General features: G+C 33.7%; 3 protein-coding genes and 1 long non-coding RNA gene across 12 annotated transcripts; 2 read left to right on the plus strand and 2 right to left on the minus strand.

Annotated features, from left to right (window-relative positions):
- The first annotated feature begins 21956 nt into the window (after positions 1-21956).
- On the plus strand, positions 21957-168771 carry LOC126878797 (protein artichoke-like). The gene is made up of 11 exons (XM_050641692.1): positions 21957-22135; positions 48306-48561; positions 50099-51696; positions 77472-77729; positions 90693-91442; positions 94976-95221; positions 100832-101035; positions 125570-126077; positions 131617-131871; positions 158789-159168; positions 168262-168771. Exons 2-11 carry the CDS (start codon positions 48413-48415, stop codon positions 168630-168632), a joined length of 4719 nt encoding a protein of 1572 aa, XP_050497649.1. The 5' UTR covers positions 21957-22135; positions 48306-48412; the 3' UTR covers positions 168633-168771.
- Positions 168772-181112: 12341 nt separating this feature from the next.
- LOC126878799 (transmembrane protein 268) lies at positions 181113-266732 on the minus strand. 2 transcript variants are annotated; one of them, XM_050641697.1, is made up of 6 exons: positions 266249-266732; positions 239062-239177; positions 237495-237788; positions 232530-232745; positions 202466-202625; positions 181113-181340 (listed from the first exon to the last, which is right to left on the minus strand). In XM_050641697.1, the coding sequence occupies exons 1-6, from the start codon at positions 266553-266555 to the stop codon at positions 181252-181254; spliced, it is 1182 nt and encodes a 393-aa protein (XP_050497654.1). In that variant the 5' UTR covers positions 266556-266732; the 3' UTR covers positions 181113-181251. The 2 variants fall into 2 exon arrangements, with proteins under 2 accessions (XP_050497654.1, XP_050497655.1); XM_050641698.1 differs by lacking the exon at positions 181113-181340 and adding an exon at positions 226798-227043 and having other exon boundaries at positions 202385-202625.
- Positions 266733-279789: 13057 nt separating this feature from the next.
- Positions 279790-393489, plus strand: LOC126878798 (ankyrin-2). Of its 7 annotated transcripts, XR_007695787.1 has the most exons (14): positions 279794-280099; positions 280161-280352; positions 308457-308623; positions 309284-309396; positions 320134-320285; positions 324304-324481; positions 333319-333511; positions 334607-334815; positions 334876-334979; positions 337736-338031; positions 346593-346845; positions 381390-381640; positions 388760-388791; positions 390666-393489. XR_007695787.1 is itself a non-coding variant. In XM_050641694.1 (13 exons), the coding sequence occupies exons 2-12, from the start codon at positions 280176-280178 to the stop codon at positions 381600-381602; spliced, it is 2055 nt and encodes a 684-aa protein (XP_050497651.1). In that variant the 5' UTR covers positions 279794-280099; positions 280161-280175; the 3' UTR covers positions 381603-381640; positions 387827-393489. The 7 variants fall into 7 exon arrangements, 4 of the variants coding, with proteins under 4 accessions (XP_050497652.1, XP_050497651.1, XP_050497653.1 ...); XR_007695786.1 differs by having other exon boundaries at positions 381390-388791; XR_007695785.1 differs by having other exon boundaries at positions 381390-388053; positions 388118-393489.
- LOC114324336 (uncharacterized) lies at positions 359363-368806 on the minus strand. 2 transcript variants are annotated; one of them, XR_007695789.1, is made up of 3 exons: positions 368722-368806; positions 361317-361474; positions 359363-359536 (listed from the first exon to the last, which is right to left on the minus strand). It is a non-coding gene; the product is annotated as an uncharacterized LOC114324336 (long non-coding RNA). The 2 variants fall into 2 exon arrangements; XR_007695788.1 differs by lacking the exon at positions 368722-368806 and having other exon boundaries at positions 361317-361677.
- Positions 393490-469910: the final 76421 nt, after the last annotated feature.

Below are 469910 nucleotides of genomic sequence, written 5' to 3' on the forward strand. Positions count from 1 at the left end.
TCCGCCCTTGTTTCAAACTTGCACCGGTTGAAAGTGTAACGAAATGAGCATTCGATACGGGGTGAATTACAAAAGCCAAACGCTCTCCTAATTCTAATAATATATACGGGGTGCGTCATGTTCTGGGTTGTGGCCAGACCGATGATCCCTTCTAGGGCGGCTATTAAATAATAACACCATTGTTCGAATTCGAGGTTTATGGTTTTTGTATTAGAATTTAATACGGGAAGTTATTGTGTTTGCCGATACGGTGGTGCAAGTGTGAATCAATGTTGGGGATGATTGGTACAAAGAAAAATTAATACCATATTGTCTTAATATAAAACAATAATCTATTATGGAATCAGTCAAAGCACAAATACACTTGCTGTAATAATTTTATTAGAAACATAACGAATATCATTTTTATCAAGAATTAAATCGTATCATTTTTTTTCACTCCCTTATAAGTTCATTTATCTTTATACCGACAAAATTATGTATACATTTATTATTTCTTTTTTTATGTTTTTTTTTTCAGCCATTCACCGTTGTTGATATTTCTCCAAAACATAATCTAGTTTCATATAAATTCTTCTATTGTCACATTGTTTTAGTTTCCTAACCTAACCTAACTTAGGCTTGCAAATCTGTACTGAAACAAAGTTATCGTGTTACTCAAAAATAATTAACCATTTTCAATTTCGTTGCAACACGAAACTACAGCCGCATCATTATTCTAGTACAATCAGACAGTGCAGCAAACACCTCTACCGGTTTCGAAACTTATTAGTCTCTCATCAGGAGGCACATATGCTGCTATCTCTGACCCAACTAGGACAAACCCCGGCGTGCAGTCATGGATTGCAACGAACGAAATGGCAAGGATGCCCTAGCGGCAACTGCTAGCAAAAAATAAATTTTCAATTTAATTGCACATAAAACAACACCAAACGATGTTACTATACATCCTACCAGATTGAAAACAATGGGAACCTTCTCCGAGGCTCCTACAATTTGCAAGCCATAACGGATGCTGAGACTAAGGAAGATGAGGGAATTTTACAATTTATAATTCACGTCCCATGGTAAAGTTCCAACGAGAATGGTTCCCTTCGTACTCCAATCAGAGTAAACATGTAAATCAAAAATGAATAACCATTTTCAATTTCGTTGCAACACGAAACTACAGTCGCATCATTATTCTAGTCCAATCAGAGAGTGCAGCAAGCATCTCTACCGGTTTCGGAACTTATTAGTCTCTCATCAGGAGGCACATATGCCGCTAGGGCATTCCTGCCATTTCGTTCGTTGCAATCCGTGACTGCACGCCGGGGTTTGTCCTAGTTGGATCAGAGAGAGCAGCATATGTGCCTCCTGATGAGAGACTAATAAGTTTCGAAACCGGTAGAGGTGCTTGCTGCACTCTCTGATTGGACTAGAATAATGATGCGGCTGTAGTTTCGTGTTGCAACGAAATTGAAAATGGTTATTCATTTTTGATTTACATGTTTACTCTGATTGGAGTACGAAGGGAACCATTCTCGTTGGAACTTTACCGCACTGAGCAGATGGGACGTGAATTATAAATTGTAAAATTCCCTCATCTTCCGTAGTCTCAGCATCCGTTATGGCTTGCACATTGTAGAAGCCTCGGAGATGTTACCTGAGAAGGTTCCCATTGTTTTCAATCTGGTAGGATGTAGAGTAACATCGTTTGGTGTTTTTTATGTGCTATGCTATAAGATTGAAAACTTAGTTTTTATCGTGTGAGCTTTACCTTTTGTAATGAAAACGAACACTCCTTATTTTATGGTAAGAATATCTTAAAAAAAAACAATGTGTGTGTACTTTGTACGCACGTAAGAAGTTATACTTCTATTATATGATTCCAACGAAATTAGTATATGTACTTTAAACAGTATATTTATGTTTTATTTAAATATTAAACTAATTTTAATACTTACTACTTTCCAAAAATTTTTATTAAAACAATACCAAAAATTAAAAAAATAAAAGAATAAAACACACACAAACACATTGAAAAATGCCACAAAGAAATGATTTCTGAACAACAATTGTTGGCAGAAATTTTAACTAAATACGCATTTTCTGAAAAAAATTATATAACAAATATGCTTACAATCAAAAAATGTATAAAAAAAATAAAAAAATTAAAAACTTGCATTGGGAATCGAACTCGCGTTTCTTAGGCTTAGATTTAAAATCGAAGCATCTACTCATTTATCCACTTACCTACACGTACACCTGTCATGTGGGAAGATAGGCCAACTGAACGTTTTACTATTTGACAATTCTGAATTTAATCAAATTAGTTTGATTTTTGTGGAATTAAAATATTAAAATACAACAAAACATAGAGTAAGAAAACAATATATTAGATGAAGATTGGTAGAAATTTTGTTGCTAATCAAATTATGTAAATCAAAGCATTACCTACTAGATAGGTACACTTCGCGTCAAAAAAAACTGGTACAACTCTTATAACCGAAAATCGTGTTTTTCAAGTTGTGTAAATTGATCTTGTCACAAGTGTCATTCTAATTTCTAGGGCAACGTTGCCAGTTCAACGAAAATATTATATCAAACTAGGTAAAAACGGGGCTGAGCGACAGACCGCATTTTTTAATATACTAAAAACTAAAACAATGGTAATTTTCCGTTATCTCAATTAAGTATCCATACATTGATTCATGTTTTATTATAATTTACGAAAATATTTCAATTCAAAATAATGATAGATATAAATCTTGACATGACTTTAAATTATTATGTTTAATGTCAAATCAAGAGGTGTGATTGGTTTCTCGTAAATTGTAGGACAAAACTGCATTCTTGTGTAGAATAAATAAAACACACTGGAAAAATTAAAAATTAAATTTGAAATTAATACAAAATAAATGCCTTTTACAGTGAACAAGTATGGAATTTAAATATATGTATTACAATTCGAAATATACATTTTAAACGTTATTTTTTTGTATTTAGATTTAGTGCAATTCCGTTATCTGTGATGGCAACAACGAAGTGATTCACAAACAATAATTGTCAGTCTGAACACAGGTTTACATTGGGAAAAAAAAGTGTACCAGTTTTATATGACGCAAAGTGTACATACATGTTCCAAATAGGTAAGTACCTATGTAATTTTTTATTACAATACTGAAACATTTACAATTACATACCTGTTGCTTTTAAAAACTATTTAAAAAGTCACTACAATTATAAACTTGCTTTTGTCTGTGTCCTCACAACAATAAAAGCTAGTAACATTTGTTTATTATACCTAAATATACAACATTTGTTTACCAATAACCATTGACGTATTAATAAAATAACCGACTTATTGAACAATTGTTGACAGGTCATTGTAATTACCCAATCAGAGCACGTATAACGTTTGAGCTGCGCCCAGGACCAAGACTTTTGATGAATTCGCGCACATATACATTTACTCCCAACGCGCCTAAAGAAGTATAATTTCAAAAATCTTTCGAATAATCTAAAACCCCCAAATTATTTTGTAAATTTAATTAATTTATTATTTTGCCGCCATTAGTTTTATATGAATAGGTAATTGTGCAAAAATCTTTGGTACCTAATTGATCTTTCTCTATTTAATTGATCCATTTTAATTTAGACAAATATGTGATGATAATCAGAAGAAAAAGTTCACCAAAGAATTGTTTAGAGAAGAGGGCGATTAAAAATACACTTTTCACGGCGATAACAGCACTGTAGGGATGTGAAATTATACAAAATTGTGTAATAATTATACGCTCTGAGCTTCGCTGGTGTCGCTCTTAGCGGACTACTAATTCAACTTTCACCGGTAATTTTTAAATTTATTATTTAATTGTTATCGCTTAATATTTACAACGCAAAAAAAGTAATTAAATTGTAATCGATTTTTTAAGATTTTGATAATCATTTTGACGTTCTATTGATAAAATATGAATTTCTTACTTCGGATACTTTCACAATTATCGTGTAGATGGCGGTAAGATTAATAGATTAATTTATAATTACATATTACGGAACATTAAAAAAACTTAAGTTCAGTATTTAAAACGTAAGTATATTTAAGGTAAAAATATATACCACAGCTCTGACCAACTAATATTTTTTATAATTAATGTTTTTAATTTTAATTTTAAATTAATCACTTTAACATTTGTGTCAAATTTCCGGTAAAGGTTTACAGACTTGTCACTACTGGCGCTCGCGAATTTGTAAATATCCCCTCTACGTACGAGCTCACAGCGTATAATAGGAAATTAGAAAGAGATCTATCAGTACGCGATGTGAGTAAAATATGACATAATTAAATAAAAGTAAATGAAAATTAACAAAGCAAGTGTAAAAATACTTGTCAATATAAAAGGGAAAATAGCGTGTCAATATGAATAAAACTAAAAACAATAATATACAAGTATATGCAGTGGCAGCTGGTCAGAGGAGGCAAGGGAGGCTTAACCTCCCCATAAATTTTTTACACGTGCTACACTGTTTTGTTTACTTTGCTCTTTTGCTTCGCGTTAGAGATATCGGAAAAAGTTATTCGAACAAGTTGTTCCAAATAATGTTCTAACCCCACATACCAAATTTCATCACAAAATTCGCACTTTTAGTTTTTCATTATTTGTTGTCAGGATCCTAAAACTGGAGCGGAGGCTGTTGGCCGGAAAATCTCACTTGCTAATGCTCCACGCAGCCCAGCAGCATTTACGGAGACCCGGTCTCCTTCATCATCATCATCAGTAGCTCGACAACCCTCTTTGGGTCCTGGCTTGTTCTAGGATTTTCCGCCATTCTGTTCTGTTCCTTGCTTTGTTCTTCCAGTGGGTAATCTCAAGTGTTTTCAGATCTTGTTACACTTGTTCCATGTATCTAAGTTTGGGTCTTCCCTTTGACCTTCTCCCTACTGGTGTTTGATTTATTATCCGGTCTCCTTAGAGCTGCATTATAGTTTAATGCACACGCTGCCAGGAGATTGGGCAAAGGCGGCTGATCAATTTTAGGATCCTGACTACAAATAATGAAAAAACTAAAAGTGCGAATTTTGTGATGAAATTTGGTATGTGAGGTTAGAATAATATTTGGAACAACTTGTTCAAATAACTTTTTCCTATATCTGTAATGCAAAGCAAAATATCAGTAATTTACCGTGTTTTTGGATTCGCAGTAGGCCGCTTTTAGAAATAAAAAAATTCAGTTGAGTATCTTAAAAAATGTGAACTTTCAACCTGTATGGACTGCAAAAGTTCAAATCTGTATTTATTTTGATATGCATATCTACTTATAGTAAAACAAACTTTGGTAATACACTTTTACAATTTGACTAACTATTTTTAAAATGATATGATATTATGAAATTATGAATTATGATGATATTATAAAATGTAAATAAAAATGGTCAAAAAAATGGGGCCTTAAATTAGATTTTTTTGGCGGATTTTTTTTGCTTGTGCAAATTTGTCTAGATATTTTACAGTTAGGTACAGCCTCCCCTATGGTAAAAATCACGAGCCGCCACTGAGTATATGCGAAGTGTTGATAATATAATAGGTCATATTCATAAGTTACTTGTAGAGCCGCAGACGTTCAGATTAAATAAGCGTCTCTTTGTAAAGACACTTAAGTCGATTTTACTAAGTAACAAGATATTCAAACAACATACACACACTACACATTACTCCCCTGAGCTAGTGATAAACTTTGTCAACAGTCAATAACATTGCATAATCAGGCTCTCCGTCGGGAAGAACAACCCTCTGATCTACCCCCGACACGCCGTCTAAGATTTGGTACAGTTGTACAGAATTTTCCAGACATAAATAGGACTTTGACTGGGAGGTAGCCTATCGCTCCTTCTATTCCACATTGCCCTAGCTAGATCAAGCTATTAGAGAATCTGGAATAAAAACACAAGGAACCATTATTAATAGAAGTGTATAAATACTAGCGTTTGTGGATGACATCGATATCGTAGTAAGAAGAAAGACGGATCTGGTCCAATCGTTCACCGGATTGGAAGCAGCAGCAAAAACAATGGGAATATACGCTAATACTAGTAAAACTAAGTATATGAAGGTAACAAACAATAATCAAGTAGCAAAACCCGAAGATCTAACAATTGGAACATATACTTTCTAATGAGTAAGAGAGTTCATCTCTCATTCAGAGAGAGTTAGGCTCACAAACCAACCAAAGTAACGCCTTTATAGTGAACCTACATAGTACTGGTAGGTCCATCAAAATAAACAGGTTGAGGTGGATAGGCCACTTAGAGAGAATGAACGAGATGTGCCCGTCATAACACATTTATAGCCAAAGACCGGAGGGGGTGAGAAGAAGTAGACCCAGAGCACGATTTAAGGACCAGGTAGAAGATGACTTACGAGTGTTGTAGTACGAATTTACGTTTGCTAAGAGTACGAAATTGGAAATCCAAGGCGAAGGATAAGAAGTAGTGGAAGCTGATTCTAGAGCAGGTCAAGACCCATCATGAGTTATAGAGCCAATGGTGATGATGAAAATATCAAATTATTTGCCTTTTTGTTAGTTTATTTGGTACAATGTTTTAGTTACATTTCTGACACCAAATAAGGTTTAGGTAAAGTTTGGTTGATTTGTAGTACATATTTAGTTTATCCGAAATCAATCTAATTAACTCATAAAATTATTGTCTTTATCGATATATTATAGTTAAATAGTGTTTTATCATTTTTGACTTCATTTAGTTAACCTACACTAAAAGCGCATTTTCGGTGTTCACTTTTTTGTTTTTTCTACTCATTTAATTGCAATTTCCTTTTCTCAGTACACGAACAACTAAACATTCAGCACAAGCCATAATTCATTTGAATCGGATAGTAATTGTTTTTTTTTTTCAATTGGCCCAGTATTTTGCAAGAAGATATTTTTGAGTGTTAAAGCGGAATCTAAAAAGAAGTGAACAATGAATGTATCTTGGCAATCAAATTCCAAAAACCTTTTGTAAAATCGCCCATTACATAAGCTTGCAAAATACCAATCTATTCATTCACCCAGATTCATTATACCGTAGGCTCATTGTTTTACAAGAGTTTGTACATGGGTAACATTGCACTTAGCAATCAAAATAATCTTTTAAATATTTTAAATACAGTCGAACCCCCTTATTAGAATACCTGTTATAAGAATATCCCGGTTTAAGGAATAAAAATTTGAGCTCCCGAAAACTTTCTAGTAGCTATCAATGATCGGTTAATAGAATATCCTGGTTATACGAATATTTTTGCTTGGCACGAAGGCTATTCCAATAAGCGGATTCGACTGTATTTTGCCCATTTAATGTAATTGTTGTTACAATATCAGAACATGTTTTGAACGTTATAAGCTTAATTGTAAAATCGTGAAAAAGTCCACTGTTTAAATTATGGGAAAATAAACACCAAAAAAGTAGTATGTATTTTTCAATTTTTATAAAATAAAATTTAGTGAATGTACCTGAAACACATATTGGACTATAAAAAACTAAACTAATAGTGTATAAACATTTTTAATTTCCTTGCAACACGAAAATGCAGCAGCTGCATATTACTCTGGTAAAATCGGAGAGTGCAGGAAGAGTCTATAGCGGTTTCAGAGGTCTTTTCCCCCTCATCAGTAGTCCCATATCCTCTTCTCTCCGATTTTCACAGGTATCATACTTTGGGCGTTTCCGAATTGCAAAGAAAGAAATGTCACGGATGAACTAGGGCCATCTGCCGAAAAACAAAGTAAGTTATCGATCGAAGTAGCACAGAAAACGACAATAAATATCGTTTCCATACCACCAGATTGACAACAGGTGGAATACTTTCTTTGGTTACACCTCCTGAGATTTTCAAAATTTATAAATCATACAGGATGCCGAGGAAATTAAGATGAGAGAATTTTAAAATAATTCACAACTCATCTGGTCAGCGTGGTAAAAGCTCCAACAAGAAAGATTCCTTAATACTCAAACAAAAGAGTAAATGAATTAAAAATGTATAAACATTTTCAATTTCTTTGCAACACGAAAATGCAGCAGCTGCATAATACTCTGGTTAAATCGGAGAGTGCAGGAGGAGTCTATACCGGTTTCGGAGGTCTTTTCCCCCTCATCAGTAGTCCCATATCCTCTTCTCTCCGATTTACCCAGGTATCATACATTGGGCCTTTCCGAATTGCAAAGAAAGAAATGTCACGGATGAACTAGGGCCATCTACCGAAAAAGAAAGTAAGTTATGAATCGAAGTAGCACAGAAAACGACAATAAATATCGTTTCCATACCACCAGATTGACAACAGGTGGAATACTTTTTTGGTTACACTCCTGAGATTTTCTAAATTTATAAATCATAGAGGATGCCATATCCTCTTCTCTCCGATTTCCCCAGGTGGGGGTGAAAAAATATTCGTCCAAAGTAAGTCCGGAAATGAATAAACTGACTAATTTTAAGTAAATTTTGTTCTATAGAGATTTTTCACTAAGGCAATACTTTTCAAGTTATTTGCCAGTAAATATGTTCATTTTTTCAACAAAATAACCACGCTTTTAGATTGTTTTTCGCAAATAACTCAAATAGTAAGTATTTTATTTAAAAAATGGTGTACATATCACGTCTCTATACCTAGTAAAAGCAGAGTTATAGCTAATGAAAAATAGGTTCATATTCGTCAAATTCCAAATGAAATACTTTAACGTGAAATAACCAAAAATGAAGCAAATTTCGGGGAAAACTCATTACAACTTATTCAGATTGTTTAAAAAAAGCTTCATTTTTGTTTTATAAAAAAAAATTCTAGCATCAAAAGTAAACAAGTTACGCTAAAAATAAAGTTATTCCCTTTTTTTACCCCCTAATTAGTATCTCAAATGAACTTTATCGCTACGACTTCACAAGTTTCTTGACTTGCGTATGTATTGTTTATATGATCTGTAGGTTTCCTCGGTTCAAAGTCCTTATTTTTGAAAGGGCTGTAGTTAAAAGGGGTTAAATGAGTCACTGGTCACGAATGTATGCAAATTTAGAAACACCAAATCTTAATCAATTTTTGTCTAACAGAAAAACAAAAAAATACATGATACTCAGAAAAGCAATGCTGACTTTTTTTTGTTTTCCGAGATTTTTGGTATCCCTAACAATTTTTATGTTATTTTGAAAAAAAAAGCATATTTTTCAAAATTAAAATATTTAAAAATTTTACTTCAAACCCAATTTTTTTCAAAAATAAGCACTTTGAATCGATGAAACTTACTGATCATATAAACACAACATAAGTAAAATAATTTGTGGAGCGGTAACGATTAATTTCATTTAAGTTGCTAATTAGGGGGTGGTCTTCCCGATTTTTTTTTGCCAAAACAAAAGGGACCAACTTTATTTTGAGCGTAACTTGCTTAAATTTAATGCTAGAAACTTTTTATAAAAACAGAAACAAAGCTTTTTTTAAACACTTTAAAAAAGTTATAATGAGCTTCCCCAAAAAGTGCTGAATTTTTTTAATATTTCACGTCGAAATATTCTATTTGAATGATTAATTATTTATATGGGAAATAAGCCACAATTAAAATGAAAAAAATAATTTTATTAACGTTTCGACGCCCAAATCGGGTGCCGTTGTCAAAATACAAAATATTACTAAAATAAACTAAAGTGTTGTTGCTAAGCAAAAAAATTCTTCTAATAATTTATTTAATCTCACTCATTTATATTGGCAATTCAGACATATATTATACATTTTAAAGTAGAAGACTTTAAAATGATATTGCCAATATTTATGAGTTGCGTTCCTGGGACGACTTACTGAAAGATAGTTCATTCGATTACATGAAATTAACCCCAACTCAAGAATATCCGTCATAAAAAATTATAGCATGTGATATGTCTTTAAAAAGACAACCAAATGCAACGACAGTAAAATTCTCGCGTTAGAGACTTCATAGTAAATCACAAGGGAAAACCAGGAAAAACCTGTGATACTATCCCGACATCGTAAGTATTTGGTCTTACATTAATTTACTCTCAAAAAATAATACCAAATTCTGACTTGTAACATGTTTAAATTATAAATAATATTAATAATACTAGATATATAAGTAATACTAAAATATAAAATATGTACTAGCTCGATATTATTGACTTACTAATCTTGGTATTTTCTTTCTATTGACTTCCTCTTTCAGTATGGGTAACCACATCCTACTGCATTCTACCGAGGAATTTGCGACACAATTGGTTTCATTTAGCATAATTAGAGCCGCTTCTTTGATTTTTCTCTTTTTACTATCTGATTCTTTCAGGACTATACTTGAATCTCTCCACTGAACTCTATGTTCATTATCCCATGCGTGTTGACATATTTGAGATCTCTCAAATTCTCTATTTTTAATATAAGATTGATGTTCATTTATTCTAACGTCTAATGGTCTTGATGTCTCACCTAAATAAAATTGTTCGCATTCACAAGGTATTTTATAAATGCAATTCTTTGTTCTTTCTTGATCATTGTTAGGTTTAGTTTTAGATAGAATAGATCTCAATGTGTTTGTTGTTTTGAATGTTGTTGAAATGTTGAATTTATTTCCTATTGTTTTAAGTTTCTCGGATAGTCCTTTTATATATGGTATTGATATTTTCCTCGTATTATTTCTGGTGAATGTTGTAGGATCCCGTTCTAAGTTGTTCTGTTCCATTCGATCCAATCTTGACAATTCCTTATTTATAAACGATAAAGGATAATCATTTTTTAATAAAACAGATGTTAACAATTGTTTTTCTGCTAAAAAGGAATTTTCGTTAGAACAAGTAATTTTGGCTCTATCATATAAGGATTTAATGATTCCCTTTTTAACGTTGATGTTGTGATTTGACTTGTAATTGAGATATCTGTTGGTGTGTGTTGGTTTTCTATACACTTGAGTCTCATATCCAATATCCTTCTTTGAGATCAAAACATCGAGGAAAGGTAGGTTGTTATTGTATTCCTTTTCCATTGTAAATTTTATTGTCTCTTCTTGATCGTTTATAATATTCAGGAACGTATCCAACAATTCTGATCTATGAGGCCATATTGAAAACACATCATCTACATATCTCCACCATACTGTGGGTTTTAAATTTTGTTTAAAAATAATATTAGTTTCGAAATCCTCCATAAATATATTAGCCAATAATGGAGATAAAGAAGAGCCCATTGCTAGACCAAAATTTTGTTTATAGAATTCATTGTTTAGTTGAAAATAGGTATTATGGGTACATAATGTCAATAACTCCATTATAGCTGATACATTTAGTCTTGTCCTAGTTGCCAATGTATTATCATTCTCTAATTTCGTTTTGATTATGTTTAAAGTTTTATCTAATGGTACATTTGTAAATAAACTGTTTATTTCAAAACTTACTAAAATATTATTTGGATTAAATTCAATAGTTGATAATTTGTTTAAAAAATGTTTTGTATTTTTTATAAAAGTGTCATCATTATTAGCAAATGGTTTTAGAATGTTTAATAAGAATTTTGATAGTTCACTACAAGGAGAATTGATGGTACTACAAATGGGTCTAAGTGGTATGTTCGCTTTATGAATTTTCGGCACTCCATAAAAATGTGGTGTCTTACTGTAGTGAGGTGTCATTAATTTTCTTTGATAGTATGTTAGATCATTTTTAAATTTGAATAAAGTTCTATATATTTTGTTTTCTAGTGTCTTCGTTGGATCCTTCGTTAATTTGCTATAAGGTCCATTTGTAATTAGATCTGTAATTTTGTCCTCATATTGTATTTTATTCATTATTACAGTTGCATTGCCTTTATCCGCTGGTAGGATTGTTATGGAGTCATCATTTCTTAAAGTTTTTAAAGCTTTCATTTCCTCTTTGCTGATATTCTGTTCAATTTGATTAGACTTTTCCAATTCAAGTTTACATAGTACCCTATATTGTTCTTTTTCATGAGTTGGTAGACACTGGGATATTTTCTCCACTGAGCTGATTATGTCTAATTTTGGAATAGATGGATGAGTAACAGCATAGTTTAAACCTTTTGACAATACCAAATTTTCCGTTGCATTTAAATGTCTATTTGATAGATTGACAACTGTCGCTAATATGTCATTATTTCTATTTAGGTTATCAAAAGTATGTAAACTATTTTGTTCTAAAAGATTATTAAATTTATTTAAATGTATATTTCTTTGTTTCTGATATGAATTTTCATAAATTATGTGTAAACTAAAAATAATTCGATCAAAATCAGAATTTGATATCATTCCGAAAAGTAAATCTTCAATACTTACGATGCCTTGTTCGATAAAAAATAAATTTGACCTGTGAAATTGCAACCTTTCCCGGATCATCGACAAACTGGCTCTATGTAGAATATTTTGGAGTCTTCTGCTTGAGTATTTATTATGAGATATATTATATATTTTATATTTCTCATTTATTATGAGATCTCTAACACTAGAATTTTAATGTCACCGTTGCATGTGGTTGTCTTTTTAAAGACAGATCACATGCTATGATTTTTTTTTGTGACGGATATTCTTGAGTTGGGGTTGATTTCATGTAATCGAATGAACTATCTTTCAGTAAAGTCGTCCCAGGAACGCAACTCATAAATATTGGCAATATCATTTTAAAGTCTTCTACTTTAAAATATATCATATGTATCTGAATTGCCGATATAAATGAGTCAAATTAAATAAATTATTAGAAGAATTTTTTTACTAAGCAACAACATTTTAAAAAAATTCCTTTTTAGCAGAAAAACAATTGTTAACATCTGTTTTATTAAAAAATGATTATCCTTTATCGTTTATAAATAAGGAATTGTCAAGATTGGATCGAATGGAACAGAACAACTTAGAACGGGATCCTACAACATTCACCAGAAATAATACGAGGAAAATATCAATACCATATATAAAAGGACTATCCGAGAAACTTAAAACAATAGGAAATAAATTCAACATTTCAACAACATTCAAAACAACAAACACATTGAGATCTATTCTATCTAAAACTAAACCTAACAATGATCAAGAAAGAACAAAGAATTGCATTTATAAAATACCTTGTGAATGCGAACAATTTTATTTAGGTGAGACATCAAGACCATTAGACGTTAGAATAAATGAACATCAATCTTATATTAAAAATAGAGAATTTGAGAGATCTCAAATATGTCAACACGCATGGGATAATGAACATAGAGTTCAGTGGAGAGATTCAAGTATAGTCCTGAAAGAATCAGATAGTAAAAAGAGAAAAATCAAAGAAGCGGCTCTAATTATGCTAAATGAAACCAATTGTGTCGCAAATTCCTCGGTAGAATGCAGTAGGATGTGGTTACCCATACTGAAAGAGGAAGTCAATAGAAAGAAAATACCAAGATTAGTAAGTCAATAATATCGAGCTAGTACATATTTTATATTTTAGTATTACTTATATATCTAGTATTATTAATATTATTTATAATTTAAACATGTTACAAGTCAGAATTTGGTATTATTTTTTGAGAGTAAATTAATGTAAGACCAAATACTTACGATGTCGGGATAGTATCACAGGTTTTTCCTGGTTTTCCCTTGTGATTTACTATGAAGTCTCTAACGCGAGAATTTTACTGTCGTTGCATTTGGTTGTCTTTTTAAAGACATATCACATGCTATAATTTTTTATGACGGATATTCTTGAGTTGGGGTTAATTTCATGTAATCGAATGAACTATCTTTCAGTAAGTCGTCCCAGGAACGCAACTCATAAATATTGGCAATATCATTTTAAAGTCTTCTACTTTAAAATGTATAATATATGTCTGAATTGCCAATATAAATGAGTGAGATTAAATAAATTATTAGAAGAATTTTTTTGCTTAGCAACAACACTTTAGTTTATTTTAGTAATATTTTGTATTTTGACAACGGCACCCGATTTGGGCGTCGAAACGTTAATAAAATTATTTTTTTCATTTTAATTGTGGCTTATATCCCATATAAATAATTAATCATAAAAATGCCACAAGGAAATAGCTTCAGAACAACATTCTATTTGAAATTTGGTAAATACGAATCTATTTTTCATTGGATATAACTCTGGTTCTACGAGGTCCAGAGACCTAACTCGTACACCATTTTTTTACTTTTTTACAGGCTATATTTTTGCTAAGAACGTTTTTTTCGACAAAATACTTACTTTTTGAGTTATTTGCGAAAAACCGTCTAAAAATGTGGTTGTTTTGTTGAAAAATGGAAATATTAATTCGCAAATAACTCGATAAGTGTTGACTTGGCGAAAATGCCCTATAGAATAAAAGTTACTTAAAATTAGTCAGTTTACCCATTTCCGGACATATTTTGGACATGTATTTTTTCACTCCCAAGATGGGGTGAAAGTCACCCCCGGGGCAAAAGCACACATCGGCACAATATTACTTTTTTTCTTTGACATGTAAGCTATGCGTATGCGAAATTTTATATCAATCCAAGCGGTTCTTTAAAATTTAGAGCAAAAACCGTGAAAGAATGTACTATTAGAAGTGAACATCAGTCTTAATTTAAAACAAGCTGAAAATACTAGCATTATCATAACGAAAACTTTGTTTATTTACGTATTTAAACTCATAATACGAAAAATTGCTGTTACTAATAGTTGTTTATATTTTTTTTCCTTGGGTTTGTATGACTGCGGACCTTAGGGTCCATTCGCCCATCTGCTCATTTTTACATAATTTTAACTAATCTATGTTTGTTTTCCTTCCCTATTAATAATTATAATATCATATCATTATTATTATTATAATATTATTATTATAATATTATTATTATATATATTAACATTGTTTACTTCTATTTTTCATTATATTATTCATTTTTTATATTCAATTATTTTTTTTTCCTTTTTTGTATCTTTTTTGTTTTTTTTGTCATTTTTTTTGGTTTCTTTTTGTTTTTTTTTTGTTTTTTTTTGTTTTTTTTTTTGTTTTTTTTTTGTTTTTTTCCATTGCCGTCCATCCGATTCAACATCTCGGAGGTTATTCGTCTTCTTAATGGTTCATGTTTTATTTTTTTTTATACTTATTACAATGTTCTTAACTTTTTTTTGTACAATATTTATATGCTTCTAAATACAGGTAGTTAACTATAGCTACTCATATTTTAAGTTTATTATTTTTAATATGCCCACATAATAAAATGACCACTTGTGGATTATTACATTGATTTATTAAGAACTTTAAATTAAGTTGATGTATGACATCCTTTAACTTATAAATTTTGTCCAAAAAAATTTTCACTTAAGCTTGTATTAGAGAGCAATTTAATATTTGATGCTCTGCGTCTCCTATTTCTCCACAATTGCAATATGGATCAGTTTTTAAACGAATTTTAAATAGAAATTTGGGAACAGGTGCCTATCGTTTGAGGATTAAACCTCAAACGACAAATTTTTCTTATTGCATTTTTGGAAAGATTCCCCTTTATAAACCATGGTTTTTTGGGAATCGTTTCTTAAATTTCTTTGTAATGTTTGCCTTTTTGATTGTTTTTATTATTTTCTTCCCATTTTGTTTTCCAAACGTTGTGAATAACTGTTTTTATTTCATTTGTTGTACATTTGTATTTTGTTTCTTCTCCTTCGTGTATGGCCCTTTTAGCTAAGACATCAACTGTTTCATTGCCCAGTATTCCACAATGGCTTTTGACCCATATTAGATGTATTGTTTTGAAATCTTTATTTAATTCTTCAACTTTTTGTAAGATTTATAAGATGATATAATTTATTTTAGATGTAGATTGAAGGTGCTTAATTTTTTGAAAAGCACTTTTACTGTCAGAGAAAATATAACTTTTCTTGTTTGGAAGATGTTGGCAGTATTTTAGGGCTTCTAATATGCCTATTAGTTCAGCTGAGTATATACTACTGTTTGCGTTTAATTTAAACATCTTACTCTCATTTGTTTGAGGATTGTATATTGCACATGCTGTTCCTTAACTTTTGGAAGCATCGGTGTAGATTTGATAAGCATTCAATGATAGTTCTTTATTAATATCAGCTTTGAACATCACATTTCTAATACATGTTGGGTAATTGGAATAATCTCTTAGGAAGTTTATTTTTAAATTTTTTAATTGTACTATATTAAAAATATAATTTAAATTAATTGGGGTTGTATGTAAAGCTTCTTTATATTCTGCCAGTTCTCTATATCATTCAGCAATACAAGGAGATTTCTTTTTTCCAATAACTTTTTATTAAATCATTTATCGAAAGCCAATGAATTTTATTAATTATTTCTGATTGTCTATGTAATAAATTTACTAAGAATTGACTAAACAGTTTATTTTTTCTTAACCTTAATGGCATCTCTGCGCACTTCACATGTAGATTGTTTATTGGAGTAGATTTTAAGGCACCTATGCAAAGTCTTAAACATTTATTGACAATATTTTCAATTTTTTGTAGATGAACATTTGCTGCATCTGCATAGAAAATAGATCCGTAGTCTATTATTGATCTAATATAGGATCTATACATAAGTAAAGAAATATTAGGATCTGCTTCCCATTTAGAATGTGAAATGGTTCTCAACACGTTCACTCCCCTTTCTGCTTTCTTAACTATGTTTTCTATATATGTTCCTTCCATAAGAGTTTCTGATCTAAAATCACCCCAAGATATTTTATTGATTTTTTAACCGGAAATTTTACCATCTATTACTTTTATTTCCTTTGAAATGCCTTTCCTACGTTTGGTAAATATACATGCTTTTGTTTTTCGATTTGATAGGGGCATTCCATTTTTAAACGCCCAATTTTTAATTGCAGTGTAGCTCTCTTTTACCTTTTCTACACATTTATTTATTTCTGTTTGGTCACTAGGAATTACCAAATCGTCTGCAAATTGTAATATTTTACTATCTGTTACCGATTTTTCCAAATCATATGTATATTTTAGGTATAAAATTGGACTTAATATTCCTCATTCTGGTAATCCGTCTTGAGCTATTTGTGGTTCTAAGCGTTCGTTGTTAATTTGAAGATATAATTTTCTATTACTATACAACTTGATTATTTTTGTGTCCTGTGAGAAAAATCTATACCTCTTTTCAGCAGTACAGCCACTCCTCCACATCCATCACATCTATCTTCTCGAAAAATATTATAAACTGTGAATTTAATATTTATGTTTGGTTTAAACCAAGTTTCTGATAAAACGCATACAGATATATTCTTGTCAAAAAGATATTTATCTAAAGAACCTTTATTTGATAAAACTGATCTACCATTCCATTGTAGGAAATTTATATTAGCCATTTGTAGTAATAATTTTCTCTATACTATTTTTTAAAACTAACAATGTATTTGCTTCTTAAGATTGATTTAAATTATTTAGAATAGTTGTAAAGCATTCCAAAATATTATCACACACATTTTTTTTATTTATTTGCAAATTAGATGAAATATTATGATACTGTGGAATATTATGAAAATTACTACATGCTGTTTGTGATTGTGGTTTCGGTTTACTTAGTATTTCTTTACGTTGCTCAAGCGTTACCGTGTCACTTGTTATCGAATTAACACTTTCTGTTCTTCTACGTTTTGTTATTGTGTAATGATTCGATGTTTGATTATTTTTTACTGCCGATGAGAAATTTTTTGATAGTTTGTTTTAGCCTCATAATAAGATATTTTTTCTACGTTCATTATATTTTTAATACTCTTTGGTTTTTCTTTTTCTGGACACACAGCCCTTATATCTCTTGCTTGCCGAATTATTCCTGTTACATAATATGCATTTTACTGACTCTTTATCTAAACATTTTAAACTCTCATGTTCTCCAGCACAAAACCTACACCTGTCTGTTCCTCTACACTGTGAACTAACGTGCCCGTACCGTAAACATTTTAAACATTGAATTAATCTTGGTTGATACGTTTGTACCTCGTACACTATTTTTTCTATTGGCCTGATTCGGCATTATTTGCCCTTTAAATGTAACAATTATGGTAGATGTAGGAACAAAATCTGCATTTCCTTCTGAATTTAAAACCTTTCTATTTATTCTTTTGACATCTATAACATCAAAATTGTATCCGTATCTTAGTTTAATTAATGACTTCAATTCTTTTGTATCTAAATCTTTATCTAGCAACTTATTTACGCCCTTTTATTGAATAAGAAAATTTGGTAAATACACATTATAATTTTTAATGGCTAAATTTTCTGACATTATTAATTTATTTGCACTTGCTCCCGAATTTAGTTCTACCCTAACTTTATTTCTACCTATAACGATTATTTGATTAATATTATTTTGAATCTCCGGAACCGAATTGTTTATAATTTTTTCTGTACCAATGCGATGTAATATTTCGAAGTTGGCTCGACTATTTTCAATATAAAGATAATAAGGTCCATTATCGGTTGCAGTATACAAGTTTTTGTTTGTGTTCTTAATTATCTGACTGTTATTTACGGTCGGAGTGGTATTTACATCACCTAACTGACTGTTATTTGTAAAATTAAATCTTTTTTATATTACTGTATTTTGATTATAAATATTATTTTGACTTTCCGAAGCCTCTGAATATTTATTATTATCATGGTTTTCCGTTACCTGCGTATTTTTCTGAATACTACCTAATCAGGGTGTTTCCAATTCTGTTTCCATAATCTCGCCTTCGTTGTTGAATTTTAAATTTTTTCCTCGATCGGATGGTTCAGGAGGTATATCATTATCCATATTATTATTGTCCATGTATATACACCGTTCTTAGGCGTCAACGCCCTTCGGTAGGGATCTATGGAGGAGTATCACCAAGCCGCAAGCCTTATCCCTTGCCGTTCTTAGGCGTCAACGCCCTTCGGTAGGGATCTATGGAGGAGTATCACCAAGCCGCAAGCCCTTATCCCTTGCCGTACCGCTCCTCCATAGGCCGATCAGACGCCAGTTTATTCCAGACCAAGCCCTAGACTCTATTGAGTTTTATACTACGGCGTTGGCCTTTTAATAATTTCTTGACCTGGCTGAGGCTCGAACCATCGATCGCAAACCACTAAACTTGTCGATCGACTGCGCCTTTGCCAACTGGACCGTCTAGACCGATTATTGTCCATTAATTACTATAAAAACCTGTGTAATTTCACTATCACTCGATACACGACCGATTCGTTTGAAATTTTAACACGAACTGACCTGTTTATAATTAAAAACTATGTTTTAATGTGCAATTATATTCTTCTAAATGCAATATTGTATACTATAAAGTTACTTGACTCTTGAGCGAAATTCACAATTTTTGACATACCTCGTATAAAATTGATACAATTTGATAATATGATAGTTGTATCGCAGGTTTTAGACCATGAAGAGCTTTTCATGACGAATAACTTTTCTTCGTCAAATTAATAATAAAAGAGTTATAAATGAAAACGATTTAAGGTATCCGTAATTTCCATCCTTCCTTCCACTTCATCCATCCAGCCCTAATTCTACTGCATGCATCTCCATCTATTTCTCCATTACTCTGTAATACCGATCCTAGGTACTTAAAACTATTGCTTTTTACAATCAGTTCACCATCCAAAGATACCATTTTATTTGTAGTAGCTCCATCTTTAAATGAACATTCCAAATACTCTGTTTTTGTCCTACTAATTTTTAAACCTTTTTTCTCCAGAGCTTGTCTCCACTGTTCCAGTTTTTGTTCTAAGTCTCTTTCACTATTACCTACTAACACTACATCATCAGCATACATTAAGCACCATGGAATGTTACCCTGGAGTTTCGCTGTTATCTGGTCCAAAACTAATGAGAATAAATACGGACTAAGCACAGAGCCTTGGTGCAATCCTACTTTCACATGAAATTTATCAGTCTCTCCCACACCTGTCCTAACACTAGTCGTTACTCCCTCATACATATCCCTCACAATCTTTACATATTCACCAGGGACTCCTTTCTTATTGAGTGCCCACCACAGAATCTCTCGACGAACTCTATCATATGCTTTCTCAAGAGCAATGAATACCATATGAGCATTTGTTTCTTTACTCCTGTATTTTTCCATCAACTGCCTTATAATGAAAATTGCATCTGTTGTTGATCTGCCCTGCATAAAGCCAAATTGATTCTCGGATATTTCGGTCTCTTCACGTATCCGTCTATCAATTACTCTTTCCCATATTTTCGTGGTGTGGCTAAGCAGTTTTATAGCCCTGTAGTTTGTACATTGTTATGTATCTCCCTTGTTTTTGTAGACAGGTAGTACGTAGTAGTATACTGCTTCTCCATTCGTCTGTCATTTGTCCAACTTCCATAATTCTATTAAATAAACCTGCTAGCCACCTTGTTCCTGTCTCTCCCAATGCTCTCCATACTTCCTCAGGAATATCATCTGGTCCTACCGCTTTTCCTTTTTTTATTTTTTGAAGCGCTTGAGCCACTTCCGCGTTTGTTATTTTGGTGACCATTGCTGCTACTGTCTCCGTTGACTCCACAGGCTGTCTGTCAAATTCTTCATTTAATAAGCTGTCAAAGTACTTTCTCCATCTCTTTTTGACATCCTTTTCGTGAACTAGTATTTTATTATTTTCATCTCGGATACATCTAATCTGATTAAAATCTTTTGCTTTCTTTTCTCTCTGTTTGGCTATTTTATATATATTCGTTTCGCCTTCCCTGGTATCAAGTTGATCGTATAGGTTTGAATACGTTTCTGCTTTGGCTTTTGCTACTGCTACTTTCGCTTCCTTCTTCGCGGCCATATTGTTTTGAAGATTTGTGTCGGATCTGGTTTCTTGCTACATTTTATATAATTTTCCCTTCTTTTTTATTTTTCCTTGTACTTCGTTTGACCACCACCAAGTCTCTTTATCCTCAAACTTTTTTCCTGACGTTTTCCCGTAAACTGTACCCAGAGAGTAAACTGAATGTAAGACTAAAATACTTACCATGTCGGGATAGTATCATGAGGTTTTTTTCCTGTTTTTCTCTCGTGATTTACTATGGAATCACTAACACGACATCATTGCATATGGTTGTCTTTTTAAAGACAAACCACATGCTATGATTGTTCTGTGGATATTCTTGAGATAAAGTTGATTCGTCGTCCCAGGAACGTTCTTAAGATAAAGTCGTCCCAGGAACGCAACTCATAAATATTGGCAAAATAAATTTCAAAGTCGTTTACTTTAAAATGTATAATGTCTGAATTGTCAATATGAGTGAATCAAATAAAATTAAATTATTATAATTTTTTTACCAAACAACAAAAATAAAATTTATTTAATTTATTAATGTTTTGTATTTTGATAAAGAATTCCGAGTGGAAGACGAAACGTCAAATAAATTTAATTTCAAACTTAAAATGTGGCTTATTCCCAAATAAAAGAGTAAATTACATAAGATACCACAAGGAAATAGCTTTAGAAAAATACTTTTTCTGACGTTCCAGACTTCACTAGATATTTCAGAATTTTTTGATGACATCACTAATATTCTAGAATTTTAATAGTTCTTCGTTTTCGACAAGAGACTTTTTCTATGTCGGATAAATCTTGCGAAACTCTCGTCACATTATATTCATTTCCCATCATTTTAAATTTTATCATGCTTCAACGTTTTCTTTTTATATTGATGTTATATTTTGAATGTAACTTAAATATCTCTAATTTCAATTAATTACAATTGTGGTTCAATCTAAAAAAAATAGTATTTAATAAATGTTACACAAAATAAAAAATTGCAAACATATTCTCCCCGTTCAGTGCAGTTATCCGCTCCCGCTTTAGAGGGGCAAGAATTGCACCATGTTGAGCCTTTTCCGCTGAAGATACACACCATAGGTGTTTACCAGAGTGTGACTCCAGCTCTCAACATAATTCTTTTTCTAGAAACTTTCAGTATAGTACTCTCTCTTATTTGTTATTGTTGTCTAAAACCATTGTCTCCAGTGTGCGTATCTTAATCGCTTTTCTTATGAGACACGAGTTTCCGTTTCTGTTTTCTTGCTGTTAAGTGACATTAGTGAAACTACGAACCTTCAGAGTATTATTTGTGTGACGAATTTGTTTATTGTTGTTGGTTTTATTCTTAATTTAAGCAATGTAAAAGGGTAAGCTATTTTTATAATTATCCTTTTTTTCACTAAAAGTTGGGTTTTTTTTAATATTTTTAACGAAATTCTGTATATGCAAAAACTAATTGTTTTTGCCATTTATTATGATAACATGTCTAGACAAGTATCTAAGGAATGTAATATGTAATGTTCCTATAAACTATTTCACTAGCAATTATTTTATTTGATGTTATTCAACGCTTTCAACTCTCAACCTTTAACTGTTTTAAATACTGGTCAGTACCTTTATTTATGGTACTTTTCAGAAAACCAAACCAGGAACATAAAACAGAAAAATACAACCAGGAAATTAATTTCAATATATAAAAAATGTAAAAACTATGACATAATTAAAATCAGTATGCCTTCCTTCTATTTTTAAAATTTAAAAATATTTGTTTTTAACCGTTGTTTCTTAAAAAATACACAATTTTGAACGATTTTCAAGATCAAATATTTACGCCAACTGCATTATTTTAGTCCTGTCGCCAGGGGGGGTACAACGGCCTCGTTAATTCAGATGGACTTACTCAAGTTTTTTTTATGTATTTTGACCCGTAGAACACGAATTTTTTGGGTAACAGTTGATCCGAATGTCGATAAGATTGTTATAGACCAAGAACTTGAGGAATCAAATAACAGCGATTTTTGGCAAAACAAAACAATATTTTGTATTTTTTGGGCCATTTTAAGTAAAAAATATTTCTACAAGTTTTTTCGTAGGATGCACAGTTTTCGAGATAAACGCGGTTGAACTTTAAAAAAATCGAAAAATTGCAATTTTTGAACCCGAATAACTTTTGATTAAAAAATAAAATAGCAAGTCTGCTTACCGCATTTGAAAGTTTAAGTCAAATTATATCGGTTTTGATTATTTGCATTGGTAAAAATTTATTTTTTTATTGTTTAACAAAGCTATAAACACGTAGGGTTTCCCGTGCTTTTACATGCGTTTTAACGCATGTAACGTAGAAATAGTCTTGATTGCACTAGTACCTATTCTACCTACTCGTTCGATTTTAAATGAGAAATCATAGAAACATCACTCACGCACTAGTTGTTTGTAGCTTTGTTTAACAATAACACAATAAATTTTTAGCAATGCAAATAATCAAAACCGACATAATTTGACTTGAACTTTCAAAGGCGCTAAGCAGAATTGCTATTTTATTTTTTAATCAAAAGTTATTCGGGTTTAAAAATTGCAGTTTTTCGATTTTTTCAAAGTTCAACCGCGTTTATCTCGAAAACTGTGCATCCTACTAAAAAACTTGTAGAAATATTTTTTGCTTAAAATGACCCAAAAAATACAAAATATTGTTTTGTTTTGCCAAAAATCGCTGTTATTTGATTCCTCAAGTTCTTGGTCTATAACAATCTTATCGACATCCGGATCAACTGTTACCCAAAAAATTCGTGTTCTACGGGTCAAAATACATAAAAAAAACTTGGGTAAGTCCATCTGAATTAACGAGGCCGTTGTACCCCCCCTGGCGACAGGACTATTTATAACTACAGCACTTGTTCTGTTTATGTATTTTGTGATTAGTTAGGGTTTTATAAAATTCGGAGAAGAAATTTTCGCTCCCACTTTTTCAAAAGCTTGCGATATTATTAACTCTATTACACATCAAACAATAAAATTGAAGATATATATTTTAAGAATATATAGAATATATACAGGAGAGCGAGAAAGTATGGAAACACGGTAAATTCTCGGAAACCACTGTAACGACTTTTATAAATTTTGGTGGGTAAGGGTTTTCTAATACGGCCGATATTATAGTGGTAACTAAATTGTTGTCAAATCTTTCGTTTTTTCTGGAAATCTAATGAACTTTCTTATTTCAAATAGAACATCCTGTATATTTTTTGCATTTTGACGTCCTTAACAAATACTGATTATTTTTTATGTTATATTTCCTATACCAAAATGCCATAATTTTGGAGTTATTGCTACAATTGTTAAAAAAAAAAACATTTTTAAACAAATTATAAAAATCAATTTTTTCGGCCGAGATAGACATTATTTTAGGTTCTTTGAATCATTGGAAACAAAAAAGGCCTTTTGTAATTTTTGTCTAAACTTAATCGTTTCCGAATTTAAAACTGAAAAAATTCGAAAAATGACGATTTTCTAGGTTCAAAAACAAAAGTAAGGATAGTTATTTATGAAGCAGTTCGTGAAGTATGCTTTTTGCGAACGCACGCGATTTTTAGAGCACGAGCGACAACGGAGCGAGTGCTATACATCGTGTAAGTTCGCAAAAAGTACTTCACGCACAGTTTCATACAATATTTTATTTACGATAAAGAAATAAAAAATCGTCACTGGAATTCATTTCTATTCTACAATGTTTAGAACTTTGACCTTTTAGAATTTAAAAATCCTAACTACTTTCAAACCACAAAACTGTCAAAAATTTTGTTGTAATAGTCATTGCTCATATTGTCATCACCATGACAACGCGGAATTTAAAGATATTTGATTATATGAAAGTGTGTCAAAAAACCCATTGAAAGTGTGCGAAAAAGTAAATCCCATTTAAAATACATTGTTACTTCACGCACACTGTAAACCCTTCACGCACTGCTATCTATAATGACAGTTTTCAAAAACTAAAAACTTATATTCATAATATGACATAGAGTAGATAAATATTATTTTTGAAACTACGAAGGGACTAAATTCAAGCTCAAACCTTATTTTATCAGTTACCGATAACTAATTTGGGCTTATTTAATTTTAAAATATTTTTTTCTAGTTGTTAATGCAGCCCGATCTCCCGTCCTCTCATATGCGCTTCATTAACAATTAAAAAAAAACAATGTTTTAGAATAAAACGTGCCAAAAACTCTTATAGAGAGCTGATAAAAGAAGGTTTGAGCTTGATATACTAGGTACTTGGTAATTTCAAAAATTATTTTTTACGTGTTTTTGAATCTTGAAAATTTACTAGTCTGATTTTGTATTTTTGATTTTTTTCAGTTTTACATTGTTTATAACTCGAAAACTATTAACTTTAAAGAAAAATTACAAAAGACCTTTTTTGTTCACAATGATCCAAAGAACCTAAAATAATGTCTATCGCGGACGAAAAATTTGATTTTTATAATTTGTTTAAATTTTTTTTTAATAAATGTAGCAATAACTTCGAAATTATGGCATTTAAGTAAAAAATAATCAGTATTTCTTAAGAATGTCAAAACGCAAATAATATACAGGGTATTCCTTTTGAAATAAGAAAGTTCATTAAATTTCCAGAAAAACGGAAGATTTGACAACACTATAATTACCACTATAATATCGGCCGTATTAGAAAACCCTTACCCACCAAAATCTATAAAAATCGTTCCAGCGGTTTCCGAGATATTGCCGTGTTTCCATACATTCTCGCTACCCTGTAGATTGATTTTCTATCTATAGTAACATAAATGAAAAATTTGAATCAGCCATTGAAATTAAAATCAGAATAGAAAGAGTAAGAATCTTTGGAAAGAAGAAAACTTCTGTGTAAATACTATGTAAATATTCGGTTGGGAAAAGATGGTAAAATGCCAAGTGCCTGGTCAATGCCAACCAGTGATAGTGGATATGGAGATAAAGGTGAGGCGGAAAGGTAAACAAGTAGGACACCAGAAAGTGAAGTGGTGGAAGTTAAAAGATAAGGATTTAACAAGAGTTTTTAAGTGTAGAGTGCTGGAAGATCTTGAGAAAAAAGATGCTGTCAATGACTGTGGGAAGCCAACAGCAAAGTTGTAGTACGAGTGGAAAAGTAAGTGCCAGTAAAAACATCTGGAAAAGGGCCTCCTAAGGACAAAAAAACTTGGTGGTGGAATGATGAAGTGCAAAAGAAGGTTAGAGAGAAGAAAGAGTCTGGAAAAAGCTCTGAAACTGAGGAAGATAAGGAGATATACAAAGTAACAAAGAGGGAAGCAAAGCGCTCTGTAGTTACTGCTAAGGAAAGATCGTTTGCACAGCTGTATGAACAGTTAAAAACACTTAAGGGGATGAAAAGGGTACAAAGCATTATTAAAGCAAGGGACAAATCTTTAAAGGATTTGACTCATGTACAGCAGATTAAGAGTACGGATGGAAGAGTGTGAAGTGTTCTTCTTCAAGTGCCGTCTTCGTTAGGTTGGAAATCATTACGACTATCTTCACCTTTGATACTGCTGCTCTAAACAACTTACAGCAGTTACAATCGTTCCATTATCTCAAATTGTTTAGCCAGGATATATGTCGTCGGTCTAAGCTTATTCTGCCCAGTATCTTTATGTTTATATTTTTATTCATGAGTACTTTAGAAAGTTGCTAATTAGTATGGTATAGTTAGACCCAAACCCTGACATCCAAAGCAAAAGTTATCCTCCAACACCAAATTGTTCTATATGGTACACATATAGTTCAGTAAAAAGTTACACTATTTCGAGCGTCGGGTTTAGGAGGGAGTGGGGGGAGAAGTCGGTAAATTAGTAGTTTTTACGTTTTTCGCAAATATTTCCAAAACTATGCGGTTTAGCGTGAAGAAGGTTTAGAGCAAAAATATTTTATATCAAATTTAAAACAAGAAAGGCCTAATTGTTTTAAAATCAAAATTTCCGGAGTTACGGAGAGTGTAAAAGTAGAGGTTTTTCATATTTTATATTTTTTGGGAACATTATATTATTATTACTGAGGAAACTAATTTTCTTTAACAGAATTGTGTTTTGTAAACGTAATTTGCTATTTCAGTAGCCGGTGGTATGTTGGTGATAAGCCCTGGAAGGAACGTCACCTCACCACCTTCTGAAGGGGCGCTACTTTTTAACCTTTCAGAGATAACGTGGCATGATGGTACATAAAGTGTAACGTGCGGACTCACAGTCCGCACATCCAGACAAGGTCCAAAAATCAAATATTTTCGGAAAAACGGCCTGAGAACTTGTCAATTGTTTAAATAAAAAGACAAAAAAAAACATTTGCAAACAAATTTATTATAACTTGCACTTAAACTCATGCATCAAAAATAAAAGTGAACGGATATATCCTTTTCACATTTTGAGTCCTATAAATCACAAAAACCTAAATTAAAAAAATACAAAACATTCATTTTTAAGAAACTAAACAATGACTAAATAAAAAACAAATGTTTGAGCAGCGCAAAGTAGATACATGAATGAATGGAAATAAGTCATTTATCGCTGCTGTCTTCGGAGATTCTAAGATTCTCTCCTTAATGTCTTCTTCCATGTCGGTATCGTGGTCCTGTACTTCTTCATAATCTCCTTCCAAACTAGCATCATCATCGTCAGGTTCAGCTTCTGGCTCAGAATCAGAGAGAAATTCCGCATGCAGCTTTTCAAGATATGCTAGTTGCTTTTCGAAACGCATCTTAAAAAATCTGTAAGAAAAATAAGTTTATATTAATCAAATATACAGAAAACGTAATCAGTAGATCACTCCCAATTATAAATTACATAAATATTTTTATATTTACCCTAAAAACAAAATATTTTAAAACTGAATCTTACCTGAAGATTTGTGACAACTTGTATAACGTGCGGACTCACGTTCCGCAAGTCAATATAGCAGAAGAACTAAACGCACTAAGGCTACGGCTCCACGGGCGAGAAATTGACGCTAGCAGTAGCAGTAAAATGGGCTTAAGGTTCCGCGGAACGGAATAGGAATAGCCGAACTGTACCGACTACAGACAATTCTCACAAGAGTACTGAATAGTGAATAGAGTATCCCCTTACTTGAAGCTAGCGAGCACGCCACGACCGAGATCGTAATTAATCGTCAGAAATCGACAAATATTTAGAAAAGCTGAATCATAGTCCGCACGTTAACTCTGAAAGGTTAAGGGAAAACCCAGACCTAGGTAATAAAAACCTGTAGTAAGGAGAATCCCAATCTAAAGTTTCTATGGACAATGTCTTTCTATGGACATGCATATATCTTTCTAATAGTAAATTGCAACAAAATAATTTTAAATAGGCCCGAAATATTTCTTGCATAATAATGATGATTTTAATGCAATGATTTCCAAGTAAGCTTATTCATCAGTTTCAGTTCTCTTCAAATACAACATCGTCCTCTTCTACATCTTCGTATATAATGGTTCTGACCTTATTGTTACATCTTAGGCCTGAGCAATTGCTGCATATGGTTGAGCAGTTTAGACTACTCTTGCTACACTCACAGGATGCATTCGTCTTTGCAACTACACATTATGAGGAAAAGTAATTCCTCGGGAGTTGCAGCACGTATTGTAAATAGTGTTAAGTGTTCGTTAATCTTCTTTCAACCCTACTAAAGCGGATTCTACTTCTCATTCAGCCACTGCTGTACCTGGCGGTTGGTTCTGAACGAATTCTGGCTGGAAGCTCCTGAAGTAGGGAGTAGTGCGGCTAACTTGAGCAAATAATGTATAGGCTGCTTTGCAATAACCTTCAAGTAAGACTGGTTGCGAAAGCAATCTAAATGTTTCATGTGCCTGGCACCAAACACCGCAGTAAGGAAATGATTTCCGGCGTCGGTACTGCACTGAAGAAGAGCTCTTCAACGAAGAGCCTCGTTGGCTTACACTGTCCTATTGTAATTTTCCCGGTATAATTTTTCCATGTAAAGGCGTATATTGCAAGGAGTTTATCTTTCATATTCCCAATACCTCGCTGAATATCAGCAATAATGTAGACTTTTTCCTGCTGATTGCCTTTCTTTGGTATCAGCAGTTTCAATTTCTTCTCTGATGGTGCGTGGACGGTCAACAAGATTAGTAGGTCCGTACCATCACCAATAACACAATATTCAACGTCTTTCTTAGCTTCATAAGTAGTTGTTAAAGCTATTAATAAATAAGTGTCATCCGATATTTGCAAGTGCACTGTAATAAGTGAAATAAGACCCATTTTGTTGTCAGCGTTTGCTGTCCAGCCTTATTTTACTGAAAATTTTAAAGATCGCAATAATATCTACATGTACACTTTCTGCAACGACCCATTTTGTTGTTAGCGTTTGCTGTTCAGCTTTATTTTACTGAAAAATTTAAAAATCGCAATAATATCTACATGTACATGTACACTTTCCGCAACTTTGGAACTGTTCTTTTTATGGGCCATTCCACGAACATACGCCTGTTTTGGATTACTTCGACAACGAATATTTTACTGTGCAACATAAGAAGTACGAAAGTAAACGGCGCTAATAATTATTCCAATAAACAACAATGTTACTTTCGTTCTTCTTATTTTGCACAGTAAAATATTCGTTGTCAAAGTAATCCAAAACAGGCGTATGTTCGTGGAATAGGGTATAGAAGGATTGTGCATAGTTGACGAAAAACGTTAAAAGCTACAAATTACGCCCCCCCCCCCAAACGCGACGTAAGGCTCGTGAAGGTTATATATGAGCAGCGTACACCAGAAGGACTTGTGTCACGGATAAGTAAGAAAGAAGATAAAGGCATAGAGCGCATCACGCTGGCCTAGTTTTTTGCATTCGATTAGGGTACCACAATGGAATCTTATTACCCAGGATTCCATTGTGAAGAGCATTTGGCTACGATAGTTGTGCCCCCATCGCGCATCAGCGTGCTATGGGGGGGAAAGGGATGGCCTGGGGCATTGGAGCGAGGTGGGGTGATCCCTGTATATACTCGGGTCAAAACACCTCGCCCCAATGAATTGTTACACCCGAATGTACTCTTTCGAGAGGGTGGACATTCCCACAGGTCGGGTTAAATCAAATTGCTTGCTTGCTTAGGACTTGTGTCAGATAAGTTTTCCAGTGAGGGTTGGTTTGTACCAAGGCTCTTCACAAAGTTTCTACCTGTCAAATCTTGTTAAGGATATATTGACAGATAAGGTTTGCTGATGATATCGTGTTAGTAGAGGAGAGCAAATAAATGTTGGAAGAGAAGTTGGATAAAAGCTATTGAAGAGGAAGGACTTAAGTTAGCAGGTCGAAAACAGAGTATATGCGGTTTGGACAACAGGAATGTTTGCGGCATAGAATTACTTGGAGAAAGATTAGGACGAGAAATAAGGAAAAAAACTAGGGGAGTAAACTAGATCGGCAAATTGCCACTGGATACAGGTTGGTTGGTTTCACTGGAAAAGAATATGCGGGGTACCCTTTGATCAAAAGATCGGGGAAATAAAAATGTTACGGTGGATGCTGGGTAAGGCTAGCAGAAATAGGATCAGGAAAGACTTAATTAGGAAAAGAGGCTAAGTGACTACAGTCTCAAAAAAGATTCAAGAACAAAGACTGCAATGGTTTGGTCACGTTAGACGTAGAAATGAGAACTATGTGGGACGAAGAATAGAGCTGTTAGAAGTTGATAAAAGGAGAGGTAGAGGAATACTTAGGAGAAGATGCAAGGACTGTGTGGTAGGGGATTTGAGAGAGAAAGGTTTAGGTGAAGAAGGCACAATGGACAGAAACGAGTGGCAAAGAAGAGAGTAAAGAACAGCGACTCGTTAAAAGGGAAAAGCTAAGGCATATGTTTGGACTGATAAAAAGCAACAAGGTTAGGTATAGAAAGTTGTCATCATCGGCGACCGCTGACAATAATTCATGGAGGGCCATGGTCGTCCGTTGGCATTTTTAGGCTCTGTATTGGCTAATTGGAAGAAACTCCACACTGTCGATGCATAATAAGTTACTAATTTACAAACAAATATTGAGACCTGTATGGACTTATGGATGCCCACTATGGGGGTGTACTAGACCAAGTAATATAACAGTAATACAAAGATTCCAGAACAAAATACTAAGAAATATTGTAGATGCTCCTTGGTATGTTACAAACAGTGATCTCCATAAGGACCTAGGAATGGAAACTGTGGAAATAATCATCAAGAAGATGGCAGGAAGTCACGAGCAACGACTTCACATGCACGAGAATATTGAGGCAATCCAGCTCCTCGATACTACTGGGCAAGTTAGAAGACTGAAGAGGACAAAACCTTATGAACTAGTTTAAGTGATAGGTGATAGTGAAAAGCAGAGCATAGTGCTTGTGCGCGTTAGTGTGTATGCTAGAATAGTGCACTATCTTGTTAGGTTAGATTAAGAGACGCTATAGGGCAAGCTCTTAATTTTAAGGAACAGTAATAATTTAGGTTAGATTAAAATTGCTCATTGGTCAAGTATGACCAGATTGTAATTGTAATAATCATCATCGTAGTGATGATTATGGGAAAAAAAAAATATGTTTGGACTGATAAAAAGCAACAAGGTTAGGTATAGAAAGTTGTCATCATCGGCGACCGCTGACAATAATTCATGGAGGGCCATGGTCGTCCGTTGGCATTTTTAGGCTCTGAAGTTTTACATGGTGTGGAGGCCAGTCACACGCATAACTCCTTAAAAGTTCTAAACGATATTTATCTAAAATATTACTTTCTTGTTTCTTTTTTGAGGAGATCTTTTCGGCGTTATGTGTGTTTTGCTTATTTGACTATAGTTGCCCATGTTTTTCTTTCCTTTGCTTGTTTTTCCCATTCTCGTATTCCTAGGTCTTTCAAATCCTGGTTAATACCATCAATCCATCTCTTTCTAGGCCTACCTCTCGGTCTCTTCCAATTTAATTATTTTCTAAAAACTTTTTTTGTATTTCTCTTATCATCCATCTTTTCTACGTGTCCTAACCAACTCAGTTGTTTACTTCGTATTTCTTTTATGATATTCGGCCTGTTAAACACTCTATTTATTTCGTGGTTCATTCTTATACGCCATTCTCCATTCTCCTGTATAGGTCCATATATTTTCCTTAAGATTTTTCTTACCCATATAATAAGTTGTTCCTCTTGTTCACTAGTCGATTGTAGTATTCGATTGACTGTCGGAAGAGAAGCACGTGAATGTGACTCTGTTCTGTAGTGAAACGAAATCAGTATAAAAGCGGTAAGCCGTTCTTTTATTTGAATATAATTTATTAGTATCTGCAATTAGTATACAATAGAAAAACAATAACAACAAAAGTTGAGAGCAGGTCTTGTCTCCGCAGAGTGGGACTGGACAGGCCTGCTATCGCTATGTATGTTTTTATCGTTTTTATCGCATGTGTTATAAATAAAATAGGCCAGTCCTTCAAACAATAATTATTAAATTAGTCAAATTGTTTATTTATATGAATTATTGTAAATATGGCTTACAACCAGCAGCCTGTGCTTGACACACAGGAACCAATGGCAGAAGCCAACCAAAATATGATTATGCAAGTGAACCAGGCGCTTTTTGAAGAAAATTATAAAAGGTCGCAAAACGAACAGACTCTATTTAATGCTTGGAAAGCTGCCGAGAGCCACAAAACCAAATTGTGTGATACAGTAAGCATACTTGAAAGAGAACTAGCACAGTTAAAATCTCAATATACAGAGTTGGCAACAAAAGTTAATTTAACTGAAAAAGAAAATGAAATAGAATATTTAACAGATGAAGAAGAGCTCGCTAAGGAGACAGAGTGGATTAGGGTTCAATCAAGAGCCAGTAAGAAACGTAAGATGGATACTTCACCATACATCTCACCACAAAAACATAGCTCCAAAGAAACTGCAGTTAGGAAAGCCAAAATGCCTCCACCTGTGGTAGTGGAAGGCTTCAAAGAATATGAAGTCCTATATAACTTCCTTAAATCGAAGATAACAAACTTTACTACTAAACTGGTGAATAGTGAAGTGATAAAAGTTAATGTACAAGACGGTGAAGAGTACAGAAAATTAATAAAAGCTTTAAGAGAGGAAAATATCCAATATCACTCATACGAAAACAAACAAGAAAGACCGATAAAAGTTATAGTAAAGAGATTACATCACACTTGCTCGTCCCAAAAAATTGTTGAAGATCTGCAAAAAAGAGGCTATAAAGCCATAGACGCAGTTAAAAAGCTAAAGTGGCAAACCAAACAGCCATTAGACATGTTTATGTTAACCTTCAAACCAGACGAAGATATCAACAAAATATATGGGATAACGGACATCCTAGGAACAAAAGTTGAAATTCAGCCTTTTAAAAATTCCAAACTAATACCGCAATGCAAACGATGTCAAGCATATGGTCACACATGGAAGTTCTGTGCTAGAGGGCCAAGGTGTGTTAAATGCACAAAGAAACATCTTACTAAAGATTGCGACAAACCTGAAAATGTTAAACCAAAATGTGTCCATTGTGGCGAAAACCATCCTGCCAACTACCGAGGATGTATCGTCGCAAAGGAAATGCAGAAAATAAAAAACAGAGGTCTGAAAAAGACGAATTTGCCACACACTCCAGACAGAAGGTCAACTGAAACCAAGTCAAATGCTGGTGAAAGAAAACAAGCACAGAAAGTTACTAGTAATAAGACATATAGTGCGGTAACAAAAGGTCACAATGAAAATTATCAGAATGATAAATACCAAAAAACAACAGAGATTGAAAAAGAAACAGAACAAACCCTACAAATGATATTACAGGAGTTGAAAAAATTAAATGAAAGGGTCACTTCCCTGGAATATAGAGCTCAAGGTGCTATTCCAAAGGTAAGAAATGGCTAATGATCTTAGAATTGTCGCATGGAATGCCAACGGGTTGCTTAATCATCAACAAGAACTACAAGCAATCCTTGACATCGAAAAAATTGATTTGTTTCTTGTCTCTGAAACGCATTTCACAAATCAATCCTATATCAAATTTAAAGGATATAAGGTATATCATACAATACACCCTGACAATGCGGCCAAAGGAGGCAGTGCAATCATCATAAAGGATAATATATGTCATCATGAAGAGTTGGAATATAAAACTGAACATATTCAAGCCACTACAGTACACATAAAAACTAAAACTTTTAAAATAAATATAAGTTCAATATACTGCCCACCTAAACATTCCATTAAAAAAGAGCAGTATAATGAATTCTTGAAAAGCTTAGGGGAAAGGTTCATTATTGGAGGTGACTTCAATGCAAAGAACACACACTGGGGCTCTAGAATCAATACTACTAAGGGAAAGGAGCTTTTGTTAGCCATTAAAGAACAGAGGTGTGAAGCACTATCAACTGGTAGACCAACCTACTGGCCTACGGATAGAAACAAGACCCCTGATTTAATAGACTTCTTTATTATTAAGAATATTTCAACTAATTTCATAGACATTGATGACTGTTGGGACTTAAATTCTGATCATTCCCCTATAGTACTAACCATGAGTGACAGGATTATTAAAAAACAAAGTAACCCCACATTAACAAATAAATGGACGGATTGGGATAGTTTTAAGCTAAGCCTTGAAGAGAGAATAAATCTAAGTGTACCAATACAAAACGCAGAGCAATTAGATAAAGAAGCAGAATTGTTGGTGAACAATATCCAGCAAGCAGCATGGGAAAACACTCCTACGCTGAAACCTAGGGTAAAAGGAAATAATTATCCAAAGGAAATAAGGAACATGATAATTGAAAAAAGAAAACTGAGAAGAATCTGGCAACAAACAAGGTCTCCTCAAGATAAGACTAAACTAAATCGTGCAAGTCAACAACTCAAAAGAACTATCCTACAATTAAAGAATGACTCGATTAATTCTTACTTACAGGAGCTAACAGATGACGGTAGTACAGATTATTCCTTATGGAAAGCTACTAAAAGACTGAAAAGACCTATTATGCACTCTCCTCCTATTAAACTAGAAAATGGTAACTGGGCCAGAAGTAGTGCACAAAAAGCAGAGCTATTTGCCATACATCTTGAAAATACATTCAAACCAAATGAACCTCAAGGGGATGAAGAAAGATGGGAGGAACCTGTTCAATTAGAGGAAGAAATTCGGCTAACTACACCAAAAGAAGTACTTGAAGAAATAAGGGAAAATATTAATCCGAAGAAAGCTCCGGGATATGATCTAATTACGGGTGAGCTGTTGAAAAATCTTCCCCGAAGAGCTATCGTAAAATTAACAAACCTCTTTAACGGTGCATTCAGATTAAAATATGTACCAATGATATGGAAGATGGCGGAAGTCATTATGATTCTTAAACCAGGAAAACCAGCACATGAGGTTTCGTCATACAGACCGATATCTCTGCTTCCTGTAATATCGAAGCTGTTTGAGAAACTGCTCCTTAAGCGAATAAAACCAATTATTGAAGCAAGGAATTTGATACCGACACATCAATTCGGATTTAGAAATAAGCATTCAACAATTGACCAGGTGCACAGAATCACAAATATTATCGAAAGATCCCTAGAAGAAAAGAAAGTCTGTTCAACTGTATTTCTTGATGCTGCACAGGCTTTTGATAAAGTCTGGCATGAAGGTTTAACATACAAACTAAAATGTTTTTTACCTATACAGTACTCAAAACTTTTACAGTCATACATAAAAGGACGACATTTTAGAATTAAGCAAGAAGACTGTTTTTCAGACTTAAAAGAAATTAGAGCAGGTGTTCCACAAGGCAGTGTGTTGGGTCCGGTCCTATACCTACTATACACGTGTGATATACCTGTACTGGAAAACAACACAGTTGCCACCTTTGCTGATGATACAGCTATTCAAGCAGTAGGGACGACAAGTGAAGAGGCGACCAACAAGGTCCAAATAGCAGTTAACCAAATCTATAAGTGGACACAAAAATGGAGAATCAGGCTAAATGAAGCTAAATCTGTCCATGTTAATTTCACCAACAAAAAAATACAATATATACCAGTTATAATCAGCAATATCCAAGTACCATATGCAGATACTGCTAAGTATTTGGGTATAACATTAGATGCAAAACTACGCTGGAAGGTGCACGTTAAGAAAAAAAGGGAAGAACTAAATATAAGATATAAAAAAATGTATTGGCTAATTGGAAGAAACTCCACACTGTCGATGCATAATAAGTTACTAATTTACAAACAAATATTGAGACCTGTATGGACTTATGGATGCCCACTATGGGGGTGTACTAGACCAAGTAATATAACAGTAATACAAAGATTCCAGAACAAAATACTAAGAAATATTGTAGATGCTCCTTGGTATGTTACAAACAGTGATCTCCATAAGGACCTAGGAATGGAAACTGTGGAAATAATCATCAAGAAGATGGCAGGAAGTCACGAGCAACGACTTCACATGCACGAGAATATTGAGGCAATCCAGCTCCTCGATACTACTGGGCAAGTTAGAAGACTGAAGAGGACAAAACCTTATGAACTAGTTTAAGTGATAGGTGATAGTGAAAAGCAGAGCATAGTGCTTGTGCGCGTTAGTGTGTATGCTAGAATAGTGCACTATCTTGTTAGGTTAGATTAAGAGACGCTATAGGGCAAGCTCTTAATTTTAAGGAACAGTAATAATTTAGGTTAGATTAAAATTGCTCATTGGTCAAGTATGACCAGATTGTAATTGTAATAATCATCATCGTAGTGATGATTATGGGAAAAAAAAAATATGTTTGGACTGATAAAAAGCAACAAGGTTAGGTATAGAAAGTTGTCATCATCGGCGACCGCTGACAATAATTCATGGAGGGCCATGGTCGTCCGTTGGCATTTTTAGGCTCTGAAGTTTTACATGGTGTGGAGGCCAGTCACACGCATAACTCCTTAAAAGTTCTAAACGATATTTATCTAAAATATTACTTTCTTGTTTCTTTTTTGAGGAGATCTTTTCGGCGTTATGTGTGTTTTGCTTGTTTGACTATAGTTGCCCATGTTTTTCTTTCCTTTGCTTGTTTTTCCCATTCTCGTATTCCTAGGTCTTTCAAATCCTGGTTAATACCATCAATCCATCTCTTTCTAGGCCTACCTCTCGGTCTCTTCCAATTTAATTATTTTCTAAAAACTTTTTTTGTATTTCTCTTATCATCCATCTTTTCTACGTGTCCTAACCAACTCAGTTGTTTACTTCGTATTTCTTTTATGATATTCGGCCTGTTAAACACTCTATTTATTTCGTGGTTCATTCTTATACGCCATTCTCCATTCTCCTGTATAGGTCCATATATTTTCCTTAAGATTTTTCTTACCCATATAATAAGTTGTTCCTCTTGTTCACTAGTCAAGGTCCATGTTTCTGATGCATACATCACTACAGGTCTCATTATTGTTGTGTATAGTTTTACTTTTGAATTAATGGATACTGATTTTGACTTTATGATATTTTGTAGGCTGTAGCAGCATTTGTTTCCAAGTGCAATTCTTGCTGTTACCTCATCACTGTTTTTATTTCGTTCTGTTATTGTTGATCCTAAATATTTGAAACGGTCCACTCTTTCAAATATTTGCGCACTCAGAGATATGTTGCCTTTCGTTTGTACTTTTTCCCGAGTTGTTATCATGTACTTTGTCTTTGAGACATTAGCTTCTAGACCCATAGTCTGTGCCGCTTCTTTAAAATATGTATAAATTTTTTCTGGGTCTTTTAATGTCCAGCTGATTATGTCTATATCATCTGCGTAGTCAACGACCTGATTGAGCTTTGTAAATATTGTACCATCCCTATCTATAGGAGTTTTCCTGATTACTTGTTAAAACGCAAGGTTAAAAAGTGTTGTTGACAGTGCATCCCCTTGTGTTAGACCTTCATTAATGTTAAATTCATCGGACAGTAGTTGATTTTGGATCCCTACTTTTGCTTTGGTGTTGGTTAGGCATAGTTTTACTAATCTGATTTGTTTTTTGGCACATTTAACTCTTGCATTGCGCTATATATTTCCTTTCTAATTATTGAGTCATACGCTTGTTTGAAATCTACAAATAGATGATGTAGTTCGGTATTCCGCTCGTAGAATTTTTCCAGCGTTTGACCCAAAATACCTAGATGTAATCCGGAGTAGAAAAACATGAGTTCTGCAATTTGTTTAAAAAAATTTTAAGCAATGTCTGCCCAAAAATTTCCCAAGGCACCCTCTAGATTTGTTAAAGGGGACATTTTTGAATAAGAATCCGCAAAGAAACAGAATCATATTTGTTTCCTACAGGAGCGGCCTCGAGGCATGGATTAAAACTAATTAATTGTTAGACAATTTGATTCTTAATTTAAGATCTTAAGAGCGGTTTGCTGCTTTTTGCGCTTGTTTGTTTTTGTTATTATTTAAAAACCGTTGTGTGTAGTGTGCGTATCCTAAATCTCTTTATTAAGCTCGATTTATTTCCGTTCTTTTCGTGATGTTTGTAACAAATGTATGTCAGTAAGGTTAAGAATACAAGCCATTTTTAGCTGTCTTACGAAACAAAAAATAATAGCAAACGAGTAATCAACCTAAGGTGTAGGGTATGTTTGCAGTAGTCTAGTAGTATAAAAATATTTATAGCTTAGTAGAACGGTTAACGAAATATGAAATTTTGAACTTTTGCAGAAACGAAAGCATTACCCACAGAACTATTTACAAGGCTATAAAAAAACTACAGAAGAAGGATTCAGTTTATTTTAACATTTTAGCAGATACGTAAGAATTATTTAAGATTTTTCAGGAAAGTATAATGGGAAGAATACTAAATTGTCATTAACGGACAATGTTTAAACCATCTAGGATAGGCAAACGGTACCGTTCTTCTAACGATGCCAAAGAATAACTATAGAGAATGTTTTAACACCTAGAAATATCAAGAAGACAAAAAAGTTGGATTAAACATGCATTATAACAAAACGATGAAAAAGAAAAAGGAGAGTCAAGCAAAAACAAATGGAAGAAGTTAATCAATACTACAACGTATACAATTTTCAGATGGAAGAAGAAAAGCCGTAACAATTAAAATGCTACCAGACAAGTGGAAAAACTTAAGTGAAAAAACAGAGAAACTATTAGACAAAATAATACGATTATTATAGTAGATTGAAAACCATGGACATACATAATAATATACATTATCTTGGAGGTAAATCTCCCTACGGTAGTAGCTTACCAGCAAAATACATATTTCAGTAAACGTTTCGGCAATTTATATTTCTATTAATCGCTCACTAGAATAACTAATAATAATAATAATAATAATGGTGGATTAGCGATCCTAAACATAAATTATTATTCTCCATTCTCATGGGTGTGCATTTTATACCTACTGCCAGGTGTCAGTTTTTGTTCCACGGCAAGTATCCCTGCTACTCTCTGGGTACTGGCGCCACGAATACCCAGAAAGCATCCCCCATTCGCAGGGGGCCGCGCCTAATAGAATAACTGACAAAAAACTCCCACAGGGAGATGGTGGATTATGAATACTACAGAGCAGGGTGAAACTTTGAAATTATAATGTATGGAAACCACTTATGGAATATCATTTTTTGTGTAGGTACTTATTTTAGAAAATTATAAAGAACGCTAGGATACGTCAACTTTTAAATTCAAATACATACACACTGTTTAAACATAAATTTTAACAAACAGGGTGATTCACGCAAGTCTATCATAGTCCATGATCTTTAATTTTAATGAAATACCCTTTATATTTTTATGTTTTTAGAAGCTACTTAACAACCTCTTCTTAAAAAAGTGTATTAGGGTATATTATGTAGGGTCTATTATGAATAATAGGTACAAGGTGAAATTTTGAAATTTATATATTATAATTTTCGTCAAGATATTAAATAGGTACATAAAATTTTGAAATTAATAATTTATCACACTTTGTATAAGGGCATTTTTTATGAAATTGGCTCAATAATGACATCAGTTTTCTAAACTAACCATACGTCAGTCAATAACAGCAAAAATAGGATATTTCCTCCGAATTCTATCCTACATAGATTTTCATGAAATTTTTGGAATAGCCTCTACTTACCTCCTAACCTCAAAATCTATCCTTTGCCGATGTGCGCTTATTATTTTATAGGGGTAAAAACTACCCCTTATTGCCAAAATTTAATAAAACTAGTTGTAACATAAATCACAGTACCTACTTTTTAGGCTTTTGAAGTTTTTTACTTTTTTTTTTACTTTTTAGGTGTTTGATGAAGTTAAGTAAAGATTTTTTTATATTTCAAAACATTACTGTTGTTTGGTTAAATAATTTAACCCTTATAAACCACCCCACCAATACCAAAATTGATAATGAAATGTGTAAAAAAGTTATTTACGAACATTTTTAATTCATTTGTTGAATTAAAATACAGCTTATGGACTCTGCTAGGCTTGCTCGAATCACCTTGTACATTTAAATTTATGTTTAAAAAGTGCCCATTTATATATAAAATTCGACGGATCTCAGCGTTTTTTATAATTATTTAAAATAAGGACAGAAATAATTTTATGTCGTAAGTGCTTTCCACAATGTATACACGGTGTAACAAAAAGGCAGGTCATAAATTAAATCACATATTGGGATCAAAAATATTTCGATTGAACCTAATTTACCTTAGTACAAATGTGCACATAAAACAAGTTACAGTCTTTTAAAGTTACAAAATAAAAATGGATTTTTTCCAACATGAAAAATATTAGAGATGTTTTATTTAAAATGGCCATATGGCATGCTTATGGCAGGAACATCTTAAAAAAATAAAGTGAAATTTGTGCGCCCCATAAAAATGTTATGGGGGTTTTGTTCCCTTAAACCCCTCCAAATATTTGTGTACGTTCCAATTAAATTAGTACTGTACTAAGGTAGAAGCTACAGTGCATAGATTCTATAGGTGCCGGTGGGGGATGGCGTCCATGCACATTATTATAGTCGGTGTATGAGAGAGAAAGTATTCGAAATAATGAAATAACAAATTTTATATTATTTGTTATTTTATTATTTCGAATACTTTCTCTCTCAAAAACCGACTATAATACTGTGCAAAGACACCATCCCCCACCGGCTCCTTTAGAATGTGTTAGGTTCAATCGAACTATTTTTTCCCTGAATATGTGATTTAATTTATGACCTGCCTTTTTGTTAAACCCTGTATTTTTGTGATAAGTCACTGCATATTATTATTGGGAAACACAAATTGCTGTTATAACTGAAACTACCGCAATTATAAAACTTATACTGAAAAGTATAATTAATTCATTTTAATTAAACTAATAATGTCGCCTTCTATTTCAGTACGTCATTCTAATTCTAATTGTAATCTATTACTTAATCACGAAATTAATTATACCTAATAGTGGCTTCACCAACCAGAACAACTTCATAATTAAAGATTCACTTACTATCTTTTCTGGTGGAAATAATTATTGATAGAGCTGTGAAAGTTTCAATTGCATATACTTATAATAAATGGTTCTTATTTCTATCATAGTTGTTTAGAAAATATTTCTTTTGTAATTATAGACAGATGGAAACTGATCTGCATTCCTTAAAACTTTGTGTAAATAGAAATATGTTTAGCACTTACTATAACTTTTTCCTTTGGAATGTTTTAATCGTTCTATATGAATGTATACTTTATCTGTATAAGTATAAACCATAGTCTAGTCGTAGTAACATAGGACCCGTGGGAAATTCTTGCTCGCCGTGATTTTATGGTGGTATTATAGGTTTTTTGGGTCGCTGAATCCAATGGAAGTGGTGTGGAAGCCCAAATATGGTGCGTTTAATTGTTACTAACAAATTATGGAAAAATTAGGTATTTCTCAGGAATTATTAGAAGCCCTGTAAATAAATTGATAGTGTTAAGGTCTTCTCTGGTGTATTTTTGGTCGCTGAATCGAATGCGACTAGTCGCGACTACTCAAAATATATTCTTATTTTGTTAATAACAAAATAATTGTTTATTCGTCGAAAAGTTCGAAATAATGCGCTATCTTCAGCAAGTTTGTAGTCTTTTTCAAAGTATTTTTATACCCTAAATCGTTTGCCATTAGTCGTTCCTATATATAGCTTAAACCACGTTCCGACTTTGTTATTAATAAATTATTGCAAAAATAACTGTTTATAGTACGTTTACTCACTTTTGCACTAAATTAAAAAAAAACACGTGGATTGACATAAAATTTGGCATACACGTAGCTAACATGTCAAACAAAACAAGTGACATTGTGCCGATGTGTGCTTTTAACCTGAGGGTGAGGTTCACCCCTTTTCGGGCGTGAAAAAGAAACCTTTAAAATAAGTCCGGAAGTGGATAAAATGATTAATTCTAAGAAATTTTTGTTTCATACAGTTTTTTCACTAGGTCAATACTTTCAAATTATTTGCGAGTGAATATTATGTTCATTTTTTAACAAAAAACCCACGTTTTTAGACGATTTTTCGCAAATAACTCAAAAAGTAAGTATTTAAAAAAATTCTTAGCAAAAATATAGACTATAAAAAAGTGAAAAAAATGGTGTATGTGCGAGGTCCGTAGACCTAGTAGAAGCGGAGTTGTAGCTAAGAATAACAGGTTAATATTCGTGAAATTCCAAATCGAATATTTTAACATAAAAGAACCAAAAAATGAAGCACTTTTTGAGGAAAACTCATTACAACTTTTTTAGAGCTTTTAAAAAAAACTTTTTTCTTGTTTTTTGAAAAAGTATCTAGTATCAAAAACAAGCCATCAAAAATACGCTCAAAATAAAGTTGGTCCCTTTTTTTTGGTAAAAAAAAAACGAGAAAATCACCCCCTAATTAGCATCTCAAATGAAATTAATCGTTACCGCTTCACAAGTCGCTATAAGGCACAAGGCGATAAAACCAACAAAAACGTGGTTTTTTTGTTGAAAAATGAACATATTCACTCGCAAATAACTCGAAAAGTATTGACTTAGTGAAAAAACTGTATAGAACAAAAGTTGCTTAGAATATCAGTTTATCCACTTCCGGACTTATTTTAAAGGTTTATTTTTTCATCCCCGAAAAGGGGTGCCATTCACCCCCAGGGTAAAAGAACACATCGTCACAATATTCCTTTTTTTGTTTGACATGTTAGCTACGTGTATGCCAAATTTCATGTCAATATAAGTGGTTTTTTTAAATTTAGAGCAAAAACCATGAGTAAACTACTATAAACCGTTATTTTTGCAATAATTTATTAATAACAAAGTCGGAACGTGGTTTAAGCTATCACGACTAGTGGCAATAGATTTAGCGTATAAAAATACTATGAAAGAGACTACAAACTTGCTGTAGATAGCGCATTATTTCGAGCTTTTCAGTGAATAAACAATAATTTTGTTATTAACAAAATAAGAACACCAAAAATACACCAGAGAAGACCTTAACACTATCAATTTCTATACAGTGCTTTAATAATACCTGAAAAATACCTAATTTTATCATAATTTGTTAATAACAATTAAACCCCACCATATTTGGGCTTCCAGACCACTTCCATCGGATTCAGCGGCCAAAAAACCTATAATACCACCATCAAATTACGGCGAGCTAAAATTTACCACGGGACCCCCTATGTTGCGACTAGACTACCAGGGCATTTAGCACAAAATAAATCGATTTTTAAATACAACACCTAGAGACTTGCAACCTTTTGCATTGTATTCAGGATGATGTCAAGAAAAAACTTCTACTATAGAAAAATGGGTGGAAATACATAGTTGCATTAAAGAGCATAAAATGTGTCTAAAAGAGCATAAACGAGATTTTTTTGTTACTCGGGCGTTTTTGGGGTCGCTGAAGACGAATACGCCATCAGAATTGACCACCGGAGCACCTGGTGCCCATGTTTACTGCTAAGGACACATTATCTAGAGGTTCGAGGTTATCGGCACTAAATTGATGGCAACAGATTACTTATAGGTTTTTGAAGTAGCTGAATACGAATGCGCCTTAAGAACCGATCTCCGGAGCACTTGGTGCCCAGTGCCACTGCTAATGCACGTCATCTTCTGGAGTTTCGGGGGTTGTCTTCACGTCTAGATACTGTATTTAAACATCGATTTATTCCGGAGTGCTAAAGGCCCTGGTCTAGTATAACCATAAAATATAAAACATTTTAAAAGATGTAACGCAGTTGCATATGAATTAAAATATAAAAAAAATGTTACCATTCGGTGAAACCTCTTGAACCATCCACAAAAAAATTGAATAAAATTTCGAATAAAAAGACCAAAAAGAGTCTAAATTAGGCAATATTCTTAAAATTTAATTTCTGTGATCTGTGTTGTTTCTAATCTCTCAAAGTGAAGATGATTTATAACGTATGCTGCACCAATTTATTATAACCGCTAGAAAATTTAACATGTTAATTTCCCCAAAAAAGATTAAATGCATGGTTATAACAGCAAATATATATAATAAGGTGTAAATTAGAGCTGGAGGGTCAGATAATAGAACAAGTCATGGAGTTTAAATATCTAGGCATCACACTATCTAGCTAAGGAAAGCTCGAAACAGAAGTGGAGATCATTGGAGAAGTGAATAAAGAAAACAGAGCCACAGGTTGCCTGAATGAAACAATACGGAGAAATAAAAATATCGGAAAAGAAGTAAAAGGCAGAATTTACAAAACAGTCATCAGACCAATAATGACATACGCAGCAGAAACACGACCTGATACATAAAGCACAAAAAGAATACTAGAAACAGCAGAGATAAATACTTCGAAAAATCGATGGTAAGACACTATGGGATGAAGCTAGAAGTGCAGACGGAGATGCAAGGTGGACAACATTAATAACTTGGTGAAAACAGGAGAGTAGAATGGAACGACCACACAAGCCGAATGACAACAAATAGAGTAGTAAGGACGGCGAGAGACGGTTCCCCAATAGGAAGACGATCAGTGGGAAGACCACGAAAACGATGGTATGACAACTTACTGGAGGCATATTGAAAAATAGACAGAGTCATGTCTACACAAAAAGAAGAAGAAGAAGATCGTTCAACTACTCCCACTTTCCGTTTAGTTGTTACATGTTTAGTCCTACAAACAATCTTTTCTTCTAGAAACTCCGCTTTAACTCTGTTTATATACAGGAAATAGCGCCCCCATTTGAATTCAATTTCAATTTGCTTCCATCCTGAGCTAGTTGTTCGGCTACGTGTAACCCTTGGGGTATCAGTATTGCTGCTTGATCCACACAACCGCTTAAATAGTTTCCCCTAGGTATTTTTCCTTTAAGTATGCCCTCGATTATTAGTTTTTTTCATCGTACCGGTTCTTCTGGTAATGTGTCTAAAATGCTACAAATATCTCTGTGGTATTTGTTTAAGCTACCTTTTTTTTTCTTTGAGTTGTTCTAATATTGATACATTTGTTCGATGTTCATCCTACGTTTCCAAATTGTTAGCAGTTTCATCGTAGCTGTTCCTGCAATAGTAAGCTTCCTACGTCTCTTCTCCTCCCTTATCCGTGCCATCTCCGTTCATTTGTTATGAGAGACCCCAGGTATATGAAGCTAGGTAAACTTCGAAGGCGTTAAATCTCTGTAAGGTGTTAAAGATCTGTCTACTATCATGATTTTTATATTACTCTTTTTCACCTATATCCTATATCCCATACTCTTTGCCTTTCTCCCCCATACGTCTCATTATGTTTTCCATTTGTTAGCATAATGTATTGGCTGTAGATCAAATAGAATTGAAAAGATTTATTAGTTCAGTTTTTTCTAAAAATGTAAGGTTTCAGAAAAAAATTTAATATCTATGAAACTAAGAACTGGGAACAATTTGTTTTTGGGCCTTAACTATTTATTGTTCTATTTAAACATACATTTATTTTAGCAAAAATTGTTACAGGGTGATCAAAATGTTATATTGTTCTCTAGCACATTTGACTCGAGTTATTTAACTCACATCAGGAACACGTGTGGTAGTTCAAACTAAACTGAAGTGCAACCTATTTTGCAACTGCCTTTTCTTTTTGGTGGTATAGGAAGATTTTTTGAAGATACGTCTGGTTTATGACTTTAAGATTTGTAAATCAAAACGGGAACTGGTGTATGTTTTCAAAGACTGATAGTGTGTATAAATAAATTTATTAAAATCAGCTAAGTACTTTCAGCATTTTTAATGCCATCATCACAGCTATCGTCTTATAATTGTAACTACCTCAAATAAAGAGAAAACTTTGAACAAACACATTCTAATATTAAAAATTAACCCAGGGATCTAATCACTGGTCAGGGTAAAAACCCTTAAATGTATAAAATAATCACATTTAATGTGTTTTAAAAAATGGCTACCATTTTTACAATCAACAGCTTTTAGAGACAATATGCAAAGATAACAGTTTGTTTCTATTTAAGATTTGTGTTTGTTTGATCCCATATTTCTCGTCAAATTTTGTTTACATGCGTCTTGAATAAAGATTTAGTATCTGAGATTAGTATACCTGATGTGATCGGAATGTTCACATTGTTTATCGGTTCAAACGCTGTTTTGTCTTTAACTCATTACCAGTTATTCCTACATGGTATTATTATGTACATTGTTGCATCTATTATTCTAAACTAATTTCACTAAATTTCGTAGTGATAACTAGTACCGAATGCTTTATATATTAAGGATCTTCTAGAGATTTTCCTTTATAGTATGGTATAGTTAGACCCAAACCCAGACATCCAAAGTGAAAGTTATCCTCCAACACCAAATTGTTCTATTTGGTCCACATAATGTTCAGAAAAAGTCACACCATTTTCAGCGTCGGGTTTGGGGGGGAGAGAGGGGAGAAATCTGCAAATTCGTAGTTTTTTACGTTTTTCGTCAATATTTCTAAAACCAAGCGGTTTAGCATGAACAACTTTCTATACAAAATTGTTCTACATTAAATTTGAAATAAAAAAGGCCCTATGCATAATCTTTCTAAAGTGAATGGTTCCAAAGTTACGGAGGTAGTATAGTATAATTGGTCCAAAAAAAGGCCTAACCCAGACATCCAAAGTAAAAGTTTTCCTTCAACACCAAGTTGTTCTATATGGTCCACATATTGTTCAGTAAAAATTACACCATTTTGAGCGACTGGTTTGGGGGGGAGATGGGGGAGAAGTAGGTAAATTAGTAGTTTTTTTAAGTTTTTCGTCAATATTTCTAAAACTATGCTTTAGCGTAAGGAATGTTCTATAGAAAAATGTTCTACATAAAATTTAAAACAAAAAAGGTTCTATACATATTTGTTATAAAATCAACGGTTCCAGAGTTATGGAGGGTGAAAAGTGTAGGTTTTCGATACTTTTTATATTTACCGATTTCTCCCCCCTCTCTCCCCCAAACCCGACGCTCAAGATGATGTGACTTTTTTCTGAACATTATGTGGACCATATAGAACAATTTGGTGTTGGCGGATAACTTTCACTTTGGATGTCTGGGTTTTTGGTATAGTTATATCATAAATATTGCCCAAAAAATATAAAAAGTATCGAAAACCTCGACATTTCACCCTCCGTAACTCTGGAACCGTTGATTTTATAACAATTATGTATAAAACATTTTTTGTTTTAAATTTCATGTAGAACATTTTTGTATACAACATTGTTTACGCTAAAGCATAGTTTTAGAAATATTGACGAAAAACTTAAAAAAACTACTAATTTACCGGCTTCTCTCCCACCTCCCTCCCAAACCGGACGCTCAAAATGGTGTAACTTTTTACTGAACAATATGCGGACCAAATAGAACATTTTGGTGTTGGAGGAAAACTTTTACTTTGGATTTTTGGGTTAGGCCTTTTTTGGACCAGTTAGTTATACTATACTACCTCCGTAACTTTGGAACCATTCACTTTAGAAAGATTATGCATAGGGCCTTTTTTATTTCAAATTTAATGTAGAACAATTTTGTATAGAAGATTGTTCATGCTAAACGGCATAGTTTTAGAAATATTGGCGAAAAACTTAAAAAACTACGAATTTACCGATTTCTCCCCCCTCTCCCCCCAAACCCGACGCTCAAAATGGTGTGACTTTTTTTTGGACATTGTGTGGACCATATAGAACAATTTGGTGTTGAAGGATAACTTTCACTTTGGATGTCTGGGTTATGCCATCTTTTGGATCAACAATACTATACTATTAAATGAAATGGTATTTATCATAATTATTGTCATTAGATAAACTTGTGTTAAAATCTACAAGATTCTACTAGACTGGGTGATTGGGTAGAAAAATGTAAAGCGTGTTAAATTACTAATAAGGGTGATAGGCATATATGTATAACAAAAGATGAGGTTTATCTTTTAAAATACTCTTTTTGTCAAAACTACACGTAATTTTTTTAATTAATTAAATATTGTTTTTTAAAATCAAAACATGGTTTAATTCCATATAAATAATATTTAACTTAGGAGCTTACTGTTACTTTTTTCTATTTAATCATAATAATATTTCAATTGTTGTTGCAGGACAATAAGTGTTTCGAATGAAAAATGTCAAACCAACCGTCTTCAATAAGAATCGCCATTAAAGAACACTTGATAAATAAGTCGTTGAAAATAATGAACATAACAAAATGCCGTTTGGACTAAAAACGCAACTATTCGTTTTGATTTTGTCGTCACTTTTAATTAAAGAAATACAGACAATTGACAAAACATGTCCTCCGCAGGAAGCAATTTTACCATGCAGGTGTCTAATAAAAGGAAAAGAGTACCAAATATGGTAAGTTCTGTTTAATATACGTACTTCAAAATGTAGTGATATTAAAAAATAGTCAGTATATTTTTGGTATTTTTCACTCGTAATACCGATAGTTTGTTATTATTTTAATATACGTTATGAGTCTTTTAAAGATATGAAAATTTGTGTGGAGAAAGAGGACCGAAATAAAGGTACGAAAATTACCCTCATATTGTGTATATCTTCACCGTACATGCCGGTCAACTTTGACCAGTTGTATCTCAGGAACCACTCATCGCAATTAAACGTTTTTATTATAAGAGAAGCGTCCTGGTCCTGCCACGTACTTTCTAATACCGTTTTCATAATTTAATTTAATATTTCCCGAGATATTTTATTTGTTTATAAGCCAAAAAAGTGTTTATTATTAAAATATTTCTGAGACCGCTTAAATAGTTTAACTCCAATTATGTAAAGTACATTGGATAGGTACAGTGCATTTTTATGCAAAAATCATAGTTATTCTAATATTCTAATAATCATAATTATTATGGTTATTGTAGAGACCGTAAATTTTTAATTAACACATTATTTGTTGGTAAACTGTCCATTCGATTTCCATCGGCTTCTGTAAATATAATCTATACCTAAGAAGCTTTTATATTACCAAGTTATTTAATTATTGATAAATAATTACTTTCCTAAAATTTTAGTTAAAAATTAAAGATTTTGTTGGAACAACCGCATTTTCCAGGGAAAGTTTTCGTCCAAGTAAATCGGGAAAAACATGTGTCTATGCAGAATTTAATTACGGTGAATATTTATTTGGGTGTTTTTCGTGTGAAGTTAAAATCTTTAGAGTTATAGAGCCAACATTGAAAAAAACACGCTTTTCGGGCGCCATTTTGTTTAGAAAAAAAGTAGCACACTATCTACGGACTTTGCATACCTATGTTATTAATATATGTATAGAATCATAATATTCGATTCCAGCAATAAAATTGCTGGTAAATAACTTCTCCCAAATATGGCTTATTTTCCGATAATCTGCCCAGACTATTAGTAGTTGGAGTTATTCAGCAGAGTTTGCCGTAATCACAGTGTCATCTGCATAGCTTATGGTGTTTATAATTCTTCCGTTAATTATTATTTCTTCACTTTCAGATAGTAATGCTTCTACAAAATGGATTCATTGAATGGTAATCGAGACATAATACAACCCTGCCTAACTCCTCTCTATTTTAGTTGCTGGACTGGTTTCGTTATCAATTATAATTTGTTCTTATCATTAATTAGAGTCCAGTACCTTCCGGTATATTAGAGCCCTGTATTATACTTTCCGCTTCCCATTCATCATTCACGTCTATCGGGCCAGTCTTCTGGCCATTGATTTCTTTCTCTCTAACTCTCATGTAAAAGATTCACTTGTGATATGATTTCTTGATCATCTATGAAATGAAGCGAATATAAGGTTGTTTAGTCGTAAATACCAGTGAGTTATTAGTTATACTATATTTATGTACTTAAGCTTCCGCTTCAAGTCGATAAAAATGGTTTAATGATATATTTTATTTTTTAGGTGTTCTCACAGCAATTTGTCCACTGTACTGGAGAGCCTCAAATCCATTGCCAATTATATAACAATACCTATAGACGAACTAATAATAGAAAACAACTACTTACCTTCTCTTCCAGGACGAACATTTTCACCCTTAAAAATATTGCGACTAATGTTACGATACAACACTTTAGAGCGAGTTTCGACAGACTGGCTAGCAGATTTAGAATCAAGTTTAATGGAGCTGTTTATAGTAGAACCAAAACTTAGCAGTCTCCCTCAATCATCTTTGATGAATCTAAAAAACCTTAAAGCTGTAACGATTCAATCAAAGTTATTAAAGCGGTTACCAATATTTTCTGGATTACCTGTTCTAAGATATGTTCAAGTAGAGTCGACTTCTTTGGTAGAAGTTTCTGCGTCAACTTTCAAAGACAATCCTTCCCTCGAGAAATTGCATTTACAGTTTTGTCCAAAACTATCCAGACTTGAGGCTAATGTCTTTGACGATCTTCCTAAGTTAGATCTTATTAATATAACTTACTGTGGATTAGAGTGGGTACATCCACGAACATTTAGTAGGCTACCTAGTCTTAAGGAATTATCACTAGTAGGTAACAAAATCAGTGATCCTGGCATGATAGGAAGAAGTAGTAGAGAGCTACCAAATTTGGAAATTATAAAATTAGATTATAATTATATAGGTATCGTAGAGGAAGCTACTTTTGTAGATATGCGGTCTTTAAAGAGAATTTATCTGTCTAATAATGTGATAGCAGAAATAAGAAAAGGAGCGTTTCATATACTCCCTGCGCTTAAAACTTTAGATCTTAGTAAAAATATGATAAGAAGAATTCAACACCAAAGCTTTTATCAACCTAGTGTGCTTGAAGAACTATACCTTCAAGATAATGCTTTAAGTAACGTTATGCAACTTAGGTCAATATTAGAAGATCTCCCTAGATTAATATATCTAGATGTAAGTTATAATAAACTAGATTCTATACCCTTTAGATCTCTAATGGGTCATTCCACGTTAGAGCAACTTAATTTAGGATACAATCAATTGCAAATGATAGACAAAGAGGCATTTATAGGTATGCCTGCTTTAAGAGACCTTATTCTGACCAACAATTCTATTGCAGATACACGAAGGGCTCCGTTTTGGAATCTGCCTGCTTTGAAAAGCGTGCATCTGTCTAAGAATTATTTGAGAAGGCTAGAACCTAGGTTTCTAATAAACATAGGTGCACTGAGAAGAGCTGACCTAAGCCAAAATGGCTTAAATTTTATAGATCCAGAAGCTTTTCTACCTACTCCCTTATTAGAGCATATTAATATGTCTAGCAACAATATCAAAAATTTTCATCCGGTTACTTTTAGACACTTAACACAGCTTTATGAACTTGATGTCAGCCATAATAATTTAAAAAGTCTTATTTCTGGATTACCTAGAAATATAGAGCATCTCATATTGAAGCATAATGAGATTTCTGGGATATCCTTTAGTGACTTGAATTTGCCTTCGTTAAGGTTATTGGATTTAAGCGGAAATAGAATCCAAAGTCTCGGAGGGGATCAGCTCAAAAACTTACACCATTTAAGAAAATTATATTTAAGTAAGTAAAATTACAATGTTATATGCTTATTTGTTTTATAAGTACTTAAATTTTAATCCATTTACTCACGGTTTTTGCTCCGAATTTTAAAGAACTGCTTGGATTGACATGAAATTTGGTATCCGTATAGTAGTAGAGTCACTGAAGGTGGATATGAGCTATTACCTCCTATTTCGTTGAACCTCCATCGATTTGCATGAAAATTGGTGAGTGGTTAGAGGATATCTCAAGGAACAAAGGTGACATGGTGTTAACTTGCGCTTTTACCTTGGGGGTGGATGCCACCCCTTCTCGGGGGTGAAAATTATTTTATTAAAAATAACCCCATAATTCGATAGAGGGACAAATTTCAAGCAAAATTTGTTATATACAGTTATTAAAATAAATCAAAACTTTTTGAGTTATTAAAGATCAAATATTTTAATTTTTCTTGAGAGAAAATTTTTTAACCAATTTTTCATCAATAACTCAAAAAGTGTAAGTTTTAACAAAAAAGTTATATTTATCAAAATTAAAGCTAATAAAAAATTAAATAAACCCCTTACTACAAAAACCATTTAATGTTAATTAAAAGTGAGTTATAAGTAATTAAATGTATATTTTTTCGGGTGCTAAAAAAAGTCTAAGTATTCAAGCTGAAATAACAGGAAATTTATGCATTTTATAACATAAACTTATTAAACATTTGTCAAATTACTTAAAAATATCTCTTAAATGAGCCCCCAAACATGTTGATAGTGTTAAAATTTATGCTCCAAAATTTTTTCAAAATTTATCTTTTAAAAATTTTTACAAAAAACGTTATTGTTTTTTTTTTAATAACTCCGTTCATGTTTACGATATCTGGTTCACCTAAAAACTGTTTGAAAGTTAATTCCAAGTGCTATTTAAGCACGTTGAACTTAATCTTTTAAACCCCTTACTTTTTTAAAAATAAAAGGTTAAATGACCCAGGTTGCATGGTTCACACTGCAAAATTTAAGATTTAAACGTTTCTATCTCGGTTATTTTTTACCCTATAGAAATAGTAAAGCAGCTAAAATATTTGGCACAGAAAAAACTAAAATTTGGTTATATATAATTTTTTACGTATATTGAGTATTTTTGGAGTTATTATCAAAAGAATATGAGAATTACAATAATTTTAAAAATTACGATTTTTTTAAATTATATCTTTATTTCAAAAATATGCATTCTAAACCGGTTAAAATTATCAAAAACATTACTAATGCTAATATAAAGAAGCTCTTGCAAGGATTACTATAAATTTTAATTTTTGTGGAAATGGCGTATGTTTTATTTTTCACTTTTTCCTAAAAAATTCGAAACGGTTCTTTTATTTCCATTATAACTTGCTTAATTTTGACGCTATTACCTTGACTGAAGCTCATTTAATAGGTATTCCGAAGTACTTTGGCAAATGTTTTCCAGGAATATTTTATACATTGCATCGATTTCCCGTTATTTAAGCTTGAATACTTAGATTTGAGTACTCGTCTAAAAAAATACACATTCAATTGCCAATAACTCACTTTGAACTAATATTAGTTTAGTTTTTTATGTGAGGAATGTATTCAATTTTTTATTATCTCAAATTTCAGTAATAATAACTTTTTTGTAGAAGCTTATCGTTTTTGATTTATATGTGAAAAACCGATTTAAAACATGCATTTTTTTACGAAAAAAATAAAATATTTGGTCTTTAACTCAAAAAGTGTTGATTTATTTTAATAACTTTATATAACAAATTGTGCTTATAATTTGTCCCTCTATCGGCTTATGGTATTATATTTAATAAAATAATTTTCACCCCCAAGAAGGGGTTGCATCCATCCCAAGATAGAAGCGCAAGTTGGCATCATATCACCTTTGTTCCTTGAGGTATCCTCTAATTACTTACCAATTTTTATGAATGGAGGTTCAACGAAATCGAAGGTGAAAACCTTCAGTGACTGCACTATAGCTATCATATCAAAAAGTGATATTGTGCCGATGTGCGCTTTTGCTCTGGGGGTGAGTACCACACCTTCCCGGGGTGAAAAAATATACGTTCAAAATAAGTCCGGACGTGGATAAACTTAATAAACTAAAGTTTCTGTAATTCTAAGCATCTTTTGTTCTATAGAGTTTTATCACTAAGTCAACAATTTTCGAGTTATTTGCGAGTGAATATGTTCATCTTTTTACAAAAAAAAAACAAGTTTTTTAGGCTTTTTTCACAAATAACTCAAAAAGTAAGTATTCTACCTAAAAAAATATTCTTAGCCAAAATATAGCCTATAAAAAAGTAAAAAATTTGGTGTATGTATGAAGTCTGTAGACCCAGTAGAAGTACAGTTGTTGATAATGAAAAGTAGGTTCTTATTTTTCAAATTACAAGTAGAATATTTCAACGTAAAATAACAAAAAAAAATGAAGTACTTCTTGGAGAAAACTCATTACAACTTTTATCTACCACATCTACTATCTATGCCATATTATGTATAAGTTTTTAGTTTGTGAAAACTGTCATTATAGATAGCAGTGCTTGAAGGATTTAAAGTATGCCTGAAGTAACAATGTATTTTAAATGGGATTTACTTTTTCGCACTGTTTTTAACTTTCGCGTTGTCATGGTGATGACAATATGAGCAATGAATTACAACAAAAGTTTTGACAGTTTTGTGGTTTGAAAGTAGTTAGAATTTTTAAATGTCAAAGTTCTAAAAATTGTAGAATTGAAATGAATTCCAGTGACGAAGAGTTACAGCTTTTTTTATTTGTTTATCGTTGATAAAATATTGTATGAAACTGTGCGTGAAGTACTTTTTGCGAACTTACGCGATTTATAGCACTCGCTCCGTTGTCGCTTGTGCTCTAAAAATCGCGTGCGTTCGCAAAAAGCATACTTCACGAACTGTTTCATAAATAACTATTTTAAAGTGTTTAAAAAAAGTTTTAAAATTTTTGTTTTTTAAAAAAGTTTCTAACAACAAATGTAAGTGTTATGCTCAAAATAATATTGTTTTTTTTTTTATTTTTTTGCTAAAACAAAACGTTAAATCACCTCTAATTAGTATAACAAATGAAATTATTCGTTACCGCTTCAAAAGTTATGTATTATTTATGTATTATTTATAAATATGATTTGTAAGTTTCATCGGTTCAATTTGCTTATTTTTGAAAAAAATTGGTTTTAAATTAATTTTTTTTTTAATACTGACAAAATGTCTTTTTTCAAGGTAGGTAACTTAAAAATTATTAGTGATACCAAAAAAGACTAAAAAATATAGGTTTTGCTTTTCTGAATATTTTGTTTTTCTGTAAGACAAGAACTGGTTAAGATATTTTATGGCTGTTAAAATTTGCATATACTCGTGATTCGTTACTAGTTCAGGCCATTTCAACTACAGCCCTTTTAAATATAAGCACTTTAAACCGATGAAACTTACAAAAAATCATATACAAACAATACATAAGTAAAGTAACTTGTGAAGCAGTAACGTTTAATTTTATTTGGGATGCTAATTAAGGGGTTATCTTCACGATTTATTTTACCAAAAAAAGAGAGATCGTGGCACTTGCGGAGTGCCGACAGAAGTGAATACTTCTTATATATTCTATTAAATTCGATTCGCTTCAATTCGATTCCATTCGATTCGATCCGATTCGATTTATTTTATTTAATTTTAGTTAATATATTTATAATATATTTATACAGACTACATAGTAAGTTTTATGTATGGAACGCCTCGATTATCTCGGAAACGGCTTGCACGATTTTTTTAGGTTGTGGTGGGTAAGAGTCTTCTAATGCTGCCTATATTACAGTGGTATTTACATTGTTGTCAAATCTTCCGTTTTTCGTGAAATCTAATGAACTTTCTTATTTCAAATGGAACACCGTGTATATTTGTTGCGTTTTAAGTCCATAAGAGACAAGTAGTGATTTACGTTTATTACAAGGTAATTTATTTATTTAGCGTATGGCTATATCACAGTTTTTGTATATACATAAAGATAATAATACATTATAAATAATAATTAATTTTTACAAACGAAAATTTAGTTGGTAAATATCAATTGACTCATTGGTCGCCACTAAAAAATCAGACCGATTGCCACTGTACGATTTGATGGAACATTCCTCCACCAAATGCTTAGTCGTTTGTCTTTCAGCACCGCTATCGCAATTTGGAGAAGGTATTTTTCCCCATCTAAAAAGTGAGTCAGAGCACCTGCCACAGTTGGTTCTACTTCTGTTTAGTGTCGCCCAGATCCGTCTTGGTTGATTGAAACCCTCTGGCTTGCTTGTAATACATGGCATATTCCGGATGTCAGGTGGAACATTCTTCTCTCAATCTTCTTGCCGACGGTCGGTTATTTCGAAATTCCTTTCAATTAGTATCCTTGCAGAATCCAGAGGATTTTTTCTTAAACGAAGCCTGCGTATGTCTCTGTCGTTAATACCAACGTGAGAGTGGAGCACATGATCGGCGTTAATTTTCTATACTCCCTGACAAGGGCATGTTCTCGACGGATGTGTAAGGGTGCTATGTGGCTTAGTGCTGGTAGCCAATACGTTGGCGCGGCCTTGCTTGCACCTGATATAATACGCAAAGCCTGGATTAGTTGAGTTGGGCATCAACACGTTTGGTGTGTGGGCTGTTGAGCCATACCGGTGCACAGTACTCTGCAACGGGATACACGAGTCCCAGCGCTGTCGACCTAAGTGTAGTCACTGAGGAACCCCATGTGGTACTTCATAACTTTTGTAGAATACTGGTTCGTGTTCTAAGTTTTGCAGTAGTCTTTGTAAGATGTTCTTTAAAGCTCAGCGTCCTATCGAGTGTCACACCTAGTAGACCGGTCTGGTTAGACTCAAAAATTGGAGTGAGGTTACAATAATTTCCATCCAGCTGAAAATTGGCAGGATTGTTCACAATACCATCATAAATGAAATCTAAAAAGTCCTCATAAATCTGACCCGAGCTAAAAAATTTACGCGGGGTCAAAGGTCACCAAATATGGTTTTTAGCGATTTTCAGCGAAACGGTAAGTTTTATCATAAAATTAGTTCTAACAAAAAATGTAGATTGAGTGGAGTGGATCTTCAAAGTGGATTTTAATAAAGGCAGTAAAAACTTTTTTGTAAAAACTTTAAAACAGTTTTTGAGTCATTTATGAAAAACCACTTTAAAACATGCCCTTTTTCACGAAAATTAAAATATTTGATCTTTGATAACTCAAAAAGTATTGAATTATTTTAATTACTCTATATAACACAATTTGTTTATAATTTGTCTCTCTATTGATTTGTGGGGTCATTTTTAACAAAGTAATTTTCACTCCCGAAAAGGGGTGGTATCCATCCCCAGGGGAAAAGCAAGTTGGCACCATGTCACGTTTATTTCTTGAGGTATTATCTAACCACTCACTAATTTTCGTGAAAATCGATAGGGGTTCACTGAAGTCAAAGGTAATAGTAGTTGATTTTTACCTTCAGTGTACCACTATACAAAAAAAAATGCCATCCAATAATCGAGATGCGTATATTTTCCGAGCTTATTACCTAATTAGTAAACGATATGTAGTCGCTATATAATTATTTAAATACAATTCTCTCTTAAGCCTGGAAGTAGGGGTCGACAAGACAAGAATTCTTGTCTTGACAACAACTTCTTGTCTTGTCTTGGAAAAAAATCAAGAAATTTAAAAAAATCTTGTCTCTACGTTTTCTTGACATTTTATATCTTGTCTTGACTCAATAAATTTCAAGATGTTGAAATTTCTTGATTTCTTGGTCCGGTGATTCCCCGGCGACCTTTTTATTGCGTTGCGTGCTAACCGGGCTAACACGTGCTAAAGAATGGGTTCTGATCAGTGAATTTTGTCAGTACCTGAGAAGCTTTAAAACACTGTCTTCAATACTCGAAGGCTCGAAGGGGGAAAATATTGCACACTTCCATTGGTGGTAATTGGAGTAAACTTACTTTAAGACAAACTGGAAATATTGGGCTCATTAACTTGATAATTAAATTGATAGAAACACTACTGACGAGTAATTAATTTACTTCATTCAAGCTGCGAGAGATAAAATATTGAAACACTATAACAAAACTAATTGGATATACTATAGTTCTTATTTTGGATCCTCGGCATAAAGTAGAGACATTTTCCTCTTCATCTTGGACAAAGGTTTTACAATCAGAGGCAGTACAAAAATTTATAGAAATATTTAAAGCTTACTATTTCAGTAAATCCCAGAATGATCTACAGAATCCAATACCAGAGCCCAGTGGCGTAGCTAGCCCCACGGTGGCCCCATATCAAAGTTTGTCGCAGGGCCCTTTTCCACGACTGATATGGGATAGTGCTAAGAAAATGTTCAACAAATAAATCAAAAACGCTTGTATAGAATAGAATAGAAATATGCTTTATTCTCACTGAAAATTTTATAATTTTAGGGACAAAGCTTACAAGGAGTCAGAAATAACAATAATAAATACAGTTTACTGAAATTACATAAATCGTCAATATTATTACAAAAGTTAAGGCAGCGCGATCGTTTGTCATCATTACTCTTCAACTTATGACTAATAGAAAAAATAATGCAAAAAGTGAAAATCAATAGAGAAGGACTCCTATATAAAAAAAGCCACCGAGTTTTGGCATTTTCAGACGATGTGGTGCAGGCAAGAAGAAAAAGAGGTCCATGTCACCAGCCCCCCCTTTTTCGATTTAAGGGTCGAAAAAAAGCTCATTCGTTTGTATTGCGTTAGTACTGGATTGTATCACCCTTTATTCGTTTGTACTGCCCCACCCTTTTAAATCTGCCTGGAGAGGCTGGTGACATGCCATCCCCCCTTTATCGATCTGGGGGTCCGGGATTGGTATGTTCGTTTGTACTGCGTTAGTATCGGATTGTATCGCCCTTATTTTGTTTGTACTGCTCCCACCCGTCTAGATTGGCCTGGGGGGCAGGTGACATGCTACCCCACTAATCTGCAGTTTTTGCCATTTGACGTCGAAAATAGGCTATTTCGTTTGTACTGCGTTAGTACTGGATTGTATCACCCTTCATTCGTTTGTACTGCCCCCACCCTTTTAAATCTGACTGGAGGGGCTGGTGACATGCCATCCCCCCCTTTTTCGATCACGGTGTCCGGGATGGGTATGTTCGTTTGTACTCCGTTAGTATCGGATTGTATCGCCCTTATTTTGTTTGTACCGCCCCCACCCGTCTAGATTGGCCTGGGGGGGCCAGCGACATGCTACCCTCTACTCTGCACTCTTTGCCTTCTGAACGTCGAAAATAGGCTATTTCGTTTGTACTGCGTTAGTACTGGATTGTATCACCCTTCAGTCGTTTGTACTGCCTCCCACCCTTTTAAATCTGCCTGGAGGGGCTGGTGACATGCCATCCCCCTTTTTCGATATGGGGTCCGGGATGGGTATGTTCGTTTGTACTGCGTTAGTATCGGATTGTATCGCCCTTATTTTGTTTGTACCGACCCCACCCGTCTATATTGGCCTGGGGGGCCAGTGACATGCTACCCCTCTACTATGCATTCTTTGCCATCTGAATGTCAAAAATAGGCTATTTCGTTTGTACTGCGTTAGTACGGGATTGTACCGCCCTCATTTTGTTTGTACTACCCCTACCCTTCTACATTTAAAATAGGGGAGGATTAGTGCTAGGAGTAAGGACACAAAATCAGCCAAACCTTGCACATAGTAACACTGCGGATGTAAAATTTGGTAAATTCGTCGAAAATGTAACGAATTACATTTTGAAACTGAAAAACAGGCTTGCAAGCCACTCTTCACTCTCCATGGGGAATGGAAAGTTACCCCCTCAGATGGATCTCGGAGTAGTTCTACGCTACCGATTTTAAAAATGGTACATGTATTTGTTGGAGATATTTTGAATACTATTTTCGATCAGAAATCAGAGGAGCGATCTTGCCTTTTTCTACTAGGAAGAAATTTAACCATCCCCTCAATAAATTTTACAGTTTCACACCGATATGAAAATCAAAGATCTCATGGGGCGCATTCCGAAATGCACTCTTCGTTGTACAATTTCAACCTCTCTGTCTTCCCATTGGGGGTAAAAAATACTTTGTAACAGGCGCGGATCCAAGGAGGGGAGCAATGGAGTCAATCCCCCCCCCTTGAGATCTCACCTGGTCTCTACTGACACTTTTTTTAAGAAATAGATAATTACGATTGAAAATAACTGAATAACTACAACATACATACGGCAGAATTCCTTGAAATCGAAAATTATTAAAAGTATTTGGAACAATGGGTCTATTGAATGAAAAGAAGTATTTGCTTTTACTTCCTCGTATTTAAGTATTGACTTAATAGTAATTGAACAAAGCATTAAAGAAATGACTTTATTCAATTACTATTAAGTAAATACTTAAATATTTGTAAGTAAAAGCAAATACTTATTTTTATTCAATAGACCCATTAAATGATAAATTCCCACAATAAATATCTTTCTTACCGTCTAATGCCCGAGACCAGATAACAATAATTGCCGCTGCTATGTTATGGTAATTTGTTTTTTAGAAAGGTTTGTATTGTTCATTTATGACTGCAATAAGATTCAGAATTTCCGTATTCCATTTGCAAAATAAATATAGTGTCAAAAACTTGCTTTACAGATTCAGTGCCAAAACGAGACATTTTTATAGAAAAATATTTGCAAATATATGAAATGCCAAACTGACCTATTAAATAAAAAATTACAGTGCAATTTTCGATTTCTACTGTGGAATTATCGCTGTATAGGCCAGGGCAGATCCTTTTTGAGGTGGATGTGAGAGGTAGCATTCGGATTTTTGCAGATAAAATTAAGTGACAACTTCAGTAGTCGTAGGGAAATAAAATAAAGATAATTGAATTTTGTATGATATATATACGAGCGGGACACCCTCAAAAAAGCGCTTAGTTTTCGAGATACTGACCACGGAGGGGTGAATGGCTAATTTTATTTATACTTTATATTTTCGAGGGTGTTGAAAATGAAAATAAGGTTTATTTTGAATTTTATGTGGGAGAACATTGTCAAAATCGCAATTTTAACCTAAAAATAAAAAAAAATGAAATCACGTTTTTTTGCGTTTACTGCGCTACAACTCTGTTCCATTTTAATATTTTTTTCTGAAATTTTTACAGTATATAGCTCTAACATTTCTGAAGACAACTGTACCTGTTTCAAGCTTTTATTCTTATCCTGATAAAGGTTATGAATTTTTCAAAGAAAAAAGTGCGGATTTGTGCAATTGCGAAATTTAATCGCAAAAGTTGTGTGATGAAGTTTAAAATTTAGCTTCTTAATCACGTTTATGTTAAAGTAGAGAGTACAAAGAAGTTTTCTGGAAAGGTTTGTATCAAAATGTTTTATAGAAAACAAATGGTGCAACGTTTAACATCTACGTTATAAATCCCCAAAATAACGCTAATTTTTCGAGATACTGATCATTGGTAGTGAATGGCTAATTTTGATTTTACTTTATGTTTTTGATGGTGCTGAAAACGAAAATCAAGTTTATTTTGAATTTTAGGTGGGAGAACATTGTCAAAATCGCAATTTTGCCCTAAAAATAAAAAAGTTAAACCACGTTTTTCTTAAAATTTAAAGTTGCACCATATTTTTTCTATAACACATCTAGACCTAAAACTACCCATAAAACTTCTTTGAACTCTATGGTTTAACATAAATGTAATCAAACAGATAAATTTTAAATTTTGTCACTTAATTTTTGCGATTTAACTCTGCAATTCACGAATCTGTACCTTTTATTTTTTAAATTCATAACTTTTATAAAGAAAAGACTGAAAGAGTACAGTTAATTTCATAGTCTTTACAAAGGTGAGAAATACATGCTACAAAAATGTTAGAAAAAAATATTAAAATGTAACAGATTTGTAGTGAGTTAAAGGTAAAAATGCGTGACTTCACTTTTTTTTTTCATTTTTAGGTTAAAACTGCGATTTTGACAATGTTCCCTTACATAAAATTCAAAATAAACCTCTTTTTCGTTGTCAGCACCGAAAACATAAAATAAGACCAAAATTAGTCATTCACATCCCTTGGCCAGTATCTCGAAAAATAAGCGTTATTTTGGGGATGTATAACGTCTATATTAAAAGTTGCGCCATTTTTTTTTCTATTAAACATTTGTAACTAAAACTTTCCAGAAAACTTCTTTGTACTCTATGTTTTAACATAAACGTGATTAATAATATAAATTTTAAATTTTGCCTCTCAACTTTTGCGATTAAACTTTGCAATTCACGAATCTGCACCTTGTACTTTAAAAATTCATAACTTTTACTAGAATAAGATTAAAATCTTAAAACAGATACCTTTGTCTTCAAAAAAGTGAACAACATATAGTGTATAAACATAAGAAAAAAATATTAAAATCGCCCAGAGTTGTAGCGAGTTAAACGCAAAAAAACGTGATATCACTTTTTTTATTTTTATGGTAAAATTGCGATTTTGACAATATTCCTCCATCTAAAATTTAAAATAAATTTCATTTTCGTTTTCAGCACCGTCAAAAACATAATCTAAGACCAAAATTACCCATTCACCACCCATGGTTAGTATCTCGAAAAATAACCGTTATATTGGGGATATCTAATGTCGATAACAAAAGTTGCATCATTTTTTTTTCTATAAAACATTTTGATCTAAAATTTTCCAGAAAACTTCTTTGTACTCTCTATTTTAACATAAACGTGAATAAAAGGCTAAATTTGAAATTTCGTCACTCAACTTTTGCGATTAAACTTTGCAATGCACAAATCCGCACCTTTTCCATTGAAAAATTCATAACCTCTACCAGCTTAATTAGCTTAATTAGAATTAAAGCTTAAAATAGGTACCATTGTCTTCCGAAATATTAGAGCTATATATTGTAAAAAATTCAGAAGAAAAATATTAAAATGGAACAGAGTTGCAGCGAGGTAAACACAAAAAAACATGATTTTATTTTTAGGGTAAAATTGCGATTTTGGCAATGTTCCCCCACATGAAATTCAAAGTAAATCTCATTTTCGTTTTCAGCACCGTCAAAAACATACAGTATGTCTAAAATTAGCCATTCTCCTCTCCGTGGTCAGTACCTGATCTTTAGGGGTATCTCCCGCTCGCCTATGACGACTGGTTTAAAATGTCTTAAATGATTACGCTTTCTGCAAAATAGCAATAAATACAAAATAAGGGGGCAAAAAAGCCTGTTTTTATTCAATGTTTTTCAACTGCTTTGGTTGCACTTAGAACCTTCGTAATTCGCTTAGAAAATTCTTACGATATACCTACTTAATCCGTCCACCAAATTTCATTAAAGTCGACATAATAGATTTTGCATAATAATTTTGCAATCTAAATTTTTTTTAAAAAGTTCAAATTTTTTAAAAACTTTCTGAACAAAAAGTAGACCAGTTAGAAGTTTGCTAATTTTTTACATATCCAGAGGTGCTTTACCTATCTAATACACTTTACAAAAATAAAATCAGATTATTTAAGCGGCATTAGCACTGTTTTAAAGTTATAAACAATTTTTAGGCTTATAAACAAATATAGTGAGGACGTTTGAGTTGGAATAAAATCATGGGCGACTCGAGAATTAGCGACTCTGGAGATAAATCCCGAAACAGGTCGATTTTTATATTTAAATTATAATTTTTGGGATATATATCATACTAGTAACGTCATCCATCTGGGTCTGATGACGTAATCGATGATTTTTTAAATGAGAATAGGGGTCTTGCTAGCTTATTCGAAAGGTTATTAAATTCTCTATTCATTACATAATTTTTTATACAGGGTGCCCAAAAATTTTTTTTAAATTAACTGAGACAAAAAGAAGAAAGTATTTAATTTATTTAATTCGAAATATATTTTACTATTGTCCTAAAACAGAAAAAAATGTTTATTTGATATATAATTGAAAAATGAATTTATTCCAACCCAAACGTCCTCACTGTATTTGTTTATAAGCCAAAAAATTGTTTATAACTTTAAAACAGTGCTGAGACCGATTAAATAATCCAACTTCAGTTCTGTAAAGTATATTAGATAGGTAGAGCGTATCTTTATATGTAAAAAAATTAGCAAATTTCTAAAGAGTCCACTTTTTGTTCAGAAAGTTTTTAAAAAATTTTAACTTTTTTAAAAAAATTTAGATTGCAAAATTGTTATGCAAAACCTATTAAGTGGATTTTAATAAAATTTTGTGGACGATTTAAGTATGTTGTAAGAATTTTCTAAGCGAATTACGAAGGTTCTAAGTGCAACCAAAGTGGTTGAAATACATTGAATAAAAACAGGCTTATTTTGCCCCCTTATTTTGTATTTATTGCTATTTTGCAGAAAGTCTAATCATTTAAGATTTAATCAATTATCTTTATTTTATTTTCCTACGACTTTGTTCCAAAATGAATAGTTTTAAAGTTATAAGCTATGAAAATTGAATAAAATCGATGTTTTTCGAAATTTTTAAATATTTGAATTTTTTTATTAATGTTACGGACATATTTGAGAAGGAGCATAACTCAATTATAATTACTGAAGTTGTCACCTAGTTTTATCTGCAAAAATCCGAATGCCACCTCTCACATCCACCTCAAAACAGATCCGCCCTGCTCTGTACAGCGATAATTCCATAGTAGTCTGGGCTGATTATCGGAGAATGGGCCATTTTTGGGAGAAGTTTTTTACCAGCAATTTTATTGCTGGAATCGAATTATAAGATCCTATATATTAATAATATAGGTATGCAAAGTCCTCAGATAGTGTGTTACATTTTTTATAAACAAAATGGCGCACGCAAATCGTGTTTTTTTCAAGTATTGCTCTATAACTCCGAATATTTTAACTTTACAACAAAAACATTCAAATAAAAATTCACCGTGATTAAATTCTGCATAGAGACGTGCTTTTCCCGATCTGCTCCGACGAAAATTTTCTTTGGAAAATGCGGGTTTTCACAACAAAATTTTTAATTTTCAAATAAAGTTTTAGATAAGTAATTATCTACCAATAATTAAATAATTTGGTGACTTAAAAGCCTTATTGGTTTAGATGATAGTTCCAGAAGCTGGTGAAAATTGAACGAATATTTTAGAAACAATTCAATTGTTAATTAATAATTTACGGTCGCAATAATAACCAAAATAATTAAGATACACTGATGAAACTTTGAAATCTTATAAAGATGAGATGCCTGTTTAACATTTTCTCGACAAAATATAAATTTTTAACTTTTCTGCATAATCTTTAAATGTTTCAAAAAAAATAGTTATAAACAAATTAACGTTTCTCAGAAAGTTTTTATTATATTATAATTTTAAAAAATAGCTAAAATGAGCATTTCAAATATCTTGAAAATGAATGCTTTCAAACTTTTTTGCAACCATTTGCAAAAAAGTTATGAAACAGCAAAGTAAACATACGATTACTACGGTGTTTATAAAATATAACCATTGCACGAATTTTTGACATTCTTTGTGAGTAATTAGACTGTACCATAGACTCACTTTTAAGCTTTGAAACAATTAAAACAAATTATGACCTATGAAATACGCATTTTAAGTATTTTTAAAATTAGAATATAATAAACAATTTCTGAGAAATGTTAATTTGTTTATAACAATTTTTTGAAACATTTAAAGATTATGCAAAAAAATGAAAAATTTATATTTTGTCGACAAAATATTAAATAGGCATCACACCTTTATAATCTTTCTAAGTTTGATCAATGTCTCATGATTATTTTGGTTGTTATTGCGACTGTAAACTGTTAATTAACAATTGAATTGTTGCTAAAATATTCGTTTCATTTTCACCGGCTTCTGAATTTATAATCTATACCAAGAAAGCTTTTATTTCACTAAGCTATATTAATAAATAATTACTGGCTCAAAAAAATTATTTGAAAATTCGAGATTTTGTTGGGAAAACCCACATTTTTCGAGGAAAATTTTTGTTGGAGCAAATCGGGAAAAACATGCCTCTATGTAGAATTAAACTGGGGTGAATTTTTATTTGAGTGTTTTTGGTGTAAAGTTAAAATCTTCGGATTTATAGAGCAATAATTGAAAAAAATACGATTTGTCGGCGCCATTTTGTTTATAAAAAAAGTAGCACACTATCTGCGGACTTTGCATACCTATATTAATAATATATAGGATATTATAATTCGATTCCAGCAATAAAATTGCTGGTAAATAACCTTTCTTTGTACTTTACTAATTAGACCAGAGTATTATAACTATTTTTTTTTCAAAATTTAAAGATTATGCAAAAAAAAGAAAAATTTATATTTTGTCGATAAAATATTAAATAAGCATCTCATCTTTATAATTTTATAAGTTTGATCAATGTATCATGATTATTTTGGTTTTTATTGCGATCATAAATTGTTAATTAACAATTGAATTGTTGCTAAAATATTCGATTAATTTTCACCGGCTTCTGGAATTACAATCTATACCAAGAAAGCTTTGATGTCACTAAGTTATTTAATTATTGATTAATAATTACTTACCTAAAACTTTATTTGAAAATTAGAGTTTTTGTTAGGAAAACCTGCATTTTCCGAGGAAAATTTTCGTCGGAGCAAATCGTGAAAAACATATCTCTATGCAGAATTTATTGCAGTGAATTTTTATTTGGGTATTTTTGTTGTAAAGTTAAAATCTTCGGAGTTATAGAGCAATAATTGAAAAAAATACGATTTGTCGGCGCCATTTTGTTTATAAAAAAAGTAGCACACTATCTGCGGACTTTGCATACCTATATTATTAATATGGAGGATCTTATAATTCGATTCCAGCAATAAAATTGCTGGTAAATAACTTTTCCATGAATTTTGCTAATTAGCCCAGAGTATAGTAGAAATCGAAAACTGCACTGTCATTGTTTATTTAATAGGTCAGTTTGGCATTTCATATATTTGCAAATATTTTTCTATAAAAATGTCCCGTTTTGGCACTGAATCTGTAGAGTCAATTAACACGTTGACGGACAGTGCGTCAAATGTATAACCAAGTTTTTGACACTATATTTTGCAAATGGAATACGGAAATTCTGAATCTTATTGCAGTCATAAATTAAGAATACAAACCTATCTAGAAAACAAATAACCATAAAATAGCAGCAGCCATTATTGTTATCTGGTCTCTGGCATTAAATGGTAAGAAAGATATTTATTGTGGGAATTTTTCATTTAATGTTCCAAATACTTTTAATAGTTTTCGATTCCAAGGAATTATTCTGCCGTATGTATGTTTCAGTTATTCAGTTATGTTCAATCGTAATTATCTATTTCTTAAAAAAAGTGTTAGTAGAGACCAGGCGAGGTCTCAAATGGGGGGGAGGGAGGGGAATTGACTCTATTACCCCCCTCCTTGGATCCCCGCCTGTTACAAAGTATTATTTACCCACAATGGGAGGACAGAGAGGTTGAAATTGTACAACGAAGAGTGCATTTTGGAATGCGCCGCATGAGATCTTTAATTTTCATATCGGTGTGAAACTGTAAAATTTATTGAGGGGATGGTTAAATTTCTTCCTAGTAGAAAAAGGCAAGATCGCTCCTCTGATTTCTGATCGAAAATGGTATTCAAAATATCTCCAACAAATACATGTACCATTTTTCAAATCGGTAGCGTAGAACTACTGCGACATCCATCTGAGGGGGTAACTTTCCATTCCCCATGGAGAGTGAAGAGTGGCTTGCAAGCCTGTTTTTCAGTTTCAAAATGTAATCCGTTACATTTTTGACGAATTTACCAAATTTTACATCCGCAGTGTTACTATGTGCAAGGTTTAGCTGATTTTGTGTCCTTACTCCTAGCACTAATCCTCTCCTATTTTAAATGTAGAAGGGTAGGGGTAGTACAAACAAAATGAGAGCGTTACAATCCAGTACTAACGCAGTACAAACGAAATAGCCTATTTTTGACATTCAGATGGCAAAGAATGCAGTAGAATGTAGAATGAAGGGGAATGTAGTAGAGAGTAGCATGTCACTGGCCCCCCAGGCCAATCTAGACGGGTGGGGTCGGTACAAACAAAATAAGGGCGAGACAATCCGATACTAACGCAGTACAAACGAACATATCCATCCCGAACCCCCATATCGAAAAAGGGGGGATGGCATGTCACCAGCCCCTCCAGACAGATTTAAAAGGGTTGAGGCAGTACAAACGAATGAAGGGTGGTACAGTCCAGTACTAACGCAGTACTAACGAAATAGCCTATTTTCGACGTTCAGAAGGCAAAGACTGCGTGCAGAGTAGAGGGTAGCATGTCGTTGGCCCCCCATGCCAATCTGGACGGGTGGGGGCGGTACAAACAAAATAAGGGCGACACAATCCGATACTAACGCAGTACAAACGAACATATCCATCCCGGACCCCCATAAGGAAAAAGGGGGGATGGCATGTCACCAGCCCCTCCAGACAGATTTAAAAGGGTGGAGGCAGTACAAACGAATGAAGGGTGGTACAATCCAGTACTAACGCAGTACTAACGAAATAGCTTATTTTCGACGTTCAGAAGGCAAAGAGTTCAGAGTAGAGGGTAGCATGTCGCTGGCCCCCAGGTCAATCTAGACGGGTGGGGCGGTACAAACAAGATAAGGGCGATACAATCCGATATTAACGCAGGACAAACGAACATACCCATCCCGGACCCCCATATCAAAAAAGGGGGATGGCATGTCACCAGCCCCTTCAGGCAGATTTATAAGGGTGGAGGCAGTACAAACGAATGAAGGGTGATACAATCCAGTACTAACGCAGTACAAACGAAATAGCTTCTTTTCGACGTTAGATGGCTAAAAGTGCAGATTAGAGGGGTAGCATGTCACTGACCCCCCCAGGCCAATCTAGACGGGTGGGGGCAGTACAAACAAAATAAGGGCGATACAATCCTATACTAACGCAGTACAAACGAACATACCCATCCCAGACCCCCAGATCGAAAAAGGGGGGATGGTATGTCACCAGCCCCTCCAGGCAGATTTAAAAGGGTGGGGGCAGTACAAACGAATGAAGTGTGATACAATCCAGTACTAACACAATACAAACGAATGAGCTTTTTTTCGACCCTTAAATCGAAAAAGGGGGGGCTAGTGACATGGACCTGAGAAAAAGAGCTACAAAAGATAGTACAGAAAAAAGCAGCGAAGAAAATGGGACTGTACATAAAGAAACTAAAACAAAATGTATGGCGTGGACAGATGGTCATTTCAGGAATAGACAAAAGTTTAAAATAGAACTAAGGAACATCATACGAATTTGAAATGGTAGAAAGATTTATGTACCTAGGAGCAATAATATCACGTAAACCGAACATTAAAGAAGAAATACAAGGTAGATAATTAATATAGACATTTCAAATAACAAAAATTGCCGGAGAGCCAAATTTTGGTGGAGAGCTAGGGTATACCATAACAAATAAAGTTTAAAAAGTCCCCATCGATCCCACGTGTGCTTCAAAAGTTATTCGGGGTCAAAGGTCAAAATTTGAGATTTTTTGGATTTTTTTCGAAAACGGTAAGTTTTATCAAAAAAAAAACTTTAAACCAAAGTTGTAGATCTTAAAATTCTCTACAAAAATAGTCCTTACTATTTTTTTCCTAAGAGTTGCCATTCCTAAGATATCGCGATTCAAAGACTCACATTATACATGATATGCACACGTTTCCACACCACCTGTGAGGTAGTGTACTCGGCGCGTTTTTTTACCGTGGTTTCCCCTGTAGGCCTACTCCACTAACTGTTTTGACAATTTTAGGATAATTTAAGGAAACAATACTGGTCAAGTTCTATTACCTTATTATTGATATTGATTATTGATATTGCTATTGATTATTAGGTTAACTATTGTTTTGATTTCTTTAGATATTTTAATCAGATTCATATTCTTGAAAGTCTACTTTAACAGTCAAGTCTTCTTCGATTTCATCTTCTTCCTGTTCCTCTTGCTGGATGTTCAAAAATTGTTCAAATGTGACCGAGTCATTGGTCTCTTCATTAAAATCACAGGAGTCTTCCTCTGTTGTACTAAACTGGACATTTGAGCAAGACTGACCTTGGCAGTTGGTACACACTAGAGAACACAGCAACCCGACTTTTCTACATCCACATTTGGCACTACAACCTTTTTTGCAATTTCAAAAAATAGTGTTAAGGAGTTTTTCTGGAGCAGGTGGGAGTAAGGTTTTAATCGGTTCCAGAGTATTATCTATTAATTTCCAACCCCAGTCTTCTGGATTCAGTTGATTGCCTAGCCATGTTTGAACTTGATAATATACTCGATACAAATGTTGAAAAGCAGATGCTGATGTTGGAGGAAGACATGATAGTTGTACTTGTTTCTTGTTTCACGTATTTTTTACAAAAGTTAAGTATCGGTATTTATCAAGACAAATAATTTTTTTTGGAGCTCCATAAACCGCAAGAAGAAAGCTGAAAGGAGGCTGAAATGTTAACTGACAAATTAACAGCTGCGAATATTGAAGTAAAACAAGCTAAAAATGACGCAGATGTCCTTATAATTCAGACAGCAATTCAAAATTTTAAGGCAACAAACAAACACAACAATTGTAGTTGGTGAAGGTGTTGATTTGTTGGTACTGATTACTGCAAGGACTCCAGTAGATAAAGTTATTTATTTTCTGAAACCTGGAAGGGCTCAACAGCGAACAGAGATATATTCTTCGAATAGTTTATCGGCTTATCCCAAATGCCAAAAGTACATTTTATTTTTACAAGCGATAACCGGCTGCGACACTACGTCCGCAATGTACAGAAGGGGCAAAACGTCAGTACTTAAATTATTCGAAAAAAAAAAAGATTTGACTGACTGCTGCAAAGTTTTTACAGAACTTGATTCTACACCGCAAACAATAATTACGGAAGGAATTCGTTTTCTTCTTGCGGTTTATGGAGCTCCAACAAAAATTATTTGTCTTGATAAATACCGATACTTAACTTTTGTAAAAAATACGCAAAACATGAAACAAGTACAACTATCATGTCTTCCTCCAACATCAGCATCTGCTTTTCAACATTTGTATCGAGTATATTATCAAGTTCAAACATGGCTAGGCAATGAACTGAATCCAGAAGACTGGGGTTGGAAATTAATAGATAATACTCTGGAACCAATTAAAACCTTACTCCCACCTGCTCCAGAAAAACTCCTTAACACTATTTTTTGCAATTGCAAAAAAGGGTGTAGTGCCAAATGTGGATGTAAAAAATCGGGTTGCTGTGTTTTCTAGTGTGTACCAACTGCCAAGGTCAGTCTTGCTCAAATGTCCAGTTTAGTACAACAGAGGAAGACTCCTGTGATTTTAATGAAGAGACCAATGACTCAGTCACATTTGAACAATTTCTGAACATCCAGCAAGAGGAAGAGGAAGAAGATGAAATCGAAGAAGACTTGACCGGTGTTGAAGTAGACTTTCAAGAATATGAATCTGATTAAAATATCTAAAGAAATCAAAACAATAGTTAACCTAATAATCAATAGCAATATCAATAATCAATATCAATAATAAGGTAATATCTAGAACTTGACCGGTATTGTTTCCTTAAATTATCCTAAAATTGTCAAAACAGTTAGTGGAGTAGGCCTACAGGAGAAACCACGGTAAAAAAAAAAGCGCCGAGTACACTACCTCACAGGTGGTGTGAAAACGTGTGCAAATCATGTATAATGTGACTCTTTGAATCGCGATATCTCAGGAATGGCAACTCTTAGGAAAAAAATAGTAAGGACTATTTTTGTAGAGAATTTTAAGATCTACAACTTTGGTTTAAGGTTTTTTTTGATAAAACTTACCGTTTTCGAAAAAAATCCAAAAAATCTTAAAATTTGACCTTTGACCCCGAATAACTTTTGACGCACACATGGGATCGATGGGGACTTTTTAAACTTTATTTGTTAAGGTATACCCTAGTTCTCCACCAAAATTTGGCTCTCCGGCAATTTTTGTTATTTGCCAAGCATTTTGATGTCTAAGTTGACCGGATTAAATGGCAGGCAATGGAAGTGTACATGCGCATAATGGAATATTGAATATAGTATTTTTACTACAAAAGCGATATTACGTAGGAATAAACATGGCAATAATGAAAAGTCACATTCTAATGTTTTGACAGTTCTCTTACGTCAAAAATTTTGACCTACGTAATATCGCTTTTGTAGTAAAAATACATACCTAGCAAGTTTTTATCAAGAAATTTTTATTTCAAATTTAATGTAAAACATTTTTGTATAGAGGGTTGTTCATGCTAAACGCATAGTTTTAGAAATATTGACGAAAAACGTAAAAAACTACGAATTTGCCGATTTCTCCCCCCTCTCCCCCCAAACCCGACGCTCAAAATGGTGTGGATTTTTTCTGAACGTTATGTGGACCATATAGAACAATTTGGTGTTGGAGGAAAACTTTCACTTTGGATGTCTGGGTTTGGGTCTAGTTATACCAAACTAATATATAAAAAAACAACTATATAACCAAGAGTAACATACAGCAGTGAGACATGGACAATGACAAAAAATGAACAAAATTTATTGGAGATCTAGGAAAGGGAAATCCTGAGGAATATATATGGAGGCATAATAAGGGAGGGTTTATGGATAAAAAGATCAAGAGTTCAAGGAATTATACAATCAACATAATATAATAGGAGTGATAAAGGCACAGATACTTAGATGGCGATGTCACTTAGGAAGGATGCCAAACACGAGGACTCCAAAAAGGGTACTAAAATTCAAAAAAGAGAAAAGGAAGGCAGGAGAAAAATAGATGGAAGCAAGATATCGAAAAATATATGGAAAGAATGGGACTATAAAAGACCAGAAAAAAAATGAATAACAGGAAGGAAAAGAGGATAATCACATATCAAGCCACAGAAGATCTCAGTACATAAAGAAAAGTGAAAATAAAGAAAGACCAAACTTTTCAAGCCATGTGTCTAAGGCCTTTAGTGCTATTGTATATTATATATTATTACAAAATAAAAGATAATGAAATAAAACAAAACAATCTATGGCAAAATTTAAATAAATTGCAAATTACGTAATATGTACAAGCTTAGGAACTAATAAGTTCTGCGTATTACACCCAAATATAGATAATAATAATAAAACTATTAAACTCTAAATCAAAGTCGAAAAATAGATTTGAATTGTTGAGACTCATTGTTTGACAACAGATTCAGTTTTTTCAAGCCAAGGGTAATTGGACATTGAAAATGAGCTTAAACATAGGAGTTCTGTTTTAACGGCGAGCGGCCGGCAAATAGATGTAGGTACATAAATACAATTGATAGATAAAGAACAGATCACGAAAATATACCCAAACAATACACCAAAATTGGAATTTGGCACTATACATTATAAAATGTCTCACACACAGCCAACGCAACGGTGAATGGACAATGAAAGGTAGCTTGAAAGCAAAAAAGCTCTGTTGATGGAATAGCGGCGAGCGGTAGAGAATAGAAAATAGATAAATATAATTTATAATATATAGATAAATAATCCAGTACACGAAAATGTCAATATTCAAACAATATACACTGTTTTAATAGTGAAATAATTTTAGAATATTTTGTTCATTTTTTTAAATGGAATTTTGTTTCTACATACTGCACTGGGGCCCCTGAATGTCAGGGGCCCTGTATACTTGATACGGCAGATACGGCGGTAGCTACGCCTCTGCCAGAGCCTTCACTTAATCTGAAAAAAGAAGATAACGAATTTGATTCGAAAATAACGAATTTGATTTAGATTTAGATATTACTTACCAACTTAAGAACGCTGACAATGATAACTTACAATCTTGGAAGTATGAAATTGAAAAATACATAAATGAGTCTAGGTCAGAATAAATTCGAAAGCTTATAAATAGCTCATAATTCTGTCGCAAAGATCGTTTCAATATCTCTATTTTTATTTAACTAAAATATTAAAATGTTTATTTTGCGGAATATGAAAGCTTATAAAAAGCTCGTAAATAAGTATTCACTTAAAAAAACGATCAACTTTATTTTGAGCGTAACTTGCTTACTTTAAATGCTAGAAACTTAAAAAAAAAACAAAAATAAAGCCTTTTTAAAAACTTTAAAAAAATTGACATGAATTTTCTCCAAAAAGTGATTCATTTTTTGGTTATTTTGGTATAAAGCGCGGTTTTTTTGTTGAAAAATGAACATTTTCATTCGCAAATAAGTCGAAAAGTATTGACTTAAGAAAAAACTCTATAGAACAAAGTTACTTAGAATTAGTCAGTTAGAAGTAAGCCACAGTTTAACTAAAAGTGATTGACATTGGTAATAGTTTTGAGAGTAAACTAAATGTAAGACCAAATAATTACGATGTCGGGATTGTATCACGAGGTTTTTTCCTGTTTTTTCCTCGTGATTTACTATGGAATCTCTAACGCGACAATTTTACTGTTACCGTTGCATGTGGTTGTCTTTTTAAAGACAGATCACATGCTATGATTTTTTGTAACCGATATTCTTGAGTTGGGGTTGATTTCATGCAATCGAATGAACTATCTTTCAGTAAAGTCGTCCCAGGAACGCAAGTCATAAATATAATTGATAGATAAAGAACAGATCACGAAAATATACCCAAACAATACACCAAAATTGGAATTTGGCACCACTATACATTATAAAATGTCTCACACACAGCCAACGCAACGGTGAATGGACAATGAAAGGTAGCTTGAAAGCAAAAAAGCTCTGTTGATGGAATAGCGGCGAGCGGTAGAGAATAGAAAATAGATAAATATAATTTATAATATATAGATAAATAATCCAGTACACGAAAATGTCAATATCCAAACAATATACACTGTTTTAATAGTGAAATAATTTTAGAATATTTTGTTCATTTTTTTAAATGGAATTTTGTTTCTACATACTGCACTGGGGCCCCTGAATGTCAGGGGCCCTGTATACTTGATACGGCAGATACGGCGGTAGCTACGCCTCTGCCAGAGCCTTCACTTAATCTGAAAAAAGAAGATAACGAATTTGATTCGAAAATAACGAATTTGATTTAGATTTAGATATTACTTACCAACTTAAGAACGCTGACAATGATAACTTACAATCTTGGAAGTATGAAATTGAAAAATACATAAATGAGTCTAGGTCAGAAAATACTGGTCTGAGAATATACTTGATTGGTGGAGAAGACAAAAATATCTACCCGTCATTATCGAAAATGGATTATTGACAAGGATTTTCTCGGAACGCCAGCAACATCAGTACCTGCGGAAATGCTATTTTCAAGAGCAGCTTTAACAATAGGGCTTTTCATTCACAGTCATTTGTTTCGAGCTTCTGTCATATGTTGTATAATCCGTGTATATTAATATTATACACAGATTATACAACATATGACAGAAGCTCGAAACAAATGACAATCGATGAGAAGCCCTATAAGAAAGCCAAGAAATCTACTAGGCGTTGACTCCATGAGAAGTGTTATCAGTAGTAATTGCACAAGAGCTCTAAAATTATCGAATTTTTCCCGAGTGACACTTTGACAGTTTTAATTTCACGACCCGAAGGCGATTGAAATTATGTTAAAGTGGCACGAGGGAAAAAATTCGATAATAATTTTAGAAATCGAGTGTATCGAATTTTATTGTAATTTATTTATGCAAGTACAAATTAATACAATTAAATACACAGTTGTTATAAATATTTGACGGTTGAAAGTCATCACTTTTATAACTTTTAAAACAGTAATTGTCATTAATGTCGCTGAATGTTTTTTTGTCGTAGCAACGAAGGGCATCTGACGTAATATACTTTACGACGGGATATTATCAAAAATTATCACTTTAATTTTTATTTCTGTAGCTTTCTTTGGTCAGAATCTCCTATGAATGAAATAATCTGCCTTAATTCATGGCTTATTAATTCCGATTTAAAAATGTGCTCAATTTGTTATTTAAAATAAAATCCAGTTTGCAATTTTATTTTCACCAGGATTAGGTAAGTATCATTATTATTTTTAATTTACATTTTTGTAAATCGTTTTAGCAAAAAAAGTGTTCAATAAATTGAAATATGTTATGTTAAAATAATGTTATCTTTTTCACAAATGAATACGTTTTAGAGTTTTCATTATTGGTCAAGATATTTCAAGATTTCTTGTTTTCTTGACAAGAAATCTTGGTATTGATATAAAATTTCTTGTCTTGTCTTGAAATCAAGACAAGTTCAAGACAAGATCTTGAAATTTTCAAGAAGTTGGCGACCCCCCAAATGGAAGATGAGGAGGTTTTCTTGCGAGGGGGTTGTAGCTCAATAATCGAAATCCCCGTATTTTTAGAGTTTATTCTTAGAAGTTATACGCTGTATGAATTATATCCGCAATAAGATATATTTTAATTTTTGGCAACATTTTTTCTTGTTAAATCAATTAAAGCGTTGTTTGGGGGTTAAGGAGATGAGCTCAAAAATCGAATAAATTCGAAAGCTTATAAATAGCTCCTAATTCTGTCGCAAAGATCGTTTCAATATCTCTATTTTTATTTAACTAAAATATTAAAATTTTTATTTTGCGGAATATGAAAGCTTATAAAAAGCTCGTAAATAAGTATTCACTTAAAAAAACGATCAACTTTATTTTGAGCGTAACTTGCTTACTTTAAATGCTAGAAACTTAAAAAAAAAACAAAAATAAAGCCTTTTTAAAAACTTTAAAAAAATTGACATGAATTTTCTCCAAAAAGTGATTCATTTTTTGGTTATTTTGGTATAAAGCGCGGTTTTTTTTGTTGAAAAATGAACATTTTCATTCGCAAATAAGTCGAAAAGTATTGACTTAAGAAAAAACTCTATAGAACAAAGTTACTTAGAATTAGTCAGTTAGAAGTAAGCCACAGTTTAACTAAAAGTGATTGACATTGGTAATAGTTTTGAGAGTAAACTAAATGTAAGACCAAATAATTACGATGTCGGGATTGTATCACGAGGTTTTTTCCTGTTTTTTCCTCGTGATTTACTATGGAATCTCTAACGCGACAATTTTACTGTTACCGTTGCATGTGGTTGTCTTTTTAAAGACAGATCACATGCTATGATTTTTTGTAACCGATATTCTTGAATTGGGGTTGATTTCATGCAATCGAATGAACTATCTTTCAGTAAAGTCGTCCCAGGAACGCAAGTCATAAATATTGGCAATATCATTTTAAAGTCTTCTACTTTAAAATGTATAATATATGTCTGAATTGCCGATATAAATAAGTCAGATTAATTAAATTATTAGAAGAATTTTTTACTAAGCAACTTTTTGGTTTAATTTATTAATATTCTGTATTTTGACAACGACGTCCGATTTGGACGTCGAAACGTTAATAAAATAGTTTTTTAGTTCAATTTTGGCTTATTTCCCATTTAGAATAGTTAATTACAAAAATGCCACAAGGAAATAGCTTCAGAACAACAAATATTTTTTCACCCCCGAGAAGTGGTGGTACTCACCCCCAGAGCAAAAACACACATCGGCACAATATCACTATTTTCTTTGACATGTTAATGTGCAGGTATGTTAATCGAAACGTTTCTTTAAAATTCGGAAATTTTGCAATATTTTACTTTAGCATGAGTGTATTTATCTGAATGTTTATTGCAAAATAATTTTTTGTTGAATAGAATAAATATTAACTAGTTAAAGTTTTACTAATAAAATTATTATTGGCCTTCTTTAGATTCAAACTTTTTGCGGATATTGCAAGAACGCTCTTTGGAGGGATTAATAAAATTAGAGACACTGGATTTAAGTGACAATAGAATTTCTGAAGTTCACCCCTTGGCTATGAGATCAACCTCAGAGTTAAAATTTGTGAACATTGCGTATAATCAACTTACCCTTATTGGACCCAGTCTTTTAAGCAATGCAAAGAATTTAAGAAAACTCTATGCTGGCCATAATCAGTTAGCAGAAATTTTGAGTCAAAGCTTTGATGGTACGTATCATACCAAATATAATATATGGTTTTCATTAATTTATAAAAATTGAAAGGATAAGGTAAGATACATGAAAAAATGGCCCATAAGAAAGTATTGAGTAATAACGTCAGATATAACTAATAGCACTTTGTATTTTCAAAATGTCACAGAAAAGGGTTTTTGTTTTTGGGGCAAAAGTTTTTATATATTTTAAATTTGTTAATGTACCTATGGTAACAAAATAAGTTTTGTGTACAATTGGGAATAGCGATATCATCATCATCATCATCATCATCAAGGCTATTCATTCCGGATCGAATGTCTGTTGCTCTTATGGGCTATTGATTATGTTCAAAATTAGAGAGCGCTGTGAAGAGAGCTAAAAGGAACTACAACGTTAATGGAATTTTATTATCTCATATGGTCAATGGACCTCTATATTTGAAAAAACCGCGGAGTGCTACCATTTAAATGGGTGCGTTTTTTAGAAAGGAGCGAATTAGTCCCTAGGCTCAGGGTGAATTAGGGTGAGTTCTATGCACTTTTGGCACAGACACGACTACAGGAAAATTGTTCCAGGTTAAATTTGCCATCGAAATATCACAATTTGAAGTCAAAGATATTTTTTTTAGAAAAATATATTCAAAAGAAAAGCAAGAAAAAACACCAAAGAAAGCAATTTTGTTTTTTGCCCCATAACTTTTTTCCTCAGGGATATAGGTATAGGTATTGCTGCAGCAAAAAATAACTTCAGTCCGTTCTCTTTAAAATGACGTTTAGTAAAAGTCACTAGTAGTTACATTTTCCGAAATAGGATTTTTCAAATTTCGCCGCTCACAGCATTTTTGGGCCATTTTCTCCATTATTTTGCAAACATTGTCCTGTAACTTTTTTCTACGCATTAAGGTATTATGTAATGGTACATTTAGTAGAAATAGAAGTCAATTACCTTTAAAATGGTATATTGTCTATGGTTGTGTGACTATTTTTAAGCAAGTTATGCCTTTTCAAGGTTTATACTTTTAATGATTTTTGATATTTTTTATGATTATTATTTCAATTTCTTAGTATGACTTTTTTTGTACATTTAGGTATATACATTGTGCAATAAAAAAGCTTATATTCTTTACTTTAAAATAGTGTATTGCAAAAAATTCTAGGACTAGAGAAAGGGTATTCGTAATTAGAGAAAAATTTAAATTTTTTTTATTTTTTTCAATTAGAAGAATATAATTGCATATTATAACATAATTTTTAATTCCAAATAACTTTTCTTGCTAAAACTTTTTAATATTGTGAAATATAAAGGTACTTTACTCTTGAGTGAAATTCATATTTTTTAACATACCTCGTACACTATTGATAAAATTTTATTTCTCATGACTGCATCTCAGGTTTTAGCTTATGCAGAGCATTTTATAAAGAATATTTTTTTCATAAAGTTAATAATAAAAAAGTTTTCCATATGGTTTCAACTTAGTGGGACCTGTGGCATGTGTATATGTCACATTTTGAGAAACCATATCATGTTTAAAAATAGTCCTAGAATTTTTTACAATACACCATTTTAAAGTAAAGAAAATGTGCTTTATTTTTTATTGCACAATGTATATACCTAAATCTACAATAAAAAAAGTTATAATGAGAAATTTAAAAATAATCGACAAATATATCAAAAATCATTAAAAGTATGAAAATTTTAAAAAACCATATCTTGTTTAATAATAGTCATACATCCTTCTATAATAGACCATTTAAAGGTAATTGACTTTGCTTCCTACTAAATGTGCATATACCTAAAGCTGCTTAGAAAAAAGTTACAGAACAATGTTTGCGAAGTAACAAGGAAAATGGGCCAAAATCGCTGTGAGTTACGAACTTTGAAAAATCATGTTTTGGAAACTATAAATTATAGAGAATTCTACAAAACGCCATTTTAAAAAGAAGGGTTTGAAGTTTTTTTTCTGTGAAGCAATGCCTATACTTATATCCCAATGGGAAAAAGTTATGGGACAAAAAACAAAATTTCGTTACAATTTTCTTTCACTCATTTCGATATGTGCATAGTTCCCTCCAGTTTTTCACTCTCAAAATTTTGATTTCTCTCATGACCTGGTCCTCCCATTTCTCTCTGGGTTTTCCCCTTGATGATCTGGTGATCTTCTTAATCAGTGGGTGGTTTTTCCTTCTCTCTATGTGTCCTTACCATCTCAGTCTCTGCGCTTTAATAAATCTAACTATATCTTCTCCCTTCATTATGTCTCTTAGTTCATAGTTCATACTTCTTCTTATTTCTCCGTTGCCCATTCTTATCGGGCTCATAATCCGTCTGAGAATTTTCCTTTTGAATATTCTGAATTTTTCTTCATCTTTTTCTGTGAGGCACATTGTCTCAGCTGCGCACGTAACTACTGGTAGGATTGCAGCTCTGTATATTTTCAGTTTTGTATTTCTGGATAAGTTCTTGTCCTTCCTATGATATAGCCTAACTATGATATTTCCAGTATGATTTGTTGCCTGCTAATTAGTCCTGTCGCCAGGGGGGGTACAACGGCCTTTTTAATTCAGATGGACTTACCCAAGTTTTTTTTATGTATTTTGGCCCGTAGAACACGAATTTTTTGGGTAACAGTTGATCCGGATGTCGATAAGATTGTTATAAACAAAGAAGTTGAGGAATTACATAACAGCGATTTCTAGCAAAACAAAACATTTTTTTGTATTTTTTGGGTCATTCTAACCAAAAAATGTTCATACAAGTTTTTTCGTAGGATGCATAGTTTTCGAGATAAACGCGGTTGAACTTTCAAAAAATCAAAAAATTGCAATTTTTGAACCCGAATAACCTTTGAATAAGAAATAAAATAGCAATTCTGCTTACCGCCTTTAAAAGTTTTAGTCAAATTATATCTGTTTTGAATATTTGCATTGCTAAAAATTTGTTTTTTGATTGTTAAAAAAAGCTATAAACACATAGTGTTTCCCGTGCCTAATACATGCGTTTTAATGCATGCTACGTAGAAATAGCCTCGCTTGCACTTTTACCTCTTCTACCTACTCGTTCGATTTTAAATGAGAAATCATTAAAAACATCATTCAAGCACTCGGTGTTTATAGCTTTTTTTAACAATAAAATAATAAATTTTTAGCAATACAAATAATTAAAACCGATATAATTTGACTTGAACTTTCAAATGCGGTAAGCAGAATTGCTATTTTATTTTTTAATCAAAAGTTATTCGGGTTCAAAAGTTGCAATTTTTCGATTTTTTGAAAGTTCAACCGCGTTTATCTCGAAAACTATGCATCCTACGAAAAAATTTGTAGGAACATTTTTTTGTTAGAATGGCCCAAAAAATACAAAAAAATGTTTTGTTTTGCGAGAAATCGCTGTTATGTGATTCCTCAACTTCTTGGTTTATAACAATCTTATCGATATCCGGATCAACTGTTACCCAAAAAATTCGTGTTCTACAGGTCAAAATACATAAAAAAAACTTGGGTAAGTCCATCTGAATACAGGAGGCCGTTGTACCCCCCCTGGCGACAGGACTAAATATTCACTCTGTTACTTCTTCACTTCTCTTATTTAGGTCATTCACTATTACTCCCAAATATTTAAATTGTTGAACTTCATCACTGTTCCCAAAAATATCGCATAATTTTTTAAACAGAAAAAAGTTTAAAAATTATTTGTAATTTTTAGCAGAATAAAACTCGTCGATCGTCTTCTTTAGGTGTCTACAAATCCATAACATTTCAAGTTGAAGCGTTTTTTGCAGAAAAAAACAGTAAACAAAACGTTGTTAAAACAGAATATTTAATGTGGACATTTGTGTTCGAGAATTTGATCCGTGCACTATGTCTGCTTGAGTTTTCAATGAGGAGGTGTCAAAGACAGTCAGAACAAGCTGCCCAAATTGTAGCTTTAATTGGAGATGGACGATCGCAGCAATATATTGATGATGTTATGGGAATCCACCAATCCAGAGTTTCAAGGGCTTTAAGAAGGTATAGAGAAAGTAGAGGGTACACAAGAAGACCAGTTCCAGGACTTCCCAGGTGCTGAACCCCGCAGATGAACGTTATTTACATCTATAGATTTTGTGTACACATCATGTTATAGCAGGGCCGGACTGGCTCCTAAAAAAGGCGCCAACCCAAATTCTAAAAAAGGCGCCAACCCAATCTCTAAACAAAGGCGCCAGACCCCCTTCTAAGCTTTTGCATCAAACTTTTTTGAAATCCTAGTGCATTAGGCCTGGATCCCGCGTACCAAAAAAAGTTGTATAATAGCAAGCTGAAAATTTGTTAATAGGTTAACGATGTCTAGTCGGATAAACTTGGATGTATCGGAACACTGGAATATGTGAAGTTTTAATTGTGGTAACACGTTAAAAATTTGAAACGTCAGACTACGAAAACTGTCACATGTATTTTGTCGGACAGAACTTCCAATTTATTTTTTACTCACTCATTAAACTCTCATGGAAAAATCAGACTGGTACCAACTGAGCATTTTAATAAGTCAGACACGTAGAACATGTTAAATGACAGAAATTATGTTGGTGATAAATAGCAGTCTGATTTTTGCATAAGAGTTGAATGAAAGGGAAACAAATTAATTGGAAGTTCTGTCCGACAAAATACATAGGACGTTTTCGTAGTCTGACGTTCCAAATTTTTAACCTGTTTTACAATTAAAACTTCCCCTGTTCCAGTGTTTCCAAACACAAGTACATCAAAGTTTGTCCGATTAGACACTGTTAACTTATTAACAAATTTTCAGCTTGCTATTATACAACTTTTTTTGGTACGCAAGATCCAGGCCTACATGTAAAGTAAATTAATATTACTTGTGAATGTTTTTAAGTTTAATATTAATTTAAAACAATAAAGTAATTTACCATTTTTCAACTGCTTCTACAGAAGAATCTACTGGTTCAAAAACATTGATCAACAATCATGATCATTGGTGTTCAACAGACGGTACTTTTAAAATTATTTCGAATTCTTAGAGCGCTCTAAAATAGCAGAGTAAACCTCGATAAAAAAAGCCGCAATCACACTGTTTCAGGTGATCCGTAAATGAGCAGTGAATGGCCTAATGTCAGTCGCTCGCAAACGGAGCCCTCGGAGAACTGGAGAAAGTCCTTTGTAATTCAAGCCTTAGCGTGGGCAAGGGCTCACTGCCTAGCCGGACAGTATAATTCTCTCCTAATCGCGGGAACTATATGGATAAGTATTTAATCACTTAGGAAAAAATAAAACAAAACAAAGTCAGAATGGAGCGTGTCACCGGTGGTGGTGCAGCTTTAACAAGGTATGAATGAGATGATAAGGTGTTCATTCTAGTAAAGGGAACAAAGGAAAAATTCTAAGCGAAGAGGGAAAGAGGAAGAAAGAGACTATGATCTTCGGAAGAATGGGATCTGTTCGAAGATCTCCGGTCAGTGGTAGGGACCTGACCAAGACGGATCTCCCAGGGGAGACAACCTTGCAAAGGAGCTCCTCACTTGGGGAGAAAAGACCTAGAGAGAAGGAGGAGAGCTCCGACATAACAGTCATGGTAAGAACAATGGATAAACTTACCAGAGTTTCAAATAATTTAGTGAAACTAATGTCCGACCATACAAACACGAAGGTCGAGATCAAGAATGAGGTAAAAAACTTAAAGATAGTCACCAAAGACATGAAGAGCAATCTCAGACAAGTCACCCTCGGCAGCATTGAGAAACGAAATAGAATAGTAGAGCAAACCGGTAAGGAAGGAACGACTAAGGAAACGGCAGGAGTGTCCACACAGGTCGGCTTCGAAGAGTTCTTTCACGAAAAACTTAGTGAAGAAGAGATAGAAATGATCGCAACGGTTCTGAACTCAGGAGAAAGAGGCTTTAAAAAATAAAGGACATCATAAAGATGAGAAGAAGCTCACTATAGGGTCGCCAAACCGGGAAGATAGGATAAACCTACATGCGACTTAGTAGTGGTTATGGATTCAGTGAGGGGGAAAGGTTCCACGACCTGACAAGGAAAAACAGGAACTGGGAGTATGTGCAGGAGGTACATACAGACCAGGAAAGGTGGAGTACTTCCAACTTAGTACTATGAGCACGATGACAAGGACGGGTCAGAAGGAAGAGAACCGGGAAAACCGTCAGAATATTTTCATGGTCCCTGTAGAGAAAGGGGTGACGGAAATCGACGGGGACAAGAGACTACTGGCAATTATTTCTAAATTGAGGAAAGACATGGAGATACTGGGGACCAGAGAGGCGTCCCTAAGAGTAGTGGGGGCTACAAAGGTAGGAACTTCAGGAAGCTCCTGGAAGTTACATTTATGGGTATGGACTTTCACCTCGCGCAGGTGGAGTATGAATGCGGGGAAAGTAGGATGTAGACGCAGAAGGTGATCATGAAGGAAGGTAGAAAATCCCATGCCGAATTGCTCAAGCAAATCAAGGGTAGCCTAGACACAAAGAAGGAGGCGATTAGCATCACAAGCGCTAAGAATACTACGGACGAGGACTTCACCCTCAAAGTGGCAGGGAAAGAACAGGCCAAGCGCCTGAAGAAGAATATCGTGGCCCGCACGGAGGAAGGGAAAATAGAGAAGGGAACACAAACGTCATGGTCGGACTGACACGCATCACAGCCAAGAAGCCCCTGGAAAGAAAACATACCAATTGACTGGAATTCGTGCAAGATTCGAGAGAGACTGCATGCCCAGCGCTGCTTTAGATGCCTGCAGTTCGGGCATAGTAAAACCGACTGCAAGGGAGAAAACATGACGGACTCCTACTACAGATGTGGCAAAGGGGGAACCAGGCACGATAGTGTAGTAGTAAGGCGACTTTTTGCCCCACTTGTAAAGAATCCGGTCACAGAGCCGACAGCTTACAGTGCCCGCAGTATAAAAAACTCATCCTCGAAAAGCGGGAGCTTAAGAGACACCTGGCCACAAGGGATGAGGAAAGGGTGGATGAAAGCACCTAGGACCAGAACTCAGACAGCCTATAGGTATGTTAGAGAGATAAGAACCATCTAATTCGAAGTTCCTTTAAATAAATATGGGAAGGGCGAGGGCCGCTCACGACGTTGCAGAGGTACTCACACGAAGGGAATGTTATCACATTTAGTCTCTCAACAAAGAATCATTAAAGATAAGAGATCTAACGTGACCATATACGTGATGAACCGAGGAGTTGGCATCACCAGACACTTTGTTAAGAATCGGTATGTTGAAGTACAAGTTTGATACCTGATGGTGTGCAATTGCTATGTTTCACCAAATGTCCCGCTTTGAGTATATGAAGAGTATATTGACTCGATTATCCAAGAGGCTGGGACGGAGAGTGTACCGGTCTCCGGTTACCGATGGTAAAACCCATCGTCTATTTGTTGACTTCAAAGCCGCGTACGACAATGCTAAGAGAACAGTACTATACCAATCAATACATGAGTTTGTTACACCAGAATAACTAGAATGACCAACTCCGACCAACTAGAATGACAATGTCTGACTTAAAAGAGTGCGTAAGTATAGAGAAATATAATTCTAGAACTTTTGAAATAAAGGATGGACAAGGGGATGCGCCGGTAACCTGAATGTGAACGATCGTCCATGGAACCAAAGAGTTCAAGATGGGAGAGGGAAATACTTATGATAATGAATCCATGCACCTACGTTCGTAGGTAATAGTAAATACTTTACTTCTAAACGTTACTTCTAAACAGGGTCGTAAGCTGGACTGTTTTAAAAGAAGAATCACTCAGCTTACATAAATATGTGAGTTTTGAACTACCGAGCAAAAGGAAGAAACGGAAAGATGAAGATATCGATCTAAAGAGATTTTTAAATGAGTAAGTCTTTGTGGGTGCTTTTAGCTTGATTGGTCTGAGATGCGAGTGAGTTGATCGAGGATCTGAGTGGGGCACCGGAGTTGGCTTCTTCTTCTTCTTTAAGTACCGTGCCCAAATTTGTAGGCGTGGGTAGCTTCCATAACAATTTGCCGATATCGTTCTCGATCTTGTGCGGCATGTAACAATTGATCTGCTGATAAGCCAGTCCATTGACGAAGGTTTCGGAGCCATGAATATTTCTTTCGACCAATTCCTCTTTTTCCGTCGATCTTTCCATTGAGTATTAACTGCAGCATCCTGTATCTGCTACCTCTCATTATATGCCCCAGATATTCAAGTTTTCTCTTTTTTATCATCTTCATTAAGTCACCTTCGCCTTGACCTACTCTGTTTAAGACTTCTCTGTTTGAAATGCGTTGAACCCAAGATATTCTGAGCATTCTACGATACGACCACATCTCAAAGGCTTCTAATTTGTTCATCATGTTAACCTTCATGATCCAGGTTTGACATCCATATAGTAATACAGGATACACATAACATTTTAGGAACTTGATTCTTAGTTGTAAATTCAGCTGCGAGTTGCTCAGAATAGATCTAAGTTTCATAAATGCTCCTCTTGCAATTTCTATTAGGAGTTGGCTTGTGTTAGGTCAAATGGGTGGTATGAAAGAAAATAACCGTACTGGTAGAATGAGGGGCTTGAATATCAGAGAACGAATTGTATGAGAGTAAGAATGGAGTGGAAGAGGTTATTAAAATTTCAAGCAGGAAAAAGAGAATCAATGAATTAAAGCGAATGCAGAACCAGTACAGAAATGAGATTACATGATTGAAGAGAGAAAAGTGGAGTAACCTGCTTCAGGATCTCAAAAGAGGTATCTGGCGACAGTGTTTCAAGATGGTGTGTATCTAACAGAAGGGGAAAAGACACACTATCCCCTGCCCGAGGAGAAGAGACTGTTTAAGACGGGAGCGCTTTCCTCAAGTGGAGAACAGACGTTTAAGTGTTACTTGTTTCATAGAGGCGGTACCCTTTACTGAGTTGGAACTCGGCGAGGCCGTTGGATGGAAAAAGATCCGAAGGGTACCTGGCATAGACGGAGTCATACCTGAGAAGCTAAGGCTCGCCGCACAACTGAACCAAAAGAAGTCAGAAAACCTGGGTGCCATTTTCGAGCTATGTGTGTTAGCCTTTGATTACCTGATACGAGTTGAATTTTGTTGTACCCACTGGCTTCATTATGATGTATGATTCTAGGGTGCAAAAATCCTGTATGTATGCTTTAGTTATGGCGTGCAGAAAACTGCACTCATTAGGCCAATTGTGGGATGTAACACTATTGTAATATAATATAAACAGATGACATTGATACCTACGAAAGGCTCCTGAATCGTAAAATAGCCGCGCGACTCATCTAAGCTATTTATTATAACAGAAACCGTGGATACGAAAGGCGCCCGAATCTTAAAAATGGTCTTCAAGGGCGCCGCGTGTCCTCGGAGCAGATATTGGTACCAACAAAAGGTCTTCGAGGGCGCCGCGCGTTGCATCTAAGCTTTTTATTATAATAGAAACAGCGGAAATTGATACCCACGAAAGGCGCTCAAATCGTAGAAATAGTCTTCGAGGGCGCCGTGCGTTGCATACAAGCAATTTATTATAATAGAAACAGTGAATGTTGATACCTACGAAAGGCGCCCGAATCGTAAAAATTGTCTTCAAGGGCGTGCGCGTCCTCGGAGCAGATATTGATACACACAAAGGCGTTCGAATCGTAAAAATGGTCTTCAAGGGCGCCGTTCGTCGCATCTAAGCAATTTATTATAACAGAAACAGCGGACATTAATACCTACAAAAGGCGCCCGAATCGTAAAAATGGTCTTCGAGGGCGCTGCGCGTTCTCGGAGCGGATATTGATATCCACGAAAGGCGCCCGAATAGCCTACGTTATTTGATTATCTGGCATCTGGTATTTTGTTGTACCCACTGGCTTCATTATGTAGGTTTCTGGTGCCAAACGGCGAAATCACAAGCAAGTAGAAACATTTTTTAGGGGAATGGTAGCTGCATCATATTTGTGTAACAGTTCAAAAAAAAAATTTTTTTTTCAGCGTTTAATTTTTTTAGTGGATAGATAGTAACCAAGGCAAAAGGCGCACCGGCCCGATGGCCGGTGGGCCGGCGGGCCAGTCCGGGCCTGTGTTATAGCTAGACAACTGCGAAATGATCTTTCCACAGGCCATGGCCCGTAATGTTCGGTTCGTAAAGTCCCAATTCGGTTAGAAACAGATTAAGAGAATTTGGAATCAGAGCCAGAATGCCTGTTAGTGCTCCTGTGTTAACGAGTGCACACCGTATAGCACGTTTAAGTTTTGCACCAAAATATGTTGATTGGGATATTAACGACTAAAGTAATATCCTTTTTATTGATGAGTCAAGATTTGCACTTTGTGGATCCGACAGACACTTTGCACTGTGGGTGCACAAGAGGCAATAATTCTTAACTTATCAATAAAAACGATATTAGCTCAATCGTTAAAATCCCAATCGACATGTCCTGGTGCAAAACTTAAACGTGCCATACGATGTGCCCTCGTTAACAGTGGAGCAGTAGCAGGCATTCTGGCTCTGATTCCAAATTCACTTAAACTGTTTTTAACCGAATTGGCACTTGTTTGAACATTACGGTATGTGGAAAGATAATTTCACAGTTGTCTAGCTGTAACATGATGTGTACGCAAAGTCTGCAGATGTAAATACCGTTCATCTGCGGGGTTCGTGCACCTGGGACGTCCTGGAACTGGTCTTTTTGTATATCCTCTACTTTGTCTATAACTTCTTAAAGCTCTTGAAAAGCTGGATTGGTGGATTCCCATAACATCAGCAAGATATAGCTGCTATCGTCCATCTCCAATTAAACCTACAATTTGGGATGCTTGTTCTGACGTTGTATGACTCTTGTATGATTCACTTTCTGACGTTGTATGATTTTTTGTAAGAATGCACCTCATTTAAAACTCAAGCAGACATAGGCCACAGATCAAATTCTCGAACACAAACGTCCAAAATAAATATTCTCCTTTAACGACGTTTTGTTTACTGTTTGTTTTTGCGACAAAAACAGGCTTCAACTTGAAATGTTATGGATTTGTAGACACCTAGAGGAGACGATAGACGAGTATTATAACATTCGGCTAAAAACTAAAACTTATTTTAAACTTTTTTTCTGTTTCAAAAATTATCCGATACTTTTTGTGATTAGTGTATTTTGTTTTTCCTTCGTTAATTTCTAGACCTCTGTCCCGTGCTTCATTTGCCAGGATTGTTACTGCTCCTTTTAATCTTTCCTTGTCTCTCCCCATAAGAACTATCTCATCTGCATATGCAAGCAACTATTTATGTTGATGAGTGGGTTATAGTGGCTTTAATTCCGTTGGCCTTAATTGTTCCTTCTACTGCTATGTTGAACAGTGTGATTGACAGGGAATCGCCTTGTCGCAGTCCTCTTTCTATTGCAATTGATTTTGTGCTACCTTCTTATGTCGTTACTTTAGCTCGAGATCCATCCATAGTCATTTTTGTTAGTCTGATTAACTTTGCTGGTATATCTTGATTTTTAATTTCAATAAATAATTATTTATTTCTTCCAATACAGTCAAAGACTTGTCTGAAGTCTACGAAGAGGATGTGGAGTTCTATGTTGTGTTCGTGGCATTTTTCGATTGTTTGTGTAATTATGTGGATCGCATCTGTAGTGGATTTGCCTTCTCTGAATCCTTGCTGGTAGTCCCCATTTTTTTCTCTGTAAATTGAGTGAGTTTTTGTCTGATGAGGGCTGTTAGAATTTTATATGTTGTACTCAGTAGAGATATTCCTCTATAGCTGTTACAGTCTGTTACTACTCCTTTCTTAAATATTGGTATAATTCTGCCTTCTTTCCAATCCTCGGGCATTTCTTCTGCTTTCCATATTCTAACCATGTTAAGTATAGATGCTTGTTAATAATAACTTTTCCCCTCCGTTTTTAATTAGCTCGTTGGGAATTTCATCGGGACCAGGTGTTTTTTTCTGTTTCATTTTTGAATGATGTCTAAATCTAGAGTGCTAGAAAGTGATATCAGTAGAGAAAATTATTAATGTAGACTTAGATAGGTAGAGTTAGTTAATTATAAATGAAGCGGGATTTTTTCAATTTCACTAATTATTTTTACACGTAGTAGAAGCAAGACACGCCTAATGGAAACATTCAAGGAAATTGATCCTGAAGCACAAAAAAGAGGGCTTAAAATAAACGAAACAAAAACTAAGTACATGACCATCAAAAGAACACCTGAGAATGAAAATAATATAGCAATAAACAACTACACTATTGAACGTGTGGATGCCTTCACATATCTAGGTACAGAAATCAATCACAAGAATTCCGTAAATAGCGAAATTAATGCACGTATTTCCAGTGGAAATCGGGCATACTATGCTAATAAAAGATTGATGACATCGAAATTATTAGACAAAATAACCAAAATGACTATCTACAGAACCTTGATTAGACCCGTAGTAACCTATGGTTGTGAAACCTAGGTAATGACGAAAAAAGATGAAGCCCAACTCAGGACATTCGAGAGAAAGATACTGAGAAAAGTATTTGGCCCGGTGCAAGAGGATGACGGCACATGGAGAATCAGGAGAAATGGCGAGGTTAATGAACTGAATGAAGGGTACGATATTGCAAGATTTGTAAAAAGTCAAAGACTGGCATGGCTGGGACATGTTCAGCGACAAGAAGATACGAAAACGACAAAGAGGATATTACAGTGGAAGCCGGTAGGAAGGCGAAAAAAAGAAAGGCCCAGAACGAGATGGTTGAATGACGTGGAAGACCTGAAAACTATGAATATAAGAGAATGGAGGAGAAGGGCACAAGAGAGATCTGAATGAAAGGACATAGCCAGACAATCAAAGATCCATCCAGGGTTATGATGCTAAAAGAAGAAGAAGAAGAAGAATTATTTTTACAACAAAACAAACAAAATTTTTAGTACTTAGTAATATTATCTTTTAATTTAATGAAAGTAATATTGATATTTTAAAGAATTAATATTTTATGTTTCAGAAAATTTAAATCTAGAAGAACTTGATCTTGCCAGTAACCTTTTAGTTCAATTCCCTCATACAATTTATGGACTAGAAAAGCTTAAAAAACTTGATTTAAGTAGTAACAGGTTGAAAAATATTAACTCCACTATTGTATCCAGTCTGACCAACTTACGAGAAATTAAATTAAGTAAAAACTTCATTCAAATACTGGAAGGCAATTCCTTTGGTAATCTAAAAAATCTAAAAAGTATATATTTAGATGAAAATGACATCATGTTAGTTGAACAAAATTTTGTTAAAATGCTACCGTCATTAAAAATGCTTAAACTGCAAAAGAATAAATTAGAAGAACTACCTATTCACACGTTTAACACATTACTAAGTCTACAGAATTTGGACCTACAGGAAAATATCGTCAAGATAATAGACCCTAATGCATTCCATTTGGTACCACAATTACTAACTCTGAACCTAAGCCACAATGAGATTTCTAAAATTGAAGATGCTGGCTTACAAAATTTAAGATCTCTAGAACTTCTTGACATGAGTTTCAATAAAATTACCACGATGAGTCCTAGTTTAAGTCAATTGGAGTGGTTAGTCGAGCTAAGACTAAAAAATAATTTTATTTGCGAGGTTGAAGAAGGGGTTTTTACAAATATGCCCAGACTAAAAGTTTTGGATTTAAGAAGTAATAAACTTGTTGCGTTTCCCGAAGTTGCAGTTGAAAGATTAAGGGAAAATACTGCCAAACTGGATGTTAGAGGTAAGAACTTTTTGTATTTTTTACTTTTCATGTTTCTGTGGTTTTAGCAAATTACAAATATTTATTCTGGAACTTCAGACGAGTTTCAGATAAAACCTGGTGACTGAAACCACAGGTAATCTGTTGGTTATACACATCAATGATACGACCGACAACTAAATATGGTTCAGTACTCTGGTGGAAAAAGACGGCTTTGTAATTATTGTGTGACCTCTTTGCCCACAGTATAAAGACAAGCGCTCCTACATATGACAGTAGCATTGAACAAGTACAAGAATGGCATCTTTAGAGGCTAAAACAGCTCTCCCCTCGCTAGAAATATCACAAATACCACTGGGACTATACTTGAGGAATCCGTCTTTCAGAACAACTCAGATATGACACCAGAACTAACCTTCACTGAGAAAATTAACACAAATATACCATCCAGAGAACCAAAATTCCCACATATTAATAGGGATTTAATATGGTTCATTGATATATTGAAAACATCCAATGGTACCGAATCAGGAGTTTTTGGGAAAAATGTAATTATACCAAAATCTTAAAATTTAGGTAAATACACAACTATGTTCCAGGCTGAAGTTCTTGATTTGGTGGGCTGCCCTTATGAAACACTGAGAGGAGAGCCTATAACAAAGAGATCAATAGACTAAGTTTTCAATCTAATAGTACATAAAATAACATTAAAAATATTACTCTACATCCCACCAGATTGAAAACAATGGGAACCTTCTCTGGTTACACCTCCGAGGCTTCTAAAATTTGCAAGCCATAACGGATGCTGACACTAAAGAAGATGAGGGAATTCCACAATTTATAATTCACTTCCCATCTGCTCAACGCGGTAAAGTTCCAACGAGAATGGTTCCCTTCGTACTTTAATAAGAGTAAACATGTAAATCAAGCAGCATATGTGCCTCCTGATGAGAGACTAATAAGTTTCGAAACCGGTAGAGGTGCTTGCTGCACTCTCTAATTGAACTCGAATATAATGCGGCTGTAGTTTCGTGTTGCAACGAAATTGAAAATGGTTATTCATTTTTGATTTACATATTTACTCTGATTGGAGTACGAAGGGAACCATTCTCGTTGGAACTTTACCGTGCTGAGCAGATGAGAGGTGAATTATAAATTGTGGAATTCCCCCATCTTCTTTGGTGTCAGCATCCGTTATGGCTTTCAAATTTTAGAAGCTTTGGAGGTGTAACCAGAGAAGGTTCCCATTGTTTTCAATCTGATGGGATGTAGAGTAATATTTTTAGTGTTATTTTATGTATTATTAGATAGAAAACTTAGCATTTTGCTAGCAGTTGTCGCTAGGGCATCCCTGCCATTTCGTTCGTTGCAACCTGTAACTACACGCCGGGGTTTGTCCTGGTTGGGTCAGAGAGACCAGCATATGTGCCTCCTGATGAGAAACTAATAAGTTTCGAAACCGGTAGAGGTGCTTGCTGCACTCTCTGATTGAACTAGAATATAATACGGCTGTAGTTTCTTGTTGCAACGAAATTGAAAATGGTTATTCATTTTTGATAAAGAGATCAATATTTATATAGACAGCCAAGCTGTTATTCTGGTCATTAAGAACCCACTTACCAAATTAACACTGGTGAGGAACTGCAAATATGTCCTTAACAACCTAATAAAACACAATAACGTGTTTTTAATATGGGTGCCGCGTCATGAATTGGTGCATAGGGAAGAACCAGCAGATTTGTTGGCAAAGTAAGACACGAAGAGGAACCTTTGTAGGCCCAGAACTATTATTTAGCATCATCAAAGGTGCTGCAAGAAACGAGGACCAAAACTGGATAATAAGGAATCATCAAAAGGAATGATGAGCGTCTCAAAGGCACATCCAGACTAAAATAAAATAATCAAGAATATTGATAAAAAAAACTCTGGGAAAATTTGAAGAAGCTTAATAAACGAAAGTTTAGAGCGGTCACCGAAATGACGAAGACATTGTAACACCCATGTTAGATACAATTTATTATCTTCTACTATTAAGGAGATCCTTTCAGTTTTTTTTCAGTATTTATTAACCGTTAATATCGCTATCTGGCTTGCTTAGGTCTGGGACACTGCAGCGTGTTGTCTCAAATTCGCTCTGAACTTTTCTATCGCAAGATCTCGTTTCGCATAGAGTTTTTGTTTAATCAGTAAACCCCATTTGATCATCATTTATATTGAATATTACTTCAAAATAAATGAAAATAAATGACACTAAAAATAAATGCTGCTATATGTCTCAGTTCATCTCGACGATGGATTTCACAAGTATGAGTTTAATTTCGATGGAAAGACACCATAGATAGCCTCTAATAAGGCCGTTGCGTATTGTCGAGAACTTCCGCCATATATTTATAATCTCGTGTCTCTGCGCATACTAGTGGAAATTGGTGCTAGTATCACTTCTGTGTACAAGCAGCAGATTGCTTTTGGTCTCAGCTATCGTATCTTAATTACATATTTTTAACTCTTCTGTATTTCCAAATGAGTTGTGTAGCCCGTTGGTAATTTGTCTAATGCAAGTGAGTTTACAATAATTCAAAGTCACTCCAAGATATTTAGCTCCACTACTTCTAACTGTATTAACTCTGAGAGTTCCTCTTTCAAATGACCTCAAATTACTAAATCCGATAATCTCATGCAACTAGATTTGTCTACAGGAAAAGGCAACAGAAAGGTGTTCTTTTAGATTAGACATCTTTCTGTATGTAGGTTAGCGTAAGTCACATCTGTCTCAAGGAGCAACCAAGAAATTTTCTTTTGTCAAGATGTCACAAAAATTACGATATCATCTGCGAAACATTGTGTCCATATTCCCTGGTGACTAAAATACTATCTCAGATTATCAACAACGTTCCACAACATTGTTAACATTGGTAACTCTGAAGTAGTTAACTTTTTCACGCGTTCTACAGATATAACTGCATCAAAACAATAAAGTTATCGGCCTGCATGATGCATTTTGTATTAGTTTTCTTTTTAATCCTTGCTCAATGTATAGAGACGAATAAAGTGTTATCAATGCACCTTCATTGTTAAAGAATGCATTTTTCTGGTATAAGCCTGTCTCGATGGTCGACACCAAATTGTGCAGTAGGTACATCTTCCCCTGATTTACCCGTTTGCCTGTAGAAGGTGTAAAGTATTTTGTGTAAGATTTTTGAACTACATATTTCCAAAGTGGAAATCAAATTGTGGTCAATTCCCATTAAAGATAGTAAATAATTTAAAAATGCCACAGAAAAATAGCTTTAGAATATTACATTTTTAACATCAAATTTAAATTTTTAACCATTTTTTCATCTCAGTAATGAGAACACTTATCATACATATTTATAAGAAACTTTTAGTCTTAAAATTGGGTGATGAGTTGCCCATAAAAATATTTCAGATTACTTTAAAGTTTGCAGAATTCATAATGATGTATTTAACTTAAGTATATGGATTTTTAATTATCAATTTTAATAGTAGATAGGTATTATTAAGAAAATAATTTCTTAGCTAAATATTCATTACAGGTAACCCACTGGAGTGTTCATGTGACATGCTTTGGTTGAAATCTTGGTTAAGGGAGTCATCCCAAAACAGTCCGAGATGTTCTGATGGTACTCTGCTCAAAGAAATGCCATTATCCTTACGTGACTGTCCTGCAGAAGCGAGAAATGAAAAACCATTCTCCGGGTGCGACACAGAACTTCTAAATGCTCCCAACTTTGGCAACATGCAAATGTATTCTAAATACGCAAGTCTTAGAAATTTTTCAGGTATATTTTATAAATAATTTAGTGCAGTCACTGAAGTTTTCACCTCAGATTTCGTTGAACCTTCATCGATTTTCATAAAAATTGGTGAGCAGTTAGAGGATACCACAGGGAACAAAGGTGACATGATGCCAACTTGCGCTTTTACCCTGGGGTGGATGCCACCCCCTCTCGGAAGTGAAAATTATTTTAATAAAAATAATATCATAAGTCGATAGAGGGACAAATTTTAAGCAAAATTTGTTATATAAAGTTATCAATATACATCAATACTTTTTGAGTTATTAAAGATCAAAAATTTTATTTTTTCCTAAAAAAATGCTGCTTTTCACGTATAACTCAAAAATTATAAGCTTTTACAAAAAAGTTATTTTTACTAAAATGGAGGATAATGAAAAATTTAATACACTCCTCACTTAAAGAATTAAATTAAAGTTAATTCAAAGTGAGTTATGGGTAATTGAATGTATATTTTTTTCGACTCAAATCTAAGTATTCAAGCTTACACAACGGGAAAACGATGCAATTTATAAAATATACTTCTAACCACTTGTCAAAGCACTTCGGAATACCTATCAAATAAATGAGCTCCAGAAGAAGTTAATAGCATCAAAATTAAGGAAGTTATGATGAAAATAAGAGAACCCTTTCGAATTTTTTAGGAAAAAGTGAAAAATAAAAGATAATATGCCATTTCCACAAAAATTAAAATTTATAGTAATCCTTACAAGAATTTCTTTATATTAGCATAAGTAATTATTTAAATAATTTTGACCAGTCTAGAATGTACATATATTTTTGGAAAAAAGATGTAATTTAAAAAATCAGAATTTTTAAAATTTTCGTAATTCTTATATTATTTTGATAATAACTCCAAAAATACCTAATATACGTAAAAATGATATAATATAACCATGAACCATTTTCGTTGTTTTTTCTGTACTAAATATTTCACCGTTTTTACTCTTTCTGTGGGGTAAAAAATAACCGAGATAGAAACGTTTAAAGCTTAAATTTTGCTGCGAGAACCATGTAACTGGGGCCATTTAACTATTTATTTTTAAAAAAGTAAGTGATTTAAAAGATTAAGCTCAACTTGGTTTAATAGCCCTTGGAACTAGCTTTCAAATGGATTTTAGGTGAATCTGATATCATAAAAATTAACGGAGTTAATTAAAAAGAAACAATAACATTTTTTTGAAAAAAATTTTAAAAGATAAATTTTGAAAAAAATTTGGAGCATAAATTTTAATGCTATTGACTCATTCGGGTGCTCATTTGATAGATATTTCTAAGTACTTTGACAAATGTTTAATAAGTTTATGTTATAAAATGCACCATTTTCCCGTTATTTAAGCTTGAATACTTAGATTTGGGTACTCACCGAAAAAAAATACATTCAATTACCTCTAACTCACTTTAAGTTAACACTAAAAGAATTTTCTAGTAAGGAGTTTATTTAGTTTTTTATTAGCTTTAATTTTGGTAATAACAATCCTTCTGCAAAAACTTATAGTTTTTAGTTATTTGTGAAAAATCGGTTAAATCATACATTTTTCTCATGAAAAATGAAAATATTTGATCTATAATAACTCAAACAGTTTTAATTTTTTTAAATAACTTTATAAAATAAATTTTGCTTAGAATTTGCCCCTCTATCGAATTATGGTGTTATTCTTAATAACATAATTTTCACTCCCGAGAAGGCAGGGGTTGCATCCACCCACAACACTCACCAATTTTCATGCCTGTCGATGGAGGTTCAACGAAGTCGGAGGTAATAGTTCATTCATATCCACCTTCCGTAACTGCACTAATTGAATATTGTAAGTTTTTATGTATAACTTTTCAACAACATAATGATCGACTATTTGTTAGTGTTCCTTAAGAACTTTCCTAAAACACTGGCGGAGCACTTGCATGAATAGTAAATACAAATCGACCAAGTGTAAATCTTTTCATTAAGAGAATAAACAATCACGTTACTTAATGAAGAAAATCTATAGGCAATGAAATAAAGCACTAAAATCGCCTAAACCTCAAATTTGTTTAAAGTATGACGGATCGTTATGACACCTTTTGCATTCGATTCGGGAGAGCTTCAGGAAAATTCTTGACCACTTGGCATGGGGTCAGAGAAAAATGAAAATTACAGTACTGTAGGTGGAAAATACATTTTCCAAAGTGCATCTCAAAGTGATCAACAAATAAAAATTTTAACTCGGAAAATAATCATGGAAATCATGGAGTTTTAATCATATACTCGAGTTTCTGACATCTTTATAATTAAAAAATTATTATTAATACTAAAAAAAGATTTTTTTTTCATAATTTGTGTTCCAAATTCAAATAACTTACTGTTATTGTTACTCACTGTTAAATTTTATAACAAACTTCCGTAAGACTCCAGGAGATGACGTAGATACCAGGCACCAGGTACCTCGTACAGCATCTTCGATGCAATATTTGTGTTCAGCGACCTCAAAAACACCGATATAATAAATTTCAACTATTTTCATGACGAATTTTCATGAGAGTCCAGGAGATGACAGAGATATCGTCCACAAGGTATCTCGTACAGCATCCCTAAAGCAGTATCCCTAAAGCAGTATCCCTAAAGCAGAATTTCAACAATTTTCATAATAAATTTCAATAAAACTCCAGGAGACGACGTGCATACCGGGATACCGGGCACCAGGTACCTCTTATGCCTCCTCTACACATCGTCAGACGCGTCTGCGGATGTATCATAACACGCTGACCACACATCTGAAGGGTCGTTCAGTCTTGACATTGAAATCCTTTGATCTGTGCTGAAGAAACCGACAAGTATCGGATGTGCTGCAGATTCGTCTGCCGACGTGTTATACATACATCCGCGGACGCATCTGCCGATGTGTAGTGGAGGCATTACAGATTCGTTGATCAAAAATATTTCTGTTCACCGACCTCAAAAATCCTCGAGTATGAAAATTGAACTTATTTCCATGATTATTTTCTGAGTTGTGAATTTTTATTTTTTGAACACTGAGATGTACTTCGGAAAATGCATTTTCTGCCTACATCAATACAATTTTCATTTGTCCTTCATGCCATGTGTTCAAGAATTTTCTTAAAGCTCTCCCGAATCGGATGCAAAAGGTTTTATAACGATCCGACTTACTTTAAAAAATTTAAAGGTGTAATGCTTTATTTCCTCGCCTATTATGCAAGGTAAAATTTAAGGAAAGCGAAATGTGAGAAGACGAAGAATACCCTGGATTAAGAATTTGCGGGAATGGTTTAAGTGCCGTAGTACACAACTAATTAGAGCGGCGGTCAACAAGCTCCGAGTAGCCATAATAGTTTCCAACATTCGACAGAAAATATAACTTAAAGAAGAAGTAAAATTCGCTCATGAGGCAGGTCTCGGAAATTCAGATTTTATGGTCATGTAAAATGGAAATTATCGAGTACTTAAAGCAAAGCAATTTGATTTTAACGCTATATACGCCATCGCTACATTTTGGTTTTGACCTGTCAAAATATTTTCTTATTTTTACGTTTTATTAAAACCATACAATTGGTTAAAACAACTAGAGTTAAGTGACCGATAATAGAATCGGAAGTCGATATTTGAACTCTTCGTGTAAAACGCATATAAAGTATATCCCTGTAAGTTGTACCTATCCATATGGAAAACTTTTTTATTATTAGTTTTACGAAAAAAAATTATTCTTCATAAAAAGCTCTGCATATTCCAAAACCTAAGATTTAACCATCAAATATCAAATTTTTTGAATATTATACGAGGTATGTCAAAAAGTTTGAATTTTACTCAAGAGTAAAGTAGCTTTATTTTTCACAATATGGAAAATTGCTATTATGAAAAGTTGTTTGGAATTAAAAACTATATTCTAGTATGCAATTACATCCTTATAATTGAAAAAAAAAATTTGAAAAATTATGGAAAACTAACGTTATTTTCAGTTATTTCAATTCAGATAACTCTATTATTATTAATTTACGAAAAAAAGTGATTCTTAATAAAAAGTTCTGCATGGTCTAAAACCTAAAATACAACCATCTTTTGTCAAATTTTATCAATTTTATACGAGTTATGTCAAAAAATATGAATGTCACTCAAGAGTAAAAACCTTTATTTTTCACAATATCGAAAATTGTTATTACGTAAAGTTATTTAGAATTAAAAAACTATGTTTCAGTGTGTACATACATCCTTCTATTTGAAATTTTCTGAACTATAAAGGTACTTTACTTTTGAACTAAATTTATCTTTTTTGACATACCTCATATAAAATTTGATATAAGATGGTTGTATTTGAGGTTTTAGACCATCCAGAACTTTTTATTAAGAATCACTTTTTTGTAAAATTAATAATAAAAGAGTTATCAGAATTGAAATAACTGAAAATAATGTAAGTTATCCATAATTTTTCAAAAAAAATTTTCAATTAGAAGGATGTAATTGCAAATTAGAATATATTTTTTAATTCCAAACTTCTTTTCATAATAGCAATATTCAATATTGTGAAAAATAAAGCTACTTTACTCTTGAGTGAAATTCAAACTTTTTGACATACCTCGTATAACATTCATAAAATCTGATATCTGATGGTTGAATCTTGGGTTTTGAACCATGCAGAACTTTTTATAAAGAATAACTTTTTTTCGTAAAATTGATAATAAAAAAGTTTTCCATATGGATACAACTTACAGGGACATACTGTATATAAACGATTTCACTAATTTTGAGTCTTCTTCTTCTTAAGTTCCTTCTTCTATCGAAGGTTGGAAATTTTGAGTCATTTTTACTAAACTTTCGGTCCTAACTGGTTAAATGTAAAAGACTTCAAAACCGGAACTAAAAATACAAGATTGACTTTTCAGTACGCTTTGATTGATATGTCACATATTTGTGTCACTATTTCTGTGACTATAATATGGCACTTCCGGTTGGAACTTTTTAACCGGATATGACATAAAAATTAAAAGTATACATTTGTTCTCATCTTGCTAAGGCACGTCGAATAATATTATATTATTATCGCTTATCGCTTATTCTCTTTCGGTAACTTTAAAACGGTACTTCCGGTTGCAACTCTAAAACCGGAAGTCCGAGGTCAAATTTCTCATCTTTAATACCATTCTTGGGTTATAAGCTTTCATTGAATACCTCATTTGACAGACAATCATGAAACCGGAAGTATATTTGTTCTCGTCTTGCTAAGGCGCGTCGAATAATATATCACTTGTACTATTTCGGCAACTTTAAAATAGTACGTTGAATTTCTAAAACAGGAAGTCCTAGTTCAAATTTCTCACCTTTAGTACCATCCTTGGGATATAAGCTTTCATTCGACACCTCATTTGTCATTCTACCTGGTATAACGGCGGATGAAGTGTGTTTACGGACGATGGACGGAAAGACGAAAGGACGTGGATAATTCAACGTTTCCACATTTTTTCAAAATTTGGTGAAAAAAAAAATCAAGACATTTTGAAATTAGCGCTTGTAAAATATTTAAAGTTAGTTAGTATTAAAGTAGCACTTTTTTTCACTTTGTTCTGCTGTTTAGTTTATTAATTGCTGTAATAACCTTATATTGTTAGCGGATTCATCACGAGGCAAAAATCATTTAGCACCAAACCCCGAAGAGTCTGAATACTTTTATGATGAATACATAGATTATCCATTTAATGAAAGTGCAGTGGATCCTAGCGGATATTCAATAATTGACAAAATGAAAGATAAGGGCCACACTATTGTGGAAAGGGTTCCCATAACTACGAGAAAACCTAAAAACCATACAACAGGTATGTATAATAAAATAATGAAGTTAAAGATGAGTGAATTATTAGAAAAAAGTTTAATTGTTATAGTAGGGGGGGGCCTTGGATGCTAAATTTGCAATTACTAAAGCGTCATGACAGCCTATTGGCTTGTGCAGATTAGATCGTAAAACAAAAAAAAGTTAAGTTAAGGTTTCCATCTTAGTGTGGATTTTCCATATTTTAATTTAATTTTCCATTTCTAAAAATCGTTTTTTCCGATTATAGCGCCATCTATCCATCATTCGAGAAAATATCTCGAATAAAAGTTACTTATTTTTGCGCAAGGAATCCAAATCTGCAATAAAAAATGGGGGTTCAGATTTAAAATTTACGTAACCTAAATAATTTAAAATTTAACCGTAATTTAAAAGTAACCCACACCTTACCTCTGTGAGGAGTCGTGTTTGGTGTCATTTGATATATTTTTAAAAAATATTGAACATTTATTTTTGAGTTTTTCACTCTGATGTTCATTTCGCAAAATATTTGCTTTTTTGTGAAACCTTGTGACTCAACCAGATTTTTTTACGGACTGCCCCCACCGCACGCCCCTGTATTAAGAGTCCATATATGGTACGGGTGCATTTACAGGGTACAAGGTTTCTCCCCATGTGATCTTCTGATGCGCTCGAGTAACGCACAAAATCCCCGCATGAGCTCCCCTACAATTATTTCCTTTTATAAACTTAGGTAGGTACACTGTTCTTTTTCGATATTAAATGCGGAATAGGCGAGTTATTGTTCGTCCGCTATAACTTTTCCCATGCGTCACGATTCATTTTCAAACAAATTAAGTCAAAACATAAAGTGAAACGAACGTCGATGTGTATACGCTCTGAGCTTCGCTGGTGGCGCTCCTAGCGGATTACTAATTCAACTTTCACCGGTAATTTTTAAATTTATTATTTAATTGTTATCGCTTAATATTTACAACGCAAAAAAGTAATTAAATTGTAATCGATTTTTTTTTTCAATTTTGCTAATCATTTTGACGTTCTATTGATAAAATATGAATTTCTTACTTCGGATACTTTCACAATTATCGTGTAGATGGCGCTAAGATTAATATATTAATTTATAATTACATATTACGGAACATTAAAAAACTTCTTCTTCTTCTTCTTCCTCTTTATAAGCAATTCTGCTTGTTCATTGGCGGATTGATACCTCTATGGAAGGTTGTCGCTCCATCTTTTGCGCGGTCGGCCGATACTTCTTCTGCCGATTGGTGATTTATCTCGTGCTATTTTGACCACACGTGTCTCCCCCATTCTGGTTATATGGTTGTTCCATTCTTTTTTTCTATTTAGTGTCCATTCGTTTATACACTGTACGTTACATTGTCTTCTAATATCTTCGTTCCTCTTTCGATCTCTCAGTGTATTTCCTGTAATTCTTCTCAGTACTCTCATCTCTGCCGTTTCCAGTAGTCTTTGTGTTGTGGCTGTATCGGGTCTTGTTTCTGATGCATATGTCATTATTGGTCTTACACTGGCTTTATAAATTCTTGACTTCATCTCAGTGTTAATATGTCGGTTTCGCCATATAGTGTTATTAAGGCATCCTGCCAATCTATTTGCTTTTTGTACTTGATTTCTCACTTCTTTGTCTAGGTCTCCGTAACTTGACAATGTAATTCCAAGGTATTTTACTTCCATTACTTGTTCAATACTGATACCATCAATTTCTATTTTGCATTTGATTGGTTCTTTACTGATTACTAAAGTTTTAGTTTTTTGAGATGAAATTGTCATATTGAATTCTTTTGCTCTTATGTTAAATCTGTGGACTAATCTTTGCAGACTATCTTCATCTTGGGCTATCAATATTGCGTCGTCTGCGTAGCAGAGTATTTTTACTTCTTTGTTTCCCATTCTATATCCTCTTCCTTTGTTGACGTTTTTGATGATTTCATCCATGATTAAATTGAAAAGTAGAGGACTCAATGAGTCTCCCTGTCTTATTCCGCTGCCTATATCTACATGTTCTGTAAGTTGTCCATCTATTCTGACTTCCATCTTGTTATTTTGGTCGATGTTCTCAATAGTTTTTATGATATCTAGAGGGATTTCTCTATTATACAGAAGGTGGATTACATCCCTGAGTCTTACTCTGTCAAATGCTTTCTTTAAGTCAATCAGACATAGAAATGCTGGTCTATTATACTCTAGTGATTTCTCAGTAATTTGCTTTATGACGAATATTGCATCTGTACACGATCTTCCAGTACGAAAACCCTGTTGTTCATCTGCTAAACTTATCCTCTGATTCATTACGTCTTGTAAGATTTTAGTTGTAAGTTTTAGGGTAGTATTTAACAAGTTGATACCTCTGTAGTTCTCTGGCTGCTTTTTATCTCCTTTTTTTGAATAGTAGGATTAGTTCGCTCGGTCTCCATGCTTCCGGTATTTTACCGTGTTTTATGATTTTGTTAATTAATGTTGTTAATTGTTCTGTCATTGCTGCTCCACAATATTTCAGTAGTTCGTTTGGTATTCCATCCTTACCTGCAGCTTTTCTGTTCTTCAGCTTTTCGAGTGTTTTTCGTACTTCCTGTGCACTTATATTAACATCTTCATCTGTGGTAATTTCTGGTGTTTCCGGTTCTAGCATTATTTGTTCTTCCTCTGCATAAAGCTTTTTTAGATAGTCAATCCATGTATCCTTTTCTATGTGTTTTGGTTTTATTAGTTCCTTTACCTCCATTCTTTGACCTCTTATAAAGCGCCATATTTCCTTTTGGAGACCATAAAAATCATGTTCCATTTCTTTCGAAAAACGTTCCCAGTGATCGTTTTTTATTCTTCTTACTACTGAATGTGTTTCGTTTCTTATGGTCTTATAATTATCGTATGCCTCTTGTGTTTTAGTTGACATGTATTTTAGGTAGGCTTTTTTCTTCTCTTTACATTTTTCCTTCACTTCTGTACAAAACCATGGAGTTCTTCGTCTTGGAAGCGATTTATTTTTATTAATGTTTCTTTCACCAAGAACTTCCTTGGCTGAGGCTAAGATATTAGACTTAATTTTTGCCCAGCTTTCTTCGACTCCGTCACTTTCTGTGATATACATGTTGCTGCTTTTTTCCGTTGGTCTTTTTTGGAATAGGTATCTGGTGGAGTCGTCCTGTAAGCTTTCGACTTTAATCTTGGTGGTGTATTCTGCTGTTTTATTATCACATAGATGTGTTTTCATTCTGATTTTGCACAATACCAATTTATGATCGCTTCCTATTTCTGCTGATGTTAGTGCTCTTACATCCAAGATTAGAGACGGGTGTAACTCTCTATTCGACAGAATATAGTCTATCATAGATCTTTGTCCTCTAGTGTTTTCAAAAGTGTATTTGTATTGTTCTTTGTGAGGGAAAAATGTATTGTTAATTCGTATTTCATTTATGCTGCAGAGGTCCGTCAGAAGGTCTCCGTTTTCATTTCTGATATTTTCATTATATCGTTGTTTTATTCCCGGAACTGTGTCAAAAAAACTTAAATTCGGTATTTAAAACGTAAGTATATTTAAGGTAAAAATATATACCGCAGCTTTGACGAACTAATAATTTTTATAATTAATGTTTTTAATTTTAATTTTAAATTAATCACTTTGACATTTATATCAAATTTCCGATAAACGTTTACAGACTTGCCACTACTGGCGCTCGCGAATTTGTAAATATCCCCTCTACGTACGAGCTCACAGCGTATATACATTTTGTATACTGTATCCTACATACTACACACATCGGCGTACGTTTCACTTTATGTTTTGACTTAATTTGTTTGAAAATGAATCGTCATGCATGGGAAAAGTTATAACGGACGGACTATACAAGCAGAGCATAAACCGACTAATTTTTTTTATTTCTACCACATCAAACTTTTTTTATTCGATTATATATATCAGAGTCGACCACAAACCTTAGACCAAAGCGGTCGCATTTCGTCCAGCAAATTTTAAAATATTTTATACTGTAACCGTTAATGTGATTTTAATTATTTTAATGTGTTTTTAATATCATATATTCGAATGACCCGGTACTTGTTTTAAAAATAATAAACTCAGTTTTTATTATTGATAAATTGAAAGTGATTCCAATGACAAAACGGAAAAAACTCTCAGCGAAATGGATTACAATATTACTTCGCCGTTTCAACCGATGCAGCCACAGCCACAGCAGAATTTATACGGAGTTCCAACACCAGCGATGATTCAGCCAGGCCAATTTACAACTCAGCCAGTGGCGTACGCTCCGCAAGTTCAGATCAACAACGACCAACTAGTACAAGGTAACGTTTCATTTCCTCAGGTTTTACCCACACCATATTACCAAACAACACAACAACCCCTATACTTTAGCAATATCCCAGCCTTGCCAAACAAAAATAGCCAAGAAATTAGCCAAGACGAAGAATGGAAAACTGTAGAAAACACTAGGAAAAGAGTCAGACTTAGCCCTGAACACAGAGTAACTAAACAGACCAAAATTAATGACTACTGGCTAAATTCACCTGTTCATACATCAAATCGATTTGAGGAGTTGTCTAACGACGCAGATAACGAAGCAAAAAATGAAGAAGTTCAAACTGAAAGAACTGAGATTCAAACTGAAAAAACCTCAAAACCACCTCCCATATTTGTAAATGGAGTGAAAAATGTGACCCCACTCACCACACTATTAAATAATATAGCCAAAAATGGATACGAAATCAAAGTTTTAAATCACGATCAAGTTAAAATACAACCTAAAGAAAAAGAAAATTATAGTACAATAACTAAAGCTTTAACTGAGAAAAAAACAGAATTCCATACATTTAGGCCTCGTGACGAACGCAGCTTCAGAGTAGTATTAAAAAACATGCATTACTCAGCCAATCTGACAGAATTAAAAGAAGAAATCGAAAAGCTGGGGCACTCGGTAGTAAATATGTGGAACATTAAAAATTACAAAACTAAGCAACCTTTATCAATGTTCTTCATTGACTTAAAATCAGCAGAAAATAATAAAACAATTTACGACGTTGAACACTTGCTAAACTACAAAATTAAATTTGAACCACCATACACAAGGAGGGAAATTCCACAGTGCAGTAGATGTCAAAGATATGCGCATACAAAAAAATACTGTCAACATAGGCCCAGATGTGTAAAATGCACCGGAGATCATGCTACTGAACACTGTACAAGAAAAGAAAGATCTGACGATGTTCAGTGCATTCTTTGCGAAGGAAACCACCCGGCAAATTATAAAGGATGTACTATATATAAGGAACTGCAGAAAAAAACATATCCAACCCTACGGCAAAAACAACCTACAACCCCACTAACGAGTAATATTGGAAGAACCATCAATCCAGGCATTAGCTACTCACAAGCAGTAACAAACCAACTACCTCAAGCAAGCACATCTCAGAATACTTTGCAAGCACCAAATTTAACGCATCCTACTCCTGCTAACGACCTGTCTGAACTAAAATCGATGTTTAAAGGATTTGCGGAACAACTGTCCACACTGCTAAACCTCCTAACGATAGTCGTCAATAATTTAACAAAATGAATAAGTTACTAAAAATTGCACTTTGGAACGCCAACGGGCTTGCCAAACATTGTCTTGAGGTAAAAACTTTCATCATTAGTCACGAAATTGATATAATGTTAATATCAGAAACTCACTTCACAAGTAGAAGCTACTTTAAAATACCTAACTACACAACTTACAATACTAGACACCCAGATGGTACAGCCCATGGTGGAACTGCTATTATAATCAAAAACAATATCGAACACTATGAGACTAATGACTTTAAAAAAGACTACTTGCAGGCTACTAACATAGTTATTGAAGATTGGCATGGCTCACTAACAATCTCTGCAGTCTATTGCCCACCAATACACAAGATAAAAAAAGAACAATTTGAAGAATTTTTTAAAACATTGGGTAACAGATTCCTGGCTGGAGGAGATTACAACTCTAAACATACACATTGGGGATCAAGATTAATCACCCCAAAAGGACGACAGCTTCTAGCGGCTATGAATAGTAACAACTACTCGTATATTTCCAGTGGTGAACCTACTTATTGGCCAACCGACGTGAACAAAATACCCGATCTACTTGACTTCTGCATAACAAAGGGAATTCCAAAAAGATCGCAAAGAATTGAATCTTGCTTTGACCTTTCCTCGGATCACTCGCCTGTATTAATCACGATAAGTACTGAACTTGTTGAGGTACAGCTACCACCGAAACTGGACAACAAATATACGGATTGGGAAAGGTTTCGGCGGGTGATTGAGGACAACCTAAACCTAAACATACCTTTAAAAACAAACTATGAAATAGATGAAGCCATACAAAATTTTAACGTAATTATACAGGAAGCAATCTGGCAAACAACACCCCTAAAAAACACGACGCTCATGAAACAAGAGCTACCAAACATAATCAGACAAAAAATCAAAGAAAAACGATATTTAAGAAAAACATGGCAAAGAACGCACGCGCCTCAGGACAAAACCAGACTCAACCAGGCTACACTTCAACTTAAAACTCTCCTAAATAACTACAAAAACGATGGGATTAAAGAATATCTTAGCAACCTATCAGCAACAGAAATTACAGACTATTCTCTATGGAAGGCTACGAAAAAATTTAAACGACCTCAATCAAGCAACCCTCCTATTCGCGCAGAAAACGGCGAATGGGCCAAAAGCAATAAAGAAAAATCAGAAGTGTTTGCAAAATATCTCACAGACGTCTTTCAACCTTTCCCTGCTGAGAATAATCAAAACTTTGAAGCATCCATCCAACAATTTTTAGAATTTCCATACCAGTTAGAACTTCCACCGGAAAAGTTTAAGGTAAATGAAGTGATCAAAATAATACAAAATCTTAAATCGAAAAAGTCCCCAGGCTTCGATCTTATATCCAGTAAAATTATTAAACAACTACCCAGGAAAGGAATTGTGTACCTCACTCAATTATTCAATGCAGTATTAAGAACCGCATATTTCCCTCTCCTCTGGAAAGTCGCAAAAATTATACTAATTCCCAAACCAGGAAAGCCGCTGGAAAATGTCAAATCATATCGACCCATAAGCTTACTGCCGATAGTGTCAAAGATCCTAGAAAAACTGATACTCTCAAGAATTCAACCACTCCTATCAGATCGAGAACTAATCCCTGCACACCAGTTTGGATTCAGATCCCAACACGCAACCATAGAACAGGTTCATCGGATATGCAGAACTGTTAATCAAGCATTGGAAGACAAAATGTACTGCACTGCCGCTTTTCTAGACATCTCGCAAGCATTCGATAAAGTCTGGCACACAGGCCTTCTATACAAATTAAAAAATATGCTTCCTCTCACTCACTTCCTAATTTTAAAATCCTACCTCCATAACCGTTACTTTTTTGTACAACATAGAGATGAGTGCACGTCTCTATTTCCAGTTGGATCTGGAGTTCCACAGGGCAGTGTTCTGGGGCCAGTGTTATACCTATTGTACACAGCAGACTTACCAACAAACTTTCAAACCACTACAGCTACATATGCAGACGACACAGCAGTGATGTCAGTACATCAGGACCCACGGATAGCTTCTCAACTTCTGCAAACCAGCCTCAACAAAATGCAAACTTGGTTAAAACGGTGGCGTTTTCAAACAAATGAAACAAAGTCGGTTCATATTACCTTCACAAACCGTAAAGGTCACTGCCCGCCTGTATATATCAACAACCACCAACTAAAACAGCAAGCAACAGTCAAATACCTTGGAATGCATCTAGACCAAAGATTAAACTGGAGAACACACATTTTTATGAAGCGTAAACAACTTGGTCTCAAATTACACAATCTTTACTGGCTGATTGGTCACAAATCATCACTTTCGATGAAAAATAAAGTACTTGTCTACAAAGCAATTTTGAAGCCAATATGGACTTACGGGATCCAACTTTGGGGTACTGCATCAAACTCCAATATCGAAATCTTGGAGAGGTTCCAGTCGAAGGTTCTTCGAATAATCACAAATGCCCCATGGTATGTTGCAAATATTATTATTAGACGCGATCTAGAAATTTCAACAGTAAAAGAAGAAATTACCAACTTTGCACAGAAATACGAAGACAGACTGGCACAACATCCAAATGTACTAGCCAGAAACCTGATGAGCCAACCAGTCAGACGGAGACTTAGACGAAATACACCTAGTGATTTACCATCGCGATTTTAGTTATATGTGCCGTAATTCCCAGAGACAAACAATTTTATATCTATGTAAAATATTTGTAAAGAAAATGATTATTGAATCATCTTCTCCAAGTCACCTACACTAGTGGTCACAACATTTACTTATTGTAACTTGTTTTACAGATTGTAAATAAATTAGGACGTTAAATAAAAAAAAAAAAAAAAAAGATTATATATATTTTTCAATGTTCGAATGTATTTTAAAAAAATCCAAGTTGGCCTGAAATTGTTATTAACAAATAACTTATAAACAAAAAAGAATTTGCCGAATCGCTTCTAATGAAATTTTTTTAAGAGCAAACAGTAGCAATCAACAGGTAGCAACAAACGCGGTCCAAGATTGCGGCTGTAATTTTGAATATTTTGCCGAGATATTTGGCACACATATTCGTAATATAATAAAGAATGGCCGCACAGAGCCCAATTTTTTTTTCCCATAATCATCACTACGATGATGATTATTACAATTACAATCTGGTCATAATTGACCAATGAGCAATTTTAATTTAACCTAAATTACTACTAAAGAGCCCAATTTGAGAAATATATTAGTATGTGGAAATTACTCTGTAATTAAATACAATATTTAAAAAACGAGCATGTACCGCCATTAAGAAGAACAAAGCACTTTCTTCAAATAAACATTTTTATCCCATGCCTAGATTTTGTGTCATTTTGGACCTACTAAATTTTTTTATTTCTAAATAGAAATCGAACATATTATAACTAATAACTAATTAGGCAACATCGAGAAATTGTCACTGTCATTTTGACAAACTTGCGTCAGATTTTCTCTTATCTATTCCGTTATCTTTATCGATATCTGTTCAGGGCAGTAGTGTATTATTTTAAGAATTCGTTATTGTTATTTCGTAGCAAAGTAATGTTTATTTATAGTTAATTTATTATATTTTTGTGTAATAGAACGAAGTTTTTGGCCTATTTGAAAAAATAGAATATTGTTAATTTATGTAGATAAGGACACACCATTAAACTTGATAAAAATAATAAACTTAAAGATAAAACCCATAACTAAATTAAAATTCATGGTGACGTTTCAATTATTACTTTAATCATCGTCAGAATAATAAGTTTCTTGAACGGATGCTTTAAAATAATTTTAAAGGAACAAACAATAATTAATGAAAACGTAAAAAATGACATTGACAATCATTGGGTTAAGTCAATAATTTCAAACACGCCATGTCTTGTTGCGTGTTTAAGGGTGACTTCAAAAGAAATATGGATAATGCCTCCTTGATGCTGAGTTCCGTTGGAAATCTTGCACGACCAATGATTGAGAAGTCCTTACGACTAATAGGGTGGTCAGAATCAGTCATATGTTGGAATACCGCTGAATTTGGAACTGTTCTTGATCATCTTCCTAAGTGAGGAGTGACACCTAAGTGTTCGCAACATCTGACATTAAAGTGACGTCGAGTCTTCCCGACGTACGTAGCTGCACAGCTACTACATTTGAATTGGTATATAATGTTAGATGCGAGATCACTAGTAATATATAATATATAATATCACTTACAAATCCGACGCAACATACGTAGAACAATTAAAAAACATTTCCCTCTATAGAATTAAGATTTGCTTTCACGACTTTAGAAAGGATAGGATCTCGTTTCCATGTGAAAGACATAATTCCTAGTGATCTCGCATCTAACATTATATACCAATTCAAATGTAGTAGCTGTGCAGCTACGTACGTCGGGAAGACTCGACGTCACTTTAATGTCAGATGTTGCGAACACTTAGGTGTCACTCCTCACTTAGGAAGACGATCAAGAACAGTTCCAAATTCAGCGGTATTCCAACATATCACTTATTCTGACCACCCTATTAGTCGTAAGGACTTCTCAATCATTGGTCATGCAAGTTCTCCAACGGAACTCAGCATCAAGGAGGCATTATCCATATTTCTTTTGAAGCCACCCTTAAACACGCAACAAGACATGGCGTGTTTGAAATTATTGACTTAACCCAATGATTGCCAATGTCATTTTTTACGTTTTCATTAATTATTGTTTGTTCCTTTAAAATTATTTTAAAGCATCCGCTCAAGAAACTTATTATTCTGACGATGATTAAAGTAATAATTGAAACGTCACCATGAATTTTAATTTAGTTATGGGTTTTATCTTTAAGTTTATTATTTTTATCAAGTTTATTGTTAATTGTGAGTTTTAGTTATATGTAAGTAGGTAAGTATATTTTACATAAAAATATTTCGAATTCTAATGCGAGTATATAAAGTTACAGTGCCTTTGGCGCCCTATGAACTAAATAAAATAAGACGGCTCTTGTTTCGCTTCACGACGAAATGATTATTTATTATTATTATTTCGTGCAAATACCTATGTGAACATAAAATTTTCAGCCATTTTGGTTTATTTTTATAAATATTTATTTACTAATAACAAAATTGTTTTCTATTACTTTCATTTAGCGCGGCTATGAGTATAATTGTCAAAATATTGATCTTAGATAATGTCAAAGATTATCACTGTTGCCAAAGTTTCGCAGACTTTACGAAAAAAGGTATGAGACTATCTCCCGAAGTTATATTGATGACGCGCTACTGTATGCTCTGCTCTTAAGGCGTATATCCTTGAAATAAATACTTTTTTCTCTTGGTAATTTTTCGAAAATTGCAATTCTACAAAAATATTTACAATCTTTAAACCTTTAAGTACAAGTAAGACTATTTTGACAAAGATAAGTGGTTTCATATCGCTGAAAACATGGACCTAAACATTTCGAATATGCGGTTGTACATAGCGGTTGCGGCGTGCGGCGATACAAGCAAGCGGAGCGTGGAAATCCTATGTTTAAGTTTAAAACTATTTTCGAGCAAGATAGAAACAAACAAAACAAAAATTGCAAATAACTCGAAAGGGAAGCAAAAGGAAGCATACAGCTACAAAAATTTCATTCGAAGCGATTCAGGAAATTGTTTTTTATTTATAAGTTATTTGTTAATAATTATTTTCGGCCCACTTGAATTTTTTTTAAATAGGTACATTTGAATTTTGAAAAATATATAAAATCGAATAAAAAAAATCCACGAGCAAAAGTTTTCCTGTAGTTGGCTGCATACCATATATTACAAAAAACAAGTAAAATCCTTTATAAAAGGTATATTTATTAAAATCCCTTAAAAAGGGCTACATCACAGAACTAGTTTTCGATCTGATAATAGATCATCATCAGTGCTGATATCCTAACCACCAAAATACAAAAATATTAGGGTAAAAACCCTTCAAACTTGATCCGTCATGGAAACGTTGACTATAAATGTGAAATTGAACATGGATGTACAAAATATCTTACGCTACCAATATTCTGCTCAGGGTACCATTTGAGCCAAATCGAGTTGTTCACATGTTGAAGATGGTGGCAACTAAAGTTGTATATGATATTGTTGATATTTTGTATATCCATGTTCAATTTCACATTTATAGTCAATGTTTCCATGGCGGATCAAGTTTAAAGTGTTTTTACCCGAATATTTTTGTATTTTGGTGGTTAGCATGTCAGTATCTTGTCAGCACTGATGATGATCTGTTATCACATCGAAAACTAGTTCTGTGATGTAGCCCTTTTTAGAGAATTTTGATAAATATACCTTTTATAAAGGATTTTACTTGTTTTTCGAATAAAAAAGTTTAGTGTGGTGGAAATGCAAAAAAGATTTAGTCGGTATATTCCGTTTCTGAGCTACTTAAGCCTGGACTCCAAGAGAATTCTTTTCGTGTTATCCAGACCTCTCTGACATTGCATACGGGAATATCTACCACTTTATTAATGGTTTGTACAGTATAAATACCGTTGCACGTCATCTGCGTCATAGCAAGTGACGTCAAATGATACCAACACAAAATATTTAAGTCGTAGGTATGTTCCTTTTTAGAATAGTTTAGCCAACAACACGGGAATCAGGTATAGTCACTAAACATATTTCATTATGTATGCGTAGAAATAATATACCATGATTAATATTAATGTACCTAAACTTAAAGAAATATACCATAATTTGTTTAACCCATTTAGGCCCATAGTTGCGTTAACGCAACATATTGAATTAATTTTTTTTTAACATTCATACTGAAGTGTTTTTTATAAATTGCGAATAGTGTTGTGTTAAGAACGATTTAACAATTCAGAATAAAAATTTTTATGCTAAAAAATTTTAATTCTAATAGTAGTACATTCTTTCACGGTTTTTGCTCTAAATTTTAAAGAACCGCTTGGATTGACATGCAATTTGGCATACGTATAGCTTACATGTCTAAGAAAAAAAGTGATATTGTGCCGATGTGTGCTTTTGCCCTGGGGGTGACTTTCACCCCCTGTTGGGGTTGAAAAAATATATGTCCAAAATAAGTCCGGAAATGGGTAAACTGACTAATTTTAAGTAACTTTTGTTCTATAGAGCTTTTTCGCCAAGTCAACACTTTTCGAGTTATTTGCGAGTGAATATGTTCATTTTTCAACAAAATAACCACATTTTTAGACGGTTTTTCGCAAATAACTCAAAAAGTAAGTATTTTGTCGAAAAAAACGTTTTTAGCAAAAATATAGCCTATAAAAAAGTAAAAAATATGGTGTACGCGTTAGGTCTCTGGATCTCGTAGAACCAGAGTTATAGCCAATGAAAAATAGATTTATATTCACCAAATTTCAAATAGAATATTTCGACGTGAAATATCCAAAAAATTAAGCATTTTCTGGGGAAAACCATTTTTAACTTTTTTAAAGTGTTTAAAAGAAGCTTTATTTCTGTTTTTACAAAAAGTTTCTAGCATTAAATTTAAGCAAGTTACGCTCAAAATAAAGTTGGTTCCTTTTGTTGTGGCAAAAAAAAATAGGGAAGACCACCCCCTAATTAGCAACTTAAATAAAATTAATCGTTACCGCTCCACATATTATTTTACTTATGTTGTGTTTATGTGATCTGTAAGTTTCATTGATTCAAAGTGCTTATTTTTGAAAAAATTTGGTTTCAAAGTAAAATTTTTAAAAATTTTATTTTTTGAAAAATATGCTTTTTTTCAAAATAACTTAAAAATTGTTATGAGGTACCAAAATCTCAAAAAACAAAAAAAGTCAGCATTGCTTTTTTGAATATCACGTATTTTTTTGTTTTTCTGTTAGACAAAAATTGATTAAGATTTGGTGTTTCTAAATTTGCATACATTCGTGATCAGTGACTCGTTCAACCCCTTTTAACTACAGCCTTTTCAATAATAAGGACTTTGAACCGATGAAACTTACATATCATATAAACAATTCATACACGAGTCAATAAACTTGTGAAGTCGTAATGATTAAGTTCATTTAAGATACTAATTAGGGGGTGATTTTCTCAATTTTTTTACCAAAACAAAAAGGGAATAACTTTATTTTGAGCGTAACTTGTTTACTTTTGATGCTAGAAATTTTTTTTATAAAACAAAAATGAAGCTTTTTTAAACACTTTAAATAAATTGTAATGAGTTTTCCCCGAAAGATGCTTCATTTTTGGTTATTTTACGTTAAAGTATTCCATTTGGAATTTGACGAATATGAACCTATTTTTCATTAGCTATAACTCTGCTTCTACTAGGTATAGAGACGTGATATATACACCATTTTTTAAATTTTTTACAGGCTATATTTTTGCTAAGAATATTTTTTCGACAAAATACTTACTATTTGAGTTATTTGCGAAAAACCGTCTAAAAGCGTGGTTATTTTGTTGAAAAAATGAACATATTCACTGCCAAATACCTCGAAAAGTATTGACTTAGTGAAAAAATTCTATAGACAAAAGTTACTTAAAATTAGCCAGTTTATCCATTTCCTGAGTTACTTTGGACGAATATTTTTTCACCCCCAAGAGGGGGTGAAAACCACCCCCAAGGCAAAAGCACATGTCGGCACAATATCACTTTTTTTCTTTGACATGTTAGCTATATGTGTGCCAAATTTCATGTCAATCTAAGCGGTTCTTTAAAATTTAGAGGTTTTGCGATATTTTGCCGTTAAAGAACGGACTATTCGCGGTGTGCAAGTACTTGGAAGGGAAACGCGAAACGACCGTGCGCGAGTCGCGGAAAAATATTGCAACTATCTTAAATAATTCATATTGTCAATTGAAATTGTCAAATTGACGTATATTTCATACCTTCTGTCATTGAAGCAGAACAATTATATATTGCTCCACAATATTGAGATGATATGCAATTATTATATAAAGGTAAATTTAATTAATTGTATTTTGAGTGCAGTACTGCATTTTAATAACTAATTTTATTTACTGCATACAATTGTTCACGTTTTCATAACATAACCTGAATCTTATTTTTTCTTCTTACTATTTTTTTGGAATATGGCCTTGACAATTATCCAGTAACCAGGACTAATATAATTGGCCAATATAATTAAAAGTGCGAATAAAAGTACAGAGCGAAGAAATAGGGGTCGCTTTGCCGAATTTATGATATAAGTGTTAAACGTACACGTTTAAGGCACGCATGTGAAAGTTTGCAGAATGAGCGATAGCTAATTCTGCAATTCACATGAGTGACTTAAAAATGTACTTTTTAACACGCATATCATACAATATTTTTTGTACAAGCGTAATTACAGGACAATATCTACAAAAACTTTTACTTGAACTGACATTCCATTTTTATATTTTTTTGACATAACATCAAAATTGTCTATACGGTCAATACGAATTGCAGTGCCTTAATAGCTATTTGTATAACAAGGGAGGAAAGTGATACTTTTCCTCCCGAGAATGAAGTTTACTGCACGACGCGTAGCGGAGGGCAGTAATCATTCGAGGGAGGAAAAGGCACTTTACTCCCATGTTATACATATGGTTTTTCCACCTTCCTCAAATAACAAGTCATTTTTTCATTTTTACTCAATTTGTTTATGTAACTAACCAACAAAATTTATAGGAATTAAAACTAACAAGTAGGTACAATATAACTGTCAACTGTCAAACATAAGTCAAATTATTAATGTAAACATTGTTAAATCAAAATAACAATTTACTGTTTTTTACCATTCTGCAAAATACAGGGTGTTTTATAAATAAACGTTAAAATGTATAGATACTTACGTAATAGAAAATAGATATTGTACAGGGCGTCATTAGGTTATATTTCATGAATGAAATACCATGACGTCACTTTTACTTTTCCTCCCTAGGGAGGAAAGGGTATGCGAAAGGGTGTATTATAAATAAACGTTAAAATGTATAGATACTTACGTAATCGAAAATAGATATTGTACAGGGCGCCAATAAGTTATATTTCATGAATGAAATACCATGACGTCACTTTTACTTTTCCTCCCTAGGGAGGAAAAATATTTTCCTCCCTAGGGAGGAAAAGTACAACTTTGCTCCCTACAATCAGGTCTGGAAAAGTATACTTTCGGTAGAGGTAGGTGGAAATAAATTATTACAAGCGAAGTAGGTACATTCTTAAAAAATATTTTAAGATATTTAGGTATTACATATTGCTTTATTATTCACAAGATATTTTCATAGCTTAGGATATACAAGTAATAATATTCTAAACGTAAAATTTATTTATTTTTGTTTCAAATCTTACCACAAGTGAAAATACAATATTTTTATGTTATATGTACGTATAGTCCCAATGTTGCGTTAACGCAAAAAAGTGGATGTGTAATTTTTTTTCTTCATTTAGCTTTTGAATTATCTTTATTTGTGTTTAAAATAATATATATTTAATAAAAACTCATTGGTTTTAATATTTTTTCTATAAGTGGGCCTAAATGGGTTAATTTAATTTGTATAACTGGATTATAAAGCGTTGTTATGAAGCACATTTGTCAGGATGACACTTTAACTGTGATCGAACGAAGGTGACGTTTTGGCATAAATTGATAACACCAAAACACTTACTTGACGATTACGGTGTTGACCTATCGGATTTGTTTTTATTGTTTATTTGGGTTTATATGACTGTCGACACTAAATCCATTCGCCAATTTTACTATTTTTAATTTTATTAGTCATTTTTTCGTATCTCATCCTAAAAGTAATAGTAATATTAATCTCTAATAAACAATTCTACTAATAAATAATTATTTTTGTATTCTTTTTTATAATTCTTTATAATTATATTTTTTTGTAATTTTTTTTTAAATGACATTCTCAGAGTTCCATAGCAAAAATTGCAACATTATTATATTTTTTTTTTCTTTTAATATATAACAATTTACAAGAAATACTTACTCTATATTTTACAATTACAATTTAAGTTTAATATCTAAAATATGTCTATGCAATAGTCGGTATACCAATTCATTGTTTTCTAATGTTAATAAATAGTTATATTTCTTTATAATAATTATATTTTTTTGTATTTTTTTTAAATGATGTTCTCAGAGTTCCATAGCAAAAATTGCAACATTATTATATTTTTTTTTTCTTTTAATATATAACAATTTACAAGAAATACTTACTCTATATTTTACAATTACAATTTAAGTTTAATATCTAAACTATGTCTATACAATAGTCGGTATACCAAATCACTGTTTTCTAATGTTAATAAATAGTTTAAATTAATGGGGTGGTGTGAATTTAAAAACATACAGTGAATACTTGTTGAATACTCTTTGCGAACAAAGAATACAGTGAATTTAAAAACGTATTAACGTTATTAGAAATAAGAGAACAGGTCAAAATTTTGTGTTGTAGGTTGTAGGTTACCCAAGTGACCACAAATACATTGTGGACTATCAGCTAGATTAAGTTTAAATATATATGATGGTGTAATACAGTGGTTAAATCTCATTCTGCATATAGTTCTTGTCATATCCTTTGTCCACTCCATTTTAGAAAACCAAGGTTTATCTGTTATGTAGTTTCGGATTGATCTGTAATGGTTTCCTGTATTTATGTTCTCATCAACATACCTTTCTTTCCATCCTTTCATAAGCTCTTTGAATAAATCTAATTCAATATCTCTAGACGTACAAAGATAATGTGTTAATACTCCTTGTGTCACCGCGTTTTTAGCCAATTCATCTACTATTTCATTTCCAGTTATCCAGACTTTCCTTGTTGCTGAAGTTCTTTAATTTTACTTAGAGAACTTTTACTGTCACTATAAATTATAAACTGTTGGATAAACGAGACACTAAATCCGGATGAAGAAATTAAAACTCGTATAGAAATTGCAAGAGGAGCATTTATGAAACTTAGATCTATTCTGAGCAACTCTCAGCTGAACTTACAACTAAGAATCAAGTTCCTAAAATGTTATGTGTATCCTGTATTACTATATGGATGTGAAACATGGATCATGAAGGTTAACATGATGAACAAATTAGAAGCCTTTGAGATGTGATCGTATCGTAGAATGCTCAGAATATTTTGGGTTCAACGATTTCAAACAGAGAAGTCTTAAACAGAGTAGGTCAAGGCGAAGGTGATTTAATGAAGATGATAAAAAAGAGAAAACTTGAATATCTGGGGCATATAATGAGAGGTAGCAGATACAGGATGCTGCAGTTAATACTCAATGGAAAGATCGACGGAAAAAGAGGAATTGGTCGAAAGAAATATTCATGGCTCCGAAATCTTCGTCATTGGACTGGCTTATCAGCAGATCAATTATTACATGCCGCACAAGATCGAGAACGATATCGGCAAATTGTTATGGAAGCTACCCACGCCTAAAAATTTGGGCACGGTACTTAAAGAAGAAGAAGATAAATTATAAACTTTGAATGATTTACATTAGATAAATATTTTAGTGCTTCCATTATCGCTATTAATTCAGCTGTGCTGTTTTACACTCATGATAGAATTTAGTTTAAACATTTTACTGATTTTATTACTGCTATCCCAATAGGCAAACCCCACACCTTCAATATTTTTGGATGCATCTGTATACATATAGCATACGACAATCTTTGAACATTTGTGAACTGTTGGAGCTAAACACTAATTTTCTTAAAGAGTAGAGGCAAATTGCTATAGTCCCTTAAAAAGTATACCTGAACTTGTTCCATAGTATTAAAGTCAATATTATAATTTGGGTTTATGTCATATTTATAAAGTTCATATATAAAGTATCATATATTGTCATTTTTTAATATAAATCTACTATATTTAGAGTTTTCTATTTTATCCAATATTTTTCTTTCAAGTCTGCTAAAAACAATTGATGTATTTTGGAAATCAAACTTGCCTTTTTTTCATACAATCTAACTAAAAGGCTGATGCCAAGTTTTTTTCGTCTTATATCCATTGTCATTTCACAGCATTCAACTTATAGATTATTTATCGGTGAGCTTCTTATAAGGCATTTATTAATGATTTTGTCTATTTTATTTAAATGACACTGTGATGCGTCACTGTATAATATTGATCCGTAGTCGAATATAGCCCTTATATTATTTTTAAATAACAACAAAGAAATATTTGGATCTGCTCCCCAACGTAAGTGTGATACGAATCGAAGAAGGTTGATTCCTCTTTCTGTTTTTTTGAACTATATGGTCTATCTGTATGTTCTTTAAAGAGAAGCTGTCTATCCAGAGTAATACCCAAATATTTAACATAACTTTGTACTGGATAGGAGATACCTATTTTAAATTAAGATGTTATTGGGTTTTTCTTTTCGTTTTCTTGTAAAAATACATAATTTGGTTTTGGAATGAGATATATTTAGTCCATGTAACTCACTCCATATTTTAATATGTTTGTCTCCTTCTTCAATGGATTTGACTGCATTTTCTATTTTAATGTTTTCTTTATAAATAACTATATCATCTGCAAATTGTAAAATTTTTGTTTAGTTTAATTTTTTGTCTATATCAGAAGTGTAAATTAAATATAACAAAGGGCTTAATATTCCTCCTTGAGGAAAACCACCCATCGCTAGTCTTGGACCAAATATGTTACTATTTATCGATATATAAGTTTTTCTACAGTCATACAATTTCATTATTTTTTGACAGAAACATTCTGGCAGACCTATTTGTATCATTTTGTTATATAGCATATTTAAATTAACGTTGTCGTATGCTGCTTCAACATCTAATAAAAGAGCTATTACTGAAGAATTTTTCGTAAACGCTAAATTTATATCTGTTACCAAATGGCTCACTGCTTCCACAGTAAAATGATTTTTTTGAAATCCAAATTGTGTTTGTGATAATTTATTGTTCTTTTCTAGCATCATTCTTTCCAGTGTTTTTGTTATGCAAAAGCTCAATGAAATACCTCTATATGATTCTGCTGAATCATGATTCCGATTTGTTTTGAGAATAGGAATTACCCGGTAATCTCTCCAGTTATATGGAATATCTTCAGATAGCCATATTTCATTAAAAATTTTTAATAGTGTTTCTTTTCCTTTTTGATTTAAATTGGCCAACATAATATAATGTACATTATCTATACCTGGAGAAGTATTTTTCTTATTCTTAAGGCTTCTTTCTAATTCATAGAAACTAAATGAAAGTGAAAGTGGATGGTTAGAGTTTTTCTTTTCCATTACATTAATTTTTGAAAATATATTATCTGGACATAATTTTCTTAAAAACTCCTCAACCCATTCTACTTCAGTCACTGGATTTACTTGTGGTTTAAAAATGTTTTGTAACCGTTTGGCTTGATTACACATATCTTTAATTGGTGTATTTTTGTTTAAAGTTTTACAAAAATTTCTCCAAGCATTACGCTTACTCTCTAATATAACTTTTTTGGTTTTTGCTACACATTTATTATATTTTATATAATTTTGTATATTAGACTGTAGTTTAAACTTGCGTAAAGGTATTTTTGTTCTTGTATTACCTTTTTACAATTGTCATTCCACCAAGTTTTTCTAAATCGTGGATTAGTCCTTGTTCTCTTCTCCGGTATACATATCAGAAGGTATAAATTTATTGGTTTAATTTATTTAAAAATTGTTGGCAACTTAAATTATTATCAATTTCCATGAAATTGTCAGTGATAGAAGAGAAAAGAGACCAACCAAGAGAGAGAATTTTGTATTTACACATTCCGCTTTATTAACATTAATATTTTACCTAATAACAATAGTCAAATGATTTGATCCTAATTTCTCGTCCACAACATCGCAATCGAAAAAATGACTAATATATTTGCTGAGCATATTGTAAGATCTATTGCAGATTTATTATTACTATTCGGTCTACGCATCAAAGTTTCTTTACCATTATTTAAAATTACAAGATTACAGTCCTCAATAGTTTCTAACAGATTTTTTTATATAGTGTCTACAGTACTACAACCCCAAACATAATTGTGGCTATTAAAATCACCACCAATTATAAAAGGCTTCTCTAGACTATTAAAAAACTTTTTCCATTCATTGACTGTGATTTTAAGGTTTGGTTTTACGTATATTGAATAAATGTGTATCTTTTTGTTGGATTGAATTTTAATTGATATGCTATTGCACTTTATGTCATTGATTTGGTGAAAAGTAGGACTGTTGTAAAATTTAATTATTGTTTTCAAAAAAATGGCTACTCCACCATATCCATCATTCCTATCATTCCTAAAGACATTATAACCAATAAAGTTAATAAAATTGCTTTTTTTAACCAAGTTTCTGATATTAATCCTATATCTATTTTATTGTCATACAAGATTTTTTCTAAATAACTCTTATTTGTTTTAATTGATCTCGCATTCCATTGAAGAAATGAAATGTTAGCCATCACGAGGTAATAACAATTGTGAAATATTGTTTTTTAATAATTCCAACGTTTTTTGATCTAAATTGTGATTAATTTGATTTAATGTTGTTGAAATAAAGTTTACTTATATTTCTCCTATATTATTTTGATTGTCGTTTTGTGTTTGTGTTTTGTTAGAGTAAATGGGATTATTAAAATTATTACAAGGCTGAATTGTTTCTTTATCTATACTACTAGAATCAATACTATTTGATCATTTTCGTTTATACAGGGTGTCCCCGAAAATAGTGAGTTCCTTTAAGGTATGGATATAATACACAATTTAGAACAAAAAAGTCCTATAACATTTTTTCTAAAGTTAACCGTTTCCAAGAAAAAAATTGGTCTTGATTGATTGATCTCCATATAAGTGAATTTTTATTTTCATAAATTTGAATGGCATGGCAACGTAGCCTAGAAGAACTTGCTGTGACTGTGGAAATTTAACCTAATAACCCTTGTTTATTTACTTTGAGGTGTGATTGTTTGGGGTTGTTGACATCGTAGGTACCTATCTGAAAATAATGGATATGGGCTTGGTTGATATTTACACTATTTTACCTACCAGATGCAACTGACCTACAAACCTACTTTTTTAATCTTTAGATTTTTTGCTCTACATTGTGCCTTCTACCTATATCTTTAAAGAACGCACTATTTTCGGGGACACCCTGTATATTGTATATTTATTTGTAGTATTTTTTTGATCTTTACTTAGTGTTGAATAATATTTTTTATATTTAATATTAGCTTCATAATATGTTGTTTTCATTGTTCATAATTTTTTTAATATATCCTTGTTTTTTTCTTTCAGTACAATCTGCTCCCTTGTCAGTAGCGCTGTGTTTTCCTTTGTACAAGACACAGAGTAAATTATTCGGATTGGAACAATTAGATTTGTTGTGTTCTTCGCCACATCTTTCACACCTATCTTTTTCTCTACATTGAGCACTTATATGCCCAAATCTCAAAGACTTTAAACATTGGATTATTCTGGGTATATAATTTTCCACCTCGTATATAATTTTTTCTATTATTACATTTTTTGGTATAGACTGACTTTTAAAACGGACAATTACTGTTCCTGTTTTTACATAAATAGTATTACCATTATCTTGAATCACTTTCCGCATAATTATTTTTACATGTAATACTTCGAGATAAATTCTAAATCTAGGTTTCTCTTTATCTCTATTATCTATTATCTCTTTATCTACCAATTTTATAACACCTTTCTTTTGAGTAAAAAACGTTGGAATATATGACTCGTACTGTTTGTTTTTTAGAATTTCAGAATCAATTAATTTATTAGCACTAGCAAAATTATTTAGTTATACGTTGATTTTATTTCTACCAACTACTGTAATTTGTGTGATATTATTTTCAATTTCAGGTACTGAACTTAAAATCAAACGGACCGTGGCGATCCTGTGTAATCGACCGATGTTATCGTTTTTATTTTATATATTATGTACTATATAAGGTGCATTATCTCCAAATTGATATCTATGTTTAATGTTAAATTTATTAAGTACTTTATTTAAATTTTGCTTACCTGACTAATCTGTTTGATTTAAATTTGTCAAAGTTTCATCGTTATTGGTACTAAATTTGTTACTTACCTCAATAGTGCTACTTGTTTGGTTTTGTTTGTTTGTTGCCTTATTATTTACCCTCTTGTTATTTTTATTTAATTCCTCATATTACATCATCCCATCTCCTTCCAATTCTACATAAAATTTCGCTTGATCTGGAAGTTCGGGTGGGTATACCTTTCATATTATTTGTTTTCTGAAATTTAACTTCTAGGCGCAAAATTTCACACTTTCTTACAGAGCACTAGTTTAGTAGGTACTTCTTTATACTACTAGTAATACCCAAAAGTTAAGAAAAAACCTTAAAAATTAATAATTTTTAAGAGAACGTCTAAATAAACTGTCTTTCAATTTGACGTTTATTTGACGTGTCATGTCCTTGTTTTTATTATTTACTATAAGTATTTTTTGTTTTAATATATTTATTGTTTCTATTATTTACTTTAACGTAAGGGTATTGCTTAATTTTTGTTTTCTATTCGCTGTGAGCCGATGAGTAGGGAGGATTTGACAGTTTTCGCCAGCGCTATTAGTGGCAGTTGTGTGCATTGAATTTGAACAATTTTATCAGAAAAGTACAAGTTTCACACCACAAGAGAGCGCTACCGACGAAACTCACAGCCAATAAAAACAGAGGTAACCTCTAATTTCACAGAAACTTCTTCTTTTTCTCAATGGCCTCTTGCGTAAGCAGTCATCCAGTCGCACAAATTTATGTATTGAATATTAAAATTATAATGAATAAAATAAAAAAAAACATAATTACTTTTACTATTAATTCTGTGTATTCGTTCAGTAATCAGGTTACAATAATATTTCAGTTCATAATTTGTGATTTTCTAGATAAGTATCTATTTTTCTCGTTTTGTATAGATATTTCACATACACCAATTTTATCAAAAAAGTACAAGTTTCAGACCGCGAGAGGGCGCTATATAATCAAATTCTGCAATAATTATGTGATACATTTGATTCGAAATGAATTCAGGAATTTCTTGTAATTGGCAAAAATGTCAACTTAGATCTCTGACGTAAATAATGACGTGCAACGGTATTTATACTGTACCTACCAACCATATGCATTTGGCATTTCCAAGCACCAACGCACGCCTTTAGCTTGGTTTCTTTTTTGTTTTACTATTTATTGGTATTTTCTGTTACTTCCACTGTTTTTCTGACAGTATATGTGATTGTATTATTTTTTATTAAGTGTTTTTATCCATTTTTAACAACGCTGCCTAAAACTCTACTTCTACATTTTTCAATTCTCTTAATATATTTTGCATTTATTTTTTATTCTTCGTTACGATTATACGTATATCAGTCGGTACATTTATTTATTAGGGATGGTCACTGGTCACAAGCTCGAGTTTAGCTCGGCTTGGCTCAAGGCTCGGCTTGTCAAACGATGTCGGTTTGTTTCTTGCAAGCCGAGCTTTGAGCTGAATCAAATTTTTTTCGAGCCAAGCCTAGCTTACCTTAACGAGCTTGTCAACATTTTAGCCTGCTCTAATACTTTTTCTAAATCATTTACTTCTGCCACGACTGATACTTTTGTTTGACAATAAGTAATTCAGACTACAAATATGTATTTTCAATGTACAGTGTATTTGTATAGTATGGAATAAATTGGATATTTCCTAAACTTAAAGCCTTTTGAGAAAAACCTAAAACACGTCGATTTTTAATTTCAATGGCCGACGTTTTACAACCAAAGTTAATATTATACAGAGTGATACGCATTAAGGTGATGGGGTCATCGGGGTTTTTGTAAATGTAACAACCTCTATCTTGTGACATTTTTAGCTCAATAAAATTGAGCTGATTTAGCTCGAGTCCATCCCTATCATTTATGCTTTTAATGGTTTATTATAAAACAATAGTTTTTAAATGAATCTCTATTTTAGGAAACACACCTGTATTATATGCTGCACCATCTAAAAAGCTAAAACCGACAATTCCTCCAAAAGTTCCAGATTCGCCAAGTACCAGTGGTTTTACATTTTTTGGTATTCCACTTCCAGCTCTAAACCTTAACAACATTTTCCCAAAAAAAGAAAATAATGGAGTAGCGCCACAACAAGCTGAAAGAAAAAATGCGATCGTAAATAATCCACGAATGGATAAAAGACAACCTACAATGAAAGGGGGAATGATGGTGCCTCAAATACACTTGGTACCTCACATTTCGCAAAATATGCAGAATGTTCACCAGATACAAAGACCTCCGCCAGAACTACAGGGGGGATTTATGCCTATGTTGCCAGAATCTGGAGGTTTTCAACCAATTCCTGACCCTAGATTTACTTATACAACTACAGGACTTCCAAACATTCAAAGACCTATAGAAAATAGTTCACCTTCTGAATTATTAAGTGAAATATCACAAGACACAACTACAGTGGAAAATGAAAGGTAATAATGATTGGTGATAAAAAAATTAATATTGGTTATGATATATCACTAAAAAGCCTGAGGTGAATATTTTATTTCATCATTTTAGAAAACTAATGAATATCATAAGCTAAAACTTCTAATATACCTCTAAGTTTTGCCAGAGGTTATTGATTTGACCTCAAATTTCATATCGTAAATTCATATCGTCAAAATCACATACAGGGTGTTTCGAAAAAAGGTAACACCATCTCTAGGATAGTCAACTGAAAAATTATTGGGGTTTGTTGAGTAAAAAATTTTTGAAATGCCAACCGTTTACAAGATACAGGGCGGTGAACAACAAAACATTTTACATATTTTTTTAAGGTTTCGCCGAAACTACTGGCATCATTGTAATGAAATGTGGTGAGTTTTAAGGGGTAGTTATTGTGCATTTTTTGACATACAGTTTAGAATTTTATATTCATCATTGGCGCGCATGCGGGCAATGGTCACATTTATTTAAAGAAAAAAAAATGATACGCCACTGAGATATTTCAAATTAAAAATGATTTTTGACTTTCTCGTCCAATTTATGACAAAAATCTATCTTCCTAATTTTTCCTAAGACGCGCAGTAGGGAACTTGCACATTTTTTTATTACATAATATTGTTCAGTTTTGTTTAAAAATGAGATTTCCAAAATTTCACGCTTCAAAAACTCGTAATAACTTAGAAATACATATTTAAAGTCTTCTGCGGTATAAAATAGTTCAAACGACCCGTGACGTCACATAGTTTTACATTAGTTATTATTATGGTTATATTTCGCTGTGTCTAGGTACACGCTAACGTGTACGCAAATAAAAAATTAGGTACACGCGAATTAAACTTCATCAAGCCGGTGGCGTCATTATTTAGAGTGCGCAGTGACTGTATATTTTGGTACATGCTATTTTGATATGTTTAGTGTTTGTTTGATAGAAAAATATTTGTTAAGGGAAGGGAAGCAGAACTATTCAGATGCTTCAAACTTAATTGTAATAAATCAATGTATATATAAAAGTATATAATATTTAGGTTAGCAAAATAAATATATGTATTTAGTTGACATGACACGTACAAAATATTGTTAAAATAATTTGTATACGTAAGTTAATTATTATAATCAACTATTCTAAATGGGAAATAAGCCACAATTTAACTAACAAAATGATTTTATTAACGTTTCGACGTCCAAATCGGATGTCATTGTCAAAATAAAAAATTAGTCAGATTAAATAAATTATTAGAAAAATTTTTTTACTAAGCAACAACATTTTTGTTTAATTTAATAATATTTTGTATTTTGACAAAGACGTCCGATTTAGACGTCGAAACGTTAATAAAATAATTTTTTTAGTTAAATTGTGGCTTAGTTCCCATTTAGAATAGTTGATTACAAAAATACCACAAGGAAATAGCTTCATAACAAGTTAATTATTATTGTGAAAGCTTTAGGTCTTCCTTTTATTTTAATTTTGGACGGTAATACTATTTCACTTATAACTAAAAAAATATATATTAATTTATAGTCTCTTAACTTTTTCATACTGTTTTAAAATGTTGTTAACCTCATTAAAACAACTAAATAATTGTCCACACTGCATAGTTAATTTAAAAACAAACACTAAACAAATAAAAAATAAGAAATCTCTTTACTAATCAATATTAAAATTAAAGTGTAAACACAACGCGATTAAACAAATTCCAACACTCTGACACTCTAACTGTGTCTATACCTAGACACAGCGTTATATTTAGGTATATTCTTCTTCTCCTTCTTTAGTTTATTGGCCTCCACATACTTGGGTATTTGACCAGCTCGTCGTCGGGAAATAAAGTAAAAATATTTATATTCTAATGACATTGATCGTATGTCGTTGTAATAATATATACCAGTTTGTTGAGATTGGAGTTTGATACAGTTTTTGAAGGAAAGGAAAGAAGGTTTACTATTGAAAATAAAACCATTTTGTAAAACTACAAATTTTCTATGAATAGTTCAAACAATCAAAAACACTTTTAACGTCACATAACTGTATTTTTTACTGACGTTTATAATGTCTAATTTAAAATTATATATACATGTGGTGTAGAATGTAAACATACAACGGTGTGACGTCACGACGCGTTTTGGGGTGGCTGGTATAAGTTTAATTTTTAGTCGTCTTTAGGGCCCAAACGAAAGACAAATAAAACTTTTTTTTATCTTTGATACAGGTTCTAAATTATGTTCTGTTGTGATTTATAACATTTTTGTCTTTATGCAAGTTCCCTGTTGTCATGCAAAAAATAAAACATCTTATCCTTTACAAAGTATTCGACATAAATTTCTATAGGTACATTGTTACTTAACACAAAACTTGTGTAAAATTTTTTGGTGCTTCAACGCCCTGTATCTTGAAAACGGATGGCGTTACAAAATTTTTGGTTAAGATGTTTTATTGTTTGCATGAAAACGGCGCGTCGTTTATACGTATACGGCGCAAGAGAAGATAGATTTTTTGTCACAAATTAAACGAGAAATTCAAAAATGATTTTTAATTTGAAATATCTCAGTAGCGTACTTTTTTTCTCCCCGCCAATGTTAATTATAAAATTCTTAATTGTATGTCAAAAAATGCTCAATAACTAGGTATTTCTTAAAACCCGCCAAATTTCATTACAATGTTGTCAGTGGTTTCGGCAAAATCGTAAAAAATGCGTAAAATTATTTGTTCTTCAACGCCATGTATCTTGAAAATGGACGGCGTTACAAAAATTTTTTACTAAGCAAACCCCAATTATTTTCAGTTTTTTATTTATGCTAGAGACGCTTTTACCTTTTTTCAAATCACCCTTTATATTTAGAGTCCAGTTTAATTATTTTATTATTTCTTCTTCTTCTTCTTCTTCTTCTTCTTCTTCTTCTTCTTCTTCTTGTTCACTGCATGGATTAGTTTGTGTCTGTTCGGTCTTATGGGAATTATGATTATCTTTTTCGAGGTTTTTTTACTGATATTCTAATGATATTTTACTGGTGATAATCTACTGATTTCCAGTTTTTCAGGACGTTGTCAATGAATATGTATAAGAGAGGCTGTAGCCGTGCATTATTCCTTGATTGATTTCGATTTGTACGGTCATTTTCTCCCCAGCCGTTGTCATTCTTTATTTCTCAAATTTGTTCTCAGACGACTTGGTCAGAAGCTTTTTCGAAGTCAATGTAAGCTATATGATGTTCAGGAAAAACTGACTGCATTTCTCGATAAGTTGTTTAATTATAAAGATATCACTGCATTCTGGTCTTCTTGAATATCTAACCGAAGTATTTCGGTTATAACCTTTAGTCTGTTGTTACGGATCTTTGCATATAATTTAATTATACATTTAGTAAAATGATGCTTCTATAGTTTCTACAGTCGCTTATGTTGCGCTTTTTGAATAAAGAGATGATCTCCGTTTATTCCATGGATCAGGAATTTTGTAATATCTCTGCCAGCACATATATTAACCCGCCAGTGGTCGCTATTAGAGATTTTCTCTCACGGTTTCAGAAAATTGCGCACAACTTTTTTTTTGGGAAAATATACGCGCTGTAGTTCCTTCTAGTCTCCTAACTATCCTCCCTCGACAATCTAATAGACTCGTCCGCTCAGATAGTGACTCAGTTTACTTATACTCCATCTAATTTACTTATTGTTGCACGTCATCCAGCGTCATAGCCCGAGACGTCACATGATACCAACACGAAATATTTAGGCGGTAGGTGTGTTCTTTTTTAGAATCACCTTGCCGAGTACACTGGCGTTACAGCCACTAGGCATATTTTATTATATGAGCGTAGAAATAATATTCAAAGATTTCTATTAATGTTAACTTAAAGAAATACACAATAATATGTTTCATTTAATTTGTATAAATGGATTATAAAGCGTTTTTATGAAGCACATTTGTTCGGAATACACTGTAACTATAATCGAACGAAGGTGATATTTTGGCATAAATTGGTAACATTTATTTTACAGTTGCGGTGATGACACTTCATATTTGTTTATATTCTTTACTATAGGTATTTGTCTCATTATATTTACTGTTTTTATTATGTACTTTAACGTAAGATTATAACTTAATTCTTGTTTTCTATTTCTAAAGTTTTTATTGATTTACATTGAATATTAATTTGTTTTGCTGTATAATCCACTTCGGCAAAAATTGTGTGATGTATTTGATTTAAAATAAATTCAAGAATTTTTTATAATTGGGCAACAATGTCAACTTAGATGTCTAACCTAAATAATGACGTGCAACGGTAAGTAAATTAGACGGACTGTAGTATCACCATATTGTTGAGTCAGCGCGCTTCATGTGAGAGATTCTCTCATCAAGCGACCACCGGCGTCACCAACTGTGTATAAAAATTAATTTTATTTTTCCCTTTAAAACCTGAAATAATATCCTTTTATGATGTAATAAAAGGCGCCGTGAATGTGATCGATGATATGAAAATCCTATATTCTATTTCACGGGTTAGTTGTAGATGGTCACTTACCATATATTTTTCAATGTTAAATATTGGCGGCATCAATAGTCACATTTTATATAAAGATAATAATAATAAAACAGAAAAACGTCGTGTCTTTTTATTTTAAAGCAAATGGCTTTATCGTTTATGAAACCTCATCTTTTTTATAAAATTATGTAAAGAAACGCAAAAGTTGGATATGTGAGAGAAAATCTCACGCGCGACCACTCGCGTAACAATTTACCTAGCGACCAATGCCGGTTTAAAAGGTGGAGGCATCGTAAGTGGCAGCAAGTGCAGCATATTTAATTGGTTCTGTATTTATGCATCTATCCCATATAAGCTTTTCCATTTTTTTTATTTTTAAGTGGAGTTTGTAGTTCATCTATTATTATTTCATCGACTTCTTCGACTTTGCTATTATCGTCTAAATCTGTGTTATTGATAATTCAGATTGTTTCTTGTTTTTGCCAAAGTGCCTTGTAGTGGTTTATCCACTCGTCTTCTTTGATTGTATTCAGTTTAGCCACTTTTTTATTCGCTGTTTGATTTATTGGTAAACTTCTCGTGTAAGCAGTCTAGCATTTTTTTTTTAATTATACATATTCTGTATGCCTTTATCTTGGGCAAAGAAATTCTAGATTCTGTTTCTTGTTTATCGCTGTTTGCAGTTCTTCGGTAAACAATCGTAGTTTATGTTGTTCGTATCTTTCACTTTTTTACTATTGCTTGCCTTGGCTGAATTGTCTATGCAGTACAAGTAGGTATCTTGGACTGAACTTTTTAATTGGCGAATAGTTTTTTCAATTTAAATTTAACTACTTATGATATTATAGATATCTAGAAAAAATAGTCTTGAGTAGATGTCTCTACCTCTATGCTCTATAAATCCTCGTGTCTTGCATAAAGTTTTTATCTTTCATCTAAGGTTGCGAGTTTTGTTAGTTCTTTCCCATCATTTGCTTGGCTCTCGCCAAAGGTTCCAGTTTATTACTCCATTTATAAAAATATTAACATTTATTTCCTTTTTAGTGATGAATCCGAAGAATATCCAGAAATTGATGACGATATCAAACCGTTAGAAAATCAGTTGCAGGAAAAAAATTATAATTTAGAACAAATAACTAATAGAAGTTCGTTACTTATTTCGGCTGATAGTACATCACAGGCCAATAATAGAAACAAGAAAAGTCAACTGGTAGATGGAAAGATTAACATTACCCGGTTAGAAAGTATCGCAAACGTTCAAGTATTTAATAAGAGCGAATCTCACAGTTTTATTAAAGAGTAAGTAGAATACAGTCATTACATCTAATTATAATACTCATAAATACAATCACATATGCAGATAAAACAGTTATATTGAGTGTTAGCATGAATGGATTGCAATGTCTCTTAAATGCAGGGCTGCTTTATCCATTAGGCAATATAGGCAGCTGCCTAGGGCGGCAAGTTGTAAGAGGGCGGCACAGGGGCGTCATTTGAAATTTTGATTGGGGGGGCAAGCATTATATAATATACAATACATTATATATGATGTAATGATGAAAACTGAAAGCATTTTTTGTAAATTTCAGTCATTTTCAGTTTCAGGGGGGGCAACTGCCTCCCCTAACCCTACCAAATGACGCCCCTGGGGCGGCAAAAATACTGTACAAAAAATATTTGTATTTAAAAATTAAAATCGAATAACAAATATGTATGTATATTCATCATTCATCCATCAATGAAATAGAAGTGGGCATTCGTTTCTAAATAAAAGAAATTGCATTCACATCAAAAATAAAACAAACATAGCATTCTGTTATCTTAACCCTAACACTAGTCATCCAAAAAGAACGGAAGTCATAAATTTAGTGATTATTGGGCCGCCAGAAGCTCGGCAAAGACGGTGAATTGACTGAACACATCAATATTGCACATATTGCAGAAACTAAAGATTACAGGACGAAATCGAGTTAGAGTTGGGATTTTCAAACTGTATTATTACAAGTAGATAACATTCGTGTCGTCGCACTGATATAATACTCCAGCCAGGGAAATAGGCAAGAAATAGACCATGTTCGGGACAATGAAATATCAAGGTAGCTGACTTCTTTAGTTACTGTTGACTTGACCTATAGGATGAAAACCTACATGTGTCCTGCCTAGAGTTCGTGTTTTTTAGTTATTAACAATTTAGTGCAATCAACGCGATTTTTGATATTTTTTGCACTCAATTAAAAAGCTAAATAGTTGACATAAAATTACAAAATTTATTTTTTTAGAACATTGAAAAACCTTCAAAATGACGATTTTTGAAAGTCAAAAAGTTAATTTGTTGCTTCGTAAACTGCAAAATAACTGAAAATCGTTATTTATTAATAACTTTTACTAAAACTAACTTAGAACTGTAGTGTTTCACTTTACTCAAAGTTGGGTATTATTGGGGTACATAACAAACTCCCAAAATTTGAGACCGATCCATTAATTAGTTTAAACTTAGGTATTCTATTTGTTTATCCCAGATACCTTTATTTTGCAATAACAAATGACAGAAAATAAAGAAGATAGGACAATTCTGCGTATGCCAAATGAAAGTAGAAAAGTGATACTATCAAAATGTATTAAGAAAAGATAAAAAATTATCTAATATAGTAAAAAATATTAGTTTATAAGCATTTACAATAACTTTAAAAATTTTGTCCGTAGAAAACATCTTCTTACATAGGTATTCGAAAAGATGATATTTTACTCGAATTTTTAAAAATGTAGTTCAAATGATGACTGGTCATAGTAAGTGAAGGGGGAGCTTCTGCGTTGATTGCACTAAATTGTTAATAATTAAAAAACGACCGCGAACTCTAGGCAGGAAACATGTAGGTTTTCATCCTATAGGTCAACAATTAAAACAGTTGTCAGCTACCTGGCGGGAGCCGAAAAATGCACGAGTTCAAAAACTAAAAAAGCAACTTAAAACTACTACCTACCATTTTCTATATCTTGGGATCTACTCAATGGATTTTGATATTTCTTCTTTTGATTTGTATGTACTTTTGTGTACATTACAAATATGCAATTTGTCTAGACATTTATTAATTAATAAACAGCCTAAATTTTTTTAAACAATTTTTGAAAAAATAATCTTCTCTCAAAAATCCATTTTTTGTAATGATACTATCATTATTAATCATAGAAAAAGTTAAGGTATATTTTAATGAATAAATTATGTTCAATAAATTATTATTTAATTAAAATAATTTATTTATTAAAATATACTTTAACTTTTTCTATGATCATTAATGATGATATGATTAAGAAAATACGAGTAGATATTTGGAAAAAAATAATTTTTTCAAGGAATGTTTAAACAAAGTAGACCCTTTATTAATTAATACATTTATAATAAAATTGCATGTAATGTATGTAGAAATTACATACAAATTAAATTGTTAATAATTAAAAAAACGGAGGTGAACTCTAGACAGGACACGGGTAGGTTTTCTTCCTATAGGTCTACAATAACTAAAAAAGTAGTCAGCTACCTGAATATTTCAGTTATTATGAAAATGATGTAACAGTGTGAAACAGTTTCAGTGAAATAACAGTTAAAAAATAACGGCTACTGCTATCGCAACACATTCCTATGTTATACTAGTGCAAATTGCAAATTATACATAATCATAATTTTTCATTATTATGTAAAACATTATGTGTTTGTTTTCACTGGTCAAAAGTGAATTCATACCATACTGTGATTTTTGTTCTTCTCACTTGTATAAAATATTATTTTTTATAAATTCTACGTTCCACTCTCGGCTCGGTAAGTAAGAAATATTCAGATTTTCAGTCGGAAAAATGAAAGAATACCCATGAACGAACATATAAAACACGTTGTATTTTCCTGTCACAGTGTCACAAAGAAAATTGTCCAGTGCAAGTACATGAAACAATAATTATTACATGTACTTGCGCTGGCCAATTTTTTGTGTGACACGGTGACCGGAAAATACAGCGTGTTTTATATGTTCGTTCATGGGTATTCTTTCATTTTTCCTACTGTGTGTATTATATTTACCTATATTTATTATAACTATTGGACCAAGAGCTAGCAATGTCGGAAAAGAAAACTGGTTCTTTAATATAATATTATTCCCTATGCTTCCTCGAACACCGTACCGGCCATCTGGCTACTGATACAGGTTGCGTTCATTACTGCGCAGCACACCTGTACAGGTAAATATATCGACTTTAAAATTATTTTTTCTACAACCGTATTAAAAATGCAATTTTTAGCATTCCATTGGAGCGTTAAAAATGCTACTTTAAAGCACTAGCAAATACATTAGATGGTATTTGGTATTATTCTACAACCGTGTTAAAAATGCAATTTTTAGCATTCCATTGGAGCGTTAAAAATGCTACTTTAAAGCACTAGCAAATACATTAGATGGTATTATACCGTCTAATGTATTTGGCACTAGTGCTTTAAAATTTTTAAGGCACATCAGTTGCAGTTAAAAGTGAATTGTCAAATTGTGAAACGTCAAAATATTTATATTTCATTTAATAATATTAATATTAATAGTACAACTTGCGCAATTTGAAAATGGTGGTTTAAAAGGTATTTTAAAATTTAATTTAAACTGTATTATTGCATTTTTAACACGTTTGTAGAAAAAACAAGTTTATGTAACGGTATATGTTCGCTAAGAATTTTTAGACATTCCCCTCGAGTGTAGACAACCAGTTCTACCTTTTACGGGTCATAGGTTTTATGGTTTCAGCAATTAACAAAAATATTGTATTTTATAAATTTATAACGTTTGTAGAAAAAATATTGTATGATATACGTGTTAAAAAGTACATTTTTAAGGCACTCATGTGAATTGCAGAATTCGCTTCTCTCATTCTGCAAACTTTCACATGCGTGCCTTAAAATTGTACTTTTAACACTTATATCATAAATAACTATTTGGGCGAAAAAATTTTTTGTCATTACTTTTTAAACATTATTAGAAATATGAATTATAATTGCCAGACATTTCTGTGGTTTAAAAAATAATGACAAAAAAATTTTTCGCCTTAAAATAATTTTAAAATCAATATACAAGTTGATTGATTAGTGTGATAATGCTCAGTAGATCCGCTATAGTAATAGATAGCAATAAAAGTTATTAACAAAAATTGTAGCCAACTTTGATCTTCATATTACGAAATTAGTTAGAATGTTACAGGGTGTTCGACAATATAGTGGCAGACCAAACTTAAGTTTTTTTTTTAATGGAACACCCTATATTTTATTTTATATTCGAAATCCTCGTAACTTATCCATCACAAAAATATAAAGGTTTGTTATGTTATAAAAGGGCTTTTACAAAGGTATAACCAATTTTCTATGAAAATCGTAACAAGTTCAGCTCGCTGTATAAATAAAAATAAGCACAACAGCAATGGTTTATTGGTGCCATATATTTTTTTGTTGGTTGTGAAAATTTTTAAGAATTGTTGATATTGCTCATTTTCTTTTTATCGAATACATCGTGAGTTAAAACGCAAGTACATTCTTTTCCCAGAAATTTTAAATGGAACACCCTATATTTTATATATTCGAGATATTTTCATTTTTTAGCCCAAGATATTAATTAGGATGTTCGATTTAAAATTAATGCAAAAATAATGTACTTGCGTTTTGAATCATCCTGTGTTCGATATGAAGAAAATTAGCAATATCAACCAATTTTATAAATTTTGACAATCAACAAAAAAATATGGACCAATAAGCCATTGCTGTTGTGCTTATTTTTATTTATACAGGGAGCTGAACTTATTACGATTTTCATAGAACATTAATTATAACTTTGTAAATACCTTTTATAACAAAACAAACCTTTATATTTTTGTGATGGGGAAGTTAAGAAGATTTTGAATATAAAATAAAATATAGGGTAATCAAACAAGCTTACATTTTAGAAAAATATAAGCTTGTTTGATTTTTTCCGAAATAATGCAAGTTTTGGATCTGCATTGACTCCCCTATGAAATAAATTTATTTACCCTTATTGTTAAAGTATCACTTATAGTAATATTTACAAAAAAAATGCATGGCGTCTTTTTATACTAGTAATATGTAACATTAGGCTTGATGTAAAATAAAGAATATTTTTAATACATTTCCAAACAATACATTTCTTATTTAAGGGACCGTTCAAGTATTACGTAACGCAGGTTGGGGGGGGTCAAAAATCTTCAAAAATTGCGTTACATAGGGGGGAGGGGGGTCAAAAATCTTCAAAAATCGCGTTACGTAATACTTGAACGCTCCCTAAATAAAAAATTCTGCTTGCATTTTTTTTCGCAAAAATAGTACATTTTTGAAGGGCGGCTACTAGAGAATTGCCTAGGGCGGTAATTGACCTAAACGCGGCCCTGCTTAAATGCTAACAAGAGACGGCACTGCACGAAGTATTAACTATTTTAAGACAAAGTATACCTATGACATTTAGTCGTTCGCTATATCAAGATACACAGTTACACGTAGGTAAGTAGCTAAACAATACCAGAGACATTGAACAACTGATGACATCGGTAATAAAGAAGAATCCATCAAATTCACCATGGAACAGGAAAAACAACAACACACTTCCTTTTCTAGATATGCTCATCACAAAAAGAGACACAGGATATGCAACCAAAATCTGCAGAAAACGAAACCACACCAACAGATTTTTAAATTATCACTCCAAGCACAACGTAAACATTTATTCATTAAGGTTTTAACAAAAAATGACTAACTGTTGTCTTTTATAAACAAGGAATTCCACAAGATTGAAGAAAAGTAACAACAAAATACCACACACATTCCAAAGACATCCAAAAGAAGGGATTCAAAGACAACTACCATATTATGGAGGGTCCAGGGGGAAAACATGATAAGCGCCATTTTGCTAATTTTACAGGAGAGCGAAGAAACGCTTCAAAAAGTAGTAATATGAAAACTGCAATACTAATTTGTAATAATTATGGTTGCTAGATTTACTAATTGTGGTAATAGGACATGAAATAAATACTAAACTTTGGAAACCAGAAATATTTTAATATAAATAAGTATAAAGATTAATATGATTATAAAAATCATATTATTTGAAGTGAATATATAACAAACTGAAAACAATATTTTCAAAATTCACTCGAATATAAAATAATAATTATTTGTGAGGGAGTTGTGAAAAATACTCTGAGGATAAAGACATGGATAAAACATGAACGTTAACGTTGACGCAATCAAATTGACTTTCAAGTTATTTCCCTGGATGGCTGGTGGTTATCAGGTTCTTTACCTGTATGTATATGTTTAATAGGCATAATCCTGAGAGTTAACAGTTTATTTTCCTATAGAGTTTATACATTTTGTATGGACCAGTTAGACATAGGTGAGGATGGTCCACAATGAGACAAAATTCACTTTATTATTTTTTTATTTTTTTTTTTTTCAGTAGACAATTATTTTCAAATTTAGTATTCTAGAAACTTTGACGTTTTCTCTACGTTTTACATTGAAATTGATGATCTGTGACTGATTTCAATCAGCTTCATACAGTTTTTTAAAATCATTGCAAGTGTCTCATTGTGGCCCAAGCATGGGCCACAATGAGACACCTGGATTTTTCCAACTTCTCCTTAAAAAACTTATTTCTACATCACCATTTATGTCCTTTGATTTTACCTATTACCTTTTACATATGTAATAAACATCTCTCATGTCTTTAGCCTCAAATTTAACAAGGACAACATCTTTAACATTTGGGTCTTCATCAATGGGCTTAAATTTTGAAGGATTAGCTCTTTCTTGCTGGTCATTATCAGTGTCTGAAAACTTCTTTTTACTGTTACTAGAAGCAGTAATTTCAAATTCCTCGCTGCTCTCACTTGAAACATAGTGTCTATGTCTGACTGCCTACAAAAATTCTGTCTCATTGTGGCCCAATGTATCTGTCTCATTGTGGCCCAATGCACAGTGTTTTACTCTTTTGTTATTATATCCGATTTAAACATAGAAACTCAAAATGTAAATATCATGAAATTCAACAATATAAACATGTGTTATATGTTAGTTATAAAAAGTAACAGAATATCTGCTTAACTGGGTAATATTTTGTGATGAAATAGAGTGACGAAAAAACTTCTGGTGTCGAAAAAGTACGGAAGTCAAACAATCTGTAATAGAGTGATAGTGGTAATGTAGGGTTATATGGGTAAAGATGAAATTCATAGAACTGCTCACAGAGTGCAGCACCTGTAAAGCTCCGCTACATTTAAATTCTTTAACTAGCTCAGAGTGGCTCATGTCTCATTGTGGCCCACTCTACCCTACTATAATTTTGTAAAACCTTAAAATTAATAAATTGGCGCTTATCATGTTTTCCCCTAGATCGTCATATGCAAAAAGCTAATCAGAAAAATTAAAAAGCATTGGAAACAAGTACAATATCACAACAACATTCAAAACAACCAACACTATGGGATCTATCCTGTCCAAAACCAAACCCAACAATACACAAGGAAGATCCAAAAACTGCACCTACAAAATACCTTATGAATTCGACAACTTCTACGTGGCAAGACCACTAAGTATCAGGGTTAACTAATATGAAACATACATCAAGAAGAGACTTCCAAAAATCCCCGATATGCAAACATGCCTGGTCCAAGGAGCACAGACCACAATTGAAAGATGCATCAATAATCATAAAATAAAAACAATAAAAAAGAGGAAAGTCAAAGAAGCAGCCCTCATCCTACTCAACGAAGAAAAACGTGTAGGAAATTCATCAACAGAATGCAACAGGCTTTGGTTACCAATACTAAAAAAAGAAATCAAGAACAAGAGAATACGAACAAGAGATAAATGAAAAACAGTCCATCGAATGTCTCATACCTAATACATAATGTGTAACACAGAACATAACTCTGAAAAAAGAAATTTTTAATTTAATTAAATAATTTTTTCTATGTCTTTATAATATATATCTCTGTATAAAATTTATATGATATAGAGATATATTATAAAGATATAGATAGGTACATAGAAAAAATTGTTTAATGAAATTAAAAATTTAATCTTTTTTCAGAGTTATGTTTAATATATATTTTTATATACCGGGTGTCCACTTATATTTTCCCCCATTTTAACTGCCTATAACTTCTAAACGGCTCAAGATAGAAATATGCGGTCTTTGCCGAAATGTTTCATTTTAGTAAAAGTTTGGTCTGAATGGATTGAATTTTTTATATCGCTTTCAAATACGAAAAGAAAAATGGCGGATTTTTGAAAAAAACGTTGTTGACTTTTTTTAATGGAATACCCAGTATATTTTTTTGCAAATTGAAAAGTCATTCACCTATCCAGTGATGTAAAGTTTTTCAAAATCGGTTGTCAAATCACTGAGTAATTAATTTTTAAAATGAGGGGTGCAACGTGGATATCACATACCTAAATAACATAACTGAGCAAAATGATATTATGTTATGTGATTTCCACATTGCATCTCTCATTTTAAAAATTAATTGTTCAGTCATTTGGCAACCGATTTTAATAAATGTTATATCGCTGGATAGGTAAATGACCGTTTTTCAAGATACAAAAAAAATATACTGGGTGTTTTAATAAAAAAAGTCAACAACGTTTTTTTGTCAAAAATCCGCCATTTTTTATTTAAAAGCGATACAAAAATTGGTCAGTTACCCAAAACCTTGAAAAAACGGTCATTTATCTATCCAGCGATATAACATTTTTTAAAATCGGTTGTCAAATGACTGAGCAATTAATTTTTAAAGTGGGAGATGCAATGTGGAAATCACATCAATTCGCTTAGTTATGTTATATAGGTATGTGATATCCACGTTGCACCTCTCATTTTAAAAATTAATTACTCAGTGATTTGACACCCGATTTTGAAAAACTTTATATCACTAGATAGGTGAATGACCTTTCTTTCAATTTACAAAAGAATATACTGGGTGTTTCATTAAAAAAAGTCAACAACGTTTTTTTCAAAAATCCGCCATATTTTATTTCGTATTTTAAAGCGATATAAAAAATTCAATCCATTCAGATAAAACTTTTATCAAAATAAAACCTTTCAGTGAAAATCGCATATTTTTATCTTGAGCCGTTTAGAAGTTATAGGCAGTTAAAATGGGGGAAAATATAAGTGGACACCCGGTATTTTAATATATATTTAATGCAATTAAATAAATTATTATTAAATTTAAAAAATTGAGAATGGAATTTAATTTAAATTTGATTTTTTTCAACAATCACACCTACGATATAATAGTCAGAATTTGATACCCCTGGTGGTACCTAAGTAACAAACATCAATTAAAACAATGTTTTTCAACCACACAATAGGGTAGATATCGGAGGTACTTAATATCCTATTTTTGCACTCATTGACTGTCGTACATAATATCATATTTCAAAATTCTTTTTAAATACGTTTTTTTGGCCTTAGGTTCAAAGTGGTTCAGTGGTTAAGGTCATCACAACTGCCGTCACATTCACATGTATCTGTTTCTGATAGTTTTATTTTATACAGGTATGACTTTACTGTAGCATGTCCAAAAAAGCATCTAACGTACATGGTGTAAATTTTTCGAGAGATGGGACTTCTCTCGCTTAGGAGAGAAGACGGAAGAGTTGGATATATATTGCAATATGTATTTTTGCTACTGTTAGTAAAGGATTGCCACTCAATTTCCCAACTAAGTCTAAGGGTAAGAACACAGCAAGTAAGTCGAGGTGGATGTGTAGGTCGCGGTAGATACCACTAGTTAAGTCGCGGTCGATGTCGACAGCACATAGCAAGGAGGTCACCTGCGCTGTCGTCGAGCTAGAACCACTATCAAGTGAAGTAGTTTAATGAAATTTGAATGACAAAAAGACTGTGCTTTTGCGATGTTGTGTCAGTCAAGTTATGATAGTGATGAAATGCCAGCTGTAAATAATCAGATCCTCCTTCATATTTCAAAAATTTACTGAATTTAATTACTTTAGAAATTCAAAAATAAACTAAATACAAAAAAGGGATTATATAAAAAGTATCAACTCAGATAGCGCAGGTAATAACAACTTGGCTTCTAACAACGAATCAATCACAGGAAAGCATCCTTGTAGGCCGCGCAGTAGACATTCATGTAAAACAAACTCAAAAGCATCGATGTAAACCTCCTGAATGGCATCGCGCTAAACCTCCACCGCGACTTACGTGCTCTGTTTACTTCCATTCATTACAATGTGTTTGTTTTACATGGATGTCGACATCGACCGCGACCGACAGCTACACCTCCAGCGCGACTCACTTGCTCTGTGCTTACCCTATAAAACGTGTTTCTTCCTAGCTGCAACTATATCCCATTTGGGCAACTCATTGTATTCTAGGCCCACTAAAGTGGCGTCTTAGACCTATCAGAATGACCTTTTACCCACACAAAGCAAACATTTCTTCTTAGCAAACTTAGGAGCCTTATCTTGTCAAGTGCATCTACAATTAGCCTGTTGGTATATATGTGTTTAGAGAAGTGTCTTAATGCGAGCAGGACGGACTGTGAATCGGACAGAATTATATACCTTTCGAAATTTAATGTGGTATTAACTATCCAATCCAATGCCTTGACAATGGCTACCAGTTCAGCTGTGAATATTGAGCAATCTGATTTTAATTTATACTGAAAATAATCCTGAGTATTTTCTATATAAAAGGCACAGCCCACACCAGCAGACGATTTTGAGCCATCGGTATAAATTTTACAAGAGTGGTTAGCCTGAAGCTTATCCTGTACTACTAAATTTTCGTGAACAACTAAACTATGTGAAGGAATTATTACAATAGGTTTGTATTCATACTCTCTCTCCTGTCGTTTCCCCATTACTGAGGATCGTGATTTCTTCCAATATTCCTAACAATGTTTCTCCATTGGTCTCTATCTTCAGCTGCTCTAAGAGCTTCGCAGAATGAGTTTCCTCTGCGAACAACGTGACCAAAGAATTGCAGAATTCGTTGCAGACATATTGTGGACAGCCTTTTTTTAATATTGAGTTGGTTTCGAATGGAAACGTTTGTCCCATGAGCTGTCCAAGGTATGCGCAGCATTCTTCTCCAGCACCACATCTCAAAGGCATCAATTTTATGGCGCTCGCATGCGCGAAGAGTCCAAGTCTCTGCTCCGTATAGAAATATTGAGAATACAAGGGCATTCACCAGTCTCATCTTGATATTTTGAGAGAGAGATCTGTCTTTCCAAAGTTTAGTTAGGCGACTCATCGCATTTTTTGCCATACCAATACGTCTCCGAACTTCTGCTTCACAGTTACCATCGTTAGTTATACTAGACCCGAGATAGACAAAGGTGTTTACTATCTGGTATTCCTGTAATATATTAGTCAGTTGAATAGTGTCAAATCTGTCGACCACCATTATTTTTGTCTTAGCTTTATTGACTTTCAGACCAACTTTATTGCTTTCGTATTCATACAGTATGTCATAATTAGAGCAAAAAGATGGAATCCCTTCTCCGTTAAATGAATAATGTGATAGGTTGGGAAAAGCAATAGATAGGGTCGGAGAGTTTTTATTTGCCCACCATTTGTTTGTTAGATTTTCAACAGAGAGGCAAGATATTTTTTGTAACAAGCTGTTTTGTTTATTAAACTCGCATTTAAGAATAAATTTTTCTGCCAACAATAGGCGTCTTAAATGTAATGGAGGCTCGTTACATTCTGCCAGAAGAGCTGGTGTAGGAGTAGATTTGAGGGCTCCTAGGACTAACCTTAAAGCTTTGAATTGAATTCGATCCAGTTTAATCAAACGAGATTTTGTCGCAGATCCATAAAGAAAACTTCCATAATCCAAAATTGATCTGGTATATACTCTGTAAAATAATAAGTTTATTTTCGGGTCTGCTCCCCAATCGTATCGATTAACGGCCTTAAGAATATTGAGGCTTTTTTCACATTTGTTAATGCAGTTACTAATATGCTCATTCCAGGTAATTTTGAATCCAAGGTAACACCTAGGTATGTAAAAAATTATATACAGGGATCTCCAGCTGTGATAGCTCTAAATTACTAATGTTTGGTAACCTGTGTCTCGAAAAAAATACCACTCCTGACTTCTTAGGTGAGATATCAAGTCCATGGTCATCAAAATACCTTTTACAGTAAAACATATTTACTTTAAGGTCATTAACACATTGCTGAAAAGTATTTTTCTCAACATAGAAACAGAACTCATCAGCATATTGTAAGATGTTACACTCCATTCCCATAGTACCTATGTAAATTTAAAGAATACTTACAAGTTAAAGAGCAAAGGACTAAGAACTGAGCCCTGGGGTAAACCTTTGTTAACTATCCTTGGGCCGGTCAATGAATTATTTAGCCGCATATGGACTTGTCTATTTGTAAATAGATTGACTAGGACATACGCGCATTTACTCGGCACTCCTAGTTTAACAAGTTGCTCAAACAGCAGGTCGAGAATAACATTATCATATGCACCAGAAATATCCACAAATAATGCAGCAATATATTGGTTTTTAGAGTAAGTTAACTGGATATCGGTTGCTAAGTGTGAAATGCAATCCATAGTGCCTTTTCCTCTACGAAACCCAAGCTCGCCGCAGTGGCGGCTCGTGACCTCAGTATGCGGGTAGGCGACACATATACCTTTATATATACTCTATAGTCTACTATACTCTACGTATTATAAATATACTTGTATACCTATATACACAGTGTGTCGCAATTAAGATGAAGACACCCCTATATTGCGGCTATCAAAATAAATACTGATTTAAAATTTTGCAGTCAAGCAAGTGCGATGGTTCACATTTTTTAAGATAGTCATAGTCAACTCAAATTTAAATTTCAAACGCGAATCTGCACACAGGGCGAATTTTCGATATTTTGCTTCGCGTTAGAGATATCGGAAAAAGTTATTTGGAAAATTCGTTCCAAATATTATTCTAACCCCACGTATCAAATTTTATGACAAAATTCGCACTTTTAGTTTTTTCAGTATTTGTAGTCCGGATCCTAAAACATACAATTGGCTATCCCGAGATGCAGCTCGGGACAACCATTGTCGAAGGCTCAAAAAAATGTAGCCTAACCTAGCCCCAAAAAGTTCCCGGAAATTCTCGTCCACTAGACAAGCCACATTACAGCGCTGTGCTTAGCGTAAAGAATGAGAGACGCATATCATTTTGTTCTATTCTTTAGGCGGATTTGAAAAGTGCCTGACTATAGGGTAGTGCCCTACCTATAGACTATATAGGAGGGAGTAGCACTACTAGGAGGAGCATACAATAATTACAACTTCGAAGAGAAATTAAAAAATAGCTTTTTTGTTTTAGATACTTACGTATTGTGTCAAAATTTATAAATTACAATTTTGAAATAAGTAATTTATATTAATAAATAATTTATTATTGTATTGTACACTTGAAGAGGTTAGGCGGCGCCTACCTTGCCTACCCCGACGGGCCGCCCCTGGCTCGCCGTCTGGGTAGAGATTGTTACTTTCCATCCACCATTCTAATCTGTTTTTCATGACTCGTTCAAATGTTTTCAATATATATGACATTAGACTAGACTTACTTACTTACTAGCCAACGCCCACCCTTGGCATGTTAGCCATTTGGTGGCGCGCTGACCAGTATTGGCGAGGAACCGCAAAGTGAGCGACGCCTGGTGGCGAATTTGAAAAGCATCAACTCAAGGAAAACATTGACTTTGCCATTAATTTGTGTACATATTTGCGGTCAGTTTATGTTGTAATTAACAATAATTTCGACTTAAAAAAACTATTGCAGTGTTCCTCAGTATTCATTCCTTTTATACTCTACGTAATGATCTAGATTAACCAATGCCAAATCACACATTTTGTTAATTTATCGTTTGTATTAAACGTAGTATTTTTTAATGTTTAAGCGACTGCAAAATTAAATAAATAAACAAAATGTAGTATATATTCTGTACATAGAATGTACATTGTTATGCAAAATATCCCAACCACTTCGTAACTTCCAGAACACAATTATTATAAAATAAATTCACCTACTTAGTTTCCAGTTTTTATTTAATTAAAAATTGTTATCTGTTGGTGTAAAATAAACTGTAGTGCACCTATTAATTAAATTAAAAACAAAATTAGAAATCCTTTCTTTCTTTCTTTCTTTCTCATAATCCTTAGTGCCCTTCAGGGCGTCGGATGTCGGGTTCCGCCTTTTATCCACTTCTTCCAATTGCTTCTATTGGTGGCCAGTTTCTTCATATCCCTCATACTGATGTGTCTCCTTTCACCTATATCTTGGATCTGGTCCATCCATGTCTTCCTCGGCCTTCCCTTTTTTCTTTTGTTTCCCATTTTGGCTTCATGTACCTTCTTTGTAAGTCTATTTTGCTCCATTCGTTGTATGTGTCCAAACCAGCTTAATTGTTTGTTTTCGATCTTCCTAATTATCGGTTCTTGTTCCAACTCTCTTCTTATATCTTCATTTCTGAATCTGTCAAACTTCGTAACTCCGGCTATTTTTCTCATGTATTTCATCTCCGTCGCGTTTATCATTGATTCATGTTTCTTTTGGACAATCCATGTTTCCGCCCCATATGTCATTATCGGATTTACTATGCTGTTATATACTCTGAGTTTAGTTTTGTTGCTTATTTCTGACTTTCCAAAAATTGTATTATTTAAAGAGTAATACACGCTAGTTGCCTTCTTCAGTTTATTACTTATTGCCAAGTCCGTTTTCCCATCATCTGTTATTATATTTCCCAGATATTCAAAAGTAGATACATGTTCTATTACTTTTTCCCTTACTATTATATTAGTATTCCTTTCTCTTTTCTCATCTTCATTTATTATCATAAGTTTTGTTTTGTTGAGGTTCATTTCCATTTTTAATTTATGTATCTCTTTTTGCCAAATATCTATTAGTTTCTGCATTTTCTCTACTGTGTCTGTGATTAGAACTATATCATCAGCGTATAGAAGGGAGTTGATCTTTATTGCATTTAAGTTTTTATATCCTACTATGTATTGAAGGTTTCTTGTTTGATCTTTGGTATTTTTGATTAAAGTATCCATGACTATTATAAACAAGAGGGGGCTTAGTCCATCTCCTTGTTTAATTCCCTTATCCCATTTAAAAGTGCCTGATCTTTCTCCATTTATTTGTACTTGGCCTTCTACTTCCATATATATATAGATTTTATGACTTTTATCATCTTTTTTGGTATATTATAGCTCTCCAATATTTTCCACAATATTTCTCTGTTTATCGTATCAAATGCCGCCTTCAGATCGACGAACATGAGAAATAGTTCATTCCCTTTACGGCATTGTCTCTCTATTATATTTCTTATGATGTAGACGTTATCGTTTGTTTGACGGTTTGATCTGAATGCAGCCTGTTCGTCTTCCAATTCTTTCTCTATCACTGATCTTAGACGCTTCTCTATAATTCTCGTGTATACCTTGAAGGCGACCGATGACAAGCATATTGCTCTATAATTCTCGCATTCATTATGTTGTCCTTTTTTGTATATTGGTAGAACTATGTTCTTCTTCCAGTCATCTGGGATTTTCTCTGTACTCCATGCTTCCTTGCATATCTGTAATAGCCAGTCCTCTCCTTTTTCACCCATCCATTTTATCATTTCTGGATCTAGTTGGTCCTCTCCTGCCGCTTTTCCAAGTTTAATATTGTTTATAGCTTCTTCCAGTTCTTCCTTCCTTATACTCTCTGGTTAATTAATAAATTAATTAATAAATAAATAAACAAAATGTAGTATATATTCTGTACATAGAATGTACATTGTTATGCAAAATATCCCAACCACTTCGTAACTTCCAGAACACAATTATTATAAAATAAATTCACCTACTTAGTTTCCAGTTTTTATTTAATTAAAAATTGTTATCTGTTGGTGTAAAATAAACTGTAGTGCACCTATTAATTAAATTAAAAACAAAATTAGAAATCCTAAGATAGATTAATAATTTTTATAACGCTGTGTGATTATCGGGGGCCAGATTTTTTTTATGAAAAAAAGTAAAAACAAATCAGTAGTTAGCATCAAATTTTAATGAATGCATACAGATTAAACATAATTTTGAGTCGTCTTTAACTTATAATATGTCTTAGTTGCAAAACTTAGTGGTTACTTTGGCAAAACACTCCTGTAAATGATATTAATTTAACGTTTTAGAACTGTGAATTCAAATGACAAAATGAATTGTTTTCCTAGAGTTGTTGTCCATCTTTGAAATTTTGAGATTTTGAAATTTTGAATAGACGAGCCGTTTCTCGTAGGCGATCTTCATCCTCCTCGGGTGGGTCTGTTATCAGGGCTGGGCACACTGGGACAGTGGCGGCTCGTATAACTTTAGGAAGGTAGTGCCAGAATCCGAGCAGCTGCCTAAATTTTTAGTGACGGTTTCACAAGATTGTCAAAAAGGATATAAAATAGAAATTAAAAAAAAATAGGCGCAGATATTTTTATCTTATATATTTATATCTATATATTTACTATTTTTGTGATGCCAAGAAATTGACCAAAATTTATCAAAACAGTTCCGTAAATTAAGTAATTAACAATAAAAAAACTCAACTTACCACGAGTATTTACTGCTGATGTACTTTTTTTCATCACTAGGTGGGGAATCTGCAAACAGACGTCGGTGGTAAACATTTCCAACAGTGCTGGGTTCCTGAGCTGAAACCTCATCAGTGTCACGTCGACCAGTTTGGCCCTAAATCGAACCTCCCTGCCCTCCGTAACTCCGATGTGGCCGGGACCAGCTAAACCCCACCCCTCTCATACTAGGGCATCAGGGTGGAATCGCCCGTTAGGGCATGACTTCTCCCCGATGTCCTTCTTTTGCCCGATTCTCAGTCGCTCGTCATCACGCATCAGCTTCCGTCTCTCGCACTTATCCGACCACCACGTCCTTTAATCCTATGCTGTCAATCTTTCATTCTTCCTACCACTGCTGATGTACTTATTTGAAGTTTGTTGTTACGATTTGGTCTCTAGAGCCTATTTAGAAAATTATAAAAATAACACTATTCTATTATTTACACACACGCACAAAGTTATTTAATATCACTTTTAAAGTTTACGATATGTGAAGTCCATCCTTCTTTCTTTTTTGGTGGCAAAGTTTTCAATGAATTTATTATTAAAATTGTCAATGCCATTTACAAAATGTCTTTCTGCAGACAGCATACCTAAAGCACTTAGTCGTTCTTCCTTCATTGTATTTCTGAGGAATGTCTTAATTCGTTTTAGCATTGAAAAACAACGTTCTGCTTCAGATGTTGACATGGGAATTGTTATTAATATACTTAAAAGTTTAACAGTTTCTTCAAATGTACATTTTAAACCTTCATCATTTAATAAAACTGATAACGGAACAGCCCCAGAGGTAGTACCTACTTAATTCCTCTCGCTGATACAATACTTGTAATTCAGTTTTAAGCCGAGTTTTGTTTAAAAATAAAACTTGTGTGCATGTTTCATTAAGAAATGATTCGGGGAACTTATCCTTATAAGCAGAAAACTTCTCTGACATAAATAAATGAGAAGCAACTAAATGTCTGGAGAAGGTAAACCTTGTTTTTATTTGCAATAAAACTGCATCGCATATCTCTAAGGCTTTCCGTTTTCTGCTGGGCCTGTCCTCTTCAATTCGCGCCTTTTTTTTATTGGTTCATTATTATCATTATCGGTTTGTCTCTGTGACGTGTTTATTTCTTCTTGAATATTATCAATAATGACGTCCATTTGCTCCCTTATACCTTGAATTGCTGCTTCAAAATTCTCCAAATCTTTTTTCACTTTGACAGAATCAGTGCATACTTTTTGCAATTGATGAAAAATAATTTCTACGTGAGGCATAATTTTATTAAAAATAAATAACCAAAATACAAAATCTTTATCCTGGAGCTTTAATTTGTAACCATTTGCATGATTAATGGAAGACAAATCACGTGAAGTACTTTGTATAATGTCCATAACTGCAATGAGGTCTTTTCTATTTTCATGAACAGTATGAACACTTCGTGATTGAAAATTCCAACGTATTTGGGAAGATTTTGGCAACCTGCGATTAACCACCTCATCCAAAATTTTTGTTCTTTGAGGAGACGTTGAAAAGAATCAGCACAAACCAGATAAATTAGAAAAAAATATCCTAGCCTGCTTATTGATGGAACATGCACTTGTCATAATTAAATTCATTTGGTGTGCATAGCAATGAACGTAATTTGCAAGAGGATATGTCTCCTTAATAATTTTTTGCACACCATTTAAGCCACCACTCATAACAGATGCGCTATCAAAACTTTGAGCAATTAATTTGTTTGGAGTATGTTTTAATAAGGGATTTAAAACATTTAAATACATTCAGCGATTGACTTAGCATCATATCCACCCGGCACGTAAAATCTCCAAAATCTCTCAACTGGTCGTCCTTTACACAAATATCGGAAGACTATAACTAATTGAAATTCACCAGCAACGTCTGTGGTTTCATCAGCAATCACTGCAACATAAGGAGAATTTTCAATTTCTTTCTTAATTTTCTCGTGGTAAACATCCAACATGCACTCCAGTAGTTCGTTTTGTGTTGTTTTTGAGGTACCTTTAAAAGATTTGGAACTTTGAATGTGAACCTTTAAGTCGTTGTCTAATTGCGCTAAAATTGACCAGCTCCTTAAATATGCCTCTGTGGTCTGAATTTTTCCTTTCGTCGTGACCTCTTAGAGCTAACTCAAAAGCTCCACAAAACCTTATACAATTTATGATTTGATTCAAGACATATCGATTCTTATCTACCTGTTCATTATGTTTAATTAGAGTATCACGATAAGCTGATTTTATTTGGGTTTTTATATTTAACTTACCAAGCATTGAAAAGCTAAAAACGTTATTCATGTGCACTTTAGATTTTTCATGGGATTTCAATTTTTCCCATATATGTACAAGACAATCGGTGCCTTTGTTTGACCAAGTCTCGTCACCTCCAAACAAAACGCATAAAAAACAGAACAGTTAATTAGTTTGTTCGCAACCACACAACCAGCTATTTTTATCATAAATAGTTTTATTAAACTTACGACAGCGAAGTGTTTGTCCATTTCCACTTTGTTTTTCAATTTTTAAATCGAGTGAAGGCCGACCGAGTTCTTTAATTTGTAGTTTTTTTTTTCTAACGAAAACCCACCAAAAGAGTTTTTTAATATACTAATTTGATTCATTGTCAATAAATAAATTAAACGTAGAAAATAATCAAAATATTATTTATATACCTACGACACCCACGACCACGACGCACTAATAATTACAAATTAAAAAATACAGTAGAGTATAAACACAAATATACAATACAGTAGTAGATAATAAACACAATAGCGGCAAGCGAACGCGTAAAGAAACTAGAAATAGATCTAAAACATTGTATCTTAAGATCTACTAACTTCGTTTTCGAGATTTCGAGCCTGACACGAAGAGTCACATTTAAACGTATATTAAAAGTGCAATACCGCTCTATCTCTGTCACTTACATAGGATGCTCATACAATCTTTCTCTTTTCTGGCGAGCCACTATAACTTTCAGCACCGGTATTTTCATGATCTTCATCCCTTATCCGGTCAGCTGTGGGTGGCCAGAGTCGGTGGTTAGATTTGCATTGCGCTACACAGTTGCCAGATGTTATATCATCATTCTCTTTGCCTTATCCCTAGGCGGGGTCGGCTTCCCTAATTGCATTTCTCCACACAATTCAACCCTGGGTCATATCAATATTAATCCCCTTTACCAACATGTCCTGCCTAATCGTCTCCCCCCCCCTCTTCTTTGGTCTTCCCATCCTACTCCTTCCAGGAATCTGCACTTCAGCTATTCTTCGTATTGGATGATTAACGTCTCGACGTTGAACATGACCAAACCATCTCAACCTATGCTCTCTCATTTTGGCATCAATTGGTGCCACACCTATACTTCCCCTAATATACTCATTTTTAAATTTATCCTTTCTTGTCACTCCACTCATCCATCTAAGCATTCTCATCTCCGCCACATGCATTTGTTGTTCCTCTTTCTTTTTCACTGCCCAACATTCAGTTCCGTACATCATAGCCGGTCTTATGGCTGTTTTATAGAATTTTCCTTTTAGCTTCATTGGAACTTTTCTGTCACACAACACACCACTCGCTTCCTTTCACTTCATCTATCCAGCCCTAATTCTACTGCATGCATCTCCATCTATTTCTCCATTACTCTGTAATACCGATCGCAGGTACTTAAAACTATTGCTTTTTACAATCAGTTCATCATCCAAAGATACCATTTTATTTGTAGTAACTCCATCTTTAAATGAACATTCCAAATACTCTGTCTTTGTCCTATTAAGTTTTAAACTTTTTCCTCCAGAGCTCGTGTCCACTGTTCCAGTTTTTGTTCTAAGCCTCTTTCACTGTTTCCTACTAACACGACATCATCAGCATATATTAAGCACCATGGAATGTTACCCTGTAGTTTCGCTGTTATCTGGTCCAAAACTAGTGAGAATAAATACGGACTAAGCACCGAGCCTTGGTGCAATCCTACTTTCACATGAAATTTATCAGTCTCTCCTAACACTAGTCTGTCCTAACACTAGTCGTTACTCCCTCATACATATCCCTCACAATCTTTACATATGCACCAGGGACTCCTTTCTTATTGAGTGCCAACCACAGAATCTCTCGAGGAAATCTATCATATGCTTTCTCAAGATCAATGAATACCATATGAGCGTTTGTTTCTTTACTCCTGTATTTTTCCATCAACTGCCTTATAATAAAAATTGCGTCTGTTGTTGATCTGCCCTGCATTAAGCCAAATTGATTCTCGGATATGTCGGTCTCTTCACGTATCCGTCTATCAATTACTCTCTCCCATATTTTCACGGTGTGGCTAAGCAGTTTTATAGCCCTGTAGTTTGTACACTGCTGTATACCTCCCCTGTTTTTGTAGACAGGTACCAGTATACTGCTTCTCCATTTGTCTGGCATTTGTCCAACTTCCATAATTCTATTAAATAAACCTGCTAGCCACCTTGTTCCTGTCTCTCCCAATGCTTTCCATACTTCCCCAGGAATATCATCTGGTCCTACCGCTTTTCCTTTCTTTATTTTTTGAAGCGCTTGAGCCACTTCCTCGTTTGTTATTTTGGTGACCATTGCTGCTACTGTCTCTCTTGACTCCACAGGCTGTCTGTCAAATTCTTCATTTAATAAGCTGTCAAAGTACTTTTTCCATCTCTTTTTGACATCCTTTTCGTGAACTAGTATTTTATTATTTTCATCTCGGATACATCTAATCTGATTAAAATCTTTTGCTTTATTTGCTCTCTGTTTGGCTATTTTATATATCTTCGTTTCGCCTTCCCTGGTATCAAGTTGATCGTATAGGTTTGAATACGCTTCTGCTTTAGCTTTTGCTACTGCTACTTTCGCTCCTTTTTTCGCGAACATATGGTTTTGAAGATCTGTGTTGGATCTGGTTTCTTGCCACTTTTTATATAATTTTCCCTTCTCTTTTATTTTTACTTGAACTTCGTTTGACCACCACCTCTTAAGTCTCTTTATCCTCAAACTTTTTTCCTGACGTTTTCCCCAGTATTTCAATAGCAGTCTCTCTAATACTACTGGCCATTTTTCTCCAAATTGTAGTAGGGCTTCGTTTCATGTTCCAACATATTTTCTCTACTATTCTTTCCCTGAATAGACCTGCTTTCTCATCTTTTAGCATCCACCACTTGATTTTTTGTGGTCCTCTCCGATATTTTGGTTTAGTTTCACTTTTTACTTCGATGTCCAGAACAAGCAGCTTATGTTGTTGGCTTACTGTCTCACTAACTATTGCCTTGCAGTCCTTGCATTCACGTATGTCTTCTTTCCTGATCATGAAATAGTCTATTTGGGATTGATGTTGTCCACTTTTGTACGTAATAAGTTGAGTTTCTCCCTTTTTAAAGAATGTGTTAACAATCGCCATATCTAGTGCTGTTGCTAATTCAAGCATATCATCTCCAGCTTCATTTGTAGTTTCAAAGCCTAATCTCCCATGTATTGCTTCGTATCCTGCCTTGGCTTGGCCCACATGTGCATTGAAATCACCTCCTATTATAACTTTCTCCTCTGACGGAATATTACTCAGGGCGTCTCCTAATTGGTCATAGAAAGCTCTTCTTTCATTCTCACCCAGACCTGTTTGAGGAGCATACACACACACAACATTCAATACCTCTTTATCAATTACAAATTTCACTGACATCATTCTATCACTCGTTCTTTTACCCTTTGTCCTTTCCACCTAGTTTCTTAAATGCAAGCAATTTGAACTCTCTTTCGTTTGAGCGCATCCACTAACTCCAGACTCTTACCTGTAAGACTACCAAGATTCCACGACCCTATCCTGATTTTTCTAACCTGCAATGGTGTTGCCCCTGAGATAGTTGCCGGATTCTATATAATTTATGAAGATAAAGAGAAATAATCACAAAAAAAAAATTAACAGGCATTAAGATGTTTTTAAGATAAAAAATATGTTTCTGCATAGTTAGCAAGGTAGTGCCATGGCTCTATGGCACTACCTCACGGGCCTCCACTGCACTGGGAGGTGAGCAGCATCCATCTGGGGCTGATTACATAGAGGACAGTTGTCATTTTCGCGGACGCCGATGCGATGTAGATGGGAAGCCAGGTAGTCATGTCCCGTAGTTATTCTCAACACGGCTACGCTAATGGGTTGCAAGTTGCAAGTTGCGAGGGATTGGTGACTATTAGGTAGGCCCAAGGTTTTTCAGCACCGGCTTGTATTTTCTGCTCTTTTATCTTCGCTTTGATTCCTCTTTTAATGGTGGGTTTTGCTGATGTGTACGATTGGAATCTAGGGGGCTGTGGAAGAGTAGTGCCTTCTTTTGCAAGTTCATGCGCCGCTTCATTCCCTTCAACACCGACATGATTAGGGATCCATTGTAGAGTAATCAGCCACTCTTTTTCCAGCAAGTTCGATAGTTGAACGCGGCAAGATATTGTTTTGACACAGTCGGAACTTTTTGGGGGTGTTGGAAATTCTCAAGATTTAGCAGGTATAGCAGCAATTTCGCCGTCGTAGTTGGTGAGAGGGGCACCCACACCTATGGAGCCTTTGAAGAACGTTGAGACATATCCTGCTCCTGTTCTTCCTGAGTCCGGCATCGAGGAGCCATCGCAGTAGATGTGGAGCCACTCATGCGCTGGGTACTTGGTGTGTATCGTCTATAGGGCGGCTTTCCTTAGGACAATGTCTGACGATAAGTGCTTCGGGTCGTTATGGTTTTCGAGAAGCAATTCTGTGTTTGGTAGACAGCGGGCCAGTGTAGTTTGCGCTGGGAAGGGGGCGGCTTCCGACAGGTCAATGTGGTATTTTTCCATGATTTGGTTTGCTACTGTAAGCGGAGTAGTTTGTATTTTAAGACGTGAGGCTGCTTGTCTATATTCGTCCCATTTTTGTGGAAGTATTCGTCTCTGCCTTTCCCAGAAGGTTAACGCGTGTTGCTCTCTGCGGTATTGTATTGGTTCAATACCGGTCTCAATACATGACATTAGAGATATGGGTCTTAGGACATTAGGATCATTAGCTTCATTGGAATACAAGACACTGCTTCAATGAATCACAGTTATCCCCTTTAATTAAAATATTGTTAAAAACATCAAGGAGAAACTGAAGGGCTATTGTAGGCAAGTAAGATATCATGAGATAATTGATACCATCAATCCCAGGGGAGGATCTTTTAGAACATTTGCTATTAGCAATTAGTTCATGGATACTAATGGGAGATAACAAAAAAATGTGATTTAAATTCATCTTCCGTGAGACATATTGGTGACGGAATATAGGAAGCAGCTATTTCATGAAACAATTTTTCAACAATAGCTTCGTCGTGCACATAAAAATTTCTATTTTTTTTTAATTTTCTTAATTCTATCCTATATTTCAGTTGGATTAGTTTGTCGATTTAGATTAAGACAGAAGTTGGCCCAACTGTTTTTACATTTTTGTTTAAAGGTACGTTTACATTGAGCATTTAGTTTTTGATATTCAACAAAATTTGTCAGACACATATTTTTTTTGTATGTTTTACATGCAATTTTTCTTTTATACGATAACTCAGAGCACTCCTTGTCCCACCATTTAGGTGATTTTAATGGTATATTTGAGCATGGTCTTTTAATTTTGCAAGCTTTGTTAGCAGCGTTGGTAATCTGTTCCATTAAAAATATACACATATCGTTGGTATCACTACAGTTTTGTGGCGTGGAAAATGATTTCTCTATTTCAGCTGTATATGCGGACCAATTGGCATTATTCATAGACCATCTAGATAATGGGAACGTGATTGTGTCATTGTGATAATAGTTATTAAGCGTAATAACAATTAGATAATGATCTGATCCGTACGTGTCCTGAATGACAGACCAACCAAGTGTAGGACATAACTTAAATGAAATAATTGTGAGATCTACAGTAGATTTAACCTGGCCAGGCAGGGAAATCCTTGTGGCAGATCCGTCGTTTATGACAATCAAGTTTGAAAAATGATCTAAAGCGTCCATCAAAATTCTGCCATCATGAGAGCAAGCAGGCGGGCCCCACATGCCGTGATGTGAATTAAAGTCACCTATTATGCAGTCATATTTTATTAGACTAAATAAGTTTATGTAGTCTTGGGATTTCACTCTAACATCGGATGGCTTATATACGCTTACTATACTTCGTTTGTTGCTACCAAGAGTGATGTTGACTCCACAAACTTCAATTTTTGGATTAAAATTATAATTAAATTGAATGGCTTCGTATATAATTTTATGAGAAATGAAAATCGCAACTCCTCCAAAACCTTTATCTCTATTAACTGCAATGACGTTAAAGTTATTAAACTTAATGTTATCAGTAGGTTTATACCATGTTTCAGAAACTATTGCAAAACTTTTCCTCCAATAACATTTGGTGTAAAGAGTTTTTGTTAGCTTTAAGAGATCTAGCGTTCCTTTGAATAATCTTTAAATTTTGTTTAAAGGACGTATTTACAGTTGTTTGTGTATTAGGTTTTAATATATTATCAGTAGTAATTGCACAAGAGCTCTGAAATTATTGAATTTTTCTTGAGTGACACTTTGACAGTTTTAATTTCACGAGCCGAAGGCGAGTGAAATTATGTCAAAGTGTCACGAGAGCAAAAATTATATATTAATTTCAGAGGTCGAGTGCAATTTGTTGCGATTATTTCATGAATAAAACTGTTTAAAACCAAAATTTTATTGTAATTTATTTATGTAAGTACCATTAAACACACAGTTTCTATAAATATTTGACGATTGAAAGTCATCAATTTTATAATTTTTAAAACATTAATTGTCATTAATGTCACTGAATGTATTTTTTTGTAGCAACGAAGGGCATCTGACGTAATATACTTAACGACGGGGGATTATCAAAAATTATCGATTTAATTAAGATTTCTGTAGCTTTCTATTGGTCAGAATCTCCTATGAATGAAATAATCAACAATATTTTTAATTTTATTTTCAAACTCCATATCTTTAAAATTTAAAGTACTACTTGATGATGGATTTTGTGAAAATTGTTGGAAAAAACTTGTTAACATCGTAACTAATTGATGTTTAAGTGTTGAAAAATCATTTTCCGGCTCTTTTCCAAATTGGAAAACTGGTCCTGCGCAAAAGCTAGTATTATATTCACGTCTAATTGGCGGGAAATTGGGAGAAGAATCACTAGTTTTTCTTTTTTTTTTTTAGCAAAGGTTTAGGGGAAGATAGTTGATCATGGATCAATTAATCAATTAATGGAGCAAATTTATTTTTATGTATGAGGCTGGAATAGGCCGGATTGTTAATAGTTTTTTCAGCTTCTTTAAAAGTTATATTCAAATTAGACATTGCTTCCTTGATTCTAGTTTGCTTTTTATATTCTGGACATTCCCTATAAGTAGAATTATGACTATTATTTTTTACAATAAACACAAAAAATATTGCATGATTCGCACACAGATTCATTTTCTGACCCACAATTCCTGCATCTTTTCTTTCCCCTACACTGCGCGCCAGAATGGCCAAATCGAAGACATCGAAAACATTGCATAACTGGGTTAATATAAGTTTCTACAGGGCATCTAACTTTATTAATATAAATAAATTGGGGAATCAATTTTCCTTCAAAAGTAACAATGATCATTTGACGGGGAACCCGTTCAATATTGTTATCTTTTTGAACAACTCTAGTCATGCGTTTTACTTTTTTAACAGGTACATTAGAATTAATAATTTTTAGGAGAGCCTCCTCGCTATAAGAAGTATCAACTGACCTGACTAACCCACGTTTTTCTATAAGATGGCCGGGAATATAAGCAAGTAAATTATTCGATCTTCAATCAATTTATTGGCAATACTGCCCAAATTTAATTCAATTTTTATGCGATTCCGACCAACCGTACTAATTTCTATAATATTATTACCATATTCTTTTAAACTCATTAATTTTTCACCCAATTTCATTGGATGTAAATTTCCAATATTAAACTGTACACTTTGAACAAAAACATGATACGGTCCTGGATTATTAGGTTTAAATATATTTGAAAGTTGGTTTAATAGACGTTGTTTATCGTACGAGTTTTTGTCTGATTCCGAGTTTTTGTTGAGTGTATCGTTAGCAGATATTTCATTATTTTTACATAAACTCATATCAACATCTTCATGAACAATAATATCCTCAACAAGAACATTGGGTCGGATAACTTTATTGAAATCATCAGGTGGTGGCGGTCCCCGCCAACAGTGGTGCAGGAATGGTTTTCCCCGGACCTATGTCCGGGGTACAAAAATCCAGAAAAGTAAAATGTACTTACAGTAGTCTTCCTCTTAGCACAAATTAATATTATACTTATCTAATAATGAGAATTAAATAATTTATGTAGACACACCGATATCACAGAGCGTAGAGCGTATGCTAGCACGTCCTATCCACTCGACAATCGATAAACGAATTGATTTTAAATACGTTATTTAAATTAATTTTATATTATGTAGGTATATTTTTTTCAGGTATTCACCTACGACCTCTTCAATATCTGAACATACGTCCTCCTCGACGGTTGAAGCTGACGAAGCCAAAATTGAGTTGGTTAAAGAAACTACACCTTTACCAGAACCTGCAACTCCTATAATAACGCCCCAAAAAGTAACGGAAAAATCAAGTCAAATAGAACTCATAAAAAATGTGGAACAAACAGGTCTGCCAAATATACCTCAGTCAGTTAAACCATTTGAGCCAACTGTTATTACCTCCTATGAAGATGAAGTTAAAGATCCAGAATTATCTGGCATGGAAACGCAGATAAAAGAAACTGAACAAAAATTTGTTACTACGGAAATACCAAAAACTGACAATAGAGGATTCAAATTGGAGAAACACAATTCTTCTGGTAGTATAATATCTTCTAACATTTTTTATACACATTACCCAGTTACTTCATTTTAATGTTATGTACACCTGTGACTTTGATTTTGCTGCCATGCCCTTGTATCTTTAACTTTTGATAATAACTGTTTGGTTGGTGAAAAATCAAATATCGAGTTATTTTCGTGACTTATGTGTAATATTATATCACACATATTATTATGTACACTAATTTGTCCCTTAAATCTTGTTTTACTACCTACTTCTACAGATTATTTGCCTAGTAACTCTATATATTCAAATGACGGAATCACACGAAATCAGATAGACCACGTGCTTATCGACGGAAGACACTCTAGCAATATCATCGGCGCACACAGTTTGAGGGGAGCAGTGACTCTGACCACTTCCTGGTCAGAATAAAAGTGAGAATAAGGCTAAACACGAGATATCCAAAGCAACGCCAACAAGGAAACAGATGGGACATTTCAAGGCTCGATCTACCTCATAATGCACGCCAATATCAGTCACTGATCCAAAATAAATTGCAGACACTGGAAGAAGAAGAAACATCAACACCAGAATTGACCATAGACCAGAAATGGCAAAATATAACAAACGCCATAGAAAGCGCCGCAGCGGAAACTATAGGGAAAGAGAGGAATAACAAGGAGAAAAACCAGTGGTTTGACCAAGAGTGCGAACAAAGCTTGCAGCATAAAGCAATCAAGAGGCTGGCGAGTTACTAACACGACCTACAGAAGAGAAGAGGGAAGACTACAACAGAGTAAGGACTCAAACGAGAAGACTTTTAAGAAGAAAAAAGAAACAGTACCTAGAAGCGCGAATACAGCAACTCGAGGAGTAATATAGAACCGGTCAGTCTAGACAGTTTTATAGGGACCTAAAAACAATGACGGGCAACACGATCAACAGCCCAAGATTTATAAAAGATGATGCAGGACAATCGCTCACAGACGATGAAGAGATAAGCCGCCAATGGAGAAAGTATTTTGAGCAACTCTTACATACAGAAAACCCCACAACGACAGGGCAACAAAGACAGTGCGAGTTAGCCGAACCTGAAATACCAGGGCCCACAATAGATGAAGTAAAGTCCGCAATTTCGTCCCTAAAAAACCATAAAGCTGCAGGCCCAGACGGCATACAGGCGGAACTACTAAAAAAGGGGGAGAAAAACTACATCTTGAGATATATCATCTTATAAGAGAAGTCTGGCAAAGAGAAGAAATACCGAAACACTGGCATGAAAGCCATATAATACCTATTCACAAGAAGGGAGACAAACAAATATGTCGGAACTGTAGAGGAATATCGTTGATTAACACAACATACAAAATTATATCCATAATACTGTTTAGAAGACTAACTCCATATGCAGAGGAAATAATAGGCGACTACCAAAGCGGATTCAGACAGGGAAGGTCGACCATAGACCAGATCTTCGTCCTACGCCAGGTGTTGGAAAAAAACTGGGAATTTAACCGCGACGTACACCAAATATTCGTGGACTTTAAACAAGCTTATGATTCTGTTAGCAGAGAGGCATTATGGGAGACTATGGTAGATATGGGAGTACCTGGAAAGCTGGTACGATTAGCACAGGTGAGCACGGAGAACGCTTCCGCACGAATCAGAATTGGCAGCACCACGTCGGAGGAATTCCTCATTGACACCGGGCTTAGACAAGGAGATCTTCTCGCCCCCCTGCTGTTTAACTTCGCACTGGAACATGCAGTAAGGAAAGCTCAGCCACAACTGACAAACAGATTTGCAGCTCAAGGATCAAAAATACTATTAGCCTTTGCGGATGACGTGGACACAATTGCACAATCCACCAGAGATGCAAAAGAAGTTTTCACCCTATTCGAGAACGGAGCCAAGGAAGTTGGTCTTAAGGTCAACGAGGACAAGACCAAGTACATGGCGGTTACGAAGAACCCAAGACCAAGGGTTGGACAAAACGTAACAATTATTTTTTTTATTGTTGTAATATTTACAATCTGTCCTTAACTAAGAACAATAGGTAAATTCTTTGACAAAAATTAAAAATTTGACCTGCAGAGGGAGATCCAGTGATCACCCTCTTTACATAGATTAAGTTAAAACAAGTTAAAAGTTTAGTTATCACAGATTATTCGAATCTTCTTGCTAGGTCCACTACTTTGAATCTCTTCAGGCGTCGTACATCATTGTGGTCATCAGTGAGGTTGCTGGCTAACTCGTTTGGATGAGATTCTAGTCTCTTGGAATATTTTTTGTAATATTCTGTTATTACTGTTTTTATGGATGGCACATTGAGGTCTTGCTCTATCACATAGTTTGGCATGTACCAAGGGGCATTCAGCATTGTTCTAAGGACTTTGTTCTGGAATCTCTGCAGTATTTATAGGTTAGTTTGACTGGCTGTCCCCCAAAGTTGGATACCATAGGTCCACACTGGTTTTAATATAGATTTATATATCAGCAGTTTGTTTTCAAGAGATAGTTGAGATTTACGACCGATGATCCAGTACATTTCTCGGAATTTTATTCCTAGTTGTTTTCTTTTTGTAAAAATGTGCTTTTGCCAAGTTAATCTCCTATCAAGATGGATTTCTAGGTACTTGACAGTATCGGTTTGTGGGAGTTGCGTTTCATTTAGTGTTACAGATGGACATGTTTGTCTTTTCATGGTGAATGTTACATGGATGGATTTACTCTCATTTGCCTTTATCTTCCATTTTTTAAGCCATCTTTGTATATTATTAAGGTCTTTCTGAAGGATTCCGGATGCTGTATTTGGATCATGGTGAGAGGCTAGTACAGCAGTGTCATCAGCAAAAGTTGCACACGTTGTTCTGTTACTTGTGGGTAGGTCTGCAGTGTAGAGCAAGTACAATATCGGTCCCAAGACACTTCCTTGTGGTACTCCGGCTTTTATTGGTCTTAGGCTTGTGTATTCATTATCCTGCTTGACTAGGAAATGTCGGTTGGAAATATAGCTTTTTAGGATTTGATAAAAAGGATGGGGAAGGTTTTTCTTTAGTTTAAAGAGCATACCAGCATGCCATACCTTGTCGAAGGCCTGACCAATGTCCAGGAATGCAGCAGAATAATACCTTTTATTGTCTAAATCACTTCTGATGTGTTTTACCAGTCTATGTACCTGTTATATCGTTCCGTGTTGTGTTCTAAACCCAAATTGGTGTTGGGGAATTAGTTTCCTTTCTTCTATAACTGGGGATAATTGTTTAAGGAGAATTTTTTCCAAGATTTTTAATAGAACAGGTAGCAGGCTTATTGGTCTGTATGAAATCGCCTGAGTTTTATTTTTCCCTGGCTTAGGTATGAGAATAATTTGAGCAACTTTCCATTGTTCTGGGTAGTATCCTAGACTAAATATTGCATTAAATACTTGCGTTATCATTTTCAGACCTTTGCATGTCAATTGCTGCAGTACTTTCCCGTTGATCAGGTCATACCCTGGAGCTTTTTTTGGACTGATTTCATGCTGGATAATATTTCTAACTTCTTTAGTGGTGATTTTTTGTATAGGTAAGTCCATCTGGTAGGGCGATTCCAGGAAGTCATTTATTTCTTCCTCTGTGTCACCATCTTCCATGGGATGTGGCTGGAATACATTTGTGAGGTGATTTGCAAATGCTTCGGCTTTTTCTTTATTATTTCTACACCAGTTTCCCTCTTGGTTCCGCATTGGTGGTATTTGTTGTTTCGGGTGTTTTTTCTCGTGGCCTTCCAAAGGGAATATTCACTATCTGCGTTTGCTGATAAACTTGTAAGATATTCTTGTATTTTATTATTTTTGATATTGTGCAATTGTAGTTTAATTTTCTTGGTGATTTTATTTAATTTTGTCTTGTTCTCAGGTGTTCTTTTTCTTCGCCACTCCTCCTTTATTTTTCTCTTTCTAGCAATCATTTCCTTTATTACAGTTGGGCAATGCTCTTTAAATTCTGTTTGGTAGCAGTCAGGGATAGCATACCAAGTAGCTTCTTGTATAGATTTCTGAAGATTTTCTACTGCTGCGTAGATGTCACTTTCTGTTTTCAATGGGATGTTTATGTCAATTAGATCATCTAGTTTAGTCTTGAAAATGCTCCAGTCTGTTTTGTTACTGTATAGTGATGGTTGTTTAGTACTGTTTGTTATTTGTGCATACCATGTCGCGATTACGCTAGAGTGGTCAGAGGGTAGATCGTAACAAGATTCTACTTTTGCCAATTTAACATTAATTCCTTCAACAATATAGAAGTCGAGTAGATCAGGTATTTTTGCATTGTCGGTAGGCCAGTAAGTTGGTTCCCTTGTGGTGAGATAATTTGCATTGGTTGCGTTTATAGCTTTAAGAAGTTCTCTGCCTTTTGTGGTAATAATTCTGGATCCCCAGGTAGTATGCTTAGAATTAAACCTCCTGCTATAAATCTATTTCCTAATGTTTTAAAGAAATTTTCAAACTGTTCCGTTTTGTTATTGTGCTTTGGCGGACAGTATATAGCTGATACTGTTAGTGGGCCTAGTTGATCTTCCACAACAATGCTGGTGGCCTGTAGATAGTCGCATTCATGTTTTTGTATTTCGTAGTGCTTTAGTTTATTAAGTTTATTACTAACTATTATTGCAGTGCCTCCATGTGCTTTTTCGTTGGGATGTTGCGTATGATAAGTTGTAAATCGTGGAATATTAATGTGGTTTTTGGATGTAAAATGAGTTTCTGTAATCAGCATTATGTCAATTTTTTGTGTGTTAATAAATAGTTTTAATTCTTCTACATGTTGACTTAAGCCATTGGCGTTCCATAATACTAGCTTTAGCATCTGATTCATTTCTGGTTGAGAATCATGGTTAGGAGGTTGAGCATAGTGCTCATTTGTTCCGTTAGTTTTTTTAACATGTCTTTCAGTTCTGACATGTCTGTGTGGTTATTAGTTTGATTTGGTATAATATGTTGTGTAGTAGTTTGGTTGGAGGCTTGCTGGTTAACTGCTTGCGTTGCTTGTGCATATGTTATTCCAGGTTGCACATAGTTGACTGTTGTAGTTCTATCTTGGTTTGTCCTCGCGTTATGTCGTCTCAAGTTAGGGAATTTAAGTTTTTGTAATTGTTTGTGAACTTCACACCCTCTATAATTTGCGGGGTGATTTTCACCACAGTTAGCACATTTAACATTATTGTCTCTGGTGTTCCTTGGATTCTTTAGTGTAATGAGGTTCTGCGCATTTGACACAGCACGGTTGTTTATTGCAGAAGTTTTCTTTGTGGTTGTATTTTTGACATCTACTACATTGCGGAATTATTCTCTTGACATGCGGTGCTTCGAATTCTACTATGGAATGCATTACTTGTTTAATGTTATATAGATGTCCTTGTTATTATCTTTTGTTTCTAGATCAATGTAGAACATAGGCAACGATTTTTTTGTTTGGTTATGTAGTATATTCCATATATTTATAACATTATGGTTTTTGGTTTTAAGGTCTTCTTTTATCTCTTCTACATTTGTCGTGGGGTGCATGCCTTTAAGAACCACTCGGTAGTGTCTTTCACTTTTAGGTTTATAAGTGTGGAAGTCCGTGTTTTTTGTTTTTAGAGCATTTATTATGGCGGTGTATGCTTTGTCTGATTTTGGTTGAATTTTTATTTGTTCGCTGTTGATTGCTTTAGTGATAAAATCATTTTCTGCTACTTGTTGCAATAGATCGATAAGAGGCTTGCAGATCTGCACGCCTGATACAAATATTGGAGGTGGTTGTGGTTTTGCATCTGTATTTTTAACTGTGTCCTCCAAATTGTCACTTTCATCTACTGAACTTAGTGCTTCAAATTGATTTTGTGTTGTTATAGGTTTACTTAACCAGTACTCACCAAGTTTTGTTTGTCTTTTGTTACTTCTAGGCATTTCTGGACTGCTTCTTAATCTTTTTCCGGTAACCTCATTCCATTGCTGTTCTCCAATACTGGCTGTTTGTTCATTTGTTTGGTTTATTTGTAGTGAATCATTAGGTTGTTGGGAACAAGTGGGAATTTGTATAGGATTTTGGATCATTGGAGCCATGGTTTTTATATTTTGTTCATAATTGGGTTGGCAATAAAAGCCTGTTGAAAAGTTGTTCATGTTACCTGCTCGGTTGATACGCCACTGGAATCTCTAACATCATTGCTGACGATAACTCCCTGCTAACAGCTTTCAATGAGCGAATGTTCTTTTACTTATTACGTTAAAAATTAAAATGTTATTAATAAAATAAAAACACTCGTAAAATCCGCAATAACTAATTGCTTTGTTTAAAAACTTTAAATACATTCACGAATTTTTAGACACAATAAAATAATTGTTTTGTTTTGTTGTCGTCACGAATAACTCATTAGCGAAACCGGGTTTGTTTTATCACAGCGTTTTCGTACATAGACAACCGTTCGCTTTGGCTGCTAATTGACGACTCTCGTAACAATTAATAAATACAACTTTGAAGTCGTCAAAGAATTTAAATACCTGGGAGCGATTATAACATCTGAAAATAAATATGAAAAGGACGTGGCAGCCAGGATCATTGCAGGAAACAGGGCATATTACTCATTAATGACCCTACTTAAATCAAAAATACTCTCAAGACCAGCAAAAATAAGAATATATAAGACAATAATTCGTCCCACAATAACGTATGGAAGCGAAACATGGACTCTGAATCAGCGGGAAACGACAAAATTACTGGTACTTGAAAGAAAGATACTGCGGACTATCTATGGGCCTTGCAGAGACGAGACAACAGGAGAATGGAGAAGAAGACACAAAGATGAACTCCAGACAATGTATGGAGATGAAAACGTAGTACGCTACATTAAAGCAAACAGAATACGATGGGCGGGTCACGTGCTAAGATCAAGTGACGAAAGACTTCTGAACGCCACATTCTGGGAAAGGCCCGATGGAAAAAGGTCAGTTGGTCGCCCAAGAAAGAGATGGAAGGACGCAGTAGCCAGTGATCTACGCAAAATGGGAGTACAGCAATGGGAAATAGCTGCTCAGGACCGACAACAATGGAAGGAAATAGTAAACGTGGCAAAGACTCACATAGAGTTGTAGAGCCAAATGATGATGAACTCTATATATTATTACCTATAAGCTTTCTTTCTTTCTTTTTCCTCTTCCTTTTACTCTATAAGGATGTCGGATTTGAGCTAGCTATTTTAATTTCCATTCACACATCTCTTCCATTCTTTTCTATTTTCTGCCATTATGTTCAATTCCTCGAGTGATTTTTGTTTAAATTTTCCCGCCTCTATTACTTGTTGTACCTATCCATTTTTTCTTGGTCTGCCTCTTTTTATTTTCACGATGTTCTTTGCTTCATGGACTTTTCTTGTAATTCTGTTGGATTGCATCCTCATCAAATGTCCATACCAGTTCATTTGACTCTTTGCTATTCATTATTGGTTCTTGGTTGACAATTCTACTAATAGTCTCATCGTTGTTTAATCCATCCATTTTGTCTTTGCAACTATCTCTTTTAGGTGTCTCATCTCTATTGCATTTATTCTACTCTTTTGTTTTCCAGAATTCTCCAGTTTTCTCTTGCATAGGGCACAGTCGGTATCACACTATTGTCTTTTTATATTTATTATCCTTGTCTCTAGTTCAAGTTCTCTTTTTCCCAGTATTGGGGCCAACGCATAATATAACTAGCTTGATTTATTTGCTCTATTTGTTATTTCCTAGTTTATTTTTCCGTCGTTAGTAATTATACTTCCCAGGTAAGTTGTAACTATTTCCAGTTCTGAGTTTTTACATTTTATCTTTATTTCATTATCTTCCTTATCCTTTGCCGCTGCCGCTGATTATCATTATCTTACTTTTTTCCTCGTTTATTTCCATTTTAAGTTCTACCCATATGTATATCCATTAGTTTCTGCATTTTATTCTCGCAATATGCTATTAGTACTATGTCGGTCGCATACAGTAAGGCCTCTATTGTTACCGGTTGTACTCTACGGTATCCTATAGAAGGGAAGGAAAGTATGCTACATTTGCAGTGACTCGAGCGTTAAGTTAAATTTTTTTAAAAGTGGGGGACTTACCATTTTTTAATTGAATTCTTCATTTCCATTAATCGTTTTTTTTTTCGATTATAGCGCAACTATCCATAATTCAAAAAAATGTCTCTAATAGAAGTTACTTATTTTTACGTAAGGAATCCAAATATGCAATAAAAAATTGGGGCTCCTATTTTAAGATTTTAAAGTAACCCCCCACCCCACCTCCGTAGGGGGGCCTCATTTGGTGTCATTCGATAGATTTTTCAAAAATATTGAATACTTGTATTTTTCAACTTTTCGATCTAATGTTTATTTCGCAAAATATCGCGGGGTTCGTATTTAAAATTTAAAATCTACCCCCACCCCTCTCCGTGGGGGTCGTGTTTGGTATCATTCGATAGACTTTTGAAAAATATTGAACACTTATTTTTTAATTTTTCGATCTGACGTTCATTTCGCGAAATATTCGCTTTTTTGTGAAACTTTGTGACTTGCCCATTTCCTTTACGCCCCGCTCAAATCGTCAGATTTTTTAAATAGACACTGTTTTGCATGTACTTAACTTACCTTATCTTAATCTGACGATTTCGAGTTTTTCTAAGGATATATTTTTTTTTCGGACCTCCCTTAACGAACTCCCCTGTATTGAGCCAATATATGATAGAGGTACATTTACAGGGTACCAGGTTTCTCCCTGATAATCTGACGCGCTCGAGTAACTTCAAAAATGCCCGCTTGGGCTCCCCTACTACTATTATTGTCTGTAGTTGGTTGCAGGGCCGGCAATAACGGGCCTGCAAGGGATGTACTGTAGGCGGGCGCCCCTGTCTGGGGAGGCGGGCGCCAAAATGAGCTTTTTTCTGCTGATGTACAAAATACTAATTTAAAATAACCCAAGGTAGTCCTTCTTGTAGTTCTCCAAATTCATTATTTTCCAAATAGATAAGATGAAGGTCCTTATTCTTCAATACCTACATTTTTATTTTTTATTAAATTATTTTTAGTTTTTTTAGTTTAAGTTTTATTTTTTTTTTCTACTTACATAATTTTTAATCATTTTCAGGTTATCTTCTTTCAACGTTACTAGTACCAGGTGGTAATCAACCTCTTTTTAAACCCACAGCCAGATCAACTATCACTAAAGTAGCATCACCACATGAAGGTAATATTAACGATCCTCTAATGTCGACAATACAAGTATCCGAATCAGAAAATGGCAAAGTAAAAACAGAGAAAGAATTTAATAAGCTGGAAGAGAATATTATAACATCCACTGAAGAAGGCAGTAACGAAAATTGGTATTTCGAGAATTACAACAAGAAAAATTTGGAACCGTTTGTTGCTAAAGTTGTTAATGATAAAAACTTAGCAGTAAAGACGGTGTTTTACAGTGTGTACATATTATTACCATGCATAGTTGTAACTTTGCTGTAAACTTAAATGAAGTAAAAGATAGGACCATTCAGTAAATGTTTCTGTGAACCATTTTTTAGATGCTCTGTATTATTATTATTCAAAACTGTATGTATCTCGTATCTGATACTGTAAAATTATATATTTAACTTAGATAAGTAAAAATGTATAACACACGACTTTTTTATATTATCATCAAGAACACATAAATAAACTACAGTCATTTGAAATGTGGTGTTACAGAAGAATACATAGAATAGCATGGACACAGAAGAAAACGAATACGGAAGTATTGCGAGAAATGGGCAAAGAATGTGAAATAATAAACACAATAAAAATAAGAAAGTTACAATATCTGAGACACGTAATGAGGGGACAGCGATATGAAATGCTAAAACTGATAATACAGGGAAAGATAAGAGGCGGAAGGTGTATAGGAAGAAGGAGGGTGTCATGGCTGAAGAATTTAAGGGACTGGTTAAATGCAGATAGAGTAAAGATAGTGATGATGATATCCAACCTCCGAATAGAAGACGGCACTTAAAGAAGAAGATATTAGCATCACGATCCTTGAATATATTTGATGTTTAAATAATATATATGTTAATAATTTATCTGTAGGATGCTCAGTTAAATACAAGCAATGAATATATATTCTAATAGAAAGGTACGGCCCTGTAACGTTTTAGCATAGGATTTTGCGTTCCAACTGAGTAGGTGCCATGGAGGTGCATATACCTGACAACGACTACGACAGCTTAACCGATTTCATTACCGCCCGCACTGCGGCCGCAACATCCCTCGTCAACAAGCCTGCTTATAAACGTGACCATCTGTTTCATATAAAATCTTCTTCTAGGAGCTATATATCCTTTGATATAAGGTTTGAGATCTAAAACACTTAAACTCATTGGCAGACTTAGCTGCAGGATTCTTAAGGTTAATATTATCCGAAACGACCCTAATAACACAAAACATTCCAGGAATGTTCCTAGAAGGTACACACAGCACATTGAAAACATTCCTGGAATGTCCCCAAAAGCACACGAACGTCCCTGGAAAGTCCCAGGAAAGTGCTGTGTCAGCATTTTAAACATTCCTTGAATGTCTTGTTGGAACATTCCATGAATGTCTACGAATGTTCTTTGAACATTCACAGTATATTATTTAGACTGAATGTCTTGTTGAAACATTCCATTAATGTCTACAAATGTTCTTAGGACATCCAAAGTATATCTTTTAGACATTCTCTGAAATATATCGTCAGTGATGTGACAATACCTCCTATATGTTTTTTCATGAGTTTTGCAGGAGACGAAAAACTTTTTTAAGGTCACCTCCTGTTTTCATACGTAAGTTTTGACTTGTTTTGTAGTAAATAGATAGTTGAATTTACTATAAAACAAGTCAAAAAATATATGAAACAGGAGGTGGCCCAAACAAGTTTTTAGTCTCTCTTACAAATCTCATGAAAAAACAGATAGGAGGTATTGTCATATCACTGACAATATGTGGTCATACCAAATAATACATCCTTGATAAATTAATATAAACATTTTTATTGCACAAAATCTTTTCATACATTTTTTTAATGTAATTTACTGATATTCCTATAAAAAATGTGTCACATTTGCTTTGTAAACCTTTCTTTTGCCTTTTCGTAGCCACATATTCCGTTTCCTTCCTAGTTTTTGTAGACCACTTCTCTCAGCTGATTCTAAAAGAAAATAAAATAAATGGTAATTTTTCTATCCTTTACAATTAACAATCAGAAGAAATATTATTTACAGGTAATAATATGCATAAATAATAATAATAATAATAAAATAAATAACGGAGTTCAAAACTTTTGGCTCAAGAAGTTTTGGAGTACTCATGAATGCTTATCAACACTAATTAATCATGTTATTTCTAATCCGCAGGATATACCATCATTCCTAACTCAGGGAACCACTTATTTAATACCGAAGGATCAAAATAACACCCAAGATCCAGCAAAATATCGCCCAATTACTTGTCTTCCAACTTTGTATAAATTGGTCACATCCTGTGTAGCCCGGCGTATCTACCAACACTGTGCTCTGAACAATATCATAGAGCCTCAACAGAAAGGATGCGCTAAGGGTTCCATGGGTTGCAAAGAACAACTTATCATCGACTCAGTCATTTCTAATCAAGCATATTCCAAAAAGAGGAACCTATTTACTGCTTTTATTGATTACAAGAAGGCCTTTGATTCAGTGCCGCATGAATGGCTTATTATTGAGAATATATAAAGTCGATGATAATATAGTGACCTTTTTACAACATATAATGACAGAGTGGAAAACTAGAATTCACCTTCAAATACCTGGTGAAAGTAACATCGAAACTGAAAATATCGCAATCAGCCGGGGCCTGTTTCAAGGAGATTCGTTGAGTCCTCTGTGGTTCTGTCTAGCTATGAACCCACTATCTCAGCTATTGAACTCCACAGATGCAGGTTTTAGCATCAAAAATAACAACAATGTGGTGGCGAAGCTTAATCATTTATTGTACATGGATGATTTGAAATTAATGGCTTCCACTCGAGACCAACTCGACGAGATGCTAAAAACTGTAGAAACTTTTTCTAATGATATTAGTATGCACGTTGGACTAGACAAGTGCCGTATTTTAAATATAGTCAGAGGAAAAGTACAGCCCGGAGGATTCGATATGCAAAATGGCCAGAACATCGAGGCCATGGGTGAAAACGATATGTATAAATATCTTGGAGTAAAGCAGGCGCGGAAAAATTGACCATAAACAAATGAAAACAGAGATAACTACTGAGTTTATACGAAGGGTAAAACAGCTGCTTCGCTCACACCTTAACAGTAGAAATTTGTTTAAGGCACTAAACACCTACGCATGTTCCGCGCTTAGCTACTCATTTGGTATTGTTAAGTGGACAAAAACAGATATAGATGCTCTTCAGCGAAAAGTGCGAACACACCTCACAAAGGCACAAAAACACCATCCTAAAAGTGCAGTAGAAAGAACAACATTACCACGGAATCTAGGAGGAAGAGGACTTATGGATATAGGTGAGCAATTAGATAAACAAATTGCTAATTTAAGAACTTATTTTCAGATGCAGGCTGAGACATCTACTCTTCATCGCGCTATCTGCGCAGTAGATGACACAACACCGATCAAACTGAGGGAACCAGAAATGCGCATAAACCACCTTACCAAGGACGAAAAAGTGCGCGCCTGGATGGGTAAACCTCTGCACGGGCGGCATCCCAATGAGGTCAGCCAAGATTACGTCGACAATATAGCGTCGAACTACTGGTTGACATCAGGAAAGATGTTCCCTGAAACGGAAGGTTCATTACTGGCCATTCAGGATCAGGTTATACCAACGAGAAATTACCTGAAATATATCATCAAAGACCCTCAGGTTCAAAACGACAGATGCCGATATGGATGTCAAGCCCAAGAAACCATCCAACATCTTACAGGGGGTTGCCAGGCATTTGCTGCAACTGAATACAAGGAACGGCATGACGCAGTGGGAAAAATCCTTCATCAAGAGATAGCTATCAAGCTGGGACTTCTCCAAACGGACCATCTCCCGTATTATCAATACGTCCCTGAGAGTATGCTTGAGGATGGCAACTACAAGCTATACTGGGACCGCACTGTGCTCACAGACCAAACAGTGGCACACAATAGACCAGATCTCGTACTAGTTAATAAATTAACAAGACAAACAACACTAATTGATGTGGCGATACCTAACAACAATAATCTACGTAGTAAATTCACTGAAAAGATCGCCAAGTACAGAGATCTAGAAATTCAAATACGAAGGCAATGGAGAATGCAAAGTACCCAGACGATACCGATTATCATGTCTACTACTGGAGTCATTCCGAAGACCCTCCTCGAAAGCATAAAAAAGCTGGGTCTGAATGAACATCTTTATAAGACCATGCAGAAAGCAGTACTACTCGCAACAGCCAGATGTGTACGGAAATTTTTGGGAGATACACCTGCATACCAAGTCACCTAGGGCTCGATAACACGGAAAGAGTCCCACCAGAGCTTAATCCTTTTGATACCGTAGGTATCTGGGATGAGTCAATTTTCCCCTTAGAGGGAGTGTGAGCCGTATGGCTAAATCGAAATAAATAATAAATTAAATAATATTAAATAAATAATAAATAAAATATTAATGAACATTTTGTATTTTAACAACGACGTCCGATGTGGAAGTAGAAACCTTAATAAAGTTATTTTTTCAAGTAAATTGTGGCTTATTTCCCCATTAAAATAGTTACAATAATTACAAAAATGCCACCAAGAAATAGCTTTTTCACAAACAAATAAGTATTTTGTTTTATTATATTTATTGTTTTTATTACATATTTACTTTAACGTAAGATTATAACTTAATTCTTGTTTTCTATTTCTGATGTTTTTATTTATTTACATTCAATATTAATCTGTTTTGTTGTATAATCTACTTCGCAATAATTATGTGATATATTACTTAAAATGAATTCAAAAATTTTTTGTAATTGGGCAACAATGTCAACTTAGATCTCTGATGTAGATAATGAAGTGCAACGGTATCTACAGTCGGAAAAATGAAAGAATAGGGCTTTTCATCGATTGTCATTTGTTTCGAGCTTGTCATATGTTGTATAATCTGTGTATAATATTAATATACACGGATTATATGACATATGACAGAAGCTCGAAACAAATGACTGTGAATGAAAAGCCCTATACCCATCAACGATCACATCAATCACTTATTTTGTATTTGCTATCTTTTTCTATAACAAATGTTTGTTATTTATAGAAATAGACAGCAAATACAAAATAATTGATTGATGTGATCGTTCATGGGTATAGGGATTTTCATCGATTGTCATTTGTTTCGAGCTTGTCATATGTTGTATAATCTGTGTATAATATTAATATACACGGATTATATGACATATGACAGAAGCTCGAAACAAATGACTGTGAATGAAAAGCCCTATACCCATCAACGATCACATCAATCACTTATTTTGTATTTGCTATCTTTTTCTATAACAAATGTTTGTTATTTATATAAATAGACAGCAAATACAAAATAATTGATTGATGTGATCGTTCATGGGTATAGGGATTTTCATCGATTGTCATTTGTTTCGAGCTTCTGTCAAATGTCCTATAATCCATGTATAATATTAATATACACGAATTATACAACATATGAAGCTCGAAACAAATGACTGTGAATGAAAAGCCCCTTCTTTAATTCTTTAATTTTTCCAACTGTGTATTGTACGGACTGTATTATTAATTAGGTTAAGCATATTACCTGTGTGATATAAGCTATTGGAACAGCACAGTCTCTCAAACGAACAGTTGAAAGTGAAGTTCTGTCAATATCTTTTTCTAAAAAATGTTTTGAACATACTCCTCTATTAACAAATCTGATCTATACTTCATGCCTTCTTCGCAGGATCTTCTGGAAAGCTAAAAATACAAAATATATGCATTACTAAGCATTATTAACAAATTTTAGTTTTAAATAAAAAATATAATTAATGAGATATTATAAATTATAAAACAGCTTAGAAATTGTTTATTGGTATAGTCGGTTCCCTAGACACAACTGGCTAGTGATTTTAGTAGGTAATTTTTTTGTTTTTGGCCAATTTTGCCAAAATTATTAACTATTTAGTAATTATTAACTATTTAGTTATTATTTTTTTTTGACAATTTTACCAAATTGGCAAAATTATTTACTAAAATCACTAGCCAGTTGTGTCTGAGACTTAGTGGTACTGAGACTGAGTTTAGCGAACCGACTATAATATTCTGTGTATTCATTTATTGGTACTATTATAGCGTGTGGTCTACCATCCTGTTTATAAAGGCATACATTAGCAAAAACGCAACAAGAAGAATTATTTTAATTTTACAAATTATAATCCTTTTGTTATTATCTTTATTTACTATTTTAGTTAGGAATAAGCGAAGTTTGTGGCTTATTCGAAATTATTAAAATAATAAATGGATATGACCAATTATTAACTTATAAAATAATAATTCTTCTGATTTATGCATTTTATTTTCTGAAATACGGGGCATGCCTTTGTTTACATATTTGCATACTAACCTTTGAAACGTTATTCCTGCAGATTTTTTATCTACATTGCTTCTGCTACTCCAACTGTGTTGAGAACAGGACACCATTGTATGTTGTATGCACTATGTTAATAATACTATTAAAGTTATTATAAAAGTATCCGAATTAAAAACATATTCTTAAAAAGCACAAATAAAAGCTTCGTTCGCGGTAACAATCCTGTACACGTCCAGGACCAGTTACGAATTCTCTTAGTACTCGGGTTGTACGCAAGCGCGGTTCAGAATCAGTTCAGGATTTATTTACACCGCGAACGAATTTAGAACTAGTCCATAACACTATTATAACCTAGTTTTTATGTATCCATCTTATTTTGATGAATTTGATATTTTAATTCAGATTTGCATGAACATTTTACTAGATCAGATCAACTAGATATATGTTTATAGTATGAATAGGCATGGTTTAATGAAATCGTTTATTGTTATAAGTTTTAGTGGTTCTAATAAGCTACGAGACCATATTAAAACATTCTCCAAATATTTTTTCTAAGAAAACAATTTGTTCTCTTCATACTGGTTACCTACTGGTATTGTCTATAATAATTATTATTATCAAGTATATTCAAATGGGAAATAAGCCACAATTTTACCTAAAAATGATTTTATTAACGTTTCGACGCCCAAGTCGGGTGTCGTTTTCAAAATACAGAATAATACTAAATAAATAAAAATGTTGTTGCTTAGTAAAAAATTCTTCTAATAATTTATTTAATCTGACTCATTTATATCGGCAATTCAGACACGTATTATACATTTTAAAGTAGACGACTTAAAAATGATATTGCCAATATTGATGAGTTGCGTTCCTGGGACGACTTTACTAAAAGATAGTTCATTCGATTACATGAAATCAATCCCAACTCAAGAATATCCGCCACAAAAAATCATAGCATGTGATCTGTCTTTAAAAAGACAACCAAATGCAACGGTGGCACTGAAATTCTCGCGTTAGAGATTCCATAGTAAATCACGAGGGAAAACCAGGAAAAACCTCGTGATACTATCCCGACATCGTAAGTATTTGGGTTTACATTTAGTTTACTCTCAAAACTAATACCAAATTCTGACTTGATATTTTAAATTTTAAATATGTACTAACTCGATATGTTACTGATTTACTAATTGTGGTATTTTCTTTCTATTGACTTCCTCCTTTAATATGGGTAACCACATCCTACTGCATTCTACCGAGGAATTTGCGACACAATTGGTTTCATTTAGCATAATTAGAGCCGCTTCTTTGATTCTTCTCTTTTTACTATCTGCTTCTTTTAGGACTATACTTGAATCTCTCCACTGAACTCGTATGTTCATTATCCCATGCGTGTTGACATATTTGAGATCTATCAAATTCTCTATTTTTTATATAAGACTGATGTTCATTTACTCTAACGTCTAATGGTCTTATTAGTTTTGAGAGTAAACTAAATGTAAACCCAAATACTTACGATGTCGGGATAGTATCACGAGGTTTTTCCTGGTTTTCCCTCGTGATTTACTATGGAATCTCTAACGCGAGAATTTCAGTGCCACCGTTGCATTTGGTTGTCTTTTTAAAGACAGATCACATGCTATGATTTTTTGTGGCGGATATTCTTGAGTTGGGATTGATTTCATGTAATCGAATGAACTATCTTTTAGTAAAGTCGTCCCAGGAACGCAACTCATCAATATTGGCAATATCATTTTTAAGTCGTCTACTTTAAAATGTATAATACGTGTCTGAATTGCCGATATAAATGAGTCAGATTAAATAAATTATTAAAAGAATTTTTTACTAAGCAACAACATTTTTATTTATTTAGTATTCTGTATTTTGACAACGACACCCGACTTGGGCGTCGAAACGTTAATAAAATCATTTTTAGGTAAAATTGTGGCTTATTTCCCATTTGAATATACTTGATTATAAAAATGCCACAAGAAAATAGCTTCAGAAAATAATTATTATTATTGTTACTTATTGTATTGTTATTAATTACATGGAGTATTTTAACGTTAACGTCCATATTATGTATTGTTTATCAATATTATATTAGGGTATCCTCGTCTAATAAAGATTTCATAGATATACCTATGTTATTTTATTCATTTTTTCAAGTAGTAAATTTTACATTACATTGGTTATTTTTGTATCACAAATAAAATAAATATTTAATTTTAAAGAGACACACAGTATTTAGTACATATTCCTTAATATTAAAAAATGTTTTATTTGTTTATGATCATATTAAACTGTAAAAATTATACATCAAAGTATATAAAAAAGATTTTATTGACAATCACAATTATTAAATTTCTAAACATTTCAGTTAAACCACAGTATTAAAAACAAATGAAATAAACACAGAATGAAAAGCAAACACCGCTACAAATCAGCTGTTTAAAGCACAAAACAATATAGAAATGTTTGTAAGTATTTTGAAATTCCTACTGCGCATATTCGGACTCCGAGTTCGCTTCAGATCCCAAGGATCGGTTGGACTGGTTCCGAACTCTCAGTTCGGTTACCGCGAACGACAAATCTGACAAAATCCCGGACTAGCAGTTCAGAACTCCATTACCGCGAACGCTCTTTTTTTAAAGTGCGCATGCGAAGTAATCCTGGACTAGTACAGGATCGTTACCGCGAACGATACTAAAAACAAACAACGATCACGCACGGCAAGGTGGCCAAGATGGCCGCGCCAAAGCGCCGAAGTGAGGTCGTTGGTCGACATTGGTTGGTCGTTTTTAGTCACGTGATGCCCTCTCTAAGCGCCATGCACAAATACATGCGCGGCGAATTTGAAAATGAACGCAAAAGAATAATAATTATAAATGCCTCTCTTCGTTTTTGCACAAGTTTCTGTTATAAGTAATGTTATATCTGTTACACGTATTTATTATTTGGCAACTTAAAATATAGGAACATTGGTAGTATGTTCACAGAATGTCTTGTGGTAACATTCCAGGAATAATTTAATCAGATGTTCACCGAATGTTCTCTAAATGTCCAGAACATTCAAATATTGATAGAACTTTGGTAGTACATTCCTGGAATGTTTTGTGTTGTTAGGGGACAGCTACACTCAAAAACATTCTTATGTACAACAGTTTATTCTTTGAATATCTGTGTACCCGCTGTAGGTATCTCATTTATCTGTAGCTCCTAATCCAGTTTGTCCATGATTTACCATCATTCACCAAAAGTTTCATTTGTTCTAGAGTTTTATTTCCCATTAGTTCCAATTCGTTTATTTTAGTTTCTCAGCTTTTCCAAGTCTATCTTTTCTTCTTTTTATTCTTCTTTATTCATGTATTTTCATGTGATTTGTTTTATTTTATAGATTCGTCGGGATAAGTATAAGTCAAGCCAATTATTATACTAACTAAATTTTTAGTTTGGCTTTTCCTTGTAATATATAATAATATTTTCCTTATTGTATATCGTACAATTTATTCTCATATGGTTTCCCTAGGGTTCTGTATAAAAATAATTTGTTCTACTTACTTTCTCTGTATTTTTAATATAAATGATAAAATATCTTTTATTTCGAAAATAGAGTACAAAACAAAGAATAAAAGAGTAACAGTAGGGAATGTCAAAGTTGATGACCCTTAAAAGTTCGTAAATAATCATAATAGAAAAAAATCTTGTATTTCTTTCAATTTTCAGAAATCATTTTTCTTAAACGATGTTTTATGAAAGATAAGGTGAAAACTACCTTTGAGGAAAAGAAAACCAATACATTTTTGAAAAGTCGTTTATCAAGGGATGCTTAGCAAAAATCAAATGTTTAAAAACTTTTGAAGAAAATTCAAACTAACTTAGTTTGGAAAATCATAGTGTAATTAAAAAAAAATGAGTACTAATAATGGGTGTTACCGTCTCTGGCCCTTCTTTTAACCGGTGGTTTGGCAATCCATTCGTGATATCCTGCATATCAGATTGGGGGATATTGGGTCACTCCTCTACTGCTGCCGTCCTGAGATCTCCGAAGGATGTAGGGGCTGAAATACAGTACGGGATGCTATCATCTGATTTCTGGAGACAGGAGCCTGCGGTTTCTATAACCACAGGCCAGGTCAAGGCCGACATCGATGCACTAAAATTCGAGATAACCGTTTCATTGTACGCAACGTATTGAGAAATCGCTTTTGCACCGCTCCTGAAGCTCGTACGCATCTTTTTGAGGTGAGAAATGTTAGTGTGAGTAAACGTACCATTAGAAGAAGACTGACACAATGAAATTTAAAGGCTTTGCGTCCAGCTCGCGCCCCACAGCTGCTCCCACAACACCGTAGGGCTAGAGTTTGGTTTTGCTCGAGAATATGCTGACTGGACTGTGGCGGAATGGAAGAACATACGGTTCTCAGATCAGAGCAGAATAGGCCTAAGAGGTCTAGATGGACGTCATCGTGTCTATAGGCGTCAAAATGAAAGGTTTGCTCCATGCACTATAACATAACCGAAATAGTGGCTTACTGAGGAGGGTCAATAATGATTTGGGGAGATGTCTCTTACAAAGCTCGTACTGATTTTGTTGTGTTCGATAGAGGCAGTGTGAATGCTTAAAGATACGTGGAAGAAGTTCTCCAAGACGATGTCATGCCTTTCGCACCGGTCATTGGTGAAAACTTTAGTTTAATGCATAAAATGCACGTTGCCATACAGCAAAATTTACTTGTGAGGTCGGTATTCAAGTTTTACCATGACCGGCGCCGCGCGCAGTTCCGATTTTAACCCAATTAAGCACATTTGGGACAACCTCAAAATATGGGTTAGAGCAAAAGTACCAGTCGTATATCCTTCGGAGAGTTCAGGACGGCTGCGGTAGAGAAGTGGCACAATATTCCCCAATCGGATATCCAGGATAACGCGAATGGATTTCCGCACCGGTTACAAGAAGTCCTAAAGGGCAGAGGCGGCAGCACCTATAATTAATCTCATATTTTTTTTTAATTAGACTATGCTTTTCAAAATTATGCTTGTGTGAATTTTCTTAGAAGATTGTTAACCATTGGATTTTTCTTAAACATCCCTTGATAAACGACTTTTTTTTTTTCAAATTGTTATTGTTTTCTTTTCCTCAAATGTATTTTTACCGTATCTTTCATAAAATGAGGTCTAAAATTGATAATTTCTGCAAATTGAAAGAAATACAAGGTGAACGGTTAATTTTGTCGGTGAGTGTATATATATCATTGTAAATGTTTCGTATATTTCTTAAAGAATCAATGAAAATTAATTATTATTTGTCTCTACCAAAAAATATACTAAGACATAGATAAATAACTGACCTTAAATGATACCTGGAATAAAACGGAGGACAGGAAGAGAAAACAGTTGGCTCATAATGTATAAATATGTTAAAATGTTGACCGTTAGAATATCTTAAGAATAGTATAGAAGAATTTGTATTAAAATAATGGTCAGCAAAATTATGATAAAATACAAATTTTCTGAGAAAATATATTATGACAGGGACCAAAATAGAATAAGAAGTTAGATAGATAGATAGATAGATGGAGTATTTATATGGAGAACAAGCCTGCGCTCTCTCCGATGAGATTCCAATAAGAATCGAAAATCGCGATTCAGAGAGCTGGATTGCACTCTGTATTCTAATTGAAAAGTAAGACTGTTTTGCCTTCGCATTGCAACTGAATAAAAATGGTATACATTTTTATTTTAATAAGAAGTTAGTTTTATGGTGTGAAAATTGCGGAAAAACATTTCAAGGTACCAACTTTGAAACAATAGTACGAATATGCTAGACACAGAAAATGGAATAAAATATTGGCAAATCAAGGAAAATCTAATGTAATAATTTACAAAACAGAAAAATTTAGTGGAGTGAAGAATAAACGCGACCTGCATGAAGAAAAAGAATAAATTCTATACATTATTTACATGCCTACGTACATCGGAAACGAACTTCTGGAGAAGATCAGCTAAAAAATGAATGCTTGAAAGAATACAAAATTACCAAATCAGACATATCATGGGAGTCAAGTCAACTGTTATAGATAAAATTCAAAGGAGACAACTGATCTTATATTATGACCATGTAGAAAGAATGGACTAAGCAAGGCTGCTAAAACAAATTTTAAAATAGATGCCCAAGGAAAGAAGGAAGGTAGAAAGAATCCTGGTTAGGCGGCATCCAGAAGGCAAAGTCGGAAAGGAGCCTTCACCATGGCGAATGAAACGATCGACGAAGCTGGAAACTAGGAACCGGAAGGCGGAGAACGTATAAAACAAACGGGATATTAATTTACATTTTACACGGTATTAAACATTATGTGGAAAAAATCGTATATTTAAAACACATATTATTTACGATACTTTTTAGTCATAAAAACTATATAATAAAAACAATAACAATAGATACCTGATAAAACTGTCTGATAAAAAAACAATAAAATATTTTTATCGTGTGAGTGTATATAGGCTTATGATAAAATAGTTAACCTATGCAAAACCTATGGAGTTGTGTGCTAAATACGGATCCTGGTGATCAGCTCTAGTGGACGGATAAATACAAAATTTGCATGGATAGTCTAAAAAAAGAAAAATAAAATGTTTTTATTTTCATATAAATCGTGTCAATTTTATTTATATTTTAATTGGTATTTTATTTTGTTTTTTTCTCAAAACACATAATAATATATGTTTAGAAACAACCTCTATATTGACAATGCGGTATACTGGCATTTACGATTTATGAAAGCTCTTTCTATCCGATGAAAGAAGAGGATAAACCCTCATGTGTTAATAACACAAGCTCCAAATGGCTAATATTTGAGGCGACTGGAACGCTCAACCCATGGAAAGGAGCAACATTTCAAAAGGCTATTGAAGGAACTGATCTGCCCAAAACTCTGATATGTACTGCATATAGTGTGTCGCATTTAAGACGAAGACAGCCCATATTTCTTCTTCTTCTTTAAGTTCCATCTTCTATCGAAGGTTGCATTCGAACCATTCCCGTAAGTTTTTAAGCCAGGATGTTTATGATGTTTTTAAGCCATAATAATTTATAATAATGAGTATTCTTGCCGTCTCATCACATGTCCTAACTACTTAAGTTTTCGTCTTTTGATAGTTAGTATTATTTGAGGTTTATTTCCTATCCTAGTTACTTCCACGTTTGACCTTCTTTGAATCCATGATATTCGTAGGATTCTTCTGTAACACCAAAATTCAAAGGCGGCCAACTTATTCAAATGCACTTTTTTCAATGTCCACGCTTACAAGCCATAAAGAAGAGTAGAGAACACGTAATACCGAAGCATCCTTAGGCGTAGTTCTAACCTTATATCGCGACAACAAAGAAACTTTAAGTTTAATGAATATGCACGTGCCCTATATTTAGGCTTTCAAAATAAATACAGATTTGCAGTGATATATATGTTGAAAATTCACATTTTTTAAAATAGTCAACTGAAATTTAAATTTTAAACGCGGCCTACTGCGAATCCACAGACAGAGTAAATTTTCGATATTTTGCTTCGCGTTCGCACTTTTAGTTTTTTCATTATTTGTAGTCGGGACCCTAAAATTTGCTATCCCGACATGCAAGCATCTCGGAAATCGGAACTTGCATCCTTACATCTCGGGACAGCCCATTTTAGGGTCGTACAAATAATGAAAAAACTAAAAATTCGAATTTTTTCATGAAATTTGGTATGTGGTGTTAGAAGAATACTTGGAACAACTTTTTCAAATAACTTTTTCCGATATCTCTAATGCGAACCAAATATCGAAAATTTACCGTTTGTGGCTACGCACTAGGCCGCGTTAAAAATTTAAATTTCAGTTGATTATCTTAAAAAACGTGAACCTTCAATCTATATGATTGTGCAAAACTTTAAATCTGTATTTATTTTGATAGCCGAAATATGCGGCTGTCTTCATCTTAAATGCGATACACAGTATACCAAATGAAGAGAGAGATACCTCAATGTGTGCTGAAAAAATTTACAACAGACTGAGGAAGATGAATCGGAAACTGAGGACGCAGGACTGGAAAGTACTCCACTGCGAGAAATCTGATCCAGGAAATACCTGAACTTTGATCCATTTAGGAAGGCCTTGGAGAAATTAAACTTAGGGCCCTTCTTCGATATTGATCTATTGATCAGATCATCATCAAACCAAAAATTACCAACAGAAAGGCGACATCTTCGTCTGAACAATCAAGGCCGAAGAAAATAAAAGCAAAGGGAGAACAATCCGGAAAGTTAAAGCGGACCAGCCAAAGAGAAAGAAGAAACATCGTCTTCATCACAATGAAGCATCAGGATGAATGAAACATCGGGGATCTAAAAGCCTCCCCAAAGGCCACAGTACCTCCCAGAGACAAAGGTAAAAGTGGAGCCAATAAAGATTGGTCTAATAAAGGGTCTGAGGGTGAAGACCCTCCAAGAGGAAACAATGATTAAATTCATGCAGGCGAATCTTCAACATACCAAGGCTGCTTCATATACCATTGGCAGAATATTTGCAAATGAGGCTACAGATGTATCACTAATCCAGGAGCATTGGGTTACTGGCACAGACCGAACTGGTGCCCTAGATCCGTCTTAACTAAGGTACTGTATTGCTCAAACGGGATAAAATCCCAGAACGTCTATTATACTTGCAATCACATTCTTCCAGGCACCTGCACGAAAGACGTATTTGCAGTTCAAATCATTATGTGGAAGGAAGCGGACAAACGGGCTATAGTTGTATGCTCTGCATACTTTCCAGATAATACAGTAGCAAGAGTTTCTATGGCGATTCGAAAAATAATCGAACACTGCAGAATGAATGGACTACAAGCTCATCATCGACTATGATGCCAATTTACATCACATTGTATGAGGGAGCAAAAGGACCTATGATCTAGATGAGTACCCTTTTAACTATATTCTAGAAGGGCTCATGTTGAATAATAAATTTAATGAACATGACGTTATCGACGTAACTATAAATACTGAACAAATTAGTAACAAAACTGTTAACTTGCATGTGTCGAAGAAGCCATCGGGCTCAGATAAACGACACATTTATTTTACCTTATATACAGGTAAATGACTCTTCTGTCTGCTTGCACCAACATATATCTTATGTTTATGCTTAAGACGTACTTAAAACTCAGCTTACGAATAATCCGCGGTGCATCATTGAGACTTAGATCAATTTTCAGCTTGCCACAATGGATTACCACTTGGATTGAATTGATAAGAATCGAAAATTATGGTGCAATGTAAGTGAGACTTAAAGCGGCCCTATCTATAACCTGAGCTGGGCTAAGCTGGAGCTTAAGATTTGTTGGTGCAACCAGGCAGTAATTAGCTACGGGGATCCAAAATGTATACATTGGGAAAGATATCGAACTTATTTGGAAACAAAGATAGGAAATTCAATTAGTAATATCAAAACATGTTTAGATATTGATGACGATAATGATCAAATCAGGGAAACATATCTCAAAGGAGAACCTGGTCCCAGTGCCGGTTTAACCTAACTTTGGGCCCTGGGCACTAGAGATTTAGGGACCCCCTTCATTGCTATTCGTTGTCAATTTTTTTAACAAAAAGACACATGCGTTAACCTGCATTAATTATAAACGTTTATTGTAAAACTCATACATTTTTAAAAATTTTAAAAAAGATTTTTAAAACAAACGAGAAAAACAGCAAACGTAAAAAATATTCCAAAAAATACATTTAAAAATATATAAAAAAAAACACATGACAAACAAAAAAACATACTAGTATTCTAAAAAATATACAGTGCGTCCATAAAGTAACGCATAAATTCGATATTTCGTAAACCGGCGACTTTAAGGAAAAATCCCGAATCAGGTCGAATTTTATTTTTAAATTACTATTTTTTGGCATATATATCATACTAGTGACGTCATCCATCTGGGCGCGATGACGTAATCGATGATTTTTTTAAATGGGAATAGGGGTCGTGTAATAGCTCATTTGAAAGGGCATTCAATTTACTATCCAATAATATAAACATTAACATCATTATTTATACAGGGTGTTCAAAAAACATTTTATAAATTAAAATAAGTGAGACAGAAAGAAGAATATATTATGTAATTTATTTAATTCAAAATACATTTTACTGCTGTCAGTAAACAGAAAAAAAATTGTTTGACAAATAAACATTGATATTTGTTTAAACGAAATGTTCAAGCTGCCAAGAAACAGGTGAGTAGCAGCTTTAACATTGAATTTAAGCGAAAAACAATATTTACTTGTCAAATAAACATTTTTTTCCTGTTTTCTGACAACAGTAAAACGTATTTTGAATTAAATAAATTACATTCATTCTTCTTTTTGTCTCAATTATTTTAATTAAAAAAATGTTTTTTGAACACCCTGTATAAATAATTATGTTAATGTTTATATTATTGGATAGAGAATTGAATACCCTTTCAAATGAGTTATCACATGACCCCTATTCTCATTTAAAAAAATCATCAATTACGTCATCATGCCCAAATGGATGACGTCACTAGTATGATATATATGCCAAAATATCGGAATTTAAAAATAAAAATCGACCTGTTTCGGGATTTTTCCTTAATATCGCCGGTTTACGAAATAATGAATTTATGCGTTACTTTATGGACGCACTGTATTAGTATTAATAAATTATTATTTATAATTTAAACATATTAAAGTCATAATTTGGTATTAGTTTTTTGAAAGTAAATTAAATGTAAGACCAAATACTTACGATGTCGGGATAGTATCACGAGGTTTTTTCCTGGTTTTCCCTCGTGATTTACTATGGAATCTCTAAAGCGAGAATTTTACTGTCATCATTGCATTTGTTTGTCTTTTTAAAGACAGATCACATGCTATGATATTTTTTTTGTGACGGATATTCTCGAGTTGGGATTGATTTCATGTAATCGAATGAACTATCTTTTAGTAAAGTCGTCCCAGGAACGCAACTCATAAATATTGACGATATCATTTTAAAGTCTTCTACTTTAAAATGTATAATATACGTCTGACTTGCCAATATAAATGAGTCAGATTAAATAAATTATTAGAATTTTTTTACTTAGTAACAACATTTTTGTTTATTTTAGTAGTATTTTGACAACGAAACCCGATTTGGGCTTCGAAACGTTAATAAAATCTTTTTTTGGTAAAATTGTGGCTTATTTCCCATTATAAATAGTTGATTCTTCATTTTTTATAATACAATAGTGATAATGCGTCTAGGTTTTCTTGGCCCTTTGACCTTCAACATACATGTGTATCTTTATTATTTTTAAAGACAAAAAAGACCGCTCGCCTGACGCATTAGAAATTGGTATCGTCAAATAAACTTGCAGTAAAGTTAAATCTTCTTTATTGAGCGTAAAGAATAAAGAAACATCTAACAGCTGATGTAACATCTTTGTAGCATTATATTCTCTTTAAAAGATCTTGAGAAATATTGTGGCATATAACATTAAATAGGTACCTACTTCAATTCTGACTATCTCTTGCCCCTTTAAAATTGTTTCACTTTCAACTGCTTCATCGAAAACTGTTTTTTTCTTTGTTTTTTGAAGGCCAATTCTATAGAATATGAAACGAAGTATTTCTTTAGAATATGTTTGAGATTATTGCCTTCACAAAAAAATATTTTTGGCTTCTCGTTCAATTTCGCTTAATTTATTTCTTACGTCTCCAACAAAGCTCAAATGTCATTAATTCTACTCCAATTGCCACGTTCAAGTCCACAGTTTCTAACGTTTTGCTTGTTGCATTCACTCGATTTAAAATCCTTGCCCAAATCAGTGTCAATAGAGTATCTAAGTTAACCTGTCTCAAAGGTATCCTCTTTATTATGCAGTGCCTTGGCTTCACTTCTAACTGCTGATTTTTGTCTCTATTATTGCTTAACTGGAAAAATATGTTTGATGGATCCGTAGTTTTTAAGTAAAGCATTTACAGCGTCAAAAGTTTCTACATGTTTTGCTTTTATCGCTGCCAAGAATTCATTGCAAGTTTGGTCAGACAGATAGCTAACTAAACCTTTTTCTTTATTCGCATTCCGCTGTAAATGCTGTGCTAAGAAGTTGTCAAAAGCAAAGTATACAAGACAACTTAAGTAATTTTCCTTATGACGACTCGTTAAATTCTCATGGGATCAACGAAAAGCTAGTCCTTGAAAAGCAAGTAATTTAATGGTGACAACAACTCTTCTTAGGACCTTTACTCAATAGTCTATAGCGTTTATAAGTCCAATTTAACTGATGATCCATCTCACTCTAACTGATGATCTTGTTATTACTGTAACCATAGAGTTCAGATGATATTTACTTTCTTCGTGAGATTTGAGTAAACTATTAAAATATTTCCAGTGGATAAAATATATCCAAAATCAGTTAAACTATTTTTTTCAATTGAAAATAGTTTGCACGGGTAACAATAAACAGCTTTAACACTTCTCTTTACCTCCATTCGGATTTACTCTATAAGAGTTGCTTTCATTTAATCTTCTATAATAAGCTTTGTCTCCAGATTCATACATTTTTTTACAATTTTCTAAGGAAGCGCTCTTTGGTTTAAAAGTTGTCACAGTTCTTATTTATCAGTCTTAAAATCAGACCATATCGAAATCGCAGGTACCTATTTCGTAGTCTTTTTCTCTATTTAAAAAAATATGGTCCCTAATATTTTTTTATTAATATCCTATTAATAAAAGGAAGGGTCCCTAAGGGCCCCTGGGCGCCCGCCCCAAGCGCCCAATGAATAAAACGGCACCGCCTGGTCCCAATTGAAACTAAGACGAATAACAGACAAACCTCTTGGTAGAGCAGAAAACTGGAAAAACTAAAAAAATAAGTAAGGAGGCTGTAGAACAAAGAAGAGCGAAAAGGGAATCTTAGAAGAGGTTCTGCTAGACTATTTCAGATATACCCGATATATAAACTATAGAAAATGTTTTATTTTATAAAAAATTGAACTAATAAAACTGTAAAATTTTATTCATATAAACAAGGTGTTGATTATTTAGAGGTTTTCCTAAATGTTTTTTGCAAAAAGAAATTTGTATAAAAATTTTACAGATTTTCTAAAGCAAAACAGTAAGCAATAAAGTTTATTTAAAAGATACCAACCTGTCACCAAAATTATTGCTTCTCCAAGTTAGTCATGTGTATGTTAACCTCTACCTTAGAAGAATTTATTAGAATTTTTAAGCTAAATTGAATGGTACAACAATGGTTATTATTACTCATTTAATATAAACATTTCATTAAATATGTTGTTTAAAGTAGACGTAGATGCTAATAAGGAGTACCAGAGAATTTAAAAAGTCGAGTATTTTATGATAAGGAAAAACTATCTCGTATACTCGTCAAGGGATCATAATATAATTAGGTTACGAAAATTAAACGTACGAATAAAAACTTTACTTCTTTTTCTTCATGTACGTTGGTCACCATCATAGCTATCTTAATTTTATTCATTGCAACCCTAAATAGCATGCTTGTATCAACACCATACCAATCTCGCAAGTTGTTCAACCATGAAGTTCTTCTTCGTCCTGGACTGCGTTTGCCTGCTATTTTCCCTTGCATAATATTTTGTAGCAACCTATATTTGGGACCTCTTATTACATACCCGAAGTACTCCAGCTTTCTTTTCTTAATGCTTTTTATAATATCAGTAGTCATGCTGAGACGTTCTAGTATCGTGGAGTTTCGAATCTTCTCTACCCAAGAAACTTTTAAAATTCTTCTATTGGGACCGTGCAAGTTCGGAAAAGCGACACCTATTTCTACGCTTTGCACTTTTATTCGCACTTTTGATTATATTGGCCAATCATATAGTCCTGGTTAATGGATAATTGTCAAGGCCATAGCCAAAAAAAAATAATAAGAAGAAAAAATAAGATTTAGGTTCTGTTATCTAAACGTAAACAATTGTATGTAGTAAATAAAATTAGTTATTAAAATGCAGTACTGGAATCAAAATACAATTAATTAAAAAAACTCTAACAAGAAGTAAAACCACTTCTATGTAAATTGGTATATTTATTAAAACTTAAAAATCCCAATGGATTGAATAAAAATGTCCAATTCAGAACGTTTTCAGACCTATCGGTCCATCATCAGTGAATGTGCATACTTGCTAAATAGCCCCAGAACCAAACAATGGTTGAATTTAAAATTCAATTTACATTATTTAAAAATAATATTAAACAGGCTAAACGCCGATGTTACAGGATATTGCCTATGGGAACATGGTGAAACCCTACCAAAACCTCAATCAACCATCTTAGGCCAACTTTGACTATAAAGTCAAAGTCACTTTATAGTCAAAGTTGGCCTAAGATGGTTGATTGAGGTTTTGGTAGGGTTTCACCATGTTCCCATAGGCAATATCCTGTAACATCGGCGTTTAGCCTGTTTAATATTATTTTTAAATAATGTAAATTGAATTTTAAATTCAACCATTGTTTGGTTCTGGGGCTATTTAGCAAGTATGCACATTCACTGATGATGGACCGATAGGTCTGAAAACGTTCTGAATTGGACATTTTTATTCAATCCATTGGGATTTTTAAGTTTTAATAAATATACCAATTTACATAGAAGTGGTTTTACTTCTTGTTAGAGTTTTTTAACTATATGGTATACAGCCAACCTAGGGAACCTCCCTTTTAGTTTACAATTAATTAAATTTACCTTTATATAATAATTGCATATCATATCAATATTGTGGAGCAATATATAATTTTTCTTCTTAAATGACAATAGGTATGAAATGTACGTCAATTTGACAATTTCAATTGACAATATGAATTATTTAAGAAAGTTGCAATATTTCTCCGCTATTCGCGCACGATCGTTTCGCGTATCCCTTCCAAGTACTTGCACACCGCGAATAGCACCACATTTCGAAAGCCTCAAGGCGATTTAGATCGATTTTATTTACAGTCCAGGACTCGACACAATAAAGTAAATCAAAACGGGAACTGGTGTATGTTTTCAAAGACTGATAGTGTGTAAATAAATTTATAAAAATCAGCTAAGTACTTTCAGCATTTTTAATGCCATTATCAGAGCTATCCTATAAAAAGACCAAGTTGAAGAATCTTATTCATAAAAAATTATAAAGTGAAACTTACGTCTTATAGGTGTAAATACCTCAAATAAAGAGAAAACTTCGAACAAACACATTCTATTATTAAAAATTAACCCAGGGATCTAACCACTACTATAAGACGTAAGTTTCACTTTATAATTTTTTATGAATAAGATTCTTCAACTTAGTCTTTTTATAGGATAGCCCTGATGATAGCATTAAAAATGCTGAAAGTACTTAGCTGATTTTAATAAATTCATTTACACACTATCAGTCTTTGAAAACATACACCAGTTCCCATTTTGATTTATATAGAAGTGTGTACAAGTCAAACAGTCTTTTTCTATGTAACAATAAAGTAAGACCGAGAACACGTAGCAGCGAAGTAGGCGGATCCTCATGCCAATTTTAGGTCTCTGTTGCATAGTACCTTGGCCATCCTTTTAAAAGCAACTCTGACCTGCTCTATCTTAGATTTAATTTCGCCGTGACTCTCTGCGTTACAATTAAACTGATTAACAAGATAAACAATTTGATCAACTTGCTCAAGTTTGATATTATTTACATATACAGACGGTTTTATACTCTGTTGTTTACTTATACCAAAATACTCGTAGTATTTTGGTTTTCCATATGTTCAGATCCACACCTGCTTCCTTGCAAATCTCAAAGACACCATCAAGTAATGTTTGCAGATATTCTTGAGTAGAAGCTAGGAGTACTGTGTCGTCTGCATATCGCAAATTATTGATGTTCATCGTTCACAATTATTCCTTCTTGTTTTTCAGAAAGTGCATTTCTGAAAATTCTTTCTTAGTAAACGTTGAAAAGCAGGGGCGACAAGAGGCATCCCTGCCGTAGCCCTTTTAATATTAAGATTCTGTGATTGCAAGCCGTCTACTAAAACTGTTCATCTGTACAACTGTATTATAATCAAACTGTTGTTTGATTATAATACAAATTTTCAATTATGCGAACGTCTCTGCCATCCAAGCCAATGTCTTCAAGAACTTCCATTAATATAGAGTGCTTAACACAATCAATTGCATTTTGAAAGTCAATAAAACAGTATATATCTACAGATATATCACGACATCTTGGAGCAAGTACGTTCATCCCAAACAATGCCTCTCTCGTTCCAAACCCGTTACGGAAACCAAACTGTGTGTCACTTAGGTATTCCTGGCATTTATTATAGATACGGCATAGATAGGATTACCTTCAGAAAAATTTCCAACAAATGGCTTAACAAACTGATGGTTCTATAATCAGCACAGGTTTTTGCTATTGTCTTCTTAGGTAGAGCTATGAGCAATGAATTGGACCAACCATTAGGTAGGTGCCCGCTGGTATACAAAATTATATTCAAAACGAAGTTATCGCCTTTAAAACATTGCTATAATTTATAACAATGTATATTCCAGTCGGGATTTCATTAGGACCTGTGGCTTTGTCATTTTTTGATGATTGTATGGATTGTCTTACCTCAAAGCGTGTTATTAGGGGTCCGTCGCAGTTAGTAATATTCGGAGGTGAACTATAGGTGAATAGGTTCGTAACGTAATTTTCCCATTCTTTAAGTTTGTGCTCTAGTTCAATATTACTTTACCATGTTCATCGTATAGCAATAGAGTTTGTATCTTATTGAAGATACCAGCCGCTTCTTTAATTTTTTTTTATACATGTTAAATGTGTCTTATCTATTTTCAAGTTCTTTAATTTCATGACACTGTTTCGTTAAATAATATACTGAAACCAGAAAAATTGTAACGATTTTTACCAAACAATCTTGCAAAAATCAGCTGTGACAGTATATACTTCAAGACACTTTATGATGCTTGCGCCCCCCCCCCCCCCCATGAGGGGCGCACTATGGAGTCATAAATGATGATATTTTTTACAGGATTGTTTGATAAAAACACTTACAATTTACTGATAATATTGTGAGACAAATTTTTAAGGGTAGATACTCCAGTTGTCGGACGCATATAGAAACCTCTACATTTACGAAACGCCCCGTCCCCAAAATTTTCCGAAATAGAAAAGTTACACATCCATTTAAATTAAAACGTTTTAAATATTCATGTCTTTGTATAAGTACCATTCAATTTAGCCTGACTTGCAATCTAATACTCATTTTTGTAACCACAAACAACTGCATATTAGATGATTCGGATTAATGAATTAATTCCAAAATTAAATTTCTAAAGGTAAAAATTAGTTACAAAAATGAGGAAAATCGTGATAAAATAGTGATCATGGAAAATAAGAATCTCGCTGCATTAAAGACATAATATATTATTAATAAAAAATAGTAAGTACATTTTATTCACAGATATGTTGGACGGAATATGTTGCTAGTTGCTTAAGTTAAGTAAGTACATAAAAATAATATCTCTAAACTACATAACAAATTATTTATATTGATACAACATTTTGGAGATTTGATAATATGATATGTGATCTCCAATGTTTTGGGCGGAAACAAAAAAGCCGTAGACACTTTGGTATAAGAATTTTCCTAAGCAAAGCTAATTTTTAACATTGCTCAAAAGCTAAATTTTCTTTTAAGTATTACCTATAGCCACATTGAGAGCTGGTTTATGTACCTAATCAGACTATATTAAGTCTATCTCGATAATTGCTTCAAATAAATCGTTATGTTACATTAATAAAAGACCGGCGAAACATTATTGAGACGAAGCAGTATGAGACAAATCTGACATCTCTTTTAACATCTGACATTATTCATGGAACAACAAGAAAAATTTATCCTAGATACCGAAACAAAACTAAGCTTAAAGTAATACACCATTTGTAATAAAACGGCATTTAAAACCCAATGCGGTATCCCCCTCAAACCACTTGATGTAAGTCACCACCGATGCGTTTATTATCGATCGATCATAACATAGAAGTGCGCGAAGACACCAACTAAACGAAACAGATGTTAAGCGTTGCCGAAATGAAAACTCTAAGAACAATAGTGGGGAAAACAAGAAGAGACAGGGTGAAAAATACAAACATTAGAGAGCAATGCAAAGTAAGATGGGAAGGCAGCGCAAGAGGATGTGATACAACCATGTAAGACGAATGGATGAGAATAGACTCCCAAAAATTGCCCTAGAAAACAACCCGCCCGGTTCAAGACCCCGGAAGACCACCTAAAAGATGGAGGGATAGTTGGCAATCCCAGGAAATTAACCAGCTTCAGAATTAAACAGATCGAAAGATCTCCAAGAAGTAAAAGAAGTGAAGAAAGAAGCAACAAAGTAAAAAATGAGAAACCCCAAAAAACTGATACACGTGGAATTCCAGGAGCTGACTGATTACGCGAAGATCATGCTGATACTTTTTCTGAAGAGTACATAGAGAAAACTGAACATGACAGAAACAGAAATCGCAGTAACAACTCCGATGATTTTAAAGATGTTAAAACTAGCAGATATTTTGTCGCCGACGATAAACTGACTACAAGTTTGTTCCAACATAACGATCACGGTCCTACGAAGTAAACAAAATAACCCATGGAACGCACGATATACAGACACATAACGCATGGAATTGCGACCAATTGAATAGCAGAGGCACAAAACAGAAATTGAGGGAAATAAGTAGAGGAGGCATATTCTCAACAATGAACAAATCAGGATTGATAGTAGATGATGTAAGGAATAATACAATGTCATAAATAATGCAAAACAGTGTCAGTGGGAAAAGTTGGAAAAACTCAAACAAATTCGTATCGTAACAAATAAAGAGTTTTATCGAACAAATCCATATAAAGACAATCTTTAACAACTTTAACAGGAAGCTTTCAGTTAGTCTAATGGACCTTGGCAGAGGACATTTGAACAAGGTCTCATAAATAATGACTGGACCATATCAAACAAAGGAAAGGAAGGTATACACCGACAATACAAGTAATCCAGGAAAAATCCTGAAGCTCCCCATAAGGACATAGGTCGCTTTTATCAAGGAGACAGGACTCTTGAGATCTTTAATAAAACGATCGAGCTTGTTACAAGACAAGAAATATTTCACCTGGCTCAAAATTATACGATGAAAAACAAAAAAATGATCAGAACAGGATACTTTCCTCCAAGGTAAATGGAAGTAAAACTTATAGACAGGCGTCGTAAACTAGCTGCCGATGAACCTAGTGAAAAGTCAAAAACTGACACATTTGCTAAGAAAAATGAAATGACCCAAATCATTTTATTCAATAGAGACTTCTATATGCAAAACTTAAAAGAGTCCTACAACGCTGATAATAACGATATAAAAATTACTTATCTTCTGAGTTATTTTAACAAACTATAAACAATATATACCTATATCAGACATTTTTTTAACATCCTAAGTACACAAAAATTATATTAATATGTCTATCACCTAAAAATTATAAGAGATGTTATGTCCCCATTGGACGAAACAAAGATACAATTATGTCAACAAAATAAGCATTTCTAGAATTGAAATAGCTGATATCGATATTATGATTTCCTATTTATTATTACCTATCGATAATACAATTTTATTGGTGTTAACTATTTTATCTCTGTAACATCCAATTCATTAAAAATATTATAAATCCTATTAGTAGTAGAATAGTAAGTCCCAAAAGCAATTAATAGTTAATTATAAAGCATGGCATCCTACTGTATCTAATATAGTTATAGAAAATGTGTTAAACACTGAAAAATTCACGTATGTAACGTAAAAATAACAAATTTTTATGTTTAAAATGTTATCACTAATCTCGATACCATGCCTCATAATACTCTTAAATCAAACTCTATTGAAAATATAAATATGAGATTAAAAAAAACATCTAAAACAATAAAATATGGATAAAATTTCAAAAAGCTTGATTTCTTATAAAATGTTAGTTAATTACATAGTAAAAGGTGTGTATAAAGATGGCAATGGGGAACATCCATAGTTTGTTAATACATTCAAATAGATAAAAAATTCTGAGTAACACAAAAAGGGAGGGCGATGGTAAAAGTAAAAGCTTATCGCTAATCCAATAGATATGATAGAAAAGTTTACCATAGACTATTCCTATCAAAAATTGGATCCACAAAATCATTTAAATCGTAAAAAATAACTACTAGTTTGTTAAATAGTGGCATGAATTACCGAATTATTTTAACAAAAATTTAGTGTGTAGGTAATAAGTATATCCAGAAAATAAAATAAGACATTTATACACACCTTTTAGAATAATAGATGTTTCCCATTGCAAGATTCATTTAGTTTTAGTTACAAGGATTATAAAATATTATACTTTTTGTAATAAGTCATAAGTTTAAATTTAATTACGTATTTTTTATGGGAAATAAGCCACAATTTTACTAAAAAATGAATTTATTAACGTTTCTAAATTTTATTAATAAAATTATTAATAAATTTATTTAACTAAATTTTATTAATAAAAATGAATTTATTAATTTTTTTTAAATAATTTTTAAATTTATTTTTAATTATTATTAATTAAAAAAAAATTTATTTATAACATTTAAATAAATTTAAAATAAAAATTTAAAAAATAATTTATATAATAATTTAATTTATTAATTTATTAATATTTTATAAATTAATGTAATATAATTTATTAAATTATATTACAATAGTATTTTGTATTTTGACAACGAAACCCGATTTGGGCTTCGAAACGTTAATAAATTCATTTTTTAGTAAAATTGTGGCTTATTTCCCATAAAAAATACGTAATTATAAAAATGCCACAATTTAAATTTAATAATGTCGAGACACCGCATGTGCAAGCAAACCTTTATCACACTGTGCTTTTATTGCAGACTATATATAGAGTTAGTAAATATTACACAAGGACTTATTTTCATTTTGAAATAATATATTGTTAAGAATACACCACAAATTGTGAAATATAACGTGTTTGACATTTTGACTTATATTCAAGTCATAGTTGAAACGTTGCATCAATATTTTATCTTGCGGAAAAAATGACACTGACTAAAAAATATGAAGAAGACTTAATAGTGGAAAGATTATGAGAACTATACTGGGGCCAATGAAAACATATTAAAATTAATATAGAAGCAGAACAACAATTAAGAAAGTTCTAAGAGAATATACAGTGATGAGCGCGCTAATAACCGGCAAAATAACGCAAAAAATGGAAAACATAATACGTTGTGAAATAAAAAGAGATACAACTAATATAGATAGGAAAATATCGGTAGAAACCTATAATTTAATTTAACTTACATTACCGCTATCGACAGTTTTCACCTTTAAACGTTAGCTTAACAACTAGTTGACTTCAGTAATAATTATTGTGCGTAAGACTGTACGTACAATGACGTATGATTGTACGTAGTAGTACTTAGTCATACGTATGACTAAGTCAACTAGTTGTTCCTAACCTAGTTTTATTATGTTATGTATTGTCTTCTTCTTCTTCTTTTATTTATTGTTCTCCACCTACTTGGGTATTTGGCCAGCTCATCGTCTCGGAATAAAGGAAAAATCCCTTATTCACCTACAATTTGGAGTTGATATGGCGCTAAAAACTTTTCTCGCTCAGGGATAACTGCCGACCATTGCACAATCTGCTTTAATAAGCCACAATTTTAGTTTGAAATTAAGATAATTTGACGTTTATTTGTGTCAGCCGAAACGAATAACACGGGACATTAAAATAAAATCTTTTTCGACTTCATACGTATAATTTATGACTGAAGTCAACTAGCCAGGTATAAGAACTAGCTTTATTTCGTCATATCTCACAACTTAATATTTTTTTCATCTTGGCATTATTTTGCCGGTTATTAGGGCACTTATCACTGTTATTGTGACCAAAATAAAGTAATGTGAAGAAAAAAGGGGAAGACCAAGATAAAAATTGGCTGCAACAACTTAAAAATAACTAACAATAATATAAAAATATTGAATTGAAAACTGTATTCTCCAGTGACATCATTGAACACTCTACTGTACGCGAGAAGGAGCATTTCTTCAAACAATCAACCAATCTTGTAGTTTGTCTCTAACATCACCCAATACTAGAGTGCAGTACTAGATGCAATATGTTGTTAAAGCATTTCTGTCAAAAGACTATAAAAAATTGCGAAGTTGTTTCGTAGTTTTTACCTACTCTATAAATACAGGATATGCAAATAACATATTCCCTGCTGTAAACAGATCATCGACACAATCCATTAGACATGAAGTGTCTATTACTTTTACAGACTAAAAAGTTTGGCGTGTAAAGTTCGTAGTTGTGTAAAGTTTCTTCATTACCTATATAAGTATTTATTAAAAATAAATTTATATAAGCAATGAATTTTTTATATAAGAACACAAAAAAATATTCCAACTATGTCTATTATTTAATTCAGTGCAGTACCGTTTAAAATATTTTATATCTAAAAAACTGTCATACTGAATTAGACGTATGTATCAACGGCCGTAGAGTAGTATTCGAGAAACAGTTACCACATGTCCAAATGAGGCCCTCAGAGCTACAGTGGCCTAAGGCACAAATTAAGCATTTTTAGATTAATATATCAACAAAAGCAGCGACATTAGATCTATGATGCGGATTAACAGGGGCCTACATAACCTACCTCTATATTTGGCTAGATGGCGCGACATAATTTCTTGTTTCCGTAACAAATATACTGGAAATACGAATGCAAAGATTGCATTTATCTCAAAACTTCGTTTTTGGACTTAGGCCACTGTTGCTCTGATATGCTCAAAAATGATAAGGGTTGGAGAAACCACTTTTCAAATAAATTACTCCAAGACCAAAAGATTCTCAGTGATTACGTTGATTGATAGTGTAGATGTGTTTTGTTTACAGTTGAGAATTTGTTGTGCGAGTAAACATTAGTAGGAATAAGTATCAGAAAAATATATATTCAATATGTTTACGTCTTACATAACATATGTTAAATCGTTGAAACCACGCTATATTTTTTCTGATATGTTACGTCAGTATGAGTTAATGAATTTCGTTGTGACAATGATCAAGTATGTGTCCCATGTAATATATAAATTATTAAGTAATTACTGTACTATCTAGAGACAAATTGACAGATAAGGCCATTATGTGAGAAAGTGTATTAAAATATAGAAAAATCTGCTACCAATCAAACATTCCTTCTAAGCCGAGACTTACAAAACACATAATGTGAATATAAAATTGATATCCAAAATCTGTTTGTGGACTTTTATATGCATTTTCGATAGCTTTGAAAAATAGTCGTGTTAGAATTCAATGTCCGAGAACACTTAAGAGAATTAGTGAAAGTGATGCACGGAATGTAAAGAAAATTTTGGCAAAGACAGGATTTTCACAAGAAGATAGCGTATCATGTTTTCACTTAATATTGCTCTGGAAAGAGACCATTATTAATAGAAATGTACGAATATATTATACAGCGATGACATCGACATCACAGCTAGAAGAAAACTTATCTACTTCAAGCTTTCACAGAATTAGAAGCAGCAACAAAAAGAATGGGGTTACATGTTAGTATTACTGAAACTCATTAAAAAGTCTTATTAAACTCATCTTCACCTAAGTATCAGAAACGTGGATGACGAAGAAAAACATCGAAGAGCGCATAGCCGGTTTTGAACTTAAAATACTTAGGCACATGTATAACGATGTACCGGGTGTCCCAATAAGAATGGCCCTCGGCCAAATCTCAGGAACCGTTTATAGTACAGCTTTGAGAAAAAAATATTTATAATAAAAGTTGCCTCGGGAAAACCCTGGAAATTATTTTTAAAATATCAAAAATTAAAAAATCAAAATTTTACAAAATTTTCCTAATGAAAGGGCACTGTAAATCCAATCATCGTAATCTTCATAAAATTCTGCGCATAATTGATTTCACAAGTTTAAGTCTACCTTTGTAAATAAGAGAGGGTAAGTGGGAACCTTCTTATAAAAAATGGCTGTAAGTCCGGTTCTGCTAAATCGATTTTTGTATACTTGTTCTTGTTGAAAACAGCTCTTTTTCGTCAGTGTAAGTGTCTTATTTTCGAAATAGCCTAATAAGTAATATGCCAGATAGGAGGCGTTATTTAATTATTTTCAGAAATCTAGTTTTCTTTGGAAAATATTAAATACAAGTATGCATTTTTAATCCTGTATTACATATATTTATAAATTTATAAATTAGACCAAATTAGCAACAGAATACCGAAAACCGCATGTCGATACCTTTTTTTTCTATCTCGAGATATATTAAGAAATGTGTTAATTCTAAACATAACTGTTACTGTCACCGGTAAACGAAGTTAAGGAAAAGTAGTGTGCTATGGAAAAAAGAAATAAACATTTTCCAGATGTAAACGTATATAATTATTTAAAACAACAATAAGATAAACAACACTATAAAAATGACAAAAAAATAAAAGCAACTACTTACTTAGTGACGGCCTAAATATTCAAATTGTTGACCATCATTTTCGATTACTCTTTTGAGAGTATATTGAACAGCAACAGATTTAACTGTTTTATACTTTTATTTATGGGGACAGATTAAAGACCTTGTTTTTGCCGCTAGGCCCACAGCTCGAGAAAACATGATCTAGAGAATACGAAACGCCATTCAAAGCATTGCGAGTGCAGAAATTGAGACTGCTGTTCAAGTGTTCAATCTACTCTTGAAAGAGTAAATGCTTGCATCGAAAATGATGGGCAACAATTTGAACATTTAGGTCGTCACTAAGTAAGTAGTTGCTTTTATTTCTTTGTTATATTTTATAGTGTTGTTAGTCTTATTGTTATTTTAATTAATTATATACGTTTACATCTGGCAAATGTTTCTTTGTTTTTTCCATAGCACACTACTTTTTCTTAACTTCGTTTAACGGTGACATTAACAGTTGTTTAAAATTTACACGTTTCTTAAGATATTTCGAGATAGAAAAAGGTATTGACATGCGGTTTTCGGTATTTTGTTGCTAATTTGGTCTTATTTTGTAATAAAGGATTAAAAATGCATACTTGTATTTAATATTCTCCAAAGAAAACTAAATTTCCGAAAATTAAATAACGCCTACTAGCTGGCATATTACTTATTAGGCTATTTCGAAAATAAGACTCTTACATTGAAGAAAAGGAGCTGTTTTCAACAAGACAAAGTATGCAAAATTCGATTTAGCAGAAGCGAACTTACAGCCATTTTTTCATAAGAAGGTTCCCACTCACCCCCACCTCTTATTTGCAAAGGTAGACTTAAACTTGTGAAATCAAATATGCGCACAATTTTATGAAGAAACGATGATCGAATTTCCAGTGCCCTTTCATTAGGTAAATTTTGTAAAATTATGATTTTTTAATTTTTGATATTCAATTACGCCCTCTAGCGGTGGACCTACAATTATGAAAATAATTTCCAGGGTTTTCCCGAGGCAACTTTTGTTATAAATATTTTTTTCGCAAAACTGTACTATAAACGGTTCCTAAGATATGGCCGAGAGCCATTCTTATTGTGACACCCGGTACAGGGGACCAGGTTACCTCCACAGTAAACGAAGACTAATTCAGGTAAAGAGAATGAATCAGATGTAACTTAGAATAAAGCAAAGAAATAATTACCTATTCTAACAAAAACAGAGGAGACAAAAAACAAAGCACCCTAATCAAAAGACGCTACGATATGCAAGTGGCCTAACCCACTAATTTACCAAAACGTGTTTATTACATTAAAGTTATCCCTTTTTGTAAAAAATTGTAAGATTTTCCACATTATAATTAACTACTGAATATATCAGAATTATATTATTGTTCTGCAAAAAATTACAATATAACCTCTAGCATTTATATCGATGTGCCTGCTGCCCGGTATTCAGCAGCTCGCCGGCAAGGTACCGAGCGCGCATCGAAATCCACGCAGTCCCACTAGGCTCTCTCCACTACCGGCGGATGCCTCGAGATGATATTTAATTTACTATTATTCTAATATCATAATAATATACAATAATATTATGATATTTAATAGAGAGCGGAGCAAGTGAGAGATGGATTGGTTGAAAGAAACTGTCATGGCTGCGTAATATTAGACAATGGTTTGGCTCCACAGTACAAGATTTATTTCGCGCAGCAGCCGACAGAGAAGGGTTTCAGTAAATCGTCAACATGATGACGGCCAACGTCTGGATACAGACACAGCACCTAAAGAAGAAAAATGAGTACGAGAAGATCAGTTCCACCCAGTGTAATGAGCTGAAAGGAACTAACCGGACCGCCAGCGGGCAGCTACCTAGTTCCGGATAGTTTCGGAACAATCGCAGTGTTGCGACTATTGGACGGAGCAGCCCTGTATTGAAGGATTGTGATGCCCTGTATGAGGTTGTTGATATTTTTTATTCCGTAATTGCGAGACTGTGTGTGGTTATACCGTATTGAGGTATAACGTGGTTGCGAGTCTGAGCGTAACTATTAATAAGTCGATTCCGTACTGAGGAATAGCATGAGGAATACGTTACTTTTTGATAGTAGTAAATATTTTGCTTTTCTAGCAGATGTTACTAAGGCATCCCAGCTATTTCGTTCGTTGCAATCCGTGACTGCACGCGTCGGTGTATCCTGGTTCAGTCAGAGAGAAGAGCATATGTGACTACTGACGATCGGCAAAAAACCTCGAAACTGGTATAAACACTTACTGTACTCTCTGATTGAAGTAGAATATAATGCAGCTGCATTTTCGGGTTGCAACGAAATTGAAAATGTTTATACATTTTTAATTTTGTTTTTCTTTTATAAACGTCCGCCAAGGGGCCTTTCTTCGGGGGCGGAACGAAGAACAGGATATTGTTTTATTTTATTATTTTGATTTTACTTCGTATCTAAAGAACAAGAATATATTTATTTATTTATTTTGAACCTGCTTTTTACTGTGTCTGTTGTCCAAAAAGAACTACCCGTTACACATTAACAGTGTTATTCGAAATTTGAAAACCGTTGTTTCTTATTTATTGCATTTTTGGCCTAGGCCACTTTGCATCTCATACGGTCAAATAAGGGAAGTTAAACGGGTATATTAACAAATATTTTAAGATGAAACATTGGTCAGAGAATAAAAAAGGAGCAATAATGTAGATCTGATTAAAAATCCCTAAATGGAATAAGACATGTCGGACATCACAGTCTCCAATAGAAGGAGAGAAGAAATATTCATCGTTGGCTTCTGTAATGTTACTCTCTTAATACCAAGCATTTCCATTTCAAACGTGTCTTGTCTATAAGTAAGTTTAGAAACCGAAAAGAATGCAAGTAAAAGCAGATCTTAATTATTATATTATATAGATTTGATTATATTTAAATATCACATGTGACACATTTTCAAAATTAAAAAATCTGTATGTTCCCATTAATTATCGTCTGAGATGCAAATTGTACTTCAAATATGATAAATTATTAATATCTCCAAAACTAGTGTAAGGCAAATTTTACAAAGCATATTGTATCACATAAGATACTTAAATCCCAAAGCGTTATCATTGAATCCGAGATCTCTCCCTCGGCACCTGATCCGGAAGCGAAAAAAAGGACTTAATAGTCAACTTGCCTGGAGGTTTACAAAGCAAATGCTCCTCTATGAATTGACATGGGCACGTTTGAGAAGGGCAATGACGTCCGCCTGATGCGGGAGGACTATTTAACAAACCTCTAGCTCTGTCTCTACCCCATCTAGCAGCGTAACGTAGATATAATAGTGTTGCCCTTTCCTAAAAATAGAAAGACAAAATTTAATATCAATATACAATGTTCCACTCGTTTATTACATTCGATTTTGTTGACACATAAAATGCATAAATGTAGTACAAATATTCAATATATTGAATTTATTGTAGACCAGGGCATTTAGCACTAAAAACACCGGAATAAATCGATTTTTAAATACAGCACCTAGAGATTTTAAATACAGCAACTTTTTGCATTCTGTTCAGAATGATGTCAGGAAAAAAGTTTACTATAGAAAAATGGGTGGAAATGCTTAATTGCATTTTAAAGTGCATAAAATGCATCAAAAAGTGCATAATTATGCCAAAATAAGCATATTAAGGGCCAGATGTTGTTACTCGGGGGTTTTTGGGGTCGCTGAACACGAATACGCCATCAGAACCTACCCCCGGAGCACATGGTGCCTAATGTTACTGCTAAAGCATGATATCTTCTGTGGTTTCTAGGGTTTTCGGCATTAAATTTATGAAAACGAATTTTTTGGGGGATTTTTGCGGTTGATGAACTCGAATACGCCATCAGAACCGACTCCCGGAGCATTTGGTACCCACGATCACTGCTAAGTACGTCATCTTCTGGGGGTTCTAATCGGTTTTTGGGGTAGCTGAATACGAATACGCCATCAGAACTGGCCCCAGAAACACCGGGTGACCAAGGTCACTGCTAAGATATGTTATCTTCTGGTGTTTGGACGGTGTTTAGACATGTATACCGGGGGCCGGTTCTGATGGCGTATTCTTATTCGGCAACCCCAAAAAACCTCGAGTATCACTGCATCAGTGTATACGATTGTGTATATGAGTAACTACAGTGTATATGAGTAACCTGCATCAATGTAGTGCCGAAAACCCTCGAAATTCCAGATGACATGCCTTAGGAGTGAACATGCAAAACCCTCCGAGTAACAAAATCTGGCCCTTAATGCACCTCTTTGGACATGTTTCAGCACTTTTGGATGCATTTTATGCACTTTAAAATGCAAGTATGCATATCCACCCATTTTTCTATAGTATACTTTTTTCTGGACATTATCCTGAATATAATGCAAAAAGTTGTAAGTTTCTAGGTGCTGTATCTTAAAATCGATTTATTTTGTGCTAAATGCACTCTTCTATATTCTATTGTAATTATGAGCCATAATTATACGATTTTATTCTACCACTCTTGAAATCATGTCATTTTCATATGAAAAATATTCTATAAGCACAATGGAAGAATATTAATTTGGTAGACCAACAAGAAACAGCAAAAAAAGTGCGGTCTATATTTAGAATCACGCAATGGAGACATTTTTATGCATTAAACGGTGAGTCACCGTCCACGCGATGGTCTATTATGGATAAACGGTAAAAAAAATTAAAGATTTGTTCATACAGGAATTTGTGAGTGAATGAAGGATAAAGTTTAAAATTATTTTGAGATATACCCTAATTGACATAGTAAACATGTTTTTTTCTATGAAATGCCCTATATTTTGGAACATTTTATAGGATGCGCCAATTCGCCTGCGCATACCACATTAAATAAACTTTATATGTTTACTACATTTAATATTGTAATTTCCACGATATTTGATTATTGATAAACTGCAAAGCTTAAAAAAAATTCATAACTTATAATTTTAGCCACATCAATTTTAGTTGTAAATAATAATATAGATAATAATTTTAAGTTTTCAAAAAAAAGGCAACACCGTCTCTAGGATAGGTAAAAAACTGAATAATAATTGGGGTTTGCTTAGTAAAAAAATGTTTGTAGCGCCATCTGTTTTCAAGATACGGGGCGTTGAAAAAAAATTTGCACATTTTTTACGATTTTACCGAAACTACTGGCAACATTGTAATGAAATTAGGTAAGTGAACAGGTGGTTCTTGTGCATTTTTCACATACATTTAAGAATTTTTTATTCATCATTGGCGCGCATACGAGTAACAGTCGGAACTTTTCAAAGAAAAAAAATAGTATGCTACTGAGATATTTCAAATTAAAAATCATTTTTGAATTCCTTGTTCAATTTGTGACAAAAAATATATCTCCCCTTTTTTTCATACGATGTGGTCTTTTTTTCATACGATGCGCCGTTTTATGCAAAAAATAAAACATCTTAATCCTTACAAAGTATTCGGAATAGGTTTTTATACATTCATATAACATAGAAACTTTAATTCGATATTGGAAGCGTTAAGATATTTTATTTTTTGCACGAAAATGGAGCGTCGCGTCCTATGAAAAAAAAGAGAACGTATATTTTTGTCACAAATTGAACAAGGAATTCAAAAATGATTTTTAATTTGAAATATCTCAGTTGCGTACTATTTTTTTTTTCGTTAAAAAATTCAGACCAATACCCGTATGCGCGCCAATGATGAATATAAAATTATTAACTGTATGTCAAAAAACGCAAAATAACCACCTCTTACAACCCACCAAATTTCATTACAATACTGCCAGTAGTTTCGGCAAAATCGTAAAAAATGTGGAAAATTATTTTTCTTCGACGCTCTGTACATTGAAAACATGGCGTTACAAAAAATTTTTATTAAACAAACCCCAATTATTTTTCAGTTTTTTACCTACACAAGAGCCGGTGTTACCTTTGTTGAAACACCCTATAGAATACATTAGTATTTTTTCTTTTGCTGCATGTGTAGTTCTCGAAATCTACAGAGCGGTCACAAATAGGCTTCCAGTGCACCTTTAAAACATAATATAGTGCTTATCTTAAATTAAACAACCTTTTTTTTCAATATTGTGCTTAAGTTGAATACTTTCAATTTTCTTGGTTAAGTTTCTAATAATATACAAAGAGAAGTGCTCCAATCGACAAGGTCCTATTAAAAGAAATCTTAGAAAATTACTTAAAAATTTTAGAACAAAAGATTGAGCAATATGATAAAAAATCGTATAATTATATACTTCAAAAAAAAACTTACATTATGTATTTCATATGCCACCCAAGAAAATATTACCCACATAATATAGTTTTTGGTTAAGATAATATTGGATACTTCCATGAAGATAGTTAGATTGGACTTGGACGAGCATGATAAATTAGAGCACGAGTCAGTTCTAAAACTCTGTATGCCAAATTTAATAGTTAGTAAGGTCTTTATTCTTATATTATAATATTATAACCACTTATAAATGAGGCCACGAGAACCAGAGTGACCTAACTGATAAGAACATTACTTTGCATAATCAAGGAAAATGATCACAGGCTCACAATCTATCAACATACAATTACTAAAAAAATAGGACATTGTTAGCCTCTGATCATTTTGCTTGATTAGGTTAAGAAATGTTCTTTTTCTACGGCCGTGCTAAAAGAGCCACTTTCACGCACGCATTTCGTTTCCGAAAGTTGCACTTTTCCGCACGGCGTGCTTGAAAGTAAATTTTCCCGCACGGCGTGCGGGAAAGTAAAATACCTTGTGATATGGCATTATAATATATTATAATACATGCAATAAACTAATATTTAGATATTATTTACCAATTTATTTCAAATTTATTTTATTGTGTTCATGTTTTAATGAAATTAGCGCAATAATTCGATGAAATAAAATTATTTGGACATAATATTTAAAAGTCAGATCAGTAGAAAATTACAGTGGTTTTGAATCGTCGCCATGGAAACCAATATCGTCGTCGTGGTAACCCATTATACTGAAAGTTTGGTTTTGACAACCTTGCCAAAGAATTAATTTGTGTATTTTCACTTCTAAATAAAAACTGATATAACTCTATTTTTTGTGGCTTTTTTTCCAAACGTACGGCCCTAGAAAAAATATTGTTCCTAACTCATGCGGAAAGTGTCTTCCCCGCACTCGACTGCTTGCCCGAACTCCGAAAATAACTATTTCCTAACTAGTGCGGAAAGTGATATTTTCACGCACGAGACTGCCGTTGACCCGAACGACGCGATAGAGTTCGGGCAAGCAGTCAAGTGCGGGGAAGACACTTTCCGCATGAGTTAGGAACAATATTTTATCTAGGGCCGTACTTTTGGAAAAAAGCCACACAAAATAGACTCAATTCAATTTTTATTTAGGAGTGAAAATACACAAATTAATTCTTGGACAAGGTTGTCAAAACCAAACTTTCAATATTATGGGTTACCACGACGACGATATTGGTTTCCATGACGACAATTCAAAACCATTGTAATTGTCTACTGATTTGACTTTTAAATATTATGTCAAAATAATTTTATTTCATCGAATTATTAATTTCATTAAAACATGAACACAATAAGATACATTTGAAATAAATTAATAAATAATGTCTAAATATTAGTTTATTGCATGTATTATAGTATATTATAATGGCATATTAAAAGGTATTCTACTTTCCCGCACGCCGTGCGGGAAAGTGCAATTTTCGGAAACGAAATGCGTGCGCGAAAGTGGTTGTTTTAGCACGGCCGTAGAAAAATAACTATTTCAATTAGGTCACTATGGTTCTCATGGCCTCAAATTAATATAAAAATATACAGTGTTAAACTCTAGTTCTGTGAACAAAGAACACTTTGTACAGTATGATAGATCAAGAGACCGGATTATAAAAAATAAGCAAACAAATTAAGAACAAAGCCTTAAACTGACTCGTACTCAAGTCACCAGATTATTTGTAATAGCATGACGCATGTGCAAAATTATCGGGAACAATTTAAAACAAATTAACTGCAAATGTAAAAATGAATAAATACAAAAATGAATCTATTAAAAAAAAACGTAAATAATAGTGAGACATTTACTAAAATATGTATTTGTTCTTATCAATACAGTTTTACTTAGAATGTTGCGATACGTGCCGTAGAACAATAGAAAGCGCACGTCCCCGGCCCTTCCGGTGTCACCCCGTTCCGTTGTATGATAAACTAGCTAATGCTTTTGCATTTAAAACCGTGTCGTCCACGTCCACCTTCTAATATACATCAGCCGTAAGTCTCACTTACTCTGCACCATAATTTTCGATTTTTATCGTTCTAATTCATGTGGCAATCCACTGTGCCAAGTTGAAAATTGATTTAAGGCTCGATGCGCATTTGCGTGTTTTCAAGCTGCTTGCACGCAGCGAGCAAGCTGCTTATTTTCAAGCCAAGTTTCTCGTCAATACACATTTGAGCGGTTTCTTCGGGGTCAATATACGCCAGAAATAAACAGCTCTGTATCTACGTTGAAATCAATCGCGCGGTCAACGTGTATTGAATGATTGCCCAGCAAAGACTGCCAAACGTCATGACTCGTTTTTAAGCCGCGTGCAGGTGGCGGCGTAGCAGAAACTGGCGTGCTGTTGGTCCACGCGGCTCAGTTCGAGTGTACTGTGCAGTGAATAAATTCAACTCATGTACTGCTGAACCGCCAGCGATCGCACGTAGCTTGCTCGCAGCGTGCATGCGGCTTGAAAAGACGCAAATGTGCATCGAGCTTTAGGCTAGATACATTTTCCATTGTACCTTTTGCAACTGCATTCACAATTTCATTGCCGATAATTATTGCGTAACTGTTTACCTCAAATTAATATATCTATTTTGTGAAATCAATTAGTTTTTTGTAGTTAATGAGGTAGTTTTGTTTTCCATCGAAATATTGTTTATTAATTGGTTAAAAGACAAAGGTTGAGTCAGATATATGTAGTTGTCCAATTAATACATTGTCGAAAAAATTGGCAATTAGGAGAGTTAGTTTGAACATAGTAAATTTATATCCAACTTTATTATCAAAAGGCGAATTTGTAGACATATAACACTTCTGCCAATATTGAGCTGTTTTTATATTTGCAATATGGGTTACTTAGATTTTAAATAGTTAATTTATACAGTGTGTCAATTTGAAAAGGTGCCACCTGCAAAATCAAAAATATGCAAAAACGCGTCAAATTTATTTGTGATGGGGACATTTTCTAGACCAGTTTTGAACTAAATTACATCATCCCTCTAGCGAGGGCGGACACAACCCCAAAAATCTTTAATGGAATGGTTGACTGATACTTCGTTTTAAAGGTCGTGCAACTACCTTTTCAAAAATACCACATACATATTTTCAGTACTTTTGGAAAAATCTTGGACTCAATACCCCAAAAAGTTTTTTAAGTTCTGAACTCGATACTTAATATCATTACAGTTTTACTTGATTTTTCCAAAAAAATACTCCAATAATCCAAAAAAATTCAATTTGGAGTTCAATACTCCAAAACAATTTTTGGAGTTCTGTTGTCAATATCTGTACTGTTTCACTTCATTTTTCCAAAAGTAATGAAAATAAATATAATGTATGTTGTATTTTTAAAAAGGTAGTTGAACGACCTTTAAAATGAGGTATCACTCAATCCCCATTCCATTAAAGATTTTGGGGGCTGTGTCCGCCCCCGTTAGAGGGTTGATGTAATTTAGTTGAAAACTAGTTAACAAACTGTCCCCCTCACAAATAAATTTGACGTGTTTATGCATATTTTTAGATTTTCTATGGGGACCAAATTATAGAAGGTGGCACATTTTTAAATTGACACGCTGTATATGGAATTTACTATATTTTGAAATGGAAATGATCTCGGCACTGTTATCTTCTTCTGTGCCAAGAGCTGTCGTCCAATGGAAAGTGGCGGTTGTTGAGATTATGCTAAAATAGTGGGAGATGGAGAGTCACAACAGCACCAAATGGCGCATTTTGTATTTTTTTCAATTATATAGGCGCGATTTAACACTGTTGTGTCAAAAGTCATTTTCGCAGTTAACGAAGTAAAAACAAAATCCACAAAGAAAGAATTTTCCTGAACTGGCATAATACCATCAATCCCAAAATTTTTTTATTGAAAAATCCTTTATAAAAGGTATTTTATTCTTCTTCTTCATGTACCATGTCCTTTCAGAACGTTGGTTACCATCATGGCTATCTTAATTTTATTGACTGCCACCCTAAATAGCATGGTTGTCATCATCATCATTATCTTTGCCTTACCCTATGCGGGGTCGGCTTCCCTAATTGCATTTCTCCACACAATTCTATCTTGGGTCATATCAATGTCAATCCCCTTTACCAACATGTCCTGCCTTATCGTCTCCCCCCAGGTCTTCTTTGGTCTTCCTCTTCTACTCCTTCCAGGAATCTGCACTTCAGTTATTCTTCGTATTGGGTCATTAACGTCTCGACGTTTTACATGACCAAACCATCTTAACCTATGCTCTCTCATTTTGGCATCAATTGGTGACACACCTAGACTTCCCCTAATATACTCATTTCTAATTTTATCCTTCTTTGTCACTCCACTCATCCATCTAAGCATTCTCATTTCCGCCACATACATTCGTTGTTCTCGTTCTTCTTCACTGTCCAACATTCAGTTCCGTACATCATAGCCGGTTTTATGGCTGTTTTATAGAATTTTCCCTTCAGCTTCATTGGAATTTTTCTGTCACACAACACACCACTCGCTTCTTTCCACTTCATCCATCCAGCCCTAATTCTACTGCATGCATCTCCATCTATTTCTCCATTACTCTGTAATACCGATCCCAGGTACTTAAAACTATTGCTTTTTACAATCAGTTCACCATCCAAAGATACCATTTTATGTTCTTGTCTGTTTTTGTCCTACTAAGTTTTAATCCTTTTTCCTTCAGAGCTTGTCTCCACTGTTCCAGTTTTTGTTATAAGTCTCTTTCACTATTTCCTACTAACACGACATAATCAGCATACATTAAGCACCATGGAATGTTACCCTGTAGTTTCGCTGTTATCTGGTCCAAAACTAATGAGAATAAATACGGACTAAGCACAGAACCTTGGTGCAATCCTACTTTCACATGAAATTTATCAGTCTCTCCCACACCTGTCCTAACACTAGTCTTTACTCCCTCATACATATTCCTCACAATCTTTACATATTCACCAGGGACTCCTTTCTTATTGAGTTCCCACCACAGAATCTCTCGAGGAACTCTATCATTTGCTTTCTCAAGATCAATAAATACCATATGAGCATTTGTTTCTTTACTCCTGTATTTTTCCATCAACTGCCTTATAATGAAAATTGCATCTATTGTTGATCTGCCCTGCATAAAGCCAAATTTATTCTCGGATATTTCGGTCTCTTCACGTATACGTCTATCAATTACTCTTTCCCATATTTTCGTGGTGTGGCTAAGCAGTGTTATAGCCCTGTAGTTTGTACATTGTTGTATATCTCCCTTGTTTTTGTAAACAGGTACCAGTATAGTGCTTCTCCATTCGTCTGGCATTTGTCCAACTTCCATAATTCCATTAAATAGACCTGCTAGCCACCTTGTTCCTGTCTCTCCCACTGCTCTCCATACTTCCCCCAGGAATATCATCTGGTCCTACCGCTTTTCCTTTCTTTATTTTTTGAAGCGCTTGAGGCACTTCCTCGTTTGTTATTTTAGTGACCATTGCTGCTACTGTCTCCGTTGACTCTACAGGCTGTCTGTCCCTAAATAGAATGCTTGTATCAACACCATACCAATCTCGCAAGTTCTTCAACCATGAGGTTCATCTTCGTCCTGGAATGCGTTTGCCTGCTATTTTTCCTTGCATGATATTTTGTAGCAACCTATATTTGGGACCTCTCATTACATGCCCGAAATACTCCAGCTTTCTCTGCTTGATGCTTTTTATGATCTCAGTAGTCTTGCTGAGACGTTCTAATATTGTGGAGTTTCGAATCTTCTCCATCCAGGAAACTTTTAAAATTATTCTTCTATAGCACCACATTTCGAAAGCCTCAAGGCGATTTAGATCGATTTTATTTACAGTCCAGGACTCAACACCGTAAAGTAGGCGGATCCTCAATGCCAATTTTAGGTCTCTGTTACATAACACCTTGGACATCCTTCTAAAAGCGGCTCTAGCCTGCTCTATCTTAGATCTAATTTCGCCGTGACTTTCTGCGTTACAATTTAATTGCTGTCCATGGTAAACGATTTTATCAGCTTGCTCAAGTTTGGTATTATTTACATATTATATAGACGATTTTATATGCCGTTGTTTACTTATTACGAGTATTTTGTTTTTCCGTATGCTCATATCCAGACCTGCCTCCCTACAACTCTCCTGCGTCTTTTGTTTTTCAGAAAGTGCTTTTCTGAAAATTCTTTCGGAGTAAACGTTGAAAAGCAGGGGTCACAAGAATCATCCCTGCCGTACTCCTCTTTTAATGAGCCTGTGATTCCACACCATCTACTAAAACTGATGTTGTATTTTATTACAATCCCTTAAAGGGCTATATCAACCACAGAACGTTTTGATATATAAAATATCATCTTTAGTACTAGAACTGGTTGATCACAAATACCCAGGGCATAAACCCTTTAAATGGTATACAAATTTGTTACATTAACATTGTTACTTAACATTTCAAACGATGGATAAAATGTATAAAGATAAGGCCCTTATAGGCACTGTGGGGTCTCCCATCACGTGAGTTGCTGAACAGATGGATTTGTCTTTATATGAGGAATGTTAGACTGACATCTAACTAAGTAACATATATGTTGCTTATGTAGTTGCCATCTAACATTCTTCATGTTAAGACAAATTCACCTGTTCAGCAACCCACGTGATGGGGGAGTTATACAGTGCCTAAGGGCATTTATAAATTTTATCCATCGTTTGGAATTTTAAGTAACAATGTTAATGTAACAAATTTTTATATCATTTAAAGGGTTTATGCCCCGGTATTTTTTTGGCTCAGCATGTGATCAACCAGTTGTAGCACTGATGATGATATTTTATATATCGCAAACGTTCTGTAATTGATGTAGCCCTTTAAGAGATTTCAATAAATGTTATACCTTTTATAAAGGATTTTTCAATAAAAATTTTTTAAAGTAAAAACAAATGTATGGTCTTTGTTATGGGAAGCAATATAAATAAAAAGAAAATTCTATCAAAGATATCTAAAAAAATGTTGGCATCATTGTAATGTAACTTAATAATACTCTTTATTTATAAATTGATCCCGATAATTAAAAAATAAAGCATGATTATACTGTTTCTTTTTTATTAGCCACACACATGACGGTTAGGTGAACAGAAAGATGCTGTACATTTATTTTCCAAGTTTGGTGTTTTTACAAATTAAACGTATCTTCTGTGACAAAAATTGCCTCTACTCTACAGTTAAAAATTTAATACTTTTAAATATTGTGGTATCGGTTTCCCGCTACAACCGATTCTAAAAAATGTTACACTTTTAAAAGATATAGATGGTACTTTTACGTTCTTTATTGATAACTTAACAGTTACATTATGACCCAGGTCAGGTCAAACACAGTAAATAAAAGCCTATGTCTAAACTTAACTAATATCAACACATAACTTATACCCACGAAACGAAGTACAGTCAAACCCGCTTATTAGAATACCGGTTCCATCCATCTGGGCGTGATGACGTAATCGAGTATTTTTTTAAATGAGAATAGGGGTCGTGTGCTAGCTCATTTGAAAGGTTATTCAATTCTCTATGCAGTGATCTAAACATTAAGATCATTATTTATACACGGTGTCAAAAAAAATTTTGAATTATTAATTAAACAATTAGTTTAATTAAAAAAATTTTTTTGGACATCCTGTATAAACAATCATGTTAATGTTTATATTACTGAATAGGGAATTGAATAACCTTTCAAATGAGTTAGCACACGACCCCTATTCTCATTTAAAAAAATAGTCGATTACGTCATCACGCCCAGATGGATGACGTCACTAGTACGATATATATGTCAAAAAATCATAATTTAAAAATTGAATAGGTTTTGTATTTTACATTTTTTTCTAATTCTGTCAATAAAGCAGTTTAGAGGGGGTCAAAATATAGTGAATAACCCTGTACATTCATTGGGGCCGACCGACCGGCTCTGTCCCGTCATACAGCTGACGACTATAATAACTTTTATTTATATTCAATTTAAAATGCGTGTATTGATTTTCAGCCTTACTAAATAGATTTAAATACCTACGCAGGTAAGCAACTTTGACAAGCTGTCAGTACCACCTGTTCTACGTTTCGCTTGACCGACCGCAGTATGTTTCTCTACACAATCACAGTAATCAACTGTGAAATAACTAGCTTTAGTAAATTCAGAGAAATTTTTCAGCGCTGCCTCTTGGACTATAAGTTGGAGCAGTTCATACTTTTAATTTCTTACGACGTGACCAAAATAGTGTGTTTTCCGTTCTTTCATTATAAGCATAAGCTCTTTCCTGGTTCATCCTCCGCAAGACTTCCGCATTTGTCGTATGGCTCATGTAGGATATTCGGGGATATTCCAGGAAAAAAGTTATTGCAAATTAAACTTTACGAAATTCACCAAAATGAATGAAAAAGTCGCTTTTTTGCTTAAATGTTAATAAAAACCCATGACGCAGTAAAAATTTCTATACCCGCGAGATGGAAAGCCTTTTCTATCGACTTCCGCCAGATGTTCCAGTTACAAAATAGCGGCAAGTAATTTTTCGATTTTTCAAGTGCTTTTTCGGCCTCGTTTCCTGACGTGTCTTGCCTGAGAAGAGAAGAAGAAGACTAGAGGGAAGAATAGATTTAAACAGATCCATTGGACCTTTACATAGATGTAGGTTAAAATGAATAACAACAGGTTTCTCCTATGGAGATGTCCCAAAAAATTATTTGTTTTATTCATAAGGTTTATTTAAAGTTTTAACTAAATATTTCGGAAAAAATGTTGTGGAATTTAGATTTTCCTTTGGAAAAAAATTGCAACGCAGTCCTCGTACGGATGAAGTTTGTAACTTGTACTAACTTTCGTAAGATAAATACACATAGTTTCAAAAGTTATGAATCACCTAAAATTATGCTTATTTTCATAGGTAATTTTTTCGTGAACAGATTAACGGATCCAGTAATTTTCAACGAAAATTTTGTTTTCGATTATAAATTCGCAAAGACTGTTCGTGCGTCGCCGCTCCTGCAATACTTAAAGCCGATCTACCGATGAAGCCCCATGTAGTTTTGTCTCCTGAATCCAAATCTGAAAACAGCAATTCGATATTTCAAACCACCTTCAAGATAACCGATCTCAAAGTCAACTTGCATATCGGGACAGCAATTTAGGATCTTTTAGCCATTTCATTCATATTATTCCAAACCTGCGCGTGACTTTGCGACACCTAGCGTAGTCGCCTGAAATTTTTGGCGAATACAATTTGACGTTAAACATATGATACACATATGACATATTTGACGTTAATGTGAATATTTAGTTACCATTTTTGATAAAATTTATTATAAAAAGTGTCAAATAAAAAAGCGGATATTTGAAAGTTCTCTGAAGGAAATATCAATTTTAAGGGTTTTTCTTCACTTTTTCGTTATAGTTTAGTTGTCGGTGTTAACAATAATTAAGTGTACATCGAAAGCAATTAGGCAGTGTAAATTATTATTAGTACCAGATTCTAACATGAACTGGGTCTATTGAACTATGTGTGTGCCAAACACAAAATGGAAATAGATGACGATAGAAATATACCACCAGATAGAGGAAGGAAAGAAAGTCAGTATGAAATATGAAAATATAAATATAAATAATAAAAATCAAAACGGCAATAATAAGGTAAGCGAAATATCTATTGAAAAAAATTATTATTCAATCATTATTCGCCAAAGTTGACATATTTCGTCACTACGGACACTGGCATAGTTTCGTGTATCCCCACCATGGTCACGCACGGAGCGAATAAACGCTTGATCAGGACCCTAAATTGCTGTCCCGAGATGCAAGTTTAATTTGATACATAAACGTTAAATGAATTGAAATGTCAAACGAAACAGTTATAGTGGTTCGGACATATGGCGAGAATGAGTGAAGGCAGAACTGTAAAGAAGGTATGGAAAACGGCATCCGACAACAAACGACGAAGAGGCAGGCCAGCAAGAATATGCACCCGGATATTGGAAAAGCTTGCGCAAAAAGAAATATTGGGTGGAGAGAAGCAGAGAGACCTGCCACTGACCGAAAAGCATGGAGACGTCTGATTTCTCCACTTACCTCGGCACCGTAAGGTAAAAGAGGACGGTTTAAGTAAGTAAGTTCACAATATTTAAATTAGAAGGATATATTTGCACATTAAAACATAGTTTGTAATTTTAAACAACTTTTCATAATGGCAATTTTTCATATTATGAATTTAAATACCTAAATAAATAAAATTTTCGTTATGATAATTCTCGCATTTTCAGCTTGTTTTTTTTATTATTTTAGGTTTTTCTTTGGTATTTGCACATTTGGGAAAAGATTTACTTAAACTTTTTTTTTACTTATACCGGGTGGAAGAAAAGGAATGTTATATGGAAAGGTATAAGTATGTGTAGACATCGAAATCGTATTGTAGTCTTACGTTTTGTGAACTTTTGTTTTTTAAGTAAATGTCCCTGATATCTTTAGAAACAAAGAAATTACACGGGTTTATTCTGTAACATGACGTGTTAAACAAAACTAAATTAACAATAAAAAAACATTAACAAAACTTTAAAAACAGAAAGGCACATAACGTTAACAAATCTGGTCGACACCTTAAGAGTTATTTGTCGACCAAGTGAGCGGTATGCACAGCGGAACATAAGAGAAACGAGATTGTTTAATGGAGACTCTGTGATGGTTTGGAATTTCCTTGAGAGTAAGTAGGGGAGAGTTGGATAAAACGGGATAGTCGGATAAAACGGGATACCTAGCCTAGATACCCAACTAGTGCTGCTATCAATCGGACAACGACGAAAACTTGTTCTCAGTCGTCATTTTAACTTTCTCAGTTCGTTTTATCTCGATACCATTATTTGGTGAAAAGTTGTTGTGTTTAGAATTGTTTGACTCTATTTTTTTGGTACTTTGTACTTTTTAAGTGCGTTGTTTTCTACATTATATTGCCTACATATCTAAACATATAATTCCGGTGACTATTACATTTAATTAAGCACACATTAACGAATATTCTCATGTGTAGTCTATCTAATTTTACTTTCACGTTTAGGCAGGAGCCATTTTTATTTTGAAAAATGTCTGAGTTGGACAAAACGGGACACTTATAAGTTGGATAAAATGGGATACATTTTTTTATGTCCCGTTTTATCCACCTACTTATTTGTTGGCCTATTAATTTTTTAAATAGCGATAAAGCGTGTTCTCATACTGCAGAAAAGAACAACATATTTTTATATGACTTTTGTTCTGATATACGTACCTAGTCCTAAATAAAAGGTCTTATTTCCCATTTTGTAATAAAACATAAAAAAAGGCTTATTTTTAAGTTTCTGACTACTGAAGATATTGTTTTCTGAAGATATTTCAAAGGTAAATTTTGCTTTGCAGTCTTATATCTACTTAAATATACCTTTTAGACAGTTTTATGCAAAAAATTAAATATTGTGAACCTATCCCGTTTTATCCAACCGTGGTATGCTAAAACGGGATGTGCAGGACTTTAATAAATATTTTTTTTTACTATTTTCCAGTCATTAAAAATAGCTAAAAATATGTTTTGTGTGTGCCTCAATAAATGTTATACCTACAAAAAATAATACTATGATAATTTCTTTAACATTTTTTCCGTAATAAAAATAAACAAGAATGGTATCCCGTTTTGTCCAACTCTCCCCCACTGATTTGGTAAAGGCTCTTTAAATAGAGAGAGGTACATTGCACACACTTTCTTTCTTTGAACATTTTGTTCCTTTATCTATCAGAGAAACTAAAAAATAAAATGTCACAAAATATGAGACTACAACATAATTTCGATATATTTCCTGAACGTACCATTTCCTCCCTACAGGATGTACAGGGTGTCAAACTTTTGTTTCAGTTAAAACACATAAATAAATTAAAAAGGCATTAAAAAACATAAGACCACAATACGATTTCGATGTATACTCACACTTGTACATTCTCCTCCCTACAAGAGAAACTTCTCTTGTAGGGAGAAACTTAACATAAGAAAAACACTTCTTTTCTTCCACCCGGTACAGGTAAAAAAAAAGAAGGAAAGACAGCTTTAGATTCAAATCGATTGGGGGCCACTACCATCGGCTGACCTAGGTTTCTTCTTTTCAGAGTCTTCAGAGCACCCTGTGGGAAGCTAGGACAAATAATCCGCGTAAAAATAATCCCCACAAATTATCCCTGGACAAAAAATCCCTGGTCAAAAAATCCCCGGACAAAAAATCCCCGGACAAATAATCCCCGGACAAAAATCCCCACAAAAAATCCCGGACAAATAATCTCCACGATTTTTTTTTTGACAAAATATCCCCACAAAAAATCCCGGACATGATATCTCCAAGAAATATTTGCTGCCGAATAATTCTCTAACTAAAAGTTTTCCCGTGAATGCAATCGACGCAAATGTTTTTCAGCCTCAGTCCATGAGGGTTATACGTAGCAATCGCACATGAAACCGCTTTTCGGTACGAAAATAATGAACAGCAATTAAGATTAAGCATGAATTGCAATTTCGATTACCAAATTTCGAATTCCAATTCCATGTCGAAATCTTCAAATTTTACATGACAATAGAGTTTTTTTCAAAAATCGTGGAAGATATGGGGGATGAGCTAAGGCTGTGGGAATCACGTTTATTCGCTTAAATCTTTTGCTCATTCTGTTTTGAATAACTATGTTCAAAACATTGCGTATTCGTGATGATAGCTGCTGGTCTTGAAAACGATAATCTTGATTGTAATGCAAAAAAAAACCTGTTCTATTTTGTAAACTTAACGTCAAAAATATTTAGTCATCATCATCAATATCGTTATAACTCTTCGAGAATCTTTACCGCGTTTACTATTGCTTTCCACTGTTTACTTTGTCGGTCCTGTGCCACTATTTCCCATTGTCTCACTCACATTTTCTTCAGATCTTCTCTGACTGCATCTTTCCACCTTTTTCTAGGTCGTCCTACAAACCTTCTCCCATCTGGCCTCTCCCCGAGGAGCTATGAAAGATTTTTGAAAAAACTCACATTCTTTTGTCATGTAAAATTTGAAGTTCTCGGCATGGAATTGGAATTCAAAACTTGGTAAAATTTCGGGAAAACTTTTAGAGAACTATTCGGCAGCAAATATTTCTTGGGGATATTATGTCCGGGATTTTTTATAGGGATTTTTTGTCCGGGGATTATTTGTCCGGGGATTATTTGTCCGGACCCCCCATGTGGTGTATCCCGAAGGGAACTAATTCTGGCTGTCCCACTATAGACCTGGAGACACTGGAGAAAAAAGACCTATAGAGAATTTTCTCTTTCTCTAAAAAAAAAGAAGTTTGAGTAAACTTTTTCTTAAGTGTGTAAATACCAAAGAAAAATTTAAAATAATAAAAACAGTTAGCGGAATCCGTTAATCTGTTCATGAAAAAATGAACTATGAAAATGAGCATAATTTTAGGTGAAACATAACTTTTGAAACTATGTTTATTAAAGCAATGCAATATTACTAGCTACACTCCAATTACTTTCATTCAATTTCGAAACAGGTGTGACGTATGTAAAAACGCGTCATAAATACTAATGGTTTTCATTCCTTGTTGGTGATTTAAAATTATTAATAATGCATGACTGGAAATTGATAAAAACCCAATTAAAAGTATGTTACACCGAATAAGTAAGATTATCGATAATGACTAACACTATTATTCATGTTAAGTATTTTAGTGAAAATATTGAGGGATTCATATTAAAAATATGCTGCTTTCTTTTGTAAAATTAACATCAAAATACGAGTGTTACCAATAAAATTATGTAAACATGTTATATCAGTGCTTACAGTCTCACACAAATAAAATCTATATTTCAATCGCTCACTGCAAAATATTAAAATAATCCCAATCCCTACAAAAGTTGGTGTTTTACATATCTATAAGTTATAAGTATATACTACAGATCGACCAACAAACAAAAATACCATCATCCTAGAATCCCATATTGATCTTATAATCGCTCCAAACGTCCTCTAGAATCACCTTAAAAATCTTATGGTTCCAAGAATAGAGAATACCGTTCAATGAAACCAAGATAGTCCAAGTAAACTTCACTCTACGGAAAGAGGAATGTTAAAAAAAAGGCAGAAGAATTAAGGCAAGTAAATTAAATATTGCTATTATCCAGAGATATCCATCAAGATCCTTCATAGGATGGCTGATTCCTCCTGGCACGTCTCGAACCAAACGCTATACGAAGACTTGACCATAAAGTACAAAAACAAAGAAAATCCAAATAATTATCTGATCCACTTCTTGAACCATACATCAATAAAAACAAACTAAAAAAGCGCTGGCCAGCAGACCTACGAAAGAAAAAGAGGGACATGTCGCTGGACAGGACTTCATCGCCCCATTTTAGAGACTTACAGCTCTGTAGTTACATAATTAGCGGATGTAATAGTCCGATTGTTATTAAATGTATAAGGCTGAACGACATTAAACCTGGTCTCAAAATCGCTTCAATATACACTCGCGACAGGAGAGTTTAACTTTGTCGTTCAAAAAAATTAAATTATACAACTTAGTATGGGCTTTCAGTCGAACTGTGTAAATCTGGCAGAATTCGATCTTCATATACGCATTGACGTAAAGTAGGTCTAAACATTCGTAATTTCGGCTTTAGCTGCATGTAGAATAAAGGTATGTATGTAAATATATGAAATTATTAATATAATTTCAGTTGCATGGACTGTATGTTTAGGATGCTGGTTTAAGTGGAAATTTAGGGAGGGATTATGATAATACAGACTATATTATACGTCTATAAACATCTTACCAAGTTTTGTCCGGTCACTATTCACCGTGCGTGTTTTGATGAACTACATATGCCGGTAACACACGGGGATTAACTAGTTCACGGAGTATTGTCTTATTTTGCAGAGATGTGTTGCCAAACGAAAGCTAACACACGAGAGAGAGTTATTTGTACTTTTTGCCGCCTTTACGGGCCAGTAGAGAAGAGTTGCTCTGCCAAAGAAAACTAACACACTTAGATTGATGTATCCTGAGCGGCGGATGACAATCAATAGAGACTAAGATAGATTCGCTGCGATCGCCCAGCATTGGTTGTATTGGTAGGGACAAAGTAGGGATAAAATTATGTAGGGATGTACTAGGTAGTAACTGTTAGTCAGTAGTAGGATATTAGTAAGGGTTGACTTTAGAATTATTTAAAACTAAGGATTGTAATTATGGGGTTCATACAGTAAAAATAAAATCTAATTTTTTGAACGTGAAAAATTGAACACTACATCCTTTGTAAGCTGGTTTTCTGGACGCTTTTCTTTATAATTTGTCCAGTGATTGCCCTAAATATCCCGTGAAAACATTAATATTAATTTTTCTTGAACAGGCTTTCTAGAATAAAACTGCAGAACTACAAACTTCTAGTATGAACTGAATCAAGTTCACAACAATTCTAGTCGAAAAAAAATATAGACTGCTGGCGAAAATTGAATTTTGGTAACACACCAAGTTTTGGGTATACAAGGTGTATTTTTTGTTAAGTATATAACACAAATAGCTGCAACAACCAAGAACATGCAGTAAATTGAAAAGGGAAATCAGTTCGATGCTGTTTTTAGATCGTTATTAGTCAGCTAAAAAGAATTGTATACGAACCTGGAGATATTGCGATATTGACAGATAACCTCACTCCTCGTGAAATAGTTGCGAGTTCATCTCAGGTAAACCTCTCGGTACACAAGTCCCGACATAACCGCCTAATTTTCGTGACCAAGAACGTTGGGCCTGACGGTTGGTGTTTGTGTACGCCTGTTGACAGACAAAATAAGTTGTACCTGACGGTCGGGCCGCTCGATCTGTTTATGCAACCGTAATATTCCGACAGACTAACTGTAGTACTGGTCAGAAAATGTGTACCAACGGGGATAGTCAAGAAGTTCAGTATTGTCGGTTGTCGGATAGTATGGTCGGGACGTGTGTAGAACTCACCCCGACAAGGATGGTCGAGGAGTTCCGTAGGCGGTTTTATTTTCCATTTCTTTGTAACTTAACCGTTTCTTTAATCTACAGATTTACTTTCAACATAAAAAATGTTTTGCATATAAACGTATCTAACCTCCATACCATTTATAAACATAAATTCTATTATTAATTGGAAAAAACATGATTTACTTAATATTGCATTAAGTGTAACGAATGTTCTCATAGTACGTCTACAACTTTTGGCTATAGTAAAAATCACGGTTGACAAAATGACCGTTTAATTATTTTTTTAGTTCCCATGACGATTTACATAACTTGTGATTGTCATCAAGTACCTAAGCCATGAAATAATACGAGAAAATTAAATAATCACGCATTTACCGTCGACATTCCAAGGCTTTTTCATATTAATCATCGACACGTAGATTACAATAACCTTAAAGTAAAATAGAAAATATAATCAAACTTTCGAATTTAGATATTAGTACACAGGGTGTTTCATTGGGAAAGGGAAATACTCAAATGGTCAACAGAGGTAACTCAGGCGGTTGTAGATATATTACATTTATTGCTTCACCTATTTTTATTACCGTGTTACGGGATGTTTTATCGATTGTGCCTATTTCTTTCTGGACCTTTCCAACTTTAGAACCACCCTGTATATTTTTTTGATATTTGGTACAAATATGTCTCATTTAGAACCCAAACCATCCAACTACTAATCACAGGAAAAATCCAGGTCCGGAATTTAAAAAATTCATTTTGACAACACCCTGTATATTGAAACTTTTAAAATCAGTTTGCATATTTGAAAAGAGCACAAAAAACTAAGTTTAATTGTTTGCTTCAATTTTTTGGCCAGACATTAATGACTTTAATTTTGAAATAAGGTACATATATTGAAATTTTTAACCTTCCGTTACTCGCGCCAATTTTTTGTGATCGAATACTCAACTGCACGGTGCAGAAGACCGCAAAAATATGGGTAGGCAATATTTAAAAAAAAATTGCAAAATTGTGTACAATTATATTATATAATGAATATATATTATCATATAATTTTGTAGATATGCGTTTGTGTCAACAATATATTCCTTTAATAAAAAGTAACTTTGTTCATCATTATCTTCATACGTTTCCTCGTAAGTCGATACTTCCTCAAATAATTTTAATAATCTTTGCTTCTCCTTCTCATAATTCATATCTAAATATATAAACAAATATATACACATTGAAAATAAGAAAAAGATCTTAAATTACCTTACTAATTAAAACTATCGATGTCTGATAAAAATTTGGGCAGAAATACTGACACCCGGTGTACCACACCGTGTTGCCTAATAATAAAAGTACAATACTCTTTTTTACACTGCATGCGGACTTTAGCCACAGTTGACTGATGACTGAAGAGGTATATGCAGCAGCAATTCAAAATCTCCACTACAATCAGAGTCATAGGAAGTTATTTAGAGGGCCTGTCTCATACACCGTGTTGCGAGAAACGGAGGGTTAAGAACTGTGAAATTAAAAGGCAGGTACAAAAAAATCTTTTAATAAAAAATTATTAAGGTTAATGAACAAATGCTCCTTTTAAAAATAATCTATACCTATTAACTACATCAGAACAACCCATTTACTAATCACAAGAAAAATGTAGGTCCGGATTAACAAAAAAACAAAGTAATTGTGACCTTGAAACAATACCCTGTATATTGAAATTTTCAAAATCCGTTTGAACATTTGAAAAGAGCACAAAAGACTAAGTGGTTTGCATCCAATTTTTGCGTAGACAATTACATGACTTTAGCTTAGAAATTATCTTGAAATTTTTAAGAATTCTGATAACTCTAACAAAAATTTAGATATAATTTCAAAAGTAATGTCATTAAATTGTCTGCGCAAAAAATTGAAGCGTGCCATTAAACTTAGTTTTGTGTGCTTTTCAAATCTTCAAACTGATTTTGAAAATTTCAACATACAGGGTGTTGTTTGAAGGTCACAATTACTTTATGTTTTTTTGTCAATCCGGACCTGGATTTTTCTTGTGATTACTAAATGGGTCATTGCAATTTAGTGAATAATTATTGATTATTTTTAAAATAAGTATTTGTATTAATTTATTATTAAAAGTTAATTATACCTGCTTTTTAATATCAGTTCTAAAAATTTTCAATATAAATTCAAAATTAAAGTCATTAAATTGTCTAGCCAAAAAATTGAAGCAAACCGTTAACTTCGTTTTTGTGCTCTTTACGAGCTTTAATGCCGTACGATTTTTTTGATTCAGAGATCCCAATCCTGAGACTAACTCTGTCCGCCATCGGAACTACTTTTTTTCGAGGCTTCGACTTTGGCGCCCTCTACAATATTAGAGTACGTGCATAAATGAAAAAAGATAAATTTTTTGTATTCTCTAAGAGTTAGATATTAATATGTAAAAAGTTTTATGTTCATTTTTAATAAAGGTTCTGAGAAAAAAAAATCTTAAAAAATGCTTATTTTTTGGTCTTCTAAAGTGTACTAGTACCTTAGCAAATATTATTTTCAAACCGCACCAAGGTATTGCATTACCTACATGAACAATAAATACTAGAGCCAGGCGTCCATAACGCTCGTTATAATTATAAATGTGCATTTAGTTTAAGAACAATATTTTATTAGTCCATTTACAAAAATTTAATACTTCTATATTAAGAAAAGTAACCCCCTCCTCCCCAGCGAAAACGTCACTGAAATTGACCGTTAGTCAACGGGTAAAATTTGTAAAAACACCCAACTTTATTTTCTACTTACCCCGCCTCTAAAAGCATCTACTATAGATTCTGCTAATTTGGTAAAAAATATATAAAATCAAATAAAAAAAATCTTTCCTAAATTTGGAAATAAAAAATATATATTAAAAATTATAAACTACCAAATTATCACAAAAAACACCAACTATTAGCTTTCCTGTGTGACAAGACAAACAACAGTAACACATAAGCATTATTATATGTTTAAAGAGAACCGGTTAAGTTAAAGTAAAGTTTAGATATGAAGGATTAGATAAAAATTTTAATATGTTACTAGCAGTTTTAGATATTAAAAGAATGTTTTACTTAAAAATAATAATTAACACCTCCTAGTCATAGCAGAAGAATCATAGGCAATACTGACTAAATAGCTAAGTCACAAAATAAAAAAGAGCATAGGAAATATTCAAATCGAATTATATAATATTATATTACTGCTCTTCTACTTTATTAGTTACCTTATCATTATTAGTTAAACAGATTTAGGATCATCCCGTTTTGGTACATTCTATTACAAATTTCAACAAAGATTATAACTACATAGATCAATTTAATATGAATGTTGTTACTTCCGTAGAAGACCAACAAGAGTTCAGATCCGATACGGATATCCCCTGTGTCACATACCAATAACTGAAATACCAATTGAGTAATAAACCCGCCTACACACCTTTTATTGACGTGGTAAAAGCATTTGAACTTGTCCATCTGCAATGGACAAATGTCATACATTTTCTCTACAATAAACAAATACCGTATTAACTTATCAAGACTAGAGAAAATAATTACATATTTATACAACAAAATCAAATCTAGGCGAGGATAAACAAGGAACTTACTAACCAATATCTAACTACATAGATCGACATGAGGCAATTTGGTTTTTTGCAGATTCTCTTGTTAACTAATCTGTGATACCGTCCCGCAATAGAAGAAAAGAACCTGTTATAAAAGGCTAACTGTTTATTAAGAACCGTATTATGTGCCATGTAGATACAACTCGCAAAATTTCTGTATTATTCTGTATTTCCTGTCAAAATGTTTGATCATATATTAGAATAATTATCTTATCAATCCAAAATGACATATTTAATCCAAAACAAAAGCTATGCAATACTAATATCTCAAAGTGAAGATAATTTACAACGTATGCTGCACTAATTTAATATAACGGCCAGAAAATTTAACATGTTAATTTTCCAAAAAAAAACAGAATGCATGGTTATCACAACAAATCCAATAAGATGTAAATTGGAGCTGGAAGGTCAGATAATATAACAAGTGATGGAGTTTAAATATTCAGGCATCACACTATCTAGCGACGGAAAGCTCGAAACAGAAGTGGAAGATCAAGTGAAAAGAGCAAACAGAGCCACAGTTTGCCTGAATGGCACAATATGGAGAAATAAACATATCTAAAAAGGAATGAAAGGCAGAATTTACAAAACAGTCATCAGACCAATAATGACATACGCGGCATAAACACGACCTGAAAGGGAGAAGACAAAAATACTGCTCGAAACCGCGGAGATGAAAACCCTTCAAAAAATCGATGGTAAGACACTATGGGACAGAGCTAGAAGTACAGGTATACGACAGAGATGCAAGGTGGAGAACATTACTAAGTGGGTAAGAAACTGAAGAGTAGAATGGAATGACCACATAAGTCGAATGACAGCAAATATACTATAGTAAGGACGGTGAGAGGCGGTTCCCCAATAGAAAGATGATCCATGGGAAGACCACTAAAACGATGGAACGACAACTTACTGGCGGCACATTGAAAAAACAAACGGGGTTATGTCTATACAAAACGAAGAAGACGCAGAAGAAAACAAAAGCTTAACTCATTCTTAAATTTACTAGATATGTATAACAGTATTTTATTAGTCGTGTTTTTTAACGTTAAGCCACCTGCACCACTTCAACTGTTGTGATTTTGGAACTGTGATTCAAATAATAACCCGACTCTACGTTTGCCAGTTCCTCCGTATTTAGTAGTGTCTTTTTGACTTGATCTCAGCTTTCATGAAAATTGAAATCGACGTTCGCGAAAATGTTTTAGGTTAGTGACCTAATTGTTTTTTTTTTCAATTTCATAAACTGATTACCAGCAAAGGATGAGAGCTTGTCCAAGCTGTTCCTCTAGTTGAGGATTTTCATTTGACCCATACCCTGACTGTCCATGACCCTGAGTAACGAGTAACCCTGTGTTTATTTAACTACTATAAGTATAATATTTTAATAAATATGAAAATTTAGAAAAAAAAAATTCTTAATGTTTTATTTTTTATCAAACATATCTAATAAATAATTATGAAATTTGATTACTAGAGTGTTCAATCGGAACTCTTTCCTCCCTTTAAACATATAACGAATGCTTATGGAAAAACATGTAAAATAATAATAAAACATTACTCAATAAATGCCCATGTGTATCATAATTCTCGACCACAAAGGGCAGCAATCTCTTCGATTGTCTGCCCTTGGAGGTTTGTTCTGCAAAATTTCTTCGGCGTATTGACATGGACATAAACAGGTCGTGATATGTCTTGGGTTGGATGGATTACCCAGTATTTCGTCCAAGGTCCAATCTAACCGCCTGCGCAAAAAGTCCTTGCCCCACCTTTGTAAGTAACGAAGGAACACTTGCTCGGCTTGTCCCTATTGATTGAAAATATTTGTAAATCTTTATATATTATTTTTATTAGTTGATTAAATTTTGAAGGGCTCAGCAAAAGCCACAAATAATAATATTTAAAAAACATTACATTAACAGAAATCTGATAAGATTAATTCACAATATGCAGCTTTGAAAAGTAATGTGTAGTATAGGTAAATATTGTTTTTGACCTAAAATCAGGCATGCGATAAGAACCTATCAAAAACTTTACACTGAAATTAAAACTTATATTGATTATTCACAGGTTATGCCCTTAAGGGCCGGTTGTTCGAACGCTAATCAAAAATGATCATTATCAAATATTTAATTACTGTCATGAAACTGTCAATGTCAACTTTGTTTGGGTTGCTGAAAACATAATTGATTACAATTATGAGATTTATTAATCAATTATGTTAATAATTGTTATGTTAATTGATTAACTAGTCTCATAATTGTAATCAATTATGTTTTCAGCAACCCAAACAAAGTTGACATTGACAGTTGGTGACAGTAATTAAATATTTGATAATGATCATTGTTGATTAGCGTTCGAACAACCGGCCCTAAGTCTACAAAAACTTCAGGTATTGTCAGTATTGTTCAGGTTAATGAATTACGGACAATGTTAAAAATTCTAAAACACGTAACAATTTTTTCAACATACACAAGCATCATTTAAAACATATAAGAAAATGCAACCTTACATACAGGGTGCGCCAAACCTCTGGTTTTCTTTGATTGCGGCTAAACTATGGTATATACAAAAAAATGTTTTTAACAAAACTAATGTATATCAAAACTGTCTATAATTTAAAATTATTTTCGATTATACAGTGTGAGTCAGAACGACGATGTAAACCAAAGTTTTATTTTTTTTAAATGGAACACCCTATATATTAAATCATTTTTGAATATAGTTTTTAAAAATATGAAAAATTTGCATAAGGTCTTATAGGCCTAAAGTTAATAATTTTCGAAATATTTACATTTTTATTGAGAAAAATTGTAATATGTATAGGGCTGTGGATTATGTTTAGTATGTATTACTAGTGTGTATTATTAGTATTTAGTATAATTAGTATTGCATTTTGTAGTAAATATTACAACCTTTCTGTTGTATGTACATAGCATGTTTGGTTTTGTAAATATTTTTAGAAACATACACTAAAATATAAAAGATCAAAATAAAAACGTAATTAAAGAAAAAAATAAAACGTATGCAAGTGCAACTTAATTGAATTTAATAACTTTAAAATTATGTTACTAACAATCTTTTACCATACTAATAAGTAATTAATATGGATAAATTAATTATTAAATTAAACAACCAATTTTAAAATCTACCTTAGAATTTTTTCTACCCTAGTAACTTTATTGTACCCAATTTTGTTAGTTAAATTGTATTTACGAGTAAGATCAGTTAATAACTTTTTAATTAACCTACATCTTGAGAACGTATAAAGTATGCTTTGAAACAAATGAACGTTATAGAAGTATATTATGAAGTAAATAGTATCTATGTAGTCGTGTCACAAAAGCTGGTAATAATTTCTACCTAATGGTTTCACCCAAAACAAATGTCATATCCATCAATTATTCGGTTAAAAAATTAAAATTTAAAATATAAAAAATTGTTATAAAAATTTCACCTACAAAACTATTACCAGCTTTTGTGACACCAGTTAATACTATTTATATTAATAAATAATTTGGCTAATACATTTAACATTCATTTGTTTCAAAGCATACTTTATGTTCTCAAGATGTAATTAAGTTTAAAAGGTAAATTAAAAGTTTAACAGATCTTACTCGTAAATACAATACAACTAACAATTAATTTGGTACAGGAAAGTTGCTGTGGTCGAAAAATTACTACGGTAGATATCAAATTTGGTTGTTTATTTAATTTAGTAACTAATTTATGCATTCATTAGTATGGTAAAATATTTTTTGTAAAATAATTTTAATTTATTAAATTCAATTGAATTGTACTAGTATACGATTTATTTTAATCTTTAATTACGTTTTTATTTTCATATTTGATATTTTGATGTATGTTTCTAAACCAGATTATAATTATTTTTTTGGCAAAAAAAACTTTTAATAAAAAATCCGCAAAAACGTAATATCTATAGTTTTTTTTAAATATCTACAAAACGAAACATGCTAGGTGCATACAACCTTATACCAAAAGAAAGGTTGTAATATTTACTACAAAAGGCAATACTAATATACAGGTTGTCCCATTTAAAAAAAAATGAGAAAATTTTGTATTTGCAAATAGTGATGACACTGTATATTTTATGGCTATATGTCAAATATGTTAATTTTTTTAAAAATAACAGTATACTAAAAAAACTTTAACATGTCATTTAAATTTTTATTACCTTGAAAGCCTACTCTACAGCCCTTTGAATATTACCATTTTTCTCAATAAAAGTGTAAATATTTCGAAAATTGTTAACTTTAGGCCTATAATACCTTATATAAATTTTTCATATTTTTAAAAACTATATTCAAAAATGATTAAATATATAGGGTGTTCCATTTAAAAAAATACAACTTTGGTTCATACCGTCGCGTCGTTCTGACTCACCCGGTATAATCGAAAATAATTTTAAATTATAGACAGTTTTGATATACATTAGTTTTGTTAAAAACATTTTTTTGTATATCCCATAATTTAGCCGCAATCAAATAAAACCAGAGGTTTGGCGCAACTAGACGAAAATACTATCTTACCCAAACTATTCACCTTAGTCCTCGAAGACATTTTTTAGAATTAAAATGGAACACAAAAGATATAAACATCGACGAAATACACTTAACCTACCTCTTACTTGCTGATGGCATAGTCTTACAGCAAATAATATTCGAGAATTGAAAGAATGGTTATAACTACATAAAATATCCGGTAATATAGGCCTAACAATAAATTTAAATAATTACAAAATAAAATAGTGAGCCAAGAACAGACACATATAACAACACAAAATAATACAGAAATCGTCGAGTACTAAGTATACTTAGCTCAGGTCATCAATCTAAAAGACCAAATGAGGAAACTGAAAAAACAAGAAGACACAGAATAACAACACAATTAACGCTGGTCACTTTCAGTAAATTGTAAAACATCCTAAAATGCCCACATTCTGAAAAACAGCTCCATTTCCATCAACAAAAGAGGAAAGTTTATAACATGTGTAATGTGTATACTACTGATGGGTACCTATGGACTCCGTGTCCCGTACAATGAAGCAAATTAAAAAACTAGAAAAAACAGAAATTTCAATGAAACGAATTATGCTTGGAATATCGGCAAGAGAAAAGATTAGAGACATCGAAATTAAGACGAAAATAATTATAAAATAATAGGAAATCATTAGAAACCTTGAGCGGCCGTGGAGTAACGGCATATTCGCTGGCCTCATACGCCAGTGCACGTGGGTTCGAGCCCTGTCAAAGACAAACCATTTTCATTTCCAATAATGACACGAGCCGTCTCACCGTGCCTCGGAGAGCACGTAAAGCCGTCGGTCCCCCTGGGGTAGTGTACATCGGCACTAGTTACTTGAAACAGGGTTAAAGATGTAAATGGCGCCGGAACTGTCCGAAAGGATCTCCCCGGCAAAAATGCCATACGATTTTATTTAGACCGCAAATCTCAGAGTTGAAGGTGAACACATCCAATATGTGAAAATCATGCGTGGAGTGAGGCAAGGCTATATTTTGTCTCCTCTAATCTTCAATCTCTTTTAACATCTAAGATAGCAGAAGGTCAACTCTACGTCAAACAAATCCCTATAGAAAGAGTAACGTACGACAACTACCTCGGCACCATAATAAATGAAGAGTGGACCAACAACCAAGAGATCGATGGGGACCTTCTTCAAGAGCCACAACCTCTCTCTTGGCATAAAAGTAAGAATGCTGCGATGATACGTCTTCTCTCTTCTCTCTCCATTTTTAGAGTTGAATAGTGTACATTGAACGAAGATATGTGCAGAAAATTGGGAAGCATTTTGAGACTAACCGGGCCAAAAATAGGGAGGTATTCAGAAGAATGAAGGAGAAAGATGGAGAACACATCAAATCTCAGAAGTTCCAATACTTCGGACACATTATGCGAAATGAATCTAGATATAAACTCCTATAAGTCATCCTGAATGGAAAAATATTTGGAAAGCGAGGTCCAGGAAGAACATCCTGGTTAAAAAACCTCAGAACCTGGTTCAACGCAACATATGTGCAGCTTTCCGCGCTGATGCAGATAAGATAAAGATTGCTATGATAATCGCCAACATTCGTCACAAATAGGCATAACATATCCTGGCAGGGTCGCCATATGGTGGTACGGGGGTTTTTACCCCCGATGATGGGGTTGATTTGTTATAACACTATTTACCAAAATATATTTATTTAGAACACTAAATACGACACTAACTAGATGGCGGACAACGTCTCTGATCTAACCACGTCGATGTCTGAATAATGAATAATCTCTTCTTTACTTTCTTCGTATCTATAAATAAATCGTAAGTAATTGTTTTGTTATGATTGACTACACCTGAATGTGACCATGAATTCCTAATAGTAACATAACTGCTGACTTCGTTGTTTTCAAAACGAGTGGCCTACATTGCAAAACCAATGTCACCCATTTACGTAATGTAAACAATACATGTAAATAATATTTGTTTGAGACTTTAAAAATTAAATCGATATGGATTACTCTTATTTTTGGATGCCAATATAAATCCTGTACAACTTCAAGAAGAAGAAGAAGAAATAAGACGAAAAACAAAAGTCAGAAATATCGTGGAGTAGGTGAAAAAATGCGTATAAGGTCAGGGATGAGCTGGCCAGATAGGCAAATATGATGATAATAAGTGGACAGGTTGAATCCTGAGGTGAAGACCCAGAGAGATGAAAAGAAGTACAAGGAGACTTCCTTGAAGGAGATCAAAGGTATAAGAACAGTGGCGGGCAAACAGTAAATGAGATTTGTACAGGTGTCAAAAAGATGAAAGCAATACTTGGAAGAGACCTACATGCAGGAGTGGATAGATAAATTTAAATAAAAGAGGTTAATCAGAAATTTAATTATGTTAAATAAAAAAAGCTTATGACTTTCAAGAAGCGTCTATAACAGCCCAAGATATAGATGGATTACCAACCCAGTATTGACGGGTTACAAACCATTAATGTGTGGTTTGTGTTCACAGAGATAAATAAATAAATGCCGAGATACCACAAACAAACAATTCCAGGATAAACTTGTAGACTTCTATCCAGAGAATATGAGTAAATATGTATAGCTTATAATGAATTTTCTACAAAATAATAATTATAATATTAAAAAAATTGTACACATGACATTCTCTTCCCCAATCCCGTTATAGCTACATATTTATTGCAAATGCTACAGTTTTGGTTAAATTTGCATTAACACTCATACAAAAAGCGATATGGAAAAACATCCTACCTGTTTCCTGGATAATCTGGTAGTCCGACTACCTTGTATTATAATATCTTGTGCGGAAATATCCATTCTTTGTTCCCATCCACCGTTTTGGTCCCTTTCTTGTTGGTCGATGGTTGTCTGCAGATGGGCTATGCAGGGCGCCGAATCCATGTATATAAAACATAGCGTCACTTTGTGGCAGCTTATTTTTCCTCTGTCATCCAGAGCTAATACTATCTGAAAAAGATAAAAAATATTTGGCATGAAAAAATCACAAATTTATGGACAAATGAAATTCACTTACTATCCGTTGCATGATAATTCGGATAGTACAAGTGACTATATTGTGTGATTAAAGATATTAAGATTTAAATTCAGCACTAGAAGAGAAATCACAAAAAATAGAGAAAACTGAAATAAATAAACAAACCAGCGGTGTTAAAACTTGTGATAAAAATGCAGCCATATGTATCTCCGCATTAGCGTTTCAATAATCAAAATAATAATAAACAATTATTATTCAGATTTATTGGTCAAACATTTGGTAATGTTTGACGCACGCAAACGGGTAATATGACCTGTATGCGCGCCAATGGAGAATATAAAATTATTAATTGTAAGTTAATTGTAAGTAAAACTTACCAAATTTCATTTACATACATATCTAAACCGGTTTTAGAGCAATAAATAAATCGTCAGTTTGTAAGAAAAATTTTAACATCCCGTATTTCGGAAACGAAGCATTTGCGGACATGTTTATTAAGCAAACTGTCATATTTTTTCATGCAGAGTTACCCCTTAAAGTTTGTCGCACTTATTTAGAAACACCCTGAATTGATGAAGAATATGGCTAGTTGTTAAAGTACCTAACTTTCTGATTATTCAACTAAGTGAATGAATTAAAAAACAGAATGTTAAGAAAACCTGAGACTATTATAGTGGGTTTTAATTTCAGTATTTTATAAATGCTATAATACTCCACAGGTTATGGTGAACTTTGAGAAAAAAACACAGTTTGATTGGTATACCCAGTATAAAATGGCAATTTACGTGTCTAGCAACAATACTATTATGGCGATATTGTTAAAGAATAAGGCTATAACAGATTAAAAATATCACTTAAATCGGACAACAGGTTTAGGAAATTTGAGACATCAAAAATGACCCATTTTTAAGGTGGTGCGTTAATTTCTTGGAGTAGTGCATAATTTTCTCCTTTCCTTCATTTTCTCATGAACTTTGTTTGACCACCACCAAGACACTTTATTGTCAAACTTCTTTCCTGGCGTTTTATAAAATACTTCAACAGCAGTATGTATCTCCCATACTTGCAATACTTGCCATATTCCTCCAAATTGCGTTTAAACTCACTTTCATAATCAAGCACATTTTTTCTACTATTATTGTCTTGAAGAGATCCATCACTTGATTGTTTGTGGTTTTCCACAATATTTTGGTTTAAAATTTCGGTTTTTTAACTTGTTATTGGCTCACAGTCTCACTATTACCTTGCATTCCATCCATTCATTCGCGGGTCAGTCTTTGGCCTCCTTCAGTAAGCTTCTTCATCTCCAGCAGTACTGCTGTTCTTTTCCATGAACCTCGTTTTAGGAGGTTCTTAGCATCCTTATCTACTTCGTCCTTCCATCTATTTTTTGATATCCAAACAAGTTTTTCCCTTGCATTTTTGCGTTTATTAATTTTCTGAGGATTGTGTACCCATGCATCATAACCACGTGTCCTACCCACAGTAACCACTACAGCCTAGTGTATTGAATATTGATCACTTCTATATCAAGTACAAATTTCATAATTTCACTATTCTATAATTGAGAATGGGAAAGGGATGAGATCCCTTCTCTTATGATGGGCAGTGATTGGTGCCATATTTAGGATATTAAGAATATCTGCATCATTGTAGTTGTCCAAGATATTAAGTCTATATGCAATTTGTTTTAAAAATTTATGTTCAACTAACTGAAGAGCATTAGTATATACTCCATAAAAAGGAGACCATACACAGGAGGCATACTCAAGATGGGGACGGACCAGGGCACAATAGAGGATTTTAAAGCTGTAATATTTGTGAAGTCCTGGGTGTATCTTCTAATAAAACCTAGCATCTGGAAAGCCTTATTAACAACATTCTCTAGATGATGAGAAAACTGTAAGTTTGTATCAAGGGTGACACCCAAGTCTTTAAAAAGGGAAGTTCTTGCAACAGTATAGTGACCAATATTATAGTCAAAAACAATAGTATTTCTGGAACGGGAAAAAGTCATATTTTTACATTTAGTTAGATTAAGTTCCATGCCATTTCTTTTACACCATTCTAGTCACTTATTTAAATCGTACTGTAGTTTTTCACAATCCTCGTGGGATTTAATCACACAGCTTAATTTTAGATCATCAGCAAAGAGCACAAATAAGCTGATCGTGAAACATTAATTTATGTCATTTATGAAAATATTAAACAAGAGTGTCCCAAGGTGAGGGCCTTGAGGCACTCTTGATAGAACTTGGATAATTTTAGAAAGAAAAGTGCTAGTTTTAACAATCAGTCTACGATCAGATAAGTAGCTTTGGAAACATGACAATAAAGGCTCATCAATCCCAAACAGTTTTAACTTATGCAACAAAATATTGTGTGGCACTCTGTCGAATGCTTTGGAGAAGTCAGTGTATATTGTATCCACTTGATACCCCTTCTCCAAGGTAGCGAGCAAGAAGTCCACCTTACTAAGAAGATTTAATTCTGGAAATGTTCGTGGTCTAAACCCAAACTATTGTTGGACTAGTAAGGGTTCAAGTAGAGGGGTTAGAATGTCACATACCAGACTTTCAAATACCTTGGGGATTGCATTGATTATACTGATGGGACGACAGTTTATTAAACAGGTTTTGTCTCCGGATTTAAAAACGGGCTTTAGAAAGCTCTCTTTCCAGTAGTCGGGGAACATTCCAGTTTGGAGGTCAGGAAAGATTAAAGGAGTATTTTTTTAAGAATAAAGTAGGTAGCCCATCTGGTCCAGGCCCTTTATTAACATCGAAAGAAAAGAGTTTACTGAATATGATTATTGGATGTAGATATTTCATGAGTGTTATTATCATATACATTAACATCATCATGTGAATATACTGTTGAAAAATAATCAGCAAACATGTTCGATATTTCCTCCCCAGAACAACTAGTCTTATCCAAATATTTAAGTGTATTTGGAAAAGAACTGCTTTTTCTTTGATTTTTAACAAATGACCAATTTTTTTTATGTTAGAGCTAATAGCTGTTTCAGTACAGTGCACATATTGAGCATAGCATTCCTGCGTCAGATCTTTTACCTCATAGGTCACTGAATTGCATGAAAATTTGGGTTTAGGCTCCTGTTATCTTCCACTTCACTTTTGGACTTTTGCCGTTAGTTGTTTTTATTTGAGAGTTAAAAGCCACCCTTCTCGGAAGTGAAAACCATACGTTCAAAATAAGTCCGAAAATAGATAATTCATTAAGTCAATACTTTTCGAGTTATTTGCGAGTGAATATGTTCATTTTTCAACAAAAAAAAACACGTTTCCAGACGGGTTTTCGCAATTAACTCAAAAAATAAGTATTTGATCGAAAAAACTATTGTTAGCAAAAATAGTTATAAAAAAGTGAAAAATGTTGGTGCTATGTACGAAGTTTGTAGACTCAGCAGAAGCTAGCTAATGAAAAGTAGGTTTTCATTCGTCAAATTCCAAATCGAATATTTCAATTTGAAATAACTAAAAAATTAAGCAGTTTTCGGGGAAAATTCATCAAAACTTGTTTAAAATGTTTAAAAACAGCTTTATTTTTGTTTTTTTTTTTAGTTTCCAAAAGTCTTTAAAAAGTTGGTCCTTTTTAAAAAGAAATCTTGAAAATCAGCCCCTAATTAGCATGCCAAATGAAATTAATCATAACCGCTTCACAAATTACTTTACTTATGTATTATTTATGATGTGCAAGTTTCATCGGTTCAAAGTGTTTTTTTAAGGGCTGAGTTGAAAGGGCTTGAACGAATCACAAATCACGAGTGTATGCTTTAGAACAACCATATATCTTAACCAATTTTGGTCTTAAAGAAAAACAAAAAAATCCAAAATATTCAGAAAAGCAAACACTACATTTTCTTACTCTTCAAGATTTTTTGTATCATTAATACTTTATTATTTTGAAAAAAAAATTATTTTTTTCAAAATTTCAAAAAATAATTTTTTATTTTAAAACTATTTTTTCAAAAGTTGTTTACTTTGAACTGGTGAAACTTACATTTTTTCATATAAGCGATATATAAGTAAAGTAACTTGTGAAGCTGTAACGATTAATTTCATTTGGGATGATAATTATGTTGTAATTTTCACGATCTTTTTTAAAGGGATCTAGGTACTTTACTTGGAGCATAACTTTTACTTTTGATTCTAGAAACTTTTTTGAAAAAAAAATAAAGCTTTTTTTAAACGATTTAAAGAAGTTGTGATGTGTTTTCCCCGAAAAGTATTCCATTTTTTGGTTATTTTACGTTGAAACGTTCGATTTGAATTTGACGAATAAGAACCTACTTTCACTTTTTTATAAGCTATATTTTTGCTAAACATTTTTTTTTTCGATAAAATTAGGTACTTATTTTTCGAGTTATTTGAGAAAAATCGTCTAAAAAGGTGTTTTTTTTTATGTAATTTGAACGTATGTTTTTACCCCCTAAAAGGGCAAAAGCACACATCGGCACAATATCACTTTTTTTTCTTTGACATGTTAGCTACGTGTATGCCTTTCATGTCAATCCAAGAAGTTATTTAAAATGCGGAGCAAAAACCGTGAGAAAATGGACTATAAGTTTTTTTATCGAAAAAAATATTCTTATCAAAAATGTAGCTTATAAATCATCTTGCAAGCCTAGATGATGATTAAGCTCCTCTATGTGTTTATAATTTGTCTTAGTTTCTAATTATGTTTTTGTCAATACATACCTTATGTCTGAGCAATTGTTTGTTGACGTTAGCCATACACTTTTCCAGATTTCTTTGTAGCTTGAACTTTAAGTACATCGATAAAAATATAGCTGCCGCATTGAGTAATAGCCACCCTATTCCTAAACCAAAGAGAAGTAGTCCTTGAAGACCGGAAAAGAGTAAACCCAAAAGAACGATAAACGCCAGAGTTATCCAACAAACAAGAACTCTTTTGTAGCATACGTTGTATAGAGAGAATCTCACATCGTTTACTAATAACTCCAAGGCTTGGACGTATTCTTCTACAGTTAGCTGAAAAATATTAAAATATTAATAGGCCTTATCATTTACTAGGAGCAGATATAGTTTGTCTGCTGGTTTTTGGCATATGCGTGATATTATCCACGAATTATGTTTTATATAACATATTTTTTGCACGAAGAAGCTAAAATTATTAAATTAAGCCGCTTGCTCCTATACAACACAATATATCAAACAAAGACAGTAGTATAACGAAGTAGTCGATTCACGCACTGGAAATTTCATGTTTTGACAATAGTCCAGAGAAATAAGGATTTTCCCAGGACACTCAAATATCCACGTAGCTGACTATTTTCTTAGTTATTGTAGACCTATAGGAAGAAAACCTACCTATTTCCTGTCTAGAGTTCGCATCCGTTTTTAAATCATCAACGAATTAGTGCAAAAAACGCGTTTTTTTTTATTTTTTGCACCCCATTAAAATGCTATAGTTGATATAAAATTACAAAATATAATATTGCCGAAATCACAGAGTCTGTTAAGCGGACTATATCTAATAGAAGCACTGCCGAGGAGAAATTAACAAAAAAGAGCAAAATTGCTGCTGCCTCTTCCAAAGGGTTCAGCGGCAACAACAAAGCTGTAGACGGCAATAATTCCCAAAGAATACCTACCTTTCCATAAACCAGAAAACATACCTGTGTCAGAAAATGACGTTGGAGCAATAAAAGAAGCCTCAATTAAACTTATCGCCTTAACAAGTCGCCCTTGTTGCATTTTAGAAATAGAAGGTGCATTTGAAAATACCGCAATCATGCACAAAGTGCACTGGTGAGGAAGAAAATCAACAACACAACGAACGGTCGCCGGTCGTTCAGATAGCGAAACGGTGCGAGGCGCTTGATCGACAAATCTGGTGGATTTGAGTTCCAACCCATGGCCCAGTGAAAAGACAAATAAAAAAGCTAACGCCGTAGTATAAAATTCTAAGAATCTACGGTTTAATCTGGAATAAGCTGGTGTGTGATGGGCCTATGAGAAACCAGTACGGCGCAAGAGATAAGGGTTTGCGGCTCAGTGATACTCCCCATAGATTCATACCGAAACGGCGTTGACGCCTAATAACGGTGTATATATACTTGACATTAGGGCACAACACAATCAAAATCAGTACCTAATTGAGTATATTATAGTTAGGCAGACATCTGAAGTGAAAATACAAAATATTCGAGTATACAGGGGTATAGAATGTGAATCGGATCACATAAATATGTTATTTTGTTTTTGCGTACTCAATGATACTAAAAAATAAAGCTATACTTACTGTTAGACCTTGAGCCATAAGCTCTTCAGGCACTAATTCTGGACGGAATTGAGCTGGAGTAATCCATGGTAGTTTAGTATTCACAGGTAATAGGGTAACTATAATATCACCATTAGCTGTAATAAAAGTTTTTTTATTATAAATAAATAAGATAACGGTAATAAATTAAAGTAAAAGTGGGGTAAAAAAATTCAAGTAAAAAACTAATTTTATGAAAATGTCATTTCTTTGCAATAATCATCTCAGTTAGAACAAAGAGAAAGAATGGTTAAGTGCCAGGTATGTTTAGTCTGTACTTTTGTATGGTACAGAAGTGTGGATATTAAAAGTATCGATCATAAACAGAATTGAAGCATTGGAATTGTGGATTCATAGACGGATGCTGAAGATACCTTGGACAGCAAGAAAAACTAATGAAGAAGTACTAAGGAGAGTCAACAAAGAGAACTGCTCAAGACAGTTAAACACCGAAAAATGTTTTATCTGGGACATATAGTGAGGGAAAATCGATATAAAATATTACAACTGATCCTTAATACCCCAGTCAATGGGAGCAAGAATAGGATATTACCTCCGAATTCTATCCTACTGCATGGATTTTAATGAAATTCTGGGCCCAGCCTCTACTTATCTCCTAATTCAAAGTCTACCCTATGCCGATGTGTGCTTTTATCTTGGGGGTGGTTCCCACCCCTTCAAAGGGTGGAAAATTTTTTGGTTAAAATTACCAGGGAATTCGCTAGAGAACCTAATCTTAAGCAAAAACTGTTCTATAATTTTTTTTTGAAAACTGAATACTTTTTGAGATATTAGTGATTGAAAATTTACCATTTTCATTGAAACATAATACATTCTCGAACGGTTTTTTGCGAATACCTTAAAAACTATGCATTTAAATAAAAAAACTATATTAAACATTTTTGTAGGTTATGAAAAACAAAGAGACGATTGCCTTCACAAATCTTCCATTTATAACACAAAAAGAGATATGGTAGGTGAAAATAGTTTATTTTTTGGTACATTCTCAAATTGGTGTATTCAACTTGAAATAACAGAGAAACGGTCGATTTTAGGTGTATAATGCTACTAATGCCTTTTGTAGTGCTTGAAAAGACCTTTAAATGAGCTATGTTAAAGGTACATTACATTAAAAATAAGCGAGATGTGCTGCAAACAAAATTGAAAACTAATGTATTTTAAGAAAAAATGAGAAGTAACTTTAACCCCCATCCACCAAAATGTAAATGCATCGTTTTCCTTCCACCATACCTTTTATTGTAGTGTAATTTCTATGTTCAAAAAGTTGGACGGGTTTAAAATGAATGGTTTTTGGAAAAAAAGATCAAATTATAGAGCGCATTTTTAAATTTTCTTAAAAATCTTTCTTTTTCTTCATGTAACTTGAAAATGGTAAGAGATACAGTAATGAAAAATGAAAAGGAAATTTTTATCTAGAAAAGCCCTAGATTTTTGTGTGGTATCTTTTATTCGTATCTCTTATCTTTTTCGAGTTACATGGAGGAAAAGGAAGATTTTTAAGAAAATTTAAAAATGCGCTCTATAATTTGATCTTATTTTTTTCAAAAACCATTCATTTTAATCCAGTCCAACTTTTTGAACATAGAAATAAAACTATAATAAAAATTATTGTAGAAGGAAAACGATGTATTTAAATTCTCATGGATGAGGGGTTAAATATACTTCTCATTTCTTCTTAAAATACATTAGCCATCAACTTTTTTGCAGAATATCTTGCTTAGTTTGAATGTAATCGACATTTAGTATTGCTCATTTTAAAGGTCTTTTGAAGCAACACAAAAGCTATTAGTATCATTATACACCTAAAATCGACAGTTTCTCTGTTATTTCAAGTTGAATACACCGATTTGAGCATGCAGCAAAAAACAAACTCTTCTTACCTACCATATCCCTCTTTGTATTTTAACTAGAAGATTTGTGAAGGAACGAATCTCTTTGTATTTTTATAACCTACAGAAATATTTTATATAGTTTTTTTGTTAGATGCATAGTTTTTAAGGTATTCTCAAAAATCCGTCCGAAAAGGTGTCATTTTTCAACGAAAATGGCCAATTTTCAACCACAAATAACTCAAAAAATATTGAGTTTTCAAAAAATAATTATAGAACAGTTTTTGCTTAAAATTAGGTTCTCTAGCCTCTTCCATAGCTATTTTAACCAAAACATTTTTCACCCCCGAGAAGGGGTGGGAACCACCCCCCAAGATAAAAGCGCACATCGGCATAGGGTAGACTTTGTTTCTTGAGCTATTCCCTACTTACTGTGAAAATATCAAGTAAATCGATGTAGTAGGATGGAATTCGGAGCCAAATACCCTCATTGACTGCCCTATAAAGGCAAAATAGAGGGTCGTAGAGGTGTAGGAAGAAAACAAATTTCTTGGTTAAAAAACATTCGTGAATGGACTCAGATATCAAATGCAGGACAAATATTCCATATTGCAGAAGATCGAGAAGCCTTCGCAATGGTGATCGCCAACGTCGGATAATTCTGATGCTATTTAATGCTATTTAAATGGGATTCATTTTTTTCAAATACTGATAAAACTAATAAGTATTTTTCAAAAATTTAAACGCAGAATGAAAGATTAGTCCGATTAGGCTGAAAGGGACTTTAGGCCCTCGGTAATAAAGTAATCTTTCATTCTGCGTTTAAATTTTTCAAAAATACTCATTAGTTTTCTCAGGATTCGAAAAATTTAAAATATATTGACAATTTTGACAGGCGTCAAAATTTTGCATTTTGTTCCTTTCTTCTTAAGGTAGTACCCACCTATTAAGAGGTGTATTCCTCAAATACCTTTGATACAGTGTAAAATTATTTATTAAAGTCAGATAAGTACTTTAAGAGCTTCAGAGGCAAAAATATCTGAGTAAAAACCCTTTCAGATATTACAATTCACATTTAATATGACTACAAAGCAATGACTACCACATGGTACCGGTAATTGTAACAGATGTTAGAATTAGAATTATGTACATTTTAGAACTGTGCACAAGTCATACAGTCAAAAAAATGTTTATAACTTTAAAAGTATATTATTCATTTGTTATACTCAAGAGAGGTACCTCTAGGAATAATTAAAACGATCGAAAACATCTACCAGAACAACAGAATAAAATAAAAAGTATCTAGAAGAAGAACTATCTGGCCCAATTGAAACTGGCAATGGGACAGGGCAAGGGGATTCCCTGAGTCATTTATTGTTCAACCTGATCATGGATGAAATAAAAAAAGTGAGAACTAAAAAAGAATACCAAATGGGAGAAAAACAACTTAAAATAATCTGCTATGCAGACGATGCAATACTAATCTCTCACAGTGAAGAAGATTTACAACGTATGCTGCACCAATCTAATTTAACCGCCAGAAAATTTTTCTTGTTAAGTTCCCCAAAAAATACAAAATGCATGATTATAACAGCAAATCCGAGTTCGTTAAGGAGGGTCCGAAAAAAAAAATCTATCCTTAGAAAAACTCCAAATCGTCAGATTAAGATAAGGTAAGTTAAGTACATGCAGAACAGTGTATTGTATATTTCAAAAATCTGACGGTTTTAGCGGGGCATAAGGAAATTGGTGAGAAATAAACGTCAGATCGAAGAACTTAAAATAGGTGTTATATTTTTTAAAGATCTATCGAATGATACCAAACACGACCCCTCACGAAGAGGGAAAGGGGGTAAATTTGAAATTTTAAATAGGGACCCCGCGATATTTCGCGAAATGAACATCAGCTCGAAAAACTGAAAAATACACGTATTCAATATTTTTGAAAAATCTATCGAATGACACCAAACACAACCCCCACGGAGGTGGGGTGGGGGATTACTTTAAAACATTAATTAGGAGCCCCCATTTTTTATTGCAGATTTGGATTCCTTACGAAAAAATAAGTAACTTTTATTCGAGACATTTTTTCGAATTATGAATAGAGGGCGCTATAATCGAAAAAAACGATTGTTGGAAATGGGAAATTAAATTAAAAAAATGGAAAGTCCCCACTTAAATGGAAAACTTTACTTAACTTCTTTTGGTTTTAGAACTTAATCTTCACAACCCAATAGGTCCCCATAACGCTCGAGTGACTGCAAATTTAGCATACTTTCCTCCCCTACTATAACAAATTTCTTATTAAAGAAGTTAAAATTGCAAAATTATTATGCTAAATCTATTAAGTAGGTACATCGATTTTAATGAAATTTTGTGTACCTACTTTTTATTATGTTATAAAGATTTTCTGGGCGAATTATGCAGGTCCTAGGAAACACATTGAAAAGGGCAATAAATAAACATTTTTAACTAGTCGTAAGTATGTCGTAGAAAATGTAATTAGATATCTTTATTTTATTTCCGTACGACTTTGCTCCAAAATGAGCTGTTTTAAAGTTATAAATTATAAGCAAAGAAAGTAAAAAAAAACATGTTTTTAGACATTTCTAAATATTTTAATTATTTTTAAAAAATATAAATGTTCCGGACTTATTTAAGAGGCAGGATAAGACAATTATTATTACTGAAGTTATCATCACATAACTTTTTCTGCAAACATCCGAATGCCACCTCTCACATCCACCTAAAAACAGATCCGCCCTGGTCTAGAGACGGAATTAGGTACCTACCTAGTAGAGATACTGTATGATATCGACTATTTCACATGCAAATATTTTTAACTATTGATTATGCAAAAAATGTAGGTCGCCTTGGGCTTGGGTCAAGTATTAAATAAATCATTTAGTAAATCTTTATAACATGTATAAAACTGCATAATTTTGACTTTGGGTTTATTTATACAAGTAAAAAATATTATTTTATGTCCTTGAGTAACCACTGAGCTATTTATATGTTGGAATTTTAAAAAACACACTTGGCACTGAAAATCTTTTCCAACATTATTTTGGAAGATTATAATCTCATTAGTGGAAATTTCCTCCCACAGATACAAGTTCGTGTATTTATATTACAAGGATTATTTACATAATGCAGACAAATTGTCTACTGCTACTGGGAAAGTCGATTTTTATGCGTTTCATGTATATTGAAAACATTCTCAAGGTTTCTGTCAATTGATGTAATATTCAAAATAATTATATTAGATTTTTTATTATAAATTCGAGTTTGTACATATTTATACACAATCAAACTTATACGAAATCACCATGTATTACATATTTCAAACCAATATTTTTATTTCTTTTGAAAAAACTTGTTATTGTTGTGCAGAATAAAGGTGATAAGACAATCAGATAGTAAAGCTCTGTACATTACTGAAATATGTACTCTGTACATAGTCCACTGAAATATTCTCAACTGCTCAAAATTGGCAAAGAAGACGAAACCCTTTTGCAAATATGTTTTCGACCCTCAGGAATCCGAATCTGAAATTAGTTTTGCGAGAAAATGCCGAGAAATCCGGAAAAATCGTAAAATAGAGCTTTTCTGCAGTTTTCTTGAAAACTACAATAGCTAGCGGAAAAATAATCAAACCATCGTGTTTATTTGACGACTTTACATAAAAATAGATATGTTTTTTTGCGAGAAAATGCCGGAAAATCCGGAAAAATCATAAAATAGAGATTTTCCGCAATTTTCTCGAAAACTACAGTAGCTATCGGAAAAATAATCAAACCATCGTGTTTATTGGACGATTTTACATAAAAATAGATGTGCTTTTTTGCGAGAAAATGCCGGGAAATCCGAAAAAATCGTAAAATAGAGATTTTCCGCAATTTTCTTGAAAACTACAGTGGCTAGCGGAAAAATAATCAAACCATGGTGTGTATTGGACGTTTATATAAAAATAGATGTGCTTTTTTGCGAGAAAATGCAAGGAAATCCGGTAAAATTGTAAAATAGGAGATTTTCCGCAATTTTCTCGAAAACTACAGTAGCTAGCGGAAAAATAATTAAACCATCGTGTTTATTGGACGATTTTACATAAGAATAGATGTTTACTAAAAAATAAAAGTAATCCCAACGATAAGGAATTAAATTCTTGTGTAAAGTGATAAAAACTTGTGTGATATCGAATATAAACAAAGCAGGTTTTACAGTAGGTGGAAACAAAACAATATTATTGTGAATGGTGTATTTCTACAGGCAAAATAAAGCATATTAATAACCAGAATCAGCTGTAAGTAGAAAACTTTATTATAATGTAATTAATTTTATTATAAACAGATAACCAGGGCCGGATTTTGATTTTTACCTAGGAATAAAAGTGCTGGAAAATTAGTAACAGCCAGCGCGGGTGCGGGTGTTAATTTGAACTGTGAGTAGAGTTCCACACGAAACTTCACCCGTGACGCATTGACTAATAACTCTAGCACGAAAAATAACTAGGAATTAAGAATAATGAGTTCAGATAGCGAATTAGCTGATGAAATGAAAAGGAGAAGGGAAGAGGAGGAACATCCCAGCAAAAAATCAAAAAGAACAGCTATAACATCACAAAAAACAGATGCAGAAAACATAAGCGGAATGGAACAAATGATGAAAATGATGAGGGAATTAGCAATGGATATAAAAGACATAAAAAAAGACCAATATAGGTCTGGAGACGAAATCACACAACTAAAAAATGAAATTAAAGAACTGAAAGATCAACAAAGCGGCTACAAAGATAAAATAAAAAAGCTGCGAGAAACAAACGAAAAAGCTATAAAACAAATAGGTCAATTAGAAAAAGAAATTAGTAAAGCAAATGAAAAAATAGAGAAATTGGAAAATGAAAGAAAGAGAAAAAATGTAATAATACAAGGAATAAAAATTGATACAAATGATCAGAAAGTTTTACGAGGGGCTATGGAGAATTTTATAGAAAAAGAGCTACAAGTTTCAGTAGATGTAAATGGAGCAAGGAAAATAGGAGAAAATACTGTCATAGTGGAACTTAACAGCGTGAAAAACAAAATAGAAGTACTTAATGAAAAATAAAGGTAAATTAAAAACCAAAAAGGACGAAAGAATCTATATTAATGATGATATGTCAAAAGAAGAAAGAATTATCCAGAAAGAAATTAGAAGCAAGGCTATGGTAGCGAGGCATAATGGAAAAAATGTAAAAATAGGATACCAGAAGCTAATCATTAATGGTGAAATATGGACATGGAATAGCAGTCAACAACAACTCATAAAAGAGAAAAATATACAACCAAAAAACTAGCAATACAACTAAAGCAGACTGAAATAACGGAGACGACATGGCAAAGTAAAGGTACACGAAATAGACAAAATGTACAGATTATTAATGAAAAGAAGCCCGTAAACGAACATATATTAGTAGGAACATGGAATGTAAGAGGAACATACGAAGAAGGAAAACCGAAACACCTAGTAGATGAATGCAAAAAATATAAATTCGAAATAGTAGCACTACAAGAAACGAAATAACTAGGCCAAAACTCAATGGAAATAAATGACTATTTATTTTTCAATAGCGGAGGGAAAAATAGAATTTTAAGTAAAGGATTTGTAGTAAACAAAAAGCTGAAAGATCTAATCTTTGACTTTAAACCAATTTCAGAGAGAATATGCATACTAAGAATAAGAGGAAAATACCAAAAAATAACATTTTTAAACATACATGCACCGATGTGGGGTGTAAGAATGTGTTATAGAGGTAGCACCTTTTATTGGAACGACCACATCAAACGTCATCGACGGGAGATTGTTTTTGATAACTGGTCCTCATAAGGCACTCAACTCTCACTTATGGCTCCACGTGCCACATCCCGGGCAACTGCATTGGTCTGCAGGCTAAACTAAGTGAGGGTAGCCAGACATGGTGATAGGTTAGACAGTGGCAGCTGGCTGTTACAAAACTGACCATGCGGCGAGAATCACAGAAACGGCACATATACAGCGGTGCAGAATTCAAAGGGAAACCACTGCACTATTTTCCCAAGAGAATTTCTTCCCATAACGATGACAATTTCAGTAAGTGAAGATGGAATGTGTAGCGACCCGACTCACGCTCGGCGCCATCTCGGTTCCGGGTCGGATGGTGTGAAATTTGCTACCGGCTGCCAAGGTGTGAGGGACCAGGCACCTGGCAGAAATTGTGAGACTGAATCCAAATTTTCATTTAATTTAAGAAAATGTCAGCGAATTGGTACATGGAACGTCCAGGGACTGATCCAAAACCCTGGAAAGTTACACATAATTGAAAAAGAAAAGGCAGACCACAATCTTTCGGTACTGGGACTCTCTGAAACTCACTGGAGAAGTAAAGGGCATTTTAAAACAACTGCTGGCAACGTCGTCTATTTTTCAGGCCCAGATAACAAAAGTACAAATGGAGTCGCAATAATTGTACCCTCTAAACTTAACGACTGCGTAATTGGATATAATAATTGATGACAGGATAATATCCCTTAAAATGAGAATATCCACCAATACCCTACACCTTGTCCAGGTATACGCTCCTACAACAGCTGCACAAGAAGAAGACATCAACAGGTTCTATGGTCGTCTAGAAGAAACTGTTTGCGCTATTCCGAATCGTGAACTTATCACAATTTTAGGAGATTTTAACGCCAAAGTGGGGTCATCTAATGAAAATATTGAAGGAGTGCTGGGCAAAAATGGACTGGGACAGAGAAATGAGAATGGCGACCGTCTAGTGGAGTTCTGTGTAGAACAACATCTTACAATTACAAACACGTTATATCAACATCATCCACGGACGAACAAGGAATCAAATAGACTACATCCTAATAAGATCAAGATGGAAGTCGTCGGCCATCAACTGTAAAACATATCCTGGCGCAGACTGTGGAAGCGATCATCAACTCCTGGTATTGAACGTTCGACTTCGTTTTAAAGTTCCCAAAAGAAGACCCCAGAGAAAAATCATGTCTCTAAATCCATCAAAAATCAATGACTTCCAACACAACCTAGAAGAAACTCTCTCTTTAGACCAAGTAGATAGTGACCCTGAAAGCACTTGGATTTATTTCAAAGATAACGTAATCGATGCTGCAAAAGACTGTAAGACAGCGGTTTCCACTGGCCGTAAGCCATGGATACGTGGACTGTTATTCAACGCAGAAAAGAACACAAAACTAGACACGAAACAAACGATGAATACAGAGCGTTAACGAAAGAAATCAGAAAACAGTGCCGCAAAGACAAAGCTGATTATATCTTCTGGAATAAATCCCTCGGTTTATTTCGACAGCCATGTTCCTCTATCTCTCTGCATATTTGAGAGTGTTCATTTCTGCGTTGAATAACAGTTCACGTATTATCGGATATCCATGGCTTACGGCCAGTGGAAACCGCTGTCTCACAGTCTTTTGCAGCCTCGATTACCTTATCTTTGAAATAAATCCAAGTGCTTTCAGGGTCACTATCTACTTGGTCTAAAGAGAGAGTTTCTTCTAGGTTGTGTTGGAAGTCATTGATTTTTGATGGATTTAGAGACATGATTTTTCTCTGGGGTCTTCTTTTGGGAACTTTAAAACGAAGTCGAACGTTCAATACCAGGAGTTGATGATCGCTTCCACAGTCTGCGCCAGGATATGTTTTACAGTTGATGGCCGACGACTTCCATCTTGATCTTATTAGGATGTAGTCTATTTGATTCCTTGTTCGTCCGTGGATGATGTTGATATAACGTGTTTGTAATTGTAAGATGTTCTACACAGAACTCCACTAGACGGTCGCCATTCTCATTTCTCTGTCCCAGTCCATTTTTGCCCAGCACTCCTTCAATATTTTCATTAGATGACCCCACTTTGGCGTTAAAATCTCCTAAAATTGTGATGAGTTCACGATTTGGAATAGCGCAAACAGTTTCTTCTAGACGACCATAGAACCTGTTGATGTCTTCTTCTTGTGCAGCTGTTGTAGGAGCGTATACCTGGACAAGGTGTAGGGTATTGGTGGATATTCTCATTTTAAGGGATATTATCCTGTCATCAATAGTATTATATCCAATTACGCAGTCGTTAAGTTTAGAGGGTACAATTATTGCGACTCCATTTGTACTTTTGTTATCTGGGCCTGAAAAATAGACGACGTTGCCAGCAGTTGTTTTAAAATGCCCTTTACTTCTCCAGTGAGTTTCAGAGAGTCCCAGTACCGAAAGATTGTGGTCTGCCTTTTCTTTTTCAATTATGTGTAACTTTCCAGGGTTTTGGATCAGTCCCTGGACGTTCCATGTACCAATTCGCTGACATTTTCTTAAATTAAATGAAAATTTGGATTCAGTCTCACAATTTCTGCCAGGTGCCTGGTCCCTCACACCTTGGCAGCCGGTAGCAAATTTCACACCATCCGACCCGGAACCGAGATGGCGCCGAGCGTGAGTCGGGTCGCTACACATTCCATCTTCACTTACTGAAATTGTCATCGTTATGGGAAGAAATTCTCTTGGGAAAATAGTGCAGTGGTTTCCCTTTGAATTCTGCACCGCTGTATATGTGCCGTTTCTGTGGCTATGATTCTCGCCGCATGGTCAGTTTTGTAACAGCCAGCTGCCACTGTCTAACCTATCACCATGTCTGGCTACCCTCACTTAGTTTAGCCTGCAGACCAATGCAGTTGCCCGGGATGTGGCACGTGGAGCCATAAGTGAGAGTTGAGTGCCTTATGAGGACCAGTTATCAAAAACAATCTCCCGTCGATGACGTTTGATGTGGTCGTTCCAATAAAAGGTGCTACCTCTATAACACATTCTTACACCCCACCCTTATTTTGGTATTTTCCTCTTATTCTTAGTATGCATATTCTCTCTGAAATTGGTTTAAAGTCAACGATTAGATCTTTCAGCTTTTTGTTTACTACAAATCCTTTACTTAACATTCTATTTTCCCCTCCGCTATTGAAAAATAAATAGTCATTTATTTCCATTGAGTTTTGGCCTAGTTGTTTCGTTTCTTGTAGTGCCACTACAGTAGAACGTCGATAATCCGGACGTCAAAAATCCGGACCGTCAATAATCCGGATATGTATCTAGCAAAAATATCTGATTCCTTTAAAATAAATTCAGAACTTAGGTGCGAAAAACGAACCTCTACCGCAGTTCAAAAATATTTTACACATTTTTTAAAAGCCCAAATAATGTCTGATGTTTTTTACTGTACACATGCTGCTATTATAAATTAATTACAATACAGTGTTTAAACATAAAAAAAGTGTTTTGATTAATTTCACCTCTATTTTTAGACACTTTACTGTACAAGAGAAAACATACAATTTTAAAACGTTTGTTGTACTTTAATGTGTATACTGGCTTTTTTTAGGTAATTTCGATATTCCGGATAATTTGATAATCCGGATGGGGTCCGGTCCCAACTAATCCGGATTATTGACGTTCTACTGTATTTCGAATTTATATTTTTTGCGTTCATCTACTAGGTGTTTCGGTTTTCCTTCTTCGTATGTTCCTCTTACATTTCATGTTCCTACTAATATATGTTCATCTACCGGCTTCTTTTCATTAATAATCTGTACATTTTGTCTATTTCGTGTACCTTTACTTTGCCATGTCGTCTCCGTTATTTCAGTCTGCTTTAGTTGTATTGCTAGTTTTTTGGTTGTATATTTTTCTCTTTTATGAGTTGTTGTTGACTGCTATTCCATGTCCATATTTCACCATTAATGATTAGCTTCTGGTATCCTATTTTTACATTTTTTCCATTATGCCTCGCTACCATAGCCTTGCTTCTAATTTCTTTCTGGATAATTCTTTCTTCTTTTGACATATCATCATTAATATAGATTCTTTCGTCCTTTTTGGTTTTTAATTTACCTTTATTTTTCATTAAGTACTTCTATTTTGTTTTTCACGCTGTTAAGTTCCACTATGACAGTATTTTCTCCTATTTTCCTTGCTCCATTTACATCTACTGAAACTTGTAGCTCTTTTTCTATAAAATTCTCCATAGCCCCTCGTAAAACTTTCTGATCATTTGTATCAATTTTTATTCCTTGTATTATTACATTTTTCCTCTTTCTTTCATTTTCCAATTTCTCTATTTTTTCATTTGCTTTACTAATTTCTTTTTCTGGCCGTTACTAATTTTCCAGCACTTTTATTCCTAGGTAAAAATCAAAATCTGGCCCTGGTTATCTGTTTATAAAAAAATAATTACATTATAATAAAAATTTCTACTTACAGCTGATTCTGGTTATTAATACGTTTTATTTTCCTGTAGAAATACACCATTCACAATAATATTGTTTTGTTTCCACCTACTGTAAAACCTGCTTTGTTTATATTCGATATCACACAAGTTTTTATCACTTTACACAAGAATTTAATTCCTTATCGTTGGGATTACTTTTATTGTTTAGTAAACATCTATTCTTATGTAAAATCGTCCAATAAACACGATGGTTTAATTATTTTTCCGCTAGCTTCTGTAGTTTTCGATAAAATTGCGGAAAATCTCCTAATTTACAATTTTTCCGGATTTCCTTGCATTTTCTCGCAAAAAAGCACATCTATTTTTATATAAACGTCCAATACACACCACCATGGTTTGATTATTTTTCCGCTAGCCACTGTAGTTTTCAAGAAAATTGCGGAAAATCTCTATTTTACGATTTTTCCGGATTTCCCGGCATTTTCTCGCAAAAAAGCACATCTATTTTTATGTAAAATCGTCCAATAAACACGATGGTTTAATTATTTTTCCGCTAGCTATTGTAGTTGTCGAGAATATTGCGAAAAATCTCTATTTTACGATTTTTCCGGATTTTCCGGCATTTTCTCGCAAAAAAGCACATCTATTTTTATGTAAAATCGTCCAATAAACACGATGGTTTGATTATTTTTCCGATAGCTACTGTAGTTTTCGAGAAAATTGCGGAAAATCTCTATTTTACGATTTTTCCGGTATTTCCGGCATTTTCTCGCAAAAAAAACATATCTATTTTTATGTAAAGTCGTCAAATAAACACGATGGTTTGATTATTTTTCCAGTAGCTATTGTAGTTTTCAAGAAAACTGCAGAAAAGCTCTATTTTACGATTTTTCCGGATTTCCCGGCATTTTCTCGCAAAACTAATTTCAGATTCGGATTCCTGAGGATCGAAAACATATTTGCAAAAGGTTTTCGTCTTCTTTGCCAATTTTGAGCAGTTGAGAATATTTCAGTGGACTAATTAGACTAATGTACATTAGGTATAGTTGGTTCGCTAAACTTGGTTCGACACAACTGGCTAGTGATTTTAGTAGGTCTGTCATTTTTTTGTTTTTGGCCAATTTTGCCAAAATTAGCAAAATTACTAACTATTTTGTAATTATTAACTATTTAGTAATTATTATTTTTTGCCAATTTTACCAAATTGGCAAAATTACTTACTAAAATCACTAGCCAGTTGTGTCTGAGTTTAACGAACCGACTATTTAAAGTATGTGCTTTAATTTTACATTGAGCAGAAATATATAAACTAACTTTTGCGTCCAAAAACGAAAATATGACTTATGTGGGGTTATCGGACGTGCAAATGGGGAAACTTATTGGTCTTGTGGAGCAAAGAATGTGTCAGAGGGACATAGCTGCAGTGGTAGGCGTAACACAGGGCGTTGTTTCAAAAACCTACGCTAAAATATAGACAAAGTCGCCAAAAAGTAACAACGGCTCGCCATGATCGTTTCATTTCCCCTCAGCTACAAGAGGTCCAACCATTTCTCACCAGCAGCTCCAAAGACAGCTTTTGAAAGCTACAGATGCAAGTGTTTTAGTTGAAACTATAAGAAAAGAGTTTATGTCCAAGGAGTAAGTATAAAGCAGGAGATCGCTACGGTCCCAGACTAGATTTATCGCCTAAATTGATGTCTTCAACGCCAAAACTGGAACATTTGAAATTGGTGAAATGTGCTATTTTTTGTGTATTATTAGCTATTTGAGTCGGTCAGATGGCTTAGCTGGCTGAGGCGCTCGGTCGACAAATCTAGCGGATTTTCGATCGAAATTCGATTCCCGGCCCGGTTGTCGAGTCATTATGGCGGTGTCCGTGTTTAAAAGATATCTCTGATTTAAATACATAAGGCGGACCATATGTTTTGTTTTTAACTAAATGTTGGAATTGACAGCCCACTTAACGACGTTCTACACTTTCGGCAAAGAATTAAGGATTTGCATGAAATTTTAGTATGTTATAGTTTACTTCAAAAAACTAAGACTTGATTTTTTAAAAATTGTTTTACCGTGCCGTTTAATTACTATTAAGGGTCAAAGTTAAGTTTTAACATGGGCTCTTATGGGAATTCTTAAAAAGTTAATAACTTTTGACCCGAATTTACGATTTTTAATTATTTGTTCTTAAATTAAAGGTTTTTTGGTAAGGAATAACATATTAAAAAATGAGGATTGTTTACCGTCCCATTTATTATTTATTTATTTATTATAATTAATTCCGTAATTTATTCCGTAATTTCCGTAATTTATTATAATTTATTTTTATAAAATATTCAATACTGAAACATATGATTTGAGCATTCTGCTATAAATGCATTGTTACCAACTTTCGCTTGCATATAAGTTTCCCCTCCTTTCCTCTGAGAGGCATACCCCGCAACGAAGGTGTAGAACGTCGTTAAGAACCTATTAGATAATATTGTAGGGAACATATAATTAATTACAGTTTTAAGGATTGTGTGGATATGTATATCTTTTTAAAGTCAGTCGATTTGTGAACGTCCATCGGTTGGTTAAGATCGCAATAAAAACTTTGTAAGCAACACTTGCGTATTTTTAAGAGGGGTAATTTTCTGTAATCGAACGTTATTTTCTATAATTTATTTTTGAACCTAGGGATCTTTGCGTAAAGCAACTCGTGGACATCCCAACGTAACACCGGCAATTGAAAAATAAAAAGGCCAACGTATCGTAGTATAAAATTCTACAGAATCTACGGCTTGGTCTGGAGTAAGCTCAAGCTGGAGAGTCCCGAGAAAATGAAGTAGTTCTCAGTGGTAGAACAAAGTTCAAAAATGACACTTATCTTGTCATTCTTGACAGGCTTCTGACAGAGATGACGAAGCGAAAGGAAATATACGACGAGCTGTCTGCACGGTTTGAGCTTCTTTCTTCAGGGGTTGGCTGGGAACGTGGACAAATCACTATAAGTGCCAAAAAGCTCTGCAACGAATACACTAAAGATCTCCCAGATTTTGAAACATTTGCTAACGAATGTGTCCACTTTTATGGTTTTGTCAAAAGTGTTGACAAAGAGCCACCAAAAACATTTGTTGAGCTTCTTCAGTTGGTCTACAACACAGGGTTACAAGAGTTGTACTCATACATGGACATCGCACTCAGGCTCTTTCTCACTACACCAGCGTCGAACTGCTCTGCAGAGAGATCGTTTTCCGTGCTGAAAAGAATTAACAATTACCTCCGATCATCACAGACACACGAACGCCTCAATGAGATGGCAGTATTGACGATCGAAAGAAAAATTACGAAGTCACTTAACTTCGACGATGTGATTGACTCGTTTGCCCAATGTAAATCACGGAGGAAGAATCTGTAATTTAATAAAACACTTTTCAACCAAATGAATTGTTTAATTTGATTTTAAAATGTATAGGTACTTTGTTGTTTTGTAAGTAAGTAAGAACTATGCTATGAGATTCACTAAAATTATGCATCATCTGTTTCTGTTGTACATGCTCATATACCTAAAGTTATTACTTTAATTAAATTATGAATTAGCAAAATAACGTATTTTATCTACGACTGATACATAATATATGTATTATACTTGTGGTGTTTGCAATATAATGCCATATAATAATCCCTTAGGGATTAATAATGCGGCACTGGCACAACAATCACAAAATTCACCACGGAAACAAAATAATCAACCTCAAAAAGTGTCACTGTCAAACGAATAGTATATTTGACAGTTTGTGTTGAGATGGACGAAAATGAAGAATCTTTTAATTGTACACCACCAGAAATTGTAGAACTAGCTACAGCAACAGCATCTACCTTAATACCTGAAACATCGAAATCCATTTATAATAAAACGTACGCAACCTTCAACGAATGGCGTGTTCGAAACAACGCGAAATCATTTTCCGAAAATGTTCTGCTGGCCTATTTCGCTGAATTAAGTGCAAAATATAAACCGTCTTCATTATGGTCATTCTATTCAATGATTAAATCTATGTTGAGAATAAACCATGACGTTGATCTGGAAAAATACGGCAAACTAAGAGCGTTTCTAAAGAGAAAATCGGAAGGATTTCAAGCAAAAAAGTCTTCCACTCTAACCCCAGAGCAAATTAGGAAATTTATTGACAAAGCTCCTGATGAAATTTATCTTTTACATAAGGTAAATATACATATTTAATTTGATTTATTCAAAAACTCATATGCTTATTTGCTTCAGGTAATATTGATCATTGGAATTATGGGTGCATGCCGCTCAAACGAACTTTATCAAATGAATATACAAGACGTGAAGGATCTCCAAACAGATTTGTTAATAACAATCCCCAAGTCTAAAACCAAAATTGTACGAAAATTTACCATAAACAGTACGTTTTACAATATTGTGAAGAAATACATCGATCTCCGTCCGTCACATGTGAAAATAAATTCATTCTTTCTAAATTATCAAAAATCTAAATGTACAATACAACGTATAGGAAAGAACAAATTTGCAGATATTGGTAGGCAGATTGCCAAATATTTAAACTTGCCAAATCCTCAAAGTTATACCGGCCATTGTTATCGCAGATCATCTGCCACTCTGTATATTGATGGAGGAGGCGATTTAACTGGATTAAAGCGTCATGGGGGCTGGAAGTCAACACAGGTAGCTGAAGGATACATTGATCAGTCTATGAGAAACAAGGCAACTACAGCAGATACTATCGCTAAAGAGATAAATAGTAATGTACCATCTTCTTGTTCTACAGCAATCGAGATCCCAAATATTTGTATTAAAAACTCTACTAAAGTTAATGATGATTCTCAACCAATTCAGTTTATTAATTGTACTATTACTAATTTTAATGTTTTTAACAAATAAAGTTGTTCATTAAAAATCTTAAATTAATTAATTTGTCGTAGATAAAGTAGAGTATACTACTCGCAATAATGGCTCTCATTCCCTCGGAATGTTACTCCCTCGCCGCTAACGCGGCTCGGTTCGTAAATATTCCTCTGGAATAATAGCCATCATTATTGACTCGTGGTATAATCTACTATTTTATTAAGTATATCATACCGTACATTACATTATGAATCAAAATAAATAGGTAGATTCAATATTGATACTTTTAGATGTACCCCAGGATTATAAAGCTGATATTGCGCTACGTATTAATGCTAGAAAATCATGAATGAGGACTTCCTGGAAGCAGTGGCGGCTCGTGACATCTGCTATAGGGTGTGCTGCATGAACCACGGCCAATATAAAATAATAGAAATAGAATAACATACGAAAACAAAAACAATAAAATTAGCTTTAATACTAATTAATAGTAACTAATAACGACATGCTATAAAAATCTGATTAACTTACATTTATTGCATTTTTCTAAATTGGAAATTAATACGCCGGTCCTTTTTTGTCGCAAACTTTTCGATTACTTTATCGTTAAAGTTCGGTATTGAAGCGATGAACTTTTTTTCTATCGAGAGTGTGGAAAGGGCTGTTAATCTGTCTTCGCGCATTGAATTTCTTAAAAATGTTTTGATCCGTTTTAAAGTTGAAAAACTACGTTCAGCTTCTGCTGTGGTCATTGGCGTAGTCACCAGAATTTGTATCAACTTTTTGGTTTCTGTTAATGTGTCCTCTAAATTATTAGAAATTATAAATTTTAGTAAAGGCACTGCACCTTTTAATGTTCTACACTCGATATTGGAATACAAAACTGACAGTTCTGTTCGCAAACGGTTTTTATCAAAGAAGTTATAAGCTGTACAAGTTAAATCCAATTCATTTTCAGGAAACTTATTATTATATTTTTCGAAATGTTCTGAAGATAAAAGTGTTGCGGCAACTAGATGATTTGTATATGCAAACCGTTCTTTTGCATTGTTTATAATAACATCACAAACTTCTAGACAGGCAATACGGTGATCCTGTTGGCTGTTATTTGGGCGTTTCCTTTTTTGGACACTAGGCGCCGCATTTAAATTTGAAGCTTGATGTATGATAGGGTCTATTTTATTTCGGACATTGTTAATACTTTGCTCAAAAACATGTATAGCTTTCTGTGCTTCGGTTGGGTCCATGTTCTTTTTTTGAAGATTATTGTACAAAACGTCAACATGTGGCATAATATAATGAAAAACAGTCAGCCAGAAAGTAAAATTTTGATCTTCCAGAATACGTCTAAGTCCTCTTGCTTCCTTGGAAGTAATAGCATTTGACTCTTCTTCTAGTTGCTCCATACACTCAATAATAAAGTCTCTATATTCGTAAACGACATTTACTGTACGAATATTGAAATTCCAGCGTGTAGGGATTGAACGAGGAATATTTTTTCCAACTATTTGATTTAAGACAGCTATTCTTTGAGGTGAATGACTAAAAAATCCAGGTATATCATGTAAATCTCCAAAAAATACGCGTACTTGGGAATTAATAGAACATGCTCTTGACATTATTAGATTCAATTGATGGGCGTAACAGTGCACAAAATGAGCAGTTTCATATTTTCTCTTAATTATTGTTTGCACTCCGCCATGTATCCCACTCATAACAGCTGCTCCGTCATAACTTTGTGCAATGAGCTTATTTTTGTTATTCTTTAATATTGGGTCTAAAACATTCAAAATTGTGTTAGCTAAGGTTTCAGCATCATGTTTTTCTGGAAGCAAAAAAATCCAAAACCTTTCAACTGGAGCACCGTTTTTTACATAACGAAAAACAATGACCATTTGAAATTTCATAGAAACATCCGTTGTCTCATCAGCTATCACTGCTAAAAATGGGGCTTCATTGATTTCGTTTAAAATCTCCTCAGCGTATACTTCTAGCATGCAATCCAAAATATCATTTTGTATTGTTTTTGAGGTACCTTTGAAAATTGTCGCATTTGTAAGGTGTTCACTAAGTGTTTTATCAAGTTCAGCAGAAAAATTCACTAAACCACGAAAAATTCCAGGGTTATCTCTTCACTAAACCACGAATAACTGTCGTGAATTGCAGCTCGCAAACACATTTCCGAGGCCGTTAATCAGCCGATTGCCGAAGCACATCGGCTAAGATCGCCGTTTGCCTAATAAATGCATTTTACCGCTGCCAGTGTTTCGGTTGTTATCGACGCGGCTTCACTGGAGCAGCAAATACGTAAAAAGATTGCTTCACTGGAGCACCAAATACGTAAAAAAATTATACGGTTTCACTAGAGGAGTAAATACGTAAAAAAAATAATATTAATCATCGTTGTTGGTGAATTATTATTAACAGTTGATGTTTAATATGATAATATGGCAGATTTGAAATAAAACTATATTAATTATTCTTTAATAATTAAGATTTGCTATGGTTGTTTGGTAGTTCTGCAGCTCAGCAGCACATAAAGAAAAGCCGCCACTGCCTGGAAGTCCAATTCGTCCGGGATGGAGAGAGTATAATTTTGCATTATTTAGCGTTTTCTATGTTTACGTTAAAAAGGCGGCAAAATCAAGATAGCCCGTAGGCGGCAAAATCAAGATAGCCCGTCATCATCATCATCATTCTCTTTGCCTTATCCCTATGCGGGGTCGGCTTCCCTAATTGCATTTCTCCACACAATTCTATCTTGGGCCATATCAATGTTAATCCCCTTTACCAACATGTCCTGCCTTATCGTCTCCCCCCAGGTCTTCTTTGGTCTTCCTCTCCTACTCCTTCCAGGAATCTGCACTTCAGCTATTCTTCGTATTGGGTGGTTAACGTCTCGACGTTGAACATGACCAAACCATCTTAACCTATGCTCTCTCATTTTGGCATCAATTGGTGCCACACCTAGACTTCCCCTAATATACTCATTTCTAATTTTATCCTTCTTTGTCACTCCACTCATCCATCTAAGCATTCTCATTTCCGCCACATGCATTCGCTGTTCCTCTTTCTTTTTCACTGCCCAACATTCAGTTCCGTACATCATAGCTGGTCTTATGGCTGTTTTATAGAATTTTCCCTTCAGCTTCATTGGAATTTTTCTGTCACACAACACACCACTCGCTTCTTTCCACTTCATCCATCCAGCCCTAATTCTACTGCATGCATCTCCATCTATTTCTCCATTACTCTGTAATACCGATCCTAGGTACTTAAAACTATTGCTTTTTACAATCATTTCACCATCCAAAGATACCATTTTATTTGTAGTAGCTCCATCTTTAAATGAACATTCCAAATACTCTGTTTTTGTCCTACTAAGTTTTAAACCTTTTTCCTCCAGAGCTTGTCTCCACTGTTCCAGTTTTTTTTCTAAGTCTCTTTCACTATTTCCTACTAACACGACATCATCAGCATACATTAAGCACCATGGAATGTTACCCTGTATTTTCGCTGTTATCTGGTCCAAAACTAATGAGAATAAATACGGACTAAGCACAGAACCTTGATGCAATCCTACTTTCACATGAAATTTATCAGTCTCTCCCACACCTGTCCTAACACTAGTCGTTACTCCCTCATACATATCCCTCACAATCTTTACATATTCACCAGGGACTCCTTTCTTATTGAGTGCCCACCACAGAATCTCTCGAGGAACTCTATCATATGCTTTCTCAAGATCAATGAATACCATATGAGCGTTTGTTTCTTTACTCCTGTATTTTTCCATCAACTGCCTTATAGTGAAAATTGCATCTGTTGTTGATCTACCCTGCATAAAGCCAAATTGATTCTCGGATATTTCGGTCTCTTCACGTATCCGTCTATCAATTACTCTTTCCCATATTTTCATGGTGTGGCTAAGCAGTTTTATAGCCCTGTAGTTTGTACATTGTTGTATATCTCCCTTGTTTTTGTAAACAGGTACCAGTATACTGCTTCTCCATTCGTCTGGCATTTGTCCAACTTCCATAATTCTATTAAATAGACCTGCTAGCCACCTTGTTCCTGTCTCTCCCAATGCTCTCCATACTTCCCCAGGAATATCATCTGGTCCTACCGCTTTTCCTTTCTTTATTTTTTGAAGCGCTTGAGCCACTTCCTCATTGGTTATTTTGGTGACCATTGCTGCTACTGTCTCCGTTGACTCTACAGGCTGTCTGTCAAATTCTTCATTTAATAAGCTGTCAAAGTACTTTCTCCATCTCTTTTTGACATCCCTTTCGTGAACTAGTATTTTATTATTTTCATCTCGGATACATCTAATCTGATTAAAATCTTTTGCTTTCTTTGCTCTCTGTTTGGCTATTTTATATATCTTCGTTTCGCCTTCCCTGGTATCAAGTTGATCGTATAGGTTTGAATACGCTTCTGCTTTAGCTTTTGCTACTGCTACTTTCGCTTCCTTTTTGGCGACCATATAGTTTTGAAGATCTATGTCCGATCTGGTTTCTTGCCACTTTTTATATAATTTTCTCTTCTCTTTTATTTTTCCTTGTACTTCATTTGACCACCACCAAGTCTCTTTATCTTCAAACTTCTTTCCTGACGTTTTCCCAAGTATTTCAATAGCCGTCTCTCTAATAATATTGGCCATTTTTCTCCAAATTGTGTTAGGGCTTCCTTTCATGTTCCAACATATTTTTTCTACTATTCTTTCCCTGAATAGACCTTCCTTCTCATCTTTTAGCATCCACCACTTGATTTTTTGTGGTCCTCTCCGATATTTTTGTTTAGTTTCGCTTTTTACTTCGATGTCCAGAACAAGCAGCTTATGTTGTTGGCTTACTGTCTCACTAACTATTACCTTGCAGTCCTTGCATTCACGTATGTCTTCTTTCCTTATCATGAAGTAGTCTATTTGGGATTGATGTTGTCCACTTTTGTAGGTAATAAGTTGAGTTTCTCTCTTTTTAAAGAATGTGTTAACAATCGCCATATCCAATGCTGTTGCTAATTCTAGCATGTCATCTCCAGCTTCATTTCTAGTTCCAAAGCCTAATCCCCCATGTATTGTTTCATATCCTGTTTTGGCTTGGCCCACATGTGCATTGAAATCACCTCCTATTATAACTTTCTCCTCCGCTGGAATATCACTCAGTATGTCTCCCAATTGATCATAGAAAGCTCTTCTTTCATTCTCACCCAGACCTGTTTGAGGAGCATACACACACACAACATTCAATACCTCTTTATCAATTACAAATTTCACTGACATCATTCTATCACTCGTTCTTACAACTTCTACTACGTTATCTTTCATTTCACTATCAGCAATTATACCAACTCCATTTCTAGTGTTACTACTCCCTACATACCACAATTTATATCCATCACCTAGTTCTTTCGCCCTTTGTCCTTTCCACCTAGTTTCTTGAATACAAGCAATTTGAACTCTTCTTCGTTTGAGCGCATCCACTAACTCCAGACTCTTACCTGTAAGACTACCAAGATTCCAAGACCCTATCCTGATTTTTCTAACCTGTAATGGTGTTCCCCCTGAGATAGTCCTCACCCGGAGATCCGAATGGAGGCTCATTTTACTTCCGGAACATTTTACCTCAGGAGATGCCATCATTTCAGTATAAGTTTTTATTTCGTTTGGAGAAGGTCTTTTCATTATTATGGCCTGAAAAGATTTTTGGATATTTGATGCCTGAATGCCTTTTCTATCAGCACCATACCCTGCCCTGTCCTGCACGTTTAGCCAATACACCACCAATGCAACCAAAGTGCAGTATTACCCCACACCCGCCTGCATTTTTCTGTATAGGCCAGGATCCCTACTGTAAGGACTGCCCTATAAGCCAATGTATTGTTGCCCGTATCCCGCCACTAGGAGGCACGTACTTCATTCGGGATACCAAAATCAAGATAGCCCGTAGGCGGCAAAATCGCAAATCCGGCCCTGGTAAGCTGGTGTCTGATCGGCTTGCGGGGATAAGAGCTTGCGGCTTGGTGATACTCCTCCATAGATTAGTATTAGTTAGAATGTTACAGGATGTTCGATAACGTAGTGGCAGACCAAACATGTTTTTTAAATGGAACACCCTATATTTTATTTTATATTCGAAATCTTCTTAACTTCCCGATCACAAAAATATACAAGTTCGTTATGTTATATAGGGTATTTCCAAAGTTATAATCAATTTTCTATGAAAGTCGTAACAAGTTCAGCTCCCTGCATAAATAAAAATAAGCACAAGAGCAGTGGTTTATTGGTGCCATATTTTTTTGTTGATTGTCAAAATTTTTAAGAATTCTTGGCATTGCTAATGTTCTTTATATGTATCGAATACAGGGTGAGTCAAAACGCAAGTACATTCTTTTCTCAGAAATTTAAAATGGAACAACTATATTTTATATCACTATCGAAAAGTATCATTACCATACTTTAATTTTTATATAATATTCCCCATATTCCCCAGTGTCTAACATAATAAAAAAGGTATGCCTAATAACTGAACCGTTTTTATGAAACGTATCTTTATCTCTAAATAGTACCTACATTATTGAAGAAATCTATCTGCCAATTGATTTTATCTAAGGCCCATTCACAAAATATTATTCTTTTTTCAGAATCTTCCTGAATTAATTCTTGGTACAATTGAATGCGGTAAGGGTGCATTATGTTTTTTGCAAGAATTCTTTGCACAGAGTAGTAAATTAGTTCGTTTGCTTTGGAAATATTTTGTATACTTGTATGTTGATTTTCAGTAACTGCCAGCAGCACAGTTATTTTGTTTTCCTCTGTTACAGTACTTTTTGTTCGTCCGTGTTTTTTATACATAGCTGAACCAGTGTGGCTAAAAACCAATCCTTAATTTTTCCAAGCTTGCTGTTGTAGGTTGTCGTCTTTCAGGGAACCGTTCATGATAAATTCTTCGTGCATCAACAGTAAAATTCATCTTAACTATTTAATAACACAATTTACAAACAATTATAGTAAACCGTCAGTTTTAGACTATTCAGTCATGGCTTACTTACAATTTGGAAAAATTTAGACACCTTATTAATAATTTGCTCTGAAAAATGAAAATATCTAGAAAACTAACAAATTTAGACATAGGGAATATTCTCGGGAATATTATACAAAAATTAGAGTACGGTAATGGTAATTTTCGATAGTCACATATAATACAGGGTGTTCCATTTAAAATTACTGAGAAAATAATGTACTTGCGTTTTGACTCACCCTGTATTCAATATAAAGAAAATTAGCAATATCAACCATTCCTAAAAATTTTGACAATAAACAAAAAAATATGGCACCAATAAACCATTGCTGTTGTGCTTATTTTTATTTATACACAGAGTTGAACTTGTTATGATTGTCATATAAAATTGGTTATAACTTTATAAATACCCTGTATAACATAACGAACCTTTATATTTTTGTGATGGGGATGTTAAGAAGATTTCCAATATAAAATAAAATACAGTGTGTTCCATTTAAAAAAACATGAGTTTGGTCTGCCACTATGTTATGGAACACCCGGTAACATTCTTACTAATTTTGTAATGTGAAGCTCAAAGTTGGCTACAATTTTTGTTATTATGTTTTATTGCCATCTATTAATATAGCGGATCTATTGAGCTTTATCACAATAATCAATCACCCTGTATATAAAATGTGCTATTTTCAGACGAAACCAGGACTTGCGTGTAAAATCAGATGACCAACGAATTCGTGTACTTTCGTGTACAAGGGCAAGGAAGACAAGCAAGATCGGAAACTGCCAGATGTATTCACACTCACAGATATAAAGAAGGAAGTGTCATGTTCTGGGGAGGCGGTAAAAAAACTCATTTAATTTTCATCCAACCAACTTTAACACCTCGCAGAAATGTTGATTTGGTTCTAGAACCTGTAGTTAGGCATTGGAGGTGCAATGAAGGCATACACCTCCATATGCCAATAGGGTGACTGCAGACTTCTGTGAAGCAGAAGATATCAGTGGTCTGCAGTGGCCGGCTTGCTCACCCGACCTTAACCCTAGATAGAGCATTTGTGGGATATGCTTAAAAGAAAAATTAGAGCTCGCCGAGATAATCCACAAAACACTTCACGGCTAGTACAAGCTGCTAATTAAAGATGGAGCAACCTACCACAACAAAATGTTGATAATTTGATTAGGAGCGTACCCATGCAAATTGAAGCTTGCATAAGGACTAGGGGTCGTAACACTGACTACTAAAAAAATAAATAAATAAAAAACAATTTAAACATTTGTTTTACAAAAGAATGAAGACGAAGGGCCTTAGAAAAAAAGTCTGCCATTATAACTGCCTATGCCTATTAATAGTTCTAATAATGAAGAACAGAAAAAAGATTAAGCGGAGTGAAAATAAATATTAATAAAACCTGCGGTAAGGGCGTCAATTTTCTGATCGTAAAAAGTCAGGTTGCAAACTCATGCAAAAGACAGCTACATCACATAAGGAAGTAAGTGTGTAAGTCTCAGCAGCTCACCAAGATGGATGTCTGAGAAAACAGCAATGGACAGAGATGAATTTGTTTTAATGTGAGTAAATTTTAAATATGATCGTTTATTTCGAAAAGTAAATTTTAATTAACTTTTACTTTACAATACAGTAAAACCTGCCATATCCGGATCAATGTGGCAACAGACCGATCCGGATATGAAAAAATCCGGACCTCAAGACCACTTTATATAGTCTCTTGAAAGTTTTCTCCTTCATACATTCCAGTAATCAACGCCGTCAATAACTTTCGTCGATAGATATGTTTTATAGATTCTATAATACCTTGATCCATAGGCTGACAGAGGGATGTCACATCATCTTTACTTTAACTGCCTTTCGGTAGATTTCTGTAGATGCAAACAGCAGAACTGTCCGGATATGGAGAGGTCCCAATATGACAGGTCCGGATGTGGCAGGTGGTACTGTATTTAAAAATTTACCGTACGAGAAATCGGGAGATTTGGTTCCTTATTTCATTGTCCACTTTTAGCCATATAGCTCTCATTCCCTCTTAGTGGAAAATTCACTAATCCCAGATACCTACGGTGTCAAAAGGATTGAGCTTCGGTGGGACTTTTTCCATGTTATCGAGCTTGAGTATGCTTGAGTATCCCATAAAAATTATCGTACTTACACATCTGACCGTCGAGAGCAATATTCGGATGTATATATACATATATTGTTCTTAATATTGTTTTCACAGTTAATAATATTGTAAGCCACAGTGGCAAAAATATCCGGACAAAGGATACCACACACATCTTATGGAAAATATAATGTCAATCAAATGCAATAAAATTTACATGAATAGATTTGTCTCAAAACTACAATCATTTCATATCATTCACTCTGAATTTTGTGTAATAACGGCGTAAATTGTAATTCAAGTTTATCAAAGAAATCACATTTTTGAAGTCCATAAAACTGTCATTGATAAATACTATTAGTCAAGTAGCTATTGAAAACAGCTTGCCAGCGTGAGCTAAGCCGATTAAGAGGAACTATATAAGTTTGTATCACTGACCAAATTATACGTACTTTATTATATTTAAAAGATAAGAGTAAGCCTCTGCCTACCTGAGGAAAGATTTATGAAGTGGCGATTTACAAAATCTGTTTTCTCTCTTTGACTCACAAACATTCCCATTTGATTTAAGATTTATTGATATCAATTTATGCCTTTATTAATAAAAATTCAGAGTTGGCGCAATGATATGAAATGATTGTAATTTTGAGATGAATCTATTTATGTAAATATTTCATTTGAGTGGCATTAAATTTTCCATAAGATGTGTGTGGTGTCCTTTTATCTAATAATGAATGATGGTAATGATTAAAATTGACTTAACAAAAATTTCCTAAATACAGGAATGGCACTTTAGGGTTTAAAAGTTAACCATTTAAATTGATTACAATTAAATGACTGAATAATGAATGAATAATGAACTTCACTTCAAGAAGCAAAATGAACACTGAGACATATTAAATAGATTTTTTTTATTTGTTATAATATAAAAATTTTGAATTCCCCGCCATTAATTAGTAGAACCATATTCTAACACAGGGATGTAACAGTAGCCACTACCACTACCAAAGAAAGTTGAAAAATATGAAAAATTAAAAAAACTTACTAAATCCTTGTCGGATAGGCTCAACTGTAGCCACAGGTAACTCAACATTTCTTAAAGGTTTAGGGTCCAATATAGCCACATTATTTGTATCAATTGATCTGTTAAGGCTTCTTTCAATATTCACTTGGACACTTTCGGTATTAATAACAGCTGGTGTATCGGCACTTTTATTTGCTGAACGATCTTCATCAAACTTCACCCAGTTTTTTTTTGTTTGAATTTTCGGTGGACTTGGTTCTGTTTGTGTGGAATTAGGCGGTGGTAGAACAACTTCCTCGGTGGGTTTGGCCGTCTCCGAATCGCTCATTTTTGCGAAACTATAGTTAAAAATAACTTACAAAAAATTACATTTCTTTACCAAGAACTTAGCACATTTGTTTTGAATTTTTTCTTTTCATCGCACTAGAAGTCACAAGACTCACAATAAATACACTGTTTTCATGTTTTCTTTAGTGTCAAACTATTTCACTTCACAGGTGGCAGGTGGGACAGGTAAATTCGCCCAACGTTGCCAGATTTTAAATAAATATAAAGGAATTCATAATTTTTAACTTCAATATAAACTACTCATCAAAAGTTATGGAATATTAGGGTATGTCGGTTTGCTAAACTCAGACACAATTGGCTAGAGATTTTAGTAGGTAATTTTTTTGTTTTTGGCCAATTTTGCCAAAATTGGCAAAATTACTAACTATTTAAGTAATTATTAACTATTGCAATGATTAATTATTTTTGCCAATTTTACCAAATTGGCAAAATTACTTACCTACTAAAATCACTAGCCAGAGTTGTGCCTGAATTTAGCGAACCGACTCATTTTCATAGTTGATTTTTTCGTGAACAGATTAACGGATTCCGCTAATTTTTTTTATTATTTTAGATTTTTCTTTAGTATTTACATACATTGTAATACTACTGTTGTATACAGAGGTTTACTCAAACTACTTTTTTGTACTTATACCGGGCGGAAGAAAAGAAATGTTTTTCTTATGTTAAGTTTGTGCCACCCTGTAGGGAGGACGAGGTACAAAAAATGTTAGTAGTAGGTATACATCGGAATCGTTATAATCTTATCTTTTATGAACATATATTTTCTTTTTTAAATGTCCTTGATATCTTCAGAAACAAAGAAGATAGGTGGTTTTACTCTTTAACAGGTGTTTTAACCCAAACAAAACTAAATTAACAATAAAAAATAACAGTTTAATAACACAACTTTAAAAACAGAAAGGCATAAGGTAAACAGTAACTGTTTACCTTATCGACCGCTTCCACAGCGCAACCTAAGAAAGACGAGATTGTTTAATGGAAGCCCTGTGATGTTTTGGGGCGGAATTTCCTTGAGAATAAGTACGGATTTTGTGTCTACGTGAATTAAGGCTCTTTAAATTGCGAGAGGTACATTACACATATTTTTTTCTCTAAACACTGTTCCTTTCGCACTATATGTAAAAAATAATTTCATCTTAGTGGTATGACAACACATGGCCTCTTCACGTACATATCGCATGTCGTCAGTTAAAATACAGACTATAAAGAATAAAACCGTTTAGTTCCTTTGTTATTAAAGATATGATATCAGAGAAATTAAAAAAAAAAAATAAAATATTCGCAAAATATGAGACTACAACATAATATCGATGTATATCGACTTTGTGTCTTTTCCTCCCTACAAGGCGTCTCAAAATTTTGTTTCGGTTAAAATACATGTTAAATTACAAAACCGTCTGTTTTCTTTGTTTCTAAAGATATCAGGAACATTCAAAAAGCAAAATGTTCACAAAACATAAGGCTACAATACGATTCTGATGAATAGGGAATATCCATAAACTACGTCGTTGAAAATGGGGAGGGCAGGACTTTGCTTATTACGACTGTATACGACAGGAGGCAGGGGGTCATTAGTACACATCCGACATCGTTTGAAGTTCACGAATATAAAAAATATATCCTATTTTAGAATTAAAAACAATTAGTACATATATTATTTTTATCGCATACTTTTCATTTTGTTTTTATCACTCACAGCCTTAATAATATTGCTAGCAGTTTTATACAGACTAACAAACAATAAAACATTGTTCTATGTCTTTACGCAAACGCTTGTTTTCAGAACAACGTCTGGAAGCAATAAATAATAAACTGTTCACTTATTTACTGAATACTCTGTGTGAAACAATTCTACAAGAATGAATAGAAATAAAAACTATTCTATTCTATTTAGTTAGTACATTGTATCTATTTATACGTAATAAAAGAAATGGCATTGGAATCAAAACAAAATAAAGTTTAAGATTTATATGGTGCAGTTAAGAAAGTATAGGAACTCCGATAAAAGTGTTGCCTTTTGTCCCAATAAAGCTAATTATTAGTTGTACAATGAATTGAGAGAAAAAAGTACGCGGATATTAATGAGCTACATAGTAATACTGATTTGGATACATTCGTAAATAAACTTGCAGAGCTAACTTTAAAAAATCCAGAAATAACATGGAATTTTAAAAGATCTCTAAAAAGGGGGGTCATGCGTTGCAATTGCGACGTCGGTATGAGGGGGGTCAACTGTAAACGACGCTTTACGACGGTAGGTGGGGAGGGCATTAAAAACTCCTACGGCGTAGTTTATGGATGTTCCCATACCTACCTACTCACATTTGTACCTCGTCCTCCCTACAGGGCGTCTCAAACTTAACATAAGAAAAACATGTCTTTTCTTTCACCCGGTATAAATACAAAAAAGAAGTTTGAGTAAACCTTTGCAAAACTGTGTAAATACTAAAGAAAAATCTAAAATAATAAAAAAATAGCGGAATCCGTTAATCTGTTCTCGAAAAAAATTAGCTATGAAAATGAGCATAATTTTCTATATCCCTTACTTTTGACGAGCAGTTTAAAATAAAGCTTGTTGCACACGGGGAGCTATAGGTAGGTAGGTATGTACAACATACTTACTATATAATAGATAATTAAACAGGGTGTAACAAAAAGGGAGGTAATAAATTAAATCGCGCATTCTGGGACTAAAAATAATTCGATTAAAACTAACTTTTACCTTAATACAAATGTGCACACAAAATACAGCCCTTTGAAGTTATAAAGTGAAGATTGATTTTTCCAATACATTTTTGTCGATGATGCGGCTTCTTTTTTAATATGTTTCAAAATATACCTAAAAAATGTAAATTTATATCTATAAATAAATTTTCATATTATGCAGAGTGTCCAGAAACTCCGACAAACGAAGACAGGAGATTCCTCAGATAGTCCGAAACTACTTCCTAAGGGAGCTAGAGCTCTTTGAAGATGGCGTCTTGTAGTTAGTTTGTCTGAAATATCTCCAGAACGCTTCTATAGTTAGAAAAACGAAAATTGGTACATGTATTGATCTTCCAGAGATAATCGAATTTTTAGTACCAGACATAGATAGGCCTCCGTTTTGGGTGGGCCAACGGTTATGTTATCGCATAACTTCTTTGTCTTTAACTTTTAAGCATTTTTGACACTGGATGATTAAATTGTTAGGTATTCTAGTACTAAAAGATACTCTTGCTTTAAGTCACTACGCCACACCGTTTTCTAGAAAAATCGATTTGAAGATGTGTCGTTTTTTGAATTTGAAACAAATTTCCAAATAAACGGTGTATTTTACCAACTTAAAGCAAGAGTAACTTTTAGTACCAGAATAACTCATAATTTAATAATCTAGTATCAAAAATGCATAAAAATTAAAGGCACAAATAACAATCAGTCCCGGATTAAGAGTCTTGAGGCCCCTAGGCAACCCAAGCTATGAGGCCCCTTAAGGCCTCCGCCTTCTATCTCCAAAACCGCCTCGGTTAACCCCTCCATCTCCATCCTCAATCTGCAGTTTTAAATTCAATCCCTTCTCTCTGTAATGATTTACTGACAGCGTTGATGCGTTCTAAAATTGTTGCCCGAACCTCATTCATTACGAATGTTTCTTTTTTTGACATTTCTTTCAATAAACACTTAGCCTCTTGAACTCTTTCATCCTTTTGATTAGTGTTTTCAGCAACGGAATACACAGCAGATTTAAAGACGTTGTAACCTTTAGACAAAGCTCTTGTTGCGTTAGCCCTTGCACTCCATCCTCCATCTAATGCTGCTTGTTCTTTTAATGACTAGATCGTGACGAATGAGATCGCTTAGTGGAGTATCATTTAAGCATTTGATCATAACTTTTCAACGGTGGGCTAAAAAAAATTGTACACGGACTGAACAAACCCAAAATACGATATTGCGTTGACGCTACTTTCAGTAGCACTTACTCCAACTAAATTAAGCGAGTGTGCGGTAAAAGGAATGTTAATGTCAAGTTTGTTAACCTTAGATAAATGAGCCTGGATACCATTATATTTGCCTGACATGTTTGCTGAATGATTGTCCCCTCATGTCGTTTACATTAATTCCGCAGTCGCAGTCGTTTAAAACGATTAAAACAGCAAAAGAAAGATTTTCTCCAGTATACCTACTTATGGGTATGAATGTGAGAAAACCCTCATACACTCTACTATCTTAATAAATAGTCAACTGGTCAATATGAGACAAATCTGGTATTGAATCGACACTTAAGGAGTAGTAGTTGGCTTCCTTAATTTTTAACAATAATTGTATTTTATTCTATTATTTCTTCCTAGATCTTTGAAGATGAGTAAGAAGGCTTTCCAGTACCCTTATTGCCATACTTAGCTAAATGAGAGTTTAAAGAGGATTGTGCTCTGCACGTAGCTCTAAAATGCCTAAGTAGTTCCCATTATTTTGTGAACGAAGAACCCCTGTATCAGTTCTAAACGGTAATCCGTGAGAAGATAAAAACTTAACCACAGAGACTACTCTTTTTAGAACTTGAATCCAGTAATCTCGTTCTTCATTAAATTAAATTTCCAAAGAGCTGTCAATTCAACCAGGAAGGCGCTGCCTGTCGATAAGTATTCGCCAAATGTTCGCCATGTTCTCCCAAAAGAATACATGGAAAGCAGTAAAAATTTCCGATTGAGGGAGAGTACGTTACCTATATAGCCAATCTCTTTTAATTTTTGTTACACTGATATATTTTCGAAAACCATAGATTGTGTAAAAAATCTTGTAATGCCTTAAAAATTTCTTTTTGGTGCTGAAAAACTTCCATCAAGATTATTACTTTCTGAAGAATCTTTCCCAATCTCCCTGGGGCTGTATTTTTACCTCGACGGCGGTGGGAGGGCCCAGTAAACGGGTCGTGGTCCCTAAAATTGTGAGGGGAGCACGACCGGTGAAACCAAGAACAGTCCCAGCGTCCAGCGACTGTGCACCGGGTGGGCGCCGGACACCGCCGCTGGACGCTAAAAGGCGTCGCAACAAAGGCGAGCAGTTGCGACGCCTTCGCCTTCAGCAGTTCTATTTCACCCTCGAACTTCCCTATGGCTACTCTAATCCCTCAATTTAATCTCGCACACCTCAGCATTGTGGCCGGAGGTCGATAGGGGGGCACCAAAGCACTGTGCGGGGGGCTCCGCCGTCGAACTGCGATTACAAGTTTTTGTTCGAAAACTTTTTCGATATACCCAATGCGAGTAGCCGCCATGTCTTACCCCACCAAAGTACCTTTCCCACCACACATCCATTCCAAATCCCGCGTAACAGGGGAGGCAGCAGTTACGCAGAAACTCCAGGTAGACTGTGAATACAGACTGCCACTGCGTCCGGAGGCAACCGTGATAAAAAGCCTAGAGGAGTAAACCTCAATAAAAAATCCCCATTATCACGGTGGAAGGCATCGTGCCAAAGATATGAGAGATGCAAGGGTTAGAGCATCATAAACGATCCCTTCGGGATACCTGGCGACCTCCCAAAGTAAACAGCATTAACGCGGTAAGAGCGCACTGCTGCGTCGGACGAATAGCACGTCCCGACTCGTGGGATTCATATGAATCCAAATCAAACAAAGAAAGCAAAGAGGGAAGACGAAGACGACCAAACGCAAACGAACAAGGATAACGCTACAGGTAAAAATGTGAATAGGGAAGAACAGCCGCTAGACGGCAAAGTAGACGAAGAAGAGCAGAGAAAATTCGAATTCTTCTTCTTCTTCTACGGCACTACAGCCCAAATTGAGCCTTGGCCTCCTTTATTTTTTGCCTCCACCCTTGCCTGTCTGTGGCTGCTCTTCTCCATACACGGACTCCTAAATTCGAATTGGAACTATTGAATTGACATAGTCAGCAGCCAAAAATGAACAGATCGGGTGCCCAAAAACACTCGACACTGGTAGGGGAGGAGATTCTAGGAGAAATACATAGGAAAGAAGAAGAGGAAAAAGAAGATGGAGGCAAAAGAGAGGAAGGTTCCTCGGCAGAAATTGTAGAGAATGCAAAAGCAGAAGCCGAAGGAAAAAAAGAAAGCCAAGGGGAAGCAGGATGGCAGGATATAGAAGAAAGCATCCTTGCAACTTTCCTGTTCGATGAGGGGGAAAGAATCGAAATGCAACAAGTAAAAGAAGAAAGGGGGATAGTCTGGAGATTAATGAGAAATTTAAGAAGGAGAAATTAGAAGAGAGTAAGAGATACTCTGAAGAAACGGATAAAGAGAGGGTCCAGAGGAAGATAAGGGAGATGCTCGATATCCTAAACACGGATGGATCCATAGAACAAGAGAAGATTAGAATGAAGAAGCTACTGGGGGAAATAAACACGATTCAAAATAAAACCAGCCATATCCAAGTGTAAAAAGGAGAGGAAGAAGAGATAAAATTCGAGCAATGTCAATTAAAGGTAGAACAAGACAGGCAGAGAAAGGAGACAGAAAAAATAATAGGGATCCTAAACAAAGGGGGAGACTCAAACGCCTTTAGCCAAATCTACAAAAAGAAATGGGAAGAAAAGGTCTTTGAAAAAACGAAGTGGGAACAAGGTGGACTACAGGAAACGGTAGAAAAGAAAGAATGCTTAATAATAATGAAAAACGAAATAACAGAGGGGGGGATAGAAAGTGTAATAAGAACATATAGGGAGGAAGACTTTGAACTCATAGAGAGATGCAAAGAGGGGGACATCAAGTACATCGAGAATGCTAAGAGAAGCTCTATGGCTAGTCAAAAAAACCAGTGGTATACATACGTCACAAAAATAAAGAGACACGGGATGTATGAGATGGCCGAGAAGGCCATCAAGCAGATAACAGAAAGGGAGAAGCAACCGGAAACGGTTATAGTAATCGTCAATAATGAAATTAATAAAGACGATGTGCGGAAGTCACTAGAATTCGTGGGTAGGGGGAGAATATTAACGGGGAAATATAGTAAGAGGAAAAGAAATGGATAGAGAGGTGAGAAACGAACAAGAGGAAGCCCTCCTAATTAAAACGGGAGGAAAAACATACACGGACGTGCTTAAAGAAATGAATAAAAAGATAGATATCGGGAAGATAGGAGTAGAAGTCGACAGATTAAAAAAAACGAAGGGGGAGATATCCTCGTTAAATTAAAAGGGAGGGGAGCCGCGGAAAAATTAAAAAAAGAAATGGATACAATCTGGTATGAACATGGCCATACGAAAAAAAGAAAATTATTTTACGATAACGAAGTTGGACCCTGGAGTAACAGAGAAGATATTACATAACGCCATAAAAGCCTACACGGGTATCCCTACAGAAGAAGTGAATATAAAAACGCTAAGAACTAATAGGCACGGGGAACAGGTGGCTACTATAGCCGTACGCCCAACAAAAGCCGAGGAAATGAGGAAGTATAGCACAATCTGTATAGGCTGGGTGGTATGCCCGATCATGGAAAAGCATACGCCCGTAAGATGCTACAAATGCCTCTTATATGGGCACAATACGTATGAATGTAAGGGTGAAAGCCCGTAAGATGCTACAAATGCCTCTTATATGGGCACAATACGTATGAATGTAACGGTGAAAGCAGGGTAGCGTGCTGCTACAACTGCTTTAACAGCGGTCACACGGCGGTGCAGTGTAGCGGCACTGCTTACTGCTTGACGTGTAAAGAAGAAGGGCACCGCATGGATCGCATGACATGCCCAGCCTATAGGGCGTGTGTATATGGCAGAGGAGGAAAGGGAGCCCTCTAAGAAATTCGTAAAAAAAAGAAGAAAAAAAGCGAAAAGGTGAGAGATGGTCTCCTGAAGAACGGGGGTGGGCCCATATCCAGTCCACCTGTGGCACAGGAGACCATCTCTCGCAGGGTTTGGTTTGAAACATCTACGAGAAAAAATAGACCTAATGCACTGTTATTTATTTATATTAATAATATATTTATATTTCTTTATTTTTATTTAACGAAAAATTTTATTTATACAAACCCTATCTATTTTATTTATATTTATACAAATTTTATTTATTTACTCTATTTATCTATTTTATCTAGGTACACTTATTTATTTATTTATTTTAGTTCTTAGGTGTTTTAATTTATTGACGAGACGCGAATCCGACGCAGTAACGACCTCAGGGAACTGAACCAAAACGGACCTCAAGGATCAACCTGGTATACGGATATTGCAGGTGAACGTGGGCAGAGCTCGCCGTGCGCACGACCTTGTCCACGCAAGAGCCTGCAAGTTAGAATCAGACCTGCTCATCGTCCCAGAACCAAACAAGAAGATTACCTCAGGCGGTGGTTGGGTCCAGGATGACGGAAAAAACGTGGCGGTGCTCATTAAAAACAGGGATGTGGGGGTGCGGAGCATCGTCAGGGGGGAAACCATATCCTTATTAGGTTGAGGGATTTCTGCCTCCTGGCATGTTACATATCTCCCAACATCCCTATGTTGAGATACAAAGCCATTGTAGATGAAATAATGAACGCCGCCACGAATGAAAAAGAAATTCTGATCGCCGGGGACATAAATGTGAAATCCAGGTTATGGGGTTCCCCCATAAATGACAAAAAGGGGGACCTGTGGAATGAATGGATAGCCCAGGCTGGCCTCCAAGTATTAAACAATGATAAACCAACCTTCGTGAGGGGGGCCAGCCAAACACATATTGATGTCACGTTCGCGAGTGAGGGGTTATCCAGAAGAGTACACGAGTGGGATGTCCTCGACGATCAATTATTCACCTACCACCGTTACATAAAGTATGAAATAAAGGTAAAAGGGGGAGTAAGGCGGTCGATAGGTCACACGGAAATCTATTTCAATAAAACCACGTACCTATCGGAGGTCAGAAAGATCAATGAGGAAGAGATTTCTGACCTTGGCCAATTGAGAAGAGCACTAGAAAACGCTGCAAAGTTGGCCACCGTGAAGAGAAAGGAAAATAAAAAATCCCCCTACTGGTGGACGGATGAGATAGAAGGTCTACGGGAGATATGCCTCAGAGCTCGTAGGAATTACACGAGAAGCCAGGGAAACCTCGAGCTGAACGAAATATACAAAGATCTAAAGAGAACCCTAAATAAAAAAATAAGACAGGAAAAAAAAGAGAAGTGGCAGATCCTGATAAAAGCATTGGAAGACGATATATGGGGCGACGCATATAAAATTACCATGAAGACGTTGAAGATCATGGCCCCATATAAACTCGACGAGGACCAGCGGATGGAATCAGCTGAACTCCTCTTCCCCACCAAGCAAACCCAGAATTTTGTAAAAAATCTTTCCAAAAATGGTAGAGGAGTTTACAGAAGAGGAAATACGAACCGCTGGTCAGGAAATGAAGACGGGGAAAGCTCCCGGCCCCAACGGGCTGCCACCAGAGGCAATTAAAATAGTAGCAACTGAGAAACCAGGCTTGATCAGAAGAATATATAACGACCTACTGCAGAAACAAGAGTTCCCCAGGGACTTGAAGGAGGCGAACCTAGTTCTTTTCCTGAAGCCTGGGAAACCCCCCGACTCATCAGCATCCTCTTATCGGCCAATATGCCTCCTGGACTGCCTTGGTAAGTTCTATGAGGGACTTATCAAGAAGAGGCTGGAAGGCATGTTGGAGGATGAGAGAGTGTTATCAAATCAACAGTATGGGTTTCGTAAAGGTAGATCGACAGTCGACGCCGCGACTTGGATAAGGGACGCGGCAAAAACAAGCAAGAGGAGATGGGTGCTCCTCGTTTTGTTGGACATAAAAAATGCTTTTAACTCAGCAAACTGGGGCCTTATAGTAGACAGAATCGTCGAATGGGCCCCAGAATATGTGTCCATCCAACATAATAAAGGACTACCTATCTGACAGAACCGTATGCATATCGAAAAAAAAAGAAGAAAGAGATGACCGCGGGGGTACCCCAGGGGTCAGTCCTGGGACCCTTACTATGGAATATATTATACAGGGTGTAACAAAAATACAGGTCATAAATTAAATCACATATTATGGAAAGAAAAATAGTTCGAATGAACCTAACTTACCTTAGTACTAATATGCACATAAAAAAAGTTACAGCCCTTTGAAGTTACAAAATGAAAATCGATTTTTTCAAATATATTGAAAACTATTGAAAATTTTTTAACGAAAATGGACATGTGGCAATCTTATGTCAGGAACATCTTAAAGAAAAATTATAGTGAAATTTGTGCACCCCATAAAAATTTTATGGGGGTTTTGTTCCCTTAAACCCCCCCCCCCCCCCAAACTTTTGTGTACGTTCGAATTAAATTATTATTGTGGTACCATTAGTTAAATTCAATATTTTTAAAACTTTTTTGGCTCTTAGTATTTTTTCGATCAGGCAGTTTTTATCGAGATGCGGCTTGTTTTTTAATATGTTTACATAAAAACTTTATGGGAGTTTTGTTCCTTTAAACCCCCCAAATGTTTGTGTACGTTCCAATTAAACTATTACTGCGATACCATTAGTTAAATACAGTGTTTTTAAAACTTTTTTGCCTCTTTGTATTTTTACGATAAGGCACCTTTTATCGAGATGTGGCTTCTTTGTTAATATGGTTTAAAATATACCTAAAAATGTAAATCATAAATAAATTTTCATATTATTACTGTCTCCATAATAGTACTTAAGGCTATGGGTACATAATTCGCAAATATTTTGCGTGTATCCCTACTTTTTCTGTCTTTACACGGCAAATTACGTATAGTAAAATTCACATTGGTATGGATATGTAAACATTACTATAGTATTTTTACTACAAAAGCGATATTACGTAGGCCAAAATTTTTGACGTAAGAGAACTGTCAAAACATTAGAATGTGATTTTTCATTATTGCCATGTTTATTATAAAGAAGGGCTTTCCAGAAGGCAGAGTAAGAAGGCTTTCCAGTACCCTTATTGCCATCCTTAGCTAAATGAGAGTTTAAAGAGGATCGTACTCTGCACGTAGCTCTAAAATGCCTAAGTAGTTAGAGAGAAGATAAAAACTTAACCACAAAGACTACTCTTTTCAGAACTTGAATGCAGTAATCTCGTTCTTCATTAAATTAAATTTCCAAAGAGCTGTCAATTCAACCATGAAGGCGCTGCCTGTCGATAAGTATTCGCCAAATGTTCGCCATGTTCTCCCAAAAGAATACATGGAAAGCAGTAAAAATTTCCGTTTGAGGGAGAGTACGTTACCTATATAGCCAATCTCTTTTAATTTTTGTTACACTGATATATTTTCGAAAACCATAGATTGTGAAAAAAATCTTGTTATGCCTTAAAAATTTCTTTTTGGTGCTGAAAAACTTCCATCAAGATTATTACTTTCTGAAGAATCTTTCCCAATCCAAAATTTCCATATTTCTTCAGTTATGGTACCTATTCCATAATCCTATGTTGTTTCCGAATTCTGGGCCCAATTTACTTTTAACTTTAATTTCTAACTTAGTTTCGGTTTCTGGTTCTTTTTTTGAACTGGAATATACCTAACTATCATTGTATGTTTTTTTCATCTTTTTCAGTTACGGAAGCTATGTTTCGTCAACTTTTTCTATTTCATCACGTGTCTGTTCATTGGTGTGGATTTCCGTGTGAAACCGAGTTTACGGTATTGGGCGATATTTGAATTTTTCAGCATATTCATGATTTATAGTTTTTATCTAATTCTAATTACATATTATTTTTTCGTTTTGAGCCCTACGAGGCCCCCTTTGGGGCCGAGGCCCCTAGGCAACTGCCTTCTTTGTTAATGGTTAATCCGGCACTTATAACAATGCGATAAAATAATCGTTGACCTACCCAAAACGGACGCATATGACCGGTACTAGAAATTCGCAATAGATGAAATGGGTCAATTTCTGGAAGATAAATAAACGTACCAATTTTCGTTTTTCTAAATAGTTTTTTTTTGAAAATTCCACACCTGTAATTTTGAACCAATCAAAATACGTTATTTTGACAGATCACCATGGCAACGGAGGTATTTTATCGGAAATTTTTTGCTCGTGGGGTACCCAACAGCGAATTATAGTGGAAATTTTTTGACGTTTACAATAACACAACATTTTTGACAGACTGGTTTTTATTTGTTTACATAATTTAGTTTTGATTCATTTTCTATCACTTGTAGTTACTCAAAACTTATGTAAAATTGAAGAATATACTATTTTCTATCTTGAAATGGTATTCCCATGCAACTACAATGAGTAGAAATTACGAATTTGAAAGCCTAAATAATTGCTGACAAAGCTATGGCGCGCTATTAATCTGTTCATGCAGCTTTGGATTTTCAAATGCAAATTTGGTGTGGAATTTTCTTACCGAATACCACGCGAAGTCAAATTAATATCCGGAAATTTTTTTTTGATCATGAATATTTTTAGAAAATTTCCGGAAATAATTTGACCTCTAGTGGTATTACTAGTGAAAAATTTTTTCAAATAGGTACCTACTTACCTACTTAAAAGCTAAAAATTTTCAAATCATCTTCAAAGAGCTCTAGCTTCTTTAGGAAGCATTTTCTGACTAGGTGATATTTGGGCTATTTTATTTTAATTAAACTCTTACAGTAAATGTATTATTACTTATTATAATATACCTATTTTATATCTCTAAATAATTATAAATCTGAACATATTTTTTTATTTTGAAAGTAGGAACACAAATAGAAACTCTGTTCGTCTGGCAACATTGTACCAGGTAATAAGTAAAACAGGTGTCCTTAAATTACAATTTAGTCCACAGTTAGAAAAAAGGTCATTTAAGGAATCAATAATACACTAAAAACAAATGACTATCATTAATTATTGATCACCACAGTCCACAGTAATAATAATTATTTTTAGATGGAACCAACATTTTTGGCACTGAATTAATTCCATGTCTAGACGTTAGTACGTTAGGCCATCTATATGTTTTAATAGGAACAAGTTTTCAGTACCTAAACAAACATACATACATTTTATTAGCAATGATTCAAATGATTGGCAAATCGATATTATTCCAGAGAAAGTGTATTTTATCCTCAACACTTCACAAAAGTAGAAATATGACTTGCTTGCAGAGCTAAAAAGCCGCTAACATAGATAAAAGAAAAAAGATAAAAGTTTAGAAGTAAAAACCCTCTAATCCTGTCATTTTTCATTGGTAGTATGGTAGTACGTGTTGCATAACTAGTAGGTAGGATCAACCAACAGAAAAAGTTTAAAACGTCAAACAACAGAGTTCAGACCTCTTATTGATTTATTTTCATTCTGCGCAAATAATAACAGAGTGGAATTAATAAATATTATTAATTGTCATTTAAAACAAATTGAACTATTTATACTGCAGTAAATATGGAATAATAGTGCCGTGGGGTAAATAGAAGTGAGTGAATATCATTTATTTTAAATGTTAATATTGGGAACACCTATTGTTCCAGTGTGAGACAAGATGTTTCTAAATTTTTTTGTTATCTTACAAAAGCGATGGCAATGAATCTTCATGGTTTAAACTGAACTAAATATATAAAGTAAGCCTATTCATGATTAAATGTCTGTCAGGTGGTTTTGATATTAAATATATTTTAACAGGCTTCTTAGGAAAAAATGGGTGGACAAGTGAGTCAGGTGTTCCAATCTGGTAGTGCTTTACTGACAAATGGACATGGTCACAAAGTTTCTGATTCCACTAGACAAAAGGTGCAGACGATATTTGATGCCCTCAGAGCTAATCCCAAGATTGGAGTGCAGAGGCTAGAGGGATTGTTACAGCAATTACCAAGGGTAAAAAATTTATAACTTGCCTATTTTTTAAAATATCACTTATATAATAATACAGTAGAGTCCCGCTAATCCGAACTTCGGTAATCGGAAAATCTGCTTAATCCGAAACAGAATTTGGCAATAGATTTGGAAAAAATAAATGCTGTCAGGTACTATAATAACCACTTATTACTTTATATATCTAAACATGACAATAAAATATTAAATATTAAGTACGTAACTGTAGCAAACCTTTCAAATTTAACTTTTTTTTAATGAGTTAGATTTCTCTGCTTTAATAAAGAATTCCTTTCCCTCGAAGCTAAATTACACCAGCGTCTCAATAACATGGTATCCACTGGCACTGGAGGGTTGCAGGGTGTTGCTTTATATAGCGTAGTGTTAGATCAAAGCCAGCTGCAGCGTCTGTGTGGGTTACCTGCTGTTCGCTGTTGACATCCCCTTCGTCATCACTTTCCATCAGAGGGTTTTGAAGGTTCTTCTGTAACCGTTTATCATATATTTCATGACTATCATAATCAGCTCGCACCCATTCTTCATCATCTTACAGCCAGGAATATTTTGCACAAGGTCCCTTAACAAATTGGTTTCTTTAGCCTCTATATCTGGCATTTCTTCATAAGTAAGGCTTGGCCAATTTTTTTTCTAGGAGTTTCTCATAACTTTCTCATTCACAGAGTCCTAAGCCTCTGCTAAGCAGTAAATGACGTCTTTTCGATTTTGATTATGATGATGTCTAGTTGCCTGAATTTCCGCTATTAACTCCAACTTTTTGTCTTGAAAAACAGTGTTTGATCGTACATCTCAGATGAATGTATTCTTCTTTTAAAGGGTTCATTACTTTCTTCTTATTATCATAGGCTTTTATTGCATTCAAAACGAAAGTACTTTACTTAATCATAGGTATATTATTTATGTTATTTTTTTATTAGGGCAGTGTTTTTGGTCCACTTCTCTATCTTATGTACACAGCTGATCTTCCAGTAAGCAACCAAACAATCACAGCTTCCTTTGCAGATGATAAAGCTATAATGATTAAACACAAAGACCCAGTCATAACTGCAAGAATTCTCCAACAACATCTAGTGAAAATTCAGGATTGGACAAGAAACTGGAGAATCAAAGTCAATGAAGTAAAATCAGTGCAGGTGTTACACTAAATGGACAAGATCTACCTCAATCTGACAGCATCAAGTATTTAGGGATGCACTTGGACTTACAAAGTACTGACCTGAAGAAAACACATTCTTAACAAAAGAAAACAACTTGGCTTGAAACTTAGCAAATATTGGATATTGGCTATTAGATCAGTAAGGATCTGTGAAAAAACGTCTATTTTTGGATGTGAGAGGTGGCATTCGGATTTTTGCAGGTAAAGTTAGGTGACACCTTCATTAATAATAATTGACTTATGCTCCTTCTCAAATATGCCCGGAACATTAATAAAAAAATTAAAATATTTAAAAATTTCGAAAGACGTCGATTTTTTTCTGCTTTCTTTGCTTATAACTTTAAAACGATTCGTTTTGGAACAAAGTCGTACAGAAATAAAATAAAGATAATTGAATTTTGTATGATATACGACTGGTCAAAAATGTCTTAACATATTACCTTTTCTGCAATATAGCAATAAAATACGAAATAAGAGGGCAAAATACGCCTGTTGTTATTCAATGTTTTTAACCACTTTGGTGGCACTTAGAACCTTAGTAATTCGCTTAAGAAATTCTTTGTAACATACTTAAACCGTGTACCAAATTTCGTTAAAATCGACCTAATAGATTTTGCATAATAAATTTGCAATCTAAATGTTTTTAAAAAAGTTCAAATTTTTTAAAATCTTTCTGAACAAAAAGTAGACCATTTAGAAGTTGGCTAATTTTTTCACATATAAAGAGGTGCTCTACCTATCTAATACATTTCAGAATTAAAATCGGATTATTTAAGGGGCCTCAGCAATGTTTTAAACTTATAAACAATTTTTTGGCTTATAAACAAATAGCTTTGTTTAATAATAATTAAAAATAATTTTTTTCAATGCAAATAATTAAAACCGGTATAATTTGACTTAAACTTTCAAATGCTGTCAGCAGAATTGCTATTTTATTTTTTAATCAAAAGTTATTCGCGTTCAAAAATTGCAATTTTTCGATTTTTTGAAAGTTCCACTGCGTTTATCTTGAAAACTATGCATCCTACGAAAAAACTTGTAAGAACATTTTTTGCTTAGAATTACCCAAGGAATACAAAAAAATGTTTTTTTGCGAAAAATCGATGTTTTGTAATTCCTTAAGTTCTTTGTTTATAACAATCTTATCGACATCCGGATCAACTCTTACCCAAAAAAATCGTGTTCTACGGGTCAAAAAATACATAAAAATCTTGGATAAGTCCATCTAAATAAAGGAGCCCGTAGCACCCCCTCCTGGCCACAGCACTAATTTGTTTATAAGCCAAAAAATTGTTTATAACTTTAAAACATTGCTGGGGCTGCTTAAATAATCCGATTTCAATTCTGTAAAGTGCATTAGATAGGTGAAGTGCTTCTTTATATGTAAAAAAATTGACAAATCTTTGTATGTTCTAGTTTTTGTTGTGCAAGATTTTAAAAAATTTTAATTTTGTAAAAGAAAGTTTAGATTGCAAAATTATTATTCAAAATCTAGTAAGTCAATTTTAATGAAATTTGGTGTACGGTTTTAGCACATTACAAAAATTTTCTAAGCGAATTAGGAAGATTCCAAGTGTAACTTAAGTGATGGAAAATCATTGAATAAGGACAGGCTTGTTTTGCCCCTTATTTTATATTTATTGCTATTTTGCAGCAAGGGTGATAAATTAAGGCATTTTTAATCAATCGCATCTGATATAAAATTTAATTATCTTTGTTTTATTCCTGTACGACTTTGTTCCAAAATGAATCGTTTTAAAGTTATAAACAAAAAAAGTAGAAAAAAATCGATGTTATTCGAAATTTTTAAATATTTGAATTTTTTTATTAATGTTCCGGGCATATTTGAGAAGGAGCATAAATAAATTATTATTAACGAAGTTATCACCTAACTTTATCCGCAAAAATCTGAATGCCACCTCTCACATCCACCTAAAAACAGATCCTTACTGGTCTATATTGGGAAGGCAGTCAAAACTTAGCTTAAAAAACAAATTATTGGTTTATCAACTAGCCTTAAAACCAATATGGACATATATGGTGTACAACTATGGGGTATGGCTGCAAACTCAAACATAGAGATATTGGAACGTTTCCAGTCGAAGGTACTATGGACCATAACAAATGCACCTTGGTTTATACCAGACAGGGAAATCCAAGACGATCTCCAAGTGGGCACAGTTAAGAAGATAGGAAGTGAATACAGCAGCCGCTATTTGGTAAAGTTGGAAAACTACCCAAACAATCCTGTACTAAACCTGCTACATAATAGTGAGCAGAGTTGGAGACTGAAGAGGCACAAACCATTGGAACTACCATTTAGGTTCTAAGCAGCAGTGAAGTGAAGTTAAGTGCAGTGAAGTACTTACACAGGCACATTTCAATAATCTAAGAGACTAATGGAGCCTTTGTTATCACTGGATAACAAATCCAAATTTATACATACAACCCTTTGAACAATTTTTATTTATTGATTGCATGTACCTAGTAAATAACCTATAATAAAAAAAATATTAAAAGAATGTTTTAAGAAAATCTGATGTATTAAATCTGATCAAATCAGTTAGATCAATTAAAGAATTAGACAATTACTGGTGATGTGATTCACACTCTCTCACTCCCCCTCACGCTTATCTCGTTATTATTTTGAAGCTCTTTTCTTCTTCTTTTTGTGTAGACATGACTCCATCTGGTTTGTCCTACGTTTTTGTCCATCTCCATCTGACTGTTTTGTCCATTCGTCATTTTCGTGGTCTTCCTACTGATTGTTGTCCTATTCAGGATACATCTCTCGCCACCTTTACTACTCTATTTGTTGTCATTTGGCTTATATGATTCTACTCTTCCCTATCTTACCTAGTTCTCAACCTTGCATCTCTGTCATATATCTGTACTTCTAAGTCTGTCCCATAGTGCCTTACCATTAATTTTTCTAAAGGTTTTCATATCTGCTGTTTCTATCATTCTTTATGTTATCTCTCTGTGTTTTGTAAATTCTGTCTTTCATTTCTTTCCCGGTATTTTTATTTCTCACTTCTGTTTCAAATTTTTCATAGCTAGATAGTATGATGCTTAGATATTTATTTAGTTGGGTTCTTTAATAAAGACTATTAAGTACTCTTGATTAAGATATCTTTATTTAGTTTGATGATCTTACATAGCTTGTACCGGTTCTTCGGATCAGACCTAACCTAACTTAATCCTAATCCTTGTTCACCTATATGCCATCTATATAGGCAACCAAAGATACACTAACAGAGCATCTCCCCCTTTAAGCCGTTTATATAAATTAAACAAAATATTAATACAAAACACTATACCTACTATCCTACACTAAAGATTACAATTATTGTACATAATCCTTCAAGTGAGAAGGTTTTTTTATTTCTCGTTTGGGTCTACCTGAAATAGGAATTTCAGCAATATTTCTTGGCAATTTAGGAGTAGACACAAATTGGGATTCATATGATACTGGTAGTGACTTAGCACCAATAGTTTCAGACACAGTCTTTGGAGAATCATTCAATTTGAGTTCACTTTCTCTATTTTGTTCTGTTAAGGTCTGGTTCGACAAATTACATTTTGTATCTTGCTTAGATCTTTGTATACTACTTTCCTGCTTGTTCCCAAAATTATTATCATTATTATGGGTGCCTACAGACTCTGTTGATACTAACGTTGGAGAAAACCGACTAGGTTTTATGTAATAAGGTGCTGGTATTAAATGCCACCTATTACGGCGGTAAACCTGACCAGAATTTGATTCTATTAAATAAGATCTAGGTTGATCGAAAAGATCTACAACTTTAGCATAAATCCTAAGATCAGTTACCCAGACATATTCCCCAATTGTTAGATTTGGCAATGTTCTGGTCCGATGTCTTTTGTTAAACTGTTTTGCACTGCTATCCTTAGCTCTACTCTCCCTTTCCCGTAGGAGACTCAAATCAACAGGATTATTTAAGTCACTTGGTAACAAAGGAAGAAATGACCTTATCTTTCTTCCATATAACAATTCAGCAGGTGAAAACCCACATTCTAGGGGAGTAGTTCTATAGCTAAAAGAGCTTTATGGATGTCATCATTTTTCTTTATTACATTTTTGCAACCTTTACGGCAGCCTCAACAAATCCATTGGACTGTGGAAAAATAGGACTGCTGGTTATCAATTTAAAATCATACTCTTGTGAAAATTTTACAAAATTATTTCGAAATTGTGGGCCATTATCAGATCGCACTATTTCACATACTTATGCCATATCTAGAAAAAATTTCTTTCACCCTCTCAACTATAACTTGTTCTGTCATTTTTGTAAGTTTAAAGAATTCAAAAAACCTTGATTAATAGTCTCTAATTATTAAGTACCATGTATCATGACATTTATATAGGTCAAGAGCTGCTTTCTGCCATGGCCTATCAGGAAACTTATCAGCAATCATTGGTTCTTTAGGATTAGTTATATTTTAAATACACTGAGGAAAATTTCTAACCAGGTTCTCTATCTGTGTAGACAAACCTTGCCACCATACTGAAGTTTTAGCACGGTTTCTACATTTAACGATACCAAAATGACCTTCATGAATGAGTTTCAAAACTCGTAATTGTTGTGCATAAGGTATCACAATGCGAGAACCTCTAAGCAAAATATGCTCTGACAATGAAAACTCAAACCGATATTGGTAAAAAGGATTAATTCAGGATTTAATTTGTTTTTATTTGGCCATCCTTCTGCAGTGTACTGTATTATTTGAGATAAAATATCATCTAGCTTTTGTTCCTCTTTTATTTGTTCCAGAAAACTAGAGGTAGCTGGTAGAGATTGCAGTAAAAGTTTGACATGTACCTCTGTTTCAGCCTCTAATTCCTCTGTTTCTGGTTGTACAGCACTATCAGAAAAATTCCGTGACAAAGCATCAGCGATAACTAAATCTTTGCCTGGCGAATAATAAACAATGTAATTAAAACGCATTAAACGTAACCTGAAACGTTGTAGTCTAGGTGTCAGTTCATCAATTGGTTTTGTCTGTAAAATTTGCAACAAAGGACGATGACCTGTTTGCAATGTAACTGATGGTAAACCGATAACATATTCTGAAAACTTATCCATAGCCCATGTCAAAGCTAGTGCTTCCCTCTCAATCTGAGGATACATTTTCTCAGTATTTGTTAATACCCTTGATGCATATGCTACAATCTCAGATTTTCCATCAGAAATTTGAATTAAACATGCTCCTAAGCCATAAGAAGATGCATCAGCTTGAACCAAAATTTGTTTGGTAGGGTCAAAATAGGCCAAAGTAGGACACTTAGATAGAGGCAGTTTTGATTTTTGGAATGCATCCGTTTGTGATATGCCCCAATTAAAGTTAACATTTTTCTTTAGTAAAGCTGTTAGTGGTTCTAATAAATCAGAACGATGGCTGATGAACCTAGAAGAAAAATTTATCATTCCCAAATACTGTAAAATTTCTTTCTTATTCTTGGGCCCTGGAAAATCACAAACAGCTTTTATTCTTTCTGGGTCAATTGATATGCCTGTACTAGAAATTACATGTCCCAAAAAAGTAAGTGATTGAACACCGAAAACACATTTATTTCTATTTAAAGTGATCCCCTCTTGTTCTATCCGCCTTAATACTTCTTTCAGAATACTATTATGTTGTTCCAAAGTATGCATAATATGTCGTCTATGTGGCTGACAACCCCGTCTATACCTGACAATATTTTGTTAAGTAAACAGTAAAAGTATTCTGGGGCACAGTGATTTCAAAGGGTAGCCGCTTAAAATAGAAGGTCCATGTCACCAGCCCCCCCTTTTTCGATTTGAGGGTAAAAAAAAAAGCTCATTCGTTTGTATTGCGTTAGTACTGGATTGTATCACCCTTCATTCGTTTGTACTGCCCCCACCCTTTTAAATCTGCCTGGAGGGGCTGGTGACATGCCATCCCCCCCTTTTTCGATTTGAGGGTCAAAAAAAAGCTCATTCGTTTGTATTGCGTTAGTACTGGATTGTATCACCCTTCATTCGTTTGTACTGCCCCCACCCTTTTAAATCTGCCTGGAGGGGCTGGTGACATGCCATCCCCCCCTTTTTCGATCTGGGGGTGCGGGATGGGTATGTTCGTTTGTACTGCGTTAGTATCGGATTGTATTGCCCTTATTTTGTTTGTACTGCCCCCACCCGTCTAGATTGGCCTGGGGGGCCAGTGACATGCTACCCTCTACTCTGCACTGTTTGCCTTCTGAATGTCGAAAATAGGCTATTTCGTTTGTACTGCGTTAGTACTGGATTGTATCACCCTTCATTCGTTTGTACTGCCTCCACCCTTTTAAATCGGCCTGGAGGGGCTGGTGACATGCCATCCCCCCCTTTTTCGATATGGGGGTCCGAAATGGGTATGTTCGTTTGTACTACGTTAGTATCGGATTGTATCGCCCTTATTTTGTTTGTACCGCCCCCACCCGTCTAGATTGGCCTGGGGGGCCAGTGACATGCTACCCCTCTACTATGCATTCTTTGCCATCTGAATGTCAAAAATAGGCTATTTCGTTTGTACTGCGTTAGTACTGGATTGTACCGCCCTTATTTTGTTTGTACTACCCCTACCGTTCTACATTTAAAACAGAGAAGGATTAGTGCTAGGAGTAAGGACACAAAATCAGCCAAACCTTGCGCATAGTAACACCGCGGGTGTAAAATTTGGTAAATTCATCAAAAATGAAACGAATTAAATTTTGAAACTAAAAAACAGGCTTGCAAGCCACTCTCCACTCTCCATGGGGAATGGAAATTTACCCCCTCAGATGGATCTCGGAGTAGTAGCGATTTGAAAAATGGTACATGTATTTGTTGGAGATATTTTGAACACCATTTTCAATCAGAAATCAGAGCAGCGACCTTGCCTTTTCCTACTAGGAAGAAATTTATCCATCCCCTCAATAAATTTTACAGTTTTACACGCTATCGATATGAAAATCAAAGATCTCATGCGGCGCATTCCGAAATGCACTCTTCGATGTACAATTTCAACCTCTCTGGATAACTGATTAACTGAAACATACATACGGCAGAATTCATTGGAATCGAAAATTATTAAAAGTATTTGGAACATTAAATGAAAAATTCCCACAATCAATATCTTTCCTACCATCTAATGCGAGAGACCAGATAACAATAATTGCCGTTGCTATGTTATGATAATTTGTTTTCTAGAAAGGTTTGTATTGTTCATTTATGACTGTAATGAGATTCAGAATTTCCGTATTCCATTTGCAAAATAAATATAGTGTCAAAAACCTGCTTATACATTTGACGCACTGTCCGTCAACGTGTTAATTCACTCTACAGATTCAGTGCCAAAACGAGACATTTTTATAGAAAATATTTGCAAGTATATTAAATGCCAAACTGACCTATTAAATAAACAATGACATTGCAATTTTCGATTTCTACTATGGAATTATAGCTGTATAGACCAGGACGGATCTGTTTTGAGGTGGATGTGAGAGGTGGCATTCCGATTTTTGCAGATAAAATTAGGTGAAAACTTATATGTAATTATAATGGACTTATGCTCCTTCTCAAATATGTTTGGAACATTATTAAAAAAATTTAAGTTTTTAAAAATTTCGAAAAACATCGATTTTTTTCAAATTTCATTGCTTGTAACTTAAAAACGATTCATTTTGGAACAAAGTCATAGGGAAATAAAATAAAGATAATTGAATTTTGTATGATATACGACACGACTGGTATAAAATATCTTAAATGATTATCCTTTCTGACAAATAGCAATAAATACAAAATAAGAGGGCAAAATAAGCCTCTTTTTATTCAATGTTTTTCAACCACTTTGGTTGCACTTAGAACCTTCGTATTTTACTTAGAAAATTCTTACAACATACTCAATCCGTCCACCAAATTTCATTAAAATTGACATAATAGATTTTTCATAATAATTTTGCAATCTAAATTTTTTTAGAAAAAGTTCAAATTTTTTAAAAATTTCTGAACAAAAAGTAGACCTGTTAGAAGTTTGCTAATTTTTTTACGTATCGAGAGGTACTTTACCAATCCAATACACTTTACAAAATTAAAATCGGATTATTTAAGCGGTTTCAGCACTGTTTTAAGGATATAAACAATTTTTTTGCTTATAAACAAATATAGTGAGGACGTTTGAGTTGGAATAAATTAATTTTCTCGAGAATGGGCAACTCTGGAGATAAATTCCTAAACAGGTCGATTTTTATATTTAAATTATAATTTTTGGGATATCTATCATACTACTAACGTAATCCATCTGGGTGTGATGACGTAATCGATGATTTTTTTAAATGAAAATGTGGGTCGTGTGCTAGCTTATTTGAAAGATTATTCAATTCTCTATTTATTACATAATTATTTATACAGGGTGCCCAAATTTTTTTTTAATTAATTGAGACAAACAGAAGAAAGAATTTACTTTAGTTAATTCGAGATATATTTAACTGTTGTCCTAAAACAGAAAAAAATGTTTATTTGATAAATAACAGAAAAATGAATTTATTCGTATTTATTACCTCAAACGTCCTCATTGTATTTGTTTATAAGCCAAAAAATTGTGTATAACTTTAAAACATTGCTGAGGCCGATTAAATAAACCAACTTAAGTTCTGTAAACTGTATTAGATAGGTAGGGCGTGTCTTTATATGTAAAAAAATTAGCAAACTTCTAAATAATGGTCTACTTTTTGTTCAGAAAGTTTATAAAAAATTTTAACTTTTTTAAAAAAATTTAGATTCCAAAATTTTTATGCAAAATCTATTAAGTGTATTTTATAGTCTTATATCATAAAAAATTCAATTATCTTTATTTTATTTCCCTACGATTTTGTTCCAAAATGAATCGTTTTAAAAACGATTGAAAAGTTGAAAAAAATCGATGTTTTTCGAAATTTTTAAATATTTGAATGTTTTTATTAATGTTCCGGACATATTTGAGAAGGAGCATAAGCCAATTATAATTACTGAAGTTGTCACCTAATTTTATCTGCAAAAATCAAAATGCCACCTCTCACATCCACTTCAAAACAGATCCGCCCTGGTCTATACAGCGATAATTCCATAGTAAAAAAATCGAAAATTGCACCGTCATTGTTTCTTTAATAGGTCAGTTTGGCATTTCATATATTTGCAAATATTTTTCTATAAAAATGTATCGTTTTGGCACTGAATCTGTAGAGTCAATTAACACGTTGACGGACAGTGCGTCAAATGTATAAGCAAGTTTTTGACACTATATTTATTTTGCAAATGGAATACGGAAATTCTGAATCTCATTGCAGTCATAAATGAACAATACAAACCTTTCTAGAAAACAAATTATCATAACATAGCAACGGCAATTATTGTTATCTGGTCTCTCGCATTAGATGGTAGGAAAGATATTGATTGTGGGAATTTTTCATTTAATGTTCCAAATACTTTTAATAATTTTCGATTCCAATGAATTCTGCCGTATGTATGTTTCAGTTAATCAGTTATCCAGAGAGGTTGAAATTGTACAGCGAAGAGTGCATTTCGGAATGCGCCGCATGAGATCTTTGATTTTCATGTCGATAGCGTGTAAAACTGTAAAATTTATTGAGGGGATGGATAAATTTCTTCCTAGTAGGAAAAGGCAAGGTCGCTGCTCTGATCTCTGATTGAAAATGGTGTTCAAAATATCTCCAACAAATACATGTACCATTTTTCAAATCGCTACTACTCCGAGATCCATCTGAGGGGGTAAATTTCCATTCCCCATGGAGAGTGGAGAGTGGCTTGCAAGCCTGTTTTTTAGTTTCAAAATTTAATTCGTTTCATTTTTGACGAATTTACCAAATTTTACACCCGCGGTGTTACTATGCGCAAGGTTTGGCTGATTTTGTGTCCTTACTCCTAGCACTAATCCTTCTCTGTTTTAAATGTAGAACGGTAGGGGTAGTACAAACAAAATAAGGGCGGTACAATCCAGTACTAACGCAGTACAAACGAAATAGCCTATTTTTGACATTCAGATGGCAAAGAATGCATAGTAGAGGGGTAGCATGTCACTGGCCCCCCAGGCCAATCTAGACGGGTGGGGGCGGTACAAACAAAATAAGGGCGATACAATCCGATACTAACGTAGTACAAACGAACATACCCATTTCGGACCCCCATATCGAAAAAGGGGGGATGGCATGTCACCAGCCCCTCCAGGCAGATTAAAAATGGTGGAGGCAGTACAAACGAATGAAGGGTGATACAATCCAGTACTAACGCAGTACAAACGAAATAGCCTCTTTTCGACATTCAGAAGGCAAACAGTGCAGAGTAGAGGGTAGCATGTCACTGGCCCCCCCAGGCCAATCTAGACGGGTGGGGGCAGTACAAACAAAATAAGGGCGATACAATCCGATACTAACGCAGTACAAACGAACATACCCATCCCGCACCCCCAGATCGAAAAAGGGGGGGATGGCATGTCACCAGCCCCTCCAGGCAGATTTAAAAGGGTGGAGGCAGTACAAACGAATGAAGGGTGATACAATCCAGTACTAACGCAATACAAACGAATGAGCTTTTTTTTGACCCTCAAATCGAAAAAGGGGGGGATGGCATGTCACCAGCCCCTCCAGGCAGATTTAAAACGGTGGGGGCAGTACAAACGAATGAAAGGTGATACAATCGAATGAGCTTTTTTTTGACCCTCAAATTGAAAAAGGGGGGGCTGGTGACATGGACCTTAAAATAGAACCTACCGAAAGGGGTAATAAATGTAGTAAGAAGTTGAGAATTTTTGGTTAATTTTATTTGGTGGAATCCATAATTAGTATCCAGTTTTGAAAAGAAATGTGAACCTGATATTTTTGCCAAAATAGTTTCAACTTTATTAATAGGATAATGTGCTCGCAAAACTGATCGATTTAATTTGGTATAATCGGCACAAAGTCGAATTTTATTATTTTTTTGCACGACTACTATGGGGCTAACCCATTCTGTGGGAAAATCTACCTGCTCTATTATATCCAAAAGTTTTAATCTATCAAGTTCCTCTTTTAAAGGTTTTAACAGAGGTATAGGAACTGTTCTGGGCACAGATTGTACATACGGTTGTACATTTTCAATTAATTTTATTTCTAATTCTGTTTTAAATTTCCCAACACTATCAAAAATTTTATTAAACTGAGATAAAATTTGAGTTTTTATTGATGCATTATCTGATGTTAATGGTGCGATCTGATAATGAAAAAGTTTAAGAACATTTAGTTTGACAATAGCTGTTCTTCCAAGAATAGGTTTTGCCAGATTTTTAATTATATATACCTGAGTGTCAAAATTTAAGTTATTTAAATTTTAAATTAACATCCACAGTGCCAAGGAAGGACAGACAATCGAACCCCAGATGGGCCAGTTACAATTCTTTTTGTTGGCTTAACATCTTTTAATAAATTAGGGTCCAATAACCTTTTTGGAAGACAACTAATATCTGCACCACTATCTACTAGAAAGTTTACATTTTTATTTAATTTTGACATATACAGAGCGTTTACTTTGTAATTTGGTATAGGACATTGAAGGAAGCGCTAAAATCGGCAATATTGCTTACTATTCCACTATAGTATCGATGTTTAATCGTCCATCGCATCGGCAGATTAAAATAAATAATTACAGTTTGGAAATTACTCATTTACAAGGAGTAGGTAACCTAATACGATTGTTAAATTACCGGCAAACTACATTTTCGTTTATTGCTTATTTACTATTCCTCGTTGAGCCTTCCCCTCTCTTTAACTTTGGAACTTCCCGCTCAGCAAGAGTAAGCAAGTAGTGAGGTATGGCATTTCATTTAATATAGAGATGGAAATTACCGCTATTTAACGGTAACGTTACCAACGTTACGAGATATCGCGGTAATAGGTGACAGTCACCTATTATTTTGTCACCATATTACCAAATGCATGTTAGATAATTCCCGTTGTCCCGTCCCGTTCTCGTACATGCGTTCTTGACTTGCCGGGCCGAAACGACGAGCTATTTCGTTACTGTGAGTAACTTCTAATCAAAGCGACACTTTGTCACGTTTTTGTAACGATTTGGTGGTGTGGTGCTAACACACACAAGATAAAACAAAAATATATTATTTATTTGTCAAAGAGTAATTACCCAATGTACAACATTACAAAATAGTAGAGAATTGGAGACTTCTCTTATTCGAGTTTTTAATTCATCCAAGTTTTGGGCTCTAGCCTCAGGATGATCGTAGACGGTGTTTTTTAAATATTCCCAAAAAAGTCCAGGGGTCTAAGATCTGGAGATCGCGCAGGCCACTTAATATCACCTGTTCCACTGATAACTCGATTCGGGAAAGTATTGTTTAAATACTCCCGAATTATTCGTGCGTTGTGAACTGAACATACATCTTGATGGAATCAAACATTCTCCAGATTTATATCAGGAAAATTGATAATAGCGGAAAGAACATGATTCTGCAACAAATCGAGGTAGTTTCTGCTGTTCAAGTTGCCCTCAATAAAAAATGGACCTATTATGTGGTCTCCTAAAATATCAGTCCAGACGTTAACTTTTTGGGGACGTTGAGTTCGGCAAACAACATTTCTATGCCTGGTTTTCCCGAGTCCAATACCTCGTAATGGAAGGATCATGTCTCCCTACTAACGAAACAGAAGATTCATCAGTGAAAAATATGTTTTTAATAAAATTTGGATCATCATTAGCCTTCGTCATTAAATCTTCACAAAACTCCATTCTTCGAAAGTAATCGTCTGGATAAAGCTGCTGACTTTTTACATATTGAAAAGTCTTGTAACCGTGCTTTTTCCATACTTTAGTCACAGTAGCATTGCTAACATCCAACTCTTGAGCAACGCTTCTACTTGAATGTGTTGAATCTACGTCATTTGTAGCACAAATTTGTGTATCCCGGTATTCTCTTTCCTCAACTTTTTCTAGTGACACTTCTTGACGGTGGCAATTTCTGCATTGTTTGAGGCAGTAACAATTTTCAAAATTTTTAACAATATTATGAATTGTTTGTACGCACCGAATAGGTTTCCTCTCACAAAACAGAGAAAATAAATCTACACACTGTTGTCCGGAATTACCACTGTAAAACCATTTTCTTGTTTTAGCCTTTTCTGCTGGAGTATCAACTGACATGGTAACAAAAAGAACAAAAAGTACAAAACAAATCATACAAAAACAAATTAAAAACATACACTGTATCGTCCTAAACAACCACGTAGAATTTGAATAAATGAAAGAATTGCCGCAAAATGAATTGGCACAAAATGAATTGGTGCGAAATGGGGTGCAATACGTTAAATTTCAAGAAGATATCGTTGTTTAAAATGATATTTTAACTGTTAAAGATGTAACTGGAAAAATGTATCTACTCGTTCGGATAATAACAGTATGTATGTTATTAAAATCACTTTGTCAATTTTTCTCTTTCCTCGATTATTAGTCTCTTTATTGCATAGTAATATACATTATTGCAATCACTGAGTACGTAGTTGGTGAAAAAATAATCCTATTAATTAATAATGAATAAGTAAAGCAATTTACAAGTAAGAATTTTTAAAAGAATATTCAAAAACTAAAGAAATAGCCACCTCTATTTTGAAGATGAAATTATGACTATGCTACACTCTTCTTGTTTATAATACATGTCTAATAAATTAATAATTATCATAAGAATCCAGGGCTGATTGAATTTGGGAATCCGGCAATGAAATTGATACTCTTTAATGATTACACATGCCGCCGACACTTTTAATGTTTACATGTCTATAAATTATTATGGCAGTATTGCCATTTTAAGCCCTATCTCTAATCGCCAAGTTAACACAGTGTATATGGATGCTATCCACTCTTTAGAGTCAATATGATTTATCTGATGATCAATTTTGAGTACTGAACAAAGAAAGCTATTAGTTTCTACCTCTAATTCATCATCAGACTCATATTCTACTATATTATACTTATTTTCTAATTCTAATAAATCAATTTTGACAGATCTGACCTTATTTTTCCTACATACGGAAGCCCCATGGCCTTTCTTCATGCATCTCTTACATGTCGATTTGTTGGCAGGACACTGCTCTCGGGAATGGAACTGTAGCCCGCAAAAACCGCACTTTTTCACAGTACCACTGGATCCCTCACCATCACTCACTTTAGATGTGCTCGCACCACTTTGATTTAGTTGCACTCTACCAATATGTATCTGGAAACCTAGTAAATCTTTATTCTGCATCGCCTGCAACTCTGCTTGCCTTGCTTCCAGTATACATTGCTGTAAAGTTAGAGTTTCTTTTAGCTGTAGCCTTTCTGATGTTTTTGTGTCCAGTATGCCTACTACGATAAGTCTCGGATCAATTCCTCCTTCAGTTGCCCATAATTACAATGTTCTGCTAAGGTATGTAGGCTAGTAATAAATAAGTCAATGCTTTCGCCTGGTTTTTGTACTGTAGAATTGAATTTGAAACGTTCATATATAATATTACGTCTAGGGATAAAATATTTGTCAAAAGCATTTAGAACTTCCTCGTAAGTATCTGGAATTTCTTGAAATTGTATCAAAATATCTTCGGATTCTTCTCCCATAAGACACAGTATCTATTTTTTGTTCTTCTGTCTTTTGGAGCTGCCCTGATACCGACATGTAGCGTTCCAGCCTTTTCCTCAATGCAGGCCAAATTGCTGGGGTCAAAAAATTTAATTTATCAGGAGGGTTAACATTCAATGGTGCTGGACCTACTATAACTTGAGTATTTGTACCAGGAGTAGTATTAGTAGACATTTTCAGTTTTACTTTATGTCGGGTATGATTTCAACCACAATTGACCACAATGCAGTAATATTTTCTTGATTTCTTGCCCTTAACTTTGCTTTGCTACTCTTGGCATGTGCTAGTGGTTAATGGGTAATATAGTTTTGTACTTAAAATATACGTGCTGCACTCAACACCGCTGCCACCATGTTTAGTTGGGTTCTTTAATGAAGACTATTAAGTACTCTTGATTAAGATATCTTTATTTAGTTTGATGATCTTACATAGCTTGTACCGGTTCCCCGGATCAGACCTAACCTAACTTAATCCGAATCCTTGTTCACCTATACGCCATCTATATAGGCAACCAAAGATACAGTAACAGAACAATATTTAAAATCACTTTTCTATTATCTGACCCTCCAGGTCCAATTTACATATTATTAGATTTACTAACTGACATAACTATGCATTTTGTTTTTTTTTTGGGGAAATTATTGTTAAAATTTTTTGACAGTTATATTAAATTGGTACAGCATACATTGTAAATCATCTGCCAGTGTCATCTGCATAGCAGATTATTTTAAGCTGTTTTCCCTCATTTGGTATCCTTTCTTCATTCTTACTTATTTTTATTATTTCAACCGTCATCAGGTTGAACAATAGAACGCTCAGGGAGTCTTATCCTTTATTTTTATTGTGTTATTCTGGAAGATATTTTCAATGGTTTCGATGATCCCTACAGGTATCTCTATTGCTTATAATAAACAGATAACATCCTTTAGTTTGACCTTGTCAAATTCCTTCTTAAGGTTCATAGAACATAAATATGCAGGTTTGTTGTATTCTAATGTTTTTTGTTGCACTTGTCTCACTGTAAATATAGCGTCGGTGCATGATCTTCTTGACCTAAGACCTAGTTCTTCTTTTTGCTACTGTTATAATTGAGTGGATTAGATGCTAAGGGGTACAAGTGACAAAATATTGTAAACTGAGTTAAGTGCACAAAATACTACTAGATAGTATTAAAAATTTAGTGGGAAAGAGATACCGGTTTAGGTTAAGAATTTAAGAAATTCGTAATGTACTTAAGTGGCAAAGAGACACAAGTGCAAAATTTGAAGCGGAGGGGTACAAGTGCGAACTTTTTTTTTCAAATTTCAAATATTTTGAATGAAAGTAAATACTAACTTTAGCAAAACTTTTACAATTCGATAAATAAAAGGTATAAAATTAATTCAAAATAAGTTCATAAGTAATTAATTTGCTGTGTAGAATTTACTATGTAAATTTAACTTTGACTTCGTTTTTCTCAATTGAACCATTTTATCACTTGAACCCCTTAGCATCTGGTCACCCCAATTTCATTCAGTAGTTTATTTTTATCACTTTGTTAATTTTAGTGTTATGTTTAATAAATTAATTCCTCTGTATTTCCCCTGGTCCGACTTGTCTCCCTTTTTGAAGTGAGGTATTAGGTCTCCACTCAGAGTTGGCAAAAACTAACGTTTTTTGCAAAAAAGCAAAAAACCTGGTTTATTAATTTGATACAAAGTGTAATAAGTCTAAATACTTTAAAAATGAGAAAGATAACTTTTATTTTTATTTACACACACACACAAAGAATTATAACAAAAAAAAAACATCTTCAAACGGAATAATATTCAAAATAACTAAGTTCGAAAGTAAAAAAATAGAATTTATTTATCTTAATTTTCTTCATTTGCGACAGCTGTATTAAGGGGCTATCCTAATGTAAAACTACGAAATTGATATATTTTTGGGAATTTCTAAAATAAAAAATACTGTACCAACTATTTTTAAAATTTGCATGAGATTTATTGTAAAAAGAAGTACATGTAAAACTATTTTTGGCACCGTGTAAATAAAAACATAGCTCCACTGCTGCAGTGATTGGGACTATGTAATAGAGATCCTGAAACATAAAGATTCAAAGTTATTATTTAAATATAAGTTATTTTCTATACCATCAACTAGGGGTTTTTGATCAGATAAAAAATATCAATTTGACGGTTTTTGAAACTGAAAATGTTTTAGCTAATTTAAAAAAAAATTTCAACACCGTCATTTTTCCAAATTTTAATATTTTTTAAAAATCCTAGTTGATGGTATAGGAAATAACTTATATTTCAATAATCACTTTGAAATTTTATGTTTCAGGATCTCTATTAGCCCAATCATTGCAGCAGTGGGGTCATGTTTTTATTTTCATGTTGTCAGTAGATGGCGCATAAATCGTTTAATTTTCAACATTTTTTATGAAAATTATTTTACATGTATTTCTTTTTACAATAAATGTACCACAGCTATTTCTCAGTCGGAATTATTATTTTTAATTAGTTGGTTTGATTTAGATGAGCATGAGACATGACAGTTCAAATAAAACACTAGATAACTATAGAGAATATAATGTCAACAAAATTTTAAGTCCCTTTTTACATACAAATATTAATTTTGATTTCAATAGTTTATAAGAACAAAAGTAAGTAATTAATTAAAAAAAAATAAACCAGAACCAGCTGTTTCCTTCACATAAATATAAAAATCATTGTATTTTAGTCCCCTTTTTAGACCCCTTAACCCAATCTAAATTGTACCTTGTTCTTTCTTGTTTTCTCCCATAAAATAAAATAAAATCTATTACCGTCCTTATTTCCTTCAATAAAAAAATCATTTGCCTGGATAAACACACTGCAATCTTCCTTAAATTTTGTCAAAATGTCACGTCAAATATCGAACTTCTAAATAAATCTGCCAAATTTATTATTTCCAATATACTGAATAAATGTAAATCTGGTAAATAAATGTACTTCTATTACTTCTTTAAAGCCTCAGGATCGATAAATACAATTACTGAATACCGGAACACCCTTTAACATACAAAAGGGTCTATTACACGACTCTCAGCCTGGCCATCAATAAACATCGAATTAATCTCTAGAGGATTTTCCAAGACAAATCTTTACGTGCCCCAAATTTCCAGCACACCAACGGATACCTCAATGAGAGAATTCCCAGTACATCCCACCAAAGGATTGAAAAAGTACCATTTCAATTAAAAAAACTGGGAATCCAAATCGCCGACCAGGCTTCAAGTGCTTTCTCAAAAATGTTTATTGAAAAGAATGAACGTTGTTGATTTTCTAACAAGGCGTTCAAAACAAAAAACTCTACAACAAAAATCTTCTCTCACTGACTCACACAAAAAGCATATACATCCAAACATACAAATTATACATCCTCCAAGGACAAAATAATCGGTTATAAACAACCAAAACTCAACAAACGTTACTACTAAATTTTCAACCGTAATAACTCCACCTTTCCTTCCGGAAAGAAAATTAAGTTTCTTTGAATTGAATCCCAAAGAAACTTGTTAAAAATACATACTATGTTACACTATCTACATCAGAATCCGATTCAACGTGGCTATCAGAGTTCTGTGGGTGAGGTTTCAAGTCTTTCACATGCCAGTGACCAATAGACTTACCGTTATCATTTATTAATTCATATGTACAATAACCAACCTTACGCTTTACTCTAAAAGGTCCAACAAATCTATCAGCAAACTTAGATGTAAAATAATTAGCTTTATCAGAAAGAACATAGTTCTTTTTCCAAACTAAATCATTTTCCTTAAAATGAACATCCCTTCTTCTTAAATTATATCTTTCTCTGGTGTTATCTGAAACTTTATCAATCCGCTTCTTAACCCAGTCTCTCAACCTATTCATATTTTTAGAACGATCATACACACGTTGTTTATTTTCTTCATTCCCTATTTTTAGATGATATTCACTTCCATGAGTCATCATCTCACAACCAAAATTAATGAAGTATGGTGTTTGACCTGTCACCTCATGTTTGGCAGTTCTAATAGCACAACCTAGTTCAGGTAAATTAACATCCCACAACCTATGATTATCTTTAACATAAGCCATCAACATGGTTTTCATGATACGATTAATTCGTTCAGTAGGGTTTGGATGAGGGGTAAAATTTGGAGTAAAAAGAAATCTGATTCCAAACTCTTGACAAAAAGATCTTAAAATATTACCTTTGAACTGACTTCCATTATCACATTTTAAGACTCTGGGAACACCAAACAAAAGAAATACATTTTCTTTTAAAATTTTACTTATAGAAGTGGCAGTTGCCTTTCTCAGAGGGAATAAAAGAGGAAATTTACTGAACTTATCAGTAACTACCAAAATCCAAGTATTACCAGCTGAACTTCTGGGCAATGGTCCAAATAAGTCCATACTGATGATCTCCCAAGGTTTTGTGGGTTCGACAGCCTGTCCCATATGTCCTGCAGGACTTTTCTGTTCAGGCTTCGTCCTTAAACAAACCTCACATTTCCTTATATATTTCGTAATGTCCATTTTCATAAAAGGCCAATAGAAAAGGCGAGATACACGATGAAATCCAATATCTTGATCCAATATCTTGATCAATATATTTATACAACTTATTATTTGCTAGTCTCCATCTGACAAATTTTAAAGGATTTTTATTTACATTATTACACATTTTCTTATACCATTTATCACTGGTAGAAGAAAAATCATATTCGTCACATTCGGGGTTTATTGCTTGAACATTACTTATTTCTACAGAATTTGTCATATGTACACTATCAACAGGTAGTTCTAAAGCTCGCGAAAGGGTGTCAGGAACTATGTGATCCTTACCTTTGCGATGCAGTACTTCATAGTCAAACTGTTGCAGACGTAAGGCCCATCTACCAAGTCGTCCTTGAGGGTCCTTCAAATTGTCCAACCATAACAACGAGTAGCAATCAGTGATTACGTAGAACTTATAACCATCTAGATAAGCTCGTAAAGTTTCACACGCCCACAAAACACAGAGGCATTCACGCTCAACACTGCTATAGTTTCTCTCGGCTCTATTTAGAGTTCTAGACAAATAACAAATTACATGTTCAGTTTCATCATACTTTTGAGTAAGGACAGCTCCAAGACCATACGCTGACGCATCAGTTTGTACGTAAAAAGGTTTGTCAAAATTAGGACTAGACAAAATAGGTGCTGAGACAAGAGCGTCTTTAATACTCTGAAAAGCTTCCTCACAAGCTTTGTCCCAAACGAACTTCTTGTTCTTTTGTAATAATCTACACAAAGGTGAAATAAGATCTGAATAACTATTTACAAACTTACGATACCATCCTATAACTCCAAGGACTCTTCTGACTTCAGTGACATTGGTGGGTCGTGGAAGATTCACAATGGCCTCTACTTTTGCCGGATCTACAGACAGACCACTAGAGTTAACAACATAACCCAAGTATTTAAGTTCTGACACACAGAAAGAACATTTTTCTTTATTAAGGGTCAAATTGGCTTTTTTCAATCTGGCAAAGATTTCTGTCAAGACTTCGACATGTTTATCGTAAGTTGACGTAGCCAGACATATATCATCTAAGTACACAAAAACATACTCAGAGAGTTCAGGACCTAATAGATTATCTACTAATCTTTGAAACGTAGCTGGAGCGTTGTGCAATCCGAAAGGCATACGACAATACTGGAAAAGTCCACGCCCTGGCACAGTAAACGCCGTGTACTGCTTGCTCTCTTCAGTAAGACCCACCTGCCAATAGGCACTCTTAATGTCCATTGTTGACAAATATCTAGCTCCACCTAACTTACTTAAAATGCTATTTATATAGGGTAAAGGATAAGCATCACGCTCAGTAACACGATTTACTTTCCTAAAATCAACGCAAAAACGCCATTCCCCATTCTTTTTAGGTACCAGCAACACTGGTGAAGACCATCCACTGTGTGACTGTTCGACAACACCAAGCTTCAGCATTTTCTCCAGCTCCTTGTTGATCATACCCTGCTTAATTGGTGATACCGGATAAAACCTCTGCTTGATTGGTTCTTGTTGACTAACTACAATTTTGTGTTGAACTACATTAGTACAAGTTAATTTGTCTGGGTCGATACTAGAAAAATAAGAATCAACGAGTTCGTTAAGCTGTTTACGTTGCTCTGGTAGAAGTTCAGATTCCGATTGTATCGAATTAACCACTGGAACACTCATAACTTCCGAAGAGAAAAACCACTCTCCTTTTCGTAAATCTGGTACAATACCCATTCGCACCCAGAAATCTACACCTAGTACTAAAGAGTGTCTACACTGTGGCCAAACGAAAACATCAATTACCTTAACAACATCACGAAGTTTTATAGGCACCGAAGCTACACCTAATAAAGGACTCTGACTACCATCCGCAACTCTGCAAGACCCATCTGGAACAGTTTTTAAATGTACACCTAAACTACGTAAAATCTCCCATGTAGGCATATTTACAAAAACTTTATTGGCTCCACAATCCAATAAACCGAATACTGTCTTACCTAAGATATCAACTTCTACATAAGGACATTCACTGTCATTACTCTGTGCTAAAATATAATCTAAAACTAACTTAAATGAATAAAAATTATCACTACCTTCTTCCTTATCGACCGTTAACTGTCCGTTCCGATTCGAGATAGCCCGGTCGTCCACTATCTCCGGTTGCCGTTTCCCGAATTATTTCCAGAATTGTTTCCAGTTCTAGAATTATTATTGTTACGATTCTGTGAATTACATTGAGGACAAGTATTTTTAGTAAAACCTTCCTTGTTACAACCAAAGCATCTAAACACACGTTTTGGCCTCTTACAGTCCTTAACCACGTGACCATACTCATTACAGCGCCAGCATTTAGGTACAAACGCCTCTACTTCTTGTACAACGTGATGACGAGAAGAATTAGCTCTACTACTAGAAGAAGGCTTAAACGACTCAATATTAATTCGAGTTTGCTCAATTTTTCGACACAAGTCAATTAAATCAAAAGGACTCTTTACTTCGACTAAAGTTAATCTTTCCTGATAAAAAGGTAAAATGTTTTTAAGTAACACCTGCATTTTTAAACTGTCCGGAACTGGTGTTGGCATTTGTTCGAACTTACTGGTCATCTTGGCAACAAACATACCAATAGATTCGTTAGATTCCTGAGTAGTATGAAGAATATCCTGCCAGATCTCATCTGCAGAAAGGGTAAATTCTTCCTTCATTAAGCTCACTAAACTATCCCAGTTGCTAGCATAGTTCCTATACAATTTATAAAAACCTAAAGCGTTACCAGTAAATAAATCTCTAGCACAAGAAAATAACTGAATTTTATTTACATTACGTGACCTACAATACTCCTCAACTTCTTCAAGAAAAACAGAAAAATTTTGTGGTTTACCAGAATACTTAATTCCCCACTTATATACAGGTTCTGAAGGAAAGTCACTATTAGATGGCAAGAAAACAATGGGATTAACTGTTGAATTCGAAGTTTGATTTGTTTGGTTACTCACATTCGGTGCAGAAATATTTCGAGTAGGGGTAGAATTACCATTAGGGTCATTTAAATTAAGACCTGATAAATCAATATGATGATAAAAATTAGGATCAGTAGGCATCTCTACAGAAACAACATTACTAGTTTTCAAAACATTAGACTTAGTAGTATATTCACCTATCAAATCCATCAATTTCTTTAACAATGCAGAACGCTTTGACATTTCATCAGTGCCTGTACTGTGAATACGGTTCAATCTACCAGAAAGATGTGCAAACTTAGTCTCAATTCTTCTTACTTGGTTTGCAGTACCTGTAAAAACATTAACAACATCCTGAATCTCTTTTAATTTATTTTCACAATTTGTCAACTCAGCAGGAATATCAGGGGGTAAATCAAAGTTAGGGATTTTGCCAGATTTTTCTAAAACTAGGCAACTACGCAAAGTACTCTTTAACTCTTCTACCTTACAATTAGTCAAAACAATACCTCTCATTTGCAAAACTTCAAGTTCGTCTTTGACCAAACGGTCAACATCAAGTTTAAACGACATTTTCTTTTAGAGAAATTAAAATACACAAAAAAATAAGACAAGAAAACCTCTACCTCACTTTAAATAAAAGTACATTTAACTTTTGATTATTAATTTTCAACTCCTGTAACTCTACGTAACCTATGTCTTACTTGAACTATCTAAAAAAAAATAAAAATCTCGGGTGGTTGAAAAGCCCCTTAAGTTGGCCGCCAAAAATGTACCACAGCTATTTCTCAGTCGGAATTATTATTTTTAATTAGTTGGTTTGATTTAGATGAGCATGAGACATGACAGTTCAAATAAAACACTAGATAACTATAGAGAATATAATGTCAACAAAATTTTAAGTCCCTTTTTACATACAAATATTAATTTTGATTTCAATAGTTTATAAGAACAAAAGTAAGTAATTAATTAAAAAAAAATAAACCAGAACCAGCTGTTTCCTTCACATAAATATAAAAATCATTGTATTTTAGTCCCCTTTTTAGACCCCTTAACCCAATCTAAATTGTACCTTGTTCTTTCTTGTTTTCTCCCATAAAATAAAATAAAATCTATTACCGTCCTTATTTCCTTCAATAAAAAAATCATTTGCCTGGATAAACACACTGCAATCTTCCTTAAATTTTGTCAAAATGTCACGTCAAATATCGAACTTCTAAATAAATCTGCCAAATTTATTATTTCCAATATACTGAATAAATGTAAATCTGGTAAATAAATGTACTTCTATTACTTCTTTAAAGCCTCAGGATCGATAAATACAATTACTGAATACCGGAACACCCTTTAACATACAAAAGGGTCTATTACACGACTCTCAGCCTGGCCATCAATAAACATCGAATTAATCTCTAGAGGATTTTCCAAGACAAATCTTTACGTGCCCCAAATTTCCAGCACACCAACGGATACCTCAATGAGAGAATTCCCAGTACATCCCACCAAAGGATTGAAAAAGTACCATTTCAATTAAAAAAACTGGGAATCCAAATCGCCGACCAGGCTTCAAGTGCTTTCTCAAAAATGTTTATTGAAAAGAATGAACGTTGTTGATTTTCTAACAAGGCGTTCAAAACAAAAAACTCTACAACAAAAATCTTCTCTCACTGACTCACACAAAAAGCATATACATCCAAACATACAAATTATACATCCTCCAAGGACAAAATAATCGGTTATAAACAACCAAAACTCAACAAACGTTACTACTAAATTTTCAACCGTAATAAATGCTCATGCAAATTTTCAAAACAATTGGTACAGTTCTTTTTATTTTAGAAATTCCCAAAAAAAGAATATGAATTTCGTACTTTTACACTAGGGTAGCCCCTTAAAAACTTTAAATAAAAACACAGTTTAGAGGGTCAATAAAAAAACAGTTGGTTTAAACCTTGGTTTAAACAAAGCCTTTGAGCCAAGCTTTTGAGCTTGTTGGTTTAAACCTGCCAACCCTGTCTCCACTACTAGGCTTGATCTCCATTTTTGTGGTATTCTATTTTGTTCTATTATTTTTTTGCATTAGTTTTAATAGTCGTTTGGTCAGATCTGCTCCTTCATATTTTAGGAGTTCATTTTCTCTCCTCTTTAGCTCTCCTGGTGGTTTTCTATTTTTAATTTCCTTAAAAAATAGAAGGGTAACAGGTAAAGGTGTCTCGTTTACCTGTTCCTCTTCAATTTTTATTTCTTTGTTTGTCGTCACTTCTGGTGTTGGTAGTTCATTATCGTCACCATTAGCAAATAGGTATCGAAAGTAGTCTGCAGGTATCGAAAGTAGTCTGCCATGTTTCCTTCTGAATGTGTTTTGTTTGTGTTAGTTTGTTCATCTCTTTTGTTTGTCCTCTTATCATTCTTCATATTTCTCTTTGTATCCTGTAGAAGTTGTGTTCTATTTGTTTTGAGATGTTCTTCCAGTGTTCGCTTTTATTTGTCTGACTAAATTTATTGTATGCCTGTGATTTTTATAGTGATTGTATGTGTGCCATTTATAGTGATTGTATGCCTGTTGTGTTCTGTATTGTAAAAAGCCTTTCTTCTTTTCTTCACATTTAGTCTTCACTTGCTCTCTGAACCATGGAGTTTTCTTTTTTGATATGTTAGTGTTCATTACTTTCCTCTCTCCAAGTGCTTCTATTGCTGCGTTAATATGTTATTTTTTAGTTTTTATCTTGTGGCATTTTAACACGATCAACTATATTTAATGAGAGTTATCCACAATTTCAATTTAAAATATATTTATTTTAAACAATTTTCAAATTAAACAAAGTGGAAATCTTCTTGTTCTTATTCTTCTCATATCCTTTTGACCTCTCAGGCATCAGTTTGTAATATTTACGTTGTAATTCTTTCCGGTTTTATTAAGGCCATCGGTACATAATTCGCAAATATTTTACGGCTATCCCTATTTATTCTGTCTTTACACGGCAAATTGCGTGTAGTAAAATTCACACTGGTATGGATATGTAAACATTACTAGAATATCATTCTACTTGACAATATCATCATTAACTTTAAAGAGATGGCTTTTGAATATTCTTGGGTAACTGTTATTTGCATAATTGCAAATTATTAATTCAGTTAATAAATGTGATAATTTCTTCACTAACTCTGTATTCAGTGATTGTAATAATTCATATGTACAACAAAAACTAATACTCAATCGAGAAAAGAGGAAAAGTGTTAAAGTGATTTTTTAATAATATATTGTTACTATGGACGCTTACAATTTTGAACATCTTTAACAATAGAATACTTGGATTACAGAATATATCCTGATGTATTCTCTGCTTGGATCTTCCATAAATAATAAACAATAAATAAACTTTTTATTAAGTTCACGTCTTAAATCAATTGTTTATCAAATACACCATCAATATTATTTAATCAACAACTCAAAATATTCCCGATGCCATGTCAAATATTTAAAACTGTCACTGTCTTGTTATCATATCATCATATTCTATTTGACTCAGTGCGTTGTATGACAAAGATAGCGAATGTTCGATTTGGAAAACGTCACCACGGACATGGTGTCCACTTTTTTCGAATCCTGAAATTTTTTAAAAAAATTTAAACTGAATGAAAAACTAAATTGTTATCGAGGGCCGAAAGTCCCTTAGAATAAATAAAAAGTTTCTTTTGAATGAGATATTTGAAATTAAAAATCACACTACATTAATTTATTAAAATAAACATTATAGAAGTTTCCAGGGACTTTCGGCCCTCGGTAAGAACGCAATCTTTCATTCTGCGTTTAAATTTTTTAAAAATACTTATTAGTTTTCTCAGGATTCGAATAAAATGAATCCCCATTTGAATAGCATTGCAGCCGAAAATACGTACCCATCCCCTTAATAATATTAAGGGGATGGAGTTCATTTTATTCGAATGGAGTATGTCCGAACCCAAACATTTGGCTCTGTTTAATATACCTACGCAGTAACTCCATTTTGATAGGCTGTCACGAGGGTTTAATGCCCAACAGGAAATTCGTGGATGATCACCCGCTTCTGCTGTGCTAGGAGTGATACCAATTGATGTCAAAGTGATATAGCTTAGTAAAAGAAGGTTTGGGAGTGCTCAATGTCAAGACATTAACCACCCAATACAAAAATGGCTGATATATAGCTTAATATTTTGCGCCCGTGTGGTTAAACAGCTTTCCTTGGATAACTAAAGTAGATATCTACACTTAAGATGTGAACATGCATTAACTGGAGTTTCCTAAACTTCCTATCTCCTGGGATATAAACGAACTGGATGCAAATAGACTCCGATCGAGTTACTCCCTTGTCCACTATTACTAGCAAATATCTGTTAAATTCTTACTTTCAATTGACTCTCAGTTCAGAACAGAATGCGAGAGCAATGTACTTATTGACTAAAATTTATAAATGAACCTCGGGTTGGTTTTGATTTATTTTGCGAATAAGAATCGACCCTAAACCGAAAGTGTGCATATGCAGTCTTCAAACTGGGAAAGAAACTCCCTCCGTGTTGCGATTATGGCGTGAATAAACAAGTTATTCGCCAAATGATACAAGTCAGATTCTTTGAGATCTTACCCAAGAGAAGCAAGGGACTTTCTTACATAAATATTAGATTTTTAAATAACACATTTTTGTCAAAACGATATGAAATGCTCGTGGACTGTGCTTCAGCAGAGTTTTTCTCAATGTTTTTATTTTTTTAATGTTTCAGAATGAAAATATATTAGCAATTCACGATGAGACTGGTTACAACTTGCTTCAAAAATGTGTAGGAGCAAATAATGTTGAGTTAGTTCGCTGGCTCTTAGCCAGACACAGTGCTGCTGATGTCAATAGGTTTCCTTGCAGCTTGCCTCTTCATATAGCCTGCTTAAAGGGGTAAGTTTTTTGTTGCACCTTTAAAAATATAAATAACGCCTAAGTTTTAGATTAAATTACAAAACATTTTTTCTTTGAAAATATATTATATTGTACATGACAAAAACCCATTTCAACCTTCCAGGTTTTGACTTTCCTCTTCAGATCTCTACTGCTTTCTCTTCTGTCATTCTTCTGACCTAGGCAATACTTTTTGATTTTGAAGTGGTAACACCAAGGTGGATACACTCACCTCTGATCTATCTAGGTCGGTACTTCTGCCTTAGTCCTGTTTTATTTAGTTTAGGTGATTATTTCCCCCTAAAATTCTGATATATTAATATATCCGTATTTTTGTCTTGCTGTTTTTGCAGGAGGTTGGCGATGACTTCTGCTGCAAATTCATCTCTGTCCTGTGCTTTTTGTCTTAGGATTTGGAGGTCTAGTCCTGCCCGATCCTTGATGTTACGCAGCCCGATCATTTGTCGTCGACCAGAACCAAGCTTTCCTTCTATTTTGCCTTCCATTATTAGTTGAAAGAAGTTATATCTCTCGTGTCTGAATATGTCGTGTCCGTCCAACATTACATGTTTTCCATTTTTTAAAATAATTTCTACAACTTATTGATCTCTAGTCATACGTCTTACGATTACGATCAGCATTGATGTTTATTATTTGCAGACATGATGAATGTGTAGAACTATTGTTAAAGCATGGTGCCAAATCAGATGTGGAGGTTAGAATGTGTTGGCCAGGTCCTCACAGCAGTAATTGTGAAGAACGGGGAAAATATTGTAAGTATACGATTTTAGTTGTCAGCAATAAGTTTGAAGGAAAAGCCAAACAATAAGGAATGCACGTAATTTCCCCCTTGTTGCCATATTCTAAATTTGAAAAAATATATACGGAATAATAAGATTTTTTTGACATGCCATTCCTATTACAGCTAGCATTTCATTGGCTAGAATTAGTGACTGGTTTATAGGACGTCATTATTATATTATGTGAGATTGTAAATGGTAACTGATGTCTGTCAATATTGGAGGTTAAATATAGTGTCAAATTATTGTTTTCAAATTATATTTTATTTATCTAGTTTATATTTTAACGACAGTTTCTTTTTATACCAATTTCACTTTCCTATCCTAACCTAACCAAGGTTTAGTTAGGCGTTAATTTTAAGAAACGTTGCTGGCTAAATCGGCACAGATTGCAAATGCCATAAAAGAAAAAGAAAAAAAAAATAAACAAACAAAAACCTTACAACCTTCTATAGGACAATGTCAGTTTGACACTTTGTCACAGTTAGTACAGATAGTTATCTTTGTTTCACACTCTTAAGGACAAAGAGAAACATTGTAGCCGATAGCTGCTTTCGTAAAAATTACATATGTTTTTTAATTACGCAACAGCTCTTTTCTGTTAAACTTGACGGTAGCGAAAAAACTAATATATGAGGAAAGATTTGTTGAATTTGTTTGTCGTTAAGTTTGTACCGGTCGGTTATGATGTCATTAAATCTATGGTGTGCATTTCTAATTGTTTGACTTTTAGTTTACCATATTACGTATGTACAGATCATCCCAAACCCTTTTTCAGTGCGTCACAGATTATCGGATTCTCTGTAAAGCATTACAGTTGGAAGTGACAGAAAAAACGTACCTCTGTGATTATTATATATTGAACTTAAAAAATTATGTATTTCTTGACAGGTATCTGCATACTAAAACGACTTATACTTAAAGATGTATAATTGGTTGGCGATTACAGTACTCTAAATAAATAACCAACCAACGATGCGAATAAGGATAATTTGACACAAAAGTAATTCACTGTGACATTATTTCACAATATCATTATGTTCAAGTGACAATTGTAATTTCTAGGTTAGTATTTTTCAGCGACGTAAATATAAATATTTTATGTCATTGGTATTTTCGGACATTGTATTGTGAAATTTGATTTTATCTTTATTTTTACATTAAAATATTTTAAATGCAAATATTTGTATAAATATTGATGTTTATATAAATATAAATATTCTGACAACTGTCAGATTTAACTAAAATGTCATGTAATAATTTGCGACATTCTTAAAATCCTATATGACGTCAAAATTAATGACGCACTGAAAAAAGGGTTTGAGATTCACTGTATGTCATACCCATATTGTCTGCCAAAACCCAAAACGCGAATTTATCGACGATAATAAAGTTTTTAGACTTATTCACTTAGTGTGACTAAAGTAGTCTGTAGGTGACTGGAAAGATCCAGTCTTTGAAGAATTGACGAAACGACACACGAAACAGCTTCCTTCTTCTTTATTTGCCGTCTTCTACCGAAGGTTGGCGACCATCAAACGATAGGTTTCTCTGTTTTGTGCCGCATGTATTATGTTCGCAGCTTCTGGTATTTGAAACCATTCTCTCAAGTTTCTCAGCCAGGATTTCTTCTGCCCAAACCTCTTCTACCTTCAATCTTGCCTTCGACGATAAGCTGTAGCAGACTGTACTTATCATTACGGAACACATGGCCCAGGTATGACGCTTTCCTCCTTTTAACAGTTGTTAACAATTCCAACTCTTTACCCATTCGTCTCAATACCTCTGTGTTGGTCACTCTGTCTGTACAAGGAATTCTCAGTATGCGTCGATACAGCCACATTTCTAGAGCCGCTAACTTCTTTATAGTTGCTGCTGTTAACGTCCACCCTTCTACTCCGTAAAGTAGCGTAGAGAGTACATAGCATTTTGTGGCGCGCCATCGGAGGTTAACGCTTAGGTTGCGGTTGCTTAAGAGCTTTCTCATTTTTATGAATTTGGATCTTGCTATTTCAATTCGGATCCTAATCTCTACGTCTGGGTCCCACTTATCCCAGCTTCCCCTTGATGGAAATCAGATTATTAGACAGGAGCTTATGTGATTAATGTTTAATTATTTTAATAGTCACCATCGCACGAAAAAAAATGCGAATATATTCTACTACTATATGTAGGTATATAAAAGATACCGTTCATTTACCAGCTCCGGCAGCTGCGCAAGCACCTCGAGACAGCCGAAAACGCGCATGTGCTTAAGACCGGTATCATCATCATTCTCTTTGCCTTATCCCTATGCGGGGTCGGCCTCCCTAATTGCATTTCTCCACACAATTCTATCTTAGGTCATATCAATGTCAATCCTCTTTACCAACATGTCCTGCCTTATCGTCTCCCGCCAGGTCTTCTTTGGTTTTCCTCTCCTACTTCTTCCAGGAATCTGCACTTCAGCTATTCTTCGTATTTGGGTGATTAACGTCTTGACGTTGAACATGACCAAACCATCTTAACCTACGCTCTCTCATTTTGGCATCAATTGGTGCCACACCTAGACTTCCCCTAATATACTCATTTCTAATTTTATCCTTCTTTCTCACTCCACTCATCCATCTAAGCATTCTCATTTCCGCCACATGCATTCGTTGTTCCTCTTTCTTCTTCACTGCCCAACATTCAGTTCCGTACATCATAGCCGGTCTTATGGCTGTTTTATAGAATTTTCCCTTCAGCTTCATCGGAATTTTTCTATCACACAACACACCACTCGCTTCTTTCCACTTCATCCATCCATCCATAATTCTACTGCATGCATCTCCATCTATTTCTTCATTACTCTGTAATACCGATCCCAGGTACTTAAAACTATTGCTTTTTACAATCAGTTCACCATCCAAAGATACCATTTTATTTGTAGTAACTCCATCTTTAAATGAACATTCCAAATACTCTGTTTTTGTCCTGCTATGTAAGTTTTAAACCTTTTTCCTCCAGAGCTTGCCTCCACTGTTCCAGTTTTTGTTCTAAGTCTCTTTCATTATTTCCTACTAACACGACATCATCGGTATACATTAAGCACCATGGAATGTTACCTTGTAGTTTCGCTGTTATCTGGTCCACAACTAATGAGAATAAATACGGACTATTTTGAGCAACAGAGCCTTGGTGCAATCCTACTTTCACATGAAATTTATCAGTCTCTCCCACACCTGTCCTATCACTAGTCGTTACTCCATCATCCATATCCCTCACAATCTTTACATATTCACCATGGACTCCTTTCTTATTGAGTGCCCACCACAGAATCTCTCGAGGAACTCTATCATATGCTTTCTCAAGATCAATGAATACCATATGAGCGTTTGTTTCTTTACTCCTGTATTTTTCCATCAACTGCCTTATAATGAAAATTGCATCTGTTGTTGATCTGCTCTGCATAAAGCCAAATTGATTCTCGGATATTTCGGTCTCTTCACATATCCGTCTATCAATTACTCTTTCCCATATTTTCATGGTGTGGCTAAACAGTTTTATAGCCCTGTAGTTTGTACATTGTTGTATATCTCCCTTGTTTTTGTAAACAGGTACCAGTAGACTGCTCCATTCGTCTGGCATTTGTCCAACTTCCATAATTCTATTAAATAGACCTGCTAGCCACCTTGTTCCTGTCTCTCCCAATGCTCTCCATACTTCCCCAGGAATATCATCTGGTCCTACCGCGTTTCCTTTCTTTATTTTTTGAAGCGCTTGAGCCACTTCCTCGTTTGTTATTTTGGTGACAATTGCTGCTACTGTCTCCGTTGACTCTACAGGCTGTCTGTCAAATTCTTCATTTAATAAGCTGTCAAAGTACTTTATCCATCTCTTTTTGACATCCCTTTCATGAACTAGCATTTTATTATTTTCATCTCGGATACATCTAATCTGATTAAAATCTTTTGCTTTCTTTGCTCTCTGTTTGGCTATTTTATATATCTTCGTTTCGATTTCCCTGGTATCAAGTTGATCGTATAGGTTTCAATACGCTTCTGCTTTGGCTTTTGCTACTGCTACTTTCGCTTCATTTTTCGCCACCATATAGTTTTGAAGATCTGTGTCGGATCTGGTTTCTTGCCACTTTTTATATAATTTTCTCTTCTCTTTTATTTTTTCTTGTACTTAGTTTGACCACCACCAAGTCTCTTTATCCTCAAACTTTTTTCCTGACGTTTTCCCAAGTATTTCAATAGCAGTCTCACTAATACTACTGGCCATTTTTCTCCAAATTGTATTAGGGCTTCCTTTCATGTTCCAACGTATTTTTTCTACTATTCTTCTCGTGAATAGACCTTCTTTCTCATCTTTCAGCAGCCACCACTTGATTTTTTGTGGTCCTCTCCGATATTTTTGTTAAGTTTCGCTTTTTTACTTCGATGTCCAGAACAAGCAGCTTATGTTGTTGGCTTACTGTCTCACTAGCTATTACCTTGCAGTCCTTGCATTCACGTATGTCTTCTTTCCTTATCATGAAGTAGTCGATTTGGGATTGATGTTGTCCACTTTTGTAGGTAATAAGTTGAGTTTCTCTCTTTTTAAAGAATGTGTTAACAATCGCCATATCCAATGCTGTTGCTAATTCAAGCATGTCATCTCCAGCTTCATTTCTAGTTCCCAAGCCTAATCCCCCATGTATTGTTTCATATCCTGTCTTGGTTTGGCCCACATGTGCATTGAAATCACCTCCTATTATAACTTTCTCCTCTGCTGGAATATCACTCAGTACGTCTCCTAATTGATCATAGAAAGCTCTTCTTTCACTCTCACCCAGACCTGTTTGGGGAGCATACACACAACATTCAATACCTCTTTATCAATTACAAATTTCACTGACATCATTCTATCACTCGTTCTTACAACTTCTACTACGTTATCTTTCATTTCACTATCAGCAATTATACCAACTCCATTTCTAGTGTTACTACTCCCTGCATACCACAATTTTTAACCTTCACCTAGTCCTTTCGCCCTTTGACCTTTCCACCTACTTTCTTGAATGCAAGCAATTTGAACTCTCCTTCGTTTGAGCCTATTTGATGCCTGAATGCCTTTTCTATCAGCACCATACCCTGCCCTGCACGTTTAGCCAATACACCACCAATTCAACCAAAGTGCAGTATTACCACACACCCGCCTGCATTTTTCTGTATAGGCCAGGATCCCTACTGTAAGGAATGCCCTATAAGCCAATGTATTGTTGCCCGTATAGACAATTGTAAGTTTAGAATTTCACCAAAATATTTTAGGAACTCATTTTTAAAGCTAATAAGGAATTGAAAAACGTAAAAAAATTGGATTTTTTGATAATTCCAAAGTTTACTAGTACCCTCAAAATTGCAACACGAAGATTAAAAAAAATTGCTCGCAAACTATACTCCGCCATTCACACTACGTGTATTTGCTCTTCGCTCGAGAAAAGATAATCCAAATAACTTCATGCAAGCACGTTGACGAGAAAAATTTAATTGCAGCAGTTAGGGAACATCCATAAACTACGTCGTAAAAATTTTGGAGTTTTTAAACCCTGCCCCCCCCCTTCCGTCGTAAAGCGTCATTGAGAGTTCCCCTCCCCTCATGCCGACGTCTCAATTGCAGCCCTTTTAGTAATTTTTTTATTTCTGGATTTTTTAAAATTAACTCTCAAACTTTATTTACAAATGTATCCAAATCCGTATTATTATGTAGCTCATTAATATCCGCATAATTTTTTCTCTCAATTCACTACACAACTAATTAGCTTTATTTGGACAAAAGACAACAGTTTTATCGGAGTTCCTATGCTTTCTTAACCTATCATGTAAATCTTAACATGTACTTATTTTGTTTTGACTTCAATGTCATTTCTTTTACTAAGTATAAATACAATGTATTAACTAAATAGAATAGAATATTTTATTTTTATTCATTGTTTCACGTTTCTGTGTTTCAACAGTTTCACGTTGTTCTGTGTAGAAGCGTTTGTTTAAACAAAAAGAACAATGTTTTATTGATGTTGTTCTGAAGCTATTTCCTTGTGGCATTTTTATGTTTAACTATTTAGATGGGAAATAAGCCACAATTAAATTGAAAAAATAATATTATTAACGTTTCGACGCCCAAATCGGGTGTCGTTGTCAAAATACAAAATACTACTAAATTAAACAAAAATGGTGTTGCTAAGTAAAAAAATTCTTCTAATAATTTATTTAATCTGACTCATTTATATTGGCAATTGCCAATGTTTATGAGTTGCGTTCCTGGGACGACTTTACTAAAAGATAGTTTATTCATAAATAAAATACAATATGAGGACAAAATTACAGATCTAATTACAAATGGACCTTATACCAAATTAACGAAGGATCCAACGAAGACACTGGAAAACAAGATATATAGAATTTTATTCAAATTTAAAAATGATCTAACATACTATCAAAGAAAATTAATGCCACCTCACTACAGTAAGACACCACATTTTTATGGAGTGCTGAAAATTCATTAAGCGAACATACCACTTAGACCCATTTGTAGTACCATCAATTCTCCTTGTAGTGAACTATCAAAATTTTTATTAAACATTATAAATCCATTTGCTAATATTGATGACACATTTATAAAAAATACAAAACATTTTTTAGACAAATTATCAACTATTGAATTTCTTCTTCTTCTTCTTTTATATAGGCAGTACTGCCTGTTTTTCTTCAACGGTGCCTTTCATTCTGCCCCTAAGTTGTCATTCCATCTTTTCCTTGGGCGTCCTATACGCTGTGAGCTCGTACGTAGAGGGGATATTTACAAATTCGCGAGCGCCAGTAGTGGCAAGTCTGTAAACGTTTACCGGAAATTTGACATAAATGTCAAAGTGATTAATTTAAAATTAAAATTAAAAACATTAATTATAAAAAATATTAGTTCGTCAAAGCTGTGGTATATATTTTTACCTTAAATATACTTACGTTTTAAATACTGAATTTAAGTTTTTTTAATGTTCCGTAATATGTAATTATAATTTAATTTAAAAATCTTAGCGCCATCTACACGATAATTGTGAAAGAATCCGAAGTATGAAATTCATATTTTATCAATAGAACGTCAAAATGATTAGCAAAATCTTAAAAAAATCGATTACAATTTAATTACTTTTTTGCGTTGTAAATGTTAAGCGATAACAATTAAATAATAAATTTAAAAATTACCGGTGAAAGTTGAATTAGTAATCCGCTAGGAGCGCCACCAGCGAAGCTCAGAGCGTATACTTCTCCTGACTAACGGTGACTTGTCCCTGGCTATTCTTACTATCCTTGATTCAGACATCCTGCTTATGTGCTCATTCCACTTTTCTTTTCTGTTCTTTACCCAGGTATTTATATTGTCCACCCCACATATGCGTCTGATTTCCTCACTTCTTACCCTATCCTGTAGTCCTTTTCCAGCAATCCTTCTTAAGATCTTAATTTCGTTGGTTTCCAGATGTCTTCGTGTTTTGCTTGTATCTGGTCTTATTTCGGCCGTGTAAGTCATAACTGGCCTAATAACTGACTTATATATTCGGGCCTTTGTTTCCAATCTTAGGTGTTTGTTTTTCCAAATTGTGTCGTTTAGGCATCCGGCCGTTCTACTGGCTTTAATTATTTGGTCTTTTACCTCTTCTTCGATATTGTTGTCGGCTGATAGATTAATTCCCAGATATTTGAAAGTCATTACTTGTTGTATAATTTGATTGTCTAACTGCAATTTGCATCTTATTGGTTCTTTGGCAATTACTAAACTTTTTGTTTTTTGGGCTGATATTTTCATATTCATTTCTTTTGCGTTAATGTTGAACTCGTGCAATAATCTTTGTAGGTCGTCTTCGCACTCTGCTACTAACACGGTGTCATCAGCGTAACAGAGTATTTTTATCTCTCTATTGCCTATTTTGTACCCTCTTTTTTTCTTCACCTGTTTTATTATTGTTTCACCAAAAAACTATTGAATTTAATCCAAATAATATTTTAGTAAGTTTTGACATAAACAGTTTATTTACAAATGTGCCATTATATAAAACTTTAAACATAATCAAAACGAAATTAGAGAATGATAATACATTGACAACTAGGACAAGACTAAATGTATCAGCTATAGTATTTTTACTACAAAAACGTTATTACGTAGGTCAAAATTTTTGACGTAAGAGAACTGTCAAAACATTAGAATGTGACTTTTCATTATTGCCATGTTTATAATAAACATGGCAATAATGAAAAGTCACATTCTAATGTTTTGACAGTTCTCTTACGTCAAAACTTTTGAAATATAAATTTATAATAAACATGGCAATAATGAAAAGTCACATTCTAATGTTTTGACAGTTCTCTTACGTCAAAAATTTTGACCTACGTAATAACGTTTTTGTAGTAAAAATACTATATAATGGAGTTATTGACATTATGTACTAATACCTATTTTCAACTAAATAATAAATTCTATAAACAAAATTTTGGTCTAGCAATGGGTTCTTCTTTATCTCCATTATTGGCTAATATATTTATGGAGGATTTTGAAACTAATATCATTTCTAAACAAAATTTAAAACCCACAGTATGGTGGAGATATGTAGATGATGTGTTTTCAATATGGCCTCATAGATCAGCATTGTTAGATACATTCCTGAATATTATAAACGATCAAGAAGAGACAATAAAATTTACAATGGAAAAGGAATACAATAACACTTTGCCTTTCCTCGATGTTTTAGTCTCACAGAAGGATACTGGATGTGAGACTCAAGTGTATAGAAAACCAACACACACCAACAGATATTTCAATTACAAATCAAATCACATCAACTTTAAAAAGGGAATCATTAAATCCTTATATGATAGAGCCAAAATTACTTGTTCTAACGAAAATTCATTTTTAGAAGAAAAACAATTGTTAACACGTTGATGGACAGTGCGACAAATGTATAAGCAAATGTTGTGACACTATATGTATTCTGCAAAGTAGAATAATGAATAATGCAACGTCTATAGACGTTGTGTCACATTAAACGAATGGAAATTGGACGTCTATAGACGTTATGTCCGTCAACGTGTTAACATCTGTTTTGTTAAAAAATGATTATCCTTTATCGTTTATAAAAAATAAGGAATTGTCAAGATTGAATCGAATGGAACAGAACAACTTTGAACGGGATCCTACAACATTCACAAGAAATAATATGAGGAAAATATCAATACCATATATAAAAGGACTATCCGAGAGACTTAAAACAATAGGAAATAAATTCAACATTTCAACAACATTCAAAACAAAAAAACACATTGAGTTTCAGATTATTCTATCTAAAACTAAACCTAACAATGAACAAGAAAGAACAAAGAATTGCATTTATAAAATACCTTTTGAATGCGAACAATTTTATTTAGGTGAAACATTAAGACCATTAAACGTTAGAATAAGTGAACATCAGTCTTATATTAAAAATAGAGAATTTGATAGATCTCAAATATGTCAACACGCATGGGATAATGAACATAGAGTTCAGTGGAGAGATTCAAGTATAGTCCTGAACGAATCAGATAGTAAAAAGAGACAAAGCGGCTGTAATGAAACCAATGAAACCAATTGTGAAAGAAAATACTACGATTAGTAAGTCAATAACATATCGAGTTAGTACATATTTTATATTTTAGTATTACTTATTGTATATCTATATATTATTAATATTATTTATAATTTAAACATATTAAAGTCAGGATTTGGTATTAGTTTTTGAAAGTAAATTAAATGTAAGACCAAATACTTACGATGTCGGGATAGTATCACGAGGTTTTTTCCTGGTTTTCCCTCGTGATGTACTATGGAATCTCTAACGCGAGAATTTTACTGTCATCGTTGCTTTTGGTTGTCTTTTTAAAGACAGATCACATGCTATGATTTTTTTTTGACGGATATTCTTGAGTTGGGATTGATTTCATGTAATCGAATGAACTATCTTTTAGTAAAGTCGTCCCAGGAATGCAACTCATAAATATTGGCAATATCATTTTAAAGTCTTCTACTTTAAAATGTATAATATACGTCTGAATTGCCAATATAAATGAGTCAGATTAAATAAATTATTAGAAGCATTTTTTACTTAGCAACAACATTTTTGTTTAATTTAGTAGTATTTTGTATTTTGACAACGACACCCGATTTGGGTGTCGAAACGTTAATAAAATTATTCTTTCAATTTAATTGTGGCTTATTTCCCATCAAAATAGTTAATGTTTTTTTGTTTGTTATTTTGAACAAATGTGCTAGTAATATTATTTAAGGCTGTGACTGATAAAAACAAAATATGAAACAAAATGAAAAGTATATATTAATTCTAAAATAGGACATATTTTTTATATTCGTGAACCCTTTTGTTTTCATTTATTTTAAATTTCATTTATATTAGCATATTATATAATGTAATAATGTTGTATAGCTGGTATTGAAGTTTTACGTTTCTATATGATCTGATACTTTTACCGTCGTTTTACTCACTAATGCGATTATTGTATAATTTGCACCTACCACCGCTCAGGTTAGATACATTTGAAGATAGTGGGAGGTCTGTGTTTAGTAGTAGATAGAGTGTAAATATATACTTATATCTATTTTTGTGGTTAACTAAATATAATAATTTGTTAGAACAGATGTATAAATGAGTTGGTATCATTGTAGCAACTGCAGTCCAACATGAAGAGACCTGCATAGAAAGAGATACTCGAGAGCGGGCGCCCAATAATAAACTACAGTCAGCTTTATATTATGCATTGGATGGCGATCAAGTTAACATATTGACGATGTTGTCGCAGAGAGGAGAGGACCCATGGGTAAATTTTCTTTTCTCATTTAATCGTTTCTTATACTTAGTTCACCTATGCTAGTCTTAACAGTCTAATAAATTTAGTAATATTTTTTTAGTGCGTTGGTTAAATTTTGACTGACTGGAAACAGCTGGAAAGTACTATACAACCAAATACACGTGATCATAGCTAATATTAATTATTGTAAAGAATATAACATCCAGTTTATTAACAAAATAAAATAAAATTGTATCAATTAGAACAAAGGTGTAAATATCTATTTTGACATTTGGTAGTCGTTTGTAGATTAGTATTTACAAATTGAAAGTTTTTAATGAAAAAATGAATATATTTATATTCTCATTATTCAGGCTTAGTCTTCATTTTTCAATGAAAGAGTTCTACAACAGATATTTTATTTGAGCAATTAATAGTAAGAGGTAGGATTGTTGTTGTATATTTGTAACACTCAGGTGTGCAACACAAAGATGATCAAAGTCCTCGTTGCTGAGAATCGGAAGAAATGTGGGGGTGGTTCTTTGGATCATTCTTACTATCTTAGAAATAAAAATAAAATTGAAGAAAAGGAAAATAAGGGGATGATAGCTACTAGAGCTAAACCAGAAATATTGGACAAATAAAACGAAGAAACAATTTGCCAAAAAGGGCACCATTTTGTCTTTTCTTCGAGAGACAAAGAGGACTCTTAAAATCAAAATACAAATATAAACAAATAATAGGTAACAAATAACAAGTAACAATCATACCTAATTTAGTCTTACTCGAACTTTAGTATGATATAGTTAGACCCAAACTCAGACATCCAAAGTGAAAGTTATCCTCCAACACCAAATTGTTCTATATGGTCCACATAATGTTCAGAAAAAAGTCACACCATTTTGAGCGTCGGGTTTGGGGGGGGGGAGAGGGGGGAGAAATCTGTAAATTCGTTGTTTTTTACGTTTTTCGTCAATATTTATAAAACTATGCGCTTTAGCATGAAAAACCCTCTATACAAAATTGTTCTACATTAAATTTGAAATAAAAAAGGCCCTATGCATAACCCTTCTAAAATGAACGGTTTCAAAGTTACGGAGGTAGTATAGTATAATTGGTCCAAAAAAAGGCCTAACCCAGACATCCAAGCTTTCCTTCAACACCAAATTGTTCTATATGGTCCACATAATGTTCAGTAAAAAGTTACACCATTTTGAGCGTCCGGTTTGGGGGGGGGGGGGGGAGAAATCGGTAAATTAGTAGTTTTCTTACGTTTTTCATCAATATTTCTAAAACTGTGCTTTAGCGTAAAGACTGTTCAATAGAAAAATGTTCTACATAAAATTTAAAACAAAAAAGGTTCTATACATAATTGTTATAAAATCAACGGTTCCAGAGTTACGGAGGGTGAAAAGTGGAGGATTTCGATACTTTTTATATTTACCGATTTCTCCCCCCTCTCCCCCCCAAGCCCGACGCTCAAAATGGTGTGACTTTTTTCTGAACATTATGTGGACGATATAGAACAATTTGGTGTTGGAGGATAACTTTCACTTTGGATGTCTGGGTTTTTGGAATAGTTATACCATTCATTGCCCAAAAAATATAAAAAGTATCGAAAACCTCGACGTTTCACCCTCCGTAACTCTGGAACCGTTGATGTTATAACAATTATGTATACAAGATTTTTTGTTTTAAATTTCATGTAGAACATGTCTGTATATAACATTGTTTACGCTAAAGCATAGTCTTGGAAATATTGACGAAAAACCTAAAAAAAAACTACTAATTTACCGACTTCTCCCCCATCTCCCCCCAAACCGGACGCTCAAAATGGTGTAACTTTTTACTGAACAATATGTGGACCATACAGAACAATTTGGTGTTGGAGGAAAACTTTTACTTTGGATGTTTGGGTTAGGCCAGTTTTTGGACAAGTTATACTATACTACCTCCGTAACTTTGGAACCATTCATTTTAGAAAGATTATGCATAGGGCCTTTTTTATTTCAAATTTAATGTAGAACAATTTTGTATAGAGGGTTGTTCATGCTAAACCGCATAGTTTTAGAAATATTGACGAAAAACGTAAAAAACTACGAATTTTCCGATTTCTCCCCCCTCTCCCCCCCTCTCCCCCCCCCCCCCAAACCCGACGCTCAAAATGGTGTGACTTTTTTCTGGACATTGTGTGGACCATATAGAACAATTTGGTTTTGAAGGATAACTTTCACTTTGGATGTCTGGGTTATGCCATCTTTTGGATTAACTATACTATACTACTTATCAAAACTGATTTTGCTGTCGCAAGAAAAATGTTCTGTCCCCAAAAAAAGTAAACAATAAAAAGTTGATACATACAAACCATATAAATTTTTAATGTTTAATTTTTTCACATAATTGTTTTCCAGTCAGACTTGGTTTAAAGATTTTACAATTAGTAAGCACATGTTGGCCACGATATGTAGATAGAGGTTTAATCAGCCATTAAGTGCGCATCTATTCAAAATTAACCTTAGAGCAACGCAGATGTGCGAATGAGATGAAACAGGAACAGAGCATTTGATACTCAATTGTCACCTCGTACAAGGCAGAGTAAATATTTTAAATGACTATTTATAAACGATCGAATATCAAAAAACTATACAACCTAACTAGCTTACTAAAATATAAAAAATATTGAAATCTGTGAGCTACATTGTATAAACATATAGTAAACATTAAACTAATATTGTAGGTCGTGGGCTAGCTCATTTAAAAGTTTATACAATTCTCTATTGAGTAATACACACATTAACATAATTATTTTTACAGAGTATCCAATTTTTTTTAAATTAAATTAATTGACGCAAACAGAAGAATGTATGTAATGTATTTAATTTAAACACTTTTTACTGTTTAATAAATAAACATTGCTTTTCGCTTAAATTCGATGGGCAAGCTGCCACCCACTTGCCTCTTAGAAGTGAGAACATTTAATTTAAGCGAAAATCAATGCTTGTTTGTCAAATAAAAATTTTTTTGTTGTGTGACAGCAGTAAAATGTCTTTTGAATTAAATAATTGATGTTGATATTAATAAATAGAGAATTGAATAGCCTTTCAAATGAGATAGCATACGACCCCTATTCTCATCTGTTTCTCATATGTTTTAACAACATATTGCAGTATGGTGCAAATGAAAGGAATAAATTCGTTATTTCGTAAACCAGCGACTTTAAGAAAAAATCCCGAAACAGGTCGATTTTTATTTTTAAATTATGATATTTTGGCATATATTATACCATACGAGTGGCGTCATCCATCTGGGCGTGATGACGTAATCGATTATTTTTTAAATGAGAATAGAGGTCGTGTGCTAGCTCATTTGAAAGGTTTTTCAATTCTCTACTCAGTACAATAAACATTAACATAATTATTGACAAAAAAGAAGAATGTATGTAATTTATTTAATTCAAAATACATTTTACTGTTGCCAGAAAAAAAAAAAACAAAATGTTTAGGTCACAAACATTGCTTTTCGATTAAATTCAATGTTCAAGCAAGCTCGCTCCAGCCCTTAGCAGTTTGAACATTTAACTTAAGCGCAAAGCAATGTTTATTTGTGAAATAAACATTTTGACTGTTTTATGACATCAGTAAGTATATTTTCAATTAAATAAATTACATACATTCTTCTTTTTTGTCAATTATTAATTTAATAAAACATATTTTGGCCACACTCTATAAATAATTATGTTTATGTTTATATTACTGAATAGAGAATTGAATAACCTTTCAAATGAGCTTACACACGACCCCTAGTCTCATTTAAAAAAGTCATCGATTACGTCATCACGGCCAGATGGATGAAGACACTAGTGTAATATATATGCCAAAAAAATCACAATTTAAAAATAAAAATCGGCCTCTTTCGGGATTTTTCCTTAAAGGCACCAGCTTACCATACTATATAATTGTAGCAAAATGTTGAACTCAATTCATATATGGTCCAAAAGTTAGATGATCCAGTTTACAAAAACAGAAAATACTCATTTATGCTTTTTTAGAATGGTATATTCCGTGCAAGAAAACCCTTACTACATTCTGCCTGCGAGAGAGGCGCATGGAAATGTACAGAGTACTTGATACGAGAACGTTCAGATGAGATACACCTCCTTAAAGATGAATATTACCCCATCCACTACGCGGTTTTGCATGACAGCAAATTTCTGGAACTCTTAATAGGTAAGTTTTTTCATAATTAGTCTACACTTCAGTTAAAATAAAACTATTACAGGATATCAAAATAGGGAACATATAATTTTTCTTGGATGTATGAATTAAAACAACGTAAATAACATTTTCAAGAGATTTTCACATTGCTTTCAAAACAACTGAAAATAACGAATAAGATACCGGTTCAGATAATTTCTCTACCGAACTCTTTAAAAACGGTGGTGACACCCTTGCGAAACTCGTACATAAATTAGTAAATGAAATCTGGCAACAAAAAGAAACACGCGCAGAATGGAAATTAGGCCTACTGTGCCCACTTCACAAAAAGAGAGACATGATGGTGTGTGATAATTATAGAGGCATTACAGATACATATTCGTGGATTTAAGATCGCACTCGACTCAATTAATAGATACAAACTTCTCCTGGCTACCTCTTTATCTTATTCAACTCACTGAACTCACACTTACAGGAGTAGAGAGAAGTGATGTTGATTATAGTTACTTTCGAGTATTCGTTACAAATCGTTACTTTTGTATAAAGTAATCATTTACAGTATTCGTTACTTTGATTACTATGATTACTTTTGTTACTTTTGTATTTGAGTACCGGTAATCATATCGAAAATCGTATTTCTCAATAGGTAGGTATTTTGTATAAAGTAATCATTTTTACAGTATTCGTTACTTTGATTACTATGATTACTTTCGTATTTGAGTACCGGTAATCATATCGAGAATCGTATTTCTCAGTAGGTAGGTATTTTGTATAGGTATTCCGATATAACAACGACCTTCACCGATCTGTTTAAGGGATAAAAATGATTTTATTACTATGATTACTTTTCTATTTGAGTACCGGTAATCATATCGAGAATCGTAATTCTCACTAGGTAGGTCTGTATAGGGATTCCGATATAAGAACGACGTTCACCAATCTGTTTAAGAGATAAAAATGATTTGATTACTTTGATTACTTTTGTATTTGAGTACCGGTAATAATATCGAAGTACGAAGTAATCAGAGTAATCAAAGTAATAAAAGTAGATACAATAGTCGTTACTCGCTCTGATACGATTGGTACGAAGTAACGAAGTAATCAGAGTAATCATAGTAATCAAAGTAGATACAATAGTCGTTACTCGCTCTGATACGATTGGTACGAAGTAACGAAGTAATCAAAGTAGATACAATAGTCGCTACTCGCTCTAATACGATTGGTATGAAGTAACGAAGTAATCAAAGTAGATACAGTAGTCCTTACTTGCTCTGATACGATTGGTACGAAGTAATCAGAGTAATCAAAGTAACGATTTGCCTCTCTGTATAGTAATCGCTACTTTCGGTATTCGTAAGTAACGAGTACTTTGTAACGAATAGTTACTTTTTCAACATCACTAGTAGAGACCATGGTAAAAATCCAAAACGATTTCTCAACACCTTTCCATTGCAAAAATGGACTAAGACAAGGTGATGGACTATCGTTTCTTTTATTTAATCTTGCTCTAGAACAGGTAAATCGCGTGTCCCAGATTAACACAAATGGTACTATATTTTTAATAAATATGTGTAAGTTGTTGGATATACAGATGACATCGACATCACAGCTATGTGCACAGATTCTCTCACCGATGCATTCCGGTTGTTAACAACATATTTACAGAGAATGGGACTAAATATAAATGCTTAAAGACCAAATACATTTGTTGTACTAGGTCAAGCAACCGGACGGCCAGAAGAGTAATAATTGGCGATTTAGAACTGGAAGTTGTGGAAACCTTCGTATACCTATACCCTCTGTTGACTAAAGATTAAACATTTCTTTGCTATTTAAAGAAGAATAGAGCCTGACAATAAGTGTTACTTACCGATCGATAACTATAATGTTGTATTCAATGTGAGCTCTAAATATTTTTAATCTTAACAAAGTTTAATATAAGTTATAAATTGTGAATCTCAGTGATATATTGAAATAAACTGTAAATGTACAAACTCTTTACATGATATCCAGTAAAATTAGCATTAAAGTCAGCAAATTGCAATTATTTGTTATTGTTGTAAATACATATTGTTGTAAAGACCGATATACATGTTTTAGCAGGTGTACAGGGTCGGACTTACTTTTCACTTAACGTTTATCGAAATGAATTCAAAGATGGAATCCCACAACAGTTCTACAATACAAGACCATCAAAGTTAAATAAACGCATCACAGTCATACTCTTTGGCAGCGTCGAGAGTGCAATTTCCTTTAAAGTCCCAAGCAATTATCTTTAGTGCCTTAGAAAACACCAAACTTCAAGACTACCTTCTCCCACTTGGAAATATAATTCAACCGAAAAATATAATCTTCTCTTCTAGATTATCTAATAATCGCATATATATGTATTTATCCAATAAACAAATAGTGGATGATTTTATGAATAATTATGGTCAAATAGAAATACAAGGTGAAATTGTCAGAGCAAGAAGGTTAGTTACACCAGCGGAACGACTTGTGCTCTCTGGCGTATGTCCTTCAATACCGCACGCCTTGCTAATCAATGAGTTACAAAAAATCGGTATAGTTCCTGTCTCCCCCATGATATTCCTCAAAATTAGTGCTTCTATGCCTGAGTTCAATCACATCCTTAGTTTTCGAAGACAAATCTATATCAGTCCTCACAGTCTAAGCGTACGTTCAGAGTGGACGAGCAAAGAGCAAAGAGCAAAAAGTGCACGTTCAGAGTGGAGCGACGAAAGAGTACGAGCAAAGAGCAAAGAAGTGCTAAACCAGAGTGGGAGCTGGTAGTTACGCGAGACTAGAGTTTAGTTCTTTCCCACTGAAAGTTATTTTCTTTTTTTTTTCGAAAACTCCTCATTGAAAACGTGGTACTTCCTAACTCGCGGAAAATGTTAGAGAATTCATCTTAAAGGCAGGTATACATATGCGCTCTGCTCGGTGTGCGAGCCGCTCGAGCGCAGCATGTTCGTCAGATTAGTACGTGTTTTCAAGTGGCGCACAAACGGCACGCACACGACGCACCACAATCTAACTTCTGTCGGTTTTTCAACAAAAGCTTTGATGGTTCGCAATACGTATTTGGACGAGTTTGCGAGTGGTTTGTTGGTTTTGGCGCGCCTGAGTTGAAAATATCAAAAAACACATTCATAAATTAAAAATTTAACTTTGTTTCTGGTGAAGCAACACAGTTGGAAAAAGCAGATATAATATTTTAATTGTCACCGGAAAGCGAAAAAAGTAACGCACAACTTGAAAGAACCTATAGATTTCTAGCTTCGTTTCTGGTGAAGCAACGCAGTTGGAACAAGCAGATATATTATAATTGTGTCACCGGAAAGCGAAAAAGGTAACTCACAACTTGGAAAAGCCTATAGTTTTCTAACTTTGCTTCTGGTGAAGCAACTGAGTTGGAACAAGCAGATATATTATAATTGTGTCACCGAGAAGCAAAAAAGGTAACGCACAACTTGGAAGAACCTATAGTTTTCTAACTTAGTTTCTGATGAAGCAACGGAGTTGGAACAAGCAGATATATTATAATTGTGTCACCGGTAAGCGAAAAAGGTAACGCACAACTTGGAAGAACCTATAGTTTTCAGGGACTACCTATTTCGCTTTCCGGTGACACAATTATAGTATATCTGCTTGTTCCAACTGCGTTGCTTCACCAGAAACGCAGTTAGAAAACTGTAGGCTCTTCCAAGTTGTTAGTTACCTTTTTCGCTTTCCGGTGACACAATTATAATATATCTGCTTGTTCCAACTCCGTCGCTTCACCAGAAGCGAAGTTAGAAAACTATAGGTTCTTCCAACTTGTGCGTTACCTTTTTCGCTTTCCGGTGGCACTATTATAATATATCTGCTTGTTCCAACTCCATTGCTTCACCAGAAACGAAGTTAGATAACTATAGGCTCTTCCAAGTTGTGCGTTACCTTTTTTTCTTTCCGGTGGCACAATTATAATATATCTACTTGTTCCAACTCCGTTGCTTCACCGGAAACGAAGTTAGAAAACTATAGGCTCTTCCAAGTTGTGCATTACTTTTTTCGCTTTCCGGTGACCCAATTATAATATATCTGCTTGTTCCAACTCTGTTGCTTCACCAGAAACGAAGTTAGAAAACTATAGGTTCTTCCAAGTTGTGCGTTACCTTTTTCGATTTCCGGTGACACAATTATAATATTTCTGTGCCTACGTTCTGTGCTGGAACAGTGCCTACGTTCTTTCCGATGAAGGCTCCAATAAGAGCCGAAAATCGCGATTCGAGGGACTGGACTGCACTCCGTATTCTAATTGAAAAGTAAGATTGTTTTGCCTTCGCATTGCAACTGAATAAAAATGGTATACATTTTTATTTTATAGTCGTATTACTCCGTAGAGTAACTAGGTGCATTTTTCCGTTGGAACTTTACCAGCTGCAGACAGGGGATGTGAATTGCATAGTGTAGAATTCCTTCCCTCTCGTCTTCACTGCAGCATCCATTTGACTTGCAAATTGTAGAAGTCTTGGAGGTGTCACCAGGAAAGTGTACCAATAAGTTTTCAATTTAAAAATCTTTTAGTAATATTTTTAATATTTTCAATATTAATAATTTACTATTAGGATTGAAAACTACTTCGTCTTTCAATGCCAGATGGCGCTAGCCACTTACTATCATCACTTCAGTTGCAATGGGTGGGAAAACCTCTCGATGCGAATCAGTTAAAATATGGAGAACAGTGCCTACGTTCTTTCCGATGAAGGCTCCAATAAGAGCCGAAAATCGCGATTCAAGGGACTGGACTGCACTCCGTATTCTAATTGAAAAGTAAGATGGTTTTGCCTTCGCATTGCAACTGAATAAAAATGGTATACATTTTTATTTTATAATATTTCTGCTTGTTCCAACTCCGTTGCTTCACCAGAAACGAAGTTAGAAAACTATAGGCTCTTCCAAGTTGTGCGTTACCTTTTTCTCTTTCCGGTGGCACCATTATAATATATCTGCTTGTCTCAACTCCGTTGCTTCACCAGAAACGAAGTTAGAAAACTGTAGGCTCTTGAAAGTTGTTCGTTGCCATTTTCGCTTTCCGGTGACATAATTATAATATATCTGCTTGTTCCAACTGCGTTGCTTCACCAGAAACGAAGTTCGAAATCTATAGGTTCTTTCAAGTTGTGCGTTACCTTTTTCACTTTCCGGTGACAATTATAATATTCTGCTTGTTCCAACTGCGTTGCTTCACCAGAAACAAAGTTAAATTTTTAATTTATGAATGTTTTTTTTATATTGATAACGATTTCCGAAGTGAAAGTCGAAACGTCAAGTAAACTTGATTTCAAACTCGAATTGTGGCTTATGCCCAAATAAAATAGTAAATCTTATTTTGTATTTCTCACGCCGCGCCGGTAAGAAGACAACAATGAAATGACCTTTTTTTACATTGGTCCGCATGTATATTTTTTATTTCAGCTTCGAGATGGATGACGTCACTAGTATGTAAATGCCAAAAAATTATAATTTAAAAATAAAAATCGACCTGTTTCCGGATTTTTTCCTAAAATCGTCGGTTTACGAAATAATGAATTTATTCCATTTGGTTTTGCCACACTGTAGAACTAATAATAATTATTAAGTTACATAATATTTATTTAATTATAAAATTGCATAAAGTTATAAATTTAAAAATCATCGTCGTCCTGGTTTATTTGAATCATAATACTTGTTTCATAACACTTCAGCTATCAGGTTACCGAGATTCATTTTTCGGAAAAATACCAAAATAGTCCATGTAATGAGACCGATCCCGTCTGGAAAAATTTCTGATTCGGTTTCTTTGTGGATTCCTATACAAGTACAGTTTCATACAATATTTTATCTACGATAAACAAATAAAAAAATTGTAACTCTTCGTCACTGCAATTCATTTCTATTCTACAATTTTTAGAACTTTGACATTTAAAAATTTTAATTTCCTTCAAACCACAAAACTGTCAAAATTTTTGTTGTAATTTATTGCTCATTATGTCATCACCATGACAACGCGAAAGTTAAGGATATTTGACTATATGAAAGTGTGTCAAAAACAGTGCTAAAAAGTAAATCCCATTTAAAATACATTGTTACTTCACGCACACTTTAAACCCTTCACGCACTGCTATCTATAATGATAGTTTTCACAAACTAAAACCTTATACATAATAATATATGACATAGAGTAGATAAAATTGTTTAAACAATTTCTGCCCAAAAATTCCGCCCGGTGCTCTTCAGATTTGTTTAAAGGGGACATTTTTTAATAGGAATTGACAAAGAAACCGAATCAAAAATTTTTTCAGACGGGAGCGGTCTCACCACATGGACCAAAGAGTGCGAGCAGAGAAATAAAACTTGTTTGGTTTCGCAGCTTTGCTCTTTGCTAGCACTCTGTGTACCTCCGTTTCCCAGTAGTAGTTTGATTTCTCCGCTTTGCTCTTTGCTCGTCCACTCTGAACATACGTTAACACTACCAGAGTCATTTACTCTTGTTTTTGACAACACAATATATAGAATATTCATCTCTCAAGACTTTAGTTTGCTTTAGATGCAAGAAGCCAGGTCACATTGCATCACAGTGCTCCGAACCACTAGCTCAACTAAACCCCAACCAAAACAATGAAGCATCGGTATCCAGCGCAACAAATATATCTTTGCAAGCACCCAATGATACAAACCCTCCTCAGTGTGAAAAAATGTCTATTTCCAATGTCCCGGAGATACCGAACAAAGAAGATGCATCAAATAAGGACAGTCACATAATTAATCAACCAAAACGTAACTTTGATGAAATTATTTCACCTGAAGCAGATCCATCTTCAAAAGAATGTAACATTTTTCCACCACCTAAAGTCCAAGCAAAATCAAAAATAGCTAAAATTAGTTCAGCAAGCACTTCTGAATGCTCATTTTCTCTCTTACTTGACCCTGCTAAAAACTTCATAGAAAATCACCCTCTACCTTTCCCTCTAAACTTTGATCACCTTACCTTCCTCCTAATGAATATCACGGGATCAACAGATCCTATAACCACAATTCAAGAATATACCACAGACCTATCAGCTTTGTCCCATATGCTCAGTCTAGTTTAGCCCCATTTAAAGGAAAGATCCATAAAACGAAAATTCACGTCCATAAAGAAAAAAATTAATAGTTATCTTGGCAGTGAGGCGTCAGACTGGGAAAGTGACACATCTCAATTAAGCCAACATTAAGATTCAAGTTTCTACTCCAAAAGAATATTGATGGAATTTTTCATCGCCTTGTTATGCTCCTACATCTTTCCTCTGAATTCCAGCATCTATACTGCAGAGCTCTTTGGTTTGTTTAAATCCATCAAACTATGTATATATTAAAAACCTCCCTTGTTGCCCAGTCCTTTCCGACTCTCTTAGCACAGTCAAAGCTATGCAAAATATATACCATAAACACCCCATTGAGAAAAGAACCAAGGCCGAACTAATGGAAGCTCAAGAAAGTTTCAGAAGAATCAACTTCCTGTGGATACCATCCCACATAGGCATTGAAAGAAATATGAACAAGCAGATACTAGTGCGCGTAACGCTATCACTAATGATGCATCAGAAACAGAGTGTAGGAGTGTCGCTAGCGATCTAAAAGTTCATTTCAAAAATAAAGTGTTAGTGCGTGGAATCCAATTATTGCTCCAAAGGTTTAATTGTATACAAATTGTAATTCATCTTTACCAATTTTTGATTTAATATTGTTACAAATGTTACAGAAATGTCGCTAATAACCTTCGGGTGGATGCGACTTTGTCTTTCTAAATAAAAAAAAAATAATAAGTGTTATTATTGCGTAAGAAGACACATGGCGTCTCACTACCTAAAAAATTAGAGTAACCGTCTATAAAACACTAAAGACCAATGAAAACACATTGAGTTGAAACGTGGTCACTTACACAGAATCGTTGTAACTTTAAGTGTATAGAAATTTCGGGGAACCTTACGTTGGAAAATTCAATAAGGTAGTACGCCTTAGATGGATAGGGCATGTAATCAACCGAAAGAAAGGTGCAACAATAGGGCTTTTCATTCACAGTCAGAATATAATGGGTTCAACGCATTTAAAACAGAGAAATCTTAAACACAGTAGGTCAAGCCAAAGGTGACTTGATGAAGACGATAAAAAAGAGAAAAATCTGGGGCGTATAATGAGAGGTAGCTGATACTGAATACTGCAGTTAATACTCAACGAAAAGATCGACGGAAAAAGAGGAATAAAATTTGGGCACGGTACTAAAAGAAGAAGAAGGACCGATGAGACAACGAGCTAGAGGAGGACCAAGACTTAGGTATCAAGAGAACTTAGAGGACTATTTAAAATATATTGTAGTTACAGCATGGAGAAGGGTTGCTATAGACAGAGGTGAATGGAGGATTGTCCTGAAACAGGCTTTGGCTTATAACGAGCAGTGATGTTATTGACGTTGGTGATGATCAATCAAACCGGTAGTAAAATATCTTGGACGGCACCTGGATCAAAAATTGGAGAGACCATATCAAAGTTAAGAAAACTACAACTTTCTTAAAACTATATTCGATATTTTTCCATCACTATTAAGCATTACAATTCACTATAAGGAGGCCAATGTAACGGTATGATATCTTAGAAACTCTTTAGAACACTACAATAGTTCACACAGTTCTCAAAACAATCAATTGCGCGAAGCTTCGTTGATTCGTAAATAATAAGTTCTGAGAATTTGATGATTTAATAGGTTTTGCGAATTTATTTATTCTGTGCCGCGCAGTGTATATTTGTGGTGACACTTCTATTTGACTTATTTTGAACTATTATTTTAGATCACGGAGCAGACACCACTGTTCGTACTTGCACTCAGCAGATGACGTTATTGCATGTAGTACTGCTCGTGGCGCATAAGTCAGCTGAAGATACTATAGCAACAATTAGGTTACTACTAGATCATGGCTGCAAAGAATTAATTAACACACCAGATAGTCTGGGAAATACTCCACTACATGCTCTTATTGTAAGGTTGGTGAAATTTTTAAATTAATAGATTAATCTCCGATAAATTAAGAATATTCTGAATTAAAACTAGAGATTGCAAGTGTAAAATCAACATACAAAATTACAATCTTGTAAGGTATTTCTGCATTAACTATATGTCCATTAACTACACTTGCGAGCAAAAAATCGACTCAAAAGTAAAATAACTTATATTTTTTGACTGCGCTGTTTGGCAAGTGTCTATGAACATAACACAGGTAGGTACCAAAATATAATAATAATAATAGTCTCCTGTTTTATACCGCTGACGCGGCTTTGGGATTATAGCAGGGTTGTCTGCTATATCTAGGGCCTACGGTATACAAGGAAGGTAACATCCTATTATCTACCCTAAGGTAACCGCCTATTATTACCCCTGGTTTTACCCAAGGTACCTCCTCGTTTTTTTCAAGCTGAGTCGACCTGGGGCCTATAGATAATTTAAAAATGTCTATGGCGCTGGGATTTGAACCCCTGCCTACCAGCACGCGAGTCAATCATACTACTGTCTAAGCTACGCCCTCCGGCTGGTAACAAAATATTGTATGTGAAAAAACATGTTATGAATGAAAGCCATTATGTAATGAATATAAAAGTAAAATAACATAAAAAATGTCGATCGGATAGCTCAGCGGGACGAGCGGTTGGCTGCACATCACTTCGCCGTGATGTATGCGAGTTCAATCCCCAGCCAGGTCAACGGAAAACAAAAAGCTGACGCGTCAGTATAAAATTCATTAGAATCTGAAGCTTAAACTGGAATATGCGGGTGTCTGATCGGCCTATGAGGGAGCAGTACGGCAAGTGATAAGGGCTTGTGACTCAGTGATACTCCCCTATAGATCCCTACCGGAAGGTCGTTGACACCTAAATTCCGGTGTATATAAATAACATAAACAATTAAAATTAATACTCGGTACATCCTTCCCTGTGTTGTATTACACTTGGCATGGGCCTGAAATTTTACGCCTACGCTCAAAGGCCAAAAACTTGATTTCTCTACTGTATATTCATTGCTGTAGACAAAATCACCGAAATCTTATGAATATATAGGGATTTGAATTTATTATATAATTGCAGATACGCTCTAGAAGAAGCCCAATATGGTTATGACAAATGGAACAAATGGAATAAATGGGATATCCTTCACCTGGTCAGATACTTAATACAAAACGGCGCTAGACAATCGATAAACCACGCCGGAAATTCTGCAGTGGCTTGCGTGTTAAGACATGTTCGCGATTGGGATGTTTGTTATGAATTGCTCAATATGTTACTCAATGAAGATGGTAAGAAAGAATAATAATCTAAGAATATTCCAGTTCTTCAATGCATTTGAAATATTTTAGGTGATCCCAATATGGTTGGCCGAGATGGATCGGTACCTCTGATGGTCTGTTTGGTACCTCTTATAAATAAAGATCCTCTACACCATTTTACCCATAGTATGAAGGTGAGTGTCGATTTAACAATTGTTTGCAAATTCACACGAAAATTTTTTAATATAAATAGGATTTAAAAATATAAACTATACTAAGAATAGATTACTAGGACGGTCCGATAAGTACTTAGCCTCCAAAAGAAAAACGACAATTTTGGAAAACTGGTCATTTATTTCTGAAGGTAGTCTCCTTTTAGCTCGATACACTTGACTCCGCGATATTCCGACTTCTTTAACCCGTCTGAAAAATACGTTTCCTCGAGGTCTGCAAAATGGGCTTCCATAGCGGCGATGAACTCATCATCAGACTTCAATTTCTGCCTGGAGAGTGACTTTCTCAGTTTGGAAACAAAAAGAAGTCTAACAGGGTCAAGTCTAAAGAATCCAGTGGATGGGATAGAAGTTCCTAGTCCAATTCGACAAGTTTGGCAATGGCGACGGTGGAAGTGTGAGCCAGTGCATTATCATGGTAGCAGAGCATTTTTTTCTTCCCCAATTGGGGCTGTTTTTCTTCAGTTCGGTGCCGAATCGGCCCAATAATGCGGCATAGTAAAGCCTTGTCACCGTTTTGTCCTTTTCCAGGAAGTTAATATTGATCACACCGTGTTAATCCCAGAAAACGGTGACCATCACCTTTCCGGCTAATAGGACAGTCTTCGCCTTCTTCGACCACGTTCGCTGGGTGACATCCACTGTATTGACTGTTACTTGGTCTCTGATGCGTACCATTGGATCCATGTTTCGTCGACGTTAATGAAGCAACGTAGAAACTCCTTTGGATTATGCTTAAATAGCCTATGACACTGCTCTGAAGTGGTGTCATGGTTGCGCTTGTTGGCCTGAGTGAGAAAATGCAGCACCCGTCGAGCCGACAGCTTTCTCATGCCCAAAATTTCATGTAGGATATGACTCACGCGACCTTAATATGGACCTGAGATGCCTACTGTCTCAACTATATCGCAAACCTTTTGCCGGCAGGTCTACCAATACGAGATCGTGAATATCTTTCACATTATCCTCCGTTGTAGCCGTTTTCGGGCACCTGGGCGTGACTTATCAACAACCGACGTGCGTTCATGTTGAAACTCGTTTAACCAATTTTTGTCAGTCGCCATCGAAGGAGAAGAGTCACAGTCAAGCGCTCCTTCGTTTCACTGTCCGATTTCCCTTAAAAACAGAATCAAATCACCGATAGATGTTGCTCTTTTTGATTTTTCTAAAATCGCAGACAGGTCTGCTTCCACACGCAGTCAAAACAAAACTACAAGTCCGATTTGACTGAGATTTGGACATAGGCCGTCTACAAGAATGCATTATACGTTAGTATATTTCTCTGGCGATAGTGGCGCCATAGGGCGGAGTGTCACCATACTTATCGGGCCACCGACGTATAAGCTTTCGCGACCGTTATTTTCTTAATGATAGAATGTTTTCAGGGTTTGTAGGTTGTGTGTAATTATTTTACGTTTTGGTTTCAAGTGCGACAAAAATTGTTTAAGCCGATGTGGCAACAGTTTAATAGTCTCAGTTAGCGAAAGATAGTTGCAACGGTTGACTCATCATAATTGATGTCTGCCGCAGTTCGGACAACACTTCAGAAAGAAATTATTCAGATTGAATTTTAATTGTTTCAAAAAGAGAAAACATTTGCAAATTTCTAATTGTTTATTGGTTGAGCTTTTGGGAAGATTTGATATGAATTTGTTGGTTTGTCCACGACCAGTTCGCCATGAGATATACTTATAAATATTTATAAATAATAGTTATTTATGAAACAGTTCGTGAAGTATGCTTTTTGCGAACGCACGCGATATTTAGAGCACGAGCGACAGCGGCGCGAGTGCTATACATCGCGTAAGTTCGCAAAAAGTACTTCACGCACAGTTTCATACAATATTTTATCTACGATAAACAAATAAAAAAACTGCAACTCTTCGTCACTGGAATTCATTTCTATTCTACAATTTATAGAACTTTGACATTTAAAAATTCTAACTTCTTTCAAACCACAAAACTGTCAAAACTTTTGTTGTAACTTATTGCTCAAATGTCATCACCATGACAACGCGAGTTAAGGATATTTGATTATAACGACAGAGATAGCTATACAGTGCATGTCTATTCTTAATTCAGATATACTTTCCAGTTTACCTCACATTTGCAGTGTACGTCAACTTAACAAGAAAAGTTAGGTTATGTAGAGATGTTGGTGGTGGACATAAATATACAGCATATTGTTTTATTTTATTTATTATTGTTTGTTAATTCTTTTTATTTTTGATCAAAGTTCTGTGTTAAAGGTTTTGACTGAATTTTTATGTTTTATAATGTTAATCAAAATTAATTGATAAACCAATGATATAAATTCAGATTAAAACAAGACATAGGTAAGTAATTTTTTGCACGGCTAGCTTTGATCCCAATAATTGTGGATCGCTCGTTATGAAAGTGTGCGAAAAAGTAAACCCCATTTAAAATACATTGTTACTTCACGCACACTTTAAATCCTTCACGCACTGCTACCTATAATGACAGTTTTCACAAACTAAAAACGTATGCATGATATGAGATAGAGTAGATAAAGCTATTTTAGACCTTTAGATCAACCATAGTTCTTCTGTAAATTAAATAAGAATGAATCGTGGAACAATACTGTAAAAATTTTGAGGACATACGTTTAGCAAATATGAAGTTTATTTTTATAAAATGCAGTTTTTAGATAAAATACTTTTTATAACACAAATTTCAAGTCTTTCTTTTTTTTTCAGGTTTGTTATTTAAATTGCATTAAAATTCTTCTAAAACACGGGGCCAATTCCAATTGTAGCTACAGGGCTAATCTGACTCCCCTACATGTATTAGTATTTACTGTGTCAGAAAATATAACATTAAATTGTAACGTCCAGAAAAGATTAAACTTTGAATTCATTAAAAATTTGTTGATACTATTGTTAAACCACGATCTAAATCCCAATGCGAGAGTTACTAGAAAAACAGAACACATTTTCCAGAAATGTATGGACATGGTACTGAATGTTCGAGACTGTATGGATCTTCACTACGTGTAAGTTTTGTTTTAATTAATTAATTTAACTAATTAAATCTAAAATTGATACATATATGCAGGCGAAGATCAATAAATTCATAATAGGAGGGGGGGGGAGGGGAGTGTCAGACTTACCGCAAATATTATATTATTCAGATTTAGCCATACGACTCACACTTACTCTAAGTATAAAATTCACTCATCACAGATACCTACGGTACCAAAAGGATTGAGCTGTGATCTGTGTAATTCTGTGCTGTTGTGTGCCTTGTGCTATTCACACAAAATCTGAAGTTTAGTTTTCTTAAGCTGAGGACATATGTCTTTAATTGCTCTCCCATAAGGTTTGACCTCTTGCTGGATTCCTTAACAAATTTTGCTACTTCTGTTATTGTGTCAAGTGTTTGTCTAAAACAGTAAACAGAGCATGATTTTGAAATTGACTGATTCAAGCAATGTGAGGCACAGTGCATAATATACAATGCTAAAGGCTGTTGTTTTAAAATTCGCGCTTGCATACCACGTAACTTTCCTGACGTATTAGCTCCTCCGTCGTAACCTTGCCCACGAAGATTTGAAATATCTAGCCGTAAGTCCGTGAGTTCTCGTATTATAACGCTTGACAATGTTTCTCCAGTTAAATCATGCATCTCTACTAATTTTAACAAATCTTTTAAACAGTATTTCTTTTATCTACATATCGCACACATAATGTTAATTGTTCATTGGAGCTGATGTCAGTTGTTACATCTACCAAAATATAAAAATATTGGCTTCGCTTAATCGCTTTAACAATTTTTTTCTCAATAACAGTTCCACAACAGTCTATGTGGTCATTTTTTTACGTTGCTATACTTATAAGCGTTGAATTCTTGGGAGCATTTTTGATATGGTGTTCCAGAATCTGATCACCTGTATTAACTCTATATTTAAGAAGTTCCCTTCATTTGAATTATTGATTAATTCAAACGATTCCATTTCCAAATCAATAGCACCATCATCTCTGTGCCCTCTTAAAGTAATGTTTTATCGATCGCACAAAATAATTGTTTTTTACAATCGGAACAAGTTTCATTTGATTTTCGTTTACTTGTTTTTGCAACTTCATTGTTCAATTGAAAGATAATGTTTTCTGTCTTAAATACCTTCAGACACTTTTTTAAAGTTGCTACATTTTAAGTGAGCCATTTTATGTTAGGTGTTTTCAGCATGGCTCCTTAATATTTCACACGCTTTCTTGAATTTCCGAACGGACTTAGTAACCAAGTTTTGTAACGCGATTTTGCTTTGATCCCCCTCTTTAGGCCCGAATAAAACACACACACGGCAGTAAGCACCTTTCTTGCTGTAAGATACCCACGGGAATTTATTTAACCACATAAGTTGGAATTGTCTTGAGTGTCCCGATTCTAATGTCTTGGATATCTGTATTCACTTTCAAGAACCCAAGGATCAGTTAGGACACGATATTTTAACTCATCACTGCACTTTTCGTTACGCACAAAGCAACCGATATCGTTATAATTAGGGGCTGATTCTGGTGAAAATATATTTACAGCAATACTGCAGTTTCCGACAAATTACGTTAACATAGGCCTATTATAACCGTCGGCAACATCAGTAGACCGGGATCTTACTTTAGAACGTGGCTTTTTTATGAACTGCATTATGTCGGTTTGAATCTTTTGTTTGGACATATTCATTATTATTCACCGCTAGCAAACACAATTTACGCCTATTAATCTCACTGGCCGCTCTTTACCAACTGTAGGTATTAAGATTTACCTTTCTACTGTCAATAGGTACGCCTGGATTATCTAGTAAAATTCAAATTTTTATATCTTTATTGTATGGCAAAGGACCCAGCAACACTCCTTATGGAAAAGTGGTCCCGGTCAAATTCAACGAAAGTTTGGCCAGTGATACTTCTCGATGTGTAGAATAAAAAAGTCCATGGGACCTGGGTCTGAATAACTACTATTCTCGAGCTACAGCCTTCTGAAGGTATTGGATTCGAGTGCGCGGTTTACATTAAGTGCACTAATTCACGGTCAAGTAAAAGACAATATTTATTTTTAGAAGAAGAAAGACTCATTTTCTTCATGCATACTTGCGTCTTGTATATACATTCGTGGTCAAAAATAGATGCATCATATTTTAGTCTTCAGGAAACCTCCGAAAATCCTCGGAAAACCAAAGAAATGCTATATAAAATGTGCTACTATAGCGATATAAGAATTATCATGTTTTTTATGAATGAGACTGATAATCTGATTAGAATAGGTGGTCAACGGAGAAGGCTTCATAATCATGATTGAGATATATCATGATAAAAGACCTTACGATTGAGATATATCAAATTAAACTGGCAGCGTCTTACATACAAGATAAAATAATTAAAGACAATGACGAAGAATTTCAAACTGGATGAACCGAGATTCATAACAGTTCGATTATTCTCTAGGTTTCGGCAAGCTACAAAACACCAAATATTCATTTCCTACACGGTTGATGAAGATGAACCTGCAGAAGAACCGATTAGCAGGTAGTACGGTACTTGTAGATCTGGTGCGAGAACCGTGGGTACTTGTGCTCATATAACCAGTGTGTTATGGTTTTTTGGCTTTGCAAGACATCAACGCAATATTAAGTATCCTGATAGGTCGTTAGTTAACACGACATAATATGACGCATCTAACCGAAATCAGCAAAATCTTAACGTAGAGATAGTCGACCGATTTTTCCATAGACAACTGTAATTAATATTTAGCGTTTACTGACTACCAGGTTACTTTGTTTATTTCTTATTGAGATCAAGTCCATGTTCTCTACTTGTCTTATATCTGATATGCGGGACAAGTTTCATGTCAGCTAATGTAATTTTTTTGTTTCGACAACTCTTTTCTTTATTTCTAGACCGTGTTACGGGAGGAATTCCCCATTCCCTCCTAGATCCGCCACTGTTCAGTAGTATTCTAAAGATAAGGCGGAACTGCAGCTTTGCTGGTATTGCATAGCTGGGAAGCATTCATGAAAACATGATAATTCTTATATCGATCTAGTAGCACATTTTACAATGCACTTCTTTAGTTTTCTGAGGACTTTTCCGAGGTTTCCTGAAGACTAATATACGATGCATCTATTTTTGACTAAGAATTCATAATACAATACGCAAGTATGCATGAAGAAAATGAGTCTTTCTTCTTCTAAAAATAAATATTTTCGTTCACTTAACCGTGAATTAGTGCACTTAACGTAAACCGAGCACTCGAATTCAATAACTTCAACAGGCTGTAGCTCGAGAATAGTAGTTATTCAGACCCAGGTCCCACGGACTTTTTTAATCTACACATCGAGAAGTATCATTGACCAAACTTTCGTTAAATTTGACCGGGACCACTTTTCCATAAGGAGTGTTGCGGGGTCCTTTGATTTTTCTACTTATACCAATAAGCTGCTATGGAAAAAGCGTTCTGTCTCTGTATATGTGTGATGGTACTCAAAGGAAGCCGATCCTTCTGAAGTTTTCTCGAGCTTGCATTAGTTTGGACTTCAATCATTATGACTCGAAGAGTAACAAGCCTATGAACGAATCACTGTCTATGTATGTTAAACTGAGCCTCCGTCCTTTGCCGCTGGTGTTGTCAAAACCGGATGTTAACTTTTCAATAAAGGGCGGGTTGTGGTGTAGAATTCCGTCAATACAAGTAGCGTCACCTTTCGCTCTTACAAAAATTTTTTCTACGCGACTGAAAGACCAAAAATAACTCGAGCATTGTCAATGGATCAAGAATGATCATCACCATTTCTTGGAATTTAATGCCTGCAGTTTCGAAACTATACTATAGATTCGGATATTGTATAGATGCATTCCATATACAAGGTGTTTCAAAAAGGCATGTCATAAATTAAATCACGCATTCCGGGGACAAAAATAAATTTATTGAATCCAACTTACCTTAGTACAAAAGTGTACACAAAAAAAGTTACAGCCCTTTGAAGCTACAAAATGAAAATCTATTTTTTTTTTCATATATCGAAATCTCTTAGAGATTTTTCATTGAAAATGGACATGTGGCATTCCTATGACAGCAACATCTTAAAAAAAATTAAAGGCAAATTTGTGCAACCCATAAAATTTTTATGGGGGTTTTGCTCCCTTAAACCCCCCCCCCCCAAACTTTTGTGTACGTTCCAATTAATTCATTATTGAGGTACCATTAGTTAAACACAACGTTTTTAAAACTTTTTGCCTCTTAGTATTTTTTCGATAAGCCAATTTTTATCGAGATGCGGCTTCTTTTTTAATATGTTTACATAAAAATTCTATGGGGGTTTTGTTCCTTTAAACCCCTCAAATGTTCGTGTACGTTCCAATTAAACTATTATTGTGGTGCCATTAGGTAAACACAGTGTTTTTAAAATCTTTTGCCTCTTAGTCTTTTTTGATAAGTCACCTTTTATCGAGATGTGGCTTCTTCTTCAAAATATACCTAAAAATGTAAATTATAAATAAAGGCTATAGCGGGATAAGATGGTCAAAAATGCCCCCGCACCGATCAGCCTCGCTACTTATGTTTTCGATAAAGGATATAAAATTATGCCCTCATAAAAATTTTTAGCTTCCCAGAGGTCCTAAAACTTTTTAAATCGAGAAAAGAAGAATTTTTAGGTTTTATTTTTTTGTGAGCGCAGTTTTACTTTAAAAAAATCTGAAAAAATTCAAGAGGTTGTATCTTTTGAATACAAAACAACCTGATTTTTTTCAGATTTTTGTAATAAAAAATGAGCCCAGGAAAATTTTTTGAAATTTTCAAAAAAAATTTAGGTTATGATAATATGATTTGGCTAACTTTTAAATAGTATTTTTTTGTGTACTTTTTGCCGTTCTTTTGAATGACAGAGGCAGAATTTTTAATATCTGAGCGGAAAGAACGAACAAATTGAAAAAACCGTTTTTGGCTGTCACGAGATGCATACAGACAGCCAATTTTAGGATTTAGGATCCTTACTACAACAACTGAAAAAATAATAAAAGTGTGAATTTTGTCATAAAATTTGGTATGTGGGGTTATAATAATATTTGGAACAACTTTTCCAAATAACTTTTCGATATCTCTAACGCGAAGCAAATCGAATCGCATATCGAAAATTCACCCTGTTTGTGGATTCGCAGTAGGCCGCGTTTAAAACTTAAAGTTCAGTTGACTATTTTAAAAATTGTGAACCATCAACCTCTATGACTGCAAAATTTCAAATCTGTATATATTTTGATAGCCAAAACATAGGGGTGTCTTCATCTTAAATGCGACACACTGTATCTTATCCATTCGATAATTTATTGAAACTAATATAGTCGTATTTTTTACCAATTCAAAATATACAATGAAAATACTGACTAATTCACTTATTTTATCATGAAAAGTTCAAATTGATTGCATTGAAATATTGAACCAATTAATGCGTATTAATATAATAATATTATTATAATTATTATAATATAATAGAGTGACTTTTATGTATAGAAACCCTGAAGTATCTCGGAAACGACTTGCACGTTTTTCACAGGTTTTGGTGGGTAGTGGTTTTCTAATGCAGCCGATATTACAGTGATAATTACATTGGTGTCAGATTTTCCGTTTTTCTGGAAATCTAATGAACTTTCTTATTTCAAATGGAACACCCTGTATATTTTTTGCGTTTCGAAGTCCTTAAGATATACTGATTATTTTGTATGTTATATTCCCTATACCTAAATGCCATAGTTTCGGAGTTATTGCTACATTGATTTAAAAAAAATTTAAAGAAATTATAAAAATCAATTTTTTAGGCCAGTGTAGTATTTTACGTTCTTTGGATCATTGGGAACAAAAAAGGTCTTTTGTAATTTTTCTCTAAAGTTAATCGTTTTCGAGTTAAACAATCTAAAACTGAAAAAAATCGAATAATGACGATTTTCAAGGTTCAAAAACAAAAATAAAAATATTTTTGAAACTGCGGTGTACTCAAATTCAAATTAAACCCTTCTTCCAGGAGCTCGCTATAAAATTTTTTGGCACGTTTTATTCTAAAACATTGCTTTTTAATAAATGTTAATGAAGCGCATATGAGAGGACCGGCGATTAACAACTAAAAAACAATATTTTAGAATGAAACAAGCTCAAATTACTTATTGTTAACTGATAAAATAAGGCTTTAGCTTGAATTTCTGTACTTCGCAGTTTTAAAAATAATATTTTTGATTTTTGTTTTTTAACCTTGAAAATCGTCATTATTCGATTTCTTTTCAGTTTTAAATTATTTATAACTCGAAAACGATTAACTCTAGAGAAAAATTACAAAAGAACTTTTTTGTTCCCAATGGTCCAAAGAACCTAAAATAATGTCTACCCAGGCCGAAAAAATCTACCCGTTAGCCACAGATTTTAATTTTATTTTTACCTCAATTTATTAGTTTTGTTATATTTATACCTATTTCACTTAAATGACTATATTTGTTTCTCTCAAGTAGTTAATGAGTAATTTAAATATTTCCATTTTATGACAACTTATTAGATATTCTGTACTAATTGGAAAATGAACTTGTGTTTGTCGTAAATTGTAATATAATTGATTTATATATCTCTGGTTAATTTTGCATTCAAAGAAAATATGGTTCAAATCTCTAATCGAAACATTATCAAATTATAATATATAAAAAAAAACAAAAATTATAATATATGATTTTTATAATTTGTTTAATAATTTAATAATTTAAAGTTTTTTTAAATAAATGTATCAATAACTCCGAAATTATGGCCTTTACATATAGGGAATATAACATGAAAAATAATCAGTATTTCTTAAGGACTTCAAAACGCAAAAAATATACAGGGTGTTCCATTTGAAATAAGAAAGTTAATTAGATATTCAGAAAAACGGAAGATCTGACAACAATGTAAGTATTACTATAATATCGACCGCATTAGAAAACCCCTAGCCACCACAATTTATAAAAATCGTGCAAGCCATTTCTGAGATAATTGAGGGTTTCCATACATAAAACTCACTCTGTATATTATATTATTATACATTAATTGGTTCAATACTTCAATGCCAATCAATATGAACTTTTTATAATTAGTGAATTTGTCAGTATTTTGATTTTATATTTTTAATCTATAAAAATACGAATATATGTATTAGTTGCAATAAATTATCAAATTGATAAGATACAGTGTGTCGCATTTAAGATGAAGACACCCCTATGTTTCGGCTATCAAAATATATACAGATTTGAAATTTTGCACAGTCATACAGGGTGACGGTTCACAATTTTTAAAATAGTCAACTAAACTTTAAGTTTTAAACGCGGCCTATTACAAACAGAATGAATTTTCTATATGCGATTCGATTGGCTTCGCGTTAGAGATATCGAAAAAAGTTATTTGGAAAAGTTGTTCCAAATATTTTTAAAACCCCACATACCAAATTTTATGACAAAATTCACACTTTTAGTATTTTTTCAGTTGTTGTAGTCAGGATCCTAACTCCTAAAATTTGCTGTCCCGAGATGCATCTCGTGACAGCCAAAAACGGTTTTTTCGATTTTTTCATTCTTTCCGCTCAGACATTAAAAATTCTGCCTCTGCCATTCAAAAGAACGGCAAAATGTACACAAAAAAATACTATGGCCAAATCATATCATAACCTAAAATTTTTTTGAAAATTTCAAAAATTTTTCCTGGGCTCATTTCTTATTACAAAAATCTTAAAAAAATCAGGTTGTTTTGTATTCAAAAGATACAACCTCTTGAATTTTTTCAGATTTTTTAAAGTAAAACTGCGCTTACAAAAAAATAAAACCTAAAAATTCATCTTTTCTCGATTTAAAAAGTTTTAGGACCTCTGGGAAGCTAAAAATTTGCATGAGGGCATAATTTTATATCCTTTATCGAAAACATAAGTAGCGGGGCTGATCCGTGCAGGGGCATTTTTGACCATCTTATCCCGCTATAGCCTTTTCAGATTATTAACAGGTATATCATAAGTATGTACTTAACCATATACAAATATGTGGTGGATTCGACAAATATTCAAACTATCTCGATAAACACTGGCTTATTGAAAAAGTACTAAAAGGCAAAAAAGTTTTAAAAACATTGTGTTTAACTAATGGTGCCACAATAATAATTTAATTGGAACGTACACAAAAGTTTGGGGGGTTTAAGGGGAAATTTTATGGGGGAGCAAAACCCCCATAAAATTTTTATGGGGTGCAAAAATTTCACTTTAATTTTTTTAAGATGTTGCTGCCATAAGAATACCACATGTCCATTTTCAATGAAAAATCTCTAAGAGATTTCGATATATGAAAAAAAAATCGATTTTCATTTTGTAACTTCAAAGGGCTGTAACTTTTTTTGTGTACACTTTTGTACACTAAGGTAAGTTGGATTCAATCAATTTATTTTTGTCCCCGGAATGCGTGATTTAATTTATGACATACCTTTTTGAAACACCCTGTATATGTAAATTAATATGCTGAATACCTAATAATGCTTGGGTACTTATTTACCTTGACTTTTCATATTTTGTAGGTATGATCTTACACTTACTCTCATTCAATTTGGAGCCAATCCTGATTTGAGCCTCAATATGTCGGAAGCTATCAGGAGGCATCCCTTACATTCGCAGAGTATATGGAATACGAAAAACTATATTTTGTATTATTACATAACGTTAATATCTAGAAAAGAGAATCTCATCACTGATCCCCATCTTAGTTTTGCTAAAATTATTTTGTTGTTTTACTGCGTTATGCAACACAAGCCTCTGTTTGAGTGCCTAAAGGTAAGTGTCTAAAATAATGTGTTTCTGTATTAAGGTTGTTCAAATGAAAAGGTACGAAGCGACACTGTGGGTATAAATGAAGTCGGTGCTACTTCGGTATGCGGTCTACGGCAGAGTTTCTAGTTTGGTATGCGGTCTACCGTCTGATATGCGATCTACGGCAGTTTAGCTGATTCGGCATGCGGTCTACGTACAAAAACAAATTAGAGAAACTATTACAAACTTTTTATTTATTATTTATATTTATACTTTACTTGTCATACTTGTGCTTTACTTCACACTTCACGTGTTATTCTGTCTAAATCCCGAACCGAGGATTAGCGGCGTGTAATTTGGGTTGCCTATATAAACTTGAATCAACGAAATGGGCCTTGAGTGTTAATTTAAAACGCTGAAAAGACCGTTTAGTGATAATAAAAAGGGTGGGTTGTATTTGCGCGCAGCGGTCAAATACCTCCTGCCCTGCGGTTCTCTCACTCTAATACCCGTAAGTTGGGTTTGGACCGAAGGGTTAGGCCTTCCTCCTTTCAGGCAAAAACCGATATTTACTGCGGTTGCATGATATTTAATATTAAAATAGTATTGGATGTGGTAGAATGTAGACTCTTTGTATAATTACCAATTGAACAGTGAAGCTGTTAGTAATAATAAAATAGTAATGTTTGTAATAGTTTCTCTAATTTGTTTTTGTACGTAGACCGCATGCCGAATCAGCTAAATTGCCGTAGACCACATATTAGACGGTAGACCGCATACCGAAGTGGCACCTTCTTTATTAAAAGTATTCACCATTGGCCTGAGCACAACGATCCCATTAATTAACGAGCCGAAGGATTCCTTGTTCCCAGAATTCCTGTGGCTGTGACCAGACCCAGTCGCTCACAGCGTCCTTCAGTTCATCGTCCGAGTTGAAGCGCTTCCCTTTGAGATGTTTTTTCAGGGTACCAAACACATGGAAATCGCAGGACGACTTCACTAGGTCGTATATCTTGTCGATGAGATCGGCCGTGATAACCGTGTTTGCCTGGCCAGTTCTCGGTTCATCAAAAAAGCTCTCACGGCCTGCACGAAAACGAGCACTCTATTTTCTCACTGCCTTGCCGGACACACAATCTTCCCCATATACAGTATGTCCCTGTAAGTTGTATCCATATGGAAACCTTTTTTATTATTGATTTTACGAAAAAAAGTAATTCTTCATAAAAAGCTCTGCATGGTCCAAAACCTAAAATTTAACCATCAAATATCAAATTTTTTGAATATTATACGAGGTATGTCAAAAAGTTTGAATTTCACTCAAGAGTAAAGTAGCTTTATTTTTCACAATATTGAAAATTTCTGTTATGAAAAGTTGTTTGGAATTAAAAACTATTTTCTAGTAAGCAATTACATCCTTCTTTTTGAAAATTTTTGAAGTGAAAACTTCTTTAGGGACGTTGTGCGATTTTTGGATAGGGGAAAAAGCATTGAATTGGCGACAGTCATCGCGGCCGTCATCGCGACCGTCATTGCGACCGTCATCGCTTATGTTATATATTATGTGTATGTATATATAAATTGTGTAGAGGCATTTAAATTTAAAATAAATGTAAAACCTATTTTAGGATGGGGAAAAAGGAATGATTTCGCGCCCATCATCGCGACCGTCATCGCGTCGGCGAAATAAATTTTGTACATATATAGGTATATTATGTGTATGTATATATATAAATTGTATAGAAGTATGTAAATTTAAAATAAATGTAAAACCTATTTTAGGATGGGAAAAAATAATTTATTTCGCGACCGTCATCTCTTCGGCGAAATAAATTTTGTACGTATTTATATTATGAGTATGTATACATAAATTGTATAAAAGTATTTCAATTTAAAATAAATGTAAAGTCTATTTTGGGATGCGGAAAAAAGATTGATTTCACGACCGTCATCGCGACCGATATTATAATGTACGTATAATAATACTAATATTATTGAAGTGAAAACTTCTTTAGGAACGTTGTCCACTTTTTAGATGGGGAAAAAGTATTGAATTAGCGACCGTCATCGCCTTGGCGAAATAAAGTTTTGAAGTGAAAACTTTTTTAGGGACGTTGTGCACTTTTTAGATGGGGAAAAAGTGTTGAATTAGCGACCGCCATTGCTTCTGCGAAATAAATTTTTTAAGTGAACACTTCTTTAGCGACGTTGTGTACTTTTTAGATAGGCAAAAATATTGAATAACCAACCGTTATCGCGACCGTCATTGCTTCGACGAAATAATGTTGTGAAGTGAAAACTTATTTAAGGACGTTTTGGTCTTTTTAGATGGGGAAAAAGTATTGAATTAGCGACCGTCATTGCTTCGACTAAATACATTTTTGAAGTGAACACTTCTTTAACGACGTTGTGCACTTTTTAGATGGGGAAAAAGTATTGAATTAGCGACCGTCATCACTTCAGCGAAATAAATTTTAGAAGTGAAAAATTCTTTAGGGACGTTGTGCAGTTTTTAGATGGGTAAAAAGTATTAAATTAGCGACCGGTATTTGTTCGACGAAATAAATTTTTGAAGTGAAAACTTTTTTAGGGACGTTGTGCACTTTTAAGATGGGGAAAGATTGTTGAATTAGCGAACGTCATCGCTTCAGCGAACTAAATTTTTGAAGTGAAAACTTCTTTAGGGACGTTGTGCACTGTTTGGATGGGAAAAAGTATTAAATTAACGACCGTCATCGCGACATCATCGTTTCGACGAAATAAATATTTGAAGTGAAAACTTCTTGAGGGCGTTTTGCACTTTTTCGATGGGAAAAAAGTATTAAATTAGCGACCGTCATTGCTTCGACGAAATAAATTTTTAAAGTGAAATCTTCTTTATGGACGTTGTGCCCTTTTTAGATGGAGAAAAATACTGAATTATCGACCGCCATCGCGACCGTCATTGCTTCGACGAAATAAATTTTTGAAGCGAAAGCTTTTTTAGGGACGTTACACACTTTTTAGATGGAGAATAAGTGTTGTATTAGCGACCGTCATCGCTTCGGCGAAATAAATTTTTCAAATGAAAACTTCTTAGGGACTTTGCACTTTTTAAGTCTGGAAAAAGTATTAAATTAGCGACCGTCATTGTTTGACGAAATAAATTTTTAAAATGAAAACTTCTGTAGGGACGTTGTGAATTTTTTAGATAGGAAAAAAGTATCGAGTTTGCGACCGTCATCACTTTGCCGAAATAAATTTCGTACGTACATAATATATATTATGTGTATGTATACAAAAATATCATAGAACGTACGCAACGCTTATACAGGGTGTTTCATTGGGAAACGGAAATACTTTAATGGTGAATAGAGGTCACCGAGCTGGTTCTAGATATAGTACATTTTTTGCCCTACCGACTTTTATAACCGAGTTACAGGGTGTTTTATCGATTTTGCCCATTTCTTTCCTAAGCCATAACTTTAGTACCACCTTGTATATTTTTTTGATATTTGGTACACATGTCTCATTCAAAACCCAAATGACCGACATGCTAACCATAAGAAAAATCCAGGTCCGTATTAACAAAAAATTATAAAGTAATTGTGACCTTAAAACAACACCCTGTATATTGAAATTTTGAAAATCTGTTTGCATATTTGAAAAGAGCACATATTTGAAAAGAGCAGAAAAAAGTAGTTTAACGGTTCGCTTCAATTTTTCGGCCAGACAACTTTATGACTTTAATTTTGAAATTATATCGAATTCTTTAAGATCTTTGACATTAAAAAGCAAATATTAATAACTTTTAGTTATAAATTATTAAAGTTAATGAATAAATACTCATTTTAAAAATAATCAATACTTATTTACCACATCGGAACGACCCAATTACTAATGACAAGAAAAATCCAGGTCTGGATTAAGAAAAAAATACAAAGTAATTGTGACCTTGAACCAACACCCTGTATATTGAAATTTTAAAAAATTGTCTGCGCATTTTAAAAGAGCATGAAAAACTGTGATTAAAGGCTTATTTTAATTTTTTCGCCGTTGATTTAATTACATCAATTTTGAAATTATATTGAAAATTTAAAGAACTCTGAGATTAAAAACCAGGTACTGTTAACTTTTAATAATAATTTAATGTTAATGAATCAATACTTATTTTAAAAATACTTAATATGTACTTATTTACTACGCTGGCTTCATAGATTCTCTGGATTTGTAGCTATATGCACATCATTAAAAATTAGAATTGCGTGAATTGGGATTTTTTAATGATTTAGTAAAGAATTAAAAAAAATGCTATATCTAATAAAACAAAAATTCGTTACAATTCAACAATTTAACATAAATTAAAAATATTTGAACTATAACAGTTGCTCAAAATGTCCGCCATTTTGTTCGATGCATTTCCTTGCTCGTTTTAAAATATTTCGAATCGATTTTCTAAGTACATTGGGATTATTCTTCATTTTTCTGGTAGCTTCTTGTGACCTTGACAGAATTAATCAATATGATTTCAAAATTTCCGTAATTAAATTATCTGCGCAAAAATTTGGCATGCACCTTTTAACGCAGTTTTTTATGCTCTTTTAAAATACACAAACAAATTTTCAAAATTTCAATATACAGGGTGTTGTTTCAAGGTCACAATTACTTAATATTTTTTTCTTAATCCGGACCTGGATTTTTTTTGTCATTAGTAATTGGGTCGTTCCAATGTGGTAAATATGTATTGATTATTTGTAAAATTAGTATTTATTCATTAACTTTAATAATTTATAACTAAAAGTTAATAATATCTGCTTTTTAATGTCAAAGTTCTTAAAAAATTCAATATAATTTCAAAATGAAAGTCATAAAATTGTCTGGCCGAAAAATTAAAGCGAACCATTAAACTTACATTTTTGTGCTCTTTTCAAATATGCAAACAGATTTTCAAAATTTCAATATACAGGGTGTTGTTTTAAGGTCACAATTACTTTATAATTTTTTGTTAATCCGGACCTGGATTTTTCTTATGGTTATTATGTCGGTCGTTTGGGTTTTGAATGAGACATATGTGTACCAAATATCAAAAAAATATACAGGGTGGTTCTAAAGTTATGTCTTATGAAAGAAATGGGCAAAATCGATAAAACACCCTGTAACTCGGTTATAAAAGTCGGTAGGGCAAAAATGTACTATATCTAGAACCGGCTCGATGACCTCTATTCACCATTAAAGTATTTCCGTTTCCCAATGAAACACCCTTATAATATAGGTATAGCACTTCTTTTTGGATGTGGAAAAGCATTGTGTAATTTATATAGGTACTATAAGAAGTTTTCACTTCTGTCGGCACTCCCACGAGTGCTTTAATTTTTTTTTTTTGAAAAATTATGGATAACTAACATTTTTTCAGTTACTTCAATTCAGATAACTCTTTTATTATTAATTTTACGAAAAAAAGTGATTCTTAATAAAAAGTTGTGCATGTTCTAAAACCTAAAATACAACCGTCTTGTGTCAAATTGTATCAATTTTATACGACGTATGTCAAAAAATATGAATTTCGCTCAGAGTAAAATACGTTTATTTTTCACAATATAGAAAATTGTTATTATAAAAAGTTATTTAGAATTAAAAACTATGTTTCAGTATGTAATTATATATATATATATATATATATATATATATATATATATATATATATATATATATATATATATATATATATATATATATATATATATATATATATAGCGGCTAAACACCCCTTTAGGGGTTACGCCGCTTACGCTCTCTAGATCTATGTTTTGAGGTAGATCGATCCTCATGTTCGTTATTTAATTTTCTCTGTTATTTTTCTCCACTCTTTCCTGTCTCTGGTTTTCCCTTTCCAATGTCGTATGCCCGCATTGTTGAGATCACTTACTACTTCTTGTAACCATGTAGATCTTGGTCTTCCACGTCTTCTTTTGCCAGCTGGTGTCCATTCCAATATTGAGTATATCGTCGTAGTTGATCCGGATCTCCATATGTGTCCTAGCCATTTTGCTCTTTGCTGTTTTATTTTACATACTATATCCTCCTCAATTTCTTCCAGTAACTCAAGGTTCGTTCTTTGTCTAAATTCATTGTCATTTATTTTTATTGGTCCTAATATTGCTCTTAGTATTTTTCTTTCTTGTATTCTAAGGTTTTCCTCTTGTTTTTTTGTCATGCTAAGAGTTTCGGCTGCATACATCATCGTCGGTCGAATTATTGTTTTGTATACTTTCATTTTTGATTTCTTACTCAATAACTTATTTTTAAGTAATTTTTTATTTGCATGGAAGCTCTTATTTGCTGTAATAATCCTTTCTTTGATTTCGGTTTCTCTTTCTCCATTGTTTGTTATTAATATTCCTAAATATTTAAATTTTTCGACTTCTTCAAAAGTGTATTCTCCTACTCTAACCTTTCTGTTTTCAAAGTTTTTGTCAAATCTCATTATTTTGGTTTTCTCTTGGTTTATTTTTAATCCCATTACTTTTCCTTCTGTTACCATTTCGTTTAACATTCGTTCCATTGTTTTTCTATTTTTTGTTATTAGCACAATATCATCAGCGTATGCTATTATTTGTCCTTCTCTCGTTCGGAGGGTGCCTTTGTTGATCTTCCTGACGACGTATTCTAGGGCAAGATTAAACAGAGTTGCTGATAATGAATCTCCTTGTCTCACCCCTTTATTGATGACAAATTCTTCTGTGTCGCCTACTTGAGTTTTTATACTAACTACAGTTCTACTCATTGTCATTTGTATTAATCTTCTTAATTTATGTTGTATTCCCATTTCTTTCAGAGCTACCATTAGTTTTGATCTATTTATTGTATCAAATGCTTGTCGAAAATCTATAAAAAGCAGTTCAATTTCTATTTTATATCCATGAGCTTTTTCCATAATTTGTTTAACTGTATGTATGGCATCTGTTGTAGACTTTCCCTTAACAAATCCGCATTGATAGTGTCCTATGATATTCGTGGTAGCTTCGGTCAGTCTTCGTTGTATTAAGGCGGACATGATTTTATATGCTGTGTTTAATAGCGTCAGTCCTCTGTAGTTTTTACACATCTGTTGATCTCCTTTTTTATGAATCGTGATAATTTGTCCTTTGTACCATTCTTCCGGCATTTTTTCTTCGTCCCATATGTCTTTTATTAAATTGTATAATCTATCTTTTAATTCTTCACCACCATATTTTATAAGCTCCATATTGATACAGTCCGATCCTGAGGCTTTACCATTACGGCTGCTATTAATAATTTCCTCAACTTCCTCTTTTGTTGGTATTTGTAGCTGGTTTCCTAACATCATTGTCTCTTCTCCTCTGTTTTCATTTAGGTCTTGATCTTGTTGTTCTGTTAATAATTCTTTAAAATAGTTAGTCCAAATTTCTTTTTACTCTTCATCGTTTTCTGATACTTTTCCATTTTTATCTTTTATGCTTTTTATCTTTCCTTTAAACGTTTTGTTCTGCTCACTAATTTTCTTATAGAATTCTTTTGTGTTTCTGTTCTTACTCTCTTTTTCTATTTCTTTTATCTTATCATCCAACCACTCACGTCTAATTTTCCTTATTTTTTTCTTACATGCATGCCTTATTATATTGTATTCTTCCCTATAATCCTGTCTATTTGTTCTTATCCACATTTGTCTCATTTCTACCTTCTTTTTTAACATTTTATGGCATTCTTCATTATACCATTCTTGTCTTTTTTTGTTTCTTTTTATCCCTACGTGTACTTCCGCTGTTTCATTTATACATTTTTTTATATTTCTCCATTCTGTTTCTATATCCTTTGTAGGTTTAGATTGTTCCTTCAGTTTTTTGTTCATGTCATCAGCATATTTAATCCTTATGTCTGGAGTATTCAGTTTTTCTACGTGCCATTTATTTTTTGTTGTCGTGTTTTTTAGTGTTCTTTTGACTTTTTGTCTTACTTTTGCAGTCACCATAAAATGGTCTGTGTCTGCATGTGCACCTCTGTAGGACCTCACGTCTGTTACCGATGTTTGCTTCCTTCTTGTAATCAGAATATGGTCTATTTGTGACCATGTTTTTTGGTCTGGGGAAATCCACGTCACTTTATGGTATTTGGGATGTTCGAATTTTGTACTAACGATAATCATATTGGTACTAGATGCTAGATTACATAATCGTTGGCCATTGTCGTTAGTTTTTTCGTGTATTGTGTGCTTACCTGCTACTTGGTTAATGTAGTCTTCCTTACCTATTTGGGCATTAAAATCTCCCATTACCAGTATTGTGTCTTCTCTAGGTAACTTCTCCATTTCTCGTTCGAGTTCCTCATACAATTTGTCTTTTTCCTCCGCAGTAGCACTTTCAGTTGGGGCATATACGTTTATGATTGATATATTAAATGGTTTGGCGTTAATTCTCAGGTAAGCCATACGTTCATTTATTGGTTTAAATTGCATAATGTTATTTTTTATTTTTCCCATAATTATGAAAGCAACTCCATATTGACCTTGTTTTTCATGTCCCGAGTACTGTAGTGTGTAGTTTTTTCTATTTATTTCTCCTTGACCTGCCCATCTGATTTCTTGAATCACTGCAATATCAATTTGGTATCTTTCTAGTTCTGAGACGATATCCTGCATTTTTCCTGGTTCAAGCATTGTTCTGATGTTCCACGTACTTATTTTTAGTTGATCACATTTTTTCGGTTTTTTATTATATTTTTTTGTGTTCGTATGTTTTATTTTATCTAATCTGTTCAGGTCCTTTTCCTTTGCCATTTTCGTGTCCGTTTTTTGTGTTGTATCCAATATTTGTTTTTTTATCAGTTTTTTGGCGTGTCCTGCTTTGCCCTTTCCAGTTCATTCTTCTCTTTGTTCCATTTCCATTCAGTCCCGTCAATAATTAATTTTTGATAACCTACTCTAGTGTTCTTACCGTTTTCTTTTTGAAATTTTGCAATTCTCCGTATTTCTTGTTGTATTTTCATCTCTTCTTGCGTTAGATCGTTATTGATATATATTTCCGGCTTTGAATTCCTTAGTTTGTTTTTGTTCTTCATAATTTTTATTTTTTCATTTTTGTTTTTTAGTTTTACAAGACATGTTTTGTCCCCTATTTTATAAGCTTCTTCTATTTCTACTTTAATACCTAATTCTCTTTCCACGAAATCTGCCATAACCTCATTGACTACATTTGGGTTATTTGTATCCATCGGTAGACCCTGGACAATAACATTGTTAGCTTTTCTCTCTTTCTCGAACTTTTCTACCTTCATTTTCACTATCTTTAGTTCCTGTTTCATTTCATCATTTTCTTTTTGTAGTTGTTGGTTACTTTGTTTGAATTCATTTATTGCGACCGTCATCACTTTGCCGAAATAAATTTCGTACGTACATAATATATATTATGTGTATGTATACAAAAATATCATAGAACGTACGCAACGCTTATACAGGGTGTTTCATTGGGAAACGGAAATACTTTAATGGTGAATAGAGGTCACCGAGCTGGTTCTAGATATAGTACATTTTTTGCCCTACCGACTTTTATAACCGAGTTACAGGGTGTTTTATCGATTTTGCCCATTTCTTTCCTAAGCCATAACTTTAGTACCACCTTGTATATTTTTTTGATATTTGGTACACATGTCTCATTCAAAACCCAAATGACCGACATGCTAACCATAAGAAAAATCCAGGTCCGTATTAACAAAAAATTATAAAGTAATTGTGACCTTAAAACAACACCCTGTATATTGAAATTTTGAAAATCTGTTTGCATATTTGAAAAGAGCACATATTTGAAAAGAGCAGAAAAAAGTAGTTTAACGGTTCGCTTCAATTTTTCGGCCAGACAACTTTATGACTTTAATTTTGAAATTATATCGAATTCTTTAAGATCTTTGACATTAAAAAGCAAATATTAATAACTTTTAGTTATAAATTATTAAAGTTAATGAATAAATACTCATTTTAAAAATAATCAATACTTATTTACCACATCGGAACGACCCAATTACTAATGACAAGAAAAATCCAGGTCTGGATTAGGAAAAAAATACAAAGTAATTGTGACCTTGAACCAACACCCTGTATATTGAAATTTTAAAAAATTGTCTGCGCATTTTAAAAGAGCATGAAAAACTGTGATTAAAGGCTTATTTTAATTTTTTCGCCGTTGATTTAATTACATCAATTTTGAAATTATATTGAAAATTTAAAGAACTCTGAGATTAAAAACCAGGTACTGTTAACTTTTAATAATAATTTAATGTTAATGAATCAATACTTATTTTAAAAATACTTAATATGTACTTATTTACTACGCTGGCTTCATAGATTCTCTGGATTTGTAGCTATATGCACATCATTAAAAATTAGAATTGCGTGAATTGGGATTTTTTAATGATTTAGTAAAGAATTAAAAAAAATGCTATATCTAATAAAACAAAAATTCGTTACAATTCAACAATTTAACATAAATTAAAAATATTTGAACTATAACAGTTGCTCAAAATGTCCGCCATTTTGTTCGATGCATTTCCTTGCTCGTTTTAAAATATTTCGAATCGATTTTCTAAGTACATTGGGATTATTCTTCATTTTTCTGGTAGCTTCTTGTGACCTTGACAGAATTAATCAATATGATTTCAAAATTTCCGTAATTAAATTATCTGCGCAAAAATTTGGCATGCACCTTTTAACGCAGTTTTTTATGCTCTTTTAAAATACACAAACAAATTTTCAAAATTTCAATATACAGGGTGTTGTTTCAAGGTCACAATTACTTAATATTTTTTTCTTAATCCGGACCTGGATTTTTTTTGTCATTAGTAATTGGGTCGTTCCAATGTGGTAAATATGTATTGATTATTTGTAAAATTAGTATTTATTCATTAACTTTAATAATTTATAACTAAAAGTTAATAATATCTGCTTTTTAATGTCAAAGTTCTTAAAAAATTCAATATAATTTCAAAATGAAAGTCATAAAATTGTCTGGCCGAAAAATTAAAGCGAACCATTAAACTTACATTTTTGTGCTCTTTTCAAATATGCAAACAGATTTTCAAAATTTCAATATACAGGGTGTTGTTTTAAGGTCACAATTACTTTATAATTTTTTGTTAATCCGGACCTGGATTTTTCTTATGGTTATTATGTCGGTCGTTTGGGTTTTGAATGAGACATATGTGTACCAAATATCAAAAAAATATACAGGGTGGTTCTAAAGTTATGTCTTATGAAAGAAATGGGCAAAATCGATAAAACACCCTGTAACTCGGTTATAAAAGTCGGTAGGGCAAAAATGTACTATATCTAGAACCGGCTCGATGACCTCTATTCACCATTAAAGTATTTCCGTTTCCCAATGAAACACCCTTATAATATAGGTATAGCACTTCTTTTTGGATGTGGAAAAGCATTGTGTAATTTATATAGGTACTATAAGAAGTTTTCACTTCTGTCGGCACTCCCACGAGTGCTTTAATTTTTTTTTTTTGAAAAATTATGGATAACTAACATTTTTTCAGTTACTTCAATTCAGATAACTCTTTTATTATTAATTTTACGAAAAAAAGTGATTCTTAATAAAAAGTTGTGCATGTTCTAAAACCTAAAATACAACCGTCTTGTGTCAAATTGTATCAATTTTATACGACGTATGTCAAAAAATATGAATTTCGCTCAGAGTAAAATACGTTTATTTTTCACAATATAGAAAATTGTTATTATAAAAAGTTATTTAGAATTAAAAACTATGTTTCAGTATGTAATTACATCGTTCTAATTGAAATATTCTGAACTATAAACCCTAATAACACAAAACATTCCAGGAATGTTCCTAGAAGGTACTCACAGGACATTGAAAACATTCCTGGAATGTCCCCAAATGCACACGAATGTCCCTGGAAAGTCCCAGGAAAGTGCTGTGTCAGCATTTTAAATATTCTTAGAATGTTCTGTTGGAACATTCCATGAATGTCTACGAATGTTCTTTGGACATCCACAGTATATGTTTTAGACTGAATGTCTTGTTGGAACATTCCATGAATGTATACGAATGTTCTTTGGACATTCACAGTATATGTTTTAGACTGAATGTCTTGTTGGGACATTCCATGAATGTTGGAACATTCCATGAACGTTCTTTGGACATTCACAGTATATTTTTTAGACTGAATGTCTTGTTGGAACATTCCATGAATGTCTACGAACGTTCTTTAAACATTCACAGTATATTTTTTAGACATTCTCTGAAATATATCGTCAGTGATGTGACAATACCTCATATCTTTTTTCATGAGGTTTGCAGGAGACGAAAAACATTTTTTAAGGTCACCTCCTGTTTTCATACGTAAGTTCTGACTTGTTTTGTAGTCAATAGATAGTTAAATTTACTGCAAAACAAGTCAAAAAATATATGAAAACAGGAGGTGGCCCAAACAAGTTTTTAGTCTATCTTACAAATCTCATGAAAAAACAGATAGGAGGTATTGTCACATCACTGACGATATGTGGCCATACCAAATAATACATCCTTGATAAATATAAACATTTTTATTGCAAAAAATCTTTTCATACATTTTTTTAATGTAATTTACTGATATTCCTATAAAAAATGTGTCACATTTGCTTTGTAAACCTTTCTTTTGCCTTTCGTAGCCACATATTCCATTTCCTTCCTGGTTTTTTGTAGACCACTTCTCTCAGCTGATTCTAAAAGAAAATAAAATAAATTGTAATTTTTCTATCCTTTACAATTAACAATCAGAAGAAATATTTACAGGTAATAATATGCATTATCATCATCATCTTGGTGCTACAGCCCTTAGAGGGCCTCGACCTTCTCAAGCTTTTTACGCCATTCTGTTCTGTCCCTTATAATATATAATATGCATAAATAATAATAATAATAAAATAAATAATAAATTAAATAATATTTAAATAAATAATAAATAAAAAAATAAAACATTTTGTATTTTGACAACGACGTCCGATGTGGAAGTAGAAACCATAATAAAGTTATTTTTTCAAGTAAATTGTGGCTTATTTCCCCATTAAAATAGTTACAATAATTACAAAAATGCCACAAAGAAATAGCTTTTTCACAAACAAATAAGTATTTTGTTTTATTATATTTATTGTTTTTATTATTTACTTTAACGTAAGATTATAACTTAATTCTTGTTTTCTATTTCTGATGTTTTTATTTATTTGCATTCAATATTAATCTGTTTTGTTGTATAATCTACTTCGCAATAATTATGTGATATATTGGACTTAACTGAATTCAAAAATTTTTTGTAATTGTCAACAATGTCAACTTAGATCTCTTATGTAGATAATGAAGAGCACCGGTATCTACAGTCGGAAAAATGAAAGAATAGGGCTTTTCATCAATTGTCATTTGTTTCGAGCTACTGTCATGTGTCACATAATATTAATATATCTACGTCATATGTCTGGTTTGTATTATTGTATATACCAATAACGCATGACGTTATTAATATAAGATATATTAATATTATGTGACACATGACAGAAGCTCGAAACAAATGACTGTGAATAAAAAGCCCTGTACGTTGTGAGCTCGTACGTAGAGGGGATATTTATAAATTCGCGAGCGCCAGTAGTGGCAAGTCTGTAAATGTTTACCGGAAATTTGACATAAATGTCAAAGTGATTAATTTAAAATTAAAATTAAAAACATTAATTATAAAAAATATTAGTTTGTCAAAGCTGTGGTATATATTTTTACCTTAAATATACTTACGTTTTAAATACTGAATTTACGTTTTTTTAATGTTCCGTAATATGTAATTATAAATTAATCTATTAATCTTGGCGCCATCTACACGATAATTGTGAAAGTATCCGAAGTAAGAAATTAATATTTCATCAATAGAACGTCAAAATGATTAGCAAAATCTTAAAAAAATCTATTACAATTTAATTACTTTTTAGCGTTGTAAATATTAAGCGATAACAATTAAATAATAAATTTAAAAATTACCGGTGAAAGTTGAATTAGTAATCCGCCAGGAGCGACACCATCGAAACTCAGAGCGTATACCCATGAACGATCACATCAATCACTTATTTTATATTTGCTATCTTTATCTATAACAAACGTTCATTTGTTTCGAGCTTCTGTCATGTGTCACATAATATTAATATATCTACGTCATACGTTATTGATATAACCAATGATACAAACCAAAGACGTATGACGTAGATATATTAATATATGTGACACATGACAGAAGCTCGAAACAAATGACAATGAACAAAGCCCTATAGGGCTTTTCATCGATTGTCATTTGTTTCGAGCTCCTGTCATATGTTGTATAATCTGTGTATAATATTAATACAACACGGATTATACGACATATGACAGAAGCTCGAAACAAATGACTGTAAATGAAAAGCCCTATTCTTTCATTTTTCCAACTGTATATTGTACGGACTGTATTATTAATTGGGTTAAGCACATTACCTGTGTGATATAAGCTATTGGAACAGCACAGTCTCTCAAACGAACAGTTGAAAGTGAAGTTCTGTCAATATCTTTATCTAAAAAATGTTTTGAACATACTGCTCTATTAACAAATCTGATCTATACTTCATGCCTTCTTCGCAGGATCTTCTGGAAAGCTAAAAATACAAAATATATGCATTACTAAGCATTATTAACAAATTTTAGTTTTAAATAAAAAATATGATTAATGAACTCACAAAATATTATAAAACAGCTTAGAAATTGTTTATTAGTATAGTCGTTTCCCTAGACACAACTGGCTAGTGATTTTAGTAGGTAATTTTTTTGTTTTTGGCCAATTTTGCCAAAATTACTAACTATTTAGTTATTAAAAAAAAATACCAAGTTTTTTGTAAAAGGTATATATTAAAATACCCTAAATAAGGGTCACAATACAAAACATTTTCGGATTAAGGAATCCATCATCAGTGTTTAAAAGCCCTAAAATTAAGTATAACCTAATTAAATGAGATAAAAGTTAAAATTGCCAGAGGTTTTCAAGAACAATAGGCTATACTTACAAAATTTGCATGCCTGAGCCACCAAAATGTATAGGGTAAAAACCCTTTAAATGTAAATCATAAAGTTATTTTACATATTTATATAAAATTCATCGGATGTTATAGATAAACCTGGATGTTACCCAGGGCAACACAGGACTCTCCCCACGTGGTTGGAACTTTTTTTGGAGGAAACCTCACATATTATACGCTGTGAGCTCGTACGTAGAGGGGATATTTACAAATTCGCGAACGCTAGTAGTGACAAGTTTGTAAACGTTTACCGGAAATTTGACATAAATGTCAAAGTGATTAATTTAAAATTAAAATTAAAAACATTAATTATAAACAATATTAGTTGGTCAAAGCTGTGGTATATATTTTTACCTTAAATATACTTACGTTTTAAATACTGAATTTAAGTTTTTTTAATGTTCCGTAATATCTAATTATAAATAATCTATTATAATCTTAGCGCCATCTACACGATTATTGTCAAAGTATCCGAAGTAAGAAATTGATATTTTATCAATAGAACGTCAAAGTGATTAGAAAAATCTTAAAAAAATCAATTACAATTTAATTACTTTTTTGCGTTGTAAATATTAAGCGATAACAATTAAAGAATAAATTTAAAAATTACCAGTAAAAGTTGAATTAGTAACCGTTAGGAGCGACACCAGCGAAGCTCACAGCGTATATTGGATTTCAATGGCCAACTGACAAGTGGATTCAAGAGCAACCCAAAATGACATCAAGAACTGTCAATGTAACCTAGTTGTAATATTACTTCAGCCACAACGGTAAAGATTAATTTGAATGTTTTAAGATAAAAAACAGTATCAAATTTACAAATATTAAAAATAAAAGATGTTCGCAAAATATGAAAAATTTTTCCCTTAAAATAATGCATTAATTAAGTATTCAAAATAGGGAAATAAAATGTTTACGTTACAGGAAGTTATGCAGTCAACAATACCAATAAGTGTTGTATTAGTGGTATGAAATTATCAATACGATTAGACAAATAATGGTAAAGGCCTTATACTAGGAAGACAAAATAGTATGTAATGTGTACATATGTGTACGATTTTAAGAGTATTGATTAAATGATAATTGTTTAATGACTGATAACTTTCTTGGTAGTCGACCCAACATAAATTGTATAATGATAGAAAAAGTGATATGATAATTATAAAAATACTGTTTTGTTTTTATCTGATTGAAAATGAGACTAAAGTAGCTTGATGAAACTTAGTCCTCCAGAGACCTGACATCAAATTGGTTAAAAATGAAATGATTGTAAAATATGGGGGGGAGTAGGAAGGTATGAGAAGTCTGACAGAGTATGTTGTGATAATGGACCATGGAAAATATGTAGTGTGTTGTTATGAAATGAGAGTTATCTAATCTATAAGTTATGAGATGAGGCTAAGAAGACAGGTGGCTGGAATGAGACTCAATTCTGATAGATGTGGTTGTATATGTGATGTAGGAGCTAAATTTTGGAAAATTAAAGCTGTTGTGAAATAATGAGAATGTAGGAGGATGAAGTACAAATGAATATTAGAGAGTTAAAGTAAGATGTTGCTTATCGACAATTGGGAGTGAAATAGATGTATGTGGTAGTCATGAATGGTGTAGCAAAGAAGAAAAAATTGTATCTGATGTGGTTTATGAAAAAAGTTGACGGTGTAGGGGTTGAAAATCTCGGTTAAATGACACATGGCGATTGACACAATTAGGACTTTTCTGCTTCTCTTTAACTATTTCTAAGTCTTCATACAGGTCCAATTTTAGGAAGTTTTTTTGTGAAATATTATGTAATAACGAGACATCTTCTGGGATATTAAGGTTATGTTTGTTTTGTACAAGATGTTGTGAGAAAGTAGAAGTGTTTTCTCTTTTGGTGTGCTCTAAGGAGCGTGAAGATAGGGATCTACAGGTCCTACCTATATATGTAGCGTCACAATCAGAACATTGTAATCTATACACACCACTACGATCCATGTAGTTGATAGGGTCTTTGGAATTGGTAAGACACTGTCCCAGATTGTTGGGCACTTTGAAAGAAATATGAGTATTATCAACTGCTCTTTTAAGAATATATCTTATGTTTCCAGAAAGACGTTCATGAAGATATGGTAAGGAAGCATATGAGGGTTTGATGGTCAAGTTTCTAGGGAAAGCAGTCTCTCTCAAGACCCTAAGGTGTCTCTTTTGAATAAGTTTGTAGACAATATTAGGATCGTAACCGTTGTTAAACGCTATTTGACGAAGAATATTAAGTTCTTTATCATAGTTTGATGGTGATAAAGGAATAGTTTCAAGTCTATGGATGTAACTATGGAAAGCTGCATATTTATGTGACATAGGGTGATTAGAAGATAAAGGTATGACATGATCAGTCTGTGTTGGTTTCCTATAGATACTGAAATCGAAATGTCAGACTTCTCATAACTTCCTACTCCCCCCATATTTTACAATCATTTCATTTTTAACCAATTTGATGTCAGGTCTCTGGAAGACTAAGTTTCATCAAGCTACTTTAGTCTCATTTTCAATCAGATAAAAACAAAACAGTATTTTTATAATTATCATATCACTTTTTCTATCATTATACAATTTATGTTGGGTCGACTACCAAGAAATTTATCAGTCATTAAACAACTATCATTTAATCAATACTCTTAAAATCGTACACATATGTACACATTACATACTATTTTGTGTTCCTAGTATAAGGCCTTTTACTCTGGGCTAATTAGCAAAATACAAGGAAAAGTTATTTACCAGCAATTTTATTGCTGGAATCGAATCTTATTATTGTATATATTAATAATATAGGTATGCAAAGTCCGCCGATAGTGTGCTACTTTTTTTATAAACAAAATGGCGCCCTAAAATCGTGTTTTTTTCAACATTTGCTCTATAACTCCAAAGATTTTAACTTTACACCAAAAACACCCATATAAAAATTCACCGCAATTAAATTCTGCATAGAGACGTGTTTTTCCCGATTCATTTCGACGAAAGCTTTCCCCGGAAAAAGCGGGTTTTTCCAACCAAATCTTTAATTTTGAACTAAAATTTTAGATAAGTAATTGTTAATCAATAATTAAATAGCTTGGTAATGTAAAAGCCCTTTTCACATAGATCATAATTCCAGAAGCGGATGGAAATTGAATGAACAGTTTAGCAACAACTGAATTGTTAATTAAATATTTGCGGTCGCTATAATAACGACAATAATTATGGTGCATAAGAATAACTATGATTTTTTCATAAATATACACTATACCTATCTAATGTATTTTACAGAATTAAAATTGGAATATTTAAGCGGCCTCAGGAATATTTTAAAATTATAAACAATTTTTTGGCTTATAAACAAATAGAATATCTCGGGAAATATTAAACTAAATTAAATTATGAAAACGGTATTCGAAAATTAGCGGCAGGACGCTTCTTTTAAAAGAAAAAATGTTTAATTATTACGAGTGGTTCCTGAGATACAACCGGTCAAAGTTGACCGGAATGTACAGCAAGGATATAAACCATAGGATCATAATTTTCAAACTATCACCTTTTTATTTTTGTCCTCTTTCTCCACACCAATTTTCATATCTTTAAAATACTTATAACATATATTATTATAATAAAAACTATCGATAATACGTGTGAAAATTGCCAAAAATAGCAAAATTCCAATCAAAAATTATGTTGGAGAAAATGTAACCCTCAAAGTTCAAAATCGGTATACGGTAAAAAATACATTTTCTCGGCTTCCCATGGAGCAATTTCCTTCATTCTTTTTTTGTTCCCTAATAACTCGAGTAGAGCCATCGAAATAACGCATTATTAAATGTCAAACTTGCTTTTGTTTTGTTATAATAGATTAATTTATTTATAAGAACAGAAAACTACATATGTTTTCCAGTTGTAGGCTTTTTTTTAGATAAACTTACTACAAGTGTACCTTTTAAAGTTAAAAACATAAATATTCGCTTTTGAAAGCTGTATAATTATTTAAACAATTTTTATTTAAACAAATTAAAATTTTGTGTTATAATAAATAATTTAATTTATTATAGCAAAACAAAAGCAAGTTTGACATTTATTAATGCGTTAGTTCGATGGCTCTACTCGAGTTACTTGGGAACAAAAAAAGAATGAAGGAAATTGCTCCATGGGAAGCCGAGAAAATGCATTTTTTTAACGTATACCGATTTTGAACTTTAAGTGTTACATTTTCTCCAACCTAATTTTTGATTGGAATTTTGCTATTTTTGACAATTTTCACACGTATTTTCGATAGTTTTTATTATAATAATATATGTTTTGAGTACTTTAAGGATGTGAAAATAGATATGGAGAAAGAGGACAAAAATAAAAAGGTGATGGTTCGAAAATTATGATCCTATTGTTTATATATTTGTCGTAAATTCCGGTCAACTTTGACCAATTTTATCTCAGGAACTACTCATCATAATTAAACGTTCTTTCTTTTAGAAGAAGTGTACTGCCGCTGTTTTTCGAATACCGTTTCTATAATTTAATTTAGTTTAATATTTCCCGAGATATTCTATTTGTTTATAAGCCAAAAAATTCTTTATAATTTAAAAATATTCCTGAGGCAGCTTAAATAGTCCAATTTCAGTTCTGTAAAGTACATTAGATAGGTATAGTGCCTTTTTATGAAAAAATCATAGTTATTCTTATGCAGCATAATTATTGTCGTTATTATAGCGACCGTAAATTTTTAATTAACAATTCAATTGTTGCTAAACTGTTTATTCAATTTCCATCGGCTTCTGGAATTATAATCTATACAAAAAGGGCTTTTATATTTCCAAGTTATTTAATTATTGGTTAGCAATTACTTATCTAAAATTTTAGTTGAAAGTTAAAGATTTTGTTGGAAAGACCCGCTTTTTCCGGGGAAAGTTTTCGTCGAAGTGAATCAGGGAAAACACGTCTCTATGCATAATTTAATTGCGGTGAATTTTTATTTGGGTGTTTTTGGTGTAAAATTAAAATCTTTGGAGTTATAGAGCAAAAATTGAAAAAAACACGATTTTCGGGCGCCATTTTGTTTATAAAAAAAGTAGCACACTATCTGCGGACTTTGCATATCTATATTATTAATATATACAATCATAAGATTCGATTCCAGCAATAAAATTGCTGGTAAATAACTTTTCCCGAAAATGGCCTATTCTCCGATAATCAGCCCAGACTGTTTACCATTATTTGTCTAATCGTATTGATAATTTCATACCACTAATACAACACTTATTGGTATTGTTGACTGCATAACTTCCTGTAACGTAAACATTTTATTTCCCTATTTTGAATACTTAATTAATGCATTATTTTAAGGGAAAAATTTTTCATATTTTGCGAACATCTTTTATTTTTAATATTTGTAAATTTGATACTGTTTTTTATCTTAAAACATTCAAATTAATCTTTACCTTTGTGGCTGAAGTAATATTACAACTAGGTTACATTGACAGTTCTTGATGTCATTTTGGGTTGCTCTTGAATCCACTTGTCAGTTGGCCATTGAAATCCAATATACGCTGTGAGCTTCGCTGGTGTCGCTCCTAACGGTTACTAATTCAACTTTTACTGGTAATTTTTAAATTTATTCTTTAATTGTTATCGCTTAATATTTACAACGCAAAAAAGTAATTAAATTGTAATTGATTTTTTTAAGATTTTTCTAATCACTTTGACGTTCTATTGATAAAATATCAATTTCTTACTTCGGATACTTTGACAATAATCGTGTAGATGGCGCTAAGATTATAATAGATTATTTATAATTAGATATTACGGAACATTAAAAAAACTTAAATTCAGTATTAAAACGTAAGTATATTTAAGGTAAAAATATATACCACAGCTTTGACCAACTAATATTGTTTATAATTAATGTTTTTAATTTTAATTTTAAATTAATCACTTTGACATTTATGTCAAATTTCCGGTAAACGTTTACAAACTTGTCACTACTAGCGTTCGCGAATTTGTAAATATCCCCTCTACGTACGAGCTCACAGCGTATAATATGTGAGGTTTCCTCCAAAAAAAGTTCCAACCACGTGGGGAGAGTCCTGTGTTGCCCTGGGTAACATCCAGGTTTATCTATAACATCCGATGAATTTTATATAAATATGTAAAATAACTTTATGATTTACATTTAAAGGGTTTTTACCCTATACATTTTGGTGGCTCAGGCATGCAAATTTTGTAAGTATGGCCTCTTGTTCTTGAAAACCTCTGTCAATTTTAACTTTTATCTCATTTAATTAGGTTATACTTAATTTTAGGGCTTTTAAACACTGATGATGGATTCCTTAATCCGAAAACGTTTTGTATTGTGACCCTTATTTAGGGTATTTTAATATATACCTTTTACAAAAAACTTGGTATTTTTGTGATTTATTGTATACAGCCAGCTACAGGAAGTTTATTTTCCTCGTGGATTTAGTTATTATTTTTTTGCCAATTTTATCAAATTGGCAAAATTATTTACTAAAATCACTAGCCAGTTGTGTCTGAGACTAAGTTTAGCCATTGATTGATATGTTTAGCGAACCGACTATACTATTCATACTGTGTATTCATTAGTTGGTACTATTATAGTGTGTGGTCTACCATCCTGTTTATAAACGCATACATTAGCAAAAACGAAAAAATTATTTTAATTTTACAAATAATCCTTTTGTTATTATCTCTATTTACTATTTTAGTTAGGAATAAGCAAGTTTGTGGCTTATTCGCAATTATTAAAATAATAAATGGATATTTTCTGAAATAGGGGCATGCCTTTGTTTACATATTTGCATACTAACCTTTGAAACGTTATTCCTGCAGATTTTTTATCTACATTGCTTCTGCTACTCCAACTGATTTTATGCACTATGTTAATAATACTATAAAAGTTATTATAAAAGTATCCGAATTAAAAAAATATTCTTAAAAAGCACAAATAAAAACAAACAACGATCACGCACGGCAAGGTGGCCAAGGCCAAGATGCATGCCAAGATGGCCGAAGCACCCAAGTCCGAAGTGAGTGAGGTCGTTGGTCGTTTTTAGTCACGTGATGCCCTCTCTAAGCACCATGCACAAAATATACATGCGCCGTGAATTTGAAAATGAACGCAAAAGAATAATTTATAAATGCTTCTCTTCGTTTTTGCACAAATTTCTGTTATAAGTAATGTTATATCTGTTACACGTATTTATTATTTGGCAACTTAAAATATAGGAACATTGGTAGTATGTTCACAGAATGTCTTATGGTAACATTCCAGGAATAATTTAATCAGATGTTCACCGAATGTTCCCTAAATGTCCAGGACATTCAAATATTGATAGAACTTTGGTAGTACATTCCTGGAATGTTGTGTGTTGTTAGGGAAGGTACTTTACTTTTGATCTAAATTTATCTTTTTTGGCATACCTCGTATAAAATTTATAAAATTTTATATAAGATGGTTGTATTTGAGGTTTTAGACCATCCAAACTTTTTATTAAGAAACACTTTTTTTCGTAAAATTAATAATAAAAGCTGAACATAATGTTAGTTATCCATAATTTTTCAATTAGAATATAGTTGTTAATTCCAAACAACTTTTCATAATACCAATTTACAATATTGTGAAAAATAAAGCTACTTTACTCTTGAGTGAAATTCAAACTTTTTGACATACCTCGTATAACATTTATAAAATTTGATATCTGATGGTTGAATCTTAGGTTCCGGACCACGCAGAACTTTTTATAAAGAATAACTTTTTTTCGTAAAATTAATAATAAAAACGTTTTCCATATGGATACAACTTACAGGGACATACACATTTCGCCGTAGAAACCCGATAACACCTCGCTGCTCCTCAATCGTCGAATTTTGCAATGTGAACTCCATGATCTGCAGCGAACTGCCACGTCAATTGGACGGCGCTCTTATAATAGGTCTATTCGCGCTGTATACCCCGAACGTACCCAGAGGGAGAACGCCTGCGCGTTACTCCATCGGACGTTCAATAAGGTCGAATATTTCCCCCCGAAAACCTAATGCGTATGCGATCTCCCTCTGGGTAAGTTCAGGATACGTTCAGGGCATACAGCGCTAATAAGCCTATTATTATACGAGCCTCTACTCTCTTCGGCGTATGCGTGTGCCCGTGCCTGTGCATGCCCCGATCGAAGCCGAAGGCTACATTTGCATCCCTGGATGTCTTACTACGTTATCCCATAGCGACGTAGACAAATATGTTTGCGGTTACATTGTTACGACGATTTGTACCTTTTCATTTGAACAACCTAATACTAAAAATAACCTTCGTTATTCCAATGCTCTATATCTACCAATTCAATGAAGTATTTAAGTTTAATAAGTTATACTTTATTTGTTTGCAACTGGTAGCTCATTACAAAAGTAAATCTTCACTAATGGTAAGGGAGCCCAAGCGGGGATTTTTGCAGTTACTCGAGTGCGTCAGATTAGCATATGGGGAGAAACCTGGTACCCTGCCAGAGGCGTGCGGTCCATGGAAGCGGGGGAAGCACCGCTTCCCTATACTTCCATATAAGAAAATACATATATTATTAATTAGTATTTAATTATCAACAATGTTTCCCTAATCTAAGTAATCTATTATGTAACTAATAGGCATTGAAACATTATTAAAATTTGATCGCATACGAACGGTCTCAAATAAGCACACAATTCAACGATTCAGTCCGGTCCTGACGGAAACGCATCTCAAAATCGCTGCTTGTCATGCATTTGTCCCGTTCAAAAATTGGTCAGGGTTTAATAACCTCACTCGCTAGTCATGTTCCTTTCACGCGAATTTTGATACGCCTGGAAGCGCTCGTCCGACCGCTTCCGATTCGAAAACGAGATGCGGAGTCTGCTGCTATAAGGGGTAGGTATTTAGGTACAAATGGCTCGATTTCAATTTTTTGCTTAATATTTTTACTAATATTTTATTTGAAATTTTGATATTTTTCCTTTTACTGATATTTTATAGTACCTACGACATTTTACAGACGAAGTCAAGTGACATTGCATTTTGTATAAAACAATTTGATGACTTATGATGAATAAAAAGAAAAATAATGATGATTGATATTGTCGGCGAAAGAGAGACCTATCGACGATTGTACATCGAAATTTTTGATAATATTCTACAACAAATGAATTATCACTTTGAAAATTTTAAGGAAATAAAATATGTAGAATTATGTAATTTTAATATGTCTAATTATAATTCATTAAAATCTCCCACAGAGGTATGTACCTATTTAATTCAGTACGATTAAATTATGATTTTTTTTGATAATCTAGCTTTGCATTCTCAGTTAAATGTCATTTATAAAACACCTGAAATTAGTGATAAAGAAATACTTAGGAATCGGTTGAATTTTTTGAATACTACTGGTTTAAATCAGTCTCTGTGTGAAGTGGGCAAGTTGTGTGAATTAAGTAGTAGGTACTAACTATCCCAGCTACAAGTGCATCAGTTGAACGAAGTTTTTCAGTATTAACACGCATCAAAAGTTTTACAATAAATTTTACAAGTGAAGACAGACTTTCCAAGTTAGCCCTATTATCCATTTAAAAAGAGTGCATTTATTAAACAATTATCAGAAAATCCAAAATTTTACGACGATGTTATCGACAAAAAATTTGCATTGGTTGAAAGAGTAAAACATACTATAAGAGATTTCAGAGCAATTAGCCCCAGAATGTGCATTTTAAGAGTTAAAGGACGTTTCTTTAATTACAGTCTAATTAATGCGCATGCCCCGACAGAAGAAAAAGAAGATGAAACTAAAGAAGAGTTTTATGATGAACTAGAGTCCGCATATCAGTCATGCCCAAAAAATGATATAAAAATAATCTATGGAGACCTAAACGCCAAAGTTGGAAGAGAACAGCAATTCCAACCCACAATAGGTAGGCACAGTCTCCATGAGCAATCAAATGACAATGGCAATAGGTTAATAAACCTAGCAAGATCACTTAACATGGTGATTGCTAGCACATACTTCGCTCGCAAAGATATACACAAGGGTACCTGGAAGTCCCCAGATGGAATGACAGTAAATATGATAGATCATGTTATTGTAGACTCGAGACACCAATCGAATATAATAAACGTTCGCACCAGAAGAGGGGCAAATGCGGATTCTGATCACTACCTGGTCGAAAGTAGAGTAAGGGCTAGAATTTCAAACATCAAAAAGGAAAGAGGCTCCAAACATGAACGATACAAGGTAGAAGGACTCAAAGAAACAAACAAAAATAAAGAGTATAAAGAAAAGATAAGCATCAAACTAGAAAACAGACCAAAACATGAAAACCCAAATAAGGAGTGGGAAGAGTGCAGAGAAATCATAAAAGAGACAGCTAAAGAAGTGTTAGGCATAGAAGGTAAAGAAAGAAGAACAAGAACGAATGACTGGTTTGACGAAGAATGTCAGATTATAACAGACAGAAAAAACAGAGCATATTTACTGATGCAACAGGGGCACAGAACCCGACAAGCAGAGGAAGAATATAAACAACTACGCAGAGAAGAAAAGAAAACTCACCGAAGAAAAAAGAGAGAATATATGAACAAAGAACTTCAGGAACTGCAAGAACTAAGTAGATCGACAGAGACAAGAAAATTTTATCAGAAACTGAACAAAAGCAGAAAAGACTTCAAACCGAGAACAACGATGTGTAGAGATAAGGAAGGTAATATATTGACAGAACAGCAAGAGATACTAAGAAGATGGACAGAACATTTTACGGAAAAGCTTGAAGGAGATGGGAGTGAGACGAACCCTGATATACCATTAGACCAAGCAGACAACAGAGAAAAGAGTCCACCAACAATAGCCGAGATTAGAACAGCAGTAGACAAATTAAAGAACAATAAATCACCGGGATCGGATCAAGTAGCATCGGAATTACTGAAGGAAGGAGGAGACGCACTACAGAAAACAATACATGTATTGATAACAAAGATATGGTCAAATAAACAGCTACCAGCGGAGTGGAATAGTGGTATTATTGTACCATTACATAAAAAAGGGAATCATTTAGAATGTGGAAACTACCGTGGAATCACGCTGCTGAATGCAGCATACAAAATAATGTTCAACGTCATTTATGAAAGACTTAGACCACACGCTGAAAAAATAGTTGGCAGGTACCAAAGTGGCTTCTGTAGACAGAAGTCAACAATAGACCAGATATTTGTTCTGCGACAGATCCTTGAAAAAACAAGTGAACATAACATCGACACACATCATCTCTTCATAGACTTCGAAAGCGCATATGACAATATAAACCGAGAATTCTTAATAAAAGCAATGAAAGAATTTAATATACCAACACAACTAATAGAACTGATAAAAGAATCTCTAAAAGTAGAAAGTAAAATCCGGATACAAAACGAACTAACGGAAACAATAGATGTGAAAAAGGGACTACGCTAGGGAGACGCTCTATCATGCATCTTGTTCAACATTGTACTCGAGAAAATAATGAGGGACACAACAGTCAATACTCGAGGAACAATAATTAATAAAAGCGTGCAAATACTAGCATTTGCAGATGATGTTGACATAATCGCAAGATCAAGAAGAGAAATGATAGAGGCATTCAATCAAATAGAACGAGCTGCACAAAATAGTGGCCTGAAAATCAACCAGAACAAAACAAAATATATGCAGGTAAGTAAAAACACAGAAATAAGGCAGCCACAAAATATAACAATAGGAGAATACAACATTGAGGGGGTAAAAAACTTTACATACTTGGGATCCCTAGTCACATCTGATAATAACGTAGCAGAGGAAGTGAAGAGGCGAATATTTATTGCCAATAAAAGTTATCATGGCTTAATTCGGCAACTAAGATCAGACAACGTCGCAAGGAAAACAAAATGCCAAATATACAAAACCCTAATAAGACCGGTACTCATACGGCTCGGAAACCTGGACACTCACTAAAAGAGAGGAAACATTGCTAGCCACCTTTGAAAGAAAAATCTTGCGACACATATATAAGGGCACAAAAGAAAATGGAATTTGGCGAAGAAGGTACAACTTTAAACTATACGAAATATACCAGGATCCAGATATCATAACATTCATTAAAATAGGACGGCTGCGTTGGATGGGACATGTAGAAAGAATGGAAGAAGGCGAAATACCAAACAAAATATTCAAACAGATGCCAGTAGGAAAAAGAACAAGAGGAAGACCGAAGCTGAGAGATTTAGAACAAATAGAAAATGATATAAAAACCTTAAAAATAAAAAACTGGAGAAAAAAAGCACGAAACAGATCAGAGTGGAGAAGAATCCTGGAACAGGCCAAGACCCAGAAAGGTCTGTCGAGCCAATGATGATGATGATGATGATGATGATAAGAGAATAGGACTCAAGTATAAGTAAATAAGTGTCATATTGTTGAAAGTTGTGTGTTATGGAAGGTGATTCGAAATCGGAATATAAAAACAATTTTGAATAGAACTCTTCTTTTTAAGTTTAAAGAAACCAAGCCTGGAGCAGGGACTCGACCCTGAGCAAGCAGTACAGATCGTTGATAAGTCACTAGATATACGATATACTAAGTCACTAGCGTCACTAACCTGCATTGATCGGAGTAGGATTTCGTTTGTGAGTCCTTGTATCCAGGACTCCCACATAATAAGCACTTTGCTGATAGAGAACCCATATAGCGCATCAGAGTGCTATCGGAGGGGAAGTGGATAGTATGAAGCATTGGGGCGGGATGGAGTGACGCCGGCTTATAAGAGTAAATCCTCTTTGCCTCAATGAATTTGTATCACCCGAATCTCATTCTCAAGGCGTGTGCATGTCTCTCAGACTGGGTTAAACACTATACCTAATTTTTTGTAGTTCTTGTTTTTAGTCGATATAAGTAGAACAGGTAATACATTAGGTATACACCTATTAAGTAGGTATATGTTTTGATCTCGACCCTCGTAAGAAAATATTTGTTAAACCCTTATTGAATCGCTTCCTCTTCCGAAAATGTCACCGCACGCCACTGTACCCTGCAGATGTACCTCTATCATATATTGGCTCTTAACATAGGGGAGTTTGTTAAGGGGGCCCGAAAAAAAATCTATCCTTAAAAAAACTCGAAATTGTCAGATTAAGATAAGGTAAGTTAAGAACATGCAAAAGAGTGTATATTTCAAAAATCTGACGATTTCAGCCGGGCGCGGCGGGCGTAAGGAAATGGGTGAGTTCCAAAGTTTCACAAGAAAAAAGCGAATATTTCGCGAAATTAATGACAGATCGAAAAACTAAAAAATATGTGCCCAATATTTTTTAAAAATCTATCGAATGATACCAAACACGACTTCCCACGGAGAGGGGTGGGGGGTAAATTTAATACTTTAAATACGAATCCCGCGATATTTCGCGAAATGAAAATCAGATCGAAAAACTGTAAAATACACTTATTCAATATTGTTGAAAAATCTATCGAATGGCACCAAACACGACCCCCCATGGATGTGGGGTGGGGGGTTACTTTAAAATCTTAAATAGGAGCCCTCATTTTTTATTGCAGATTTGGATTCCTTACGTAAAAATAAGTAACTTTTATTCGAAACATTTTTTCGAATTATGGATAGGTGGCATTATAATCGGAAAAAACGATTGTTGGAAATGGAAAATTAAATTAAAAAATGGCAAGCGCCCACTAAAATGGAAAACTTTACTTAACTTTTTTTGGTTTTAGGACCTCCTCTTCACAACCCAATAGGGCCCCAAAGCGCTAAGTGACTGCACATGTAGCATACTTTGCTCCCCTACCATGTAAACAGCAGGAAAAGTGGTCAAACTGAAATCACTTGAAATAATACCATCTTCTGTTAAAATGTAATTTCAGATATTGTTTTTCAAATAGTATTGTTTCCGTAAAGAGTGTTATTTATAAATAACAATACAAACCCATGGATTATATACCTAATGCCGGATTTATACTCAGCCTTTGCCACTGCCGCTGCCGTTGACGGAAATATTGCCCGAAATATAATATCAACGTGAGTGAGGTGTTTACATCAGTTCCTCACCAATGTCCCGACAACTCATTACCGAACGACTCACAAGAAAGGAATGTGACAACAATATGTCTTGCTCCCTTACTCACTTGCCGCTTTGCCGGCGGCGAAGCCGTCTTTGACTTCTCTCCATTGACTTCCGTCACTAGAACCGACTTTTTGGGTATGTAGGTGCAATGGCAGTAGCATGACGAGGAGCAGCGCGAGTGAGCTATTTACACATTCACGCTGCCCACTTCCCTGTCCAATTCCCTGTCGAACAGGGCTGAGTATAAATCCGGTATATCAGGTATAGAAATCATGGGCCAGTGTTGGAGAATCAAAAAGGGACAGATTTATAAGTTAAATAAAATTATTGTTATAGCGGATACATCGTATTGATATGTAACATCTCAGCAATGTGAATAAATTAAAAACTTACTGATTTACGTATAAATTATGGATTTCCATCTCCTCATCTCCTTCTGTGTCATATTCGTTGTCATGTCTGATTGGAATGATTATATATTGACAAAGTTCTTCAATGTTATTATCACAGTCCACCCATTCAGTCCATCTTTCTTCCTCTTTTTTTACGTGGTTTACAGCATTGGTCTAGATATCTTTCGCTACGTTTTTTATGGAATTTAATAAAAGTTGTTTGACATCCTTCAATTATAATTCATTTTGTGTTGCCACTTCACCTTTTACTTGAGGTAATATTAACTATATTTTATTTTGTTGACAATGATAAGGTGGCAAACATAATACCGTTATTCCTTTTGTTTTTGCCATTTCGTAAGAGTACTATTGTGTTTCCTTGCAATTCGTAATAATTCCGTTTTAAGCATAGTACGATCGTACGGTATTGTTTTGCGTTGAAGCCAGTCAATTATATCCACTTTTTTTCATGAATTATTAATCTTCGACCATTTCCTTTGAAAGCATTTAAATTAGTAGAATATCCTTCTAGAAAGGCTTGCCTTGTAATAATTTTATCTACCCGTACTTTTGAAACGGTATGATTTTCGTTTAGCCAGGTGTCTAAAAGTCATCAATTTCCATTATTTGTTTGCTTTATGTCTTTTTGGCTTAGTAATGTTTCATTGTTTTCTTTCACTTAATAATCTGTGAATGGTTCTTTCACTCATACCGAAGCTCATAGTCACTACATTATTAACCTTTGTTAAAAGTTATCGATGAAAAAGGGAATTAGGAACATGTAACACAATAGTTTTTTATCTCAGAGAATACGCACCGATTTTAAGTTTTGCAGCAAAAAATTAAAACGATGAGGGTATTCTAACGCATGGACTGAATTTCTAAGTGATAACATGGACTGTATCAAATTCGTCACAACGTTCCCTTACTCGGTCGGCAGGTAGGCAGGTAGCCCAAAGATGATTTGTCAAATTCGTCACAAGTCATTAATAAAGGATTATCCCCTAATGAGAATAAGTATTCTACGAATGAAATAGTATAAGCCGTGTTCGCGCTGCATGCCCCGAGTATGCCCAGAGGGAGAACGCCTGCGCACTACGTTTTCGGAGGGCAATATTCGACCTTATTGAACGTCCAATTTTGTAATGCGCAGGCGTTCTCCCTCTGGGCATACTCGGGGCATGCAGCGCGAACACGGCTATAGATATGCCTAATAAATCTAAAAATTCGATGTACCACTATTAAAAGAGAGAAGTTGCTTTGTGAAAACATTAAAAAGCGGAAATAAAATACAGGTAATTATCTGCCTAGGATACAACTTTTACAAAATTCGTGCTTTCTATTTTATTATTATTATTAGTGTTAAGAGTTTCTAATTTTATGGAGTTCAAGCTTTTGAATTCTTCTTCATGTACCATGTCCTTTCAGAACGTTGGTTATCATCATAGCTATGTTAATTTTATTCACTGCCACCCTAAATAGCATGCTTGTATCAACACCATACCAATCTCGCAAGTTCTTCAAACATGAGGTTCTTCTTCGTCCTGGACTGCGTTTGCCTGCTATTTTTCCTTGCATAATATTTTGTAGCAACCTATATTTGGGACCTCTCATTACATGTCCGAAGTACTCCAGCTTTCTCTGCTTGATGCTTTTTATGATCTCAGTAGTCTTGCTGAGACGTTCTAGTATTGTGGAGTTTGGAATCTTCTCCACCCAGGAAACTTTTAAAATTCTTCTATAGCACCACATTTCGAAAGCCTCAAGGCGATTTAGATCGATTTTATTCACAGCCCAGGACTCGACGTAGCAGCGAAGTATACCTTGTATACCATAACACCTTGGACATCCTTCTAAAAGCGGCTCTAGCCTGCTCTATCCTAGATCTAATTTCGCCGTGACTTTCTGCGTTACAATTTAGTTGCTGTCCAAGGTAAACGATTTTATCAACTTGCTCAAGTTTGGTATTATTTACATATATAGACGGTTTTATATGCTGCTGTTTACTTATTACGAGTATTTTGGTTTTCCATATGTTCAGATCCAGACTTGCCTCCCTACAACTCTCAACGACACTATCAAGTAGTGTTTGCAGATCTTCTTGACTAGAAGCTAGGAGTACTGTATCGTCAGCATATCGCAAATTATTGATGACTTCACCGTTCACAAGTATTCCTTCTTGTTTTTCAGAAAGAGCTTTTCTGAAAATTCTTTCGGTGTAAACGTTGAAAAGCAGTGGTGACAAGACGCATCCCTGCCGCACTCCTCTTTTAGTATTAAGAGCCTGTGATTCCACACCATCTACTAAAACTGATGCTGTTTGATTCCAATATAAATTTGCAATTATTCGAACATCTCTGCCGTCCTAAGCCTATGTCTTTTAGAGCTTCGATCAATATAGAGTGCTTAACAGGATCAAATGCCTTTTGGAAGTCAATAAAACAACAGTATATGTCTACAGATATATCTCGACATCTTTGAGCAAGTACGTTCATTCCAAACAATGCCTCTCTCGTTCCAAACCCGTTACGGAAACCAAACTGTGTGTCATCCAGGTATTCCTCGCATTTATTGTAGATACGTGTAGCTTTTGAATGGCACGAAAAAATCTTAAATGTTAGTCTGCAATTCAGGAATGTCAGACGCTGAATCGGAACGAAAAACATCCTCCTTCACCATTCATCATATGTAAGCATCAGGTGACGTTAGGTCTGGTGAGTGCTACGGGTATGGAGAATCACTGCCACGCAAATTAAGGCGATCCCCAAAATCATTGCGCAGCATTCGAAGAGACTCCCTGATCATATGACAGGTTGCCCCGTCCTACTGAAACCATTGTTGATTAAGTGGTAGGTTCCTGACACGACAAAATCGATGAAGATCATGTAGAAATGGCGTGATAATCCGTTCTATGTAGCACTCCTGATTAACAGTTAATGTCGTTCCACCGTTTGCTTCAATGAAATACGGGCCCAATATGTCATGTGCGGATACAGCACACCAAATAGTAACACGGTCACTGTGAGGGAGATACCCGACGATTACATCGGGGCGTTAGAATCCAAGAAGCCGTGTTATATGCTTATTAAGCCTAAATGCATCCGAAACTGATTTTAAACTTGGATCATTTTCGCGACCTTTTCCGTATGACCGAAAATAGTACTCCACGGTAAAAAATTTTTCTGCAAAACTGAGAACCATCCTGAAGTACCTAACATTAACATGATATTCACATACGTTATAATGACGTTCGGAAACCACTCACCACGTTTGGGCACATTACACATAAAAATTTGACGCATACGCATTTCAGTATGTACTGTTTATTTTGCCGCATAGCGTATTTGTAACTAAACAAATTAATGTATAACTCGTAATTAAAAAAACATTGGTTTTAACTACATTCGTACGGCAATGGCTTATGCCCTTGACGATAACCCTTAACCTTTATTTGAAGATTTGCATTTGTAATGAGGTGCCAATTGCAAACAAATATACTTTAGTCAATTTAATAAAGTATTGCATTAATTTAGTTCAAAAGTTTAATATATTTTTTGATTAAATAATATACATTTAAATATTATGTGTTAGTCCATGTGGAGAGACCGCTCCTGTCTGAAAAAAATTCTGATTCGGTTTCTTTGCGGATTCCTATTCAAAAATGTCTCCTTTAAACAAATCTGAAGGGTACCGGGCGGAATTTTTGGGTAGAAATTTTTGTTTAAACAATTTTTTTAAACAAATACAAAAAATTACCTTTTTTTGACCCGAAAAATATTTTTTTAGGTTTTTTGGGTCGTTCTAAATAAGAAAGGTATCTTTTTGATTGAATTGATTTTGAATTTTGATTGATTGAAAGGTGATTTTTCTCAAAAATTGATAGTTTTCGAGTTATAGGCGATTTAAAATCTGAAAAATGCAAAAATACACATTTTCAAAGCTTAAAAACTCAAATTTAAATTAATATTTTAGAGGTTACCAAGTACTTAAATTGTAGTTTAAACATTAATTTTCAAGATTATAAAGATATATTCGGTCTAACCTTAATTTAGTGCGGTCTAACTTTAATTGTTAATTATTATGAGATCCGATTTTTTTGTCGGTGCGGCGCGCTGTACTTCAAAAATCTCCCATTTTCCTGCTAAAACTTATATTTTTTAGATTCTTTGGGACATTCTACATAAAATATATTTTTTGATATTTTTCAAAAAAGAAGTTCTAACCGATTTAAAATTCGAAAAATGGGAAAATACGCATTTTCGGATTTTAAATCGCTTATAACTTTAAAACTATTAACTTTTGGGAAAAATAACACGAAACCTATTTTATTTAGAATGTCCAAAAAATCTAAAAAATATATTTTTCGGAGGAAAATAGGAGATTTTTGGAAATAGTGCGTGCCGCACCGGCAAAAAAATCAGATGGACACGCATAATTAATAATTAAATAACAACGGTGTAAATTGAAGTTAGACCCGATCAGTCTACAGAATCTTGAAAACGAATGTTGGCTACAATTTAAATACTTGGCAACCTCAAAAATATTAATTTAAATATGAGTTTTTAAGCCTTGAAAATGCGTATTTTCGTATTTTTCAGATTTTAAATTGTCTATAACTTGAAAACTATCAATTTTTGAAAAAAAAATCACAAGATACCTTTCTTGTTTAGAATGACCCAAAAACCCAAAAAAAAATATTTTTCGGGTCAAAAAAAGGTGATCTTTTGTATTTGTTTAAAAAAATTGTTTAAACAAGTTCTGCCCAAAAATTCCGCCCGACACCCTTGAGATTTGTTTAAAGGGGACATTTTTGAATAGGAATCCACAAAGAAACCGAATCAGAAATTTTTTCAGACGGGAGCGGTCTCACCACATGGAATATGTATTAACTTATGACATGCCACCAGAAAATAGATTCAGAACCTTTTTGAATGTATATTTAATTTCAAAAAATGTACATAACTCACACTAAACAAAATAATCTTTTTTTAAGATCTTATACACTCAGCAATTGAGTTTAGTTCCCGGAAAAACAACTGAACCGCTAACTGCCATCATCAGAGACCTTTACAAACGACCACGAACTCTCAAACAGATTTGTCGAGTCAAAATCCATAATTGCTTAGGACGCCGGCCAGGACTTTTCATCAACAAACTAGATTTGCCCAATCAGCTGAAAGATTATTTGTTGAATTTTCAAATGTAACTGTTAAGAAGGTAGAGAGACGGAGAGAGAATGAGGACGTAAGAAATATATCTTATAATTCTATCACAATCTTGTATATAGAAGCGTATAACTTAAAAATCGCGTTGAGTATATAGAGATTTTGACAGATACCTGTTGATATTTGGCAATATTTTATTCTTTAAGAAAGTTGTTTACTTAGTTATAACATTAATACCCAGATATTTTACACGCCAATGAAGCAAAAGGAACTAAGAAAAGCATAAGTTATTATTTCTTTTTAATTTAATCGTTTTTCTTTGCTTATTTTAGTTCCTACTAAACCATAATATGAATGTATTAGTGGTGCCTGGTCATTTCACATACTACTACTTTGTCATTAAATTTTCACTAATCCAATTTAAGAGTGATACTCTACACGGTATTACAGGACGTTTAGACGGTTTCACCCCTATTCAGCGGTCCCCATAATCGCGTTCCCCGATTGAGCGGTCTCAATACAGCGGTCCCCGTTTCAGCGGTACCCCGATTCAGCGGTGCCCGATTCAGCGGTCCCCATAAAAGCGGTCCCCAATAGAGCGGTCTCAATAAGAAAATAATAATATGATAATGATAAGTAATTAGTTTTATTGTAGGATATTATTTTAACCTATTCTTGTTTGAAAATATACAGGTAATATCTAAGTATCTGGTATATACCCCAGTTAATAGGGAAAAAAATCATCGATTTCACGTAAAAATGTTCTACAGGGTTTTCAAAGTTTTAAACGGTAGATGAGGGATAACTGATGATAATTCCATGAAGACGTACAGCTGATTTTGCTTTTTTTTTAACAATTGTAAAGAATGAAAAAAGCAGTTTTTTGACTATAAAACGTTTCTTGTACATTTTAGAGAAAAATTTTTCAAATAAATGTAGATCTTAAAAAGTTCTTTAATTTGGTAGTAAGCATATTGTAATATATAAACAATTGATCGAGATAATTGCAAAAAACCCTCATTTTTCCAGTAAATTATAAATATTAATAACTTTACTTTTTTGCGCAATGACGTAAAATTTAATGACTTTAAATTATGTCAATTAATGAGTTATTTAAGTGTGCTAAATTTCAACCAGATAGACCAAATAGTTTATAAGTTATTCAATTTGTTTAGCCCAGAGAGCAATTGTTTATACAACTGTTCTTGCCCTACAGTGACTCTGTGAGATATTTAGCAGATCGCAGTCGATTATTTGAGACTTTAATTTGAAGACGTATTAAAAAATTTTTAACATTTTATTGAAATTGTTATTAAAAAAACTGTTTGAAAAAGGCCTGACTTTTTAGCTTATAAACAATTAGAATAACTTAGATATTTTTTGTGTTCCGTGCTTGCATGTAGGCTCAGTGAAAAGCTGATGAAAAAATGCATATAAAAAAAGAAAAAATAATTTTATATGACAAACAGAAATGAAGTTAGCATTTATTTTTTAATAAATCATATTTCCGTTGTTCATACAAACTAAGAGCTGAAAATTGAACAGATTGTATATGAGAATCTACATTTTATGATCCAGTTTATGAACTGCCTATGCAGTGAAATAATAAAAAGTTGTGACCCTTTAAAATGATGGAAAATCATGGAAAAATCAATTGATTACATTTTTTTTAATGATTGAATTTTACAATTATTTCGTAAGAATTCTGTAAATTTTATTAAATAAAGTATATTATTAAGATAAATATATAATAAAAAATACACATTAAAAAAGAAAAAAATAGTTTTACATGACCAGTAGAAATCAAGTTAACATTTGTTTTTTAATAAATCATATTTCAATTGTTTACAAATATTAATAGGTGAAAATTGAACAGATTTTATATAAGAATCTACATTTTATAATCTAATTTATGGATTGTATATGCAGTGAAATAATAAAAAGTAAGGACCCTTTAAAATAATGGAAAATCCCTGAAAAGTAAATTGATTACATTTATTATAAAAGTTATTGAATTTTACAATTATTATTATTTTGTAAGTCACTTACACACGTAAAAACATGTGTAGTTCATATGCTGTCAAAGTCAAAGGTGACTTGACAATTTATTTTCGGTATGGTGTGGACTAACTGGATTAATCAATAATTGTGTTCACATATGGAAACCGTGAAATAAAGTTAACGCTGTGGCATTTTTTTTAATGCCTTTTTGCATTTTGTCAAACAGCCGTTTTAAGTGCAACAAACCGGTGTAATATTAGGAACTTTAAAAATGGGGCGTAGAAAAAGCTCTTTTTGAGTAGTGGTTGTAAAAAAAATGGATTTTACTCACTGTTTTTTTGGTGCGGAAAATGTGATTTTCCGCATGCTAGTAGAAAAAATATTTTTTTACTTCTAACAAATTGATTTGATAAACCCGCTCTCCCTCTTTTGATAGGTACCCGCAGAATCATCCTAAGTAAATTGGTTTATGTAGAATAATGTTATAAATATTTAGCCTCTAGGATAAACCTTTACAATTTTACAAAAACTATTGCATGAATTAATTTAAAAAATATTTTGAAAATTATTTACTATATTACCCTACTTTTTATGCAATTGCAAAGCAATAGGGTGATTTTGTGACAATTTATTGTTTATTTTATAAAATTCATTTTTTATTGTTAAAACTACTGTCCCCACGAGGGTCCTGTTTTTACTCATTTTCCTGAACGATGCCTTTCAAACGGCATGCTGCAGAACCAAACGCCGGCGCTGCTGAAACGGGTCGGTGGAATCGAGAACCGCCGAAACGGGGACTGCTGAAATGGGTACCGCTGAACCGGGGACTGCTGAAAAGGGTCGGTGCAATCGAGAACCGCTGAAACGGGGACTGTTAAAATGGGGTCTTACCGTTTAGACATACAGAGGTAGAACAGTAATGGTATGGAGTGGAATAATAATCGGTGGAAGAACGTACCTCGTTTTTCCAGACCGCATCCTCACAGCTCAGTAGTACCTCGACATCATTCTATAACCTATCGCTCGTCCGTTTGCTACTGCGGTTGGTCAAAACAAAGAATACCCCAACCAACCTGTGTTGGGTGTGTATTCTTTGGTCAAAACTTCCACCTTATGCATGATAATGCTCGTCCACATGTCGCACGCGCAGTGACAGACTGGCTTACAAACGACGGACGGTATCGATGTGTTGCGTTGGCCAGCACAATCCCCCGACCTGAATCCCACCAACCATGTATAGGACATGCTTCAGCGAAAAATTACTTTACATATGGGTAACATATACACGCCGTTTCGTTTCCGAGAGCGTCTGATAGAAGAATTGGTAAACGTACGTCAACGGGATATCGACAATCGCATTTTGTCTATGAACGACAGATGTAGAGTCGTAATAAATCAGGGTGGATGCCATACTTTGTATTAATTTTGTTTTTGTTTTTATTTCAAGCATATTTTGTGATGACCAATTTTTTTTATTTGTACTTTTCGTTATTTTTGACATTTCAACAATTTTTGTTGTTTATTAAATACTATTAATCCCTACAAATCGATTACTCTTTATCCAAAATAATTAAAGATAAATTACATCTCTTTTTAAAAATATACCTAGACTTTTCCGATGTCTTTATTTGAATCTTGTTGCTCAGTTTCGTTTCATTTTTGACACAATACATATTCAAAAACTTTTCTGTAATCAATAAATACATTCATCTCCCCACATTGTCTCTGAATCAGTACATTTAGCTAAAAGCGTTCTTCTGTTCGTGAAACCAAACAGTGCCGAATCCATTAGTTGCTTTTTTGTATATTCGAGTGTGTCTTATGTACAGTAACACCTTAAAAACATCATATCGGCCTAACCATCTCCGTCTGATAGACATGACACAAATTCCTTAATAACTCAAAAAATTTTCTATTTTATGTTAGAATTTTCATAACCGAGTGACCCATATGTAAGTGTCTAAATGTTTGTTTCTAAAGAAATTATTGTTAAATATTAAAGTATCAAAATAAATATAATCGAATAAAAAATATTGATATTAGTACGTTACCGTACAAACATGGACTGTTTTATAAACAACTTTTTTAGGGAATACGAAATTGAAAAATATTCTAAGCAGAAAAGTTTGCACTATAAGTTTTTAGACGATTAAAAATTATTGTTCCTTCTAATCATTCAATATGTATTTATATTCATTAGCTATTAAGAGAAAATCAGCGTCTATACCTCGTTTTTAAACTAGGAGGAGTAATTCAAATTTACTGCGCCGTCAAATTGTAATTGGTCCAACCGCAGGCAAGTTTACACCATCAACTTTTGACACTATTGACATTTATCAAATTTTGACACTAATAGCATTTGAAATTGATAGGTTAATTGCATAAATTATATCTGCGGTTTTTTGTGTTTTTTGCGTTATTCCCTTAATTTTTAGATTTTTAGTCTACATTTATACAGGGTGTCCCCGAAAATAGTGCGTTCCTTTAAGGTATGGATATAATACACAATGTAGAACAAAAAAGTCCTTTAACATTTTCTTCTAAAGTTAACCGTTTCCAAAAAAAATTACATTGTTCGCCATATAAGCAAACTTTTATTTTCATAAAATTAACTAATTTGGCATCACTGTACAAGAACTGTTTGTGATTTAGTTTATTGACACCACAAATATGTAGGTTAGACAGGTACACCTACAAAATAATTGTACCACCCCATGTTTGAAAATCCAATAAAACAAGAATTTGTTTGTTTAGGATGAAGACAGGGTTTAATGTAAATACTTATGGCTAAAATTCTGCAACTATTTTTGAATTGTGATTGTCTATGTTTAGATTTTTGTATACATAGTTGTCAGATTTCAATTTGCATACCAAAATGTATTTTGGTTTTTTAGCCAAACAGTTGCATTTAGAAAAAAATGTTATAAGACTTTTTTGCTCTACGTGGTGCCTTCTACCTATACCTTTAAGGAACTCACTATTTTCGGGGACACCCTGTATAAAAAGCGGTTGTTTTTACAAATTTTTAGCAACATGTTAGTATAATATAATATTTATGGATTACCGTCAAGACCGACATGATCAACCAAACATTACTGTGTGTGATGCTGTCTTGTGAGTTTACTCCTCCTGGTTTAAAAACAGGGTATAGAGTCATACTAATATTTAATAAGTTGACATAAGGGCTTGATTCCTGCCAATTTAGAATGATTCATTACAGCGTAATTGCTAATGCTTCGCCATCTCTGGAAATAATTCTTGCCATCTCTTCTTCAAAAGCGTAAAGGAAAGGGTAGACTGTTGATCATTGCAGTAAAACAGATATGGAAAGAAAACTACTACACATTGCCTGAATTAATGTTTTCAGTTGATCTACATCAGTCTAGCTAGACAAATAAACAAGACCTTGCATTTTAGAGAGGAATGGGGAATAAAAACAAGCAAACCAAGAATAACCGATGAGATGTGTTTGCTCGAGAGAAAATTTTAAAGATCCAGAACCTTTCTGTGGTATCACTGCTGAAGATTCTACGAAAAGCGAGGTTCAGAAATGGCTGATAAGGAATCATCAAAAGAAATGGGGAGCCACTCAAGGGCAAATCCAGACTAAAAAAAAATCTCAAGAATATTGATAAAAAAATTCTCGAACACTGATGAACCTTAATAAACGACACATCAAAACGGTCACTGAAATGGTGATTGGACATTGCCGTTTAAGAAACCACCTATTCAATCTAGGTAGGGTGAATGAACCATGGTGCAGAAAGTACGAAATGGGAGAAGAGGCTGCCATACATATGCCATTGTAGTGTGCTAAGTGATGTAAGGCAAGAATTCACTGGTCAACTGAGGTTTGAGACCAGAAGAGATCCTAAAACTACCAATATGAAAACTGTTGGCCTTTGTTGAGGCTACAGAACTTATTAGAGTTTGAGGAAAATTGAGGTATCTTACGACCAAGTTACAGAGACTAATAAGTCTCACCTGATTTAAGAAGAAAAAGAAGAGATGTGTTTGTGGACTGGAATGCACAGTTGTTATAGATTGGTTACTTTATGTTTAACAATAATTTAATTTATAAATCTTAAATTTCTAATGGCAATGGAGAATATTTCGAATGGAATCGAGAGAGCAGAGGATTCTAGAACAGGAAATATTTACAGACCCCAGGTTGACTCAGCCTGAATAAAAGTAGTATAGTTGCCAACAAATTATTGCAGCAAAATCTTATGTTAATCTTATTACAAATCCAGTTGTATTTTAGTGGTGTCGTTAAGTTTCGAGAGGTAAACATACTGAATAGCACACATTCAGATAACGAGGAACTTTGTGAATGTGGAGAAATATAGAATGTGGAGCACCTGAGAGTATGCAGACTTTACCCATCACAGTGCACCCTCGATGATTTATGGCTCGCAAATATAATGGGTGTAGATGTAGCCCGATACTGGACAGAAAAACTATAGTCGGATCCAGACTCAAAAAAGTAAAGTGAGTACTGAACAGCAGGTATAATAATTAAACGTACAATAAATTAACATTTATTACTTTCTAGCTGTTCTGGAGACTTAAAGACACCACTCAAAGACAAATGACTTTGTAATAAGCTTAAGCTAAGCTTCTGCAGTAACTTGTAGGCAACTATACCTTGGGGTGTATAATCAGGGGTAATAATAGGCGGTTAAAGCGTAGCACTGACACTGTTATCTTTCTTGGATACCGTAGGCTCTCGAAATAGCAGACTACCCTGCTATAATCGCAAAGCCGCGTTATCGGTATAAAAGGGAGACTATTATTATTATTCTTTAATAAAAAATAGATTTAGAGTGAAATACGAAGTTGGGATTTGAGTTTATGATCCGTGTTAGATAGATACTACTTTCCCCTAAATAATGACCATTCATCGCTTCTTGACATTTATTATCTTGGCATATTATACTATGACCTATTTTAAATTAAATTATATTTACCTTTATAAAAAAACTATTTTGGAAAACTGCAATCAAATTAACAACTAAATGCAAACTTTAAGCTTAGGATTATCGTCATAGTTATGGCGTTTATTTAAATTGTTTTCGAATCTGGTGTTTCCTGAGATCAGTTTTAAATTAATTAGACAATCGTTTAAATACAGGTTATTATAGATTTTACAAAAATCCAGCCATGTCGATGACTAAATTGCAATATTAAATTTCAGGTGAACTCCATAGCAGATAACTCAAAAGGAGAGTAAGTTTCTTTTCCACTCTAACTTGTAATACCAAATCATTCCTAAAAGCGTTTGCTAGCATATAATACTGAATTTTAGAGAATATATACGGGAACGAGGGGTTGATATAATGATTTAAACCCCAATATTTGGCTAAATCTTAAATAAATCTGGCTATACAATCATGTCTATTCTGTAACTCATTTCGATGATAGAAGTAAGGAAAATCGTATAAAAGTGGCTAAGTCGAATAGAAATAGTCCAAATCGGTATTCCATAACCATTTTGGAATCTCTACAATCGGAATATTGAATAGAAAGGTCTTCGACAGCATTTACTCTGTCGAAATGAGTTTTCGATATCGGAATTTTTCGCATTTTATTTTATTTTGATGTTTATATTTTATATCTACTAAAAATAATTTGTTACTTCTTATTTATAATTATTATTTACAGTGTTTATACCTTTTTGTAGCTGCTTAATTTTTTAGTCTGCGGTGTGATTTATTTAGATAATTCTATATTTAATTTAGACATGTACGCGTATGCATTTAACCTAACCTTAATTTATTTATATTTGGCATCTGAATATATTATTTTGTGTATGCCCGTCACAGTGTTGCCATACTTTTTTTGTGAAATTTCTTGTACAATTTCAATCAATGGTATAATGTGCAAGAATAAGATTGTAGAAGAACATTTAAAATATAAAGATATACTTATAGCGTTAGTTGATAAATATATACCAGTATAGATGTATATTTATCAATCAACGCTTATAGTCTGAACAAATTATAGAAAAAAGGCCATTTTTGGGAAAAGTTGTTTAACAATTATTTTAGCTGGAATCAATCTTAAGATTGCATATTAATGTCGATTTTAATTAATTAATTAATAATAATTGGACTTCTCCAAATCAACCACCTCCCTTATCATCAATACGTTCCTGATAGAATGCTTGAAAACGACGACTACAAGCTTTACTGTACTCACTGTGCTCACAGACCAAACATTGGCACACAATACACCGGATCTCATACTAGTTAATAAACTTACTAGGCAAACAACATTAATAGAGGTGGCGATACCTAACAACAATAATCTGCGTGTTAAGCACAACGAAAAGATCGCCAAGTATAGAGATCTTGAAATACAAATAAGGAGACAATGGAGAATGGAAAGTACCCAGACAATACTCATTATTCTTTCTACTACTGGAGTCATTCCGAAGAGCCTCATCGAAAACATTAACAAGCTGGGTCTAAATGAACATCTTTTCAAGACTTTGCAGAAAGCTGTGCTGCTCTCGACGTCCATATGCGTACAAAAATTTTTGGGAGATACTCCGGCGTACCAAGTCACCTAGGGCTCGCTAACACGGAAAGAATCCCACCAGAGCTCAATGCTTTTAATACCCTAGGTATCTGGGATGAGTGAATTTCCCCTTAAAGGGAGTGTGGGCCGTATGGCTAAATCTGAATAATAATTAATTAATAACAACAATTTAAATCATCTTTGATTTAAAAACATTTATAAAACTTATCTTCATTTATCTTTTTTATTTATCAGTTTATATTCTTTTTTATAACAATTTTAATTAACTTTGATTTAAAACCATTTATCCCCTTTTAAGCCTTTTGTATCCAGTATTGAAACTGATATTTTACTATTTACTTTTCAAAACTTTTCTTTTTTGGTGTTTCAAAACTATTTTTTTAATGCAACTTTATGTAATGTGATAGTATGAAAAAATTGAGAATATGGCAACGGTGTCATATTTCAAGTTTAGAACCAGCAAATAATACTCCATCCGTTGGATGGAGTATTCTTTGGATTTGGATCCAGTAACAAACAGGTCACAGAACTTGTCACAGAACACTAATTTCACTTTTCAGTGCGAGGTTGCCACCACCTTCTGACCGCGTCAAATAGAATTTGGCGTTTTCGATGTACACTGATTACGATGTGAGTTACAGGATGCTAATGAAAACACGAAAATGACGCGAAATATCAAACATTCCAATTTCGGGTAATTACGATTCGACATGGTCATTTCTATTCGATTTGTTAAAAGTTACAGAATAGGGCTAAATACAACTGTGGAGAAATATTATTAAATACAGTAGTGTTATGGATTAGAATCTTACATTTAAGTAAACAACCGAGGCAAGTTGTATTGCATTTAGTTTGTCGATATTCAGTTTAAGCAAGGCCGCTTTTAATGTATTTAAATAATTAATTAATCTCGAAATGAATCTCAAATGTTTTAAAATCTTTTTACTTGATCTGAGGAATACCTTACCAGTGAATGTAGATAGGTACCTTCTTGTGTTTTTCTAGAGATATTAATAATTTAGAAAATAAATAAATATACATAAATATCTTTTGCATGTTGTGGTGGCAGATTTGCAGAATATAAGTCCTTGCTTGCTTGTTTATAAGTTGGGCTAACTGGGGCGATAGTGAAGGTACGAATTAGTATTTCAATAATGTTAGCATTACGATGGTGTAAGTACCACAAGTCGTAGCCACGAAAGATAGAATTTTATAGAAAAAATAAAAACATTGTAATAGAGTAAATAATTTTTGTTGATGATTTTGATGAAATCCTTTCCTTCGAAACCCTTGGTATACTACAACTCTCAGATAATCCATTGTACACTATGCGTCAGAGAAAACGGGCACCCCACAAAATGGGTCATTTTTGATGTCTCGAATTTCCTAAACCTGTTGTCCGATTTAAGTGACTTTTATAATATGTTATAGCCTTATTCTTTAACAATATCGCTGTAATAATATTGTTGCTAGACAGGTAAATTGCCATTGTATACCGGGTGTACCAATTAATCTGTGTTTTTTCTTAAAGTTCACCACACCCTGTGGAATATTCTAGCATTTATAAAATACTGAAATGAAAACCCAACTATAGCCTTAGGTTTTCTTAACATTCTGTTTTTTGATTCATTTGCTTATGTTGGATAATAAAAAAGTTACATACTTTAACAACTAGCCATGTTCTTCATCAATACAGGGAGTTTCTAACTCAGTGCGAAAAACTTGAAGGTGTAATTCTGCATGAAAAAATAATGACCGTTTGCTTTATAAACATGTCCGCAAGTGCTTCTTTTCTGAGATACGAGATGTTGATTTTTTTCTTACAAACTGACGATTTATTTATTGCTCTAAAACCGGTTGAGATATGCAAATGAAATTTGGTAGGTTTTAAGAGATAGTTATTGCACATTTTTTGGCATGCAATAAAGAATTTTATATTCTCCATTGGCGCGCATACGGGTCATATTACCGGCAGCTCTAGAATCAATATTTAAGAACACATGTTATGGGCATCAATATAGATGAAACAAATCTAAATCATCTGAGCTTTGCAGATGACAGACATTGTATTAATTGCAGGCAACTTACAAGACACCGTTTCTATGATACATTCGCTTAAAACTCTGTCTGAAAGAGCAGGATTAAAAATAAACTTGTGAGAAAACTAAACTTATGACAAATCTCGTAATGAGTGGAAATAAAACTAGTAACAATAATTCCATACCACAAATAGACACAAATATCTGGGATACGAGATCAAAATAAGCAGAAACAGTCAAACACATGAAATACAAAGGCGAATAGGTCTGACATGGGCAGAATTTGACATACTAAACCATATTCTAAAAAGTTCAATTCCCATGTGTCTAAAGCGAAAGTTCTATAACCAGCGTGTCTTTCACGTACAAACATATTTAACAGACACTACAAAAAGACCGTTCAAGAGCAAAGCTCGTTCAAGACGTCATCGAAACAATCACGACGCTTAAGTGGAACTAGGCAGGGCATTTAGCTAGAACACAAGACGGACGGTGGATAAGACTATTCATGGAATGGAGGCCCAGAAACTATAAAAGAAGCCGAGGACGACTACCGACCAGTGGCGGATCCGGGGGAGGGCGATGGGGCGATCGGCCCCCCCTCTCAAAATGATGCTGGATCCGCCAGTGCTACCGACTATACTAGAGTAGCGGGAAACTGGCTATAAGCGGCCCAGTGTAGAACAGAAAGAACTGAGGGAGGTCTACGTCCAGCAGTGGACGCGATTGGCTGATTGATGATAATGATCAGCTCATAACTTAGTATAAGCTAATTTCCTTTCCAGCTTTTTTAGCCTGTAACAAATTTTTGTTTTAGAAATAGATGTATAAGTTCCTCGAGATTTCCTAGTCTCTATATGCTTTGTAATGTGATTTAAGATGGAATAGACTCGCTTAGTTCAGTATGTAATTTGGACGATATTTGTGTGATTGAAAGATATTTTTTAATGTTCTTCTTTCCAGAACTCAATTGATAATGATTAAGAGTCTCTCTGTAGTATATTTGATCATGAAACGTAAGATATCTTTCATCATTTGTAGTCAGTGATAGTGTAACAGGTTATTGGATGTCGCCTAGGTAGTGTAGCATATAATACTGTCAACAAAAATTATTACCTCGGTGTCAAAATATATATCAGAAAGTATTTGCATTTTATAAAAGAAAATTCAAACAAATTAAACTTTAATGAGTAAAAAGCTTTGTTGAATATTTCTCTAGAAAAATACTGAAAAGTATCATTATGTAATTATAAAAATGTATAGTTTATATTACGTTATTATATTGTGATTACTGTTATGGCGAATTGGTAACCATATTTAAATAAAAATATTTATTAAAAAGTTATTTTCACTTTATTTTTTACCTTATAATGTGCATGTTAATTGACATCGCGATCATAATCTAAGCATATAAGAGAACCACAAGACATACCCTTCCCAAGGGTAGCAAGATAGCTTTTGCTATTGAAAGACTATGATAATGTCTCAATAATGATAAAGAACTAATGATGAACCGTTGTAAGTGAAGGCAGAATGTTAAGTTAGCGAAGACCCACCTCGGTTTAGAGTGCTGGAGAGAAGAAGGAGGAGGGCCAACACGAAGGAGACTACCGGAATCACCACCAAAGAACTATTAAATTTAAATATACAGGGTGTTTGGTAAAGAATGGGCCATAGATTAACTTGGGCAACTGCATTGGTCTGCAGGCTAAACTAAGTGAGGGTAGCCAGACATGGTGATAGGTTGGACAGTGGCAGCTGGCTGTTACAAAACTGACCATGCGGCGAGAACGATAGCCACAGAAACGGCACATATACAGCGGTGCAGAAGGCAAAGGGAAACCACTGCACTATTTTCCCAAGAGAATTTCTTCTCATAACGATGTCAATTTTGGTAAGTGAAGATGGAATGTGTAGCGACTCGACTCACGCTCGGCGCCATCTCGGTTCCGGGTCGGATGGTGTGAAATTTGCTACCGGCTGCCAAGGTGTGAGGGACCAGGCACCTGGCAGAAATTGTGCGACTGAATCCAAATTTTCATTTAATTTAAGAAAATGTCAGCGAATTGGTACATGGAACGTCCAGGGACTGATCCAAAACCCTGGAAAGTTACACATAATTGAAAAAGAAATGGCAGACCACAATCTTTCGGTACTGGGACTCTCAGAAACTCACTGGAGAGGAAAAGGGCATTTTAAAACAACTGCTGGCAACGTCGTCTATTTTTCAGGCCCAGATAACAAAAGTACAAATGGAGTCGCAATAATTGTACCCTCTAAACTTAACGACTGCGTAATTGGATATAATACTATTGATGACAGGATAATATCCCTTAAAATGAGAATATCCACCAATATCCTACACCTTGTCCAGGTATACGCTCCTACAACAGCTGCACAAGAAGAAGACATCAACAGGTTCTATGGCCGTCTAGAAGAAACTGTTCGCGCTATTCCGAATCGTGAACTCGTCATAATTTTAGGAGATTTTAACGTTAAAGTGGGGTCATCTAATGAAAATATTGAAGGAGTGCTGGGCAAAAATGGACTGGGACAGAGAAATGAGAATGGCGACCGTCTAGTGGAGTTCTGTGTAGAACAACATCTTACAATTACAAACACGTTATATCAACATCATCCACGGAGATTATTCACATGGCGCAGCCCAGATGGACGAACAAGGAATCAAATAGACTACATCCTAATAAGATTAAGATGGAAGTCGTCGTCCATCAACTGTAAAACATATCCTGGCGCAGACTGTGAAAGCGATCATCAACTCCTGGTATTGAACGTTCGACTTCGTTTTAAAGTCCCCAAAAGAAGACCCCAGAGAAAAGTCATGTCTGCAAGTCCATCAAAAATCAATGACTTCCAACAAAACCTAGAAGATGCTCTTTCTTTAGACCAAGTAGATAGTGACCCTGAGAGCACTTGGATCTATCTGAAAGATAAGGTAATCGAGGCTGCAAAAGACTGTGAGACAGCGGTTTCCATTGGCCGTAAGCCATGGATATCCGATAATACGTGGAGTGTGATTCAACGCAGAAAAGAACATAAAACTAGATACGGAACAAACGATGAATACAGAGCGTTATCGAGAGAAATCAGAAAACAGTGCCGCAAAGATAAAGCTGATTACATCTCTCAAATATGCAGAGAGATAGAGGAACATGGCTGTCGAAATGAACCGAGGGACTTATTCCAGAAGATCAAACTCCTTACCAGAGAATTTAAACCTCAAACGTGGTCTGTAATAGATAAGGAAGGTAATTTAAAGACCGATACTGATGAAATATTGGAAACATGGCGAAACTACTGTGGCGAGCTATATAAAAATAACGAGGTATCAGCAGAAAACCAGTGGCCTTCTGACTACCCTAGAGAACCTACTGTCTTACTCGCTGAAGTCAAAGATGCAATTAAATCACTAAAGAGAAATAAATCCCCAGGCATTGATTCAATACCATGTGAGATACTACAGTTACTATGTGACAAAGGATTACATATCATCCATTCTATCTGTGTCGCTGTTTGGAATTCAGGAAAATGGCCATCTGATTGGTGTACCTCAATTTATATCCCACTACACAAAAAAGGAGCTACTACCAGATGTGAAAACTACCGCACACTGTCACTAATAACACATGCTAGTAAAATCTTGTTGCATATCATCAAAAACAGATTAAAAACCTATCTACATTATCAAATACCTCAGGAACAAGCGGGGTTTGTAAAGGGTAAAGGTACAAGGGCACAAATCCTGAACCTGAGACAACTCATTGAAAAGTCTAGAGAATTTCAAGTACCTATGATTATATGCTTCGTTGACTACCAAAAGGCATTTGATTGTGTAAGCTGGATAAATCTGTGGTCAATTTTAATAGAAATGGGCGCACCAATGCACCTGGTGACACTTATTAAAAATCTGTACCAGTCTAATATAGCGACAGTACGACTAGATCAGAAGTTCTCAAACCAATTCAAGACCGAGAGAGGTGTTAGATAAGGATGCGTGTTGTCACCTGACTTATTTAACATTTATGGTGAACATGTCATGAGGATGGTTTTAGAAGGATGGGCCGGTGGAGTAACAGTAGCTGGTAGGAAAATCTCCAATTTAAGATTTGCTGATGACACTACAATTATAGCAGCAAATGAGCAAGAAATGTTTGATCTTCTGCGAAGAGTTGAGTACGAAAGCAATAAAGTTGGTCTGAAAATCAATAAAGCTAAGACAAAAATAACGGTGGTCGACAGATTTGACACTATTCAACTGACTAACATACTACAGGAATACCAGATAGTAAACACCTTTGTCTATCTCGGGTCTAGTATAACTAACGATGGTAACTGTGAAACAGAAGTTCGGAGACGTATTGGTATGGCAAAAAATGCGATGAGTCGCCTAACTAAAGTTTGGAAAGACAGATCTATCTCTCAAAATATCAAGATGAGACTGGTGAATGCCCTTGTATTCTCAATATTTCTATACGGAGCAGAGACTTGGACTCTTCGCGCATGCGAACGCCAAAAAATTGATGCCTTTGAGATGTGGTGCTGGAGAAGAATGCTGCGCATACCTTGGACAGCTCATAGGACAAACGTTTCCATTCTAAACCAACTCAATTTTAAAAAAAGGCTGTCCACATTATGTCTGCAACGAATTCTGCAATTCTTTGGTCACGTGGTTCGCAGAGCTGACGACAGTTTGGAGAGATTAATTGTTTCTGGAAATGTTCCGGGGAGAAGATCAAGAGGACGATCACCAACTAGATGGTCTGACCAAATAAAGCATTCAGCTGGAAACTCATTCTGCGAAGCTCTTAGAGCAGCTGAAGATAGAGACCAATGGAGAAACATTGTTAGGAATATTGGAAGAAATCACGATCCTCAGTAATGGGGAAACGACAGGAGAGAGAGATAGCTTAACTTTAGATTACTGAGATTAAAATAGGTCGATTTAAGCTAACTTACCTTAGTACGAAAGTTGATCATAACCGAAATACAGGGTGTCAAAGTTAAACTTTTATTTTATTTATTCTTGAATATTTCCTAACAGGCATGGGGTAATAACACGAAATTTGGTAAACGGGGGTTTTTTGGGACGAGCAATCTAAATTCGCTACCAAAACGATGTATTACCCAGAGGGCGCCACATACGCCTTTCAGCGCTCATTTAATATGTTCCATTTTTTCTATTACCCACTCTACATACTTTTTTAATCAAAACTTTTATTATCTTAATATTTTTTACTTAAAAAAGGTATACTACATTCATCTCGCTAAACTTAACCGTTTTCGAGATAAACTAATTTTAAATCTGCGAGGCAACATAATTTTTTGCATATTATCATTGTAGTTACACCCGAAAAATAACTTAAAACCATACAAATTTACAAAAATGTATTGCAAATTTCTTCAAATGGAATTTGCGATGCAATGACATAAATATGAGAACTGGCACAATTATTATGGTTTTAAGTTATTTTTCGGGTGTAACTACAATGATATTATGCAACAAATTATGTTGTATCGCAGAGTTAAGAGGCGTTTATCTCGAAAACAGTTGACTTTAGCGAGATGAATGTAGTATATCTTTTTTAAGTAAAAATATTCAGAGAATAACCGTTTTGATTCAAAAAGTATGTAGAGTGGGGGATAAAAAAAATTGAACGTATTAAATGAGCGCTGAAATACGTATGTGGCGCGCTCTGGGTAATACATCATTTTTGGTGGCGAATTTAGATTTCTCGTCCCAAAAAACCCCCGCCTGCCAAATTTCGTGTTGTTATCCCATGCCTGTCAGTAAATATTCATGTTGTTCTGAAGCTATTTTCTTGTGGCATTTTTATAATCAAGTATATTTAATTGGGAAATAAGCCACAATTTTACCTAAAAATGATTTTATTAACGTTTCGACGCCCAAGTCGGGTGTCGTTGTCAAAATACAAAATAATACTAAATAAACAAAAATGTTGTTGCTTAGTAAAAAATTCTTCTAATAATTTATTTAATCTGACTCATTTATATCGGCAATTCAGACACGTATTATACATTTTAAAGTAGACGACTTTAAAATGATATTGCCAATATTGATGAGTCGCGTTCCTGGGACGACTTTACTAAAAGATAGTTCATTCGATTACATGAAATCAATCCCAACTCAAGAATATCCGCCACAAAAAATCATAGCATGTGATCTGTCTTTAAAAAGACAACCAAATGCAACGGTGGTACTGAAATTCTCGCGTTAGAGATTCCATAGTAAATCACGAGGGAAAACCAGGAAAAACCTCGTGATACTATCCCGACATCGTAAGTATTTGGGTTTACATTTAGTGTACTCTCAAAAAATTAATACCAAATTCTGACTTGATATTTTAAATTTTAAATAATACTAAAATACTAAATATGAACTAACTCGATATGTTACTGATTTACTAATTGTGGTATTTTCTTTCTATTGACTTCCTCCTTTAATATGGGTAACCACATCCTACTGCATTCTACCGAGGAATTTGCGACACAATTGGTTTCATTTAGCATAATTAGAGCCGCTTCTTTGATATTCAGGATACGTTACTGAATATTATAAACGATCAAGAAGAGACAATAAAGTTTACAATGGAAAAGGAATACAATAACACCCTACCTTTCCTCGATGTTTTGGTCTCAAAGAAGGATACTGGATATGAGACTCAAGTGTATAGAAAACCAACACACACCAACAGATATCTCAATTACAAATCAAATCATAACATCAACGTTAAAAAGGGAATCATTAAATCCTTATATGATAGAGCCAAAATTACTTGTTCTAACGAAAATTCATTTTTAGAAGAAAAACAATTGTTAACATCTGTTTTATTAAAAAATGATTATCCCATATCGTTTATAAATAAGGAATTGTCAAGATTGGATCGAATGGAACAGAACAACTTAGAACGGGATCCTACAACATTCACAAGAAATAATACGAGGAAAATAACAATACCATATGTAAAAGGACTATCCGAGAAACTTAAAACAATAGGAAATAAATTCAACATATCAACAACATTCAAAACAACAAACACATTGAGATCTATTCTATCTAAAACTAAACCTAACAGTGAACAAGAAAGAACAAAGAATTGTATTTATAAAATACCTTGTGAATGCGAACAATTTTATATAGGTGAAACGTCAAGACCATTAGACGTTAGAGTAAATGAACATCAGTCTTATATAAAAAATAGAGAATTTGATAGATCTCAAATATGTCAACACGCATGGGATAATGAACATAGAGTTCAGTGGAGAGATTCAAGTATAGTCCTAAAAGAAGCAGATAGTAAAAAGAGAAAAATCAAAGAAGCGGCTCTAATTATGCTAAATGAAACCAATTGTGTCGCAAATTCCTCGGTAGAATGCAGTAGGATGTGGTTACCCATATTAAAGGAGGAAGTCAATAGAAAGAAAATACCACAATTAGTAAATCAGTAACATATCGAGTTAGTTCATATTTAGTATTTTAGAATTATTTAAAATTTAAAATATCAAGTCAGAATTTGGTATTAATTTTTTGAGAGTACACTAAATGTAAACCCAAATACTTACGATGTCGGGATAGTATCACGAGGTTTTTCCTGGTTTTCCCTCGTGATTTACTATGGAATCTCTAACGCGAGAATTTCAGTACCACCGTTGCATTTGGTTGTCTTTTTAAAGACAGATCACATGCTATGATTTTTTGTGGCGGATATTCTTGAGTTGGGATTGATTTCATGTAATCGAATGAACTATCTTTTAGTAAAGTCGTCCCAGGAACGCAACTCATCCAATATTGGCAATATCATTTTAAAGTCGTCTACTTTAAAATGTATAATACGTGTCTGAATTGCCGATATAAATGAGTCAGATTAAATAAATTAGAAGAATTTTTTACTAAGCAACAACATTTTTGTTTATTTAGTATTATTTTGTATTTTGACAACGACACCCGACTTGGGCGTCGAAACGTTAATAAAATCATTTTTAGGTAAAATTGTGGCTTATTTCCCATTTGAATATACTTGATTAGTCAATATTCATGAATAAATAAAATACCCTTTGACACCCTTCATTTAGTATTTAAAGTATTTCATTTATTATCAAGTTTCGTACTAAGGTAAGTTAGCTTAAATCGACCTATTTTAAGCTCAGGAATCTAAGGTTAAGCTATGGCACATTCTTTACCAAACACCCTGTATAAATATTATTAAACATATCCTAGAAACCACGGTATGGATCCATCATAAGAAGATGTAGAAAACACCTTTTTCTGTAAGTATGGTATCGACACATTTACAAAAGTAATGCATTAGGTACGTTTATATTAGAATGTTAGAAAAAGACATAGGATAAAGACGAACTATATAAAATATATTTATACAGTATAGATTATGTCAAAAAAACGGCTAAAACGAACTACAACTTTAAAGGGGTTTTATTGTTTCATATGTTCAATGGACCCCCAATTATGAAAAAACCGCGAAGTGCTACCATTTAAAGAGATGCGTTTTTGAGAAAGGGATGCATAAGTCCCCGTTGACCAGATATGGACAAACTATTTAAGCAGAGGGCTACATAAATAGTACGTTCTTTGAAGGTAAAATATTGCAAAACCTCTAAATTTTAAAGAACTGCTTGGATTCACATGAAATTTGGCATACACATAGCTAATAAGTCAAAGAAAAAAAGTGATATTGTGCCGATGTGTGCTTTTGCCCTAGGGGTGAGTTTCACCCCCTTTTGGGGGTGAAAAATATATGTTCGAAATAAGTCCGGAAATGGATAAAATGCCTACTTCTAAGCAACTTTTGTTCTAAAAAGTTTTTTCATCAAGTTAATACTTTTCGAGTTATTTGCGAGTGAATATGTTTATTTTTCTACAAAATAACTACGTTTTCAAACGGTTTTTCGCAAATAACTCAAAAAGTAAGTATTTGGTGAAAAAAAAAATTTATCAAAAATATAGTACGTAAAAAAGTGAAAAACTTGGTGTATATATTAGGTCACTGTATCTAGTAGAAGCAGAGTTATAGCTAATGAAAAATAGGTTCATATTCGTCAAATTCCAACCGTATATTTTAACGTGCCATAACCAAAAAAACGAAGCACTTTTTTGGGGAAAACCCATTTTAACTTTTTTAAAGTGTTTAAAAAATGCCCTTTTTTGTTTCTTAAAAAAATTTTTAGTATCAAAAGTAAACGAGTTACGCTCAAAATAAAGTTGGTCCCTTTTTTTGGTAAGAAATCGGGAAAATCACCCCCTAATTAGCATTTCAAATGAACTTAATTGTTATCACTTCACAAGTTTTTTACTCGCGTATGTATTGATCATACGATCTGTAAGTTTCATCTGTTCAAAGTCCTTATTTTTGAAAGAGCTGTAGTTAAAAGGGCTTGAACGAGTCACTTATCACGATTGTATGCAAATTTAGAAACACCGAATCTTGACCAATTTTTGTCTTACAGAAAAACAAAAAAATACAAAATATTCAGAAAAGTAAAGCCGACTTTTTTTATTGTTTAAGAATTTTGGTATCTCTACCAATTTTTAATTAATTTTGAAAAATTAATTTTTTTTTTCAAAATTAAAATTTTTAAAATTTTATTTTAAAACCAAATTTTTTTCAAAAATAAGCACTTTGAACCGATGAAACTTACAGATCATATAAACACAACATAAGTAAAGTAACTTGTGAAGCGGTAACGATTAATTTCATTTAAGTTTCTAATTGGGGGCGATCTTCCTGTTTTTTTTTTGCCAAAACAAAAGGGACCAACGTTATTTTGAGCGTAACTTGCTTACATTTGTTGCTAGAATTTTTTTTTATAAAAACAGAAATAAAGATTTTTTAAACACTTTAAAAAAGTTGTAATGTGTTTTCCCCAAGAATGCTTCATTATTTGGATATTTCACATTTAGTTATTCTATTTGGAATTTTTCATTAGCTATAACTCTGCTTTTGCTAGGTATAGGGACCTAATATATACACCATTTTTTTCACTTTTTTATAGGCTATAGTTTTTCTAAGAATATTTTTTTCGACGAAATGCTTACGTTTTGAGTCATTTGCGAAAAACCGTCTAAAAACGTGGTTATTTTGCTGAAAAATGAACATATTCACTTGCAAATAACTCTAAAAGTATTGCTTTGGTGAAAAAACTCTATAAAACAAAAGTTGCTTAAAATTAGTCAGTTTATCCATTTCGGAACTTATCTTGAACATATATTTTTTCACCCCACGAGATGGGGTGAAACTCACCCCCAGGGCAAAAGCACACATCGGCACCATATCACTTTTTGTCTATGACATGTTAGCTATGGGTATGCCAAATTTCATGTCAATCCAAGCAGTTCTTTAAATTATACAGCAAAAACCGTGAAAGAATGGACCAAAAATGAAAACATTCTCTAGACTCTAGACGGACCAAAAAAAATTTAATAAAACAAGTTTTTATTAGTGATAAATTTTATATTTTACATCACATGTATCTTATGTGTATAAGTGATAAAATCATTGAAAAAGTTACATCAATAGATTCTTTAGCAGAGTATGAAGATGTATGTGACATGAAATTGAGACATCTTCTAAAAGTTGTTCATAATCTGGCAAAAACGAATGAGCTGATTCACAGAGGTGAAGCTAAGTGCTGGTCAGTCCATCGATTTTTAGTGCTGTTTTTGGAAGCTTCGCAGTAGAAAACACATGTTCATAGATGTAAGAAGATACAAACATCGCAATTACCTTCTGAGCATGAGATTTGAGGTTTAAGAAACTTTTAATTTGATTAGAAAAATGCTCCAAGGAATTAGCTTCAGAACAACATTAAAAAACTTTTTGACAGGGCCTTGTAGAACTCAGTTTTAGGTACATTCAGACATAGTTGCTTCAATTCAGTGTTACCTTGCAGCTGAATAAGTCCGACCTGCAATTCTTGTTTTACTCATTCACAGTCCACACTAAACGGTATGCTGAGTGTTCGATAACTCTGAAGTTTTGGCATCTCCGCTCAAACTTCCCAAAGCTCCCGTTTTCCCTCTTACTTTAGTGAAGTAAAGTACATCAGAATATTCAAGACTACAATTAATCAAGGAACTCTTGAAATTGTCTGATTGAGAGCTCGTGAACAAATACTATTAACAAGCTTAATAACAATATTAAGCACATGTTTCTTGTCTAGAGCAGATTTATACAGGGCTTCTTGATGTATGACACAATGAAAAAATATTACCTCGATCTCAAAAAATGGTTCCTTAAACATGCCGAGGAAACCAAACTTTGCCCCTGTCATATTTTTAACCGGCGAGTAGTCGCGCCGTTAGATAGAATCTCACATTTTATCCTTTTTCGCGATAACTTAATGAAAATTTTTGCAATTTTGAAAAAATTTCGTAAGTGCCTCGAGGAAGGGTGTAGTAATGCGTAGGTTCTTTTCTTCTTTTTGTGGAATTTATGGCTTTGGGGAGACCCAATTAGCTTTAATAATAATTATTGCTAGAAATAATACTTCTAACATACCTAGCAAGTAAATGAAAATACTATAAAATAAAAATTTGTTGTAAGTTCGTATTTAAATTCGTATTGTGAGATGAAATCTAACACGCGACTGTTCACGTTACAGAAGTGAGCGCGACTACTCCCGGGTTAATGCTTCATCAGTGGTAATGTTATAAATATTGCTCACAGTGCTTCCAAAGATGTGATAGTTTCTTTAAATTCTTGAAAAATGTCTGATTCTTTTGTCGTTTTTTCATTACAAACTAATTCTTCAATAACACAAAAGTATTTATCAATACCTCTTATAAGTAATTGAGCCGTGTCAGTTACCTATGTCTGTACTTCAATCCAATGCAAAAGAACAGGATTTAAACCTGAATATCGATTATTTTAATCCTAGAAGTAAGTAGGTAATTGTTTTTCAGGACAAACCTAGTGTTTCGAAGTCTTTCGTTTTGCCAGGACACAATACCTCACCTTAGGGCATACACATTTTTACAAATTCACCATCAGACATCAGATAATGCTTTGTTACTTTTTGCAATATTATATGCTACAATGTAACTGGTACGTGTAGCTTGCTTTTGAGAACAATTTTGCTATATGCTACAATTTAACTGGTACGTGTAGAACGTGCTTTTGAGAACAATTTTGTTTTCTAAAAATATTTTGCTGAACTGACAGTTTTTTAAGTAGTGCTCCTGTTTTTTTTTCTTACAACAAAGGGAAGTAGAGAGTGACGTCGTCCATCTGGGCGTGATGACGTAATCAATGATTTTTTTAATGAGACTGGGTCGTGTGCTAGCTCTTTTGAAAGGTTATTCAATTCTCTATTCGGCAATATAAATATTATAGGGGGCATATAATAATTGAAACAAAAAACGAATTATTTAATTCCAAATGCATTTTACTGCTGTCAGAAATCAGAAACAAATGTTTATTTGTAAAATAAACACTTCTTTCTGTTTTCTGGCAACAGTAAAAGGTATTTTGCATTAAAAAATTACATACATTCTTTTTTTGTCAATTAATTTAATTCGAAAAAATTTTTTTGCACCAAAATACACTATAAATAATTATATTAATATTATTATTTATATTACTGAATAGAGAATTAGATAACGTTTCAAATAAGCTAGCACGCTACCCCTATTCTCGTTTAAAAAAATCATCGATTACGTCATCACGCCTACAGTCGGTAGATGGATGATATAGTATAATACGAGTATATGACAAAATATGATGAATTAAAAATAAAAATCGAAATGATTCAGGATTTTTTCCTTTACAGTCACCGGTTTACGAAATAACGAATTTATTCCTTTCAATTGCACCATACTGTATTTCTAAATGTACCAGGAACGAAGTTGAAACGAGAATTTTCAAAAATAAGCATAAAGTTAGCAAACGTTGTTAAAAGTAGAAAAGTTTGAAGAACCATAATTTGCTCAAAATTAGTCCTAGAATCTTTTACGATAGACCAATATAAAGGTAAAAAAGGTTTTTTTGTACTAAATATATCATTGCATCTACCTGCATAAAAAAGTTACAACAATATTTGCGAACAAATAGGGAAAACATACCCCATAATAGTGCGACTGGCGAACTTTAAAAAATCGAATTTCTGATACTATAAATCCTAAAATTTCTACCTAACGTCATTTTGAAAAGGAAGAATAGAAGTTTTTTTTTTGTAAAGCAATGTCTATAACCTATACCCTCGTGAAAAAAGTTCGCGTTTTATTTTCGTACTTTTTTTTAATTGTTTTTTGAATATATTTTTGTCAACAAACATTATTTTTGAATTAAGAAGGTGACATTTCGATAAAAAAAATTATTTTTAACATTCAACAACTATACACAAAAAGTGCATAGATTTCACCTTAATACACTCTCGGGCGTAAGGTACTCGGGCATAGGGACTAATTCACTGCTTTCTAAAAAACGCTCCCATTTAAATGGTAGCACTCCCCGGATTTTTCATATTGGGGAGTAAATTGACCTTATGTGACAGTAAAACACCTTTAACATTGTAGTTCCTTTCTAAAGTACATAATCAATAGCTTATTACGGTATGTTGGTTTTTTAGTTTACTATGCTATTGAACGTTTGTATAAATTACCTATATTAGGTACAGTCCGTCTAATTTACTTACCGTTGCACGTCATTATCTACGCCAGAGATCTAAGTTGACATAGTTGCCAAAGTATAAAAAAATCCTGAATCCATTTTAAATCTAATGGACCACATAATTATTGTAAACGTGGATTATACAACAAAACAAATTATTATTCAATGTACATAAGTAAAAACTTAAGAAATAGAGAACAAGAATTAAGTTATAATCTTTTAAGATTCGCAGTGCAATCGTTTTTGCACTGCATTGTTAATAATTCAAAAACCGCTCCGAACTCTTGGCATGAAGCCGGTAGGTTTCTTTGTATATTGTATATGTTACAATAACAACTAAAAAAGTTCGTGATTCTTCGACTATTCCAAGTCGTGATAAAATTAGGTCAAATTTAAATTTTTTATAGTAGAGGATCTTTTTGTAGTAAAGTAAATAATAAAAACAGTAAATATAATAAAACAGATACTTATAGTAAAGAATATAAACAAATATGAAGTGTCATCACCGCAACTGTCAAATAAATGTTACCAATTTATTCTAAAATGTCACCTTCGTTCGATTACAGTTACAGTGTGTTCCTAACAAATCTGCTTCATAAAAACGCTTTATAATCCATTTATACAAATTAAATGAAACATATTATTGTGTATTTCTTTAGGTTAACATAAATATAAATCTTCAAATATTATTTCTACGCGTATATAATAAAATATGTCTAGTGGCTGTAATTTTAGTGTACTCGGCAAAGTGATCCTAAAAAAGAACACACCTACCGCCTAAATATTTCGTGTTGGTATCATGTGACGTCACAGGCTATGACGCGGATGACGTGCAACGGTTAGTAAATTACACGAAGTATATATACTTACTTACTTGTTCTATGACATTACAGCCCTTCGTGGGTTTTAGCCGACTCGACAACATATGCCTTCACTCTTCTCTGTCTTGAGCAATCTCTATCCAGTTATCCACGCCCATAGCTTTCAGGTCTCCTGCTATTTACTTACTTATTCCATGACATTACAGCCTTTCGTGGGTTTTAGCCGACTCGACAACATATGCCTTCACTCTTCTCTGTCTTAAGCAAGTTCCATCCAATTATTCACGCCCATAGCTTTCAGGTCTCCTGCTATATTATCTTGCCATCGGAGTCGAGGGCGTCCACTTCTTTACTAAGTATATTTGTACGACTTTTTAGTTGTTTCGATTTTATTAGGTTTTGAACGGCATAAAGACATCTGTTGCCGGCTTGTAACCTATTGTCTATTTCTTGTGATCCGGTATTGTCATCAGTTACCGTTGTTCCCAGATACCTACTTAAATTCTCTAATGCGCTCAAAGTTAAAGTCATCGATGGTGATTGCGGCTAATATACATATACTTATTTCATTTTACTTTCATTGATTAGGTGCCTAATCTTCTCTGCTTCCCTCTCAAACCTGACGAAAGTCTCCTTTATCCATATTCTGGTGTTTCCTATTAGATCGATATTGCATGCAAATGCGAACAGTAAGTTTGGTCTTTCTCGATGAAATATTGTAGTCGGTTTTTCGATTCTTGCACTTCTGATTATGTGTTCCAGAGCTAAGTTGAAGAGTTTTGGTGAAAGTGCATCTCCCTGTTTTAGTCCATTGTTTATTTGAAATATATCTAAGTATTGTTGTCCAACTTTCACCTTACATCGTAACCGTAAACATTCGTATCAAAGTGACTAGTTTTTTTGGAAAGCCAAGTTCCTGCATCACTGTCCATAGTCTAGCCCTGCATATTCTAGGTATCAAATGCTTGTTTAAAATGTATGTTAGGTATTGTATTGATCTATCTATCTATTTCTCTTCATTTGTTTAAAGTGGAACGTAGGCTTCCCCCTTATTTTTCCACTCTTCTCGGTTCAGTGCTAGTGTGCTAATGCACATTAGCATTGTATTGATTATTACTTACTTAATCCAGAACTCGTCTACCTTTCGGTGTGAGTTGTTACGGAGTTAGGTTCTCCGTCGTTTTCTTCCACATTTCCTTCCATTTCTTTCTATCCATGGCCAATGCATTTGTTTCCTCCCATTTTATTCCTCTTTTGTCGGCCGCTTCCCTCACTTCTTCTGCCCACGTCTTTCTTGGTCGTCCTCTCTTCTTTCTTCCCATATCTCTCGCTTCATATATCTGTCTTACTATTTTTTCTTCTCCTCTTCTCAGTACATGTCCGAGCCATCTAAGTTGTCCTTGATCGATTGTTGTTGTAACTGGGTGTATTTTCAGATTTTGTCTAAAGGTTTGATTTCTAATTTTATCTTTCCTTGTTTTTCCCTCTATTGTTCTCAAAAATCTCATTTCTGTGCTTATTAGTCTATTCTTTTGCCTTTTTGTTAATGCCCAAGATTCACAGGCATAGGTTAGAGTCGGTTTCACAATATTTTTTACTATTTCGGTTTTTATATTCTTAGGTATTTCTTTGTTTTTTAAAAAGTTACTCTTAATACTATTGTACAGCTTACCAGTCTTTCCAATTCTTTCATTTATCTCATCTTCTAATTTTCCATTCCGGCGTATGATTACCCCCAAATACTTATATCTGTCTACCTGTTCAAGTTGCTTGCCATCTACTTCTATTTTGTGTTTTCCGTTTTGTCTTCCAATTATCATTGTTTTTGATTTTTCTTTGTTTATTTTCATGTTTCTGATTTTTAGCTCTTCATACAATATGTTTATATTTTCTTGTAATTGTTTTTCTGACTCCCCAATGATCACCAGGTCGTCTGCGTAGCATAGTTCTGTCATTTGTATCATTCTCAACTTCCAATATCCTACATTATATTTTCTCCATTTGTGTTTGCAGTTTTTTATTACGTCATCTAGTACTAGGTTAAAGAGTAGTGGACTCAGGACACAACCCTGTTTTAATCCAATGTTGCTGTCGAATACTTTTGATTTTTCATGTCTTGTCCTTACATAGCTTTTCGTTTTTTCATATAAACTCTGGATGCATCCTATTAGACCTTGTTCAATTTTTCTCTTCTCTAGTATTTTCCAAATATCTTTTCTTTTAAATCTGTCGAAAGCTTTTTCCATATCTATGAAACATGCATGTATTTATTTTTCTGTTTTAAGAGCTTTTTCTATTATTTGTCTGATTATGAAAATCTGATAGATCATTCGTCCCTCTTTCTTTTCTGAAACCACTCTGGCTCTCCTCAAAGGTGTTCTCTAGTTTTTCTCTTAGCTTGTTTTCTAGTATACTAGCATAAAGTTTTCCTACTGTGCTTCCTAGTGTTATTCCTCTATAGTTTGAGCATTCTTTGCTATCTCCTTTTTTATACAATGGTGTTATAATGCCTATCTGCCAGTCTAGTGGTACTTTCTTTTCTTTCTTAGCTTGGTTCATGATGTTTAATAATTCTTCTTGTTGTCTTTCTTCATTCATGTATTTGACCATTTCTGCAGTTATATCGTCATGTCCTGGTGCTTTTCCCAGCTTGATTTTGTTGATTGAATTTGTCAATTCTTTTTGTGTTATATTTTCTATCTGTTCCTGTTGCTCTTGTGGGGTGTGTTGATTTTTGTTTTATTCTAACTTATTTCCTTCTACTTGTTCCACTTCCAAGAGTTCTTCAAAGTATTCTCTCCACCTCTCCATAATCTCATTCTCTTCTGTGAGTATGGTTCCATTCTTATCCTTCACGTTTTTCAATGTATTTGGTTTTGGTTTTCTCATGCTCTTAAGTGTGTTATAGAACAATTTCTGGTTTTCACCGAATGCTTCTGTTAATTTATTTCCAAATTCTACCCACGTTCTGTCTTTGGTATTTTTAACCATCTGTTTAACTTCTGTTCTTTTCTCTTTGTACTTGTCATAGCTTTCTTGCTTTCTGTCTGTTAAGTATTTTTTCCACAGTTGTTTCTTTTCTTGTACTATTTTTTCTAAGTCTTTTGTCCACCATGCCGTGCGTTTTTTGGGGTTATTACTTATTTTTGTTACTCCACAGCTCTCTTTTGCAGCTACTAATAGACTATGTTTATAATCTTTCCATCTTTCTTCTATATTTTGGTACTTATTTTCTCTTTTCCTATGTTCCTCTAGACATTTCTGGTATCTCTTTTTAACTTCTATTTCTTTCAGTTTGTAGCTTCTGATTTTTTCTTTTATTATTTTTCTCTTTTTGTCATTTTGTATATCTTTTATTATTCGAAAGCTCATTTTGACTAGATAGTGGTCACTTCCAATCTCTGCGCTTCTTTTCGCCTTAATATTTTTTACTGCTTTCCATATCTCGGAGTTAATTAGGAAATAATCAATTATTGATCTCTCGCCTCTACGCCTCTCTTCCCTTGTGTGTTTGTGGGCGTCTTTGTGTGTAAACTTTGAATTCCCTATTATCAGATCATTTTCGATGCATAAATTTATAGTCCTTGTTCCATTATCGGTTCTCGTCTCTTCTCCCTCTTTTCCTAGCCATTTTTCTATACCAGCATTTTGTTTTCCCACTCTTCCATTCATGTCGCCCATTATTATTATTAAATTGTTATTCTCTGTCTTGTCTATTATTTCTTGAAGTTTTTCAAAATACTCATTTTTTTTTTCATTCTTGTTTGTATTATCAGTTGGTGCATATGTTATGATGTAACTATACTTTTCTTGATTAATCTTTAGTTGAGCTGTTAAACTCCTCTCGTTTGTAAATTGGACATCGATGATGTTCTTCATGTAGGATGGAGTTACAATTACTGCTACTCCTGCTTTCGCTGTGCTACTTTGGTCCACTCCTGACCACCATATATTGTATCCGTCTTTTATTTCTTTCATTCCTGTTCCTTTTTTCTTTGTTTCTGTGACTCCTAATATGTCAATTTTCAGTTTTTTTCATTTCTTCGACTATTTCCTCTTCTTTACCATTTATTCCTCTTGTGTTCCAAATATCTATTTCTATCGTTTCGTTATTTATTAGTTCACGCTCTTGCTGTTTTCCTTTAATATTTTTTATTTTATTATCGTTGTTTGTTTTCTTTGTCCTTATTCCTGCATTTTTCGTCTTTTTCTCTCCTAGTTTACTATGTTATTGAACGTTTGTATAAATTATATTAGGTACAGTCCGTCTAATTTACTTACCGTTGCACATCATTATCTACACCAGAGATCTAAGTTGACATAGTTGCCAAAGTATAAAAAAAATCCTGAATCCATTTTAAATCAAATGGATCACATAATTATTGTAAACGTGGATTATACAACAAAACAAATTAATATTCAATATAAATAAGTAAAAACTTAAGAAATAGAGAACAAGAATTAAGTTATAATCTTTTAAGATTCGCAGTGCAATCGTTTTTGTACTGCATTGTTAATAATTAAAAAACGGCTCCGAACTCTTGGCATGAAGCCGGTAGGTTTCTTTGTATATGTTACAATAACAACTAAAAAAGTTGTCAGATACCTCGATTATTCCAAGTCGTGATAAAGTTAGGTGAAATTTAAATTTTTATAGTAGAGGATCTTTTTATAGTAAAGTAAATAATAAAAACAGTAAATATAATAAAACAGATACTTATAGTAAAGAATATAAACAAATATGAAGTGTCATCACCGCAACTGTCAAATAAATGTTACCAATTTATTCTAAAATGTCACCTTCGTTCGATTACAGTTACAGTGTGTTCCTAACAAATCTGCTTCATAAAAACGCTTTATAATCCATTTACACAAATTAAATGAAACATATTATTATTGTGTATTTCTTTAGGTTAATATAAATAGAAATCTTCAAATATTATTTCTACGCGTATATAATAAAATAATTCTATATTTTATATATAAAATATATAAAATATATAAAATATATAAAAAAAAAATAACTCCGCCTGGAATGATTGTTGGGTGGATCGAGTAGCTTGACGGTCATTCTTGCCGGTCCCAAGCCCGGAAAAAGGAGGAGGGTTAGGTCGTAGGGCCAGCAACCCTACACCCGTAAAAAAATAAACAAAAGCTAAAACACCCAGAAATTGGCCTCGGAAACGGGACAGTTTTAATCAAAGACGAACACGGCAACGAAAATGGACATTGAATATTGGTTTTTGGAATATACAAGGAATTAGAAATAAACAAAGAGAAATTTTTATGGAAGTAGAAAAAAGAAACTTGGACCTGATTATCCTCTCGGAAACAAAGAAGAAGGGAAACGCCTGTGAAGATCTTAAGAATTATATACACTGCTACACGGGAGTATTAAAAAGTGAAAGAGCGAAAGCAGGGATACCAGTAATGATTAACAAACGATGGAAAAACCAAATACAATCATGGGATGCTATAAACGAAAGAATAATAAAACTGACCCTCTCAATTAGAGGAAGAACGATTACAATCCTAGGGGTATATGCTCCCAATGACGATGCCCAGATAGCAGTAAAAGACAATTTTGAAGAAATATTAAAAGATCAAATAGAACAGGTTCCGAATACGCACGAATTGATTATAGCAGGAGATGTAAATGCCAGAGTAGGCAAACAAGACCACAGTAATGTAGTGGGAAAATATGGAGAAGAAAGAATTAACGACAATGGGATAAGGTTGATCAATCTATGCGAGGAGTATGAACTTAAAATATACAACACATTCTTTGAACATAAGGACATCCATAAATTTACTTGGTACCAACATACACGTGGACTTAAGTCAATCATTGACTATCTAATCTCGAGACAAAATGCAAAATTTAGCATCCAGGATGTTAGAGCTTTCAGAGGGGCTGATTGCGGATCAGACCACTGCTTAGTAATCGGTAAAATTTATGTTCCATTTATACCAAAACAAAATAACTCCGAAGAAAAAGAACACAAAAGGAATTCATATGATCCAGAAATAGAAAAATATAATATTAATAGCTTACAACATGAAAGTACACAATATCTGTACCGTAACAGACTTGAACAGAAACTAAGTCAAGAACAAAGAACGACCGAAGGAGAATATAATCACATAAAAGCATGCATAAAACAAGCAGCACAAGGAGCACTAGGAAACTTAGAAAACGGAAAGAAACCAGAATGGTGGGATAAAGATATCGAAGAGACAATAGAGAAGAAAAAACAACTTCACCTACAACGTCTACAAAATCAGGAAAACGTTGAGATTCAACAACAATACAGGGACCTAAATAGAGAAGTAAAAAGAGAAGTGATTAAAAGAAAAAACGCAACCTGGATCAAAAAATGTGAATACATAGATCAACAATTAGGAGGAACTAGGAGTTCAGAAGCATGGAAGATGATAAAGAATGTCAGAACATCACATAAAGGTGGACACACAATTAAGAGTATATCTGATGCCGAATGGGAACAACATTTTAAGGAATTATTGGTAGAAAAACGACCACAATACATAACAAGAATACAAGAAAAAGAGAATGATATACAGAGTGAACACGAAATACAACTAGATAAAACCAAAGTGGAAGAAGCTATTAAAAATATGAAATCCCGGAAAGCACCCGGAGCTGGAGGAATTAATCCTGAATTAATAAAATATGGACCACCCAAACTATGGGATATGCTTAAAAATCTTTTCGAAAGATGCCTGAATGGAGAAAAAGTACCAGATGAATGGCTAACATCACATATTACTCCCATACATAAGAAGGGACCTAAAAATAACCCCAAAAACTATAGGGGAATTGCAGTCATCAGCACCATTGGAAGATTATACTCCAGGCTATTAGGAAATGAAATAAAACAAGAAATTCAAGGAAAGCAAGCTGAAGAACAAGCTGGTTTTCGTGCGGGACGTTCAACGGTAGACAATCTCTTCACTTTAAAAATAGCACTAGAAAAAAGAATACAAAGAAATCAGGAAACCCACATCGCTCTTATCGACCTAGAAAAAGCCTATGATAGTGTCCCCATTATAGAACTATGGAATTCAATGAAAGACATCGGTATCGATGGAAAACTCATACAAGCAACTAGAATGTTGTATGAGACCACTAACACCAGAATCAAAAACGGCAAAAATTTCACTGAGGCATTTAATACTTCAAAAGGCCTCCGACAAGGATGTTGTCTATCTCCCACTCTCTTTAAAATATACCTTGACCAATCCTTACACAGGTGGACAAAAGCAGTAAAACCGATGGGACTGGAAGTGGGAGATGACTCCCTATTTACATTATACTTTGCGGACGACCAAGTTGTAATAGCCCAAGATCAAGATGACTTAAGCTATATGATACGGAAGCTAAATGAGCATTACCAACAGGCAGGATTAGTAATAAATATGGATAAGTCAGAATACTTCATAGTGGGAAACGAAGACATTGAAAACCTACCATTGGAACAAGGACATATTGTTGGTGTAAAACAATGCAAATATTTGGGAGCTATATTTAACAAACGAGGAAATAGTGAAGATGAAATACAACACAGGATTAATAAAGGTAGAAGCATCACTAGATCCCTCAATTCAATTTTATGGGACAAAGATATCAGGAAGGAAACAAAGAAAAGAATATATGAAAGTATAATGAAGAGCGCTACAATCTACGGTGCAGAAGTTTGGGACATAAGTGCAAGAAATAAAAAGAAGCTACTTAGTACAGAAATGGACTTCTTGAGGAGAAGTTGTCAGGTTTCCAGATTAGAACATGTAAGAAATGAAACAATTAGAGAACGTATGAAGGTGGAAAAAACTATAATGGACGATATTGAAAAGAGACAGCTGACATGGTTCGGGCACGTTAAAAGAATGAATGAGACTCGCTGGCCGCGAAAAATATTAGAGTGGGTCCCACCGGAGAGAAGAAGAAGGGGACGACCACGGAGAAGCTGGAGGGACAATATTCAGGACGCAATGGATTCGAGGCAATTAGATGAAGATACGTGTTACGATAGAAAAAATTGGAAGCTGGGTATGGAAAGGCGGCAACAGCCGTAGAAATCCATTATATATATATATATAATAAAATATGTCTAGTGGTTGTAATTTCAGTGTACTCGGCAAAGTGATTCTAAATATTTCGTGTTGGTATCATGTGACGTCACACGCTATGACGCGGATGACGTGCAACGGTTAGTAAATTAGACGAAGTATATATACTTACTTACTTATTCTATGTACAGCCCTTCGTGGGTTTTAGCCGTCTCGACAACATATGCCTTCACTCTTCTCTGTCTTAAGCAACTTCCATCCAATTCTTCACGCCCTTAGCTTTCAGGTCTCCTGCTATATTATCTTGCCATCGGAGTCGAGGGCGTCCACTTCTTTACTATGTATATTTGTACGACTTTTTAGTTGTTTCGATTTTATTAGGTTTTGAACGGCATAAAGACATCTGTTGCCGGCTTGTAACCTATTGTCTATTTCTTGTGATCCGGTATTGTCATCAGTTATCGTTGTTCCCAGATACCTACTTAAATTCTCTAATGCGCTCAAAGTTAAAGTCATCGATGGTGATGTTCTGACCGATCCTCTCTATACTTTGGTTATTGCGGCTAATATACATATACTTATTTCGTTTTACTTTCATTGATTAGGTGCCTAATCTTCTCTGCTTCCCTCTCAAACCTGACGAAAGTCTCCTTTATCCATATTCTGGTGTTTCCTATTAGATCGATATTGCATGCAAATGCGAACAGTAAGTTTGGTCTTTCTCGATGAAATATTGTAGTCGGTTTTTCGATTCTTGCACTTCTGATTTTGTGTTCCAGAGCTAATAAGTTGAAGAGTTTTGGTGAAAGTGCATCTTCCTGTTTTAGTCCATTGTTTATTTCAAATATATCTACTTAACCCGCCGTTACACGCGTCTTCTATTCGGACGTGGTTGCACGCGTATGAGCGTCGCCCTCACCTACATAAGTTCGACTTATTTCGAGGAAGAATGAATGTCAACATGTATAAATATAAAATGGGTTGTACTCACATATTATAGAAAGTCTCGTATACCAATTTTTTTTTTATTAATTTAACAAAACAACAGTAAAAATAATATACATAGATCAAAAGCAAGTTTTCTTAATTTTCAATTTCAGCAAGCCACTGAAAAAATTAACGTTCTTTACGCGAATTCATTTTACTAAAAATACAAATTAAAATTAACAACTGTTCTGAAGCTATTTCTTTATGGTATTTATGTAATTAACTATTAATATTTTGTATTTTGATAACGACGTCCGAGGTGGAATTCGAAACGTCAATAAAATCAATTTTTCAAGTTAAATTGTGGCTTATTTCCCAATTAGAATAGGTAAATTTAAAAATGGATTCTTAACCAGTGGCGCACCTAGAATTTTCCTCTGGGGGAGGGGGGGTTAGCTTGGGCACCGAAAGTTTTTTGTATTATTTGTGAAAGACAAGTTACATTTTCCTACTTTCTTTTATATATATTTCTATATGCTCTGGGTGGGATTTTAACCCCTAAACCCCCCGCTCGGTGTGCCACTGTTCCTAACCTAATCCAAACAATAATACTTTAATTAAACCTACCTAAATATTAAATAAAAACCTAAAAGTTTCTTTGAGATAACAGAAACGTGATTTCACCGTGATTGCACGCGCAGTGAGGAATTCCCTCACTTGAAGAGGGATGTCTCTTCTTTCAACTATCACACAGCACACTGACCGCCAGAAATATTCTATAACTTTTTCATACCCTCTCATGAACCATGCTAAAGGCATTCCTGGGTGCTTAAGGTTATCGTATTAGTTTACACGATTTCATTGGTTATAAACAAATATGGTGAGGGATTCCCTCATAGCGCGTGTAATGGCGGGTTAAGTATTCTTGTCCAACTTTCACCTTACATCGTAACCGTAAACATTCGTATCAAAGTGACTAGTTTTTTTGGAAAGCCAAGTTCCTGCATCACTGTCCATAGTCTAGCCCTGCATATTCTAGGTATCAAATGCTTGTTTAAAATGTATGTTAGGTATTGTATTGATCTATCTATCTATTTCCCTTCATTTGTTTAAAGTTGAACGTAGGCCTCCCCCTTATTTTCCACTCTTCTCGGTTCAGTGCTAGTGTGCTAATGCACATTAGCATTGTATTGATTATTAATTTGGTGAATAGTTCAAAGTCAGGAACCACCTATTGAAATGTTAAAAAAGCACCATCATACTAATATATTGCCTAATAAACTAAAATTGAATGTATATTATTTGCTTTTTAATTATTAGCTGTGATAGTTTATTACATCGTTTTCTAGGTCAAATTTAATTGTAAACGTCGTTTAGCTATTTCCTAGATACATAATTACCCGTCTGCTATTTGTTATCTTACTAAGAAAGTGTTTTCGCAGAATGCCTAGTTTATTTTGACGTTTTAAAAGTAGAATGATATTTAAATATGTTAATATTCGACCATTAAAACTATCGACGCAAATCTTTTAAAAGTCGAAGCAAGAAAAATTTTGATTTATATAATTAACTAGATATCTTTTAGATTCTTTCTCTTACTGTTTTGAACAGTGTCTACTAGTAGGTCTAATTAATTTTGTCGGATGCTTTTCAAAGTATCTATCTATTTCTTGATAGGTAGGTACATATCGCAGATTTCCCCGCCAAAATGTTCTTATTCCCATGAATTAAACAGATCTTGTTAAACATGTTATTTTGATAACGATTTACTAGAATGGACCAAGAGTAGCAACGTCGGAAAAAATCATTTTAAGACGTCTGATTCTTTAGTACATTGTTCCCTATGCTTCCTCGAACACCGTACCGGCCATCTGGCTACTGATACAGGTTGCGTTCATTACTGCGCAGCACACTTGTACAGGTAAACATTACGAATTTAAAATTATTGTAAGAAGAAAAATTTTTTTGTCATTACTTTTTAAACATTATTAGAAATATGAACTGTAATTGCCAGACATTTCTGTGGTTTAAAAAGTAATGACAAAAAAATGTTTCGTCCTAAAATAATTTAAATTCCATATACAGGGTGATTAATGAGCGTGATAAAGCTCAGTAGATTCGCTATAGTAATAGATAGCAATAAAAGTTCATAATAAAAATTGTGGCCAACTTTCAACTTCACATTACGAAATTAGTTAGATTGTTACAGGGTGTTCGATAACATAGTGGCAGACCAAACTTATGTTTTTTTTAATGGAACCCCTATATTTTATTTTATATTCGAAATTCTCTTAACTTCCCCATCACAAAATATAAAGGTTTGTTATGTTATATAGGGCTTTTACAAAGTTATAACCAATTTTTTATGAAAATGGTAACTGGTTCAGCTCCCTGTATTTATAAAGGGTCTAGGACGTTTCATCGCCGCCAGTTCATCGCCGCCGTTGCGATGCCGCCAGTTCATCGCCGGCCGATTCATCGCTATCTGATATATTTCTTAATTTTCGAGAGTTACATTTATTATTTATTTTTAGTATTAATTAGGAATTCTAGGAAATGCGAGATATGACCATTCCCGTTGCCATACTTAATCTCTTAATAGATTTTTTAACTTTTATAATATAAAATATATTATAATGATTATTTCATTCATAGGAGATTCTGACCAATAGAAAGCTACAGAAATCCGAATTAAATCGATAATTTTTGATAATCTCCCGTCGTTAAGTATATTACGTCAGATACCCTTCGTTGCTACGAAAAAATACATTCAGTGACATTAATGACAATTAATGTTTTAAAAATTATAAAAGTGATGACTTTCAATCGTCAAATATTTATGAAAACTGTGTGTTTAATGGTACTTACATAAATAAATTACAATAAAATTTTGGTTTTGAACAGTTTTATTCATGAAATAATCGCAACAAATTGCACTCGACCTCTGAAATTAATATAGAATTTTTGCTCTCGTGACACTTTGACATAATTTCACTCGCCTTCGGCTCGTGAAATTAAAACTGTCAAAGTGTCACTCGGGAAAAATTCAATAATTTCAGAGCTCTTGTGCAATTACTACTGATTATTTCATTCATAGGAGATTCTGACCAATAGAAAGCTACAGAAATCTAAATTAAATCGATAATTTTTGATAATCTCCCGTCGTTAAGTATATTACGTCAGATGCCCTTCGTTGCTACGAAAAAATACATTCAGTGACATTAATGACAATTAATGTTTTAAAAATGATAAAAGTGATGACTTTCAATCGTCAAATATTTATAAAAACTGTGTGTTTAATGGTACTTACATAAATAAATTACAATAAAATTTTGGTTTTGAACAGTTTTATTTATGAAATAATCGCAACAAATTGCACTCGACCTCTGAAATTAATATAGAATTTTTGCTCTCGTGACACTTTGACATAATTTCACGAGCCGAAGGCGAGTGAAATTAAAACTGTACAAGTGTCACTCGGGAAAAATTCAATAATTTCAGAGCTCTTGTGCAATTACTACTGATAATCTTTTAAATTTCACGGTCAACATTTCCAACCAAGAGAAACTGTGTCTTAAATTCGAAAAGAACCCAAAATTTCTGTACAAAAATTTAGGGGAAGTAGAACAGTAAATATAATAATATTTTTTATCTTTTTAATTGTCATACGTTTTGAACTGAATTTAACGTCGTGTCGTGTCATCTCCCATAATACAAAATCAACTGACTAACTGGCGATGAAACGGACAACGATGAAACGGACGGCGATGAAATGGACTGGCGATGAACCGGCGGCATCGAAACGGCGGCATCGAAACGGCGGCGATGAACCGGCGGCGATGAAACGTCCCATTCCGATCTATAAATAAAAAAAAAGCACAACAGCGATGGTTTATTGGTGCCATATTTTTTTGTTGATTGTGAGGGTGAGTCAAACCGCAAGTACATTCTTTTCTCAGAAAGTTTAAATGGAACACCCTGTATTTTATATTACTATCGAAAAATATCATAACCGTACTTTAATTTTTGTATAATATCCTCTATGCCTATATTTGTCAGTTTTCGAGATATTTTAATTTTTCAGAGCAAGTTATTAATTAGGGTGTTCTATTTAAAATTACTGTGAAAATAATGTACTTGCGTTTTGACTCACCATGTATTCGATATAAAGAAAATTAGCAATATCAACCATTTTTATAAATTTTGACAATCAACAAAAAAGTATGGAATAAAAATGTATACCATTTTTATTCAGTTGCAATGCGAAGGCAAAACAATCTTACTTTTCAATTAGAATACGGAGTGCAGTCCAGTCCCTTGAATCGCGATTTTCGGCTCTTATTGGAGCCTTCATCGGAAAGAACGTAGGTACTGTTCTCCATATTTTAACTGATTCGCATCGAGAGGTTTTCCCACTCATTGCAACTGAAGTGATGATAGTAGGTGGCTAGCGCCATCTGGCATTGAAAGACGAAGTAGTTTTCAATCCTAATAGTAAATTATTAATATTGAAAATATTAAAAATATTACTAAAAGATTTTTAAATTGAAAACTTATTGGTACACTTTCCTGGTGACACCTCCAAGACTTCTACAATTTGCAAGTCAAATGGATGCTGCAGTGAAGACGAGAGGGAAGGAATTCTACACTATGCAATTCACATCCCCCGTCTGCAGCTGGTAAAGTTCCAACGGAAAAATGCACCTAGTTACTCTACGGAGTAATACGATAAAATAAAAATGTATACCGTTTTTATTCAGTTGCAATGCGAAGGCAAAACAATCTTACTTTTCAATTAGAATACGGAGTGCAGTCCAGTCCCTTGAATCGCGATTTTCGGTTCTTATAAGTTGTCAATTTAAAAATCTTTTAGTAATATTTTTAATATTTTTAATATTAATAATTTACTGTTAGGATTGAAAACTACTTCGTCTTTGAATGCCAGATGGCGCTAGCCACCTACTATCATCACTTCAGTTGCAATGGGTGGGAAAACCTCTCGATGTGAATCAGTTAAAATATGGAGAACAGTGCCTACGTTCTTTCCGATGAAGGCTCCAATAAGAGCCGAAAATCGCGATTCAAGGGACTGGACTGCACTCCGTATTCTAATTGAAAAGTAAGATTGTTTTGCCTTCGCATTGCAACTGAATAAAAATGGTATACATTTTAATTGTATAGTCGTATTACTCCGTAGAGTAACTAGGTGGATTTTTCCGTTGGAACTTTACCAGCTGCAGACGGGGGATGTGAATTGCATAGTGTAGAATTCCTTCCCTCTCGTCTTCACTGCAGCATCCATTTAACTTGCAAATTGTAGAAGTATTGGAGGTGTCACCAGGAAAGTGTACCAATAAGTTTTCAATTAAAAAATCTTTTAGTAATATTTTTAATATTTTCAATATTAATAATTTACTATTAGGATTGAAAGTACTTCGTCTTTGAATGCCAGATGGCGCTAGCCACCTACTATCATCACTTCAGTTGCAATGGGTGGGAAAACCTCTCCATGCGAATCAGTTAAAATATGGAGAACAATGCCTACGTTCTTTCCGATGAAGGCTCCAATAAGAGCCGAAAATCGCGATTCAAGGGACTGGACTGCACTCCGTATTCTAATTGAAAAGTAAGATTTTTTTGCCTTCGCATTGAAACTGAATAAAAATGGTATACATTTTTATCTTATAGTCGTATTACTCCGTAGAGTAACTAGGTGCATTTTTCCGTTGGAACTGTAATATCATTAGGACAATCTATATAGAATAATATGTTTTAAGTTAATTTTAAATAACCTTATAAGATATGTATTAGTGAAGTGACATTGAACTCAGGTGAACCCATAAGACGTGTTGTTTTGAGTTAAGAATAAAATATAAAATAGACGACAAAACACGAGAGAAGGAATTATATTATTGTACGTAGAATTGCGAAATGGTTTGGCTGATATAATGTTATTGTTTATAATACACTTCAAAGACTTGTAAATAAAGTATGTTGTAGCAGATGAAGCAGTAATTATTTAAATAAGGACTATAAGGGTTAATTGTATACCAACCCTTCAACTTTCCTTACATGGCGCTCCTGTAAATTAATTGGGAGAATCTTCTGAAAATGGGCGACAAAAATTGGAAACACCGACGGCGGAAAATGGACCAGACCAGGACCCAGGAACCGAACCCAGTGAAAAAAAGACAATAGTGGAAATAAAATGTAAGTAAGAATGTCTATCTTTATTAAAAATGCTTCCCTCGTTTTATATTATTATTGAACATTGAATATTTATCTTTGCTGATTTTTGAATAATTTATGAAGTATCGATTTTTTTTTAAGAATATCTATGAATTTTGAAACATGAAGTGATTTTTGAGAATATTTTTATCAAAGTTTATTATATATGCTATTATTAAATTTTGAATTTTATCGAATTTATTTGAAAAATCTCTATCCGATTTCTATTTCTAGTACGGTTATTTTTGAATATTTTATGGAATATCGAATTTTTTCCAAAAATTTCTATCGAAGTATGAGATATAAACTTATTTTGAATATTTTTATCTAACTTTTGCATATGCTATTTTTTTATTGAATTTTTGTCGAATATGTATACTATTATTAAATTTTTATTAGCCAGTTGTTTTTATTATTGATATTTATTGATTCTATAGATACATTTTCATTGATTTTGTGTCAAATTTTGTATGAGATGAACCTGAATTAATAATTTTTGTGCGATAAATGATATATAAAGGATATATAAATGATTTTTTAATGAATAATGATTAGTGATGACATACGTTAATATAAGAGCTTAAGACAAACATTGCTATAAGCAAGAGATTTATTTTTAACGAACCGACCTGATGCGTCGAGATAAGGAATTTGGAGAAGAACTATATAGATAAGAAGAAGAACTAACAATAGTATAAGCTAAATATTATGAGACAACTTGAGACAATAAGAAACCCACTGCTCTTGTCAAATTGGGAAGGTACTAAGTGATTTATAGAAGCTTGAAAGCTTATTAGAGACCCACTCTGTGTTTTGAGAGTACCTATTTTATTCATGATTATTCGTGAATAAACAACGGCCTCATAACAAGGGATTGAGGTTGTGGAATTTGTAAAAGAATTTGATCTAGCCAACGATGTTATACCCACTTCTATCAAGGTAGATTGTAGAGGTTTCGTGGTTAGTATATTAGTATTGAGTATTATGATTGAGGTTGTGAAATTTGTAGAAGAGTTTGATCTATGCAACGAAAGTATACCCGCTTTTATTTAGGTAAGACGCAGAGGTTTCGTGGCTAGTATATGGAATGATTATTATGATGAAATGATATAGGAAGATGAATTATGTGCACTGTAGAAGTGTTATATGTGGAGAAAAATGAAAAATATATAGTGTAGTACCAGACAAGAAGAAGAAGAGAAAAAAAGAGAATTTTTAATAAAATATGTGGGAAAAATGAAAGAAGAAACATAAAAAAATGCCAAAATAAACAAGCAAAATTAAGAAGATACTAAGCAAATAAGTAGCTAATCATTGAATTTTTGTCTAAGAATTAAAGTTGTAATTTTTTTTCTAAAGTAACGTAAATTATAAGTAAGTTATTTTTAAATGCATATAATGAATTCAGGTTAAATTTTCGCGGAAAATGGAAGTGTTTGAATTAAGGATAGACAATATCTTACAATAAGTTTTAGTAGATAGTAAGCAAAGGGACACAGAAAGTGAAATTTTTAGACATTCAGAAACATAGATTAAATATTTATTATAGGTACAAGAGAGATATTGAAAGTTTTATAGAGACATTTTAGAAGTTTTTAGAGAGATTAAATCTTTATTATAGCTACAAAAGAGTTATTAGAAGTTTTTAGAGAAATATTAGAAATTTTTAGAGAGATTACATTTTTATTATAGGTACATTATTCTAAAGTTAGTAAGGTGTATATAAATAAATCAAAATAAGACTGAAATAATAAGATGAAATAGCAAAGTAACGTTAAATTATTTTTTTATACCATAATATATATACTATTTAATAGAGTTTTAGGTAATATTAGCTTAGCTTAGGAATATTAGTTAGATACGAGATTTTTATAATTATTTAGGTAGATTAGATTATTCCCCTGCTCATATGAGATGCTTATAGGCACTAAAAGACTATGTTAACAATCCGGATAGGTTTAGTCACTGTTTTTATGTGGACACTGTTTTTTTTTTGTGAATGGAGAAAAGACTAAAAAGCAAGACGGAACAGAAAGTGAATTAGTGATAATAATAAACATTTTTTTTAGTATTAGGAAAAACCGGTTTAAAATAGGAAAAATAATATACATGTTTAGGGTATTAGGTTAGTTAGGAAATTTAATTTTTGAAAATAGGTATTGAATAATAGGGTTGAAGTATTAGGTAACCATAAACATTTTGTAAAAGGGAAAGAGGAATATATCTCATTTTAAAACAGGGAGATGTAATATCATTAGGACAATCTATATAGAATAATTTGTTTTAAGTTAATTTTAAATAACCTTATAAGATATGTATTAGTGAAGTGACATTGAACTCAGGTGAACCCATAAGACGTGTTGTTTTGAGTTAAGAATAAAATATAAAATAGACGACAAAACACGAGAGAAGGAATTATATTATTGTACGTAGAATTGCGAAATGGTTTGGCTGATATAATGTTATTGTTTATAATACACTTCAAAGACTTGTAAATAAAGTATGTTGTAGCAGATGAAGCAGTAATTATTTAAATAAGGACTATAAGGGTTAATTGTATACCAACCCTTCAACTTTCCTTACAGAACTTTACCAGCTGCAAACGGGGGATGTGAATTGCATAGTGTAGAATTCCTTCCCTCTCGTCTTCACTGCATCATCCATTTGACTTGAAAATTGTATAAGTCTTGGAGGTTTCACCAAGAAAGTGTACCAATAAGTTTTCAATTTAAAAATCTTTTAGTAATATTTTTAATATTTTCAATATTAATAATTTACTATTAGGATTGAAAACTACTTCGTCTTTCAATGCCAGATGGCGCTGGCCACCTACTATCATCACTTCAGTTGCAATGGGTGGGAAATCCTCTCGATGCGAATCAGTTAAAATATGGAGAACAGTGCCTACGTTCTTTCCGATGAAGGCTCCAATAAGAGCCGAAAATCGCGATTCAAGGGACTGGACTGCACTCCGTATTCTAATTGAAAAGTAAGATTGTTGTTTTGCCTTCGCATTGCAACTGAATAAAAATGCTATACATTTTTATTTTATAGTCGTATTACTCCGTAGAGTAGCTAGGGGCATTTTTCCGTTGGAACTTTACCAGCTGCAGACGGGGGATGTGAATTGCATAGTGTAGAATTCCTTCCCTCTCGTCTTCACTGCAGCATCCATTTGACTTGCAAATTGTAGAAGTCTTGGAGGTGTCACCAGGAAAGTGTACCAATAAGTTTTCAATTTAAAAATCTTTTAGTAATATTTTTAATATTTTCAATATTAATAATTTACTATTAGGATTGAAAACTACTTCGTCTTTGAATGCCAGATGGCGCTAGCCACCTACTATCATCACTTCAGTTGCAATGGGTGGGAAAACCTCTCGATGCGAATCAGTCAAAATATGGAGAACAGTGCCTACGTTCTTTCCGATGAAGGCTCCAATAAGAGCCGAAAATCGCGATTCAAGGGACTGGACTGTACTCCGTATTCTAATTGAAAAGTAAGATTGTTTTGCCTTCGCATTGCAACTGAATAAAAATGGTATACATTTTAATTTTATAGTCGTATTACTCCGTAGAGTAACTAGGTGCATCTTTCCGTTGGAACTTTACCAGCTGCAGACGGGGGATGTGAATTGCATAGTGTAGAATTCCTTCCCTCTCGTCTTCACTGCAGCATCCATTTGACTTGCAAATTGTAGAAGTCTTGGAGGTGTCACCAGGAAAGTGTACCAATAAGTTTTCAATTTAAAAATCTTTTAGTAATATTTTTAATATTTTCAATATTAATAATTTACTATTAGGATTGAAAACTACTTCGTCAAAAAAATATGGCACCAATAAACCATTGCTGTTGTGCTTACTTTTATTTATATAAATAGCTGACCTTATTACGATTTTCATAGAACATTGGTTATAACTTTGTAAATACCCTGTATAATATAACAAACCTTTATATTTTTGTGATGGGGAAGTTAAGAAGATTTCGAATATAAAATAAAATATGGGGTGTTGCATTTAAAAAAACAAAAGTTTGGTCTGCCACTATGTTATCGAACACCCTGTAACATTCTAACTAACTTTGTAATGTGAAGCGCAAAGCTACAATTTTTCTTATTAACTTTTATTGCTATCTATTACTATAGCGGATCTACGAAGCTTTTTCACACTAATCAATCACCCTGATTTTGTGTTTACCTGTACAGGTGTTCTGCGCAGTAATGAACGCAACCTGTATCAGCAGCCAGATGGCCGGTACGGTATTCGAGGAAGCATAGGGAACAATATATGAAAGAATCAGCCGTCTTAAAATGATTTCTCGAAAACGTTGCTAGCTCTTAGACCATAATTAGGGGAGCCAATGTATAGATCTAAAACTTGCATTGTTTCGGAAAAAATCAAAAAATCTTATATTTTTCTAAAACCTTTTTTGTTAGTTTATATAATTAAGGCCATCGGTACATAATTCGCAAATATTTTACGGCTATCCCTACTTTTTCTGTCTTTACACGGCAAGGCAAATCACGTGTAGTAAAATTCTCACTGCTATGGATATGTAAATTTTACTTGACAATGTCATCATTAACTTTAAAGATGGCTTTTGAATGTTCTTGTATAATTGTTACTTGTATAAAATTAATTGCCTTAATTATTAATTCAGTTAATTAATATGATTATTTCATTCATAGGAGATTCTGAAGAATAAAAAGCTACATAAATCTAAATTAAATCGATAATTTTTGATAATTGCCCTTCGTCAAGTATATTACGTCAGATGCCCTTCGTTGCTACAACAAAAACATTCAGTGACATTAATGACAATTAATGTTTTAAAAATTATAGAAGTGATGACTTTTAACCGTGAAATATTTATAACAACTGTGTGTTTAATTATACTAATTTGTACTTACATAAATAAATTACAATAAAATTTTGGTTTTGAACAGTTTTATTCATGAAATAATCGCAACAAATTGCACTCGATCTCTAAAATTAATATAGAATTTTTGCCCTCGTGACACTTTGAAATAATTTCACTCGCCTTCGGCTCGTGAAATTAAAACTGTCTAAGTGACACTCGGGAAAATTTAATAATTTTAGAGCTCTTGTGCAATTACCACTGATAATTTTTTCACTAACTATGTATTCAGTGATTCTAATAATTTATCTACTGTACAACAAAAACTAATAATCAATCGAGAAAAGAGGAAAAGTGATAAAGTGATTTTTTAATAATACAGGGTGAGTCATGAGGAACTGTACATACTCCTACGTCGTATAGAGGCTCCTATGGGGAATAACAAATGACCATTAAAAAGTGTCTGCTCCCATTGTTTAATAATATACAGGGCGAGTTTCGCATTTTGACAGAAATTTGTATTCGTCATAGTTTTTGAACTGTCAGATCGATGTGTCTCTAATTTTGGTCAATCGTTACACTATTACCGCCTAATCAACTGATTTATTCAAACTAGAAAAAAATCAGGTCTGGCTTTAAAAAATTAGTTCGTTTGGGCCTTAGACAAAATTTCACCCTATATACGCTTTTTGAAAACTCTAATATGAATTTTACAAATTAGACAAATAGGCAATTAAAATGGCATATTTATTTTTCCCCCACACGATTACTTAATTTTTTACTATGAATTAAAAGTTTGGTAAAGTGAACCATAGATTTAAAAAAATTAACTTTTATTGCAAAAATTATTTTTTTTAAATAAATATTTAATTTATGTTACCACCCAATCAACTGATTTATTCAAACTTAGAAAAAAATCAGGTCCGGCTTTAAAAAATTAGTTCGTTTGGGTCTTACAAAAAATTTCACCCTGTATACGCTTTTTGAGAACTCTAATATAAATTTTACAAATTAGACAAATAGGCAATTAAAATGGCATATTTATTTTTCCCCACACGATTACTTAATTTTTTATAAAAAAATCAAATTTGATTATGAATAATTAAAAGTTTGATAAAGTGAACCATAGATTTAAAAAGATTAACTTTTATTACAAAAATTAATTTTTTTTGAGCAAATATTTAATTTACGTTACCACCCAATCAACTGATTTATTCAAACTAGAAAAAATTCAGGCCCGGACTTAAAAAATCAGTTCGTTTTGGTCTAAAAAAAAATTTCACCCTGTATACGCTTTTTGAAAACTCTAATATGAATTTTAAAAATTAGGCAAATATGCAATTAAAGTGGCATATTTATTTTTCCCCACAAGATTACTTAATTTTTTATTAAAAAGTCAAATTTGTCAAAATCGGAATTTTAACCTAAAAATTAAAAAAAATATGAAATCACGGTTTAACCCTTAAACGCCCAAGGGTGGGTAAAAAATGTCCACCTAATGCGTATTCCCTTGTAACATATTTATTACGTGTTTAAAAATTTTTCAAAAATTATTTATTGTTAAAAATACAGCCCTTTATCGAATGTTAATTTGGTTTTACCGATATTTTTGAAAATAAAAGTAATATCTTGAGTTAAATATGGGTGGGCATAAAAAGTACACCCTTGGTAAAACTTGTTACTAAAGGTTTCTTTATAATTTCTTGTTGGTAGGAACATAATCCATATAATTATCGACGTATAATTACATTATCGACATAATTATCCGCCAATGAGGAGGCTGAAAGGAAGAATGTGGAGAAAATCGACAAATCTGAATTAATGGCTTTTACTGATATGTTAATTTTGATGTACATTGTAATTTTGTTGTAAGGTTTGTAAATTGTTTATATGAATATTTTAGAAGATGCTGTGTTTATTAAGCATAAGATTCTTAAGTTTAATCCATTTCCAACAACTCTCAATAAATATGTTAGCTATTTTCGAGGTGGATATTTTTTACCCACTCTTGGGCGTACATGGAACCTAAAAAAGTTTGGGCTGTACAAGAATTCATCTGTACTCAGTAGATATATCTTAAAAAACACCCTGTAATTATCTACGATAATTACTTTCAGTTATTTAAATGTCATCATAACAATATTACAACCTTCATTCGATTATATAAATATTGTTATCCTAGATCACGATTCACTAATAATTGCAGAGTCAATTATAAACACTTTTCATGGTCGATGCTGAATAGGCATTTCTAAATATATAAACAGCAAAACTATAACAAGGGAATTCTTATTATTATATTAGACATTCGTCATTCTATTTTGATCAGACGTAATATTTCCACATTAAAGATAGTGTCTCTTTCTACACGAGACGTTCTTTGGGTGCGGTGCTACCAGCTTATGCTCATGCGAGTGTAAATAAAACAACTCAACAAGTAAAAGCGAATCAATTATTCCACCCCTCGGATAAGGGATAACCACCCTCACCGGGAGCAGATAGCCTTAGTGCCCAGGGCTGTCATATGGCGATCCAGACCAGACGTGACCTGATGGATCAAGGATGGGAGGAAAGTCATCCAAGGATGAACTCCAGGAGAACGGAGTGGTGAATAGCAACTTTATCGTCAAGAATAAGGACGTCAAACCCGATACGGAGCTGAAGGTGCTGCTTTACGTAATTACGGCTGTTCTGATTCTTAGATTGGCGTGGTCGTTATGGAAGGCCCACAGGAGGAACCTCAAAAGGAACATTCATCGTGGACTGGCGAGATCAACAGCGAACATTGACGTGTAAAAGTGGTAAGTCCATATTAGCTATTTTTATGGTATTTCCTGATTAATATAAAGTATAAAGTATAAACATTATGTGCTATCTTAATTACATTAATATATGTTTCAAGTTACCTATTTTTACTTAATTATTCTATTCTATTACCAATATTTATCAATATACAAAGATTTTTTTTACCCTCATATTAAGTTATTATAGGACGCAATGATACAATTTTATATGATTTTTACATATTTATCAACGTATACTTTATCCTTGCTGACTTTTATTCATTTATTATTTGACTACTGATTTTTAGTACATTTTTGCAATTTTTATGATTTTAATATTTGCTATCGTAAATATACCTATCAAAATAAATATACGATATAACAAATATACGCTATATGCATAATACATTTAAATTATTATTCTAACTACTTATTTACAAGGGTTAATATAACGTTATTTATTTTTGAATTTTTATTACCACTGCAATTTTTACATATTTTTACCATATATTGACGTATTATTTTATCTCCATATTTTTTTTACTATATATCTATATACTACATATCTATATACACCGTAAGACTATCGAATTTATATTTTCGCTAAGAAGTGCAGAAGCTGAAAAAAAAAATTATGTATAAATGAGTAGCAACAAAGTTACTTGGGAAGATTTTGTCAAAATAGTTGAGGAAATTGCACAAGAAATAGACAGGCAAAGCAGAAGAGTCTTAAAGAAAAAAGTTCCGAAATCTAAGGACATAAAGGAAGAAGTAACGACACAGCTAATTAAAGCTTATAACAAGTTCACACAATTGACTAGGAAAAACTGGGAAGCACTTTCGGACAAACAAAGGGAATCGTGCAACAAATATTTTGGGAAAATCAGAGACAAAGTTATACGATCATTTCAAGCAGTAAATGTGAGAACAGTGGTTCCAAGTTCAATACATCAACCAATCGACAAGGAAGTTGAAGAGGAACAAAGCGATGAGGAAATAGAAGAAGGAAAAAGCGACGAGGAAGGAGAAGAAGAAATAATTAACGACGAAATAGAAGAGGAAAAAGGTGACATAAAACAAGATATAACAATATTAAACATGGCTTTGACAATCAATGAATTTTTGAATATCGCAAGCAAGATATTGCCAACGAGTTCGATGGAAGCGTAGGGAAATTACAACCATTTTTAGACGCATTAGAACTACTTGGAAAATTGGCAGAAGGTCATGAAGACACAGCTGTAACGCTAATAAAAACGCGACTCACCAATAAGGCTAGGAACCTAATAACCACAGAAGATACGATTCCACGGATAGCTGAAGCACTAAAGAAAGAATTAAAAGGTGATAATCCGAAGAATTTAATAGCCAAATTAGCCAAAAAAAGGCAAGGGCATAGAGATGCAGCAGTGTACGCATCTGAAGTGGAAGAGTTAGCAGAACAATTAAAAGTAGCATACATAGCGGAAGGAATGCCACTTGACTTAGCAAAGAAATATACGACGGAAGCAGTGGTAACAACAATGAAACGAAACGCTAATGCAGAGAAAGCTAAGCTAATACTGGAAGCAGGTAACTTTACATCACCGCAGGAAGTAGTATCTAAATTTTTGTCGATCGATACGACTGAAGAAAATGCACAAGGAAGAGTCTTAAATTATAGGACAAACTACGAGAATAGGAGAGGACAGCAGCAATACAGAAGAGGATACCATAACAAATATGACAGAGGAAGAAGAAATAACTTCGGACAACGGAACGAAGGAGAAGCAACGGACAATCAACGAAATTATTCGAACAGAGGATACAGACAATTTAACAATCAAACATACAGAGGAAACCAGAGAGGCGGACGTAACAGGAACGTAAGGTTACTAGAAATAGAGGACAGTCAAGAAGAGCAAGAAAACCAGCAGTTGGGGTTTTGAATGAACAAGAAGTTGGAAGCACACAGGCAGAAATAAAATATAACATTTACAACTTCGACCTAAACCTAACGAACTTTGTACGAATGAAAACAGGAATTCTTGAAAACACAAGCACTTTTATCATAGACACAGGAGCTGATATTTCAATACTAAAATGTTCACAAGATTTTATGAAGGAACAGGTGAAACCAAACACAAAGGCGAAAATAAAAGGAGTCACTAAAGGAGAGTTGCAAACAATGGGAGAAGTTAAGACAACACTCGAAGTAAAAGGAACTCGATTCGAACACATCTTTCAATTGGTAGAACCTAACTTTCCAATTCCAACAGACGGAATCATTGGGAGTATGACAGCCCTGGGCACTAAGGCTATCTGCTCCCTGTGAGGGTGGTTATCCCTTATCCGAGGGGTGGAATAATTGATACGCTTTTACTTGTTGAGTTGTTTTATTTACACTCTCATGAGCATAAGCTGGTAGCACCGCACCCAAAGAACGTCTCGTGTAGAAAGAGACCCTATCTTTAATGTGGAAATATTACGTCTGATCAAAATAGAATGACGAATGTCTAATATAATAATAAGAATTCCCTTGTTATAGTTTTGCTGTTTATATATTTAGAAATGCCTATTCAGCATCGACCATGAAAAGTGTTTATAATTGACTCTGCAATTATTAGTGAATCGTGATCTAGGATAACAATATTTATATAATCGAATGAAGGTTGTAATATTGTTATGATGACATTTAAATAACTGAAAGTAATTATCGTAGATAATTACAGGGTGTTTTTAAGATATATCTACTGAGTACAGATGAATTCTTGTACACCTTCCCTTTTTAGGAATTTTCCGACTACGGGGAGGGAAATTTGCAAGTCGTGCTACCAACCCATACTGTGTTGTAATCAATACAAAAAATTTATTTTATATACAAACTTCCTAAGCCTACGCAAATACATAAATAATATAAAATGTTCGTTTAACAACATTGTTTCGTAACACTTGTCACTCACTGTGTTTTCGGATTGTAAGCATATAATCTATTCTTATGTATTTCCTTGATTTTATTGTTTTCTATTCTGATTTTACAATTAACGTTATTTACTTCTGTTATCGTGAAAGGACCTACATAAAGACTATCAAACTTACCATTCTCTTCCCTTTTTACAAGGACTAGGTCTCCTATTTTAAAGTGTTGTGGTGTTGCTTTGAGCTTATTCTTTTCTTGCCGCTCTTTTTTGTGTTTTAATAAGAAGGTTCTGGCTCTCTCGTGTGCGCTTTGTAGTTTGTATCGTAACTCATTATAGTAGGCATCTATATTGTAACATGGTTGAATCTCATGTGTAAGGTCTTCCGGTAGGTTAACCTTCCTGCCATATAACAGTTCGAACGGTGTGTATCCATGATACGCGTTAGGGGTTGTATTGTAGCAGTATGTGAACATTCTGCAACACACATCCCAATTTTCTCTGTCTTCGTCTATGAATGCTCTTACGTACTCGTTCAACGTTCTGTGTACTTTTTCGCAACTTCCAATGGACTGTGGGTGGTATGCCGTTGAAAAGTTGTGTTCTATTTTTAATAGCTTTGTTAATTCCTGCATTACTTCGTTCTTATACTCTGTGCCTTGGTCTGTTCTTATTTGCTTCATGAGTCCGTATGTTGGTATGAAATGATCAAAGATTCCTCTTGCTATTGTCTCTGCTTCTTTATTGCACACTGGTATGCTGACCGCGTATTTTGTCAGTTCACACAACATTGTGATGCAGTATTTATTACCTTCATTACTTCTCGTGAATGGACCTATTGTATCTATGTATACTATGTCCCATGGTTTGGAAGATGTGTCCGATATCACGAACTCTTCGACATGTGTTCTTTTCGGTTTGTTAATTTGACATTTGTGGCATTGTTTTACGTATTTTCTTACGTCTTTTTCCAAAATTTTCCATCGGAATCTTGCCTTTAGCTTCTTAATTAGTCTGTTATTCCCTACGTGTCCTCCGAACATCGGGTGATTATGGTATTCTCCTATTAATCTGTGTTTTTCTTTGTCATCTTTTATTGTTTCTGGTACTTCACATATGTATATTTCTATATTCTTCAATTTTTTATTTCCTTCTTTAATAAATTCATCAATTGTGCACATTTTAAAAATAATATCATTTACGTATATTTTTACTTTACGTACTGCATTCTCTACCGCCAGCTTATCAAGCTGTACCAACGCTTGGTTTAAATCGAAATGATTCAATCCTGTGGCTATGCTTTTGCTGCATTTTATTTTGTTTTTGGCCCTAATGCTCAGTCTTGGTGAGATTAGTTCTGCTCCAAAGGACAAAATTGGTAGTCTATGCGCCTCTAAATTATTTAGTACCTTCCTTACTGTCTGTTTGGTGGCTTCTGGCTGTAGTGCGAGTTCATTTTCGGCCTTTGTTTGTCTTGCTTCTTTCTCCTTTTCTTTTGCTTGAGCTCTTGTTATAGCTAGTATATGGGCGTTGTCTATGTATAGGTTTTTTAGTTGATGCAATGTTATTCTTGAAAGGCTGTCTGCGTAGTTACTTTTCCCTGTTATATACTCTATTTCGAAGTCATATTCTTCTAGGTCTAATCTAATCCTCGTGAGTTTTGAGGTTGGTTCTTTCATTGCAAATAGGTGTGTCAAAGGTTTATGGTCTGTTTTTACTTTGAATGTTGGTGCTCCATATAGATAACATTTAAAATAATTAATTCCCCAATGAATCGCTAGTAATTCCTTAACGATTATAGGTTTATTACATTCTCCTTTACTAAAACTTCTTGATGCATATGCTATAGGTAGGTCAATTCCGTTGTAATCTTGACTTAGGATTGCTGAACAACTCTCATTGGATGCGTCTGTTGTTAAGATATCCTGAAAATGCTATTGACATCATTCTTGAAAAGCTATTTGGGCTTACATTTAATCCAAAAGGTAATCTGGTAAATTGAAATGCTCCATTTTCTGTGCTGAACGATGTGTATTTTCTCGATGATTTTTCTAATGGTATCTGGTGAAAGCCTGACATTAAGTCTATAACTGAAAACCATTTTGCTCTTCCTAGTTGATCTAATATCGAATATATTCTTGGTAATGGAAATTTGTCTGTAACTATCTTCTTGTTCAGTTGTCTAAAATCTATGCATAATCTCCATGCTTTTCCTCCATCTATAGCTTTTTTCGGTACCAGTACTACTGGGCTGTTGTACTCGGATGTAGATGGTTCTATGATTCCTTGGTCTCTTAGGTTTTGTACTTGTCGATTTAATTCCTCTGTTTGCGCATGAGGTGTCCTATAATTCTTGATATATACCGGAGTTTGGTCTTTAACTCTTAGTTTTTGTTCGTAGAAATTGTTACAGGTTAACATATCATGCCTTAGGGCGAATATGTCTGAATATTCCTCGCATAACGATACTAAGTTGTCTCGTATGTATTCTGGTATGTCTAATTTCAGTGATTCTCGTAATTCTTTTTTCCTGTCCTTGCTGTCGTTGACTAGCCTATATATATTGAATAGTTTAATATCCAACGTCCTGATTGTGCTTGCGTCTACATTTACTGTTTCGTACGTTGTGTTCAAAATTTTGATGTATGGATTATTACTTGAAATAATTGCTCTTGCTATGAATATTCCTGGTTGTATTTCTTGCTGTTCCACTATCCTGTCTTTCTTTAACGTTTGAAAAAATTTTACGATTCTGTAAATTTCACATCTAGGCGGTATTATTATGGTGTCATTGCCTATATTATCCAGAATTTTCGTACTAATGTAACAATCGTTGTCCTCTTTAATGTGCATTTTAAGGTTTGCGTAATCTAGTATACATTGAAAGTTAGAAATAAAGTCTCTCCCAATGATTCCGTCTGTTGGAATTGGAAAGTTAGGTTCTACCAATTGAAAGATGTGTTCGAATCGAGTTCCTTTTACTTCGAGTGTTGTCTCAACTTCTCCCATTGTTTGCAACTCTCCTTTAGTGACTCCTTTTATTTTCGCCTTTGTGTTTGGTTTCACCTGTTCCTTCATAAAATCTTGTGAACATTTTAGTATTGAAATATCAGCTCCTGTGTCTATGATAAAAGTGCTTGTGTTTTCAAGAATTCCTGTTTTCATTCGTACAAAGTTCGTTAGGTTTAGGTCGAAGTTGTAAATGTTATATTTTATTTCTGCCTGTGTGCTTCCAACTTCTTGTTCATTCAAAACCCCAACTGCTGGTTTTCTTGCTCTTCTTGACTGTCCTCTATTTCTAGTAACCTTACGTTCCTGTTACGTCCGCCTCTCTGGTTTCCTCTGTATGTTTGATTGTTAAATTGTCTGTATCCTCTGTTCGAATAATTTCGTTGATTGTCCGTTGCTTCTCCTTCGTTCCGTTGTCCGAAGTTATTTCTTCTTCCTCTGTCATATTTGTTATGGTATCCTCTTCTGTATTGCTGCTGTCCTCTCCTATTCTCGTAGTTTGTCCTATAATTTAAGACTCTTCCTTGTGCATTTTCTTCAGTCGTATCGATCGACAAAAATTTAGATACTACTTCCTGCGGTGATGTAAAGTTGCCTGCTTCCAGTATTAGCTTAGCTTTCTCTGCATTAGCGTTTCGTTTCATTGTTGTTACTACTGCTTCCGTCGTATATTTCTTTGCTAAGTTAAGTGGCATTCCTTCCGCTATGTATGCTACTTTTAATTGTTCTGCTAACTCTTCCACTTCAGATGCGTACACTGCTGCATCTCTATGCCCTTGCCTTTTTTTGGCTAATTTGGCTATTAAATTCTTCGGATTATCACCTTTTAATTCTTTCTTTAGTGCTTCAGCTATCCGTGGAATCGTATCTTCTGTGGTTATTAGGTTCCTAGCCTTATTGGTGAGTCGCGTTTTTATTAGCGTTACAGCTGTGTCTTCATGACCTTCTGCCAATTTTCCAAGTAGTTCTAATGCGTCTAAAAATGGTTGTAATTTCCCTGCGCTTCCATCGAACTCGTTGGTCAATATCTTGCTTGCGATATTCAAAAATTCATTGATTGTCAAAGCCATGTTTAATATTGTTATATCTTGTTTTATGTCACCTTTTTCCTCTTCTATTTCGTCGTTAATTATTTCTTCTTCTCCTTCCTCGTCGCTTTTTCCTTCTTCTATTTCCTCATCGCTTTGTTCCTCTTCAACTTCCTTGTCGATTGGTTGATGTATTGAACTTGGAACCACTGTTCTCACATTTACTGCTTGAAATGATCGTATAACTTTGTCTCTGATTTTCCCAAAATATTTGTTGCACGATTCCCTTTGTTTGTCCGAAAGTGCTTCCCAGTTTTTCCTAGTCAATTGTGTGAACTTGTTATAAGCTTTAATTAGCTGTGTCGTTACTTCTTCCTTTATGTCCTTAGATTTCGGAACTTTTTTCTTTAAGACTCTTCTGCTTTGCCTGTCTATTTCTTGTGCAATTTCCTCAACTATTTTGACAAAATCTTCCCAAGTAACTTTGTTGCTACTCATTCGATAGTCTTACGGTGTATATAGATATGTAGTATATAGATATATAGTAAAAAAATATGGAGATAAAATAATACGTCAATATATGGTAAAAATATGTAAAAATTGCAGTGGTAATAAAAAATTCAAAAATAAATAACGTTATATTAACCCTTGTAAATAAGTAGTTAGAATAATAATTTAAATGTATTATGCATATAGCGTATATTTGTTATATCGTATATTTATTTTGATAGGTATATTTACGATAGCAAATATTAAAATCATAAAAATTGCAAAAATGTACTAAAAATCAGTAGTCAAATAATAAATGAATAAAAGTCAGCAAGGATAAAGTATACGTTGATAAATATGTAAAAATCATATAAAATTGTATCATTGCGTCCTATAATAACTTAATATGAGGGTAAAAAAAATCTTTGTATATTGATAAATATTGGTAATAGAATAGAATAATTAAGTAAAAATAGGTAAACTTGAAACATATATTAAAGTAATTAAGGTAGCTCATAATGTTTATACTTTATACTTTATATTAATCAGGAAATACCATAAAAATAGCTAATATGGACTTACCACTTTTACACGTCTTTGTTCGTATCACAAGTCCTCGCTGCACGTTCCATAGCATTGTCCATTTTCCATTGTCCCACGATGTTCCATCTCCATACTATTCCCTTTTCAGCTCCGCGTCGGCCTGATGTCTCCATCCATTTTACATACCACTCTGTTGTCTAAGGTGGTCTAGGTGCCTGAACATTGACGTGTTTTCTCATTTCTCGTTCTAGACTGCTAGTTCTGAGTTCTCGCCTGGTCTTGGATCGCCATATGACAGCCCTGGGCACTAAGGCTATCTGCTCCCGGTGAGGGTGGTTATCCCTTATCCGAGGGGTGGAATAATTGATACGCTTTTACTTGTTGAGTTGTTTTATTTACACTCGCATGAGCATAAGCTGGTAGCACCGCACCCAAAGAACGTCTCGTGTAGAAAGAGACCCTATCTTTAATGTGGAAATATTACGTCTGATCAAAATAGAATAACGAATGTCTAATATAATAATAAGAATTCCCTTGTTATAGTTTTGCTGTTTATATATTTAGAAATGCCTATTCAGCATCGACCATGAAAAGTGTTTATAATTGACTCTGCAATTATTAGTGAATCGTGATCTAGGATAACAATATTTATATAATCGAATGAAGGTTGTAATATTGTTATGATGACATTTAAATAACTGAAAGTAATTATCGTAGATAATTACAGGGTGTTTTTAAGATATATCTACTGAGTACAGATGAATTCTTGTACAGGAGAGACTTTATTTCTAACTTTCAATGTATACTAGATTACGCAAACCTTAAAATGCACATTAAAGAGGACAACGATTGTTACATTAGTACGAAAATTCTGGATAATATTGTCAATGACACCATAATAATACCGCCTAGATGTGAAATTTACAGAATCGTAAAAATTTTTCAAACGTTAAAGAAAGACAGGATAGTGGAACAGCAAGAAATACAACCAGGAATATTCATAGCAAGAGCAATTATTTCAAGTAATAATCCATACATCAAAATTTTGAACACAACGTACGAAACAGTAAATGTAGACGCAAGCACAATCAGGACGTTGGATATTAAACTATTCAATATATATAGGCTAGTCAACGACAGCAAGGACAGAAAAAAAGAATTACGAGAATCACTGAAATTAGACATACCAGAATACATACGAGACAACTTAGTATCGTTATGCGAGGAATATTCAGACATATTCGCCCTAAGGCATGATATGTTAACCTGTAACAATTTCTACGAACAAAAACTAAGAGTTAAAGACCAAACTCCGGTATATATCAAGAATTATAGGACACCTCATGCGCAAACAGAGGAATTAAATCGACAAGTACAAAACCTAAGAGACCAAGGAATCATAGAACCATCTACATCCGAGTACAACAGCCCAGTAGTACTGGTACCGAAAAAAGCTATAGATGGAGGAAAAGCATGGAGATTATGCATAGATTTTAGACAACTGAACAAGAAGATAGTTACAGACAAATTTCCATTACCAAGAATATATTCGATATTAGATCAACTAGGAAGAGCAAAATGGTTTTCAGTTATAGACTTAATGTCAGGCTTTCACCAGATACCATTAGAAAAATCATCGAGAAATTACACATCGTTCAGCACAGAAAATGGAGCATTTCAGTTTACCAGATTACCTTTTGGATTAAATGTAAGCCCAAATAGCTTTTCAAGAATGATGTCAATAGCATTTTCAGGATTAACACCAGACAAAGCATTTCTTTACATGGACGATATCGTAGTAATTGGAATATCCGAAAAACATCACTTAGACAACCTGAAAAAGACATTCGAGACATGTCGAAAATTCAATTTGAAACTTAACCCAGGAAAATGTCAATTCTTTAGAAGGGAAGTAACATATTTAGGACATGATCTTTCTCAAGAGGGAGTATCACCAGACAAAGCGAAGTATGCAGTAATTGAACAATATCCGACACCTCAGACAGCGGAAGAAACAAAGAGATTTGTAGCATTTTGCAACTATTACAGACGTTTTATTAAAAATTTTGCGGAAATATGCAGACCACTCAACAAATTATCGAGGAAAGGAGTAGAATTTTCGTGGACCGAGGAGTGTGAAAAAGCATTCAAAAAGCTTAAAGCATCTCTGACGAAACCACCAATTTTAAAATATCCCGATTTCAACAAACAGTTTATCTTAACAACAGACGCATCCAATGAGAGTTGTTCAGCAATCCTAAGTCAAGATTACAACGGAATTGACCTACCTATAGCATATGCATCAAGAAGTTTTAGTAAAGGAGAATGTAATAAACCTATAATCGTTAAGGAATTACTAGCGATTCATTGGGGAATTAATTATTTTAAATGTTATCTATATGGAGCACCAACATTCAAAGTAAAAACAGACCATAAACCTTTGACACACCTATTTGCAATGAAAGAACCAACCTCAAAACTCACGAGGATCAGATTAGACCTAGAAGAATATGACTTCGAAATAGAGTATATAACAGGGAAAAGTAACTACGCAGACAGCCTTTCAAGAATAACATTGCATCAACTAAAAAACCTATACATAGACAACGCCCATATACTAGCTATAACAAGAGCTCAAGCAAAAGAAAAGGAGAAAGAAGCAAGACAAACAAAGGCTGAAAGTGAACTCGCACTACAGCCAGAAGCCACCAAACAGACAGTAAGGAAGGTACTAAATAATTTAGAGGCGCATAGACTACCAATTTTGTCCTTTGGAGCAGAACTAATCTCACCAAGACTGAGCATTAGGGTCAAAAACAAAATAAAATGCAGCAAAAGCATAGCCACAGGATTGAATCATTTCGATTTAAACCAAGCGTTGGTACAGCTTGATAAGCTGGCGGTAGAGAATGCAGTACGTAAAGTAAAAATATACGTAAATGATATTATTTTTAAAATGTGCACAATTGATGAATTTATTAAAGAAGGAAATAAAAAATTGAAGAATATAGAAATATACATATGTGAAGTACCAGAAACAATAAAAGATGACAAAGAAAAACACAGATTAATAGGAGAATACCATAATCACCCGATGTTCGGAGGACACGTAGGGAATAACAGACTAATTAAGAAGCTAAAGGCAAGATTCCGATGGAAAATTTTGGAAAAAGACGTAAGAAAATACGTAAAACAATGCCACAAATGTCAAATTAACAAACCGAAAAGAACACATGTCGAAGAGTTCGTGATATCGGACACATCTTCCAAACCATGGGACATAGTATACATAGATACAATAGGTCCATTCACGAGAAGTAATGAAGGTAATAAATACTGTATCACAATGTTGTGTGAACTGACAAAATACGCGGTCAGCATACCAGTGTGCAATAAAGAAGCAGAGACAATAGCAAGAGGAATCTTTGCTCATTTCATACCAACATACGGACTCATGAAGCAAATAAGAACAGACCAAGGCACAGAGTATAAGAACGAAGTAATGCAGGAATTAACAAAGCTATTAAAAATAGAACACAACTTCTCAACGGCATACCACCCACAGTCCATTGGAAGTTGCGAAAAACTACACAGAACGTTGAACGAGTACGTAAGAGCATTCATAGACGAAGACAGAGAAAATTGGGATGTGTGTTGCAGAATGTTCACATACTGCTACAATACAACTCCTAACGCGTATCATGGATACACACCGTTCGAACTGTTATATGGCAGGAAGGTTAACCTACCGGAAGACCTTACGCATGAGATTCAACCATGTTACAATATAGATGCCTACTACAATGAGTTACGATACAAACTACAAAGCGCACACGAGAGAGCCAGAACCTTCTTATTAAAACACAAAAAAGAGCGGCAAGAAAAGAATAAGCTCAAAGCAACACCACAACACTTTAAAATAGGAGACCTAGTCCTTGTAAAAAGGGAAGAGAATGGTAAGTTTGATAGTCTTTATGTAGGTCCTTTCACGATAACAGAAGTAAATAACGTTAATTGTAAAATCAGAATAGAAAACAATAAAATCAAGGAAATACATAAGAATAGATTATATGCTTACAATCCGAAAACACAGTGAGTGACAAGTGTTACGAAACAATGTTGTTAAACGAACATTTTATATTACTTATGTATTTGCGTAGGCTTAGGAAGTTTGTATATAAAATAAATTTTTTGTATTGATTACAACACAGTATGGGTTGGTAGCACGACTTGCAAATTTCCCTCCCCGTAGTCGGAAAATTCCTAAAAAGGGAAGGTGTACAAGAATTCATCTGTACTCAGTAGATATATCTTAAAAAACACCCTGTAATTATCTACGATAATTACTTTCAGTTATTTAAATGTCATCATAACAATATTACAACCTTCATTCGATTATATAAATATTGTTATCCTAGATCACGATTCACTAATAATTGCAGAGTCAATTATAAACACTTTTCATGGTCGATGCTGAATAGGCATTTCTAAATATATAAACAGCAAAACTATAACAAGGGAATTCTTATTATTATATTAGACATTCGTCATTCTATTTTGATCAGACGTAATATTTCCACATTAAAGATAGTGTCTCTTTCTACACGAGACGTTCTTTGGGTGCGGTGCTACCAGCTTATGCTCATGCGAGTGTAAATAAAACAACTCAACAAGTAAAAGCGAATCAATTATTCCACCCCTCGGATAAGGGATAACCACCCTCACCGGGAGCAGATAGCCTTAGTGCCCAGGGCTGTCATAGGGCGTTTAAGGGTTAACTCGCTACAACTCTGTTCCATTTTAATATTTTTTTTTCTGAAATTTTTACAGCACATATCTCTTACCATTGTGAAGACTACGAAAATTGTTGTAGACTTTCAGTCTTCTTCTCGTAAAAGTTATGAATTTAAAAAAATAAAAGGTGCAGATTCGTGAATTGCAAAGTTAAATCGCAAAAATTAAGTGAAAAAATGTAAAATTTATCTATATTATCACGTCGGTGTTAAACTATAGAGTACAAAAAGAAGTGTTATGGGGAGTTTTGGATCTAGACGTGTTATAGAAAAAAAAAAAATGTTGAAACTTTTAATTTTAAGAAAAACGTTGTTTCATTTTTTTTATATTTATGGTAAAATTGCGATTTTGACAAATTTGATTTTTTAATAAAAAATTAAGTAATCGTGTGGGGAAAAAATAAATATGGCATTTTAATTGCCTATTTGTCTAATTTGTAAAATTCATATTAGAGTTTTCAAAAAGCGTATAAAGGGTGAAATTTTTTCTAAGACACAAACGAACTAATTTTTTAAAGCCGGACCTGATTTTTTTCTAGTTTGAATAAATCAGTTAATTGGGTGATAACATAAATTATTTATTTGTTTAAAAAAATTAATTTTTGTAATAAAAGTTAATTTTTTTAAATCTATGGTTCACTTTACCAAACTTTTAATAATTCATAGTCAAATTTGATTTTTTTATAAAAAATTAAGTAATCGTGTGGGGAAAAAATAAATATGCCATTTTAATTGCCTATTTGTCTAATTTCTAAAATTCATATTAGAGTTTTCGAAAAGCGTATAAAGGGTGAAATTTTTTCTAAGACACAAACGAACTAATTTTTTAAAGCCGGACCTGATTTTTTTCTAGTTTGAATAAATCCGTTGTTTGGGTGGTAACATAAATTATATATTTGTTTAAAAAAATTAATTTTTTAATTAATAAAAGTTAATTTTTTTAAATCTATGGTTCACTTTACCAAACTTTTAATTCATAATCAAATTTGAGTTTTATATAAAAAAAAATAAATAATCGTGTGACGAAAAAAATAAATGTGCCATTTTAATTGCCTATTTGTCTAATTTGTAAAATTCATATTAGAGTTTTCAAAAAGCGTAAACCGTATACAGGGTGAAAGTTTGTCTAATACCCAAATGAACTAATTTTTTAAAGCCGGAGCTGATGTTTTTCTAGTTTGAATAAATCAGTTGATTAGGTGGTAACAGTGTAACGATTGACCAAATTAAGAGACACATCGATCTGACCGTTCAAACATTATGACGAATACAAATTTCTGTCAAAATGCGAAACTCGCCCCGTATATTATTAAACAATGTGGACAAACACTTTTTAATGGTCATTTGTTATTTCCCATAGAGGCATCTATACGAGGTAGGAGTATGTACAGTTCCTCATGACTCACCCTGTATACTGTTACTATGAAACGCTTACAATTTTGAACATCTTTAACAACAAAATACTTGGATCACTGAATATATCCTGGTGTATTCTCTGTTTGGAACTTTCATAAATAATAAACAATAAATAACTTTTTATTTATTAAGTTCACTTCTTAAATGAATTATTTATCAAATACATTATCAATATTATTTAATCAACAACTTAAAATATTCCCGATGCCATGCCAAATATTTAAAACTTTTACTGTCTTTTCATCATATCGATACATTTTTAGCAAAGTAACGTAAGTGACATTTTTGGCGAAAATCATGTTTTTATATTAAACTAACACTATTATTGTTTAGTGTGTACACTATTATTGTGTACACTATACGTGTGTGTGTGTGTGTGTGTGTGTGTGTGTGTGTGTGTGTGTGTGTGTGTGTGTGTGTGTGTGTGTGTGTGTGTGTGTGTGTGTGTGTGTGTGTGTGTGTGTGTGTGTGTGTGTGTGTGTGTGTGTGTGTGTGTGTGTGTGTGTGTGTGTGTGTGTGTGTGTGTGTGTGTGTGTGTGTGTGTGTGTGTGTGTGTGTGTGTGTGTGTGTGTGTGTGTGTGTGTGTGTGTGTGTGTGTGTGTGTGTGTGTGTGTGTGTGTGTGTGTGTGTGTGTGTGTGTGTGTGTGTGTGTGTGTGTGTGTGTGTGTGTGTGTGTGTGTGTGTGTGTGTGTGTGTGTGTGTGTGTGTGTGTGTGTGTGTGTGTGTGTGTGTGTGTGTGTGTGTGTGTGTGTGTGTGTGTGTGTGTGTGTGTGTGTGTGTGTGTGTGTGTGTGTGTGTGTGTGTGTGTGTGTGTGTGTGTGTGTGTGTGTGTGTGTGTGTGTGTGTGTGTGTGTGTGTGTGTGTGTGTGTGTGTGTGTGTGTGTGTGTGTGTGTGTGTGTGTGTGTGTGTGTGTGTGTGTGTGTGTGTGTGTGTGTGTGTGTGTGTGTGTGTGTGTGTGTGTGTGTGTGTGTGTGTGTGTGTGTGTGTGTGTGTGTGTGTGTGTGTGTGTGTGTGTGTGTGTGTGTGTGTGTGTGTGTGTGTGTGTGTGTGTGTGTGTGTGTGTGTGTGTGTGTGTGTGTGTGTGTGTGTGTGTGTGTGTGTGTGTGTGTGTGTGTGTGTGTGTGTGTGTGTGTGTGTGTGTGTGTGTGTGTGTGTGTGTGTGTGTGTGTGTGTGTGTGTGTGTGTGTGTGTGTGTGTGTGTGTGTGTGTGTGTGTGTGTGTGTGTGTGTGTGTGTGTGTGTGTGTGTGTGTGTGTGTGTGTGTGTGTGTGTGTGTGTGTGTGTGTGTGTGTGTGTGTGTGTGTGTGTGTGTGTGTGTGTGTGTGTGTGTGTGTGTGTGTGTGTGTGTGTGTGTGTGTGTGTGTGTGTGTGTGTGTGTGTGTGTGTGTGTGTGTGTGTGTGTGTGTGTGTGTGTGTGTGTGTGTGTGTGTGTGTGTGTGTGTGTGTGTGTGTGTGTGTGTGTGTGTGTGTGTGTGTGTGTGTGTGTGTGTGTGTGTGTGTGTGTGTGTGTGTGTGTGTGTGTGTGTGTGTGTGTGTGTGTGTGTGTGTGTGTGTGTGTGTGTGTGTGTGTGTGTGTGTGTGTGTGTGTGTGTGTGTGTGTGTGTGTGTGTGTGTGTGTGTGTGTGTGTGTGTGTGTGTGTGTGTGTGTGTGTGTGTGTGTGTGTGTGTGTGTGTGTGTGTGTGTGTGTGTGTGTGTGTGTGTGTGTGTGTGTGTGTGTGTGTGTGTGTGTGTGTGTGTGTGTGTGTGTGTGTGTGTGTGTGTGTGTGTGTGTGTGTGTGTGTGTGTGTGTGTGTGTGTGTGTGTGTGTGTGTGTGTGTGTGTGTGTGTGTGTGTGTGTGTGTGTGTGTGTGTGTGTGTGTGTGTGTGTGTGTGTGTGTGTGTGTGTGTGTGTGTGTGTGTGTGTGTGTGTGTGTGTGTGTGTGTGTGTGTGTGTGTGTGTGTGTGTGTGTGTGTGTGTGTGTGTGTGTGTGTGTGTGTGTGTGTGTGTGTGTGTGTGTGTGTGTGTGTGTGTGTGTGTGTGTGTGTGTGTGTGTGTGTGTGTGTGTGTGTGTGTGTGTGTGTGTGTGTGTGTGTGTGTGTGTGTGTGTGTGTGTGTGTGTGTGTGTGTGTGTGTGTGTGTGTGTGTGTGTGTGTGTGTGTGTGTGTGTGTGTGTGTGTGTGTGTGTGTGTGTGTGTGTGTGTGTGTGTGTGTGTGTGTGTGTGTGTGTGTGTGTGTGTGTGTGTGTGTGTGTGTGTGTGTGTGTGTGTGTGTGTGTGTGTGTGTGTGTGTGTGTGTGTGTGTGTGTGTGTGTGTGTGTGTGTGTGTGTGTGTGTGTGTGTGTGTGTGTGTGTGTGTGTGTGTGTGTGTGTGTGTGTGTGTGTGTGTGTGTGTGTGTGTGTGTGTGTGTGTGTGTGTTATTTAACGCGAAATCACCGAAGAAAGAAGCATTTTTCGGGAAAACCTTATTAACATTTTTAAAGTATCGAAAAAAATCCTAATATTTGTTTTTTACAAAAGCATCAAAAGTAAACGAGTTACACTGAAAAAAAAGAGTTGGTCCCTTTTTTTTTGGTAAAAAAAATCGTGAAAACCTCCCTCTATTTAGCACCCTAAATGAAATTATTCGTTTGGCTTTACCATCTATTTTAACTGTATGTGTATTGTTTATATGATCTGTAAGTTTGATTGGTTTGAAGTGCTTATTTTTAAAAACATTTGATTTTATATTAAAAAAAAATTTCTAAAAATTTTTGAAAAATTTAATTTTTTCAAAATAACTTAAAAAGTATTAGTGATAAGAAAAATCTTAAAGAGTAAAAAAATGTAGGTTTTGCTATTATAAATATGCTAGTTTTATTTTGTTTCTCCGTAAGACAAAAATTGGTTAAGATATGGCTGTTCAAAATTTGCATACACTCGTGGTTAGTGACCCATTGAAGCTTTCTCAATTATAACCCTCTCAAAAATAAACACTTTAAACCGGTGGGACTGACAGATCATATAAAAAATAGATAGGTAAGTAAATTGTTTGTAAAGCGGTAGCGATTAATTTCATTTGGTGATCTAAACACGGCAAGATTTTCATGATTTTTTACAAAAAAAGAGGGCAAACTTTATTTTGAGCGTAACTCGCTTATTTTTAATGCTAAAACTTTTGTTAATAATTAAAACAAAGCTTTTTATAAACACTTTAAAAAAGTTTAAATGGATTTTTCCCGAAAAGTGCTTAATTTTTCGGTGATTTCACCTTGAAATATTCGATTTGGAATTAGACGAATAAGAACGTATTTTTCATGAGCTACAACTTTGTTTTTATTTGATTGATAGACTTTACTGATACACCATTTTTTTGGGTTTTTTATAAGCTACACTTTTGCTAAGGATATTTTTTTCGATAAATATTTACTTCTTGAGTTATTTGCGAAGAACTGTCTGAAAACGTAGTTTTTTTTGTCGAAAAATCAACATTTTCAATGGTAAATAACTCAAAAAGTATTGACTTACGTAAAAAACTCTTTAAAACAAAAGTTGCTTAAAATCAGTCAATTTATCCATTGCCGGTCTTATCTTGAACGTATGTTTTTTCACTCCCGAGGAGGGGTGAGTGTCACCCCCTAAGTAAAAGCAACCAACGGCACAATTTCAACTTTGAAGTGGAGGGTAAGTACAACCTAAATCCAAATTTTCATGCAATTCGGAGTTGCCCCTGAAATTACACGGTATCGCCGAATTTCCCGTTCATTTACTGGGTTATAAACACAAATGACGTATTAAATATGAAAATTTACTACCTGGAGCTGTATAGTTTAAAACGTTGCATTTTTTTGTACTCACAATTATGATGCATATTAAAAAATACGGCTTAAAAAATTTCAGTAAAATAATAATTTTACGTTTTGTCAGATAATCGGGGAATTCAGGAGGTCACGTCAGGGCGTGTGTATCAACGGATAATTTGATCGAAGCAAAATAACCAAAAATTTTTAAATTAATAATTTAAATTGCTAAATTGCAAGCAAATCACGTCAAAACAAGATATGTACATAGATGTTTTATTGAAAGGACAAAAAGCTACAAATAAGCGTAAAAAGTAACATAAGCATACCAATTATATTATATACTAAGGATTTCTACAGTTTTCACGGTATTCCTTCACTCAACCGTTCTATTCAGCTCTTTTTGTCTTTCCAGTCCCCTTCCTGTCGATTTCTTCTTTCCATTGCTTCGTCCACTTCATCTCTGAAGGATCTTCGGGCCCTGACTCTCTTCCTTTTTCCTATCGGGCTCCACTCTGTTATTCGGTTTATCCAACGATTTTGGTCTGCTTTTCTGACATGTCCGTACCAGGTTAATCTCTTCTGTAGTCTATTACGTCTTGAGTTCACTCCCATTCCGCTCTTCTTATGTTATTTATTCTCTCTCTCCTTGTTACTCTGCAGCTTCTGCTTAGGAATTCCATCTCTGTTGCTCTTATTTTGTTTTTAGTTTTCTTATTTATTGTCAAATTTCCACACCCATAAGTGAGGATACTTCTTGTCATGGTACTATATAATATTCTTCTTTTTGTTTTTATGCTGATGTTCTTATCCCACAGTATCGGGTTCAATTTTCGTATGCAGTCTCTTGTTTGTCCTAGTCTATTTTTTATATCTTCCTCAGTTGTTCCTTTGTTTGATATTATAAAACCTAAATACTTGTACTTATCAGGGCCTCGATTTTTGACCCTTCGCTTCGTTATCGAACGTATTCGCTTTGTATCTGTTTAGTATACGAAACGAATACGTTGGATAACGAAGCGAAGGGTCAAAAATTGAGGCCGTGTTCCTCTGATTTGTTTACCTTGTATTCTCCGTTGTTAGGTATTCAGTTTTCTTTAGGTTTATTTTCATCCCATTCTTTGTATATTCCTGTTCCAGTTTCCTCATCATAAAACTGAGGTCATCTTCGTCTTGGGCGATCACTATTTTGGTCGTCAGCAAAACTTAGGGTATATAGATATTCGTTCCTTACTGGTATACCCATTCCTTCGTACTTTCTTTTCCATGGTTTCAGGGGCTTTTCCTGGAATATTTTGAACAGGGTAGAGGATGTGGAGCAGCCCTGTAGTAGTCCATTTGTCGTCTTAAATGGACTGCATATTCGATTGCCCATTTTGATAGCTACTTTGTTATTCTTGTAGAGTGCTTTTACTGCTGTTATTAATCGTAGTGGGACTTCGATGTCTTCCATTGCTTCCCATAGTTCTGAGTATCGAGTCATACGCCTTTTTAAGATCTACAAAAGCTAGATGGACGGATCTATTTTTGGCCATTCTTTTTTCTATTTGTTGTTCGACCGTGTAAATGTGATCCAAGCATGCTTTCCCCGCTGTGAATCCTGCCTGGTCTTCTCCGATTTTATCCTGATATTTCTAATTTTTCCTTTATGGTCTTTCCATACAGTCTGTCTATAGATGATATTATGCTGATTCTTCGATAGTGTTCGCAGTTTTTTCTATTTCCTTTCTTGTATATTGATGTCATATATGCTTGAGTCCATTCTGCCGGTCTTCTCCATTCAGTGCTCTCTAAAACATTTTGTGTATCATGCGGAATAGCTTTTATCAATCTGTTCTTTATCAATTCATTTGGTATTCTGCCTGGGCCTTCTGTTTTTTTGTTCTTTAGAGTTTTGATCGTTCTTTTTACCTCAGCTAGGCTTAATTCGATTTCGTCATGTGTATAGATTTCTATTCCGTCTCTTTCTGATTCTTTGAATTGGGGGCGATTTTCGGTTATAAATTTTTTTATAGTACATATTCTTGCCTTTAGTTTTCTTTGATTTGACCTATCTTGATTTTCTCTTCTCTTATTTCTTTGGAGTGACTTTAAGATACACCATGACTCTGAATTTCTCGTTCCTCCTATGTGTTGTTCTATCTTTGTGCATGTTTTTTCCCAATTTTCATTTTTTTTATTTGCTACTATTATTTTTACTTCTTTATTTTTCCCTGTAGAGCTTTTAAGTCCTCATAGTTTTTCATGTTCAGGTATTTTATATGGAGTCCCTTCTTCTCTTTTATGCATTTCAGAGTGTCTTCGTTTAATTTTGTATCTTGGTGGGTGTATTTTTCGTCTTCTTCTCCAAAAGCTTCTAAGGCTGCTGTTTTTATGCAGGTTTTTACGTGTTCGTAAGTCTAGTCTAATGACTCATACCTAAACTCTTCTAGTTTTTGGTCCAATCTTCGTTTATATAAGTCTTTCATGGAGTCTTCGTCTAATAGGTTTTGAATTTCTTCTCTTTTATTGAGCCCACATTGACATTGCTGGAGCTGTAGATTCGTCAGTATCTCCCAAGGTCGGTTTCTGTTGGGTCCTTATAAAGGAGAATTCCATCCGAGCGATTACTAGTTTCAGTTTGTGATCTGTGATCTGTGCCGTATTCTGCGCCTCGTTTTACTCTTAGATCCTTTATTTTTATCGAACTTTCTTGGTTTGCTATAACATAATCAATAATAGACCTCAATTTTCTTAGTTCTGGTGTCCATGTTTATTTATGTATGTCTTTATGTTTATAGAAACCGTTTGTGATCTTTAAATGGTTTATTTCGCATAATTCAATCACTCTCTCTCCGTTATCGTTTATTATATCTTCTCCAAATCTACCTACTGTTCTGTCATTTTCTTTTCTTCCTGTTCTTCCATTCAGGTCACCGGCAATAATTATTTCTTGATTATTCTTTCTCTTTTCGATTTCTTCTTGCAATTGTTCTATGAATTGTTCTTTTCCTTGAATTGAGCTGTCTTCTGTTGGACCGTATACCGCTAGTAAGATAATTTGTCTTCCGTATATATTTAGGATAAGTTTGTCAATTCTGTCATTTATTGGTTTCCAGTTTTCGATGGCAAGTTCCCATTTCTTTTTTAGTATAATTGTAATTCCTGCTTCTGCCCTTTTTTCTTGTCTATTCCGCTATAACAGTGAATGACTCTTCCTATTTTCTCGGCACCGTTTCCTTTATTTTTCGTCTCGGTCGTTATCATTATATCCAGATTTACTTTTTGGAACTCCGCTATCACCTCTCTATGCTTTGTTCGCCATCCTTGTACGTTCCATGTGCCGAGTGCGAGTTTTCTCTGGCATTCTTTTCTTGAAGTTAATTGGTTGAGTTTTGAAGCTGGGTTTCTATCACATAAAAGCAAAACTGCCTCCCCCCCGTACCCAATGAGGCTCGCTCCTTCAGACGTGTGGATTACCACCCGGGTATCAATCTTAGTTTTTTTTTCATTTTGTTGTTTGTTTTTTCAGCCCTTGAGGTTTTTTATGTGTGCCCGGTTGCTAACGCCTGACGCCACAACCCCCTTTTGGACGACCTAATAATCAGCCGCCCACTCTGGGTCAGACGCTGTTCGTAGCCGTCCACTCTGGATCCGCCGCTAGTGTTGCTAGTTTTGGTCCTCTCCGAGTATTTAATTTCCTCAGTACCACCCATATCTGGGAGGCATTTCCCTATCCGGCACCTGGTACGTGCCTGGTAGGGGACTAGCAACCCCCTCAGGAAGCATACCAATTAAAAAAATAAAATAAGCATTAAAACATTGTTTTTTGGCATACTTATGGTTCAAACGATCAATACCCTGAGTTATTTACTATTATTTACTAATTATTTGCTTTTATATTAATAAAAAGCGTTAAGACTTAAAATCTGCACTCTACTACACATACAGGGTGGGACATTAGTGTAACAAACTCCAATTACTCATTTGTCGTAAGCGATACGAAAAAAAATTATTTAGATAAAAGTTGGGGCACATATAGGACCGTAATTTAAAAATATTTTTAAATGTACAGGGCCCCCGGATTGACATGGGGACACAAACTTATGTTTTTTTTAAGAATACCCTATATATTATCTTCTTTCATAAAGTATAGGATTTTGTAATAATATACGAGGTAGTTTAAAAGATAATTATACTCCATCTAATTTACTTACCGTTGCACGTCGTCCGCGTTATAGCCCGTGACGTCACATGATACTAACACGAAATATTTAGGCGGTAGGTGTGTTCTTTTTTAGAATCTTTTGGCCGAGTACACTGGAATTACAGCCACTAGATATATTTTATTATATACGCGTAGAGATAATATTTGAAGATTTCTATTAATGTTAACTTAAAGAAATACACAATAATATGTTTCGTTTAATTTGTATAAATGGATTATAAAGCGTTTTTATGAAGCAAATTTGTTCGGAACACACTGTAACTGTAATCGAACGAAAGTGACATTTTGGCATAAATTGGTAACATTTATTTTACAGTTGTGGTATTGACACTTTAGATTTGTTTTTATTATTTACTCTAAGTACTTGTTTTATTATATTTATTGTTTTTATTATTTACTTTAAGGTAACTTAATTCTAGTTTTCTATTTCTATTGTTTTTATTCATTTACATTGAATATTAATTTGTTTTGTTGTATAATCCAAGTTTGCAATGATTATGTGATCTATTTAATTTAAAATGGATTCAGGATTTTTTTATACTTTGGCAACAATGTCAACTTAGATCTCTGACATAGATAATGACGTGCAACGGTAAGTAAATTAGACAAACTGTATGTTTTTTTGTTAAATTCGTAGCAAAATTTTTATTTATGTTCAAACTAATTTTAATATAGTCTACTATTGTTCTATCGATTAGGTCGATCGGATAGCTCAGTGCGACTAGCGGCTCACCCGCACTTCACTTCGTCGTGAGGTATGTGAGTTCAAGCCCACTTAGGTCATCGGAAAACAAAAAAGGTTAACGCGTCAGTATAAAATTCTAAATACGAATCTGGCGCTTAGACTGGAATATGCGGGCATCTGATCGGCCTATGAGGGAGCAGTACGGCAAGAGATAAGGGCTTGCGTCTCGGTGATACTCCCCCATAGATCCCTACCGGAAGGGCATTGATGCCTAAAAAGACCGGTGTATATATATATATATATATATATATATATATATATAAACTATTGTTAGACATTATTAATATAGCCAAATGTTTAATTTTTTGGTATACAGGGTTGGTCGAAACTGGGAATGAGTATTTTCTGAGTTTTCTTAAATGGAACATCCTGTATTTTAGTATTGTAATGAAATGATATTTTATGGTACTTACCTAAGTGCTTTAATTTGTGAGTTATTCGTGATTCTTTAAGCCAAACATTAATTTCAACAAAAATTACCTGAAATTTTATTAGGTGGCCATCAAAATACTCATTCAAAAATAATTTTTCGAAAAAAAATACACTAAATTTGCTTTAACATTTGACATTATACTATTTTTATAGTTCCAGTTGCTTTGTTACCATTATTAATATGCATTTTTCTAATAAGGAACTAATTCATGTGGTTTTTGTGCTAGGAGAGTATAACAAAAATGTGATACTAGCAAACAGAATTTATTTTCAGCAATTATCTGATAGATGACAACCAAGTAGTTAAACTACTTTTGAAAGTTTACTAAAACGATTTCAACAGATTAGACACTTAGATTATGAGAACGGTCGTACTAATATGCAGATCATCAGTGACACTAAGGATTACATTTATTTCATTTTAGTCATTTACAATAGTTTTTGTTCGATCAGATTTCTCGTAATCTAAATATTCAGTCCGTTGAGACTGTTCTAGTATACTTTCAAAAGCTTCTCTTGTTGGTTTTAGTCGATCAAGAAATTGCTGATGGCAAATTTTTATTGCTAGTAGCACATTCTTGTTATACTATCCTAGCACAAAAAAGATATTCATCAGTTCCTCATTAGAAAAGTTCATATTAGTAATGGTAACAAACAACGCAACTGGAACTATAAAATAATATAATGTTAAATGTTTAAGCAAGTTTAGTGTCATAGCCAAATAGGTAGAATATTATATGTTTTTATTAATGTTTTACGCACCAACACGATTAACTACGTAGTATTTTGATATTGTGAGATATTTGATATTGTAGGTATTTTTGTGATATTGATAAATAAAGGATCAGTCTAGATGAATATGTATTTTTTTTTCGAAAAATTATTTTTGATTCAATATTTTCACGGTCACCTAATAAACTTTCACTAATTTTTGTTGCAATTAATGTTTAGCTTAAAGAATCACGAATAACTCACGAATTAAAGCACTTAGGTATAGGGAATGCTTAAGAAATAAAAAAGTACCATAAAATATAATTTTATTACAACACTAAAATACAGGGTGTTCCATTTAAGAAAACTCAGAAAATACTCATTCCAAGTTGCGACCAACCCTGCATACTAAAATTAAACATTTCGCTATATTAATGATGTCTAACAATAGTAGACTATATTAAAATTTGTTTGAACATAAATACAAATTTGATGTTAAATCACTTCAATTCTACTGGTTGTGAATTTTGCTACGAAATTAACAAAAAAACATAATTCTCTTTTAAACTACCTCGTATAATATTACAAAACCCTATATTTCATGAAAGAAGACATAGAGGAGAAACTAAAAATGTAAAAATATACAGGGTGTTCCATTAAAAAAAACATAAGTTTGTGTCACCCCGTCAATACGGGTGGCCCTGTATATTTGAAGATATTTTTAAATTATGGTCCCGCCTGTGCCACAACTTTTATCTGAATATATTGTTTTCGTATTTCTTGCGACAAATGAGTAATTGCACTTTGTCACACTAATGCCCCACCCTGTAGGTAAGTTCTCCATTATGGAGTTGGTTCCTCATGTGTTAGTTTGTTAATTATTATATTTTAATTAGAATATTTTCTTTTCAGGTGAGAAGATAACAATACATCCTTGCTTTGTTATTATTTTGTCTAAGATTCGCGAATATTAGTTACATTCTTGATATGCACAGATTTTATAAGTTTTGCTATATAGCTATTGCAATTTCTTTCTTCTATTATTCATGTTTTTCCACTCCAATTACCTACAGTAATACCAAGTGTTATGAGTAATACATTTGACCTTTTCCTTTCTTAGCAGAATGTCTTTCTTTTTCTATCTTCCAGTCTGTTTTCCTTCTTGCGTTATATTCAACAACTACATCTTATTCCAAAACAGATTTTAAATACTGTGAGCATTTTTTCTTATTTTTAGCTTGGTTAGGATGTTTACCTGACCAAAGAATCTTCCTTCTTTATCCGGTCTTAGTATGTACCAGTAATACTACTCTTGACCCTCGAGATATAATCCATCCAAAAATCATGCAGGCCAAATAAAGTTAAGTATGTTCATACCTATATACGTACTTACTACAGATGTTTTACTGAGCATTTAAATATAATTAGGAGGCTCTTGTTTTAAGTAATAACATGGAATGCATCTATTTCATAATAGTACCTCTAGTTTTTTTATAAGCCGTTTATAAGCTTGGCTTGTTTGTTTATAAACATGTCTTAAAAACTGGCTGTTATATTTTTCAAAAGGCGCCTAATTACCTATTTGTGGTATTCTGGAATTCGTAATCACCTTATCTAAAGATAAATGGTTAATTTATGCTTGAACGGTAATAGAGTGTTTAAAAGTTCTAAATTGTAGATTGGGAATTTGATTAAAAGAAATAAAATATTCGTTTTAACTAGAACGTTTGGATTTTAGACCAGTAAAAGCAGACAACAAATTTTGTTCCAAAATAGATGTCTGTACAGACTGGAGTTTACAAACCATGTTCTAAAAGATTTTGATGGATATTGCACCAGAGAAGTAATGAAGAGAACATGAAAATAAAAACGCGAAATGAGCACATCGAGATCATGTTTTTACCTAAAAACATCACTGCTCTTATACAGATTTTCGTCAGGATATAATATGTCATATGTAATAAAACCCATAAATCATACATAGTGTAGGAAACAGAGGTTGAATCTCACAAAATGGACACAAGTCCGGTTTTATTTTTTTCTGGTATATCAAGGGGTGCTTATCATGAGACTAACTTTTTCTTAAAAAATATCGCTCCGTAACCCCCTTTTTCATCCCTTTAAAGGGGGCTTTAACTATTTATAATGGGAAATAAGCCACAATATTATTAAAAAATGATTTTATTAACGTTTCGACGCCCAAATCGGGTACCGTTGTCAAAATACAAAATACTACTAACATAAACAAAAATGTTGTTGCTTAGTAAAAAAATTCTTCTAATAATTTATTTAATTTGACTCATTTATATCGGCAATTCAGATACATATGATACATTTGAAAGTAGAAGACTTTAAAATGATATTGCCAATATTTATGAGTTGCGTTCCTGGGACGACTTTACTGAAAGATAGTTCATTCGATTACATGAAATCAACCCCAACTCAAGAATATCCGTCACAAAAAAATCATAGCATGTGATCTGTGTTTAAAAAGACAACCACATGCAACGGTGATATTAAAATTCTCGCGTTAGAGATCTCATAGTAAATCACGAGGGAAAACCAGGAAAAACCTCGTGATACTATCCCGACATCGTAAGTATTTGGTCTTACATTTAATTTACTCTCAAAATTAATACCAAATTCTGACTTTTAAATTATAAATAATATCAATAATACATGGATATATAAGTAATACTAAAATATAAAATATGTACTAACTCGACTATTGACTTACTAATTGTGGTATTTTCTTTCTATTGACTTCCTCTTTCAGTATGGGTATCCACATCCTACTGCATTCCACCGAGGAATTTGCGACACAATTGGTTTCGTTTAGCATAATTAGAGCCGCTTCTTTGATTTTTCTCTTTTTACTATCTGTTTCTTTCAGGACTATACTTGAATCTCTCCACTGAACTCTATGTTCATTATCCCATGCGTGTTGACATATTTGAGATCTATCAAATTCTCTATTTTTAATATAAGATTGATGTTCACTGATTCTAACGTTTAATGGTCTTTATTTAAAGGGGGTAATTTGTAGTTTTTGCGAAACGTAGCCCTTCCTGTACGTTTTCCAAAACATTTACTTAATAGTAAAATAAAGAGGACTATATTTCCTACTATTTATTTCCCGACAGCATATGTCTATCACCCACCATTTAGCGGAAGTGGCGCCCCAAAGTTGACAAATTTTTAAAAAAGATATTTTCAAAAAATTATTTTTCCCTAACTTTAATGAAAATTAAGAAGAATCCCTGCGGAAATTAATCACAAATAAGAGGCTGATTTTTTGGTATAGGTTTCATTTAAGGGCAATTGCAAATTTTTTAATTACAGGGTGTTACATTTTAAAAAACCCCTTTTTATACCATCTGAACTGCCTATGCTATAGTAAATAAACTTTCAGAGATTATCCATGTACTGGTGTTATTTACAAATTTGTAGCACCGCCATATTTTCCCCGGAACCAACCAAAAAAAGGAGAATTAATAAAGAAAATAATCAAAAATTGATTTTGGGCCACCACTGTGACTTTAGGATGCAAAGAAAATAAAATATGCTTAGGTAATAATTTGTATCAGACAGTGTGTTCTTTTATTTTCCATAAGTACGTTATCAATAAAATAAATAGGTGACGAAAAAAAAACAAAAACTGGAGCCCGCCAAAGCATTTCTGAAGTTTACGGCGCCACTGTACCGTAACGGTTGTCTATACCAAAAAAATGAATAGGACCTAATTTGTAGAGAAAATAGTGGTCTTTAATTCTGTATAAGTTTTGTTTAAAAAAAATGCATAGGTAATGAGAAAATCGTAAAAACATGCTCTCCAAGGGATAGAGGTAGTTTCTGCAGTTTATTTTCAAGGATAGGGGTAGTTTCCGCAGGGATGTTGCAATAATCATATATACAATATTTATGAAAAACCCTATTGATGGAGCATATGTCCGTATGGGTCAAAAAGCAAAAAAAAAATTTCAACCCCCCCTTTATTTATTTTTTTTGCTACAGCGGTTGCATCAAGAAATCGCTTTTGGTATCCATGCATGGGTAATAAGAACGTGCACTTAATGATATATTAAGCATTTTAATAAAGGGCTGTTGTGTGAAAGATTCCAAGAAAATCACTTTCTTTATTAATTCTCCTTTTTTTTAGGGTGGTTCCGAAAAAAAAATGGGGGTGCATTATAGAAATTTGTAAATAAAACCAGTACATGGATAATCGCTGAAAGTTTTTTTATTCTACCGCAAAGGCGGTTCAGGTGGTATAAAAAGGGGTTTTTTTAAAATGTAACACCCTGTAATTAAAAAATTTGCAATTGCCCTTAAATAAAACCTATACCAAAAAATGAGCCACTTATCTGTGATTAACTGCCGCAGGGTTTCTTCTTAATTTTTATTACAGTTAGGGAAAAATATTTTTTTTAAAACATCTTTTTTAAAAATTTGTCAACTTTGGGGCGCCACCCTCGCTAAACAGTGGCTAATAGACATATGCTGTAGGGAAATAAATAGTAGGAAATATAGTCCTGTTCATTTTACTATTAAGTAAATTTTTTGAAAAACGCACAGGAAGGGCTACGTTTCGCAAAAACCATAAATTACCCCCTTTAAAGGGGTGAAAAGGTGGGTTCCGGGGCGAAATTTTTTTAAGAAAAAGTCTCATGATAAGCACCCTCTGATATACCAGAAAAAAAATAAAACCTGACGTGTGTCCATTTTGCAAGGTTCAACCTCTGTTTCCTACACTAACAGTTCCAGAAGAATTCGAAGTGAAAAAGGTGTTCTCCATGGAAATTCGTTGCCTACCTTGATATTCAATATACATATTCAATATACGTTCTCGAAAAAATTGTAAGGGATAGTGGGATACCTACATTCTACATATGTACGTCGGGTATTCTTTTCTACAAATACCATCAATGCTTAGCGTACGCTGATTATCTGGTTTTCATTGCAAGAAATGGAAAAGAACTGGCAAGTGTAGCAAAAAGACTGATTCGGAAGGCTTTAAAATGGGATTGAAAATTAATATTGTAAAACATTAATAATATAATCTCTCTCTCCTGTCGTTACCCCATTACTGAGGATCGTGATTTCTTCCAATATTCCTAATAATGTTTCTCCATTGGCCTCTATCTTCAGCTCCTCTAATATAATAATACTATAATATAATATAATATAATAATGGGTGTCCAGAAACTCTACCGACAAACGAAGACAGAAGATTCCTCAGATGATTTTAAGACAATTTAACCCAATTCACCTAGTCCGAAAATGCTTCTTAAGGGAGCTAGAGCTCTTTGAAGATGGCGTCATGAAATTAGTTTTTCTTAAATACCTCCAGAAGGCTTCTATTTAGAAAAACGAAAATTGGTATGCATATTTACTTTTCAGAGATGAATCGATTCCATCCATTGCAAATTTCTAGTACCGGTCATAGGCGTCCGTTTTGGGTAGAGCAACGAGTATTTTATCGCATAACTTTTTTGTCCTTAAGTTTTATGCATTTTTGACACCGGATTAATTAATTGTGAGGTATTCTAGTACTAAAAGGTACTCTTGCTTTAAGTCGGTAGGATACACCGTTTTCTAGAAAAATCGATTTTAAGTTTTTTTGTTTTTGGAATTTGAAAAAAAAAAAAATTAGAAGAACTTTTCAACAAAAAACGAAGTATTTTATCAACATAAAGTAAGAGTAACTTTTAGTACTCGAATACCTCATAATTGAATAATCTAGTGTCAAAAATGCTCGAAAATTCAAGACAAAAAAGTTATGCTATAAAATAACTGTTGACCTAACCAAAACGGACGCTTATGACCAGTACTAGAAATTCGCAATTAATGAAATCGATTTATCTCTGGAATATAAATAAATGTACCAGTTTTCGTCTTTCTAAACAGTTTTTTTTTGAATTTTTTTTTTAATTCAGAAAGCGAAAAATTTTCAAATCGATTTTTCTAGAAAACGGTGTATACTAACGATTTAAAACAAGAGTACCTTTTAGTACTAGAATACTTTACAATTTAATAATCCAGTGTCAAAAATGCATAAAAGTTAAAGATAAAAAGTTATGTGATAAAATAACCGTTGCCCTACCCAAAACGGACGCCTATGATCGGTACTAGAAATTTGCAATGGATGGATTAGATTTATATCTTGAAGATAAATACGCGTACCAATTTTTGTTTTTCTAAATAGAAGCTTTCTGGAGGTATTTAAGAAAAACTAATTACAAGACGCCATCTTCAAAGAGCTCTAGCTCCCTTAGGAAGCATTTTCGGACTAAGTGAATTGGGTTAAATTATCTTAAAATTATCTGAAGAATCTCCTGTCTTCGTTTTTCGGTAGAGTTTCTGGACACCCTGTATAATAGGTACATGGAAATCTCGAGCAAAAAAGGAATAAACATCGGTAGCGAGAAATTAAATTAGAGGTGGAGAGATGAAGATGGATCAGTTGTAGGATTCGAGAAGGTAGACTCATATAATATATGTATTTAGGTACCCTTATTGACCAGTTGTGTAAGGAAGAGACTGAAATCAACATGGGCTATGAATCAAACCATGCAGAACAGATTGGAAGTATGAGAAGGAAAGATAGTTTGCAGAATGTTTGGTGGACAAGTAGTATAGGGAGAATGGAGAAGACACACTAATGTAGAAATGTACTAATCGTATGCTAATTCTCCAATGAAAAAATTAGTGATAAAATGTAGATTAGAATGGTCGGACATCTAGAAAGAGTGCAAAGTAATAGAAAAGTCAAGAATATTGGTTGTAGTTGAGGGTAAAAAAGAGGAAGACCAAGGAAGAAATGAGGAGATGTAGTGATATAATATGTTAGAGAGATGGAAATCAGATATTGGAAGCTGACAGCTAAGAACAGAAAACGATGGAAATTAGGTATCTATCTAGCAATGGGCCTAAAAGGCCTGTTAATGCTATAGATACATACATAACATTGCTTTTATACAGACTTTCGATCAGGATATAATAAAGCTCATAAAATGTGCAAAAAAATGATTATTATTGGATATAGTGCGATATATGATTATTCTCAGACAATACAACAATAAATATTGATAGACAAACAATCATCGAAAATAACGACTGGCCCATCTTAACATCAGAAATAAAATACGCCTTAAAAAATATGAAAACCTGAAAAGCCTCTGGACCTGACTACGTTCATAGTGAAATTATACAACTTTTGGAAGAAGTCAATAATTTAGAACCATTGTCAAGAGTCAATACTCTTCAACAGTATACAAGACTGGTACAATTCCACAAGATTGGTTAACGTCCACGTTTGTGCCTATAACTAAATCAAACTACGCAAAAAATGTAACGATTTTCAATTAATAAGTCTCATGCCCCATATTCTGCAGCTATTTCTAAAAATTATCCATAACAGAATTTACAAGAAATGCTAAGAAGATATGGGTCCGGAACAATTTGGTTTTCGAAACGGTGTGGACACTCGAGAAGGTTTGTTAAGTTTCATTGTTCTCATGCAAAAGTGTCGGGATCAACAAAAAGATGTCTACTTGTGCTTTATAGACTTTGAAAAGGCTTTTGACAAAGTAAAACATGATCAGCTAATAGGATGCTTGCAAAAAAGAACGTGGATCCAAACGACATTAATACAATACCTACGTGAACTCTACTGGAATCAAAACGCCTCTGTTAGAACCGAAATGGGTGATACTGAAACCATAAGCATCCAAAGAGGAGTTGGACAAGGTTGTATATTATTACCATTATTAATCAACTTGTACTTAGAGGAAATTTTTGCACGAGCTCAGTGGAAGATGAAGCAAAAGAAGGAATAAAAGTCAATGGAAAAATCGTGAACAACATCAGGTACGAAGATGATACAGTAGGTACTGATTGCTGGCAGTAAAGAACAACTACAAATTCTGTTAACCAAAGTAGTGCGAGAAGGATAACTATATGGCCTTAAGGTGAATGTAAAAAAAAACTAAAAGAATGGTAATTTCAAAAAAGCACACACCAGTTATAAACATCCTAGTCAACAACAATCTCGTTGAGAACAAGTGAACAAGTTTAAGTACCTAGAATGTTAGATACATAAAACCTTAGACCAAGAACAAGAGATTAAATGAAGAATAGAACAGGCAAGAAACATCTTAAAGATGCGATAGTTACTCACTGCCCGCAATCTTGATCTGTCCCTACGATAACGCATGATAAAGTGTTATGTAAATAGTGTACTATTACACGCCGTGGAAGCTTGGACGTTAACAGTCAGCTCGTTACGACGTTTAGAGAGCTTTGAGATGTGGATATTTCGTCGTATGATGAAAATTCCATGCACCGACCGCGTTAGAAATGAAGAAGTTTTAAGGCGTATGAATAGAGAACGTGAACTCACAGAAATTGTTAAGAAACGTTAAACATCTTATCTTGGACACATATTTAGACACGACAGGTATAACTTCCTTCAACTTATTATAGAAGGGAAAATAGAAGGAAGACGCGGCCCGTGTAGACGACAAATGACCTGGATGCGCAACATCAAAGAATGGACAGGATTAGACTTTCAAAGTCTAATGAGGAAAGCCCAAAATAGAGATGACTTTGCAGAAGTCATCGCCAACCTTCGCTAAGATGACGGCACCCAAAGAACAAGATAGTGAGTGATGCGAAATTACAGTGATAAATTGAACCTAATGTTTGGCTTGATGATCGTTTATCAGAACAAATACCTGATAATCAGGATAAAACTAAAAAGGCTTTGAACCTTAAAGACATCGACATGGTCGAAGGCAATAGGGGTTAAAAATGAACGGATGGGTTCCTTTTTATAACTTTAATCTAACTTAACTTATTCTAACCTACCTTAATCTAATCTAAACTAACAACTAGACTTAACAAAACCTAACATAGTCATCAAGTTTGGCTGGCTTTGCTCTTAGAACCTCAAACAGCGTCCTAGTTGTAATTTCTACTTTGAATATTGGTAACCCATCACATAGTTGGCTCAAATGTTTTTGCAGACTGATAATCAGCATTTTAAAATTGATCAAGCAATTCATTGTTTGTTTTCACCCAATTTTAGAATGACAATTGAGATGGCGAATGAAAGCTTATAACCCAAGCATGCTACTAAAGGTGAGAAATTTGACCTAGGACTTCCGGTTTTAGAGTTGTAACCGGATATACTGTTTTAAAGTCGCCGAAATAGTACAAGCGATATATTATTCGACGCGCCTTAACAAAACGAGAACAAATATATACTTTCGGATTCATGGCTGTCTGCCCGTCTGCCTGTCTGTCCGCGAATATAATTTCTCCGCTATTAACACAGATAGTAGGGAAAATGAGTATGGGCATAGTGTTGAATGAAAGCTTATAACCCAAGGATGGTATTAAAGATGAGAAATTTGACCTCGGATTGCCAGTTTTAGTGTTGCAACCGGAAGTACCGTTTTAAATTCATCGAAATAGTGTACGCGATATATTATTCGACGTGCCTTAGCAAGATCGAAAAAAATTGAAAAAAATATACATTTAATGTATACTTTTGACTTTTATATCATTTCCGGTTAAAAAGTTCTAACCAGAAGTGCCATATGTATATACTTATGCCAGAAATAGTAGGTACATGTGACATATCAATTGAAGCGTGTTGAAAAGTCGAGCTTGAATCTTTAGTTTCTATTTTGATGTTATTTGCGTTTAAACAGTTATGACCAAAAGTTTAGTAAAAATGACTCAAAATGAGTGAAATCATGTATAAATCGACGCAAAACACGAAGAGTTCAAATATCGACTTCCGGTTCTACTTTCGGTCACTTTGGGTGAAAACCTAGGACTTACGAAGTCCAATTACCTACTTGTTTTTAAATTTAATTTGGTTTCGAAAGTATGTATTAAGAAAAATTTGAGTTTTTCTATAGTTTTCCAATTATTTCAATATACTCGGTCGATCGGACAGCTCAGTGCGACTAGCGGCTGACCGCCACTTCACTTCGCCGTGAGGTATGCAAGTTCAAGCCCAGCCAGGTCAGCGGAAAAACAAAAAAGGCTAACGCGTCACTGTTTCTAAATTCTAAATATGAATCTGGCGCTTAGACTGGAATATCCGGGCGTCTGATCGGCCTTTGAGGGAGATGTACGGCAAGGGATAAGGGCTTGCGGCTCGGTGATACTCTCCCATAGATCCCTACCGGAAGGGCGTTAACGCCTAAAATACCGGTATATATATATATATATATATATATATATATATATATATATATATATATATATACATATATATATATATATTTCAGGGCTTATTTCATGCAAAAAGTAATGATGTTTTCGGTACGTGAGTGTAATGAAAATTAGCAGCTTGTTTTTACAATGCACTTAGTCAAACTATGTCTATTTAAAAAAGTAGAAATTTTATTCTTTAAATTTATGTTTGTAAGATAATAATTCTTCGAACTGTTACTTTCTAAGCAATGTTTGTATTTATATTTTCCTAAAACTCAATATTTGAACTTTCGATTTTGTAAGTACCAACAAACCGTACTACATCTATCTACCCACGAATATCACCGGTAACACTAAAATCTGTAAATGGAATTAATAAAATAACTGTTTTATGGTACCCTTGACCCGCAACAGCACTGGCAATGCGCTTGTACGCTTGCAGTTCTTTCTTCTTTTTTTTTTTGAAGCAGCATCTTCAAGGACCGGTTGGATGAAATCAAGGACGTATCATTCTAAAGTATTTTCGTTCTTTAATCATTTAGTAATAAAATTTATATAACAAATCTATAATTTCCGCCATTAAAAATATATAAAGAAAAATGATGTTCAGCAATTGATGAGGAATTTTGAAAATTGGTTCTTATAGTCGGTTCGCTAAACTCAGACGCAACTGGCTAGATATTTTAGTCGATAATTTTTTTGTTTTTTGCCAATTTTGCAAAAATTGGCAAAATTATTAACTATTTAGTGATTATTAACTATTCAGTAATTATTTTTTTCCAATTTTACTAAAATTGGCAAAATTACCGAATAAAATATCTAGAAGTTGCGTCTGAGTTTAGCGAACAGACTATATTTTGCATTTATTTGCAATCTTCATTTTTTAAAAATATCTACCTAAATAAAAATTTTGCCTACTATTACTCTCAATGTATTTAAAATTGTAAACTAAAATTATTATCAAATGAATTTGGTTTAAAATAACATTTTAGAAATATACATTCGAAATATTTAAAAAAAATCTTAATTTTTTATTTAATAAATAAAATTAAAATAATCTCAATACAAAATACAAATTTTAATATCAAAGAAAAAAATATTCCAGGACAAATGCTATTCTTCTTGATATGCATATCCTTGACGAATGTTAGCAATCATCATGCCAATCTTTATCTTACCTGCAGTTGTGTTGAACCAGATTCTGAAGTTCTTAAAACCAGGATGTTCTTCTTCCTGGACCTCGCTTTCCAAATATCTTCCTTGCAGGATGGCTTGTAAGCGGACATATCTAGATTCATCTCTCATAATTTGCCCGAATATTAAGTAACTTTCAAGATGTTGAAAGGAAGCTATAATTAGCTAATTAGCTTACCTTAGCTTAGTAACATCTTTTTATTTCAGTAGGTACTTACATTATGTCTCAACAGCTACTGCTGAACTAATTTTTCTTCGTTATTGATATTTTATGGACTTACGGTTTTAAAATATTTATTCTTCTTGATATAGTAGTCATGTTGTGACTGGCTGATGCCATTAAAAAAATAAAACATACTTTTAAGATTTGATAGTGGTCAGTACCTCTTGGTGCTTCTTCATTCTTCTGAGGATTTAATCATTTGTGACTCTGTCAGTCCACGAAATCTTAAGTATTTTTCGATATAGGCAGGCATATCTCAAATGCTTTCAATCTTCCGCACATATTATCTTCGTTCAAAGTGAATTCATAAATAAGGAAGCGAACACCTATTTATAGTATCACAGCATTCTTACTTTTATACCAAGAGACAGGTTTTCGCACTAGAAAAGCTCCCCATCTAGTTGAGGGCGGGTCTAGCTTTTTCGATGTGCGTTTTTATCTCCTGGTTGTTGGTCCATTCTTCCTGTATTTTGGTGCCTAGGTAGTTGTAGTGTATCACTCTTTCTACTAGATTTTGGTTGACGTAGACTTGACCTTCTGTTATCTTTTTCTCGCTAATTATCACTTGCTGTGCCTTCTTTACGTTAATATTGGGTCCGTATTGTTGACTGTAATACGTTATTTTGTTCATAAGGAAATAAGAAAGTTTTTCTAGGTTGTCTGCAAATACTATCGTGTTATCTTCATATCGATTCATCCGTATTATGTCCATATTATCCTTTTTTTAGTTTTGTACAAAGCTTCGATAAATATTCATTTAGAATAGAGATTTCAGATTAGAGGAGACAAATTCAGCCTTGTCTCATTCGACTCATGATTTTCACATATTCATTGTATTCATCTTCAATTTTGAGATTTGCGGTCTGATTCCAGTATCTATAGGTTTCTAATTATTGGTTATTAATTATTCAATCTAGTTTTTATTAGATCCTTGTTGTTAATTCCTGCTTCGTAGATTATATCAATTCTGCCGTACTGCAGCATAGAGACCAGTTTCTCTGTGGTAAAATTGTAACGATTTTGTTGGATGCCTGATCACACACGATCAAAATTTTTATCAATTAGTCGAATTCGACAAAATTGAACGACGCCGAAGTATCGTAAGTGTCCGGCTTTAGATCACAGTTAAAGTTCTCAATATTCTGTACAGTAAAATCGATTGTAAGTTTTGGCGTAAGTAATCAGCACATTTCTCATCCGATATTTCTATTGGACATTACATCGAAAGATACAATGTTCTACATCATCTCTCACGCCTCTGTTTATTTAGAGATCGTCATCGGTTGTATTTATTATATTCATATAAGAGCTAAATAATCTATGTCCTGTTAATATTTGTATAGAATCCTCCTCTAACTTTCCTCCATCGTAAGGATATAGTGGCGTCATGTAATTGGTTTTACTATTTCTTTTCAATTATTTCTCTCCTGTGCGTGTTATTTTGCTTCGGAGAATGAGTAACCAGTCATGTAACCAGAGGAAACTCTCGACCCAGACTGCAAGGTTACACATGGTAGACGGACGGGTCTAAAACTGCAGACGGTTCGGGCGCAGGAATATTCTGTAGTGGTGGAAATTTCAGCATTTCTATTCCACTGGGAGAATACCTCCGTATTTCAGGAAGAAATTTTTGCAATCTTGCAGTGTGCAAGAGAAAACATCCTGAGGGCATTCGAACTGCAGCGGGTTAACATATGCACATATAGCCAAGCAGCCGTTGGGGCTCTTATAAACCCTAAGGTGAACTCTAGGCTGGTGTGGAAATGTCGACAAGAACTTGACAGACTAGCACAACATAACACTGTTATACTGGTATGGGTTCCAGGTCATCGGGGCATATACGGCAATGAAAGAGCTGATGCACTTGCCAAAAGAGCATCAGCTACAAAATACCTGGGTCCAGAGCCGACCGTGGGAGTGCCAAAAAGCACCGTCCGCGAACGAAAAAAAGCCTGGATCCGAAACTAACACAACTCACACTGGGAGAGTGTACCCGGTCAAACACATGGCAAGGTGTATATCGGACGGACATGTGCTAGTAGGGCTGAGTTACTGCTGAAAACAAGCAGGAATCAGCTCAGAGTCATAACAGGTTTTCTCACTGGACATGCGCCAGTTAAGGGTCACCTGCATACAAAGGGCCTGTTTCATGGAGACTTGAGCTGCAGACTCTGTAACAGAGAACCTGAAACAGTCAACCATATTTTGCATGATTGTGAGGCATTGGATCGGAGGCGGCAAACACTTTTCGGAGACATTGAAGTGACTCCAAATATATATGGCACCCACCCACTAGACCTGTACAAGCTGGTACAGGGTTCCAGAATTCTGAAATGGGTTTCATAAACGAATGGAAGATGTACAATAAGCCAAGTGGCTGCAGTACAACCGGTTCACAACTGGCGGCTTCCAGAAAAAAAACCAGTCATGTTGTTTGTTTGGTCTGACCATTGTGCTGGAGATCTTCCTCTGTATCTTTTATTCGCTACGTTTGCTTCAACTATCATTCGTTCCATGCCTTCTCTTCTTTTAGTTACATGTCCAAAAGATCTCAAAATATTTTGGTTGATAGTTGTTGTGAGTCAAGTTTTTATATTAACTTCTTCTAGTATTGAATTATTTGTGCGTATGCGATCCATGGTATGCGCAACAGTCTACGGCCTACGGTATAACCACATTTCAAATGTCTGATGCGCTTTGAAATGGCTTTTTTGATGGTCCATGTTTCTGAAGCGTAGATGGCGATAGGGATAATAATAATGCTCGAGTCGTAATTTTGTGTTTTTTGTAATTTCGGTTTTCTTTCATTTTTTTTGCGAGTTTGATTGTTGCCAATCTGGCCAATTGTGTAAAATAGTATTTGACTATTTTAAATCTATATTACTACCTTTTCACATCTGAAATCGAAGATTTTGTCTATTGTGCATTTTCACTTTGTACCTTCCGTTCATTTACAACTTGACCAGGAAACAAAAAAACTAATGTAGATGTTTGAATTAAAACATACATGTATTCAGAAAATATCTTTAAGGTCGAAATGTGCAAACGACTATGAAGTTAAACCATCCCTTTGAAACCTACAGTCTACAAGAACTTATTTTTTGTTCTTGTTATTTTTTTGTTTTGATCTATATTTTATACTTCATATTTTGTTCTATTATTTATTATGTATTAGCACTTCGAGCCAAGTAGGTGCATGGCTTGGTTTACAATCTTCCTCCATTCCTGTTTGTTCTTCACCTTTTCTTTCCAATCAGTGGCGTAACCAGGGAAGTTTGGGTTATAACTACAAATTGGGATGTACTTTGAGCTCTATACGCTTAACACCAAATCCCCCAGAGACTCTCCAGTAGTTTTAACCCCCACCCCTTAGGATCATCCTGGTTACGCCGTTTTTTCCAATTGCTTACATTGAGATATCTCAGGTCACCATTAACTTCATCGCTCCGTCTGATCCTACGTCTTCCTTTTCTCTTTTTACCACCTATTGTAGCGCTTAACAGGATTTTTGGCATTCTAACTAGGGCCATTCTTTGGACATTCCTAACCATTTAAGTCTTTGTGCTCTTATTACTGAAATTATAACTTTTGATATCCCATTTTGTTCTATAACGGCACATTGTTTTGGGGATTTATTCGACTAGACACCCTTAAGCTATTAACAAATTTTCAGCTTGCTATTAATCAACTTTTTTTTCATACGCGGGATCCAGACCTATAATTTTTTCCCTAATAATTATAATGAATTACTACATTTAAAGGAGAACATGAAGAAACAACTGAAACGTTATTATCCCCACTCAGGTCTGCAGAAGATTGTGTGTGCCTGGTACGATCTGTAAGTTATTTTTGCGTTTAAGAGAACGTACCTATTAATCGTATAAAGTGATATTTTTAAATAACGCAGAGACCTCTCTCTCTCTCTCTCTCTCTCTCTCTCTCTCTCTCTCTCTCGCTCTCTCTCTCTCTCTCTCTCTCTCTCTCTCTCTCTCTCTCTCTCTCTCTTTCTTTCTCTGTCTCGTAGTTAATCATTGAGATACTTATCGAAATGTTCTCTCATGTTCCATCTATTTTCGCTCATCTTTAGCCAACCAATTTAATCCACGTTTCTCGATTCAATGGATAATTTTATTTAGAATAAATTTAGAAATTCAAAGAGGAGTCAGACAGGTATGCGTGCTGTTGCCACAATTATTTAATGTGTACTCCCAACTAATATTTCAGGAGGTACTATGGATGGGAAAGATCTGAAGGTGTAGGGATTGGAAGGAGCATCGTTTATAACATAAGATTTGCAGACGATAACGCAATCATGGCAGATAATATAGACGATTTCCAAATTGAAAAAAGACCAAGTTTTCACCCTAATGGCATATAAAACAACATAATGCTATTCTACACCCCACCAGAATGAAAACAATGGGAACCTTCTCTGGTTACACCTCCGAGGCTTCTACAATTTGCAACCCATACGGATGCTGAGACTAAGGAAGATGAGGGAATTCTACAATTTACAATTCACGTCCCATCTGCTCAGTGCGGTAAAGTTCCAACGAGAATGGTTCCCTTCATACTCCACACAGAGTAAATGTAAATCAAAAATGAATAACCATTTTCAATTTCGTTGCAAAACAAAAACACAGCCGAACCATATTCTAGTCCAATCAGAGAGTGCTGCAAGCACCCCTACCGGTTTCGAAACTTTTTAGTCTCTCATCAGGAGGCA

The sequence above is a fragment of the Diabrotica virgifera genome, chromosome 1, assembly GCF_917563875.1.
Source record: "Diabrotica virgifera virgifera chromosome 1, PGI_DIABVI_V3a".
Classification (NCBI taxonomy): Eukaryota; Metazoa; Arthropoda; class Insecta; order Coleoptera; family Chrysomelidae; genus Diabrotica; species Diabrotica virgifera.

What these genes read in the sequence shown, in the direction of transcription:
- LOC126878797 (XM_050641692.1), top strand. Translation starts at nt 48,413, where the DNA reads ATGCCGTTTGGACTAAAAACGCAACTATTCGTTTTGATTTTGTCGTCA. An exon ending in TTTAAGAAAATTATATTTAA is followed by an intron (nt 51,697 to 77,471) that starts GTAAGTAAAATT and finishes GGCCTTCTTTAG; the next exon opens with ATTCAAACTTTTTGCGGATA. An exon ending in TCTCACAGTTTTATTAAAGA is followed by an intron (nt 131,872 to 158,788) that starts GTAAGTAGAATA and finishes TATTTTTTTCAG; the next exon opens with GTATTCACCTACGACCTCTT.
- LOC126878799 (XM_050641697.1), bottom strand. Translation starts at nt 266,555, where the DNA reads ATGAGCGATTCGGAGACGGCCAAACCCACCGAGGAAGTTGTTCTACCA. An exon ending in TTATGGCTCAAGGTCTAACA is followed by an intron (nt 237,789 to 239,061) that starts GTAAGTATAGCT and finishes AATATTTTTCAG; the next exon opens with CTAACTGTAGAAGAATACGT. An exon ending in CCAGATTATCCAGGAAACAG is followed by an intron (nt 202,626 to 232,529) that starts GTAGGATGTTTT and finishes TTCTATTTTTAG; the next exon opens with GAAAGGGCAACACTATTATA.
- LOC126878798 (XM_050641695.1), top strand. Translation starts at nt 280,176, where the DNA reads ATGGGTGGACAAGTGAGTCAGGTGTTCCAATCTGGTAGTGCTTTACTG. An exon ending in ATTTCTGGAACTCTTAATAG is followed by an intron (nt 324,482 to 333,318) that starts GTAAGTTTTTTC and finishes CTATTATTTTAG; the next exon opens with ATCACGGAGCAGACACCACT. An exon ending in TATGTTACTCAATGAAGATG is followed by an intron (nt 334,816 to 334,875) that starts GTAAGAAAGAAT and finishes GAAATATTTTAG; the next exon opens with GTGATCCCAATATGGTTGGC.